We start from the raw sequence: 576,716 nt of genomic DNA on the forward strand, positions 1-576,716 counted from the left end.
GTTACAGTTTGGGAAAACAGCTGGGCCGAGACTCTCCTCCGGTCGTCACTCAAAGAGCTGAGTCAACAACATGAAATGGACACTCCAACGACTCTCGTACACCTGTGGTGGGAGGTAGTCAAATGCAAATATTGCACTTACAGACCTCGCGAAGCGATTTTAGAGATTTGATCACAAGGAAAAACTTGTTGCGGCCATTCGAACTGTTGCCGAATGTTTGTAACCAAAAACGAACCCTGACGAAAACTCCATCCACTACCCTTGCAAATTTAAGGGGTGAAGGAGAAGAGTTGAAACAGTACTAATACTTCCATCCATCCATTATTTACCACGTATCTGGGGTCGGGTCACGGGGGTAGCAGCTTCATCAGGAAAGCCCAGACTTCCCTCTCCCCAGCCACTTCAACCAGATCCTCCGGCGGGATACCAAGGCGTTCCCAAGCAACCCGAGAGACATAGTCTCCCCAGCATGTCCTGGGTCATCCCCGGGGCCTCCCGCCGGTGGGACATGCCCGGAACATCTCTCCGGGGAGCCGTCCAGGAGGCATCCTTAACTGGTTCCTCTCAATGCGGAGGAGCAGCGGCTCGACTCTGAGTCCCTCTCGGATCACCGCACTTCTCACTCTATCTCTAAAGGAGAGCCCGGACACCCTGCGGAAGTAAACTAATTTCGGCCGCTTGTATCCGGGATCTTGTTCTTTCAGTCACCCACAGTCCATAGGTGAGGGTAGGAGCTTAGATCGACCGGTAAATCTAGAGCTTCGCCTTTCGACTCCATCTTCACCACAACAGATCGATACAGAGTCCGCCTGTCGATCTCCCACTCCGTCCTCTCCTCACTCGTCAACAAGACCTCAAGATACTTGAACTCCACCACCTGGGGCAGGATCTCATCCCCGACTCAGAGAAGGCACTTCACCCTTTTCCGACTGAGGACCATGGTCTCGAATTGGAGGTGCTGATCTTCATCCCAACCGCTTCACACTCGGCTGTGAATCACAGCAGAGTACTAATACTTCTAACAGAATATATTTTTGTACTTTTACTTAAGTAAAGACTAGAGCAAGAGCGGGCAAACTCGGTCCTCGAGGGCCGGAGTCCTGCAGGTTTTAGAGGTTTCTCTCTTCCAACACAAGCTGATTTCAAGCAACAGGATGGTTAACAGGTTTATGCAGAACTTGCTGATGAGCTGATCATATATCAGCTGTGTTGGAGAAAAGAAACATCCAAAACCTGCAGGACCGAGTTTGCCCACCCCTGGACTAGAGTGTGAGTACTTTTGCCCCCTCTGCCAAGTACCATTCCAGACAACCGACTGTTATCTCGGCCCTTGCCGCATCAATGAGTTCTTTGACAGGCATCGCGTGATCGCAGGGTAGACCGCCAAAACCTTACGTGAAATATTTTTTTTCTCTCCTGACATCTGTTTGCGAGAATTCCGCTGCTTTACCTTTTTCTCTCGGCACTATTTTCTTGGCCCGCCGTTGAACCTGAGGGGTGCAGGCTCATGCCAAGTGTAGGAGTGGAGGTTAGGACAATTAGTTTTGCTAGCTCGTCAACGTGACCTCACGCTCTTATCAGCGAGCATCTTTTGATCTCTCTCTTGGAAGCCCGCCACGGGTTCCGCATCACTTGAATCGAGGGGGGTGAATCGCAACGATACAGACATGGTGTTAAGTGAGTGACGGGGCTGCGCTGCAGCTGTGTGGCTGGCGGGCAGGTTCGCCGACCCCAACACTTCAGGAAGAGTCCAAGCTGAGGCCTGCTCGTTTCTTGTAAAAAAGTGCAGGTGTAGCGGTGGATAGAATGCAGACTTGAATTCACACCTTTGGACAATTTCTCATCTCATTTACAGAGTATGCAGAGAAGGCTTCTTTGGTCCCTTCCGTTGTTACTCATTTTCTCTGGCACTCTATCTCTCTATCTCAACTTTACTACTAGCCAAGACAAATGGTTGCCCCATATAGTCTGGGGTCTGTTCAAGGTTTTTTTTTTTCTTTAGAGAGAGTTTTTCCTTGCCTCCGTTGCCATGTATGGGAGTGTGGTTCTTGAACTGCTCAATGTGTAAAGTGTCTTGAGATGAGATGTGGCAAATCCAGATCCAGAAATTAAAAACCCTGCCACAGTTTGGCTGAAGCCACAGGTGCTCCTGCCTTGACTTTGCCAGGGTTTTTAATTTCTGGATCTGGATTTGCCACCTTTGCTTGAGAACGAATACAAACTATACTAACCACATCACCATACTTCCCATTTGGGGATTTTCTTTCGTTTGCGTTCGCTTGCCATTTTCACTCCCGCGGTTGGATCCTTGCAGCGTCCGGATGCGGTGAATTACACTAGGACAGGCCCCTCAGCAACCAGGGTACAGACGCTTGGCTGGCAGTCTTATTCATCTTTCCATCCCGAGGACGCAGGCAGCTGGCCTTGGTGACGGGACAATGACTGCAAGAAGAGCTCCAGCAGAGAGAGACGCCGGCCAAAGGCCTTTTCTGCTCCGGGACGGGGTTAAAGTCTTAATCTCTATTCTCTAAGGCATTCGGATTAGCCAGGCAAAGTTAATACTTACACCTTCATGTTAAGGACCAGAGGAAGGCCAGCAATCCCTCCCCATCACTCTCCTACTCTGTTTGCAAACATCAAACTGACCTCCTCAGTGGCCGTTTGTCATAACAGACCAAATATTTTAAATCTGTTTTTGTTTGACTTTGCTCATTCTTGTAACGGTTTAAAAGTTTAGTTTGATCACAGACATATTTTAAATAGTACACTCTAAACAGAAATATATACTCACCCACATACAAAAAAGAAAAGAAAAAGAGCAATGATGATGACATTACCGAATGAACAATACTGAGGATCTTTTTGAAAGAAAGAAAAAACTAACAAAAAAAATAAAAAATAAAATAAAGAAATATTTAGCCTCAACAACAACAAAAATATACGCAACAGTTTACATTAGTCTTTCTAAGTTGTGACAACTTATTTGAATGGTGTTGAAACAACAAATAATATTATTTTGAATGAAATAGCTTTTCCTCTTTAATAAAATATGATCAATTACTTCTTACTTAATATCTGTTATCATAAGGACACATTTTTAAGTTGGCAACTCAAAAAAAATGCCTTATAACAAGTTAGACAACTGACTTTTCCACTTTGAAGAAGGCTAAGCTACTTTAGCTTTTAAGTATTGTATACGCTAGGCTACTTTAGCTTCTTGCCCTAAAGCTTTGTCACCTAACTTTCTTCAAACAAGTAGTCAAACTGAAATGGCAATTAAAAAGCTTCCATTAGTTACTCTGACATGCACTTCTACATACAGGTAAAAGCGGGGGTTCCATACACGGAAGCAAATTACAACAACATTAGCAGAGGCACTCCACTGCCTGTAGTGTGGGGTGCAGTTGAGAGTGAAAATTGACAACACTCATGTGAACAGCAGACACTTTTTAGTAATGGTGCGACCCTCACGCATGTGTTTTAATGTAAAACTTCTTCTTCTTTTCCTTTCGGCTTTTCCCTTCAGGGGTTGCCACAACAAATCAGTTGCCTCCATCTTAACCTGTAAAACTAACGAATAATAAAAGAATACAATATAAATAGAAAATCCACTGATTCCTAACATTAGTCATCATTAAGTCAATACGCAAATACAAACAGAAAGGAACATCTGGTATTTGCAGCTTGAACATGGTGAAAGGCATTGTGGGAGTATTCAAATCATCAAAAAGTGGAGAAAAATAGTTTATTAAGTTTTACCAACATGAATTTTGAGTCTACATGACATGCTAAATCAAGTTGGTGTATTACCATTATTATTATTTAATCTACACTCAAAAAATAGTGTTAGCAAATTATAAAGTTTATCTAGATCAATTAATTGCATTTTAAAAACTTGCATTTATGTATTAAATCAAGTGGTGTTAACAGATCCTCCGAGTTAGTTTCTAGAGTGTTAAGAGAAGAATATATGCAACCTTGTTAGTACTAATGCCTTCTCAGCCTTCAAGGAAGAGAAAAATAAGTGATTCGGCAAAAATCTAAGTAAATTGGCTAACTGGATTTGTTCCGCTGCGCTTTGCTCAATGCACAATTAACCCAAGCCTCGATGGAGTTATAACTGGCCTCAGTTTTCTGTGAAAATATTGTAAACAAAACGTTTTTTTGTTTAGTTGTTTTTGGCCTGAGCTCTGTAGCATCAAAATATTCAATTGCACTTGGGGCTGCTGCTAATCCTCAGAGGTCCTTTGTCAAGCGGGGACCTAACTGAGGTCAGATGGGTAATAAATAAAAAAAAAAGAGCTGGCTTTTCAAGCCTTTTAAAAGGTTGTGGCGGGACTCGACAACGGATGACGGAAACGGGATGAAAGACGACAACAGCAAAGCAAAGAATAACCCTTTAGTTATCAAATTGAGTTTATTTATGATATTTTGATATGACTATTAACTAGAAACAAATGTGGCACAGACGACGAGCGTGTCTAGCAAAATAATGAAAAAATTAGAGCGTACCCTAAGTGATTGGATTCCTCTCCACCCTTGACCGTACTAACATCAACACCATATCTCATTGTACAACAGCTTGATCCTCCCTCCAAACTGCCGCAATATTTCACCGGCAACACTTTCATGTGCGCTGCGCCCCGTCGACGGGTATCAGCGGAATGCGCGGTATGGCTGAGTGGTCTGTTATGAGCACGTGTAATCCCACCGAGGACAGATGAGTCACGCTGTCTCTTTCTCAGGTGATATAAAGAGCCATTCATTCTCACGGGGGCGACAGGAAGAGTGTCAAGGTGCGGACGCGCCGTACTGTACGTGGTCCAAGTGTGGCGTGTTGATCGATCAAGGGCCAAGTTCAAAGGTCATATCATTTACCAAACAAAGCATAATCTTTTTCACATACTCAAAGTAACGTTGAACGACAGCATACCCAGACTTGCGAAAAAATTCAGGTTGTGCCGCGAAAAGAAGAAAACTTGGACCGCCAATACGAATACTGTTCAGTTTTACTACTAAATTGTGTGACGTAACTTACTTTTCAAGGCTTTTAGCTGTCTTTAGAGTGCGATACAGAAACACCGTAAACCCAGTAGTTCCGAAGTGTCGTATGCGTACTGTTTGTGGTACATGAGCTCCCTCTAGTGGTACGTGAATAAATGTTCAAACTGTACGTACTCTGCAATGGTTTATGCATTTTTTATTTTATTTTTGCTTTGGCGTAGCCCCAGGGTTATTGTTCTAGGGAGTTTACATTTGAAATACGATGTGTTAATGTAAATGTTAATAGCTGTAAAATGACAATATTGAGAGTTACAACTATGTGGACATAACTGTATTGTGCGGATGTGTGTATGATAATTGGGACATCAACCATGAAAAGATTTCTTCAAAGGAGAATTTTATTTTATTTTATCCAGTACAGTTAAATACAGTTCAGTTGTATTGAAAATTTAATGCGGAATTATTTTCAAATATTTATTTTGGTTCCATTTTTATTTTATTAATAAGTGCTATTGTTGTTATTATTATTATTATTATTATTATTATTACAATTATGAAAGTGCAGACTATGTTAATTGAATCCTTATATAGGTATAGGTGCATTTTTTTTGTTTGTTTGTTTAATACCCGAGTGCCGTTGTAATTTTCGACTGTGCACAAGGTACAAGTGTTAATTAACTATTGTGGAATACATTTGAATACAATCATTAATTTTAATATAAGCACAGCGTTAATGTGCCAACCGTTTCATTAGCTTATAACCTCTGTCTCTTTTTTTTCTTTTCTTTTTAATAAGGCCTGCTATTGGAGAGCTAAGTCGTTTTTTTTTATGTGGTAGCCTACTACGTTTGAGAACCACATCGGTAACTGATTCAAGTTCATAAGAAAGAGGATCCATGTCATCCTTTTTCAGTGTTCCCTTGATCACCTTGTATGACTTCATTGTTGTGATTAGTTTTAAGTAACAGTTACACGCATAATGACTTTGCCAAAAAGGTCACGGGCACGTTTGAGCCTTGTTAGCGAGAAGAAAAAAATAAATAAAAGCTTTCATTCCCAAGGGTTCTCTTTGGTCGTCTCCGCTGTGACAATCTAAACTGACGCACCAAATCAACAGGCCGACCTTCGACCTCCTCTGGTCGGCCGCGGCCTCTCGACCCCGTTGCTGAAGTCAATTGGGGTTTGCTTACCCGACGTTCGCAAGGTCAGAGCGGGGCCGACGTACCTGTGAACAGGGGTCACACAAAGGATGGCTTCCCTTCAAAGCCTGATAACATTTGGCTTTTATTAGAGCGCCTCGGGTCGGGTCACTGTTACGCCGGAAACTCGGTCTCGCTCCGACGGGTCGGGACAGTGCGGTCGCTGAGGGCGGAAAGAGGGGAAAACGTCGCTATCTGATCGCATGTTTTGAGCGACGACGTTAGCTCGTTGCAAAGTGGAGCCGACTGATCTTAAAGTGCCGCCAGCTGTGTTGCGTTCCAGATGTCGCGTTCGTTTTGTATTACTGCGTGTGTGTCTTATGCAAGTCTCCGGCACTGTGTGGCACAGCAGTTTTCACTCACAGTAGAGAGTCTGATGACTGACGGGAAATGCAGTATGTAAACAAATGCTATTTTTTACCCTGCTTGACCACACTTGCCACCAATGCTGACAGGGCTAAAAAACTGAAGCCAGTAACTACACAAAAATAATCAGAGTAGCATTACCAAATTCCGGTAATTGTCATGTTTACGGAAAGGCAAACGTGTTTGCTGTGTCGCTAAACAATGTTATTATAATCAATGAAATCTTATGAAAAAAAAAATATATATATAAACATCGTTTTCTTTAACAAAATAATATAAAACTATAAAAATTATATTAACTCAGCCTTTTTCACTAAAGCAACCCCCTTCGCTCCTGGCTGTTTTACTGGATATGATTTTGCAAGGCCCACAGAACATTGTGTTCTATTGCTATAAAAACAACCAAAAGAAAGATTAGAGTCTCTTCTTTCATCAGGATAAAAAAAAAGTATATTTCTATCTTTTTCCGTTTTGCAGCAATTAGCATTAGCATATAGCTAAGTTTCATCATTATTCACAAATCTGTTTAAAACAGTGGCGAAAGAGCTTTTTTGCAACATGGCCCTGGTTGATCCCTTATACTCGGCTGCCACCTTCTGACCGTTTTTATAATAACTTCCATTGTTTCAAGCATTATCTTCAGTTCAGAGGCCTACTGTATGCTATAGCATTAAAAAAAAAAACATAAAAAATGTATAAATATGTATTTGGGAGCATGGTAATATTCAAAATATTTAAAATAAAACATATTTATACGTTTTTAGGAGCAAATGAGCTAACAGAATCTATACCTTACATTTAAATAACTCACTAAAACTAACTGAAAATAGAGTGAAAACATTCTTTGTTAATTCATTTTAGCTGTATGTACTTAAAAACAAATACTCCATACATAAGAAAACTAAAACTAATACTAATACTAAAATTAAGATTTAAAAAAATAAATAAAATAAAACATTTAAAAAACAAAAACTAACAAACCTGCCCCAAAAACGAATTACAACTTACTGAATTAAAAAAAAGAGTCAAACTGGAATAAAAAGTAACTATAATGAAAAATCCAAAACTATTGTAACCCTGGTTGCAAACTAAGTGCAACAGCATGGATATAAAGAAAACATAAATACAATTGTAATGAGAGTATAGCTATGTAACAATTTCAGCTAAAAAGTTAACTTTCAAATCTTTGGCGATTGGGTTGTAACACTAGTTTGGGGTTTTATTTTAAAAGCAAGGCATGGCAGTTGTATTTCATTTTATAGCACATTTGGCAGGTCAATCTGCATCACACAACCAAAAGCACAACACCTAAACTAAAAGCATTTACAAACAAACAGCTGGACATTCCAAGGCAAGGAAATGCCAACACAAGTACCTTACTAAGAATTACTAATAGAACATACATTAACAACATTTAAATGCATTTACTAACAAAAGATTTAAATTCATTTAAAAGCTAAGTGAAATTGATTTTAAATGCTTGAAAGACTTTAATCAAAGGTCAAAAGTAATCAAATTTGTTTTTAACCCGGATTTAAAAGCATTTACACTTGGGAATGACTTCACTTCTGTTGACATCTTATTCCATTTGCGTGCAGCATAACAGCTAAATGCACGTTCACCATGTTTGCTTTGAAACCCAGCGAAACTAAAGGAGACGAAAGGCAGCAAGACAACGGAACGCTGCACCAAAGTGGAGACTTCAGCGTCCACGGCTAAGAATCCACTGACAATGGTAAGCTAACGTTAGCATATTTTTTGTGGAGTCTAATACTGCAGCGTCCAAGACGACGTCAGGCATAGTAGAGACGCTTCCACATTTGCGAGCAGATGTTGATTCTTGCATTATCTTCCCGTGAAGCTCGCCAAAGGAAAGTGTTGACAACTTGTTGGACTCAAGTCAATTGGGAATGTATTTTTGTGGGACGACGTGTTCTCACCCTCGCATGTTGTTCCCTTCAACATCTTTCCTGCATTTGCGCTGCGATTTCATCGCTGTCTCGCTGCTGAATTCTTCTTCTTCCCTCAATATTGAATTTCACATCTCGCAAGGCCCATCACCACGGGCCACAACATCGCGTCCAAGGAACCAACGCTTCGGTATCCGTTTTGCAAACATCATTTGATTGCGTTGCGAGGACTTTTTCGCTCGCCAAAGGAAAAACAGCAATTTACTTCCAGTGGCTTTAGGCTGATTTTGGAGCCATCGGTTTCTATTTGATCAAGACTTTTGGGAATGTTAGCACAAACACGGCTCACTGAGCGTTTATAAGAAGTTTGATATCCCCAGATTACCCCTGAACTCTGCGTTACCTGCGCTTGCTAAGCTATACTTGGCCGGCCGGAGTTGACGCCGAGATCGGGTCATATAACACATTTTGCTGGCCCCAATTTTATTATTTTTCCAGATTAGACAGGGATTAGATTATTTTTTTGTAACTCTTTGTTTTTGACTATATATGGCAGATAAGGTTTCCATTCAGAATTTCATTTGGAGCCGCTGAAACTAATCCAAATTTTACAAGGGAGCTTTTGGAACGCAATCGCAATGTAGTTGCAGTTTACAAGTTCTTACTTTGGGCTGTAACTAACTAATGATTATTTTTGATAACTGATGAATCAACAAATACATTTTGATGAAGTTACTGGTTTGGTTTTGTGTAGACTTCAAGTTCAAAATCAAAACTCAGGACCTGATATTACTGATATAAATATTTGATACTACATCCATATACTTTTAACCTTATAGGCCACTCCTCCTGCCTGACATAACGGAGGTTAATTCATTCATGGTTCTGGTTCTGTTTAGCGAGTTAATTTTCTCTGCAGAGTCCAGACACTTATTAACTTACCTGCTATTTTGACGTTCAAAGTTGGACGTTCTCCACTTTAACACGGTTGCAGCCAGACATCTGTGAAAAATGGATTTACCGGTAATCATCCAAACGGCGTAACTAGCACAATTAATAAAACAAAAAGGTCAAATGCTGGATTAATTTGATCATCGATTAGTTGTCCGTTAATCATTGCACCTCTATTTCGAATGTATTGCTGCACATTGGCAAATGTACTGAATTTGTAAGAAACGCTCTTCAAGCGGAGAGTGAGAGTGAAGGCATATCATGAGAGCATCAGAGGTTGAGAGGCCTCTGTGGCACGTCCAAGTTTTACTGCTTTACAGCAACATCTCACTCTTATCGTTGACAACGCTGCATTCCTGTCAGGGGCAGACCGAGTTTCATTTTTTTCCCCCTCCAAGTCTCCGTTCATAAGATTTACAATTGCGCTGACAATCTGTTATTTGTAGGCGGGTGTCTTCCCATTTGGAGTTTGGGAGCAGGCCAAACATTGGCTGTTATACTTGATGCTGAAAAAAAGCATTGTTTTGGAGTAGGTTCATTCTCCACATTTCTGGTTTTTGAGATGAGACTGAAGGCAGCAAACGAAAAAATTCAAAAGAATCCCAGCAGCAAAGTAGAAGTTGTGGAGTAGAATACTAAAAGTGTCAATGCAAGAACTTAATTTTGCTTAATTTTAATTTGTTCAGTTTTTGTCATTTTTGGATTTTATTCTAGATGAGACTAAGGGCAGCAAAGTGAGAGACTGTGGAACATAATACTGTAATATCCAACACTACAGCACAGCAACTGGTTGGCTAACATTAGCATGTGTTTGTGTTGTTGTTGTTTTTTTGGGGTCATTTGAGGAAATGGGGCACTGCTTAAAAAATGGAGCACTGCAGCAAAGTGGAGACTGTGGACCCAAATTCTGCAATATCTTAACCTAAGGCACAGCAACAGGGAACGTTTATATTAGCACATGCACTTATTTTTTCCATTTTGGACTTTATCATAGAAGAGTCTTGGGACTGAATGAAAACAGTGCACTGCAACCAAGTGGAGACTACGGAATAGAGATCTGGACGTCACTTGACTATTTCTCTAAACAACGTAACGAAAAATGTGCTGCATTAAGCGAGACACAAATATGGGCATCATGACGACAAATCTGAGAAGAGACGAAGGGCGGCAAGACAATGGAAACTGTGGAGTCCCTGCGACAGGTAAGCTAATGTTAGCATGCACGTAATTAAACTACTCCACAGTCTCCACTAAGCTGCAGTCTCAGTTTCCTTTCAAATTAAATGAAAACTGACCAAAATATACACAAATGCAAACTTTAACCTGTCGCCATGAAGGATTATACGACACAGTCGCCGTTGTCTTGCTGCCCGGAGTCTCCTCTCGGCTAGAATTGAACATCTTAAAAGTAAACACATGATACATCCCGTTCTTGTTCCAACTGATGCGTTTAATGCAGCACGTTTTTCACAGTTTCCTGCGCTACTTTTAGGCATTCGTCCTTCCTTTGTTCAAAATATCATCCGCTTTTGCCGACTGCTGTTATTAGCAGGGTGCTCCGAAAGCGACTTTCAAATGAGTGTCACGGACGAGCCAAAAGGGATTGTTGGTCTGTGCTGACTGGATTTGTGTTCCAGCAGAGATAAGACCTTCCCTACATGAGGCCACGCGAAGGTCTCGGTGATAAAACATTTATGAGGCGCAGCTGGTTTTTTTAAGCCAAGTTTAATGAGAATATTCCACATCTGAGACGAGAGCGCGGACACATCATTAGGTACAGCTGCGCAATCTAATGAGGTCCGACGTGACGAGAGCTCGTGCAGCTCCATACAAACTGCAAACAGAGAAAGGAAAATGACTGCTTTCCTTTTTGGCTCATCGTTTTTTTTGTTGTTTTTTTCCCGGGGAATTTATTGTTGTTTATGTAGATCCAATCAGCTGACGCCGCACCCATGAGGCCGTCTCCTCTCAAACGGCGAACCGTCACGAGCTTATCGCCAGCGAACCTCAAACGTATCGCTTTCAGGCTCGGTCAGATTCAGATCAATTTTTTGGAAGTAAGCTTGTTTTTATTGTCAACATCAAACAAACAAAAAGATGCGTCAGACAACGGAGACGATTGAAAGCGCCAATTGCAGCAACCCGGGCAGGAAACAGACATTTAGCCTTCACAAGAGTATAAGCAGTGCATGAACAATAACAAGACCATTTGAACTTAAGTCTGATGTGTGTTGCCATTTACACTTTTAAGAACTCATTCAAATAGAGCAGAGGAGACGTCACAACTCCTCAGCAGTAATATTAGGTGTTGTTTTGTGCACAGGATAAAGAATATATGCATGCCAGTATTGTTATATTAACTATCTACATGTGTTGATGCATTGTTTTGTTTTGTTTTTTAAATGGTTGCTAAAGGGCTACATACTATTTGTTAGCACTCTGGTATTTCCCATTATGTGCTAGTATTAGCTTTAAGCGAGAAAAACTTAAAGAGGAAGTGACCCATTTTGGAGGGGGACAATAATCTGTTCTATGCAGCCCCATTAGTCTAAATATGGTATTCTGGTTGATATTGTGTTAGTGGAATATGAGTTATGAAGCAAAATCCAGCCGTTTTTATCCATCTCAGGTGGCGGCCATTTTGCCACTTGCTGTCGACTGAAGATGACATCATTGTTGCTGAGGGCTCAGGCAACGGCCAATCACAGCTTACCTGTTTTCTGAAGTTGAGCTGTGATTGGTTGTTACTTGAGAGCTGAGCAACAATGACGTCATCTTCAGTCGACAGCAAGTGGCAAAATGGCCGCCCTCTGAGATGGATAAAAAGGGCTGGATTTTGCTTCATAACTCATATTCCACAAATGTAATATTAAATCAGAATGTCGTGTTCAGACTAGTCAGGTCTCATATTGTCAAGAAATACTTAAGGGTGACTTTTTGAAACCGACAAATGCTTCTTCTGATTAACATAAAGGGCTACCAGTTTGATACCCACTTCTGAAATTACACATTTGCTCAAATTATCTTTAATAGTGTCATTATTGTGTACTATTGTTAATAATATGCATTAGTGTGAAGACACTGATCATGGAAAGCATAAATATCAATATGCAACACTCTATTTCTTTAAATCTGTGAGAGTGTTTACATGACCTTGTACGACATTCCAAGAAAATCACAATGTCCCCTCACCGGTGAGCTATATTTAGAACAGGCCTGTAGGCAACTCATGTGGTCTTTGGGGGCTACTTGATTGCTCACTAAACCATAAATATACTAAAGCATTTGCTGATATTTTCAGTTCAACAAAACGATCGTACAAGCATCATCAACAAAACAAAGAACCGAAGTCATCCGGACGTCGGATGGTGACTTGAAACAGACACCGAATCTGAAACAATACATCGATTAATCATCCATTTATTAATGTCAGACAGGCTATTAAAACATTGTTTAAAAAAAAATAAAAAATCTCGTTTGATGATGAGGATATTCTTGGCTGAGGCTGAAATTGATGCGGAAAATTCTGAAAATGAACAATATGTACGGGTTAGAGTAACGAGCCGATTCCCGGCATTCATAAAACGTGAAAATAAACAAGAACGCTGAGTCTCATTTGTTTCAACTTGAACTCCAGCCGACCGACGGGAGTTTTGGTTCTCAGCGGAGATGGAAATGAGTGATCGCCCGCCGTGCAGCGCCTCCCCGTACACATCAAAGACCGCCGCTCGGCCCGGCCTCTTAGATATTGTGCCTCGGTGACCAAAAGCAGCCGGTTCCGAGCATGACCGAGATGACAGAAGCCCGTTCCTCCTCGCTGACGGCAACCACGATAAGCCCTCGGCCCAACGTTGCATTTGAAGCGCCCCCCCCCCACCCCCACCCTCTTATTCCTCCTCCTCCTCCTTCCAGACAGTTTAGAGAAGCGTGTAATGCAAGAGGAAATATCAACGGTGATCTCTTGAACTCTGTCAAAAAAACAAAAACAAAGGTCTGTTTTTTCTCTCTTCGGCCATTTTGGGGGAGTAGTGGGAGAGGGGATGCATGACAAATGGTTGTTTCCGTACTCGTGTGGGAGATAGACATCTCGTCCATAATGTCATCCCATATACACGCCAGTAGTTTTGAATGTTCTCATTCACTTCCTATAACCTGCACCTCATTTCGAACCACGCTGTCACGCCCGCATGAAACCGAATTAGGCACTAATGTAATGTTAAAAGTAAAACATGGAATACTTAATATAATAAACACTGACATTCGTAGTCCTTCCCTGCCAAACCAGATGTCTATTGTAGTACCTTGACTGACCTGTGCGAGGCATCATGGCGCCACAGGGCATGCAGACTACAGGAAAATAAAAAACAAGAAGAAAAAGTTGAAACATCCAAAGGGGGAAAAAAATTAAAAGATGCAAGCACACAGAGTATTCCTTTGATGTCTGCAACAAATTAATTAAGTCAAGTGAGGTTGGCCTTAACTGACGCCTCAAATGTTAATTTTGGGGCATTTTATTATTATTTTATTTCCAAGAGTTTATTTACAAAACGATGCCAAAAATAATTACCTCATCTAAATAAATACATATTTATTTTTGCACCAAGCATAGACACAAATGAAAATACTGTAAATAACATTAATCATCAAAATCTGAAACCGATTTTTTGGGCCAAGTATGCAAAAACACACGAGGAATTTGTCTTCACGGTCACAACCCGTCCGAGAAAAAAGAAAAATGAGAACGACCAACAGAGGGAGATAAAACGCGAAGCCTGTCGGTTCGCTAATTAGCATCCGAGTTTCTTAGCTCTGGAAAAAATAAGACATGAAGAATGATGGAGATAAAGTCGATATTTGTGTGTGGACTCAGTTAAAAATAAGTCGAATTGCTAATATTAATGATGAAAATGAAATAAAATGAATACTAAATCAAAATTTATTTATTCTGTATGCATTTTATCGACTCTATCGATTCAAATAAAATAAAGATAATATCTAATGAATTAATAATAGTAATAATAATAATGAAGAAAAAATAAGAAATTGTACCAAATATAGGGAAAAAAACGTCAAAATATAAATAAAATAATAACAATAATAATATTTTAAAACTATTTCAATAATTAAAATTTTTCGATACGCAAATAAAAATAGTCCATCAAACGCCTCTTCCATTTCAATTATTTTTGCTGAAGTGGCCATTGAATTTGAGCAATGCCAATTTGTAATTTACACATTAGGAGAATAACAACAAGCTAGAATTTTCAAAAGAGTATTACAGACTCAAATAGTCTTAAAACTGTGTCAAACATATGCGAGTTACTCGCTGTGGTGACCCCTGACTGGCAGGGACTAAGCCGAACGTCAAATGAAAACAGTCTAATGACGAGCCGAATGCATTCAAAAAACACTTTTCCCCCCTCAAATAATCTCTAATTGGAAGCTAAGGGGAAACCCAAAATTTAAGCAGATCAACTCATAATTGCTAAATGGGACCAGGGAATTTCTAATGAGCTTACTGCAACTGCTAAGTAAATACATTTAAGAGTGGCCAGGATTAGTGGCTCGGGTACGACCGCTCTGCCTCTGTGCCAAATATCCAACCAACGATGTGCCCTTTTAATTGGGCAGAGGTCCAAAGAGCCCGTCTGCGGGTTCATTGGTAATCTGTCCTGGGGAGTCCGTCTGCCTGGCTGATGTGTAATTTAGGGGGCCGCAGATGGACGCGTAGCGCTGTGACAGCAGGATGCTTGAGAGACGCCTCCACCAGACGTGACTCGGAGTGTTTGGATGGTCTTTAGGGATGAAAGGGTGCTCCCCCCCCCCGTTCCCTCTTTTTTTTCTTCCTGTTCTCAGTGCGATTCGGTGAGTGCTCTAAATATTCACCTTTTATTTCTTGTTGTAGTCCATAACCGCTTTAACATTAACACTGCACTTGAATTTAGATTCAATTAAATGTACAGTACATAAGAGTTAAAAAGTGTTTAAAATGGTACAAAAATAACACAGGAAAAGTGGCTGATTGCAAAATACCGTGCCTTTCAAAAGGCCACTAATATATATATATATATATATATATATATATATATATATATATATATATATATATATATATATATTGCTTGATTGCTTGCAGAGTTGAGTAAAACCGCCTCTTTGAAGTGAATTGCCTTAATTTGTTCTTTTCTACATCTTGGCGAACAGTTCTAAAAATAGCTCACCAGTAATGGGACTCTGTGACTTACTAAGAAGAATTACACCAAAAGAAGAACGTTAACGTTTATTTTAAGTTAGCATCATACGCATTTCTTATGTACCAAATAGTCAATATTTTACTGAAAAATAAAATTTCTTGTGTTCATGTGTGTGGGGGGGGGGGGGGAGTTTTTATTGATCTAAATATTTAAATAAATGTCATTTTAGAGCTGTAGATTTAATATCATTTAATATCATTTTTGCTCACAGTTATCATATTGTCAAAATCTAATATCGCCTCAAAGTTTACACAAAGGCCAACATTTAAAAAAAAAATGCTGACTTGTGAAATCACTCTCGTTAAGGTGAAGAAACTTATGTCACATGTTAATTATATAACATAAAACAGGAGCGTGTTCTTCTCTGGCAACACGTTGTTCTTACGCTATTTGCCAGTTGGCGAAGAAATTCGACACAATGTCATTCATCTTTTACAACATTCGCAAAGAGGAATTCATTGCATTGGGCCCCCCCCCCCCCCGCAGACATAGCTGACATTTTACATGCATCGGCTCCCTGAGGGAAGTAAAACGTGTAATGGCGGTGAAGCAAATGGAAACAGGTGTTGAGAGTCACAGAGAGTTGTTGTGAATCACCGCTAATTGTGGGAAATTAGAGAAAGATGCTCGCCAGAACAAATGAACTCATTCCACTTTAGCCCGATTCGTTGCTGTCAGCATTGTGAGACGTCATCAGTTATGGAGCGATAAAGATATTCTTGCAAGTTTGCAACGCGTTTGCTTTACGGGAAACACTGCCGGAGGGTTTATTGAAAATTGCTTTGAATGTGATGACTGATTTAAGCCATCTCAGATATTTACCTCATAAAAAAATAGGTTGTAAACCAGAATTAGTTGAAATTATGGGCTTAATTTTCATAGACAAAGCATATTTGATTGCCGTTAAAACAAGGGCGTCTTGATTTTCGTGCCCGGGCAAGTCGAGTTTACCGTGTTCGGGAATTCGGAAGATGCGTCGGTTTCTTTTTTTAAGTCACTTTAATGCTTTGATTTTTTTAAATCTTAAAATGTCACTAAGACCCAAAAACACAGTAGTGTAGTGGTACATCCGCCACACTTTCATGCAGATGTCTCAGGTTCGACTGCCTGTCAGTCCCCATTACAATGACAGTTCCAAGCCCGGATACAAAATGGGTGGATTGTGCGGACAAGCCAAAAGTCACAACCAAAAGCAACAAAGACCCATTCCCTGCCCTGAGTTATTGTTGCTAAGTTCATCAAGCTATCACAGCACACACTTGCACTGTTTATTATTTATTTTAGGAAAGTGGGGTACAAAAAAAAGAAAAAAGAAAAATCCATAATTCAACACTAAACATCATTAAAAGTTTCATTTAAGACTTCAAAAGTGTCTATATTGGTCCACTCTTAATATTGCTAAAACAACACTTTTGAAAGTGTTGTTTTTTTTACACTGAAATGAAGTTAAAACAACTGTGATGGTAGATGTGATTTAACACTAGTCAACAGTAACACCTCTCAGTGTTGATTTTGATCTTACACTAGACTGTAGTGTCAAATTATTACACAATATAGTGTTGTACTTTTTAACACTCAAAATATCAATACAAACTAAATATTTAACTCTTGTAGAGAGTCAAAAATACTAGTGTCAATTTAAAAAATCAACTCCCAAATATGTAACCCTGAAATTTGAACACTTTTTTTTTTACTGTGTTGATCACTTTCAATCAACAATTGAAACAAGATTTGTAAAAAATAAAATAAAATAAAAAGACCAGATCTTAAGTAATGTATCACGTGCCTCCCAAACAAAGACATGAATTTTTAGCCTGTAAATGTCGCAACACTTGCTGCCGTCTTCTGAGAACTGAAAGTAGACTTGACCAACACGAGTTCCTTCCTCTCGAAGATTCACTTCTTTCGGGCACACAATGATCACTTCATGACAGAACGCGGAGCCTCTTGCACTGCTTCTTATTTGTTTCGATCCCGTTCTTCGTATTTGGGGCCTCTCGAGCCATGTATGCCGCCATGATCATATCCATGTTTCTGCGTGGATCCTTTGCCATCTCCTCCTTCGACAAGGACGCGTGTGACTTGTACGCCGCGGTGGGCCAGACCACCGAGCTTCCGTTTGTTTACAACTCTCTGGCCAACACGGACGCGCTGAGCTGGACTCACAACGGCACCGTCGTTTTCCACCGGGAGCAAACGCGAGTGTCCGTCGGCAAGCCGGAGGACGTCTCCAAGACCGGCTCCCTTCTGCTGAGGAGCCTGAAGCTCTCCAGCGGGGGCTGGTACCAGGCCACCGTGCGCCATCCCAACCGCACCCTGGTGACCATGTGGACCCGCCGTCTCTGCACCGTGGACAAGGCGCCGCAACCGCGGCTCGGTTACGTCTGCGACCTGAAAATCGGGTCCGTCAATCTCAGCTGCCACGTGGCCAATCCTCACGATTTGTCCTTCTCGTGGATCGTCGATGACGTGACGCTATCGGGCGCGGCCAAGCAGACTTTGAACGTATCCCTGGATCGAGAGAATAATTTCGCTTGCAGGGTCAAAAACAGATTCAGCACGGAAAAGAGTGACTCTGTTCGCCCGGCCTGTAAAAATCTGCTCGTGACTTCACCAGCGGCGCCGTCAACTCTGCTTTGTTTGACATCCAAAAGGATCATCGCCGTGCTGGCGGGTGAAGCGGCTCTCTTTCTTCTTCTGCTCGTCGTCGTCGCCGTTTTGTGCCGCCGACGCCGCAGCAAAACCGATACCCACGTTTCGGGAAAAGGAAACTTCAGAATGGCTTCCGTAAGGCAGCCGGCATCTGAGCTCAGTAGTCCAGATTACGAGACCATGAACCCCGCAGACGTTCCTACCCAGTTTCCAGAAGCTCTACTCAGAATTTGTCACCCGAGTGCTTCGACGCCCAGTGAAAAGCGTGCACAGCTGGAACAAGCTGCTGCAAAAGACCCCTCACCAGTGCCAAAGCCCAGGACCAAGAACCCCCAGACAACAAACATGTGAACGTCTTTCAAGTTTCAATGATTATTTTTCTCCCTCTGGGAAATGACTCCATCGCAACTGGACTGTTCTGGTTGTCTGCGAAGACGATTGGGTTGTCGCCCGAGCAGGTTTCACCAGTTCTACAAGTGGCCTCGTGCTGAAGCCTTCTCGGATAGTCCAGTTCCGGTTGATTGAATGCCCTGAGAATGAATAATGAAACGACCTGCATGAAGGAGATTATTCACTCGTATTATTTTTTTCTCTCCCTTCGATGTAAATCTGTACACCAAGATTTGAAATCAATTTCCAGGGACGTAAATTGTCCTCACACAACGTCCACGAAAGAATGTTGATGTTTTATGATGTCCCGCAGGAAGTAACAACTCCCAACGAGACATCGAGAAAATGTGGTTGTCATCATAATGTCATAAGAATCTCCACAGGCCATGTCTGTAAATTGATGTTTTAATTATAAACATACATATAATAAATGTTTCCGTGTGTGTTTTAATTTGATGTTTAAATGATGATGTCCTCACAAAAATCTAAACATTTTTCAACTGATTCTGACATCATCTGGTATAAGATTTTTGAAGGAAAAAACAGTTTTTTATTATTATTAAGCTGAAATTTTAATGAAATTAATTTTCATAATTTCACAACCTATTTTTGAAAGAAACCTTTTTAATAAAACATATACAGTACACCAAAATAATGCATGTCTTAAAACTCATAATTTTACAACTTTGGCTTAAAAATATGACAAATGTAACCTCATAATATTAAATCTTCTGAAAATATAGCAATATAATGAACATACCAAAGATATTGTCTTCGGAAAAAAATATATTTCGAGAATATATACTGTATATATGGCGTCTTTTTTTTTTACTTTGCTTTTTTTTTTTATCTGTTTTTTACTTTCTATATTCTAACACTTGATTTTTTTTATGGCTTTTTCTTGGAGAAAAAAATCTGAATTTTTTTTGTAATAATCCAACTAAAGAAATACTGCTTTAATTGCATTAAAAGTGCAAAAAGGTCATATTAAAGCTTTTTCTACATCATGCATGCTCCATCAATGCTCAGATGAGTACGAAGAGTCCTGACTGCTTTACTCTGACTGCACCCATCAGTTTTTATCTTCCCTTTATAGGACCCGCACAAAAAGGAGTGGTACAATTTTAGCATTTCCAGTCTTATTTGTTGATGGTTGCAGTAACATAAAGTTGATGTTGCATATATTTCATACTTGGCGTCGTAAACTGATTATCTACATCAAACACTATTCTTCGTTCTGGCTTCGTACATTTTCGACATTCTCGTGCTGAAAATGTGCTCGCTTGCAAGAAAGTTGTTAAAAGGAGCAACTGCAAAAAAAAAAATCAACAGAGGAACGGATTAGCTATTATCTGCAATGGGTGAATGTTAATCCGCACATGAACGTGTCTGCAGTCTGGCCTAATGCTGTGCGACAGTCTCATAATGGAGGCCCCCTGAGCGCGCTGGCATAAAACCAACACGCAATGTCATCTTTTGTCGCTGGCGCGCCCTCCGCACGGCGCACGCATCGCTTTGGGAGAGCAAAGCTCCACGACGCTTCTTGAAGAAGTTGGCGCGCCACATCACTTCCGGACGTGCGCTTTCTTTAAATGAAACACATCTCATACGCATTCTGCAGATTGGCGCTGAGACGTGTTTAATCGGAGGCCGTCGCCGTCTACGCGGGGCTCGACCCTTTTGATGGCGGCGTGCGGGAAAAAAAAAAAAAAAAAGGGGTCAATTACCCGTGGAAAGTATTTGTGCCCACGTCAGATGGTTCGCCGTCTCGCCGGATGCCAAGTCTGCGGAATGTACCGAGCAAATCAGAAAATCAGACGTTAGCGGACGCCGCAGGCTGTTTGAAATCAGATTTGTCGGCGGAAAGCGGTTAGCATTCTTGCTCGACATTTTGTTTATCTGAAGAAACGTTAAAAAAAATATCCAGCCAAGATGAGGGATGCAAATGAGGTCGATGGACAAACTCAAGGTTTGAAAGAGTTTTCAATCTCTTGCAACGGGTGTGTTTAGATGTGATGCCTTGAGATTCTGTGACCATTAATCCTAATTCCAGCCTAAGTGAAATATCACTCTATAATATTGTTCTTCATAAAAACAACAGCAATGGCATCATTAAAAAGAATGGAGTGCGAGCCTGGCCTTGGCCACCTGGGGGCAGTATATAACGACATATGTCTACATTCAGACAGGTCACAACTTCCCAGTATCTTGTTTTGTTTTTACTTCTCAGTAAGTTGCAGTAATAGAAATAATAAGAAATATATCCATGCACATGTGTATTGTCTGCAACAAATGGATGCCCGTGGTGTTTTACATTGTCTGTTAGCATTAAGCTAAATGGAATTATCTAAAGCTCTAAAAACAGTTGGGTCAAAAATAACCCAATATGTGTGAAAAAGCGACCGACCTAACTTTTTGGGTTATTCATTTAACCCATAAAACAACCCCAAAACTGGGTTGCTTGAATGTACAATTGAACTCAAACAAATGGGTTGTTTTGTGGGTTATTGATTTTACCCAACTGTTTAGGTTAAAAATTAAACAGTTGTTTTGTCCCTTTCTGACCCATATTGGGTTGTTATTGACCCAACTATTTTTAGAGTGCAGCCACAGCCACGTGGTTGTTTTAATAACACATGTAATTAGTTCCCTTTGTTTAGAGAAAAGATTAAGACCATTTTCATAATAATAACTCTTTAAAAGTATTTATGAAATTCTTGACTTTTTCCTTGTAAACATGTATATTTTTTAATATATATATATATATATATATATATATAAAGAAATTCTTGTCACAATCAAACTACACACACGCACATATACACGGCACGATTCTACTTAAAACTTTTTCTTTGAGAAACTGCTGTTATTTTTCTCCATCTCTTATCGGGGGGGGGGGGGGGGTTCACTTGACAAAAGTTGCAGGCTGCTTGTAAAAGTGCATTGAAAAGTCCACTGTTATGTTAGCGTACGTGCTGCTGTGATTAAAGCAGTCAGGATGTTGTGCACTCTTTTATTTGTCGCCAGGTGGAATTCACTTTGTCTTTACTTGGGATGCACTTATTAAATGCAGGTGAAGTACTCGGGAACTTTATATGACGGATCAGCTGTCGACTCCAAAGTCCAGTCAGGTGGGCCTGTGCTTTTTAAAGCTTTTAAAGCTGCTCTATCATTTCCACCAGCTCTCTAATAAAAAACGCTTAAATCGGCCAAATTACCCATCCACGCAAGGAAGAAAAATTCCAACTCATGCTTTAACTGCCATTGACGGCTATATACGTCAAAAATTCATTTGAACTATTTCTATTAGTTTATTTTTTGCCGCTTTTGTTAACAAGAGCATGAAAACCTAGATATTTTTTTATTGTACATTTAGAACAGATATACAATTTGTGATTAATCGTGAGTTAACTAGTGAAGTCATGCAGTTAATTACCATCAAAAAATTAAATCGGCTGACACGATTTAAAGAAAATAAAAAGATTATTAAAAATTAGAGGCATCAGGCGATTACAATTTGAATCGTAATTAATCGCATGACTTCACTATTTAACTCACGATTAATCACAAATTTTATATCTGTTCTAAATACAATTTTTTTTAATCTAGGTTTTCATACTCTTGTTAACAAAAGCGGCAAAAATGTTAAACAAATAGAAATAGTTCAAATGAATTTTTGACGTCTATAGCCGTCAATGGCAGTGAATGAGTTAATAAGCATCTTGTGTGTACGCATGCAAAACTTAGAACCTGGCAGGTTGTTTCAGATCGCCAGTATACTTTTGTGTGCGTGTAGTTTGAAGCTTTTGTTTTTGAGAGAAAAAGATCCTCGTCGGCCTTGTTGCGTTTGTGGATTTATGCGGGGGATAACGGCGTGTCAGTGAAGCCGTGCCACAAAAGTGCAAGATGAGAGAGGTGTAAAGGTGTGACGGGGGGAGCTGACAACACTTGGTTTTTGCTTTGGCTATGTGACGTCTATCTTGGGAAGCATCAGTGAAACACACAGGGAGGCCTCACTGTGTGGCCTGGCTTCTTCTCTTTGAAAGCCACTCTGGTTCCAAGTTGACCTCAATTAGGGAAAAAAATGCCTTTAAAAGTACTTTTATCACTCAAATAGATAAGCTCCTTGTTCAAAATAATGTTGTATTTTGTTTCTGGCTGCCATGGAGATAAGCTGGGTTTGCAAGAATTGTTGAAATGACTTTCAGCCTTAAGTGACAAAACGACAACACCATTGCAATGTTCGAGAAGACCAAACGGACGTCAAAGAGGCTAAAATGTATTATTTTTAAACACATTTATTTTGTCAATATCCTGAAAGCGAGGGAACAGACGGAAGCATCACGAAGCTTGCTAGCGGACGTACGCGTAACCAAACTAATGGAGTGACAGTCATTTAAGAACCTGCTTCTAGCCCCAATTGACCCCTTCAGTGAAGAAAGCTCCTACCCGTCTCTTGATCGCGTCCCGGTGTTGTGTCCTCGGTCCAAGTGCACGCATTCAGTCAAATAATAAGCACTTCAATAGGCGTGTGAGGGCAGTCAGTAACGACATGCTATTCATGTTTAAAATAGATTCAATAAAAAACATCAACTTTCCAATGGTTGAAATGGTCCAAATCAGCGCTTCCCCCGTTAGACTCCATTAGTTTTCAATGACAAGTTGGTAGCAGGCTACCAGCCGGCCTACCCATAATGCACCGCGCTCCCGAGATGCGCACTTCGTTTATTGAAGTCTAAAGTCGATCCAAAACCTGAAGTGAGGTAGCCACATGGGTCGTAAAAAAATTAATAAAGCAGATCAAGAAAGATTTCTCAGAAAGATTATAAGAAAGAGACTGGACACAAGGCTAACATTCAAACAGTCAATACGCTAACATTTAGCAGGATAGCTAAGCAAGATACTATAAAAAAAATTAGGCCAGAAAACAACTTCACATCAAGCTTATTTAGTAGTACTTGTCCTATTTTAAAAGGTTATTGATACTCAATAAAATGCTAAGTATATCACTAAAGATTTTGTGGTCATGAACTACTTAAAAAGTATATTGAGACTGGAAAACAATGCTAACTTGCTAATACTTGGGATGAGAACATATAGCAGGATAGCAACACTAGTAATAAAAGCAAAGAATTTTCAAATACATTTTAGTTGCATTAGTTCAACAGTATTTCAAAAGGCTAATTAGGCTGTGTGGACACAGTAGTGTTAATATTTCAACAGTTAGGATGCTTATGTAGCAAGACAACTTAGCTGCATAGGGTTCACGTACTACTCTAGCTAGCTAGCTAATAGATGGATGGATGGATGGATAGATAGAGAGATAGATAATCTATCAAAATACTACTTTAAAAGTCTAATGCTAACATGCTAACGATGTATATGCTATCATTTAGCAATATACTGGATGGATGGATGGATGGATGGATGGATGGATGGATGGATGGATGGATGGATGGATGGATGGATGGATGGATGGATGGATGGATGGATGGATGGATGGATAGATAGATAGATAGATAGATAGATAGATAGATAGATAGATAGATAGATAGATAGATAGATAGATAGATAGATAGATAGATAGATAGATAGATAGATAGATAGATAGATAGATAGATAGATAGAAAATCTATCAAAATACTACTTTAAAAGTCTAATGCTAACATGCTAACGATTTATATGCTACCATATAGCAATATACAGTAGCAACTTTTAATTTGTTGACCACTGCCGCCCATTCAACAACAAACGTACCCGTCTCTGTGTCTACAGATTTGGACACTACAGTGTCTACAGTCTCCACTTTGCCTCGATGTACAATAAAATGTATGTGTGGACCCTTGTTCCCCTCCATCATTGTTTATTAACATGTATTGTTCTCTGACTGCAATGATGTACTCAGCCTGGCATGCCCCGCCCCCCTCCCGTTTCCCGTGGTATTCTTTTGAATCCGAACACATGTAATCACATGCCCAACACATCTTCCGGGCCAATAAATCCCAGTCAAATGTGCTCCTTATGGCGGCTGATCGACATTCTGCTCAATGGCGCTTCTTGCGCCAGCAAGCGTGCGGGCGAGCAGCTGGGAGGTCGACGGCGTGACTCACAAATCCGGTTTTGGCCGTCGCGTGGCGTGCCAAGAGCCTGTGCGCGCACCCCTTCTTATATTTCACGCAAAATTCTGAGATGCTTTTGCGAAAGGCCGTTGATTTGTGAGCATCTTTTAGTTGATTTTTCTTGTGATGTGCACGCTGGTTACGTTTGATGTTTGCGAACAGCTGTTAGCGCTCATAGGGCGAGACCTCAAGTTTGGTTTCTGTGGAATTTTTAAGTCGGTCTGACACATAATTGAGTGAATGCGGGTTTTGGGTGGTAATTTATGGAGCGTTTACATACAAAAAATGTCATTAAAAAAACAACTTTTTGTCCTTTAGCTTGTCTTAGGTAGGGTTGCGGTTGAGCTGCATGGATCCTAGCCTGTACCGGCTGACTTTCGGTAAGAGAAGTTGGATACAGTAATCGCTGGTCAATCGCAGGGCATTTACAGACCAACACCCTTTCACACCCATGGATTATTTTTCGTGTACCTAACCTATAATCACTACTTGCTCCTGAATACCTTTTTTTTTTTTATGCTAATTGAATATAACCCCGATAGGGGTCTGAGGACTGCAGACATATATCAATTAGTGGTGTTCAGAATTCAAAGTAAACATGGGGAATCACCATTTAGCTGTTATGCTGCCATCAAAGAGACACTTTTTTTTTAAAGCAATCTTTAGAGGTGATGTCCAAAAATAAATAGTCAATTTTCTTTAAAAAAAAAAATGAAAAAAAGATTTTTGTGGAGTTGCAGAGGAAGATTAATGACACTTTTGGGTTCTTGCTTTGGATTAATAAAGTCTGAACGTTGATTAGTAGGTTGCTGAAAATCAATTCAATACATTATTTGACAACTTAACATGAGCAGCTACAGAAAAACAGTAACATTATCGTTGTACCGCGACTGCATGAACCACAACGTTAAAACACCTCCAGAGTGTAAAAGCTGTTAAAAATAATTAAACCCCCCCCCCCCCCCCCCCCTCCCGGTCCTGCCTGGTCCCACACTTTGATGACCTTTGGCCTCTTTCTTCCAAACTATACTGTACACAGACCAACATTTCTCAGGCGGAAAGTATTTTCCATGAGGAAAAACACTGGGCCACTGCTCGTAATTATGCGCAAATTTGGTGACTATTTCTGGGCTTGAAAACGTAAATCTCTCTGCTTCATCCATTGTTATTTTGCATGTGTGACAAGGCGTGGTTTTCTCAAATCTGAATGACAATCCTTGACGTTTTAAAGACAAGCTGACATTAGTTAGTGCACAAAAGGCTACTTGACTTCCAACATGGAGAACTGACCACCACCACCCGATCTAATATTTCCTGGGTGTCAGTAATGCCTTGGTGAGCATGTGTGGGGGGCTTACACGGATTTGCGAGTAGACATGGGGCATAAAAAGATGAATTTGATACAGCGAGAGGCCAACTGTTGTGTCGTGGGGGTGAATGCGATTTGGGGGAGGGGATTCAATAGGACGTTGAGGTAAGAGCAACAATGATTAGGAAATTGACTGCAAATGATTTACTTTATCTGTCAGGCCGGCCAGGACAATGCTTATACTGTGTTAGCGTCAAGTGCTAGTTTTATAGATCAAAGTAATGTACTTGATCATCATAATAAATACAATACTGTATATTGTAAATACATGATAGTTTAGGATACACACAATCATTTTAGGCTTAGGTGTACCACAGTGGTTTAATAATAAATTAGTCTTAAATTACGTTAGTTTATTTATGTATTTATTTGTTTATTTATTTTTGTTGTTGAAAGAGCAGCGATTTTAATCTCGACAAAAATTCACGTCATTGGGTACATGGCACTTTACTACCATCTGCTGGCAGGATTTGAATATTACAGCTAGCGTGTCCCCATTATTTAATACATGAATACGAAGTATTTCCTTTTTGTTTGTTTTAATAAAACTGCGTTCTTTTTAATAATTCTACTTATTTTTCAGATAATAATTATGAATTTTTAATAGTTTATTAACATTACAATTATGTAATCATATGTAAAATTTATTTTTTACTTTATTTTATTACTACGAATTTCATGCTGTGTATTTTTCTTATTTTTCTTTAAGTTATTTTTCATCAATTTTTTTGTAATTGTATTATTACAATTATCCATTTGCTTTACTCTGTCTGTTTTATTTATTAGAATTAGGATTACTGTATTCATTTATCTGCATGTGTATGTGATTTCGATTGTATATTACTTTATGAGTTAATTTATTTGTATTTTTTTTTAAATAAATTCATAATTCTGCTTTTTATTATTATTTTTTATTCATGGAAGCATTATTTGTATTATTACTGTTATTATCCAAGTGAAATTTTCCCAGTCAATGCAATGTGGGGAAACGGGTGCAGTAACCAATTAAAGACACTAGATGTCACTGTTTATCCTTCATTCACATTCATCAGTTGTTACATCTAACTATTCAAATTCTGATGGCATTTTAGAAGGTCATCACGTTCTTCTATGCGATTGTTACAAGGCCAAAACACTTAAGTGTTTGCTCACCATGATATTAACTAGGCACAAAATGACCCAAGTGTGTGTAAGAAGTGATTGGATAGCCCATTTTATGCCAGAGATGCCTTTTATTTGAGCTGGGTAAAATAAATGAGACTTTTTAGACGTCCGTGCAGGAGAAAAGCGCTCTGAAGGGGAGCAACTGTCATGCTTCAGGTCCCTAAATCCTCCGATTAGATTTTTGTTCGGAACAGAGGCGGCCGTCTGGCAGGATATCAAAGCGGCTCTTGAAGGACCAGGGGATCTGTTTTCAATGTACAACGTTATCTCTGTGAAAGCGTATGCTGCATAAACATGGCCTTCTGCTGGGGTACTTGCACCTTTGTCCCGAAGACCACGGTGCTTTCCATATGTCACTCACGTGTTCATTTGACACATAAAACACAAGAAATCTCACAATGTGTTCCAACTTTAAGGTAGAACACAATCCATTTGGGAACAATTCAGATTTGTAGCCATTGACAATAAGGGGGAGGGGGGGGGGGGTTGTGGATGTTTCCTGGTCAAAAGAAGTCAATGCAGTGGACAATTATTAAAAATCAGTTTTTCTTAATACATTTTTTTTACAAGTTGCTAAGTAAATAAACCATTTGAAAAAAGGCATTTAAATTGTTTTAAATCTCGACAAAAATGTCATTAACCCAAATACATAATCAAAAACACTGATAAACAATTGACATTTTCCTAAAAAAAAAAAGAAAAAGTGGAAAAAATTCAAATAAAATATCTGCAATTCTCGTGTGCCAAACTGTAAAAATGCATCAAATGTAGTTTTAAGTTGTAAAATCATCATTCACCACTAGATGGCAGACATGCAAGACAAACATAGTACCTCAATAATGTAAAATCTTTGAGTGAGTTGATTTTTGTGGGGTGCAAAATGCACAAAACGAGTTCTTGGGCTTAATGTTGATTTGCTGTTGAGCAGTTTTGTGCCATCCTTGAATGGTCATTATTACGCAAGTGAGCCCTTGGGGGGGGGGGGGGGGGGGATCACAGTCCTAATTATTTTTATTGTTTGCTTCAAACCCTTTGTTGTTGGATTAGGATAGTTGATCTTTTATACATGCATTGAGAAAAGTATCATGAAAAATCGAATATATTACAAGCACATATGCACATATTTTTTCCATATCTAAAATAAATTTTTTGTTCTACACCTGCTTAAAAGTGTGTGTGGCCCTTGAGTAGCACATTTGAAAAAAGGTGGCCCCCTCCAGCATTTAAGTTGCCCATCCCTGTTCCTTCACCAGGTGTCTTGATGTCACTGCAGTGGTAAAATGTCAATAAATCATTCTTATTCTTTATTTTCCAAATGTGTTAGTAGTGGCAAGGCATACAGTATCGGTACGATTAGTAACAAAGCACCATAATAAATCATTTATTTTTTATACAGGCTACATACTGTACTGTACATACTGTATAGGTAACATTAGCATTCGTTTAATAAAAACAAAACCTCTTTGGATAAACGGCAGGCAGACGAGCGCGCTTGCGTCTCTAATGCAATGCCCATCCGCGGTTCAAGTATGAATAATACAAACAATAACGCATATAATCATAAGTTACAACGCTTCACGGTTATTACAAAGAACAGGTTAAATCACTACAAAAATGTTTGGCACATAGTGCGTCAAGTATTCTTTACATTTTCTGATACAGACCTCATAGCACAGTTGGCCTTCACCGATATCAATGAAGGTTTTCTAGCTGCTCATTGACTTCTTTTTTTTTTAATATTCATTTCATTTTTCAATACAAGCAAACAACAATAATACGACTCCATCTAACCTCTAATTTTGGTTAAAGCTTTTTTTCTTTTTCTTTTTTAACGGGTTAGGCTGCATGATGCGGGTAGTAAAAAAAAAAAAAAAAAGTAATGGAGCACACACAGGCAGTGAACATAAAATAAAATAGATGCTTGTTAATACAATTATCAGAAATCTAATTGCCAAATTGTCTTGCTAAGGCTGGTCGATAAAGTGGTTTTATCTCGTGATCACCAACCCACTGTTGTGAGAAATATCCAACTTCACTGAATTGGTTTAAAAATTGTTACCTTGCTCATCTATCTAAACCAGCGACGTATGATGACAACCACATTAATCAAATGCTCTTTCACTAGATGGCAGCCGGTACAATGAATTTGTGTATCAAGTTCTTGCCATTCACACAACAGAATAATAGTTTTACCTTCAACTAAACAAACACCAATTTTACACAGAGAAAGTAAATTTGTGATTTTTTCCAATGTAAAATATATGTGTTGACTTAACTCATTCACTGCCATTGACGGCTATAGGCGTCAACAATTTATTTTAACTATTTCTATTAGTTTAAAATGTTTCCCACTTTTGTTAACAAGAGTATGAAAACCTAGATTTCTTTTTATTGTATTAGAAAATATAGAAAGTTTGTGATTAATCATGAGTTAACTAGTGAAGTCATGCGATTAATTACGATTAAAAATAGTAATTGCCTGACGCCCCAAATTTTTTTTTCTTAAAAAAAAAAAGATTTATTTTTTAAAGAAAATATTATTAAATAAGATTAATAAAAAGATTAAAACATTTTTTTAAAGAAAATATTATTAAAATTAGCGGTGACAGGTAATTAAAATTTGTAATCGTAATTAATCGCATGACTTCACTAGTTAACTCACGATTAATCACAAATTTTATATCTGTTCTAAATGTACAAAAAAAAATTTCTAGGTTTTCATACTCTTGTTAACAAAAGTGGAATATATTTTTTTTAACTAATAGAAATAGTTCAAATGAATTTATGACGTCTATAGCCGTCAATGGCAGTGAATAAGTTAAAAAGTCGTAAAACGTCAACAGCCCCTCCATGACTGTCCCAAAACCTTTCCCCACACTGTGTAAACGGGATAACCTTTGCGGCTACGTCCTATATTTCAACTTGCAAGCCAAATGCTGACGGCCTGTGTTTGCGAGGTAATCATTCTAGTAGTCTTGAAAAGCACCGTTCAGGATCATTCAGTGGTTATTTGCTACAAGTTGTTTGAAAACGGATGCATCAACAACAACATGATGACGGCTGCTGCTGCTTCTGATTTTGCAGTGGTTAACACATAGGTGGTTCCGGAATAAATATGGTCAAACATAAATACGTGGAGGTAGGGGATGCAGGTAACATTGAACGTGCGCAAATGAGAGACAAAACCACACGAGTGTCATCATGTGTTCGTACGTTGATAAGTGGATTTCTTAGTACCGTCGTTCTATTGTACTTCTGAGAGGAAACTACACATCTGTATCAATAATGTAAGGTAGGCCAAAGAAGTCGATGTTGTCAATGTAATTTTAGCACCACTTATGTACCCAAATGACGATGTGTTGCTTGCAATAGGAAACTGTTGTGCAAATGACCAAAAAAAAAAACAACAACAAAAAAACGAGAGTGTTAGTCACTAAGCCAGACCAGTCAGTCAGGCAACAGTTCCTCATTTGGTTGCATTTCCAATCAGTCGGGTGAAGGATTGTGTCCCTTTGTGTCTCGCACAACAGTGTCTGGTGTCTTTGATTATCATTCATCAATTCCATTATTGACAGTTTCACTGTAGAGGCACCGTAATAACACAGTCACCATGCGTTGTGGTGAAAGTGGGATTGTTTTTGCAACATGCTCACAGATGTCGATGGCGTCCGACTAACTGGTGTCCGGGCAAGTTTTTGCTGGTCGGCGGTCTTGGGGATCCTCAGCGCAGCTGAAGTAGGAGCCCGTTGTGCGCCTGAGGAATGCACTTCCCACAGAAACCACCGCAGCGGCCATAGATTCTTGTCCCGTCCTACACAGACGAGCGTGACAAATGACAACTTTGAACGGTGCATCTGATCATTCATTTGGAACCGCCAGTTAGACATTGCATAGCAGTTCCTTACCTCAGACCTGTGGACCTTGACAGAAACATAATTGCCCTGAGATGTCCATTTGGCGGCCTCGGCCACTCTGAGCCCGGTGCCAATCAGATTGATGCTGAACTGGCCCTGCAAGTAGCCGCAAGTCAGTTTTTATGAAAGATAAGCCAAGAAGGAAAACATATATGATTGTTTCACCAACTTGTGGACACTTGGCGGCGCTGTAGCAGTCACCCGCTGTGGCAAAGGTCACAGGTCGCCCGACAGGAGTGTGGGAGAAGCGCAGGTCGGTGACTGACGAACAGCAAACATGAAAATATCGTCTTAATACGTGTGTGCAAATGTGGCGACCACACAGACAGTTCTCAGAACTTTTAGCACTGTCCCATGAAAATCCATACATTTATCACATATATTTATTTATGACAATACATGTACACTTCCCACAATTGGGGGATTGGTTCAAGTCAAAGTAAAAAGTTGTGCTCCAAATAATTATTTGAGCGAATAGTAAATACAGTATGTACTCAGTGGGGGGGCGGGACCTACTCAAGTAGTGAGTAACTTACCATGCCGAGTATACATGCTCCATATGCACAAATCATTTGTTCAACTATTACTCTATTTACAAAAGAAGCGTATAAAAAATGCTCACAATATATCAAGAGTAAAAGTGAAGACAATTTTCAATTTTGATATTTTAGCAGAAAAACATAAGTTCGAACTGCACAATATGTTTTTCCTTTGCAGGCCACTAGGGGTGTCAGGCGATTCAATGTTTTAATCGTAATTAGTCGCATGACTTCAATAGTTAACTCACGATTAATCGCTAATTTTATATCTCTTGTAAATGTACAATAAATTGTTTTTTTTAAAAGTTTTCATACTCTTGTTAACATAAAAGTGGGAATAAAATGTTAAACTAATAGAAATATGGCAGCGTCTTTTATACATTGATACAGTAATTTCAGAATGATGCATAAAATTGAGTGTGATATTGATTTGTGTTGGTCATTTTTCTGCCACTAGATGGCATAATTGTAAGACGGTGACAGCTCAGTGCATTTTTCTTTTCATATTAAGAGCTATCTAATCTTTAACATGAAGTAACTTGTGAAATTCTGCACATTTTTAAACTTGTCAAATACAACTTGACCTCAGTCTCCACAAATATATGCATTATTGTAAAATTTTGTACTGCTAAATTTTGACGTGTCTGCTGACTCTGCTGCGTTGCGACTGGAATTCCCCCAGTGCAGTAAAGGAACGTTAAATTAACTAAAAATTAATGCACTCATTTTGACACCCCTACAGGCCACATAAAGTGATGTGGTGGGCCGAATCTTGCCCTCGGGCCTTGCGTTTGCTCATGGCAAGTTCGCTACTGGTTATAGCTTGCACAACACATGAGCCTCTTTTCAAACTTTGCTGTGACAATCGAAAGTAGCAGTGCAACGTAGCGCAATTCACAATAAGGAGGTTAAGACTAGCCTTCATTTTTCACAAAAAATACATGAGTAAAAAGTACCTTACATTGAAAAGGTACCCGAAACTTCCCAAAAACTTTGAATTGATTTATTAATTAAAAGTCAATCATTTCAAAAATAATGACCTGTTGCGTGGCATCTCATCATCCTTCATCTTGAAGTCATTGCCTCTCTCAGCTCTTTTTCAAGCTGCCAAATCCAAATGAGCACCATGCGCGGGGAGGATGAGAACATGTGCATTTAGGACGGAGCCAACGGGATAGCTTCTCCACACACATGATGCTAATCCACTAATCATGTACGGGAAGGTGGAGCGGACTGCAGTAACGAGCAGCGCCACGTAGCCTTAGGATGTAGCGTGTAACCGTTTCCTCTGACAGTATTATTATTACGATGATATCACATGTATCCCTTTCATTCCGACGTGTTTGGAATCAACTTGCGCTGGGAAAAAATCATTTGTTCGGGCAAAGGGGATTTTGAGAAAATCAGCCCCGATGACGCACTTTCGGGAGCCCATGTGTGGTCTCGCTGTGGCAGACATGCAATCACTAAGTAATTACTCACTCAGTATCCTCAGCGTGCTCAGGTCCAGACGGACCTTGTGGAAGAGGGTGTACCCCGCCGCAGTGTAGTCGTTCCTGCAGTTGCAGTCCTGTCTCCGGCTGCCGTTGTAGGGACACTCGAAGGGGTTCAGCAGCCTTCGTGGACGAGACACGTGTTTTCATTACTGTGGCCTCATACAACATATTATTGTAACAAAATGTTTGACTTCAGCTGTAAATTTGATAAAAAAATTTAAGGTAGGTGACATTATCTTATAAATGAACTCATTCAGTGCCATTGACGGCTATAGACGTCAAAAATCCATTTTAAGCTGGCTTGCAGTGAATGAGTTAAATTAAAAACACTACTATTTGATTTAAAGTCAACCTTAAACATTTCTTGACAATATGTGACATCACTAGTCTGAGCATGACATTCTGATTAATATTACATTTGTGGAATATGAGTAATGCAGCAAAATCCAGCCCTTTTTATCCATCTTAGGAAGCGGCCATTTTGCCACTTGCTGTCGACTGAAGATGACATCACAGTTGCTGTGGGCTTAGGCAACGACCAATCACAGCTTACCTGTTTTTTGATGCTGAGCTGTGATTGTTTGTTACCTGAGACCTGAGCAACATTGATGTCATCTTCAGTCGACAGCACTTGGCAAAATGGCCGCCCCAGAGATGGATAAAACGACTTAACTCGTATTCCACTAGCGCAATATTAACCAGAATACCATATTTAGATTAGTGAGGCTGCATAGAACATATTATTGTCCCAAAAATATTTTTGGGGGGTTGACTTCCCCTTTAACTCATTCACTCCCAGCCATTTTCACTGAAGCAACCCCCTTCGCTCCCAGCTGTTTTACTGGATTTTCACTGATTTTGCAAGGCCCACAGAATATTGTGTTCTATTGCTATAACAACATGGAACATGCCAAAAGAAAGATTAGAGTCTCTTCTTTCATCAAAAAAAAGTATATTTGTATCTGTTTCGGTTTTGCAGCAATTAGCATTAGAATATAGCTAAGTTTCATCATTATTCACAAATCTATTTAGAACTGTAGTTAAATGAGCTTGTTTGTCCATGATTGATCTCTTATACTCTGCTGCCTCCTGTTGGCCATTTTTTGTCATTACTACCATTGCTTCACCATTTCTCTGCATTCCGGAGGCCGCTTCAAAGCCTTCTGTATGCTCTAGCATAAAAATACATTGAAAAAACGTATAAATACGTCTTTGGGACACTTGAACATTTAAAATAGAACGTATCAATACGTTTTTGGGAGCAAATTTGTTAATAAAATAGTTCATTGTAACTGAACACACCCATAAAGTTGTTTTGAGTTCATCACGTACCTGTAGCCGTACACTTCCGAGTAATTGTCCGTCTGGCCGCTGCGCAGCGTCACGTATTCCTTGGGGAAATCCGTTTGCATCTCCGCACAGTAAATCTGCAGAAGAAGAAAGCACAGATGAGCACACGTGGAGAAAGTGACTCACAAAGGATGAACGCACCTGAAGGATGCGGGACTTGATTTTGAGGTAATATTCTCCGTCCATCCTGACGCCCTGTCGCATCTGGACCTCCCGGCACGAGGTGAATAACCGGCCTTGAGGGGAACGACAGTCGTTTTAGTGCATTATCGTGTGTTGGTGGAGCAAAACAACAGCATCCATGACTGGCATTGAGTAATTATTCAGACAACGTGAATGTACTTGAGATTTTCTATTTATCTATCTGGGATATTATTCAAAATCAGTATCCGGATTTCAAGCTTAGGTTATCTCTGTCAGCATAGAAGTAGTTCCGCTTTATCCCTTCCCTTCCCAGATCTACCGCTGTAAATGCGCTGTGTCACGTGTGTGTCATGAGCCCGGAAGAACAACAGAATTCCTGTGAGAATGTCACACACGTGACAGAAGAATGGCCCCAAAGTGCTGTGTAACTGTGTGCTTTTTGGTATTTTCGGAGACGGCCACAGATAGAAATTGGCGAATGTGCTTTTGTCGGAGTGAACAGAACAGACTTGATTCCGACTGAAGTGGCCTTTAAATTTACCTGTGCCACAACTTAGACCTGGCTTCACCTGGTCTAAAGTCTGGTCTAATTTCTATCACCAAATTTTTAATGAGCTGGGGTGTGTTTAACTCATTCAAACCCCAAAACATGGAAAAAAAATTTTAATACTTTGTCCTTCACGCCCAAAAACGTATTTACATGTTTTTTTTTATTTTTATGTTTTGTCTTTGATGCAGCTAATGACATGAAGAGGTGGCCTGAAACAATGGTAGTTATTTAAAAAACAAAACTGCCAGCGGGTGGCCTTGGAGTCTAAGCAATAGAACACAATATTCTGTGGGCCTTGCAAAATCAGTCAAAATCCAGTAAAACATCCGGGAGCGAAGGGGGTTGCTTCAGTGAAAATGGCTGAGTTAAATTGAAATGCGCCACAATTTAGACCTGGCTTCACCTGGTCTACTTTCTATCACCAAATTGTTAACGTGCCGGGGTGTGTTTAACTGAAAATGCCCTCAGTTCGTCGCAGCCTGACGGATTTCCAAACTTGGTCAACTAGACTTGCTCCGCCCGCCGTGCGCCTGTAAACAAAATTAGGGCCCTCGTGTTGAATTTCATACGAAACCAGTAGGGTTCTTACTTTGACATGGACGAATAATATGCTACAGGGAACACCGTACAATTATTACTTCAATGACTGTATGCCATTAAAAAGCAACCGGGGTTCTTGCTCTGGCTTGAGAACACTCATTTCACCGTCTGCAATTAAAAGTTTGGCTCATGTCAGAGGCGGTTGTGAGTCATATGAATAAAATGCTTATTGATGGAATGAAAAGATGAACGTGACTAAAATAAACACCCCTATGTTGAATTCCCATTTCCTTAAATGGAGAGCTGTTCTCTGAAATGTGTTGCCTGCTCTTGTTTGCCCGGAGTCCCTCAGTGGCCATCTCGTGCTGATTAGCATTAATACTCGAGCGCGGGACTGGCTCTCGTCCGAGCATATCGTTTTAATTCCACCGCGGACCGGCTTGGCAGAGGCCGGCCGGGCAAACGCGCAAAGTCTGGCGCGCTGCCGACTTGTGAAGAGCTCGCAAGTTCACAATGAAGGCGACGTTTTCATAGGCCCGAGAGTTTGCAGGAAAGAGCTGACTGCCCATTTTTCCTACAACGAGGTAATCACTTCAAGAGGCTTTCGGGGCGAGACGCCGTTCTGGCTAATGTGTTAAAATGAAGCGAAAAGGGGGGAAACGGTTGAGTTTCTATAAACACAATCAGATACGGTGTTGGCCAACATACACAACACAGTCAATTTGATATTATTACTGCGAGGGAGTTGAGGGGATGTTTTACTTACATTCCCCCGCTTGACACGCAGCTTGAGACTCGGGTCTTTCTGATGGACGGCACTGCTTGGACGCGGCTCCTTTGGAGGTCACGCACTCCACGCTGCGCTCCGTCACTCCTGCCCCGCATGTCTGAGAGCACTGGCAGCAAGACATTTATTGATCAGATTTCAGTTGAATCAGCCTTTATTAGCCCCACTGCGTATGTGGCAATAAACTGAATCATGTCTGACTTTTTTAATGATCTCATTTGCATATGGCCTCACACTACAACCTTGTGGAAATCCTCAATTATATTTTTATATAATCCAAAGAAATGAGGAACCTAGTAAACTAACACATTTACTAACTAAAAGAGCTAAGAAACAAAAACGAATTTACAAAATAACTAAGAAGCGAGAAAAGTAAGGAACCAATGAATGAAACTAACAAACTAACAGACGCTATTGTGGCAGTTTTAATATAGCGATATCACGATATTGCCGTTATCATTACATCCCTATAAGAAACTCGGGGCACTGAAGGGCGATCCGCCAGGCTTCATCTGTTGGTCGTCGTTCTCATGTTTGTTGGGCAGGTTGCGACTCGGGCAACTGCGCTTTTAAGGATCAATAAAGTCATCTGAATCTGAGACTGACAAACCAAGAAACAAAACAAAAAAACTAGAAGTAGAGCACATAAGTAAGACAGTAAAAAAAGGAACAAACTAAGGAACAAGCTGCCAAACAAAGTATAGTAAGCAGGTAGAAAAGGAAAGGTCATGCTAACCTTGCTCCAAGGGCCAACTTTCCAGTAGGAGCCCTGCGGGCAGTCCTTGAGGAGGCACGGCCTGGTGTTGAGAGGACGGGGCTCGGGGCAGCGGGTTCCGGCGGCAGGCGAGTGTGCGGCGTAAAGACGCGGGGCCTGAGAGGAGGGTGTTGTAGAGCAAGAGACCACACGCTGCTGGTAGCCAACGCCGCAGCTAGCGGAACACTGACACACACACAGATTGACGGTCAAGCAAAAGTTCCTTCAACAAACCAAACACATTTCGGAAGGCGGCGCGGTGTGCAGAAGCAGACTGCGCGTCTTCTGTATTCAAGTTCTAACCTGCGACCAGTCCCCCGTGGTCCACACGTGGCGACACGGAACTCCTTCGCACGGCTGACGCGCCGGCGGTCGTGCCGATGGCTCGCAGTAGTCCGCCTGCGCCGGCGTCATCCTCGGGCCCACGCAGTCCACTGCCCTGCTCCTCACGCCGCCTCCGCAGGTGGCGTTACACTGCCGGCAAACAGAAGGAGAGCGTGAGGGCGGACGGGCTGACAGAGTGGGGGCACTGTTGTACTTCCCAGCAGGCTTCGGCTCAAGCAGCTGGACCCGTTTAAGGATTCAACATCTGCGCTCCTATAAAAGCAGATCAGCTGATTTCCCTCAGCACCAGTGATGATTTAAAAGAGTGTTTATATGACCATAAACATGAATTCGTGGAACACATTAGTTTCAAAGCGGGGTTTTGAACATGTACAAGAAAGTCTTGCAAATTCATGGTGAATGTGAATTCAGTCATGTTAAATGATTTATTTGTATGAAAGTACAACCTTGGCGCCATGTTGTTGGCCTTGGACTAGCCCATGTAGTCGACTTTGCTGTTACAATTTGCCAGGATTCACAAGCATTTGAGTTGAGTCGTTTATGTAACATGGTTTCACGATTGCGTACATGCTAGATGTATGGTGTTGATGCTTTATGATCCTGTTTTAAATGTTTTGCTGCCGTTTTGTGGCATCTACAGGTAATTACAAACTGCTTTTGTGGAGGGGGGGGGTCACCTAGTACAGTTTCAGCATTTGAGTTTTTTTTCTTTTTTATACGACTGAATGTTTCTTCTGTTTCTCGAGGCAACATAGGCAGGCGTCTGAGCACGGCAAACATGGAGAAGTCCCTCATGACAGCAACAAGGAAAGATGAAAAGCTAAGCTACACACACAAGTGTGATTTGACTCTACCGTAATAAAAGGAAGTCCCACTTTGTGAGGTCATTTACAGAACCATGATTCCTCATGAGCAGTGCAGGACTGAGAGCGAGCGAGCAAGCCTTCAGGTTGTCTCTTTAATGATAGCAAGAAAGAGACAATAAAACAGCATAACGAGATTCTTTAACATTTGTACATCTGCCTAACAGTAGGGGGTTGCGAGCAAGGATGTTTGTTGGAGATAGGAAAAACTAAGGTAATGTGCACATGCACGCGTATTTCCCTTCAACTAAAGAGTAAAAAAAAGTATTCAGCTGCATGCTAAAGCAATTGGTGGCGCTGTTACCCTTTGACGCCACAGCAGTGCACAAGAGGAAAGGCGCTTAAGTCTTTGGGAGAATGCTGTCCAGGCAAGATTTGACATGGAACGACCTCGTTTAAAAGTAGCTCCACTCATAACACTGTATCCTTATTAACAGTGAAGAAAACAAACAAACAAAAAAGAAACATAAATCTGCTGAATAACTTTAGTAGGCGTCGTTGACCTGCCAGGCTGCTATTGTATCCACTTTGTCTTATGTGGTTATTGTTGTCAATTGTTATTTTGTTTTTGTTGTGTGATGTGCAATCATGTCCCGTCTGTAAACAGGGACCAATAAACGTGGTACGACACTCAAGGCACACATTTCTAAATTCAAATTTGCCTGTATAGTGTAAAAAATACTTCCAATTCATAACATAAGGGGCGCGAATGTTAAATTGTGACATAGCGGGGTCGTTGCATACCAAATTACCCAATGGTTATAATAACCAAGCAGATTTTGATTTCAATGAAACTTGGTGTACTTGTTGGTAGTGATAGCGCAACACTGAATTTCAAATGCTAGGTCTATAGGAGTAGGGCTTTGGGAGCTATAGCCCATCGAATTTGGACATTTTGGGCAAAAAGGGGCGTGGCCATATTTGAACCATTCTATCTAAGGAACTACTGGGTCAATCTTCACAAAACAGGTATTGTAGGAAACAGGATTCAACAAGGATTCTCCAAGTCTGCGATCATTTATAAGATTGGTACATATTTTCATAGCTTGACATTTTGACCTATAATCTGACCTGTAATCTGACCTTGTGGATCATGTGACCTAAACCAAATATTTCATGAAATGTAATCTCTCACATAAAAGTTTCAGAATAAGGAGTCCAAAATATCCTAAAATATTCAATGATCATTGATGGCATGGAACGACCCAGCAGAGGAAGGTTGTATCCTTCCAAAGGTTTTCATGGACCGACAATGCTCTGGAATGCAGCCAAAAATCAAAGAAAAACTCTTCTTACTTCTTTCCATGGAGCGGCGACCCAAGTGTAATGGGTGCATTCTGCAGCTTGGCACCGCTGGACGACGGCGGGTCGTGATGGAGCGTCACATAGATCTTCCCTGACCTTTCCGCTGCTTTTCAGCCGGCAGTAGACGCCTCGGTTCTGGAGTCCCACTCCGCATGTGACCGAGCACTGGCGAGACACACACACAAACACAAAAAGAGGTTTGCGTCAGATCAAGTCGGACTGTGGAATAATGACATCTATAACTGTCAGCTGCTTTGGAGCTGCTGAGCTACAATCTTGAAAAGACAGTTTGTCGCTGCTCGCTCAACCGTACAATCTCTTTCATGTGCTTAAAATGCGGACCTGCATACTGAGGAAGCTCAAAGGCCTCAGATGATTATGCTGAATTTTGTCCAAGCTCAAAGAAATAAAAACTGAACTGACTCCAGTGATGAATGTCAGTGAGCCTACAACCATAATGTGAGTTACACCTTCCAAACAAATCTTCCTCCCACCAATTCACTATTTAAACATCATACACAACATATACACAGCTAATCTATCTATCTATCTAAACTGTGAGGTGTGGGATCTGTCTGTTTGCCTAAATTGTGTGTGGTTCAATGAAAGTTCAAAAACAGCATATGGCCTTCAATCAATCAATCAATCAATCAATCAATCTATAGCCTACCGGTACATGCTTTTTAATTACACTAGGATTTTTGCTATTTGTAGGCTGCCCGGGTCCCTATCACCCGCAAATAGCAGGGGCACATTGTATAGTATATATATTGTGGTGATATTTATTTTTATTTTGTCTTCATGAGCATACTTGGTATTGGAGTAATCCAAAGTAATCAAGTTACATTACTTTACTATTATGGTACTTGGATTACGTTACTAACAAACATTTTTTTTAGCAGGTAACTTGTAACTGTAACGGAATACATTTTAAAAGTAACCCTCCCAACCCTGCCGGTAATTCGTTCCTGCGAAGTGTTCAAAGTCCGAATTATTCAACCGCCGAATTTTTTTTTCCCATAGGGAATAATGTAAATGTAATTAATCTGTTCTTAAGGTCCCAAAAACAGAAAATTCCTATTTTAATTTATATTTCTGTTTTTTACATTTGCACCCTGTACAGTATTTAAACAATAAAAAAATACCTTACTTTTTTGTTGTATTATGATGGCATCAGGTGATGATAAATGCTTTGTTAATGCTTGCCTTAGTTCAGTGCTGAGTTTGTGTATTTTACATTGGGCATATTGTTCGACTATTAAGCGGTCCTTCCGTGTGTTGTTTAACGTCAGGCTCGTTGTTGAACAGCTAAGGGGGGTCCTCGTGCCAGTGTTTACAAAAGTAGTCACGGTAGTTATAAGGGCGCGATAACCTCCTTCCTAATTCCACTGTGGTTCGTAGCACTGTATGTTTTTCTTTGCTGCCACTGGCACTGTTGTCTTTCTTTGGGCCCAGTCGTGAAAAAATCAAAATGCTCTCGCGAGTATGGAGGACCTGCGGGAGTATTCACGATCTGACTGGAAATGAGCAGCGCTTCGTCTCAACTACCGCAACGTGAGCATCCGGCTTCGCGTTTTTAAGGTACGTTCGGCTTAGCTTGCTTTGCTTGGGTGTTCGAACTCCGAAAATGAGTTCAAACTCCGAGGCATTTTTTACTCCGATTTTTGGGTTGAAGTCCGATTTGTACGACTTCCGAGACGTTCAAACTCCGAGGTTCCGCTGTACTGTTATTGTTCCCCTGCTTCATACTTAAATACTACGAGGCATCTAAAATGAAAATCAGCCTTTTTGCTAAGCGCAACAAATCCCAGTAAAGCCAGTTGAAGGATCATAATGCCAGCGCTATAAAGAGAGGTCAGCGAGAGGACCACAGTTGGTGCGCACGTTTGAAAGATGTCACATGCATGGGTATGAAGATACACAACATGTCTGCCTGCTCACGACTTCATGCTCGCTGGTGGTTTTTATAGGACGATGATTACTTCCAGAACTACAGAACTCTGCAAAAGAGGAGGAGGAGGCCCACAAAGAGATGGCGTAAATGGATCTTTGGGGATTTTAGTTATGTGAGTAGAAGGAGGGGGGGAGGGGGGACGGGTCTTTGGGGAGACTTTAAAGTGTGGGTGATGAGGTGGGAAAAAAACTGTCTGCATGCATTTTGTCTATGCGCCATCACACTGCGTACTTGTTCTTAGAAGATAAAGCTCGTGACACCACAGCATTCTTGTTCAGGCTGCTCTGTGACATTCAAATGGCTGAGAAAGAAGAAGGTCAGTGGGATTGATTCATAAACATTTTTGCTTGAGTGGAATCATTTCTCTTCAAGTTTATTGTCCAGAAGGTATGAATGGTTGTGTTTTTTTTTCTATATGTGCCCTGATTAACTCATTCACTCTCAGCCATTTTCACTGAAGCAACCCCCTTTGCTCTTTGCTTATTTTACTGGATTTTGACTGATTTTGCAAAACCCTTAGAATATCGAGTTATATTGCTACAAAAACATGGAACCTACTAAAAGAAAGATTAGGAATAAAAAGTAGATTTCTATCTGTTTCCGTTTCGCAGCAGTTAGCATTACAGTATAGCTAAGTTTCACTGGGGAAAATAGCTTTTTTTCCAACATGGCCCTGGTTGATCTCTTATACTCTGCTGCCACCCGCTTGCCGTTTTTTTGTAATAACTACCATTGCTTTCAGCGACCTGTTCAGGTCAGAGGCTGCATCAAAGCCTTCTGCATGCTCTAGCATTAAAAAAAACAAAACATAAAAAACACATACATTTTTTTTTAAATATATATTTTTTTATATGTTTTGGGTAGCAAATGAGTTAAAAAGTTACAATTATAAGCGGTGAAGAAAATGGATGACTGAAGGTAGTGAAACTGTTCAAGTGTACGTGTCTTTGTGCCACATTGACTGCAATATGTTCATTCAAACATTTGGAATAATAGTGGAATCGTTTTGCCTTCAAAGTCAGAAGGCTTTGTCATGTCAAGGTGTATATGGGAAAAGGTCTTGACAGGTGACAAAAAATTAATTGATTATAAGTGATACCTGGACGTTTGAATGCCGTAGAACTTTGCAGTTCAACTCAAATTTTTAAAAGTCAAACAACTTTTGAAACATGAGCCATAAATGTGCCTCACTAGTATTTATAATGCATATCATTTATATGTTCTGCAAAAAAAGGCATACAGACCCACTGCACTGCATGAATAAGCAGCCAAACAGGACACACAAGTCCTCGAATCTCAAGACAAGCCCAACCAAAGCTCCAGAAAGAAGTCTTGAATTGTTCTTGCCCTCTTGGCAAGTCGAAAACAGCAATTTTATATAATTTCATATAATTTATACAATGTTAATAAAAAGTTAGTTGTATACTTCATTGCATTTCATCCTGATTTTGGGACCAACACTGAGTTGATTTGTACTTCGTTTTTATGGTGTTCAATGTCTGATGCTACCAGTCTGAAAATGTCACACTGATTCTTTAAAGTTACAGTAGTGGTTGACTTAATTTTACACTACTGTTAACTCTTTGACTGCCAGACGTTTTCAGAAAAGGGATGCCGTCAGTGCCAGCCGATTTAAGCATTTTGACTGATCTTTCAAGGTCCACAGAAAATGTTCTGTTTGGACTATGGAAACACACGTACTACCAAATGAAAGATTGGACTTTCATCTTTCATCAGAAAAAAAAAAGTTTGTTTCTACCTTATTCCGTTCTTTAGTAATCAACAATAGAAAATGGTTAGTTTCACCCAATTTCGCCTGTTTTGGACCAAAATACGGAGAAATCAAGCTTTTAGTGAAACGATATTATTTCATGCATTCTAGTGAATTTTACACTTCTTTTTGTCCATGAATGATGCCACAAACACCTAAATAGTGCTTTACTTCTATAAAACACTACCACCAAGAATGAAAAAGTGTTTTTTGATAGCAAAATACGTTTAACAATTTGACAACAATTTGGCAAACTATTTACAAATGTGTGCAACTGTGGTGCTATTTACAAATATGTGGATGTTTCAACGACAGGTTTTCTTTTTGTAACACTCTCCTGCGTGCAAGGAGACGCAACAGCATTTGCACAACAGATTGCCTCTTCGCGTGCTCCACTTTCTTGCAGGCCGTTTTTTCCGGGGAATAGCAAGTATATACTGCAGTGTGTGTTGCCATCAAGTCTAATATCAGGATCATGCTACGGTTACGTTACGGTGGTGTTACGTCTGGCTTCCTCATGTCCTTCAGTTGCTATACCGGGTTGTAAGAGATGTTCTTATCCACTCCATTCATGGTGGCATCGTAGTCCAGAAACAGTGTCTTCTCCGTGATCAGACTGTACCCGCTCCTCCGATGAATATGCATTGGACTCGGGGTACTCTTCATTGTCCGATCGAATGTCCGGTCGGTTATTGTGCGCGTTTTCCGGCCTTAGCAGCGGTAGCCGCGCTAGCCGCGCTTAGCCGGTGAGGCTTACTACGTGATCATAACAGTCGCGTCAAGGCTTCCAACTTTGGCGTCAAGCTCGGAGTCATCATCATCATCATCAATCTGCATTGGTCGATGCCAACTCTCCATCGCCCGATCGAATGTCCGATTGTGTAGAAGTACCCGGTCGGTTATTGTGCGCGTTTTCCGGCCTTAGCAGCGCTAGCCGCGCTTAGCCGGTGAGGCTTACTACGTGATCATAACAGTCGCGTCAAGGCTTCCAACTTTGGCGTCAAGCTCGGAGTCATCATCATCATCGACATCAATGCGCTTTTTAGTATTGATTGATGCTTTCCGTCTTTGAAAAAAATGCTCAAGCGTGAGCTGCTTGCAACCGGTTGCTTGGTCAGCCATTGTGGCTTCATCAGCCATTGTCTCCTCAACACTCTAGCTCCGCCTCACGTCTTCTACTGACGCCCACGGTGGGCGGCCCATCCAACCTTGTGCAAAGAGAGTCATCGCTGCCCTCTAGGGGCCAAAACGAGTCTTTTACTAATCAGATCTGCCTGATACTTTCAGCACAGCTGCCCAAGGCTTTCCTGCACCCGTTTCCAAAAAAAAAACAAAAAAAACATAGGGGACGTCTTTTAACGTCCTCGGCGCCCTTCCCTAGGTTTATGCTAAACGTTTTATAACGTTTATGGCGGTCAAAGAGTTAAGTTTTTATGCCCCCCAAAAAAAAGATTATCGGATCATTTTGCATACCTTGCTCCACCTGTCGACTTTCCACGCGGGGCACCCGCGGGCCCGGCAGGACTTCTCAGTGCGGGGGCGAGCAAGGGGGCCGCAGTGTTCTTCATCAATTTTGGTTTGGTTCCGGTCAACGCAGGTGATTTCCCGCTGCTTGATGCCTCGCCCACAGGTCACCGAACACTACAAGGGAAAGGAACAAAGTCAGACAAACCAGCAGAATCCAAGAAGCGTACACGAACCCCAACAAATACAAATATGAACATTGAGATTTGTAATATGCAAGTAACGTGAATGTTTTTAATTTATTAAATTTTTTACAAGTTACAATTATATAAGCATGGGAATCAATTATATATACATGGCATGTCGCCACGGCAACACCTCATTGCTCCGCATTTGTGTTCCTTCCGCAACATGTCCGTTCAAATATTCGGTGCGCTATACACGTCGCATTGACTTGTAAAATGCTCTTTTGTTTGTATACCAAATGGCACGGTGGTCTAGCGGTTAGCACATCTGCCTTACAGTTCTGAGGTTTGGGGTATAAATTGCTTTCTCATCCCAAATCAGCTGGCATGGGCTCAAAATCACCCGCAACCCTAATAGGATTAGTGGTATAGAAAATGGATGGATGGTTAGCTGGGCCTCTGGATTGCCTGCCCACTCATCAAATGTGAAATTACACAACTAAGTCCATCTTACGAAGGGGCTTGTATGTGACATGCTGTAATTCTGTATTTTGTATGTCTTTTGACGTAACAATGACTAAATCACCTGGTAAGACTTTAAAACTGCATCATATGCCTGAGTTCCAAATCATTGAGGTCAACAAGTGCGTTGGCGTTTGACAAACGAACGGATGCTCGGCGTGGTCGGCGGGCTCCCTTGCAGCATTTCACGGCCAAGCGACCGTGCTGCAAACACATCATCTCAGCTAAACAACCCAAACGGAACACTCCCGCCGATGGAATGCGTCTGGCTATTTAACCGGTAAACAAAGCAATGACTCCGAGGAGCTCCTGTAAACTGAGTGCAGCGTCGCCGGGCCAAACATGGCGAGACGTTCATCTGGTACCAATAAGGAACCCTGAAGAACTCCAGGACAAAGCAGACACGCTGATGAAAGTGCTGAAACAGGCCAGTGATGGCGGATGAGTCTAGGGTACTCATACCTCCCCCTTCCCGAGGCCAGACAGCAATTAGGGTGTGGGCTATTTTTTGCTCGCTGACTGAGCGGGGCGCCCCTTTAACAAACTGGGTTCAGGAGACACGGCGAATCGCATTTTGTCTTGGTGTATTTTCCAGTCCAGATCATCCGCATAGTATTGCATTGTCCCCTAATGATGATCTCAGAATGTTGCGTAACATCCAACACAAGACAAGAGCAACTTGCTGCAGTGCTATCTGTCCTTGACCATCCATTTTCGACACCACTTATCTTGTTTAGGGTTGCGAGGAGTTGGAGCCTATCCCAACCGATTTAAAGGCTTGGATTGGTCGATATTCATTTTCAGTAAAAGTGAAAATATTGGCATCAGCATTACGTTTAACTCATGTCTTTAGGAATATGTTTATTGGACAACTTTTTTTCTCTCCCTTTAGACAATATAAGACATTTTTGTTTTAAAATTCTAGAAAGTGCAGAGAGTTCCCAGGGTCAGCAGTATCTCTTATTAAGTTACCCCAACATGTGAATAAATACTTCCTTGCAGTTAACACAATTTTAAATCGATCATTTATCGGTCGTCAGACTTTAACAACAGGCCGATATTCTTCAAAATGCTGAATATCGGCGCCTATAATCGGTGACTTTCTAGTACCTATTTGTACTTTGTGGACTGACTAATAATAATGATTTTTGTAAGAATCTGAAATTTCGCAAATTGTGACTTGCCAGCGTTTTACTAACCTGGCAATAGCTAGATTGATATTATGATTCACTCAAGGGAGTTGTCCACAATATCAATCTGGGACTGCGCCACTGCGAATTGCTCGGGAAAGGCGGGACCTTCTGGACAGTACTTTGAGCTGATTGGACGATACACTAAAGTTTTGACCAATCACGGCAACAAAGTGAATGTCGTGGTTGTAGGGGAAAAAAGCACAAACAACTTTGCCAGATAAAAATGCACCAAGCGCCTCTCACTGTTCTTCTTCAAAACAGAAACTGTGAGTAATTCTGTAAGCACACAATGAATTGCAGCGTCCATGCATTCGTCTGCCGGTGTCGCCGTGTTAGGTTTGTTTGCTTCCCACGGCTTCGGCATTTTGGTCACAGCTGCATATCCCGCCTCCAAACACAATGTGGTTTTGTCAGTGAAAATCAGCGGGCTCTGTCCAAGATATATTCTCCGGAGTTTGTGAACTCACAAACACCGCAAGAATTCAGCTCGCAGAGCAAGGTTAGCGTTTTACTATGTCTACATCTGAAAACTGAAATCGGTACGTTCTTCTCCTTACTTTGTCGGAATAGTCTTGTTACTCTTTTCAACTTCCACGGATGATCACAAGATTTCAACTTCAGTTGATTGATTGAGATTTTGGGATCTGCAACAGATACGGAGAACCAAGATCTTCTTATTCCATGGCCTTATTTCAGACGGTTGTGTATTTTTTTCAGTTTTAGCATGAGCTCATTGGGTATATGCCACGGAGGAGGCGGGACTCCCGACTTCCGTAAGTCACACACCTACGCTGTTTCTGGTTACTGATGCGACATAATAGGCCATGTCCCGATACTCGCACTTCCACCCTTGAAAAAAAAAAAAGTAGCCATTTTGACTAGAAAGTAATACTGTACATGATAAATATGATCTGAGAAAAAAAGAAAGTTTCTTTGCGTACTAATACTCAAGTAAAGTGTAAGTACTACCTCTGCTTTTGAGTACATTAGCAAACAAACCGTTTTGTGAGTGCGGCGCAGCGGTTGACACTGCACACACATGCATCCCACATTGTAATTACCGAGGCATTTTAAACACAGGGCAGCCTCAGCTGACGCACAGCATCAAAGCTGGCCCATTCGCATAGCTGCTGCACGCACGCACACAAAAAAGATAACTCCCACCACCACCTCAGACTGCTTTTTGTGGAGGGGGGCGGGGGGGGGGGTTGTTGAGAGAAGAGCAGGCCCCTCCTCAGTGTTGTAAAAGAAGGGAGGGAGGAAGGAAGAAAATCACAGCCATACGGGCTGCGCTCCCCTGGCTGAACTTTATCTTCATTTTAATGGTGGGAGGCGGGGGAGGAGTGTGTACAGGGGGGGGGGGGGGTTGTCTATATGTGCTCCTCCCTCGCATCATATGTCAGCCATTAGTGCATCGCAGAGAGCTGGCACAGAACAGTGCAGTTCAGTGAAGTGTAGTGGACCGCAGGAACGCTTCAACCTCTCAGACAAAAATGAGGGAAAACCGAGAAAAAAACAAAACAGCTGACCTTTGGGACCCGAGAGCAGCCACTCAGGTAGGGCGCCCTTTCACTATTTCTAATTTAGTCCCAACACTCCGCTTCCACTATTGAAATTGGAATCGACATGAAATGTTTGAGGATGCTAACCAAAAAAAAAAAATCTTGCCTGACATGGGAAACTCTCTTGACACACGTTTCTGCCCTCCCACGTCGTCACGGCCATTAATTTCACACGATTAGCCACTTTAAATCTGTTGTAATCCGGGGGTGGGGAGAAAGGATTCATGCAGGGATTAAAGTGGAATCACTCATCCGCCGTGCAGAAATGAGCCCAATAGCGGCCAAGGAAAACAGCTTTCGCTTGCACAGAATGCCGCGCGAAGCTCGCAATTATTCACTTTAAGTACATCCAGAGCGACGTTTGGCAGTTTCACGCTTCTCAAGCAAATCACTTAATTGAGTGCTAAACCAGACGCGCTTCATTTCAAACAGACGAGCGGGGAGAGTTAATCAAGAGAGTCAAACGGGAGTTGTAACTGTTTTTTTTTTTTGTGTGTAGAGACCACGTATTGCAAGACTGGCAATCTAAAGATGACCCCGCCTACTCATTTTCTGCCATCAGGTAAGCCAATAAGAACCAAGAGAACCCGTTTAACACGAGAAACTAAACAAATAGAAAACAATGGGGATGTGCAAGTACCAATATCAGGTTTCTTATCAGGCCGATACCTTGCCTTGTAACTATTTTACGATTAGGAACTAGAAATTAGAAATTGGAAGAATAGAAAATTGGCAGTAACGTCATGCAATATTAGGGGAAAATTGCTACATTGTGATATTTAGATCCTTCTTTAAAATGATCTGTCAATGTTTTTGGGAGGAACTCTTATGTATCAAAAGTACTAGTGGTATCAGTACTTGGTATTTGTGACTACTCAAGAGTTGAGTACTCGGTCTGAAAAAAAAAAGTGGTATCAAATATCCCTAGAAAAAAACAAACACTTTACACAAATCGGATCAGCTGGATCGGGATTGGGCGATATTGAGCATTTTATGCAAATTCAATGATCAGCTGTAATGTGGTAAAGCCATCAGACCTGCATTTTTTTTGCTGGGAAATTACATTTTTATTTATTTTTTGATGCTTTCCTCACATAAATACAACTTGGGAAATTTTTGGGGGATTATCTCATGTTTTTATTTGTGATAATGGACGCCGGGATTATATGGCTGTCTTTTTTTGGCATGTTATCATTAGTCAAGGCTTTTAAGGAAGACTGCAGCCTCCGAAATGGCGAGTGTCAAGGTTACGTGTCAATCACACAGTGCCTTGATGCTAATGGCGAACACATTTTCTAAAAGTGACTTAACCTTGGCCAACGTGAGTGCTTAGACGACAGGGGTGAACGTCTGGAGTCGGAACCTCAGTGATGTCTTGTCAAATCGGCTACGGGGGGAATTTTTAAAGTTCATAAGTAGTCATGCCGAATTGGAATTGGAATGTTTTTAAACAAAAATCAGCAAATGTGTACTTACTGGTCTAATAGTGTTCAAGATGACCAACACAGCACACACAATTAAAATCACATCTCCACCGTCAGACAATCACGGGTCTCCTTCCATGAAAGTCTGTTGTAGGACCGAAAATGACCAGTAAGAGGCAGCATGGTGCCAAAGTGAGTGCCTGTAAATATTGTTTGATGCCGTTTGTGTGTATTGCTCGCCCATGTGTTTTAAAGCAGCAGTTGAAATTGTTATGATTCCGAAACATTTGCGATCATTTTCGTTAGCCATCTATGGCATTTTGTATTATGTGTTAGCATTAAGCTAGCTGACTTTTTTTTTTAGCCCAGCGTAAGTCCAGTGCAGTCTAAATGTGCACCTGAGTTTTCTTTCTTTTGATATTTACCTTGCCTTTATGCCGTTGTGGGAGTGAACAAAGCCAACTTAATTTTTACCAATCGAAGTGGCTCGAGAGCCACATGGTCTACATGGCGGAAGCATAACGTACTCGCTGGAAGTCGGCGCGGGCAAAGTACGTTTTTAAGGAACGGCAAGAAGATCTCCAGATGACGTCAAGTTGACGAGGAATCTTGGAGACTGCCTTCTACTCCCCTTTGTGCATCTGTATGTGATAACCCTCCCGCTCAATGCACCAATTTCCAGCCACTGCCGATCCCAAAGCCAGAAAGAAACGGGTGGCTTGTGTCAGGAAAGGCATCCGGCGCCAAAACTGTGCCCAAGAAAACATGCGAGTGACTCGACAAAAAAAAAGGAAAGCCACGTCTTCTTAATACATTCCAACATGTTTAACTCATTCACTGCCATTGACGGCCGTAGACGTCAAAGATGGGATTTAACTGGCCTGGCAGTGATTGAGTTAAAGCGCATGGGAGGGTTAGTAATAGGGGTGTCAAAATTAGTGCGTTCATTTTGAGTTAATTTAAAGTTCCACCACTATTTTCTTTTAACATGCAATTAATGACCACCCCTTACTTGGAAAGCCTGTAGTGGGGAAATTCCAGTCGCAACGCAGCAGACACGTCCGCGTCAAAATATAGTAGTAATACATTTAATAATAATGCATATATTTGTGGAGACTGGAGTCAAGTTGTATTTTACAATTTTAAAAATGTACAGAATTTCTCAAGTTGCTTCATGTTAAAGATTAGACTATCTCGAGCTATCACCGTCTTACAAATGCAATTATGCCATCTAGTGGCAGAAAAATGACCAACACAAATCAATATCACACTGTTTTTTCCCCAATATGAATTATTATGGAATTACTGTATCAATGACTAAAAGATGAAGCCATATTTCTATTAGTTTAACATTACATTAACATAAAACAAGAGTATGAAAATGTAGGAAAAACTATTTAGAACAGATATAAAATTAACTATTGGAGTTATGCGATTAATTACGGTTAAAAAATGTCATCGACTGACATCCCTGGTTACTACTATTTTTAAAAAGGATCGGAATTGTATTTATTGTGGTTCGATCCAGAACATATACTTGCATTTGTGTACCCCAATTAGATGTTCTACCGTATCTACTGGCTTGTACTCATCAAAGCACCCGCGTATGTTTTTTTTGTTTTCTACCCGTACGAGCAGGCCCGGCCTCGCTGAAGATGAAACAGGACGGGGACGCGAGGGAGGACGATAAAAAGTCCCAGAACATCCCGATCACGTTTGCAGGGAGCTGGTGAAGGCACAAGTCCAAACAACACTCCATGTGGGAGCAGCTGGTAAGAATGTTGTCAGGAGGCATTGGTCTGTTACCCGGCCAGATGTGTTTCCAGCAAAGTAGCGTGAAATCCTGACATACTTGGACTTGGTATAGAGCAAAGCCCAGCTGAAATATTCAAGATCCAATACGGAGGGTGGAAATGATTTTCAGCTCAAAAACCGTGTCTGTCAAAGCGTCTTCTAGCGAGATTTAAAATGAAGACCAGTCCGAGGACGCATGTCCAATTTCTTTTCACGCCGTTTCCTTTTTAAGTCAACAGCACTCCGATGAGATATAGCGCGCAGCCATAAGTCAAAGTGAAATGCCAAAACAGCGCCGTTCCGGACTAAACATTCCACAGAGGGCTTCCCCTCCGCCCCCGCCCGTCTTTACGGCGTTGCAACACAGACGTACGGCAACGAAAGATCTTCGCACAAACAGCATATGTCTCGCATATCCAAAGAGTTTGGCAGTAACGTCACAACAAAGTGGTTGACCTTTGACCTCGGCAAAAAGCTCAACTTCCCCTTCCTGCTAAATGTTGGCCAGCTGTGTTTCCACTTAGTTCTTAGAAAACTTTCAAGATCTGAAAACATGGCCGCAAACAAACGTCTACGCCTTTTTATGCTTGTTTGAGCAGGACGATGTTCTTTTCCGTGCTCTAACCATTCAAACTGTCTCCCATTTTCAGCTTTTTGGGCCGGCCGCTGGATGGAAGTCTTCGATCATGTCTTAAGTATAACTCAATTATGCACAAATTCATCTTCATTTGAAACTGAAAGAAGCTTTTTTTTGTGTGTGTTGCAAATAGAGAGGAAAATGGCGCTGACTACGCAAAATCCAACGAAAAATGTCTAGCCAGTTGACCAATTGGGTTGATTCACATTAAATGCATTCGTATTCATGAATATTTGGGGGAGGCGTGGCTCAATGGTAGAGTGGTCGTCGAAGTATCCTTGAGCAAGATGCTGAACCTTCTGTTGCTGCGTCATCAGTAATAATAATAATAATAATAATAATGCATCGGATTTATATAGCGCTCTTCTAGACACTCAAAGACGCTTTACAATGGAATGGATACATTATAGGAGAATGAGTAGTCGAATGTAAAGCGCTTTGAGGGCCTTATAAATTGGAAAAGCGCTATATAAATGAAGTGCCATTTACCATATTCATTAGGGGTGGGAATCTTTAAATCGATTCCGATTTTTTGGGCCTGCGATTCGATTCAGAGACGATTTTCAATGCGGAACGATTTTCGATTCAAAATGATTCGATTAACAATGACTTCTGCTTCAATTTATAGATGTGCAAAGAATCGTCATGATCTACTCCAGTCTGACTCGCTAATGCTAATTAGTGCGCTACTCGCAGCACTTTTATCGCTCAAAATACTTCAGGAACACTTCAGGAATGTATACAGAGAAGCATTTTAACATTGCTCCCTGCCATATGCTCTTCCTACGCTGCAAAAAACAGCAACTTTTATTGGACTAACTTGATTGTGCCTTTTTCCTTCTACTCTCTAATGACAAGTTAACAGTGTATCAGAACGCGGGGAACCACATTGCCCCTAAGTGGCCAAATCAGGTACAACATGAACTGCGCTCCCAATAAAGGCAGTATAAAATAATTTACATATAATAGATTTTGGTTCATTTAAAATGGATTCTGAATCGTACTAAATGAGAATCGCGATTTTTATGAGAATCAATATTTTGGGCACACCCCTAATATTCATATTCAAAAGATGATGCTATATAATAAGCCCTAAATATAAGGTCATTGTTGCCAATTTAAATTAGTTGTGGTAAAATGACGTAAAGTGAGGGAACACTGGATATACATAGCAATATATATGTGGAAATAATCTGTAACTAAACAACTGCACAATATGAAACATGAACTTGAGTTTCGAGTATTGCCATTCAAATTTTTGGGTACAGAATTACCACATGTCATTTTAGGCCTCATGCTGTAGCTTCACGTCTCTTTTTGAAACAAAATACAAAGCATCTCATCTACTGGCTAGCAATAAGCTATATCAAAATAACTCATTAATCATCATTAACTCATTCAAAGCAGCCTCACTCAAAAGGTGAATTTCAGTGTAGTAAGAAAAAAAAATGCTTGATGCAACTTCAAGTATCATGTGAGCAAGTGGTATTTATCTGATGGGGATAATGCAATAACAAATGCCGTCATTGGTGTATACTATAAGATTGTTTCATTTTTCATTTACTGGCAAATTCACGACTAGCAGCTTGCTTTTTTTTTTTCATGTTTACTTTTAAATGTAACTAAACCTGTTCCTGTTTACAGAAAACATGTTCACCTCTGAACGGAGCCCTTAAAACCAAGGTACGTACCACACAATGATTTTTAGTTAGTTTCCATGAGGGAGTTCCCCACTAGTACTACTCCAAAACCACGTCCATCTACTTGAGAGCATGGACAGGCCTGAACAAGAACAGACCCAGGTTCCACCGAGCCTGACACGCTAGCTTGCACGTTTAAGAAGCAAAACCCGAGGGTTTAAAAGGCGCTCGGATGACGGACGTTGACCTGACGTGACCTCTCGCTCCATCAGGACCATCCTAAACATTTACAGAACTTTACACCTTGCCTTCTTTCATTTGTCTCCTCTTGCCTGAGATTGTCACGTATTTAGTTTTTATTTCGCTGTGAGTTTTGTTTTTTAAATTGGGTTAGTTTTCAGTGTGGGTTTGTTAGTTTTTCTTAATATTTTTTCTTCCAGAAATGCTTTGTTTAATTTTAGAATACGGTATTGAGTATTTGTCGTGCGCAAAAAATAAAAGTTTACTGAGTATTGTGTAAAAGAAGTAAAGTAAACTAGAATTTGAAAAAAAAAACAGTTTGACCTGATTTCTTCTGTACAGACATCATGGTGGCCAAAATTTACCAAAATTGTTGCGCAACATGGTCAGTAGTCCTTTTAAAATGTGCTTTTGTACACATGGTGTGGCCAATAAAATAAACTTACTAAACTCATTACTCCTCTCTACTTTAGCTTTGAGCTAATTAAAAGATCTGATATAATTAAAGAACAAATGATTTACAGGAATTTTATATATATATATATATATATATATATATATATATATATATATATATATATATATATAAAATTCCTGTAAATCATTTGTTATTTTTATATATATATACGTAGAATGCCAGGTATTTTTTTTTTTGAAAAAGATGTAATTTTTTTTACGGTGTACTTTTTTTTAACGGTAATATGGTCATATAATTATTATTATTATTATAATTGTTTTTGTTGAAAAAAAGGCGTGACATTAAAGGAATGAAGTTGCATTTTTAAAATTCACATGTTAAAATATGACTTTCTTCCATTGCTAAACTTTGACTTTAATAAAAATAATATTGAGACTTTATCTTTGAAAAATACTACTTTATTCTCACAAGATTATGATTTTTCATCCCAAGAAATATTTTGCCCCTAGTTGGTCTTGAAAATATTTCTTGAAAAAAAAAATGCTATCATCATGATTTTTTCCGTTTCTTGAAATTAGGGAAATTGGTCATGTTTAACTGGTGTAAGAATTATTAGATGTCCTTGCAAAAAAAACATAGTGAACCTGCAGCTCTAAACTGTCCATAGGTGCGAACATAAGCGTGAATGGTTGTTAGTCTATATGTGTGATTTGCTGGCGAATATTCCAGGGCACACTTCCACTTCTCTGGAGTAGCCTTCAGCTCACCTTTGAACCCAATTTTGTTGTATCTGCACCATACAGTCACAATAAAGGCTTTCTGTTCCATTCTAATGAACGGATGGATGGATGGATGGATTAAAAGAAAAGCCTCTACTTTAAACAAGCAAAAGGAGTCTGAGACAAGAAAGAAACATGAGCGCAGTGATGTCACTGGCGGTGGACCCCGATGCTGTATGTGTGTGTGTGAGACAGGTTCGAGGTACGCTCTACCCTCAGGCTAAAGTCAAATATGTCAATGTGCATGTGGATTTCATTTGTGATGAGTTCACAGTCTTCCCGCGTGCGTCCATGGGAACGTGGCTCACCAGGAAACGCTATGTTTTTATTACAAGCCAGCAAGCCTTAGATGACTGAAATTGATCTTTTCCTGGCCAATTGATCCCACGTGGAAACCCGACACACACACACACTGCTGATTGCTTCCAAGTTGGTTCACACTCGTGGCGTTCTGCTTTTTGACCGTCTGTGCAATAAATACGCCAATTGTTTTGTGTCTTTTCTTTGGACAAATGTGATTCAATATGCGATGAATGAGAGAACAACAAGAGTCGGCGAAGCAGTCACGCCCAATTAGGGTGATGGAAAAATCACTTGAAATAAAGCCAAGGTTCTTTTTGTGGGCACTGTCAAAATGGATCGAGAAAATGTGATTACAAACGACAATAACATATTGAAAGTTCTTCATTTATAATAATAATAATTGCAGCTGACCATTACTGCATTTGAGTTAAAACAGGTAGCACCACGGTTAGGTAAGAAAAGCAAACAAAGAGTCTCTCACGCAAGGGAAGGCTATTGAAAATTATATTATATTATATATATTAGGGATGTAATGATATCCAAGCATCACGATACGATATTGTCACGATATGAAGGTCACAATACGATAATTATCACGATATTGTGGGGAGGTCGGCGATACAAAAAAAAGGTCACAATATTGTAAAAAAATGTTAGCTCATGCTAAAAAAAAAAACACCCACACACACACCATTGTGCTTTTGTACATTACAGAAATAAAAAATATTATTAAAATATTATATGATATATATATATATATATATATATATATATATATATATATATATATATATATATATATATATATATATATATATATATATATATATATATATATATATATATATATATATATATATATATATATTGAGGCACTTACTTGCTAATGCAAGCACACATTGAGTTCCTCCACATATTGACTCTGTTCACAAGCATATTACGTTCCCCCTTCATCTGACCTTTAGCGTGGATTTTAAACATAGAAGGGCCAAAACATGCCTTGTGAAAATTAAACTGCACAAAAAAACTAGCCACCAGAGGGTGCTAGAACTGCACAAATGGAAATCTACCTGACTTTATTAACAGATGCTATGTGTGATATATACATACATATATATATATATATATATATATATATATGTATATGTATATATATATAATTCATTCCAATCGCATATTTACTCCTGATGTATAAAACAGCTGACACTGCACAAATTGTACTGTTATAAGTATGAATGCTATAATATTTAATTTCTTAGCATTATACTTGAGTCACCTTCTGTGTATATAAATATGTATATTTGTACCTGCATAATAAAAAGTGTGTTTCAAATACGTTAGTTGTTCTTTTCATTGTATGTTCTCTTTTGACTTTAAATATGAAAGCTTTCTTAGGCATGTGCAATATTTTGTGTGCATGGAGAAACAACACCAGTGTCACAGTTTGGGTTCTTTAATCAACTTTACAAAGGGGTAGGAGCTGACTCAAACATTTTTTCTTTTCTTTTTTTTTGCGTTTTTGCACTCCTCTGATATAAATATCATCTTGGAACAATCAAGCAAAACATGCACAAGTAGAATTAAAATACGCTGAGGTTATAAGATGTTGCAAAGGGGCCGCTTGTCTTGGGGGGACGCGACGCGCATCTGCGACGCGTCAAACTGAATTAGGCGTCGCCAATGTGTCGCCGTCGCCATGGTTCGCGTTTTTACGACCGCTCGCGATTTGTTTCCTGTAAGGCTGCATGTGACAGCGCTGGCGTCCCGCTGTGCTTTTATGGGGACCTAAATAAGAGCATGCACACACACAAAAATGACACGCGCTATGAAAGCTTTTCTGTGTTTTATCACTAGTCGCGCCTTCCGTTACATTTTTATTGTCGAGCTGCTGCCTAAAATGATGCGGCGATGCTTAATTGGGAGATTGCTTCAAATCTCTTATGTTTGTTATGCCTCTGACACACCTGACAATTTGGTGACAGAAAGTGGACTCGACCATAGACCAGTTCAGGTCTAAGTTGTGGTGCTGAATTTAAAGGAGCCGCTTCCATTGGCCAGGAAGCAACTTAGCTGTGTTCACTCCCACAACGGCACGAATTGAAAATGGCAGTGGAAATATAAAAAGAAAGTAAACTTCATTCACGTGCACAGTTACACTGACCTTTGCCCTGGGCATGAAAATAGGGTGTTGGACATCCTTCAAAAGGAGTCCGGTTCTTACTTTTGTCTTGTTTTAGTGGCATTTTTAAATGATTGCACAGCGTGTATCAGATGTGGACAAATAATTCAAGTGATTTTTTTAAAATGGGATTGAAAACATTAAAGCTGCAACATTATCAGCTACAAATAAATATTATTTTATGCGTGGAAAAAAATCCTTCAGAAAAAAAAAAAAAAACTGGCCAAAATAAGTGACACACAAAACAAAAAAACAGGGCGGAGGTATCTGCGTGTTTTTAGATTCTGTATAACAAATTTGCGACAATAATGCACCGATTTTGACCGCTGCTAAAGATAATAAAAAAAAGCTCAATTTCAAGATAGGATCGCCACAAAATTACGTACCTAAAATAAATGTACTGAATGACGTTTGCACAGACAATATTAGGATCTCGTTCCCTTTAAATGAAACCCAAATGTTTAGATGTTAGTCATTGTTTTGATGACATGTCACTTTATCAGCAAGGCCATTGACACCCGAAATCATAAAATATATGAAGATTTAAAAAGTCTACACACCCCTGTTCAAATGCCATCTTTTGTGCTATAAAAAAATGAGATTAAAATAAATACGTTCAACTGCTTATTGAAAGGAAATCTTTTCAACAAGGCAAGTAAAACTAAACTAAGATAATATGGTTGCAAAAGTATGCATACCCTCTTATAAACGGTGTTCAAAATAAACAAATCACATTCAAACTCCTGTCGAATGGGAGTCATCACATACCTGAAACTGTATTCACTGCCTCAGATTCCCCCCAAGTAAAGTTCAGATGTTCTAGTAGGCTTTTCCAGTCATTTTGTGTAACAAGTTACAGCACAAAGAATAATTGCATAGAGCTTCTACAGCCGTCAGAGTGGAGGGCAATATGAACCGCTCAAATTAGCAGTCAGTGTTAGCACAACATCTTTAGGCTTCTTCTAGAAAAAGCCTACTAGAACATTTACACTTTATTTGGGGTTAATCAAAGGCACTTTAAATTGTGGCAGGTGTGTGTTGACTCCCATTTAAAAGTTTTGAAATGATTTATCTTGGTCTCATTTTTCTATATAAAGAAGAAGGGGTGTGTTGACTTTTTATATCAACTGTACTGAGTTTACTGCATTCATGTGAAATGTTTTTTATGCATTTGTTTACACTACATTTTTTACGTATGTTTTTTCATTCTATGGTGTGAAGATTACGAAATGTATCGACTGTCTCGGATGAAGGAAAGGGAAAAATAAATCCATCCACCCATTCTCTAACCAAACAAAAACCAATGAAAATATTTTCCTCTGTACAATACTGTATTTTCTTTAAAGAGCTACAAGAGGTCTGAGCAAGAGCACCAGCAAACGTTTTTAAATAATCGGTAACGAAAAATAAGCCACTTGGGAGAAACAAACCAAAATAAAATCCTGTACAAAGACAATACATAATACAATAATTCGATAAAAGCCATAGTTTTAACTCTTATACACAAATATACACTTGTGTACTCAGGATACATGGTGAAGGCAGCGAGAACAGCATACAGAGAACAACACCGTCTTGAGTGTAAAAAAAATGAGATCCATGTGTTTGTAATGAACGCCTAAGAGAAGCACCATTTCGTGTCGTCGTGTGTTTTTTGCTCTTTTGTTTCTCCCTTCTAATCAGCACCATGTCACTGCGGGGCCCCGGCTGGGTGGGCTGGCGCCAACGCATGCCAACGAGCGCGCACGTGATAAGCGGCGCTCAGTTGAGTCTCCCCGCAGCATTAGACTAAATACACACCAACGGGCCCGTTGGCGCTGACGCACCAGCGGGTGAAAAAAAAGGGTAGTAAGTGTCAGGGAAGGGAACACTATCGTACCGGCTTCCATGGTCTGCGCTGCCAGGAGGCGGAGCCTACGCAGGGCTGCAGGTTGCACTGCTCCATGTCCAGCGGCTTGTCCAGGATGTCGCAGTTGTAGTCGTTGAGCCGCTCACCGCTGGGCCTCTGGCACACCACCAGGCGAGTTTGCCGTCCTCCTCCGCAGCTCTGAGTGCACTGAGGGAGCCAGAGAGACCCGCGTTAGGGATCTGCTGCTAACATGACTTACAGTAAATCTAAAAATAGGGATGTACAATACCACTTTTTTTCACCGATAACAGTGAACAGAGAACGGTGGTTCTTAACCTGGGTTCGATCCAACCCAAGGGGTTTGGTCAGTCAATCTCGGGGGTTTGGTGGCAGTCCAATCACACGCCCGACTCAAATAAATTGTGATGATACGTCCCGCAGGTGAACACGCTACATTGCTTGGCCTATCTGTGCTCAGGGAATTTTGCCCGCTCAATAGTGATGGTAAGTCGTGTGATTTCTTTATTATCGTAATCCGTTCATCCTAACTATGTCGAGCGAAAAAAGCGGTCAGATGAATTTGTGCAATACGAATTCACATATATAACGGAACGTATGGTGTTCCACAGGGTTCAATTCTAGGGCCTCTGTTGTTTTCATTGTATCTGCTGCCTCTGGATTCCATCTTCATCAATTAAGAAAACAGCATAGTGGTATACGATAAATGGAGTTGAGTTATGTGATGTGTATTCAGCATCCTAACTGCATGATTTGCAATGCCAAGGGGAACAATTCTAGTCCAGCACAAATAGCTATTTAGCAAATTGAATAAAAAATTGTGAACACTGATGCAGATGATGGTTCGCTGATGTGTCAAACTGGCACAACATAGCACCAACTACTGCAGAGGAGGAATGTCAGATTTTTTGTTGTTGCCATAAGTATCTTCTTTTTTTTTTACCAATTAGTTTTAAATAGGGCCCGACCATCTGGATTCCTCGCGAATACCGGTTGTCAACTAAATATACTGCTAATTTCTTTTTTTTTTAATCATTAAATTATAAATGCGTGTTTGTGTTACCAGTAGTAACATATTTAACCCATTCATGTTTGATTTATTTTGCATTACATTTTTATTTCATAATTTTTTATTTTTAAACAAACCGTGACTTTTGTGTGTACAGTAGTGACATCCAGGTCAATTCCTTGCACAACTGGCATTGCTCACCTAACAAAGAATTGCTTGTCAAAATTAAGATTTTGATTGACAGGTTTATAGAATGACCTGATCAACACATTTCATTATACATATAGTTAAGAGTGCCTTTTGGCAAATTTTTGGGGCGGCGTGGCTCAGTTGGTAGAGTGGTCGTCTCTCATCCGAGAGGTTGTGGGTTCGATCCTCAACCCTGGTGACCATGTCGAAGAGTCCTTGAGCAAGACACTGAATCCCAATTTGCTCCCAGTGCACCTGGCAGCGCCCGGCGTGGCAGCAGCCGACCACTGGTGTGTGAATAGGTGAATGAGAGGCTTTGTAAAGCGCTTTGGGCACTATAACTAAAAAGGCCGTATATAAATAGCAGTCCATTCTGAAAAAATAGTAGTCCAATGTTTGAAATTGACGGGGCCCTGGTTTTCAACACATCCAATTCTAATCAAGCGACTGATCTTAAGTTTTGTACAATCAATCCATGATGCGCACATAAATCAAGATTTGACGTACCCTGCATGTGACCATGCCGGTGTGCCAAAACAGACACAACAGATGATAAGGACGCAACTGCAGCGCAGGGAGTGTAGCAAGGTTCACCATGATTACAAAGAGAAATTTAAAAGCAAGCAAGAGGATAAGCTTACCTCTCCCCAGACGCCGTAATTCCACAGCGGGCACGGCCCCGAGTTGCAGCTCTTGGACTCGGCCGGCTTGACCCTCTCGTCGCAGTAACTGTTGCCGCGGCCGTTGGCATCCTGGCAGACCACCACTCGCCTCTGGAAGCCTCCCGCACAGGTGCTGGAACACTGAGAAGCAGAAACAACACATCACACATGCGCACATGCCAAAATGCGCGGCCAGGGAATGATTCATCGAAATGTATTCTGTGATGCCATGGATGATTAATATTCAGCTTTACTGCCAGTGAAGTGTTTATGAGTTACGCATAGAGCAAGATTCCAAGAATTCTGTGGGTCTAATGAATAAACATGTACATTGCTTTGGCCTGCGTTATATTGGGAAACAATTCCAAATGTTTGACCACCCATGTTAAAGACAGTTTATCAAGCCAAACGTCTTGCAACAGCCTTGACCTCGCCCCTGCATCCAATTACCATGACCCCACTCCCCCCCCACTGCCAGAGGGTAGGGGAGCACGTTCGGTGCTCTTCACAAGGGAGGACAGCAGCGAATGAGCATGAGCAGAAGTGTTTTCACTCAACGCCATGATAGGGAGTTCTCGTGGGAAAAAGTGAAAACAAAAACAGCCTTCAGATGCATTAAAAAGAGCAACAACAAAAAGGAATAAGGGGATTTTTGTTAACAGGGCGGGGCACACCCTGACTTGGCGGCCAGCCAATCGCAGGGCACACACAGACAAACAACCATTCACTCTCACAATCACACCTCGGGACAATTTAGAGTGTTCAATTAACCTGCCATGCTTCTTAGGAATGTGGGAGGAAACCGGAGTACCCGGAGAAAACCCACGCAGGCACGGGGAGAACATGCAAACTCCAATTAAACTCTGAGTAATTTTTTTTCCACTGACATTTTTTTCTCATTATTTTTAAACACAATATAGACTATTTGGTACGTTTTTTCTATGGGTGGCGTGGCACGAGATTTTGTCAATGAAAAAAGTGTGCCGTGGCTCAAAAAAGGTTGAGACACTGCATTAAAAAATGTGTACCGTGTTAAGTTTAAATAAAATAAATAAATAAATGTTAATAATCTTCAGTTTTAATTCTTTTTTGGCAAGTCACAGAGTCAATGCTGAGCTATTTTTAGAAGAGACCCCGTGGGCTACTCATGTTGTCCTTGGAGCTAACTAGTACACACTGGCAAGATTTTTTGGGGGTAATTAATTCAAATGAAGTGCTTCAAAGTCCCCTCAAAAAAGAAAATTTGAGATCTAACCTTGACTTTTTAAAACATAATTTTTTTTGCCCAATGCCTCGTTCTGATATGTAATTTTTCATATGTACTTAGTACAGTAAAAGCTTGAAATAAATGTCTGATCAATTTGTGATACCTTTCCAATTGTGTTTTGGGCCACTTCAAAATAGAAACTGCCAAAACCACGGCGCACCAAACGCATCACGCTAACGGACTACAATAGCACGAGAGAATAAGCTGACGGTAAAACGAGTTTAAGATGAAGGGTAGCAAGAAAATGGAACTCTGCAGGAATGCTACGGCCTCTAAAGCTAAGACTCAGCGAGAGGGCAAGCTTCGTGGTATCATTTAACAAACTCCCACAATCGACAGGCTGTACATACCGCGCCCCAGGGTCCGGTCCTCCACTGGTTATCCGTTGACGGCACGTTCCAGCTGTTGTGGCCGGGGTGGCGACCCGGGTCTTTGGGATATCCGTACGGTTGGTCGTTGATGCGCTGGCGGTGGTAGACCGAGGAGCAGGGCGTGGCCGTGCACTCTTGCTCCGTTGCGGGTCTCTCGTCCGGGTCGCAAAAGGACTGGTCCACGGGCTGGTGGTAATTGGAGCACAGGACCTGTCGGGTGGACCTTCCGGCGCCGCATGTCACTGAGCACTGCAGATGGAACAGACCCAATCTGTCAAAAGTCAATTTGGACCATCTATCCAATGTTGACTTGGAGCCTGTTGACTTTGGGTGAGAGGCGGGTACATTTTATACTGATGAGCCTTTGATGATGATGTCAAATGAGCATCGGTCAGCTTCAGGGAAGGCAGTTATGTGAACCACTACATTACCAATGACAGTGATGTGATGGCTAAAGGGGAAACTCATCACTGTTTGTGATTTCCATCATTCGTTCCCATGACTCAGGAATCAACAGACTGAACCTTTTATATCTGAAGTTGACTTCATCCCATATGATTTCAGACTGATTAAAAGACGATCCCCCAAAAGTCATCCCGACTATTCAAACAAACACATCATTGCCCCTTTGACATCATCGAGCCCTGATGCGAACAATAGGAGTGATTACTGCAAATCTCCGTGGCAGGAAAACCCCCCAAAAACATCTGTACTGATTGGACACAGCAAGCGGACGGATCACTCACAGGCGACCACTCCCCGGTGCGCCATTGGCCGCAAGGGCTGAAGCAGGGGGAGGTCTCCGGTGGTCGGGGCAGGTGGACGCAGTAGGACTCGTCGGCCACGCCGCCCTGGGCGTCTCTGCAGCTGACATAGCGTGCCCGCTTCCCTTTGCCGCACGTTGCAGAGCACTGGGAGGAGGACACAGTCATTATTATTACTTGGTCGGCTTGGGGGATGTTCATTCAGTGGTTTAATTTTGTAGAGAAAAAAAGCAGATTATAGATTCACATTTCAAATGGCAACTTTTTGGCTTTAAAGGGATAGTCAACCAGATTTTTTTTTGTTTAAATAAAATGTTTTATGCAGCCTCCCTGGTCTAAATATGATTACTGGAATATAAGTTAAGCAGCAAAATCATTTCAGGGGGCGGCCATTTTGCCACTTGCTATCGATGGAAGATGACATCAATGATGCTCAAGTCTCGGGTAACAACCAATCACAACTCAGCTTCAGAAAACAGGTGAGCTGTGATTGGTCGTTGTCTGAGCCCCTGAGCAACATTGATGTCATCTTCAGTCGACAGCAAGTGGCAAAATGGTCGCAACTGAGATGGATAAAAATGGCTGGATTTTGCTTCACAACTTTTATTCCATAAATGTAATATTAATCAGAATGTCATGTTTAGACTAGTGAGGTCACATATAACATATTATTGTCAAGAAATGTTTAAGGTTGATTTCCCTTTTAAGAAACAGTTACTTGTTTTAGACAAAGCAACTTTATATTTATGGTTAATAATTGTGTATTAACATCTGTATGTCAACATATGCGTCTGTCTATTTCGAATGCTAAAGGATAAAAATGCTGTTAGCGCATTTGGGAACGGAAATATCAAGAGACAATGAACTCTGTGGACTTCTGGATGCTAATGCTATTGCTAAAAAAAAACTAATTGTGGACTGACAGGTGCCGCAAACTTGGTAGTAGCAGATAAATAATAAAACACTAAAGCATATATTTTGTGTCAAATTTAGATCATTTTGTTTAAGGATAAATTGCGTTTGTGCGTGTTTCACAAGCCCTACAATATGCACTTCAGGGGCCGTCACTCATAAGATTCCAATAAGAAAACAACAAAACATCAACACATTCCACACTGACTTTTAACTTTGCGTGATTTCCCACCCTTCCATTTGGTGTAAGGAAAAATAGTACATTTTGCTCTGTCCGAGACGAATTATGCGGTATCACGCACCGCTGCGTTTGATTATTAGAAGCGCTTCAATAAAAGACATCTTACAAAACATGCTCAGCATTTTGGCTTCGCCGTTTGTTTATTGGTCGGGTTCCCCGTGCTCTTAAAAACAGCCCAACCCAGCATTTATTAGCCAAGACTTGCATTGAACTTATTGCTGAATTAACTCCAAAGTATTAGAAACAGCTTTGAGCGCGTTGCAGGGGAAGCGCTACGTGACACCGCGGCCGCCCGTCAGTTGAACCCTCCGGCGTACGTTGACAGCACATCACAATCAACATTTGCGAGGGCACGCATACCTAATGCGATCAAACGGCTCGGGCTCAAATGTGCACATGAAAATCGGGTGTGGTGTGGTGCAAGAGTCGAGACCACACGGTCGAGTTCGATTGACAGATGGCGTTCAAGCTCAGGCATAGAAGACAGGCATTGAGATGACGTGCTTTGCATTTGCGCCTAGTAACGTTGAGATGCATCAAACTGTGTGAGACTTGAGTTAAAACAACAATCCGTCTCTATTGATCTGCGCAAAGTCAAGAAAAATCTATTTCGATAGGCCTTACTCACATAAGAGTCTCAAACGGCTTCACAGACCCACAAACTTGACACATATTAACGTCATCTCCTGATATAACACCCCGAAAAAGAAAACAAGTCAATCCAATGATAAAATATAAAATTACAGTGAATTTGACCCGAGGCCACGATTACCGCTTCACCATGTTTGCATCCTTACCGCTGTCCACGAGCCATATCGCCACTGTGTCCGGTGCTGAGCAGAGTCAGGTGGAGGTGTGCTTTGGACCGGAGAGGCCCACGGACACGCCACCATCTCGCAGTCCTTCCAACACAAACATACCAGATCAATATTATACATCATTAACACAGTAGGCTTTTTTTATTTTATTTTTATTTTTTTTACTGGAGCATCAAATGAGAGTATGGTTACCTTCACAGACTAGACGATAACGAGTACTGCAGAATAAACAAACACATAAATAAATAAAATAAAATAAATAGGTCTAAATAATAATAGGAAAGCTAAATATAGTATATCTTTGCTGAAAATAATGCATTTTGTTTACAGCATGTCTGCTGCCCCCAAGTGGCAAAACTAATTTGCCATTTTTGTGAATTATGTAACACCTAGCATTTAACATTATTACTCATCATGGTTTAACAGTAAGCAAAAATACTGTATTAAATAGTTATTATGATACTTAAATCACTGGAATAACTTTAAAAGATCTGTCTAATAATGCAAATTTCATGTAAATTATTGAATTTTTGAAATTTGACGTACATACCTACTAGTTAGCAAGCGGCTAGCATGGAAAGCTAGCTTAGCAGTAGTACTCCGTCTTGTTAAAGTGGAAGTCAACCTTAAACATTTCTTGACAATAATATGTCATATGTGACCTCACTAGTCTAAACACGAGATTCTGATTAATATTACATTTGTGGAATTATAAAGCAAAATCCATCCGTTTTTATCACTAATCTGAATATATGACTGGCTAGCCAATAGGCCAAGGCTTTTGAAGTCGCGAGGCCGCCATATTGCCGTCTCTCGGCATACAATCCTATACATTTACAGTATCGAAATTGGAGAACATTTGAAACAGTACTTAAAAAAGACTTTTGTTCACACTGACAAGAGTCCTCTCACGTCAACGGCAATCGTACAAATACAGTGAAAACCTACCAAAATGAAACCTATACCAGCGCTAAACGCTCGTCTGGCATATCGCGTGTATGCGTGTCGACGTTATGTCTTTACCTGACTATCTCTGGGCCTGGCCGCAGCATTGCACTCTCTATCATCCACGGTGTTGCCGTAGTCGCCCGACACACACCTCACTGCTCTCATCTGGTAGCCGTGGCCGCAGGTGACTGAACACTGGGGGACACGCACACACACACACAAGACAGTAGGGAAGCCCAGTCAATTACATTTGATCTCAAACATTATCTTACTATGTCAAGGTACAAGTTGATACCTCAGACAGGGCATCAGATAAGAATTACAAACATACACATCCAGAACCCTGACCCTTTACCTACTTCTTTAGTTCTATTCATTAACACACCCATAAAGTGCATCTCTGACCTCGTGCATATACATGCATGGGCGTGTTGTTTACATACGGATATATAAGAAGGATGAATATGAATGACTAAAAAAGTGACTCATTCAGGTTGCAGTCGGTTTGCGCTTTACCTCAACGGTGTCAATGCAGTGTTTTGAATATATCGTAATATATTTGTGTATGCGTGCGCGCGCGTGAGTGCGGATCAGGTTTAGTCGGACAGGATATGAGGGCAAAGTGAGAGTGGCGCAGAGGAAATGGCAGCTGGAGTTTGAGTACGCCGCGCAACTCTTTGGTGGATCACGTTACAACAAACACACATGAATTTGAAGTATAGACTGTCCCTCTGTGACCTCACACGCACATGTTGGGTTTACATGTTTAGTGGGGACATCTCATTGACATAATGCATTTCCTAGACACTCCATCCAAAATGATTGCCTACCCCCATTCCTTACCCTAACCTCAACCATAACCCAATTCAAACCTAAACTCTAAAACCAAGTTTTGACCCTGAAAAAGAGGTTTGGACTCATGGGGACCACCAAAATGTCTCCACAAGGACACGTGGTCCCCACAATGATAGTAAAACCCCAGAAAATTGCCCCCATGATGTCATTTAAACCTGTGCACGCACGCACACACACACATGTTTATTTTACTATCTTTGTGGGTCCATCTCATTGACATAATGCATTTTCTATCCCCTTACCTTAACCTCAACCATAACCCAATTCAAACCTAACTTTTAAAACCAAGTCTTGACCCTAAAAAAGAGGTCTAAACTTCTGGGGTCTAGCGAAATGGCCCCACATGGACGGGTGGGCCCCACAACTCTGAAAAATACCCAAATGTTGGCCCCACTATGTAACAAAAACAAGACCACACGCACACACACACACACACAGAAGATTTGACTGTTCTCTCCATCCATCCATCCATGCATCCATAAATGGCACTCTTGTTTTTTAAACACTATATAAAAACGATCAAACCAAAATCTACACTACACTTTGACAAAAAGTGAGATTTTATAAAGTGGGACCAGTGTGTCTGTGTGTGCACAGTTGTGGTCCACGCGCAGGCACATTTGGAAAGCATCTGGCCGCAAAACTGCAATCCACACATGAAATCCATTTCCTCAGACAAGCCTTGCACGCGTCGACCCACTGAGTGTGTTTAGCCTAGTGCGTGTGTGTACTCACCGCTCCCCACACGCCGGCCTGCCAGGATGCGCATTCGGGCAGCTCGCAGCTTCCGACGGAGGCGGGCTTGCCGGACGGGTCGCACAAGTGCTCACTCAGCTTTTCTTCTCCGGTGGCGCCGGTGCACGAAACCTGCCGGTGCCTCATCCCTTTGCCGCACGTCACCAGGCACTGGACGCGCACCAGGATGGTGCAAGAGGAAGAAGAATCAACAATAGTGTGCGTTAGTGACAGACATTGACAACATATATTCTAATTTCTTACATTAAGTTGAATGAATTGATTTCCAAATATTTCTCTTGGCTGTACGTGGCTGTTTTATATTCGGCCAATCAGATTACAGCTTCTGCGTGTTGCTATGTCAATCTAATCTGCCTTGGGCCGTCAGAATTCTACCTTCAGGGGTCAAGTGTTTCCTCACGCTGGCCCTGGATGACATCAGCATTTCTCTGTCCTCTGATTGGTTGATCAGAGCAAGCCAAGTTTTACTAGTAAATAACGTTTGTAGAAATCTGTAACACTGAATAAAGTTATTAATCAGCATCTCTGGTGACCATGATGTATTTTATCTATATGTATTGTGTTTTTGTCATGTTATTAGCTAAAAATGGATTCTGAACTACTACCTTTGTTTTGTATTGCCTTTTGACGTGATGGTGGTGGTGTATTACTGTAAAACCCTGTCATAACAGGTTTTTTTTGGGTTGCAAAAAATGATCCCAAATTGAGGAGGGGCTTATTGAAAAAACATACCATAGGCAGTAAAAGCAGCAAAAATTGGAGGGTTAAAATTTCAGAGTCTGTGGGAATTAATTTTAACACTTATAGTGTCATTTTTACTTTTTCTGAGTGAATGGCATTTCACAGAGTTAGATTAACTCAACAGAGTGTTAGACTAACTCCGCCAGTGTACCTGCACTTTTCCAGGTTGAGAGCGATAAATCAGCACCATTTTCCTCCTCCTATTTTAATTTTGCTTATGAGCTGGGAGTAAAGTTTTAAACTTGGATTTAAAAGCATGTACACTTAAATTCGTATGTTTTTTAACCTTTATTTACTCTGATAAAGTATAACAGTAAATCGGGGTTCCATATTACACACAAGTATAGAGGAAGGATTTTACGTTAAGTAAACACCCACTGAAAGCCCAAAAAACCCAAACGTGCGGCTCGCCACTAAACTCTTAACGGTAATTTCCCCACCTCGGTCCACTCGCTGACGGTCCACTTGGGACACGGCTGCTCGTTGCAGGCTTCCGTGACCACTTTCTGGTATTTGCCGCATTCCCCGTCCACCAGCCGCCGGCCCAGATTGTTCATGCAGTACGACTCTCGGCTGCGACTCCCTCGTCCGCACGTCGTGGAGCACTGTTAGGACATGACATAATAAAAAAATCAATAAAACATCTTTCTTGAAACATATGCGTCATGCTTGAATGTGAATTTCCATCCCCATTCTCGTCTACCTGTGACCAAGCGCCGTACTGCCAGCTCTTGAGAAGACAATCGCCGTGGCAACTCTCTCGAGTGGGAGGTTTGACGACATCGACGCAGGAAGTGGCCTCCACTCGCTCGCTCTGCCGCTTCATCAGGTTGTACTTCATACACTGCACGTCGAGGCTGCGGTAGCCGGCGCCGCACTTGGCCGAGCATTCACTCTTGCCGGCAACATGCCACCTGGAGGAAAATATGTGTAAGACGCTGCAATTATTTGTATTACAGCTGGTACTCTACAGTGTCTACAGTGGCGACATACGCTGGAACGCCAACATCAGACATTATTATGTAGATAGGGGCTCCTTGGCACCAAGATGCCACAAGAACACTACTTTTGTCAAAATAAAGATCCATATTTCCTTAGGAACAAGATGGCGGCAAAGCACTGCGTTTTAGATATTTTTTTTCCCGGTAAAGATAAGTTCTCCTATCTGATGTGTCACAAAAAAACGTATCATCAAAGAAGACATGATGAACGAAATAGATTAGTGGCAAAGTACTACGTTTGTCTAATTGGGGCTCCTCAACTCACATCAACAAAGTTTCTTGAAACAAAAAGCACAGCAAAGCACCAATTTTGTCGAAATGAAGTTCCTCAACTCGCTTCTTCAACAAAGTTTCTTGGCGCAAAAATGCCACATGGCAGCAAAGCACTACTTTTGTCTAAACAAAACTCCCCAACTCACTTCAACAAAGTTCATTGGCAGAAAGATTCCTCAATATGGCAGCAAATGACTAATTTTGTCCAAATGAAGCTCCTAAACTCACTTTGACCACAGTTCCTTGATACGAAGATGCCACAACATGGTAGCAAAGCATTAATTTTGTCTAAATGAAGGTCCTTAACTAATTTCAACATAGGTCCTTGGTACCAGGATGCCACAAAATAGCGGCATAACAATAATTGCATCGCTTTGGCATAAAAAACAACATGTGAGTGAGTTTGTCTGTGAATAGCAAAGCAGAGGCACAAAAAAAAAAAAGTCAGCTAACGTGAATTTGTGAATGCCGAAGCGTGAATATGCAGGCGTCAGTGTATTTTTGCAGTATGTGGGTGTGCGCTTGCATCTCACCTGACTTCACAGTCATCGTTGCAGGGCTCAGGGACAGCGACAGGACGAGGTAGGTGCTCACATCGCTGGTCCGATACCTCGAGGTGATCGCTCTTCCGCACACAGGCCGCCTTCCGCCGCCGCTCACCTGCACAATAACATGCGCAAATCAATAACAGAATCAGCGGAATATCACATTTCTTCACCTAAAATTCATCGAGTAGCTTTGCGGGTCCCTGTCATGCTCACAGCTCATAATTACATCTCCTTACTAGAACTTTGCCCCACGGTAAGCCTGACTAAGCAGCCTTTAAAAGAAACGTTTGACGAGCTCAGTGCTTGAAAGCTCGGCTGTGGCAAAGGCGTCGAGCGATGTGAGTGGCTTGGGTCAGAGTAAGGTCAACAGGAAGGGACAATTTTATTTTAAATGATTCCAGAGGTATTTTTAAGTGATGTTAATTTGTGCTGACGCGTCAGTCTGTGTACTCTCTGCAATAAGAAACTTTATATTGATTTCTAGCCATTTGTGTTCCAATTTTAGTGGAAATTTGGGTCAAATTGTAAACTTTTCACAAATACATCGGAGGATTTCTATTACATTCAAGCATTACTCAAGGAGAAATGTATTATTATGTTGAGATATAATGGAAAAAAGCCACATCTTGTAAGAAATTGTGAAAAACAACAACAAATGTTCTTCTTTTAGAAGGGACCACATTGTGGCGAGTTTCTGCAAACAGCGGGGTGCCCTCACACAAGAATGAGGCAGTAGGAGGCGATGAATGTCCCACAATGTGAATTCACACGCATCCACAAAGCACAGAAATCTTAATAAGCTCAATTCAAACATGGTCGTAAATGGAGAATGATGTGACATGACAAAACCACTTTTTAATTCATAGGACTTCTGTTTGTTTGTCTGGTCATTAATTTGGTTAATTCTTCGTCTGTAGAAAAAAAAAAACAGGATTACACATTTACCATTTAAAAAATCAGTTTCTCATGTTTCTTTCTCAGCACGCATACAACCCCTCCATGAAATGTTATGGAAATCGCTAATGTTCTTTTGGCTGAAAAATGATGAAACCATTTTTGTGTTTGGCACATGTAATGAACACTTAACCTCCTTGGAAACGGTTATTGGAGTAGATCTTCCCCCCCCCCCCCACTTTCAACAACATCACATTTCATTGTTGGCCCTCTTGCGCATATTTTGCTCAACCGCAAAACCTGTTCAAGATTGAAAAAGGTGAAGACCTCCATTTGAAGCCGTACCCTGACAGATGCGGTTGCACTCAAGCCAAGGGCCCGAGGGATCCCACACAAACTGCTCCCTGTGCTCCTCGATGGGTATGTTGAAGGAGTAGCGGACATCTGGGTTGTAGAGGTTTCCCACACACAAGACCTGCAATAATGGCAGGAAGAGTCAAGGTCACAAAAAGCTCTCCTATTTTATTTTTATTTTGACTGCGCAGAAATTCAACCTTTAAAACAGATATCAGTTACAAAGTGCTGATAAACGAGGGGCAAACACAAAATCAAGCCATCTTCCACCAAGTGGTGCAGCTCAGTTCAATTCTGATGCGACAATTGGCGGACAAGTAAACCATATGGCAAAATAGCTACAATATTGTTGAGGAGTGCCAAAAGATAGTAAAACCTGCCATTTTTCTGTCATAAAAAGGGTTAATTTGTATTTATTAAAGTGAAAGTGTATTTATTAACACTCCTGTTATATCACGGGTCAAAATGTTCTTCTTCAAAATCTTATCACGTTAATTTCTGGGATTGTACAATATTCACAAATTACTTTGACTTTGAAGGGCAGAAAACCAGAGAGCGAGTATAATACTGTCATTGCACTATATAGTAACTGACATTTTACTATAGTACATACTGCAGTAAAACATACAGCGGGTCACATCAACCCATTAACATTTTTGGGTGTAAAGTAACAAGAGGTAAAGAGAAATTATATGAAGGAGCATAATGAAATCAGCAATCACACCCAAAGCTGCTATGGTACCAGAAAAGGAAAACGTTACGTTCCAGACCCCGGCAATAAGTGAAATCCATGATATAGAAATACCCTATTCAAATACACCGTAATATAGCATCTAGGGCACTTTTTTAAGGTCTTTAAACATGCTTTTAATTTTTTTTTAATAAACCAAACACATGTAAACACATATATTGAGAGAGAGAGAGCAAGAGCAAAAGATAAGAAAATATTGTATAGTGTACAGATCTCTCTATGTGTTTACAGTAAACAAATCCCATTATTTCCAAACTAACAAATATAACTTTTCATTTCACAATAAACATAAATGATCAAAGATGTACATTATAAAACCTAAAACCATCAATTCCTGTAGGTGTAAAAAGCAGGATTAAAGGGGAATAACATTCAGTAATCTTCAGCAAAAAAAAAAGGCTGACTTGAAGTCCTGCACTTCCTGTTTTCAATCTTCTTCTTTACTCACAATTACACGGTGTCAAACTAAATCAACATATGAAGTTCAAAACAAAATTCAGTTGAGTTATGAACTGTCCCCCAAAAATCTTCTTAACAGGATTGCATACTCGGAAACTGCAATGGAAGTCAGGGTTTAGGTTTACTGTAGTGTGAAACTAAGCCCGTCATTGCGCCTAGCCCATTTGCTTCTGGCTCAGCATGAGACTCAGTATTGTTTTGTGGTATTTACTGTTTTTATGTTATTAATGTCTTGTTGTATGTTGTATTTTTGCTCCTAGTACCAGCACGGTTTGTTTTAAAGTGCTCTATAAATATAGTTGAGTTGAGTTGAGTACTTATGTGAGAATCAAAAGTGAACGAAAATCATCTTTGATGGACGGACATTGGACAGTAATAGCAATGATACCTGATGTTCGCACATAGATACTATAAACAACGATTCTAATATTTTAGGACCTATTACTTGCCACAGCTGAATTTAGAACACTTTAGACTGGTCATGACATGCTCACTGTAAACCGAAAATAAAACAAAAATTCTTTACGGAACCACATCTTAACTCTTTGACTGCCAGACGTTTTCAGAAAAGGGATGCCGTCAGTGCCAGCCGATTTAAGCATTTTGACTGATCTTTCAAGGTCCACAGAAAATGTTCTGTTTGGACTATGGAAACACACGTACTACCAAATGAAAGATTGGACTTTCATCTTTCATCAGAAAAAAAATTGTTTCTACCTTATTCCGTTCTTTAGTAATCAACAATAGAAAATGGCTAGTTTGACCCAATTTCGCCTGTTTTGGACCAAAATACGGAGAAATCAAGCTTTTAGTGAAACGATATTATTTCATGCATTCTAGTGAATTTTACACTTCTTTTTGTCCATGAATGATGCCACAAACACCTAAATAGTGCTTTACTTCTATAAAACACTACCACCAAGAATGAAAAAGTGTTTTTTGATAGCAAAATACGTTTATTTACATTCAACAGTGTAACAATTTGGCAAACTATTTACAAATGTGTGCAACTGTGGTGCTATTTACAAATATGTGGATGTTTCAACGACGGTTTTTCTTTTTGTAACTCTCCTGCGTGCAAGGAGACGCAACAGCATTTGCACAACAGATTGCCTCTTCGCGTGCTCCACTTTCTTGCAGGCCGTTTTTTCCGGGGAATAGCAAGTATATACTGCAGTGTGTGTTGCCAACAAGTCTAATATCAGGATCATGCTACGGTTTCGTTACGTCTCGCTTCCTCGTGTCCTTCAGTTGCTACACCGGGTTGTAAGAGATGTTTTGATCCATTTTATCCACTCCATTCATGGTGGCATCGTAGTCCAGAAACAGTGTCTTCTCCGTGATCAGACTGTACCGCTCCTCCGATGAATATGCATTGGACTCGGGGTACTCTTCATTGTCCGACAAAATGTCCGCATGTGAAAGCTCCGGCGTTAGCAGCGGTAGCCGCGCTAGCCGGTGAGGCTTACTACGTGATCATAACAGTCGCGTCAAGGCTTCCAACTTTGGCGTCAAGCTCGGAGTCATCATCATCATCATCATCAATCTGCATTGATCGATGCCAACTCTCCATCGCCCGATCGAATGTCCGATTGTGTAGAAGTACCCGGTCGGCTATTGTGCGCATTTTCCGGCCTTAGCAGCGCTAGCCGCGCTTAGCCGGTGAGGCTTACTACGTGATCATAACAGTCGCGTCAAGGCTTCCAACTTTGGCGTCAAGCTCGGAGTCATCATCGTCGACATCAATGCGCTTTTTAGTATTGATTGATGCTTTCCGTCTTTGAAAAAAATGCTCAAGCGTGAGCTGCTTGCAACCGGTTGCTTGGTCATTGTGGCTTATTCAGCCATGTCTCCTCAACACTCTAGCTCCGCCTCACGTCTTCTACTGACGCCCACGGTGGGCGGCCCATCCAACCTTGTGCAAAGAGAGTCATCGCTGCCCTCTAGGGGCCAAAACGAGTCTTTTACTAATCAGATCTGCCTGATACTTTCAGCACAGCTGCCCAAGGCTTTCCTGCACCCGTTTTCAAAAAAAAACAAAAAAAACATAGGGGACGTCTTTTAACGTCCTCGGCGCCCTTCCCTAGGTTTATGCTAAACGTTTTATAACGTTTATGGCGGTCAAAGAGTTAAAGTGAGGGTGACCTGCAGAACGAGCTCCTCTTCGATGCGATCCGTGCAGTTGATACGCTCCACTTTGGTGTCAGAGCCGCTGTACTCGATGACCGTTCCCTTGAAGGGGATCTCCCTTTTGAACATGGCCACCACGAAGTTCCCGTTCAGCAGGAAGTTGGACTGGCTGTCGGATAACGCTGCAAAAAAAAAAAGAGACAACAATCCATTTGAGCGGAAAAACATTGGAAGAGTGCACTGTTGTAAACAGTCGTCCTGTTGCCAGCTCATTGTTGTGGAAAACCACACGAGAAGCACGTAAGCGACACTGGCGGTTATAGATCGCGTCTATTTGGAGTCAAAACTGCGCGACACTGAACGCTGATTGACGCTGCAGTGAAACAACAACACATGAGAGCATACGGTTCACCATTGCAGCAAGTAAACACAACTTTTTTCGAGGCTGGTTCCAAGAAGCATGCAGCTAATTGCGACGTCTGCGTGCCAAAAGTATGCGCGCCATGAACTCCCTCCACTTTGTTTACATTCGAGTTCGCACGTTGTTGGAGCCCGGAGCGAGTCATTTTTTACCCAAAAATGATTGCGGGTTTGGGACCATATGGCGCAAACAGACAAATGTGCACAACATGAGCATAGAAGTACAGAGGTTACCTTTGGCTTATGGGTTTCATTTGTTGCGTGACCAAGCTCGCAACTAAATTTATACATATCAAATAAACATTGAAATGAAATAAAATGCCATTAATCTGTTCCAGCACCCAAACATGGCACTGCAATGTCAAAACTATCAAGTTTGGCGTCTGTGCACGCAGATTGTTGCATGGGTTCCATCAGCCCAAAAATTGTATACAAGCATTAAATTGGAATTGGGCAAGCCTACCTGAACCCGCAAAGGCCTTTTCACTAGAGATAGGCCAATAGCAATGCCGATAATAAGCAAACTCAGCCGATAACTGATATTTGAAGCCAATATTTTCAGTAAAGAAAAAAGATGGGGGGTGGGCGGGGGTCAATTGGCGTCAAAATATTTTAAAATACAAATGCCAATATTGACTTTGTTGTAATGTCTTAAAGCATTAAAGTTTTTTTTATCTTAATATATACTTCATTTTAAATTAAAAAAAAAAAATCAGGGAACTCCCAAGGTTATTCAGTACATTTTAAGAAGTTAAATAGTAGTAAATACCATAGCTCCAAAATATATAAAAAAAATAATTAAAATAATTATTTGTTTCAATGTCGTACAAAAACAAAAGGTTCAGAAGGTTCTCAGGGTCAACAGCATCTTTTATAAAGTTAACTGAAATTATAAACAATTAGCTCCCTGAGATTAAAATGGTTTTAGCTTTACCTTTTATCGGCCGTCAGATTTTGAAAAAAGGCCGATACCGATATTCGTCAAAATGCCCAACTTCGGCGCCGATAATCGGCCTATCCCTACTTTTCACACTGCACTTAACATATATTAATGTTTTATTCTTTAAAAAAAAAATTATATTCGATTTTTTCCCAATTCCAAAGCTTGCGGTGGTTCCATACCTCCAACAAGGTCACTGAGCTAGAGAGACAAACGTGACACGGCGTTGCAAACAGCCGCCATGTGTTTTTTTCAGCCACATGTGTTTCTTGACAGTGACTGGAGAAAGTCTTGAACCTGGCTTGAACTAAAACGTCTTCATTTTCTTGCCCGCCTCCGTGCCGAGCTATCCGCTTTCACCCACATGCGTCTAATTAGCACCTAGCGCCGCCTCATTTATCTTTCTTGAGGGCGTCTGACACTCCATTTACTTTCCCGAGCCCGCGTTGCCTTGACCAGCCGACCCCCCCGATCACGTTGCCTTCGCGTACACTAAGCGCGAGAGACAGTTATCGAGTGGCTTTTTGCCAACGGTTTACGTCTCCCTCACTGACAGCTTTCCTCGTCGGCTGCGTGGGTCACCGCAACAGGGCGTTTGTGATGGGGGCCCGGGGCATAATGGCATTGACCTAACTTACTGAGAGACTTCTAATGTAAGCGTACTTATTCAAGAGGTAGACTCGGCTATAATTAAAACCGGACAAATAAAACCATTTAAACATCACCATATTTTTTTCCATAAAGTCAATCAATTTGTTCATACAAAACCTTAAAGTTATCCAGGTAATGTTTTCAGTTACACGTCAACAATCCTAACTGATTTTTACTCAAAGTTCAATTACTCAACATCTGGGTAATTGAAGGTGTTTGCAGAGTCATAGTGGTGCTTTTGTACTTACAATTTGGTAAATGATAACTATTTCAATAAACTCATACTCAGCAAATGCTGAACCACAAATATGAAGTGGTGGTATGGCGTACTTGCACAATTCCGGTGAATTTTTTTCAGAACCTTATCATCTGTACGCCACTTATTTTCAAAGTTTGAAATGATATTAAATTGTTTGGAGACAGTAATTTGTGGTATTCAGTAAATGGTTTAAAATACTAATAAAGACAATTGTTTAAAATTTGTATCATTATTTTTGGATCCACTGTACAAAACAACACTGATTTATTATATAACATTCTATCTTAATATTTTGGAATTTAAGTAAACATGTGTCTTGATAATATATTAGAAGTGGTTAACTTAATTAGGCACTTTTGCGACAGTAAATTATCATTAAAAACCGTGGTGGCTTGCGATACGAGTGCCGTCTAACGAATTTTTCAAGGAATGAGCATCACTTGGCCGATTTTCAGTTTGGAGCATATTTGAGACAAAAGCGCACTTCAGAACCCCACCACTAGACGGCGGCAGCAAACTTTGCAACAATTGTCAACCATCTATTCACATTGATTTCCTTGCAGTGGAAGGACAATATTAGCTGGTGGCGCTAATGTGCCATTAAGATCATTTGCCAACCTGTCAATTGACCCAACAGACGGAAAAGGACGAATAATGAATTAGGTATAGTTGGGTTTTGTGCACATATTTTAGTGTTTGCAGGTTATGAGGAGAGCAATTTTTATTACTGCGTGTTGTTCTACCCTACAATACTGTTGAGTACATTTGAAAAACATGTTAAAAAACACATTTTAGTGTTTTGGTGGGCTGGGACGGATTAATTTCATTTACATTCATTTCAATGGGGAAAGCTGATTTGAGGTACAAGCGTGGTCATGGAATGACTTAAACTCGTATCTCTAGGCCCCGCTGCAGAAAATAATTAAAGAAAATGTTTCATGATAGGCAGTTTAAACCTGAAACAATAATTTATTCAATTCTCTTCAAATTGATTTGCAATTTCTGTTGAAAAATACAAACATACAACATTTCTTGTTGAATTTTATCCTGCAACGGCCACAAACTTTTTTCTAAAACTATGACTTATAATATTAAAAATCTTATTCTTCAAGCTCAACTTTTGTAACATAGGATTTTTCCCTGTGGGCCTAATTTCTCTTCTTTCCAGACAACTGGACTTCATCATCTTCCTAAAAGAAGATTTATTGCAAGTGTGACGTTCCTCAATGTTTTTATACTTATCCAGCTCTGCTCCTAATAAATTGTCAAGCGGGCCGCCAGCTTCAATTTTGGATCTGTGCTTTCAAAAAACGCATTCTCGCTCCGACTCACCGAGGTAGTTGTCATCTTCTGGCTTTCCGGAGTAGCTGACCTGTTTAATATCAATGTTGGTAGCACCAGCTGGGATGCGGACCACTGTGTTGTAGCCTGAAGAGGAAAAACAGACAGAGATCAGACGCATTTTGAAGTTTTCTAATAGTTTCACCATGCTCCAAAAGGGATGTCCGCTTCCAACCACTGGGGACTTACACACTTGGAAAAACACCCAAAATCAGGTCTCGTCTCAAATAACCTGCAGGGAGGCTTGTTGAGGTCTCAGAGGCCCGGTCGTGAAATGACAAGTAATTATTCCCTGAACCTTCCATTTGGCCTGTAATTACCACACTCAACATGTTGTCCCGCGATAAACTAACACAAAGAACAAGTGGGCATGACAGAAAGAATAACCCAGAAAGGACACTTTTGACAAAGTGCACACTCTAAAAACAGTTGGGTCAAAAATAACCCAATTTGAGTCAAAATTGGGCCCATCCACCACTTGGGTCCATTTGTCTTTATACATTTTTGGGGTTGCTTTGTACAAATGAAAAATTTTTGACCTAAATTTGGTTACTTTTTTAGAGTGTAGTGTAAATAAACTGTAAAATAAATAATAACATGTAAATATTTTTAAAGGGAAATTTTACTAGTTTGACTAGTCTAAACATTCTGATATGAATAAATGGGCAAAATCCAGCCGTTATATTCATCTAAGAGCGCGGTCGACAGGCGAGACGTGATTGGTCGTTACTAAGCCCTTAAGCCCTGTGATGTCATTGTTTGATGGGGTGGAAGTAGGATATGAAATTACAATAATTCATTAAGATAATCACAATCAAATATTCAGCTGTGAAACATGATTAAGCATATTCAAGAAATTAATGATTGTGGTATAAAAACTACACGGGCAACATACGTAGGTCTGCAACATATTTGAAAGGTCCTGTGTGCAAATTTCGGCGTTTGTATGTATACTCCATGCTCACTTGGGTTTTCTGGAAGGACTCTGGCTTCCTCCCACACTCCAAAAATATGAATGTTAGGTTTGATGAAGGCCATAGGTGTAAATGTGAATTGTTGTTTGTCTATTGTATGGTTGATAACCGGTCCAGGGTGCACATCACAACTCGAATAGGCTCCAGCTCACCCTTGACCCTAAATGCTGATTATCTATAAAAATACATATTTCTCACTTATGCCAATAATCCAATAGTATGATAAAACAGTGGTGTGTTTATTATGCTAATTTGGAGGAAGAAAAAAATTATTGAGCTCATAAGAATGAGTTGGCATCCATTTTTCTGCACAAACACACACACAGGAGGGCTGAAGATGAGATTCGAACCCAGAACCTCTCAACTGTGAACCAGACTCTATGCCACTGTTGTAGCCTGCTGTTTAATCTTCTATTCTAAATTGAGAGCAGAAGAGAAAAGATGTTGAGGAAGCGTGGCTTCCCTAACACCTCCAGCCACAGGGGGGCAGCACTTGGTTTGCATATTAGCCATCTATCAAATCATGCCAGTCTTACCTTTACAAAGGCTTTTTATGTATTTGTCCCTCAAATTTCCATTGTGGGATTTGTAGGAGATGCACTGCAACAATAATTTACTGACAATGGCAGACAATGGTCCAGCAGCCATTAAAAATGTTTTTTATTGTCCTCTTGTGAGAAAGGGGTGCAGGGGTACAAAACCGTCCACCCTCCCACTAAGCAACCAAAAGAACAAAGAAAAAGCACAAACCTGATGAGGCTTAGATTGAAAGCAATCAGAATTTGGCACTAGATGAAGCCCTGCAGCATCGCGTCGGTTTGTTTAAAAATGGTGAGGTCAGAGCCGTTATCCGAACATTTGACAGTTTCAGACAAAGATCGGTCCCCAAATTTGGCCCAGGTCTGACTATTCTTTTGAAACAATCAGAGCGCATTTAAATGACAACAGACATGACATCAGTACGCCATTATTTCAGCCAAGAAGTCTTTCATTGCCATGTGTGTGTTTGTCAAAGGAGATATGAAAAAAAGACTCAATCAAGAGCATAAGCAATGGACTGTAAGATTGAATGTACATGACAAAGTTCAGGTTCTTTCCTCCCAAGTGGCCGCCATTTGCTTATAACTGAACGTCATGCCAGCATAAAGAGAATAATTTTCAAAATGTAGATTGGCTATTTTCATCTTAATAAGTTTTGGAGAATAATAAATGGAAAGGCTTAAAGACCCTGTAAAGTGGATTCAGATATTTGTTTGTAAATACAATTCCCATATTTGAAGATAATTGCTGAAAATATGTGCAAAGGCTGATAATTGTACAGTCTGCTCAATTGTGCGTTTTAGTTTTTTCCCGCCAATTTAGCTTTCCTGATTTTTTGGGCCAAAATAGTGCCTTGTGACACACTCTGGCTCCAGCATGAGTCACTGCTCTCCCACAAAGAAATTGAACGCTTTCTAGTGTTGCAGTCAAGACATTATCAAGACTAGAAAGTATTGAGACCGAGACAAAACCAACACTTTGGTCTTGGTTAAGCTAGCTGTGGCTACACCCAAAAATTAATCTTCCCTTTAGATAGTCCGCTTCTGTTGCTGCTTCTTTAGAGTGCCCCATTGTCAGCCATGAGTGCATGCACGTCACCCAGAGAAATTAGAAAGAGTAAGGAGAGCGGAGATTTTTTATTTGATTTTTTTTAAAGTATGATTTGACAGTGAGCGTGTGGACAGGGGCTTTGTGTTGGCATGGCTGCTTTAGAGCGCCTCGTTGTCACAATGTGGAAAAGCCCCGTGATGATCTGGTGGGATATACTGTAGAATATTATTCGAGTCACCAGAGGCTTTAAGCGGACAATTTTCATGGCTCAAACATTTTTAGGTACAAGAATGATGCTAACATCCATTTGATTAACATTTGAGGTATTTGATTGAAAGTTGGCAGCCGAGTGGGCGTGGTTTCAGCGCATTCAGAAGAGAAACCCCCCGTGTATGAGAGCAGACAAAACATCATGGATTTGTCATGATTTCAAAGACAATTTCGATATACTTGGCAACACTCTTTTTACGTACATGACATTTACATTTTCAGAAAAAACGCTTATCTCCACAACATATGTGAGGAACTCACCATACTGAGCATCGTTGAACGTCCCTGCCTGTGTTTTGCACGAGGAGTTGTCTCCACCACACACGCCGCACTTGTCGTTCCTGGCCTTGGAGTTGAGGACGTGATCGCAGCCCGCTTGCTGGAGACGAAAAGTTGGTATTGTGTACGTACTGTAGAGTCATACAGCATATTGAGATTGCAAACGGGAAGCAAACCGACGGACCCTGCAGAGGCCTTGAACGCAGATGTCGTAGGTATCCGTGCCACAAGGCGTTCCGTCTATGACGCGGTCCTTCAGCTGGTAATACGCCGTCGTCCCGGCAACCCGGCAGAAAAGCTTGCAGCGATCGTTCAGTTGTACTGAACAGAAAAGGAATCCTTACGTTACGAAAAGGAAGACACGCGATTATCAGCTAGCCCTGTAGAAGCCTGATACAGATGCTGATCATCATCAGGTGTGTTGGAGGAGGGAAACGTCTAAAACAGACCGGACAGCGGCTCTCGAGAGCCGGAGTTTGCTCGTGCTGCCCATGGGAAATACGCTACGTCAAAATTTTAGGCCCCACAATTCTGTATTTTCTTTTGGGCTCAATTTGAAAGACAACCGCAATCAGGAAATTCTTCAAAAGCGCATTTTGACTTACTGCCACTGTATTTGGGGACCCAGCGGACTGTTGGAGGTAGACCGTTGATGTTGAAGTGCTTGCCGTCGAATTGAGAGCACTGGTCCTCGCGGAAGTCTTTGTGTCCTCGCGGACACGGCTCGGTGTTGCAGGAGCGGAATTTCATCCGTCGTCCCACGCAGAACTTGCCGCCATTTCTAGGCCTGAAATAAGATCCAGAAAGAGGGGCTATTCGATCTGAGAGAAAAATAAGTCGACTTTAAAAATCGGTTGACTGTAAATGTCTGCCTTGAAGCTGTGTCGGGTCCATGTTTGCGCCAGCGTCCATGTTTCTACATGGACCTTTTATGCAGACACACACAATTTTGATTGTCTCTTTAGGAACGCTACGGAGGCTTACCTTGCTTTCTTTATAGACGTTTCACATTGCTCGGCAGAGAGCCAACCGCCATTCTACGTCACTAAGCACTGAATGCGTTGCGACGTAAATAACAATGGCGGTGTACGTCCAAATAAAGTTTCTACAAAATGTATTAAACAGGAAATGATTTTTGAAAAATGGATCTCATTGTTATGTCGGTAACAACCAAATAAATAATATAGAGCAAACCTGTCATGAGAGTCGGGGTTCCTTTTAAGTGGTAATCGCTAGCGCGCTAATGCTAATCATGATTGCTAACCAGTTAGCATAGGCTAATTTTGTTAGTGTTTAATAATGGTCATACACAAAGGATACGTGGTTATTAGTTTTACTTACTCAAATAAACTCATGTTGATATGATTTATATGTGAACTAAATGGTGGTTAGTCTGTTTACCTTAAGTGGTAATAGCTAGCGTGCTAATGCTAATCGCGATTGCTAACCGTTTAGCATATGCTAACTGTGTTGGTTTTTAAAAATCCATATGTACAGAAGATAATGAATAATGACTAGTTATATCCACTCAATTCACCTCACGTTCAACCTTGATAGATTAACAAAAAAACAAAAAAAACTTCAATAGAATAATCAATAGGATAATCAACTTTAAAAAGATTTGATAGGTCTTGCCCGAAGCTCAACCAAAGTTTCAATTTGACTTCCAACTAGGGTTCCAACTTTCAACCAAGGTCTAACAATCGTACATTCTTTACATGTTCTTACTCTGGCTTGTTGCAGTCTCTGGTGTTGCTCCGTGTCCCTCCGCCGCAAGACCTGGAGCAAGCGCTGTAGGGCCCCCAGGCCCCCCATTCCCCGTGGACCGGCTGCAGGTGCAGCTCCTTGTTGACACACATCCCATGTCTGCAATACTGCAAGGATATAATCGCACGTGCACAGATCCCGTTTAGAGACATTGAGATTTAGTGTACGCGCACCTGGGAGACTTTAAAACCCTTTGTTTACATCAAGCTGTATTTGAAAAGAAACGCTAATTCCATGTTTATCTTTGGGGGAACGTATCCAATTCCAAAAGCTGTTCAAAGGCAAAATGAGCATACACAGTGTGATGTGAACGTACATTGAAATATACAGTATGCTTCCATATTGGAAATTGACATTATTACAATTATTAGATGTTAAAGTATGGAATCTTGCATTGTATCCTAAATGATTTCTCAGACACACTTAAGTATTTATGACATTTTGCAATCCTATTCCCAACACAGGAATGAGAAAGACTAAAGAGGTGTTTAGTATCAAAACCGCAAGAAGTGATAACAGCTCTCCTTTGTGCATTACGGGACCCCATTCTCTTACTAAGTAGCATATCAGACGGGTTCTGTTCGCGGGAGGAATGAGGGACAAGACGGCGACTGTCTGCACAGAGCCTGCCGTCCAGCAGCACCTTGATATGGAAACCCAAGCACCATGATAAGACGGGAAACTCAAATTTCAAGATGTTAGACCTTCCAGATGATAAATCTACTGTAGCTAATATCAATCCTACTGGCCGGCTTCCCATCACACTGTAATGCAATAAATCATTGGCTTTGGATGAGAGTTGCTTCTGTGGTTAAACTGGAGGAAGAAAAGAACCCACGGGAGGATACGATGTAATGTAATCTCCAGAGCAATGGCTAATCTGTAATATAAATCCACAGATATCACGGGAGGCAAACACCTGCACACAAATACAAACGGGCCCCTCTGTGCTTGGCTTATATGTGTGTTTTCCACACCTAATGATGGAGTGTAAAAGATGGTGCACAATGACACACATTTACAGTATATATATATATATATATATATATATATATATATATATATATATATATAAAATTAGATATTTTTTTAAATATATTTTTTACTTAAATAATTGTGAATACAAAGAAAAGATTCTGAATTGTTTTAAAACACAAAAAGTCAGGTATTTTGTAAATGTAAGAAAATACATTTAAATTCCTCTAAACAGTAAATTTCAGGAAAACAGCAAGACACAAAAAAAAAGAGATTTTATTTAAGTTTAATTTAAGTAAAATTCTATTTTCACATGTATTTATGGGGAAACGATGTATTAAAATGATTGCTTTATGGTTGTATGAGTCGGGCTATGAAATGGAAAATCGATTTGATTTGATTAATCTATTTTTTTAAACTCAGCCCTAGGTAATCATTTGGCCGTTTTACTATCCAAAACTCGAAATGATCGAAGAATAGAAAAATGCCATTAATTTCATGAAGTTTTAGGGAAAATTAAGCGGTTAAGAAAATGGTTGGATGGATTTTTATACAGTATTAGCCAGGATACATAGGTTTTTCTTTAAAATGATCTGTCATTGTTTTTTGGGGGAAATATTATGTATCAAAAGTACTTGGCGACTACTCAAAAGGTACGTTTTCATACTGGTATCGGTCTGGAACAAGTGGTATTGAACATCCCTATTTACATGAAAAAATGTAGAAAACTTCAAGCACTTGCTTGATTTATAATCCAATAATCCAAAAATCCTAGCACACCATAGGAAGCCCCATAGTAACCACGGACAGCCAAGAAAGGCCACATTTGGAATACATTAAATTAATCCCCTTTTTCCCCCCACTACAAAGACTTTCCTCCTTACTATTAAGGTCACATTCCCATCACCACCTTCCCTTCCATACCTCCCTTTTCTCCCTATGGGAAGTTGTAAGGGCCACCGCAGCGCAGCGAGCCCCAAAGAGGTGTCACACATGAGAGGGGGTGTCTGTCAGAGATCTCGCAAAGCCTGTGTAAGCCTCTGAGGCATTCCACTCCTTCCTCCCTCCCTGTTTACAAGCACTGCGTTTGGCTTCAAAAGGTGATGCGCCTGAGAAGGAGAAGATGGACGGGACGTTGGGGGGGGGGAAAGGGAAAAACATCTGCGAGAGATGATGCGTATGTGGTAAACGTATTTGGTGTCAGAAGTAGGATCTAGAGGAGACCATAACCGAAACGCAGTGCCTTCGATTGTTCTTCCAGCCTGACGTGTGATGTATGTGTCCCACAAGAGGGCACTTAAAAAATGTTTTTGTAGAATACAATGGTGTTGTAGATACACTTTGAATTTATGTGTCTGTGCTCATAACTCAAAACATATTTCTGTATTGAAATGAATGGAAACGCCATGCATGCATCCATTCCAGATCAAATGTGCTGCAACTGAGTCAATGTTCTGTAGTAAATGTGGTACCTTGAGATAAGAGTAGTGCTGTCAAAGTTAAAGCATTAAGTAATTAATGAATCACAAAAAAACCATCCCATTAATCATGTAATAACGCAGATTAATCACATTATTAATTTTGACCGCAGATGATCCTTCAGTTGACATGCATTAATGTAAAGCATTTAATAGATGTTTGTGTATGATATTCAGAATATTTGTTCATGTCAAACTATCGGGGTCATTTTTGTTCCCATTTTAAATTATGCAAGTAATTAACTGATTAGAAAAAGAGGAGGATGAGCTTGTGCAGTGGATCAAAAAATGTTGAAGAATTGTCGAAAAGATTAACACATAACAGGTAGGCTTTAAATTTGGCGGGCAAAAAAATGTTGATAAAAAGCCTTTTAAATTAAGTGATTAATTGTGACTAAGAAGATTTCTAAGAAATAAAAAATGTAATCGTTGGACAGCTCTAGATAAGAGTGAACCAAATTACGACTTTTTCGACATATGAGCCACCGGTTCTGAAAATGTTGGGCTTTGACTAGCAAGCGAGTAAACAAACTCAGTTTACAACAAGCAGCAGTTTAGCAGAATGTAAACAACTCTTGGGGATAAAAAGAGGCTTCAAACCCAAGTCAAAATTTATTGTCAAACTAAACTAATACAATATATAATAACATAATTGCACTTTTTGTTTTTAAAATAACCACACAACTTTGCCTTCCGCTAGCTAAATGCTAATGCTAACAAAAAATGCTCCAGACGGGTTAACAAAATACCTAGATGGCTAATAATTTATTCAAATGGAAAAATCTGATAATTCTATGTGTGATATATACAACTGCAGGCAGGAAAGGAAACAGTAATACAACAAAAAAGTACATTAGAGAGAGTGTAGTAGAATCTATAAAGATTAAAAAAAACTATTTATTGAAAAAAACTTTCTTGTCATAGAAAAATAATCAAACTAGCTATCCTTTGATATTTGCTGAACTGAGGTCTTGTGTGACCTCATGGTGGCAGGACTCAGATTTAAGAGGTGTACTTTCCTGAAATTTGCGTTTGAATGTTACTACTTTCCTTTCCTAGTATTTAGCCTAGCTAAGTGGGTGATGCCGCAGCAATCTTTCATATAGCGACTGCACTGTGTGTTCAGCCAAAGTGATTGATTGGACCCCCTGGTGGCTTCTCCTGGGGGAGGACGTGGGCACAATCAATTCCAATTAGCTATCAGTCGAGCGGGAATGCTGAGGCAAAAGGCCTGCGTTGAGTTGACTTTTCCTAGAAAGGTTGTCAAAACTTGGGAATGCGGTGAGACATTTGAAGGTCTTGCGAGAGGAGCCTGTCCAGCTGTGACGAGTGTATGTTTCAAATTAGGAATCTGACAAAGACGCACGTTGACTGGCCGGCAACACGTGCACACATACGCCACATGGCTTTAAGCACGACGCGTACACAAATATCAATTCTGAACATTTATGATTGATTATCAGGGAGGAAAAGTCTTTGATTTAAGGGTGTCAGATGATTAAATTTTTTTACCGTAATTAATCGCATGACTTCAATTAATTCATGATTAATCGCAAATTGTATATCTGTACAATAAAATGTACATTAAAATATAGTTTAACATTTTTTCATACTCTTGCCAATATAATAGTGGAAAAAATGTTAAACTAATAGAAATATGGCTGCATCTTTTAGTCATTGATACAGTCATTCTATAATAATTCATAAAATTGAGTTAAAATCAAAAAGATGTACTGTACTGTAAAACGTGTTGATATTGATTTGTGTTGAGGTCATTTTTCTAGATGGAATAATTGCGTTTGTAAGACGTTGGTGACAGCTCAATGCACTTTTCTTTTCATATTAAGAGCTATCTTATCTTTAACATGAAGTAACTTTTGAAGACATTTTGCACATTTTTAAAATTGTAAAATACAACTTGACCCCAGCTTTATATGCATTATTATTAAATTTATTACGGATACATTTTGACGTGGACGTGTCTAATGCGTTATGACTGGAATTCCCCCAGTAAAGGCTTTTCAAGTAAGGGGCGATAATTAATCGTGCGTTAAAAAAAAAAAACGGCATTAAAGGAACTTTAAATTAACTCAAAATTAACACTAATTTTGACACCCCTACTTTGATCGTATCAATTTTGACCCGATTATCGGTATTATTTGTACCCGCCTTATGTAAATATGCAGAATTAAGTCAAAGCAAGGAATCCGTGTGGCCCCAAAGAGATGATGCTAACCCGCCGACGTTTGAGGACACCAGCATCTGCTCGGAGCACCTTGGCTGGCTGCTTGCGCCCTGTAATTGACAGGAAATTGTTGCACCGAGGAGCTCGTTTGTGCACCCAAGCCATACATCACCGCAGGAATGAGAAGGCAAACAGCTGATTTTGAAAAGCCCCCCACTCTTTCATTTGGCCCTTTTGCGACATGGCATCACCTTTCATGTCGCGGCCGTCTTTCCTTATGACTCTTTGGTGTTCTGAGTTCAGAACTGGAGCACGGCAGGATTTGCCACTCGGACGTCCCGCCACCAAAAACGTCTATTGTCCACAATGGTACGTTTACAACACATCCAAAGAAACCATCTGGAATCACTTCTCAAGACGCGGACCACATCTGTCGATTTTCAATAAGGCTTTCTGCTTCATTGCACAGCTAAATTGACCCGAAGGTGTGACACAATAAACTTATTTTGCATTAGACACTTCCTCCTCGCGTTGTGATGAAAGGATGTGGACACAAAAGCTGAGAAAGGGCAGGAGATAGGAGAGAGTGACCCCAGAGATGTTTTAGGTACAGTATCAGCACACTCCTTTTGCATCAATCCATCTAGAGACTTGTTTTTAACTGACAAGCGATGTCGTTTAACCCATTAAGGCCGAGAGCGCATTACCGCGTTTCTACCACTAGAGCCAGCAGCGGCTCTAGCACTCTTCTACCTTTAAGGCCGAGAGAGCGTATACGTCATTTTGTTTTGTTTTGACCAATTCTTGTTCTCTTAGCACCAGAATCTACACATGAGGGTGACGTGGGCCTTGTAGCATGCCTTGGAATTTTATTCAGAGCATTCATGGCTGACGTAGATACGCCGGAGTTCTCAAATAAATGACGGCGATTGACAACGGCGCGGGGGGACTTCAAATCAGTGTGACCACTCAACAGTGCCATACTGTTAAGAAATATGTTTTTAGACAATGAGGATGTTGAAAATTCCGACGGCTTTGTAACGGAATGGACGACGAATAATTACCACTGGATTATCCGAGGTTTTTACAACTGCGCTCCAGTGTTGAAGGTAAATATAACCGCAGATGTGACACACTTGTTTGTTGATTTAAAAAATATATATTGAAGGTTTATAATAATAGCCTTAGGTTTGTGTAAATGCCACAGGTGTAAGCCCTGAAATGTTTTGGGAATTATGTTTCTATCTGCTTCAGGAGCTGAGATATCAATTATTTAGTAGGCATTGACAATATTGTTGAATTTCCAGAAAAACTTCAATTTTTCTAAACACAGCCAAAGGTTTTTACAGGCATGTTTTGGCAGGCGCTTTAGGCCTTAATGGGTTAAATGAGAATGGTGTTTTGGAGCCTGAAAACATTCACATTGCATTACATTCACACCTGGACAATTAAGAGTCGCCAAGGAAACTAACATAAAGGGACTGGCCTCACCCTCTAAATCCTGATTAGTTTTTTGCATTGACAGAACAAATTACTTTCAAATGAAAATCTAACAGTGGCCACTTAGGGGCAGTGTGGTTCCACGCGGTCTGATACCCTGTTAAGTTGTAGCCACATTAGAGAGTAGAAGGAAAAAGTCACAATCAAGTTATTCCAATAAAAGTTGTTTTTTTGCAGTGTGTGTGCCGCGAGTAGCGCGCTAATTAGCATTAGCAAGTCAGACTGGAGTAGATCATTACAATTCCTTGCACATCTATAGATTGAAGCAAAAATCATTGTCAATCAAATAATTTTGAATACAAAATCGGTCTTAATCAAAAATCGATTCGGAATTGAATCGCAGACCCAAAAATCAAAATCGAATCGAATCGTGAGACATTCAAAGATTCCCACCCCTACTACGTACATGCACAAAAACTATGCGCAGTAAGTTAATGCCTCGGCCATAAACATGGCAGCAGGAGTAGCTCTTGTCAGAATTAGCTAAGTAGTTTAGCAGCTATTCTAATATATTTTAAGATTGGATTCACATTAACAGTATAGCAGACGCGCTAATCACTACATCATTGTTGCCCACAACAACAATCCCGTATTATTATTTCAAATCCACTAACACTCACAAGAATGATGTCAGGGAGGAAAAGAAACATTCTTTCGAGATTTTAGGGGCGAGAGAAAGTGATACCAGTGCTCCAATTCCAAGTTACAGTACACACACGTCGTTCCTCCACAAGTGTGTCATGCTGCCAGGAGGCTCGGGCCAAACGCTCGCCACTTCTTCCGCCAACAGACTCCATTGTGGCCCAGCTTTGCTTGTCAAGACCCCGGCTGTCTCACTCTAATTGGCTCAAACAAAAGCAGGTTGTCATTCTTCCCCTCGACGGAATGCTCTGGAAATATATAACGACTCCCCGATTTATTCACCACTCAATTGAGCACCCATCAAGAGGATCCGGGAGCGCTAAACGACACAAATGGAAACATTCAAACGTTTAGGTTTGAGCTACTCAAAGGCCTTTTGGACGACACAAAACGACTCGTTCAGCAAGTGCCACCGTCTTCCTCTGCCACCCACTGCGTGGCTACGTGGTGAGAAGCGGGACCTTCAAAAGGGCCGGCATGTGGATGCAGGGGCTGAGCGGACCCCGGCTTTGGCTTGACAGGCCACTATTGAGCATGCTTGCTGGCCCTTAAACTCCACACACACACACACACACACACTCTTACGTAAAGAGGGCCACCACAGGCACGTACGCGCAAAAAAATAATAATAATAAAAATAAGGCTGGATCCTTTTAAAGGTGATGGGGGAGTGGGGGGAGGGGGGGGGATTCAGAAGAAGAAAAGATACAGGGAGGGTTGGGGATGTGGGGGTTAATAAGGGGAGGGTGGTGGCGGTATTTATAGGCAACAAGTGATGGGATGCCCTCATTAATTCACGGCTCACTGAGCCAGATGACAGACATGCCGCCATGAGGTCATTACTCACTCCAGCACCCAGTGAGGGGGCTTGATGAGGGAGCGAGAGGGGTGGGGGTAGCAGAGTGCCCCACTTCAAAAAAACTGTAGAACAGACAATCTATTTCTTTGCGCTGGCCATCGATGGAGGACGTGCCGCAGTTTGGCACCCTAATTCCCCGGCGCGGTTTGTTTCATAAGCCGACGTTACAAACATCAGAGGAGGGGGGAAGGTGACCACGTAACAGTTGACCTGAGAAAGCTTTGGCCAAATAATCTAAAAGTCCTCAAGGGTGATACCACTGCTTCCTGAACGTCTAACAGCTGACGTCACTACTTGACAATGTGTTAGGGATGACTGGGTGAACGTGTAAACCGTTCTGGAGCTTCTGAATGATCTGGACCTGACTTGGAGCCAATCACAAGGAGGAGTCATGCCATATCAACTCACAAAACTCCTTTCAACTCTGAGTCACTTCAGCGCCCCCGTGGCAATTGGTGCTGGCCTCTCTCTGGTCAATTTTTCAGGTGAGCTGTCCCAAGTTTCAAACGCAAATTTACAAAAGAATTACCACGCGCTTGGGGCTCGTTGAATCAAACAAAACATGGCTTTTATGCAGTTCTAGCCCAGAGAGGCCATGTCTGTAATCCTCCTGGCCCTCTAGCTGCCTTCAAGTCCACACACGCACACACGCACACACACACCTTTGAGCCAAAGGCATGACCCGTGTCCCCGCACGGCCTTAGACCTGAACCTCATGACTTTTTGTAGCAAGAAGGAGATGTGTTCGAACATACGGCAGTTTAAAGAGGACATATGCAAAAATAACTCAGTTTCCAGGCATGCGGAGGCCCTCAAAAGACTCCCTCTCTTTTAATAGCATCATCTACATTTGACCTTTCAAAATGTCATCTCCCTCTATTGTCCCCCTCTCCCTCTTTTTTATTCACACGTGATAAGCTGTCACAATAAGCGTATGAATAGTTGAATCTCAGCCAGAAACATGAGGTCACAGTGACCTTTGACGGCCAAATGATAATGAACTCATCCATGCCACGTGTGGAAAGTCTCTGAAGATGAATGAACAAGGGGGAGAAGCGCACAGCTGCCACTTGCAGGCGTAGAAATATCGCAGAATATCTTTGTTTTATCTTCAAATGATGAGTTAACAACGATACTCATCAGTTTTGTTGTTTTTTGTAAAATCCTGAAACACTTAAATATCTTTTCAAATTCATCTTATAGCTTTATAAGGCGGCGGCATGGCTTGGTGGTAGAGTGGTGGTTTCACAACCCAGAAATTGTGGGTTTGATCCCATGCCATTGTGACCATGTCGAAGTATCCTTGAGCAAGATACTGAATTCCCCAGTTGTTCCTGATGCTGCGTCTTCAGTAGGTGAATGAGTAGTTAAATGTAAAGCGCTTTGAGGGCCTAGTAAGGTGGAAAAGCGCTATATAAATGATGTATCATCCTAAAAAAGTCCCGGTTTTGAGCCTTGTGACCCGAGTCTTGGCAGATTTCACCAACCCTATTGTTTTGTCCCGCTCTTACGCAGGTCCGGTCCCAGCATCCTGGTTTTTGGCCATGTGTATGTCACACAGTTGTCATAGTGATTCAATTAATGGAACATTTAGCCTTAATATTTTTATTTTATTGCTGTTCAAATATGAAACAGACTGCAACCTGAATTTTCAGACAAATAAATAAATGTTCATACAAATCTTACAGTGTATATGTACAAGTTTACTGATTAGTATTTTCTAAATTTGAGTTAAAATCACAATAGTCAATTTATAGATTCGTATCGGGATTAATCGGTATTGAATCGAATCGTGACCTATGAATCGTGATATGAATCGAATCGCCAGGTACTAGGCAATTCACACCCCTAATATATATATATATATATATATAAAGTGTATACGAGCTGTACATGTCTAATCTGTACGTATCGTTTACACAGTAGTAGTCTGCTTGCAAGATGGGAGGAGTAAGATGGCCGCCCCATCGCTTAAACGGCTTGCAGCGTGTATGGGCTATCGGCTATCCAGTAGTACATACAGTTCAGTGAGACGAACACAGGAGGTAGCTGCTGGGACACAGCAAAAAAGGTTGTGTAATGGTGAGTGCATTGCTTTGTTTAGCGCTGTTGAACCGTCAACCAAAATAGCGCTAAGCATCACACGGCTTCAACCTAATCAATGTTTAGACAGTCCCAATGAAGTTTAATCATCCATTCGAATGAGTTGGGTGCAAGTTAGGTCAAGGAGGTTTGATTACAGTCTTTTCAGAGCGTGTCTGCGCCATGCCACTGGTCATTACACTTTAGTGCAGTTGTTGTAGTTGGATTACGATGTTAGTCATCAACGGTTAACAGGAGATGCATGAAGACAAAGAAGAAGAAGAGGAAGGCGGACATGATACGTCGCCGAGATGGAAAAAGACTGCGAGAGGGCAGGAGGTCAAGGAGGGAAGAGAAGTCTCCCCTCCCTCGTTGAAGCACATCCTGAATACTAAACTCCCTAACGCGCCTCCTCCTGGCTCTCCTCCCGCAGGAGTGAGCTCCTTTGTGAGGGCTGCTGGCCTGGCTCTGTTACGGCCCTGACCGCTGACCCGCTCAGCCGCCGCTTAAAGAGGGTTTGGGGGTCACGGGTTCACCACAAGGTGACTCAACTGTGAACGGCCGAGCCGCGTCCTCTTTCAAAGGCGGCGGGTCTTCACCTTTCCCTCGCTTCTTTCTTCCGATCTTTCTCTCATTTTCTGCAACCTTCCCTCCTCCTCTTCGTTTCTTTTTTTCCACCTCACCTCAGCAACTGACCCGCCGTCTCAGCCCTAATTAGCATAGCACCCCAGGGCGAGGAGAACATGAAGGCTAATGGGGGTTGGGGCCTCCCGACAAATCGGAGGGGAAAAGAAAAGGGGTGGTCACCTGACTGGTTTACATAGAATCCTTCATGCAGAAACATGATCAAATGGGCCTTTTTCCTTTTTCCGGGGCTGGGCACATATTCTGGAAAATCAACTTTTTATTGGCTTGTATACAAATAGTTGGCTTTGTGGAATGTATGACCACCAATCAAGTGTGAAATGAAACAAGCTAGTAAATGTTTCGTATTCTGCCAAGTTCTCTTTTGCCTTGGTTCAGACCCTCAAAAACAGCATCATTTTTCTTTGCAAACAATGCATCGCCACGGCAATAGCGTGCAACAAGATAAAATGACTTGGGCTCGGACTTGGATGCGATCACATTTGATCAGGGCATCTCTTGGCCAAATGAAATTCCCATTGGAAAACAAAATCTTGATTTATTTATTTTGCACTCACCATTCCATGCCCACATTCAGTCCCGTCAGCCAGAGGCATGTGTTGTGTGCGACATCCTTTATGGTCTCCCTCTGCACTTGTACACCACAGCCTTTTACATTGTTTCTGGGTGAAAGAAATGCAATAAAAACAAATTAAAAACAACATACAAGTCATCTACAATTTGCCAGGTTTCCAACACAACCCAAAAGGCATTCCAGCCATGATTGAGGTTTTTAAAATTAAAAATCACAGGCAGCAGAGTCAAACTGTGCCTGTAAATGGTTTTCCTCTCATATCTTGGGATTAGGAGTAGCCCCTCGTTGCCCTTTGATGCAAAAATCGTGTCCAAAAATCTGACTTATAATTAGCCGCAGTGACACAAATGCTAGGGAGTGTACTACTAATATTTCATAAAATGTAATTAAAAACTAAAAAGAAATGAAAGTACAATGACAGTCATTATTTGTGATTTAAAAAAACAAATATAAGTAAATAAAATTAAAGTGTGAGGAATGTACATGATTATTACAACATAAAATAAATATACAAGAAGAAAATACATATTGAAAACAATTAAATTAGAACAGTTTTTTTTGCTAAAAAGAAAATAATTGCATTGTATATCTGATAATTCAAATAATTAAATTAAAAAAAATTATTTTATCAATAAAATAAATGAAGAATTAAATAAACCAAAAAGACATGTCAACTATAAAATTAAACATCATATTATACATACACTAAAATATTTTCTTAAAAAAAAAATCTCAAATAAAATATTTGTCTATTCAAATAAAATGTAATATACCGTTCAATTAAAAACAATTAAAAATGTTTTTTAAATATTGCATTAAAGTATTTTCATACCCTTTCTGATGAAACATCAACTTTAAAACTAGTTGAATGGTACCTTTGCCATGACCTGAGGGGGTCTGTATCATTTTTACTGGTACAAAGCAACTTTGAGGAGGATGGTAAGAAAACTACCACACAGAAATAGGATTTCACCAGCTGGAGTGAGCTAAGAAAACGACGCAATGCGCTTATCCTCATAGGAAATGTGGTCTGCCTTCAGACATAACAATACCGCTTTTGTCCATATGGCGTCGCCATAATCAACGTAAACTGAAAGTTCCTTAGTGTTGCTTTAACTTAAAATGATTGAAAATATAACTTACAATAAAATGAAATATATATATATATAACAACCCTGAGGATTTTTCACCCTTCTACTTGATTTACAGTACAATCACACTTACCATGTATGGGCAAATTTGGGAGCCAGGTCCAAACATGAGCTCACACTGTCTGTTGGCATTGTAGATTTGACCCGGAAGGAGGGTGGGCAGCTCATACGTCCTGCCTACAGGCTCATCCAAAAGGCACTCCCCATATCCAGTGCTGTGTTACATACAAAACAAAAGTCAAGTGAATGTATATCAAATTAGGCAAGTATACATGAGCATGGTTGGAGTTGTTGGAGTCAAGTGCAACAAAGCGTGTAGAACATCAGATTGGACTGAAAAGGCTCCGCTGTACATTTTATTGGGCGTATTTTGTGCGCTGAAGGCAAACAAGAGTATTTGGACTCGTAAAGCACCCGGATTAAATTGCCTCAATCCTTAACAGTGCCTGGATTATAGCGTAATGACAGACTGCTCTCTGTATGAACCCCTCCCTGAAACCACCAATGCACAAACACAGCTGGTATGAATGTATGCCGCCGCGTATAAAATCATCACTTGCCACTTGTGAAAAGGCCAAAGTCAAACACGCTAGGCTGCGGGGATCTACACTTTTTGTGGAGACGTCTCAAAAGGGGAAGCGAGGTGGATGAGGCATGTTATTACTCAACATGTCTGACACGACTAAAACCTCATCCTGGACGGAGAAGCTCAAACACCTGTGAGCACAAAGCAAAGACTGCCGTGACAGGACGGTGATTACGCAGGATTATCCTCGGCTAACATCACTTTGTGTTGGTCCTCTTTGATTTCCGTGCAGAATTATCCCTGCCAAAAAGGTTGGAGTTTTGAGAATTGTAGTAAAAATGATATCTAAAGTTATTTGTCCACAAATTAAGGATAATGTATGTTTAATTTGATCTTTTTCATTTATTATTTATTTATGAGCAAGTCGTTCTCGTTGGTTAAAATAGCATGTGGCTGGCATTTGCAGTCTGGACTCGAAAGGGTGAATCTCTGCTCAAGAAATCTGCCGTTTTAAATTGTAAAAAAAAAAGTATTCTTTAAAGCAGTTCCCAGACATTTAGATAATGAGAGATCAATTTACACTGGCACTTGTGTGCCACTTTTCCATTATTTATTAGCGATAAACAGCAGCACAAAAAAAGAAAGTCTTTTGAATGAGATCTTATTTATGCTAAAAAATAAATAAAATCCTGACTCCAGCAAAACTGAAGAAAATGTCAGGGAATGATACAGACAGACGCTCCCTTATAACCACATCTCTCAGCAGCTGTCAAACGGAACTAATATTATTACTGTGAATGCTGAGAGAGATAGAGAATGCAATTTTAACCTACTTTCTTTTTTTCGAAAAAAAAAATACTATCAGTAAGTCCACCACACCTGGCAGCCGTCGGGAGACATGAAAGCGGTTCCATCGTCATCGCATGACATTTGGAGATGGCGAATGTGTGCATGTCATAAAGAGATGGCGAAGAAAGTTCTACAGAAGACAGTGTTTGGATGTAGCACTTTAAGCAGTGCATGGCTGTTGGTAGTGTAGTGGTTCATATAGCTGGCGTGGGATTTTTTTCCTGCACAATCTGAGATGAAAACTAAACCTGGTTTAAAAAAACAAAAAACAAAAACAACTTATTGCATTTTTTTTTTAAATTCTGAATTCCAAATATTTCCTTGGTAATGTAGCTGTTCACATAGCTGACAGGGGAACCATTCCCTTTCATTGGGAATGATCGTATCCCTGAAGTTTGAGCTGAAAATATTCCTTCATGTCTGGTTGGACTCTAAACTAAATAGACAAAAATAAAGTGCATTTTTTTTTAAAAGTATAACATGGTCACACACATTGCTGACGATTGTGTAGTTTGTCACTGATCGCCTTTTTAAGACTTTTACATCCATAATTGGATTCAATCAATCGGCACCCAGCCAAGAATGGAATGAATGGTTTCTTTATGTCCAGTTGGACTCCAAATGACATTGCGGTGCTTTTTTGTTTTTTTGTTTCCCTCCAGCAACAGCGATGTCAAAAAGAGGATGTTTGAGAGATCTTTTGGGGGTTGCGGATTGAATTCGGGGCGAGAACGTGCGGTCAAAACATGGGCGTACTCGAACCAGGTGGACCCACAGGAGAAGTCTGAATCAATACCTGTCATTGTTAGCTTGAGAGCGACTTCAAAAAGAGCTCTCAAGGGTATTTCTCACCAGTGCACACTCAAGCTGTCGCCACACAAGCACATATGCTATTCAACAGGCTCGTGGGTGCTGCACAGAAATGAGAGAAACGCAAGAGATTCATGAAGACTCGTCTATGCGGGAATGTTCCTTGTTCTCAAAACCGCAACCAAATGGGATGCTCAACCTTATAAATGCAAATTGAGCATTTGCCTAAAAACGCCTTCCAAGATTCCACTGGTCAACAAGGCAGTTATTGGTGAATATTGACCACCATTGTTTAATGATGTCCATGGAGAAATATGTATTTTTTCAATTTACAATTACAATAATGTAGCTATCCCTGTTAGCAAAGCCTGCTATTATAAGATAATTAAATAGCATTAAAGTATGGATATTACAAGGCCAGCCATTAGCGTTAGCAGCTAATATTTTTTTTTGTCATAACTGGTAATCAAATGAATATTTTGTAGGTTGTTTCAAGTCCAAGGAGTGAGGTCAACTGCTTACGGATAGGCGCTAGTATTAGTCACAAGCAGAAGCCGCTAACTCACTAGCGGTCGGGTCGACTAGCTGTCTGCCTTTTGTGTTCTCGTTTATTAAAATGAGTAGTTTGAGAGTCCAGGTAGTGGGATCAGCTAAGTTATCAACTAGCAGTAGTCATTAATTTGCTAGCAATTGACTAGCTTGTTGCATCACTTCAGGAATTCAGTGGGATTGCCTGTCTTAGCTGGTAGTGTTAGCTGCTATCTGGCTAAGGATTTGACTAGCTAGCTGCCTTTTGCATCATTGCTCATTAAGAAATTTGTCATTTGTGAGTTTAAAAAACAGGCAATGGGGTCGACTGATAGCCTTAGCCGTTACTGAGCTAGTGGTTGAGTAACTATAGCTATCTTTAGCATCTTCACTTGTTGTCAAATGAGCAGTTTGTGAGGTTAAAGTCCAGACAGCTAGGTTGGCAAATAACGTTAGCAGCTAGCCAATGGGCTACTAGTCTGTTGCCTTTTGCATTGACACGTCAATGAACAATTCGCGAGTTTGAAATGCAAGGTGCGAGCTCAACAGCTAATGTTGCTAATGAGCTAGTAGTAGCCACTAATTATCTAACAGTTGATTATCTAGTTTTTGTTTTGCCTCAACTCTTGTTATTAAATGAGCAGTGTGTGAGTCTGAAGCCAGTCACTGGGGTCGGCCGCTAGCGTGAGCTGTTAATGGGCTAGTGGTAGCCGCTAATGAGCGAGATGTTTCTTAACTTGTTATCAAATGTGCAGTTTGTGAGTGTAAAGTCCAGGCAATAGGGTCGACTGCTATCGTGTACATACTCAAGGAACTCTGTGATGTACTTGCGGCTGCACTTGGACCACGACCACGGGTGGGTGTCATGATTGAGGGTGGGCGCCATGACATGATACTGGTGCTTCATGCCAGCCTCTCGACATTTGGGGTTGTCGTCATGAGGCATGTTGAACCTGGTAGAAAGAGAGATAGAGAGACAGTAAGGGACTGAGAAAATTGATGTAGACTTGTTGTTCTCAACTGGTGGGTCGGGACTGAAGTTGGTCACGGAGCCATTTTGGGTATTTGACGGACAGATAGTAAAAAAAATATATAGGGGGCCTCAGTTTGTAATGCTACCAGCATTTTGAGGTTACAGATGGTGTGCTAAAAAAGAATTTACGCTCCGCTTGTGCTGTATTTCAGCCTACTATGGGGTAGATGCCACGGACTTCCGATTTCCGGGTTTCACGCATCATCGTCGTTTCCGGCAACTGCTGGCCGCGTTCCAACACTCGCACCCCCACCCTTGCGCCCCCAACCGTTGGCGCAGGGCGTCTCAGCTCTCTGAAATGCTTCGGACAACTGAGACAGACACACTACACACTCGTATCTGTCGACGCAACCGAGGGCGGGAGCGCAAGTACTGGGACGCAACCAGGAACCGGAAAAAAAGATGATGCGTACAAATTCTATTTATAGTGCCACTGTAGCAGTGGCTACTGATCAATACTTATAACCATATCGAATTGAACATATGCAGATTAAATGGATTTAGATTTATATCACCTTGCATAATTGGCCAAATTATCTGGTATTTTTTTGTCTGTTGATCCACTAATCTCCGCTAATCCATTGGGATTTATGCTTTATTGGTCCCGCCGGAGCAAAATGAGCAACATTTTTGGCACGCAGACCTTTGACACATAAAATAAAACATATGCCAATGACAGAGTCGAAAAGAAAGATAGTGTACGTTCCCTGGCGGCTAATAAACACAAAACCAGAGACAATGTATATAAAACAAACGGCGCCGCCGTGCATCTGCAAATTAATGAGTTCATCCTGCTCGTCTGCTATTGGCAAGCTCACAAAGTCTATTTTCTTGATGATGTGCAGAATCCCGACCGGCCGCACTGCTCCTTGCATGCACGTGTGCGTGCGTGTATTTACACACAGCAGCCCCGCGCAGCTGTACGATGTCTGAGATGTTTACAACAGGATGTGGGTCAGCGCTGGCTGCAATGTCACACACACACACACACACACATACCCATACACCAGCACACAAACCTGAAGCATGGTTGGCAGGACGCCTCTGGCCCCCGAAAAGTTGGCCTAAAACCCGGGAAACAATTGAGCCTTTGCCACCGAATTAAGTTGAGCACACATAAATTATTCTTTTGGCTGATTCTGACAACATTCACACCGTCGCTGAAGTTCATGTGCAGCCGAGCGGTGCAGGCCGGGCACACACACACACACACACACACACACCCACACACAAATACTTGATGCGGTCTCCTGATGTGTGTATGTGTGTCGACGTGGATTTGCTTCACATGGATTTACAGCTCGAATAAGCATGCAGTCTTGAAGGCCTTGAAGAGATAAGAGGCTGTTAGTGTAATGAGGCCGTAAATCAGTCAGTGTTGTGCCCCCTCGGGGGACGAGTCAGATAGAAGAATCAATTGCAGCGGCGCAGCAGGCATTGAGTTGGAGGCATCGCCATGTCATTAGCACAAGTATGCGTTTAAAAATGCCCGCGGAGGCTACCTGGAATGTCTGCAAGTTTTTGAACGCGCTTCCAATGGGTGCGCCGCTCAGAAAGTTTGAATCAAATGACACATTATGATATTTTTACAGAAATTGAGAAGGTCCAGATCGAGTTCTATCATGCAGAAACAATCACACACGCACCTGCTCTCACGTCAAAGCCAAAATGGAAATGAATTGAGTTTTGTCGGATAAAAACGACAAGATTAGCGTTAGCTTCTGTTAGAGTAACTTGATTGAAATCGGAGAGATCAACCTCTTCCCAGGTTAGCTTAGCACTAACTAGCTACTACGACAGACATGACATGGATGGATTTAAAACTTTACCAAAAGCAAAAAAGAAAACGCCTTGGGTTCTACCGTTAGCGGGGAGAGATCCTGGAGGTTAAAGTAAGTTATTGTTAACTAAAAAAGGAGAACCTTCCATACCTTTGATGCAGCTGCATTCGTCAATCGGACACATTTGTACACTCAAAAAAGTGAATATAAAACTTGGTAAAGTGTTTTGGACCATTTATGGTGTTGATAAAGCGCTATATAAGTGCACTCGTTGGGGTGCCTGGCGATTAATTGCAATTAATTGCATGACTTCAATGGTTAACTCACGATTAATCACAAATTTTATATCTGTTCTAAATGTACAAAAACATTTTTTCTAAGTTTTCATACTCTTGTTAACATAAAAGTGGAAAGAAATGTTAAACTAGTAGAAATACATGATTATTTATTGCATTTGTAAGACAATGGTGCATTTTTCTTTTCATATTAACTCATTCATTGCCATTGACGGCAATAGACGTCAAAAATTCATTTTAACTATTTGTAGTTTAACATTTTTTCCCACTTTTGTTAACAAAAGTATGAAAACCTAGAATTTTTGGGGTGTCATGCGATTAATTACGTTTAAAAATTGTAATCGCCCGACGCCCCTAATTAAAAAAAATAATCTTAAAAAAAAAGAAGACATTATGAAATTTCATTTTCTATTTTTATTTTTAAAGAAAAGATTATTAAAAATTAGGGGCATCAGGCGATTACAATTTGTAATCGTTATTAATCGCATGACTTCACTAGTTAACTTACGATCAATCACAAATGTTATATCTGTTCTAAATGTACCCAAAAAAATCTTGTTACCAAAAATTGGGAAAAAAATGTTAAACTGATTAAAATAGTTAAAATGAATTCCTATAGCTGTTAATGGCAGTGAATGAGTTAAGAGCTATCTAATCTTCTGCACATTTTCAAAATTGTAAAATACAACTTAACCCCAGTTATATATGCATTATTATAAAATGTATTACGGCTAAATTTTGACGTGGACGTGTCTGCTGCGTTATGACTGGAATTTTCAAGTAAGGGGCAATAATTAATTGTGCGTTCAAAAAATAGTGGCGTTAAAAGGAACTGTACACTCAAAATTAACGCACTAATTTTGACACCCCTAATTTAAAAAAATTTGGACTATGACATGTTTTTCGACAAAAGTACAATTTATAACCCATTCGAATGGCTTGGTGGTTCAAATTTGTTTTAGCACAGTACAGTAGTCACTAAGCTTTTATGTGCCACGGATTGATTGCAACTCACCATTACGCTAATTGTCATTTCTCCTGTTCTTCCTATATTTGTTATATAACCATAAATCCAACGTAACCCAAAATTCCATCTACTTCAATTGATTGCCTTGTGTCCATTTTGTGTATTTACGATGCAAGACGTTTAACCCTGAATCTGATTAAGACCGACTATCAGCGCTGGGGGTCCTTACTGCCATCTGAGGAAAGCCTCCAATCCATTAGTGCAAATTGGGTCCCTAATCCTATGCAATGCTGTTGAGTGGCTCCCACTACCTGACACTGGCTTTCCCAGGCCCGCATTCACAGTCTTCGCGATTAAACACGCTGAGAAGACCGCGCCAACTGGCTCGCGCCAACTGACACGACAGCTGCTGAAACTTTAGCATAAAAAGATATGCAGACAGATATGGCTGCAGATTCTTTTGAGCCACTTTCATAACAACCAGGACTCTTCGATCTACGTCAACTAAAACCTGACAAGGATTATAGCCTAACATAATAAATGTATCCATGTTTTCCACCTGAGCTTTTGGATGATCCATGGAATTACTTTCCTTCAGAATTTAAATAATTTTCCAGATAATTAATAATGTAAAATAGAATATAATTAGTTTGTTGCAGGGGTTGAGTCTTCATCACAATTTTGAAATCCTACTGCGTAAGGCGGAAAAATGTGACAAAATAATCTACAGTTAGGGCTGCTCGATTATGAAGAAAATATTACTCACGGTCATTTTAGTAATAATTGAAATCACGATTAGGACGATCCTTTTTTTTGTACAAACCAAGAACATTTAAAAAAAAATATTAAGACAAATACAATTCTTTCAAACACTATTATCAAGCAAGTTCCTTTTGAATGAAACCAAATGAATTAAATTTGTTATTTTAAAATAAAAAAAGGTGCTAATGTATAACATTACACAACTCAAAATTAGTATTAATAATCTTTCTTTTCATTCTTTTTTACAATTATGATGCCTTTGTAATTGTGGAGTGCAATAATTGAAGTTGTAATTGAATTTTGATGAATTGCACAGTCATATCTATCGACAGCAACGATTTTGCTGTTTTTTCCCTCAACAACACATAATGCATGATTAAAATATGTCAACAAAATATTAGATTATTTAGTATAAAATTATATAAATATTGTTTACTATTGAGGTGGACATTTAGCCGACATTATTCCAATACGATTGAACATTAATTTAGTAAATAATGTTAATTAATCATTTTAATGATTTTTATTATGCCTGTGGCATTATGGGGAAAATGGATTGTATTGCAGACATAATAATAAATCCTAAAAATTACAAACATAAAGTGTAGCCACGTAAACATAAACGTAGTAAGTGACAGTGTGACGTGTTTAGCAATCACATATTGTTGAGCGCTAAGTAACTATTTTTATTGGATTTCCCGAGAGCTTTGTGTCACTCAAAGGGTTAACTCCTCAAGCTTTGGGCATGCAATTAAAAGTCAAGCTCTTTCTTTTCACTGTGTTTTGCACCTGTTTGTCTGCTCACTTTTGATAAGAAGACTTATGTGCATGCATTTGCAACTTACACATGGCCCAGCTCGTGAGCGATGGTGAAGGAGGCGCTAATTCCGTTTTCTTCGCTGATAGAACAGCTGCGGTACTGGTCGCACATGGTCCCCAGTTCTGCAAGGCCTGTAAACATGCAGACCCCATATATGACGTGCAACTATTTGGGGATAAACATGTGCTCCTTATGGTTGGTTCAACAATTAAAACGTTTGTTCCGTTAAGAGAGATTAACCCCGCTTGGGGTTAAATGTTATTAGCCATCTTGCCATAAACGCATTACTGCACAGTTTTATGAGCTTGGAGCGGAAAGTTAATTTTGGGGAAGGAAAAAAAAAAAAGGGAAAACCTTACCAAGAGTGTCACACTTGTCTTTTGCGCGGCATATATCTTCCCTAAGAGAGAAGAAAAAGATATTTCAATACGTTTTAGAGGAAAATGAGCGCTTCTCAGCAGCAAGTGTACCTGGTGATGAGGAGGGCGGTGTCGTGGTGAGAGGGGTGGCTGTCATCTTTGACGTTTTGCTTCTGCTGCCACGTGCAGAAGTTGTGCAAAGTGGTGGCGGCGTTGAAACTCACTGTGGGGCCATCCTGTTCGGAGGGAGACACCGTGAAATAGCCTTTATGGTTGCTATACAAACATTCATGCTAAACGCTAGGACATAGGTGTCCAAACTATGGCCTGGGGGCCGTTTATGGCCCACCTTCCATTTTAACTCAACATTTGCTCCTAAAAACGTATCAATTTGTTCTATTTTAAATAGTAACAGGCTCCCAAAGACGTATTTATACGTTGTTTTTTTTTTTTTTTTTTTTTTTTTGCTAGAGCATAGAGAAGAAGGCTTTGATGCAGCCTCTGAACTGAAAAGAATGCTTGAAGCAATTGTAGTTATTACAAAAATGGCCAGCAGGTGGCAGCAGAGTACAAGAGATCAACCGGGGCCATGTTGCAAAAAGCTCCTTTCCCCACTGTGTTAAACAGATTTGTGAATAATGATGAAACTTAGCTATATTCTAATTCTAATTTCTGCAAAACGGAAACTAATAGAAATCTACTTTTTTTCCTGATGAAAGAGGAGACACTAATCTTTCTTTTGGTAGGATCCATATTTTTATAGCAATAGAACACAATATTCTGTGGGCCTTGCAAAATCAGTCAAAATCCAGTAAATCAGCTGAGAGCGAAGGGGGTTGCTTCAATGAAAATGGTTGTGAGTGAATGAGGTAACTGATAAATTAATGTCAAAAAACGTAAAGGGGTCATTTCCTGTCTTGTTCTTTATTCAAGAGGCGTGACACGACAAAGCGGGCAGTGAAGTTCAAGGCCTACCTGTTCATTGTGGACGACGATCAACTTGACAATCAGGATGTTGATGAGGTTTCCCACGCTGGGGTCCTTGTACACTGCTGCTACCTGTAACAAAGACAAGGCACAGACAAAAAAAAATGCAAACCTCCAAAAACCTGAGCCGCTGTGCGCCTGGAATGTGAATAATACAAATAACAGTTCATTGGCGGCAACTTAACGAGCCTGATTTATAATAACCAGCGTCTTAAAAGCAAATTTCATTACCCCCAACAAACACCTTGAACACTGCGGCCGACTTAAAGCTCAGCATAGCTCGCCGGCCAAACATTCCCTCGCTCGTTTTCCCCTCCACTTGCCTCGCTCTACCGGTGCACCCCGTTACGGTCGGCAAGTGGTCTCCTGAGGCCGTGTGCAGCCTCCTGACAGGAACTCATTAGTACACTATAAACATTTAGCTGGTCTCAGCCCTGAGGGGGGGACGTAAACACGGCCCGGGTCTGTCTTTGCTCGCTCTTCATCCAGCCTTGCTCTGTGTGCCCTTAACATGAACGTAGAATGGATCCTTGAAGCTTGATTCAGATTTGGGCACCTATTTTCATTTTTTTTTTATAAAAAAAAAAGAGGTACATTTTCTGGTGCCAGGGTATGATTTTTTTGTAATTTTTTTTCTAAACTGTACCCACAGTTTAATAATCTGTTATCACCAGTTTACTAATATGTACAGATTACTAAACCTTGGTTACAGATTAGCCTGCGATTGACTGGCAACCAGTTCAGGGTGTACCCCGCCTACTGTCCGAAGCCCGCTGGGATAGGCTCCAGCACCTCCGCGACCTTTGTGAGGAATAAGAGGTTAGGAAAATGGATGGTTACAGATTTGCAAAAAATAAAAAAATAAAAATCATACCCTGGCACCAGTGGGGCTCCGTAGTATTGGTATCATAAAGGCCAAACACACACAAAAAAACAACAACCTTTCTTTGGTTTGGTTTTGTTTGTTTGTTTTTGCTTTATGGGGAAGTTTTTAGCATTTAGCCGTACCTTTGAATGTATTTGCAAGTATGCTCAAAAATATTTACAAGTACGTTCGCTTATACTTGCAAATACATATAAGCATATATGCATACATATACATTATAACGCATTTGCCAGTCCAAAATATTTACTCCACATAATAATAGTAATAATAAAAAAGGTATTGGCAGTTCCATACTACAAAAGAGGCTTAAAAAAAAAAACTTCCCCTGTGTTCTTCTTCTCTTAACACCGTACACTTGAGACTGCTCCATCTTTCTTTTGCAATAAATATCATTAAAAGCCAAAGAAAAAGCTAAACTTGTGCGCCCTAGTCATTATAAACCATCCCATACAAAAACCTTGATGTTAAGCAAACTCAAGAATGACACGGTTAAATATGATCCAAATACCTTCGTCAGCAGCTAAAAGTCTTCCTGGATCAGCACCAATGAGCTATTTCTACGAAGGTGCCTTGTTTTATGACTCCACTGGGAGTATGCGTCTACGTTGTTGGCCCGTTCATGTAAAGACTGGCAGAAGTCATGTTGGGACGTCGAACTTCATCACATTTGCTGATACCTGATTGGTGCCTCTTTAGAGACAACAATCATTACTCGTTTACTCAAGTTAATGAGGGGGACGTTCTGCTTTGACCCGGGACCAGCTACCTCTTCATTACTCAATTTTAACGTCTCTCACATTGATCAGCTTACAAGCCACTTGTTTCATGTCAAGTACTGACGTTAAGTGCTGAGTCAATAGGAATGGCCATTTGACTAAATTAACTTGATTAACCATGGGGAACAGGCAGCACAGCGGACTTAGAGTTAGAACATCTGCCTCGTCGTTTTTAGGGTCAGGTTTGGAATGGCTTGCTGTGTGGTTTGCGTGCTCTCCCTGTGCTTGAGTGGGCTTCCTACAATATTCCCAAAACGTGCATGTTTAGTTGTTGCTCAGGTCTTAGGCACCAACCAATCCCAGCTCAGCTTCAGAAAAATGGTGAGCTGTGATTGGTCGTTGCATGAGCCCTGAGCAACAGGGATGTCATCTTAAGTCGACAGCAAATGGCAAAATGGCCGCTCCCTGAGATGGATAAAAACGGCTGGATTTTGCTGCATAACTCATACTCCACAAATGTAACATTAATCAGAATGTCATGTTTCGACTAGGGAAGTCAAACTCACTATTATTGTCAAGAAATGTTTAAGGCTGACTTCCACTTGAACTAATTTGCTCCCAAAACGTATAAATACATTCTATTTTAAATGTTTTATGTGTCCCAAAGACGTATATAATATAACAAATGTTATGTTTTTTTTTTAATATGCTACAGCATACAAAAGACTTTGATGCAGCCTCTCAACTGCAAAGATTGGTTGAAGAAATGGTAGTTAATACACAAATGGCCAGTAGGTGGCAAACCAAGCAAAGGACATAAACCAGGGCCATGTTGAAAAAAATAAGTTAATTACTCACATTTCTGAATAGATTTGTGAATAGTGATGCAACTTAGCTATATTCGAATGCTAATTGCAGCAAAACAGAAACAGATAGAAATATACTTTTTTTTCCTGATGAAAGCAGAGACTCTAATCTTTTAGTAGGTTCCATGTTTTTGTAGCAATAGAACAGAATATTCTGTGGGCCTTGCAAAATCACTCAAAATCCAGTAAACCAGACGGGAGTGAAGGGGATTGCTTCTGTGAAAATGGCTGGGAGTGAATGAGGTAAACGCCACAACAGAGTTGGCACACAGCTAACCCAGCACTAAAATTCAGCCTTCCTAACCCACTCCCAAAAAAATCTAAATAACAAATTTAGTGCTGCCATTGATAAAGAAGACCACGCTATTCTTTTAATTAAGTAGAACAAAATATTTGGCTGGCCTCTTTCCATCGTTACGCTGATGATATGCAGCTCTGTGCCTCCTGATGTCACAAGTCCATCGGGTGCTCTTTTAAACTGCATTTAGGACATCAAATGGTGGAGAACTTTTAACAGCTTAACCAGGACAAAACTCAGTCAAAACTCATCAGTCCTGAGGCCCAGAGAGAGAAACTCTTAACCAAAGTTCAAGAAATATCCCTCAAGTGAGAAACCTGGGTGTTATTCTAGATTCTGAGCTCACTTTTGTACCGCACATGCATTAAAAATTCAACAAACATAGCCAGACTCAGAGAAAGTCTTTGCTTTTTTTTTTTTTTTTTTTAAATAATGTGAATCACTTTGAGTTGCATTGTCATATTTGAAAAGTGCTCTACAAATAAAGTTTGATTGATTGATCGATCTTACTAAAAATATCTAAACCTGTGATTCTCAAAGATCCAACTTGTCTACAAAAAAATCAAAAAAATCCAAGAAAGCCCATTTAGTGCATAATTCTGTTGATTTTACTCGGTGCAACAGCATTTCCTAACCATTTTAGAATAAAATTCCATACCTCTTGACACACCCTGAGAGTTGCCACACCCTTATCGCCCGGCACAACAACACTCCCACAAACAAACCCCGCTTATCAGACCCCTAAGATGATTTTTACGTAATAATTTTTAGAAACATTATTTTACTTACTACTGACATGATTGTTAGGATGTAATGCTCCAGGTTGCGTCCGTGGTGACGTGCCATCTTGGCATCGGCCGTCACCATCAGCTCCACGTAGCGCGGGTAGGAAAGGAAGCGCTTGCGTCTGCGCGGGTGCCTGGGCTGCGTTCCGTTAGAGGCGTTGGCGTGCCGCTCGTCCACGGCGGCTCGGAGAGAGTCCAGCTCGTCGCCCATGTTCCCTCGACCCTCCAAAGACACCGTCGTCTGGCTGATTTCTGAGTAGACACAGAAATGCAGTGAAGAAGGGCATACAGGACCTCCGCCAAGGCAAGATGCAAAGCGGCACAGTGGAAATGATAAAAAACAGAACAGGAAGATTAGTAGATTGAATGCAAACAAGCCATTTGTAAACATGTTGCGATGTTAATGATAAAAAATAAGTCATTTTTAAGGTTGTCAGCTCCAATGTCAAAGCGCAATGCGAACTAACTATCAAACATAGCCTCTTATCATGAAGGATAAAAGAGCATGATGATACCTTTACATTAGTGTATTAGCCAGAAGGACTTAGCGAATTGGAATTCCAGTGACATAACAGAGACAAAATGTGGACCGCTGCTACAAAAAAGCCCCGAAAATGTTTGTGTCATTCTTGAAAAAAAGGATAGCGCTTGCATCATGAGACATGAGTTTTCAGGCTGAGGTCCGTTGGTTGGTTATATTTATCAATGGAAGATGTCAAATGGCCCGAATGGCTCACACCCATCTTGAAATAATGTAAACAAGGCATTGAAAGACAGTCCGTCGTGTACATTTAACTGCAGATTTCCACGCTAGTAGCAGGGTGAGGGGGACGATGGATGCCTGTGACAACAGCATTCAGCATCCTGGCATACTTTCAACGGAAGTGCACGCGTTGACCCCACTATGAGTGAAGCATTCCTTCAACATGACACAGCACAGCTCAAAAGAAGAGGAAGGGGGCATCTACAAAGCTTATTTGATTAAACGTACACATAATGTCATTTCCTACTCAGTTTCCAGGTAGAGTTTGCGGAGGAGCCAACGAGGTAACACAAAGGCCAACCTCTCAAAAATGCATCTTGTTTAGGGGATCCAGATGAAAATGATCTCAAATACAAAAGCCCAGAGGGGTAAAAGTGTCCACATAGTGCGCATAATTTTGTTAGCAGAGAGGGGAAAAAATATTTGAATGTAATAAAATAGACAAGCTAGAACAAACTAGAATTTAGATTTTAAAACTCTTTATAAAAATAACAAATGTACAGAAGTGTATTCCATTTATTTACAAAACTCCTGTTTGTCCGACAAATTTTTTGGGGGAGCTTGTTTTTTATTTTTATTTTTATTTTTCAGTTTTTCTGAATATTTTATTTTGTCCCCCACCAAAAAAATCCGAAAAACTGGGAAAATTATTCAGAAAAACAGGAGAAAAATTACTCCGAAAAACAGTGGAAAAAGTTATTTAAAAAATCAGGGAAAAAAACTCTTCCGAAAAACCAGCTTCTGTTTTTTGGAGTATTTTTTTTTTCCCTGTGAACTCCAAGTGACTTGTTGCAGATTCGCTAATGATGCATGCAATACGCTTCCGTTGAAACTGTTAGTTTACTAAAATCATGCCGATCGATTGACATGTTCGTATACTTACCTTAACTGAGCCAGTAAGTGATAGACTTGAAGGTACATTGGAGGTATGCGGGAAAGTGTCCGCCATTAGCGAGTCTGCAACAAGTCACTTGGATTTCACAGGTAAAAAAAATATATATTTTTTAAAATAATATTTTTTCCTCCTGTTTTTCAGAATAATTTTTTTTAATGACAGACATTGAACATTAAAAAAACAAAATAGTTAGAATAACAGGATTTTTTTTCAAATGAATGCAATACATTATGATATTGGTTGACAAAAATCCAAACGAAGAACATTGGGAGTTGGTTTAGTTTTATAAAAGTTTTATTTTGCTAATGAATACATTTTATTTTAGTTGTAATTATTTAGTTTTTGTCACCTCATGTTTTGCTAGCACTACTAATGCAACTTGGGCTGAGGGTGTCTGCTGTCTAGAATAACGGCGAGAAACTTTTTACTGTGGTCTTTTACAAGGCTTAAAAGAGAGAGGAGGCCTCGAGAATCCAAATGAAACATAAACAGACATTCATGGAGCGTTTTATGAGTCTCGGCGCACATGAGCCGCGCATACTTTGGAGTCCATCGACCTCACCAACCGCCTCAACTTTGAGTGAAGTGTCCCTTTGTCTTGTCCGCGGTCAATTTTTCCAGACAGTCAGACAGAGAGAGATTGTGTGAAACTGTTAGCTCAGTGAAAAGCCAAAAAGAAAGAAAGAAAGAAGTTGTTGAGATTATTCAAGCGATGCCCCCAGCGGGCACGCGAGGCAGAGCGTGACTCCCTGGCACAATGGCCGCACAGCCCCTCGCTGCCGTGAGGCCGAGCCCCATGCCAGCGCCTGTTTCAGAGGTGGCGCCAAGCCCGCCTGTGCCCGTGCGCACAGCCAGAACACAGCTTTGTATTTCGCAGGAAGAAAAAAAAAAGCCTTCGCTAAAGCCCTTAAACAGACTCATCTCCGCAGATAGTCTGACTTCAAAGGGATTAGCATGTAAGGAGAAGCTCGAAGAAATTGGCTTTAAGTCGAGATAAAAAAATCCAAAGAGCGGGAGGTGAAAATATGGTCAGTGTTATAATAGCTTCGGATTCAGTGCAGATTAGCCGTACATAACCTCTCTGAAAGCGCATTAGGTTCAAATCCGCACTCTCGCCGGGTTCTGAGCTGCTACTTACACCATGGCAGGACAGAGGTGACTGCCCTGACTCGCACCGAGACCAGGCGTCAGTCACCATTCACGCCGACTCCACATCCCTTAAAGGCTAAGTCAACCTTACACATTTCTTGACAATAATATGTTATATGTGACCTCACAAGTCTAAGCATGGCATTCTGATTAATATTACATTCGTGGAATAAGAGTTATGAAGCAAAATCCAGCCGTTTTGATCCATCTCAGGAAGCGGCCATTTTGCCGCTTGCTGTCGACTGAAAATTACATCACAGTTGCTCAGAGCTCAGGCAACGACCAATCACAGCTCACCTTTATTTGTTTTGTTTGCTGAGCTGTGATTGGTTGTTACCTGAGACCTGAGCAACTATGATGTAATTTTCAGTCGACAGCAAGCGGCAAAATGGCCGCTTCCTGAGATGGATAAAAACGGCTGGATTGATAGAAACTGCTGCTTAACTCATATTCCAGTAACGCAATATTAACTAGAATACCGTATTTAGACTTAAGAATTTTATAGTATTATTCTTATTATTCTTATTATTATTTATTATAATTATATTTTATTTTTTAATTTTAGAATTTAGACATATTGTGAAGAATTTTTTGGGGGGTTGACTTTGATAACTTTATTATCACAATTAATACATTTAAAAACACATTTTGATACTTGCTGTTGACTGAAAATGACATCACGCATGCTCAAAGCTCAGGGAACGACCAATCATGGCTCAGTCTGAAAACAGGTGAGCTGATTGGCCGTTTCATTTTCAGTGGACAGCAAGCGGCAAAATATGTTTTTAAAGGTATTAATTGTACATACAAAATAATCAAGTTAATAATAATAATAAATTCTACACAAAATATTAACTTTTTATTGCTGAAAATGACTAAATGAGTCAATTAACCCTTTGAAGCAACAGCTCCGAGCCAGCGGACTGCAGAACAGGCTTGCAAATTGAATACCTTGCTTCCATTTTCATAGCAATTTAAATGGTCTGACTGATTATACTGTAAAACTAGCAATGGGAGTCACTGATGGCGTAATCGTCCATATATATATATATATATATATAAAGTCCGCTGGGATAGGCTCCAGCAAACCGCAACCATAAACAGGATAAGCGGCATAGACAATGGATGGATGGTTGAGCAATGGCATTTGTTCTTCAGGCGATTTCAAGATGCTTTCAGTCTCTTTTGTTTGATCTGTTTAGATTTGGAAAATCATCAAATGTAAACACTTAAGATGAGCAAAAATGTCACGTTAGCACATAATTTCTTTCCGACACAAAGCCGACTCATCATCAGCATGATTTCAATCCAACAGAATGCCTTTGTCCCTACTTGATGTGTGACGCTTTTGATCCGCCGAAGCCATGCAGATTTGATTTGGTGGTAACTGACAGGCCAGACAGATCCGAGCATGTCTTGGCGGCTATATTGTCGGCTAAAGTCTATAACTTTAATAGCTGCCATGTGTCCGTGCTTATTGAAGACGACGTGTCGTCTCAGGAGTTGCCGTGACGGATTCCAGCTGGGGCTATTTTTTGCCACTGTCTACTGTCCGGGGCATTCTTAAACAGACGGAGACTCGTGGAGGAATGGCTGGCGCCGTCTTGATTGGCAGTCACTGACTGCGCGACGGTCAAAGGTGAGGAGGGGCGACAGGTGAGCGACTGTTCCTCATCGACTTGGACGGGAGCCAATGAAACAATCATTGTCATCGCCTATCGATCGGTTGTCATCGGAGACGGCACACGTCAACCTGAACTGCTGACCTGCTATTTTGTTCACTTCAGTTAGTTTACGCCAGCTCGAAATAATGTTAGGTTTGTCGAGGTGAATGGTTGTCTGTCACTACTGTATATTATGTGTGCTGTGGTTGACCGGCAACCAATCAAGAGTGGAGTATACCTCCTGTTATTTTTATTTTTTTTTCAGTGATCGTTTTGGGATTTTGCAGTATACTTAACTTATTGTAATGTCCTCAAGTGGGAAAGGAGAGCCATGCACACTGGAAAAACACATTTTGACGAATATCTCGGCATCTGCTTTTATATATATATATATATATATATATATATATATAACGGACGATCAGAGATCTATTTAAAACTGTGTTAACTTCAGGGAACTATCCATGTAAATGTTCTGTTTACTTTATAAGAGATGCTGCTGACCCTGGGAACTCCCTGCAGCTTCTTCATATGTTTGAAATAAAACTAAAATACATGAAAATGCAACATTTCCGATATTTTGAAATTATGGAAAACTTTATTTACTGTAGAAAAAAACGTTTTGACTTTTTGAATTAACCAATTAACCTTTTAAGACATGATGATGAGTGACCCTGAGAATTTGAGGGTTTTTTTCCTACACTAATATTTTCCTTTTAAATGAACGTGGATATTGTCTCTAATATATATATATATATATATATATATATATATATAATTGTATTTTTTCCCCCACCTATTGCAAATGCGTCTAAAATGTATCCCCGTAATTAATGGGGCCTCACCAAATATTAAAAGAAAAAGAAAAAAAGGTAGTATAGTTTCGAGAATAGTGGAGTACAGGACAGTCCAGGAGTACAGGATTAGTTTTTTGTAGTCATCTACTACATTCAATGGAATGTCAGAAGAAAAATTAGACTAATAATATGAAAAAAATACACTAATACATTATTTTCAAACATATGTTTACTCAAAATAATACATTGTCTATCAAATATAAGCCTTCACCTTCTTCAAAATATGCATCTTTTTTTCTCATAAATATACATTTTTCCTCTCAAATGCATGACTTTGTCTAGATAAATATAGCAATTTTTACCTTATATCAATTCAAATAGCAATGTGTCCTTTATGTCTGTGTAGATTCTTATCCATCCATTATCTGAACCGCTAATCCTTACAACGGTCGCTCAGTTTAAAAAAAAGTGTGGAATCAAGATAACGGGACTCTTCCTTCTCGTTGAATTTGTTGTTGTTTTTTCTTGTTTCTTAAAATGTATAATTAGAATAATTGCCTAATTAATTTTTTTTTTATTCTTGTCAAAATGTTGACTTTAAGTGTAATCATTTATTTATGTTTCGTCTTGGAAATCATTTATTTATGTTTCCATGTGGCCCTAATACTGATTTGTGCGTCTCCCACAATTCCCCATTGTTGCCCATACGTGCCCTGACTGTTATGATAGTCGGTGTCAGCTGGAGCGAGTTTCTTAAATCTCAGTCTCACGATTCCCAAGCTGCAAATGACACGAAAGCAAGAGACGGCCCCCTTGCCAACTTTTGTCGTCCACATTCATCAAAAGTATTTGGTCTGCTCCTCCAAACACATTCTTCAACAGACCACCGCCGTGCTGTTTCCAGCATGGCGCCAAATCACTACTGTAAGTGAACAAAGGAGCTTCCAAAACGGGACAAAGGTTGAGTCATTTACCTTCTTTTTTTTTTTAAAAAGCCTTCTTAAGCACCGGACAATTGTCTGCTGCCCTTTCTTTCGTCTAGCCACCACAATTGCACTTAATCGTGTTCGGTCGGCAACGTTTTCCTCTTAATGGATGGTAACCAGAGCATCTGGCCTTGTGTGGACGCAAAGCACTACCTTGGCTCAGTGTAAGGTAAACTGTCCACTTAATTGGCACCCCGGGACGGGAGCGCTTCGACTCTCAGCGGGCCATTGTAAAAGAATGTTAATTAGTTCAACAATGAGATGTGTGTTTGCCATTGTCGGCCTCTCGGCATTGATACTCTTGACTCGGAACTGAGAGAGAGTCAAAGAGCAAGGCTTTGATGTGGAGGGGAAACGGCGGCGAGATCATTTGCGATGAACGACTGACCCGCGCCGGCGGAAAGCCAATAATCCATTTCATGCTTTTGAATATTGGCTTCTTGAGCTTGTTTCGGGATGAGGTTTGGTGAAGAAGACAAGCGGGCACTGGAGTGGAAGACTGAAGGTCAGCTGGAGCCAAGCAAATGACAACATTTATGAAAGGAGACACGCTGCGCAGAACTCTTGTTGTTGTTCTCGGTTTTGTGGAGAACCGCCAGGCCCAATGGGTCGACTGGCTCATTAAGAAGACAAACTGCCGTGCGTCACAGATTCTGTCATCTTCCTATAGCTGACATCTTTGGCTTTTTTTTTTTTAGACAACAAGCAAGACGCCAGCAACCTGAAAAAGTACCAGTAATAATAATAGAAATATTAGAATCATTAGGGCTGGGTATCGATTCTAATTTCCTCAATTGATTTAATTTCGATTCAATTCGATTCATTTCAATCCGATATTAATTATGGAATCTCCATTCGTCTTAAATATCAAGGACACAATAAAAAACTCCACAAACATTAAATTCCGAATAAAATTTTGCGGCGGCAGTAACTGATTAAATGATTTAGTTTCTAAATGAAAGTAACGTACTTAAAGGGCAACTCAACAGGAAGTCAGACTCCTGCTCCACCCATCACTAAGATTTGAAATCGGCGCTCAAAGGGGGTGTTGCCTGGAGGACCGTTGGGTTGCGAACGGGGAGAGGCTTGGGCGTGGTCTGGCTGTGTTTGAAGCCGTTTAATGAGCCGGTGGGTGGCGGGGGCGACTACGTCATGATCCACAAGTGACGTACGTAGTCTGCAACTTCTCGAATAATGAGAGAACAAACAGCCAAATTGTGTTGATCTCAGTGTTGAACCTTAAGATGACACCAAACACACGGTTCTGCCCCAAATTCAAGGTTTCAACAAATATGCACTAAAATATCAAAATAATGACCAGGACATGTAGACACCAGTTTATACAGTATATCAGCAAAAAAAAAGTTGATTTAGTGTTGAGTTACTCTTTAACTCATTAACTCTCAGCCATTTTCACTGAAGCAACCCCCTTCACTCCCGGCTGTTGACTGATTTTGCAAGGCCCACAGAATATTGTGTTCTATTGCTATAAAAAACATGGAACCTACCAAAAGAAAGATTAGAGCCTTTTCTTTCATTAGGAAAAAAAAGGATATCTCTATGTGTTTCCGTTTTGCAGTAATTAGCATTAGAAAAGGTTAAGTTTCATCATTATTCACAAATCTGTTTACAGCCGTGCTTTTTTTCAACATGGCCCTGGTTGATCTCCTTTGCTCTGCTGCCACCTACTAGCCGTTTTTGTAATAACTACCATTTCTTCAACTGTTCTCTACAGTTGAGAGGTCGCATCAAAGCCTAAAACAAACGTATAAATATGTCTTTGGGACACTTAAAACATTTAAAATAGAAGGCATTTATACGTTTTTGGGAGAAAATTAGTTAAGTGTTACACAAACATTGGGGGTGGGGGGGTGGGGGTGGGGTGGGGGGGGTGGGAGCGGGGCAGCGATTCAAGTCGGTTCGTTCAAACCGACCCCGGGCGAGGGAGGGCCCTTTTTCCATGTAAATGAACCCATTGAGCAAAAAAAAAGAAAAAAAAATCTGATGCTGGCATTTGAACCAGCATGTATGTATACACAGTGGGCACCAAGGGGGCAATCCCATACAGTCATTATGTTGAAGGTCAGGGGTCACAGCCCCATCAAAGGCGGTCACTTCGCTCTTCCCCGGCCGCCAAACAACACAACAAAACGGGGATGAAAGACCCCCGCCACCAACACTGGGACGCTAGTGTTTGACTATTCAGCTGCTAATGTTTGCTGTCAAACTGTTCATATTAAATTTACTGTTCCTAATGCATTCAATGTATGGAACTGAGTGGGGGGGGGGTGTTTGGACTAGCAGACAAAAACAGCAAGGAAGAGGCTCTCTAGCCGTCTTCAAATGGGTTTGAAGGAGAAAAGAATCTACCCTCATTGTAGAGACCCTCATCCTTGTGGCGATCTCTATCCACTCATGCTGGGATTCACATGCAAGCTCACGGGCGGGACACACGGGATCATCATCTAAACAACGTCCTCGCTTTACGGCGGTTACGAACAGCGCCGTGTGATATGGCCTAAAATTTGCGCTAATAACATTTATAGCGATATAAACGTAACGAGTAAAAATTATAATGTAGGTATTTCTGAATGGGTTGAGGCGTACTGTATAAATTGTAAAAAAAAAAAAAAAGACATTACACCAACAACAATAATAATAATAATAAAAAACATTTTGAGAGCATTTATTGTCGAGATCTCAAAGTTCAAAATTACACAAATATACTTCTAACCCGACATCTAGGCTCCCCCTCCTGACTGGCGTATGCAGTAACATCGGAATTCATTTCTGGTTTTTGGATCCGTCGTGTGCTAACTGTTTGATAGGGCTGGGTATCAATTTAGATTTCCAAAACTCAAACCCGATTCGATTCGATTCACATTGATTTTCGATTCAGTTAAGGATTCCATGCAGTACCAATTTTACTTTTATATGGAATACATTCTCAGAATGTTGCAAATATTAGAAACTGAATTATGAATATTTACATTTAAAATTGAATCCAATGCATTAATCATGTATGTTTATTGAACATGACCTGATCAAAACAATAAATAATAAAAATTTAAATTGGTTACAACCACAGGACTATGAAAATAGAGTGGCAAAAACACTGGGCCCCACTTGGGGTACATTTGAACAACGCTCGAACGAGTTTTTGAATAAAGTACGTGCTGCCTCAGGCTTATTTCCGTGGTTTTATTTTTCGTAAAATAAATGTGGCCGGGACGCTAGAAGGCACATTAATTAGTATTATTTATTATTTTATTTTATTATTTATTTATTTATTTGGGGGGGGTATTAAAAGTATCAATTCATGGTTTTATGAATCAATATTGGGCTATGAAAAGCAATATCGATTCAATGTCGATATGTCGATTTTTTTAAACCCAGCCCTACTGTTTCACTATGTATTATTTTCACTCTACAATAATTGATCTGCTTATTTTCTGTTCCATAGTTGATAACTCTCCGCTATAACACAGTTCGAGTCAGAATTTAAATAAAAGCACTTAAACTACATTTTATGATTAGCTTAGTGGTTAGCATGGCTTCTCTATTCTGTAATGAATGTGTAGCTCCTCGTCCTCCTTTAGTGATAAATGTTTTTTGCCAGAACTTAGTGTTGCCCATTTGCTGCCATGGACGAGCGGCTTTACACCATGGACAGACAGTTAGCCACGCTAGCTACCCAGCCGCAGCTCATAGCTAGCTGGTTCCCTGATTGTTATTTATATATCAAGGACTAACAAATTAACCACACCACCTGTCATAATGACAGGGCAATTGTCCCTATTTCCATTATATACTGTATCAAAAGAATAACTAACTGCATTACTTCAAAGTGAAGCAGTAAAGTTCTTCCTCCTGAATCCAAAACGAGGCATATACATACCGACATACCTTTCGTTTAGGTCCGTGGCATGTTTGTACAGAGGAAGCATTCAAAGTACCCAAGCACTCAACGGTGCAGAAAAGCATGTTAAGATAAGTAAACAGCCGTCCCAATTGCCAAAATAACAATCCAGGTAACACTTTAGAAGCCTTATCATTGAAACCTCATAGGTGGTTAGCGCATTTTTTTTTTTTTTGGCAGGTGTCGGAAACATTTACTTCCTCCGTTTTTGACTTTTTTCTTCTTCTTTTTTTTTTTCTTTGCCAAAGATGCACAGCGACTGTACAAACTCTGGAAACTTGAAGACACGCAAGTGCCTTTGTTGTCTTGCTACAAGCCGTCATATCTGAGTAAAAAGTTTGCCCCCCCCCTACCCCAGCTCCCCACATGTATCTGTGCTGATAAACATGTTGTTCGACTTGATAAAAGGCAGCCCATTTCATCTTTGTCTGATTAAAAAAAATGTTTCACTCCAGAGGACATTAAAAAGAAATGTTGTGAGTACACGGGCGATGACAGTGGGAAAAGGCAACCTTCTGCTAACCACCACCGCCCCCCCCCCCCCTCCTCGTGCTGCAGGCAGACCATTGTTATCCATATTCCAAATAGTAAACTCCTCTATAAAACCACTTCAAAGTCCAAAGCCCACTGGACCATTCACGTTTCACACAGTAGCTACCAATTATAATTTAAGACGAGGGTCCTCTTCACAGAAACCTAAAGTGGGTAGAGAAGACAAAGAGAGGCGGGCTGACCCCCCACAATGAGAGCTTCTATTGCTTCGCCAAAAAGAGGACATACTGGGAGAATGGAGTGGAATAACCACCACCACCACCGCCGCCGCCGCTGCTGCTGCTTCTTTAGTGCATCATTTATGAGATGAGATAAATCTGACTTGGAATAAAAGAGGTCTCTGTGGGAAGGGGGATGTGTAAAACTGTGGTTGGGATGCAAATATTTGGGAACCGTTTTGGTAAAAGAGTCACGTAATGCAATGACAATCATTTGGATGGTAATCTTGGCTTCAGATAAAGGGACGAGCAACTTGTTTTCATGGTCATCAACATTTTTTTGTGGAGGATGCACGAATGACTAAAGGTAAAGCTTCAATGCACCAATCAGATGAATGTGTTAAGCAACGTCGGAACCGTTGGTCGAGCGTATTAGAGGCGTTTTCGCATTTTTCTAAACTCAACTTTATTTACAAAGCACTTTAAAAACACAATTGCTGCATACAAAGTGCTACACATGGAATAGATGCAGTAAAGACAAGTGCAACTAAATAAAATAAAGTAAATATCATAAGTAGGTAAGTATACAATACAAGTAAATTGGACAGTAATATGTTCTATGCAGCCCCACTGGTCCAAATATGGTATTCTGGTTAATATTGTGTTCATGGAATATGAGTTAAGCAGCAAAATCCAGCCGTTTTAAATCCATCTCAGGGGGGCGGCCATTTTGTCACTTGCTGTCGTCCGAAGATGACATCACAGTTGCTCAGTGCTCAGGCAACGACCAATCAGAGCTCACCTGTTTTCAGAATCTGAGCTCTGATTGGTTGTTACCTGAGATCTGAGCAACATTGATGTCATATTATTATTATTGTCAAGAAGTGTTTAAGGTTGACTTCCGCTTTAATTCATTCACTGCCATTGAGGGCTATAAACGTAAAAAAATAATTTTAACTATTTCTATTAGTTTAACATTTTTTTATGTTAGTTTAACCTAGAAAAAAATGATTGTACATTTAGAACAGATAAAATTTGTGATTAATCGTGAGTTAACTAGTAAAGTCATGCGATTAATTACGATTAAAAATTGTAATCGCCTGACGCCCCAAATTTTTTATCTTTTTTTTTAATACAAATAAAAATTTAATTTTAATTATTTTCAAAAATGTCTTGCTAATCTTTTCTTTAAAAAAATATTTTAATATTTTTTTCCCATTTTTTATAATTTCTTCTTCTTTTTTTATCATTTTAATTATGTGTTGTTATTTTTAATAATCTTTTCTTCTTCTTTTTTTTACCCAAAAGATTATTAAAAATTAGGGGCGTCAGGTGATTAAAATTTTTAATCGCAATTAATCGCGTGACTTCTCAAATTAACTCACGATTAATCACAAAAATCTGTTCTAAATGTACAATGACATTTTTTTTCCTAGGTTTTCATACTCTTGTTAACAAAAGTGGAAAAAAATGTTAAACTAATAGAAATAGTTCAAATGAAGTAGTTAAGTGAAAAGTTGCTTTTCTCGAATACATTGTCACCAGTAAAAATAGCCGTTTTGTGCCATGTCTTGTGACCAGTTTGTTCAACAATGTGAGTCTACTAGTTTGAAGGGAAAAACGCTCATCAGATAAGGTTCTTGGACCAGTTAGTACTTCACCTTTACAAACGGCTAAGAACTTCTGAACGAAGCAGAGCAAGATGTTGTATAAGGCAAGCGACACACGCCATCGAGCCGGTGTTTACATGTCGCCTGCTCGTGGTGGCGTGTCGCGCACTCCGACGCTTACAAAGACGGGAGGGGCCTGCTCGCTTTGGCTCCGTGTGGCCTTCAAAGAGCTTATTTTAATCGCCACATCTGGAGAGGGGCCCTATCTGATAAGGCAGATGAGGCGCATCTCGGGACACTTCACAGTACAGTATACTGTAGGTCCAGTTGCACTGGCTCTTTAATCCCTTCGTTTATTGTCTGCCTGCTGCCTTTACATGAAGACCTACAGCTGTCTCGTATGTATCGTCTCCACGGCTAAGCGCCGACTGAAAACACGACAAACAATACAATGAAATGTCTTGTTCACGTCAATTTGAATGTTGACATCAGTGTTTCTTCTACATTCATTTAGAAACTGATTTGATATACAAGTGAAAACGAGTTACAAGATTATCCACGGTGCAAATTAAGCTTTTGAATGGAATCACACTGAATCAAACTAAATCAAATCGTTCCACTTGACGATGTACCTTTGTTGAATCATACTGTACTGAGATGCATCGAGATAACATATGAAATCGTCTTTTATGGGAGACATATACACCCCTAATAAATACGTGTATATATGGTATTCCCAAGAGAAAACCCGAGCAGGCAACATTTTAAACCTGGACCCCTTCACAGTGAGGCAGACGTGCTAACCGCTACACACCATGCTGCCTGGCGTATTCAACTTCAAGCACAATCAGGATCTAACAGAGACCCTCCACATTTCTTGTCTCTGTTTACCACACACAGACTGAGTGGCTGAAAAGCCAAAGCATATGAAGGAGGTTAGCCCAAGTTCTTTAAATTGTCAAGGCGCACAATAGCCACCGCCGTGCGACAATGCCCCAGCTCGAGACAACAAGCCAACGAAGCGGCTTGCGCACACACGATTTATTTGCATCCCTCCCACAAAGGCCGCCCACTGAGCTCCTCGCCGGGATGACAACGGCAACCGGACTCCACTCGGTCAGACTCTCTTCAAGGGTTTTCACCACCCAAAAAGGGGTCCCCAAAGGCCACAATGGCCTTCTTTTTATGAATTGGACTCATTGGTTTGTAATAATTAGGAAAAAGTTGGGGGGGTAAGACTAATGACTGGCCGCCAGTCTGTTCCCAAAAGCCTCCATCCACAGATATCTTTACAAAAAATAAACTCAGGTTATTCATCTCATCATAACTCGATAGCTCCAAACTTCTGCGACTGAACTGAGATAAAGACCTTTGGCAGAAGCGCCGACTACACTCAAGCACCTTTTACTGAATCAAGTGATTAAGTTTCAGAGGGAAAACCCCCTTAATCGGTGAAATCGCGATTGGGTATAATTTACATTTCAGGGTTAGGTCATGAGGCGGTAAAAGTCAGCCAGACGGCGGTTACGGGCAAGACGGTTATACTGTCTGTCGTCTGTTACCTGAGGCCGAACAAGGCTTGCCGTCGCTGGAGATGTTGCGTCCTCTCTCGTGCCGATAGACCAGATGGGGTTTGTGGTGCTCGTCTTCGTACTCCTCCTCGCCCTCGGCGTTCAAGAGAGGCTCCAGGAAGTATTCGCCGTCCGCTGTTGTGAAAGTGCCAATCTGGAGCGCGGCAAGAAAAGACAGGCATGGTTGGTGAGAGGTGTGTGCTGCAGAGGAACCAATCTGACATACGGAAGCTGGTTTGTTCCTTGCACCTGGTCAAGCTGGCAGAAATGTTCTGCTGTTTTTGTTTCCCCTTGCTACAAACTAAAACGATAACCAGTGGTGAAAACCTCTGCTCATCAATATCATGCCGAAGCCAAAATGCTAACAGAGCTGCAGTGTTAGCAAAGATTAGCATTAGCGTCCTTGCTACTAACACAAGAGCTAGTGGTGAAGACTTCTGCAAATCAATATCATGTCAAAGTCAGAACGTTAGCAAAGCTGCTGTGTTAGCATATTTGCATAGTGATCTTTAGATGAATAAAAATAGAGGAGACAGTCATGGTTATGCCCACACCTCCGAAAACCCCTCAAGTAATATTTGAACAACAGGTAGTGAAAGTGTTGTGGAAGAAATGTCATCAGACCCCATATGGGCAGCAGAAGATAACATAAGATGTTACTAAAAACAACAACCAGGTTTTTGAAATTGCCACAGTTTGATACAGTAAATAATTATTTCAATTTTGATCATTTCCTATGAGCAAAAATGATAGAAATGGAAAATACAGCATATTGAGCATTCCAGGTTCCACTGTGCGGCGTGTGCGCTCTCATTTCCAATAACTGTGGTCTACGAGCTCGCAGACACCCTCGGGGCATCGCTTTTGTCTGTGATTGACACGCTGATTCAGAGAAGTCTTGTCAAAAAGCTGGTGGTTGTTGTCAAATGTAACATACACCAGGACAAGACGTTCCTTATCTGGTAGTTCCGACAATGTCAACGTACAGTTCCCTATCGGCAAAAGTTACATCATCATCATCATCACACACGGACAGAGGAATGCTAATATTGATTTGGCAGCTCAGGCCCTCGAAAAGCTCCTTAGCTCACTCAGCCATGAGGCACAACGCCGTTTGCATGGTCATATCATGCGCACGCTTAAACAGGATATCGCACGCTGGAATGTTTCCTTAGCCCCATTATTTCACGGCCGTCCTTGCAAAGTGACACTTTGCGGAGAGAGAGAGAGAGGGAGGTGCGATTCGGATATGGAAAACGTGACCGCGTATCTTTCCCTCTTTCAAAGGCCAGAGGATTAGCAGCGGTGGTGATGTCAGGAATCGCAACAGGGATCCTCGAAAGCGCCGCGTGCCTCGAGTGCTACACATGTTGAGTGCTGAGCTTGTGAACACACGATGATGAATGGAAACAAACTGGAAGTCAACACTCAGGGCTGCAATATTATCCAGTAGGGATGATTGAATGCTGGCTCGTATGCTGGAAGCTATCTTTTCAATGTATCTACAAAATGTTTACCTCTTAAGGAGGAATGTGAGTGTGAATTTTTGTTTGTATGCACCAGTCCAGCGTGTTGTAGTGTAATGTAGTGTAGACGACAAGCACTATAGAAAAGGCATTTGAACATCATGAATTGTCATACATGTATAAGTCATATATTAACCTGTTTAAAAAAAAAATTTCAATGTGAAATGACAAATCATAACACACATAAAAAAGCAAGTGACAAGAAAACTGTAGCTAGCCAGATGGCAGCTAGCACGAGAAGCTAACGTGTACTTCTCAACTCAGTGCTATTTCTTCTAGACCGACAACAGATGGATTCAAATTTCATGACACTCGTGACAAAGAAATCAGACAATCCATACTCACTTGGCATGTTGAATGCAAGTGACAAACAAACTGTAGCTAGCCAGACACTAGCATGAGAAGCTAACAACTACTTCTCAACTCAGTGCTACTTCTTCTCAAACAGATGAACTCAAACATTAGTCGCAGAAAATCCTAATCAGTCGTTTGTCTACAAAAAGCTGTTTGATACCAAAAGAGTCTTTTCTGCTTAGAATGCGTGTCCGCCTTCTTCACGCCTAACTTCCTGCCGATGATTGTTCTTCTCTTACCACCGTCATCCACTAAAGTCAAAATGGTGGCAAAAAGAGTTCATACTTTGATGCTGGCTGAAATGAGGTCTAGTGAGTACAAAAGCAAATCCAAAAATGTAACTTTGGGTTATATTTTTAAATGTTGAATGAATTCCAAGTTGTAAACTTTTAGGATCTTCCATCTTTCAAGATACCACGACCGTTTTCCAATCAAAGTACCAATTGGATTCATATGAAGGGCACATAAGACTCGTTTCTTTTGTGTTTGTGTTGCAGGCAGGAGCCACATTACACTCTCCAAGTGAAATTGTCCAGTTGAAGGATGCCGACCTTCTCAACTCGTTGATGAATCTCCCTGAAGTCAGCATGGAGCGAGTGGAAAAGCATCTACTTGTTTGTCCGTATGGATTTATCATTTTCAAGGCAGCGATGTCAAGAATATTTGGCTGCGCTCATTCTTGACCTTGTAAACAGTTGTCAGGATCAGCATTAACGGAAGGTTACTGAGTCTATTTGCTTCTTTTTTTTTTTACTGTGTTTTTGGAACATGAACGAAGTTCTTCTCCACCTCCTTTTCCTAACACTGAGCATGTATGTGCACAAATGAAAACTGATTTGAATAGGGAAATCGGTTTAGATTTAAAAGAGTGCATTGACTCAAACCAAATCCAACTGTTTCGCTTTATATATACCATCGTTGACTCTTATGACACCCATGCATCGAGATATATGGGCACATACAAAGTCACAACAACAATAACAAAAAATGGCAATGGTGTGACCGGGACACACATTTATTCATTCTCCATAATTTCCTATGGGATCAATTGATTGCAAATTCCGCCCCCAAAATGTGATCGTGTCGGTTCCGCAGCTTTAAGATTGATGGTTGCTACTGCAATTTAAAGAGTATCAATGATTTATGCGTAGTAAGTGGTAGTAGATGTTTACCTATCTTGTAAATCACTATCTATGGCCAGTTAACTTTGATCGGAGGATTCCGCCGGCAGAAACAGGAAGCCGCTTTGTTAAGTGGATTTAGGGCGGGAGGTGGGTGTGGGATCGGGGTGGCAGAGTTTCCACGTTTCCCAGCAAGAAGGACACAAAGGTTGCTGTTCAGTAGTGGGTGCTGAACTGGACTTTACCATCGGGAGAAGGGGGTCGAGGGGGTCGAGGGGGTTTGGGTGTGGGGGGTTTAGACAAGAATCATAAGTGGTGCTTTGACTTACAAGTTTAATTCATTCCATGACCATTTTTGTAACTCAAAGCATTCGTGTCTAAAATTATATGACTGTGTGTCTTGTCCACCAGAGGGCAATATAGTTCAAACATAAACACACAAAGAAGAGTTTCGCAACTGACTCGGTAATCTGCAATAATACTAGTCATTATTTTCAGAGGATAAATAATATACGGCAGACAGTATTGTTACATTGTCTGTCTACGTGTTATTGCACCGTTTGTGTTCAAATCTGTTGCTTAATTAAAGGGACTATCCCACGACCCATCTATGGCATTTTGAATTGTCTGTTAGCATTACGCTAGCAGATATTCAATGGCATCATTTTGTTTCGCTTTCATTTGACTGTGATAAAAGCAATAAACGGCGGACATTTTTGCTTGCATGTCAAAAAAAGAAACCCTACATAGTGTAGGGTTGCAGATGTTACATTTACACACGGGTGCATCGCTCGGCGTCGGAATGACGGCGACCTCGTTTGTCACCGAGCCTGACTGGCCACACACTTCTTTTATGTTGGGCAGCCAGCACCTCCCGACAGCTAGCGTTTCCCACGGTGCGAACAAGCCAGGGGTTTTACTGGCTGGTCATCTGCTCGTCCTTCACGCCGTTTCTTCTCTTTTCAGCTCATTGTGAAAAGGCCAAATGCTCCGACGGCGCACCATTTCTCAGCTTTGAGTAACTCCGGGCGAGAAAGGGGAACCTGCTTCTTTTCTCCCTCCAGAATGACTCCTTTGTTTTAGGGCTTCATTATTCCTTAATGACCTCATCCTGACAAAAATGTGGCCAAGCCATTAAGCTCCAGTGATCAGATAGGGGCACATTTATGACCCAATAGCCTCTGGTGCCGTCTCCATTGTGCTGTCATTCTCAATGAGTGATGATGCGGATAACCAACAAAGATTGCTTGAAAAAGGATGCAAACATGTTTGGATAAGCGAGTCATTCATCAAAGTCGGGCAGAGGGGCAATTATAGGCTGATTAGCCTGATCAATTGAGCATACCTCAGGTCTTAAATTGCTTTGCAAACATGGCAAGCGCTTAATGGAGTGTCTCTTTTCTCACAGCTTAGGTCGTCTTATTTGTTTCTTGTGTGTATTCTCCATTTTCTGTGCATTGGATGTTTATCAGCGTTTTTGAGAGAATTTTTAGGGTTTAATTGTTATTATTTTTATCAATGTATTTCAATAGACCTGTTTCGTATATTCGTGATATAATACATACAATTTCAATGATTAATTCAAATGTAGCATCTTTTGTGGGGCCTGTGAACGGATTTACAAACACAACAGCTGTTTTAACACACAATCTTCAGGTTTCTGATAGAAATCAAAGCAATGTCAGGAAAAGCCTACAAGAACATCTGAACTTTTCTGGGGGGGTTAAACAGAGGCCCTTTAAATGGTGACATGTATGAAATAACTCATTTTAAATTAGTTTGAATGTGATTGGTTAATCTTGAGCACAGCAACAACCCCGGTTATAAGGCGTGACACTTGTGCAACCACATGATCTCAGCTGTATATTTTTACTTCCCGCCTCTAAAAAAAAACTGGTTATATACACATTAATGGTATAAAAAGTTTCACATCCTAATCTCGTTTTTTTAATAACACAAAAACCTGGTGTTGGAATGGGGGTGTGTACACTTTTTATATCCACTGTAAACGCTATCCTGGTACAGTACAAGGTGTGGCCATCTAAAATAAGGATTATGTCACCGATAGGGATTCTGCCTGGGTTATTAGCGTCTGCATGGCGGGGGTCCCGCCAGAATCCGGTGGGAGTGGCGGAGGTCAAAATTGCCAATGCCTCCGGGCCTTATGCGACCCATGAAGTCATCCCCCTTCACCGCTTATCAGATTCTCGAGAGCAGTCTCCAGGCACTCGTATCCTCAGCAATTATATTGGCCCAATAAAGCCATTATGAGGCAATAAACTTATAATAACCTGAAATAATGGTGTGATGGGGGTTCAAACAAAAGACAGGATTTACACTGCTGGTTCCCAATCCCGATTTAATCCAAATCAGATTTTTTTTTTCATTCCTATTCCATGTACATGGAATGGCGCATAGTATCCGATATGGCTGTGTGTACATTCACAGAATACCTGAAACAACTCACAAGAGCGGCGCCCAAATTAGCACGTTAAGAACTCCACAAGTGTCAAGTCCAAGCAGTGACGACCCAGACGTAAGCAATAATATATAAACAATATAAGAAACATCAAATGTTAAATAGCATTTGGTTGGCCTGGGCTGACCCTTCCCTGTTTGCAATTATTAATGAACAATTTAGTATTGTTTGGTTTTGCTTTCAAATGATTATTGCAATCAACTTCCATTGTACCTGCACCAGACAATGAAAAAAAAACCTCTCACTTTTATTTAATGGAGATCCACTTGAGGTGTTGCTGTTTATATTTTCAAAAATATGCAGGATTGCGGATTATTTATTTCATATATCAAAATAAAATCTGACACAATGCTTCTGTCATTTTATATTGCGATAATACGAATAATTGTGTCTTGATGATCACAATAAAGAAATGTTCATATCGTTTCATCCCTCACATACAATCCAATGGCGCCCGGTGCGAGAGCTTTCCCCGAAACATAACGAGGCTCCGAGCTGATGAGCTATTACTTGAATAATATGTTTATTCTTGCGGTCGTAGCTGTACATGTTGTCCCTCTCGTGTCACCAAAGTAAGCAAAATGAAAGCCGCATCAGCACCAGCTTTCAGTGTCATGCATGCATTCCAAGCGTCAATTATAACCACAGCAATGTCTGAATCATTCGGTGACTGAATCTTACTGAAAGCAGAATGTCTGCCTGGTTGATTCCTGTTTACTTACCCTGTTCAGGCTTGCAGTATTATTGGGAAAAAGGTGGACAAAGTTCACTTTTTTTTTTTTTCAAAATGGATGGGACGAGATCCCACTTGAACTACACGAATGCGAACCACTACGCGACCAGTGCCTTCAGTCACTGTCATGTGATTTTTCTATTAGCATTGTACGCCTGCGGGGAGGAGGGATGGGGGTAAACATGAGATTTTAGTATGATTTAGCTAATTACCCTTAAATGGCATTTAAAACTGAAGTGCGCATTTAGTTGTTTACGTGTAAGGTAAATAAATGATGAGTCAAGTCACAAACAAGTGTAAAAAAAAAAATCAAATACACATGACAACAACATATAAATGCCACACAGTAGCTGGCACTTTAGCTTCAATTCAAACCCGGGACCTTTTGCCTGTGAGGCAGGCGCGCAAACAGTTACTCCATCAAGCTGCCAACCGCATCAAATTGACAATACAATCAACCTGCTCGGTCGAGTGTTTGTTATTAGGTGCGCTAAAGCCTACTCCAGCTGATCTTAGTCAGCAGTCGTCAATCATAGGGCGCATATTGACAAAAAAACATTCACACTTACTGTACTTTCACATCCTTATGAACAAGATAGTTTTTCATTTAACTAACAGTATATAACTAACAATAACGACTTTGTTGGTCTCTATGTTGCCAGAATGCAAGTTTGCATTATTTTTAAATGTAAAATAAATAACATTGAAACTTCACACACGGACATTCAAACTCAGGACCATCCCACAGTCAAAACACATTCATGGCACTTCATTTATATAGCGCTATTCCAATTTACCAAGCCCTCAAAGCACTTTGCATTCAACTACTCAGCACCAGCAGCAACTGGGGGTTCAGTAACTTGCTCAAAAATATTTCACAGTGGTCACAATAGCATGGGATCTAACCCACAACCTCTGATTTTTGAGACGACCACTCTACCACTGAGCCATGACGCTATCCAATCATAAACAGTGATTCTTCACAGGTCCGAAAATTATTTACTTACTAATTTTCCATCTATATGCAACAAGTGTATGGTGACAGGCACAAGTAAATTGCCTTTCGTTAGAATTTTCTAATGTAGTTGGGAAGCACTGGCGTGTTGCACTGTAACTACTTAGCAGGTTTATGGCCGACATGCATGGGTGCAAATGGGGTTGCAGCGAGAGGGCGGAGAGGCGGTGGGGGGGGGGGGGGGGGGGGGGTGAAAGCGGGTACTCACCAGGCCGGTGCACAGACTGAACACCGCTGGCTGCTCCTCCCGGGAGTTGACGTGTCCTCGGAAGAAGCAGTGGCGCATGTCGGCGGCCTCCTCCGACCGACTCGCCTCGGTCGCTCCCAAGTGCGTGACCGCGTAGGTGGGCGCGATGAAGTCCGACTGCGCGCTCAGGTTCAGGTGGAAGCGTTGTCCGAACGCGTCGATCCGGTAGTGCAACCGCGACACGGACAGCTCGTCGTTTAAACTCCTGCGCCGGCGCCTGTAGTGCAACGTGTGCGGGAAGGACTCTCCGAAGTCATTGACCCGCACCGGGCTGGTGATTTCGTACGATGACAGCTGCTTGATGAAGACTTCTGCAAGGGAGAGTGGAGAGCGTGCTGGAGTGCGCAACTAAAGTTGTCATAGCTCCCGATGCATTCTCGTGCACTTAAAAGTCGTACCTTGTTTTGGATGCAACCGGTACTGCGCGGCGAGCCGCACAAGCGCTGACAGATGACACGCGAGTCCCACCAGCCAGATTGCACACTGCATGGTTTCCACGGCGGTGCTGTCCGCGGCGGCCCCTTCGTCGAGCTCTCCCCCCGCTCCCTCTCTCCTCGTCCCCCAGGCCGGCTTGTCAGCGGCGGCAGGTCGCCGGATCGACGGAGGCTCTTCGCTGCAGCGCAAGACCCGCGTCGTGCGCGCGCCTCATCGCATTGCCCCCCACCCTCCCGAAAAAAAAAAGTAGCGGCCCAGACTATTTATTTATGACACATGCATCCCACCCCCCAAATACACACACGCACATACACACACTTGTGTCCCCCCCTCTTGCAGGGAGTTAGCCGTCCGGTACAAACTAGAGAGTGTGCACTGAAAGGAGGGAGCGGTGCCAAGTATGCTTTCCCTCAGCCATCCCCTCCTCGACCACCCTGCGCAAGCCCAAGGCGCACACACTCAAACACCAAAGTCTATGAAGCAACGCCCCCTCTGGCCCCACAGAGCCAATGGTGAGAGCGAGGGAGAGAGAGAGAGAAAGAGAGAGACAGAGACAGAAGGGTGCCTCCGTGAAACAGCTCCATGCGTGGGGGCCATCCTTCTGAACTGCATGTATGCAAATCCAATGACAACAATATTGTGATGCACGATGTAATAAATGGTGGTAATGTGCACCGTAAACAAGCCGACGTCACGTTGGTAACATGACTCCTTCGCAATACAGGTCCTCGAGTTACGGACGAGTTATGTTCCTTCGCTGGCGATATAACCCGAATTTTGATGTGAGTTGGATTTCACCGTTAAGGTCGATATTTAAATCAAAATACTTTGTAGCCTACAGTAATTAAAAAAAAACATATTTGTGCCACCCAGAACATGCCGAAACCAATATTTCATTGTTGACGGACAGCATAGCGGACACGCCTGACGGCGAGCCAACCTGCTCGATGGACGCCCGTTGCTGGAGGTAACAACACAACTTTAAATAACTTTAAAACGACGTGATTATTGTGGGAAATTAACAAAAAAGAAGGCGTCGTAAAATCGAAACGTCGTATGTCGTAAGTCGAGGACTCCCTGTGAAGTGTTACCATAAAATTAAGGGTTGCTCTTTGTGACCAGCGCAAATCTGGCGTTATGCACGGCGTAAATCCATGTCGACATGTGTCAGATTGGTTGTTGGTTGGAATGGAATGGACTGCTAATTCTTTAGCACTTTTTTAGCTATAGTGCCCAAAGCGCTTTACATAGCATCACATTCACACACCAGTAAATTGGCTTCAGTGTCTTTGCTCAAAGACACTTCAACATGGTCACCAGGGGTGAGGATCAAACCCACAACCTCACAGATGGGAGATGACCACTCTACCACTGAGTCACGCCACCGCAATGATGCATCGAAGCAAATGTCTCGATTACTGTACCCCAATCCAACCCAAATCACATTAAACTACCTGTGCCAATATTTAGACCTGGTCCAAGTAGACTTTCTGCCACTAAATTTTACATTATGTAGGGCATATCTTCAAAAACACATGCAAAATTCCCAAGGGACACAACTAGTCACTTTTTGCTATTATGTCATCACTTGTGGGAAAACGGAGCCAATCAAGGCCAAAATAAAGAGAGCGGAAGGCATCGTGGAGCCATCGTTCATTGTCGCCTGCCAGAGGAAGTCGACTCATTCGGCCACCACGAGGCGCTCAGCTTGTCGTTAATCATTTAGGCCGCGTTGAAGTCTTATGTAAAGTTGATGGACGTATGAAAGGCACTTTTGTTTTTCGTATCCTTTTGAAGAGCCACGTCGCAGCATTGTGACTCATTAGATCCGCTGGGCTCACCGGAAAACATTTGTCTTTTTCATGCAAAGCTTCCTGTCACAAAAAAGCAGACCATGGATAATATTCTTTTTTTCCCCAAAAGCCGACAAGGAATGTGACACTTTACAGATAAAATCCTAAACTGGTCAAGCTATAATCAGCCGTATTAAGTGTGACACAGTATTCAAATTGGTTTGACTTTTTAAGATTTCATTGGAGAAACTGCATCAAGTTCATGTTTGAAATAAAACCTAGTACTTTTCCTAATTCTGAACAGTTTAGCTTCCACAGTGACAGTAACGCATGAAAAGAATGCAGTTTTTGGCTGCTGGCATCGTTTTAGCGCTTAATAGCATCTTTCTCAGGCGAGCGGTCTGAACTCACTCACCAGCTGAAGCTGCGTCTCAGCCAGGACAAATTACTTCTCTCAGCTCAAACACACTCCGTTCTGAAACACTGCAGTTTTTCGGCAGCTACAGTATTTGCGAGATCATCGGCAGACAAGGACGTCGCAGCGTAGCCTCGTGGGAGGTACCAATCGTCCATTTGAATGGCTCTGATATATCACCTATACTGCTCACTCGGGAAAAAGGGGTTTCCTATTGAAAAGATTGACCCTGTTAACAGGCGGTGAGAATCTGGTTTTGTTTTATGAAAATGCCAGCATCTGCTTTATAAAACCTTTATAAATGTAACCCCATAGGAAACACGTCTGGTAACGGTTCAAACGCGCCAATGGCGTTGCAAGCATTGTAACTCCTGATGCCTCCCTGCAGCTAAACAATTGACAACATGGTTTAGAACGTCACACGTTTAATAAATGTCACCCTTTGTTGTTGGAACTGTCCGCAACGTTACAACATAAATCCCAATTTGACTTTGTATTGGACGCTCGCTGAGAACCAATAGTTAACCATTTTTGGGCGAGATCAGTGGCTCAATAAGCCAATAACTATGATGACTGATGATTTCAATGCTTTTGTGATCTTTGTGGAAACTCTACTAAGCAGAACATAAAACACATGCCCTCTCTTGGGCAGACATTGAAAATAAGTAGTCCAATGAAACATTTTCAAGACAGGAATGATAAAGGGGTTAAACAACATACCATGATGACTGCGAAAAAGATAGATTTATGTTTCTTGTGCTAAAGCGGTCCTAACCAGTGGGTTGTGGTCTGTTTTGTTTACTGTAATTCATTGCCATCAATTATTGTTACTGAAATATGATGAACACATGGTTGTCAGTGGATAATGAAAAAAGTACACATGGACCACCCTCAGATCCGCCGCACACCGAATGTTGCTGCTGAATGCGACCGAATGGAACAAATGACAGTTGCTGACTTCGACCTGTACACCCGCCTATTGACCCGAGCACACATACTCGCTGCACTGAAAAAATGTCTAACTCCCTGGCATTCTTATCATGTAACTACCGCAGGTGTCAAATCCAGGTCCAGAAAGAAACCCTGGACAGTTTGGCTTTAGCTGCAGGTGCTTCTACTCAAGCGGTAGTTAAACGAGACGGTTTTGTCGCGTTAGGCCGGATCGCTTGTTGTGCGAGGCGGCCTAAGATTGCAGGAGAATACATTTCTTCGCGTTGAGTTACCAGAAGTGTCATAGTGTTGCTTTCTTTGTTTCATTGCTTGCAGCGTGATTACACACACTTCTAGGAAGATGTTTATAAAACCAGTGAGTTGGACCCTGTGCCAAGGAAGAACCTATTACATTTCTGGGCAAGATTCAGCTGTTTTCATATACTTGGGCTCTTTATAATAATGAAAGGTTTTGGTGCAAGGGCTGTTCCAGATGTGCAGCATGTCAAGCATAGTAAGCACTGCAGGGATGTTGACTCTTTGGATCCTGTGCAGCAAACAGGTGCCAAAGACTCGAACCATCATTTGGGCTTGATACCTGTTTCTACTAACGAGTTGACATCCCCCATGGCATACTTTAAAGTAAACCCATGTGAGCCCAGTCAAGCTTGTTTGGATTGTTGTGACTATCAGTACGCTCATCTATGACTGTATTCTTCTTTCTTCCCCCCCCCCCCCCCCCCCCCTTCTCGAGGGTCTCGACACAAGGTTTCTGTCTTGTGTGTTTATAATAGACTTTCTTGGAATCCAAATTCGGAGCGAGCCTTCGGTACAAAAGGTCCGAGCTGTTTTGTTCATGCGGATTAGAGACTAATGGCTGCGAGTTGTGCAAATACCACTCAGTCCCTGTTGAGTTGGGAAACGCATCCATTTCTCTCACAGATGTGGCAAACGCGGACTTCGTCATCCTCGGGCTGAGGTCATAGGCTTGAAAGAAAGATCGAATTACTACAAACTGCAAAATAGCCGGACCGTGTTTTTTTTTGGGGGGGGGGGGGGGGGGTTCTCACGTGTTAAGCATGCAGTATTGTGCAATCCTCTACAAAGTTTGACCCCTGGGGTGAGATAGGGAGGGTAAAATGTTGTGATGGGAGAGTTAAAGCTACTGGATCCTCTTTTGGACTGTTGGACAACTATAAGCCAAAAATCATACTGGGCTAAAAGGTGTATAAGATGGTGTATAAGGCTGAGTGGTAGAGTGGTCGTCTCCCATCCGTGAGGTTGTGGGTTCAATCCTCACCCCTGGTGATCATGTCAAAGTGCCCTTGAGTAAGGCACTGAACCGCGATTTGCTCTCAATGGACCCGGCAGCACCTTGCATGGCAGCAGCCGACCACTGGTGTGTGAGTGTGTGTGTGTGTGAATGGGTGAATGCGAGGCTTCAATTGTAAAGCGCTTTGAGCACCATGCGCTGTCGTCAAAGCGCTATATAAAAAGCAGTCCATCCAATTTGCCGTGCATGATGAACATTCAACAGGCAGAAAGTAGTGTCTATTTTTGAAACTTGGTGATTTCTTTTTTTTAAATCTTGTTCTGTGGGAATCATGTGGTTAGCACGTCTGCCTGAGGTTTTAGGTTATTTAGGGTATTCGTCCTGAAACTGCCAAAGTGTTCTCTTTTCGAGGGGAATACTCATCTGTGCAACCTGCTGGAGCCCCAAACTTTAAGTAAGGCACTCAGTGGCGAAGTGAAACAACTCCGGAGCCACTCTCCCTCTCGCGGTTCAATGGATTTGAACTCTCGAGTCATAATAGCGATCTACATCCCCTGATATGCGTCACAGTCTTGCCTTTAACAGCCTCGTTAAGCAATCTTGTAACCTCTTTGCATGTTTTACAGATGCCTCAACAGAAAGATGCAGGGGGTGATCCAAAAACAGCGATTGGTCAAAGCGCTTTGTTTGCCAATCAGATAATCTTAACAAGTCATAGTTTGGGAAACTATTCCGGTTTATCACAGCTGCAGTATTAGACTGCAACTTTGTGTGCATGGTGTCACAGGTTTGGATCAACTGAGGATCAGCATGAATGGAAGTCACTGGGGTGCAGACAGCGCCGTCACTCTAGAAGTTACCATAACAAACCGCAAACCTCCCATCCCACAATCCCATCCAAGAGAGGGGGGCCTCTTCCTTGGTCCGTTCAGGTGGCTCTCATGGTGCACTGATCAAGGAGTTCGGCCACCTGAGACTTGTGTTGGCTTGCATTGCAAATTAAGCCCCCCCCCGCGCCCCAACACCAGCTAAAGACGCTTCCGCTTCCCCCCTCTCCCAATGCCACAACGAGACTTCATAAGCCACAGAATTCCTCTGCGGTCTTTAAACACAGTAGTCCACCAACCTCTTTTCCTGCTCCCATTGAGCGAGGCAGTGTCTGTCAGAGCCCCGCAGACAGCAATTAAACAAGGTCAAAGTGGCGGTCCTGCCATCTTGGTGACGAATCATCACATTATGGCAAAATAATGAAGAAGATTACTGTTTATTAAGCACCAACTGAACAATAAAGGCAGCCGCATGCAAGTGATTCAACCCCTCTGCCTTGCATAGCTTCATGTGTTTTGACAGCACGACTACTGTAAGACCGTGACATCATAGCCAGCCTTGTGGCCTGACAATTGTGCATTTCTCTAAAACGTAGCAATGTCGATGAGGGAAATACTGACAGAACTTTGAGACCTTTTTAAAGGGACATTCAGTGAGCCCTAGCGCCATCTTGTGGTGAACTAATCATTTATTTATTTTAAAATCTGACCATTTATGTCAATAGAATGCAAAAAAATAGGTTGTATCGTATAAACATGTGTTTTTTATGTAATAGTAGTTTTAGTAATCACTAATTATATGGCAGGGCTGTAGTCGCACCTTACTAGAGCTGCCATGTTTCGCCGCCATCGTCCTGCAACAGATGCCCAAATGACAACTTTGCGAATGTAGTTAGCCCGGGTGCTATTGCATTGAGTGTTGGACCCAACGGGTCGACCGCAGCTTACCTTTCACAGCTCGTCGGGCCCGTCGGGCCCGTCGCTTGTCACTTTCTGCTTTGTCTCGCAAGCTTTTACTAGCTTTTTTTTTTTCTTCTTTACTAGCTCCTCCTGCTAGCCGCTCGTTAGCCACTCCAGCCTAAGGCTCTGAATAACTCCCGTTAGCCGCTCTTGCTAGCTGCTCCGGCTAATTCTGGCTCGCTCGGTGTTTCGGCGTCGCTCACCGGGCGTCATAACGGCTGCGAAGTCGCCGTCGCTCGTCGAGATGCTCACGCAACATAGGAATTGGTGGTAGGCTTGCGAAATGTGGTCTCTCTGAGCCACCGTAGTGTGCGTGCTCCTGTGTGCTTCTAATGCTATTCTTTGACCACTAGATGGTGCTAGGGATCACTGGATGTCCCTTTAAAAATGGACACTGATGAAGGTGACCCTAATTACGGCTATAAAGTTAAACAGAGTGTACAACAAAATAAATTTCCCAGAATTTACTTTGACCACAGCGACCTCAAGATTAATTAGTAAAGAACTGTGATTCCGACACCTCAAACTTAAAAATAAAAATATGATATCAAATGTGTACAAAGGGTCAAATCAATGTGGCGCATACTTTCAGAGCAATCATCCCTGAGAAACTCAGCAGACTGTGACCCAATCCAATGTAGCCCGGTCGCTTCACTCTGACTTTTAATAATGTGTCTACAAGGAAGCATCAATTTCAGAACAACATGGTACAGAGAGCGGAACCCTGCGGGATGCCATATCATGAAGGCTCCGAGTCTGACATGAACTAACCCGTGGAGACCAAACGTCCCTGGTAACACGTATGAAGTGCAGAACGGAACAGTCAATAAATTGATATAAGAAATCATATACTAACAGTTTAGTGAAATTAGAAAATTGGTCAAATTTTTCAGGAAAAATAAAACCATCTTACGTCACAATACTTTGTACAGTGAGACTTGCATAGCACAATTCAGCTGGTGTCAAACGAGTCTACATGATTATAACAATAATAACAATGCATTACTGTTTAGAGCGTTTCTTGGCACTCAACAATATGTTGCAAAAAAAAAGCTATGGCTTTTGCAGCCTCTATTTCAAAATGAGTAAATGCTAACAGAACAGAGGAGAACAACATTTCTTAATAGAATGAAAATAATGTTTTGCCACATATGTACGTGATGCAAAGCAGCGTCACATTTCATCTGTTGATTAAAGTTTAGAATGTTTTATTGAGTTTACGTTTTTACCATTGTAAACTTCCATTTATGCATAAAATGAAAAATATATCAAACATTTTGTTCGTGAAAGTATTGCAAATAAATATTGAATTATTTTTAAATATTTGTAAAAAAAAAAAATGTAACCCCAAATTTTTACTATTTTCTTTATGTTGCTTCGCGTTTGACCTTGGAGGAGCCACACTCCATTGTTTGCTCAGGATTCATTAGCTAATGCCTGCTGATAGCTACTTACAAGCCACTTTCAAGCCTTTAACACCACGTGTGTACCGTCTGTCATGAAAAACTTTTAACAGCATGATCCTGCATGTACTGTACACGATTACTAACTCCCTCGTGTAATTTGTGGGCTCTGTGCTAATGTTTTGTTTTTTTTCCCCCATACCATATGTTCTCTATTTATATTTGCTTGGCTAATAGGGACTCGGCATGAGGGCATGTGTTTGGGTTAAGCGACAGGTTTAAAAGAGAGATGATGCGATGCTGTTTAAAAAAAAAAAAAACAATCACACTGGTTGTATCGATGACACCGAAAACAGATCAGTTAACTGTGCAAGCGGAAAGTCATAAACCCTAAAAAAGACATCACTGTCATGAGTGGATTTGAGCAGAAGTTATGCACGAGCTTCACGCTGGGAATATTCCTTACTACGCTCACAAGTCATGTGATCGCCTGCCAGGATTAGATTTCACGGGCGAATTGTTTCGCTCCTCTGCAGTTGTCTATGTGGAATCTTGCGTATGTTACACGGATGATTGACATTACAGTACAAGTTTACCCACAATGGTCAAATAAAGGTTGATAACCTTCTTATTGAGCTAATCATGATGAAACTGCATCCCAAGTGCGTCACTGGGCCCGGTTTTAGTCGCCCTGCCTAAAAAAACAACAACAGAAAAACAGAAAATTAAAAAAACATTGTAATGCTATATTGTCACAATTCAGCACTATGTAGTTCTCTGTCTCTGGCTTAATTTTTTTTTTTTTTTTTTTTTAGCAATCATCTTTAAACATGTATTTGGAAACAAATCTCAGAATTCAATCTATACCCCTGGTCCTCGGGGACCCCTGTCCAGCCTGTTTTCCATGTCTCCCTCAGCCAACACAGGTGATTCAAACGATCACCTAATCAGCAAGCTCTGCATGAAGCTTGGTAATGACCCCCACCTGTGTTGGCTGAGGGAGACATGGAAAACAGGCTGGACAGGGGTCCCCGAGGACCAGGGTTGAGAACCACTGCCCTATACGGTCTTCAAAAGAAAAAATACCTCAAAGCTTTGATGCTGCTTCTTAGGCGATATGATGACATGATTCAAAATGTTTGCGTATTGTTCACCATTGTAGAACTAGTGACTGGTATTCCACGCTCTAAAAAGAGAACTTAAGCAACTTAAGTTTTAAAAAGAGAATTGTTGACCTACTTAAAAAAAGATGCTTTAATTGGTAACAAACAATTGAATTAAATTAATCCAAAGTGAATATATTAAGTTTAATGTCAAATGTCAAAACTTAATATATTCACTTTGGATTAACTTAATTCTATCTGTGTTAGCAATTGAAGCATTTTTATTTTTTTTAAGTTGGCCAACAATTCTCTTTTTAAACTTAGGTTGGTTCAACAATTCTCTTTTTTAGAGTGCATTTGTATGACTCCCAAGTGCTAATGTATAGTTTACGTCTGCCCATTTTAGTTCCCATTTTCTTGTGCGGACTCCTTCAGTCGTGTTAAGTGGCCTAATAAGCCCTGCGGTGGACAGCTGCCTTGTGTTCGAGATATTAACAGCTGTGAACTTTTAAACTGGCAGCTCTTCATGAGATTCATTGGCAGGGTCCCACTGATTTATTTTCATCACTTCCTCTTAGCTCAGAGACTTTATTACCATTTCCAATTTTCATGATATCACACAAATGACATTCATTATTGTAAAAGAAAGCAACCAAATTATTTGCAGGCATATTGTGACAGTAATAATTAATACATCCCAAATGACCCCAAGCAGGACAACTGGTGTACTATTTATGACCAGCAACCAAAATAATGAGGTCATCATGTACAAGATGGGCAGACAACAGTTTAAAAATGTGTAGAAATTTGGGTTGTCAGTCGATTAATTTTTTTTAAATCAAAACTAATCGAATGACTTCAATAATTAACTTGTGATTAATCGCAAATTAATCACACATTTTATAGCTGTTCCAAATGTATAATAAAATAAAATGCACAATAAAATAGGCCCCCCTCCCACCCCTGGTTTTTCATACTCTTGTGAAGTGGAAAAATATGTTAACCTAATACAAATATGGTGGTATCTTTTAGTTCATTGATACAGTAGTTTCATAGTGATTCATAAAGTTATTTGAAGGTAAAATTAAAAATATGTACTGTAAATAAACAAAAACAAGAAAAAGTGTGAGACATTGATTTGTGTTGGTCACTTTTCTGCCAGTAGATGGCATAAGCGTTTAATGTTGGACATTGATGACACACAGTGCAAAATAGTGGCATTGAAGGAACATTAAATTAACTCGATATTAACACACTCATTTTGACACCCCTACTAGAAATATAATATTTCTGATTTTTTTTTTACACCTCATATGAACACTATTGGAGGTCTTCAGCAAACCCGTTCAACTCATTGCCATGTTATACTTTTCACCTCATTTACGTTCCTCAGAACGGGACAAGAGCCTCATGGCATGCATTGAGAACCTTTTTTTTTTTGATTTTTTGATTCTGTCTCAGTCAAGACTAAACATTTATTTTACAGTCCGATCAGTCGCCGTTGTTTACTTTTACCCTTCATCATGGCAGCAGCACACTTCCCGGCTCTAAAAATAATTCCTAACCCAGATAAAAGTTTCTAGTTCTTCATACAAAGTGAAATCTTGGAGTGGATTTGGCACTCAGGGAGGACACAAAAGGACACTCTGTTCAGTCTCCAGTGAAGAGGGCACTGTCAAAGCGGACCTTCAGCATGTTCAATGTGTCCCCTGATGAAGAGCGCAGTGAAAGATGGCCGCTCCCGGAGGTCTGAAAGGAGACGCTGATAACCTGGCCTAGGTGATAGTGAGATGTCTAATATTAGTGTTATCAGAATGCTTTGTGATAAGATGTCACACACTCTGTCACTTTGTTCACGTCCCATCGAACGCTGTGGTTGACTTTAAGGGACGATGGGCCGGATTTACTAAGACCCCACATAGCGAGCGCTGAATTAACAGATAGCACATACTGCTGGCCACAGGTGTAAAAGTAGTAGAGACAACACATTTTTTCTCGTTTCTGGCATTTCAAAATGCGGAATTCTTTCTAACTTTGTACTTAAGTTTGGCAAACGCCATCCTAGGTGCCCGGTTAGTAGATAAACTTCCTATTTAGGCCAGTGATTGTACACATGAATCTGTATTAAATGAGGCCCCAATAGTGAATTAATGAGACATTTTGAACAAAATCCTTCTCACCACTCAAATGTACAGAATCCCCACTGTCGGCTTTTTTTTTGCATTGGCTGAATTCTGCACACAATGCACCATCCCAAAAGTGCCACGGTGTGATGATAACATAATGTGCATGACTATGTTCACTCTGCAGATAGCAACTTGAACTCGCCTCAACCAAAATGTGCAGAGAAAAATGTTCAGTACATGTACACATGTACAAAGGGGAGCTCCAACAATCAAGCTGTTGTCAGCTCAAACTCAGCAAATATCACAAGCTACAAAAAAGCCTTACACTAAACCTAACCAGAAGTCCACCATTTTGAATTTACTTTGGAATTTGTCACCCATTTTGGTGCACATTTTTAACAAACTCCTCCTAGAGAATTGATGAGATCGTCTTCAAACTTTTGCATCGAAAGATGTTTAAGATGAAAAGCTATTGAAAGTTTGTTTGTTTTTTTCGTTGCATGCTGTTGCCGTGGCGATGCATCTCAACCTGGGAGAAAACTCCAGATTATTTTATTTTTTATTTATTTTTTAACAGGATTATTGGGGTATGTGCCCAACGGAACCCGACGTGGGCAGGGTTATGAGGGCCCTCTATAGTTCTGTTTATTTTTTTTCATGTTAATAAATACTGTGTTGTGTTCTATTATAATGCATTTTTGTATCATATTACTGTGTTCGAAAACGATGATATGATTGTGGCGCTATTAGGAGATGCCACAAGTCCAATATGTCCTTCGGTACCAAATGTCACCATTGGGTTGCACCCTATGTCGAAGCCTCCATGACGGGAAGGCTTCTGTTTAGAATTGAATGGCTGTAGCCATTGTTCGCCATTGCAGCTTCAGTCTGGAGTTGTGTAAACAGCTTTACATGGCAGGGAAGCCGCGGATCAACTGAGAATGGCTCTGATCAAAGGCGCCTTCACATGAAACCTGCGTGACACTGCGATGCATGCGTGTGTGTACGTGTGAATGTATGCATGTCTGTGAGTGTCGTACAAGGAGATGACAGACATAGATCTGTCTGGTGTGGTTGCTTCAGTGCTCCCCAACCCTCGCCTTCCCCTCCCTTTTTTTTCTTTTTCTTGCATTTTACCGCCTGTGTTTGCACAACAGTAGTCAATGAGAGCCCACCTGCCCCCTGGCCTCACACGGCATCATGTGACCACCTCCCGCTCTCCTCGAATGGATGCTCACACACAGAAAACTTCATTACAAGTAACAACACGTGCTTCTTTCGCAAATGAGTCCAAGAGGATGTGGATTTGAGAGGATGTAGTTTTATGAAAAATCATTCATTAAAAAAAAATAAAAGAAAAGAATATTAATTGTGGAAAATAGGTTAGGCCACTTTTCAATTATTCAAAATGCTAATTATCGGAAAATTAATAATAAAAACAAATCACAAAACTAATTTAGTAAATTTATAACAAATATTCAATTCAATTCAATTTTATTCCAGACTTAGGGTCCACTAAAAACAAACAAAACAAGAAAAAAACTGTAGTTTTAAAAAAACTACAGTTACACATTAAGAAGACAGGCATACCAGTGTTTCCATATGTATAACTGGTAGTAAATTGCACTACATCCAATAATCGTGAGTGACACCAAAAGTCACTCCAATAAAAGTATACATTAAAGTTCTTAATACAGCTTGCAAAGTGTTCACTTGCGCAAAGACAAACATCTCAGTTGCCCGAGTCCATCGTGGCCTTCTTAAAATCCCTCGCAGAGCATCATTATAGGCCACTTGAAGCCTAGACATACCTGCTTTTTTATAACTATGCCAAAGGTGAGCTGTACACAAAGGTGTACAATATGATTAGTATGAAGTAATTAATTATTTTTATTTAATTTCAGTATTTTGTTAGTCATTTTATTTGTGTTTATAATTAGGACTTTTAATTTAAAATAATTTCTACTTTAACTTAAACATATTATATGATTATTTTTTTCATTTTATTATATAAGTATATATTATTTTAGATATGAGTATATATTATTTTATATATATAAATAATTTCTAATAATTTATTTATTTGTAATAATTTATATAATAAATGTTTTTTACTTTAAATTAAACAAATGTGACACACACACACACTCATATAATAAAATAAGAACAATAATCATATATGTGTAATTTAAAGTAGAAATTATTTTAAATTAAAAGTCCTAATTATAAAGACAAATACAATTTTAAAAAATATACGGAAATTAAAAAAATTTATTACTTTAAACTAAAAATAAAAATGATAGAATATACAAATGAACACAAATGTAAAAAATAATAATGGTAAAAAAGGATACTATATATTTATTATATATTAAAAATACAGCCCACCCATTGTAAATTAATTGGAAATTAATCTTAAAAACAAAAAAATTATTATAATTATTTTTTTTTTATCAAATAAATACAAATAAATGGACTTTAGATTGATTTAATTTGGTGGCAAAAAGAAAACAAAACTGTAGACCCAGATTAGCATCCGGAATTACCACCACTCCAGATCACCTTCACACCTGCGTGGAAAGTTGAACCACCCTGGACATCTCTTTTCCAAGCTAAACTTAGCGCTATGTGCAGTGCTTTGCTTTAAACTAAAATATATTTCATGAACATGTTTGCGTTAGAGAAGCCAGGATGCCACTGAAACTCAATTATAACATTTGTCCTGGACACTTTTTTTGGACCTTCAAAAAGCTTTACAATTTTAAAGATTTCTTGAACAGTCGTATTATCCCACTCGGCTATGCCATGTGTTTCTGTTTAAATCTCGCTTTTACACAGCATCACTCATTGTTTAATATGTTACTTCGCATGCACACAATTACACATTCCAACTGTAGGGGGACCCTGAGAGCAACAAAGTGACAGTGAATGTGCACATTCAACCAAAAAAAGAGCTTTGACAACGCTATTTTGTTTTTGTATCTAGTGAGAGAAATCCTTTTTGACAAAAAAAAAAAAACCGGGTGACCGGGAGCAAAGTAAATGTCCTTCCAGGAAGTCTGAACTCTTTTCGCGCATTATTGCTGGAGGTGACACCGCATGAGAGCTCTTTTAGCTTCCATCAAGTCCAATCCCGAGGTGGAGGGACCACCCATTCACTTGCCCATTCATTCTCTTGTGCTTATTCACAAGACTGCCTGGCTCACTGCTCCCGGTCAGGTTGAGGGGAGGGGATGGACGAGGACAACAGGGGTCCCGCACCCCTTATAGGCCACGAACCGGACGAGGGCGCTTCAAGGAGGTCCCCCGCTGTGGGAAGCTTTGATTTGCCACTCGGCTTCACGGAACAATCGCGCACTGACACCCCCCCGAGGGGCCGGGCTTAGTGCGAGGTTAGCGGTAGGGTGGGCTCATGTCGCGCGTGTTGGCGATGTTGACATTGACAGTGATGGGAGGGCAGAGGGACAACGTGTTGACCCAAGCAGTTGTGTGGAAGGCGAGTGGACTGCATGTCAATTGGCAGAGGCGGCAAACAGGCTCACATGACAAATGAATGGAAATGCCATTATTCCATTGCACCTTAGGCACTAGGGGGGCAGTATCGTACAGTCATACAGACACAAACGAAGAAGAGTTTCACAACTAAGTGGCTCCAGTGAGGTGCAGTACTACTAGTCGTTTTCCATAGCCAATAATTACATTTTCCTTTTATCGATACGTTGAAAAATCCACTCCATCCTCGCATAAACATTTGGGGGAGAATTTTACGTCGTTTCCATTCAGATTTATTTTCACAATTCTTTAAAATTCAAATGAAAATAGTACTGTCTGTCTACATGTGTTGTTTTTAAAGGATTGTAACAACCCCCACAAAAATGCTATTTGTTGTCCTCTCTATGACATTTTGTGTTAGCATTAAGCTATTACACTAGCAGACATTCAAAGTCAGTTGGTTGTTTCAAATAATCTAACTAACTTTGTTTTATGTTTGAAAGTCAACTTCTACTGCTGCTAACTACTAACTACTGCTGTAGTCGAAGCAGATTAAAAGCTTGTTTCTTGAAAAAGTCAAATGCTGGTCACTCCTAAATCAAGACAGAACTGACTGAATATGAGCAGTTTTCATCAATCCGCTGCATTATTGCATAGTTGTGTACGTACGTCTTTCAGTTGGCTATTAATCAAAGAGAGGACTTCCACTGACTGTCATATTATTGCTAAGGACTGCCTTGACAGAGCCCACATGGCCCCCCCACAGATGGGCCGGGGCCCACCTGAGCTCGCTCACCCTTCAGCGTCTGTTTCATATTAAGTTCTGACAACACGGCTCGCGTTCTGGGAATCTGCTTCTTTTTTTTTTTTCTCCTGTGGCCAGACTACTCATTCATTGCGTCGAACGGGATGACCTAATCACTTGGCAGCTCATCAGTTAAAGCAAAGCTCATAAATGTACACCCCCCTGCCTTTTCATCATCTTCTTGACTGCTTTATTGTATTTTATTGAGTGTCCCGACAACTGCGTTTGCTTATGACAGATTAGAGCTTTGTGTGGTTCAATACCTGGCGGGGTGCCGATCGTCCCTCGAGCTTTGTGAGTGCAGTTCACTTTACCATCTTTGTGCACCTGGATGAATTTGGAGCAGCAGAATGCCACCGGTCTCAGGTCACAACAGGAGAATTGCCCAATAGGCATCCTTTAAAGGGAGAAAATTGCAAAAGAATGATTCAAATTGTAAAATTCATTTACACATTTTATTTATTTAATTTTTATGCTAGAGCATACAGAAGGCTTTGATACAGCTTCTGACATGAAGAGGTCGCTTAAAGCAATGGTAGTTATTACAGAAACCGGCCAGCAGGTGGCAGCAGAGTGTAAGAGATGTGAAGCCATGTTGCAACAAGCTCTTTTTGCAAGTGTTTTTAACAGGTTTGTGAATAATGATGAAACTTAGCTATATTCTAATGCTAATTGCTGCAAAATGGAAACAGATTAAAAAATAATACTTTTTTCCTGATGAAAGAAGAGACTCATCTTTATTTTGGTAGGTTCCATGTTTTTATAGCAATAGAACACAATATTCTGTGGACCTTGCAAAATCTGTCAAAATCCAGTGAAACAGCCGGGAGCGAAGGGGGTTGCTTCAGTGAAAATGGCTGGGAGTGAATGAGTTAATATTTTAATATATTAAATTTATTAAAATCCTGCAAAAACATAATTTACAAAAAACTAAAATAACTAAATCTATGTCATCATTATGTTCTCTCCATTTCCATTTGACTTGTTAGTTCTATAGTGGAAAAAACTGGTCGTCTTTGAGGACATCAGTGTTTGCACATACTGTATTGTCAGATTCTGTACAGTACCCGCACATGCACTCACGTGTAGATTACAAAATGCTGACCTGAGCAAATTTCATCAGGAATTTTGTGTGCTTAGTCTTCAAGACATAGAACCTTAATGGCCAACGAAGGAGCACCCCCCCCCCCCCCCAGAATGCTGATAACTCCCCCCTCCCCCTTCCGCTATTCACGAGTACTCCGGTTCATATTTTTTGTGGGGGTCCATTGACTTTCTCCTTTTCAGGCTCCTTTTAATCCCCGGGTCTGTGTCCTCAGTGGCTGGCTACAGAGGGGCTATTATTCGGGGCCTTATTACTGCGCCCCTCGCGGCTTATCTCCTTCCTGGTGACAGTCTTTTCAAGCCTCCCCCTAATGACCTGGGGAAACTCACATGCTCAACTTCCCAGGGCTGCGGGGGCCTGGCTGATGTCAGAGAGGGTGGGGAGCATGGCAAGGGGTCCTGCGTCCCACTGCAGGTGACAGAGTAAAGGAAGACTGTTGGGAAAGTCTTTTTAAAGAAGTTGTTGATTGCTTTGGACAGGGTACCTTTAAGACATTGAAATATTGTCCAGTAAAAAGCACCAAAGTTGATTAACTAAAGTAGTCTGCTGGCACTGTAATGATGTCCAATACCCCGGAGGCTTAATTAAAAGTCCACTATTCTTCTTCTTTTTCTTCTTGGCCAAGTGCATTTATTAGAGAAGAAAGTCCATTTTGATTTAAATCACATTCCGAGGCCCGGCCGGGAATTCAAAACAGTGCATTCACAGCTGGATTATGTCCATGTAGTGGTAATAGATCGCTTTTACAGTGGAACCTCCAATGTGGAACACCACCAGTTGATCTTGGTTGAGTTCCAAATTGTTCTCCTTTCAAAACCTGGGAGGAAAAAGTGAATTGTCATCACCATAAAAAAAAAATTTTAACCGTACGGGCAATATGATAAGTAGCATTTTAACATTCTGAACGGTCATAAAAGTAAAAAGAGAAGTTTAGCTCAGGTGTAATAAAACTAAAAGAAAGTAAAACTATTTGCCCTTAGACAGAAACGTAATGGAGAGGGAATAAGAAGGTAAAGCGAAATTTCATGTGACCTCATTTCTTAAAACAAAAACAAACAAAAACTTTTTTTTTTATGGTTGTTTGCTAAATATGGAATAGAAAACATCTGTCAAAAAATGTAAACAATAAACACAATATGGCACTAACTATCTTGACGATACGTAATCTGAATTTGACTTTTCTCCACAAATTTTTTTGTAAAAAAAACCTTAATTCTCATAATATTAAGGCTTTATATTCACATTATGACATTTTATGAAAAAAAAAAGTTGGACTAATTTCATAATGCAGTGGACCCCCGCATATTCGCGGTTCGACACCTGTGGAATTGCATATACATAGATTTTTTTCCAATTTATTATTTTTGAAAACATAAAAAAAAAAATGTTGCATGCAAAGTTTGAATAACACCTGTGTAAGGTGTAATGTTTTTGATCCACTGTAATATTCCTCTTTTTTTTTTTATTTGGAGCCCCTAAGGTGACATGGTAATAAAAATGATTTGCGTTCCCTCGACAAAAAACAAAAGATTGCGTTCTCTTGCAAAGATTGCACTGCCTCACAAATACGTTTGCGTTCCTTTGCAGAGATTGTGAGATAACGCAAACGTTTGTTTGCAAGAGGACGCAATTTCTTTTTTTTTAAGCAAGTTGATGTACTTCCGAGTCAAGAGACGAGGATGGAGCGTGTACTGTACACGCTCCATCCTCATCGCTTTTGGTCACACGGAAGAAGACCCGGAAGTACATCAACTAATTAAAAATAATAATAATTGCGTTCTCTCGCAAAAAATACTTTTGCGTTATCTTGCAATCTTTGCAAAAGTTTTTTTTTACGAGAGAACGCAATCTTTCCAAGAGAACGCAATTTTTTTTGCGAGAAAACGCAAAGTATTTTTTCCCCCCCTACCGTGTCACCTTAGGGGCTCCGTACTTTCCCCCATTTCTCCTGGAAACACACAGTGAATGTTTATCAGCGTTTGTTTTGTTTTTTTAAGATTTTTCCCAATGTATTTCAATGGGAATCAATTATATGCAGACTTTTGCTATTTGCCTCGGTCCCTATCACCCCATGAATAGTGGGGGTCCACAGTATTAGCACTTTTTTTCCTCAGCACCTGAAGAACATTTTTATAGGAAGTACACCTTTCTAGGAAATAGGAATCAATGCCTTACCTTCCAATCGCCACACGACAACGGCCAAGGTTAAAGAGCTGTCAAAAGAGGTCAGGAAAAACACTGCAAGACCCCCTGCAACATTTGTCAAAGTCGGGACGAGGGGTGGGCCAACAGATCTTTAAATTATTGATCGAATGGGGTGACTATTGGCATCATTATTCCAAAATGTAAGACACAAAGGACCATCAATTGCCCTCAGTCTGGGACGCCATGTAAGATCTTGCCCCGTGAAATGAGGATGATCATGACAAAAGGTACGTTTTGTTGAAGTACAATTACAAAAAGTGACTCGGCAAGAAATCTAGCATTATATTCGACCAAACTCTCTGGCATCAATTGCACATAATGAACATTACCAAAACTGTTTTTTCCCCATCCTTACAATATCGCTAAGATAGGGCCCATTCTATCCATGAGTGACCACAGTTCATGCATTTGTTGCAGCTCACCTTGATGTAGTTTTTTGGTCTTCCCATGTCTAGTATTAAAAGCTTGCCGTACAAAATGCTGCAGCAAAACTCTAGACTACAACGTTTGATAATATTACTGTACTGTGATAGTAAAACTAAAAACAAGATGAATAAAATCGGGAGATAAGTCAGAAGTGCTCACCCTTAGGACATCGTACTGCCCGACTATCATCATCATTGGCAAAGTTCCCACCCCACCCCAACAACCTCCCCCAGGGCTTAACTATACTTGTCCGTGCAAATTGCCTCACTAAAGTCATTACCTTCTTAATAGGACCCATCCTACGTGTTTTATGATTCCGAGACGCAGACACCAAAGGCCTCGGGAACCGACGGGCCTGCATGCCATGTGGGGAAGCAGGAGGACGGACACCTGTGTCACGTTTCCCGGGGGCGTCTGCGATGGACAACGGGGCTGTGTCTGCAATAATAATCCAAATTCTTGTCCACGCCTGAGGCTCAATGTTGTAATGCATAAACTGTAAAAAATTAATAAAAAATAAAAAGTCACTAGGGTTAAGAAGGGTGACGCACGCACGCACATACAAAATAATTATAAAAAAAAAAAAAGGGAGAGCAATGATGATGTCATGTCAAATCGGTACAATTATTGAATGAACAATACTGAGCTCTTATAAAAAAAATAAAAATTAAATAAAAATAAAAAAAAGAAGGGTGACGGTGATAATTAGAAGTACACTACTGTTGAACAGTCAGTTCATTTTTACAATTTTTACTTTAATGTGCAATACATTTTAATTGAATTAGTATTCAAGCGTTGGTCGGAGTAGGAGATATGAAACTATTAGCCTAGCGTCAATCAGAGTTAGCGGGTCGATACTCTTTATCCTTCGGCTAACTTGTCTAGTGCTAGCTTCCACTGCGCATGTGTGAGCACAAATTTACTGGAGCGGACTGGCGGAACTACACCATATCTGTAATTAGTGTGTTGTCAAACAAATACAGCAAATATTTAAGTATTTTTACCCTTTCAACCTGTTTGAGCAATATGACCTATGATTTTTTTTTACTGTTAAAAATAAGGGTCTCAGGCGATTAACTTTTTTAATCGTAATTAATCACATGACTTCAGTAGTTAACTCACAATTAATCGCAAATTTTATATCTGTTCTAAATGTACATTAAACTATTTTTTATTATTATATTAAGTTTTCATACTCTTATTAACATGGAAGTGGAAAACATGTTACACTAATAGAAATATGGTTGCATCTTTTAGTCATTGATACAGTAATTTCATAATAATTCATAAAATTGAGTTCAAATTAAAACAAAAAACAAAAAAAGAGTGTGATATTGATTTGTGTTGAGGTCATTTTTCTGCCACTAGATGGCATAACTGCATTTGTAAGACATTGGTGACAGCTCAGTGGATTTTTATTTTCATATTAAGAGCTATCTAATCTTTAACATGAAGTAACTTGTGAAATTCTGCACTTTTTTTAATTGTAAAATACAACTTGACCCCAGTCTCCACAAACATATGCATTTTTATCAAATTCATTGCTGCTAAATTTTGATGTGGACGTGACTGCTGTGTTGCAACTGGAATTCCCCCAGTACATGCTGTCCAAGTAAGGGGCGGTCATTAATATAACACATTCATTTTGACATCCCTAATAAAAATAATCAGTATTAAAGGCGTAACGAGCTAGCGTTCAGTGATTTTTGTAACAAAATCTAGACAATCTGTAACAGTTGGCAGCTTAACCCTTTTGAGTTATCTTTGCTGCTTTTAGCCAACCATTCTTTGAATTACTCCAAAACACCCATCCCCTGTGACCCCCTTCTCCTCCATCCCTGCCTACTGTGTTTGCATCAACAAGGTTACTGAGGGGATGGAAGAATGCGGAGTGAAGTGGACGTGACACCCTAAACGTAACAAAAAAGATGTGTTTGCTGAGAGAGCAGCCGGCAAACTGAAAGCTAATCAAGAGCGGCTCGGAGCGGCCAAAACCCCCCGCAAGTTCAACAAAGCATCTGGGCGCTGCCAAACACAACCGCACCCACACATGTAAACACACACGCATTTAAAATCAGTGTGTTTCTGGAAACCATCACTTTAGTGGTCATCCATTTTAACAGTGAGTTATTGTAGTCAGTGTCACTTCATAAATCACATTTGAAAACCAAAAAATGTGGGAACTGCCAAACGCAATCACTTTGAATGGACAGTCTATTGAGTTTGACATCTGGTGATCAGAGAAGAGAATAATGAGGACACAGAATTATTCCGCATTGACAAATGAATATGAACATAGAACTAAGCAATTACTGAAATAATAGTGGACCTAAAAAGGATACCTGTGGGACTCCAAAGTCAATAGGACAACTTCAATACCTTTATTCTTTTTTGTCTTCTCCTTATTACACATTATTACAGGTAACATCGATCACATCATATCATTTGCAACATTGACATCCGAAAGAAGGGCTGGCGGGTAGAAGCCATGGCCTTCATACGCCCTTGTGTTCCTTCCAGGTAGTATTCAAACTACCAGCAACAGGTAACATTTTAAAATTCTGCCTTTTCTCAATAAAAATACAGCGGGACATGTGGGAAGTTGTAATAAATGGTGTCATTTATCAAAAAGGTCTCACAAGTGCTGAAATACATTGACTGCAGTACAACATAGAATTGATGACTACAATAAGCCGCAGCAGCTGCTAGCTAGTGGCTAACGCTAGAAATAGACTAATTTCCTCGGTGTTAATATCGCGATGTAAAAAATATTAAACTAATTTGTCTAATCTTTAACAACTTTACAGTATTTTTTTTTTTTTACATTCTTGTACAACAACACTGTTGACAAACATGTCATGGAGACGCTGCTTTCAAAGTTAGGTCCACTTGCTTCGCGTAACATCTTGTGTACAGTATATTCGACATATGTACTCTAATTATAAAAGGAAATTACACACACACACACACACAGTCTCACCATGTCTTAATCATGACCAAGTCAGCAGTGATCCCAGACACCACACACGCACAATTTGCAGGTCCAGCTCTTGCGGTTAAGCATCCTGACAAGTCGGCAGATTCAAAAAGGCTGCGCGCTGTGCTTTTCCTGCACTGCAACCTCCTGGCATCAAAGGCGAGGGAGGAGAGGGATGCCAGATAATAACGGAAAGTGTTTTGACATCCAGCTTTAAGTCATTATTGGATTTAGATAAGCGGGGAATTCCATCCGATGCGAAGTAAAACAAACAAAGAAAGGAGATTGCAAATGATTCCGGCAACAGCGCGAGTGCCGTAGCCTCGGGCCGCTCAGATTACATCACGGACGCAATCACACGTGGAACAATGGAAACATGCGTGTTGGTGCAGTGCTGGTGGAGCCTTGCAGCTTCCCTGCAGGGTCAAGATTAGGGCACCAAAGCCAGATAAGTTTACTGTATGTACATAACTGCATGTAGCATTATTTCTTATTTCTTCTTATTTTTGCGTTGGGTGGACCAAATGTGTGGCGATTCGAGTTGTTGTTTTCCACACTAAACAGACTGTGACTGAACTTGTTCAACATCCTGCGTCGGCTGTTGTGTTCTCTAATTTGAAAAGGTAACGTGTAATCAGAGTTGCTTGTTTTCCCAGAAAAGAGGTCAATTGGAATTCTAGAGTGGAAAGAAAAATCTGGTTCCAGCATGTACACATGCGTCGAAATATGTAAAAAACAAAACAAAAAAAACTAAGTGGCTAAGACTCAAAATGTTAATGGTAGCTTTTTTCATATATGCATATATTCCAAGTCAAAACACAAAAAATAAATTTACATTTCTATACCCTAAGAAAAAAAGGGAAGATGAATTAATATCTTCTGGCAGCTCTGAGAACTACTGTATCACTGTATTTTTTACACTGTAGATGATAAATTGTCACTTAAAATTTGATCTCTACAGGACAGTATAAATAAAGTTCTATTAATGGTGACAGTTTGACACAGAAGTGAACGCCTATTTTCCAATACTTGTAATGGGGGGACCAGCATCCAGGAGCCAATTATTTTCACTACTAGATGTTATACTGTACTTGAACTATTTTTTTTTTGTTCGTTTGTTTTACGAGTTAAACAGGCTGTAAAATAACGGCAGCTCTTCCCATGCATTTGAACAAGAAATATGCAAATTCAATAATATGAAAAGAACAAACAAGAGAACAAAAGTGGAACATCGTTTAATGTAATCAGTTTTTGTTTTGTTTTTTTCTTCACATGCAGTGGCCATGACATGGAGGCTCTGCCTCTCCTGCCTACCCTGATGTACACAGAGCATGGAGAAAACCATATGCAGCATCTTACCTTTGACCCAGCGTTGACCATCCCAGCAGGCACTCAACATAATAATGCCCCTAAAGAGGCAACAACAATCACTGCTAGCTACCATTACATGTTAATGCTTGCATTCTAAATAGCCCCAAAATACACAGGGGCTGTTTCCTTCCATCACACTTAAAATATATGAGCCATAAAAAGCCTGGCAAAAATATCTCCTCCATTTCATCAGTTAACTCTGGCATCCGTCCAAAATGCCCCAATTCGTCAACTTTAGCTACCCCCCCCCCCCCCAGTTGTGTGTGTTTACGAAGGAGAGTTTTTAAGCTTTCCAAGCGCCAGTGAGCATTCCCCAGGATTAGTGTTGGACAATGGACATCCATCACTTTTTACCAAAATGTAGTGTATGGGGCTGGCTCCAAGTAACTCCACTGTGATTCCCACTGCAATAAGAAGTTTGGATGCATGACAGTACTTTCTTTGCTGGCTTTAACTTGACTCCCACCCCTGATGTCCAATCATCTAATAGTGGTGCAGATCTAGATTAAGGTGTAACTGTATGACTTTTCAACATTGCAGTCCACTTGTATTGCAGAAACATGGATTAAAGACTCACCAAATCCAGAAGATGAAGCTGAAGTGGGGGGAAAAAAAGCTTGATGTCTGTGGTAGTTGGCACCAACTTTATAATGCAAATTCCCGCCACCTAGTAGATTGAAGGGAAACACACTTACTAGAGTTATAGCACACACCTTCTCCAATGCAAAACAACCCTAAAATCCTGAAAAATGCTCAATTAAAGTAGAAGACAACCTTCAACAATTCTTGACAATATGTTACATGTGACCTCACTACTCTAAACATGACATTTTGATGAATTTTACATTAGTGAAATATGAGCTATGAAGCAAAATCTAGTCATTTTTTTTTATCCATCTCAGGGGGGCGGCCATTTTGCCACTTGCTATCGACTGAAGATGACATCACAGTTGCTCAGGGCTCAGGCAACGGCCAATCACAGCTCGCCTGTTTCTGAAGCCGAGCTGTGATTTGTTGTTACCTGAGACCTGAGCAACTGTGACGTCATCTTCAGTCGACGGCAAGTAGCAAAATGGCCGCCTTCCCAAAAACGGTGATTGAAATTGAAAGGACATACACACTTGCTAGCAATGTGTGGCAGCTACCATTTTAAAGACGCCGGGGTTTTTTTCAGTGTGCAACTACCTCGAGAGAGTGCCATTGTTTTGATCAGCGTTTGTCAATGTGTGACTGACTGAGCAGGGTGACGCAAGAACTACACAACCGCCAAGAATCGTTGAGGAGAAGAGGCAAGCACACATGATATTTTGGGGCAAATCCAGATACAAATGCAGATCAAATAATTTATTTTTGAGTGCTCCAGAAGTTCAAATTGACAGATGCATGTACCCTAATGCCATTTATTTTACTGTATTACCTTTTTTCACTTGACTTATTATTCTCATTATTATTTGCCTGATCTCACTGCAGTGAGCTCCCAATATTGCAACACGACATGTTGTGGTTTAGGATGACACCTTCAGAATTTACACAATAGGAAAAGTAGTCGGAAACAGGGAGCCTACTCGGAACATTCACAATACTACTTTATGTGACAGCCCCCCCCCCCCCCCCCCCCACACACACACACACACACACACACACAAAAGTGAAGTATGAGTGACTGGGGGGGAAGAAATACAAAGGTTTAACATACTGTATGAATAACATGATGTCAGTATTAGCACATTTGCGAGGCTTCCGATAATAAGGATGATGATGTATTGCATGTCATCTCTACACGGCCCCGTGCTGAAAGGCAAGGGGGAGGAATAGATCGCTATCTGTTTACAGCCTATTTGTGGTGCCTGCTTTAAAAAGTCTGCAAGGTCTTTTTTTTCCCTTACACTTTAAATCATAAGCTAATGAAAGGCCATTCATTTTGTCTAGTGCAAAGTGCAGTATAAATGTGCATGAATGGAAGGAGATTTATTTTATTTTTTATTTTTTGTAGACAGATACAGTTGTAAATGGATATTTGCACCGTTGTGGGAGTGAACGCAGTCAACTTTATTTCCGGCCAGTCGATGAGGATCCGCTTAGTCACTTTAAATTCAGCACAGGAAAGGCGCACGGTCTACATGGCAAAGCATAACTGACCAGCTAGAGTCCGAGCAGGAGATCGGCGCACCAAGTATGTTTATAAGGAACCGCAAGAAAATCTCCACATGCGGATGATGTAAAGGTGGCCACAGTTAAGTGGGCGCCTGGATGTAGATCGACTTCAACCGATCGTGCATCAATTAATTTATTTCTACGGTGATTCAGAGGGCTCAACGCACACTGATGTCATATTTATGAATGAATATTTATGAATATTTATGATTTGATCCAGACTAGTTTCTGGATCAAATCTACCAAAATCACATACACCACCTACGCCGCAACCTGGTTTACCTTCGTCTAAAGTCTCGTCTACTTTCTGTCACCAAATTGTCACTTGAGTGTGTCGCAGAAGTCCGCCCAAACACCCAAATATGGTCAACTAGACTTGCCCAGGCAAGAAAATGAAGGTCCTAAAAGACATAATCATGATATTAAAATGTATAATGTGCTAACTGAAGACTTTAAACTCTCAGTAGGTGTGAATGTTTTTTCTTTGTTTATACAGTACGTGCCCTGCAATTGGCGTGCAACCAGCCTGCGCCCCGCTTCTTACAAAGTTAACTGGGTTCGCTCACCTGCCACCCCAAACAGTCAACAAAAGCGGACGAATGGATGGCCGTGTGCGTTTGCACCATCCGTATCTCATTATGGTGACCGTCTTACCCATTCCCAGCAAATCTATCAAGTCAATTAATGATTTAGGAGCAGTTTCATTAGCAAACCCATCTGCATCCTTTCACCCAACAAAAAGCAGGCAGCAGAACTTAATCTGCTGCTCTATTTTGCAGTGTAACGAAGCGTGTAATGCTTCTGGCGCGTGGAACACAAACTGACAAGCGTCCAGGTAACGTGGAATCATTTAAAAGCCTAATGCGCTGCTGACAACAAAGCGAGCATTTGTTTTCTTGGGCCTCGACTGTCTCATTTAGGAAGCGGGCTGCCTTCCAGTCACAATGAAACATTGAGCTCCGAGTGTTTTGAACCCGTTTGCCGATACAGCTGGGACACAGTTAGAAGATTTTGCACGGGTAACTTTTGGCTCTATTTAGCTGTGTGTTGTGCTGTATTGTTCTTGCACTTTGAGGCTCATTCACACACAGAGACAAGACTTGAGCTCGTATACCCCACTTAATGCAAGGCTTTTGAAAGTAATCCGTAAAACGTGCGGTGTTTGGTAAAACATGCATCTTGCCAATACGTCTTTAAAACGCTGTTTGATTCCCTTTGAAATGAGGCCCCGTTTCTGAGGAACAATTCATTTGTTCAGTAAAGTCGTGAGTGGGTGAGCTGGAGTCTATCCCAGCGAGGTGACATAATACCGACTGACCAAAAGAGGACCTAGGACTGACCCTTGAGGAACCCCACATGTCCTGACCAGTCAAATAATAATTATATTATAATATTTATCTTGTGTCTTTCAGGACACCCAATGATCCTTTAAAGATCCTTGAAGATCAGATAGGGTGGAGGAGTGATTTTGAATGTATGAGGATAAGTACCCGGAGAGAACAATATCACAAAAATAACATACAAACTTAGCGTGAGCCGAGATTTGAACCCAGCACCTCAGAGTGGCTAAGGATTTACGAAACATCTTTAAGGTTTCTCTCAATTGTGAGCGGGAACTTGAAGGCCAAAATCTGAGTCAGACGTTGAGCTTTCAGCCAATCAGTTTGCTGCCATCATGGAGATAGCAGGTCTATATCCTCAGCTGACGCTCCAAATAGAACACACGTGTCTCTGGTGGGCTTGTGGCTTTTAAGGTGCAGTACATGTTGTCAGAAAACACAGACTTCTGCTCCGTGAACTATGTATGTTTAGCCTTTAAACCGCGGAGATGCAATGAGGATGTTCAGTTTTTTTGTTTTTTTGTGTACAACGCTTTGTTTGCAGCTGTGGTTGTTTTTAAAGTTGAGCTATTCACTAATGTGCTACGACCAAAGGGGAGAAAGATTCCCGCTCAATTTCTAGTTGCAGTGCCTCATATTATACTAACCACAGATATTTGTGAATCCTCACACATCATTACTTACTACTTAGTACTTTGAACAATACATCAAGGAAATCCCATCGCGATTGAAATCATATTTACCCCCGTGTAGATTTTGCTTCTCCCAATGAGAGAGGGGAAGGGAGTTGCTGCCCTCTATGGGTAACAAGGGGAGTTACAGCAAGCTTTTAATATTGCGCTTTATAGACGCTTTTCAAATGCTTAAAAATCATCCATAAGCTTTCTGAAAGTATCAATTGTCTATACTGGTTGCTCACATTAGATTTGCGGGTGACTGAAAACAATGAGAGGAGGGGGTACACCCTTGAATTGTCACCAGCCAATGGCAGGGTGCGTATAGACTACAATTTACACTCACATTCACACCTATGGACACTTTATTTGTTACATTTATAGTCTAAAATGTACCTAACATGTAGGAAGGCCTGACTCTTGAGTTTCAAAGGCGGTAAACTCAACTGTGAAGCAGATGTGCTAACAATAGCAATTTACATTCAAGAAACCAAACGCAAAACCAGTCTTGCAATTCCTGGAGGACGACCAGCTTTGTTACTCTTCTTCTGTCAAACCAACAAGCTTCTCCCATCCGTTTGGCTCATTTGCATTGCAACATGCGAGACCACTAATGAGCTGGGCGAGGAACCAGACCGCTAATTAATCACAGCAAGTGTAAAATGTGCTTCTGCTGCTGAATACTGTGAAGCATTTAAAGTGGGTTACACACATAATGTTAATCGGGTCGAATTTATGTTGTGTTATGGGTGTTTTGTTTTTCAACCAAATCTGCTCACACAAAAAATAAAATAAAAATGAGTAGGGGACTTTCAAATTGTAGAAATCGATCAATATGTTAAAAATCCACGTGTGTACGTATGTCGTTTTAAAAAGAGTGCCATACATGATAAACGGACCGGTCCTCACTAGCTCATCCATAATAGGCTCCAAGAGTGTCACATGACTTCCTCTGATCACTTCCTCCTCCTGCCAAGCTCCTCTGAACTGATTTAAGCGAGTTTGGCACTTCTTCTCCCTCTGCCCTTGTTTTCAAGCCGCAGGATATTTTCTTTCTTTCTTTGTCCTGTCCTTCAATCTCTCCTGTGTCCTCTGCCATGACACAGGAAACTCAAAACATCTTTATCACCTATGAAATCAATTAGTGTCATTCAATGTTCAAAGTAGCTAATGCACTAATAATACATGTACTGTACATACAGGGGCTAATTGTCCTAAGATTTCGCTCAAGGTCGCAAAGTTCGCGAGACGTTCGCCGAATGTTTTAATGTTCTTGGCTGTTACATGGTGTCAACACGTTAAACATTAAAACATTGGGCGTTGAACCTCTGGCAAATGTTTAGAGAACAGAACGTTTAGCGAATGTGGCGATCTTGAACAAACCCTGATGAGAAATACACGCAAAAAAGTGAATAACGTAAAGAAAGTACAATAAATCTCATCTATAAGTCTTTTTTTCTCCTATATTTTAGCAGTGTTATATACGGCAATGTTAAAATTGCCCATATTGTTACAAAACATAATATTCAATGGTTTGTTTTTTTTGGTCTAAACCTTTGATGAACACTTGAGGCTAGTATGCTGCTGCATTTTATGTTCGTTCCTTAATAGCTATGTTGTTTGTTTGTTTGTTTTAGGTGGGACTTGGTATAAAACATTTGAGAACCACTGGAACGCATGGACTATTTTTTTTTTTTTGCTTTCTCAGGCCCAAATATTACAGTAACTGCACCGAATCACTTTGATCAAGTCCAACATCCACGCACATGCACACACCTTTCATGACACCCAGCTGAGTACAGAATGAGCTCATAAAGCCAGGTTGATGCATATGAAAGAACAATAAGGACACAAGCACCTAAAACGCACTAATGACTATAATTATGCTCTTTCATACAAAATAGCTTAATTGCAGTTTATGTAGTGATGTCTTCTTTTCATGTAGGTTAATTCTCACCATGTGCACTGTGATAATGTTTTTAAAAAAAAGGCTATTAAAAGTGGGAGAATGTAGTCATTTCTACTTTAAAGACTTACTAATGCCTTTCAAATGAGCTTTTTTTTTAAGCACTGTGTCATCTACTACAAATGTTACGACTTAATAGGGGGACACTTTCAAATTGGGGGATTAAATGAATGTTTCACACGTCATTATTTGTTTCATGTTTTTATTTTTTTATTTAAAATGTTTCCATCTTTTATGCTTTTTAACAATCAGTTCCTTTGTGTTTGCTTAATTTACAACCTTCCATATGGACTTGGGTGACTTCATTGATTTCTATTGGCGACCCCTGTCACCCCCATTTGGCATTTTCCAAAAATAATCAACGTTATTTTATCTGCGTGGTTGGGTGGATGGATAAAACTATCAAGTGTAGTCCCAATGACATCCACTAGGTGTCACTGTAACGCAGTGACTGTCAACATACAGAAGTCTCGCGCCAGAATCTGTCAAACCAAAAGCTCCAAACTCCACTAAATTGCCACAACACAATAGTTTGTGTTCATAATGTTGACCTGCTCTAATGTTGGAAACACTATAAAGAGCAGAATTACCTTTTTGCCTAGTACTACCGGCTTATTTCCGCGTTGGAGCAACAAGAAGCAGGAGGCGGCACCTGACCTCACTTGTTTGAGGAAGTTGCTCAACATTGGAAAAACACACACTCACGCACGCTAGTCCGCCACGCTTGTAAAACATGTCGTCGTTGTAAAACACGTCGTCGTAGAGAGGGGGAAATACTCACGGAGATCGTGTTTTATGGCACAATGAACGACTCGGTGACTCGTTCGACTTACATTCGTAAACTCTCCTACAGGGTACTTCGTCTGGTGGCCGACTTTTTAGACCCTGTGGACATGTGGAAGGAAGTCATCATTTCCATCCGGAAGTCCAACGGCGAATTTAGGTACACTCAGCTTCATGTCAGGTATGTCCTCTATTAATTTATTTTTATTTCTATCTATCTATCTATCCATCTATCCATCCATCCATCCATCCATCCATCCATCCATCCATCCATCCATCCATCCATCCATCCATCCATCCATCCATCCATCCATCCATCCATCCATCCATCCATCCATCCATCCAGCATTATAGTGAACTGTGGCAGGACAACAGTATCAATACATTTGCAGGCCATCATTTACTGTATATCTCTTACTCTTTTAAAAAAAAAAAAAAAGTGGTCTTGTGTTTAAGTGTTTATTAAATATGTCCATATAAGTACACTAGTACAGTATTGCAAAAATGTATGTGTTGTGTTTAATGTGTGTTTGCAGGCGTTTTGAGGGCGCTGTTGCTCAGGGGAAGAGCCCCACAGTGGAGCTGCTGCGTGACTGGGGCATGTTCAATGCCACAGTGGGAGAATTGGTGGACATTCTCAAAAGTCGCAAGTTGCTGGCACCTGCCAACGTGCTGTTACCTGGTATGACTTCCTGTGTTCCAAGTGAAATTAAATGAGGTATATGCCACGGAGGAGGCGGGAAAGTAGGCCAAAAAGATGGCCCAAAAATAAAATCTAATTTATTTATTTTCTCAGTCATTCAGGACGATTACAATTTTAATCTAACAAACATTTATTTAAAGGTTTTCATTTATTCCAAAATAATTCCTGTGCAAATGTTCAGACAACTATAATGTATGCTGATTCTAAATCAGTTTGAACAAACTTACCATTCATGGTTTGTGCTGGAATGCCACAATTAATTAAGTACATTTTATTTGCTTTGCGTGTCACCTATTACAACTTTCTTTTTTTGTTTTTGGAAATTTGTAGTTAGGATTAATCATACTCATGTTTTGTTTTCAGTTCTCTGACTTTTCCCAAATCGAAATTTGTGATTTATTGTTTTATCCCCCTCCACCCCTCACGCTAGAGGAGGTGATCTCCATGGAGACACCACATGTCAATCCTGCAGCAGCAGCCAGCAGTCCATATCCAACTTTGCCTACCTTGAGGATGCCTGAGACAAATGGGACAACGTTAGCGCCTGAACAGCAGACTCCCATCCAGCTGAAGAATGAAGAACCAGACCATACTCAAGGTTGATCATTTCCTTCATTTTGTGTGTTTAATGCACATTTTAAGTTATTTCAAAAGTCAGTCAGCCATCTTATTAGTTTTTTTTTTTTAGTAGTACATTATATACTATAGTCTTTTTAATATACAGTATATTGTGGAGAGAAACCCCGTGTACAAGAAAGAGGCAGCAGAGGGCAGTAAAACAGCATAGAGAATAGTGCGAAGTGTCTCTCACGGTTCTGAATTCAGGATGTACACAGTTGAGCTGGAATTGGCTCCTGCTCTCCTTTGACCCTAATGAGGACAAACACAAGAGAAAGTCAATGGGGCAGTAGTAATGCTGTCATGTTTGTGCTCTCAGACTGTGTGCTTTTTGGTGCATGCAGCCTGTAAGAGGCAACCCCGGGGTCAGCTGAAGACGCATTCTGTTTGTCGGACGATTCACCTGCATGCCTTCATAGCCCGACGATAGTTCGTTTCTTTGCTCCACGTCTTTTGATCCGCCATCCACTTCTCGCGGTTTCTGGTATAGTTTCCGTTGCCTCGTCTTGATGGTTGCAGCGCCTTCGGTGTAAACTTTGTTATATGAATAAATAATTGCCAACACTATTATTTGTGTCTCTGTCTTTTGGAATCCAACCTCCTGAACATAATACTGAGTGCATGTTTTTAATGTTAGGTTTCACCAGTTTCTCATACAACGAGCTGATGGAAATGACCAGAAACTTTGACGAGCGACCTACATCCGACGGCGGCTGCCGGCTCGGGGAAGGAGGCTTTGGGACCGTCTTCAAAGGTTTCATGCGGGACAAACCTGTGGCCGTGAAAAAACTCAATCCTGTGAGTAAAAAAAAACAAAAAAAAAAAAACACTTTGCTTCCATATCACAGCTGGTGCACAACCTGTCAAATGATAGTGATACATCATCGGATTTGCGCAGATAGACGACGTCTCGCCCGATGAGCTGCAAATTCAGTTCAACCAAGAGATTCAAACGCTGACAGTGTAAGTTCGTAAGCGAGTGTCTGGCGCTAGAAAACAATCCATCCTCACGATATTTTTTTGACAGCTTGAAACATGAAAATCTGGTGGACATGGTGGGCTACTCCAGTGACGGGCAATACCCGTGTTTGGTGTATGCCTTCATGGCTAATGGATCCTTGATGGACAGACTGGCTTGCTTTGTGAGTGCCATCTACCGCACTAAAGTTGTTTTTCTTGTTGTTGAACTTTGACTTTAAAAAAATATATATATTGCTTTTTTTCTTTTTTTTTTTTCTTTTAGGAAGGAAGTCCTCCATTGTCCTGGCGAAATAGGTGCTTGATAGCTGACGGCACGGCAAGAGGTTTGGAGTATTTGCATAGCAACCATCATGTGCACAGAGATGTGAAAAGGTAGATATAATGTTTACATCTGTTCTTATCAGCATTCAGTTTTTCATTTTTATTGTATTATAAACATGGCTTGGAATTGCTTTTCAGACATGTCGATTTTGTAAAAAAATATATATATTTACTGTGATTATGACTACTGTTGTCGTGTTAGCGTAGGTTAGTGATGGCCTACGCTGAAAGTACAAATTAGATTTTTGTCGCCGTAATAAAAAAAGTAAATCAAGGAGAACTCCTTATGTGTCTTATAGAGATAGACCGATATGGGGTTTTTTTTAGGACCGATGCCAATTATTAGTAGTCAAGGAGGCCAATAACCAATATTTGAAGCCGATAATCATTTTCAGAAAAAAAAAAGTCAATAAAAAAATACAAATACCAACCATGACTTTGTTGTAATGTCTTAAAGCATTAATGCTTATTCAACATATTTTTTCTGACTTTTCAAAATATAGAAGTTTTTTTTACTACTTTAAATTTCTAAAAAAAAAATAAAAAAATAATGTTTGGGGAGCTCCCTAGGTTATCAGTACGTCGTTATTACTCCCTAGGCGGTATTATGACCCGTTTTGGGCTTTTTGATGGGTCTGACCAAGCCATTTCAAAATAAAATACTGCCCACGGGATTTATCATGATATTATAATTAGTAAATAGAAACTTAAAAAAGTAATGTCGAACAAAAACAAAAGGTTCCGAAGGTTTCCAGGGTCAGCAGCATCTCTTATAAAGTTAACTTGAAATGTAAACAAATAGTTTGCCGAGATTAAAATGGTTTTAGCGTTACCTTTTGTGCGATACTGGTATTCGTCAAATTGCCCAATATCAGCGGCAATAATCGACCAGGCTGATTATCGTCTATCCCTAGTGTCTAATGGTTGCAATCATATAGCGCTGGTTTGTGGGTTCATCTTTAAGATGTTGACTAGTGAGTCCACTCGCTGGTTTCCGTCATTTCGCTTCCAGCTGTATCATATTTAAAAGACTGGTGAAATGACTTCTCTCACTCTAGTGAGCATATCAAAGCGAAAATGTCAAACGGTCTTTAAATATGAGCTCAAAATGTACGAGTCACCAATGCCACCATGCATGGGCAAACCCCCGTTTTTCTTGTTTTCTGCAGTGCGAATATCCTGTTAGATGAAAATTTGGTGGCCAAAATCTCAGACTTTGGCCTGACGAGAGCCTCAGCCAAGCGTACCGCGACCACCATGATAACAGAGAGGATCGTCGGGACCTGCGCTTACATGGCACCTGAGGCGCTGAGGGGGGAGATCACGCCCAAATCGGATGTCTTCAGCTTTGGGGTGGTAAGCGGGTAGACTCACTCACACAGACCGGACACATTCAGTTGTCTCTGTCAATACCCAGGAGTCCCCCAGGGTTCCGATCTAGTGCGCCTTATGTTCTCATTATGCATGATTCAGCACTTATAAACAACATAAATAATTGATCCCCTATGATGATTATATAACTAAAACAAACTTTGATCTATTTACATCAATTAATTGATCATTAAGAACATGTTTTTTTCTTTTATAAGGCTCCCCCCTTGAACTCTTGACTTGATTGTGTCTTTGGCGTCTACAGGTGTTGTTAGAAATACTATCCGGACTCTCTCCAGCAGACGAAAACCGTGAGCCGCATCTTTTGGTAATGCAAACTCTAGCTCAGTATTGACTGATTGGCTCAAATAATGACACGGTTTGACACTGTGGCAGATGGATATGAGGCACGACATTGACGACGAAGATGAGGAGCTCACTCTGGAGGCCTTTGTGGACAAGCGTATGAGCGACTGGGACATGAGCCAGGTCCACAGCGTCTACTCTTTGGCCGGCAGATGTCTCCACGAGAGGAAGAACAGGCGGCCGCTCATCACACAGGTAAAGTGTTTCTCAAACTGAGGTGCAGCTTGGGGGAAAAATTATTTGCAATATATGTTGTAGCATTGTAAAAAAAAAAAAAGTACTTACGACAGTACATATGGGGACTGGCGTGGCAATTAAGAGGCCAACCCTATCATTACCTTTCAGAAACATTCTGAATATTTTTGATAGGAACACTTGTATCTCAACAAACAACACTAATATTTTTACTATGAAGTTAATTTAAATTAAAGACATATATACATATATGATGCCCTAAACTCCAACATGATTTTAACAATGGGCCAAAAACTGCTATGTGATACTATGGACAACATTTTACATACCTAATAGATAGGGCTGCTCGATTCTGAAGAAAATATTAAGCACGATTAATTTGGTAATAATTGAAATCACAATTAGGACGATCTTTTTTTTGGTACAAAACAAAAAAATATTAAGACAAATACATCTCTTTGAAACACTTTTAAGTTCCTTCTGGACCAAACGAGATTTATTAAATTAGTCATTTTAAAATACATTTTGAAGGGTCGTGCTACTTGCGAACGAACGTTACATGCGGTATATCTGGTTGCGACATGTTTTTTATTTTTATATATTTTCATTAAATTTTCTTGGGTGGCAGCCAGTTTACTTGGGTAACATGGTGTGAGAAACACAGCATATACAGTAGGTAAATTGAATTGACACATTGTGAGGGGATCTCCCATAATAGAAATAGAGAGAAAAAAGTTGGAAAATCCCAGTGTTTAGGCTATGCGTGTTGGCCTGCAGGATGCCCAAGTCACATCATTTCTCTACTAATAGTGTCATTTGTGTCAACAGGTGCTGTCTGAGCTCAATGGAGTGGTCAATAACATTTCACTGGAGTCTTACGCATAAGAATAAAGGTGAATATTAGGAATGTGTATATGAAATATATAATACAAGGAGAATGAACTCTGACTGAAAAGCTAATTATTTTTAAAATGTTAACCATGTAACTTTATATCACGCAAACCGTATAAACTTAAAAGGATATATGCGGCAGTATGTACGGGATACCAAAGACCAATGCAATCCAAGCCCTGCAAAGAACAGGAGTCCCTCAGGGTTGCATTCTAGTAAACCTCATGTTCTCATTATATTATCCTTGATTGGTTAAACAAAAACAAACAATGATAAAAACTCATGACTTGACGCGGAACAATCAAAGAACCTGGGCTGTGCAATGCAACAGGTGGTTGACCATTTTCTTTTGAAGGTCTTCTTTGACTGAAACTGCTCCTTTGGGTCATTTCCTGTGGTCAACCTAAAATACCTCCCCCTAGAGCAGTGGAGGCAAAGTCCGGTCCTCGAGGGCCCGAGTCCTGCATGTTTTAGAGATTTCCCATGTTCAACACAGCTGATTCATATTTAAGCTCATCAGCAAGCTCTGCAGGAGCCTGATAATTATCCTGATCATTGAATCAGGTGCGTTGGAGTAGAGAACCTCGAAAACATGCATGACTCAGGCCCTCGAGGACCGGATCTTGATACATGTGTCCTAGAGAATTCACTCAATTGCCACCACTCAGACCAGTGGTGTCCAAACTCGGTCCTGGAGGGCCGGAAGTCCTGCAGGTTTTGTATGTTTCTCTACTCCAACACAGTTGAAGCTCATCAGCAACCTCTGCATAAGCCTGATAACTAGGGGTGTTAGAAAAAAAATCGATTCGGCAATATATCGCGATATTACAGCGCGCAATTCTCGAATCGATTCAATATGTGGCCGAATCGATTTTTAAACATACATTTTTTATGGGAATATTCAACAAAACGTCTTACCTAGGGTTATGATTTACACATTAAGCATGGAAGAATGTTATATTAATGGAACATTAAGCCTGAATATTTGATTAGTATTTTCTAAATGTGAGTTAAAAATCGCAATAATCAATTTAATTTCAGGATTAATCGGTATCGAATCGTGACCTATGAATCGAATCATCAGGTACTAGGCAATTCACACCCCTACTGATAAGGATCCTGTTGATTGGAACAGGTGCGTTGGAGCAGGGAAACCTCCAAACCTGCAGGACACCGGCCCCCCATGACTTAAGACATTGAATTCATAGAGTGTTCCAATAAATACATACAGCGGCTGTGCAATTTAAATACTTTTATTCTTTTTAAAAAGAAAAAGATCCGTAGGAAAACAAATAAGACCAAACATGATTTTTCTTCTCTATTTCTAATGACATGATGAATACTAAGGGATTTTCATCCCCAGCTTTGAACACGAGGTGAGCTTGGTAGTTAGCCTAATGTTAAATCATCAGTAGACGAGTGACTGTGGCAACATTTTGATCAACGCAAATATTCCCTTTCCTATTCTGTAGCAAGCTCCCTTCCGCCCCCACTTTCTCTTTCTCTTTCTCTCTGGGATTCCGATCGCGTGAAACGTGACTTTCGATGGATGACATTTTAGTGGAAGCCCCTCGGCGACATCATCACCAGAACACACGCATACACACGGCTACAATATGTACAATTACAGCACTTGCATAGAAAAATAAGTTTCTCAGCAGATGATTTTTTTTCTCTCCATGTAAACCAGTTATATCAAAACAAAATAAAATTCAATATAAAATGCACTGTTAAAATAAAATCAGGAGACACGAGTTGGATCATTACATCATCTCTGCTTTCGGAGCACCTATAAGGTTGTGCACAGTTAGACACACTAAGTGATGGACTTTAAGGAATGCAAGTTGCAAGGTATTTGGGAATGGAGCAAAGGGGGTGGGGTTGTCATATTGGCGCAAGTTCACATTAGTCACACGAAGATGTGGCAAAGGAGCTCAACTTTGAATCATTGGGAATGTAATCAAGAGATTAATAGTAGTGTTGTTCCGATACCACTTTTTGGCTTCCGATATCCGAATCATTACTATCTTGGTCAGGCACTGCTTAAGAACCTTTGTGAAACAAGAAATGCATGCACCGAACACTTGTGATCACATCAGAGATTTCTATACCAGTATGGCATCGGCCCGTTATTTGTTAGTACTCGCTGATACCGATGCCAGCATTTTAATGCCGTATCGGCACAACACTAATTAATAGGTTTCCATTTGGCAGGCTACAAATGGAAACTGCTGAAATGTGCCATTGCTTAGTTGTCCTCTGCGTGCATAGCTGGCTCTGTGATGGGAATGTGAGGACGTCATCCTTTTTTTTTTCTTTCTTTTTTTCTATGTAAGCAGATATGATCGCCCCAATCTCAGGAATGTTCCACTATGGAACGTGCGCAGGGTGTAAGTACCGAGGGTCTGGTTTAATCGTCCTCCTGGCCGTCGCCGGGGGGCCGGGTGATGCGACGGCCGCCCCTCTTCCCTTGAGGGCCTTTGGGCTTGGCGAAGGCCTGCTTGTGCGCGTGCTGCTTGGGATGCACCTCGTCATACATGAATTCACTGGTCAGGTCGTCTCCGTTGTCGATTTCCAACTAATGCACCAATAGACAAATCGGTTGGTGATCGGACAAATGCAAGAAAAGAGGTCTCGACGGGATGTTGTTCATGTGACAAACTTGACACAATCTTAACATGGGTACATCATTTTTCAGATCATAGTACTTAAATGGTATTCTTGTAAAATTGACATTTTCATTTGTCTATTTTAGTGAAATTAAAAATAAGTATATTTGCAAAATTACATTCCTTTATTTTTTTTTGAATGTATTGGTTTCTTCTAATATTACAATTTTATTTAGTAAAAATGGCCACATACTACAATTCTCTTTTCATATCATATTTTTTTCTCTCCAACTGGCTGCCAATATTACAACTATTTTTTTGTTTTACATTTGTGTTGTAAAATGTCACCTTTATTCTCACAAAATGATGTTCTATTTAAATTGTAAGACTTTTTTCTCCTCTTAAAATGGAAAAAAATCCTTGTAAAATCAGGACTATAAAACATGTATTTATAATTATTAACTTGACCCCATATTAGAAGTTTGTTTTCATATTACAAATCACCTAATTTGATTGCTGTACTTATTCTGACTGTTTTTGTGAAATTATAACTTTTCCCTTGATATGTCGATTTGCGCAAAATTGTTTTTCCTGGCAATTTTAATCTAATGCTTTTGAAAAAAAGTGTCAGCTTTTCTTTTCTCCCATAATAAACCTACATTGTTTTCATTACTGTTGTTAATATTACAAATGTATCTTCTTTTTTGTGTGTGTAAAATTACAACTTTATTTTCCTAGTACAGTTTTCTTTTCTATTTATATTTGGACCTTTTTTTCATAACATTAAAAAAAGATACTTAAAATGTCAAATTCTCCAATATTTCAACATTTTCATGTTAGTCATTTTTTTCATCCTCGTGAGAAAACACCTTGTATTAAAAATATATTCTTGTAGAATTACTAGTTTTCCTAGTAATGACTTCCAATTTGATACATTTTTTAAAAAAAATTCCTTCCGCATGGTCCTAGTAGTCCTTCCTACCATTCCGACAGTTGTTTTAATTATTTAGTTGACCTTATTTAGCTTCATGACTTGGGCAAAAATATCAACACCCAGTAAAAAAAAAAAAAAAAAATAGAAAATCCCTTCACCTTTTTCTCAATCTCTATCTTCAGTTGGTTTTCCACCATGTCAACCAGAGGGTTTTTGCAGCTGGAATAGAGCATCCTCTCTTTGATGCTACACTTGTACCCTGGCATTGAATAAATAAAGACTGCGAAAGAAAGAAAGAAGGAAGGATGAAGAGCTCAGCACAGGTGGAGAAAGCGCACGCACAAACAAACACGCATATATCAACTCACCCGTGGACTCCAAGCGGTCTCCCTCGTGGGAATGCTTGTAGAGGAAGAAGTGGTAGCGCGCGGCGTCTTTGGGGATCCTCAAGGGCAGGGTCTTCAAGTCTGTTGGCTCAGTGCTGCACAGGAAAATCAGCTCCTGCTCAGCGTCTACTTGCTGGTGGCCAACAAGGGAAACAAGAAACAGGTGTAGTGCAGTAAACTTGCTAGAAAACGGTGCAAATCAACTGCGGTTAGAACATCTAAAGTTGAGGTTTCATTCGTCAGAAATCAACCAAAATTCTAAATGTGCTTGAGAAGGGGCCTCCCATGCATTCATTCACTAAAAGTCGTTAGATTTGTTACTCATTGCAAGTAAAAAAAATAAAAAATAAAATAAAAAGTAATTAGCTGGGTTGGCAAAGTCACTAAATATAGCCACAAAATCAAAACACGTTTTTTACTTGGTGCAGTTTGTCACTTTTACTCGCGACTGCCACCTCTGACCCAAAGCGTAACTGCAGCATCAGTTAGGCTCGTTCATGGTGCGCGTGCACGGTCTTAAAGCGACAGCCACACTTGACAAAGACATGACTTCAAATGAGGTTAGAAAACCTCCGCCCCTCCTCCACAAAGAAACTGGAGCGTGCACACTCTACTATAAAGGAAAGATAAAAGCTGTTCAGAACAGTCAGGGCTCTTCGTACTCATCTGGGCATTGGCAGAGCATGCATGATGTAGAAAAAGCTTTAATATGACCTTTTTATACGGCACAATGCACCGGGTCACTTTTAACTCATTCAAACCCAAAAACGTATAAATACATTCAGGTTTTTCCTGGCCAAATTAAAGGCACAGGTGGTATCATCCTGAGTATGATGGGTGACTACCGATACCATTAATACTTTGTCCTGCACTCCTAAAATGTTTTATGCTAGAGCATACAGAAGGCTTTGATACAGCTTCTGACCTGAAGAGGTCGTTTAAATCAATGGTAGTTATTACAAAAACGGCCAGCAGGTGGCAGCAGAGTATAAGAGATCAACCAGGGCCATTTTGCAACAAGCTCTTTTCCCCACTGTTTTCAACAGGTTTGTGAATAATGAGGAAACTTAGCTATATTCTAATGCTAACTGCTGTAAAACGGAAACAGATACGAATATACTTCTTAAATCTTTTGGTAGGTTCCATATTTTTATAGCAATAGAACATATTCTGTGGCCATGATGTAACAAGCTCTTTCTTTGTCAGTGTTTTCACCACCAGGAATGTGAATATTGATGAAACGTAGCTATATTCTAATGCTAATTGCTGCAAAATGGACACAGATACAAATATACTTTTTTTGCTGATGAAAGAGACTTATCTTTCTTTTGGTAGGTTCCATGTTTTTATAGCAATGGAACACAATATTCTGCGGGCCTTGCAAAATCAGTCCAAATCCAGTAAAAGAGCCGTTAGCAAAGGGGGTTGCTTCAGTGCAAATGGCTGCGAGTGAGTTATTACGCTAGTATTATGACTGTTACGAATGTGCCTGCGTTGTTTTGATTGAGTTTGACCATCGCACAGATTATTTTCATTTCCAATATTTACCATGAAACAAATGCTAAATCTGTAAGCTCAAACACAATTATGGTTTTGTACTGAACACTCACCAGATCATGTGGCACTATGACAACAACCCGCACAAAGGCCTTTCAAGCCAAATAAAAAAAGCCATTGTGTCCGTCCCTACACAACGTCTCCAAAGAGGACGTGACAAAAGGCAGCCATGCGCATTGTCCAACGTGTGGTCACCTGCCCCCGCTCATGCGTTCGGCCTCTTTTAACACTCACCAGTTGCACGTAGTTGATTTCCTTGTCCCTGAAGCGCTCCAGTGCTGCCACGGCAGCGTGGTGGATGGGGAAGGCTACACCTTGGAGGGTCTGGTGCTTACTGTCCACACTAATGTCCGTCTGAACCTGAACGCACCAAACACACAAAAAAAGAAGCTGAAGATGCAGATCATACATTAATTGTATCAGAGTTACTTCGTCATAAAAGTAACACTCGTATTACTTTTTCCCCCCTCATGTTACTGTATTCTTACTACTTTGGCATGCAATTATAACTTTCTGTAATATTGCAACTTTGTTCTTTTAAAATGATGATTTTGAATGTGAAATTACGCATTTTTTCATTATATAATTTTTTTTTTCTTGTAAAATCCTGACAAAATGTAATATTGCAACTTTTACTACTATTGATTTCTCATAATACATAAAGATGACTCTGTATTACGGTCTTTATCCTTGTAAAATTAGGGCTGGCTATCGATTCAAATTTCCTCCATCGAATCACAAGAGCTCAGTTCGATGTCATTTTTTTCCTGATTTTGATTCACTTAAGTGCAATCCGATAGATCAATTATTCTTCAATGCCAAGGACATGATAAAAACTCCACAAATATTACATTTAATAATAAAGAAAATTTTGTGGAGGCAGTAACTGGTCACATGATTGAGTTTGTTCATGGAAGGAACGCGTGTTGTAATCACTTGCGTGCTACACAAACAATGACATCAGCAAGGATGAGATGAAAATATTTTCAGAATCGTATTAAATAATTGTAAATATAAACTAAAAAGATAGGTCAGGTCGGTCTTCCATAAATGTAAGAAAATACTTTTAAATTCATTTGAACAGTACATTTCAAGAAAACCGTAAGATATACACACAAAAATCCTTTAAAATTATATTTTCTTAAGAATTTATGGGGGGAAAAAATAATATTTAAATAATCAATTCATGGTTTTATGAATCGATATTGGGCTCGAAAAGAAATCAATTCGGCATTGATTATACATTTTTTTAAACCCAGTCCTATGTAAAATGACTACTTGTAATACATGTTTATTCTTGTAAAAACACTTTTACAAAATGTTTCCCTGTAAATACATGCTCGCCAAATTACTACTTCATTCTAAAAAAATTAATAAATACTAGCCTCCTTGTAAAATGACAAAAAAGGACTACCAGTAGTTTTTTTTTGTCTAAAACTTTAAACTTGCTAAATACTTCTGGTTGTTACCAGACTTGCATTTTTTTAAGTAATGATTTTTTTTTATACTGTTCGATAAGAGTAATTTTTAAAGAACATTTTTACTAAATTCAATTCAAACAATGATTTTTTCATTTTGTTATTACACCTTTGGTTTCACGCGAGGCAAACCATATTCCCTAAAATAGATTTGCCCTTTAATAATAATAAAAATCTAATAAAAAAGTATCCTGAGTCATAAGTATCCGTTCAAGTCGTCAAAAGTGTTTTGATATTTCAGAAATTGTGAATAAATAACAGCCACTCTCACAAAAATCAAAATGAGGACGATGAGCTATGATATTCTTATTCTCTTGTTCACTCAAGGCCGTAAAAACATTAGGGGAAGTGTGTGAATATTTTAGACGCGGCAGTGCGGCCAATTAAATCAAAATGCCACGTAAACACTATTTGAGCCCCTGCTGGGAGAACCTCGCATACCAAACACGGCTGCAGGTTGTACATACATCTGCTTACATCGCCAAGAATCTAAATCCTTGATGTTAACTCACACCCCCCACTTCCTGTGTGCCTTCACTTGGATGTCTGCAAACATTTCCATATATGGTCAAAAACAAAATCCTATTGTATTGGATGTCATTTGATTGGGACGAGTCCAATCCTGTGCAATTGTTTGTTGCTCTCACCGGGGAAGAATGAGGTTTCGATATGGGTGTGACCTGCATTAGCCGAGAAGACTCCTTTCTCTCGCTCTGCCTTTCTAATGACTCAGCGTCTTTGCGCTGCGCTGTTAATGCCAGGCAAGCACGCTGCAGCTGACCTTGTGCCGTTCTGGAAGGCCACGGCGCTTGTCGACTTTCGACAACATGACACCACAGATGTGATTAGAGGGAATAGTGTTAGGAATCCGAGGTTGGATTTTGTACAAGTGCGCCACGCCCGCTCATTTGGACTATGGAGCTGACTTTTGGGACTGTGGGGGAACATGCTCCCGCCTTAGTGCGTACCTCGTTGAGTTTAATCTGCCTCAGCTCCTCCTCGGCAGCGGTGAGAGGCAGCGGAGCCGCCTCCGAGATCAGATACTTCCTGTATCCGCTGAGGTTTAGCTCGTCCTGCGGGACACAAGTATTAGTTACCGTGAGAGCTAAGCCACAAAGAAGCTTTAGACTTGGTTGGCCAATATCTGATTGATCAGTGCGGACCAAACCTTTGTAGTGGCAAAAATCTCATCCTTGATGTGGCCGCCCCCAAATTCTTTCTTCAGTGTGGCTCTGGTAGCGGCAAATAACATTTTGTTTCTCACCTGTTAAAAAATACAAACGAGTGGTCACTTTTAAAGGTAGAGTGGCACCTTGAGATACACTTAACTTGTTCCATTACCATGCGCATCTCAAATCATATTTTCCTATTGAAATAAATGGAAATAACATTGATGTGTTCCTTCCAGCCGGCCCCTCCAAAATTGTAAGTTTTTTTTTTTTTTTTTGCTATGATCAATCAAACTTTGGTCTAGGATGCTTGATGACTTATTTCTTTCATTGGAAATGTAATTAATCTGTACCAGGATCAGCATCATCACCAACGTGGTGCCCGTGGGCACCAGCTAGCCCCCAAGGACCGTAGCCCGTGGGTCTGTTCTACAAATTGCTTACCAGTGAAGGGGCAGAGTGATTTTCTAGGAATGTTTTAGAAGTGATCATTTGAAAATATGAACACTGGCAGGTATTTTCAAACGTGTTGCATATTGATATTGATACATTTTAAGTGTCAAGTCAACCCAACATTTTTTTTACAATAAAATGTGAACTCATTAGTCTAAACATGATATTCTGATTAATATTACATTTGTAGAATATGAGCTATGAAGCAAATCCAGCCATTTTCATCCATCTCAGGGGGCGGCCATTTTGCCACTTGCTGTCGACTGAAGATGACATCACAGTTGCTTAGGGCTCGGGTAACAACCAATCACAGCGCACCTGTTTTCTGAAGCTGAGCTGTGATTGGCTATTACCCGAGACCTGAGCAACTGTGATGTCATCTTCAGTCGACAGCAAGTGGCAAAATGGCCGCCCTCCGAGATGGATAAAAATGGCTGGATTTTGCTTGTAATATTCATTAGAATGTCATGATTAGACTAGCGAGGTCACATTTAACATATTATTGTCAAGAAATGTTTACGGTTGACTTCACTTTTAAAAATGTTGGTGATCCCTGATTTAGAGGAGAGACAAGATTCTAATCAGGATCTCGAGGGTGAGGCAGACATGCTAACCACTAGCACACCGGGCTGTTGAGGTCAGATTTGATTTGTAAAAGTAAAAGCGACCTTGGCTTCAAATATAAGAATTGTGTTTTATTTTCGTTTTTCTAAAATTTGATTCATTTGTCATATGCTTTGAAATGGTTTCACATGTTCCAGACAAGTTTGATCCTGCGCTTTTGGAGCCAACAGGACAAGAATGTTAAGCTCTGCCTCGTCCTGCAGCCGCCAAGCTGAGTTTACAGCGATTTGTCCTCGCAACATTCCTCAGTCCGCAGAAACAACATCTGTTTATTTGAAATGAGATGACAGTACTGGAACCGGTTATTTGAGTTTCACAAGTACCAAATAACCACATGGGGAAAAACACAGTTGAATAATACAGAACCAAAACACTTTCCCGGCAGGCATGGAAAGAGAACCTCCCCCGTCAGATGTTTAAAAAACAAACAAAAAGTAATAGCAGCCTTACAGTAGAGTGGTCAGGAGTCCAGGCGAGGAAGATCCACTCGTAACCCTGGTTGTTGCTGGAGTCCAGCCGGTAAAGAATGTAGCAGGGACTGCGCTCCTCCAGCAGGGGTAGCACTAGGGCATCGTACTCCTGGTCCCACTGCTTCGACGCCTTCTTGGTGTCGGCCACAGTCAGCTGCTCTGGAGAAGCACAAGTGTGTAAAACGCCATGGTTTTGCTCACACGTGTGATCTTGTTCTTAGTCACAAAAAGGGGACGTTGTATTGTAATTATTACTAAATCTCTGAGGGCGCTTACCATCCACAATGACGATCTTCAAGACCCGGTACTCGTCTCCGCTCTTGGCACTGGCAAAAGCGTCCTTCACATCATTGCCCGCTAGGAAAGACATTTAAAAGTCAATGTTGACTTTTTAATTGTGTGTACTAAATAATTGGCTCCCTGTAGTCTCTTTTATTCTAAGCATCCAGACTCTTTTCTGTCTTGCAGTAAATTCCATTTCCTGTTTAACATTCATCAGATTCAACAAAATGTTCCCCTGTCATCTATGGTACCGTTCGGTGGTTGCATCACATTTGAAAGCGATTGAAATTCAAATCGTACCATTTTTGGGTCATGTGACTTTGAGGGTTCCGCTTGCTAAGGTTTCTTACTGATAAGGTCTCAGTGTAAAATCTGGGCCCGCTTAGTTGAAAACAAAGCTATTTTGTTTGTGAATGGAATGAAGTTAATTGTAATTTAAATATTCTGGAATGACAATTGTTCCGCCGGTCACTTCATAATAACAGATCAACAAAGATATTATATGATTGTGAATCGCTGCCCTTATAAACGATTGGTACTCAACCTGCAGTTGAGTACATTCTTAACCTTATCTTGTATAATCAGAAAATAGTTTGTTGTTGTAATTGTTTTAGGTTTTACGCAATTTACGCGTTTCGTGATACACAAATAAGTGGCTAGACCTTGACCCCAATCAAAAGGTCGAGTATGAACACCAAAACAAACTTTTACGGCTTGTCGTGACTTCAACCGTATCATTTGTAGGATGTATTTAACGGCGTTTCCAATAACAATTGATCCCATTCATGCGGACGCACTTGCTGGTGGAACAGGCCAGTTAGTCAGTCAGTCAGTCAGGTTTGAATAAAGGCGTCGCCCGTTCATTCGGATGAATAACCTGTCATCATTATACGATTTCACACTGGGATTAAAATCACTACGAGACATTTCGTCGTAGGAAAACACATAAAACAATCACGGTTTAGGGGTATGCTGACCTGACTTGATTTGATTAAACCTCTCATCACACATGCAGGCAGGCTAAACTTAAGCTAGCTGGCGGGAGCGATTAGCGAATTTGACGCTTGCTTCTTTACTTGCATTACTTTTAAATACATGATATGAGTGGCACATTGGCGCAACAAAGCGGCTACAGTCAAACGCGGCGTAATGTACCTTGAATGCCCGTCTGGTGTGACATTGTGTCCGTGTCTCGTACGCGGAAAGGCTCGAGCAGCTGATCAGACGAAACCAGGGAAGCGAAGAAGCAGGAAGCGAATGGCAGACATAAGGTCCGCCCCGGTAGAGACGTCACCATTTTATTCATATGCACCAAAAATGCATTAAAATATCTGTACGTTGTAATAAATATATTGAAACTTAATATACTAGACTATCCAAATTATACGGCGAAATTGATTTTTTTTGAGAACACACGTCACAGCTGTTTTTTTTAACTAAATAATAAAAACTACAACTACTAACATAACAGAAACAAACCAAAAAAAAAAAAGAAGTCCTCCCACCAGGTCTATACTCATTCTAATAAATACATTAACATGACGGAATGCTTATGTGACGACAACACACGGAGAATTATCCGGTTACTTACCCCCCAAATAAAAGAGTCCATGTGAATAAATAAGAGAGAATATGAAAACGACGCAATAAATCCAAACACGAACATACGTCACAAGCCAACGTTGCCGCTTTCAAATTCAAGTTGAAGCCAAAATGATTACCTCATTGAACGCAGTTGCGTTGGTCGACAGCAAGTGCGGTCATTCTTCAACCACAACGTCATGGATTGCCATATTATAACCATTAGACAGGAAATTAAGACAGAAGGTTGGTGACCAAGAAGGTGGCCGGTGATGGAAAAACTAGTAAGTGCGTGTGTGCTGTAGGTCAATTCTGCCATTATAACAGCTACAAACTGCAAACTTAACAAGTTCCATCAAATTCAGGCTAAAAGACGTGACATGAACAGTTGAAGTAAATACTTTTCTGACAAACAACACAGAAGTTAACTTGCTTTAGGTTAACTCGGAATTTAAGATGGCTGTCAATATGTCACAAATGTGGATTTAGTGAATACAAAGTGAATTGTACACTTGATCATCCCATACATATCCATAAAATCATAATGCCCAAAATTGATATTTGTTTGTTTATATGATTATGATAATGATTATTATGATTAATAGATGTTAGATTAGATTGTAAAGTGATGTACCGAATGAAGTGACCAGTGAGTGAGATTTTATTTTGAAAGCGCTTGACGGAAGTGGTGATGCCGTACTCCAAAAATTGACGTCAGCTGTTCTCAACGTGTATGCAGGTTAGATTGCGTTTCAGTGATGCTATGCGCGATTACGGCCCTCCGCCTCTCCGCTGCATCAGCGTGCCATCCGCAGCCCAACTGCGCTTCACCTTCCGCCGGCTTCTCCGCGAAACGAAGCACCACCGGTCCTCTTCGGCCGCCGGTCATGGACGCTTGGGTGCGATGGCGGACCAGGATTTGCCGGGCAGTGCGGCTGCCGTAACGTAATTTGGAACAGGTCGAGCCGTGAGCCAGTGAATAAGCCCGACACATTCCTACCGCATCACCTCGTGTCGAGGGCACCGCTGGAGGCGTGATGTGGCCGCCGGGGCGAGGGGGAAGCGGCGTCGGTAAGGTGCGTTAATTGGACGGCATCGTTTCACGTCACGTGTGCGCCTCTTATCAGGCTGTGGAAATTGGGTCTGATCACTCTTGTATCCGCTGTCACCTGACCAGATCGCTTCATTAGGTAATTTATGAACAACCTGATGAAATTCAAGAACAGTGCCAAAAAGTCACAAAAGTAACAATGATCACTTGGGATGACAGTAATAAAATACTGCACATGGTTTCAAATTGTGTGCTGCATCGCACTGTCAATATGTACAACTCACAGAAGCCGTGCTTTTGCACTTCAATAACAAAGTAGAATATTGTAGAAAAATTCATTCATAGGCTATATAATAAAAAGCCTTTAAAAAGTGCAAATGTGCCATGAGAGTTCATTAGGTGAAGGGCGGCGTGGCTCAGCAGTGGTAGAGTGGGCGTCTCCCGACCCAGAGGTTGTAGGTTTGATCCCATGCCATTGTGAACATGTCAAAGTATCCTTGAGCAAGATACTGAACCCCCAGTTGGTCCTGATGCTGCGTCATCAGTAGGTGAATGAATAGTTGAATGTAAAGTGGAAAAGCGCTTTATAAATGAAGTACCATTTGTACCATTAGGTGTGCTTTGGCACATTATCAAATTCCCCATAGTTGTTCTGAAAAGTATTATTTATTCACTATCTGTGTTCATCTGTCTATACCAGTGATGGTTAGTGGCATGCAGATCAATTGAATGTGCTTCCACCATACATCATCCTGATTTCAGTATACTGTTTGTGACATTTTTGTTTGATAAGCTTTGTATAATGTAAACTATGTGTCACGCCTCTATAAAGCTTGGGAAATGTGGGCATAGCTACATTAAACCAAGAAGAAAATTGCTTTCAGAAGGCCGAATTTCCTTATTAAAATGTATTTTAACATTTTTATGTAATCCAATTTCTTGAGATTTATTTATTTTTTATTAATAAAAAAACATTTCACTTTGTGAAGCGAATACATGTGTTTTACTTTGGATTCAACAACTCCGTTTTCCTTGATATTCAAATGTATTGAGCTGCGCGATAAATACTTGAAGTGAACAAATATGAAATAACCCTTGAAGATACGTATATAATTTGGCTACGATCCAATGAGCAACTGCTTATGTGTTGTTCACAAGTTTAGGCAATGGGATGTCATTTTCAGTCGACAGCAAGTGGCACTACAAAGCAAAATGGCCGCCCCCTGAGATGGATAAAAACAAGTGGATTTTTCTTTTTAAGTCATATTCCACAAATGTAATATTAATCAGAATACCGTGTTTAGACTATTGGGTATAAAAATAAAACATCATTGTAAGTATATTTATTTGACGTTTACTTTTTACAACATCCAAATATCACCTGGACTCTTGTGGCATCATTAAATGGGTCAATTCAGCAATAGCATTATGCTGCCATGTCCTCCAGTGTGGCAGCTCTCAAGTTTCCATCCCAAAGTTATTTTTAGAAATCAGGGTACTGGCGTGAGAGGTCCAATCCAGAAGCTGTCTGTTTTGGGGGTAAGAGGAGGGGTCATGTTTAAATGCAAACAGAGTGCTGCTGCTAAGGGCAGCCTCACAAGCCACTGCTAAGATTGCATGCATGTGATCCGTGTCCTAAGTGATGTCGCTCATCTGTCTGAATTTCGGATAATCCCGATTCCAAACCTCAACATCTAATCTGGTGCTGACGGAACGCGACGTTACCCCTGCTTGTAATCCGCCGCTCTGATGTCACTAATCTGACCGCGAGATGCTCTCTCTGCCTCCCAGGTGTGGCGCGGGTGGCGGCGGGAGGCGTGGCTCACTAGGATGGAGAGAGGAAGTCCGAGTCGCTTCCGGTATTACTTCAAGCACCCGTGGTTGCGCATCATCGTGGCCTACCTGGTCATCTTCTTCAACTTCCTCATCTTCGCCGAGGACCCCGTGTCGCACAGTCAGAAGGAGGCGCGCATAGCCGTGGTGGGCAACTGCTTCTCCTTCCTTTTCAGCAAGTACCCCGCCGCTGGTTGGGGCGTCCTCAAAGTGGTGTGCTGGATGCTGGGCATTTTCACCGGCCTCCTCGCTGGGAAGTTGGTGTTCCACCAACAGCTCTTTGGTAAGTCATGCGCACTGGAATGCGAGTCAGACGTGAAACACTTTACAGAAGCATTAGCTTTGTTGATTCAGTGACCTTTTTCACAGCAGTCATGTTGACATATAGTAAGAGGGGGGGGGGGGGGGGGGGCTTCCACAGAATTTAGCACATGTGCCATGGAGGAAGAAGTTATTAAAGAGGACATACACTACTCACAAAAAGTTGCTTTTGGGTGAAAATATCCTTAAAGCAGAAATCAACCTTAAACATTTATTGACAATAATATGTTATATGTGACTTCACTAGTCTAAACATGACATTCTGATTAATATAAAATTTGTGGAATATGAGTAATGCAGCAAAATCCAGCCATTCTTATCCATCTCAGGGGGCGGCCATTTTGCCACTTGCTGTCGACTGAAGATGACATCACAGTTGCTCAGGGCTCAGGCAACGACCAATCACAGCTCGCCTGTTTTCTCAAGATGAGCTGTGATTGGTTGTTACCTGAAACCTGAGCAACTGTGATGTCATTTTCACACTACAGCAAGTGGCAAAATGGCCGCCTTCTGATATTGATAAAAACTGCTGGATTTTGCTACTTAACTCATATTCCACTAACGCAATATTAACCAAAATACCGTATTTAGACTATTGGGCCTGCATAGAACATATTATTGTCAAGAATTGTTTGGGGGGTTGACTTCTCCTTTAACTCATTCACTCCCAGTCATTTTCACTGAAGCAACCCCCTTCGCTCCCGGCTGTTTTACTGGATTTTGACTGATTTTGCAAGGCCCACAGAATATCGTGTTCTATTGCTATAAAAACACGAAACCAACCAAAAGAAAGATTAGTGTCTCTTGTTTCATCAAGAAAAAAAAGTAAATTTCAATCTGTTTCCATTTTGCAGCAATTAGCATTAGAATATAGCTAAGTTTCATCATTATTCACATTCCTGGTGAAAACACTGACAAAAAGAGCTTTTTTGCAACATGGCCCTGGTTGATCTCTTACACTCTACACACCTTTTGGGAGCATGGTAATATTTAAAATAGAAGAGTCACAGAAAGGCACAGACTTGGACCTCCTTGGAGTTTTTTTTTTGTCTGTTCATGTCTCAAGGGCCCACAACTTGTGCGCTCAATGTACAGATTTCCAAAAGCTGGATGTTTGCATTCAAATGTACAGAAGGTCAAATTAAGTTTTGGCTTTATCGTAACATTTCACCTTAAAGCCATATGTAATTTTTGTGATTTTTTTTTTTCCCTACCAGAATTTGAAAAATAGCTTCTTGGTGTCTTAATCACATGTCTAACATATCGTCGCTGTCCTGTGAAAAACACTTATGTCAATTTTTGTCAATTTTTTTTTTTTTTCCCCTAAAACGTAAAAAAAAAGAAAGAAAAAAATGGACATAAGTGTTTTTTCACAGGACAGTGACGATATGATAAATAATTAACATTTTCACTTTTGGAGACAACACTTCATGCACTACACAACACCAAACCAAAGCCTGTGTAACAAATGACATTTCCATGGTGAACGTCTCCTTGCTGCATAAATAGAAAGCCCCCGCACCCGTGTTTTGTGACATGATACTTCCTGCGCACACAGCTCTGAGAGCTGCATGATGACGATGAAAGCAGCCACCTCATCTGCTCACGTTGCAATTAAATAAATAGATGCTGTATAGATGATCTAAATGTACGCTTATAGATGACAATCTATAAGCATTCACCTGGAGCAATCTGTGCCAAAAAAATAAGTCAGATCTGAAAAACAAATAAAAAAAGTGTTCCTGAATATCAATAGAGCAACAAAGAGATGCACCAACTACTAAATATAATTTCCGAATTTTGATTTGGGTTTTATTGGAGGCACTTTTGTTTTAGTAATAACAATCAATTTCATGTACATTTTCCTTCACCTGTACCTCATAAATAGAGAAGAAGTCAATTTGTAATGCTTTATTTGAAATAGTTTGTTGTGTGTGAATTCAACTCAGTTTAATTTCTAGAGCACTTAAAAAAAAAAAAAACGACAGCTGCAACAAAGTGCTTTACATGAATTAAATATTCTTGTAAAAAGAGAACTCCGGTTAATAGTCTTGGCCTTATTTCATTTGGTTGTTTATTTATGCATGTAGCACTTCTAGTATTATTCATAAAATGGCTGACACGCTATACTTCAAACAAATTGTGTGTTTATATTTTATTACTTCTTCATATTTTATTTTTATTTTCAAAAATTATGTAATTCAAAAATGGTGTCTTTTCTGGTAACCAAAATGTTGTTTTTTAACCAACGCAGGCATTACTTTGGGCTCAAAGCTTTCGTTCCCTTGTGTCGTGAGTGTTGCCAGACGTTTGTTTGTTCCTTGCTTGTATAAAACCATCAACCTTGTGTAATCCCTTTTCGAAGCAGCGCTTTCATCGTGCTGTTGTAATCCAACATGGGTGAACTTTTGTCGGCTCGCTTGTTGTACAACACTTTAGCAAGGCCATTATGTCATCAGAACTCCAAGAGTCGTGTTGTCCAATGTATTGAAGCTCCGCATTCTCGTGCGCCCGCATAGGACCTCCGAGCAGAACATCCCTGCGCTCGCCCCTTCTTTCATTCACTCGTTTACGCAACTTGCCAGCTCGTATTGTCCGCGTAGAACGGCGAGTACCTGAAAAAGTACGAAGGGATCACAAGTGTTTGCTTTGCTTAACCGTCCGTCAGTATGCAATCTTTGTAGAAAAGCGGGCGGTCTGCCTGTTGAGAGCCTCTGATTGGCCGTAGCAGGATGCCATCTGGCTTCTGTCAAATGTTGTTGTATGGCCATGCAAAGGCAACGTCTGTACAGTTGCACCCTCTATCATTTTTTTTAACCTTTGCTCCATCTCACCTGCTCCCAATTTTAATGCACCACACACACTTGTATATACAGTGGGTGGGGTCACATTCACGGTGTATAGTAGCACCCTGCTTCGGGTCAAAGTGCAGTTTATGTGTGTACTGTGTGTATAAACCAGTGTGTTTAACATAGGGACCCCTGATCTTAACTACAAAGATGTTTGCAGAGAGTGATTAGCATTGCTTATTTACACCATCAATAACACGTCTCAGTGGAGGGGACTCAAGGCTGCGCTGTGAGGTCCTGGGCTTATTTAGCATCAGTTTCAGGAACACTGGTTATTCCCCGTCCCCCCTCAGAGTATCCCAAAGATAAATGAGATCGGGGATAGGGTTGCTACTTGCAGTCAAAACACAATCAAGGCTAGTTGCTCATTAACATTCCAAAGGAGGCCACAATTGTTGGGATGAGATGAAATAAAGATACAGGAGAGAAACAGAAATAATCGAAAATCAAGAAATTTTTTGTCATAATTAATCAAATTTTTTGTGCTTCTCCTACTTTCTTTCGCAAAGCTTGTAACACCATATTTACTTGAGTAAAATTGTGGAAAATATATTCAGGATAAAAGTTCTAAATAGCTTTTTTTTTATCCTTAAATCGAATTCTTCTCCTGTAAAATACAGCGGTTGAACAAAGCGATCAAAATGGTCTCAGCTTTTCAGACCATGTTTTTTTTTCTTCATAGAAACAATTCTGAAAACTTGGCTGTGCCCACAAGTAGCACACTCCAGCAGCATTGGTTTTTGCGAGGCCCCGTGGAGGGAACTGGAGCAAGGGATTTTACTCTGAAATGTGAGCAATGAGCGGTTAGCTTAAGCTATTTGAATTTGGCTTTGTAAAGTACGCAGATTACTTAAGATCAATGAGTTAACGCTTTAATTTTGACAGCACTAGTATGTAATCGTATCGTGGTTTATAGCGAAAAACAGTAGAGAAGGGGGTCTCCAAACGTGTTCCTCCAAAGACTGCACACAGAAAAATCTAAGGATGGGTCACACTGACATTCTCTGACTTAACTTATAGCTAAACACACTATGAACAAGCTATCACGCAATTATGTACGGTAGTAATAGTAAAAAAAAAAAAAATAATGCCCATAACCTCAAACTCCAAGTACCACCTGAAAAAAAGTACTCCCCAATTCCATCAAAAGCAGCTTAGTGGAAAAACGAGACAGGACGTGTTCCTAAAAACTATATTTTATATTATTGTTATCCACAGTAACATTATGCATAGTTTGAACATGAACACTGCACTTAAATTTAGAACAATAAAACTGTAATTAAAAATGAAATGAAATGTATCGCACATAGAAATTGCACTTAAATAAATGTTATGTTTAAAAGAAACAGGTCTAAAAGCTTAAATGCAAATATATCACAATAGCGTATGCAAAACGATCAATTACAGATAAACATAAAAACTGAAAAAATTAAGTAAGGGAGTATGACTTAGGTCACCTTCAGTCTTTCGCTCCCAGCTGTGGGCGGCTCATCTGCCTGTGTGTGTGTGTGTGTGTGTGTGTGTGTGTGTGTGTGTGTGTGTGTGTGTGTGTGTGTGTGTGTGTGTGTGTGTGTGTGTGTGTGTGTGTGTGTGTGTGTGTGTGTGTGTGTGTGTGTGTGTGTGTGTGGGTGTGTTCGTGCGTGTGTCAACACAGAAGCTTAATCAAAACTACTGTGTAACATCTGACACACTTAACTGCTCCCCACGGGTTCCAGTTCTCCTGTTATTTTATTTATTTATTTTGTGCTGCTGGTTTGGGCTCTTGTGTCGGCCTTGTGCCAGCTGCCGTGTGATACACCCCCCCCCCCCCACCCTTTCCTCCCCCAGTGGGTCGGTGCTGTGAATGTCATCTCGATCACTGCACGCCATGGTGATATCATACGGGGAGGCAGATGTAAATGTGAGCAGGAAACAATTTGGACTCAACGGGGTGTCTTTTTGACATTTTAGCGTATTAAATCTGGGGTGCAAGCAATTTTAGTTTTAATTGGAAATTGATCCAAATGAACAGTGCCTTGTTTGTTGCATGACACTTGATGAGACTTGAGACTAATGGGATGCTCCTTCTTCTTCTTCACCACCAGATGGAGACACTGCTCTGTCTTTGTATCAAGTGACCGCAATTTAAAAAAGAGGTGTGCCTTGATATGAAGAAATGAAGATTTTCACACGAATGCCTTCCTACAGGGACTGAAATAAAGACATTTCAAGGAACATAGAACCTAATAGCGTTCCCTTTTTCCCGTATGTGTTTTTGCGTGGCCGCTTCATCCATATGTTGTAGCTATTAGGTGGGGCTTGGACAGCACACATAAATCATTTCTTATCGGGGGCACAGTGACTCAAAGTGCATGGATGGACTTACTGCCTTAACCCCCCACCCCCACCATTTTTTAAAGTCGCATCTGCAGATGTATACCGTCCACGTAGCTCTAAGAGCAGGGCTCATTGGCACTGGAGGCAATTAAGTTCAGCCATGCAAGGGAATTCAATTATGCAACAGCGATGAGCCCTGAAATACCACAGAGCAAGCCGTATGGTCTGGAATCAATGCTGGTCAATCCTGGTTATGGAAAATTGATGTTGAACATGGATGTTGTAAGGCCTACAGACCCCGGTCTGTGTGCCTTTACAGTATATGGTCTTGCCATGAACACAAAGACTGCAGTTTAACTATAAAAAGTATTTTATCCACAACAAAGATGGCCGCCTGTGATGTCAATACAAAGGGAAAGCTTCAAAGTGAATGCATGCACAATATGTAAAGTAGTGCAACTAAGAGGGGAACAGCAGAGCATATCCCAGGCTCCCTTGCTAAACAACCGAGTAACCTTGAAGCACTCGACTGCTGATTATTAAGTTATGAAAAGATGAATGGCATTACAGTATTGTCACCAAGGGTAGTATGAGAGCTTATAAAACATTTACAGATGGACCTTGTTTATAGGGGCTCATTTTGTGTGGAACATTTGTGCTAGTCCTGGCTTCACAAATGAATGCCTGTATTGCTAATAATGCCATCGGGTGTGCCTAACGCTAGCACTATTAATGTACAACTAGTGTAGACACAGCTAGTTCCACAAATGTGCTGGTGTAGCAAAAAGCAGTGTGGATTTTATGTACAAGTATTCCTAATGCAAGCACCTAATTTAGCAACAATGGTGTGGTGTTGCAAAAATCAGTATCACACATGTATTAGTGTGGTCAATGCCAGTTCTGCTCAAGTACTACTGTGGGCTACTAATAAACTAATGTTAGTATTGCTAATAGACTAGTGTAGCTAAGGCTACACGTACGCAGCTAATGTATTTTCCATTAATGTATTACGAGTTTAGGTATAGTGCCGCTAGTGGAGCTAATGCTAAAGCAGCTAACGTTCAAAATTAGCTAGGGCTACTAACGCTGATGTACTTCAAAGCGTAGCTAGTTATACTAATGTACTGCTAGTATAGCTAATACTCGTGTACCAATGGTGGCGCTAATGCTAATACTAGTAGTAGAGATAGTGTAGCTAAGGCAAGTTAATGGTACATGAATGTAGCTAATGTTACGGCAGACTCGAGTGAAGTTACTATATTAGTTCCACTAATGCACTACTGTACTAGCATATCTAATGCTAATTTCACGAGAGAAGCTATTGCGGATGTTGCTAATGATTTTGAACTAATGCTAGTGCACCAGATTTATTTGTTCAGCTACTGCTAATATTTTGCTGGTCCAGAGTACTTGAAGAGTACATTATATCCATGTTTAAAAAAAAATAAAAAAAATTTTTTAATCAGTTTGTTTTTAACTATTTGGGTTTTTAATTATCAAAATGAAATTATACTGTACACTCATATGTGACCCATATTTGTTCAGATGTTCAGGTAATTTCATTATTCATGTCTAATACGCAAATAATTACAGATTCCATCAGGCGCACAGAGCTCAAAATGGCTGTGTTATGTTTGCACTGAGGGTAATCTTTCAACACGCTAAGAATCGTCCCTTGTCGCCACCAGACAACGCAGCCGTGCCATTACGCATTCAGCTCAGCAGACCCGGCATCAGAAACAATCTCATGCTCTGCCAGAGAGATGCTGTATTCCTCAAGTAATTTGATTCCGAGCCAAGGCTGCATAAGGCAAAAACGCCACAGGTCACAAGCGTTTGAATGATCATCGAGCACAACTCAAACACAACTGGTATCATGAAAAGGCAAGCGGGCGTTGTTGTCAGACGTGCGCCCGTCCCGTCGGGATTGATGATGATACCTCGGATGTTGAAAGACAATCACTTCATGGTTGTGGAAGTGACACCTCAAAGTGGTCCTTCATCTTCATTTAAATCCCAAAGGGCACATGTCCAATAGAGCGGGACGGTATCGATCCGAGCAGATCATTCATTTAGTTTAATCTCTGCGGCACGTGTTTGGTGGTTGACAAGCTGCCCCACCGCCACTGACGGTCCCGTGTGTCCTTGTCACCTCTAGGTCGATACCTGCGCCTGCAAGTGTTCCGTGAGGATCACGGCTCCTGGATGACCATGTTCTTCTCCACCATCCTCTTCCTCTTCATCTTCTCACACATCTACAACCTCATCCTGCTCATGGCTGGAAGCATGGAGTAAGCCACTCAATATCCCTCGCTTCCCCTCATTCTTACATCCATTTGTTAGCGCCACACTGTGCTGATTGATCTAAACGCCTCGCCTGACCATAGATTCTAGAGTGGTCTGATTAAGCAGCCACAGCTTTTAAACAAAAGGCAGGTGGAAGCTACACAAATTCATCTATGAGCCTGCCCATGGTAGGCCTCAACATCCTTGTGTCAAGCTCCTGACAGAAATCCATTTCTGCATTTTGCGAGGTGTCCGTCAACCGCTGGGGTGGAAAACATGCCCTTCAAGCCGGCCGTGCGCATGGAATCACAGCGAGGAGATCTGTCGTTTTGTTTGTTTAAGTGATAAAAAAAAACAGTCACAGTCCTGGTTCTGGCACTACAGAGATGGAGGCTAAATCTTTTTAAAAATGAGGGTTATAAGGTCGAAGCATACGAGACTCGGTAACGGGTATCAGGATTTATTTGTTTTTTACAGCCTGAGGGATGAGTTTGTATAATCAGTCCATCTATCACCCCGGCCTGCTTCCTCCGGGTGACATCAGCATCCACCTTGTTTGTCGAGATGACATCAGCCCAGGGGCAGGTGTGCCGAGATGGTAAACGTTAGGGGCTCGAGGAAAATTTGTGGAACTCTCTCCTAAAGAGCATTCATTTATTGGCCTCTTTTACGCAGTAAGCCACCTTTGCCAAGACCATGACTAGGTTTACATGCAGTCAGTAACCATGTATACACAAAAATGTTCATATTTGGATTTTTAAAACCCGGAATAAGAACGGGTTACCCTATTTATAACCCAAAGTTTTGGTCATATAAACTAGGGGTGTGCCCAAAAGTCGATTCTCATAAGAATCGTCATTCTCATTTAGTATGATTCAGAATCTATTGTATTTCAATTATTTTATACTGTCTTGCCCCTGTTTGTGCGTGCCTTTATTGGGAGCACTGTTCATGTTGTACATGATTTGGGCACTTAGAGGCAGTGTGGTTCCGCTCGTTCTGATACACTAAGTTGTAGCCACATAGAAGCAAAAAGTCATGATCAAGTTATTCCAATAAAAGTTTTTTTTTTTGCAGTGTAGGATGTTAAGATGCTTCTCTGTATACATTCCTGAAGTGTTTTGTATGAATAGTCTTTTTTTTCACTTTTGAGTGATAAAAGTGCCACGAGTAGCGTGCTAATTAGCATTAGCAAGTCAGACTGGAGTATATCATGACAATTCTTTGCATATGTATAAATTGAAACAGAAATCATTGTCAATCAAATATTTTTTAATCTAAAATCGTTCTGAATCGATAATCGATTCTGAATCGAATCGCAGGCCCCAAAAATCGGAATCGAATCGGATCATGAGACTGCCAAAGATTTCCAGCCCTAATATAAACACGGTCAGGTTACCTCCTTTGAATGGAAGGTTTGTGTTCTGCGCATGCTCTGTCTGCGAGGTACAGGAAGTACTTATATGCGTAGTGTCTGGCGCGCAACCTACCGGAAAATAAACAGGCAGAGATAAACAAATATGGTGACACATACAGTACAGACCAAAAGTTTGGACACACCTACTCATGCAATGCATTTTCTTTATTCTTATTACTGTTTACATTGTAGATTCTCACTGAAGGCATAAAAACTAAGAATGAACACATGGAGTTATGTAACAAAAAAAAGGTGAAATAACTGAAAACATGTTTCAGATTCTAGTTTCTTAAAAATAGCCACCCTTTGCTCTGATGACTGGTTTGCACACTCTTGGCGTTCTCACTTCTGGGAACTACTTCAATACTGTTGGAAAACAATTTCTGCAAAAAATAAAAAATAAATCAGAGTTAAGAGTGGCTGTTTTGATAACTAGAATATAAAACATGTTTTCATGTCATATTTTTTAAGTACAAAACTCCACATGTGTTCATTCATAGTTTTGATGCCTTCAGTGAAAATCTACAACGTAAATAGTCATTTGCATGAAAAGGCGTGTCCAAAGTTTGGCCTGTTCTGTACATAAAAAGCAGCAACCAAAATAGCTCATCAATCTGGCCAATACAATTCCAACACCCCCATCCATCCCTTGCTGCTCATGGAATGCTGTGAAACTATATATATACCAACAGGGGGTGCTCTGGTCGCAGCGGTGGAAACACCGCTCCTGCTTGTTTTCTCTCCGCACCAGGCCAGCAGTTTGTTGAGCCCCGGATCTTGCCAAAAACCATTAGCGTTCTCATCTCTGTTCTACTGCAACATGTAAGAGCGGAGTTCACGCCTTGCCGTGATGCCCTCAGAAGACGAGCGCCGAAGAAGACGACTACGGTGGCACGAATGCGTGCAGATTGACAAAAAAAAAAAGGTGATGGAGGCAGAGCGAGAAAAAGTGGGATGAGTAGGAGTGCATGCATTCAGTAAAAGTCAAGTCTTTTGATCTCCATCCAAACCTTATTTGCATCACCAACACCCCCACCTCACCACCCCCAACCACTCCCTGAGCCTGCAGCACGGTTGCCACAGCACAAAGAAAAAGTTCAACATGCCTTTGTGGCTGTTGGCGGCCCCCACTGCGAGAGCGGGTGTTCCTCCGCATTTAAACGCCACGAACAAGCTGCAGAGAAGTCTTTGAAAGGATGTAGTGTTTTTTTTTGGCAGGAGATCACTGCCAGAGCTGTGATGTGCGCTGTAGGGGACGGGGGGGGTGTTACACATACACACACAAACACATACGCCATAATGGCCGCGTCTCACACCTCGCTCAAGGTAACTGGGACATGGATGTGTGACCTCAAGCTGCAAGCCACCTGTGCCCTTTTTGTCATTGAATTTTGGCCCAGAGAGTAGGCGCAAAAATCAGTTCTGTTTATTCTCTCTCTCTCTAATACTATTGCAGAAAGGGATGCTGGATTTGACTACATTTCCAATCATTATTCAAATGTTTCAATCAATCAAGTACAGTATCTTATTATTATGCCCATTTCCAGTATAAAGTAGTTACCAACTATAGACAGTTTTCACATATGGCTGGCGTCGGGTCGAAACCTTCGATGTCACAATGAGATGAATTTCACACACACAAAAATGTCATGTCTGGGTTAGTGTTAATTTCGTCAACGCACATTTTTCTCATTAAGAAACAATAACTGGGACTAAATCAGTATGCATTTTCTACGACTAATGAAGACGAGACGATAATATACTTCACGTAATAAAAACGAGATTAAAATCTATGGACATTTTAGTTCATGAACAAAAACGAGACGAAAATTATATGATTTTGTAAAATCCTGTCTCTGCTAATCTGTCACTGTGACACGCCCCCTTTCAAATATGCAGCTAGCAGAGCGCAACATGCACAAACACATGGGACAGACATGAGATGGGTTCACGGTGAAAGGATAAAAAAAAAAAAAAGAGTAAATCATAGTTATAACATAACTTTAATCCCACGGCTATAACGTTCCAACAATAATGTTAATCCGACCGCTAACTAATGCTGGCTAACTTACTAGCTCGTAGCATGAAGCCATAGTAGCCACTTGTTGATGTACTGTAATTGTGTGTGAAGTTGTTTTTCATCAAAAAGATGAGAGAAATTTGTAGGTGAAATAGTTTTAAAACCGAAATGTTCAACATAATTTGATGACAAATAATATACAGGGGTAAATTGACTGTCATGACTAAAACTAGACTAAAACGTTGACAGTTTTTCTTGACTAGAACTAGATGAATAATTCTTGGACTAAAATAAAGACTAAAATGCTAGATTTATTGGCGGCTACAAATGGACTAAATAAAAACAGGATAAGGTTGACTGTATTAATAACTAACAAGTGTGATTGAAACTGGACTAAAATTTTAAAATGGCGGATACAATTAACACTAGTCTGGGTCTTTGTGGGCAAAGATGTAAAGGTTACAATACATCTGCTTGGAAACAGAATAAATGGAAGCCACAACACAGCGACTGATCAACAACAGCAGAGCATTTTGTGTACTTACTCATACGATATGTCACGAGAAGAATTAAATGTAGCCGCAGCACTCCGAGCTGTGTGCTGCACGTTGGCGGTCTGTTAACCAACATTATTAACAGCCACCTCTGGGTCAACAGCTATCAACCTGTTACCTGCCGTGTGTCATTTCAGGAGGCAAACTCAGCCTGTGGTGGCTCCCTGGGAACTGTAATCCACGTGAAGGCTATTTGCATTTTAATGTAACTGTCAGATTGAGAGGCGGGAGGGAGGGAGGGAGGGTTGTTGAGGGGTATTTGTGTGAAATCAGACCAGTGTGACCACCCCGGGAGTTTGATGGGCCTCGCCAAGGTTCGGTTAAATCGCGCAATCCCATTCCTCCCATTTTACAGTGCCATTAGCAGCCAAAATCAGCCCGTAATTAGTCTTGTGTTATTTAATTAAGTCCGCCAATATGAGGCACACCCATTAATCATGACTCATTTAGAGGGAGGTGGGGCTGAGCTCTGTGATTGCGGTTGCGAAAGAAGGTAGCAGCTGCTGTGCGGAATCACTTCCGCATGGTATTGTAGTCATTCACATAGCCGACTCGTGCAGCTGCACAAGGTCACATTCGGTGTCGTCTTCCAATTGTGATTGACTGGCGGCCAGTCAAAGGTGCAGTTGTAGGATAAGCGGTATAAAAAATGATTGGATGCATGTTTGAAGCGGGACACATGTGTGCAGTGTGGCGGGTGTTTTGACAAGAGCGATACCCCGAACGGGATTAGAAGCCATCATGGTATTTGCCGTTGTTAACCATGATCCTGTGTGTGTGTGTGTGTGTGTGTGATGTTCTGTCTGTAAGCCGGGCTAATGCGCAGACAAATGGATCCAAATGGCTGAATAAATAGCATGTTGTCAAATGTTGGATGCCGCGGCATTGCCGCCTGTTGCGCGTATTCACATCAAAGTTGGCTGAGCCGCCATTCCCGTAATGCCCTAAACCAAATCATGCGAACGCAGGAATTATGGCTTTAATAAGGCACAAAGAGGAGACTTAAGTTGTAATCGTAAAGCTACAATGTCAGCAGGAAGACATCGGGACTTTGCCAGAGGGCATTGCAGTCGGATTCTTTTAATCATAACTTTTATCGTTGTCATCTTTCATCCGCGAGTCACCTTCATTTTCACTTATTGGTGCCTTTTGCTTGGGCCAAATCAGGTAATAAGGGGGGGGGGGGGAATGCCACTGCTGGTCGCTGATTGGTTGACCGGGTTCATCATCAGCATGTCACTGAGTACGTTTACATGTTAGCCACGCTTAGTGAGTGGCAGCGTAAGATGGCCGCCACGCATACAAGCAGTTCCTGTATTCAAAAGATCAAGGTTCCTTGCGAATAAAGCAAACCAAAATTCCGTTCGGAAGAGGTACCCCGATCGCGTTTATATGACCAAATATTCGGGTTAGAAAAGGGGTCATCCAGGTTAGAGTTGTTGTTTTTTTTACATCATTTGAAGTCATGTCTTCGTTTGTCAGCTGTGGCTGTCGCTTTAAGATCGTGCACGTACTCTTACGTGCACCATGAACGAGCCTGACACAGAGGCTGTAGTTACGCTTTGGGCCAGAGGTGGCAGTCGCGAGTAAAAAAGTGCTTTAAAAGATCCTTTAACTCATTCACTGCCATTAACAGCTATTTCAATTAGTTAAAAAAAAATAATAATTTTTTGTTAACAAGAGTATGAAAACAGATTTTTTGTTGTTGTACATTTAGAACAGTTATGAAATTTGTGATTAATCGTGATTTAACTAGTGAAGTCATGCGATTAATTACGATTACAAATTTTAATCGCCTGATGCCCCTAATTTTTCATCTTTTCTTTCAAACAAAAAAACAAAACATTTTTATTTTTATTTTTAATAATCTTTTTTCTTTTAAGACAAGATTATTAAAAATTAGAAATTAGAAAAATTAAATTTTTTAATCGTAACTAATCGCATGTCTTCACTAGTTAACTCACGATTAATCACACATTTTATATCTGTTATAATACAATAAAAAAAAATAGTTTTCATACTCTTGTTAATAAAAGTGGGAAACATTTTTAAACTAATAGAAAAAGTTCAAATTATTTTTTTACGTCTATAGCCGTCAATGGCAGTGAATGAGTTTTAATATGAAGACATTTGCGAAATTCTTCACATTTATAAAATTGTAAAATACAACTTGACCCCATTCTCTACAAATATATGCATTAGTAAATTTATTACAGCAAAAGTTTGACGTGGACGTGATTGCTGTGTTGCGACTGGAATGCGCAAGGACGGGCTTTCCAAGTAAAAAAAAATATTGTGGCATGAAAGGGACTTTAAATGAACTCTAAATGAACGCACACATTTTGACACCCTTAATATAAGCATAGTCACTGTAACGTTTGAAGAATCGCGTCTGTGTCTCACACAAACAAATCTTGCCGCTATCTCACAAAATGACTCATTATATATTAACATGCGCTCCCATAGCACAAGGCGTTGCCTCCGCTGTGATTTACTATCATCTGGGAATACCCGGCGTTATTAGAAGCGGCGAGGTGACACGCTTCTTACCTCGTTATATCTTCCTGCTGCTTTCTGGGACAGAGGGGTGTGTGTGCCAGTGGTCCGCTCCATATGTCACTGCCACTCTCATGGCAAATAGCAGCAGGAGCAAACAATAACCATCATAACCTTGACACATTCTTGCGTCAACTGGGAATAGATTTGCATTTTTCTGCGCATCCTGTCATTCCCTCAAGTTCCTTACCTTGTGAACAACCTTGCTGATGGTGCTTCGCTTGCAATTTGTGACATTCACAGAATGTTTCCGCGTTTGTATGAAAACACAAAAATACTGGTCTATTTCCTCAAAACTGTGGAAGAGGAAGGTTTGGCTAAAGAAAGTGAAGCCAGGATTCGATAGATAGATAGATAGATAGATAGATAGATAGATAGATAGATAGATAGATAGATAGATAGATAGATAGATAGATAGATAGATAGATAGATAGATAGATAGATAGATAGATAGATAGATAGATAGATAGATAGATAGATAGATAGATAGATAGATAGATGGAATACAGTGGCTCACAGTTATAAGCCTGACGTTTCAGATCTACAAATGTTTCCGGATGCTACATGTGTTGTGTTTTCTTCCTTTTGTCTGTCATTCTGATCTCAAATGACCGGAAGGTGAGAGCACTGAAGTGTGAAATGACAACTTGTCACTGTCATATGTTGATGTCAGCATGTAGAATGCAGGGGGGGGAGCGCTGCTTGAGCCTGAAATGTAATCAATTGTCTTCACAACTTGTTTTTCAAGCATTTAAAGTGGAAGTCAACCTTTATGTGACCTCACTCATCTAAACATGACATTCTGATTAATATTACATTAGTGGAATATGAGTTAAGCAGCAAAATCCAGCTGTTTTTATCCTTCTCAGGGGGCGGCCATTTTGCCACTTGCTGTCGACTGAAGATGACATCATTGTTGCTCAGCTCTCAATTAACAACCAATCACAGCTCACCTGTTTTCTAAAGCTACGCTTTGATTGGTTGCTACCTGAGACCTGAACAACTGTGATGTCTTCTTCAGTCGACAGCAAGTGGCAAAATGGCCGCCCCCTGAGATGGATAAAAATGGCTGGAGTTTGCTGCTTAACTCATATTCCACTAATGTAATATTAAACAGAATGCCATATTTAGACTAGAGGGGCAGCATAGAGCACATTATTGTCAAAAACAAATTTTGGGCTTGACTTTCCCTTTAAAGGTTGATCCTCCCAAAGGGGTCTAGCAAAAGGAGGCCATTTTCTGTCAAGGCACATGTTATGTTCCCAAGACCAAACCCATCTAGTTCCGTCCGGTCTTTGTGTCCAGATGGTGGCGTCTAAGGGAGAGCTAAAAATGGAAGACCGTCAGAAAATGACCTAATGATGTTCACATTCATGATAAAGAACTAAAGGACTTGATCTCCAGATGCAACAATATCGTTTCTGTGCGGCGAGATAAATTGAGATGGTAGCTTTCCGTTTCCTTGAGAGAACGGCTTTGCAAGCGCGAGGACAGACTTTACTGACAGTTTTATGTTCCACAATAACTAGCGCTCCTCTGTGTTGTATACTGTAAATATGATATTAGGCAGTGTAGCTGAGCACGACTGCCAGACGGGCAACGCATTTCAATGCGGAGCTATCCAAGGTCGCTAACGTTTAGAACGAGTTAAGCCATTTAGAGAAGCAGCGGCAACACGAGGTCACTCGCGTGGTCATGGTCATTGGCTGTCCGACTGAAAACGCGTCCATAAAACTCCGTATGAAGGCATTTTTATGAAACGGATAATAAAATATGAATAGAAATCAAGAGTGGAGCGATAACTCTTAGTTTGCAGTCTTACAACCTTTATTGACAGCACTTTGATTCGTCCCTCAGTACGTGCGTTTTATCTTTAGCTAAAGCTAAAATTCAACGAGAACATTTTGTCTTTTGAAGATGAAGGTTAATATATTGCTTGTTTTATTGCAGAGCTCTGTGGTACAAAGAAATTCAGTCATTACGTCATCCCTAGTACTTCTGGACTTCAGATCAGCACTTGGACCTAATTATTTGCTCGACTGATTTATCAACATATCACTTTTTTAAAGACCTGATTCAGCCCAGTAAAAACGTTTCTTTATCCTGTCTGAATTGAAAATTGCAGCGCTGTCATTCAGACTTGAGAAAATAATTCAATCCATCCCAAAAAGTTTAGACTAGAACAGTACACAGCAAAAATTAGAGTGTTCAAATTTCAGAGTAAAATTTTTGGGAGTTGAATTTAACTCCTGATGTGTCATTTTGTAACACTTTCAGAGTTAATTGGTGTTATTTTACAGAGTTGATCACCCATTGTTAGATTAACTCTGAAGAGATGTAACTAATCTTTGCCTTTGTACCCATCGACGAACGACGAAGAGTAATTGCCACACACTAATGTAAAATCAACACTGACCAGTGTTGACTTGTATTAAATGTCAACTACTATCAGCGTTGTTTTAACCCCATCTCAGTGTAAAAAAAAACACTTTCAAAAGGGTTGTTTTAACTCTATTTAGTGTGGCCCAATATAAAGACTTTAGAGGTGTCAAATTTAACTCTGTAGGTGTTGAATTAACACTGCCAATTTTTGCAGTATGTTTGGTCACTGAATGACACAAGAAAACTTTGCTCGTGACAACAAAGCTGTTCATACTTCAACTTTATTCTGACGCTTGCACCATTCAAGGCTTGCTTCTGAACCACTCCCCATCCATTTCCCACATGGGAACAGAAGTGATTGACAGTGACGGAACAGAAAGGAAAAGATGAACACTTTGGATGTTACATATAAATTTGCTTATCAAATAGCGGTTCCTTCCATCCGAGCTTATAACTGCAGATGTCAGTAGCCTCCATAGAGCATGCTAATTGCTTCAATGCAAGCCTTTAAAAGCCGCTGAAACGTCCTTGAATATAATGACGGAACAAGCGTGGCAAACCCGATAACATCCCACCGAGGATCTGAGCTGGCAGGGCCGACAGCGTTGGCACCGGCGCGAACAGTGGCGCTGCGATTAGGCCGCGGGAGCCATTTTGCGGCTGATTATTCATGACGCTACTGTATTGTAATGTTCCACTACACTGAATTCTCTCATTAGGCCAAAACTGACTCTAAAGGCCATTAAAGTTTCAGTCAGCATGAATAAGTCAGAGTTCTGCCTCTGATCATGCAGCGCAAAGAGTCCCCAAACTCATCTTGGGAGCCTGGAAAAAAAAAATCATCAAATAGAGCCTCTTTGAGCACTGGGGTTGCTCAATTAAATATATGTGAAGGGCAGGAGGTTGTTGTCGGGGTAGCCTTTTTTAGATTTAAAGCCCCAGCATGCGGTTCGAGGCAGCATTTTCAGGAGTATCGATTCGAATTTTGCTGCGGGTAAATGACTCCCAGTGGGATCTCGGCAGTTATGGGATCACTGCTGAGCCGCGGAATGTCTTACAGGCTTAATGTGCGCCCCAATCAAGGCTGGTTTATTGGCCAGGCCGACAGAGGCGAGACGTGACGTTTAATTATTTTTGAATAAATGAACCCTTTAAATAAAAATGTTTGTTGGGTTTATTAGATTCAAATCGCTTAACATCATAATCGTCCTGAATGGCTGGAAGAAAAAACAACAACACTTTTTGGGGGGGACTGAAACATCTTCTAATTAGTAGATTAAGACCTTAGCTGTTCACAATGGGTACACCTGCAAGCCTCTGGCCAATAGTTTCCAGACTGGATTCAGATTTGAATTTCGTTGAGACGTCATGTGCAGGTTGTGTATGTGAAGAAGTTCTCTTTTTTTCATAGAGACTGGACAATTTTATTGAGAAACATAAGCTTTTAAATGAACATCAATATGGGTTTAGAGAAAAACGAACCACCTCAATGGCAGTCATGGAACTCGTAGAAGCAATATCTACTAACATAGATGATAAAAAAAATACAGTTTTATAGATCTAAAAAAAAAAGCATTTGATACCATAGATCATTCTATATTAATGAATAAATTAGAGGGATATGGCATAAGAGATGAAAAGTTATTTGGACAATAGATATCAGTACTTACAGTTTAACCATATACAATCAAAACACTTGAAGATTACCCCATGGAGTCCCCCAAGGGTCTATGCTAGGCCCCAAATTATTTATATTGTACTATAAATGATATCTGTTGTGTCTCAAAAATATTCAAAAGTGTCTTGTTCGCCGATGACACAATTCTCTACTGTTCAGAAGAAAACCTAAAGCAGCTTCTGACTACTGTGGAGAATTAATTGAACACATTAAAAAAACTGGTTTGACTTAAATAAATTATCATTCAACTTATACAAAACCAAATTCATAGTTTTTGGCAATAGACAAATCACTTATCAAGTCAAAATCATGGTAAAATAATTTTCTTGGAGTAGTTATTGATGAAAAATGATGTTGTCACACATAGAATATGTCAAAAGGAAAATGTCAAAAATCATAGGGATACTCGCTAAAACAAAGGATGTCCTGAATAAGAAATCATTATACACATTATACGGTCTATTATTATTACCATATCTGGAATATCTGGAAATCTGGTCAAACGCATATAAAACAAATACCGACCCGGTTTTCAAACTGCAAAAAAGAGCCATATTATTAATCGATCAAAATGTGCAGAACCAACATATTCAGTTCACTATTTATTAAATTAAATACTATGAAATTGTATGACTTAGTTGAGTTTAAAATAGCACAAGTAATGTATCGAGCATACAACAATCTACTATGCCACAATACTCAGAAGCTATTTGAAATGAGAGAAAGTCCTTATGACATAAAGAGTACAAGTGTCTACAAAAAAAATTAGAACAAGAACAAATATCAAGCAAAGGTGTGTTTCTGTAAGAGGTGTCAATTAGTGGAATAATTTTGGTACTGACCTGAAATGAGATGCAAGTCACTTGCTGAGTTTAAAAATGTTTTTAAAGGCAAAATTCAAGACAATTATTTAAATGAGACTTGAGCTGGCAAAACAGCAGAAAGTGTGTCATTTATTTCGATGCATCAGTATGAGTGTAATGAAAATTGTATATGTGAATATAAGGATGTATTATTATGGTGTATGCCTATGAATTACATGTACATATGCTACTGGCAAATGTACGTACATGTCAAAGTGCAGTTAGATACACAAGCAGGTTTATAATTTTTTTGTCATTGAAATATATTAACCTATTATTGTATCTATTGAAATAAGTCAGAAGATAAGGTGTAGGACTCGATACGTTTTTAACTTCTTCCTACTCCCTTTTGAACATGTAAACTCTTTATCTTTCTTCCTATTTGTGTTTTCAACTTATATTTTATACTTGTAATGAGTTTTATGTTTTTCTATGTTTATATGTTCAATAAATCAACCAACCAAAAAGGGATTGTGCAAATTCATTTATCGTCAACAGGTGGCAGTAGCGATTCAAAATTGAATATTCTACGTTCACTAGCTTTGATAACACAAAAATGCTATGAATCATCACCAAAATTCTTGGGATATAAAGATTATCGGCACCGATATTCAGCATTTTGACAAATATCGGCATCGTGACGGAACTTACACCATATGGACAAAAGCGGTATTTTTATGTCTGAAGGAAGACCACATTTCCTATGAGGACAAGCGTATTACGTCGTCTTAGCTCATGCCAGCAAGTGAAATCCGGGCCAATGTTGATCCTTGACTGTCCTTTTTTATCTGGGGTAGCTTTCGACATATGCCATAAAGCAGTTAGCACATTTCTAGTTTTTTGTGTTCCTACCATCCTCCTCAAAGTTGCTTAGTGCCAGTAAAAAAGATACAGACCCCCTCAGGCCATGGCAAAGGTACCGTTCAACTAGTTTTAAGTCGATGTTTCATCAGAAGAGTTATGAAAATATTTTATTAAGGTTGAAAAGTTCCCTTTGTGCTACTTTATATTTTCATAGATGCTTCTGACCCTGCGAACTTACTGCACCTTCTGTTTAAAAAATGAAATTAAAATTAAATTAAGATAAGTACAATTTTAATACTTCAGGTATTTTGAAATTTAAAAAACTTTCTTTATTGTAGCAATTAGCAAACAATAGGGAGCTATTTATTTAAGTTTTTATTTAACTTTTGAAGACATGCCCCTGGAAGATCCCTGAACTTTTGATTTTTAAAACAACGTTGTCTATTAACTAAGATTGTTTTTTTTAAACTCCCAATATTTTACAAACCCGAAACGTTATTCAATAAACATATTTTTTTAAAGACAATAAAAAAATGGATACCAATATTTTCCCATTTAGTGAAAATGAATATCGGCTCCAAATATCGGTTATTTGCATCCATACTAATAAACAGTAATTGGTATCGGCCCAGAAAAAAACAACATATCAATCTATCTCTTCAAAATAAACTTCAACCACTAAAAATATCAAAATATTTGCAGAAGTATTTTGGATTCAACATTAGCTTACTTTCAAGCACAACTGTATACACAGTACAAAATAATAGCAATGAAGAACATTGCATCATCACAATTTATACACACCATGCAAATATTGCAGACACTTTACCAAAATACATGGTTGTACTTGTGGTTTTTCGAGATACAAGCCTATTGTCTGTCTTTTTTTCTTTTTTTTCTTTTTGCTTTGAGATACATGGTGGCAGGGAACTCGATTCACTTCATCAGGCTTGCTGACAATTTCCATGCCTCATCAGCTTGTGCTGGTGAACTTGGTGTGAGTCCGAATCATGTATGCGCCACAGGCAAGTCACGTGTGCAGAAGAAACCATTGCCATTGGCACTGGTTGGGGGCAAACCAAGATGAATGAAGCTATTGAATTCAAATACAGCCCCTTGAAAGCTTTGCCAGGGCCGCATCCATTATATTCACGACTTGTAGGATTTGAGGGGAGGGGACGCGCCCACCTGCTCTACTCCAGTCCGAAGCGGGTTGAGGGGGGTCAAGGAGCCCTCCTCCTCCTCCTCCTCCTTCGCTGGCGTCACACTGACCCACTTCACCTCCCCCGGCCCCTCGCTGCGCTATTACCTGCAGAAAATGGAGCCAGCCGTGTGCTTGGGTTTGCCAAGCTGGAGAGTGAAAGCTTTTTTCCAAGAAAGCGTCTCATTTCATATTGTCGCCACATCACATTGTGCTTGCGATGGGCCGCCGCGTCTTTGAACGCGCGCAAGCGCTGAGGTTGGTTGGCCGTGTTGATTTGAAATCATTTAGACATGAGGCAAATTGGCCCACTAAATGGATTATTTGCCAAACTCTGCATAGCCAAAATGGAAAAAGCGGCACTGCAGGATAAATTGCGTTGGCGCGGGCACTGATTGTTTACAATCCTCGAAGCCTCGCGGAAGGTCGAGACGCAGCTCGTTGTTATCACTGGTTGACATTGATGGCGATTGGCTCAGACAGCTAGCATGAGCGTAACTTGGCGCCAACGACTGTTTTCTATGCTCTCGTTAAATGCCTACTTACACATATGGTCATATTTGCTCTTCTGTCACGTGCTGCAGGTCTCACATGGTGACGGATCACATGGGCATCAAGAATGAGAGCTTTATGAAGATTGCTGCAGTGGGTACCTGGATGGGGGACTTCGTGACTGCCTGGATGGTGAGATTCCATTTTTCATTTTATTATTAGATTTGCGTTTTTTTTAATTTGTGATTTGTTTTCGTTTCTGTGAACTCATTCACTCGCAGCCATTTTCACTGAAGCAACCCCCTTCTCGCTCCCGGCTGTTTTACTCGATTTTGACTACAGAGTATTGTATTCTATTGCTTTAAAAACATGAAACCTACCAAAAGAAAGATTAGAGTCTCTTCTTTCATCAGGAAAAAAAGTGTTTTAGCATTCGAATATAGCTAAGTTTCATCATTATTCAGAAATATGTTTAGAAATGTGAGTAATGAGCTTTTTTTCCAACATGGCCCATGGTTGATCTCTTTTGCTCTGCTTGTGTAATAACTACCATTTCTTCAACGGTTTCTTTACAATTTAGAGGCTGCATCAAAGCACAAAACACAAAAAAACGTATACATACGTCTTTGGGACACTTGCACAACGTATGTGTAAATTTTGGGGAGCAAATTAGTTAAATGGAAGTCGACTTTAAACATTTCTTGACAATATGTTATACGTGACCTCACTAGTCTAAACATGATATTCTGATGAATATTACATACAATTTGGAAGCAAAATCCAGCCGTTTTTTTATCCATCTCAGGGAGCGGCCATTTTGCCGCTTGCTGTCGACTGAAGATGACATCACAGTTGCTCAGGCCTTAGGCAATGACCAATAACAGCTCACCTGTTTCCTGAAGCTGAGCTGTGATTGGTTGTTACCTGAGACCTGAGCAACATGGACGTCATCTTCAGTTGACAGCAAGTGGCAATATGGCCGCCCCCTGAGATGGATACAAATGACTAGATTTTGCTGCTTAACTCATATCCCACTAACGCAATATTAACCAAAATGCCATATTTAGACTAGTGGGGCTGCATAAAACATATTATTGTCATATAGTATATACTGTATATATATTTATATAGTATAGTGTTACTGTTGCTTTCCTCAGACAGCTTCTGTGGAAGGCGGCAGTAAACGCCAAAACTTGTAAAAGGTAAATACAAACCTTATTCTTCTAACAAAAAAAAGAAATAAAATAACAAATTATTCCTTGTATGCTGCTACATCAGCGCTTCCAAATATGGACACGTTGGCATCTAGTCATTCCAAAGAACTCTTTCACATTGAGTGAGTGCAGTGTGAAAAGGGGTTAGCATTTAGAGGGGCCATTTAACTTAATATGCATGTATTATTTTATTTTTTTGCATCAGCTACAAGCTGTTTATTATGGTCAATGCCCACACTTGTCCCCATTGCAAGTGGACTGTAATGATGAAAACATTTATTTCTAAGTATTTCTCCATTCACACAGCAAATAAAGCATGGCCACAAGTATTAGGTATGAATAATACGTAGTCGTTTCTATTTGTGGTAGTAAATTACTGGTGAATTTGAACCCTCAAATTCACCAACTCTGCTGCCACATACTGTAATCATATTGTCTCTCGAGAGGCCGTGAACGCAACATTAACTTGATTAAAGTTAAGCCGAGTCTGACCGTGCAGGTCTAATTGGGAAGATGAATTGGATGTGTTATGTGAGGCTCATTGAATCCATTTTTGAATTACTTCGCATTTTTTGCCTCGCTGGGTTCTGACGATTTAAAACAATTGTCCTTCATTAAGTCTTTGAAAGGGAAGTAAATTATTTGCAGCAGGAAAAAAAAAATCACATAAGTGTATAAAATTTTTATTGCATGTTTTAGCACGCACCTCATTCATAGGTCAGGTGTATTTTTTTACATCCCACTTTACTGTGCTAGCAAAGCCTCAGGCCAACGAGACGTTTCATCCAGAGGAAACGCGGGAACACCCCTCTGTTCATTTGTCAACAAAAAAGCGAAGAGCACCCACATTTTCATGCACACGGCTGAGACAAGTTGACAAGCTCTGCGCCTGGTCGCATTAGTATTCTGTGCATACTGCAGAGGAAAAGACAGGCCATGGGAAGAGAGACTAGATTAGGAGGACGAGGAGGGTGAGAAGCAGACGTCTGGACGGAGAGGAAGGAGCATGTCAGGCTGATTCTCGAAATTCTTCTTTTTTTTTTTTTCAACAAGGCACATTAAAGATGACCTCATCGACATGAGCGGACAGACATCTGACAAAAATGTTGGAAAACCATGATTTTCATCAACAACAAAAATAAGAAACAAATATATAATATAATATAATATAATATAATATACTGTACCCCGCCTACTGCCCGAAGCCAACTGGGATTGGCTAAAGCGCCCCCCGCCACCCTTGTGAGGGCATGCGCTTAAGAAAATGGATGGATAGTTCGTTTGATAGTTAGTGGAGTTTGACCGGAGCCAAAGAAGAAGCTATACAATTCTGCAACGCATCCAGATTAAGGTGCATCTAGTTGCATTATCGCCATCTACTGGACAGGAGTGGAACAGTATCATTGTTTAGGTTTGTTGGACCTTGGCAAAGTGTCTTCACTCCAGGGAGCCATCAATTAAAGCTGCATTGCACTTGTGTACATTTCCACACTGTCAATTATTTCTTCAGGTGACGGATATGATGCTTCAGGATGATAACTATCCACACTGGGGGAAAAGTGCAAGAAGGTTCTGGAAACAAGGCAACAATAGGATTGTCCTCTTCTGGTAAGATGTCTTGATGCACGCATTTACGATATACAGCATCTCCTAAAAATAGATCGAGATCAGAGGTTTTACATAAAGGTATAGTTTGAGCAAATTTCATGTTGTTTTTATGTAAAAGTATGGATCAGACTGGTAGCCTTTCACATGAATTCGTACCCAAGAAGTAGCTGTGTTTCAAAAAGGTCGGTGACCCCCAAATCTGGAGTACGTAGTGCCAAATGTTGGTTCATGTGTCCACATCTGTGGCCTATCAAAGGGTTACAAGCAGCCAATAGATGTGTTAATCATCCATCATTCGTGTCAGCACCTTTCAATTAGAAGAACGGTGGAAATCGATGAACATGACAAGGTCACGTGGCAAATCCTCACCCTGTCTTTATTTCTTTTTTTCTTCATCGTGACCTTTCAATGACTGCTAAACAAAACGCTTCCAACCCCCCAAAGTCTTTTATGGCCTTAATGTTCAATACAAAAAGGTAAATGATTCCCAGTTGGTGCTTGTTTTCATCCAAGGGAGAAGTGCAGGACAAATAGGTCAGACGTTTGTGTGAGTTTGACCTTTTTGAGGTCACAGTGTGTCTCCATCGCAAGACTTTGTGTGAGAGCATCTGTATTTCTTTTAGTTTGTTTAGTTGTTAGTTTTACATTGCAATGAAAGTCTTGTTTCTATCTAGCCTGGAAATCCAGACTCACTCGCGGCTGTTGCATTTCTGAGGCGGGGCAAACCTGAGCTAACAGACAGTGGAATGAACCAATGAGCGGAGAGTGACTTGTTGAAGTTTTTTTTTTGTTTGTTTTTTGCGGAGACGTAGTAAAAATCCAACATCCAGCCGAAGAGAGACAGTAGTGAATGACTTATGTCGTTGTTGCGGGAAAAACTTGAAGAGCGAAGAGGGACGTTGCTCCCGAAAACGACGTCACGCAAATAGACAAATTTGATTGGCCGGCCTGTTTTCGACCGGAACCGAATCGTTATCTGTGGACTAAAGTGGGTGTGGCTTGCCAAGCTAGTTTTTATCAACCCATTTTTTTATGTGAAAAAAAGAACTTTGTGGTGGTTAGGGGTTTTGACCAATAAATTGAGGAATTATAATCAGCATGCTAAATGTAATTTAAGTTCAATAAAAATTGTGGGAGGTTTTCCCCATTCAGTGCTACTTCCGGACATGTAAATACAGTTATACAGAATGTGCACGTACACAAAATACAGTTGGAGTAGCTTGATAGACATGTTCCAACAACTTATATATAAATTTTTTATTTATTTTTTTAACTTTTTTTTTTTTTACTATCTATGCTATTTTGTACAATGCATCCCTAAGATGGCTGCTCACTTCCATTTTGTTGTGCTACAGCCAAATTACATATCGTTTTTAATTATTTTCCAATTTAGTCATTTTAAATCAGGCATATGCATGAGAATTCATACCTACAAATGAATATGCCTGATGTTGGTACAGATTAGGTTTGTGCCTTGGAGGAGGTCCGCACTCTATGAAGCCGTCTTTGTAGTTTAAAATGCAGCCGTTTAAATACTGCCAATAACATTATTGTTGGGCAGTCTACACAAAGGGGACGACGAGCATCCCGTCTCATGGCTGCACATTATTACAACATTTGCTTGCCTGTTAATGTGACATTTATAGTCAGCGCGGTGTTTAGAAATGCACGCGCAATTACACTTCATTTGTCTTGTCAGGAACACTATCTAGTGTATGTTGCTTTTCCCGACATTGATCCCCTCTCTAGCGCCTCATTCTTCTCCTCCTCTTTCCGGATTTAATAAATATGCGCCTCATCTCGTTTGGATTTGGGGGGGAAATGTTTGTTTCAAGGTTGGCTTCCTCTCTAATTCATTCATAAATCTCCCCTCTCGCTCTCTTGTCGTTTTTTTTTTCTTTTCTTCCCAGGGCCGTTCTGGTCTTGCTGACGTCAGTGGTGATTCTCGCCATCAGTACCGACTGGATCTGCTGGGACTGCCTGAATCGGGGCTTCCTGCCCAGCGATGAGGTCTCCAGAGCCTTCCTGGCCTCCTTCATCTTGGTCTTCGACCTGCTCATTGTCATGCAGGTAGGAGTGCTCCCCGGTGGCCAATTAAAAACAACACGCACACACACAAAAAGGAGTCGCTGGGACGTCTCGTGGCTTTTTTTCCCTTTACGCTACCCGTCTTGTTGCTATTTGCCGTCCTCCCATCCCCCCTTCTCCCAATTTATCAATGACGGGATGCGGCACATAGCAGCAGCAAGCGGAGCGTTTGATCATTCTCAGCTGGCGTGGACGCAAATACATGCAGGACACGAGAGTATATTTTGATATATTCTCCCTATATGTGCGCGCGAGCCTTCTTTGCACCCGCGCGTCTCCTATGCCTCACTTCTCACCCAACGTGAACCCTCAGCTAGCTGAGCTCTACAATGTGAGCCGCCTTCATTTCCTTTTATGATGACTCGCAAGATTGGACACACAAACTGTTGTCTCCCATAGGAACATCACCAGGGCCTGTCTCACTGTGGCTCATGAATATGCAGATGTTTTTGTCCGGGCAAAAACAACAACTGTGAGGAGTGGCTACTAAGCGTGAATAAAAAGTATGATTTGGTCGATTTCGTGGTTATGTGCTAATTATGCTCCTTTTCTTCAAAAAGGTCAAACCAGGCGCTCATAGGTCACTAGAAATGACAGACACATGCTAACGTTAGCTTACTCTGTTGCAGTACTTGATGCTAGCATTTACTTATCAGTCCGTTGTTAGTAAAACAGGATGGGAGGGACATTTCCTTGGATGCCTGGCCAGATGAGATTTGAGAAAGTTGTGGCTACAGAGCTGCCCGACGTCCACGTTTCTTCTGTAGTAAGCCTTGACTGAATTTGATCAGAACATGAGCAATGTAAGGGAGGGACTAGCCTCAGAACGTGACATGGGAACAAACAAGCATCCATGGTCGACCACTGACCAAAACGTCACGTGCTTCTCTCCATGTCACGTCACAGATAGTGTGACACACAGAAAACGTTTTCGACTAAGAACAAAAGCATAATATCGTATAGCGTAATTGTAGCATTAGCTCCAGACGCTACCGTATTATACCCCACAATCTCCACTTACGATCACCTATGAGTCTCGTTCAAACTGATGCGTTCAAGTCTGCATGGTTTTCACAGCTTCCCGCGGCACTATTTTGAAGAGGAAAACAAAAAGCAATTGCCCAAATAATAAGTAGAGCAGATTCTTATTGTGAGACTTATTGGTACATCCGCACGGCAACCAATATGGCATATCCTCCGTGGGAAGAGAAAATAACTTACAATGGAAAACATCAAGCTCAAACATGTGGAGAGAGTTCTGTATTATGACACGTTCACGGAAAAGACACTGGACTAACTGCGACGTGTTGGAGACAATGTGGCAATCAGGAAGCGAACCATTTCCATATATTTTGGTCATGCCGAACGTTGAGGCCTTTTTTGGAAAAAGTATTTCAAATGAGCATTTCTTTCGAAATGGGGTCTTTATGTTTTGGTGCCGTAGTATTAAAGAATGTGTCTCTAAGAAAAGAAAGTATTTGTAGGCCATAAAGATAAAATACAATGTTACCTTGTGCTAATGACAATGTGTGCACAACATGACTTTCGGGGTAGTGCTGTTGCTAACTTCCTGTTTGGCTAACTTGAGCTGGCAAGCTTAGGTCAAATGAGACACGCTCTGTATTAATAACGGTCTGCGCACGCCAGAGGGACCAAAACAAATTTCTTATTAAACTCCCTGCTAATTTTCATAGCCGCTAGCATGACAAATTTCACGCAATTATTCACATTTTAATATCATTAATTGCTCATTCCACTTGAGCGAATGGCGACATTTCTTAACCCCTCGCTCGTCTTCCCCTGGAGTGATTTGATTATTTTGGTCTGCCACTAACGCCTCCTAGTGTTCACCAATAGGACAACCCCACGTTGCCGCCGAGGATGCTGCGGTTCATACACAGTTAATCCTCCATGAGAAAACATGTGCGCTGTTGTTCTCAAGCTAATTAATGATCTGTTTGAGATCCATGCCTCCAAGACATGGTTTACGTTTCTACTTGTGTGTGCGTGTGTGTGCAATTACGCTGCAAAATGTAAAAAGTTCATTGTGTGTGTGTCTGTGTAGCAATATAAACCCAGCGAGTTTACTTTCCTCATCTTTTGTTATTGTGACTCGTTATTTTTTTGCGGGAAGAGCATTTAAATGCCACGCTCGTTAGCACTGCTCACGGCCGCAGCCGCCGCCGCCGCGTACGCAAGACGACTGCTGGGCTTAATTACTTTCTTCGGGGGGCATCGGCGGGCTGCTGCGCGGGCTCGCTGTGGGGTTCGACTGGTTGGCGAGGGTCTCCTGAGTTTGGCCTGATTTGCACAGATTTCCCTTTGTTCTGCACATCTTTATATTGGCTAATCCTCACGCCTGAAACCTCCGCAGTACGGACCGCGGCGTGGACTTCATTAGTGGCTTGCCAGTTGATATTAGCACATTGTGAATTTGACCATGCGGTGGTAATTTCATCGAGGTATTCTGATAAATCAAGTGATTCCTGGTCTATAAAATTCAAAGTCCAGCTAAAGCACGTTTTGATGAATTTAACCCGTTGTGACAACCGCCATCAATTTTTCATTCCTCACCTTTGAACCTGCAAAAGAAAATCAACTTTCCAATTTCTAAACGCACAAGCTCCATTTTCGTAGATAGGCGCCCATGCGCTTGGCGTAAAAAAACAAAAAAACAGGGGCAAGTCAAGTCTACCGCGCTTGGGACCGTGTCGCACCTCACGGGCTGTATCTGGAAATTTTAGACTCGCAAAAAGCAAGTCTAACTTGTGGTGTGGGTGGCAAAACGAGAATTTTGTGAATTTAGATACACGGCGCAGGCAGGCAGTTGGCACTGTTTAGAAATTAAATACGACAATTGTATGGGACAATCCCTCTAAATCAGGGGTGTCCAAACTTTTGCATTTGAGGGCCACGTACAGAAAATCAGAAGGACGCAAGGGCAACATAATGTTATGAAGATAAATTGTGTTTAGTCCTAAGAAATGTACAAATAATTTATTTGTGCTTTTATCGAGAAAAATGCTACAGTATATTAACCAATTTATTGTTGTTGTTTTTTTCAACACCCTCTCTTCTTACTAACTTTTTTAAAATTATTTTTTTAAGGGATACTCGACTCATCGAGCCTTTTTCAGCAGTAATAAGTTAATTTCCCTCTATAAATGCTTTTTGCACACAACAATCTTATCTCTCGTAGCCCAGCAGATTTTAACGGGAATCAAGGGGAGCCGCTTCGATTTGGCCTGGGAGTCTGCTGCGTTCCATCCCACAATGTTGCAAACCCCCAGATCCCCCGCCCCACACCCCCCCCCCCCTCTTACGCCCAATTCTACCTGAAAGAAAACTCCACCCATGCTGCTTGCCAGACTTGTGATGGTCATGAAAACGGATTCCCTTTGACTTTATCTGTGCGTGCGTGCGTGCGTGCGTGCGTGTTTACAGGACTGGGAGTTCCCTCACTTCATGGGTAACCTGGATATAAATTTGCCAGGTCTGCCAACCTCACAGGTGAATTTCAAGATACCTGTCTGCAGACATGTCGTGAAAGAGGAGTACCGTGTTCATATCACAGGTACGTCGAATGACACTGTTGCTGAAGCGGAAATGTTTTGGTCAATTGATGGATCAAACACCCGTTGCGAATTTTGCCATCAGGCTCCTGGAAAGAGATTAGCAAATTGTGCGAGAAAATACTGACAAATGGAATGGCTGGATATTCAGAAGTTTAGAGGTCAAACCAATTTCACCTGTAGAAGTAACTTATAACTATAACTATATTTTCGGTCCATCCTGAAATTTCACCCAAAAGCCGATTATCCTTAACTTTTACTGAGTAATAAAACTGTTAAAATATCTTCTAAATGTTGGTGTAATTTGTTGTGGTTATGCAGCACATCATCTCAATTATATTATTTTATTCTCTAGTGGTTTCCTGTTCACTTTGTCGTTTGACACTTCCTGCAAGCTGCATCTCTCCATCGCTCCCATTTCTTGAGAACTCATTCTTATTTTCAATCATCTCATCGGTCTCTCCATTCATGACCCCGAGACGCTAAAACCGCCACCGCTTCCACTAAATAAACCGTTCAAACACTCAGGATTCGCCTGTCCGCCCCTGACGAAATGCGTATCTATTAAACCTGGCGGAGACGTGATCGGTTTTCCTCATTAGGAACAAACCTCGGCAAAGTGACGAGAGCCCCCGTCTACCTGGCGGAGACGTCTGCCCGCTATCAGTCGGCGTGGCTAATCTGATGATCTCGTTAGGAGACGTTATAGAGATCCAACAAATTGGTAGCAGCCTCCTCCCTGCCTTAGTAAAGGAGTTTATCCATCTTGTCTCAGCGTATTATTGGAAAATGGTCGATTCTAGGGCTTGGGGGGGACTCGAATAACTCGATTTTAAAAATCGGTCGACCGAAAATGTTTACCTCATAGCATAAAGGTCATCGCTAGCGTGGTAATGCTAATCCTGATTGCTCACCATTTAGCCTAGGCTAATTTTGTTGTTGTTTGATAATGCACAGAACTGCACAGAAGATAATACTTAGTAGCAGTTATATGCACAATCCACTCAATTCAATTCCTGTAGATATATTAATGATGAATGTGTGAACTAAATGGTGGTTAGTGTTGTTTACCTTAAATGGTAAACGCCAGCACGATAATGCTAATCGCGATTGCTAACCGTTTAGCATTTGCTAATAATGCTTGTGCACAGAAGATAATAAATAATTTGTAGTTATATCCACTTAATTCAACTCTTGTAGATATGATGTATGTGTGAACTAAATGGGGGTTACTGGTTTTTAACATAGTAATCGCTAGCACGCTAATGCTTCGCGATTGCTGACAGTGTAGCATTGGCTAATAATGCTCATGCACAGAAGATAATAAATAATTTCATAATTATATCCACTCAATTCAGCTCATGTCGATATGATGTATGTGCGAAATAAATGGTGGTTACTGTTTGTTTGTACCTGAAATGGTCATCGCTAACGTGCTAATGCGAATCGCGATTGCTAACTGTTTAGCATGGGCTATTTTTGTTGGTGTTTAATAATGCATGTGTAAATAAGATAATAATTAGTAGTTTTATCCACTCAATTCAACTCAAGTTCAACCTTAGCGTATTAACAAAAACAACTACAACAATTAATAATTTCTTATTTTTTTTAAAGTAATTTATGAAAAAAAAAAGTTGATTATTTGATGGACTCTTTGATAGGATCATCCGTTTTAAAAAGTTTCAATAGTGACAGCCCTAGTAGATTCCTGCATTGGCACTGAGTAGCTATAAAGGCATATTTGAAGGTTTTTGTCAAAATAATTAGTTGGCTTTGCAATTGACGCATTGTAACGGTTCGTAACGTATCGGTCGTAAATACACATTTAGCCTACTCATGAGGGCATTAGCAAAAGGGCAATTGCTTTCAAAACAAAAGGCTAGTGAGTCTCAGTTGTTAAACTTAACATTCTGGTCATGACTTGTAGTCTTCCACCTGTGATACTACGTCGAAAGCCAACAAATTAGTATGTCGACTGCAACTTCCTATCCAGTATCAATGCTGCACACCAGTGATTCACAACCACTGGGCTGTGGTACATGAGTGTCATGTGAGAAATCCAGGTTAAGAAAGTAAAAACCTTGCCACGGGTTGACTTAAGTCCCAGGTGATTATTCTCCACCAGCAAGTAAGTGAGCTCGTTTACCTGCCAGTTGAGTCGAAGCGCGTGGCCAAAGCCAACGTGTGGCAGGGTTTTTACTTTCTGGACCTGCGTTTATATCATATATCTCCTCGCAGGTAAGTGGTTCAATTACGGCATCATCTTCCTGGTGATGATGTTGGACCTGAACATGTGGAAGAACCAGATCTTCTACAAGCCGTACGAGTACGGTCAGTACGTGGGTCCTGGCGAGAAGATCTTTAGCGTGGAGGCCGACGCACTCAGGAAGTTCAACCGCAGCACGCTGACTTACGAGTGGCGCGCCGCCAACGTGGACCCGAAGACCAACCTGTCCTACGTGGCGCAGGACTTGCTCCTGCACAGTCGCTACATCGGGGCCAGCATGCAGGTCAAGTGCCTGGCCTTCATCCCCAGCCTGATGGCCTTCGCGTGCTTTGGCATCTTCATCTGGCTGCTGGGCCGATTCCCCAGCACGGAGACCTTTGCCGAAAACCGAGACAAGAGCTACGAGAGGATGAATAAGAAGTCACCGTCCGGGTACAGCAAAGAGATGGCCGTCACCCCCGAGGAACCGCAGGACATCGCGACGTCGGACGGCCTCAAGCGCTCGGGAACGTCCACGCTGCTATTGGTGGAGGGGGCGCACTCGGCGGTGACGCCTTCCGACAGCGTCGCCGACTCCGTGGAAGCTCAAGGGGAACATTTCAGCATCGCCATTGACCCCCAGCCACCCGAGGAACCGGACGACTCCGACGACGTCTCGTTCCTCATGTGGCTCGGCATCAACCCTTATCCTGAGCCATGCCAGGAAACGGACGTCCCTCAAGATGTCCCCCAACAGACGCCGTGACCGGCGAACTACACTTTGGTCCAGGCAGCGAGCCATGTAGCATTTCTACTCATATTTTGAAACCAAAATTGTTTGACGGATCTTTTCAAATGCAACATTGGCACAGTGCATGCTGGAAATGTTTGCATTTTCATAAATCAGTGCCTTTTAACGGAGGCCTATTCCCAGAGGTGGCAAATCCAGGTCCAGAAAAACCCTGCTACAGTTTGACTTTAGCCCCCGATGCTAGCTAGCTCCCTACCAGGTAAACAAGCACCATGGAAGATAGCTAGGGGGATAGCTAGCTAGCACCTGAAAGTTAAAAACTCTGCCACAGTTTGGCTTTAGCCCCCGATGCTAGCTAGCTCCCTAGCACGTAAACAAGCACCATGGGAGATAGGTAGGGGGATAGCTAGCTAGCACCTGAAAGTTAAAAACTCTGCCACAGTTTGCCTTTAGCCCCTGATGCTAGCTAGCTCTATATCAGGTAAATGAGCATCATGGGAGCTAACTAGAGAGCAAGCTAGCTAGCACCTGGTGCTAAAGACAAACTGTGGCAGGGTTTTTACTTTCTGGGCTTGGATTTGCCACCTCTGCCTATTCCTCGAGCCCTGCTGGTCCCAGGTCCCATTCATCGTACCACAGCAACAGTAGTGCCTTGACATTTCATACACGTCACAAATTTAAAACCCTTAGTGAGTATGTCGTACTTGAAGATGTCCTATTTACAATCAGCTGCAGTCATCTTAGCTCATAGGCGTCAAACTCCGATCCTCGAGGGCCGAAGTCCTGCAGGTTTTGGAGGTTTCCCTCTTCCAACACAAGCTGATTCCAATCAGCAGAATTGTTATCAGGCTTATGCAAAGCTTGCTGATGAGCTGATCATATCAGCTGTGTTGGAGAACGGAAACTTCCAAAACCTACAGGAGTGCAGCCCTCCAGGACCGGAGTTTGACACCTATGTCTTAGCTGTAATCAGAGTACAGGTCTCGGACGGTCCAAACATATGACGTCCTGATGGGAAGATGAAGCTTCATGAACCACTTGCAATACTTTTTTATTCCTCAAGACGGTGCTTTTGGTTTAGATGCAGTGAAACTGGAAATTGAATCCATTTCCATTGCCTTTGTCTTTAAACCAAGACCACCATCTAGTGGAGTAAAAAAGTATTGCAAGTGGTTCATGAAGCTTCATTTTCCCAAGGACTGACTGTGACTTCTGCTAACAAACAAGTCTTCCTTGCTAACTTTGTCCGTCAAAGCGGAGACGTTTTTTTGTTGCCTTGTTCCAAAGTGCCTACTTTTGGCCTTTTGGACCCCATCTTACAACGTGGATGCACATTTTATTTCTTTTAAATTGTTGTTCTTCAAACCCTGCAATGTTTATAGTCACTCTACTGCTTTTCCGAGTAAGAGAGGAATTTGCATACATTTGTGACGAGCTCATACGGAAAAGGGCCTAATTGAATAAAAGAAACATTACTCACCGATAGAAGTGCAATAATAGGATTTGCCTTTGCATTCATCCAAATTATAATACACATAATGCACGACACTGTAATATTCTGGAATGTGGTTCACTCTTTGAAGGAGGCAAACAAAAGAATAAATTAATAAATATTGAAGCAGTTACAAGAATATTGACTTTTGTGGTGTATAAGCGCTTACATTATGTAAGTATATATCCTATATATATATATATATATATATATATATATATGTATATATATATATATATATATATATATATATATATATATATATATATATATATATATATAAAGAAGTTTCATCAGACAGCTCTGCATTTTTCATTCTGTGTATGCGTCCACGGGGTGAAGACGTGGATGTTTTTTCCATATAATATTCTGGAAGCGCTCGGTTGTGTAATTTAAACATGAAACTGCCCTATGAAGAAGATATTAGTGTTCTACAAGTGCAGGCGGCTTTAATGTGTTGCTAATGTCAAAAAAATCTCTTCCTGTTTGTGTGACTTTTTTTCAAAGCGGACGAAAAGTTGTCATTGTTTGCTGGATGTATTCCAAATGTCTGCTGAAGCAATACATTTGTATATTTTTGTACCGTTTTTATGATGTGATCTTTGGTCAGTCTCAGGAAAACCCTAGGGAGAAAAACATACGAGCAAATGCAATCATTGCACGAAATATATTATATTTAAAGATTCTCACATTTGAATATTTATCACTGAAAATTTGTGCTGTAAATGTAGTAAAATAACACATTTATTAGCAATATTTGATGGAGCCATACAAAGGTGTTGTTGGCTAGTTAGCCGCCGTGGCTCAAGTAAAAAAAATAGAGAGCGAGAGGGCCTGGCGGAGTGCTAGCAGCAGAACAGCGAGAAAAGCATCCACTTTAAGTGCAGTGTGAAAAGGTATTTAAGCTAAGCTGGAGTGACACAAACATTAACAAGAGTTGTTTTGTGTGCTGCTGCTGCTATTAAGATAAGTTAAATAAGGTAAGCACTGAGAAAGTGAAGTTATTTAATTTCCCCATAACATTCAATTCAAATAAGAAATATAATCCAAAATGATGTATTTGCGTGTACCACTGCATACTTGCAAACCCTAACCACAAAGTAACAATTATATGAGAATATACTAAAATTAATATTTTACAGTTAACATTTTGGCATGATGTAATTTGGTATTACTTGTAATAAATGGAAATGTTTCAAACACATCATTATGGCTATTTGTTAATGTGATTTGTTAATTCGAATATATATATATATATATATATATATATATATATATATATATATATATATATATATATATATAAATAAATAAAAGACAATGTAAATGGAAATACTTTATTTCACTATTACACAATAACAAGCAGGGAAATAAATAATTGAAATATATATATAAAATAAAATAAAAAATAACAAACATGACCAAAAGAGAATTGCAATAAAAAGCTACAAAACCGCACGTAATACAGACGACTGGTAAGTGGCAAAAAGAAGCTAACAGGCCTCTAAAGAGCTATCATCATCATCATCATCATCATGTCAATTAAGAAATTTGCATAAAGTAAAGTTTGGACATCAATCACAATCATGCCAGTTAATATTCATATTTTACAAGGTTGATGTGGATCCATAAACAAAGAGTGAAGGCTATCATCATCATCATCAACATCTTCATCATCATGTTAGCAATATCATAAACATTTGGTCAAAAGATGATTGTTAGTTTTCCTCTTTCCTGAACGCACCAAACCTGCTGGCATTTACAATGAAACAAGAACAAGAAAATCCGTGAGGAGACATTAAAGTGGTGGTGGTAATATTTTTTTTTCTTCTTTTTTTTTCTTTTCACTTTGTTGTATTTTACATGGAGAACGCTGTACAGGTGCCTTCGCAGCCATTAAAGGCACATGGGGTCCACTGAGCAACAGATGTGTCCGTTCTGTTGACGCAAACACAACAAACGTGCGGGTCAAACGCACGTACCACACAAACAAGTGCACAAAAAACTGTTTTTTAAATTTTTGCTCATTTTTTAGATTTGTCAAAAGTCAAAAAGAACTGTTTACATTTGCAGAATATTTTGGTTAGAATGTCAATTTATTTGGTCTGTGGTGTGGGGGGAAATACAAAAAAAATTGGATAAGTTTTTGGTTTTTGGCTTTTGGGGTTAAAATGTAGTAATTTATCATTTTTTTGCTAATAAAATTGTGAAAACTTTCTTTGGGTGATTCAACGTCAACGTAAATAAATAAATTGCCTTTTTCTTGTTTGATTCATCTTTCTTTTTTTTCTTTTTTTTGAATTAGTTTATCATCATTGCTTTTTTTTTATGGTAATATGTTGGGGTTTTTTTTGTGGTAAAAAATGTAAAAAAATTATTCTGTTTAAATTGATTTTTTCAATTTTAAAAACTTTTTAGGATTAAAATTGTCATTGGAAAAAAAAATATATATATATATATATATATTAGTGCTGTCAAAGTTAAAGCATTAACTAATTAATTACTCACAAAAAATGATCGCATTAATCGTGTGTGCAGTAGATAAAAACTGTTGAAGATGTCCTCATAACATTAAATGTTGAAAAAAAATTAACACATAACAGGTGCTGTATAAATGCTGTATAAGCCTTTTTAATTAAGTGATTAATTGTGATTAATAACAATTCTAAATTGAGATTAATCTCATTAAAAAATAAAGTAATCGTTTGATAGATAGATAGATTTCTGTTAAAATTGTAAGATTTGTGGTAAAAAATTTGGGGGGAGGGTTAAAAATGTTTGGGTGTTTTTTTTTGTGGAGAAAAAACATTGAAAATATACTTAATTGCATGGTTTATTTCATTTACATTGAATGACCTATTAAACATTAAAAAAAAAACTTTTTGGGGGAAACATTTGATTAGGTTTTCTTTTAAAACGTAATTGTTTTGATTAGAAATTCAGGTTTTTGGTTAATATTGTCAGGGTTTTTTTCCATCCAAAATATTTTCAACTTTTTTTTTTTTTTACTTCAAACATAACCTATAAGTTAAACGAGGTTTAATGACTACGATTCCTCGAGTTACCTTGCACTGGCACAGGGTGCACTCGGTGCCGTGCTTGACCCAGGAGGAGCCGCTGAAGCGCGAGACGCCGCGCTCGTCGCCGCAGGTCTTGGTGATGTCGTTGCGGATGGTGTCGGCCTGGCAGGGCTCGCTCACACAGCGCGGGCAGCACTCGCCCTCGGGCACCGCCGTGAACTCGCAGTCCGCGGGCGGGCACGGCAGAGGCCAGCAGTCCACCTGCCCCTGCTACGCCACACCAAAACACACACACAGGAGAGCGATTTCTTTTCATCACTCAAGTCAGTTCTCACATGAAACGCGATGTGTACATTTGTGACCGAGTGTGCTGGACTGTGGGTGATTTGGAGTCGTATCGTTATTGCGCAAGATGGCGTCTTTTGCGATGCTGGCCCAGCTGCAGGTGGCAGATAGACACAGCAGGGCGCTTTTGATGATTCGGCCGTTTCTTTCGATTGCAAATGGCTTCCTGGGAAAAGGCCAGCGTGCTCTTGTACTTCACACGATGGCACGTCGTGGCGAAGACCGCTTGCGCGGAGGCTGGCGAGTGGGCGCCGAGGCATCGCTGATCCATTTCACGCCTCCGCCGCCGGAGCTGGTCGGGCTTGCCGGCTTCAAGTCAGCTTTAGTGCGCTTTAGTTGCGAGCAGCCTGCGCGTTATCTCCCGATCGTGTCAACACGCACAGTGAGCTGCACACATGGCCTTGACCTTTTCGGAATGTTTGCAAACAGGAGGTGCCGGAGCGCTTCCTGCGGCAGGAAAGGCATTCATGACTGCTTGGTTTGCAAAGGAGTGGAAAAATTCCGCAAGGTAAATCGTTTTTAGGTAACTCTTAACTTTATAATAACTCTCTGTTATAACTAGTTAATAGATCATTAGTAGACTCTTAACTCATTCACTGCCATTGACGGCTATAGACGTCATAAATTCATTTGAACTATTTCTATTAGTTAAAAAAATATATATATATTAAACAAATTAAATTAAAAAAATATTGTACATTTAGAAAATATATAAAATGTATAATTAATCGTTAAAAATGTTAATCGTCTGACGCCCCTAATATTTTTAATTATAATTATAATTAATTGCATGACTGCAATAGTTGGCTCATGATTAATCATAAATTTTATACCTGTTATAAATGTACAATATTTTTTCCTAGGTTTTCCTTAAAAAAAATTATGAAATGAAAAAAATGTTCACATAAATTTTTGTCTTCTATAGCCATCAATTATTATAATTAATGATATATTAACTATTTATAGGCATCATTATAAATCAAACTGTTGGAACACTTAACAAGTCATTAATAACACATCAATTAACAGTTAACTAATCTATTACTTACTTATAGTGGCTAGCGATTATAAAGTGTGACCTCATTTTATCACCTAAAATATGTCCAACATAAGTTGGGAAAGATTGTATTTGGAGCACACAGGTGTCCCTAATAAAGTGTCGGCGTGAGACACAAACCGCGGGAAAAGACGCTGCGGCACGAAAAGCGTGACTTTGCCACTCACGCGTTCATCAGGAATCCCTCATGGAGGGCGAGAGGCAACCGTGCCGGCAAAAGGTCAACACCAGACGAGAAAAGGACGCGGCGGACGCTTTTGACCTGCGAAAGGAATCACGCGGCTCTCGGGAATGTCGCGGCGATGGCGGACTGGCGCGTGTGGTCACGTGACGCACTCACCAGGCACTGGCACTGCTGGCAGCTGTCCACCCAGGTGTCGCCGCTGCCGTAGGTCAGCGCCCCGTTCTGGTGCAGACACTGGCTGCTCAGGCGCGGGTCGCACTCGGGGCAGCAGAAGAGGTCGGCGTTGGGGTTGTCGCAGTCGCACACCATCCGACGGCACATCACGCGACCCGCCTGCACAAACGCAGCGTGGAAGGAATCGATGACTTTGCCATTGCAGGACGGACGTCAAAGTCAAAAGACGTTGATGAGATTATCGTTGTTATTCATGTTTTATTGCCAAAACATCATAAGCAAGCATTTCGATGTACTTTTAGAGTTACATGAAAATTAAAGACTTGAACGACAAAATTGCTTTCTTGGAGTTTTCACAAATGTCATTTTTGACGACTTCATTGGAAGAACTTAAAGTCACTTAAAGTCGTTTATCCTCCAAATTAGCCTCTTTATCTCAAAATACACTGTAAAAAAAAAGAAGATTTAAAAAAATAATTTTACTCAATTCACAAATGAATGGAGATGTATGCATTTGTATTTGAACTCTTCAAGTACTCCGTGGAAAACTACTCAAGTAATGAGTACTTAGTGAGTAACTGATGAATTACTTTGTTTTCAGCACATGAACATCACACTACAAAATAGGAATTGTTAAACTTAATTGATTAGGAATGGGCCACAATAAGATTGTAAAAATATTGCTATTAAAATTAAAGCTTTAAAATGATTGTTTCGTCCATTTTTAACGTCTAAGCTGAACAAAGAACTCACAAAATCGTAAAAAGGGTACATCCTTCATTTTAATGACTGATTCAGCGAGCTTATCATCTGTTATCCTGGTAAAACGATCAAAAACAGATGTGGTTGCTCCGAAGTTCAGTTTTGAGTTCAATTAATGAATCAATTGATTATTAATTTAATAATTAATTGGACCAATTTCTCTTACAAGTTGCGGAAAACTTGGTGAAAATGTTGTCAATAAAAGTGCCTTGGCAGCTGAAATGTGTAGTGACTTTTATTTTGGAGGTGCCGTGGGAAGCGCGTCACGACGTGACGGACGTGACGGACGTGTCTTCCTCCTGGAACCGGTTTGACAACTTTGACAAGAGTGACATTAATCAAAAATAACAACCGAGATTTGCCGAAAAACGGCCGCCATGAGGAGCGATTTGTTGACAATCATCTTCCACCCAAGAACCGTATCACGACTCCACAAACACGGCGATAAAGATACCGCTAAGTCATAGCGACACGCTCGCCTATGATTTTGGCCATGATAGCATTAAGCACAGTATATTTTAATAGCATTGGCAATTTCTTTGATCTATTATTGATTATTTTAGCCCGCAACAATCATAAAAAATGCCCGCGAAATCCTGGACGGCCTGTTATAGGCCTGTCTACAAACGACCTATAGATGACATATGTGCCACAAATCACCATATAGCCAGTATTTATTTCATTTTTATTATTATTCTGATCGCTGTAACTGGCAGTGGTGGAACATACATCACCACTCCAAATTGAATGAATTATTATTGTTATTATTATTATTATTATATGATGTCATATTATGGAGTGAGGCATTTGCGTGACATAAATACTCACAAAAATAAATGGAAACACCCTATGTAGCCTGGATGTAATTTGAATTCCTTGAATAAAATGAAAATAATAATAATAATATACAAAAATAAAAAAATTTGATATAAACAATTTTTTTTAATAAGTAGTGAAAATAGTTACTTTGCCTGAGTTACTTTTATTATGAAGTAATTTAATTACAAACGCAGTTACTTATTAAAGAAAGTAATGAGTAACTAATTACTTTTTTTTAAAGTAACGTTCCCAACACTGGTAATGGATGCCATCAGAAATGTGCCACCTGATTGCAACGATCAGCCATTTGCATCTCCGCTCGTTTTGGACTCCTCGGCGATGTCCGGCCTTCTCGCCGCATCTCATCCGGCTTTTTCCAGCTGCGTCTGCCCACTTGCCCGCCGCCTCGCAAACAATAACTTGTTTACGCCGAGCGGTCGGCGCGACTAATTTTGACGGGCAGCCCTTCCATCTCTGGAATCAATTAATACGACTCATTCCATTAGGGAGCCGCTCCTGCCCCGACCCTTTGTCATCAAATGAATAATTTGCTGCTTGATCATTCGCCACCGACACTAATCCGCCATAATCGCCTTCCATTCCCGCCAGACATGGCATTCAAGTCACTCACTAAACTGCAGAAAGTAAACATTCTTAAGAAAAAAAAAACACATTTTTGAACTTTTTCACAACAGGTGGCGCTAGAATTTAGGCACACTAGTTTTGCCCCTCCTCACTTGAAACACATTTCAGCTTTTTGAAGTAAAATGCATTTTTTGAGACCGATCATTTTTGGCATAAAAAAATATATATAATGTGATTGAATTCTATTAAGATAACTTGTTTTTCACAGGTTGGGAAGAATTTATGCCTTGACGTCGTGTGATCCCACAGCATTTGTGCGTGAATATTCGTTATTTAAAGAAAAAAAAACACTCCCAAAGTCGATGCTAACTCTCCTTTAGCATTTCAATGGGATCCTCCATTCACTTTAGCATTAGCGTGAGGCTACTTAACTCTTTGACTGCCAGACGTTTTCAGAAAAGGGATGCCGCCAGTGCCAGCCGATTTAAGCATTTTGACTGATCTTTCAAGGTCCACAGAAAATGTTCTGTTTGGACTATGGAAACACACGTACTACCAAATGAAAGATTGGACTTTCATCTTTCATCAGAAAAAAAAAGTTTGTTTCTACCTTATTCCGTTCTTTAGTAATCAACAATAGAAAATGGTTAGTTTGACCCAATTTCGCCTGTTTTGGACCAAAATATGGAGAAATCAAGCTTTTAGTGAAACGATATTATTTCATGCATTCTAGTGAATTTTACACTTCTTTTTGTCCATGAATGATGCCACAAACACCTAAATAGTGCTTTACTTCTATAAAACACTACCACCAAGAATGAAAAAGTGTTTTTTGATAGCAAAATACGTTTATTTACATTCAACAGTGTAACAATTTGACAACAATTTGGCAAACTATTTACAAATGTGTGCAACTGTGGTGCTATTTACAAATATGTGGATGTTTCAACGACAGTTTTTCTTTTTGTAACACTCTCCTGCGTGCAAAGAGACGCAACAGCATTTGCACAACAGATTGCCTCTTCGCGTGCGCCACTTTCTTGCAGGCCGTTTTTTTCCGGGGAATAGCAAGCATATACTGCAGTGTGTCATCAAGTCTAATATCAGGATCATGCTACGGTTTCGTTACGTCTCGCTTCCCCGTGTCCTTCAGTTGCTATACCGGGTGGTAGGAGATGTTCTGATCCATTTTATCCACTCCATTCATGGTGGCATCGTAGTCCAGAAACAGTGTCTTCTCCGTGATCAGACTGTACCCGCTCCTCCGATGAATATGCATTGGACTCGGGGTACTCTTCATTGTCCGATCGAATGTCCGCTTGTGCAGCTCCGCGTTTTCCGGCGTTAGCAGCGCTAGCCGGTGAGGCTTTATGACGAGAGAATAACGGCCGCGTCAATGCTTCCAACTCCGGCGTCAACCTCGGGAGTGACCATCATCATCATCATCAATGTGCATTGGTCGATGCTTTTCGACTACTCTCCATCGTCCGATCGAATGTCCGCTTGTGCAGAAGTACCCGGCCGGCTATTGTGCGCGTTTTCCGGCCTTAGCAGCGCTAGCCGCGCTAGCCGCGCTTAGCCGGTGAGGCTTACTACGTGATCGTAAACACGTCCAGGCTTCCAACTTTGGCGTCAAACTCGGAGTCATCATCATCATCATCATCAATCTGCATTGGTCGATGCCAACTCTCCATCGCCCGATCGAATGTCCGCTTGTGCAGAAGTACCCGGCCGGCTATTGTGCGCGTTTTCCGGCCTTAGCAGCGCTAGCCGCGCTTAGCCGGTGAGGCTTACTACGTGATAGTAACAGTCGCGCCAAAGCTTCCAACTTTGGCGTAGAGCTCGGAGTCATCATCATCGTTGACATCAATGCGCTTTTTAGTATTGATTGATGCTTTCCGTCTTTGAAAAAAATGCTCAAGCGTGAGCTGCTTGTAACCGGTTGCTTGGTCAAGCCATTGTGGCTTGGATCAGCCATTGTCTCCTCAACACTCTAGCTCCGCCTCACGTCTTCTACTGACGCCCACGGTGGGCGGCCCATCCAACCTTGTGCAAAGAGAGTCATCGCTGCCCTCTAGGGGCCAAAACGAGTCTTTGACTAATCATATCTGCCTGATACTTTCAGCACAGCTGCCCAAGGCTTTCCTGCACCCATTTTTGAAAAAAAACAAAAAAAACATAGGGGACGTCTTTTAACGTCCTCGGCGCCCTTCCCTAGGTTTATGCTAAACGTTTTATAACGTTTATGGCAGTCAAAGAGTTAATCTAGATATTAAGTGGATGTCATTCTTATTGTCGGGTGTTTAGTTTTAGAGTTAACTTTAACTGGGGTGTCATTAAACAGCTCAAAGGACGCTTAGGGTCAACAAAATCACATACGCTACACACTTGCTCGTTGCTAATGCTACGCAAGCAAAATGGTGCATTCAGGGTACTTTCACAGCGTCGGAAACTTTGGTTTTCTTCGATTACAGTATAACATTTTAAAGGGAAAACAATTGGTCATTTGGCCCAATTGGCCGATTGTTTGAAGGGTAATAATCGTCCGATTATAATCGGCGGCCGATTAATCGGTCAGGCCCTACTTTTTAAACATGATATAAGATAAGAAGATATTTCAAGCATACACACAAATTGTAAGCATAAAATAGCGTCTGTTAGAGATGTGCCTTTTAGAGGCGGGACTTGGTGGGGTGGCCTGTGATGTCAGCAAGTCTTGGCTCTCCTTTCCCACTTGAGAGGGCATTACAGTACAGTACTTTACTTGACAACTTCAAGTTGATGATTTACTGTTCCTGTTAATTTCCTAGCTTATGGTTGCTAAACACGATTTAATTTGAGACATTTTATACAGAAGCATTAGCTTAAGGTGTTTGAGTCATATTTCTAATAACGCCATCACATCTAAGCTAGCAGCATGTGTCTCTATTGTGTAACCTCTTATTAGCTCTGTGGCGCAATCAGTTAGTGAGCTTTTAACTGACTGGTTGGTGGTTCGAGCCCACCCAGGGATGAAGTCCTTTAAAAAAAAAAAAAAACTGATTTCACCTGAATATCAAACAGAGGCCTTCCCACATACAAGTACAAAAGTGCCATTAATGGTACGCGGCTCCCTCTAGTGGTACACAAAAATATCACTGCCAAAGTACAGTTCAGTTGTATTTAACTTTTAGATTAGGGTTATGAATACATTAAGGATACACAGGTGAATATGAACCCAGTGGGCCTCTGAGGTCAATTAGCGGAGACCAGGTTTCAAAGCAAACATGGTGAAGCAGCATTTAGCTGTTATTCTGCAAGGAAATGGAATCAGTTGTCAACTTAAGTGAAGTCAGCCCTACATATAAATGCTTTACAATTTCAAAAACTATGCTTATTTTCCCAAACTTTCACAATATGTTTTTTTTTTTTTTTTTTTTAGTTTATATCTTTCCTTTGCTCTTGCCAAAAGTTAGGATAGGTTTCATGTCACTCACAACAGGACATGTGCCTTAAAAGATGTTTTGTCTCAAACACATTGAATTAAATCAAACAAAAGTGCCCTAAGTGAGTTGCTGTGTGCCATTTTGTGAAAAAAAGACGACTGTTCTCAATCCCAATCAGTTGCATTGTAAAGACGCGTCTCCTCTCTTGCCCACACAAAGCGATGACGAGCTGCAACCTTGCAGGTTCCAACGCGACACAATTCGCAAACGTTGTTCTTTTTCCACCGCGTATTGTTTTAAATGTCACTGATTGTTTCAGCGGGAAGGACAAAAAAAAAAAAAGGGACGTTACAAGTTGGCATTTGCTGCTGATTGGCCCGCAGGGGACACATCAGTCATGCTTCTTTGTTCAGACTGAGAGAAGAACGTTTGGCACGCCTACAATGACAGACTTAATGTCATTGCTCAAATATCTGCAGGATTAGACATCGTCCGCAATCGTCAGCATCGTCGCTTTTCGCCTTCTGGCGTGTTGCTTGTCTCAGTCAGAGCTAGCAAAAGTCTTCACACCCTTGTCAAAAAAACAAAAAAAAAACGAAGTCCTGATTGGACTCCTGTCCTCAAAGTGTATCTTTACCTGGCAGGAGCACACAGAGCAGCGGTCGCTGTCCAGCACCCAGATCTGCCCGCTGTGCTTGACCTTGTCGTCATGGACGCAGTCGCCGGTGCAGTTGTGGCCGTGCGGGCAGCGGCAGTCGTAGCCGCCGTCCAGGTTGAAGCAAACCGTGTCGTTGGCGCACGTGTTCCTGCCCGTCTTGCACTCGTTGATATCTGCTCAGGGGAAGGAAGGAAGAATTACATTAGTGAGGGATAGTGTACATGCTGCTAAAAAATTGCAGACCCTTAATAAAAGTGAGCAAATATATATATATATATATATATATATATATATATATATATATTAGGGGTGTTAGAAAAAAAATCGATTCGGCAATATATCGCGATATTACAGCGCGCAATTCTCGAATCGATTCGATATGCGGCCAAATAGATTTTTAAACATAATTTTTTTTAATGGGAATATTCAACAAAACGTCTTACTTAGGGTTAGGATTTAAACATGAAGCATGGAAGAATGTTACATTCAGGGAACATTTAGCCTTAATATTTTTATTTCAGTGCTGTTCAAATATGAAACAGAACAAACAGCAGTGGCTCAGTTATAAGCCTAAATTTTCAGATAAATAAATACATTTTCATACAAAACTTACAGTGTACATGTACAAGTTTACTGATTAGTATTTTCTAAATTTTAGTTAAAATCGCAATAATCAATTTATAGATTTGTATCGGTATCGAATCGAATCGTGACCTATGAATCGTGATACGAATCGAATCGCCAGGTACTAGGCAATTCACACCCCTAATATATATATATATACATATATATATATATATATATATATATATATATATATATATATATATATATATATATATATATATATATATATATATATATGCACACACACATATGTGCATCAGCGGTTGCAGTCGAAAGGCAACTCCACATTTTCCTCCAAGTGTCCCAATACTTTTGCCCATGAAGTAACCCACTTTTTTTGTTAAAAAGCTTGTTTTCCCTTTGATGTGCCCCCCCCCCCCCCCCCTCTGAACTCAAAGTGACAGAGGCAGGATGGGGTCAAGTAGCGGCTCGGCGCCAGCACTGTTGTTACAGGAGAGGCTTGCATGTTCGTCAAGAACGGTGGGCTGCCTCTTGACAGCTGGCACATCTTAAGACAGACTGGAAAAGAAGCAATTTTGGGCGTTCCGGGTGAGTTATTTCAAGAAAAGGTTTTAAAGGGGCCAAATGATAGGGAATTGTATGAAAGTTTGGCTTAGTTGTTGACGAGAAGGTGGGGGGGGGGGCACAAAGGCAGTGATTCAAATGAAATGTGAATCTGCTGTTACAGTCAAATGATCCAGTGCAATGAAAATGCATTGGATTTTGTTGGACATACAGATTAGCATTAGCTAACGGTGCTAGCGTCTGATAAGCGGGAAGAATTGCTGAAGAGAATGATTCAAGTTCACGTGATTGGTGCAAAAATTATTATTTTTTTTTTACAACAAAATGTAAAACGAAAAACGAGGGGTGTGCCCCAAAAATCGATTCTCATAAGAATCGTGATTCTCATTTAGTACGATTCAGAATCGATTTTAAATGTCTCAAAATCTATTTTATTAAAATTATTTTATACTGTCTTCCCTTTGTTTGTGTGTGCCTTTATTGGGAGCGCTGTTCATGTTGTACCCGATTTGGCCACTTAGGGGCAGTGTGGTTCCACATGGTCTAATACACTGTTAAGTTGTAGCCACATTAGAGAGTAGAGGGAAAAAGTCACGATCAAGTTATTCCAATAAAAGTTGTTTTTTTGCAGTGTGGAGCCGTTCTTTTGAGTGATAAAAGTGCCGCGAGTCGCGCGCTAGTTAGTATTAGCGAGCCAGACTGGAGTAGATCATTACAATTCCTTGCACATCTATAGATTGAAGCAAAAATCATTGGCAATCAAAACATTTTGAAGCAAAAATCTTTCCCCATCGAAAATCAATTCTGAATCGAATCGCGCACCCAAAAATCGGAATCGAATCGTGAGACATTCAAAGATTCCCAGCCCTATTAATTACCCTGTAATTCGTCTGTTGCTGATAAAAGTGCTTGTAATAGCTTTGAATTCAATGAAACAGAACCAGAGTTTATGGTTAGCAACGACATTTTGCTAAATATCTTTCCATGGGACACCACAGACGGAAAAAATACTTTGCTACAATATAACAATGTCTGTGTAATGTTGAAAGGTTGGGCAAAACTACCAAAATGGTGTCACAGGTGCGTTATTAAATGAGAACTATTTGAAAAATTTTCAACCTGAGGTGAATCAAAATTGGGAAAAAGAGTCACCGATATTCACCTCACCTCGTGTCTCAGATCTTGAATGGGGGAGCCATTGGTTACACGCTCACACATTTCTTTGCACGCGTGATATCGTCGCCTACTCACCGACGCACGACTCCCCGTTGGCAGAAAACAAGCCGTTGTCATGGTAGCCGTCGCGGCACTCGCAGTGGTACCAGCCGGGCAAGTTGACACAAGTGGATTTACTATCGCACTCCACAAAGCCGTCCGCGCACTCGTCGATATCTGAGGAGGAAAGACAAGAGTTGAAGACACAAAACAAAATGTATTCCTTACACCGAGCGGCTTCTCCCATCCCGGTGGGCATCTTCGGCATTGAGCCGTTCATAATTTGACGACGTGGCTCGCGTTTGATTGAATTTCACCTGATTGATTCAAGCGCAGCTGCATTGTTGCGAAAGAAGGACGCGCGCGTCAATACAAGATGGCAGCAAATGAATCGAACGGTGCGGGAGGCCAGCGACGACAGCAGTCACAATTTTCAACATGAGTACAGTGGAATGCGTCCAAACCGAAAGAAAATACAACTCAAAGCTTCTTTATGTGTGAGGTCACGCAGGTTGATTTTTTTTCCCCCGGCCTTTTCACACTGCACTTAGCAATGTGCAACACGCTGTTGACGAACCCGTTCATTGTGTGATGCACAAAGTGGGCATTTGAAAAATCCACCAGGAATCCATACAACGTAGGCCGCTAAGCAACTACTTCCATATATGGGCAAGCACCCCCCACGCCCTGCCCCATGATGAACACCAAGAAAAACAGAGTGAAAAGGCCTTAACAATACTGGCATTTCTGCACGGAAAAATTAGGTTCTTATGCAGAAGTTCTAAATGAAAGGTTGCCGCTACTCAATCAAAAACGATGTGACGAGAAAGAGAAATAGAAAAATACAAATGAGCTCAAGATGAATGGAAAGGAAAAAAAAATTTGGAAGCATGACTTTTCTCCATGTGGAAAATGTAAATAAACTATTACAGGAATGGAGGTTTATTTATTTATTTACTTACTTTAGAAAATCTGATTTTTTGGGGTTCCGTTCTAATATCCTTAAAGGTCATTCACTAATATAACATTTAGCATTTCTAGCTAACATTGACCAAGTTTACGAAAAAGAAGCCAGTTTCCCTCCAAAATATAAGAATCTAACGAGAAAAAACAAAACAAAAAATATCATTATAAAAAAAAAATAGCCTATATTTTTTTATGGATATGGGCAGGACAGGATATATTAATTTTTCACCATATAAAGAAAGACATATTTTTTGCACACAAAATAAAAAGTACGATATCTTTGGGGAGTTTGTTCTTTATTGAAAAAAAGTCACTCTTATACATTTGAACATTCTTAACTGGTCATACCATTTTTTAAATATGTTACCCACTAAACTCTTTATATATATATATATATAAAGCTAAAGCCAACGAGCTCAGACATGTGTGCCGATTCAATGTGTCTGCACAGCTGGGTTTTCTTTTTTTCTAAATAATCGTTCACCATGCATGATGCCCTCCTCTCATTTTAACAATGGCACCGTGTGGCATGTGACCTTCTCCGCGATGGGCTGCGTCCCCCCCCCGCCGAGGTCCCCCGCCGCCCAGCCACTAATGGGATTAAGATGAATTGGCTAATGAGCTCTCAGGCTTTTAATAGAATTTCAGCAGATTAAGTGTTGATCAAATGTGCCGCAGATTAAGACTTTATCTAGTTAAAAGTTACACACATTTGTCTGGGACTGTGAAGGGGGGGCTTCAATGTAATTTTGCACACACCTCCAGAAAAATGTGCATTACCTCATCCTCATCTCACTACTTCATCTATTTATAACGGTGCAGTGTTTAAAAATATGCAAATGAGATTATTTTCAGCCCGTCGCGGGGTTACACCTGCGACAAAAGCCTCGTCATTTTCTCTTTCATCCGCACAAGGCTCGTCAGTTACAATTAAGCGCGAGACCACGTCGGCTTGTTCAAGGGCGTGTCGTGTTTTCGGGGCAGCGCGCACGTCGCGACGACGCTCGGAGGTCCGCGTGGGAGTGTCTGGGCGTGAGCTGTGGCCGACAGCAGCTCCCCGCTTGAGCGTCTTTATTGCGTTTAATCCTGGTTTTCAATAACCAGCTGAAAGTGGATCGTGACCGTGGCTCTCCTTTCCCACATGGGAGGGCATTATAGAAAGTTAGAACACCGACGTAACCTATGAAAAATCAAGTGCTTTGTCATTGGGTCGCATCAAAAAATATTTAATTAGAAATGAGGGGAAATTTGAAAAAAGTGAGGGTCCCAGAGATCAATCACTTTAATATAAAGTGATGCCTTAACATAAGAGTTTAATTTGTTCTTAGACTACGCTTATATTCCCCAATTGAAATGAATGGAAATGCCATTAATCTGTCCCAACCCCACCTCATGCGCCTTGGCCACCAGGGGACAGTATTGCACACACAGGGACACACGCACGTGCAAAAAAATTATATGACTAATATGACTTTATATTACTTGTTCTTCACAAAGGATAAATGTATGTATTGTTCTATTGTCTGTTGAAATATCAGTTGCTTAAAGGATTCTAAAACAGAGATGCTAATTACTAGCATGTCAATGGCGTTTTCCATTGCATGTTAGCATTAAGCTTGCAGGGCCTTTTCTTTTAGACAGTTGCCTGTTTACGCACAAATTTAACAGTAATTTATTACGCCGATTTTAAAAACATCTAATTGTTGTGTAGCACATTGGGTTTTTGAGATATTTTATTTAGTTAGTTATTTTAAATCTGATCTATAAAAGCTTGCGCAATACTTATTTTACCATGCTTTGTCTTATGTACAGTTGCTATGACGTTTCAGAAAGTAATTCATTCCTAAATATTATTATTATTATTATTGTCAATTTTTTATTTTATTTTATTATTATTAAGGATGTTCGATACCACTTTTTTTCAGACCGATACAAATACGTGTACTCAACTCTTCAGTACTCACCGATACAATACCTAGCTTCGATATTTGCCCATCCCTTATTATTATTATTATTATTATTATTATTATTAATGTTGTTGTTGTTGCTGTGCTAAAGAAAAAAACATTCGGAATCAGCAAACAAAAATCATACAGAATAGTTTACTTGCATCTCAATAAAAAAAAAAAAGTTAACATTTGTTGTGTAATTAAAACGTTCCTGTTAGCCCGAGCTTTGGCGCCATGTTGTGGCATCGTAGGGCATTACAGAAAGAACATAACTAAGAATAGATTCGTTTTCCTGGTGATGGATTAGATTAAATTCCACAGAAAATTGAACAAAAACCACAATGGATTCTTCCTAAGTTCACATCGGAATTGTTTATATAACCCTTCCAAGCAAACAAGGTTCTGAAAGTGTTGTATTAAGAGTGAAAAGAGGTCACAGCTGGCGGAAGAACGGAATGACAGCGAGCGAGATGGATGACGTCTTGCCAAAGTCGTCCGTCTTGCTCTTATGGCCAATGTCAGCGCGCAAATGGCCGCTCCATTACGACATCTTCTCCCAGGATAAAGCCAAAGCACCGAGCGGACGCTCGTTTGTCTTTGCTTCCACTTTCCCGCGTGCTTCCCTTTTACCTCAGCTGTCTGTTATTGTCACCCCGACGGCAAAAACAGCCATCACCTTTGCTGAACCCTGCAGTTTGCCTCGAGGTTAAAAAAGAAAAGAAAGAAAAGGCCGCTCGGAGTTTTATCTCGCCCTTTCATGGTTCTGGCCAACCCGCTTCTCTTTGACGTCCTTTTCCTTTCCCGGTGAAGATTTCCAGTCTTGCTTTCTGTGCTTTGACTGGCAGATCACGTCGCAGGTCAACACGCGGCTGCGCGGCAACATTCATTACGGCTGCCACACGCCAAACCACCCGCCTCCCGGTCACTCGCCTGATTTTCATTACCACAGTGGAACACCTGATAATCCTGATAAGACTCCAGCAGGAATGACAAGAATTGTGGATTGCATTGGAAGGCTTTCCTGCGGCGTCGACTCGGGTTTGACTATGACCTCGTTTCAACTGATGGCTGAGGAACGTCAGTGATAATGGGCACGCACATTTCCTTGCCAAAAAAACATGATTGGTGGATAAAAAAAATTTTTTTTTGTATGATTGCCAATTTGAACAGTTTTACCTTTACAAATAAATGTCTTGGAGGGGGAAAAACAACAAAAAGTAAATAGCATAATTTGTGAATGGCAAAACTCCAATTGGGATTTAATGTAAATGGCAGAAACCAACAATCGGGTCACCTTAAACATTTCTTGACAATAATATGTTATATATGACCTCACTAATCTAAACATGACATTCTGTTATTGCAGCAAAATCCAGCCCTTTTTATCCATCTCGAGGCGGCCATTTTGCCACATGCTGTCCACTGAAGATGACATCACAGTTGCTCAGGGCTCAGGCAACGACCAATCACAGCTCAGCTGTTTTCTGCAGCTGCGCTGTGATTGGTTGTTACCTGAGCCCTGAGCAACACTGACGTCATCTTCAGTTGACAGCAAGTGGCAAAATGGCCGCCCCCTGAGATGGATAAAAAGGGCTGGATTTTGCTGCTTTAACTCATAATCAACTAATGCAATATTAACCAGAATGCCATATTTAGACCAGTGGGGCTGCATAGAACATATTATTGCCCCCTAAAAATGTGGGGGGTTGACTTCCCCTTTAAGATTTTTTTTTCTTCAAAACTATCGCCTCAAAAAAACAGACCCTTGTCGACGTCAATGTAATTGTGAAATGCAGTTCGCTAATGAGCTATGCTTTTGGATAGTCATGGCTGCTTCAGAGTGCCTCGTTGCCAGCCTTGAGTGTGCGCACATGACGGAGAAGCAAGGTATTCAGCAACAACACTCTTCTTTGTGGTGTGTCAAATTCAGAAGGCATTTATTTCCCCCCTACGAGGACTTTAAGCTCCCTCTTGAACAGTCACCTAAAAAATAAACACATTTATGGCTTTTACTGTTTCCCAGTTTCAAGGTTTCTTTTTTTCTTCTGTCTTATTTTTCGATTTAGCACACACTCCTCCATCTTGGAAAAGGTCTTAAAGTCTTAAATGTTGCTTCCTGAGTGTAACTGTACTACAATGTTGATCTGTCAGTACTGTAGTATTCAGTACTTATTGAATGCGTGCGTACTCTTTAGCTGTGATTCCGTTGGATTTAACATGTCGTGCAGTGTGGTACTGATAATGGAGTCCACGAGTTAAGGATTCCCTTTCAGGCTCCGTTTTCTCTTCAGGAAAGACGTGCGTAACTCAATTTGTTCTGCGACTGATTAAATATTTGAGGCGTTTCTTCATGGAGAGCGAAGACCACCGACACTGGCTCAAATGCAAAGACTTCATGTGTCTCAAGAGACTTCATGTGTCTCAAGTGGCTACATGTGTGCACTTACTGATTTGTTTTTTTATTTTTATCTTGAAGTTTTAAATTGTAGAAGACCCCATGAGGAGGAAAAGATGGCCACGTGTGTTTTTGCTGCTCTTATCTGTGTGGTGCACTCAAGATTACCAACACAGCACAGCACAAACCATATCTCTCACTGTCAATTGCGAGTCTCTGGTCAAAACCTAGTGTAGTTCCACGACTGACCTGTGAGAGGCAGCATTGTGCCACTGGACTGATGAAGAAGAAGAAGACAGCACAACCAGTTGCTGCTTTATTTGTGTGCCTCTTCCATTGTAAATACTGGAAAGGTCAACAGCAGATTGCGTGGGGCGGGTGCAAAAGTCTTTATACACCACATGATAATCACTCAGGATAATCCTTAAAAAATTAAAAAATAAAAATCTGATATTTGGGCCTTTGCTGATTTTGATGGAAAGTGAAGAAAAATGCTCATACAGTATTTGGGGGAGGGGGGGGGGGGGGGGGTTGGGCTATCCAAACTAATTTTCACTTATTTGTGGATTTTTGTGCTCTTTCAGTATCTGACTTGTAGGAAAACAATAAGATAAGTACCTGCTAAAATGAGTACCTACAATTTTCCTTTCCTCTGAAACACTGTTTAAGGCAGCGGTTATTAACCACGTTGGCGGTATTGAACCCCAACAGATTCCTATGCGCATTCGCCGAACCCTTCTTTATTGATTTTCAAAATTGAAGCTCATAGGTATAGGGTTTACTGTTGTTTTCTATATTTATAGAGCACTTCAAAACAAATCGCCACTGTTTTCTTAAGATGGAACACAGGGGCAACAAATACAAAGAAAACTAGAGAGGCTCCAGAATTGAACCCTGTGGAACACCAAACGAATTCTTATCGTACATATTTGTCCGTTCATAATTTGATAGAGCCAATTATTATGTGGCTATTCTTTGGGCCCGGAACATACAATGTGCGCATGGAAAATGAAAAGTATGTGTTAAGCAGCAACGAGTTGAAGCTTGGAGCCATGCTGGTGCACAGCGCAGAGAGCGAACGTGTCACGGAGCTAGAGCAGCAGGTTGCTGTGGGCTAAACGACGGCTCCCGCCATCAGCGACATCTAATTAAGGCGCACTCATTAAGAGTGATAGATGGATCCTTTTGTAAGGCCGTTACTAAATAAATAATGAATACATAATTATTGCGCTTCAATAAGCCACTTGAGCTTTAAACAGTCCCCGCAAGGCCTTGGAGGGGAGGCAGAGGGCTGCGGCGTTGAAATATTCACGCGCTGGGCGTCAGGTGGGAGGCGGCAGCTGGGATGTTTTCATCTGGTGCCACACGTGATGTGGAAAGGAGATGCGCCGCGTTCCCTTTTGACAAACACACACTTGTGATCTCTCTATCGCTCTGGGGCTCGTGAATGGAATGCAAATGGCGTTCAACGCAACGTTCGTCAGCACACGCTGCCCTCAAAGACTCATTAACACGCTGCCCGCCTTCTTTTGCTTACTTTTTATATCTTATCACCTTCTGTGCCCTTCCTCTCGCCTTTCATCTCGACCTCATATTACCCGTTTATTAGACATCCCCCAATACTGGCGGACATTTTGGACCCCCAAAAAACTTGAGTGCAACTTCACCACCCAGAACCAAAACGTGATCAAATATCCAAAGGTACATTGACTTTAATTAATTTTGAGACCAACACTGTGTTGCGAGTAATAGAATTACGAGCTATGGTGGCAACCGTGGCAGCGGATTTTACAACGAGCAGCAGCGAAGAAATCTTGAAAAAAATATTGTTTATTGCCATTCCCGGTCCAAGTATTCTGTCAACTGGTAGAGTGGTCGTCTCACAAATCTGAGGTTGTGGGTTCGATCCCGAGTCAGTGTGACCATGTCCAAGTATCCTTGCGCAAGATGCTGAACTTAACAGCTGATCCTGATGCTGCGTCAGGTAAATGAGTAGTCAGAATGAGGGCCTTGTAAGGTGGAAAAGCGCAAAATAACGGAAGTACTCGTTACCATAAAACCAATGTCAAACGTCTTATGAAATTCTATTAGCTTAATGCCAAAAAAAAACAAAACATTATGCTATCGAAACTAGCAATGTTGCGGTGGTTATCAACCTTTAAACAACTTATACTTGAACACAAGGAGTAGCAACACAACCAAAATAGTAAAAAAAAAAAAAAGCTTTTTAACAAACATGAAAACTAAGGGAAACTACATGTTACGTTTATAAAAGCAATATAAAAAAATGTCAGTCTTGACAAACACACTGTATATCGAAAAATTAAAACTAATACTAAAACTAATAAAAGTAAACTAAAACAAAGCATTTTCGGAAAAAAACTAAAAAAATATACATCTACGAAACTTGCTCTTAAAACTAATTAAAAATAAGTGAATAAAACACAACCAAAACAAAGTAACACTAACTACTGTATAATGAGGAATCCAAATCCAACACAACTAGGATTGGAAAATGGATGGATATTATAATCGGGATGCAAATATAGCATAGAATACAACACTCAAGTCATATATTCTTTATCCTCTGCGAAAACACAACAAATATCATTGCAGCTTAGTGATGGTCTTCTTCTGTGTTTAATTATCAAAAGTCCACGTAACATGTCTTTATGTATAACAATCCCCCCGGTGGTCACAAAAACATTTAGACAAAAATAGTGCTTATCCGCCACCTTGTCAAATCCACGATCCTAATGATGACAAATGCTCCATGCAACTGACGTGAGGTGTTCACAGTGGTCATCTGCGTCGTTCGCATCTTTTGCCAAATCAACGGTTACAGCTGACGACGAGTGCTGCTCAAGCCTGACAAACCTCCAAGAGTGAGTAGGAGACGCACGTCTGCGCCAAATCACGGCGCGTACTTGTCTGCCTCCCTTTTCAAATCCAAACAAACTCAAACCCGCTCGGAGCTGCTGGTCAAAAGTGAAAGACGCTCGGCCGCTGCCTGTGATCTAACGCTATGGTTGCGACCTCCTGCAAGGCTCGAGAGAGAGAGGCCCGTTCGGGACACCACTTGTTATTTGTTCCAAGTGCGACACTTGATCATCGAGAAAGCACCTTGAACGCACATCGCTCATAAAACGCGGAGAACACTTCAAGTTTTTACGAGCTCCTCCAGCCCACTTATCTTAATGAGGCCCACCAAAATGCTGCAATTGCAGACCGGCCCACTGGCGCAAAAAAAAAATGCTCATGTTGAAGAAAAGTGCTGAGTTTGGATGTAGGCTCTCATTGTGTCGTTTGTGTGTGTGTGATAAATCCCCAAGTATGTCATTTTGGGGACATGATGGTCAAAATGAAATCAGTACATTTCAAAATTTTTGCACACAAAACTGAAATATGAAATCATGATTACATTCAAAACTGGAATATGCTACAGACACAAATACAGCACAACATGGTGAGTTTCAAACACTAGAATTTGAATACGATTTTGAATAATAATTGCAATTTTTTTTTATCCTCTTCCCATGTATTATTAATTATTATTATTATTATTAACACAAGCAATCTATATTAGTACAATAAAGAAAAGCAAATGTATTTAAATATTTTGGTGTCTATAGGTCAAGCTTACTCGATGACATTTTTTAATCAGATTAATCACATTTTAGAATTTTGATTAATCACGATTAATCGCTTAATAAAAAAAGCTTTTTATCAACATTTTTTCCCTGCCAAATTTGAAGAGCACCGGTTAGGTGTTAATTATTTTGACATTTAATGTTATAAGGGCGTGTTAATTACTTGCATAATTTAAAATGGAAAAAAAATGACCCCAATATTTTGAGATGAACAAATATTCTAAATGTGCGTGACGCAAACATTTATTAAATGCTTTACTTTAATGCATGTAATTATCATCCGCTGTCACGCTAAAGGATAATCTATGGTAAAAAAATAATAGTGCGATAAATCTGCGTTAATTCATGATTAATGCGATCATGTTTTGTGATTAAATAATCAGTTAACGCTTTAACTTTGACAGCACTAATACAAACACAAATGAACCATAAATAAATATGAAACAACTTATTGATCTACTTCAATTAAAGTTGGTAACTTACGAAACACTTTGACTTGCAGTCTTTCAAGCGTTGACTACGACAACGTCAAAACATTCGACCAAACCAGTGTATAAATATTTAATATATAAATAAATATATAAATAAAGCCTGCTGACAGAAATTACGCTTTTTTTTCCCCCTCCAAATTGCAGCCTTAGCGATTTGAAAATTGCATTCTCATACATTGTGATGTCAATTTTAATTTGATTAATTGTTCAGCACTAATTTACACTCCCATTCACATCCATTGGCAATTCATGTTCAAAACCACTCATTTAATAAAAACAGTAATAAAACGTTTTGGGGTCACATATCAATGAAATCAAGAAATATACGCTCAAAGCAGACGAAAAATTGTGGTTGGAGACGTAAAATTCCCATAATTTATATATGAAAAAAAATGGTCAATTAGGGTTGTCCCAAACTATTATTTTTCTCCCAATTAATCTATCGACTATCTTTACGATGAGTTGATTCGTCTAACGATTAATCTTTCAACTAATGATTATTAAACACTTCTGAACACTTATTTAAATGATCTGTCCATTAAGGGAAACAAAACTTGAAATTCTATGAACACTGTTAACAACTGACAGTATGCACGTGTCTACGGATTTACATCATGGACACTCGACGGTATGTTGTGCGTACCGATGTTTTTACGTTATTGGCGACGTCGACTATGTCGACGTGTCGTGACAGCCCTCCAATTCGAATATTTCACTCAAAAAATATAGTGATAAAAAGCAAAAGTGTCCATTTTGCAGTGGTCTCTTCATTCCTTCCAGCGCTGTACATGAACATATAGGACACGGCACCGCGTTGCAATACCGACCGGGCGCCGTGTTCGGGGGCACGCGGTACATGGCGGCTCCCTGCGTACATTTATATCCATAACTCAAGTGTGTGTGCGTGTGTGCCCTGCCTCTGCTGCGCCATACATAATTCATGAGGCGTCACACTTCTCCACTCGCTGGCGTCTTGTCTGTCAGCAACACACACACGCACACGCACGCACACATGCAAAATGGTAATGACAAGTCACACAACCACCACAATTCAAACACATGAGCACCCTTGCGCGTGATTACACAAACAAAACACACAGTAGAACAATCCGAAATGGCAACCGCTACAAGCTGAGTGTCGTCATTTTTTTTTCTTTTTTTCAGCCGTTAAGATGGTCCGCGTTTTATGACGGGCCGTCACTCTGCAGCGGGACGAGTCTCGGGGGAGGTTTCTAAAAGCATCAGGCTTCTGAGAAGAAGAACGATGGAATGGCTGCGCTTTCGACTCGCAGTGAAAGCATTTCCATGTTCATCCACCCGGCGCTGCCCTTCCTGCAAGCGGCACCCGGACGTGGGAGGAAACCGGCATAACCCCCGACCCGTCACTCTGCGGAATTCTCATTCTGTCACATGCGGAACATCTCTGTCAGCTCCGTTCCATTTCGGCTCCTTACTCTTAGCGTACATCGCCAGTCTAAAAAAGCACATCAACTACCATTAACCTCCGTGATGCAGTCAAGTCGGCTTGTTTCAAAATTTTCACTTTGTCCGTCTGTGTTTACTGTTTAGGGAATAAAGCAGAAAGAAACATCTCTACCTGCTAAAAGGTATATTTACGTTTCCAGAATTATTATTCATACATTCGTTGTTAGAATAAATGAATATAGGTTATCCCATATTTACTCTTATAGTATTGCAAAACATGACGTATTCTCTAGCAGCTGCAGGGCATGAACTGTGCCTTATCGCAAGATAGCGGGTGAAACACTTTGCGGATAAACTGTTGAACTTTGACTGTTGAAACCCTCAGTGCCGAAGACAAATCTGCATTATCATCTGCATAAGGACTCATATCCTTGAAGGTTGCTGCTGTGTATTCCCCTCCCCTTTAGAGCAGCAACATCTGTTTAAACGAGTGAAAATCCTAATAAAAAGAGAGGACTCGGCGGAGTGTGCACAGAACGGGTAGGAGATTGTAATCTGTGCACATCTCTGTCCGCTCTCCTCGCGAGCAAAAATAATCTAAATCTCTTGTCTTCCTTCCTTGTCCATTGTTTATTAAATGTTCTAGGTTGACTGAACCTGACATTCATACATTTTGGTATTTTTCTGTACAAGTAGCTAAATTGATGTGACAAATCTGCTGCTCTCCGTCATTCACTTGCATTTACCTAAAGCATGCTAGCTTCTGATTGGTTAGTGTTAGTCAGATGAAAGTGTTTCGTTTTAGCTGTTGCGTTTGACAAGTAAAGTTTAGATCAAGAAGAAATCCGTCTCCATCCTGCTTTTTTGTTTTATAACGAGTATTCCATTCACCACCAACGAATCCTCATGTTAGCTCCTGGTGGACAAAAGCCAGCACCTCATCCAGACTATAGCTACGTTGTGTGTATTTCTCGCAAGAATGTTTTTCTTGCAAATTTGCCACTTTACAATGTTGCAAACTTACCACTTTTATAAAGTGGTAAATTTGCTTTTTTTTTTTTCTTGGAATGATACCCCCTTCTAAAAAATATATTTATTTATGAGTGACCCTAAAACGCCGTCGTAGTAGCAGAAGATATTGGGTTGCTTTAAAAAGGGGAATTCATTCATAGCGACTCGGGACTAATACCTCGAGTAACCCTAAGTGCCCCTAGGGGCACCATGTCTATTTTTTGGATTATTTATAAGAAAAATGAGGAAAAACCTCAGCACTTACATCATAGTTGACTACACTACGAAAGCACTTCAAATAATAATAATAATACAGAATGTCTTAAAAGGCCAACAGAAGGACTCGCCTCTTACGAAGAAATTGCAGGACTAATGGGTCCAGTGTGCAGTTTGAGCCGAGGCCGCATTGAATATAGTCCAGATCGCAATAAATACAGTGCAGGATGATGCATCTCTCCTCCATCACTGGGAGCTGCTGTCAAGCAGAGACAGTTAAAAAAAAAAAAAAAAAGAAGAAGAAGAAAAAAAAAGACCCTTGACCCCTCAATCGAACTAAATTGTGCCAGAGGCTCATGTTGTCCCCGGTGGTTCTACTGGTGGTGGTCCAGGACATTAAAAAGCAGCAAAATAATAGCGCACATGGGGATGCTAGCTGTCATGCAGCTGACCAGGATGAACGCGAGGACAAATAAGACGTACAAGCAGCGTGTTGCGCAGGCAGACATGTTGTCGCCTCGGGCACGAGAAGCTTCAGCCTGTTCAAATGCAGAATTGTTGCTTTTGTTTTTAGATTTTATTAATTTTTTTAAAATATGTATTTTTTCAGTATTTATGGACAAAATTTGGAAGTTTGTTGCTATAGACATTGTATTATTCATAACCGAACATGCCAAAAAGATGGTTTAATTTTATTATTGCATGATCAATAAAGTCATCAAATACTTTCACCTGAATGTAAAAAGCACATTTAAAAACAAAACAAAAAAACAAGCAAGATGGGATTAAAGTGCAGACTTTCGCTTTAAGTGATTTCAAATATGTCATTTAATTTCATCCATTTATTTGGAGTACTAGTATTTTCAGGGGCTCAAACATATTTGGGCAAACTGGCATGAATGCAAATTTGGTCCTAACCTTTTCCTACTCAGACAGAAAACCTTTGCGCGTGATACTTGCTCGAGACCCGTGAAAACAAATCAACAAATTGTGTTTCTTTCTTGACCGCTCCACTACTTTCACCTTCAGCCGGCGGCATCGCTCAGGTCATTGTCTCCCGACTCAAAGGTTGCAGGTTTGATCCGATGCCCCTGCGACACTGTCCAGGTGCCCTTGAGCAAGATACTAAAACCCAAGTTGCTTGAAAATGTCCCATTTTAATGCTGTTGCATGTTTTTCAGCCAAACAATAAACTCCCTCATGAGCATTAAGATCTCTTGAGTCTTCACATTGGTAAGTTGCCAGGAGCTACTCATTACCTATCAACTCTCACCTATAGTCGATATCAAAAGTCTACACACCCCTGTTCAAATGGCAGATTTTTGTGTGAAAAAAAAAAGATAATTATTTCAAAACATTTTTTACCATTAACGTGACTTATACTCAAATGTTTTCAAAAAATACACAAGTGTGCACACCCACTTAATCTCACAAGACCTCATAACTGGGATCCAAACTCATGCAAAATGGGAGTTAGCATATATTTGTCCCCAATTATAGTTCTTCTTATTGACCTCAAATGAAGTTCGGAAGGTCTAGGAGGCCTCTACTGATATTTTTGGGCTTTCCAACAGAAGGTTTTGTGCGAACACTGGGTTGACGAATGTTAACAATTTCACTCTTTTTTTCCCCCCTCGATTGAGCTATACAAGTTTGAACCAATTTGTCTTGGTCTTATTTACATATCACAAAAAGCTGGCATATGGTTGTGTCGACTTTCCACCGTATCTATCTATCGTTCCGATACTTTTGAGTTGGTAATAAATGGCTTTAGTCCTAACTGGTAACTGCCATATTTTTGAGAAACCTCTTGAATGAAATTTGCAAGTCCACACATTAACCACATTTTGAGTTGTTTTCTTTCCATTAAATGGTGTTGATTTTTCAAGTCAAAATCCATACAAAAACAACTCTATCGCCTGTCCAACTGTCGACATTGTTTTACATGACGTCCAAATTGCCAATTGCGTGACGTGTTGCTAAAAGCGCCACTGAGTAACTCGCGCGAAGACGTTAATAAAGCTGTCAAATCGAGAGCCTAATATTTCCCCCTGAGAGTGCGTAAGTGTCGAGCGGCTGCTGGAAAGCCACTGAAAATTACACCCTTATAAAGCTTTGTTTTTCCCTGAGTGTGAGGGGTAGCTTAAAACTGTTCAGCTCTGACTGAGTGATGTAAAAACTAATTAGCCATCGCGTGAACAGAATTATCGTCAACAAAACTGCCCTACAAAGAATAGAAGTGCCCATTTGAAGGACAGCACATCAAATGTAAACAGAGCTAAAAGAAAGGACAAAGACAGCCTTGTCGGACTTCCTCCGAGCAGCAGAGAGAGAAAATTCATTTACTTTAAGACGGGCAGTAAAAAAAAGAAAAAGAAACGCCTCATAAAAAAAGGGCCTTTATGTGCAATCAATACCCCGACCAAAGAGTAGGGCCGAGAAGCTGGCTTCCCTTCACTCAAGTGCGGAGGGAACCGTCATGACTTGACTTTCTATTAACGCCGCCGTTTGTCTCTTGAAGGACATTCGGCCAGCGGTTGAAATGGGATATGGGGAAAGCAACTGATTAGACACAGCCGCCAAGATGAGATTGTCGCTTGCACGCGGGTGAAGACGCATCCCCTCAGCAAATTAACCACGTGCTTCTTCACAGAGGAGCCGCCTTACTGTGTTGATTACATTGTGACAGGTGGGTGTTTTCTGTTTTTGTTGTACTCCGCTAACATAATGCTTGCTCATTTTCCTCCAATACCGACCTGCCACTTAACCGCTCAGTGTTTCCCACACCATGTTGATACTTGGGTGGGCCACCACCCAAGAAGTTTTCAAGAAAATTTAATAAAAATATATCACAAAAAAAACAACTAAATCGTGTCGCGACCAGACATGTAACATTAGTTTGCCGTCACTCGTCGATCATGAGGTTAGAGGGGACGCAGGTAACAGGACTGAGAACTCCCGTCTCACATTTCCAAATATATTATCAAAGTAATCAAAAACTATTTTAACAATCGAGTAATCATTTGAAGCCATTTTAACTCATTTACTCCCAGCCATTTTCACAGAAGCAACCCCCTTTGCTCTCGGCTTTTTTACTGGATTTTGAGTGATTTTGCAAGGCCCACAGAATGTTGCTATAAAAAACATGGAACCTACCACCAGGTTTCCGTTTTGCAGCAATTAGCATTACAATATAGCTAAGTTTAATCATTATTCACAAACCTGTTGAAAACAAGAGCTTGATGCAACATGGACCTGGCTGATCTCTTATACTCTGCTGTCACCTGCTGGACGTTTTTTGTCATAACTACCATTGCTTTAAGTGACCGCTTCATGTCAGAAGCTGTATCCTGAAGCTGTATGTAGCATAAAAAACATAAATAAATAAATACAAAGAAAACGTGTAAATACGTTTTGGGGAGTGCAGGAAAAAGTATTAAAAAACATATTTATGTTATTTATGTTTTTGGGTTTGAATGAGTTAATTTACAATTGTCCAAATCCTCAGATTTCAGCATATCAACAGCAAGTGCTCACTGATTTCTGTAGTCCTTCATGAAAGAAGACTGATTATCCTCTGTGTTTAATCAAATTAAGACATTTGCAAACATCTGTCTTTACTTTGGAAAACAATGACCAAACCGGTAACATAGTAAGGCATCAATCCCCTTTTCTTTTTTTTTTAATCACTAAACTATACTGGTAAATAAACAGTAATCAGGAGGAAAAATGCTTTTTCAAATAAATCCGATTAATCGATTGAATAATCAATAGATTATTCGATTCTAAAAATATTCGATAGTGACAGCACTACTGTCAATAACCAATCATCATTTGTTAGTACAATCAAAATTTGTATAAAAAACAATTTTGTCCCATCAAAATAACGCAACATACAACCATTAATTAATGTCTAAACCATTGGCAACAAAAGTGAGTACACCCCTAGGTGAAAACCTCTCAATTGTGCCGGGAGTGTCCTATATATAATAATTAACAATCAAAAAAGTATGCTAGTAGCTGAGTGTGCCTTCTCATGCTGTAAGTTTCCCCCAAACAGCAATTTTCTTATGTTTAAAAATCAAAAGCCTTACTTCAAATAAACGCCCTGGTATTTGAGTAAATGAAGTAAATGAAGTCACATGTCCCCGATTTGAGGAAAACAAAACAACAAACAAAATGAAAACAAACCAATTTGCACTGTGTACCAGATGGCTTCAAATAAATCACTGTACAATAGTCAGAAAATATTGATCTTTTTGTTTTTCTTTTCAAAGTTCGTTTGATAGCATATTCACGGTATTTCGCTATTAGTCGAAGCCGTAATAGTCACAATAGTGCAGTTTGGGAAATGAATGCCTTCCATCCCAGATTTGATCAAATCGTTACACCAACAGTTCCAATTTTGCACTTTACTGAGTGCAATTCGAGTTTCTGCTGTGCTGCGCTAATGCTGCATGTCATTTTTTTTGGGTGCAATTTCCTACTAAACTCCAGGATCGATGTGTATAAATATGTTGCATCAGAGCCGTGGCTGGCGCTGTGATCGGGCCTTAGCGCAAAGCCGATGAGGATGGAGTCCACGCTGATTAATGCCTGATATAGAGTAATTCCCATACTGCTGCATGTGCACTGCAAATCCTCCATCGTGGCAATAAAAGAGCTACAAGGCCATTACTCACTCAGGAGTGTAGCCGCACACGCACGCACACGCGTATATACAGATGAATGGCCCATAAGCACAGCAGTGTGTGCATTTATTCATCAAGCGTTTAGTGCAGGGGTGGGAACTTTAACCTATCAGGGGACATTTCAAGTCTGCACTAAATGCATGAAAACAGGATGGAATGATTGAACAACATTTGTTCAATCATTGCATTGTATGCTTTCATGCCTCATAAAAATGCTCAAAAATGTATAGAATAATACACAATCATGTCTATAGTTCTGAACGTTGTATTTTTTTTAATTTTTACATGTACAGTATTTTTTTTTAAGCCGTAAGTAAGGTCTTAAAAGAGGCTGAACAGCAAGGAAATCACCTTCATCTCTGATTACCAAATTGCTTTTATCCATTTTCGTGACCGCTTATTCCTCACAAGGGTCGCGGGGGTGCTGGAGCCCATCCCAGCTGCCTTCGGGCAGTAGGCGGGGTACACCCTGAACTGGTTGCCAGCCAATCGCAGTATTATCATCATCATCATTATTATTATTATTATTATTATTATTATTATTATTATTATTATTATTATTATTATTATTATTATTATTATTATTATTACATTTGATGATAACTCTGAGCAAAAATATTGTGGTATCACGGTATTAAAATTACAGCTGTTAAATAACTTATTTTTTTTTTAATACTGGGGTAAATAATAAAAATATTTTTAAAAAAAATCCCCATTGAACACAAGCTTTTTTGCTTTTTTATTTTTAAAAAAGCAGAATATTTGGTACAGAAGAAATGTGTACCATGTTAAGTTTACATAAATAAATAAATAGTAACATTCTTCTTCTGTCTGCAGTCTTCTTAGTAATCCTACTCATGTTGTCCTGGTGGCTAATTAGTACCTGCTGACCCCTTCTTCTTTTTTTTTGATAATGCATAAAATCATAGCAAAAAAGGCATCTGTGTGTGCAAGGTGTCTCTTTTATCTTGCGGCCTCCCTCTTCCTCTTCTGTGTGTAACTGCCCCCCCCCCCCCCTCTCTGCTTGCAGAGGAGGGAAAAAAAGTTAACTGGAGTTAACCTCAGAGAGGCAGCTCGTTTACTCCACTGTGCTAGCAGCTAATCCTATTGTGCCCTGCCTAGAAATCTTATCAAAATAGAAAATTGTTCATTACTGGTGACAGCCACAAGTGAAAATTGGTGGGATTTTCTATCATGACAGGACGCGAGTCTCGACACCCAGAACAGGTTCGAAGGCCCCAATTGGAAGTAAGTAAGAACTGTTTATTTGTAAAGCACTTTTCACAGACGCAGGTCACAAAGTGCTTTGCAGGGTCAAAACATGGCATGAAACATCTTAACAAAAATAAATAAATAATATAAAAGGAGAGAAAAGGTATTGTAGAGCAATGATTCCCAACCAAGAAACAAGATTTTGTGAATGTAAAATACAGTACGTGACTTGGCTCAAGAAAGGTTGGAGAAACCCGCAGTGTTGCGCCACTTTTCTGCTTGAGCTGTAAAAACGCCGGCCGAGCATTGCGTCAAAATTTGCCGATCATTTGGAGGATTCCCCCTCGGGTCGTATCGTCCACACCTCCGGTTTAGTAAATGTCAGCGCAGACGGCCATTTTAACGCCTCTCACCTGTCTCGCATCTCTTGCCAGTGAATCCTTGCGGGCAGGCGCAATTGTTGGGTGAGAGGCAGGTCCCCCCATTCTGGCACAAGCCGTCACACATAGCTGAAGCAAGAGCAAGAGAACGGGTGGGGGGAAAAAAAGAAGAAGAAGCCATTACTCACCCAGATGAATGACCATTAACTATGCAATTAGAGCAGCAACAGCAAATGTATTTGCATACGGAGTAGGAACTAATTCACCGGCGTGATTCATGATATAATTTCCCGTGATGAATGCATCTCGCCAAGGTTAACGCAAAAATGTTCATTATCCACGCTTAGGCTGTTTGCTAATGTGCGTCCACAAGCAGTGGCCATATATAAAGCGAATAACGCTAACGTCACGTGCCGCTAGCTCACATGAACAAATATCAAAACTTCATTTGGGGCGAGCATCAAAGTGCTGCGTTTTTTTTTTCTCTCCCCTTCAGAAGTCTGGAGCAGCTCCTCTATAAACACATTTCCAATCAAATCATTTTTTTCCCCCAAGAGTGAGCACGCATTTCATTACGAGACAGTGGGAAGTCACAACGTGGCGTACCTTTGCAGACGGTTCCGTTGCCGGCGTAGCCCGGCTTGCACGAGCAGCTGTGTCCTCCGACCATGTTGAAGCACAAGGCGTTCTCGTCGCAGTCGTGGAGGCCGCTCAGGCACTCGTCGTGCTCTGGGAAGGACACAAAAGACACTTTGGAAATTGGAAATGGGAAAAAGATATGTACGCGTCCGCACACGTGTCGCGATGGATTAAATGACTCTTGACTAAGTAAATAGACATTAGTAAGACTGGCGGATGAGTCATTTGCATCTCTTCCATCATGATCCATTTGAGCTGTTGCGCTTTAATTTGTTGTTATTGCTTGCGAGCTGACGGAATGATAAATCAGGCATAAATGGACTTCTTAATGTACGCTAATGCATCAATGAAGACATCTGTTCGGCTTTGTCGTTTCCTCAGTAAGTCAATGGCTTCGAAGTGTGGATGTGTTTATAGAGTACATTTGCACATGTAGCTGTCAAGATGACTGTTTTCTGCATTATTATTTTTTTTTACCGTACATCCTAATTAGAATAGATCCAACACATTGTGGGGACGCGTGCATATACTACATACACATTTATTTACAAGTAGTTCAGTTCCTCTTCAGTACGTAGACAAGCTTTTCAGAAAGTGGCTGCGTGTTTAAAGCCGTGTACTAGATATAGACGATAGTACACGGTAGATGTAGTTAAGGAGGACGATAACCGATATTTGAAGCCGTTATTCTGAATAATGGCGTCCAAATGCCAATCTTTACTTTGTTGTAATGTCTTAAGTCATGTTTATTGAACAATTTTTCTGACTTTTCAAAATGTAGAAGTTTTTTTTTCTTTTTTATCTTAGTCAATACCAAAAATTAAAAATACTGTACCTAAAAATAAACACAAGGTTCCCAGGATCAGCAGCATCTCTTATAAAGTCAACTGAAATTTTTGATAAATAGTTCCCTGAGTTTAAAATGGTTTTAGATTGACCTTTTATCGGACGTCAGATTTTTAAAAAGGCCGACGCCGATTTTCGTCAAAATGCCCAATACCGACGCCGATAATCGGCTATCCCTACCGTGTACACACATCGATAATCGGGACAAATTCGATCCCGATTCCTCGCTCAAGATCGAAGTCTAACTACTGGATCTCACAACAAGTTTATCCTGAGCAATTACCCCGCGGTGCGGGCGATGTTATGACTGATTTATTGTTACTGATTTGCTCAGGAAACTACTGAGATTGATAATCGTAAGTGTTAAACCTGTTCATAAATCCTTCCGGTGTACGGCCAATACTGCTCTTGAGCGAGCGACATACTTTGTGATTGTGACGTGAAATGGAAGGATAGCCAAGCAGGAAGTTACCTGATGCTCGCACTGTATATATCAAGAATCTTGGTGACGATCTAATAATTTCAGATTGACACAATTTGGCTTTCAGGGTGCTGTTTCAAAACAAAATAAATATTCCAGTTGTGCGGGTTACGTTCCAGAACACCGCAGTAATCGGTCAAATCTACAGTAATACATTCATTTTTATAGCTAAGAAATTTATCATCTCACAACTACAATAATAATCATGCCCAAAAATTTGATATTCACTAATCTTCAGCAAAAACTAGAATCGGTTGAAATACTTCCGGTTTTCATTCTTTCATTCCACCCAAAATTAGGGAGGCAGAACAAACCTGGAACCAGCCATGATTTATTTGTCGTTTTCTTATGATGAAAAAAATAAATAAGATAAATTAGGGTGCAGTGTCTATTACAGATATTTAATAATCTTACAGGTACAGGACTTTAAAATGAAGTACTAAAATAGTCTTAGTGAAACTCAGCGTAGCATTTAAATTTAAAGGGTACAGATGGCCTCATGCAAAGTAATCTTGTTTAGTCATCGCCCGCAGCAACTTCTTATAAATATTTTAACGATTAAGGAGTCCCGCACTTGATTTCTCTACATAAATGGAACATCACTTAAAAGGTGGCCTCCAGTGGGCTGAAAATGAAACATTGAGAACATGCAGTTGAAGTTGCTCAGATAGATGACATTGATTTAAATGTCTGCGGGTATGCGAAATAACGATGTTTGGCCATAAAGGCAAAGATTTGCGTCATTTTTACGTTCTATTGCGCTGACACGGCAATAAAATTGGAATAAAAAAAAAACAACTAAATTTTCCGTCTGTTTGTGGCAGCTGGAAGAATACTGCAGCTCTTTACACGAGAGCGAAACAATCTGCGCCCACTTAATGAACCGGCATCCTCCGAGGCCGTGTTTGCTTACAAGGAGAAATGTTTCTCTTGTCTCTCTAATCCCTTCTGCAGCGCCGTAATCTGAAAACCTAATCTTTGGACCCCCCAAAAAAAAAAGCGTTAAAGAAAAGTAAAAGCATTTCAAGCCTCTCCTTGAGTGATAAAGAAGCCCTTTAATGTATATTCCTTCATGTGCCCCTGAACGGACCTCATCGTACCTTGGAGAGACACAAAAGCAGAAGTCGGCTTGCCCCGGAGATTTGAGCAAATATTGCTTTGGGAGATAAGAGCATGCTTAGCGAGCTGGAATTCAACGTCGTGGACTTGCTTTGACCTTCATGAAGACAAACTCATCAAAGGTGCACCTGCACTGAAATATTTGACTCCCGTTAAGCACTACAGTCCTTTTATGGCGATTATAATAGCATGTACAAATCAACCGGGGGGACCAGTTTTTTCTAAAATTAAATAAACACAAAAAATTAAAATCATTTAAAATAAACACAAAAATAATATGGTTGCACAAGTGTACACACCCTCAGGATCAACCTAATTGCTCAAACTCAGGTTAATTAACCGCCGGTCACAATTGTGACGGATCTAGGAAAAATGTGGGATTAAATTAGCACAGGGATGCCACCATTTAAAGTGTCTTTGATTAACCCCAAATAAATTTGAGATATTCTGCAAGGCTTAAGCAGAAGCCTGAGAGCTGTTTTGAACTGTTCAAAATTATTTAATTTTTTTAAATTATTTTGTATGTGGGTGAGTAAGTGTATGTGCGTGTGTGCGTGCATGTGTGCGTGCGTGTGTGCGTGCGTGCGTATTCATTAGTTCACCAAAAACCTATTAAAAAATCCCATACCGTTCACCTAAACCGAACACCGCCGTCAGGAGACCAGACGAAGGATCAAAGAAAAGAAAGGAAAGTGAAATCCAGCACCGACCAGACACCACCCACCACCCACCGCGCCAAACATACCTTTTGGAATTACGGACCAAAAAATCTAAGGTGGAAGGACTACGTACAACTGGAGAATTTTGTATACTGCAGATCGATAGCCCAATTCCTGCTTGTCATGTTTGTGCTCTCAGATTGTGTGCTTTGTGTGGCAACTAACTGATGTAATCAGCAGCCTATGAGAATTAGACACATTGTGTTTGTGGGACGATTCATCTGCTTGCCTCCCACAGCTCAATGAATGCTAGTTAGCTACCTAGCTCCACGCCTATTGATCAATCGGTATCTGTGCATTTAATTTCATAAAACCCTGACTATGGATGGCAAGATAAACTAACTTGTTGACCATGTTGATTCTGTTCAAAGGCGTGAACGTTGACATGTTGATTTTTGAGAGCAGCAAATAGCTCCGCCCCTAAAAACAAGCTTCACATTGCTGACATATGCAAACCACACACCACCGTGTCGCTGTTGTCGAAAAAAATACAAACTCTTTGGAAAATTATCTAGTTTTCCCAGTATATCATTATGGTTTTATTGTGGTGAAGCTTCATCACTATTCTTGTAATATACTTTATATATATATTCCCGCCCCAAGTAAAATGACATTGTCCGTATAATAGCACAAGCTTTTTCTCTTCTTCAAGGTTGAACTGTCATAACGACTTTATGGTTGCATAAAACTACATCTTAATATAACCCTTCTTTTCTCATAATCATGACAAAAAAAACAAAAAACTTATTCTTCCAATATCCAAACTTTCCTCTCGTATTTACGGCTTAATTGCAATGAATTTGTCCTCCGTGAAATTGCATTTGTCTTCATATCATTTTCGGTCTTGCAATATTCACTTCTTGCCTTGAATCCATTTTCAATCTGTCCCCCGATTGGCCATAAGAGCGAACAGTCAACTTCTTTAAGTGCAAATTGAAGAGCACAGGGGAGAGGAGCGCTTTACCTCCCCCAAGGTCGCATCCGCCCTCCCTCGGTTTGAACCGACTGCAGCAGGTGCATGCCAAATGTTACTTCTCCCTTGAATTGATTGTTTTTAGATTATTTAGGTATTTGGGGATATTACATGTCTGCGCTGGGAGCACTGTAGGTGAGCCGAGAGGTAATTGCTCCCTGGCTACTGCTCCTGCTGCTCAAGGCGTAGACAGACAAATAATCAATTATGTACCGTCAGTCAGCGGGGATGCGCCTGCTCCTGCTTGACTCGCTCCATCCGCTGACAAAACAGCAACCTTGGGCCGCCCCAGTGCAAACACTCCGTTGTCATCTTGAACTGGCGTGACGGAAGTCTTTTGGAAGTACTGCGATCTACTGACATGTACTCGGTATTTACAGCGCAGGTACAAGTGCCCGATTCTGATTAAATGCCAATAACCGATTTATTTGATTTCCTATAACACAAATATTGCTGTAAAATCACGTAAATAATCCATCCATCCATTTTCTTAACCGCATATTCCTCACAGAGGTCGTGGAGGGCGCTGGATCTTATCCCAGCTGGCTTCGGGCAGCAGGCGGGGTACACCCTGAACTGGGTGCCAGCCAATCGCAGAGCACATAGAGACGAACAACCATCCACACTCACATTCACACTTATGGACAATTTGGAGCGTTCAATTGACCTGCCATGCATGTCTATGGAATGTGGGAGGAAACCGGAGTACCCGGAAAAAACCCACGCAAGTATGGGAAGAACACGTAAAAAAAAATAATAATAATAATTTTAATAAAAAAATATCCCAAATCCTGGGTGGGTATTATAAAGGGGGCTTAATAAGAAACGAAAAATGTTCACGTTGTTTAGACTAGGGCTGGGTTTAAAAAAAATTGTTTTAATGATATCAAATCATCAATCAATTGTATTAAGGATCTTTGCTTGTTTGCAGCCCCTGTTACAACCCTCAAGTCCCAAATTTTCCCAAAGGACCCACCTACTCACTGCCTTCTCACGATGTTCCATTTGGAAACACATTTTGTAGTTCTGATATTTTTTTGGTCGCCTTTTAATAACCTTTGAATTAAGGAACATGACAAAAAAATATCATCTTTACCTGAGACGATCATTAGAAAATAACATGATGGGATTCGATTGGGACAATTCTATCCAATGCAAACTGGACCAAAAGGCTACGTTCACACAGCAGGGCCCAATTGCCCAATTCGGATGATTTATTTTTTGATGTACCGTTCACATTACAAAAACAAATGCGACATCCAATGTGAACTCGCAAGCGCAAAGAGTGACGTACCCCCATAACCACGACGTCACGCTGCGGTGCTCATGGAAGCAAATATTGTCCCGACTCCCAACATTTTACCGCCAGCCAAGCCGCTGAGGCCAGCGACTTTTATCAGCGTCATATGCAAATGAAGCTGTGCCGCACACTTGTTGCGCGGACGTGTAGTTCTATACAATAATAATTGCAGCACGGCAGTTTGTGAAGCCCCGCCGCATTCGAACATCCTTCCTGCAGTCACCCGGCCGTCAGTCTGTCAGATGCTGCGCCTCAGGAAAGCATGTGCGGTTATCTCGGGATTAAACAAGGACACACAAACGGAGCACGACAGCATACACACCTCCGGGCAGCCTGCTTTCATATCAATCAAAGCGAGTGCACAACCAAGCCTCCACCTTTGCTGGATTAACTACTAAACTAAGCTTTGGCTAAAAGATGAAGAAAATAACTGATGACCTTCAGTGTATGAGTAAATCTAAGTAAGTCTGACCGCTGTGTCTGGGCCGAGTACACAAAGCGCATTCGGTCCAGTCAGCCACCAGCTGGGATGTGAACCAATGACCTGCCACGGCGCAGGTGGCCTCGCTGGAAAATACACAGCGCGGTCGGACCCCCTGACAAGACGAGAAGGAACACAACTCGGGCTCCGTGCTGTTTCGTCTGGGATTAAATTTGCGAATGGGCCCGCTAATCCGGCACATAAACACTGAGCCATGAAATGAACTGCCGTCAACTTAATCCTCTTTGCTCGGCGGCCTCGTGCGAAACGCGGCCCATCAATATCGCGACATTGTTTTCGGCTGACTTTGCAATCTGTTAATTGGCCAAAGCAATTGAGGGAGATAAAAACGCTCGTACATCATGCGAATGCGCAATGTCAATAGGTACCGGAGGGGCTGCTTTCAATGTCTCTCTTCCCCAGCTGTAATATTTCTCCCGCGGTCAATTTGGAGCCATCAGCACTCCCTTTGGGCTCTTTTTCACACACAAGCAGATGTCCAATCGCTTGGAATGCGCCGCCGACTCCTGCAGCCGGTAGCTTAGCATCATCCCGCGCTTATTGTCAATTACTGCCACCGGTGCTAAAGAGGCGCATCGGCATGCGTAAAGAGTAGCACCCGAGCGTGTGCTCTGTTATTAATTTGAATTGTTAACGATCGCCGCGTGTGACGTTTGCGTGCAGTGTTTCTGACAAATGCGTTAAGTTGATCTCCTTCGCAACGACGATAATGAAACGGATGTGTTCAGGCACGGTTGTCCAAACTTGGGAACTGGAATCAAAATAGGCCGCGGGGCACTGATTGCTGTTCAGAAGGTAAAAAAAAGAAATGCTGGAGGCTATTTGATGCGCTTGGTATGGAGCTTTTTGAGGGGGCTGAACAATTAGGGGGGAAAAAAATAGTAACCTATTTGTGTTTTTATTTTTTGCTATTCAATATTGCAATTACATTTTGAAGTGTATTTTCTGTTTTCTCAAGACGTGATAAATGATTTCAATTTACAGCGGAACCCCAGTATTAGCGGGTGATCGGGTCCGGGCCATAATTGGGAATATCTGCGTCTAATTAATGCCCATTGAAAAGTATTTTGAAAAAAAAAAGCATTTTTTAAAAAATCCAAACTAAATTCTTAAAAAAACACTGATAAACCTCCATTATACATTTTCAATGACCCCCCCAAATAAGAAGAAAAAAAACCATTGAAAAAATATGACAAATTACCCTGTGATTCGAGTGCTGGGTTATCATTTTTGCATTTTTCATTAGGGATAGTTTTTCAGTTTTTAGTTATAATTTTTTTTAGAGCAGGGTTTTTTTTTTTTATTGAAAATGCTTCATTTTAGTTTTTATTAGTTTTAGTTCAGAAGGTTAAAAAAAATGCTGGAGGCTATTTGATACGCTTGGTATGGAGCTTTTTGAGAGGGCTGAACAATTATAATTAAAAACTATAATTCTTTTTAGAGCACTTTTTTTTTGGGGGGGGAAATGCTTCATTTGAGTTTTTATGAGTTTTAGTATTAGTTTTTACAAATATAATTTTGGAATTGTGTCAAGTGCAAGATAAAAAAAAAAGCACTAAGTATTGTGTAACAATAGTAAAAGTAAACTAGAATTCTCAAACAATTTTATGACCTTTCTACTTCTAGACAAGTACAATAATACTGAAATAATAATTTTGGCCAGTTTTATAAATGTAAGATGTAGTTTCAGATAGGGTTCCGTTTTTTTTTTCAAAGCACTTTCATTTTTATTACATTCATACATATTTAATTTGCCTTCGCTTGATCTGTGGTGTTTCCGACCACGTTCGCGACAAGCCCTACAGAAAATGGATGGGCAGTTGAGTCAGGAGCCTGCCAACCACAGTCCTGTTCCTTTATTACGAGTAATTCTGCGATTCGCCATTAAAAGTATGGCCCAATTGCTCGGCCGGTGTCCATAAGCAACGCGTCATCGTTGCTGATACCCAACTCATTTGTTGACTATTCCTGGTGATTGTGCGCTTGTTGTCAAACACTGCGAGGCCAGCTGCTGGATGTATAGAATCTGATAGTCCAATAACTCAGCGCAGAGATTACAACAGTAATTCGACTGATGCAAGGAATGAGTCATGACATCAACCCCACCCCGAAGTATTAGCCGGGTTTAATCACGCATATTGACTTTCATAAGGAAGACGTGTGGCCCGTGCACTGCGGCGCCATGATTTGAAGCCCTTTTAATAGAGCCTGCATACAATACAGTGCTGCAATTTAATCCACTGGGTTGGGGAGGGGGTATTAATCTCCATAGAGAATCTGGGGAATGAGCACACCGTGGCAGAAAACAAGGAGAGTGCGGAAATCAAATTTGCTAGCGGCACAGATTAAAAAGTAGTAGAATTGCTGGTTCAGTGGTGCTCTATTGTTCTGATTAGTACAGCTGGGAGATGTTCTGTCGCATACGTAAAAAGGGTTCACTCTGAATACTGATGTCTTTCAGAGGTGCCCGCGACCAATCCAGGGTGTATCCCAAAGTTAGCAGGAATCAAAATTATTACAATTTTGGAATTTTCATTTTAGTTAGTAGGGGTGTGAATTGCCTAGTGCCAGGCGATTCGATTCGTATCACGATTCATGGGTCACGATTCGATACCGATTAATCCCAATCCGCACCAAAAAAAAATTGATTGCGATTTATTTATTTATTTTACTCAAATTTAGAAAATACTAATCAGTAAACTTGTACATGTACACTATAAGATTTGTATGAAAATGTATTTATTTATCTGCAAATTCAGGCTTATAACTGAGCCACTGCATTTAACAAACAGGTTGCAGTCTGTTTCATGTTTGAACAGCACTGAAATACAATATTAAGGCTTAATGTTCCATTGATATAACATTCTTTCATGCTTAATGTGTGAATCCTAACCCTAAGTAAGACGTTTTGTTGAATATTCCCATAAAAAAATTTATGATTAAAAATCGATCCGGCTGCATATCGAATCGATTCGAGAATTGTGCGCTGTAATATCACGATATATTGCCGAATAGATTTTTTCGAACACCCCTATTAGTTAGTTTTCTGGGCAGTTCTGTTAGTTTTTATTCGTTTTAAAAATGCTTGGTTTTAGTTAGTTTCAGTATTAGTTTTCGTTTAAAAAATCTGTATTACTTGTGTGCCATATTTAATAAACACCATGGTAAAATGAATAAAGTAACGCATTTCTTACCTAGCGTTGTATTTTGGCTGAGTTAAATGAAAAAGCAGTCGAGCCGAGCCATTGGAGGCAAGCACGCAAAATTGTCGCCTGGGAGCGACGTCATCTGAAGGTGCTTTTCTATTGGCTGCTGTGGATGATGTCACTTGTGTTCGACACACTTTCAAAAGCCTTTATTCCAGTTATTATCAAAATAAATAGACTTGAATCACATTTAAGATCAACCCCAAAGGCTCATGTATTAAATTAATTACCAAAGACATTTTCTATATAATTATAGTTAGTATTAGTTGGTTTTGTAAGCATAAAATTTTGTTTAGTTTTCGTAAAAAAAAAAAAATCATTTTCACTTTTATTTCGTTAACAAAAATGTTTTTCGCATTGAAGTTTTAGTTATTTCGTTAGTTTTCGTTAACTAAAATAACCTTGGCAGGGAAAGGCTCCAGCTCAACATGACTTTAATGAGGGCAAGTGCTATAGAAAATGGACGTATGGTTTTTGAGAGGCTCAAATTCCTGACTTTTCTTCGATTGTTACACTTTAAAAACTCCACAGGAAACCCGGCTGGAGCTCCAAATACCATTTCTAGGCTTCCTTGGACGATGGCGCGCACGGTTGTGAATCTACTTAGCAACGCGTTCTAACCAGTGGCGAGGAATGAGTCGAATCCGTCCGCTCATCATGCAGCAGTGGCATTGTGTTGTTTTCAGATGAAGGACAGAGAGGGCGGACTGGCTCAGATGTTTCTTGGATTTTACGCAGTGTGTGTGTGATCCTGGATTTTGCACTAAATCAAAGCTAACAATTGTAAATGGGCAAAAAGCCTCTCCAAAGTCTGTCAGCGTTCCTGCTGCCTGCACTTCAAGTGATGTTAAACGACCACTGAAATGTAAATTTACTTGTCACATTGGAGGTAAACAAAAAATGATCATTGAAGGAGAACGAGCATCTCTTGTACAGTAGATATTTGTCAGCGGTTTAGCTAAAGAGAAAATGGAGCAGGGCAGCAAAATGGAGACTGGGGAGTAGTGCTGTCATCATCGAATAGTTTTGTTTAATAACCGGTGATTGGTGTTTATTTCGTACTTCGTATTTGTATAGTGATTTAAAAAAAAAAGGATGGGTGGGGGGGATTGATGTTGTACTATTTTACCGGTTTGGTCATTGTTTTCCAAAGTAAAAACAGATGTTTGCAAATGTCTTATTTATGATTAAACACAGAGGATAATCAGTCTTCTTTCATGAAGGACTACAGAAATCCGTCAACAATTACTGTTGATATGCTGAAATCAGAGAATTTGGACAATTTTAAATAAGAAAATGCATCCAAACATTTACTTGATTATTAAAATAGTTTAAATTGATAATCGACTGGGGAATATTGTACCGCAACATCCAAAACAGGTTCAAAAAACGGCACGTCAGTGGTTTACACCAGTGGCTCCTAGACCGTTTGTGTTCATGGACTCTTTACAGTGGAAACATTTTTCCAAGTAGTAGTGTTACCCCCAAAAAAATAAAAAAACATAATTCAGGCCTTTGCTAGAAAGCAAAAAAAAAAAAGGCAGAAAAAGCCTACTAAAACACCTGCAATTTGCATGGGATTAATCAGAGGCACTTTAAATAATGACAGGTGAGTTCTGACTCCTAGTTAACAGGAAAGAACGTGATTGGTTAATTCTTACAGATCCAATTATAAAAGGGTGTGAACACTTCTGCAGTCACATTATCACAGTTGTTTATTTTTACGTCAAAAGATCTTTTAATCTATTGAGCTGTACAGGTTGTAGGTCATAAAAAAGATTTGGATTAATCTTAATGTCATGTTTTTTTATATTTCAAAAACTTGGCATTTGAATAGGGGTGTGTAGACTTTTTCTGTCATATAAAGTCGTTTTCACGCATACTGCCATACCAATTAATCTGATTACACTTCAGTTCAAAAGTTGAACTGAAACGAGAAGAAAAAAATACTTTTTTTTTCTGTCTAACCCAAAAAGAGCAAAACAGCAAATGTTTTGTTTAATTTTTTGGCGGGTCAGCGTGGCTCAGATTTGATGTGCTCTAAACGTAAATTGATATAACGCCACCAAAACCCTCTGGAATGGTGGCAAATGCTGTGTGGACGGCATTTTAGCACTACATGTCCGCCTGCATTACATTTTTGTATTACTACCGCATTTTTGCTGTGCACTTTCGCACAGATGTTGGAGCTTGTTTATGGAGCTCACACCGGCAAAGCGACTCTCGCTAACATGGACGAAAGCTCTGTTATTGACACAATAAAGCACTTTTTGGACCCTCTCATGCTGTATAATAATACATAACCAGCCGCAATTTCCAGGATTTTTACTGTGAGAGCCAACAATAAGCCTTCCAAAAAAAAAAAAAAACCTTTGCTTAGTTTGATGAACTGCGTCCAATAATCAAATGTGTCCACACGTGGGAAAAGGTTGATATGGTCATAAATGTGTTTCTTGGCAAGGATATATATTCTTGATGATGGGAATCATGTGGCTGGTTGCCAAGCAACCTCACGTCCTGACGGCAAGACTGCAAAGTAACTGTGGCGAGCTGAGCCAACAAGCAGCATTACTTCCTGGAAAAGTACAAGGTGACTTTTGTTGTACTTTTGTCTTTGCGTGGATTAATGCTGAATCGTAAGAGGAGTGACGACTTTAAAATTGCATCCAGCTCCACACAAGCAGCAGAATTATGCTGAGATTCAATACAATATATTTTTGTAGCGTTTGTTCAGCGTCGGCGAAATATAAAATGTTGCTGGAAGGTTCATGCCCGAACTTGTTTGTTGTTGATCTTTGATGAGATTGACCCTTGTTGCAATTTTGATCAGGAAAAAAATGGGTCTGCCACTTCCATCGTAGTTCTACTCTTTCTCATGTTGTCTTGTCATTTTCTCTCTTCTCCTCATACGCAGACACAAACACAGTACAGCGTATTTTCACGCAGCAGATGAAGACTGCCCCCCCCCTTCAGTTTTTATAGAGTTTTCATAATCACAATCTATACGCAAAACACTTCAGCTTTCTCACAGGTGCTTAAATCGCTTTCGTCTTAACAATTTTCTTCCTCCCGTTTGTTTGTCTGTGTACGCACAGCCTTGCAGTAAAATGTTTATCGGCATTGAGGGGGCAATTAGTTGTCCTTATATGGGAAACGAGAGGGCCATTATAACAAGCAGCTCGAGAGCACTTGCATCTTATGAGGGAACAGATTTACACGGTGGCAGCAATTCTTCACTTCAGCGGTGCTTCATGAATCTGACGTAAACTTTTCTTAGGAGGGAGATTTATGGCAAAGTACTGGCCGCGCTCGCCTCGACATAGCAGGGAAACGGTTTTCGTCGACGCAAGCAGCAAATGCGGAAAAGGGGGAATGAGGGTCTTTTGTATTGGCTTCTCAGCGAATGGCAAAAAAACATGCTACATGAAAGGGTTTTCTACTTTCACGTTGACGTGTAAATCACGATCATTCGTATGAAGAATTTGTATCCTCACACGGGGCACCAATCAAGTTGGCCAAATCTTTTGACGACAATTTACTTTGTATGCAAAATCTTAGACCACTTTTTGCCCCGCGACTTGTGTTCAAAACTATTCACCATTGGCAATTATGTACTATAAGGGAGCAGATTCCACACAGAAGACTAACTTACCTAAAAGAAAAAGATTCACACTCAAGATGGATCCTTTTAAATCTCATTACAACAGAAAAAGACTTCATGTTTGACATTTCCTTTTCCTTACTGTATCAAATGTGTATATGGTTTTGGCATACAGTTACACATTTATGTGGTGGATTATAAAATCGCACCCAGGGCTCCAAGGAGCATCAGGCAGTGGTTTACGCCACTGTACGGTTCTGGTTTAGCATACTCAAACCTGTGGCTGATCAGCCGATAGCAGTTCTACCAATGGAAACGGGGTACAGCCACATCAAGACAAGAAAAAAACAGTAGATGAGTATAGATTTTGTACGATTTGAAAAAAAAAGAAGAAAGAAATTCACTACTAGGTAGTCATATGGAGTTCGGAAGGAGCTAGAAGCTCATTTAAAATTTCATTGGACAGACCTATTGTGCCCACTGTTGCTATTCTGCTGCCAAGTCTGTAAAGCAAAGTCCTTTTTACGTTTTATACACAGTTGTTAATGCTTTTTTTTTCATTGGTCAGCCACTCATTCAAACACTCTACACTGCAGTCCAAAGGTGGCGCAGAACGCTTGTAATTACATTCCAGGCTGCCATTAAGGCAGGCGAAGGAACTCACCTGTGCAGGAATAGTCATCGATCCTGATGTAGCCCGTATGGCAGATGCACATGAAGGAGCCGGGGGTGTTAACGCACATGGTGTTCTCCCTGCAATAGTGTTTTCCTTCAGCGCACTCATCAATGTCTGGAAAGGAAAGCGGGGGAGAAGGCAACACTGGGTTAGACTGCATTTCTTGAAATGATCAACAATTTTCACCTAGCATCTACAGTTTTTCGCTAATCATATCATAAAGGGGCTCGTCAGTTGACGTTCATGTAAGAAATGATTCAAATATTGAAAAGCGGATTACAGTTTCGCTCCTTTTCCAGGTCACATAATAACTTGTTTTTAATCAATATTCTGCAAGCTCAGGGTCACGACTCCTCATTGATTTAACTTCCACTTTATTTTGTCACCTTTAACTAAGCAGAAAGAACTTTTAAACAAGCTAGCCTTCTTATGGAAATGGGTTGTATTTAATGTGTTCCACTTAGTTACTGGGAAAAAAATATATTTTTGTTTTCCTTGGACAGTATATCTTTCAAAAGTGGCTTGGAATTTATTAGCTGATTTAGCTCTTTTGAGTTGAAATCGGTTGGTTTAGGTTTTGATCTCAAGTTGGTCTGACAGGAATATTTGTGGCCGAATAAGATATGAATAATGACAATTCCAAATTGTCCCAATTTCTGGTGCACATAACGTTGTGAGTTTAACGCCAAATATATCATATTAAATACACAACATTTTGAGCCCGCTATTTCATTTGTATAATATTTTTTTCCAATTAAAACCCTGACGAATATGATCTGACACATAGATTGCACTGATAATCCATTAGAGGGCAGTATTACCCAGCTTTTCCAGCAGCCTTGCAAGATCACCCTCAAATGAGAAAGGAGAGACACCTATACTTATTAATAGTGGGAAATATTTTTTCTGATTTTTGGAAATACTAATGTTTGATATTTCTGTTTATTATTATATTTTTGACAGTTATAAATGTACGAATTTAAAGCATTGTGACCGGATGTATCAAATACGATACAAATCAAAAGTCATATGTGGAAGTTTTTTTTTTTAATGTGTTTTGTTTGTTCAAAAGGACCAATAAATACTCTATTTAGAAAGAATCAGAATTTTGTCTCATATATTTCATGGTTCAGGTTTTATAGGGTTAAATCTTGGCTCGGGCTTTCCTGTGTGGCATGTTTTGTCTAGGTACTCCGGCTTCCATTCACATTCCAAAAGACTCTGAATTGTCCACCGGTGTGAATGTGACTGCGATGGGTTGTTTGTCCACACGTGGCCAGTGATTGCTTAGAGACCATGCCAGGGTGTACCCCTCTGCCAAAGCCAATGGGATAGTCTCCAGCTCACCCGCGACAATAATGAGGACAAGCTCTATAGAAAATGAATCGATGGAAAGACAATCACGTTTTTCACCAGCTGAAATTGCTCTATCCATAAGCCTTTCTAAGGTGTCTTTTTGGGAAATAGACTTCTTGAAGAGTGGACAATCCTATCACGAAAAAACACCTTGTTTCTTCACAAGATGCCCTACTTGGCACTCAAACAGCTTAGGGCCCTGTGCAGCCATTTTGGGTGGCTATTAGTCTTCATAGATGCCAGGCAAGGGACGGAATGCAGATGGTTCACAAGAGGTTGACGCCTCATCACATAACAAAGGTGCATCACTCGACTGGCAATCTATTCAAAGTAAGACACTCAGTTACTTGGTTGTTTTAGAGATGTGGAAGTTAAGTTAAGACTGTCAATGTTCTTTTGTGTCAACAGTCATATAAAGTGGCTCATGTGGCTTTAAGAATGTCATTTATTAATTTGGCCTTCTCACGCTCACAAATCCATTTTTGGATGTAATAGCTGTTGCTAAGGCAACAGCTATTCCTGGGCGTTAAAACGGCATGCCTTTGCATCAGACAAGAGAATCTACAATCTCGCTTATACTATAAAAATTCATCTTGTTAGTGTGATGCAACTGAATGCAATTGGAACAAAATTAAAATTGAACAAATAAACACAGCTCTGTATTAAAGGTCTTGTCCATGCTGATTTGCAGGTCAATAGTGGGGAGCCAATCTCCACAGTTCTCGGTATTACTAATCGTTACCAATCTATTATTCATTTCCTAGATGCCTGCATGAATGCACAATGACATTCAACCTTGAATACGTTCCATGCCAGATGCTTTTGCTGGGCGCGCACTTCAAGTTGAATTTCAATAGATTTGCATTGGCAGCATCTCAGCTTGTGTGTCCTTGCACAAACCGAGAGCTCAAGCACTTGCCCGCAACGGTACCACTCGCATTTCCTCATTTCCCAGTTCCATCGATACAAGCTGCTTCACACTATTGAAAAGCCTCCAGGATAAATACAGCCCACAGACAATCTCTCCCCTTCTAAAGAGACACGTGCCCTTCAGTAAATGAATAGAGGCTGACGGAACCCTGTCATTGGCCTTGTGTCAACCTGGTGGCTGAGAGAGTGAGCGGGAGAAAAGACGAACTAAAGAGAAGGTAAAAAATCGCAAGACCAGAGAGACATGTTGAGGGCGAAAAAGGTGGCAAGTGGGAGATGAAGAGGTAACAGGAATTTTCCCAAATAAAAAGGGGGGGGGGGTCCTGGATTTATCACAGAAGTTAAGAAAAAGGATGGCCAATTGCAAATGTTGTCGCTGGTCTCTAGTGATGCGGAGAGTTTAGAGAGTTTTGGAGATGACAAGAAGTAAGCGACCAGACCAGAGGGACGAGATCAAGGGAAAAAGTTGTCAAGTTAGAAATAAAGAGTTCAAAGAGCAAAACAAGAGCCAACGGTCTAACACGGAAGGTAAGTAAACAAATGGCCAATTGAGAAGTCTGTCACTGATCTGGTGTAAAGTTGTTGATGGAAAATGAAGCACAGGGAAGGGTAATATTGTAAGTTCAGAGAGAAAATGGATGATGGCAAATGAGAGATAAAGAAGTACGAGGAAATTGTCCAAAAATAATGGACTAACAGAGGTTTTAACATCATAAGAAAATAAATTGATAGCCAATTGAGAACCCTGTTGCTTGGCTTTAGAGGAGTTAGAGCTTTGGGGGTGAAAACAAGTTAAGGGGTAGGACAAAATTACAAAACCAAAGAGTTAAGGGTGAAAATGTCTGCAAGTTGAGAGATAAAGAAGTTTAGTAAAAAAAAAGTTTTGAAAAAATGTACAAGGAAAAATGGATGACCAATTGAGAACTGTCATTTGCACAGAGACATGTTGAGGGTGAAAAAGTTAGCAGTTAAGCAATCAAGAGTCAAGAGAGAATTGTCCTTTCCAAAAAGGGCAAAACTATGACTTTAACGTGGAAGATAAAAACGAATGGCCCATTGAAAGTTCTGTCACTGGCTTCTAGGAAAGTTAAGGTCCTAGAGTGTTTTGGGAGGAAGGATGAACCGGGAAGGGTAAAACCACAAGACTGATCGTCCAAAAGAAAAGGGCAAAACTGTCGATTCAGCACGGCAGGTAAGAAAACAAATGGCCAATTGAGAATCTTGGCACAGGCATCAAGGAAAATTAAGGCTTTAGTTTCGGGGTGAGACGAGGTAAAGAGAAGTGCAAAACCACAAGACCAGAAAGACAAGTTGAGAGTAAAACAGTTGGCACATGAGCTATGAAAACATAAGAGAGATTGTCCTGAAGAAAACTGAAAACTACAAAACAAGGGAGACAACCTTTTTGCTGGCCTTGAGAGAAGTTATATTTTAGAGAGTTTTCTGGTGGAGGGGCAAAATTAATAGACCAGAGGGGTTATAGGTTTATGGTGGAAAGGTTGGCGAATTTGAGAAAGATAAGGCGAGAAAAAGATTACCCCGCCAAAAAAAAAAGGCCAAATGCACAGATTAAAGGTTGAAAAAAAAAAAGAATGACCAGAAAAATCTGTCCGTCACTGGCTTTGAGAAAAGTTACAGTTATAGCACGGGGTCAAACTCAATCACACAGGGGTCAAAAACTCAAAGCACAATTTGGGTCGGGAGCCAATACTTTAGAGCAGACAAAAACTAAATGTTGTGGACACTGGGCAATACGTTTGCTTATGTTGGGGTAATGGGTCATGCGTTGTAAAGATTCTCAGCGTGGACTGTAAGTGTCCACCGGAGGCAATTCATGTGTGACACAGTGTTAATACTGTGCTGATTTGAAGTCACAGATTATGTTCGAATGCTATTATGGCAACCCCAGAGACAAACGTTCAATGTCAGATAAAGAAGTACAATAGATTGTCCTGAAGAAAAGGGCAAATGGGCAGCTTAAAGATAAGAAAAGGGCAAAATCCCAAGACAAAGGAGCGGCAAAAGTGAAAGAAAACTGGAAGGTAGCAAAACAAATAACCAATTGAAGCAGCGGGAGACTGAGGTCCACTGGCACTTGGAGGCACGATTTGTCACTGAACGACAGAAAGTCAGAGAGAAATTCACTCTCAGCTGTCCTCAATTGTGACAGTAACCTTCAGCTGAGGTCTCGAGGTGACAGCTTCCTCCTCTTTGGGATTGGCTGAGCCCGACGGCAGCTTGATTTAGAGCCTTATAACCGTAAGTCGCCATCCATCCCTCATATGGTGGCAGCGGTTAGTTTTGCTAAAACAATATATTAGCGGGCGAGATGAGTGGGGAGGGAGATTGGCGCACGGACAAATTGCTGTCTCTCCATTAGGCCACTCCATTTTCTTGATTGGCTTGTCACGTGGACAGCAGAGAAGGCTGTCCAGGAAGCTTTTACCGCTCATCGGGGAGATCAGGGTCAATCGGCTGCCTCGGCTCGGGAGCAGTCAGCAGTTCAATATATAGTGGTAGCTTGACTTAGGAGTAGCGGTACATACATTTGGTTTATTTCAGTAGGATTCTGATTCGGTTTGATACGGTACGAGTGACTTTGAGAGGGTATGATGCAATGAGTTAGGAATGAATTTGTCAGTAAGCTACTTTAAATGTGGCATTTCCTTCAAAGATATATCTCTCCAGCATAAAAGACAATTCGATGTGTATCTGGATATATTTTAATGTGGAACATTTTGATTCGGGTTCGATTTGAAGCACTCGCATCTTTAAGTCAAAACCAATTTTCTGATTCGAGTCGTTTTTTTGTTACAACCTTAATTAAGAGTGTCCCAACGCTTGGCTTATTATGAAAATGCAAGCTAGACAGTTGAATGGACACCAGGATAAGAAAAATGGATTCTCTAGTATTCAACATCACCCCCCATTCCAGCTCTCCATTAACACCTTCCACACGGTCCCCCTTCAAGGCTCTGTTTTGCCGCCAATACTACCGTAAAATTCTAATTGTAAAATTCACGGGTCAACTTTGACATTTGATTCTGTGACCACGCTGTTCACAAAGAACAGCAACCAGGGGAAAAGCCGGGAAATTCCTGGCTTTTAAGGGGACTTCAATGAAGATTATAATTGTTCTGACATTTTCACTTTCCCCTCTCCGGCTCATTAAAGTTATCCCAACAGGATATAAATAGTGGCTTTATCCGTCTTCATTTGCATGCCACGTAGCTTGCAAGAGCGCCCTCGCTATCTTGTGTCCCATACTGCACTCAAGCAAGGTCTGGCACAAGCGAGATAACGCTACCATTGCCTTTGAATATCCCACAAAAGAAGCGCGATTATTTGACATTCCGCCAGCCGGTCTCCTCTCACTTTTGCTCACCTAGCAACTCACTCAAAGTTTTCAATAAATGGCGGGATCCTTCTGCCAGGCCTGCTGGAACATTGTCTGGCGTTTCTCAGTAAACACTTACGGGAGTCGCAGAGAGGTGCACAGAGACAAACAAACTCCACCAGCATAATAAGAACAAGTAATCCTTCAACTTGGCGATCTATGGATGCAGAACAGTTTGGCAGAGTTTCAATTGAGTGGAACCTCTAAAGTCAAACATCAATGAACTAGCATCATGAAAGATCGCAGTTCAGCAACAATCAAAGGATTGATTTGGAATGTTTCGGCATATCAGGGGTAAGCCCCCACCCTCAAAGCCCCCGTCGACAAATAATTCTCGGCTTTATTTTGTTCCTGCTACATCCCTGGAAGTTACCATGAGTAGTTTTACAGTACGTACTCGACTGCATTTTTTCATACTAATGGCAGCAGGTTGATTACAAGCCACGCACGTCTTGTTATCTTGATTACCGCTTCAGTTTCAAATGAAAAATCATACATATTAAAATTGTGGGGGTTGTTCTCGTTTTGTTCTTGCATGCTACATTTAGCAGCAATTACTGATTGAGTAAAAATACTGATGTGTTAAAATTTGACAAAATGAGCTGCTTAGAAGTGAATCACAACAAGTGATGAAGTCGTACCCTTATCGTGAACGCAATTTGGAAAATCACTCCCCAATGAACACGTTCAGAAAGCCCCCAGAAGTATATATATATATATATATATAAAAAAAAAGCAAATAGTTTCACTGCCAATTTGCTAGAGACGGCGCAGGAGCCAATTAAGATGACTGAGTGGGAGTAACAAGTTGGGAATCTGCATTCCGAGCGTCGGTCTCTAAATTGTCTCAATAATGTGCGCTCGCCGTGATCAAACGCTCCAAATGTGCTCTCTGACTTGGAGGGATGCGTCGGAAAAAGGCAAAGGATCCGTGTGTGTGTTTCCAGGTGCGAGAAAGATGTGTTGCCTCTTTAAAACATACCAGAGCAGCATTTATAGATACTTATGTGCATACATTTAGCACATCATGAGGGTGACTGTGACTATACACGTAGAGGGTTTCACTAAAGTGCCTTGTTTATACATGCCACACACACACACACACACACACGCGCGCGCACATCTCAGCCCCCCCCATGGGGTTTTGCTCTCCATTACTGTTTTCATTCATCGTGCATAGATTTTCTCCCGCGTCTTAATCGACAGTGTCAACATAAATCACTCATCAGCCGAAAGGATGCAGGTCATGCATCACTTTTTTTTTTTGTTGTACGTCAATACAAGGAAATCTCTATGGTTACAAATCAAAAACATTTGAGGATTAAATTGCGGCCATGATAAAACTGTTGTCAGATTTTAGCACACTTACATTAGACATTTATATTTTGGAATCAAAGCGTTTACTGCCATTGACGAATATCCTCGTATTTATCAAGTATGTTTTATATGTGTTAAGCATAAGTTATCTTTGCTGGGGCCAAAATCTTCACCTCCAAAAACAACATGTTTCTTCAACCATTAACATTGCGCCATCAAACAGAACAAGCCATTTTCAACACTTTTTTTTGTAAAAATTTTGGGAAAAATATTACATTTGCCAAATTGTGAGTTATGAGGTTTCGGCCCAACGCCAGCGAGTATATTTATTAGGGTGTGCATTTTTCCAATAAATAACGATACGATTTGTATCTCGATACGCGGGGTATGATACAATTCAACAACGGTGACGTTTTCAATAGGGTACCGCACGAATGCTATTTTTAGCAAGGTCACATGACTTCAGCAGCTTCACCAGCTTGAACCGGAAGGGAAACAAACAGAAGCTAGCTCGTTGACGACCTATGCTAGTAGTGCTTGTTTTGTTCTTGTTTATCTCCGGGGGGGGGGGGGGGGGGGCATGCCGAGTAAACACAGCTGTTATGGTACTTGCAGAAACGACTCCAGACACTACGACCGTCCACATATGAAGGATGGATTTTTTTTTTTTATTCGTTTCCCGAAGCCAGATTTTCAGAGGGATAAATATGAACGCCAGTGAAGTGAGCCTTCCACCTTCATATGTAGTAAACATTTTGTTGGGGGCCATGCATGCACGTTCGCACGATGACAATCACGCTCTTGCCGGCCGTTGCCGTCCCAAAGAGGTAAGCGATTGTCTTTACATTATTTAATTTTTATTTGTGGGCGTTTGGCACTACCCCGACTGCTGGACGACAATAATGAATGACGAGGAAAAACGCTAACATTGCGTTACCACTGTTGTTCAGACCTGTCTTGTTTACCGCCTGATTTTTTTTTTTTTTTGCCTTTCGTGCAACTGTGACGTGTGAAAATGTATCGGTAGCCCATTTGAATGATTCGATTTGGTTTGATACGGCTGTAGCTTTTGTCATGTTTATTTAAATGGAACATGTCAAAAGCCCTAACCATTCAAGTTCATTAGATTCAAATAAACAACAAATAATGAGCAACATCAAACCAATTTATACCTGGTGGGCATTTCTAATAAAATACGATTCAATACATACCAACATGGGTTGTGAGACGATTCAAGGATAATTCAATTTGGCAAAATCAAAACCGATTTTCCGATTCAAATCGTTTTTTCGTGACACACCTAATAGGTATGGTAAGAGACAAATGAACATGTTACCAAGTTACAGAAAGTAAATGGATTGCTCCATTAATTTTGGGGAAGCCATCAAGTGCATAAAAGACATGCTTTGTTTGGTTTAACTCGCCCTGGATGTGTGTCAAATGGGCGCAGAGGCTGATTTGCAGTATTTAAAGCACCTAAAATCCGCCAGCACAATTCAACGGAGCTTTTATGAGTCACATTGTGTGGTTTAAATGTATTTATTTGATGCTAAATTAACTGTGGGGGAACATATTGTATTAAGGTGAAATAATAGACTTGAAATGTTGGTGGAAAAAAAGCCTTTGATACTTTGATGTTTACACTCTTTATTGTTTATTTTCCACAGTCATTTTGGTCGCCTTCCAAATGGACTGCAGAGGCTCCATTGTCATGTCTTTCATTGTCGTCATCACAATACACAATTTATTCCTGTCAAGGCGACGTGTATTGATTTTGCACTTCTTGTGGAGTCCTACATAGAGATAATATTATCCTCATTTTATGTGGGACATAATGTTAATTCAGATGAAAATGAGATTAATTAGCTAATTATCTATAAAGTACACCTTCCTTTTTCCCCCTAACCCAATTATCACTGTGTGAAATTAATATAAATCAGCATGTTAAGCTCCTTGAATGTATTTGAAGGCACGTCTATCTTCTTCCACGCCATCTTTGTGAATTAAGGTGACATTTGCAGTGGACATATACTGTTATTTACACACTGGAGAGTGTGTGTGTGTGTGTGTGTGGGGGGGGGGGGGGGTGTTACAGTCTGATAAATGGCTGGAACGTCTCTTTTGGGTGACATTTCAGCAGGGTCACACAGGTGAAGAGTGGGCAAACATAGACACTCGCAATATGTATGTGTGTGTGTGTGTGTGTGTGTGCGTGCGTGCATATGTGTTTGTGTGTCATTCCAGGGCAGTGATTGAGTTTTGGAATTGGCTGTGCTCTTCAATATGCACCAATTAGCCTGCCACCACCTTGTGACATTCAAAAGATGGCACAGGCAATCATACTGGTTCATGTATACACACACACACACACACACACACACACACACACACACACACACACACACACACACACACACACACACACACACCCACACTCACACACGTGCATTTTAGATTCCACCAAAACAGAAAATTGCAACAGGGAAGTAACAGATATGGCTATAATAATAGCTTTTTGCTTTTATTTTTGCTTTATATTGACTGTGAAATTGTGATTGCTGAAGAGCTAACATAAATCTGGAATTGATGAGAATTTGACATTGCACTGATGTCCTTAATGAGCTGAGCAGTTCTAAGATGGGATGTTTTTCATCGGTCAAAAAAGGTGGAAGGAAAAAAATGGAAAGGAATGGGGACATTTTCCAAGTGCATGACTTAACATTCTGAAAATTTGCCACATTTTTTTGTGTTACACATTTTGCATGACATTTCCCAACTAGAATAGAGACATTTTTCAAAAGTAGCCAATAGTCAGGTTTCCATCCAAATGTTGCGAATTTTGTGAAAATACGCAAAACGGACATGTGACTTATGCCCGTTTCCATCCGCTCTTCTTTTGTGAATATGCGCCGCGAGATGACGTTGTAGTGACGGAACTTTGGGACAATGGGGAGTTCCAGATGGGAATGTTAGCTGATGTTAATAAAGCTATCTAAAACTGCATAAATGTTATTTTTTTTCTTTAATTAATTATAAAAAGAATCGTGTTTCTTCGTCTCCCCAAACATATTTTACCTTATCATCCTCCATTTATTATGACTACAAACGTGCGTGTGACGTGGTCAAAACGTGCGACATAGATCCGGTCTTGTAGTTGCTTATTCGCAAAACCTGTTTCCATGACCAAAATGTGCATTTTCCTTTTTTCAATACGCTTAAAAAAATCACCCACTCCAAGCGTAAAAACTTTTTCCCGAATTTTGGGCCCTTTTTTCGAATTTCTGGCGTTTCTATTCAGTTTCTTTTTCACAATTCTTGAAAATTATTTTGCAGATGCCGATACCGTTCTTATACCTGGGTTGTTGTTTTTTTTTTTTCAACATGAAAAAGCTGCCCTGCCATTGGTTCAGAGCATTCAAGGGCCAATAGGATATCCTAGCTTGGCTTGCAGTGAACACGTCACACATCAGTGAATGTTGTGCACAAGTAAAACACAAGATGTCGCATCCAAAGTCCTACATTAGCGTCGGAAATAATAATATCGGCATGTTACTTGTTAGTACTTGCCGATGCCGATACCACTGTTTTTCTGCAGTATCGGGGCCTTTGCCGATACCGGTATCGGAACAACACTAATGGAAACCCACTACTTTACTTTTTCTTAAATGTCTCTATTCTAATTGGGAAATGTCATGCAAAATGTGTAAAACTGACAAATGTGGTAATGTGTGATCTGGAAGGGAGATTCAACTTAGAAAATGTCCCATTCATTAAAAAAAAAAAATAATCATTGAAAATAAGGAATTATGGGAAAAGTGTAAAGCTGAATATTTTTGACATCGGAATTGCTCGAACCACTGAAGAAACGCGTACATTCTGGCATGCAAAAGACGTGTCTCTTCAGCATTCACACCGACAATTACATGCGTGACGACGTCCAGCCTGTGAATAATCCCAGCTTTAGCACGCAATGAAAACCCGGCTAACGAATACGACTGAGGACGCAGACATGCCACACAGTGCTTAACATAACTCACATAAATTCCCTCGCTCTCTTTTAGTGAAGATAAACTTCTTAAGTGGGACATTTGGAAACAACAATTGAGTATGCGTTTCTTGGCCGGGAGTCAGCGACACCACGTGAGGATGAACAATGGCATTATCTCAACATGTTGAACTCTACTGATTGTTCAATTTAGACACAATCACACAAGATGTCACTTCTCCTCTGCTCGCCCCTCCGTCTAATTCCATGTCCAAGATGCACGTGTCGAAAACAGGAGGGCTGGGCCTGCGGAGGCAAGACCAAGTGGGGACAAATTGCGATTGAATTCTAAGGACTACTTTTTTACTATTTGGTGTTTTAAGGCCATGGCAGAAACTAAATATTTTTAAAAACACAACTGTTTAATTTTGTAATCATTCATTTGAATGAATTGCTGCCATTTGGATGGCGATGTTCTTTTATTTATGCACAAATGCGTGCGCCGCAAAGAAACATAACATGTCAATAAAAACAAGAACAGCACGGCTATCCATTTGTGCCTACTTCAAACTAGGGATGGGCGAGTACCGATACCAGGTAGGAATTTCCCCATGACATTTTTTTGCACCCGAGTTTGAGTCCAAGGTCACTTGATTGTGAGTACCTGCCGATACAGAGTACTGATACAATACCTCCAAAATGTCTTTATTATCTTTCATCACAAGATGATATACTTTTCATATGGCTGTAAATCACAAGTGGTTAAAATAAAATACATTATTCTTGACTTTAGAAATTAAGAAAATGTTGATGACATTTCCGAATGAACAATACTGAGCTCTTAGACAAAAAAAAAAAAAAAAAATTAAGAAAATGTAAAAATATGATTTTTTTCCAGCCAATACTGATTACCTGAAAATCACATGATCTGCCAATCATGTCGATCTGATTGGGACAATCCTAATACCAGATTTTGGTATCAGGCCGATACCTGGCCTTATTTCAGAGTATCGGGACTTCCGACTTCTTGTGATTGTTTTACGATCAGGAACTAAAAATTAGATGAATGGAAAATTGCCATTCATTTCATACATTTTTAAGGGGAAAAAATGCTTTACTGGGATACGTCTTTTTGGGGAGAAATGTTATGTATCAAAAGTACTAGTGATATCTGTACTTGGCATTGGTATCAAGAGTGGAGTACTCGTACTGTTATTGGTCTGAAAAAAAGTGATATTAAACATCCTTACTTAAAACCAATTTGACAAAAAAGATTGTAGAGATATTGCGTTGTTTACATGCCTCGTTTGTTATTTTGAACTTTCTGTGCCAGTTGACAAATCCAACGATGTTGTCATTTCACCACGAAGAGCAAATCCAGCCGTGCTGAGAGCAGGATGTAGGAAAGCACATGCCCCATTTATGTTGAATGCATGCAAACGGACACGCACGCACACTTCCATTCTCCAAGGCTGCGCTCGCATCCCCTTGAGTTTTGCCTCCTGCTGCTTCGATGAAAAATTTACACAAAAGTGATGTCAGCGGCTATTTCGAGCTCATCTCTGACCCGGGAATGTTTTAAAGAGCTAGCGTCTGTCTCTGCGTTTTATGAAATATTGCAAGTGCGGGCCTCCGTTTCATCATCTCCTTGTTGTTTTCAATAAACACAATTCCGCATCGCATCTCCCCGCAGAATGTCATCCAGAAAGGAGAGCGGGAGGGATTTCAATCAGAACTTTAACAACTCCATGAGAGCGGACATTAGCCCCACAGACGACAGGATATTTGGGCAAAGTTATTCTAGATTAGACGCGGAACAGACCGCAGTCATATAGCAAATGACTCGCTGAGAAATAAATTGTTTGTGAAAGAAGTGCAAGAGCAAAGGGGAGTCATTTTCCAGGTTTTTCTTTTTCTTTTTTTTTTCCCCTGTCGGGGTACCGCGTCTGACGCAAACAATCACCGCCGACGCCGGCAGCCTATTTCAGAGCGAGACTCAGCCGCCTCTCGAGATGAATTGTGCGGCTCTGAAGTGTTGATGTTGGAGGCGCCGGTCTTACACTGGTAATGGGATGGGTCGGACAACAAAGGCCTGCCGAAAAGCTCGAACGGCGCCGGTTTAACGGGAGATAAAAACAAGGAGCAACCGAGCTGCAAGCGGCCTTGTTTTTGAGGCTGTCAGCAGGACCAATTAAAGGCCACAAAGGGATTGGGGAAAATGGCCATTACTACAGGAAGTTCAAAGGGAGGAAAAAGCAGTGACACCTTATATTTGCGAATTTTTCCAGCAGGAAATAAGGGGAAGTTAATGACTCTATTTTAGAGTCAAAATGAAAATACGCATTAACTGGACAAGCAATGACTACATTTACATGCAGTCAATATTCAGGATAAGGTCAAAATTCCGGTTTCTGAAACATATACGGGATAATAATATACGCATAATAATATATCAACATGCGGGATAACCAGTTTATATGTGTGAGTGCAAAGTTACTCCCCGCATACATATTCCGATCTAAACCGTGACGCACGGAAAACATCAATACGCAAATAGATGTAACTTTCTACGGTCAATGAAAGACTTTATATTCATGTCACTCACTACACTAATAAAGTAGTCACTTTCCTACTCGCTTTAATTTGCCATTCGTTTACCTGCACTTGTGTATTTCCGGTTGTTATATACACGCTGTGGCATATTCGCCGTAGAGACACGAAACAATGTAAAGAAAACTCCACGGAGAAATCAATGTATTCAAGTTAGGCTCAATTAATGAGTGGCAGCGTAAGATGGCTGCCGCACATAAAAGTAGTTCAGACCAAGATTCTTTGCAAATAGATGATGCGAAGAACACAAAACAAAGTTACGCTCAGAGGACATACCCGAATACGCATTTATATGACCTAATTTTCGTGTTAGAAAAGGGGTAACCCAAAACGCGAGTGAGAGCACATTCAGGTTTTTGTGTGTGTTTACATGACCTTTCAAAACCTGAATAGTGCCAATATTCAGGTTTTGAGAGGCTTATAGACTGCATGTTTTTCAATAAATACTTGTGTTTGAGATTATTTGTGTTCCCCTGTCTTGCTTCCCTTCTTCCCTGCACTTGGCAATGGCAATCTCACATTGTTTTCTGTATGTTAAACTATGGTTATTCACTCTAAATTGTTTGTGTGTTAGCATTTTTGCGTGTCTGGAACTGATGAACTCATTCACTCCCAGCCATTTTCACTGAACCCCCCGTCGCTCCAGGCTGTTTTACTGGATTTTGACTGATTTGGCAAGGGCCACAAAATATTGTGTTCTATTGCTATAAAAACTTTGAACCTACCAAAAGAAAGATTAGAGTCTCTTCTTTCATCAAGAAAAAAAAGTATATTTGTATCTGTTTCCGTTTTGTAGCGATTAGCATTAGAATATAGCCATCATTATTCACAAATCTGTTGAAAAGAGTGGGGGAAAGAGCTTGTTGCAAAATGGCCCTGGTTGATCTCTTATACTCTGCTGCCACCTGCTGGCCGTTTTTATAATAACTACCATTGCTTCATGCTTTCTCTTCAGTTCAGAGGTTGCAACAAAGCCTTCTGTATGCTCTAGCATAATTTTATTTATTTTTTTAGACGTATAAATACATCTTTGGGAGCATGGTAATATTTAAAATAGAAAATGTGTATACGTCTTTGGGAGCAAATGAGTTAATTGAATTTACACTATTTCCAAGACCTCAGATATCCTAAAAGGTCATTGCGGTATTTCTCTTATATTCAAAAGCATCAACAACTGCTCTACAGTTAGCGGAACACATAATTATGACCTTGAGATTGTTTACTTAAGCTCCACATCAAACCTCATTTCTTATTATTTTTAAAAACATTTAATAACATTTGACAACATGCCGTCATCAGTTAAGCTTTAGCCATTTTTGTAAGAATAGCATTTCTCTTGTCAATAACTCACCAGTTGACATTGCAGCAGCATTGCAAAATTGCCAACTGGCCAGTGAATGAATGTTTGTCCCTGACTGCAGTTCAGTGCCATTTTGAGAAGCTTTCTAGCGTTCATACTGCTGCACAATATGTGTACAATATACGCTAGACATGGCAGGTTTCTGAAAACAGGATCTTTTCTTGACAAACCACGCAGGGGAATGCCTGCTTCTACCACCGCTGATGAAAACACCAAACTCCTTTGCGCGAATGCCTACTTTAGGAGTTTGATGTTTTGAACGGAACATCCGTGTTGGAAATTTCAGCTTGTCACATGAAGGGTTGCCACCGCGACTGAGTCATTCACATGACTAGTTTGGAACAGTTTTCACACCAGATGCCCTTCATGATGCAACCCACACATTTTTAACCCATTTTCACTGAAGCACCCCCCTTCACTCCAGGCTGTTTTACTGGATTTTGACTGATTTTGCAAGGCTCACAGAATATTGTGTTATATTGCAATGAAAACATAAAACCAACCAAAAGAAAGATTAGAGTCTCTTGTTTCATCAAGAAAAAAAAAGCACATTTCAATCTGTTTCCGTTTTGCAACAATTAGCATTAGAATATAGATAAGTTTCATCATTATTCACAAATCTGCTTAAAACAGTGCGGGAAACAGCTTTTTGCAACATGGCCCTGGTTGATCTCTTCTACTCTGCTGCCACCTGCAGGCTATTTTTTTAATAACTACCATTTGCTTCAACTGTTCTCTTCAGTTCAGAGATTGCATCAAAGCCTTCCGTATACTCTAACATTAAAAAACCCCACAAAAAACGTATAAATACGTTTTTGTGACACTGATAATATTTAACTCATTCACTGCCAATGACGGCTTTAGACGTCAAAAAATTACTATTTCTATTAGTTTAACATTTTTTCCACTTTTGTTAACAAGAGTATGAAAACCTAGAAAAAAATTGTTATTGTACATTTAGACCAGATATAAAATTTGTGATTAATCATGAGTTAACTATTGAAGTCATGTGATTGACTACAATTATAAAAGGTAATCGCCTGACGACCTAATTTTTAATAATCTTTTCTTCTTTTTTTTATAATCTTTTTTCAAAAAAGAAAAGATTATTGAAAATTAGGGCGTCAGGCCATTAAAACTTTTTTATTGTAATTAATCCCATGGCTTCAATAGTTAACTCATGATTAATCACAAATTTTATATCTGGTCTAAATGTACAATATTTTTTTTCCCTAGGTTTTCATAGTCTTGTTAACAAAAGTGGGGGGAAATAGCAGTAAATGAGTTAAAATAGAATGTATTTATACATTTTTGGGAGCAAATGAGTTAATGAGTAAGTGTAAGGAATTACTGTTCTGTACAAATCCAAAACTGTGATGAGCTAACCGAATTTTGAATCTCGATTCAGTGCAACATCATCTACCTGATTGACTGCTAAATATTCATCACATAAATGAGCCTTAATTATGTATTATATAGTACAGTACAGTAGTAACAGTCACACAAATTAGCTATAAAATACTGAACCAAGCTTACTGACAGCCTTGCCCAGAATTGGACATATTACACTAAGGCAATATTGCATCATATATAAAAGCTTTTCCTGGCTCTTGCTGGATCAGAGGGGCGAGAAACAAAAAAAAAAAGTACCTTGAAGTGAAAAGTTTTCAGAGAAGTTTTTTTCCCCATCATAACCTTTCATATGATGTAAGAAAAGACAGGACAACACATGCGTTTATGATGACAGCTGACGAATATACCGTCAAAAATAATAAGAGTCAAGGTGAATCGATACTTGTTCAACTGAAGTTCGACAGCTCTGCAACAGTAAACACGGCAATTGTTCGGTGTTCAATGACAACCTTCAACCTCACAACGTCACTCCTCATTCATTTGAAGCCAGATAATATCGCCAATTATGCCGATTTTCCCCCAGACTGCGTCATGATCTCGACAACTGGGAGATTTTCACACCCATTGTGTTTTGCACCTAAATGTGTCCCCCGTGTACACGACGTAGGAGGAAGATCAACACGAGAGCAGCCGTCAAGTTCAACTTTGATGCCACATTTTCTCATAATCCGAGAAAAGCAGCGGCGTTTGCCAGTATGACATGATGTCTACGACGCATCCAGATGAAACGGCATCGCAGATACTGTAACAGTCATGGTTGTTTAATGGCCTATGTGGAAAAGACACACCAAAATGGAGGCGGATGAGAAACGCGGTTTCATGCAATTGCAACAATGTCTTTTTTAAAGTTTTATTTTTTTTTTACATAACAAAACACAAAGATTTTTAGAATTGATTATTGTATCGATTATCCTATTGATTAATGAAATAATCGGATTTGATGCTGTTATTACAATTTTTTGATTAGTGATATAAAAAAAACAAGAACAACTTTTAACAACAATTGAGCAGTATCAAATGAGAAGGATTGTTGTTTTACTCATCAACCTTTTTGAAACCGATTCAGGTTTCACACACACACACACACACACACACACACACACCCACACACACACACACACACACACACACAAATTAGCTTTCATCACGGACCACAGAAATCAGAAATTGTCATTACTGTTGAGAAGGTGAAATCAGACATTTTGGAAAATGTTAAACCAGCTGGCTCGAAACAATGATTCAATTATTTAAATAGTATTAATTTGATAGCCAATTAGTTGGTGAATAATCAATTAACTTTAACATTTCTTTTTATTCATTCATTTTACCAAATGTAATTTATCAATTTAATTTATAAATGAATTTATTTTGCATTCATGTTTCGCTCTCAAATAATTGATTGATTGTAAAAAGTAACAATTAAAATAATTTAAATAAATACAGTGTACCCCGCATACTCAGAGTTCAAAACTGCAGATTCACCTATTTGCGGGTCTATTTATTTAGTGTGGGGGGATGACACCCATTTTTCATGGCAAATGCTTATTGGAGGTTTACAAAAAGACAAACATTAAAAGAGGAGAAGACCCGGAAATGACATACTAATTTGGTGCCGAGCATTATGCAAGCCAGTTGTGGTGGTTTTATGTTGCTCTTTTGGTTTGCCCTTAGAAGAAGACACTTTTCCCAAGAAAAGTTTGCTTATCTTATTAAAGCTGCCCTTATTTTGGAATTCACGTTGGAAAAAAAAATCCATGAAGGGCGATGCTAGCGTCGAATGTCAGCGTGGCTTGGCGACATCTGGTGCTGTCTGACGCTGGATGCTTGCCACAGCAGAGAGTGGCCGAATGCATGCAAACGTAAAACTGCAGCATGCGGCCTCTAAATCACAAATTAATCAACGGAAAGAGAGGACAAACGGCGACCTCTCTAATTCTGTCTGCGAAGCACTTAGCGCGTGTTGTGGGCACAGATAATGAGAGGATTACCGCTTCCCATCTCAAAAGGATTAAGCGATACATACACAAATTCAGGGGCCTTCAGCAGTCTAGTTTATTTTTTTATGCATTTTAATTGATACCGCCAGGATTAGCACAATCAAACCTTTATTACAAATGATAGAAAACAACAACTTTGCTGCAGCAACCGTCGTTAGCTTTAGTTCTTTCACGCACCCACAGACCTCTGGGATTTTTGTATTTATTTCTGATGTGTTCTTTCTCGAGGGATTCAGATTACGTTATTGATCCCTAAAAGGGCAATTCCCCCAGTCATAACCCGTCCAAACAGATGGGAAGCCCGGCGGGTCACCTTTCAGTGTCCCCAAGTGGCCTTCAGACCCAGCAGCTGCCACTGTGATTACAAAACAACAACAACAACAACAACAACAACAACAACGTTTTCTGACAGAGAGGTGATTCTGTTGAGGTTTTGCTCATCAAGTTTTTGGAATGTTTCCACTGTTGAGACTCCCCAGAGAAATATGTACTTTTAGGAAAAATGACATTTGCGACAGAAGCGGGCAGAGCAAAGTGCAGTACGCTTTTGAAGGTTGCATCCACCATAACAAAGTGACACGAGGAAATAATGCACAATCACACAGCAAAATTGAACCACCGCCCACGACAACAATAAGAAGAAGCAACATTGTTCCTGTTAAGTTGGATCTAAATCAATAGTCAGATACAAACATAACAAAGAGGAGCACCTAGCTGTGGAAGTCAACCTTAATCATTTCTTGACAATAATATGTTATATGTGACTAGTGAGTCTAAAAATGACATTCTGATTAATATTACATTTGTGGAATATGAGCATAAGCAGCAAAATACAGCCGTTTTTATCCATTTCAGGTGGCGGCCATTTTGCCACTTGATGTCGCCTGAGGATGACATCAATGTTGCTTAGGTCTCAGGTAACAACCAATCACAGCTAAGCTTCATAAAACACGTGAGCTGTGATTGGTCGTTGCCTGAGCAACATTGATGTCATCTTCAGTCAACAGAAAGTGACTTTCCCTATAAGCTAACACCACACATGAGTAGTATAGCATTAGCATTTTACTGAATGAGCACATGACGGCAAAGCATTATTCTATGGGTAGACGGTAGGCTGCTTCATTAAAGTAAAGTGCTTGCAAATGAAGTATGTTTTTTGAGGATTTTCAAATGACGATGCGGACACCTGTATAACTCGCAAAAGATAGTATGTGGTATCTTGCCCCCACCCCCAGCCCCATCCCCCAAAAAAAGAAAGTGTATCACACGTCAGGTGCTCCAACAATGATTACCTTTTAAAAGAACACAAATATATCCAAAATGTATCCTAGAATTCAAATTAGTGCCGCTAGGAAAGCGTAAAATCCATTGTGGAAATAATCTGTACAAAATGAGCAGTTTAGTCTTCTGCTTAAAATTACTCGAGGAAAAGCGAAATGAGCGTGACAAATCCATCTAAAAATGTAGCTATGTGGTTTGGTTAATTGTGTTTATGGCATCTTTTCTATCATCAGATCAAATTCAACAGAGGCTAAAATACCATATCAAAATTGGTCGACTGTCATCAATGTTAAACCTGTTCAATATTTCAGATAGAAAAATCCTTGCGTATGGTTAACAACGAGGCACGAATTTGGTGATTGTGAACTGAAAAAAAATCACATTATCTTGTTTTGCTAGATAGCTAGCCTAGCGTTTTCTGTTTCTTCTTCTACTACTTTTATTATTTGTTTCTCAGAGACAGTCAAGATGCCATGTGGCACTATACTACCTCTCACAGGTCAGTCTTGGAACTACAACAGATGTCGAGTTTGGGAGTGGAGACTCACTATTGTCAGCGAACACATCGTTACATGTGTCGCGTGCTGTGTTAGCGATCTCGAATATAGGACACACCATAAGAGCAGAAAGAGCACACAAGATATTTATTTCTAAGGTTAAGACTGACTATTTCATCATCAAAAATGCTGCCTAGATGCTTAAGTGACATTAGCATCAGCGCTAACATGCTTGTTGTTGATACATTCGTTTACCGCCTTAACCCCCGGAGGGCAAAAGCACTCCAACTCAAGGCCCTACCTTCACAGTAGGCGTTATCATCTCGCAGGGGTCGGAAGCCATCCCTGCAAACGCAGCAGTCTCCGGCCTCCAGGTTGACGCAGTCGGAGTGCTCTATGCAGCCGTGGCCCTCCGAGCAGAAGTCGTGACCTGCAGGAGGCACAGGCAGGAAGAAAACACAATCGATAACAGGCAGAGTACTTTATCCCCGCTCGGGAACCAGATCACCGGCTGCATTGTATGACTGCAGATATTAGAATGATTTCCTATTTTGCCAGCTGTCATTGATTCGTTTCATGGTAGTGAGAGAAAAAATGCTGCTCTGGGGAGAGACTGGCTAACCTTGATGCTTGATGCCTTGGAAGATTTACGTTGTCAGGAAATCAAACAGAGGGCAAACAATGAGGATCAGATGAAAAGGTCAAAGATTTCCAGCTCTAATCTTGTCATGCGTTTTCATCAACAAACCAGGGATGGGATTTTTCTTAAAATAAGTTGTGTTGCCTTTTTCTCTGTCGTCTGTTCATTAAAGGCAGCAAAGCAGGAAATCGATCTACGTCGGGGGTCCTCAATTAAGAGGGCGATGAAGGCCTCATTCAATGGCCGCATCTCTGAATTTCACAACACAGACTTAGCTTTCTAGCCATTGAACATATGCAAATTATAAATTGTAAAACACACAAGTGTATATACTGTATTGTTCCGGCTATGCGGCCCTGTGCAGCAGGGGCAGGTGTCAAAAGTATTCACGTTCACTACTCAAGTATAGATATTAGCATTTAAGAAGACTTTTGTAGACGTTGAAGTATCAACTCAAGCTTTATACTTAAGTATACTTAAGTAAGTAAGTAATGCAAGCGGGGGGCGGGGGGATGATTTGCATTAAAGTCAAAGTCAAGTTAAAAATTGTCTTTCCAATATGTTCTATGTGCCCTGATAGTCAGAAGGACCACTGGGCAATGTTAAAAAGACCCTATAATGGCTACTTCAAGCCAACATGGCTGACTTATCATTTCTTTCTGGCGATGGTTGCTTAAGACTTTTTTGTGGGTTTACTCATGATGGACATGCCTACCAAATGTTATGTTCCTAAGTGAAACTGCCTTCAGGGGACTTTTTTTGAACAGGAGTATGAAAAAGCCTTCAAAAAATATTTTTTTTAACCAACTATACAGGTGTAAGTCCTTTTTTCTTTAATATCTTCGCACTGAGAAACATTATCAACATCACCCTGAACTTTCTTTCTCACCTTCAAAGGCTTGCCACCCACTCACCAAGCCGCTCCAAATAAACCATTTGATTGGCTTAATTGCCATGCTGGCGAATGTGTTTACTGCAGTAATAAACAGAAACGACGAGTATAAATCCCGCAAAAGATGCACTGATTGAATTCATATGTATGTAAATCGATGTAAATATGAGCCTTGACGCCAATGAATAGAGCTGGTGTCAACATCTCTGTTGTGATGCAAGATAGGGGACGAGGATTCCTCCTCACTTACCTCTACAGACTTTGCAGCATCTGTCACTCAAGGTGATCTGTTCAGACTCGGGACACCGGAGTTCGGGACACGGCTCGCCGGGGACCACTCGATGCATCGTTCTGTCCTGTGACGGGCGTAGAATCGCACATGAGATACTTCCTCTCATTTGCCCGGTGTGGCCCTGGATGTAATTACGCTGCTAATTATTCATCCTATGCGTTTCCTCTTTCTATTCCCCTCTCGCCCTCCTTCCAAAAGCAATTACTCACTGGTCAATAGTGGTTTTAAGTGAACTTGTGCTGAGGACATGAAATAGTTCTTCTTTGGTGTTTCACATCATGCTTGATTATGCAGCAGCGATTCAGTCACATGAATTATTCCTGAGATGAAGGGTTTGGCGAGAACTATAGTTCGCTTTTTTCCCCAGCATGCATCTGGTTTGTCAACTAGCTTCATCTGTGACAGCTCCAGATTAACTCCATGTAATCATGTTAGCATTGATGCTAGCACTAACCCAACAAGAAAAATGTCAAAGCTAGCTCACCAAAATTAGCTTCTTTGTATCATGTGGGGCCGTATTATTTCAGTACTGCTACATTACTGATAACGTCAGCTGCTAGCCCAAGTCAGGGTTTGGCTAGCTATCATGAGTTACTAAGATAGTCACTCACACTGATTAAGCTATTAGCGTTAGCCACAGATTGACTAGCTCAGAGCCACGTGGGTTGCATGTGACATTGAGCCTGTGTATGAATGTTTGGGAATAAATTATGGTAATAGAAAACTTTCAAAAAACTTTGTGTGTCGACAAATAGCTGAAAAAGTCAGGGCATTACATAAGTACACTTTAAAAACCCATAAAAAACATCTCTATAAAGCACAGATTTACACAAGAGGTTTTTTTGAGAGGGATACAGTACACACAATGACCTATGATACACATAGCGGGGGCGCAAACGAACCACAATATAGCAGGGGTCACAGTACTCAAAATATTGAGATCTAGCACTTGCTTTAAGGATATTCTAGAGCACCTCTGATAAACAACTGGCTTTGGAGGAGTAACGCATGGCAGAAAGAAAGCGACTACCGCTGACCTGAACTGAAACAATGACAAAAACGTTTTGGGGCTGCCCTACAAGATCAATCCCAAAATGCTTTATTTTTAGTTTGTTTCCCTTAAATACAAATAAGAAAACAGAACGTGTGTATGAGGAGTAAACGCAAGACTTCTGAAGGGACCAATATGGAACCGAACCACCACCAAAATAACTGTTTCATGCAGGAATGTCCAAACAGAAGAAATGCAAGGTCCACTTAGGCATTCTTAACCTTGAATTTATCTAGAGGTTTAAAAAAAGCTATCAGTGTTGTGCAGTTATATATTATGTTTACACAAATTGCTAGGTGATGAAACACAAAGTGAAGTATTTTATTTTCTATATCCCATTCAAGCATATCTGCTCCCACACTGAGCAGCAGCAGAATCCCTCCAGCTTCACATTCACAAAAGCATTTTGTACAAAGCTGACCTTGACACAGAGCAGAAAGTGGAGCAAACTGCGGTTCTAGCTCTTTACTCCTGTAACTGAATTCTCTTTTTTCCATCGAGGCACTATGAAAAGCAATGGTGTTAATATTTTAGAGATGTGTTATTGGCAGAAAATAAGCTAGTGAGAGATGAGAAGGAATTTCGTAGAAAGTAAGAAGTACAATGCAGGGCAATGGGATGTGCCAAGGACCGCCCAAAAAATGGACGGTGGTCCACAAATTGCCCCCAGGCTGTATTTTGCACACCTTTGAGTTAGTGGGTGGTCTTTGAATGTTTCAGCACGTCTGTGCCATTAATCCGAGCAACAGAAAAGTCAATAGCCGGTCTTGTGATGACGATGTCTTAATTTCCACCACGTCTACTTTGGTATCAACTTTTCGATTGTGGCAATCTCACTTTAAAGTAAGTTGCCTCTTTTTTCGCCATTAACATTTCACACATTCAAACTGTGTTAGAGAAGAAGGCTAAAATCATCCTTCAAACTAGCCATTTTTCAATTGATTTGCGTTAGTCAAATGACAGAAGAGTTTGTTGCTACTTTGCTGAAGTATTTTAAGTTGCAGCAAATAATTTTTTGCCGCCCACCGGCCCCAAACTTGCACCCCTGCCACTCCGTCAGCAGGCAGGGAGGAGATGAGAGGCATCTGTCAGGGGACGACTGCAGCAGCGGGCTGACTGACTGACAGTGCTCCTCATCCTTGTTTCTTTGATCTGCCAGGGGACCGCCAGTCTGTTTAGCGTGGGCCACAGATGGGCAAGGTGTGGTGGGCAGGGGGGCCGGGCATCTGTCGGAAAGCGCCGCTTCTAACGAAGCTTTGTAGCCTCCGTGGGGGTCGCTCGTTGATACGATCGAGTTAAGCGAACAAAAAGCTACTAATCACGTTTTTTTTGTGATTGATTACACACCGCCTGGCAAATATTGAGAAGTAAAGTTAATTAACGGCAAAGGCAAACAACCGCTCCATCTGCCGCACATGACAAGCATTGTGAAGAAGTGCATAATGAATATAATTTTAAAAAGGTTGGGAACAATGACTGCCGCGTTTTGACATTTTCTTCTGAATGTAAAGTCAATTAGCAGAATTATACCAATTACATGAAAACACAAAAGAGGAAAATGACAGGCGAGATCAATACAATTCAGATGAAGTGTCTCGAAAGCTGCCTTGCTCATATTTGATGTACAGTAAACCGCCACTATTCGCAGGAATTAGTGACCTAGATCTGCCTTGAAGAGCAGAAAATAAAACAAATTGAAGCTACCTCATAAAAAGTTATTTTACTTCCTTGACACCAATTACTACTTTTTTTTCTTTCTTTTTTCGAGAGCTCAGTATTGTTCATTCGGTAATTTTACCGATTCGACATGTCATCATCATTGCTCTCTCTCTCTATTTATTTATTTTTTATTTTGTATGTGCGTGAGTATGTGCATGTATGTGCGTATGTGTGTGTGCATGTGTGCGTGCATGCGAGTTTGTAGTCATTAATTCACCTAAAACCTTTACTACTTTTCTATTAGCCAGGGAATATTATGGCAACCTGAGGCCTTACAGAAAGAGCACAAAAATATTAGAGCTGTCAAACGATAATTTTTTTTATCAGATTAAACACATCTTAGAATTTTGATTAATCACGATTAATCGCTTAACAAGAAAGGCTTTTTTATGAACATTTTTTTCCGCCAAATTTGAAGAGCACCAGGTTATGTGTTAATTATTTTGACATTTAAAGTTATGAGGACGTCTTCAACATTTTTTGATCCACTGCACACGCTCATCCTCCTCTTTTTCTAATCAGCTAATTACTTGCATAATTTTAAATGGAAAAAAATGACGTGAAGAAATATTCTAAATGTGATACGCAAACATTTATTAATGCTTTACTTGAATGCATGTAATTATGTTTATTGCTCAAACAACCTGTGCTACCTTAAACGTAGCCATCCGCTGTCACGCTAAAGGATAATCTATGGTCAAAATTAATAGTGTGATTAATCTGGGTTAATTCATGATTTATGCGATAATTTTTTGTGATTAATTAATCAGTTAAAGCTTTAACTTTGACAGCACTAAAAAAAAAATATGCAAACTGAGATTTGCAGCGAATCTCTCTCTAAACAAAAAACAAAAAAAGAAGCCCGGATTTCATGAATAGTGAACTGTGACTAGTTGAAGGTTCCCGTAATTCTCTCAATAAGCAGCTTCATTGAAGGAATATTTAGCAAATTGGAGCAGATACAAATGAAATGGCATACCTTGCACTCAAAAAGCAGACACCTGCCCGAGGAGTCACGCACAGACTTCTGATCGCCCTCCACAAGCTCCCTTCCGCCAAACAGACAGACAGCTGGAATCAAAACAAAGAATTACGTAAATAGCATATACTCCTATATAGTCCTATTGCAGTTCATTATTTTCAAAGCTTGAAATTCAAATCATTTCAAGCACAGTATTAATGTATTAATTTCATAACATGTAAGCTATACAAGAAAAGGTCATAAAATTAGTACAGCTGAAATATTGCAAATGTATTCTTTTGATGCAAGGAGAATATTGCAGCAAAAAAAATTGTTATTCATTACAAATCTTATGAGAATGAAGACATAATATTAAAAGGAAAAAGTTGTAAACCTCTAAGAATAAAGCTGATGTGAATAAAGTTTTTTCTTGAGCAAAAAGTTTTGCAGGAATAAACAAGTTGTAATATTGTGAGAAAATAGCTGTATTTTATTCAAGAAACCATACATGATTTGTTATGTAATTATTAGTAAATAAATAAGAAAGTAAAAAAATATTAAATTGTAATGTTCAGAAATAAATACTTTTAATACCAAGAAAATTGTAAAGCTACGCAAAAAAAATTAAAAATGTCCCCCCCCCACCATGTCACTTTAGGGGCTGGGTAAAAAAAAAAAAAGTTGTAAAATTACATGAAAAGTATTTTCTTGAGAAGTCAGTCTAACAAGAATAAAGCTACAATGTTAAAAAGGAAGATGTTAAGTAACACGAAAGGTACACAGTAAATTCTGTAAAGTAAATGAGACTCTATTTAGAGTGGGACCAAATAGACTCAGTTTTAGAGTAATATTTACACTTGGAAGAGAGTAAAATAAAGAATTGGGAAGAAAAAAAAATATCTCACAACCTTCAGTTTGGGAGACAGCCGATCGACTTCCTGAGCAACGCAGCTCCTGCTTCCTGTTAGTATATTGCTCGTGTCAGCTGCAATCTTCCTAACTCCAAGACGAAGTTACGAAAACGATGTTTTTGGTCTCCTCTTGGACATAAGCAAACAGTAGGAGGAGCATAGCTCAGGTGGTAATGTGGCAGTCTCCCAAACTGAAGGTCGCAAGTTCATTCCTCAACCTTTGAGTGACTTTTATTTATTTATTTCAATTCTTTATTTTACTCTCTTCCAAGTGTAAATATTACTCTAAAACTGAGTCTATTTGGTCCCACTCTAAATAGAGTCAAATTTACTCTACAGAATTTACTGTGCAGTAATATGAGAATAAAATTTAAAGAATAAAATCATAATTTTAACCGTTAACTTGGCAATTCTTTGTCTGTCCTGAACTTTGGGATGCAATTTACAAATTAATTTCCATAAATTAGAATGTGGACCTAATGTTCCCTGATACTCCTTCGTAACAAGTTTACGAAATATACACTTATACACACGATGTACTTAATTAGTTACTTAATTATGTTCCCGTTGACTGACTTCACATGAATAGCTAATTCAGCTTGTGTTTAACAGCACGAAACATTACGCGGACCATGAAATTGCAATAAAGCTTGAAGCATTGAAATCATACTTTACACAAAAAGTTCAAGCTGCTCCACGCAAGCCTTTCATTTAGCGAGCGAACCGTGCCTTTGTAGAAAACATTCGTAACGAGCAGTGTGTTTGTCTACCTTGTAGACAAAAGAGAGCACGGTGGGCGTTGCGGTTATTACAGTTGCCTGGTATGCTTTTAAAGAGGCGTAACACCTCCGCAGATTTGGACTTGGGCGGCGCACGCAAACAATTCAATCCGGCGCTAATACATTCTCCCCGATAAGGAATTACATCCCGGCTATTGTTTGTTGCTCGTGCGTCAGCTGGGTGGCCAACGGAGCTGTGTGTGGGAGTGTGTGATTGGAAAGCTCTCAAGTGACGTCGCTTTGCAGATGACACGTGAATTCAAACCAAAAGCACCCACCACAAGGCACGATTGTCGGATTATCCTGGTGTGTGTGATGGGGGAATTAATGCTCGGGAAAAGGGTCATAGATGTTGAACCTGTTCACTATTTAAGCTCTCAAAGCCTTTTGTCTGTGGTCATCGCCGTGTTTGCTTGAGCTATGTAGTGATTTTGAAATGTAACCATTGCTAATTAGGAAGCAACCTGAAGCTCACGTTGTTGCCGGACAAAAATAAAACGGCAACTGGTTCATTCGTCAACCCCAAAAATGTTTGTAACCACAATGAAGCTACCAGAAAAGCTAACAGTTAGCCTAGCTTTGTCGATTTCAGGGATGGGCCACTCGATGAATGTTCTAAGAAACAAAAATAATATTTATTTATTTATTTTACCCCCTTAACGCATTTCAATGGGCTTCTATTATAAACGGATTTTCGTGATTCGCACATTTTGTGTGAATATTTAAAATGTCACTTTTGTCATAAATTTCATTGGGAAGTGTGTGGTCCTATGTGCGCCCCCCCCTCCCCCCGCCCCCTCAGAAGCACTGAAGAAAAACTGTGACCCCTCCATCATTTAAATTGGTCTATTTTTACTTTTACATTTCCTTCTTTCCTCCTTCCTGTGGCATCATCCTGTGATATTTTCCTCATAGTGTGTGAGGTCTCTCACATTTCAAAAATCAGTTATGACGTTAAATATTCGCTTTTAATATGGTGGAAGCTTGGAAACCAAACCCAATCTGCTCAGTCAAACTTTTGAATTAGTTTAAAGTTCAAATTGCGAAACAATCAGCGGTGGCAAATCCAGATCCAGAAAGTTAAAACCCAGCCACGGTTTGGCTTTAGCCCCTGATGCTAGCTAGCTAGCTCCCTAGCAGGTAAACGAGCACCATGGGAGCTAGCTTGGGAGCTAGCTAGCTAGCATCAGGGGCTAAAGCCAAACCGTGGCTGGGTTTTTACTTTCTGGACCTGGATTTGCCACTTCTGGAAACAAATTCCTCCATTGGAATTAATTGAAAAGGACTTAATGCCATCATAAAATCTTTATCAATAGTATGGCCGCTAGCTTGAACCAACCATTACTTCCAGCATATTTTTTTTTAGACTGTAACTCCACAAGGAAGGAAAATTCCGCATACAAACGCAAATGTCACTGGTTTCACGGTCATACACAACACCGTGAAAATAAATTAGGCACTGTAATTTAAACCGGAACTAATGGCAAGTACAAAATATGGAACCCAACGTGACATCTATCTATCTTTCCGTTTTTTTTTTCTACTTTTGTTCCTTTTCTAATCATATCCTGGTCATATCAATAAAGCTAACAAAAGTTGCCATTTGGTGCCTGAACAAGATGATAGTCTATAGACGGACAGGTTGCCTCGACTACTTTTACATCTCTTTAATTCGGGTTAATGGGAGAAGAACGTAAGGGTGAGAAAAGTTAATATCCTTCAGAATTTGAGCGGGGAATTGGGAGCTCGTGTGACGGTGAGGAGGCTAATAAGAGTTCATAGCTCCCCACCCCATAAACAGAAAAAAGGAAAATGGAGCGTTTGTGATGAAATGTGCTGAAAAAGAATTACTTACCCAGCGGCGAGCAAGAGCATGCATCATGGAAGTGTGCGTCATTTCCTCCGACATAAATGAATGAGTGTGACTGATGGCCATCTGCGTTTTGCAGCCCGCTCGTCAACGACGTCACGTGTATATATGCGCGACGACAGAACTGCGACGTTACGAGGTAGCTTAGCAACACGGCGAGATACAAATTGGAGCTAGCGCTGTTGTTTCTTCGCAGTCAAGTGTGTGCAATCGTGTATGCGTGTGGGAGGGAGGGTGGCTGGGGTTACGAGTGCTCCACTCACGCTGACACTCTTTGCAGCAGGCGCCCTTCACATAGGCCGGCAGCGTGCCCGCCGGGCACTGAGGAGGTGGGCAGGAGATGGCCTCGCATTGCACCGTGCCGTTCTGCCGGAGAAAAATAACAACACCACGCATTGGCGGAGGAGAACATTTTTCACCGCCGCGGATTTCTTTTTTAGTGTGAAGCAGATCTCGAGTTGGTCGCGTAGCTAGCTCACAGTTCCACACACTTTCGCTCTTGATAGTTAACTCGTTCACTTCCAGCCATTTCCACTGAAGCAACCCCCTTCGCTCCCGGCTGTGGTACTGGATTTTGACTGATTTTGCAAGGCCCACAGAATATTGTGTTCTATTGCTATAAAAAAAAACTACCAAAAAGAAAGATTAGAGTCTCTTCTTTCATCAGGAAAAAGGTCTGTTCCCGTTTTGCAGCAATTAGCATTAGACTATAGCTGTTTAAAACACTGGGGAAAAGAGCCTTTTTGCAACATAGCCCTGGTTGATCTCTTGTACTCGCTGCCACCTGCTGGCCATTTTGTGATAACTACTATTGCTTTAAACGACCTCTTCAGGTAAGAGGCTGGTTCAAAGCCTTCTTTCTGTATGCTCTAGTATGAAGAAAAAAAAATGTAACCGGCAAATTTGGTAATATTTTAAATTGAACGTATTTTTACGTTTTTGGGAGCAACTGAGTTAAGTAGCTTTTTTTCCATCCATCATTTTTCTGTTATATCTGCTATATCCGCCATTTACATTCATACCAGTCGACAATTTAGCATCTTCAGATATTAACTAATTTTTTCCATGTATCGTATGAACGAGATGAACATTTTTGACAGGGGCAAAGGTAGACACACCTGATTTTCAAAACAAACAAACTTAATTCACACTGTGATGATCAGTGATGCCAGAAACGTATTACAATGGACCGCCGCATACTCGTGGTTCAGTACCTGCGGGTACGCATATTCAATATTTTTTTTTCAATATATATATTTTTAATATTCAAGATTTATACTTATATTTGTCATGTAAGTCCTGAATTTTTATCTGTTTTTTTTAAAGAATAAAAAAAAAAGGTTTTGTTTTTTTCTTCTAATGCATTTCAATGGGCATCAATTCTCGCTATTCGCTGGCCTATCCCCCATTCTACTATATTGCGATGTCGATTGGAATGTGATTAATTGTTCAGCCCTTATATCCAAGGCTTGAAATGTGAAACATGAAAATTTTATATGAGAAGCAATTTTGATAATCAAAGAATTCAATTGAGGAGCAATTTACTAAAAAAAAAAAAAAATTTTTACAGGTTAATCCCAGGGACCTGAAGCAAAGGTTTCATTATGCAATAAAACCAATAAAAACATGACAAAATTATATTGAGATTTTACCAAGTTTTGCTTGTATGAAAATAATGAAAAATCAATTGGTCTCCTTGTTATACATTCAACACTAGAGCTGTCAAAATTAATCGACAAGTTTATGATTATGAAATTAATCTGCAACTATTTTAATAATTGAGTAATTGTTTGGAGTTTAAAATTGTCCAAATCCTCTGATTTCAGCATATCAACAGTAATTGTTCACTGATTTTCGGATTCCTTCATGAAAGTGTGTTTAATCAAAATAAGACATTTGCAAACGTCTGTTTTTACTTTGCAAAACAATGACCGAACCGGTAACAGTAAAACATCAATCCCTCCTTCTTTTTTAATCAGTATACGAATACGAAGTACGAGATAAACCAACTACTAGTTAATAAACAGTAAGCGCGGGTGGGTGCTTTTGTAATACACTTAAATGCAAAATTAAAATGAACCCGATTAGTCGATTAATCGATTGAATAATCGATTGATTAATCGATTCAAAAAAAATCAGAGGTTTTGGACATTTAAAGTAAAATGGCTCCAAATGATTACTCGATTCTAAAAATAGTTGTTGTGAGTATTAAACATATTCGGACCAATCAAGTCGTGTTACGGGCATTACGAGGTCGCATTCAGGTATTTTTGTAATATTTGTCAGCTCTGCGTTATGCCACATAAATGCCAAGTCTCAATTACATGTGTTTGTCTGAGGCACAAAATGAGAAATTTGACTCACAAACGACGATGCGAAACCGCATAATAAATGATCTATATGGTGATTCTTTAACTCTCGTATCTCTGCTAACAACCTACAGTAGATTCCGAGCGCCGCCCGCGTATCTAATTTAATCAAACACTACCTCCACTTCTGACTGCGCCTGCAATTACCGTCGCCTCTACGGCTGAAAGCCCCACGACAGCAACATCTATGAACCCGCTTCACATAATTGATAACATCTTCTTGCACGACCTTTGCATTTGAAAAGGTCACAGCTAATTGCCGCGCGGCAGGTAAAGAACATATCCCGGCTAATTCCTTAATTGCGGACCAGCGCGATCGTTCACGGCAAACGAAGCCATTCCATTGGCTGAACGGACGAAATAAATCCCCGATGATGATTACGTCTGTCAGGAGCAATTAGGTGAGCGGCATGCAGAGATGCGATTTCCTCCTTTAGAGCGCTCAAAGGCGACTCTGGAGCTCGGTGATTCAGTTTCATCATCTAAAGCTGAGAAGACTGACAGAGGGTGAAATGTTTGCTGATGTGCTACAAGCGCCACATCGACAACTGCTTAAAATTCTCTTTTTGGGGCAATTATTCACACTTGCCGCAGCGCAAAGTAGACCCCGGAGAAGGCCGGAGCGGCACTAAGTGCCGTTGTTGATGCGTCTAATCTGGCAACACTGGAGGTTTGTAACGCGGCGTCTTCGTCGGGGTAGCTAAGGCAACCGTGCGCGAATGAAATGTGCTCGAGATAAGGAAATACAATAAAAGACAATACAACACTGCACGCCTCCAACCTGCCTAAGACAGAGCGGGGGAGCAAAATAAACCAGCGAGAGTTGCCCTCAATTAATTACAAAATTATTATTTATTTATTTGATTTTTTTCTGGAATTAATTACAAAATTAATTGACCCGATTTACGCTACACAGAGAAAATGATGCATCATCATCACCATGAGCCTCACAGTCTTCAAATTAGTCAAGCCTTATTTTAATTAATAATAACTAATTGCCATTCACTTTGTAATGTTGCCGATGAACAAGTACATATTACTAACCAAATACTAGTATCTTATTTTATATTTTGTTTACTGATTGCTTTTAACAGAATTTTTTTATTGTTGTTTTTTTTACATGATTTTCTTCATTAAAAAAAAAATATATATAGATGGAAAATCTCTGATCTTCTGACAATGTTCTTCTTCAGTCCATATATAAGTTGAGGCTGAACCAACAGCGCCTCTACTGGTTACAGTCAAGTAGCGCACTCCATTTTTCAGCTTCATCTATCTCAAGAGATGATTAAAGCGAAGCATCCGACACTGCTTAAGCAACTCACAAACATCCATTCAGTATACGACACACTTGCTTGGTCGTAAACACAAGCACGACAAGCACATTGTTCCGGACTCCAATGAACACTCTCGTACTTAATTCAAACTGGAATGCCTTGCCGGGTTTTTTATTTAGTTTTGAACCCTCCAACGCATGTGCCAGCGATGAACGCAAACGTTCAACATGTGAGGGGCTCACCATGCAGGTGCAGTTCCTGCAGCCATCTGTCCAACCTTCGTCTTCCCGGTAGACCACCCCCTTGACGCTGCACGTCCTCTCACAGTAGCAACCGTCCAGCCCATTCATCTTCTCCTCCGCCCTGGACAGCTGCTCAGGCAAGACAAAGACAAAGAGAAGATGGAGACAACATGGCTCTTGACGGCTAGATTTCCAATTTGTAAAATATTATTATACACGTATGTATATATGATATATGTTGATTGTGCACAAATTCCCCGAGGGCGTTCCCGGGGTATTGCAGAGAATGAACAAAAGCCGCCGTGACATTGAACTTTAACCTCTAATCAAATTGGAAACCTTGGTGTACAAGGAGCTTTTCTGGAGACATTTGGAAAGATTCTCTCCGGGCACGTACGGACAAAGAGAACGCTGCGAGCACTGGACATCGTAATTACCGTAGCTGATTTGAGTTGACATTACCTTACTGGATGTTTTAGCAAGGATATCCTGCAGCTCCATAATCTTCTGTACAAGTCCGTGAAAATCATTGCAGGTCGGACATGCTATGGAATGAAAAAAATATGCAGTTAGAGTTCACATTTATTTGGGTTGGAAAACTCCAATAACTGCAGATGGACATTGTTCTAAAAAAATACTGACTTATACAGAAGTGTGGAACTGATATTTAGTAAACATTTTTGACAGGCAAATACGTGAAATACATTTAACCGTACTTGTAAATATGTTCAAATATGCAGTATTTAAATACATTCGAACATACTTGCAAATACTTTTACCCGTATTGGCAAATACATTCAAGCGTATTTGCAAATATGTTCAAACGTATTTAAATACGTTCAAATGCACTTGAAAATATGCTTGAATGTACTTAAAATACGTTAAACCATATTTGCAAATAAATTCGAACATACTAGCAAATACTGTACGTTCAAACGTACTTTCAAATACTTTTACCCGTATTTGCAAATACATTCAAGCGTACTTAAATATGTTTAAACATACTTATAAATATGTTGAACTTACTTGCAAATACATTTAACCGCATTTACGAATATGCTTAAATGTATTTAAATACATTCAGACGTACAGTACATGCAAACACGCTGAAACGTACATGAAAATACGTTTCACCGTATTTGCAAATATATTTGAACGTACCCGCAAATGTGTTCAAACATACTTACAAATACTTTCAACCGTATCTGTTCAAAATAAATTGAATATATAAATATATTCAAGCATAATTAAATACGTTTGAACGTACTTGAGAATACATTTAACCGTATTCGCTTATATGTTCAAACTTATTTAAATACGTTCAAATACACTTCAAAATCTGCTCAAACGTACTTAAAATATGTTTAACTGTATTTGCAAATAAATGTGAACATACTAGCAAATACTCTACGTTCTAACGTACTTTCAAATACATTCAAGCGTATTTAAATATGTTTAAACATACTTGTAAATATGTTGAACAAATACGTTTAACCGTGTTTGCAAATATATTCAAACGTACTAACAAATATGTTCGAACATATATACGAATACTTTCAACCGTATTTGCAAACATGTTCAAACTTAATTAAATCCTGAACTTAAAATATGTTTAACCGTATTTGCAAATACATTCAAGCGTATTTAAAAACAGATTTAAAGTGAACCTGAAACGCGTCGTTTCCCTCAAATAAACTCATTGAGTGAAATTTTGTCGGTTCTGGTTGTCATACTTATAAATACGTTGAAATTACTTGCAAATATGTTTAACCGTATGTGCAAATACATTTGAACGTACCAGCAAATATGTTAGAACATACTTACCTGTATTTGCGAATATAGCTCAAACGTATTTAAATACATTCAAACGTACTTGAAAATACGTTTCACCGTATCTGCAAATATATTCGAACATACCAGCAAATATGTTTGAACGTACCAGCAAATACGTTTCACCGTATTTGCAAATGCAGTGAAACGTATTTTCCGATCAAACATTTTTCCTCCACTTTGGCAGTTCCACGCTATATAGTTATTGTGTTTGTTTGTAGGAACTATTGTGGCCACATTTCATTGTGTTCATACAATGAATTAGCCTATATATATTTTCATGCTGTATGTGCCATAAACTGTCCATATCTATCATATTGTATATTATTCCTGTCCAAATTCGATTTATAATGTGCAGCAGTGTGTGAGATACAATGCATACTACGTATCTGTGAATTCATTGAAAGTGATTGATACAGGCAAAGAGGCCCTATGGAGCACTCACTTCTATTCAGGTCTGGACACTGGGAGATATATCCTTGTGGCATTACCACAATTTCAACATCCTGCATCACCCCCTGAAAACACACACACACACACACACACACACACACACACACACACACACACACGCGCGCCACACAGAATATAAAAAGTGAGCCCAGTGAAGTAAAAGTGATAGCAATAAGACAAATGTGTTTTCCCCACTCTGCAGCGTGAGATGGTAATAATACAGCCTCCTAGGAATAATCATATCCCCGGCAGGAGGTTAAGTGGCGGCCACTATGGTTGCAAATTCTATTTCTCCACTTTGATTCTATTGATTGCTGTCCATCCGCCGTCCAAACCCTGAAAATATATGTTTGCACACACAGGAGCAATGATAGTCTGTCTCCATGGTAACCATCCATCTATCCATTTCCTATGGTGCTGGTCCTCATTATGGTGCCACTCATTTGAATTATTTTGCCCAATTAATTCATACTGGAATCGAGGCAACGTTTAATGGCACCCACAGTTTGCATATGTCATCATGTACAAATCATTTTGAAACTTAAAATTTCAAATGAAAGTAAATCGACCAATTGAGAAAAAGCGCATTTATGGGAGGGTTCGGAGCACCCAAAAGCCGATTATCTTGTGAGAATAATAATAAGCAGCATTTCCAAAAGGGCCTTCACAGCAGCATGATGTTAATAATTAACTGGTATTTTCAGCGAAGAAGTCAAGTTGTGTTTGTATGCACGTACTGTTTATTAATTAAGTAGTGTGCTTTAAAAAGTAGCTAATTGCTTTCCCGGCGAGCCCATCAAGGCTAAAGAGACACATGTAGATGTTTTATGGGTGACCTCCAAGTTTTCTTTTGTCCAACAATTCAGTAAACAGCACATTAATGCACACTCACAATTAGCCAGGCTTCTGTTACATCACGTCGCTACTTGCCTTACCTAACTTGAAACGCTGCACCCTAAAATTGGTGACTTAACTTGACATTTCAGCCTACAAGAACTGCATTTGGTTTAATTTATTTTTATAAAGATGTCATTTGTTTTAAATTTAAGTGACATTTTTGGGCAAAATTTGAAGTTGCGCGTTCATATTTTGCTATGATTTAAAAAGAAAATGACTAACGACATTTAAAAGCAAAGTACAGAAATAAAAGAGACAAAATACCTAAAAAATATTCAATGCTAGAAAAAGATTATAATTTGTTTTGGGGGGTTTTTAAGTTTGAAAAAAGCATGACAAAAAAATGTTTTTAACCAGAATTTAAAAACGTTCACACTTGACTTCTGGTGGCAGATTATTCCATTTGTGTGCAGCATAACAGATAAATGCTGCTTCACCATGTTTGCTTTTATTACTTGGTTAAGCTCCATTTTGAAATCATTCTTTTTAGTTATCTTAGAACCCTAACACTTATGTCTTTGCTTTACTTTTAAATACTTTTAAAGTTTTCTGATGTACGTTCTTTATGTTTGTAAGATACAGTGGGGTTTTTTTCAGTTTCGCTTCTGAATGTCATTAACTGTTGTGTTAGTTGATGCTTGTAGGTGTTGTACCGTTGCTTGTGTGAAGCACATTGAGTTACCTTGCGTATGAAATGTGCTATATACGTATCGTAAATAAAACTGCCTAAATCATTATGTGGAGGACTACTGATTTATATTATCCTAAAGTAGTAGTATTCTTACTTGAGTACACATTTTGGGTACTTTACCTACTTCTGATTACTTCCACACAATTAATTGAATTAATTATAGGCCACCCCTAATATTTATGGTGCTTATAGACATTATAAGTGAGGTGGTGTCGTACAATAAAATAAAATAAAACAAAGAATCAGCAAATCTCCAAAACATGAGGAAAACTTGTCAAATGTACAGACAGTCACTGTCAGAGAGATTCAAATAGGTATATAGTACATTGATGATAAGCTGCGACATTATTCCCGTCAGATCTGTCAGAGCGTTCCACTCTGTTTCCATCTTAAATCTGACTGTTCCTTGATTCTCCGGATTCATTTTTCTCTCATCAATCACGGAAGAAGTAAAGCGTCGCCGTGTGTGTGTTTTTTTTAAACTGCAAAAGTGCACCGGCGAGGCTTAAAACAAACTACAATGTTGACAAGACTCACAGCTCCATAAGCTTTCGACATTGCTAGTTTGTTGTGCCTGCGGTGCTGATTGGCTAATCGTTAGTCTCCTGCAGAGTTCATTGAATTGAGTTTCGCTCGAGCGAGAAACTGCTGCTTAAGGTCATGAAAGCAGACAGAGGTCTGCGCCCGGGAAATGTGAGCAAACGTTCAGCCTTGTCTTCAGCGCGCGCTCCAATCCGGGAGGTCGGCTGATTGATAAAAAAATACTATAGAACAAGCCTAATGAGCGCAGTCCAGAGGCTATTCAACGATTTCTCCCGAATCAGCATTGTGGAGGTTTGCTGAGGTAATTGCATTGGGTTGAGCTCAATTCTAAAGGAAAAGGAAACAAACAACGCTGATGGCAGGCAGGGCGGCAGTCAAATTAAAAATGGCTAAGCCTTGAGAAACGCTCACAATTCAATCCAGCCGCTCCACCATCAATAAAAAAACAAAACAAGGCGGAGATGATTTATGAAATAAGATGGAGACGAGCACTTGGGCTTCACAACATTATAAGTCTTTTATGGCGGCGTGAGACAACACATCCAAAAAAAAAAGACTTCAAAATTCATTATCCCGAGTTTGCACGTCTGCGCTAACCTTAAAGAATCCATGAGCGGCGTTTCTCTGTCCCAGCCAGAAGGAGGCGTCCTCGGGTACGTCCATGTCGGGGGCCTCCACCACCCGCTCGTAGATCCTATAAAACACATCGTGGAATTCATGCTATGGGATTTCCGTTTTTTTTTCCTACCAAGTTATTTCCCATGAGCTTTGATCTGATATATCTCCGCATTCGATTGTTCCCTGACCTACAGACCGTTAGTAAAATACTTGCCGGCAAGTGTGAGCTATTCAGATAGCGACACTTCAACACCAAGCGTTGTGATGTGATGAGCTAACGTGCGGTCGGGGAGTGCCGCCTCGGCATTAAATGCTAACCTGGAGGGACGCCGTGACCGACTCGCAACAAACTATTCGTGCTTGGCCGTCACGCAACAACAGCGCCACTGAGCCACATTCACCAACTCTTTTTATGAACAAAAAATGCTCTTGAATCAGCAATCCATCGATTTTCTATCCTAACCCGCACACAGCAAATAAAATAAGAGACAAGAAGTGCCTCCAGCTCTGAACACGAGCCAAGTCTGTATACAAACACAGTGCAGCTCATCTTATGGCGAGTACACATCTTGGCTGGTCAAATGATTTCTTTGTTTTGAAGAGGAAGTCAAGCCCCCCAAAAAATTCTTGACAATAATATAAGAGGAGGCTCAAGACAACCATTTTTAACCCATTTTATTTATTCCCAGTTTCTATTATCATGTTGTCTTTTAGCTTTGTTTTTGCCTTTTATTCTGTTTCCTTTTAGCTTTTGACTGTTTTTATTTTGTTGTCTTTTAGATTTTAGCTCGAGTTTATCCTGGGGGCCTTTCCTCACATGGTTTCTCTGTGTCCCGTCATGTGTTGTTTTGGGGTTTTGGTTGTTGTTTTTTTTTTGGGGGGGGGGGGTATTTTTATTATATTATGGATATTTTAATTGTTTAGCACCTTGAGTTGCATTTTAATGTATGGAGGGTGCTATATAAAAATGTTTTATTGAATATTTTCTATGTAGCCTTTCTAGCCTCTTGTTAATATTGCCTTAGCGGAATATGAGTTAAGCAGAAAAATGCAGCCGTTTTTATCAATATCAGAAGGCGGCCATTTTGCCACTTGCTGTCCAGTGAAAATTACATCACAGTTGCTGAGATCTCAGGTAACAGCCAATCACAACTCAGCTTCAGAAAACTGGTGAGCTGTGATTGGTCATTGCCTGAGCCGTGAGCAACTGTGATGTCATTGTAAGTCGACAGCAAGTGACAAAATGGCCGCCCCTTGAGACTGGATTTTGCTGCATAACTCATATTCCCTAAATGTAATATTAATCAGAATGTCACATTTAGACTATTGAAGTCACCTATACTATACTGTACTGTATTATTGTCAAGAAATTTTCAAGTTGACTTCCCCTTTAACTAGCGCGATACAAATGCTCTTCAGATGTAGCTCAAGCAATAACAAATACAGCGGAAGCTCGGTTTTCATAAGAATTTTGCCATTTTAATTTGCCAAAATTCTGTTGCAGTTTTCACACAGAAAGGCGAAATCCAAGATTCAAACCCTGAACTGTGGGACAGATCATGCTGCCTTGACAGGAATAAAGCCCCTTTTCACCCTGCATTTAGCGGTCAATTAAACAAACTACGGAACAGATTTGAACCCCTGCCCTCAGAAAAATAAGGCAAATGTGCTAAACACAAATCCACCGTGCCGCTGCCCTTTAAGTCATTCTTACGCAAAATGTCGTTACCTATTGCAGTCGACGTGCAGGATGACATGAGAGGCGCTGACGGCAACGGAGACTTTGTGCCACTGGTCGTCAGCCAGGCTGTATGGGAAAACCTCGGTATGGGGCTGCAGGCCCTTGGTGCGGTAGTGGAGGCGCACTTCGCTGCGCTGTCCGCTGCTCTCCAGTTCAAGGAACCTGTCAGGAGAGAAAAGAATTGCGCCGAAGAACAAAGCGTCTGAATTCCACGTTCTGGCTCAGCGCCAGGCTGATTGACAAGCGTTTACATTTTAATCAACAACAATAGTCAAGCAGAGCGGGCGACGGCGGCAGCTAAGTGCAGCCTCGTCAAAAATAATAGCGCTATTCTCATGCGACGTTTTGAGCATTTATGTCAGGAGGGGCAATAAAGACAGCTTATCACCTCCGCCTTTGACGTGTTTCAAAATCAGCAAAGTCCCAATTAGAAGATGTCTCTAAAAATAACTATCCTGAGCGATTATCTTGTTTTGTGGGAAGTTGTTGAACACGTCAACTTTACCACTGTGCCATGGCAGTTAATAGCAAGTCAGACGTTTTGGCATACACAGCACGTATGTCTTTCCCGAGCTAACAGGTGGCCAACGAGCAGCGGCCGTCGCCTCAAGCATGTGGAAATATTTCAAAATGACACCTGTAGCAAAAGTCACTAGCACAACATGCAAGTCTGTCCTTAGATATAACAAAATCGCAAGTGCTATGGATGTCCATCTAAGAAGGACGAGTAGCGCTAGTAACTAGGGCTGGTAACGCTAGCAGGCTAAATCCTCATGTTAGCTTTTAGTGAATTCCGCAAACTCTCTAATATGTATCAGTGAAATGACTGACAATATACTGCAGCGTTACAAAAATTTATGGTGGTCGATCACAAACCTCTTTGGAGGGAAAATAACAACTAGTCTTTCGCAGACTCCTCCTTCCAGTTGCCCCATCCTCCCAACAACAAATCACAAAGTCAAATATTTTAAAACTCTTGCAACAATCAATGTAACACAACTGCATGTTGGCTACATTTTTGAAGGCGTTCCTTCTTCTTATATATATATATATTTGTTTGTTATGATATACTCCTATCATAAAGCAGTTGCACGACATCAATTGGTGTTAGTTTTACAAGTTCCGACTGTCTGTGAGGCCATGAAGGCATAGATATAAACATTAGATGTCTCATGACGTAATCGGCAACGTGACCGTTGGTCAGCAATCTTAGGACAGGGGACTGTTCTGATTCGCTGTGCAGTAGTCGGTGAGTTGGATGATGTACTCACTTAAATACTCGTAACTTGCTGAATTCTTGAGGGATTTAAAAACGGATTGGTTTATTGCAAACGTGGTTAATGTAGCTATGATGAATTAAAAAAATATTTAAACACATTTTTTTGGGGGGGGGGGGCGTAGAATAGTTGTTCATGTCATCTCTTGTGTCATATCTAACAACAAAAATGAAAATCGGAGAGTTGAGTAATGTTATTTTATTATTATAAAGTCGATCCATTGACTCATGAGTGAGCGAGCAGCCCAGTCCCAAGATGGCCGTCCTGTGCTCAGGTGTCTTCCCACTGGTTTACAGCGCGGACGAGACATCTAGTGATTTATATCTATGCATGAAGGTATCTGAATGTGATTGGATGAACAAAATTTGGGTGGGGAAAAAAAATATCAGCAAGAATATTGGTTACTTGCCGTCAACTCGGCTATCCTCACCTTCAGGGAAACTGTGAAAGATCTGAAGTTGTTCAACCTCTAGTTAAGAGTGATTTATTTACGCACAATCTGTCAATTGTAATCGTTAAAACTTGCTCAATATTTCTGATCGCAAATCTTGATGTGTAGGATCAACACCGATTCCGGACGAGCAACCACCACTAACACTACTACTACTACTACTACTACGTTTTCTTCTTCTTCTACCATTAGTACGACAAGTGTTTCTTCTTCTTTGTATTTTCAGGCAGCCTTAATATTTTCTGGCAGCATGCTGCCTCTCAAAGGGCAGCCTTGGTACTGCGCCAGACATCTTATTTGGGGGAGGAGCTTTGGGACTGCGGTTGGAAATGTTGCGTGCTCTGTTAGTCATCTGGAGCACATCTATGCGAATATTAAGCACACACATGTTGATTTTTTTCCCTCATCACCTTTTAAAAATCAGTTAAGATGTTAAAGATGGATATGTGTGTACCCGCCTTTAGTATTCAAGGGAATAAGAGACATGCTTGCGAGTGTAAAAATGGGGTCGATTCATCTACAGACCTCATCTAATAGATTTACTCTTCTGAGGTCATGCATGCGCGAATGAAACCAAATTAGTCACCGCCACGCATTCAAGAGAAACCGTGCTGCCTCGTTGCATGCAAATTTTCCCGGGAAGGCTAATCAGTGGCGAAGAAGGTCATTAACATCCAGGCGAGCTCTTGCTTCTCAGGACTGACTTTAATGTACGAACTGTTCATTCAGGGCATCATGCCGGATGGCTGTTGTGATCATCCAACGGCTCAGCTCGTTCAAACTAATGGGAAACATCGGGCCACTAACTGCGGTTAAGGTCTCATCAGTTTTCCGTGCACGATTGCGGGCTCCTTGTTTGGCTCGTTGATGGACTGTGAATAATACATTAGCGTACGGGATGATTTGTTCTGTTTACCCGCCTGCCTTGTAAAACATCGAAAAAAGGACTGGCAAATGAAGATATTAAAGCTTCAATCAATATAGAAGTGATTGTGCTGACTCATCATTGTGTCAGCGGTGTTTTTGTCGCTATTCCATTTGACAAGTTACTACCATAAACAGCACAACATTTTTACACAGATTGAGAATGGCGACCTGTTTTCCGACTGGTGAATGGACAGGATGACCCCCGAGTTGAGGCGCTCTTGTTTGAGGGTCGCCAGCACGCTGAACTCGTTCTTGCCTCTCAGCTTGCGGACGATTTGGTCCGAGACCTCAGTGGCAGCTTTCACTTCCCTGGAAGAACCTAAGTTACAAAACAAAAACAACATGACATCTTGTTTAAAGTTCCCTGCAAAGTTAAAATACACAAGGCTTTAAAATCATAACGCAAGCGTTCATGGATCCATTTTCTATTTTCTAACAACAGCCAGGCTTGGGGAGTAACGGAATACATGTACCGCCGCTACGTAATCAGATTGCAAAAAGAATGTAACAGTATTCCATTACAGTTACAGGAAAAATCATGTTATTAGATTACAGGTACATTTATTAAAAATGGGATTACTTCGAGGGATTACAATTTCTGCGATGAGAGAGAGTGCGAAAGGGGGCGCAAGAGAGAGAGAGACAGAGCGAGAGAGAGAGCACGTTCACGCCCGCGCGAGTGGAACCGTTGCTACATGTCGGGGAGGCGGGAACGAACGGACCAACCAGTCGTGTCCTCCACACGCGGGCAGTTTGAAAAAGCTTCACGGACGGGAGGAGGAAATGGCGACCGGTATTCACTGGAACTTACTCAGAGCGAAAGTTTGAGCTGAGAGTCCGGCGGCATGCTACGTGCTGTAGCTTCTTGCTAGCTAGCCCGCTAGCCTACAAGCATAATGTGAGTTACACCTTCCAAATCTTCCTCCCACCAATTCAATATTTAAACATCATACACAACATATACACGGCTAATCTATCTATCTATCTATCTATCTATCTATCTATCTATCTATCTATCTATCTATCTATCTATCTATCTATCTATCTATCTATCTATCTATCTATCTATCTATCTATCTATCTATCTATCTATCTATCTATCTATCTATCTATCTATCTATCTATCTAACTGTGAGGTGTGGTTGCTTTCAGTGACAGTTCGAAAACAGCAAATGGCCTTTAATCAATAAATCAATCAATCAATCAATCAATCAATCAATCAATCAATAGCCTACATGCTTTTTAATTACACTAGGATTTTATTTTCATTTTGTCTTCATGAGCATACTCAATATTGGAGTAATCCAAAAGTAATCCAGTTACATTACTTTAATATTATGGTACTTGGATTACGTTATTAACTACATTTTTTAGCTGGTAACTTGTAACTGTAATGGATTCCATTTTAAAAGTAACCTTCCCAACCCTGACAACAGCAGACTGCAGCCAGCTCGCCGGGCGCGCATCAAGCACACGGGGAGAGGCGGGGTTTTACTGAACCGGGCGTTTGACTTCCGTATTAGAAAACTAACCAGCAAAACACCTAAAATTTCATTAAAAATCACATGGCCATAGTGTCAAAGGTTATATTTAATCATTATATGCCTATAGCAAACTGTGGAAGGGCTTAAAATACTGTGGTGTAATTCCTTTAACAGAAGCAACATTCTAAAAACAGTTGGCTCAAAAATAACCCAACTATGGATTAAAAATAGACCGATCCCTTACTTGGGTCAATTTGACCCAACTTTGAGTCAGAAAGTGGGTCATTTTATCTTTAAAAAAAAAAGTTAATTGGATCAGATCACCTACTTGGGTCAATTTGAGTCAACTCTCTGGGTTGTTGTGAACCCCCCCCCCCCCCCCACACACACACACACACACACAATTTTTTTGTTTTTTAAAGGGTCTTTTAAAACAATTCATAAAGTTGGATCAGATTAATTTAACCCAACTTTGGGCCATTTGTTATAAAACAACCTAGAAAATTGGGTCAAATTGACCCATCAAGTGGATCGGTCTAATTTTGATTCATAATTGGGTTACTTTTGACCCAACTGTTTTTAGAGTCTCACCTCCAACATTTTTGTGTGTTTGTGGGTATGATCATGGGAATGTTGGACGGAGGGGTGTTTTTTGTTTTTGTTTTTGTACTATGGATGTTTTAATTGTTCAGCACATTGAGTTGCATTTTTATGTATGAAATGTACTATATAAATAAAGTTTGATTTGATTTGATTTGAACTTTGGGTCAAAAAATGGGTCATTTTGTATAAAACAAGTTAACAACCCAGAAAATTGGGTCAAATTGATCCATTAAGTGGATCGGTCCATTTTTGATTCATAATTGGGTTACTTTTGACCCAACAGTTTTTAGAGTGTTGTCAACTCCATTCATTTTGTATGGCTGAGGGTGCAGGGACCATGGTGCGGCTTAGCGCGGCAAGAGGACCAGGTTTGGGGAATCCAGGTCCAGAAAAGAAAAACCCTGCAACACTTTGGCTTTAGCCACAGGTGCTTCCACTCAACTGGCAAGTAAATGAGCTCGTCTCTGCCCCTGCCAATCGGTTGCAGGTTTTCTGGACCTGGATTCCCCAACCCCGAAGAGGACTTTGTTCTCGAACTGCGGCACTGTGATGTTACAAAACGTTTCAAAATTTCAGCAGCACTTCAGTGTACTGTGTAAACATCAACCAGGAAGCGAGACTGAACTTTTGACAGGTCAGGCAGAAAAGTAGATACGATTGTATCCTAAAATGTATGAAACACTCGTTTCTGCCTTTGCTTGGCTGGCCACCCTTGATCTCGTAGGAGCTATTAAACAATATACACCAAAAAAAAAAACAGAAAACATTGCAACAGATTAGTTCCCTTTGCCAATTAGTTGACTTGTCATTTCCTTTGCCAAACACTCATGACACTGCTCCAGTCCGTCACTCAAACTTCCCATCTCTTACCAGAAAAGATTTCATTCAAAAATAAAATAAAAAATAATTTGATGCAGCACACATTATTTGTGAGATTTTCACCTCATGACAAGCAATTTTCTTTTACTCAGCAGAGTACAAAATACCGCGCCTGATTGTTCATTTGCGCCTCGTAACGAACTATTTTCCTTCAATGATGCAAGCGGTCACATGATCTCGCGCGACCCCGCACGGAAAGCGTCAAATGACAATAGAAACTTTCTGCAGCTGCGACTGTATTCAAACTTAATGCCCTTCATTCATTATTTAACCAAAAGAAGAACGTAATTATGGAAATTATCTCATCGCTTATGACACGTAACAAAGCGTTGATCAAATATATGTGAAATGGCTTGACGTCTTTCGGGGAAATATGCCATCGAAGGCATTTGTGTGAGGATTTCACTAGCTATGAATATTTGACACGCTCTTGATTGTGACTGAGGAAGAATATGAATTCATAAATGGAAAATCAATGTGAATAATCCCCAACTGGTTTCAAAAAAAATATTAGTAATTTTTTTTTAAAACCAGTTGGGGATTATTCACATTAATTTTCCATTTATGAATTCATATTAGTATTTTTTTTTTTTAAGTGTCACAGCTTGAGTAAATACTTGATGCGCGTGAATAAACAAATTGTTCTTGGCAAAGTGGTTGAGGAGAAGAAGAAGTCAACGGGGTCGTGGGTCATGTGCGGACAGGTCGTCCTTTTCAGTACAGTGAAGATCGCAGGCTGCAAATTCCCACCAGCGCGTCCTGTTCTGCTTCTCCAAATCTATTCCGACTTCTATGCTACTTTAATGGAGACATCAATAAATGATGACGTTTCTCAGAAGCCATCACGTCAGCGGCTTCGCTTCCAGCCACGTGATGCATGCAAAGATGCCACGGCACTCTTGGCCGCTCCAGGAAGCTCGCGTGGAAGCTTTATTTGCAGATGGTGAAAGACGGCAGTTGGATAAGAAGCAGAAACACACCAAATACCGGAAGCCGTTTGTCATGTCCCATACAACGACAACACGCTCATTTCATCTCCGCATGGCTTGTGTTTTCATCACTGGTTGTTAGTTAGAGTTGGGCCCGCAACACACCATAGTTCTTCACAATAATGCTTTATATTTTATTATACATGCATGCAGAGTCTCTGTCAACAAAAAGCAGTGTCGTCAATGAATGGGCCGATCATTGCTATGAGGTATTGATACTCGTTTCCTGAATACGATTTGATTTTGATTCACAACAGTTCAATTTTATAAAATTTCCATTCACTACCCTACCCCCCCCCCCCGATATAATCCAATATCAACTAATTTACATATATTCATGGCACATCAATTCTTCTTACATATCAAGGACAAGATTAAAAACTCCACAAATTAGAATTGTGCGGAGGCAGAAACTGCTCAAATGTTTTGTTTATTTTTGTTCATGAAAGAAACTATAATCATGGCAGTGTTACACACAAAAATTGGCATCAGCAAGAATAAAATGAAAATACTATTTTCATAGTCGTAGTTCAATAATTGTAAATATAAATTCTAAATATGGTACATTGTCTTAAAATGCAATAAATCAGTTCTTTTGTAAAGGTAGAAAATTACTTTTGAATTTCTGTGAACAGTAAATTTCAAGAAAACAGCAAGATACAAATATATATATATATATACATACATACAAAAAACATTTAGGCCTTTAAAATGATATTTTTCTCATGAATTATTGGGAAAATATATGTTAAAATAATTTTGACGATGATTAATTATTTATGGTTCTGAAAAGGAAAACCGATTCTATCTCAATCAATTAAACATTTATTAATTCCAATTAGTTAGCATTACAGTGAAATGGTTTTAGATTTAGGTTAATACCCCATTTCGTTTTAGTGAGTAGCTCGATCAAATCCAGGAGCCAGGAAAACTATACTGCCGAAATTGGTTGCAGAACAAATCACTTCATCCCAAAAGATCATCTCGCACAATTTTGCTGCCGTGAGAAAGCGATCCAACCTCAATCCGATCCATTAAGAATATGAGCAAATCAGGTAGTGTTTAAGTACACAGTAAATTCTGGGACCAAATAGACTAAATTTTAGAGTAGGCTAATATTTACACTTGGAAGAAAGTAAAATAAACACTTGAAGAATGTTTGTTCCTCAACCCTTGAGTGCCTTTTATTTATTCTATTTTTTTTTTCTTTATCTCTTAAAAGTATAAATATTACTTTAAAACTGAGTCTATTTGGTCCCACTCTAAAAAAAAAAGTCAAATTTACTCTATAGAATTGACTGTGTACATGTTCTGATGTAACAAGAAAGCTTACAAGGAGGAACAAGTTCACAGCCCATCAACTGATTAGCCCAGAAAAAACAAACTTTACTTCTGGGCCACGGTTTTATGTATTCATATTTCCAGCGCAGTGTCATTCCAGTGTCATTGGCTAAGATAGGACAGATGGTCCGGTTACTGTAACAGGAGTTTGGCCTGGCAATAATCTGCTGCGTCAACAGATCCCGCTTAAAAGCTAAATGCAAATGACCGCTATTCGCGCTAATCTGGAAAATTGATGAGAAATACTTTCTGTCGATATCTTTGGGCCCAGCCCGCGCTTCAGCGGTTTAAAGCGCTTTCCGAGCCGCGCGGGACGGTCAGATCGAGTGAGACAATATGGTCGGTTTAGCGTGTCACCAAACCGAGTGGTTAGCAAACCTCGACGACGCTGACATTAGAGGAACGAGCGCAGCGGGAGCAGGTGTCAGGGCGGGTCCGCGCGGTGTGAAGGTTGATGAGGCAAGTGGGGAGGAGACAGGGGGGCAACCGCACATATTGGGCGGCGCCCCAGCTTGGCAGCCACGAGCCTTTGATCTATGAGCGGAAGACTCTCATCAGCAGGTTGAGAATGAAGCGGGGGGGGGGGGCGAACGGGGTCAACGGGTGGAGACATTTTTCATTGGGTTGGAGTGATGAGAGTGAAACGAAGGAATGGATGACGCTTACAACACACTCATAAAGAAATACATGAAAGGGGAAGTCATTGAACCCGCGCAGCCGTATCCGGGCAACACGCCCAGAATCATAAGCTAATGGATGATCGTCAGAGGACGTAATTGGTAATTTAATGCGGTGGTTCACAAAGCTCATCCCAATCAATGAGCTCATCTCTGTTGTCCTGTGATGGACTGGCGACCGGTCCAGGATGCGGTTTGCCTTTCTCCGAGTCAGCCAGGCCTTCGACCCTGAACGAGACAAGCGCTACAGAAAACGGATGGGAGGATGTGCTGTTCTACATAAATGACCTTTTGTGATTGGGTTTTGGCTCCTCTTCAGTGATCCAATCTCAAAATCATTTTGCAGGCCTGACAAGGAATGATGAAGAGGAGCCTCATCCGTCTTTATGTATACTACTGAGGACAGGATTGTTTATCTATTGGCAGGAGCTTAAGCGGAGCAGCCACCTGCTCTTTACAACCCTCCTGTGGAGCAATATCACCGCTTGGAAATTACCATTTCCAGTACGATTTAAATGTGTTTTGTTTACAGTACAGGCTATTGCGGCAAGCGTCTTGATTTGACTGGGACAGTCCCGTTTTTGGGTCTTGGGTTCCACATCACGGCGGATTTCGCCAACCCTATTATTTGGTCCCAATATTACGGAATTATTAGGGCAGTGCAATTCATCGAAATTTCAATCATTAAACTCCCCAATTACAGAATCGGCATAATCGTAAACAAAAACAAAAGATTATGAACTCATTTGCTCCCCAAAACGTATAAATACATTCTATTTGAAATATTACCTTGGTCTCAAAAAACGTATTTATACGTTTTTATGTTTTTTATGCTAGAAGGCTTTGATGCAGTCTCTGAACTGATGAGAAACCTTAAAGCAATGGAAGTTATTACAAAAACAGCCAGCAGGTGGCAGCAGAGTATAAGAGATCAGCCAGGGATGTTGCAACAAGCTCATTTCCCCAGTGATTTAAACAGATTTGTGAATAATGATTAAACTTAGCTATATTCTAATGCTAAATGCTGCAAAAAGGAAACAGATACAAATATACTTTTTTCCTAATGAAAGAAGAGACTCTAATCTTTCTTTTGGTAGGTTCAATGTTTTTATAGCAATAGAACATTATATTCTGTGGGCTTTGCAAAATCTGTCAAAATCCAGTAAAACAGCCTGGAGTGAATGGGGTTGCTTCAGTGAAAATTGGTGGGAGTGAATGAGTTAATACTATGTTTGAGTTGTTTAAATTTATATAACTTACATAATTATAGTGTTTCAAATAAATTCATTTGTCTTAAAATTTCTTTTATGTTTAAACATTTTCATGTTTTGTACCAGAAAATAAATGGTCCTAATCGTGATTTCAATGATTGAAATCATGAAGATGATTTGTGATTAATATTTTCTTCTTAATCGAGTAGCCCTACATCCGGCGTCCCATTTTTATTGCCATGTGTCTGTCAATCACACAGTTGTCATATTAATTCATATGATAAATAAGATCAAAGGGAATTTAAATGGTAAATTCCTTCAAAATTTGTGTTTGCGTTTCCACATCTAATCAGTAGCAGGCGAGTTTCGTCACAACAGAACGATAACTACTTCCTGCTTTCGTGTTTAAGAATCATGGGAAATGTAGTCTTACTGCCGCGAGGGAGTTCTGATATCCACCTTGGCAAAATTATTTGATTGATGACGTCACTTCCGGTCCCGTCCCTTCACGTCAGGTCTAAGTCCTGCCCCCTCTCGCCTCTTTTGGCATCTTGCCAGAGCATGATGGCACTTCCGGTCCCACCCCTTGCACCCAAATATGGGCACGTTTCATATGACGGCATACTTCCGGTCCCGCCCCTTGCACCCAAATATGGACTTCCTATGACGTCATACTCCGGTGGTTGCGAACAAGTCCTGTTTAGATCTTACCTCTTATGCCCAAATATGGACTTCCTGCTGTATTTGCCAACACAAGCTGAGCTTTTCTGGCGGCATGTTTCCAATGCGGGACCGGCGCCAAGTTGAACGGCACAGCCAGCTTCCAATAGCTGCCAGGACCGTGCAAAAAAAGTTTGGATATTGGTGAGTGCATTTGGTTGTTTAGCGCTGTTGAACTGACAACCAACCAAGACAGCATTAAGCTTTAGCTAAACTAATAACCTCCCACTCGCAACAAAAGTGCATATTTGATTTTCAGCTCAAATTGTCGCGTCCCAGTTTTTCATTTTGAAAATCTGGTCAGCATAGACAAGCTTCTACCAGCTAACCCATAGTCTCGGGCTCACGCTAAGCGGGAGAGACTTTGATATCCGACCTAATCGTACGTCTTCATAGTGCTCTAATGGTTACACTCAGGAAGCAATTTCCATCCCTCTGCTACTCTTCTCATCTCACACTATCCGACGTGGTCTTATTTTCGTCCTAGCATCGCCGCATCCTCACAGAAGCGCATTGGCAACACTGCGCCAGACGCAAGCGCGCACATTTTGCATTTCGAACAGGTGCCTGCCCCGCAGCACAGCTTGAGAGTCCAGATACACTGGGCTTTGCAACAATCCCGTTCTCACACATGCTTTCCGCCTCTATCGCTATTTACAGCGCAGGAGCTTTGTACTAAAGAGAGGAGAAGAGAATCCCGCGTAGCTTTTTTTCCCCCCAAGAAGAAGCTTTTTTTGTTACAAACGGGGCAACACAAAGTTTCATTTCTGGTCAACGACATCTGGTAACCAGATGAAGATAATTGTCATTCCATACAAAAGTTAGTTTGGGATAAAGAGGATAACGGACCAGGACGTAGCCTGCTAACAAGCATGTTAATGTTTCAGACCTGGCGCTGGCCATGAGAGACATTTGCTTTCTATCACACATCGTAAAAAGCCTGTCAAATTGCCAATAATGATAGAGCCAGCAATGATCCAACTTTTATACGGAATTCACAGCAGCAGGTGGGCATACCAAAATCAGATAGTTAGACATTCGATTAGGGATGTAACCATGACGACAATATCGCGATATTCAATTGCTGCAATATCGTTGTCATCGTGTCACAATATTAAAAGCAGCACATCTGTTAAGACGATAAGGTTGTATATTCCATTTGTGCAGTTCTAGCACCCTCTGGTGGTTAGTTTATTAGTGCACTTTAATTTTTGGCCTGCCCACTGCAGCGGTTTTAGTCATACTAGCAAATATTTTTCAAGATTTCCGTCAAGAAAAACTTTACTTTTGGCACAACAGTGTGAACTACCGAGACCACGAAATTTTGTGCCACTGAGCCAATATGAGCACAAGAGTACAAAAACGCTTTTTCCCCCCAATATAAACTTTTTCAAATTAAATGTAAGTTTATGAATTAATTTATTTATTATGCAATATCGTTAGTTTTTACACAGTATCATACCACACACACACACAAATATTGTGATAATTATCATATCGTGATGTTTGGATATCGTTACATCCCTATGTACGATGATGTATGATATGTATAAAATAATATTAATAAATAGGGCTGCGTGTCGATTCAGACCAGATTTGATTCGATTCAAATCACGATTTGATTGATTTACGATTCGGTTCAGGATGTAATGCAGTACCAATTTTTCTGTTATACATATTTATATTTTAGATTTATATTCTATATATTTATATGTTGTACATAACATTTTGATTTTATTTAAATCATTGCAAACACAGTATAAATGAAATTGGTGAATCCCAAACTGGTGGGGGTTGATTGCACTTTACTGAAAGTCAAGTTTTAATGGTGTCTGAGGACTTCTGCGCAGTCCTGTTGATCACCGTCCATTTTAAAGACCGACTTTACAGTTCCCACTATTTCAAAGCTTTCACTTGGGCAGTGCGCACTGCATCCATTTCACGTCAGCAAGCCGCAAGATGCACTTAAAGAGGCCAAGAGGGGTCAGGGAAAACACAACGATCCAAACGGCAGCGGAGAACGCATTACTATGATGAGTCTTTATTGTGTAATGCCATCCAGTCTAAAAATAACAGCGTTTATTTCCGACAACGTGTTTTATGTGTCGGCCCGAGCGAAAGACGAGGATGTGAGTAGGAGGGTTTGGCGAGAGAACATCTCTCCAGAGGGATTATAGAGTAATGATCAACTACTTCACCCGCAGTCAGCTCCGAACCCTTCATTTGCGTCAACGCGCATGCAGGTGTGGGCAGAGATGGGGGCTAGCCCAGAGCTCCTATACTGGAAGATATAAGCACGCACACACTCCGAACCAATCTGCATTTGACGGGCCGACTTGCCCCGCCGTGCCTCCACTCTCCTGGAACAAACACGATAAACACAGCCAAGGGCACCTCCAGGATTGCTTTGGCCAGCGATTCCTCCTCAATCCTCGCCGTCGCCTTCCTCATCAATGACCGCCTTGCTTGACATTCACACACGCATCGCACGCAAAGCTCAACGCGGCGCCGGGCCGGCCCAGCTGCACGACTGCCCCGGGAGGACGGAAATAATGCCGCCGCACAGCGGTCACCGGAATGCATGATTAGGCTCGCCTCGCAGGGCGGCCGGCTAAACAGACTTTGACCTCAGAGGGGCGGGCATAAGGTCACCTAGCAGTTTAGAAAGCTTGGGTAACTTGTGTGGAGCAGCCAAGCAAAGAGCCAAGGGGGCAGCGGTGACTAGAGAATAGGATTTGAACCAGCAACACTCAAGTAAGAATGAATTGCTGCCGTACAGAGCAGAGCCACTGCAAACTGTGTATAATTTAGGCTGTAAACAATCAGGATTTTGGAGCCGATCCCCGATCAGCAAATAATAATAATAATAATAATAATAAAAACTAAGATCACTGATCCGATCAGAAGTTGGACCTATCTTTTTAAACAACTTGTTTAGTTACTGTATAGTTGAACCCCACTAAGGGATTTGGATTGGCATGGCCCATGAATGGCAAAAAAAAAAAAATAATAATAATAATGGAAAATATTGGAAAAAATTTGAGAAAAAAATACCCTTGAGTGAACAAGATTGTGTTTGCTCGGATCAATGACATTAATCGCTCGGGCAATTATGACAATTCAAACAATCACCGATTTTGCATAAAGTGCAAAGTAGCCAATCAGATCTGCCCAAATTCTAGTACAGTATACATCAACGGAGATGCGTTCCAGACCCGCACGCTATAGATAGTCTGTCATGTGAACAGACTATAAGGCTTCAACTCACAATTATTTTAATAATTGATTAATATGATTATAAATAGATCAATTGGATTCAAAAGTCATTAATTCATTCATTTCCATCCCTTTGTTAAAAAAAACAGCACTTCAAATTGAAAGTGCAAAAAAATGCACCAACACATATTGGGTATGATTCAGTAGTAAAAAAAATTTTTTTTTAATATTTTTTTTAAAAAAGTAAAAGCAGGTGTTTCTTAATTTGATTATTTACAAAGACAGTCAGTCTGATTTCATGGAGGATTTAAGTAATCAGAGAATATTTACTGCTTAGAGGCTGAACTTTTGAAAATTCAAAGTTTAAAAAAAAGAGTCTTACAACGACTATCAAAATAGTTGTTGATTCATTTGATAATTGATTAGTCGTCGATTAATGGATTTTTGCACCTCTAAAAACCCCTCCCACACACTATAAATACCGATAAACATTTCAAAACTAAAATATTTGAACACAGAAACAATTACTTTAAGAGGCTGGGCCTGGTGGGGTATCATTAGTGAGTCTGCGCGTGAGTGTGAGCTGTGGCCGACAGCAGCTCCTAGTAAGAAAAAAAAATGGAGCAAATTGAAGGGAATTCATTTCCTTCCTACAATTGTTCTTTTTCTCTTTTTTTTTTGGATTAGCTGTGTTGAAGTTTGCATTTGGGAATTTAGCAAGGCAGGCAACAAAATATATTGAAACAAGGCAAAAGAAAATGACTACACAGTGCTCTATTATGGCTGTGGCTCCGTTCCAAAACAATTAAAAAGCATTAGGGGAGTGTCAATGTGGACTTGCTGCAAGATAGAGGACATCACGCACTGTTTTAAAAGCATTCACTATACCTTACTATAAAATTTAGCTAAAAGAAAAAAAGAAAAGAAAAACTAGCCACAACATTCCTATCAAATGATCTTTTCCAATCACATTTTTTGTCTTCCTCGTAGGAGTGGAAGAATGGAGGGTTTGCAAAACACACACACTGGGCTCTCTTTATTAGAAATGTGTCTCTTCCCTTCTGCAGCACTTCAGAGTGAATGCCGTCGGAGACACACGCGCGCTCACACACGCACACACCTGGAGATGCAACTACAGAGGAGGCTTGAAAAACAGCAGAAAGGATGCTCTTGTGATGTTTGCACCTTGGACGGGTTTGAAGCACAGTTGCACAGTTAATACAAATGTGGACCGCGGGGGGGGAGGGGAGGCTGTGCTGGGCGTGGCTCCTGTGTTTGTTTTTTTCCCTCGATATGAGATGGCACGTGGGGGAGGAGTGCTAATGTTGGGATAATTTTGTATCACCTAGCGCTGGGGTGAGGGCGGGGGGCGGGGGGGGGGCGGTTTGTGTAGCCTGAGGGCTTTCTCCATGACGCCCATCCCCGAGGTCCAGCTCTGCACTGTTGCCCTGACAGCTACTTGAAAACGCATCAGCAGGGGTGTGCTCAACAACTGCGCCCCCCCCCCCCCTCATCCCTTACACCCCACCCCCTAACTCTTGCTCAATGCATCACCCTTACAGATGCAAAATGCTAAGCTCTAGCCCATAATTATATAATTATGTATTTTCTCGGGACAACACTGAAGAAATGACAGTGTACAGTTTATATAATGCTGTAATGTAACATTGCCTCAAAATAACTATAAATACAGACGCCAATAGCGAAACCCATGGCAACAAAAGTGCGTATACCCCTAAGTGAAAATGCCCAAGGTGTCAGTATTTTGCATGGCCACCATTATTTTTATGCAGCTTTCAATTTTATTTTTAGTTTATTTTGTTAATGAAAATGATTTTCAATTTTAATGACTTACAGTAGTTCATTTTGATTAACGATAACAAAATTGATCCCCTCCCACCTTAGTAAAGACCTTACTCCAAATAAGAACCTGATACTCTCAAACTCATTGAATAAAGGCATTGGATTATGTTAGTTAAATAGGTGCTAAACCCCAGTCAATTTCTGGGTACTTTCAGTGGAATGAAACTCAAATTGAAAGCCAACCGTACCTTCATAATTAACGCCTTACCTCAGACAAACACCACATAGCCTTTCAAATTGAGCAAGGTTTTTAAATCTTGTTCGTCAGCTCTAATAAACCCCAAACAATTTCTGGGTACGTCTTCCATACGAATGGAAAGGAACCCAAATTGAAAGCCAACCATATGCCACCTTCTTAATAAACGCCTTACCTCAGATAAAGACCACAGGCCCTCTCAGATTACATAATGGTATTAAATATTGTTAGTCAGCTCTAATAAACCCAAAACAATTTCCGGGTACATCATCCAAATGAACGGAATGAAACAAAAAATGAAAATCTACTGTATGCCATCTTCTAAATAAATGCCTTACCTCAGATAAACACCACATAGCCTATTGATTTGAATTGAGTACGTTAAATACATCTTGTTAATCAACTCTAAAAAAAAAAATTAAACAAAATAAATAAAAAAAATTAAACACCTTACCTCAAATAAACCCCAGATAGCCTCTTGAATTGCGTAATGGTATTAAAACGTGTTAGCTCTATTAAACCCCAAAATATTACTGGGTACATCATCCATATGAACGCCTTACCTCAGATAAACAACGCATAGCCTCTCGAATTGTGTAAGTAAATCTTATTTGTCAGTCCTAATAAACCCCAAACAATATCAGGGTACTTCATCCATATAAACGAAATTTACTCAAATTGAAAGCCAACTGTATGCCACCTTTATAATTAACACCTTACCTCAAATAAACACCAGATAGCCTCTTGAATTGTATTAAATCTTGTTAGTCAGCTCTACTAAATGCTGTGACTTAATTAAATGTCAGGTGCTTCATCCACATGAATGGAATTAAACTCAATTTGAATACCCGAGCACCCCCCCCCCCCCCCCCGCGCCCCCACACACACCTGCAACAACACTAGTAGACCCTAGCAGACTCCAGGTACTCTAATACTGCATTTGAGTAAAGAGACACCCCTATATTGTACTTGATATCCTCTGTTTTCCTCCAGTCAGGACATCAGCCTTCCCACCGGGCAGGCAGCAGGCAGGCGTCACAGCACACAGCCATGGAAATGTTCTAGCCGCAATCTAATGAGCGCGGGAATGTCACCGCGGGCCTGTCTGCCGGTTGCCGGCCACCAGCAGGCTCGCCCGCCCGCCCGCCCGGCCGTCTCCAACATCCATACATGTTGAATCAGCACAGCTGCCAGACGCCGTTTCCTCCCAATCCCTTTCTCTCCTGCTTTCTTCCACCTTCACGTCCCGTCCCGCTCGCTCGCTCGCTCGGCGTGTCTATTTCCATCACAAGCACAAACGCAGGCCTCCCCCTCACCCCGCTCCATTAAACTAAATGCAGACATCCCGAATGTCTGCTATAAATAAAACGCCACCTTCTCATGTCTGGGCGTGAGCTGAGTTAGGACGAGGACATGCATAGAAAATGAGAATTATTTCAAAAAGAAGTGTCATAAGAGATTTCTTTTTGCCCGAGTACCCCCCCCCCCCCCCCACAACACCCCCCATCCCCGCCCCCTCGCTACCTGCAGGGATAGAACACTCGTGATGACTGTTTTCGGTCTCCAAAGAGGACATCAAACAGGCCGTCTTCACACAGACGGCTCGCTTGCTCGGCGGCTGCAGATTAGAAGATAGCAGCCGGGACGGAGGGAGACGGCAGATAAAAAAAAATGAAATGACTGTCCCGAAACAACATTCGCACTTGAAGACGTCTTTCTAGTGAACGCCGGCTGTGGAAACTGGAAAAAAATGCACTTTCTTCTTTGTGTTGCTACTTTTTTTGTCTTTCTCATGATGTATCTCCAAATGCTCTCATAGAGGAGATTTTCATCTGAGCTGCTTCTGTGCATTCTGTCAACATTTTTTTTTTTTTATCAACCTGGATTTTTAGTGATGGATGATGCTGGCCTTCTCGTGATATTGCAATTCAATGCACACAGTGATAACGTCATAATGAAGAAGAGCATAAACATCCACCAACGTCGGCCATTTGCATTTGAATCCTCAGCAAACTCATCCATGTATCCTGGGCTCATACCGGAGCGACACAACAAAATTTGTCCAACTGCAGAACAACTGACCAAAAAAATACAAAATAAAACAAAAAGTTGTTTTCTTACTACAGTCTTACTACAGCTAATTAGTGAAATTTTGCTTATCTGCAGGGTAACCTGTGGAGCAAAAACTTGACCTGCAAGGAAAAAATAAACTGACTGCAATTTTGAAACCAGCATGCCAATTTCACATTCGAACGAACTGTATAGATTTTTTTTCAGTGTTGTTCATCTATAAACCAAACCTTCTTTCTCTTTACATTCTCGCCAACAATGAGATAAGAGAAAGATGATCACATGGTGTTTGTTGTGAAGCATTTTGCAGCTCATCTGCGATCCTAATGAGGACTGATGGAGCCAAAGGTGAGGTGGAAAGCTGACCAAATTTACAATTAATCAGCACTAGAATGTCAAGTACAAATGTGCCTTGACTTACAAGATTCATTCGTTCCGAGACTATGCTTGTATCTATTCTCAAATCATCTGTACCCATTGAAATGAATGGAAATGCAAGTCATTTGTTCCAATCCCACATTGTGCTAGTTCTGGTGTGCACGCCCTGGCCACATGGGGGCAGTGCACTGCAGACATACAACCATACGCAAAGAAGAGTTTCGCGACTGACTCAGTACTGCTTTATTATGCTTACAGTTACAACTACTGCCACATTGATGCTAGTAGCGTTAGCCCATCTATGACGTTTAGCATTGTGTGTTAGCATTAAGCTAGCAAAGACAAAGTTATAATGTTATTTGAAAGACACTACATGTAATTCTCTCAGCTGTATGTTTTTTAACTACATTTGGAGTGGCTCAGAACATTTTGAAGCAAACACGTGTATTGTTTTTTTTTTAAATGCCAAACAAATTGTGAGCACAGCCTCCATTAAATCGAATCTGGTAAACTAGGTATAATGGTGGAAGTCCACCTTCTCAGAATATTTGGAATGTATACTCCTTTCATTGACTTGTAAAACGAAAACAAGTGTTAGACAACCAACACACATTTTTCATCAACTGTTCAGACCACACACACTGCACAGCATTTCCCACCAGTGGGTGACTTCTACTTGGGGGTGAATGCACGTTCCTCAGGACAAAGTGAATAAAGACTAAATGATTGAAAAAGCAGTTTGTGGAATTGCCATACCTTGAAAGTGGAACGCTCTTGATTCTCTGTGGAAGCCTTGGACCTGAGTAACTCCATCAAATCCATCTCCGGGCATGAGTTCGTCCAACACGCTGATGCGCAGAGCTGGGTCGACCCCAAAACCTTGCACTAATTTGCAGAAATATAAACGTTGATTGTTAATGCCGGTTGTGGATGTCGCGATTCTTGAGAGGTTTTTCTTGTCAAGCGCATAAAAACAACATATGAATTAATTATGGAAGGCAACATGGATGGATCAGCGATGGCAAATGTCCTTACCTGAGCAAGCACAGAATATGCAGACAACCAGAAATAGCTGTAACAATCCCATGGCGAACGTGTGTTTGAAAACTAAAATTAGTCCATATTTTGTCCACTTCTGACAGATAGTTCGATGCTGAGAATATTAGCAATCCAGGATGCTGAGCGAGGGCATTATCCAAACTTTACATCCCCGGCGATGAGGAGGCGTTAACACACCAACAAAAAAAACACACCAAAAAAAAATAGCAAAGATGGAAGTCCGGCGTTGTTCTTATGACTCCATGGAGGGCGTGTGGATGTGCTCCATGAGCGCCGTGCGCGGGCACAGGTGGATGCGCGGAGGAAGCACAAAGGGAACCGTGACGCCGCCTTCACCAGCTCAACAGACGGTCCTGCCGCGGCTCAGGGAGGAAGGAAGGGAGCTGCTGCCGCCCAGGGTGGAGGGGAGAGCGGGGAGGGAGGGAGGGAGGGAGGGAGGGTTGGGAGCACTCCCCCTGTCCTGGTAGGAAGACGAGGAGGAGAGTGGGGGAACTGCGTCTCCTTGTGGTGGGACAATATAAAACTCAAGCAAGCTTGACACGGTACCGCAAGGTTGGAATACCATGGACCCATAGAGGGAGACCGGGACTAGTTGTTTCACTTTTGATACTTTTATATTTTTCTTAGAATCAATATATCATATATGAACAAAATGTATACCAGATGAAAGACCAACGTCTTAGGTAGTCATGTCATTTTCATACTTTGTGTTAGTGCAGAGTTATAAGCCACCAAATAGAGAGAGTGAACATGTGACATGTTGCCCCACCAATGGGTTAGTTGTCACACTATATGGGGTAAGGTGTCACACTGGATTTTGCAACTCCTCAAACAAAGACAAACTTATCCTTTTTCTCCTGGTTTTTTTTTTGTGTTTTTTACAGCCAGAGAAATTGCTCATCATTGATCTTGACAATTTACCATATCCATTGAGCAAACTTTAACATAAAATATTCTGAAATAGATTAAAGTCCTTAGGAGCTGCTGGCATGTAGGTCATAGCTCTAAGCCTCAAATGCTTGTTTTGCTTCCCTTAAACTGGAAATTTGAGATTAAATTGAATTAAATTGAATTTAAAAAATAAAAAATAAAAAAGCATTTTGGTTAGTGGATGAATGGTTCATCATGAAACTTAAACCAGCCCTCACATGTAGGCATACTGTAGTTCCAACAACTGGAAAATACATTTTTAAACAATGAAACAAAACCTGGCAAACTAATTTCCTCACTCCTCAGACTCGTCATCTGAAGAAAAATTCTGGCATACGCAAACATAGTTGCCACCGGTACATTTTTCATTGGCCCGTTCTTTGCATATGTGACAAAAGAAAACAAAATGATTGAGACAAGTTGCCCCAAACTACCATGTTGGTTAACACTTGCTCTAGTTTAAAGTTAGCTTAAAACAGAGCCGTGACTGAGGCATGACAAGATGCCTGAATCTCTCTTCTAACAAGTCCACATGATTTGCTGCTAGAATTTGTGTATGTACGACGCCTGTTTCAAAATATATGAAGTTGAAAAATGGTACTTGCCGTTGTGCAAAACAGATCTTATCTCAGCTTCTCAGACAGTGCACAACCCCTGAACATTTGTTCGAAGAAAACTAGTATTCCACTTTTTTGTTGTTGCGCCCTCTGGTGGACAAGAACGTTGCAATGTGACAACTTACCCGCGATACAACTAGCCCCGGTCTCCCTACATACTCGTGGTTCAGCACCCGCGGATACAAATCTTCTTTAAAATCCACTTTTTAATTCATTATTTTTAATTACTTAACTTATTTTTTCATTTTTTTACATTTACAATGCATGTTTTAATCATTTTAATTAAGCAAAAGAACGCTGGTTCCAAAGCAGTACGTCTCAAAGGAAGGCAGAAAAGTAAGGATGTAAAATTAGTATAAGATACATGAGCAAAAAGCAGGTGTGACAAAATAATTTAATGAAAAATAGAAGGAAGGAAGGAAGGAAGGAAGGAAGGAAAGTAGTGTATTGAATGCTGTTGTACGAATCGTCTCATCTTCTTTTGTGTCAAATTGAATCCTTACCATATCATTTCATGCTATTGTATCATATCTCATCTAATCTACTTTGTGTGGTATAGTATGATATCATTTCGTTATCTGTTCCTATTATGTCTTGTCTCCTTTGCGTCACATGGTATTGTTATTGCATGATATTTTCCAGGGCACGTTGCATCGTACATTGTTTCGTCTTATCTCTGTTATCCTGTTTTACTATGCATGGAATTCCACTGGCAATGAACTACGAAGCTCGTCAAAGCTGCACATGACACACTCATCGGATCAGCTGCATCGGACATGACAACGGTGATGCCTCATTTGTTCCGTGACCACGCTCTAAACTCCAAATACTCGCATCTCAAATCATCTTTCCAAATCAAATGAATGGAAATGCCAGGAATCCATTCCAGATTCTGCCCCTCTCCCCACGCTCCAAAAAAAAAAAAGTTTTTTGTTTTGTTTTTAAAGAGCGCAAACCATATTATTTACTTAAAAACATTTATAGGCTAGTATTAGCAATGGTACCATGATTAAATAGAATGTAAAGAATTAAAGTGTCTTGGCATATGGGTAGCATTATAATACATTCTTTAAGACAAAAAAAGAAGACTTTTACAACTACTACATTTTTCGGCAAAGGATAAACATTACATGCTTGTGAGTATTTTTATTCTGCGTGCATGAGGCACCATTAACCCTGGAGAACCCAAGAACCCTTTTCTTCTTTGGAAAATTATGAATTACACATTAAATGACTGCTATAAGTTCACTGAACATCAAAATAGATGTTTTTTCAATTTTAACCCTTTTTTTTTAAACTAGCTCAGAGTTGCTAATTTATCAAAATATATATATATAAAACATACTCCTAGGCATTCTGCAACATGATATGAAATAGATGAACAAAAAAAACACAATTTTACCATCTGATGGTTTGCTGAAAAGATGGTTTTGTTTGGATTGATTTCCAGCTCAACAAAATTGGCATGTTGCCAGCCATCTTGTCACCACCACTCTGGCTCATGTAAGTGCAATATTCATCCACTAGATGACCCCATGCAGGGGTCAGAAGTGGCACTCTGGAGTTTTGAAGTGAAATTTGTAAAAACAAAAAAACAAAAAGGTCTTTGTTATTTGAGTAGCAGAATTTATAGGGGCCAAATTTGACCCCGTGGGTTCTCCAGGGTAAAATATTCAAATATTTTTTTCCATTGATGCTATTTGTACGCCATCTATGGCGTTTTGCATTGTGTGTCAGCATTTAGCTAGCGGACGACAATGTTGTGTTTAAAACACACAATGCGTAATTCTCTATTGTAATTATGTGATGCGTGGTGGTTTATCGGCCATGGACGGCGCAGCGGGACAGCAAAAATGGGAGAGCAACTGGAAGTCCACAGGTTCACTTTTATTAAAAAAGAAACAAAAGAAAACAGTGGGCTAGGCGAGTTTTGGGCGAATTACCTTTACTCCTCTTTCAAACCGGTCTTTTCAAATGACTGTTTAAGCAGACTGTCAAATGTTGCATGCTTAAGGTCACGCCATCATCACTTTTTGTTCTCTGACAAGTCATCACCCTCCGCTGTCAGCTGAGCTTTTGTCTTTTTGACACATGGCAATAAACTCGATGAAAACGGGCCGCTCGGCTGCCTTTGTGACTCATCCTCATCAATGTCTTTTTATAGAGCCCGGATGCTTTGAATATTACTTCAGTGATTGTTGAAATTGCATCCGCCTGGTCCATGGGAACACTTACCTTTTGGAGAGAGCCCTTGTGAAGTTTCTTGCAAGGAAACAGTGTTTCTCTATGCCCGGCATGCTGATAAATTCTCTGCCAGATGGACAGCGACAGAAGTGTTTCTCTCTAACGCCATCCGAAATTGACAACACACTTCAGCCAATCCCTGAATGACTTGGAAAGACTTTTGTTGGCTGCGCCGGCCGCGTTGAAGTAGCCCGTCAAGTGATTCTGGGGAGAGTTCCAGATCTCTTCCCGAGCTCAGCTTTTTTACTTAGAACCCCCAAAGTATCAGCATTTGGATCTCCATGCCGCTCTACGTTGCTTCCACTCATGCCAGCAACATGCTCTGTGATCACTGTTTTAAAACTAGATGATAAAAAAAAGAGGAAGCATCGGTGGTGTCTTGCACTTATGCCCCCCCCCCCCCCCCCGCACTCTATACATTATTAATACAATAACATTTCCTCTAGGTCCACCCAGGAAATGTAATTACTTTGTATAGCCCACAAGTTGTCATTTCCTGTAGCGCCATGGGGAAAATAGAAAGGCTATGAAGCAAGTCCCCAGCCAAGAATGAAAAATAATAAGAGCGCAAACCTTTAGTGGTGACGATCGCACACGCTAAAAGCAGGAGTCGCCACCAATTCTGAAAAGCCGAAATGCTTCTTGGGCACAATTGTCACGAACGATTTGGTATAATACTCAACATAAATCAATAAACGACACTTTATTTGTATAAATCTCTGTAGCCTGCACATTTACCTTTTCAAATGATCACTTACGCGTCAACAGTCGTAGGAAATGATCAAATCCCGTCACTACTTGCACCTGTGCGTACCATGTTGGTGACTCCTGCTTTAAGTAGATAAAGTCAAACTTTGGCGGTAACAAGATGATTCACAGATAACAAAAATAGTGTGCAAAAATACGTCAGTATGCCTTTATAATGTATTTATTTACATTAAAATGGCACACAATTCTTATCTTGCATAAATTAACGTGGTTATGTGAAACAATGATTTGTGCAAATCTATTGGCAGGTATCTGGACTGGACTGACTGCTTTATTTTTTTAAAGCTAGCAGAGTAGCATGAATGTAAATAAGTTACAACTAAGCAAGCTAAGAAGCTAACGCTATTTTCATGTTTATTTTTTATAGACAATGATGATACATGCCTCGACCCTGGGCCTTTTTTTTCCCCTCCTCTTCCTTCCGCCGCTTTCTTAATGCAGCACCTGAGGGCTTGGACCTTTTCATTGAAAAGGTTTTTGATGTATAGACAACAACACAAGCGTGCCATGCAACGCTCTGAGATGATGCGCGACCCCTCCCCCTACCTTTCACTTTAAACGGCAGGTTCAGGGGGACAGGTCATAATCTCATAGTCATTTATTTGAACTAGAAGTTATGCTGCATGTGCTCATGTATGTACAACAATTAATTTTGGGAAATGTGTTATAATGTGATTAGATTAATTGTATATGTAGGGCTTTATTTGATCTTTTATTTGTTGTAGTGTAAGCAATGGATAAGGGTTTATAACTTACACTAATATCTATGCATTTAATAAAAGTGCATGTTCTGTTTATTTTCCATGATTCGTGTTTTTCTTCTTCATTTGCTTTATTTTCTATTTTAATGATTTATTATGAAATAATAACTTATTTTACATGATATAATTTAGTGGGGGTAGGATTAGATAAATTCTTGTACTTCTTCCTACTCCCTTTGAACATGTAAATTCTGACTTTACTAATAATTATTTTCCTTTTTATCTTTTATTTTCTTTCTTTCTCTTCAATTTTGTATTGCATTTATATGTTCAATAAACCACACCAAAACAAACCAAATAAACTAATTATTATATGAAATATATATGCTGTATAACATATTTTAACCTGAGGGGGAAAAATATTTTATTATCTTCTTTTTTTTTGCCCTGCGATTTGTTCTGCAACTTGGCGTCCCATCCACTAGATGACGCCCTAGGCGACCGCCTAGTTCGCCTATGCCAAGTTTGTTAATGCAAGTACAGTTCACTTCACTTAACTCAGAAGAATGAGTTATATTTACAACCATGTCCTTTTTGTCCTAACACTCTTGAACACCCTGAAAATAGAGGTACATTAAATGGCTATCATTCCAAAAATTGTTAATTTTATATATATATGAATAAAGAAATAAAGAAATAAATATATTTAGTTAAACACCTTAAATTAAAGATGGAAACGCTGTATTTTAATCATATGGTGACTATTTTAGTTAATAAGTTAAAAATTGTTAATTAAAGTCGTTTTAATTTATGTCTATGAAATGGTGTCTGAAGGATAAATCATGCATTTAGACCTGGCTGTTTGTTTCTTGGCAAGAATATTGCTCAAACTCATCAATAAAATGTTTTCATGAAAAGTGTTGCATAATTTTATTGGGCCTAATTATTATTATTGTTGTTCTTGTTAACATTAATAATTTTATCATTGTACAGTATTTGTATTTTTTTTAATTCATGTTCCATCGCCTACCCGTCAGAGCCATCTTGTGTGGAAGATGGCAAACTACAGTCACAGAGCTGGCTCTTTGGTCATTATTTTTATTTATTTCATTAATCCCAGGAATTGAGGGGAAATGATTCATATTAAGCAACTGTACCCTTTTTTAAATTCATATATAATTTCAAAGTAACCTCATAGGCTATATTATTTAGCCGCATTATTTTGTCTTCAATTAATACATTTTAGGTTGGTTACCCTATCTGCATTTTCTATTATTATTATTATTATTTAACTAGTGTTTTCTCAAAATTGTAGAGTATTTTTTCCTAATTCATTAGTTGTATTTGTACTTAATAAATTCCAGGAATTAAATTAAATAGGTTAAATTATTTAGACTCATTATTTTGTCTTCAATTAATACATTACAGGTTCTCGTTTATTATTATTTAATTAGTGTTTTAATAATATTGTGGAGTATTTTTTTTTTCAAATTTATCATTTTTATTTTTACTTAATAAATTCCAGGAATTAAATGAAAATTTGAAAAAAAAAAAGTATTCTTAAATTGTACATAGTGTGTTGTGGTCATGAGTTTACATACCCTGGAAGAATTTTTAAGACATGTACCATTTGTTAAGAAAAACACGATTCATTATTATATTAATTTTTGAAGGAATTCTAATTAAACTATAAAGCATTTCAGAACAGCCCAATCATTAATTAAACATGACAAAGCATTAAATGGTCCTTGTTCAGTCCTATTTGCCCAAAATTGCTAATACTGTAACTGCCAGTGAAGGTAAAATTATGAGCACAACTGTATATGAATCCTAACTGACCATTCTATGTTCTCTCATGCGTGCTACCACAGAAATATTTCATTTGAAAATGTCTCGCTTTTAATTTTTAATTTTTCCATTCCACAGGGTCGGGTGCTTCTCGGTGAGTTTGTGGAATGGTACAAAGCTCACGAGGCCTAGTGGCAGACGACAACACAACTCTAAAGAAGTGGAAGGAGCACAACAAATGCAGGAAGAAGAAAAGGGAAAATGGCGTCAATTGCACACCGACGGACTGTGACTTCTCACACAATCGCACGCGCACTTTTGGTTGTCCCTCTTGATTGTTTATTGATGTTGACAAAAATATAAATATTTCTTTGTGGTTTATGTTGATGGTCATGTGATTTGACTATGACAGAAGTGAAATGAATATGTTAAGCTTGTACAACAATATTTTTTATTGTTTTCATTAATTGTGTGCCTCTGATTTCCGCACCCGTCCCTCTATATTGGATTAAAGGACGGTCGGTCAACTTTTGGCCAAGCACTTATTCACCATGAGCAATTTTCATGGTCATTCCACTGATGTCTTTTCGTTATAGACACGATGAGATAAATGAGCGGCTTCATTTATTTACTCCAGCGGAAAAATCCGCCTACTTTAGCTCTCACGTTGTAATTCTCTTTGTAGCTCTGTGGGTTAAGGTTTGAAAAATTCACCACTTTGAGGGCTTTAGCATCCTCCAAAATTTGAACTGGAACCCGGCACCATGAATTTTGGTTGGCAATTCTATCGTGAGTGGAACCACAAAAAGAAAATATCTCAACAACCAAGCCATAAAGATGCCAAAGTCTGCCATTTTGGTTTGAACTTTGAAGCTGCCATTTTAGACTCATTTTGTCCTTCAAAGACAAACTTGCCAATTTACCCCATCGCAACCAAATTCGAACCGCGTTTATAAAACAGACACTCAATTGCATGAAGTTTGAGTTCTAATGAATTTTATGATGATGATTTCTATTTCATTTTTTTCTAACCTTTTTTAGTACATTGCTGGGAAAAAAACAACCATTGTTACAACTATGCTATACTAAACGAGACTCGGAGCGGGATAACCTGACCTAACAGTCCAGTCCTGGCAGCGTGGAGCACTGCAGGATGCGCAGGTAATTCTTGACCTTGTCCGAGTCTCGACGGAGGCAGTAGAGCAGGTCGTTGCGGTCCAGCGAGCTCAGACCTCCTCTCTTGTAGAAGGCAAAGGTGGACGAATGGAGCGCTCGCTCAGGCCGGACGGGAACGACCGCGTTGCTGAGCACGCCCTGAAGCTTCATCTAAAGAAGAAGAAGGGAGGGGGGGGGGGGGGGGGGTATTTATATTAATCAGGATACTCTTGGTCATAATTCTTAAAGGGGAAGTCAAGTCAAAAATGTTCTTTACAATATGTTCTATGCGCCCCCACTAGTCAAAACACGGCATTTATGGAATATGAATTAAGCAGTACAATCCATTTTGTCACTTGCTGTCGACTGAAAATGACATCACAGTGCCTAAGGGCTTGTGAACGTCACATGTCCAAACCCAGAAAACAAGTCGTGAATTACTAAGTTTTTTTTAGTATTTATTATGGACATGTTGTACACCTGCTATACAATCTAATGACATCCAATACCACAGCTTTATGAAATTCTGCCTCGACAAAGATAACACTATCAAATTATAGAATTATGTGACATTTAAAATAAATATATTTATTAAAACAGCATCATATTGAGCTTTATGCAAGTTTTATATTAAATTGTTTTGTTTTGGTGATCTTTTTAAGCTATCTTAGTATTTTTTTTCTACCATTTTTTTTCTAAAAACATTTGTTTTCCAAGTTGGCTCTTTTTCTTTCTTTTATTTTTTTTTTACTTTTGAAAGCTTTTTTTTTATATACTTTCATTTGGGTTGCCAATTATTATTTTTTTTGACATTTAGATTTTTTTTGGTTTACCTTTTTCAATATATATATATATATATATTCTAGCGTTTTAAATACATACATATTTATTTATTTTTTGGGTAATTTGCAAATTATGTTTTATTTATATGGCCTGATATAGCCAGTGAAAATCTGTAAAAAAAAATAAAAATATAATTCATAACTGTTATGAAAACAAAAAATTTAATTTAAAAAAATAAATAAATAAAAGGTCTGGGGAAAATGACCATCAACAAGTGGAGGTTTCCACAGGTTAGGTTCCCTCTATGAATAAGGGAATCTATACAAATGCCAAACCATGACTACTGCGAGGGGTGGTGGCTTTGGGGTAGTAGGGTTCACTATATTCTAAATAAGACGTCATGCAAACAAATGTGTGATTTCTTAATTAAAGAGATCAACAACAACAGGTACACCTCAAACGTAACGCCATACAATACAAAAGCAAAGCAAACCGTCGTCATGCTGACCTTCTCTGCCATTTTTAAGACTCCTTCTCTCAGTTCTTGCATCACATCGCTCATCTCCAGCACCTTGTTGGAGCTGAAGTGACTGAACCGCTCACGGTTCTTGTTCCGGTTTTGGTCCTGGCGCATGCTCTGGTGCAGCTGTGACAAGGGGTCCCCCCAGGCCCCCAGCAGCCTCAGGATCACCTCGGTCAGCTGCTCTCTCTGCACACACGGGAGCGAAGCTTCTTCAAAAAATATAAACAGTTTGTTTCGGCATGTTCGTCCAAGAAGGTTTGAGCTGCATGTGTACCACTTTTTCTAAATTTTTAAAAATGAAAGGCAGCTTAGAAATGGTCGTCAAATTGCAGAAACCTTGTTTTACAAATAAATAGTCTCATACTGTATTCAAATTCCTTAATAAAAGGTAAACATCTGTTTTGTAGATTCCAGGTTTATTTACTTTCATTTCCATATATGAAAAAATTTCAATTTTTATAATCCTACTAATAATGCACATTTGTGTGTGTATAAGTTGTATACTCACATCTAGACGTTTTGCATTCTGCTTATCGCCCGGTGTCAGGATGTCATGTGTGTGACATTTCCACTTTCTGAGCATGTTGCGGCTGGGGAACAAGTAGTGGTCCTGTTTAAGAATAAGAGAGTCAGATAGTCAGAGAGAGAGAGAGAGAGAGAGAGAGAGAGAAAGTCAAAGACAGAACTAGAAAGAGAGAAAGAAAGAGAGAGTGTCAAAGACAGAATAAAAGAGAGTCAGAGAGAGAGAGAGAGAGAGAGAGTCAAACACAGAGAGTCAGAGAGTGAAGGACAGAGTCAGACAGTCAGACAGCCAGAGAGAGAGAGAGAGAAAGAGTGAGAAAGAGAGAGAGAGAGAGAGAGAGTCAAAGACAGAATAAGAGAGTGAAAGAGAGAGTCAGACAATCAAAGAGACTGAGAGAGAGGGAGAGAGAGAATGAGAGAGAGAGATGGAGAGAGAATCAAAGACAGAATTAGAAAGAGAGAGTGCGAGAAAATCAAAGAAAATAAAAGAGTCAGACAGTGAGAGAGAGAGAGAGAGAGAGATGCAGAGAGAGTCAGAGATAGAGAGAGAGTCAAACAGAGAGTCAGAGAGTGAAGGAGAGAGTCAGACAGTCAGAGTGTGAGAGAGAGAGAGAGAGAGAGAGAGAGAGAGAGAGAGAGAGAGAGAGATAGAGAGAGAGAGAGAGAGAGTCAAAGACTGAATAAGAGAGTGAAAGAGAGAGTCAGACAATCAAAGAGACAGAGAGAGATGGAGAGAGTCAAAGACAGAATTAGAAAGAGAGAGAGAGTCAAACACAGAAATAAGAGAGAGTCAAACACAGAGTCAGAGAGTGAAGGAGAGAGTCATACAGTCGGAGAGAGAGAGAGAGAGAGATACAAAGACAGAATAAGCGAGTGAAAGATCCCATCCAATCCAATCCCCTTTATTTCTATAGCACATTTTATGAACAAATGTTTCCAAAGTGCTGCACATTAAGATCCGCACACTATCATACACGTGAAATCACGTAAAAGCAACTATAAAAATAAAAACAATCAACAAAATAATAAAATACAATAGGTAAAATAAAAAGATGGAGAGAGTCAAAGAGAGAATGAGAGTGTTAAAGACAGATGACAACAACATTTACAGAGAGGGAGAGAGAGATTCACACAAAATCTGAAGACAGAGTGAGAGAGGGGAAAAGGGAGAGGAGGAGTCAAAAACAGAGTAAATGAAAGAAAGAGCGAGAGCGATAGATAGGGGTCAGGGGTCAGAGAGAGAACTTTATATTGGGAATTTTGTTGTTGGACATTCAAAAGTTGAGAGAATCTCAAATTAAGTTCACTTGTGCATTTTATTTCCACCCCAAAATGTCATCTAAAATCTGAACATCCCTCCTTTTTTTGGGTGAGTAGTCTATGTCATGCGGAAAAGCCCTTTTTGGTTAGCTAACTCACAGATTGCGATTGCAGGTCGCTGGAGATGCCGTGCATCCTGGACGACTGCTGCATGACGCGCTCGAAGAGGTCAGCCAAGGTGGGGAGGGGGCACCCGGCTTGTCCGTAGGCACACATGGGGGCGCCGGCCACGCTCAGGAAAAACTGCGCCAGCGTCACCGCGGCAAAGGAAACTACAGGCGGGAAAGAAAGGAAGCTTTCAACTCCATATTCCGTCATTCGTTATAAATCCTACCTTTTGTCATGGTTCCTGTTTTGACAGCAGCAGTCTTGTCAAGGGGTTGGTTCGAGTGCAATGACGATGCCGACTAGACAAACTCATTTATATACACTCGTTAAGCGTACGTCACGTGACTTATTTGTGCGTGTTGTTAAGACAACTCGGGCGGAAAACCGACGACAAACCTTGGCAATTTGCGCACTGGACTGCATGGGACATTAAGGATGCATAAAGGGGTTATAAAAAGTCGACACACCCCTGTTCTAAGGTCTCTCTTTTAATTATTATTATTATTATTTTTTAATCATTTCAAAACTTTTTCCACCATTAATGTGACTTACGGCCTATAAAACCTAATTGAAATAAAATATTTTAGAAAGGAAATAAAAATAAGATGTGGTTGAACAAGTGTTCACCCCCTTGTACGAACAAATCACATTAATAATGCAAGTCAGCACACACCTGTCACCATTTAACTGCAAATTAAGCAGTTTTTCCAGCCTTTTGCACTTTCTAGTAGAAACGATAATGTTGCATGTAATTGCCAAGTCTGTACACAGTCATATTCAAGCTCTAAGAGTGTGCACACACATTTTTACTTCCCTTTTGAAAATATTACATTTTATGTTCCATTTGTGTCATAAAGCTTATAGGTAACAATGGTAGAAAAATGTTGGGAAATAATTTATCTTGGTCAACCTAAAAACATTTCTTGACATGAATGTTATATGCGACCTCACTAGTCTAAACATGACATTCTGATTAAAATTTGTGGAATATGAGTTATGAAGCAAAATTCTGCCATTTTTATCCATTTCAGGGGGCGGCCATTTTGCCAGTGGCTGTCGACTGAAGATGACGTCACAGTTGCTCAGGCAACAAGCAATCATAGCTCACCTGTTTTCTGAAGCTGTGCTGTGATTGGTTATTACCTAAGCAACTGTGATGTCATTTTCAGTCAACAGCAAGTGGCAAAATGGCCGTGAAATGGATAAAAATGGCTGGATTTTGCTGCTTAACTCATATTCTACTAACGCAATATTAACCAAAATACCATATTTAGACCAGTGGGGCTGCATAGAACATATTGTCAAAACATTTTGGGGAGGTTGACCTGGCATTCGTCTACAGGGGTGTGCATACGTTATCTCCACCAACAAGCAAACAGGAAGTCCGGAACCGAGATTCAAACCCAGATCTCAGAACTGTGAGGCATGTTCCAGGTACTAAATTTAGTAGTACTAAACACCGTACTGCTGTAAAATAATATCAAGCATTTTTGGCTGTTAAAAATATGAGTCAAATTGATGTAAACAGTTTTTTACTATTTTATTGTCATTCTTCTTAAATATAAAATAGAATCTAGAGTCAATATACATCATGTACAGGTTGGAGTGCATTCTAATACAGTGTGCTATCGGAGCAGAGATGAGTGAGCCCAATCAGCCGCCCCCTCAAAATGCCAAGAAATGCTCCATGTCAAGATTAGCGCTCAACATCTGTGATGCTTCCACTTGCGCGTGGCCCCGGCGATGTTGGCGTCTTTCTTGTGCCAGGGGAAGAGGCGGGCGATGGCGAGGGTACCGTCGGGCCGCACAGAGCCGGTCAGCACGTAGAGCTGCGAGCGTCCGGGCCGCACCAGCGCGTTGGCGCAGCGCAGGTTGATGAGCAGCCACTGGTGCAGCAGGTGGTGGGTGTCGTAGGGCAACAGCGGGCCCTGGCGGATGAACTCCACGCGGCCCTCCACTTCGAACTCGGGCTCGCCCGTCAGGAGGCGGCGGCGGCGCACTTTAGCGGTAACAGCTGTCAAAATTGGGGGAAACATTTTGTTAATCTGACAGAAGCCAAAAAACTCAAAAGTTAAAAAATCTGTGTTCTTTTATTGGATTGGAATCATCTACTCAGTACCTCTGTAACAAACATTTCCGTTGTAAGTGCTTGCCGCCATTTTGCGGCATTTATGGAAAATTACAAACCCCTTTTTAAGGGGCATCAATTACTCATAGATTTTTGCTATTAACGGAAAGGTTCAGTACTCACTACATTTGAACAGCACTACCAAAGGGCAACTTCCCTATACAGTGGCGCTGTATAGCGCGTTGGAGGTGATTCCCAACACAGCCAGTGATATGATCAAACTAAATCAAAATGGATTCCAATGCTTACCAAAGTCATGTTGGCAGAAATAATCCAGGACTGTTTTCATAGCCGGAGCTTCTCCCACCATTGGACAGTTTTGACAGGCTGCTTTGGGCAAATCTGCAAAAAAATTTAATAAATACAAATCATTGAACCTTCCCAAACTGTCCCTCACTAACATAATTTCAAGTGCACATCCAAGTGGTCACTTATTTTCACATGTCAACTGCAAAGTATTTGGATTTTGTTTCATATTTTTGTTGACAAATGACTTTTTTGCATCCCCTTTTTACAGACAAATAACTTATTGTAAGGCTGCCTTTTCTATGCAATTATATTTTGTTAAACAAATATATGAATGTTCATTCACTGTCTAATAAAATCCAGAAGTATTTTTTTTATTTTTTATAAATATAACAAACTGAATGAAAACTGGAAATGTGTGCTTGTGCACGTTATGATTTTTATGTTTGTTTGTTTTTAGCCCATGCAGTCACATCACATTTGCGGCCATAATCATTTTTTGTTGAAGTTTTAACTTGAATTAAATTTGAGATATAATGAAAATTTTTACTTCTACGCAACTATATAATACTAACCATATATATATATATATATATAAATAAAATATATCAAATGATAAGTCACTGGTGTGGAAAATAAGCATTTCATTATTATTTTTGACTGTGATGTGTGTGTTTTTTAAATGGAAATGATTTTCTGAAATATTTTTCCTATACTGCACCTTTTTTCATTTTGGTTTTGTGTGTGGCGTTTACCTTTTGCAAAATGGCTGAACTTGGCGTGCGGAGACAGGCACCTGTCTTCCTCGGTGGGGAAGCGGTCGCAGTCAAGTGCTTGGGGCCAAGGATGCCCCTGGCAGGCGAGCACGGGGGCACAGCTGTCCCTCACGGCCACGCACAGACTCCGACAGGGCTGGATGAACCTGAAGGCGGGAAGAGAAGCGCCGGAATGTTAAACTCGCACGAGCGAGGACCCCCGACGAGGAGTCAAACTAGGAAAGTGAACTCACGTGTCGAGACAGACGGGAGCGATGATGGAGCAGAGGAAGGCCTGGGCTTGGGGATGGCAGCCCGTCTGCAGCAGGGGCCTCCAGTCCTCAGAGCGCGGCACCACTTCACCCTCCAAGTTGCTGTGGCCCAAGAAGTTGGGGAGGCGCATCTCTGAGTAGCCCACGTCTTTGCACACCTTCATCTGGTTGGGGATGGCCACGCATCGGGTGGACTGGCCCAGGTCGAAGGCCTCCAGTGGGGTCAGGAGAGTCGCGGCGAAGAAGAAGAGCGCGGCCATGCTGAGAGCGGATGACAGGAGTGTGGCCGAGGGCGGCTTTATATACCGGCGCGAGAGCCAGCCCCGTCAGTCTGTCAGTCTCTTATCAACTACCTATCAAAGACGCCGAGACGATGTGTTTGGAGACAACGGCTTTTTTGTCATGGCTGCAGACAGAGAGGGGGGCACGCAAAAAAGGCGGAGGAGAGGGGGGCCGTGTGTGAAGCCGGGGGAGACAATGGGCAGTCACAGCCCAGCTCCAAAGAGTTAAAAGCCGACAGAAGGAGGAGAGTGTGGGGACATGTCTTGGGAGAAAACACAATTGCTTTTGCTTTTTTGATCGTTTTATCTCATAAATGTGGGGGGCACCTCCAAATTTACCAATGAAAATCATCAAAGTTCAAATGTATTCTGTACCCCTCATCTGAAAATATGTACCAATAGAAAACGCTCATCATTAAAATGAACTGTGAACCAACACAAAAACATATCTCCTAACATATCTGAGAAATGAAAAACAAAAAAACATGTCTGAAATGCACCTCGCCTCAGCCAATAAAAAACATCAATCTGAAAACGTAACCAGGACAAGTGAAAAAACGAAAATGTAAAAAACTAGTACAGTTGTCCCTTGCTATTTGATGGGTCACCTATTCCAATTGCTTATGAGAAAAAATAAATACAAATTCAATGATTGCGGGAATGGTCTGGAATAGGTGTCAAAATTATTCCAAGGTAATTGATTATTAAATTAATTAGACAAGCATTTTAATAATTGAGCAATTTTTTTATTTAAAATTGTCCAATTGCTCTGTTTTCAGCACATCAACAGTTAATTGTTTACTGATTTCTGTAGTCCTTCATGAAACAAGACTATCTTCTGCGTCTAATCAAAATAAGACCTTCCCAAACATGTTTTTACTTTAGAAAACAACGACTGAACCGGTAACATAGTACAATATCCATCCCCCATTTTTTAAAATCATTATATGAATACAAAGTACAAAATAAACACCAATCATCGGTTAATAAACAGTAATCAGCGGGGAAAAATGCTTTTTAAAATACACTTTAATGCAAAATTTAAAGGAATCCAATTAGTCGATAAATGGATTGAATATTCGATAAATTGATCAATTCTAAAAATAGTTGATAGTGACAGCACTAGTCTGGAACCTAACACCCACGATAAACAAGGTATTTCTCTATGTCCAAATCTACCACTGATGAAAAATATGCATCTGCAAAAACTGCACATTTGAGTTATTGTGGCCAGCCTAAGGCACACCTGTGCTTTAATCTTGCTGTCTAATCAGCATCTGGATATCCCACACCAGTGAGGTGGGTAGGATTATCCCAAGGAGAAATGCTCACCATCACAGATTTGTGAACAATATTCGAGGGAAACAACCTTTTCTGTATGTAGAAAAAGTTTCATATCTTTGAGTCCAGCTCACGAAAAATTGGAACAAAAACAAAAGTAGTGTTTATATTTTTGTTCCGACCTACAAGGACATTTCAGCTGGCCTGCACTGCAACTCCATAAAATCTTAAGTAAAAATTAACGGCTGCTTTATGTGTGTGGCTATGTTGTAATCTCTGAGAAATGTATTTTGGGAGTGAACGTAAGCCTCAGGCAGACATAGAGGCTCCCTTATATTGACAATGGCTTCCTTAATTGGAGGTTTATTAGCAAAGCAGCGTCTCCTTCAGGCTTTGATCTGCCCAATGTGGATACTTGCCGCTTTCTTTTGGTGGCGTCTGAGCTCCTCGCCAGGTTTAATGGTCCGACGCTAGTTTTAAGGCAAGCCGTGTTTTCATAAATGAAGTGGGCGGACATCCTATTGTAATGGATGAGCAGTGTTGATTTAGTCCTTGTAATCCATCAATTGAATGACAATAGAGCATCTAAGCTTTGGTTTGATGTTGTCTGCCTCCCGATGTAAATGTGCATCTCGAGCCTCCATGCCTGTGGGCCATTTTCAACACTTTCTCTCAACTCAAAGGACTCGATCCCCACTCGACTTTGAGACCTGCTGGTGTTCTCGTTAAATGTAGACCAGCGCTGCCTGCAGCCGCCATTTTACAGCCCATTCCGATGACTTGGTGGCTGGTTCCAGTTCGGGTAGACGAACGCGGCCCGTCAGAGGGGACTAACTAGGCAATTTAGAGTCACAGACCAATTTGGGAGTACAATGGCTCCACATGTTTAACACGCTCCCCCTGCCAGCAGCCCAGCAGGGGTGTGTTGTTGTGACTAATGGCTGCCTTGTAGACACCCTGTCTGTCTTGGTAATGCACCGTTTGGCTGCCTACTACACTTGCAGACACGCAGGCCTCAAACAGAACGAAAGACACTTTGTAATATTACACAAAAATGTTCTTTCCCTATTTTATAAGAATAAAGTAATATTTTGAGCTAAAGTTAGAATCCATTAAAAAAGGTTAAAGACTAAAAAAAATGTGGTATTTAAACAAAACAAAAAAAAGTGTTCAAGAGAAAATATTTCACAATTGGAGGAAAAGTTTTCTAAAATTGGAATATTATAAGAATTTATTATAATTTAACAAGAACAAAAGTTGGAATTTCTCACGAAATAAAAAGTGTGATAATACAAGTCATGATTAAACAAGACAAAGTTGTAGTACAACATTGTAATGTTAAAGTCACAATTGAATGAGAATTAGGGATGGGTGAGTATTTCAAGCCAGGTATCAGTAGTCGTGACGGCGGCCGATTGCCGTGTTGCAATCGCGAAGGCAAACTGCAGGCATACATGTCTGACACATGCCCATTAAAACACATTCACTGCCATCCATTTTAGAAAATTTCAAAATTTTCAATACCCACACGACATTATGTTCAATAATTATATGTAAACCAAATCTGAAAAATCATAGCATAGACTCTCTCCTTTCTGCCTTGTCACAGATTTATTATTATTATTATTATATTTTATTTTATAATCGACAGTAGAAAAATGTAGGTTGCACAAAATGGAGCCACATGGACTCTCAAACTGTTTATTTCTTATAAAATGGTGCAATTATGTCATCTACTGTTTCCAAGTTTGACATTTAAAGTGGAGCATAATCAGGTTCTCCCTCATCTATCCCCGTTGCAAAAAGTGTAATTGACAAGTATACTAGTCAAAGGCAGTGAAAGATGTCATTTTTTTATAAATACATGTATAGAAATGGAAAAAGATTTCATGCAATTTAAACAAAAATTATGATATTTTGGGATATATAGGTCTTTCTTTAGAATCACGTTTAGTTGTTTTTTTTGTGTGGAAAATGTATGTACCAAAAGTATTAGTGGTATCAGTGACTACTCAAAAGTACAGGTATTAGTCTGAAAAACAAGTGTAATCGAATATGCCTACAGTTATATAGTTTTAATTTCACAAGAACAAAGTGGTAATTTTAGGAGAATAAAGCCATTATGACAACAATCTTATATTACGTGACTGAAGCGTCCTTTTATGTGAATTAGAATGAATATTAGGAAAGCAAATGTATATTGTACATATAATCATGCATGCTAACTGGCCAGCTTCAACAACACTTTCCAGTCTTGACATCAGTTCCTTCACATGTTTTATGTGCAGTCCAGTCAATATTAACTCTATTTTTCTCTCCCCCATTTTGGCCAACAAAGCCACATCAAAGACGGCGGGAAGCTGTGGAAGAAAAGAATAAGGCGGCGGTGGTGGAAGGGGTGTCTAAAATGGGGAGCTCACATAAAAGCTGTCTCCTCCCAACATATAAGAGACTCATTAACTTAACAGATTGCTGCCCCCCCCCCCCCTTCCATCCTGCTGGGCTCCAACAGGACTGACAGTGTTGGTGGAGACTGTCACTCGCACTCAATTGTCACATCCAGTCTCCGGGGCCTCGTGGGCAGACGCTGCCACGCCGAGACGCACAGACGACAAAAACGCACCTCTACTCGGCAGACTTTACTGGGGTAAGGAGACGGATTATTATTTCTAGTGGTTACACTGTATAGTCTGACGTCTCAGTTGCGCTCACAAAAAGATGACGTCCTTTTAACGTGTGCAGGATCGGCTCCGTGACGCAGATTTACGCAAATGTATGCATAATGGTCAATTATTCCGCACGGTCTAGTGTGTCGGCTAAGTAAACGCGCGTACACAGACGTCATCTCTTTATTTTTAGCCGCTGAGCGTCCGTTGCGTTACGGAAAAGTAAAAACAGTAGTAGAGTTGAAAACACTCACTTGACCAACAAGGCAACATACAGTAGACCAAAAAAATAATTAAGATGCACTGGATTAAAACCAAGATAAGGGAAAATTTTGCCTGTCAGATATTTTGAAATTTTAGAAAACGATTTACTTTAGAAAACCATAGGGAGCCGTTTTAAGTTTTCATTTAGCATTTTAAGACATGTCAATGACTCTGGGAACGCTGAGCTTTTTGTTAGAAATTTCAAACAAAAATGACTAAGATTTAAAACAGTTAAAAAAAATCAACATTTTGCAAATGTGAAAAGTTGTTCAATAAACATATGCCTAAAATACATTTCAACAATAATAATTGTTACTTGGAGTTCGCAATTTTTGTTTTACATTTTGACGCCAATATTCTCTTTGAATATTGGCTCCAAATATCGGTCATCAGCCTCCTTGACTACTAATAATCGGTATTGCCTCTAATAAAAAAAAAAGGGGGGAAAAAAAGGAAAAAGGTCTCTCATTTTCAACATAAAAACTTAGGAAATCTAACTTTTAAATTCTCAAATAAAAAAAAATATTATTCTAGCTTTATTTTCTTAGAAATCAAATTCTTAATTTCAGTGCGGCCTTACTACTCCTTGTATGCTAAAGCTGTGTGTGTGTGGGTTTGTTTAAGGTTGAATTGTTTACTATAAATAATGACATGTATCCCCGTGTTATTATAATAGTAATTGTAGAATTTAATTGGATGGAACACGCTTACATTTGTGAGTCTCTAATGGAGGGAGGGGGGTCACAGCCCAGATAGGCCCCATTGGTGAAACAATACTGAAGAAGTGCCCTGAAGCATGTATCCTGCGGAGGCAAGAAAAAAAAAACATACATTTAAATGATCAGGAATAGATCTAATTGCAAATTTAATGATTTTTTTTTCTCGTGTGGGCACTCACTCTAATGAGAATGTGGGGGTTTCCAATGATGAGCAACAAGGCTTTGGCGCGTGTGATGGCCACGTTGAAGCGCTTGGGGTTGGTCAGAAAGCCCAGCGCGCTCTGCAAATCTTCGCTTAATGCAGATTCATTAGACCGCACCTATTGCACACACGAGCGGAAACTGAAAGTTGACCACATAGGATGTAACGTACTGGCTCTCGCGTTTTGGCCTACCGTTGACAGGATGATGACAAGGAATTCTTGTCCTTGGAACTCCTCCACGGAGCCTACTTTGATGTCGGACAGGCCCACTTTGCCCAGAAGGACGCGGATCTTCTCATTCTGGAGAACAGGTTTTTTTTTTTAATTAAATGAAAAAAAAGTTTTCCCCTCAAGTGGTACAGTCAAAATATGGATCATACCATTGTTCAGAGAAAAACCTAAGTAATAAAATGTGGATATAAAATCAGATGCCAATGCAAGTGCAGCATAAACGAACAGATCACTGCGAGCTTGAAATAATAAATATGCACTGATTGGTGACATATACAAACACTTTAAAGAACTACCATAAATCTAAACGACAGCCAAGGCATAGACCAGTGATTCTCAGCGTGTTAATCACACACACAATAGATTTGTCATTGAATCTGTTTTTTGTTTGTTTTTTTAAACATTTAGGTGCAATTTTTATTTAACTTTTGTGAGTAATTCATTTCAGCATAATCAATCAGTGTTAATGTCCAAAAGCTACAGTAGCTTGCAATATTAAAGGTAAAAGTTTTGTGCTTGATAAACACTTAGGCCGACCATACTATGGTATTTTAACGTTGATCATAATGGTGACAGTTAAAGAGCCCAGCATCCTTTTTTAGGTGTTACCTACCCGCCAAAAACAGTTGGATAAAAAATAACCCAACTATGGGTCAAAAATGGGCCGATCCTCTACTTGGGTCAATTTGACCTAACTTTTAGTTAAGAAATGGGTCTTTTAGTGTAAAACAACTCAAATATTGGTTAGATCCTTTACTTATAGGGGTGTTAAAAAAAAAGATGGATTCGGCAATACAGTGTTCCCTTGTTTATCGAGGGTGTTACGTTCCAAAAACTACCCGCGATAATGAAAATCCACGTTAATCCTTTTTTTCAGTTAATTGCCCCCCCCCCCCCCCCCCTTTAATATATATTTTTTTCCTTTTGGTATGATTTTTAGTTTATTATAAATGCTTTTTCATTCATCATGTTCATTCATTTTTTTCTATTAAATAAATGCTTTTTCATTCATCATGTTCATTCATTTTTTTCTATTAAGTATGGCACAGTATACATTTTTTCGTTTTGGTATGATTTTTTAGTTTATTATACATGCTTTTTTCATTCATCATTATGTTCTTTTTTCTTGTACATTGTTTTTTATTTATTTACTTTTTCGTATTAAAAGTATGTTTTTTTAAATGTACTTATACAGCACAGTATATATATTTTTCGTTTATTCTTAATGTTATTTTCATTCATACTATACATTTTTATTTATTTATTATGTATGCTTAAAGGCTGTAAAACACCTCACTACATGCACTTTTCTCCCATAGGCATTAACATTTCCCGCGAAAGATGAACCCGCGAGAAACGACAGAACACTGTATATCGCGATATTACAGCACGCAATTCTCGAATCGATTCGTGACCTATTAATCGTGATGCAAATCGAACCGCCAGGCACGAGGCAATTCACACCCCTATTTACTTGGGTCATTTTGTATTAAACAACCCAGAAAGTTGAATCAAATTGATCCATAAAGTGGATCGGTCCCTTTTTGATCCATAATTGGGTTACTTTTGACCCAACTGTTTTTAGAATGTAGTGTCAAAAGACATATTGCAGTGTTACTTGACATATTGCAGTGTTACTTGACATATTGCAGTGTTACTTGACATATTGCAGTGTTACTTGTTTCTTGTAGGGGGCAATGATTCCTATCTGGGAGGCGTCAACTGGTTTGTAGAATTTTTTGGTCATCTGGCAGCAGTACAACATGACCTGAACCGCCTCTGCTGGGTTGAACCACGACGGGTTGTTGCCTTCCCTCATTTCTTTGCCCTGGAGGAGAGCATCCTTGTTACCTCGGTAGAAAAACAAAAAGATGTGATGCACATTCAAGACTTTTTAACTTCCTCACCCTGATGCCATGAAAGAGGAGAGGAAAGCCTTTTTTGGGGAGTGTTTTCCACTGGCAGAGGGATTCCACGACAGCTTTGGGCGCTCTGGCGCACAGCTCTCCGTGGTAGAAGAGTTTAGAGGGCAACGTGAGCAAGGACTCGTGTGATCGGTAGTTGTAGATCAACTTTGTCACCTGCAGATTTTACATCATTCAAGTATACTTTGACAACAGTATACTGCATGTATAGACATATTGTATTTTTCCTCACTAAAAATGCAAGTTAGCGGTGAGTACACCCACCAGCTTTGGGTTGTATCCCCAGTCATGCTTGGCATAAAGTGGATTGGCCATGAGCCTCTCCAGCAGAGACAAGCCCAGGCCGAAGGCGGAAGCTATCTTGGACTTCACAATCGGCCCCAGCTGACACGGGTCTCCGGCCAACACTATCTGAGCCCATACACACAAAAAAGTCAATTGCTAGGAAATGAACGTGAAATTCCTCCAGGAGAGGGACGCAAATGTACTTTTCCTGTTTTGTAGCAGTAACAACTTCCACTCTTCTGTATAGACTGTTTACAACGATTTTGTAGTGTTAGAGATTTGCAAAAGGTGTTTGATGTCAAGTTCTTCCACGCCAAACTTATACAAGGTTGCCTTAACAGCTTTCTTTCTACACAGGGGCACAGAAAAGGAACAGTAAAAGGGCATAAAAAGAGCTTTCTCCTTCCCACTTTTTTCCTGTTTGTAGTCGCTATTTTTTTTTTATATGATGTTTTGGCATACAGATGCCCTTCATGAATCCAACACTCCCAATTTAACTGTGATAGGAATAGGCACCGTTTTGGGCTGGTTATTCCCCACCCTTGCGAAGTCTTGATAAGATGACAAGATCAGGACCAAGCAAGATGTTTTGGTTAATAATTGTGTCCAAATAATAAAAAAAAATTCTACAGTTGTATGCCCCATGAGCTTAGGCTACGTTCACACTGCAGGGCTTACTGCTCAATTCTGAGATTTTTTGTTTTAGTAAGCGTTCACGTTACCTAATAATTGCGACATCAGTCTGTCAGCTGTGTGGACGTATGGATCCCCAAAGTGACCCGCATACGCAGAAGAAGATACAACGTCACTCAATGTTCCTCAGGCTACTGGTACTGACCTGTCCATCTCTTTCTGAGATAAGGCTGATGGGGATCAGGGATTCCGGTTCTGTTGCCTGGCCTGCCTCGTCCAGGAACACATGAGTAAAATGTCCTACTCTGAGGGTGACAAAAAACAAAAGTTATTCAGACAAAACTGTGGGTTGAAGAAGATGCTTAGTTGGACTTACTGAAGTCCTAGATTGTAGAACAAGCCAGCGCTGGAGCAGGTGCTGACCACTATGCGGTGGTAAGAGGCATGATTGAGGTCCTCGCCGGCCTTCGAGTACAGCTTCAGCACATCGGGGATGCACTGTAGGAATAAAAATACAGTACGTGTGTAAACCCAATTCCCGAAAAGTTGGGACACTATACAAATTGTGAATAAAAACTGAATGCAATTATGTGGAAGTGACAAATTGTAATATTTTATTCAGAATATAACAGAACTGGTCAAAAGTTTAAACTGAGAAAATGTATCATTTTAAGGGAAAACTGTTGATTTCAAATTCCATGGTGTTAACAAATCTCAAAAAAGTTGGGACAAGGCCATTTACACCACTGTGAGGCATCCCCTCTTCTTACAACAGTCTGCAAACATCTGGGGATTGAGGAGACAAGTTTCTCAAGTTAAAAAATAGGAATGCTGTCCCATTCTTGTCTCTCTAACCGTTTTGGGCTTTCTTTGTTGCACCTTCCCCTTTATGATGCGCCAAATGTTTCTCTACAAGTGAAAGAAGTGGACTGTAGGCTGGCCATTTCAATACTTTTTCTACGCAGCCATGATGTTGTAATTGGTGCTGCATGTGGTCTGGCATTATCGTGTTGAGAAATGCAAGATCTTCTCTGAAAGTGATGGTGCCTGAAAGGGAGCATATGTTTTTCTCCAATCTGAATATACATTTCTGCCTTGACGATGCCTTTCCAGATGTGGAAGCTGCCCATGCCACTCATGCAAACCTATACGATCACAGATGCAGGTTTATAAACTGAGTGCTGATAACAACTTGGGTTGTCCTTGTCCTTTTTAGTCAGTATGATATTCCATTTTGCCACACTCCATTTTAAATAACCCCTGGCCCTGAGAAACACCTGTGCTTCTTGGTCTGCTTTAGAAATGGCTTCTACTTTGTACTGTAGAGTTTCATCTGGCAACGGCAGCTGGCATGGTGGATTGTGTTCACCCACAATGTTTTCTGGAAGTATTGCTGAGCCCTTTCTGTGAATTCCCTTACAGTAAGCATTCCTGTTTGCGGTGCAGTGCCGTTTAAGGGCCCGAAGATCATGGGCATCCAGTATGATTTTTCGGCCTTGACCCTTACACACAGAGATTGTTCCAGATTCTCTGAATCTTTGGATGATGTTATGCATTGTAGATGATGATTACTTCAACCTTTTTGCAATTTTTCGCTGGTAAAAACCTTTCTGATATTTGTCCACTATTTTTCTGTGCAACATTGGAGGAATTGGTGATTCTCTACCCATCTTCGCTTCTGAGAGACACTGCCACTCCGAAAGCTCTTTTTATACTCCAATCAAGTTGCCAATGGACCTCATTAGTGGTAACTGGTCTTCCAGTTTTTTTTTTTACAAGCGCAATTGACTTTTTCAGCCTCTTATTGCTACCTGTCCCAACTTTTTTGAGATTTGTTGGCACCATGAAATTTACGATCAACATATTTTCCCCCTAAAATGATAAATTTTCTCAGTTTAAACTTTTGACCTGTCATCTATGTTCTATTCTGAACAAAATATTGAAATTTGGAACTATCACATAATTGCATTCAGTTTTTATTCACAATTTGTAGTGTCCCAACTTTTTGGGAATTGGGTTTGTATTTACATGGGCTTCTGTCATACCTTTTCCTGCCTGTAAGAAGCATTGACACGGGCCATGCTCGTTTTGTGTATGAACCCGCTGTCGTGCAGGCGGATACAAATGAGGTCGGCTGCGCTGTTGGAGGGTGTGCACACGAGAACACGGCTGCTGGGGAGGAAGTGGTACACCTGCAGGTAGAAGAATTTGAGTCATTTTGGAGGTTTTAATTTCAGGGAAAACATGTGCTATTGGGCACCTTGCAACAATGGCAGAAAAAAAGTTTTTCTTTCTTGTTTGTATTTTTTTTTTTATGTTTTCTGTTCAAGAAACAGCATTCACCATTTGTAGATTATATTTGTTTGAAGGTTTATTTTAAAAGTTTTAAAGTTTGAACGGCCATCAGAAGCAAAGAGCTGTGACTGAATTTCTTGGAAAATATGGAATTCCATTTATGTTTGTTCCCACCTGTAGTATGACCTCTATAAGGGTGATGGTCTTCCCGGTGCCAGGAGGTCCAAATAGCACATAAGGGGTAGGGCGACACTCTCCGGCCAGGATTCTCTTCACTGCCTCCCTCTGAGCAGGGTTGAGGTCAAGATTGAAAAAACGGCCCGGACTGGGGGTGGGCCCGAGTGTCATGCTGCCATCTATAAATTAATAAACACACTTTGGGGGATGTGCAAACAGTGCCTGTGTAAGTGTCATGTGCATGTACCTTTAGTTGCTGTGGCTTTCGACTTCACATCCAATGAAGTGTTTGGCAACTGTCCATTTTCCTTTACTGACACCTGCTGATAAAAATAATCCCACTTACACAAACGGGGTTCTCAGTTTTTGACGATCTGGCATGCGTGGTTTCAAGGTGAAAAATGCCGCACAATAAACTAGTTCATGAAACGCGTAAGTACGCTGTCACGCAGCACAACATGATGTGCTCAATTACCACTATGTTACTGGTTTTCATTTCATTGCTCCGTATTAATAACATTGATTTTTTCCCATACAGATATTTACTGTACGCCTTGACAACTGTGTTAGTGTTGGTGAATAATGCATTCTGACTTACGAATATATTTTTTCTTTATTTATTTTACCTCATTTCCATCCAGTGTTTTGTTTTGGTCGTCTTCATCTAACCACTTCACTGTCCACAGGGGTGTCTGAGCACAAACTCTGGTGGGGAACAAAACTACACAATGGTGGGGGAGAGACAAGGTTCTTCATCATACAAATTACATAACAATGGAATTCATTTAAAACATGTCACCAACATGGTGCCAACAGGAACCAAGTCGCCCCAAAGGACCACATGGCTTGTTAGAGAGAGAGAAGGAAAAGAACTATGATGGAACATTGTGATTTCTTAGGACTTTTGTAGAAGTGATCATTTGAAAGCGTTAACACCTGCAAAGAATGACATTGCGTAATAACGAGAATGTACTTACTCTCCCCGAAGGATTTGATCTGTTCAACTGCATGATGACAGCGCCTCATGGTCGATCTGGTTAATGGGAGAACGGTAAGGCCAGAAAATATAAGACGCTACACTTTCTCACCTGTTGTAAGAGAACTCCACATCAAGAGGCTCGCCATGGTAGCCACTATGGAACTCCGAGTTGACTTTCAGACTCACGTCCTCGTCGTTGATCTACCATTATACATAGACTTTGTTAAAGAACATAGCATGTAAATGAGCTTGGATATCAATTTTCCCCATTGAAATGACACTCGTCTATTGAAGCCCACAAACAAAATTATATTTCTGATAAAAGAAAAATAGCACTGCATTGTGTAAAAACCATTAAGCAGAAAGTCTCTCACACCGTAGTATTCATGTGTTGTGTTTAACTCATTAACTCCTAGCCATTTTCACTGAAGCAATACCCTTCGCTCATGGCTGGATTTTGACTGATATTGCAAGGCCCACAAAATATTCTGTTCTATTACTATAAAACATGGAACCTACCAAAAGAAAGATTAGAGTCTCTTCTTTCATCAGAAAAAAAGAGGATATTTCTATGTGTTTCCGTTTTGCAGCAATTAGTTTCATCCTTATTCACAAATCTGCTTAGAACTGTGAGTAAATCAGCTTGTTTTTTTTTTTTTTTTTTTTTTTTATTATTTTTTTTTTTTTTTTTTTTTTTTATATAAGAGCTCAGTATTGTTCATTCGGAAATGTCATCATCATTGCTCTTTTTTTTTTTTTTATTTTTTTTTTTAAATATATATATATATATATATACACATATATACATACATATATACATATATACATACATACATACATACTTTTTTTTTTTTTTTTTTGTGTGTGTGGGTGAGTATGTGTGTGTGCGTGCGTGCGTGCGTGTGTTTGTTAGCTCACCAGAAAACCTATTAGAAAAAAAAATCTTATACCGTTCACCTAAATCGAACACCAGGAGACCCGAGGGGACCGAAGAAAACCAAGGAAGGTGAAATCCAGCACCGACCAGACACCCCCCACCAGAACTCCTCCCCAGCCCAAGAAACATCCAGACCCCAACAAATCCAAAAAACATAAAGTCAGGGAGGCCTCAAGAGACCAACGGAGAGACCGAGAAAAGGAAGGAAGGACAGACGAAGCCGCGTGAGATCCGAGACACCAGCCTCCACCGATTCAATAACCTGAGGAGGAAACAGATTGTGTCTGAGTTTCGGTAGATGCTGGTGTGGTGGATCTGGCATGCATGAAAATCTCCACCAAAGAGGGGAGCCGTCGACCCCCGCCGGAACAGAGCAAGCGCAACACCTCAGGGCCCCCCAGGCCGCGGCAGCGCCAAAGGACGACCCCCGGGCCCCACCAGGGCCACCGGCCGGAGAGCAAAGCCAGGAGCAGGAGCGCCCCCCGCCCCAACACGGCCCGCGCCCCCGGCCCAACGCAGCAGGACGGGGCACTGCAGGCCCACCAGGCACCCCACCGGCCCCCAACCCCCGCCCCCCCACCACCCCCCGCCCCCCATCCACCCCCCGCCACCCACCCCAACCCAGCCCCAGCCGCCCCCATGCCCCCAATCCCCCAGACACCCCCCACCCCCAGCACCCCCCCACCCCGCAACCCCCACCACCGCCCCCCCCCCCCCCCAACAAAGCCGCCCCCCCCCCGACCCCACCCCGACCAACCGGCAGCCCCCCAACCCCCGACCCCCAGCCCCCGGGGACCACCCGCACCCAGGCACCGGCGCCGAAGAGGGGCCGGACAGCGGAGCGGAGAGGGCAGCCGCGCCCACCCCACCCCCCGCCGTGTGGAAGGACGGAACACCGGGGGCAGAAGGGGGAGATGGGGGCACCGGAGGGCGGCCGACACCCCCGAACCCCAGGCCCAGCGGGGGAAGGCCCCGGTCGTCACTCCAGCGTTCTTTGTGAAAATTAACCCCTGTTACTGAGTCCGCCAGCTTGTTTTTAACATGGCCCAGGTTGATCGCTTTTGCTCTGCTGCCACCTGCTGGCCGTTTTTGTAATAACTACCATTGCTTCAACTGTTTTGTGCAGTCTGCGTCAAAGCCTTCTGTATGCTTTAGCATAAAAAAAACATTTAAAAAAAACGTCTTTGGGACACTTAAAACATTTAAAATAGGACGTATTTATAAGTTTGGGGAGCTAATCAGTTAAGGGTGTGGCCTAGTGAATAACATAATTAGGTGCATAGAACTTATTTGACAGTTTTTGAAAACCCTCTGCCTCTATGTACATTATGTCTATCAAATAAAACATACTTTTTTACATATGGTTTTGGATTGCCAACCTGTTGAATTTGGCAACTGGTTGCTTCTGATACATTTCCATTCTATCAGCTTGTTCAAATTACACCGGCTGCAGATGCGTAGACAGGGGACCAGCTCCCTCCTTCCGGAGCCCGAAGACTTTTCAGAATAAAACACTCGGCAAATTCTATTTTGCAATCATGTCAGCAAAACGTCATAATAGGCGGACCCATGCCTGGAGTCAACAGGCCAGGTGCTTATTCACAGTTTAAACACCAGCGAACATGGATGAGAAGAGATTTATAATGGAGGTGAAAAGCCACAAAATTATGACACGGTACAACCTAAAAAAGGATGCTGCATGGAACGTCATAGCAGAAGCTATGGGAGTGGACGGTGAGTTATTACTAACTTCAGTAAAAACGTTTACAATGCAAGTTGTTTAATTTTAAAAAGTGTGTTTGTCGTCGTTTTTAATGCCATATTATCGCGCGCGATCACAAGAGACACAGCGGGAAGTTGTTGGCAACGGAGCTGCCGGACCGCAGTTGTGCGCAGCCGGTGAGTTTTGTCCATGGTTTTGTCTGGAGCACGCAGTCAAGATGGAACAGAGCAGATCCGCAACGCACACACATAAGGTGTAATGGTAATAGTGTGAGCATCTGCTCCATGCTGCTTGCAAGCGTTATTTCTTATTTGTCCCGTTTAAGAAACATGTGAAAGTGCATGAGCAGATGTGGCTGTATTTGAAGCGTGTTTCTAAGTCAAATTGTGGCTCACAATGCACAGTAAAAAACATTGACCAATGTAGATATTTTACCTCAACAACACAGCTCACATACTCCATCACAATGCCATCACTCTGTGGACTCTTCAATACAATTCTGTCACCTGTAAAGCAGTGAAATGGTTCTAGAAGCGGCTTTAAACGCTAACCACATGATCTTTTGCAGTATTTCTACAGTGATGACTGGCCTATAGTGAGTTTGGGCTTCCCCTCTGCCAAACCGAGGACCTCCAGGTGAAGGTAGACAGCTCCTTTCCTGAGCAGTGCTCCTTGGATGGTGAACTCTCCAAGCTCTTTCTCAGCATGAAGCTCCTCCAACCACAGAAGAGCAGAGAAACGAGCCTGCGCATTGGAGGCTGACGGCACCTCATGAAAACACACGGAAGATGGAGTAAAAAACGGGTTCATGTTAATGACAATGTAACTGGAATTCTAACCTCTCCTAAGCAGGACTTGACGACCAAGACGTCTTTCTGCCCAGCTGCGCACGCTCTCAAAGACTGCGGCACCGCGTACGAAGGCAGGAAGGATGGCAGACGACGGTTAGGAAGCCTGTAAGAGGGAAAGTTTATGTTGGGGCCTTCAGTCATTCTGTGGGTTCATAAATTACAGTATAACCTCAATGTTCAAATCTTTAATTGGCTTTTGCAATTAGTTTTAGTTATTAGAGTAACAAAATAATAATAAAAAGTACAAATTATTTTTTTGCAAGGGATACATTACTGGCATAAATATTTTGCAACTCTACAAGTAATTTATAATGTAATAAACATTTTAGCATTGTTCCTCTTCATTGCGGGTTTAATGAAGATTTTGCCATTTTAAGAGACCATTTCAATATGATGTCAATTTTAAGTAGGGATGGGTACCTTTCACATTTTAAACGGTACTGTTCCAATTCTCTGTACAGGTAACTCAAAAGGTACCAGTTTTCAGTACTTTTGTACTCTTTTTTTCTTCTTCCTTGTTTTTATATTATTTATTTGGGTAGTAATAAATGTTCATCATTGTTTATTTAACAGTAATATATTTTAAAAAATCTATTACACAATTACCTTTTAATGTATAAAACTTGACAAATAAAATGTCAAATTTAAAACAAACGAGCCACAGAGGAATAGTTAAAATAATAATAATACATAATACATTTTACAATTACTGAACAAGACGTGGGAATGCTGAAAGCTAATAGCTGAATGCTAATGAAGTAAATTAAAAGATAAATGATGTGAAAATTTCAAGAACGTTTTGAATTTGGAAGTACAGCACAAAAAAAAAAAGAAAGACTGTTGGAAGAGGGCAAGATGTGAACAAAGAGGATAATTGGGTTCAAATTAATTATTTGAATGTACCCGGCGTGGTCTGTAATGCTCGCTACATTTTGGACACAAGCTTTATTATTCCAAATTACAGAAAAGGTAAATGTACCTTCCAGCATGATTCGATTCGGTAGGGGAAGACAGACTTCTTTGTTTCAGTGTCGGTGTACTGCACCTGTAAAAGGCGGGTGACGGCACAACACTCCCCGTACAGCGAGTGAAGACGGCACCAGCACCTCCCTCGAGCCGTGCACTGAGTGCGGTGAACCGGGGACATTTCCATCCTCCACCCGGTGCGGTCATACTTCATAGACTATTTTGTTTGGCTTGGCGTCCAAAAAATCTCGCTAGGATTACAAACCAGGAAATTTATTTTTAGCGGGCGAAAACCAGCGCAAGTGGGTGACGCAATGTTGTGTTCAAGTGCGCCATGAAAAATCGTCAACTCTTCATGACGTGCTTCAGAACCAAAACATGACACCGTTTGATTTTCCGTGAATCGGTTACTCTGAATTACCGACCCAAATCGGTCCATACTACAAAAAGTACCGTCTTTGGTATCCTTCCATAAATGTAAGAGTTTTTTTATATTCTGCAAGTATAAAAATCCTTATAGTGATTGTACAGTAAGACTAAAAATATCACACCAGAGACCCAACGATCTGGATGCAAGCATTTAAAAAGTCAATAATAATTATTTATTTTATATTTAAAATGTTGCCAACTTATTTTAGCTGTATACATGGTATGCACCCCCCCAACAAAAAAAAAACCCTCCCTAACCTGAGGGTCTACGGCAGATATTTTATATTAGAAAAACATAATCCAAAAAAAATAAATAATAAATCATAAAATGATCTCATACATTACATCACAGACATTGTCAGACTTGATACCTGGATGCATCCTTAGGAGCAGTGAGGGTGATCACATGAGAAGGCGCCACGGGGACCGGCTTGGCTTCGGCGGGACTGTAGGGCGTGCGGGGCAAGAGCAGACTCTCATCCTTGCTGCACACCGTCACTTCCAGGCGCCTCCCGATGACGAACGAGGAGAAGTGCAGCAACAGCAGCTCAGCGGAGCTTCCCAGGCTCCTAAGCAGATCCCCACATGTGAGAAATACTAGTGGAACCGTTTTTATGGACTCGGCAGCATGTCCGGACTCAGGACTGAAGTGAAGCCAAAGTCACTCATCTACTTTAATCTTTCCAAGTTCCAACGCAACACCATAAGCATAACTTACTTTGCTTGGCACCCGACGACAACAGGTAGTCGCTCTCCTGGAGGAAGGTCTGCCTCTCTTTCTTCTCTCCTAACACCGAGAGAGGTGTTTGTCTTCTCGCCATCTGCCTCTTCAGCTTGACTTCCTTGTTCTTCCACAGGAACAGAGTTGGACACAGGTTGTTCTTTCTGTCCGATCTTGCGCGTATTCAGAAAGAATTGTTCTTCCGAGTCCCAGCCAGCAAAGTCGCAGCACTTGAGCCGGTGTGTTTCTGAGCCCTTGTTCCTAAAGTACATAAACAGAAGTGTGCATGAGCGTAACCTGCACTTTACTCATCAGTTTGCTGTCAGCCATTATTTTGCTTCAGATGATGAACACATTTACAGTTGGGTTGCAGCTCAATTTTGCAATATTTAACAACAAACTGTGGATGTGAGCTGCAGGTACTTCTGTTGCCCGTTTGGGGTCGCCATCTTCCCATTCCACACTGTATCTTTATATCCTTTATTCTTTTGAGCGTATAGCTTTGAAAAGTGGACTGTATTTAATTACCCAACATTGACACCTTGTGTTGGGAATCAGACATGCTGTTGTGGAATGTCTGCTCTATTTTGCAATGGGCACATCTTTTTTTTTTTTTAAGTGTGAAATCAAACTGGACATTTTCTCTCTTTTCTGACAATGTCAGTTTCCTCATTTGCTTACTTACAGTATCCATAGCACCAGTTTCCTGTTTTCCCCCACCATCAAGTCTCCAAACTGGCCATAACAAGTGACATCCAGTCCGCCTTTGTTTTCCAATAAGCTCTCCAGTGTAACTGTAGGCACGTGTGTCAGGGTTGGATTCAAACTGCAACAAAATCATCATATGCATTAAATCAATCAAATCAAAAGTACAAAAAAAAAAAATCAGAATTGCAATTATCGAAGAGTACACCTCAGCCAAGACACAACAGGCGCGAGTAAACACCAAAGTCTAAAAACCTTAGCACAAATTATTCCAGGATGCCGAAAATAATAGAAAATATTCTAGTGTCTAAATGTCAAACAAAAATTAGGTGGATGTTTTATTCCTGAACAGAACATTTAATCATTGTAACACCCTAAGATTATGAACAGTTTCAACACTGCACATCAGAAAACTGCACATAAAAAAATTATCCACTTAAAATGCACTGCACATAGAAATAAAAATTGTACCTAAATAAATGCTAGGAAAAAAATTGTGTAAACTCGTGCACAGCTAGGAGCCCACACTGAGAATTACTGCTCTATTTTAACCGATTAGTCATCAGGCTGTGCTTGGGTGAGGCAATTTGACTTATTGACAGACATTAGCAGAATCTGGCGGTTCATACCCCTGAGTGCACGGCGCCATGCACAGCGCCCTCCAGCGGTAGATGGACTGGTTGCTCTCCATCATCACCAAGTTGACCACATGGCCCGGCGAGGGCTTGTAGTGGGCAGGAAGCAGCAGAGAGTCCAGGCAGAAGAACACGCAGTCATCAACCACACCCTTGTTAGCATACATGCTGGTCACACACACCTGCACACAGCGGAAGGAACAATGAAACAAATGCTGGCATGGAACAATGAATGTAATACTATCAAGGATGCAGCTACCTGATTAAGACGGGAATAGCGCAAAGGGCCAACAGATTGAGCCTGGGTGGTCCACTGGTTGGGACTAATAAAATATGCTGCTTCGACCCAATCACCTGTCATGGGCTTGTAACCTGAAGATACGCATGTCTTTAATTTAAGCAAGACTTAAAACAACCTTTAAAGAAAGACTAATACAAATGTCACAAAGCAAAGTTTTATGCAACACAATATATATTCAGCTTGTGACCCTATTCAAGTACCTTCGCATAGACTGGAGAGTGGGAAGTAAGTTGTCTGGTTGATGTAGCCACTCTCGCCATCAAATGACGTGACGGTGCCAATGAGAGGTTGCAGTCGAGCACATTCGTCCTCCAAAGATGTGTTTCCTCCAGCCTCCCACGCATCAGAACTCTTCATAATCTATAGACTCAGACAATTTAAAAAGATAAATCCAGGTTCCTCGGGATGACGCCATTCTGTTCCAACAGCAGCAACTTAACCCCAATATCTAACTAACTAACTTGGTAATTGCCAGATTGATAATTGTTATTCACTCAAGGGAGTTCTTCACAATATCAATCTGGGACTGCTCCACGGTGATTTGTTCGGGAAAGGCAGGACAATCTGTACAATACTTTGAGCTGATTGGACGATGTGGTATCGTGTACATGTTTGTTTTGACCAATTACGGCAACAGATGAAAATGTTGTCTTCGGAAAAAAAAGCATGTATATCTTTACCAGATAAAAATGCACGAAGCGCCTCTTGCTGTTCAACATTCAACAAGGAAACAGTGAGCAATTCTGCGAGAACAGAATTAATTGCAAGCGTCCATTCATCCATGTTAGGTTTGTTTGTTTTCCCCGGTGTCATCACAGCTTCATGCCCCGCCCTAAACAACACCTGATTGGTCCGACCTAAAAAAGGTTGATTGCAAACCGATCTGCGGGAGCAGTACAAGATGGATTCTCGTAGTGTTTGTGAACTAATTCCGCGAGAATTCAACTTGCTGACAAGGTTAACAAGGTGGAGTGTGCCCTTAAACTACTTTGTGATGATAGCATTGTCATAATTATACTGAATATTTGTATGAATGTAAAACATTCAGAAGCAAAAATTGTTTCTTCCACTGTATGCTTTGTGTCAAAGTCCTTATTGATCCTCAAGTAACCGTTTAAAAAAATCGTCAGCTTACTAGTTTGCTCTTGTTATGGTTCTGGATGTGGAGATAGGACTCGGCTGCTGTTCAGTGCAGGTATGGATCTAGCATAATGGGATAGTGCTGTTGGCCACCCCAAAATCTTGAAAAATCCTTAACTTACTTGCCATTTAACAGAAAGGTGTTATGTAGTAGTTTTTCATATTAATTTTAAAATAATATATAACTGTTTATTGCTTACTTGATTTTAGCATGTTTAATACAGTAAATTATGGCAAAAATATTAAAGTGGCACTTGCATCCTTCCTTTTTTCTGTATGTGGCCCTCAAATGAAAAAGTTTGGACACCCCTTAACTAAATATTTGAATGCTATGTTAGAACTGTGTACTCGGATACTTAATTTTCACATTAGTATGTAAATATATTTTAGAGTCTGAACTTTTTTGTTATTTTTACAAGTAAAGGAGCAAGTAAACAAGCATATGTAATTCACCTTAAGTACAGAGTGTGTTTTTAAGACCTGTTCGTGTACTAGACAGCAACTCAAATACACAGTGTACATGTTAGCAGTGCCAGTCACCATGAGGGCTTTCCATCCGCCTTGGCTGCCATCTTTCACGGCAGTACAGCTCACCACGTCGCCCACTATAAGCGGCACCCCACCCAGCACCACGCCAGTCGTGAAGTAGATGGCATCGTCGACGAGGCCGTGGTCCAGGCCCAGCTGGGTCACCACGCCGTCAGTGAGGTGGCGAATCGTTTCAGAGTCTGCACAGTATGTGTGTGTGTGTATTGGATAATGGTTGGATGCAGCATAGGACGCTAGTGTCAAAGCATACTTAGGGACGTTAAGTCAAGTTACCCGGTGCGTCGCCGTCAGCCTCCACTTGTGCTGTCCTCCACAACGGGGAGACCATTTTGGACAGCATACACATCGCGGCTGAAAGCATATTGGCTAAACTGGCTCAAGTTGACGCAAACCTACTGTGGGGAGAAGGTAATATTATAGTTAACCGTGCTAAACACCCCAAGTTAGCTTCCAAGTAACGTTAGCTAAAGGTTTACATTTGGCAATTACTTCGATTGAAACGATAGCGCCCGCCGCCCAGTTAAGGCACGTCTGAGTAATTACCTATTGGGCGTGTTGGGATTTAAATGGCGTTCTGTGCGTACGGTATGAATTAAATGTTGATAGTTTGGAGTCGACAGCAAACCTGATACCAGACTCGGACAATTCTTGTCAAGTGTGAAGGTGCGTCATCGAGGTTGAATTTGAGGTGGGGGTGGAGCCGTGGGCCCAAAGCTGAAAACCCGCCTATTCAACCTGCACTAGCTTTATTGTTCCATTGCCGTCAAATTTGTCAAGTTACTGTAGTGTATTTTAAATATATTTTAGCAAGAACACGTGACACTGAGTCGAAACCGTTATATGGGGCTAATGCTAATGAGCATGCTAAATCTCTAGCTGTTAATGGGTAATTCCGAACATCCGGGCATTTATGATATTTCCGCAATGCAACGCTTTCTTTATCACTATGAAAACAAACGACCGACGACGTATTGTATTGCTTTTTCATTTGACTAGCATACAAACCAGGCAGATTGTTATAGTAGTCAAAAGATATTTCATAACATTTTAAAATCAAAATAATCCTTATACAAATCAGTAATCACATTACAAAAATCCAATCCAATGCTTTTCAATGAGGGGAGAGCTGATCCGTTCACCGTGTTGACCGTCATTTTGACTAGTGACGTAAGCTCGGAAATTGACAAAAAATGGTAAATGGACTGCTTTTTATATAGCGCTTTATCTACAGTCTACACCATATGGTGCCCAAAGCGCTTTATCTACAGTCTACACCATATGGTGCCCAAAGCGCTTTACAATGCCTCACATTCACACACACACACAATCACACACCAGTGGTCGGCAATAGGCAAATCTATCTTGATAACTTTATTGACAATTCCTTACATCCGGGCATTTCTGATATTTCTGCAATGCAAATGTTTCCTTTGCGGTGTAAACAAAACCAAACCAGGTAGATTGTTATAGTAGTCAGACAAAATTTCATCAAATTTTTAAATGAAATGCATGAATCCTCACAAATCAAATTACAACGATCCAAAGTACAATGTTTTTCAATAGCTGAAGAGGGTCATTTCACCGAGTAAATCGGCCATTTTGGCTTGTGACGTAAGCGTGGAATTGTCCATAGTGCCAAAAGTATTGGGACAAACAGATAAATCATTATGACTTTATTAGGGCATCATTTTCTCTGCCATAGCAAGCAATTCTGTTATTCCATTATACTATAATAGTAGTTAGCACATCTGCCTCACAGTTTTAAAGTTCTAGGTTCAAATCTTAGAAGTTTGCATGTGCTTCCCATGCTTGCAGTGTAGGTACTCTGGCTTTAGCCCACATACCAAACACATGCAGGTTCGGTTAAAAAAAATAAAAAAAAACCTTGTGGAATTAATTCTTAAATTGGCTGAACTGATGTCTTGAAGTTTATTTGATTTAAACCCTCCAACCTCAGAACTGTGAGGCAGCTGTGCTAACCATGCTGCCAAATTGTATTTCATATACCAAAACATATATAACCATTGTGTCTTCTTTGTTCATAAGACTGTACTTTCTCAGTTCTCTTGAAAACATTAACATGACCACAAGAGGTCAGTGTTGACTCTCAAAACAGCGCTCCTGTCAAAGGAGAGAAGTCGGCTCTATCCATCCATGGGAATATAGAACTTAAACAGCTCGAAGATGTTCTGATGTCCAAGACAACAAAGCAGGATGACTTTCATGTCCTCCGATTTTTTTTTCAACCATTAGTCCTTCTTTGACTAAGTTTATCTGTAAACAGGATTACACAAACAGTAACGGGATGACTTTCACGACCAAAAAAACCTCTTCACTGATGAGTGTGGCGTGGGCTCTGGAGGAACCCATTAAATATGACCGCCCCCCGCCCCTTTTAACATTGAAAGCCACTAATGTCCTTAGTTCATTTACTCCGGAAGTCTACCATTACCTAATGTGCAGTCAAACCCATCATATTCCAAACTTGTCTTGTTTAGCTTCTTGTCGTTTTCAGTGTATTGAGTACAATTTGGAGCTGATCAACATTGCTTGTCCTTTTATAAATTCACACTGAAATAAAATCTCATACATATGCCTACTCATTGTCACTGAGTAGCTTTTGTTTGTTCAGTTCCAGTACAAAAAAAATGTACTAATCTGGTCAGTTTTGTGGAATTGTTTCACATTTAGGGCAGCACGGTGTCTGTGAGGTTTGGTTGGTATCTAGACCTGGTTTTCCGCAGCTTGTGCCAAAACTGTCCAGAAACTTCTCCACTGTGATGCAGGTGTGCTCAACAATTTTAATGAAACAAATATAACAACTCTACACTGGGGCTAGGCGGTGCTATAGCCCTGATAGAAATCTGTGCAGTTAAGTCCTCCAGTATTTTATTTGCTCTTCTAAATGATATTCATAAACTAGATTTGCGAGCAGCTAAGGGCACTTGCAGCCCTTGGCCACTTTGGAGTACTTGCACATTGGGAATAAATAAATAAATACATATATATATATATATATATATATATATGTATATGTATATGTGTGTGTGTGTGTGTGTGTTTTTAAGGAACTTTCAGTTTATGTTGATTATGGCGGCGCTATATGGCCAAAAGTGGTAATGTTATGCCTGACATTTCGCATGAGGTCAAGCTCATTGCGTTGTTTTTGAACTCTGTTGATCCTTGACTGTCTTTTTATCAGAGGAGCTTCCATTTTTCTTTTTTGTCTCCTCAGACAAAATTTTTCAGTTGTTTTGCAGCTTCTGCCAGGAAAGCAGTAATCGTGCATCGACATTCAAATTGACTTCTGTCTTTGTTAACGAATGGGGAAAGTGACATATGCCATAAGCAGTCAGCACATTTGTAGTTTTTTTGTGTGTGGCAGTGTTCCTATCATCCTCTTCGAAGTTGCTTTGTGCCAGTAGACACGATACAGACCCCCTCAGGCCCTGGCAACTAGTTTTAAGTCGATGTTTCATCAGAAGAGTTATGAAAATATTTTATTAAGGTTGAAAAGTTCCTTAGTGCTACTTTAAAACACACTATAACTTTTCCTTGTGAACTTAATGTGGCCTTCCCTGAACTTTTGAATAGACATTTCCAACTGTTGAATCGTTGCTGTGTTGTAAATGTTATTAATGCATGAAGTCTTCAGAGCAGATGGATGAATGTTGAGGAGAAGAGCGGGGCGGGGGGGTGGGGTGCTGCAGGGGGGACGCCAGTTACACCCCCCCTGCATCAGCTGCAGGCTGCAGCGGTTTCGGAGAAAGAGAGAGGGGGAGTGCTCACAAAGGAGGAGGAAGACTCCAAAGGAAGAGGCTGACTGCGCAATCCCCGCCCACCGGCTTCGGATCCTTCCTTCCTTTACGTTGAGTAAAGAGGAAAAAAGCGAGAGAAAAAAGATCAGAAACAAGCGAGACACGCGAGAGAGAAAAAGACGAGGAAGGAAAGGGAGGGAGCCAGCCAGCCAGCAGCAAAACGACCATGGCAGCAGTAACCACAGCGTCTCCGCTCCCGATCGCGTCCGAGCACCTCACACCTCAACCCGGGTCGACCGCGGCACGGAGCCCGCAGGCGCACGGCGACACGCAGCTGAGTCCGGATGAATGAGCAGCGGGCAAACATGAGGGTCATCTTCATCCAAAACGCCGGTTTCGTCGCAGCTTTCTCGCCTTGTCGATGTGAGTCAGTGATGTTAGCAGCGTTCAGGAACACAGATGATGCGAGCGAACCCCAAATGACACACGGACAGACCTTACTAGTCGATTGAGGAGTAGCCCATGTGATATATTTATTATTAGAGGCGCAATATAGACTATATATCATCTTTATGTCGAATGATCGACTGAATTAATATTATACGATACGTTATTATTACACAATTAATATCATTTTTAGTGAAATAAACGTCATTTTGTAGACTTTTGTAGACTAAGTAGATGGTTAGGACGTTGACATGACGGTAAACTCTTTGATCGTTTTTAAGACAATCAGGAAATGTTTGCTTCCACGTGGACAAATATGACAAGTAGCTTGTTCGTTATTCCTTGTAATTTATTTATTTATTACTATTATTAGGCCTATAAGTATTACTGTATATTAATTTCTTATTGCTAGCTAGCGGGTGATTTATAATAACACGCGCGTTAGATTAAAGTGAGATGGAGACAGCGTACTTGACGCCCCGCCGGGGGGCGAGCCGCTCCGAGCCCCCCAGAGGCCAAAACTGCGGAGGCGAACCCGGTCCCCCACCGCCGCTCGCCGGACGACGCTCACCCGAGGAGACCCCGGCGGGCGGCGATGGCGGCAGGAGGAACCCCGGCGTGAAGAAACACCACCACAAGCATAACCTGAAGCACCGCTACGAGCTGCTGGAGACGCTGGGGAGAGGCACGTACGGCAAAGTGAAGAAGGCCATTGAACGTCACTCCGGCAGAGAGGTAACGCGTTACTGTACGCATACACGTTGCGTTGCTCATGCAGTACGGTCATGCATGCTCCCTTGTAATGATGTCCAGTGAGGTTGAGATCTTGATTGATTGAGATATTGGTCTTAGCAGAGAAACAGGGACAGAAGTAACATGGTTGGAGCGTTAACCAGAGGAATTGGGAAAAGCAAGATATTCCAAGAGAATTGTTTGATGATGTTGGCTACAAGAATGATTTGCTCCAAATGCTTTTGTGTCTCGTGCCAGTTCAAAAACCACACGCTCCTGGCGTTAAAATCATTTCCAGCTAACCAGACTTTTTGTTGTTGTTACTCAGTCACAACATTAGGGAATACCTGTAATCAACAGTGTGTGTGTTTTTTGTACATGCTTATTGTGGCGGCCCCCTTTTGCGACAAGCTGAAAGCCACAACTTTTGCACTTAAAATTTCATTTAAGCACACAAGTTGAATCAGTACTCGCAACTTTTTATTTTTTATGTTTAGCTGTACTTCGGTTTAAATACAGTGTGAGTACTTTGGTAACATCTGTCAGCTGCATTTGCGTACCTCCTCTCTGCTGGGGATCCCCCCGGCTCCTACACCAAAGAGCCCGTGGGGCCGACTGCACACGCCTCAGCCCATGCAGGGGCCCCACCACAGACTGCAAGCCAAGCTACTGCCTCTCTGGCAGCGGTGAAAACAAGATCACTATCTCAGTGTTGTGCGCTCCCTGGCCACTAAATTAGGTACCATATAAGAAAGAGGCACTTGTGCTTCTGTCATAACATAGGAAAGGTGAAAGTGAACCCCCCACCCCAGCCCTCCCCATTTGTTTGTTTATGCAAAACACATTGCCCGCCCTTGACGACAGCGTCATCACGTTTGAGATGTATGATATCCCGACAGACCCGTATGTCCGATTATTTCCATGTGTGGTTACATTTGACCCCGCACTCCCAACCTGGCAGGACATGAGGAACTTTCCATGAGCTGAGAATACTGAGGGGGAACTAAATATAGGTCACCAGTGGACCCCCCCCCCCCCAACACCGCTTCTGTCACCCCACCAATATTACATAGCCCCTGGCCTTCTCTCCATGGTTGAGTTTGTTTTGTTATTGACGTTGCCGCAGCTTCACTGTGACATGTTTTGCTCATTAAATTGCGCAACATATACTTGTGGTATCTCATGCAGATAGTGAATGAGCTCATTCTTGGCTTAGAGGGAGTCTGGGTATGATTACTTACTAGAAAGTAATGACTTTTTTTTTTTCAAGTCATGCAAAAGCATGTCAGCACTGCAGGGAAATGAGCATACCCAAAAAGCAAATTATTCGCATTCAAATGGTTTTACACTCAACACCTCCCTTTTGTCAGACTTATATGACAAATGTGTTTTCTGTGTGTTGTGTTTTGGCTTTTTCGCCTCGAGAATGAAACTACAAATTCGAAAATCTGGTGGCGGGGAATTATAAACGGTTCCAAATACCAATCAGCATAAGCAGAAAACATTTAGGCTCCTTCTAGAAAGAAAAAAATAATAATGAAAAGCCTACTAGAACATCTGAACTTTATTTGGAATTAATCAGATTTGCTTTAAATGGTGGCCCTGTGTATGCTGACGCATTTAACATAAGATTGAATGTAATTGGTAATCCTAAAATGCAATGCTCACTCTCAAAAGAGATTCATTGAGTTTTACAGGTTATAAATACGATTAAGGGCAGAAAAAGCTTTAAATTTATTTATCTTGGTTTCATTCTTTTTATATCGCAAAAACATGATATTTGTGCAGGGGTGTGTAGACTTTTTATATCCACTGTACAATGCACTTTGTAATTGTAATTTCATAAATTTGCCAGTTAATGAGATTTTATTATTAGTCCTGGTGTAAAATTGACCCAGAAACATGTTTGTTGAACATAATAAGACTTATTAGTCCTTAAAATGCTTAAAAAGTCTCAAATTTGGAGTTTTCAGATCTCCTGAATAAAATATCTGTTTATATTTTCCTATAACAATTACCCTGCTTGCTTTCTTGGCAACTGACAACCCTCCATGTGCCACGTGCGTCTCGTTAAAATGCACCTGACCTCTGAACCCAATGGCGGGGCTCTTGCGGCCGCATGTTAGACACAGCAGCAGCAGCAGTAAGACCGTTACGCAACAGACTTCCCGCACATGTCCACGTCCTCGCCTCAAAACCCGAGAAGGCAAGTAGATAGATGGAAAGCGTGCGGAAAGGCCTGCCGACACTTGAGGAAGAATGATGACACAGTCGGCGCTTTGGCGAAAGTGCAACTGAGCGATTGTTTGCTTTAAGAATCTGAAGCCGAATGAAAGCGCAATTAATCGGGGGGGGGGGGATCGTATTGACACGCCCATGCGTTTACGCACACTTCTGGATTTTGTTTCATGTTTTTATGGAGTGGCGAGACGGGTGCGTGTTTGTTACCATGGCGTTTGCCATCAAGATGACTTAGTTGAAAAGGTCGCGATGATAGTGAGTGACAAATGAAAGGAACAGGCACAGCAGGGACCTGAAGTGCCAGAGCGCCGTCCTCTGCCAAGGCTACGATCAAATCCTTAGCATCCTGATAGCGTTCCATTTACAGGAACCAGCTGACGTGGTATTAGCACTGTATTCTAACTTAAAGGTTTGAAGTTCAACATATCTGGTGTTCGATTGTTCACATGGCTGATTTGCTGGCATGGGATCAATTCCCACTGAATGCCGTCTTCCCAATCATTGACTGACGACTAGTATAGGCTGTAATGTGACTTTTGCAATACGTTAGCTAACTCGTCCAATTATCTTGAGCATAAGTGGTATAGAAAATGTAATATTTAGAAAATAAAGGTTGGCGAGAACAGTCTTGTGATATTACAGACTGGGGCGAACGGTAGTGACGTATCCGGCAACGCATTTCAAAGGGTCTTTGATGTGGAACGCCCCTGGTGCAACTTTATGACATAATCGGCCTTCAAGCGCAACCTCAGAATGATGCATTTAACGCGTGCGCGCTGTGAGCCAATGAGAAGTAATGTCGGCATCGGGCGGCCTTCTTGAGACAGGGGTGCTCGAGTACTCATAACATTACAGCGAATGGGGCACAAGCTTTGAAATAGCTGTTGATTTTTGTTGTTACATATGACACAAGAGATGACACAATCAACTATGCTGCGTTTTTTTTTTTTCAATTTAAAAATTCCGCCTGAATCACAGCCACATTTATTCGATTGTAAATCTGTTAAGGATTCAGCAAGTTACGAGTACTTAAGCGGAAAAATAATCCACTTTACCACCGACTACAGCACAGTGCACCAGAGCAGTCCCCTGTCCCAAGATGGCCGACCAGTGACGGCGCTGCCATTCTGCCGAGAGCCATCTAGTGTTCTTCTCGTTATCGATGGATGCTGCCCCTGAATTGGAACACAGCCATCAAGTTATGGCGGAGACTGTTCTACTCCATTCCTTTAGATGGCGGTAGTGAACGTCACAAAGGGGTGCGAACTACCACTCATCGCTCCTACTGGTTTGGTACGTCACTGCCCCGCTTGTTCCCAATGTAAGCGGACTGTAACTGAGTGAACAGATCCACAATCTACTGTGTTGTGCAGATCTGTGCCAAAACTGTCTTGAGCTCTGGACTGGTATAAACAACGACACTAGCAATCCATAGCTTGTGGCCTGGAAATCAGTCGCAATACGTAGCCAACCAAGCTTAAAAGAGGATCAGCACGTAACCCAAAAATGGGGGCTAAGGAACCCCTCGAGGAGATTCTCTGTTTTAAGCATAACAGCATTATATTAATGCAATCTTAAAGCATCACATTACATCATGGCTCAACAATGGAGAGGTACGGGAAAGGGAAAACGCCGACATTCCTGCGCTCTATGCAGCACCGTTGATGAGGTATTACGATCTTTGGCTCGTTTGGGAATACATTTCTCCGTAAGAATGACGGGCTTCTTCCTCCCCCTCGCCTCAAACCGTGACTCAAGCCCAATACAATACATAAGAGACGCCGGGGACTTTTAGAAAACACGGGGAAGGGCGAGCTCGCGATGAATCTTTCATCTGTTTTAATGGTCTGAGAACGAGCAAGAAGATGTCAGGCTCCAGTGGAGCGAAGCACCGACTTTCACTTCAAACGGATTGTTGGAAACCTGGCGGGGGGTCGACCCCATACCTGGCAGGGGCCACGGTGGGCCGCGGGGCAGTGGCTGTTGACTGTGAGTGACAGTAATAGGGTTCCACTTAAGGACAAGCGTAGCTGTGTCAGCCAAGTGGACGGTCTGCGGTGCTGTTTAATGATCCACGTCGGGGTTCAGGGCGAGAGAATACGAGGAGATACACAACAGATACCTGGCTTGCTCTCAAGGCCCTTTTGTGGGCCTGCGTGCTCTTTCGACGGGTTAGCATTGCGGCGCCGAATTAGCATCGTTACGGCTCAAGATGGATTGCGCCCCACTTTAAAAAAAAGGCGAAAAAAGGCTAACTTTGCTTTGCATGCAAACTTTATAGGTCGTTACTCAGGTATTTCCTAAATTAGTGAATTCCTGATTTAATAAAAGCAGGAGGATGACTCAACCTTCTGCAACGGCGCGGTTCGGAAATGCAGCACTCGTAAATCTAACGAGGTAAAAAGAAGAAACACAAACAGTTTTACTAATTGTGAACATAGCGCCCGGGACTCCTGGGGCTCCATCTTGTTTATTATAGTATAATTTCTTTCAATTCTATGTAATCAAGGCATGCCCTGGAAGAGAACCATTCCGGTTTAGGGTTATTTTTATTGATGTACACGGTAATTAGCTTGGCACTGGCTACTGCCTGCGGTTTTGGCCGCATGGAATATAAAGCACTCGTCGGAAGACTCGTGCTAAGATAGCAGAGGACAAAAGTTTAAACTAACAAATGAACGGACTCTGTAGCCGCTTCTTCAAAGGAACGGCAGGATTTCACGCAAGAATGTTTAGGCTGCAATTACAGTGACATGTGCGCGACTATATTTTATCCGTTTATTTGGAGTGGCCTCTCATTTAAGGCGCGTATGTAGGTCTGAGGACTGGAACGCGCCCCACGGTAGCATTGCCACGACAGCTTGACCTCCTCGTTGGCAAGCTGAGGAGGCGTTGCTCACTCAATCCTCCTTTTCCACATTTGGAAGGAAAAGAAAAGTCCCAGCAGGCTAAGCGCTATCAAAAAGGAGGCCAAAGCTTTTTTTAGGGAATGACTAAAAATAAGTGTGTTGACTTACTGTCCTTTCAAGGACTCTTGACAGGTGAGGAGGAAACATGGCCGGTGCTTTTGCATCACCCTCGGTTATGGAAACTCCCCTTGTGAATCTCCCTCTCTTCTCATCTCATAGCGGTGACACTGACTAATACCTGGTTAAATATAGGCTGGGGGAGGGGGCACCTGAAGAGCACAAAGCAAGCCTCCATTATTGGCCCACGCACATCAGCCTGCGCCTTTATTTCGCTCCAAGAGGCTGAGTAAATTACACTGTGTTGAATGACGCCTCTTCTTCTGACTCATCTTGCGTCTGTGTCAGCAGACACAGCTGATAGGGTCAAAGAACGCCATGCCGTGACAAAAGGACCACTCGGAGGGGCCGCGAAATCAGTTTAAAGAATTGCATCGAGTGTCTTGTTAATCAGCCAAAGCCGTTACAAAACAGGACAGGATAGTAGCTACCTCACACAAGCCGGTGTAAAGGTCACTGATAAGATTATGCACTGATTATTTTGTTGTCATACAGCAATAAAGGGTTTTTCCATCTGTTGGAATGACATGATTAGATTTGTGCAGCAAACGTGAGAGAGAACTGCCTCAGTTGCTGTTTATTAGGCACACAGTAGCAAGAAATTTTATATTTGAATACTGAACCTGTAGTGAGTTTGTATGTAGGCATAGATGCCATTCATTTTCTATTAGGGTTGTGGGTGAGCTGGAGCCTATCCCATGCAGCTGACTTTTTAGTCCATGCAGGGAATATCCTGATTACAAGGCTCGAAATATGGTTTTGCTTCGTAGTGTGCGAGGCAAAATTTGCATTTTGCACCTACATAAAAATACTCAAAAACAAAACTCCTCAGTAATGCTGTTACACTCCTCTCCTCTAGGTGGCGGTAATTCAGCGCTTCTCAATTATTATCTGTTAATTTTGCAAATCTCAGTGGGGACCACTTTTTTTTTCAGAGTGATACCAGTACAAGTACTCAACTCTTGAGTATTCACTAATACCAAATAGTACTTTTGACAATTTCCCCAAAAACCCACACAAAAAACAATGGCAGATAATTTTAAAGAAAGAGCTATATATATATCCCATCCATAATATCATTTGTCTAAATTGTTTTAAATACACCTCTGCATAACATTGTGTCCTTATTAACATTGTTTAGTTTATACTCCCTGTGCACACTCTGACAATGAGAGTAACATTGCCACCTACTGCAGTGGATGTGCAATTACACTTAAATCTTAATATGGCAGAAAACATTTTCCCTTGTGTCACACGCACCCCACCTGGCATCACAATGTGCCCTCCCAGGCCCGCCCCAACACACGCTAAAAACGATTTTTTTTCCCGTCACTGTATAGTTCTGCAATATCTGGCCACCAGGCAATCAGATAGTAAATGAAAATGCCTGTTATCCAAATCTGCATGTGAAAATCACCAATCTGTACTATAATCATCAAATATTTTCTCATCATGATTCTATTTTTAGCTGTTTGGCTGATAAAAAGTGCCTTCATTCCTCACAGGTGGCCATCAAGTCTATTCGGAAGGAGAAGATCAAGGATGAGCAGGACATGGTTCACATCCGCCGTGAGATTGAGATCATGTCATCACTCCGCCACCCGCACATCATCTCTATATACGAAGGTAAGCACGACAAATTGGCACACACGCTTGAACGCCCATAAATACACAACGCACAAGTCCCCCCTTTGTAGGATTGTCATGTTATGACATGCAAATGCCATTTAAAAGCAAAAAAAAAAAAAAGACTCTGAAAATTCGGATGGCTTTAGATAGCCTTTGTGTGCACGCGTGCTGCGGAATGTATAAGAGGCTCGGCGTTCCGAGGGATTGCCTCTCCCACATCTGAGAGGTCTCATCCTCAGTCTTGATCTCTGGGCCAGACATCTGCTGACACTTAAAAGACAACTGCAGCTGGGAACCAGACTGCACTTGTGAAAGTTGCACGTGTGCCCCGTATGCGTGTGTGTCTGCCTATATGTGAGTTGTGTGCGTGTGTAGGATTGACCTCAGTCACCCAAGGCCTGCGTACTGTCTGACTGCTGTCCACTGGTAATGCAGAGAGAGGGCAAGGAAAGACCTTAAGTCTTCCCTGGAGCAATGTCAGCATCTATCTACTCGAGGAAGCAATTCTCTAAATATCAAAACCTTCAAGACAGGTCATGTGAAGTCCACAGGTATTTGTAAAAACACATTTCTTCCTCACTATATATAAAAAAAAAAAATTAAACGAATTTCCCGGCTGTCCATCCAGCCAATTGGAAACACATTACGACCGTTCCTATATATAGTGGGGGAGAAAAATAAGTATTTGCACGCAAATGCTGACATTTGAAATTGAAGGTGCTTTTACAGTGTCTGCTAAGTAGGGCTGGGGGAAAAAAGTCGATCAAGTCGGATAAGTCAACTTTAAAATAGGTTGACTGAAAATGTCTGCCTCGAAGCTCCGCCGGAACCATGTTTGCTGCCTTTTTTGCAGACGCATGCGGCGGAGAGGAATTTATTGAGCTCATTAAACACTATTACATGTGTAATGTGTATATAATATAATGATGTGTGAACTAAATGGTAGTGTTTACCTTAAATGTAATCGCTAGTGCGCTAATGCTAATCGTGATTGATAACCGTTTAGCATGAGCTAATTTTGTTTGTGTTTAAAAATGCTTGTGCACAGAAGATAAATCATTTAGTACAGCAGTTACATCCATTCAATTCAACTCATGTAGATATGATGTATGTGTGAACTAAATGGTGGTTCCAGTTTGTTTACCTTAAATGGTGATAGCTAGCCGCTAATGCTAATCGCGATTTGCTAACCGTTTAACCATCCATCCATTTTAGGCTCATTTTGTTGGTGTTTAATAATGTATATGCACATAAAATAATGATCGAGGAGTTACATCCGCTCAATTCAACTCACGTTTAACCTTAGTAGATTAACAGAAGTAATGATATATAAAAAACAACAACTAAAAATTCAAAAACATTTATGTAATGGGCGGGACGATTAGTCAATAGTGACAGCCCTAACTGCTAAGAGAGTGCAACAGTGCCAAAGAGGCGACTGAAAGTCTCCACCCTGAATGACATTTACCATAAGGTCCAGTTTGTATGGGATCAAGAAGCCAAAATGCATAGAATAATATGCATTTGTAAAAATACCAGACATGGCCTGAATCATGTGTTTTTGAATGCCCTTACCCTAGAGAATGCAATTAATGGCGAGTGTAAAAGGCGGAACAATTCCCATTGAATTCTTTCAACATCTTGCTCACAGTCCATCATCCCTCATACTGCACTGCTGGCGTGGGCGCCGGCCGTTAAAAGTCACAAGGCACAGCAACGCCAGGCACTTTCGCTTGATTTGTGGCCGGCGGCTATTTTTATGCCCGTGTCAACCCGGCGGTTCTTGACAGCTGCCCTGGTACAATGGCTGGAGCCGCTTGTGTGCCAGGCGCCAAACTGGTTGAACCACTGTCCTTTTGTTGCGTTTCAAACTCCCCAGGTTGTTATCTGTAGAGCGCATATAACAAACAGCGGCGTTCTCATGGGAGCGTGCCAGCAGGCAGTCAGTTGAAGGGCTGAAGTGCAGCTGCTTTATAAACTCTCTGAGCGCTTTTAAGTGTGCGGACTCCATCAGGAAGCTGCTCCAGCACAGCAGGCACCGTTGTGCATGCCGCATACACGTATACGAGGCCCCCAAATTGTGTGTATCCGCCAACACCCTTTTGAATAGCTCCCGCACGCTGTCTTGCGTAAATCAAAGCCCAACCAGCCTTGTGTGCAAAAGACAGACTTTTACCACACCCTTTCCACACTCACATTCTGCATCCATCAGCGTGCTGTGCGGCATTTTTAACAGAGGATTTGTTATACTTAAGTGCCACCTCCCCCCTTTTAAAACAACCACTCAAAGCCCATAGTGTTGTAAATGTGCAAATGGCTACATGCAACTAAAATGTTAGTGGCGTAATTGTGGTTGTGGAGACACTGAGAACAAGCTGACTCCTCCAACCTCGGATGGATGGATGGATATATATATATATATATATATATATATATATATATATATATATATATATATATATATATATATATATATATATATATATATATATATATATATATATAAACAATAACATCTAATTAATCACTTAACCATTGAAGAATGAAAGCATCACTTTACAAAGTTAGTTTACTCTGCTAATAGTTCAATGCTTTATGCCGCCATTGTTTCAAGATGTAGCAACTACACAACATAAAGAATCAATATGAAGGTTAAGTTCCTAAAATTCGATCGTCAAAATAAAGTTTTTCTGTCCTATGCCTACTCCAGACCAACAGGGGGCAGAATATTGTGGTCAGTGATTCAAAGACGTGCGCAGAGACACGATCAGGGGTAGAAGCACGGACGTATATATGAATGTACTAACAATACTGCTTGCTCACCTTCGGGAGAAGCGAAGCCACTGGCGGCCATCTTAAGTTGCCAATTGCTAAGCAGTCTAGCTTGAATACATTGATTTCTCCGTGGCGTTCTCATGTTATTTTTTTGTCCCTTCACCGAAATGCCACCGTGTATGGCGTAACAGTAGTAGCAATACGTCTAGGAGAAGCACTGGTAAGAATGTGATATATATATATATATTTTTTATCTTTCAAGGTATATATCTGAGTGCTATTCAACAATTAAATGAAAGCAAAGCCCATCGTCCCGATGAATAAGCTGTGAAATCTAAACCTACACTTTTGTCAGTCACAGTTCACGATTCCAAGACAATTTACTCTGAATGGTCGAGTTGAGAGTCCCTCATTGCTCCATACAGGGTTCCTATTGTAAAACACACACAGATAACAGTGTTTTTAGTGGAAAGGTAACAGAAGTTGTCAGTAACAGTGGCAACCTAAAATGGCAGCCCTCTGGCCTCTTGATAGTCCATTCATATATATGTCCATGGGTAGAAGGCAGTCTCCAAGTGCCCATCCACAGTAGCCAACTTACATCAGCCACACGTGGAGATCTTGCAGTTCCTTCCTTCGCGCATGCCTCTCTTTTTAAATGTAATGAGCTGTGAGCCGCTTCGATTGGCCAGGAGTCAGCTGTGTTCCCTTCCACAATGGCGCAAATCTAGCAAAATACCAAAAGAAAGAAAAATCTACCCATGGGCACAAAAATAAGGCCCTGAGTTGATCATCATTAGTGAGATGGAAGGAGTGAACAAAGCCCAGTTGAGCGATAGTTTTGTGTTTTATGGCAATCCCAAGTTATATAAAACGGGTAATTAGTCCAGCAACAGAGGTCAAAGGTAAACGGGAGTGCAAGCTGAGAATGTGCACATCAAGAGCAACTCCACCAGGTCAGGTCACGGTGCATGTCAGACTGGGTCATGGCTCCGTCCGCCAATCAGAAGGCCCAATCTGCTACCCCCCCCCCCCCCCCCCACACACACACACACACACTGTGACTTGCTCAGCGTCCAGACAGTCAATCAGGGAGCATTACCCTCACTCAGCAACTGTGTGTTTTTGTAGAGGATTATATCTTTAAAAGGACCCCGGCGAGGAGAATGGGGGGGGGGGGGGGTGACAGGCTATGAAGGTGCTCACTCAAGGGTGCGGGAAAGCCGAGCCCCGAGCCCCTTGTGACCCCGCTGTGTGGGAAGAAATCAAGCCCCGGAATACGGGGCAGTCTATGTTGTTGCCATCTTGTCCGTCTTCCACTTTCATCTTCTTCATGAGCGATGTCACCAAGTTGAAATGATACGCCCACAATACAGCAACAACTGTATAGAAAATGGATGAAAAGTACAACTGAGATTATTAAGTCGAAGCTGTTTTTATTTTTGGGCTTTTGAGGCATATTTTTTTCAGAAAACTTTGGTTGAACTCCAAATTGTACAATGTACATATTTTTGTTTTAGACTGTTGACCTTTATTGTATGTATTAATCAATGCCAACCATTTGCATTGATCATAGAGTGCAAGGGATTTTGAGTGATTTTTCAACACCCACAGCTGGATGGATGGATGGATTATTTTTACATCTACCAAATTAAACAATAGATACTCTCATCTTTCACCAGTTCTCTCGTAATCAGCACTAGAACTTAAGTCAACTTCCATGACACCTCTAGCTATCTTAACAGTGGTTTCATTCTATAAAATCAGATAAGCTCCGTCAGCCGTCAGTGTTTTTCCATGGGACAACCTCGTTATATTCGTCATATTTCCAAGATTGTTGTCATGCTAACTATCATAACATACTCTGTGGTTACAGATACATAAATGTTCCCTTGTCAAATGTATGCTAGAGATTGACCGACTAAAATGTTTTTTTGACTAGGCTGTAGCACCATCACAGTAAAGTCGCACTCGCCTCCCTGTACACAGTTGGCAAACAGAGATTTTATTTTTCATTTTTCTAAAATGGTACGCCGCTACTCTATGCTAGCAGTTTGGCTAAAAATAAATAAATAAATGACAACATAACACGCCTTTGGTACTGAATGTTTTGATTATAATGGACGAGATAAGCCGTTTGGAAAATGGATGGATCATGGACTTAAGTCGTCCTTGGCAATTAATGTTTTAAACACAGCTGTGCGACACACGAATAGCTGGAAAATATTTTTTTTATATCATCTAGTAAAAAAGTGTGTGAACCTTGTCTTGAGAAAGACACAAAAAATTGAAAGTGCAAAAGGAGAGAAGTAATGTCGGGACTGTTAACAATATCACTGTTAACTGAAACGGACGAGGAGAGGACGCCCGTTCTCCGGGACTTACTTTAGTGACACCTACGCTATGTTGTTGCACTGTATTATTGTCCAATCCTTCACACGAGGCTATCAGATGAACGGCTCGGCGTGCTTCGTTGGGGAATGTGGGAGTGTGCTGAGAAATGTGGTGACATGATGTTGATGTGTGATGTGTCAAGGGCATCGTTTGACACAGCAGCAGAGCGTCTGTTTGAGAACTCCTTTGGCGGGTGTGTTTTCGCCGACCCGCCGTCCCCGAGGAGCGCTCTTGATTGAGTTAACAGTCCCTCCCTGCTCTGTTGGGCCAGGCGCGTGAGCTGGGGTTTAGGTGGTGCACGGGGAGAAGAAGTGTGGTATTCCCATCGAAGAAGGCGTATTAGTCTTTCGTACACGTATCTCATCTGTTCCTAATATGTACACAGTAAAGTCTGTAGAGCAAATTTGACTCTTGTGTTTACGCCGAATGTTCTTTTGTTATTGATGAATGTCACCCCCAGCTTCCTCTAACATGGACATTCTTGCGTCTTCTGTACTTTCGGCTCTTATTGGTTGCTATGTGCATTTATCAATTGTGAATTTGAGATGAAGAATCTCGGCAAGTTCGCGCTAGCTATGCTAGCTGTACTAGCATGTTACAGCAAAAACAATAACATTGTTGATTCATCACTTATTTTCATTCACTTTAACAACAATTTCAAAATAAGAGTCCTTGAGGAGGGTATTTAGATCACTAGATCTATTTTTAGCCAGAGCTATCCAAGGCTAGCAGCTCACATATATCACGATCGCATTATGGTAAAAGCATTTTTACCATCTTACGATGACACTTACCTTAATCAAAATGGTCAGAACACACTTTGGTAGACTTTGTCGGTTGGAAATTCCTTCGATGTATCTTTGCATTTCCGGGCACCTCTTTGTCCGTTCCCATTCGACATTCCATGGACCCGTGAACGGCGTACAGTACAATGTGGGGCAAATGACGTTGAGTGAATACTATTTTTGCACCATAAGCGGTTCGTGAAAATCCGGAATGAATGAACAAATAAATGAATCAAAGTAACTTGTAGTAAGCAACACGAGCGCTCCTCGTATTTACTGTGTATGGGGGATACGCTGTAACCAAATCTTATTGTGTTCATCCCTCAGTGTTTGAGAACAAAGACAAGATCGTGATCGTCATGGAGTACGCCAGCAAGGGCGAGCTGTACGACTACATCAGCGAACGGCGGCGCCTGAGTGAGCGGGAGACGCGACACTTCTTTCGGCAGATAGTCTCCGCTGTGCACCATTGCCATAAGGTAAGACGCCACACACGGAGTCCACCTCTCTTTCCTCTTTGCTTGCACGCATCCGGATGTGGTTTTCAGGCTTCGGTGTGTGTAACATTCACCATGCACCTCCACATTGTGCTGTGCTATAGACAGTTAATCTGCAAGCCTTTACACTGTATGCTTTTCTTGGCGCGCTGCTACAAGAGAGTCATCTGTTTCTGAGTCAAGACGGAACGCAGGCCAGTTTAATTCAGGCTTATACGCTCTGATTCCAGCACACTAGAGAGGCCCTCGTGCTAGTTCTGTCCTCATCTGACACACTGCGGGTGGGTGTTCCAGGATACCCCGCTAAAGCCGGCCGAGATCTCCCCACGGATTTGGCTCCGGCCGCGCCCATGTCAAACCCTTTTTCTGCACCTCAATAATTTCCATCAGATTCGCCGGGCTTGATTAGATGGGCTTCCCTCTTGCCCTGCCTCTCCTCAGCCGGAGATAAGGATGATGTCATGGCCCCCAGATAGGAGAGTCCCTCACAAAGACCGATTACTCATCCTTACCAGATCATCTCAAAGTGGGCGGGGCAGCATGACTCACTGCCATAACAAGCAAGTAAACATTTTATCTTGGAATCAGCCAATCGGGCAGTGTCATGCAGACGTGGCCCACTGGGAGTGTGACTTAAGCCCCTCCCCCCTAGTATCTCAATATATGAAAATATAATTCGCACAGGCTGGAAATTACAGACCGGTGCAGTTGTGACAAAGCCACAGCAGATGTCAACATGAAGACACCAGACAATGATAGAGTAGGTTTCACCATCCCTTTATAGAACTAGAATCAAAATAACTTTGTCAGAAATTGCACGTTGAGCTGGAATGCCAAAGACAATAAAATGAGCGTGACAGTGATACTGTACCTTGTTAGTGACTGCATGTAAACGTACTCATTGGCCTCGCTAAATACAAGAGACCCTCCTCCACAGTTTTTTTTTGTCAGCATCTTCTTCCATCTGAGGCTTTCAATGATGCGTGTTTTTGCAGTACCATTTTCAAGTGGAAAACTGTTTATGCGGTGGAATTAGGTAAAGTTATGGCGTCATTGCCTCGTCATTGCTTTTCTTTCCGTAAGCTTGGCTTTGACCATTTTTGTAGTGGGACCTCAGAAAAATAAGTGCAAAGTCTTGTCACTGTTAATGTTTTATTTCGTGTGTCTTCTTTCAGAATGGAGTGGTGCACAGGGATCTGAAACTGGAAAATGTGCTACTGGATGAAAACTGTAATATTAAGGTAACCTTATTCAAAAATTAATTTTCAACGGATTCATGAGCGATGGATAAACGCCAGCATTCTCTCATTCGCTCTCACTTGCGTTCCCAGATTGCTGACTTCGGCCTGTCCAACCTCTACCACAAAGACAAGCTGCTGCAAACGTTTTGCGGCAGCCCGCTCTACGCTTCGCCAGAGATCGTCAACGGGAGGCCATACCGCGGGCCGGAGGTGAGCGCCAATGATGCAAAGGCTGTAAAGTGTGTTTGCAATTTTCCATTTGATAAAACTACCATCATCGTTGCCACTCAGTGGCAGATCTCGCAACATTGTTAACACCTTTGGAATCATCGCCGTCAACATATTGCCTGTGCACAAAGTGGAGCGTAGGTGTTATTTGATGTTCTTTGATGGGATTAGCACCAGACTCCAGTCGAAAGGAGGTCTCTCTTGCAACTCCACAGTGGTCCAGCCCAAATACAGTCTTCTTCCCTCCCCCGCCATTTCACCATCCCTCCTTAAGATATCCTTTGATGTGAGAAAGTGGAGGATAGATGTTGCTCACCTTCCTTCCTTTCAGTCTTAATTGGATTGGAACAAGCGGCGTAGCATCAAAGAGCACTCGTGGTCACATGGTGAAAATGTTTCTTGGGAGTGCTGAAAAACAGTACAGTACAATATGACATCGCTAAGAATAGCATTTTAGTATCAGACATTTTGTCTTTGTTCACATTTTTGGGCCATTAAGCATAGGCATTTTTAGCCAGGTTTTTTTTAGGTTCATCTTGTTCCCCACTTTAAAAGGGCAGAGCTTGAGCCTTGCCCACCCCCCCCCCCCCCCCACTACTTACTTGAGATGCTTAAAATCTTCATATGCATAAATTGCTGACACTGTACAGACTAAACTACTTTCACTTCCCTAAAACAAAAGATGGGAGAAAGCTATTCCTTTTAAGTTTCTGTACTGAAACCCAACCTTTCCACTTGAGCGTAATTCACTATAATTTCCTTGAGAGTCCTAAAAAAACCACCGCTGTCCAATCTCAATTGAAAATTACACGTCCACGGTTGGGATAAGGCCGCAAATTATAGTGGGCATTGTCAAAAATAGCACACAACAATAGAGTGCGCCCTCACCGATGGGCCAATAGTTAAGAGAGCGCGATGCATTCCTGGTCTGAGTCCAGAGCCATGGAGGAAGTCTCTTAACTGGTCTTATCTAATTTCCTCTTTGTAGACCTTGTGTCGGGACTTCGGAGAAGAACATTCCTCCATTTCTATCATCTTGCCGCTCCCCCACCCACTCAGTGCTGACCAGACGCAACACTGTCACACAAGCAGACGCATTGCTAATCAGTGAATGGCAGCACCGTCACCAAGCAGCATCTCTGCTGGTCTCCTCTAACCTCCTGCCTTTCGCTCCCACGTCGTTCCCCTGCACCTCGTCATGCACCAGACACCAAGTCTTATGTAACCATGGTACTCAGAAAGCCGCATCGCATTAGGTTGGCGGTCACAAAGTACTTGCTTCTGCCTGACAGAGCAAGAAGGAGCGGAAAGGATTTATCTAGATGGAAACGAGCCATTTCCCACCGGAGCGCCGGCGTTCGTCATTAAAACTGCGAAAGACGTGCCGGTGAAGCATCGCAGCGTCGCCGGCCAGGAGCGAGTGCGGAAAAGCTATTCAAGCGCTTATTAACGTCAACATAATCTCCCAGGCATAACTCAAGGGTCTGTTCTGATGCTAGGCAGAGCTGAGTTCTTTCCACAACATTTATTTTAATGCCATGAGTCATTAATCACGTAAAGACCACTAAGTCACAGTTGCATAACGTAACATTCCTTAACCACTTGCATAGGTATAGTGAAAGTCAACCTCCTGCCATTTGCCATTCACAATTTCACTAAGTTGCCTTTTTTTCTTCCTGTCGCAGTTCACATTTAGGTGGTGCAGATTGGTGGGGATTTGTTTCAGGATGGATTTGTTTGTTTCTCCAGGTGGACAGCTGGGCACTGGGGGTGCTGTTGTACACGCTGGTGTACGGAACCATGCCCTTTGACGGGGGCGACCACAAGAACCTCATTCGCCAGATCAGCAACGGCGAATACAAAGAGCCCGCGCAATCCTCAGGTACTATATGATCGCCATTATTTACACACTAAACATGATTTGGTAAATCATGGACCTACTGCCTATACTCGTTATGTTGTGCTCAATTTTCTTGCTGCCCCCAGTTTTTTGTAGGGGTGTAACAAAAAATGGTGTGTGCTCTACATATATTGACCATTTGCACCGACGTCATGTGATCACGTGACTGCGCTATGACGGACGGCGGAAGGAAATGATTGTTGAATGGAAGTGGACGTGACCCGGAGCGACTTAGTGACTTAGCGACTGTTATTTTACAAATTAAAAGTGATTATTGCCCATAGAGCCATGAAATCTACTACTTCAACCGAAGGTCACCTGTCAGTCGAAGTTGCACATTTAGTCGCGACTCAGAGTGCGATATTTACTTTAGTTGGAGATCGCTACTTTGAAAACAGCCCTTACTTTCTGTTGCATGCTGTTTTTACCAAGTTAATCAAATCGCCGACTTTGCCGGAATTCACAGCGCACGACCTATATCATTATGTAGTCAATGCCGTCTCTTCTTACACCGGAGCCGATTCAAAAGCTTGTCGCTGGCTGAGTCTCTGGGACGAGATGTTACGCTCACACAATATACCTCGTAATGCAAAGGTAAAACTTGTTTATCATGCTAACTGACTTATTTTTACACAGTCCGTTCTATATTGAAACGCTGTGATGATGTTATGTTACTATGTTTACTAGCATGGAACAAATGACTATCGTAGTGGCAAGCTATGCGCTTAATTTCATGAATATGACTTGAGCTCCAGAGTGAAAAACTCCAAGCACAAAGACGAAATCCCCCATTATTAAACTGTCAAATGCACTTAATAGTTTTGAAGAAGGTGCATTTTAAAACTAAGCTGTGTGTTCTTGCAGTTGGAGTGGACGCTAATTATCTGGCTCGGTAATGTGATTTGAAACACGCAATTCGACACCTCTGTTACAATTTTTGTTAGAGTGTACGTTTATTAGTAAAATGTATGAACATTTATCTACTAATTACAACATTTATCTACTAACCTCGCAAAAAATGATCGCTGCAAATCCGTGAATACTTTATGGGATGCCAGTCCTTTCTGTTGATTGCTGCTATCAATCGACGCCTTTTTTGTATTCATTAGTAGGTATGCATTTGGTTTACGCCTTTGTCTGTCTGTACAACCGACCGCAAAGCAAGATAAGACCATTTTATAAGATAATCGATTAAATATAGGACTTAACGCTGTATGAGATTCAATGGTTACAATACAGGCAAGTGGCTCTTTTGTCGTCTCGTGTCCCGTAGGGGGCGTTCCCATGAGAACTGTGACGTCACGTGCAAAAGGTTAATACAGTATAGAATGTTCTTTTACTGGAGAGATGCACACCCCTAATAAACACACACACACACACGTACATGTTGGGTTTACATGTCTAGTGGGGACATCTCATTAACATAATGCATTTCCTAGACCCTTACCCTATACCCCAACCATCAGAAATTATTGCCTACCCCCCATTTCTTACCCTAACCTCAACCATAACCCAATTCAACCTAAACTCTAAAACCAAGTTTGACCCTCAAAAAGAGGTTTGGACTTGTGGGGACCATAGTTAAACCTGGAAAAACACATGTGTATGGGCCCCACAATGTAGCAAAGACAAAACCACCCCCACACACACACGCACCCCCCCCCACACACACATATATATATATATATATATATATATATATATATATATATATATATATATATATATATGTAATACTATATTTACAGTACTGACAAGTTCAATCATATTGTAAAATGACAACAAGAAAAGTCACTGCCTCTCAAAGTGAGCCATACTGTTTTGAATCAGAGTCCCACTGAATCGAACCAAAATGAATCAGTCCACTTTAAATTGAACCGTCCTTGAAACGTATCGCACCCCATGTCTCGAGATACATATCGAATCATTTGACGGAGACTTACACACTGCTTGTTCCTTGGCTAAATTTAGAAATCGAAAAAAAAAAAACTTGCATGCTAATGTTAGCTTACCCTGTTTACTTTTCGTAATTGTAGCTTTTGACATTGTGGAATTCTATTCCACAGTCTCCATGAACCTGCTGTGCTCAGTTTTGTGCTGCCCTCAGCCTCCTATTGAAAAAAAAAAATTGTGTTGTACAGATCCGATTGACATGTTTGGAAATAGTAGATCATGTGATTTGCAGCTGATTGGCTGAAAAAGATTTTTAAATGTTCTTGATTTCTTAAGTCAAGTACTTCTTTACTTGATTTTGAACCACTGCTGATTTACAGCCAAACAAAAAGGTATCATCTTGGGAGACCTATGTTCAAATATTAGAAAGAAAGAAAAACATAATATTGACAATTTGGATGTGGTCTTGTTTATCTTTTTCATTACGTTGCATTGCACAGGTATTGGGACTCGTATTGGCAGATATTCAAAATCAAGTGACTTGGATTCAGACTCAAGTGCAAAAAAAAAAAAGTGAGGGATTCGGAACATCCCTTAAAAAAGTCCCCATACCCGACCGAATAGATACTTAGTGATGTGTTTTAAACAGACTTCATAAATATTTGTGTTTACCATTTGCTTAGATGCTCGTGGATTGATCCGCTGGATGCTAATGGTGAACCCCGAGCGCCGAGCCACCGTGGAGGACATCGCCAATCACTGGTGGGTGAACTGGGGCTGGAAGAACAGCGTGTGTGACTGCGACGCCCAGCGGGACCGCGGCGGCTCGCCCATGCTGGCTCGCTTCATCGACTGGCAGAACCGCACTGAGCCACGCGGTCCTGCCGCCAAGCCGGCCGCCTTGCCCCAGCTACTGCGCCAGAGGCCCAAAAAGTCCAAGAAGGAAAACGTGGAGGAAGGCGGACAGGCGGACGGCGGTGGCGAAGACAAACCGGGACTGAAGAGACCCAAAGGCATCCTGAAGACCAGAGTGGCAGGCGAGCAGCAGTCGGCCGGCGTGGAGGAGGGCCAGACGGTCGGGCCTGAGCAGGCGGAAGGCGGCGATGAGGCCTCGAGTCCGGATCGCGAAGAAGAGGAGACGCCTTTCGGGGGAGGTTCGCCGGCAAAGATGGTGCCCACCCTGCCCAAAAAAGGCATCTTGAAGAACAACCAACAACGGGAATCAGGGTACTACTCCTCCCCCGAGCGCAGCGAGTCTTCAGAGCTCCTGGGCGGAGCAAGCATGACTCTCCTCGCCACGTCGCCACCCAAAAGAGCCATGGGACGAAAAGGCATCCTGAAACGCAACGGCAAGTACTCCACCTACAGCGGCCCGCCCTCAGCGGCGGCCCTGAAGGCGGCGGGAGCCCTCGTGGAGCCCCCTTCCACCGCCGACTCGGGCCTGTCGCGCAGCCAGAGTCGGCCGTCCAGCATCGTCGGGGGGGACGGCTCCAGCAAGTCGGCCGAGTGGCACCCGTCCACGCCGCACATGCGCCCCAACATCAGAGCGTGCGTGTCGGCCGAGAACCTGCTGCACCTGGCCAACTTCGCCAGCTTCCAGCCGCCGCCCACCGCGCTCCAGGGCCCCAAATTCGGCCGCAGCCCCAGAAGCAAAGGCTCCCCGCAGGACAATGGCAGCTTCTCGTTGCTGGGGGACCTGGAGGACATGACTCAGGTGTACCAGCAAGCCCTGGACATCAGCAGCAACCTCACCTAACACATGGGGCAGGAAGCACAACTCTCAGAATGTGTGTGTGTGTGTGTGTGTGTTTGAGGCATTAACGACCGGTGTGTTACTGGGATACATATTTTGTGAGGTTTTCCAAACACGTCATGATGGAATTGTTAGGCGAGCACACATACACACACACTCATAGGTGTACTTTGGAAGTGTATTGATGCCATTAAAAAAAAAAGGCTTAGTATCATTTAATTAAGTGAAAAATCATGAAAGTTTACTTGAAAAGTTGATTAGAACAATATCTTTTTCACATTCTTCAACATTTGATATGAGCGGCTGAGAACTAAAATGGTTTAACTCCATTTCAGTCTTTCAAAATGGCTCCACCCATTTCAACATAATCTCATCCACTGTGCACAATAACTGTAGAATAGTAAAAAAAAAAAAAAAACAGAGCCTCTACTATCGCCCTTAATTTTATTTCAACATGAAATTATTTCTCAAAATAATATAATTTATCGTTATAATGTGAAAAATATTTTTGTTCCTAAGGCAGCAATATGCTCCCATTGAGTACACACTCATGTGCACTTCTCAGGCCAGTGGAATATCCGTCAGGGCTTTTGTGAACACAATCACACACACTTACACACAAAACGCCACCCAAGTGTGTTTCTCAGCCCCGTTGCCACTTCACTGCGTTTCCACGTTTACACACTCGACAAGAAGCGCAGAATAATTCCCTCCCCCCAAAAATAAACAAATCTGGTCATCTGTTTACAAAGGCACCTTAAAAAACTCACACAGAGCACACAGGCTTTTGTGATCTTGACTTCCTTTTTTTAATTATCTATTTTTGGAAGACAAGATAAAAAAAAAACAACAGGATCTTATTCCAAAAACTTGCTGATTTATTTATTAATATTTGCCTCGTTTTTTTGTTTTTGTTGTGCAAAACTTGACGGGCGTTTGCTGTTACTGGAGACATCTATAATTGTTGTTATTAATGATAAACCGACACAATAACTGTGCATTGTATGTTCATAAGAGTCTGTGTGTTCTAGGGGTGCGAAGCAGGTGCAAAACATCCCTTCAAACGGAAGGGGAAGTTGAATATCATTGGATCCAGCTGCATTGATACAGTACTGTATCAATATTGTATCCCACCCATATTGCATTGATGGGCAATATGTAGGAAGTGCCTTTTTTTTTTTATGTATAATAGAAAAATCAGTTTGTCATTTCCTACAAAGCCAAACCAAATTGCGTGTCGGTAGGTCGAAACTCGACGATGTTCCTTTACGTGGTGTGTAGCCTGAAGCAGTTTGGCGAGTTTTGCGTGGCTGCCCCCTACAGGCCAGGAGGCGCACACCACCACGGTTCATTTGTGTTGTTTCGCCATTTCTTTGCCTATTCAAGGTCATGATTTATATATGGGCCAGTTTTTATTGTCCAAAGACTTTGTGATGAACATTTAGTCGATAATCACATCATAAGCGAGCCACTGAGAACTAAAGTGGGGCTCATTCCATTTTTGTCATTTTGCAAGGGAAAGTTTAATGGTAATTTTCTTTACAATATGTTCTATGCGCTCCAACTAGTCTAAACATGGCATTCTGATTAACATTACATTTGAATATTAAGATGCAAAATCCACCCATTTTTATCCATCAGGGGGCAGCCATTTTGCCACTTGCTGTCGACCGAAAATGACATCACAGTGCCCCGCCCCTTAAGCTAAACTAGCAGTTGGTTTGTTTAAACCTGCTGCTGACTAAGCCAAATGTTGGGCCTCATCAGGCACAGGTGGGGGTGCGGCCCGCCAGCTGCGTACGCTATGTCGAGCGAGCTCAATTAGACGGCTATTGTTAGACGGAAAGTTGAATTGAGGGAAGAGAGGAAAGTGGAAAAAAAAGTTTGTGGGATTTGTTGTTTGTAGAAGGACTTGTAGGTTGAAGTAGATTAGAGAAAGTCAGTTAGAAGGTAGACGGAATGTTCTCCAACCAAAGATGTGAGCAAGCTTTGACATAATTACGGGGTCGAGGGAGTCCCCTGCCGCCGCCGCCGCCGGTACATGAAATCATCTCTGCATTGGCGTTAGCTAACATTTGATTGCGTTCCCCCCACCCCACATTCACCTGGAGGCTTTTGATACACGTTTAAAACTGCAAATGGCAAGCATTTGATTGGCGCCGTCCCTAAAAAGTTTGGGAATGATGTGGCTAGAAAAGCATGCGATGATGGCCCGGAGATTGCCTTGAATGAATGTTGCTGGTGTGAAGGAAGGCGCTCGGGGTACTAAAAAACGAAACAAAAAAAACATCAAAGACAGATTGCGTATTGTATTACATTCTATTGCTATTTTTTGTATTTTTATTATTGTTAACTGGATTTACAGTGATCAGATTATACTATGTTAGTATTTTTCCTTTTATTATGCTTCTGTTTTTGATTTTACAAAATATAAGAACTTTGTTTCTCTTTTTTTGTAATAACAAGGCTGGAAATGAGTTTTTCAATTTCGATAAAATTGGTCACAGGTTTCCTCTCTTTTTTGCTGGCTCACCACCACCTTGAATAAACCAAAAAGTAAAAGAAAACATTTATTTGACCAAAGCGCACGTGTCCAAAATGCTGAAAGAACACAAGACAACGACAACGTGTGATGATGAAACTGGAATACTATCTTGTTAGCGAGCAGGAAGTGGAATCATAGGAAAACTTGACTGGATATTGTTATGACAATAATAAGAATAAATTAGTATTATGTTATTTAAGTATTCTTTCTTTTCTTGTGGCTCAGTACTCTTGTTGCCACGATTTTTATTTTATGTTTTTTGGTGATCCTAGACTGCCAAGGTGGATTTAAGTTGTGTCCCTTTGGTATCTTCTATGTACTTTTTTTTTTTTTATAATACAAATGTGGTTTTATACTTGTATTTATTGGTGATCAAGCCATTTACAGTCATGCTTTTGGGAAACTGTTTATTTTGAGTCAGCGTCATCTCATTGTGAAGGCAACAAATTGAGTTCAATTGAGCAACTCCTGTAAAATGTTAAGCACAATATCCGCAGTGCTGTAATAACAAATCACAAATCAATAAACAGATCTGGAAAAACATTACAGCGTCATGTTGTCTTTCTTTAATGTTGTCTTTGACTATTAAGAAGGGGAAAAAAATCCCTAAAGGCAATAAGTAATTGAAATACTGTTGATGGATGGATTCATACTGTGGATAGATGTAATTGACTTTTCTCTCCTCCGGACTTCTTTTAGTAATTCTGTATCATGGATCATTACATGCATTAAGCAGACCATCTCTGTTTATTTTTCCTTTACATTCCTCTGCTGAAATTAGCCAAAGTTTCCCCACAGTCTCATCTGCTGATGTAGAATAAAACTAGTAATGTTAACCCCCTTCCTCTCCACCCTCAAAATCTGTTTTCCTAGCATAGGTGGCAAATTGAGGTCTGGTTCTGGCACTTTTGTGAGGAATTACATCATAACGGAAGACCTTTCATAGGGGAGAAAAAGTGTCAAATTATCCCTTTTATTACCTTATATGGTGTATTCCTGCCAAAATAATAAAATAAAATAAGGAGTTCCACGCACACAATTTGCAAACTATATATAGTATCTTCCTGCCCACTGAAAAGCATGTTCTGTATCTCCAAATGTTATGTTTCTATCCATTACAAACGGCGAAAAAATATGTGTATCACAAAATCACATAATTTGGAGACACATGCTTTTCATTGCAATGATGTCATGTTAGGGAACACTTTACACAATGGAAATAAGGAAACATTTTCCAAAATCCCCTGTATTCCTGCCAAAATAGGGCAGTAATATATATGTATATATATATATATACATATATGTATATATATATATATATATATATATATATATATACACACACACAGACAATAATACATAGTAATATAACTATTTAAAAAATTGGAAATATATCTTTTTCATTGTAATAATGACATGTAATGGAACACTTTTCATTGTGTAAATGGAAAAAAAATCCCCTTAAAAGTTCTGCTAAAATAATTTTATTATTATTATTATTATTATTAATCAAAGCACACGAAAATGTATTTCAACTCACCAACTGAAATTAAATAAAACGTGTTGCAGTTGCTTGAGGGATATTTTGACCAGCACACCTTAACAGAACAACAAGCAATACAAATTTTAAAAAAAGTAAGTCAGTGCATTTAAAAATCCTTTTTTTTTTTTAAACACATGACAGGAGAGTCCCAGCACAATAAAAAGGTCCTGACAGGGGGGTAAAGTCGAATCACGTCTTCTTCTTTGCATGCTTGTTTAAGGAATGACATTCACAGTTAGTGTTGGGTAACCTTTTAACAGCTGAAGCACATTAATCACTGCTGTAATTACCCAGTGAAAGGCCCACATCAACACTGTTTGCTTGCTTAAATGCAGCTGCTGACTTTTTCTTATATAGGTTCAATCATCAAGTTGTCATAGTGGACTTAAAGCAATCAAACGTTTAAGCTGTAATGTAATGCAGTGGCGTTCTGTGCATTTGGTGCTCGAGCCATCAGTGCAATTATAGAAAAGACAACATAAGTTCGCAACTGTGCCATGTACGTCATCTTCTAGAGCAGTTCAAAATCAATATTTATCTAATAACATGACAAAAACGTAGACAAATGTAAAGAAAATATATCTTACTCACCGGCACAGGCGATTCTAGGGTCAGAGGTTGCTTCAAAGAGCAAGAACCAAATCTAATAAATGTTATGCGAAGGAGAAAAGGACTATAATAGTAAATAGGGGTGTGAATTGCGTAGTACCTGGCGATTCAATTCGTATCACAATTCATAGGTCACAATTCGATTAGATTAATCCCGATACGAATCTATAAATTAAATATTGCAATTTTTTTTTAACTAAAATTTTGAAAATACTAATCAGTAAACTTGTACATGTACACTGTAAGATTTGTATGAAAATGTATTTATTTATCTGAAAATTCAGGCTTATAACTGAGCCACTGCATTTAACAAACAGGTTGCAGTCTGTTTCATGTTCGAACAGCACTGAAATAAAATATTAAGGCTTAATGTTCCATTAATAGAACATTCTTCCATGCTTAATGGAAGCATGGAATCCTAACCCCAAGTAAGACGTTTTGTTGAATATTCCCATAAAAAATTGGTGTTTAAAAATCGATTCGGCCGCATATCAAATCGATTCGAGAATTGCGCGCTGTAATATTGCGATATATTGCCGAATCGATTTTTTCTAACACCCCTATAGTAAAATATAACTATATCCTAACTTTAATTTATGGGGAAGCGGACTCTTTTAGATACAACAGCTCCTCTCGATACGCATTGACTGAATGCATGTTTCTGGAGTAAACCACCTCCCCACAGTTTAGAGTGAGAACCCAAATGGACCTTGGACTTGTTTGTTTTCTGACTATATATTGCTTCTCTGTAGTTTGTTATAAAAAGAATATGTACATTAACATACACATTAAAAAACAAACAAGAAATGCGCTTGAATCTGCAAAATAATATTGCATGTACAAGTCTGTGTATGGGTGAAGTGCAGACACAATATAAAACATTTTAATAAAACTAATTGACTGTTTGTCACTGTTTGTCTCTGCCTTTATCTTATCTTTAATACAAATATATAAATAAAAATACACTTTTATCTTACGTCTTATATTATCTCCATGAGGCGACTTTCTTTCTGTGCAGATACACACATGCACGCACGCCACACACATTAGTTAAACTAGCCATCAGCAGCATAATTGAGACATTAATATTAACGCTTGTTTCCCTCATTCCACTCAAAAATGACAGATGGGCATTAATTAGCCTTTAGTCTGACCACCTGCGACGTTTCCTAGCTAACTAGCTAACTACCAAGTAGCATGACTGCAACAGCAAAATAAAAAAAATAAAAAAGTAGACTAGTAATGAGAATAATGTGTTGGTAGAGTAATAAACCTTTCACATATCCTGGTGGAAGTAAGGAACTTACAATTTCACTCAACTCTAGGGAGGAACCACTGGAGGACGGTCCGCGTGCTCTGCTTGTTTGTACACAACGTCAACAGCGAGGGTGGGAGGGAGCGGAGGGTTTAGGTCTAATCAAATGGGGATGTACTGTGTTTTTGTTGTTTAAATATTAATTTTAAACGCTATGGTTTATATACATGCTATATAATTTTCTAGCTTGTTAAAAAGAACACGCAGTAAAAATATACCTATATACTTATTGTAACTATAAAAAAAAAAGGAGCTAAATACGCGTCTGCTCCCCGGGGCTGCTGACGATTAAATGTATTAATGTGTGCAGATAATTTTTCTTGTCAAACTTGGCTAGAGGACGGGAAAATGTTGACGTTATTGTGTGAGGGTGAATCTGAAATTATGATTGGTTAAAGAAACAATGCCATTTCATGGCCCGATCCAGTGGCGGCATCAAGTAGATTTTTGTGGCGCTTGACAAGAAGGAACACATAATTCTCGATGGAATACGGTCTCATGAACTCGGCAAGTACGGTCTTGCCAAATGTTTCCTACTGAGGAGCAAACGTTTACGACGCTAGCGCATGTTGATTTCACGTCAGGGTTCGCTCAAGGTCGCAATGTTCACTACACATCTCGGTAAACGTTTAGCGACCGTTTGCAAACCTTGAGTGAACATTCACTACCTTTGCCAACACTCACAAACAGTCACCCCTCAGTGGGATCCGGCTTTAAAGAATGATAGTCTCTTTGTGAACTTTCAACCTGCTCTGAAGTCGTTCCGTAAGGTGATAAAAGGGAAAAACTTGAGTCCTCTCCTCAGCCATTTTGATGGCAGCATGAAATAAATCTTTGAAATATTTTCTCAGTCAAATCTTCAGTTGGAACAGGACTTGGGCCACAATTGATGACGTTTCACGAGATCACAGCAACAAGGACGACAGAACGGACAAGAACACAACTATAGGAAGTGAAGCTGTAGACTACCACGTTAGCTCCGCAAGCTAGCTGCTAGCTTGACAACCAAAGGTAATGCTTATCATTATATATCATCATATATCATTTTTAACAAACTGTGTCTCACAGTTGATGGCATTATATTTAGTGAGCTAAAAACAAATAAACTTTGATTTAGATCATCTGTGACATTTGGAGTCCATCTAGTTGTTGACGTTTTACAAGAAGGAACAACTGAGTTAAGATGTAGACTGCTACGTTAGCTTCTCAAGCTAGCCACTTGCCAGTCAGTCACCAAGGCCAGCAGGTAGACTGTTTCATGTGTCTTGTTTTAAAGTTTTACATTAAATTAGTGCTAGATTTAATTTTCTACTTATATGAAGTAACAAGTGACTTAACCCATTGCCTGTAAAGATTTGTGTCGGAGCTTGAAGGTACCACGAAGGTATTATATATTTTTTGGGAGAGGGCGTAGCACACATGACTGCAATTACTCAAATCCACAATACCAGAGCAATTTCTGTATCATTAGAAAAGTGAGAGTGAAACAAACGGCGACGGACGACATGGAGCAGAGAACACGGTTCACGTATGGTCCCCAGGAAGAAACAACACAGTTTTTAGTGTTTTTTTTTTTTTTTTGTCTTGAGAGCGCTGCTGCTGCTGTTGCTCCTGTCGGGTTAATTTGCTCCACATTTTTTGCAAGAGGGGGAGTAAGTAGGTGGCTGGAAGCGCTGTGGTCTCTTTGAGGAGCTGATGATTTGGACAGCTCTGCCTACTTTGTAAAAGCAGCACGCCTCTTGGAAAAAGATTTTGTGGCACAGTCTATGAGAGAGCAAGAAGTGAAGTGAGGAACAGTTGTCTTTCTGTTGTGACGTGTAGTTGTGTTTTTTTTAAAGGCCACGCAGTGACAATATACAGTGGACTCTCGAAGGGTTATGTACTGAGTTTAAAAAAAATATTTGACTAGTAAGTCATTGTAGTTTTAGCAACAACACTAGCGCTAGCACATGTCAAAATCCTGTACTACATATGTTAGTTTTAATGCCCCCAACTCAAACGTTAAAGCTGTTGTTCAAGATATTTAATTAAACCCTTGTAAGGATAAGCAGTTCGGATAATGGATGGATATCTTGTAATGGTAACACATCACAAGTGATGGAACTCGGAGTAAATCAAAAAAATATATAGTACAATGAAATAAAAATGAATCCCATGTATTTTACATTTCTATGCGTCATCTGGAATCCAACAGTTTACTACCACCAACATGTTTGTCGAGTACGTTTTTCAAAGGTGTGGAAGAGGGTCTTATCTACCTTTGTGGTGGGGTGGTCACTATTTTTTTTAACAAGTAAAAAATAAAACAAAAACAAGTGGACGATAGCCTATGTGCTGCTTGGAGGACCCCCCCCCCCAACCCCCCCCCACCTCCCCTTTTTTAGCGCTTAGTTCCTAAGACCCCAATATTAGATTTGGCAGAGGCATTTTTTGTTGAATTACAGTTATAATTCTTTAATAAAAATATACAAGTTTCCTCCTGTAAACATCATTAAGCATATACTTTATACATGTATTCAAGGCAAGTTGTTTATGTTAAACAAATTTAATCATCATAAATCAAGCTGTTTCTACTAAGTACTGTCTCAAATGTTCTCCAATTTAGATAATGTAAATGTATAGGATCGTATGCTGAGAAATGTTTTTTGGGAGGAGCAATATGGCGACCTCACGGCTTCAAAAGTCTTGGCCTATTGGCTATCCAGTCATATATTCAGATCAGTGGTCTAGACCACTTTCAAGAAAGTGGGTGTGGCTTGCCAGGCTAGGTCTTACCCAGTTTGTCTGTGAAATTCAGGTTTGTCACTGTAATGAAAGGTGACATGACATTTCAGTGCTTCGGTTTTGGAATCAGCTCAGCTTTTGAGTTGTAGATTTGAGCTTAGGCTTGTCACGTTGATTATGATGAAGAGAAATGCCAACACGTGGGAAGTCGGGCGAGTTTAGGAACCTCACAGAGTGTATGTTGGAGTTGTTTGTAGGTAGTGTGTGTTGCGATTAGGAGAAAAGATGAATTCATGGTGGAATGAATATTTTATGGCTCTTGAAAAAACAGTCAAAAATGCTCAAAATCAGCTGTCAATATTGGAAACTGTTTTGAAAACAGCTAGCTATGATTAATTTAAAATGCATTATGATTTATGTATGCAGTTTCTTATATGCATCTTGTCACAGTGAGTGTCTTATATTTGTATATACGCAGTACGCAGTACAGTTTGGACACACCTTCTAATTCAATAGTACTTTAGACCGTGACTGTTTCTTTTATTCTTAATGCGCTTTTTGTGATGCAACGCAGCAATCCACCGTGAGGAACGTGCATAACATTTGGTTACTGTAAGAGTCTGTCAGTCAAGTGCACAAAAAGTCGGTATAAACACGTCTGTTAGGCAAAAAAACAAGAGAGGAAAAAGAAAAAAAATCCTTTGAGCAGCTGCACTCGTGACACTGATATGATCTGAGTTTCAAAGGAGAGCCTTTTTTTCCCTTCGTCTTTTTCATGTCTTCAGAAAAATATGTCTGCTTCACTTTTTGACCTTTAAATAAAGTCCATCTGCGAGGAGCGTCTGAACTCCTCCCTTCTCCCACCGCCATCTGTAAAAGACTGAATTTGGAGGAGACGGCGCACTCCCCTAAAAAAAAAAAAAGAAGCCCAAATCAATCCCTCCTTATTTCCGAATAGCCTCCCGAGTCCCTGCTCCTTTAATGGGACCTTTCCACTGCGTGGTACCTAACCTGTGCGCTACTCGCTATGGAAGCTTATTTATTATTTACCCTGTTGTTGTGCCTGGACATTGCATTATCTCCTCTTTGCTACAAAGCTCTGTTTTCTCATTGCCTTAAGTCTCCTCGAAAAATAAAATCTAGAATACCAAAAATAAACACAAAAGCTAATAATATTAGCTTATATTGTATTTGCGCCAAAACTTTGGGCTGACAATATCATCCTGCTTGCCTGCTTGTGAGTGGTGTTTTGTTGATGTTCGTGCACGGTAGTACATCATAGAATGTACAGTATAATACCAACTGGAACGATACGGTATTTGGTAACTCGAGCAAGATAGCTTTTTTTTTTTTATTCCCTGAAAAGTGTCAAGGGGGTAAAGTTTGGTGGAGGACCCAAACGCAGGGAAGCAGGGCAAGGAGGCAGAGGTGATGTAAAAAATAAAGAAAAAAGGAATTTAATTATTCAAAACAAAAGCAAACTTCAAATGGCAATGAAACAAAACGTGGGGAGGACAACAAGGCAAAAAAAACCCGGCAGCATGACAGGAGAAAAACGACAATGAATCAACGCAGACAGAGGGGAGACAGGAGACTAAATACACGCACACACTAATGACACAACAAGACACACCTGGGGCAAGACACAAGTGGCTGAGGGCACGGATTGGTTGACACGAAGAAGGGCAGGATTACACTTAACAAGACCAAGGGAGACACACAAGGAAAAACAGAACCCAAACATGACAAAAAGTAGCGGTTTTGGAGATGCGAGGGTTCTTCTGATAGCCACAATATGTACAATTTTCCTGTTCTAGGCAGATAATTATACTTAAATTAACTTACTTCTTGTTTTCCTGATGGCTAAAAAGTCCCATCAAAGGCATTTAGGATCATTAACATGTGCCCGCCCTCCTTTGTGCGCAAGAAAGTTGGGGTATATTTGTGCAAATGGAGCAAAAAGCAGCTGAGGATTTGGCCTGCGCTTGCAGGCAGGATGTTCCAGCGCTCTGGTTTAGTTGTAAATGGAGCTGGCCATTCACTGCAGGAAAAATAAACAAAAGATTTGAGCCTAGAAGAAGGTTGTGAACTGACACATTGTTTCATAGTAGCAGAGCTGGCAAAAGTACTCACACGCTCAACTTAAGTAGAAGTTCAGATTCTTGTATAAAAAAAAATACTCTGTTAAAAGTAGTTGTACTGATTAAGAGTACTGGGAAAAGTAATGACATTCAGAGTAAAAGTAAAATTACTTGTGTAAAAAACAACTTTGGTAAAAGTAGTCACTCAAATTATTACTCAAGTAAAAAAGTAATGTACTTGAGGAGTAGAAGTAAAAAGTATTTTTACCGGATTATTTTCTCGTACGCCAATTTGAGCGATATTAGCTAAAGGAGCAAAACTGGGTATACATTGGTCAAATGACTCTCTGACTTGGTATCATCAAATTATCCTCTGCAGTGGCGGCGCGCATTGCCCTCATATTTATGGATTGTTCTAATCTAGCCAATTTCACTTCATGTGATCACGTGTCGTAGAGCCAATCACAAGCTGAGATGGGACCATGTGAAACGCTTCATATTATTGGCGGAGCCAGGATACATTGATGGCTGCTTTTTCTTCTAGGTCAAGTGTTTCAATCGTTTACATGCATTTAAAAACAAAAGTAACCACCTTGTTTTGAAAATGTATTAAGTAAAAAGTAAATATTCTCATGTTAAAATGTAACAGATATAAGTTAAAAGTAGTCTAAAAAATAAATACTCAGGAAAGTACAAACTACTGAAAAAAACTACTCAGTATAGTAAAGAAGTATTTGTACTTCATTACTTCCCATCTCTTCTCTCAGGTGAATTTTACTGAAAGACCAAACAAAAAAATGAATGACACGTCATGTATTTAACCACATACCACATAATTTTGACAAAGGTCCGCTAACTTAATGCTAACACACAATGCAAAACAAAGCATAGGCAGGTTAATGAAATGAATGATAAAACAGACTAAATTGAGACAAGCTGGGTTTCCATCCACCCATTTTTATTTAAATTGTCAAAAAATGCGGAAATAAAACTGAATGGAAACGCTAGAAAAGTGAAAAAAAGTCGCTTGGAGGAGGTGGATTTTGAAGCGTATCGAAAAAAGGAAAATGTGTATTTTGGCTATGGAAACAGATTTTGCGAATAACGACGTGACACGTATACGTATGTAGTCACAAAATAATGGCGGATGATAATGTAAGGCATGTGTGGGGGGATGACGAAACAGAAATCTTTTTTGAATTGATTAAATAACCCAATATTAATGTAATTTTAGATGGAGCAAAGCTTGATCTGCAATCCATGATCACGTTTGTGTCTTGTGGCTTATTCTTGTGTGCTTTTTTGTGCATTCAATTTATTTATGATTTTACAGTATACAGTATTTATAAGTATAAAAGTATTAGAAAACACATTACAAAAAGGTTTGATAGTGTGTTATGGAGGCTGTAATGGATTAATATACCTGAGAAATCTGCTTCAGTACTTGCCACCGCTGCACAGCGGTGCATTTTTTTTCCTCGCTCGACTTCGCTCTCTCTTCCTCACTCAATCCCGCAGGTTCCCAGTTCACATCCCTGCTGGACGCCGTTTCCCCTGTGATAACATTGTGAGTGGATACGAGGTATGGAATCAAACGCCTTCCTTTTCCTGCTCGGCTCCCAGACCGTTATCGTCCATCCTCCATGCAGCCTTCCCTCTCTCGGCCTCCACGCCCAGCTCCCTTCCATCCCTCGCTCCTTGTCTGCATTGACTATTTTTAGCGGCACTGCTATTCTGGAATTCGCCGCTGCGTGCCGGGTGTCTGGGCGGCGATCTCTTCAGGAATGTCTGGCCCCGTCTCAAACCGCTGCAGTGTGGCTGTGCAGCCAGGGCAGCCAGCTCGCTGCTCTCTTTCCAGCTTGAAGTCTGAGGGGGGGGAAAGAAGAAGCAATTTTCTCTGTTCTGTCACGTCCAAGTGGATTTGTGTATGACTGAGCTTTTGTCCCGGCTCATCTTCGCATGTGCTTTTCCATTTTGTCTTGTTGTAAAACGTGATATCGATGCTCCTGTGGGGACAAAGCTCTTGTTTCTACAAGATAAATCATTAGGTTCCATTGTAAACTTAAGTGTCCCTGAATTCCCAGACTGTACTTTAACACAGTTTGGTTCAGTTAGGTACGGTCAGCATTTTATAGTACCGTAACGTCCAGCCCACTGTTTTTTTTTTAGTTTAAGAGAAACTCTAGTAATGGACAGAAAATGATTGGTTGACAAGGAATGAACACAAAATGAACAACAAAAAGCATCAAATATGTACAGGATGAATTGGTATACTAGTTTTTGCATGCCTCCCCCCAAAAAAAAACAAAAAACAATAAAAAAAAACAAGCAATTTTTCTATTACACATTAGCTTAACGCAGAGTTGAGCAAGACCATAATGATCATTTTTGTGCTACAAAATAAACAAAAACCAACAAATGTTATAATGTTAAAGAAAGGGAGCAAGAACACTTTTGTTGGCATATCCTCAGAAAATTATATATGTGTTTCAAAACAAATAAAAATCGGCACTTAAAAATGTTGATGGTTTGTTATGAATTCTATTTTCAGAGGATGCCAAAATATCGAACCAATGCCAGCCAACTTTAGCCCCGTTAGCATCCCAACATTGGCACAGACAGTACAGTACCCAGTCTGTCATTTTTGTCTCATTTAACAACTTAGGCGCGTCTGCACGGGTTTACCGCTCGTTGTTGAAAACCAGGCCCGCCTGTTAAAAAGTGTTAAATAAGTAACAAAAGCATTTGGTACTGCTGTGCACTAAAACTAGCTTGTAAACACAACATGACCGGCGGATCTTGGTAATAAATGCAAGTATCAACACTTGTCGTTGAATAGATTTTTTTTCATTTCATTTCTTACTGTTGAGAAGCCACAAAGAAAACCTGTTAATGGTTGTAGGATCAAGTCAATCATAGGGATCACATAAACGTCTTCAGGCTGCATTCTGTGCTTGTGGTTAACATTAGGTGAAGTCACCAGGAAATGAATGAAAGTCAATGCAGTGCTTACATATTTTGTGTGTGGTCCACAAAGAGAAAATAAGCATCACTAATGGGAAGTTTTTCCTGTCTGGGATCAGGCTGGATGGCTATTCAAAGCAAAATTGTTTGCCGTGAAGGGAACACCGTCCAAGGCCACCTGTTGCTCATGATTGTGCAGATCCGCTGGAGCTGAACCTTGTCAGGAATCGCCGTACACTGTGCAACTCTCATCACTGGTGTCATAGCTGGTAGAGTCATAGCAAAGCAACGCCGTAATAAAATACAGCAGAACCGCTGAAATGTTTTTAGAAGCTGGCCAATCTTTGATCTGATCTTGCTGTATGGGTAAATATGGAAATACATTCACTTTTGGTAGTTAGCCAGTTAGGAGCTAGTGCGAGAAGCTAGCAGTGTACATCTTCTTGGCCAACATCACAAACAGATGGACCTAAAAGTGCAATAGCAGTCACAGAAAATCATAAGCCATGATTTCTATGATGTATTATTATCTCGGTTATAATATAGTTCTGATTGAGCTTGAAAGTGAGCGTAAAATAGAACTTTCCACTGCATTGGCTACAGTTAATCACATGAATAAAAATCGAGACGATGTAATTAAACTGGTGTTAGTGATCACAGGTCAGGATCTTGGGGATAACGCCAACAAAGTAGATAACGGACTCTGAGCTATCAATGTGACTTGTTTCTCCCTTCGAAGGGTTAGAATTAACGGTAAATATATAAGTTTTAGTTCAAGAGACTGTAGTTCAGGTACACTTGCCTGTTATTTTCCCTAAGCATAAAACCATTCAGTTAAATTTTGTAGGCATGTTGAAATGTTGGTCTGCATTTGAAGACAATCATTTCATTGGCGTTGTCTGGTTTTGTGAGGAAATTACATCAAAGGCCTCTGAAAGACTTTTTATGTTAGACTTTTTCCAAATTAGCCATTGCTTAATATATTAACTTAGAACTTGAAAGTGTTCCTTTGTCAAACATTACGAACAGATGGACACCACTCACAGAAGATCCCAATCTTTGTTTTTTTTAAATAGCCACACCATGCTGCTGGTTGAGAAATACTATCAAGCCAATGGAACATAAAAAGGAAGTATAACCCATACTAAAGCTATGTGTCACAAATAGTCAAGGGAAAAAACTTGATGCTGGCTCAAAGGATGTCTTAGTGATATGATGACATCAAGTATGAATTTGGAGCAATTTTTTCAGACCAGAATGCTCGAACATCACGTAAAAGCCGTCAGCGTATACCCGCGCACTCCCGTTTCCGATAAGAGATCCAATCACAAAACATCTTGTTCTTATTAGCATTCGGACGTACGTGAGCCGGGTTTGAAAAGTGAGCAGTCAGCAGTGCTAGTGTGGACGCGAGTTAATTGGCTTTGGCTCCCATAAAGGGGATGTGGGTTTCGCTCCGGGATTGGCGCACACCAGAACAGAGTCTAGCAGGGCCTCGGAGGGGGAATGAGAGGACCGGGAGGAAAGTCGTAAGACGGACCAATCAGGTAACAAAAGAGTGCCTTTAGCCTTTAGCGTCGTGAACAGGAGCGCCGTCTCTCTAGGGTGTGAAAGGAAGAGGCGAAGGAACGGGATATGGAGTCGTTTTTAGGCCAAAAGCTCTCAAAGTATGCGGCCCGGCTGCTCTGGGACGGATTCCCATTGCCACAAGGTTTTTAGCACCGCTGGTTTTATGTTATCCTTCAATTTGTGTTTCTCAGACGTCCTCTCTTCAGCTCTGCATGCATTAAGTGGAAATACAGCAGAAAGAGTTGGATGTGAGGATGTATCCTCCAGCTGGCTTACATTCCTCTGCTTTCCACTTGTGTGTCTGCTTCTGCTTCTTTATGGGTCACTGTTTCGCTGATCAGTTCATTTCCTTCCCCCAACTTTTGGTGTTCTTCTTTCTTTCCATTCATAGCCTTGAGTGCCTTGTTTCTTCTTCATTTGGATGATAATGCACGGAGAAAACACCCAAACAGTTTTGTCGGGCGGCCATTTTGATCACAGTTTAGTATAGTTTGACCTAACAGTCTTCTAAGCATTCACTACGACAAGTTGTTCAAAGGACAGGAACGGCTCTTGAGCCGCGTCCCCCATTATGTAGCCAACATGGTGAAAGCAGTGATCTAACTGTTCCCACAGTCTGTCACATCACCTGGAGCTTATCGTCCCTGCCAACTGACTAGCCGTCCATCCTTTAACTGACGTTTGAGCGGTTGATAAGAGCACAGGCGTGCACTCCTCTGGCCCAGCTTCCTCTTCTGCTTTCCAGGAGCGGCTGGTTCACACGGAGAGGGGGAGGGCGGCTGCCACATAAAAGGCAGATATCGCAGATTCAGGTGTGAGTTGCATGCTGGGAAATCTGTTTCCAGGCTGGTGGCCCATATCCTTAAATCAGCATGTAATAACTAACATTATCTGTAATTTGGCTTCATCCACCTGTGTAGTATTATGTAATTCAAATTTGATAGCAATTGGATAAAATCTGTAGTGTTGTCTTTAAGGCATCACTGGAAATGGCAAAATGAGCCTAAAATGGTTGCTTTGAAGCAACGTGGATTGGCAAAGTTCCTACCAGTGACGTGCAGTGAGCTCTAGGTTTGGGTAGGCAGGCAGTCGCAAATTGAGATGCACACACCAATTACAAATTTGTGTGTTGGCAGGCGAGTGTACAACGTATCCTAGGTTGACCATATTTTAATTTCCAAAAAAGAGGACACTCAGCCTGACCTCGAGATACTTGATACTTAAGATACAAAATGCCGTACATTCAAACTATTTTAACATATGCTTTCTCTGTATGGGAAGAAAATAAAACAAAAAAACATTACTCTCTTTTGAAGTATTACATTTTTTGCTCCACAATCTTTTTTTCTTCTTTTTTTTCTTTTTTACTTTGAGCGGGGTTCGCTTCGTACCCATCGCCTCAGGTGCGGCAGCTCAACACTTGCCACTCAGCTAAAGTTCTGGGCCACCGTCAGCCAGTGCGCAGTCTGCCAGCCACAGTAAACGTTGCAGTGCACTCTGCCTCCCATTTGCCGCACAACGAAAAACTGACAATTTCAAACCCGCCCGGACGCTCGGAAAGAATGTAATAAAGTCATTTGTTGTTGCTTGAAATCACATCGCAATATGTCACATGAGCAACCCCAACGAACAGGTGAGCCATGACGGTTGTCTCTAAATTGCCTGTAGGTATGAATGTGAAATCTATCTATCTATCTATCTATCTATCTATCTATCTATCTATCTATCTATCTATCTATCTATCTATCTATCTATCTATCTATCTATCTATCTATCTATCTATCTATCTATCTATCTATCTATCTATCTATCTATCTATCTAGCCTAGCCTAGCCTAGCCTAGCCTAGCTATGTAGTCTAATGTGTCTATATGTGCCCTGTGATTGGCTGGCAACAAGTCCAGCATATACTCCACCTCCTGAGGAAATCAGTTGGATAGGCTCCAGCTCAACCCTGACCCTAGTGAAGACAAGAACTATAGAAAACGGGTGACCTTCTTGCAGATATGGTCCAAACCCTGAATCCTCCTCCCTGCCAGCCAGGGTGGTCCGTTCTCTGTTGTCTCTCCTTTAAGAAGAGGAGGAGGAAAACAAACTTCCCATGAGCATGTGGGGTCTGACATTCACTATCCCATTACCTTGGACACACACACACACACACATTACACAACAACATGAGACACGAGCTAATGAAGCGCTAACCACTGAGGTAATGGCTCTCTGGGCTGCGACCGGTTCCCGTACACATAGCATCTCCAACCCAGCCGAGTTTCCGTCTACGCTTATTTACAAAGGAATGTCACCAGCACACAATTTCTGCAGAATTAAAAACAAAAATGCTCTTGTCCCAAACATGCTGGTCCTTTGTAGTGATGAAATTAAAAACAGCCTGCAAGAAATCAAGATGACATGATGGATGAACATCCTCCCTGCCAAATGTTTTGCCTGTAAAAAGGGCCAACGCAATTTTTTGGTACCACTTTATAGAAACTGTATACATAGTATAAATCATGTAGAGACATTAGAATTTGACTTATTGTTGACTCATTTTTTTGGGCAAGTTGCTACCATACGTAATAATAGTCTGTTTCAAAGAAATGTCATTTATGAGCTTCAAATTTGCAAAGCAGATCAAACGAAAGCAAAATTTAGACACTCATAAATGAAGTCTCTTTTAGATAGCTATAACGTGTGCAGGCAATTTGAACTTGCCAAATAATGAGATAACAGTCATTAGTCTGAAAGTGTAAAGTAGTACGCAAAAAAAACAAAAAACTTCAGTCACTAAAATTAAACAAAGAAGAATTGTATATATTCAGTTATCAGGGTTGAACAGAGTATCTTTCTCAAAAATTGTTGCAACTTTACAGGTTTCACTTTAAGTTCACAGGAGGTGTGTTTGATTCTTACTTGGAGTGACATTTTGCCAAAGATGCATGTCAAACTTTGGCAGCTGTTTCTTTTATTTTGAAGTGTTGTCTCTTTGGAGTTGTCCGGTGTGCCGCTTCCCCCCCCACTTTCTGCAACATTCCCTTTATGACTAATGACCATCTGGGCTACTTCTTTCTGTGTCTACACTTTCCTTATTGCCTCGCTTTGTTCTTGCTCCCAAATAGTGGTGACTTGTTGAAAGACAAGAAATGAATATGTACTACTTTGAAAGTTGAGTCCATAGAATGAAAACAGAAAGTCGAAACAAAACCTACCAAAAATAAAACTGGTAACAGCACTATAAAGCCTCAAGCATGAAATCCTTGACCGAAAAATACAGATTCTTTGAAAATTGAGCCTTTATTGGTCCTTTTAAATAAATCAACTCCACGTATTACTTTTGATGTGTCATATTTGATACATCTGTTTACAATGCTTAATTTTTTTCAGGATAAACTAAAACATTATACACAGACATATAAAACGCACATAGTATAATTGCTTACATTAGTTAGCCCCGTTGTACTCTTTGTAGTATCTGTACTAGTTGAAGATTTGTTTTAAGGCTCTCAGTATTGTCAAATCTTTATGTCTTCTCAATGAAACACATACACATTAGGTCATGATTCGATTAACTAAACTGTGAAGTTAGCATAGCATGCTTGTCTGGGTTGTTTGGCAGCAGTTGGAGTAAGATTATAGTTGTTGCGTCTCTTTTAGGTGGCAACCCTTGCATGTTGTCATTCTCTTTTACGTGAGTTATCAAAAAACATCGAACATTGAATCTAATCCTTTGTGATACTGGCTTCATGAGTTAACCTCTGTGCGCCAATCATAACGTACTGGTGGGTTGCCAGGTTTGTGCGAATGGTACCAAAAATAACTTTCACAATTTCACAAACAAAACATCTCGAAAATGCAGATTAGCAAACATGAAAGTCTCTAGACAAGTCTAGACAGTTCGACGATGCCAGCTGAAATGATGTCCAGTGAAGTGCGCTGACGGGTCGCATGAGACGATCGGCGAACTTCTGGGGTGTCTCAACTTCAAAGGGAACCACTGTATTCTGTGATTAGCAGCGACTGGCCCCAACTTATTAAATCCACAGACACTTGGCAGTCAGTTGCACACTTGTCCAAACACACGTATGACACGTAGCATGGACCTGGGTGGGAAGAGTTGAGTGGCGGACATTCCTGGCGGCTGATGTCAACGGTGAATCCAAAAATGTGTTCAATATGATGTTACAAAGTCAAACAGGAACTCCTCGGACCACGTGAGAGCTGATATGTTTGGAGCGGGGTGGTCCCCGGCGCCGGCTATCCCCAAGGTCAGCGTTGTATTAACCCTTACATACTGTTCTGGTCAAATTTAATCTGTTTTGAGATTTGACAATATCATTCTTTCAACCTGTAATGTGATGACTTTTCCTAAAGTGGCCCAAAATACACAGAAGGGAAAATATTTTAAAAATGTCGTTCCAACGGTGGGAACTTGAAACAGTTCTTTGAACTGTTTGGAGGGATTCTCACAGAAACATACACCTTTTGGTATCTGAACGGTCCCGGGAGATCCTCGAAATAGTAAAAGAGTCCAAGTCAGGAAAATGAACAGTATGTAAGGGTGAGGTGAAAGGAATTCCCAGCTAGGTGAGAAAGTTTGGGGCGTGTTGACCACAACGAAGGCTTTCTAACCTCAGACAGTGACCACCCAGCTGAGGTGTCCTCCCCGCTGCCTGTGTGGCATGAGCGGAACCGTAGGCGGATGGTGCTTTTGATAGCATTCTTCTTTCCCCGCTTTGGGACAAACTGTGGTTTAAATCACGCCCTGAAGCTCCTCAGGCTGAATGCTGACCGTTTATTTAGACGTCAGCGCGGGGAAAATAACGTTCAAGGCCGGGTCACGTGAACCCTGGAAAAGAGCTCAACCGGCAGGGAGGGATTGTTCATCCTGCTGTTGTGTCCTTGAGGAGGAATCACGGTCCTTTCTTTTATTACAGCCAGACCCCAACGATGGTGATGGTCACGTGCTTCTTTTCACGCAGCTGTGTCAAGATGGGAAAGTTGCGCTTGCTTGTTGAACCTTGTTTAAACTTAAAAAACAGCAAATTATTGCTGTTCAGGAAAACAATTCTAAAATATTAAAGGAAATATATTACGCATTTTCAGGATTTATTTCGGATATCTGCGCTTGTTGTGTAGCTTACTTGTTACTTTCTCTCAAATCAGTTACACTGCTAAATTGCTCTTCATTGCTGATTACTCTCCACTGTAATGTGTTCCCAGCTGGATTTATGTTAAAAGGAACTCCGACTGCAATGACAAGTTTGCTCTATATTATTTATTTGGTTGTTACTAACAACAATTCATTTTTCAAAAATTATTCCAGTTCAATATGTTTTGTCGAAACTTATTTGGACGTATGCCGCCATTGTTATTTTACGTCACAACGCATTCCGTGCGTAGTGATGTAGAATGGCGGCTGGCTCTCTGCCTCAATTGTGAAACCCTATAAATAGAGCAAAGCAAGGTAAGCCTCGTAGCGTTCCTAAACAAACAACATGCAATCGGGAGAGTCACCCTCCCCCACACGCTCTCGTCATTCACCAGACACATTCAAGAGTTTTAATCGACTCTTTATGAACGCTACGGAGTCTACATTACTACTAGGTTGTGTTCAAATTCACGAGGCTGGTTCCTCTGACAACCGAATTTGTCGGCTGCATGACGTCACTACCGGCGCGACTCGACACCACGCACGGACTTGCATATGAATGAATTGTCAATGCTGCTTGTTGGTAGCACGTTGACGACACACCATATAATGTGTAAGTCCGTGCGTGTTGTCGAGTCGCGCTGGGCGTAACGTCATGCAGCCGACAAATTCGGCCTTCGTAAGACCCAGCCTTGTGAATTTGGACACAAGCATAGTCTTGTGTTTCAATACTACACCTGTTTCACGTTAGCTTAGCTGTTAGCATGGCTTCTCTGGCATCTCCTGTTGTCTGTTCTTGCTTGGTGTGTCACATTAAGCTACTCCTCGTCCTCCTTTAGTGAAAATAAAACTTTGTTAGAAGTGTAGTTTAGTCACCTTCTTGGAACCGAGGATAACTGATTAGACGAGGGGCTCCGCAATGTGTTTAGCCATGCTAGCTAGTTCAACGTAGATGCAAGTACGGCTCCTAACTCCGCTAGCTCCTTGGTCAGAGGTGCTTTAAAAACTTTTTTTACACTGAGACAAAAATCATAACATCATCACTTAGTGTTATCACAATTAGTTGATAGAGTCTAAATTGATACAGGATGCCAAATTTATACTGTTAGACAAGAAACACTCAGATTCATACACTCACAATTTAAAGTCTTCAATGAACCTAATTATGCATGGTTTAGGAATGCGGGAGGAACACAGATTAAAAACCCTTGCCAGCACAGTGACAACATGCAAACTCCTCATAGGAAGACCAGAGCTGAGATCTAAATCAAGATATTTAGAACTTTGAGGCAGAAATGCTGACCACTCACCAACTGTAACTTTTCAAAAAACCCACCGTTTCCGTCATGTCTAAACACTCCACGATGGAGGGAGTGCGTGGGAGGGCAGAAAAGACGAGTTCAGGGTTTCGGTCGGGGGGTGAGGTCGGTCCGCTTCACTGCTGTTTGATCGTTTGTGAGTCAGGCTGGAGCAATGAGGGAGTCGAGTTTAAGACAGGCCGTGAATGGGCCTGCTTGTTTATGTGGGTCACTGGGTCGCCCTTTTTTTTTTTAACGCCGCAGGCCGCTGCACAGAAAGTGGTCGACGCACCATCCAAAACAGTTACGCCTAACTAAAAATGTAAGAGAGTGCAAATACTTTGTTACTGTACTTTCTATAACCGTCCGTCTTTGTTACTCATTATAATCATTACTACAAAAATATGAAGAAATTGTTGACTTAATGTCCAAATGTGAGAGCACGAAGCGGAAGAAATGTCCTGCCTTTCCAGAGGACGCTATATGAAATGATAGCATTTAAGGTAAATGAGAAACCTTAATTCTTTAAAGTAGCACTAAGGAACTTTTCAACCTTCATATATTACGGAATATATTTTCCTATCTCTTTTGACGAAACATAGATTTAAAACTTTTGCCATGGCCTGAGGGGGTCTGTATCATTTTTACAGGCACGAAGCAACTTTGAGGAGGATGGTAGGAACACTGCCACACAAAAAACTACAAATGTGCTGACAGCTTTATGGCATACGTCAAAAGCTTCCCCTGATGGAAGGACAGATAAAGATTAACATAGGCCCGGATTTCACTCGCTGGAAAAAACAAACAAACCAAAAAACGACGCAATGTGCTTGTCCTCATAGGAAATGCGGTCTTCCTTCAATACTAATTTCAATACTGCTTTTGTCTATATGGCGTCGCCATAATCAACGTAAAATGGAATTTCCTTAGTGTTGCTTTAATGATTTTTAAGACTTTTATCATAGAATGAATTGCCTTTTAAAGTGACAATAAGGCAAAATTAGTTTATTATTAATCCAGTGAATTCAAAAAGCCACTGTTGTTTTAGTTAGCATGAGCATGTCAAGCATAATGGTTAACATAATGGCCAAGCTAATGTATGCTAGCTAGCTTTGCTCTTTAGCCAACTTGAAACAGTGCAATGAAGTAAAGTCTAATATTTCACTTTTTATTTTATTTTATTTTATTTTAAATAATTTAACCTCCAATACTTTAGTACATTTAATATCGGAAAGTACTTTTAATACTTAAAACAGAAAACTTCGGATGCTTTTATACCCAAGTAATATTTGACAAGGTGACATTAACTTCTACCAAATTTATCTCCTGTTAATATACTTGCTTAGATACTTTATACATGAATCCCCAAAAGGAAGTCAGAGTGATTGATTGCCTTCCTATATCAAGCCTTTATCGCAACTGATCTCCCCACCGGAGGTAAACAGGATCAACACAGTAGTTCCAAACAGACATTCAGCCTAGAGCCCAATGTATCCAATTTTTTTTTTCAAGTTTTGCATCTCATGCGGACACGTGACCTTTCCTGTTTACCCAGCTGCTTTATACAGAGAGAATTCCAGAGAAAACAGACATTTCATAGCTGCAAATCGCGCCTCTAAGTATTAGACGTGCACCTGGTGGAGGTCAATCAGTGAGCGAGTGAGTGCTTCTGACCCCCTTCGGGACAAATTAAAAGAAAGAAAAAAGGAGCTCCGGTAATTGGCTTGGAAGCTTTGCAAAGACTTGAGCTGATTGCTCTGTGATGGCGAGATAACGAGCTAAGCTACTATTTTTCTAGCTACTAATTCAATCATTTGTGGAAGTGAAAACCAGAGACACTAATAGCTACATGTGCACAATCTAATCTCGTCTTAAATATGATTGAACATACATTACCGGTCAAAAGTTTGGACGGACTTTCTCATGCTATTCTCATGCTAATACACATTCATGTTGGTTTCTGGGGACGGGTGATGGGAGGGTTTCGATAAGGAGGCCAATTTGTACATAGACATTCACATCTCTGCTGGTTCCTAGGGTCCAAAGTTGAGCAAGGGCCAATGAGGACACTAAATTCTTTCACACACAAATTCACATTTATGTTGTTTGCTGGGAACGCCGTTTGCACAAACACACATACACATTTATACTCATTCCAGGGGACAAGTGTTGGAAGGGTTCCAGTTGGGACCCCATTTGATCTTACACACATTTACACATTTTTGTTGGTTTCTGGTGACACCCCGATTTCTCACATACAAATACATGTTTATGCTAGTTCCTGTGTGAAGAATGTCCAATGAGTGTTTGTTGTCTTTGTAAAAGCAGCAAGTACGTCTCGCGTAAGCTCCAATGAACAATAATCTTTTAAGGAGGAATAAAACGTGGGCGAGTAGTTGGGGGTCTTTTTTACTGGGAAGGAGCCTCCCACTGATGATTCTCGGCAGCATTTGCTTTAAACAAGCCAATGTCAGCCGGTAGGAATGCGTTCATTTTTTACACAGACTATTTTTATCTAATACATGGCGCCAAATAGTAACATTTTGGTTTGTGACCAGAAGAGATGAGTCAGTCTACTAGGTAGCAGTGATTTTTTTAAAACTTCATGTAAACAAAGATGTGGTGACACCATTAGTGTTGATTGGCATCATAAACACAGTGTAATTAAGACTTCATAGCCCATAACTAATAGAAACATCAGAACATGTGAAGTAACGGTGGTGCGCGAATTTATTGCCATGGTTTTGAGGTTGTGTTTAGCCAACAACAACTGTGTAACCAACTGCCACATCAACATTTTAAGGAGTTAAAATAAACTTGATGGTGTTTTCTTCCAAATATAGGTCCTTACAACTATTTTGAAGCAATGAGAAGTGCAAAGTTTATACAAGAACTGTACACAAATACATGGTGGCCATGTAAATGTAATCTTATGAGGAAAATGACTATTTTGGGACCTTTGGGCAAGAAAAGTGTTTTGTTTTTGCTTTTTTTGGGGAGCGGGAGAAGGTGTAATCAAGAATAAAGTTGTTGTTGTTTTTTTTAAATATAGCTACCTATAATTTTTTGCAAATTAGTTTGATTATTTATTGATTTTTTTACAAAATGTTGGATTTTTTTTTAATAGAAAAAAGATAACATCTATTTTATTTATATGGCAAATAATGTAATATTAAACGAATTTTGTCATTTTTACTCCCCAAATGCCCTAATCTTATGTGAGCTCTGATTTTTGCACACAATTTTTTTTAATCCAAATAAGATTTTAGTTTATTTTTCTGGTTGGTGAAAAGTGGGATAAGAAGCAATCTTGAAAGGATAAATAACGATTTTATGAAAAATAAAGACAAAAATGTTGTTGGTTTTTTTTAGGAGGAAGTAATATTTATTTTCAGCTTTATCAGAATTATGTTATAGTTTGCAAGAAAAGTTGCAATCTTGTGAGGAAAAAATATATATTAGAAATGTATATTTCTTAAAGGCACTTTTTCTAAGTGGGAAAAGCATGTTTTGCTAAAAAAAAAAGAAAAAAAAGAAGCAGACTGTAATGTAATGTACTCGCATGTGGGCAAGGAGAGCCACAGTCGCCGATGCACTTTCAGTCATTTAATGAACGGGACAAACAGCCAATACAAAATGACCCACCAACTTCCGCCCACTTGACTCCAGCACCCTGATGTCACTCGCTAGGCCACGCCCCTTGAAGGCACTTATCCAAAACACGAATGCTAAAGTACGTACAGCGATGACCCTTTATAAAACCAGTTTGCTTCTTTACATGTGCTTTTATTGTGCCATATTGCTTTATTAAAAACAGGCAAGAAAAACAATGTGGTCACTACGGCAATGACATAGTTGCTCCTTATTACAAGGTCAGTGTACCATCAACATGATTTTTGAAAAGCGTTATTTCAAGGTCAAATTACTGCACATTATTCACAAATGGGACACAATCAGACTCGGACCGCAAAAGACAACAAAATCCTGAGCGCTGCGGCTTTTTTCCCTGCTCAATGTCGTCTTTGTTTGTCTTCTGCAGGAATGCCAAAAATGAATTAAATTGTTTTCTGGCTTCTTTGCTTCCCTCTGAAACTAAATGAGAAGCATTTGAGAGTATTTGCGTCCTTGGGGGGAAAAAACAGCAAGGAATGTACGTTAAGGCTTCTTTAGGTTGCCAGACATTTGCATTGCTTGTTGTTGAGAGAATGTTTTTTTTTTTTACCTTCCATGTGTAGAGGCTAATTGACTGGAGGACACAGCACAGTTTAAAACATTTTTTTTCCATGGATCTCAATTGTATTCAGAAAATGTGATAAAATCCATTCGCTTAGGTCATTTAAAGTCATAAGAAGTCACATTTTTACAATCACAACAATTATTAGGGAAACACACTCAGTCTTATGAGGAATAAAAATCTGAAAAAAATGTACGGTAGTTTTAATTTTTATGTATACTGTATATTTGTATTTTTGTGCATTTCAAGATTTTAGCTGTCAGAATGTGTGACCTTGGGTTTTAAAGAGACAGCAACGTAAAAAGTTAACTTTTTGGAGCTTTTAGCCATGTTAAAATGTTAATTCTTCAACAAAAACATCACCGAAGTGGTGTTTTCCTTTATTCGCCCCTCTATAAGAAATTCTAGGTGATTCTGCTCTCCAAGCACCAGCCCCTCACAACCTGAGAAAACGAGCTGTTTTTGACGTTATGATGTGCGGCCCCACCCCCGCACTGCCTCTGCGGACTAAACGCACGCCCACTTTCTCTGAGACCTCCATGGGATAGTGCCAAAAGTAGCCTTAATCAGTAAACTTTCCATCCAAATGAATTCAAAGCAATCAATTATCCTTCACATTTGCAATGCCAAAGTGCAACGGCAATCGGCCATCTTAAAATCTCAGAATAGGTTCTGGCTGACACTTGTGTAAACTACAAGTAAAACTTTTTGCGCTGTTGAACGTATCTCAATAAATCGTGTAGTGTAGAGGCGGGTTTTTACTGAACCTGAGCGTTTTACTTCCTCATTAGAAAAATAGCCAGCAAAATACCTAATATTTCATAAAAAAATGACATCGCCATGGTGTCAAATGTAAGATTCAATCATTGAATGCCTATAGTTCACTGTGGAAGGGCTTAAAATTCCTTGATAATCTCCAAAACAGTCAGGGTTTCAAAGGAGGGGTTGGCTTCCATGCAGGGTCACGATTTTTAACAGTTATTACAAAATTGGGTTGGAAGAATTCAGATGTTAGAATGTGACTGGGTTTTAAAGGAGCTGGGTTTCATATAGGATTTCAAAAAAGGGTTTGGCTTCCTTGTACGATTTTTAACAATTGAGTTGAAAATTCAGCTGTCAAAATGTGTGACCTCGGGTTTGAAGGTAAGGTTTTAAAGAAAAAAGTGTTTTATTTTCCTAGAAAGTTGCCAAAACAATTAGACAAGTATTTACAGAAATACAAAATGTACACGACCTCAGTGAGGAAGCCACGTGCGAGGCTGGGGTTTGTTTTAGCGGAGTTAAAAAGCGATGGCAGCAGACACAGATCGCATGCGATCAAAGGCCGCATACTTGTTGATGACTCCAGCGCATGTGAGGTGATGCCAGACGGCTTCAAAAGATGAAAAGGGGAAAAAAAAAACATCAGCATGTGCCGCTTGGCGAATCACAGAGGAGAGGTGAAGCCGGGGCGTCGCGATGACTGAGACAAGTGGAAAAGAATGATTATGATGGGAATGTCATTCATGTTCTTGTGAATGTCGACATGGTGTAGTGAAACAAACGCGTTATGGTTTGAATTGTCGCTTGGTCATTGACAGCATTACACAAAAACTATCGATTTCCATGAAGAAAACCTGACTTATTTCTCCTACCCTAACACACATCCTCCCATGATTCTGTTTATGTATGACTACAGGCCATCTTTCACTTTCAATGGGCTCTTGATGTCTAACTATTTTAAACATGATCGGGGAATATCAGGAAATGTTAATATGCATAAAAAAAAATATATATTTTTTTATAAACATCTACATACCAGTGCAGGTTCTTCCACCCAAAACAATCAGTATACACTTCCTTTTTTTCTATTTTGGTATCATTCAGACAGGCGCAAAAGCCGTTATCAAGCCTATCAATACACACACACACACACTCACACACACACCCCCGCACGCCCGCACACACACACACACACGCACATACACATACAATATAAAAAATTTAAAAAAGAGAGCAATGATGATGACATTACCGAATGAACAATACTGAGCTCTTTATAAAGAAGGAAAAATAATAATAATAAAAATAAAAATAAATTAATCAAGCCTATCAATCATTCCTTTGCCCATGGCTTGCCAAATGACATTGGAGCAGGTGTGCAAAAAAAGGAAAATTTTCTTTACCAACTGCAGTTCAGCACCAGTTTGAGAAGCTTTATCGACGTCATACTGACGCAACATGATCTGGTTTTGACAAACACCGCAATGGAAAGCCTGCGACTCCCACCAGAAATGAAAACACCGAACTCTTAGAGCAGGCGTTCGCGCAAAAGTGATAAATCTCTACCCATAATGACTTAAGGTTGTTCAAAGGCTTTGTGCTCATGTGTATATGTGTGAATAATCACTTGTACCATTACCAGAATGGCCCTCAGTTCTTGGAAAGCTCGTGGTTCAGTGACAAATCTATCTCTAATCTCTCCGGTCGGATAAACCGACACAACCGTCGAATTTGGGGAACATTAAACCAGCGTGCACGAGTCTCTTTTAAGCTCTGGTGGTTTTGTGTGCCATGTCACTGGCTCGACTGGACCTTTTTTTTTTTGCGACATATCCGGTAACACGACCACGAGCGCTTTGACACAGTTCTGATGACACTTCTCAAACTGGCACTGGAAAAACATCTTGCTAAGCTACCATTTTTGCAACACGGCTCCAACGCCGATGGGTGATCCAAGTTCCAATGATATGCTTACAAAAACGGAAAAGCTTAAGCTAGTAATTGCCGATGGCGTCGCAATCTGTATGATATGTGAAAGGAAGTGGAAAAACTATTAACCGTGATGGTAAAAAGTTTGACGGGAACCTTTGCCTTGTTCTTTTATCTTTAATGCCTGCTATGCTAATAGTAACTACCGAAAGTCTGTATACTCTCAGTTGGAATGGCTCTGCCGAGCCCGTGTGACAATGTGTGTGACCTCACGGTCTGACCTGAAATCAACTCATATGTGTGCCAAGTAGAGCTGACAAAATGAAGAGAGTAATCGATTATCAAATTAATCGACAACTATTTTAATAATCAAGTAATGGTTTGGAGCCATTTTTTTATTAAAAATTATCTGATTTCAGCATATCATAGTCCTTCATAAAAAAGAAGACTGATTATCTTTTGTTTTTAATCAAAATAGACATTTGCAAACATCTGTCTTTACTTTGGAAAACTATGACCGAACTGGTAACACAGTACAACATCAATCCCCCTTTTCTTAAATCACTATACGAATCCGAAGTACAAAATAAACACCAATCACTGGATAATAAACATTAATCAGGGTGAAAATGCTTTTTCAATAGGCAAACTTAAAATTAATCAGATTAGTCGATTAATCGATTGAATAATCGATATATTAATCGATACAAAAAAATATTCGATAGTGACAGCACTAGTGCCAAGGATGTCATAGAGAAGAGAAGTCAAGTAAAAGCAAGAGGAAGATCACAGCTCAGGTCACCTAATGAGGCAATTTGCTACTGAGATCCAGGAAGTACGGTGGCCCTTACGGGACAAAATGTGTTTGGCAAAGTGTTACGTCAACATGTGCAGCTTGTAATGCCTTTCATTAACTAAAGGCTCAGCCCTAAAACAGGTTGCGATTATTGCCATGTCAAAGTAGACTTAACATTCCAGGCACGGCGGCACCCCTTGCAAGTCCGATTCTAGATCCGCCCCTGTGGCTTGAGAACGCTCATCCCTAAATCTTCAAGTAAAATTGCGTTAGCATCTGTTTGTCCTTTGTGTAGGCTTTGTCGGCTCAACGAATGAGACAAAATGCATTAAAAAGAGAAAAAGGAATGAGCTCATCCTCTCCCTTGGGTGTCACATCATTGCATGATCCCAGTTATGGACGTCTGATTGATGGCAAGGGCTTGACGAGCGGGTGAATCTGCCAGTGAAAGACAGAGAGACGAGTCACACACACACACATACACGTATGGATGTGTAAGTGTGGAAAAAATTGCTTCCTGGGAGATCACATGCAGAGAAATAATTAATCACTGCCGCCTCTCGATCATTTCTTCTGGCACAGACAGACGACCTGGAGTCAAACTGGATCACTTCAGACTTTCTTTGGGATTTTGAACATTGCATTACACACACACACACTTTTTGGAAGATTGGTAATTAGACGCGTCAGTACACATCTGCCTTAAATAATGAACTGACTTCATCCGAAACGCGATAATCTGACTCGACATAGTCACACAATGCTGGTGAACGAGTTCATAAAGAAAATGTGTTTAAATTCACTGAATCCTTTTTCAACAGAAGAGTTGCTATGACCGCGATTTGTTTACATTGGCTGCTCCATCTTTAATTTAGTTTGGATTTGAAAAAAAAAAAAGCCTGACATTACAAGAAGCAATGGAAAAGTTATAATTATTCATTTCCGGATTTAAAGTAAGGCTTTATTAATTGTGATGTGTGGCCGTTGGACTAACGAATGTATACTCACTTGCTGGACAATAGTTGAAATAGACATTCGACAATGAGAAAGAAAAACAAAGTCAATGCATTTCCAAAAATTTCAATTGTCTGAAAGTCAATTCATTAATCAATCAGTCCCTCATTGATCATCGTAACCAGATCTGATAGTCCACCACGTCCATTTTTGGGACAACTAACTTGTTGAGGTGAAAATTACGGATGGCATTCCGTCGCCCTTGGAAGCAATTGACCTCACCTAACATCTTTTCAACCCGATATGTCACACATTTAAATTATGGCGGTAAAAAAGACAGCTAAAACCGTCATTCAAGCCATTTACGCTATTTTCCCTTCTTCAGATGACATGTATAAATGGCTTGTTTACTCGGAAAATTCTTGAGCTTCTGCCACGCGGGAGTATTGAAAATGGATTTAAATGTTCCATTCAGTCAACTTTCTGTATCATTTCCTTTAGAGATGGCGAATCACAAAAATCTATTCTTGCCCTATCAAATAATCACATCAAACAAAAATATGTAAAAATGTTAGCACTGCGTGCATGCTACTACGTGCATCGTCAAGGTCACTTTTGGTCACGTTAGCATCATGGCTAAGGGGCAGTTGTGCAGCAGCAGGACAACAAGAAGAAGCTTGTGGCGTTATGTAAGTTCAATGAGAGTGGCCGCTGCTGCCAAAGCACGCCGAGCAGTGAGCACTAAATTGCTGATTTGTGGTGCAAACAAATGTCCAAAACTTCCAAGACGTCAAGTCTTTCATCTTAATGAAATAGCAGCGCCTGGACAAGAACACGGTGGCCTTGTTACCTCCTCCAAGGAGGTAACTGTTTGTTGTTATGCTTTTTTTTTGTGTGAACTTAATTGATTTCCAAGACACTTTGAGAAACTTTGGATGGATCCTAATCATTGCGCTGTTCTTGTAGCGTAAACGACCTCTTACGTAAATGTCCTGTTGTTTAAATGAAGGATGAAGTTATTCTCATAATTTGATGATGTCATTGTCATAATATTGCACAGTGATTTTCAAAAATAAAAACTTTTGCCATAATATTGCAGAGTAGCTAGGTCTTTTTTGCTTGAGAACCAACTTTTTGGCTTATTCAATTTACCCAAAATGTTGGATCAAATGAATAACCCAAAAAAACTTTGCTTTGTGGGTTATTCATTTAATTTGACCCAACTTTTTGGGTTAAATAACTCAAAAAGTTGGGTTGGTTCATTATTGACCCAATTCAATTAACCCAAAAAGTTGGGTAAAATGAACAACCCACTAAACAACCCATATGATAACAAATCAAAGAAATTATTTATATTATTATTATTAGAAAATAATAAGAGAAGTTTTAAAAAGAAGTTGAAACTTCTTTTGTTTACACAATAATTAATATGACATGAGACTATACACATATTATGTGAACATTGGAACAATGAGCTAAAGTGTTTATATTTTGGATAATTGTAAAATAATTAAAGCATACTTATTTATTTATTTGGATTGTGTTACACGTATGCATTTAATGTTATTTGACTGCATTAACCTTTCATTTAGTTTCATTTATTTTTGTTGTTGTTTAGTGTATGTGTGTGAGAGTAGGTGTGTGTATGTTTATATGTTTATTTGAAATGATTGTAATAAATTTGAAAAGACACCAGGAAGATTAACTTCTGAGATGTGTCAGGAGCTAATGGGGCTCTTAATAAACGAAACGAAACCATAAAGTTGGGTCAACTGAATAACCCACAAAAAATGGCTTGCATTTAATTTGACCCAACTTTTTGGGTTAAATAACTCAAAAAGTTGGGTTGCTCCATTCTTGACCCAATTGGGTTATATTTGACCCAGCTCTTTTTAGAGTGTACTAAAATATATCATAGTTGCCTTTCCCTCTGTGGCATTGTTGAAAGCGAATATAGTAAAAACAAGGGTGCGTGGAGGGGAGGGGGGGGGGGGGGGCAGCGCGGTGGCTAATCCTCACACATGTACAGTATGTAAAAGGCACTTGTGTTCATGTGGTGACAGAGTCCATTATGTTGAGTTAACCCTGGTTTTGCTTCACCTCAAGTGGGGGTAATTAATGCCTCACTAAGTGCATTGGCCCTTTTTATTGAGCCATGGCTAAGTGGAACCCCCCTCACTCCCCTTTTTTTCTTTTCTTTTTTTTTTTACAGGAGTGTATACGTGCTTTTTAAGGGTGGCTGGTGGAGCGGTTGGCCCAACAACACAAAGCGAGTGACAGTGATGAATGAAGCCTTTGCACGCACGGATCCCCTCGCATCGCATCATCGCGGGCCAAGGTGTTGTTTTTGCTTTCTTTTTTCAGGGAGGCGATGAAGCGGAAAGGGGTGCGCACACCGTGATGCGTTCGGGTGACCTCTCGTGTTCCTGCACACTAACATGTTTGCTGCTGTGTTCATGTTAACACTAACTCTACACTGCATGACAGAGCCTCTTGTCGTTGCACTTGTATGTTTTTTCCCCACTCGCCCCTGTGTAAACACGACTTTGCTGCCAGATTGGAAATAGTTACGTGTACACATAACCAGGAGCAAGCGCTTCCATCTAACGACTTTCCCCCTCCAGCTGCATCAGTTCGCAGCAAACTCACAGGAAACTAAAAAAAATGATTCGGTTTTATTGGTTCGCTGTCTTAAATTAACCCCCCCCCCCCCCCAAAAAATTTACAATAATATGTTCTATGCAGGCCCACTAGTCTAAATATGGCATTCTGGTTACTATTGCGTTTTTATCCATCTCAGGGGGCGGCCATTTTGCCACTTGCTGTCGACTGAAGATGACATCACAATTGCTCAGGTCTCAGGTAACAACCAATCACAGTGCAGCTTCAGAAAACAGGTGAGCTGTAATTGGTCGTTGCCTGAGCAACATTGATGGCATCTTCAGTCGACAGCAAGTGGCAAAATGGCCGCCCCCTGAGATGGATACAAGCGGCTGGATTTTGCTTCATAACTTATATTGCACAAATGTAATATGAATCAGAATTAGGGTTGGGTTTAAAAAATCGAATAATTGATATCAAATCCATTTTCCTTTTCTAGCCCAATATCGATTTATAAAACCATGAATCGATTATTTAAATATCTCTTTCCCCCCCAAAATTCTTAAGAAAATAGAATTTTAAAGTCAATTTTTTGTAGCTTACTGTTTTCTTGAAATTTACTGTTCACATGAATTTTTAAGTATTTTCTTAAATGTATGCAATACCTGACTTATTGACTTTCAGTTTATATTTACAATTATTAAATTACAATTATGAAAATATTTTCATCTCATCCTTGTTGATGTCAACGTTTGTGTAACACTTAAGTGATTAGAACATGTGTTACTTTCCTTAATAAACTAAATCATTTGACCAGTTACTACCTCCGCAAAATTGACTTTGGAATCTAATATTTGTGGGGTTATTAAGTCTTTGACATTTAAGAAGAATTGATGTTCTATAATAAATCGATATTGGATTGAACTGGAGTGAATCAAAACAGGACAAATCCAAATCGAACTGAACTCTTGTGAATCGATTGAGGAAATTTTAATCGATACCCAGCCCTAATCAGAATGTCATGTTTAGACTAGTGAGGTCACATACAACATATTATTGTTAAGAAATGTTTAAAGAGACAAGACAAACCCGTTACTCGTGGACTCAAATGATCCCATTTTATTGACTCACTGACCCAAGGTGGCGGACTCACAGCAGAGTCAAGTAAGATAACCTTTATGAGTATGGCAATAGGGAAATGCAAAAGAGGACCCCGTCCCTGGGTGGGCTCGAACCACCAACCTTTTGGTTAACAGCCGAACGCGCTAACCGATTGCGCCACAGAGACATGTAAGGTGCAAGGTAATAAAACCTCCATCTGGTTGGCTCCACCCACAACTAATGAGTGCAAATGCTATAGAAAATAAATGGATGGTTGGATGAGTTTTCCTACTACTTTTTTCAGTCAATTTAAGTTTAATCTTAAATGTTTCCATTAGCTAAACCCCACAATTCCCTTTGGGGTGGAGGGACCCTTCTGGCATTCAAGGTGCAGGCTGATGAATGCACACTCATGCCCGCAGTAATTGACCTCAAGTGCTGCTTTCATCTGCCCCAGGAGGAGACGAGGAATGCAAATGTGTTATTATTACTGGTGTGGCGTGTATTTGCCAGCCAAGATTGGAGTGTGAAGCGTGAGGCACAAGAATTACAGCGGTGCCAGATCACTGTCATTATAAAGTTCAGGTAGTCGACGTCATCATCATCGTCATCATCATCATCATGAAGGGGTGGCTCATCTCGTACATTCTGTACCAGTTGAGTTTGAGATATTTTTTCTTTCATTTTTTTCTTCTTTTTTTTTACAAAAATGAAACTGTAGTAGGCTATTCCCACAATAAAGTCTGGATTTTACTTAAGTAAAGGGAAGAATAAAGTCGCAATTAAGAAAAATTTTGCGTAAATCTTATTATTCAGAATTTTAATAATATAACTCAAGAAAAGTCAAAAGTTTACAAGAATAAAGTCTCAGTATTTCCAGAAAAAAATAATCTTAAAGTGGAATATGAGACCTCACTAGTCTAAACATAACATTCTGATTAATATTACATTTGTGAAATATGATTTATATAGTAAAATCTAGCCGTTTTTATCTATCTCCGAGGGCGGCCATTTTGCCACTTGCTGTTGACTGAAGATGACATCACAGTTGCTCAGCGCTCAGGCTACGACCAATCACAGCTCACCTGTTTTCTGAAGCGGAGCTGTGATTGGTTGTTACCTGAGACCTGAGCAACTGTGATGTCATCTTAAGTCGACAACAAGTGGCAAAATGGCCGCCCCCTGAGGTGGATAAAAAAACACTGGTCTGTATACTCTATGGAATAAGTCTACAAGAAGTCTTAAAATTACATGAACAAAGTTGGATTTTTACAAGAGTTATTAAAATTATATTATATATATATTTTTTTCCTTTTCTTTTTTTTTCTTCCCATTTATTTATTTTTTGTATTTAATTTTTGAATTATATTTTTTCATATCCGTTTTTATTTTCACTTTTAGTCATTTATTTATTTATTTAGTCATTTATTTATTTATTTATTCATTTATTTATTTTGGCAGTTTTGGTCCTCCATACCATAAAACATTGAAACATCGACTCTCATGTTGAGTCACATCACAAGTTAGTTCACTCATTTTTCATTTGTTACTCAAACCATTGCCTGTTTTGATGAACACGGCCGTACCCATCTTTTGCTTTTTTTTTGCAGGTCAGACAAACTCGTGAGCGAACGAATGGGAACGCGAGTCTGATAATAACTGGCCTAGTTGGGAATTGGGTGCACCTCTCAAGGTCAGCTAGCCTTCATGTTTGTTTTTGGTCGAGTGTCTGCATTCGAGTGTGTTTGCACCTTTTTCCACATCACACTTTAATAGTGACCTGGTTAGCAAGCAAGCTGTTGACTTGTTTAAAAATAAAGTGCAGCAGACAGTGAAAGGCAGTGCTGCAAAGAAGAAAAAAAAAAAAGAAGAAGTCGCGATTCAATTATGGTAAGTGGCCCAGACTCAAAAGGAGAGCGGGTCTGTTTCAAATTGGGCCTGTTTCAACTCACAAAACACCCGTTTTATCCCGCCAAATGTAACATGAGCTCACAGCGCAGTCTCGACGAGATTAAGACTTTTTACAGACAAAAGGCAGCCGTCAACATTTACTGTTGTTTACATCTATCTCAACATGCCAAAGAGAGATGGCAAATGAACACCAACTGTCAGCGGTGAGTCACATGTCGCCTTGAGCTTGCGTCGCTGTCCCAGCTTGTTGAATTACTTTGCTCGTATGGACAGTGCAGTACGATTTGGATGCAGCTTTTTTTTTCTTTTTTTCTCCATCTTTGTTTTGTAGCCTTTTTTTGTGTTGAAGCATGCCAAGTTTTATTACTCAGCGTGTGGTGACCTAACTATGTCCTGTCTGAAGCTCAAAAAACAAACAAAAATAACACTTTTATATCTTTATTTTTGACTTAATCTCACTCCAGATGTGCCCACGACAAAGGATGCCTTTACTGCGCAGCTGATGACCAATTTCTGTGAGCCAGCTGAAGTGAAGGTTATTTAAGGGCTTCTCGTTGGAGGCTGGCGTAGGAAGATGTTGATTGACGACATGACACACCACTGTACTGTTTGTTGCGTGCTTTTTTGTTTCCCGCTCAATATCTGCAATCACTTATGACTTGCAGTCTATCTATTTAATTGATTTGGAATATTCATCGGAAATAGCATGGTTGTTGTAAAAGCTTGATTAACTCCACAGGCGATGTTTCAAGTAACATTATGTATAATGTAAACAAATAAAAGTCAAAATTAATCGCCTATGTCAGAAGCAGACCAACAATCTTTAAAAAAAGAATGTTTAAAAAAAAAATGTTTTCCCCAAAACTATAAAAAATACATATTTTTCTCAACTCTTTCACATCAGCTGCAGCTGTAACAAAGCGCTTTACAGAACACTGGACATAAAACATTAACAACAATACGATCATAACAAACAAAAAACTAAATCTGTTTTCCATTCCTACATACACTTTGTTGTTTGAAGTGGTTATAGATGAAAGAGAAAATATTCAGTCTATTTCATAAAAGGAAATGAATTGTTAAAAAGAAATTTGGTTCCATAAAAAAACATATGTAAAAAAAAAAAAAAGTGGAAGTTTTACATTTTAAAGAATCATTAAAAAATTGTACACTGTTAAAAAAAAGATTAAAATTATTATTTATTGTTATTATTATTGTTAACTTTATTATCATTACGTCCCCCCCTTAAAGACTTTTGTTATGGCTTGAACTTACAAATATTAGACTGGTTAAATGGAATTGTGTTTTTATTTGAAATAGCATGCTTGTCCAATAAAAAAAAATTCTCAAATTTGTTGTTTTTATCCAACAAAAAGCAAAAATAATTCTTCACAGTTACGGATTGCATCGAAAAAAGGGGCAAATGTGGAGCTATCTACCTTTCATTGGAAATACATTCACTGGTAGAAAAATAATACTGTGCCCTAGTCAGATATTTACAATTTTGCATGATCAATCATGTAGTAGTAGATAGGTATTTTAAATTATAAAGCGGAAACCCTCAAAGTAACTTTTTGTGTATTGAGATCCCATTTGATTACGTATAAACGAGATGATTTCTGTGGGCTCAAGTTAAAAGGCTTACACATTTGAACGATATTTAACAGCGAGTGACCGCAGGTACAGTAAATTAGTGTACATAATGAGATCAAGACGCCGAGCGTTTGTGTAACCCACATTGACAACCATTATGCACTTTGACAGGTCCAAATGAACGCACCACTCCTCTAATGTGGAACAGGGACAGAGGGGACGGGCAATGGGGGTTGTCGCGGATACTTCAAATGTTTCAAATGACCTATGCGCACACACACACACACTTGTACCACCAGCACCACGCAGCAGCCTCGAGAGAACTGTGACGATAAATCCAAAAAGGAAAAGAGCCCTCCAGACAAAGAGTTTTTCGCGGCCTGATGTTGTGCCTTGAAGAGTTTTACATTTTGGAGTTGCATCGAAATTTGGGCGACCTTTCACGACTCACTTGACCTCATTTCAATCACCATTGAAAGATTAGCTCATGTGTACTTACTAAGCTATTTGGCTTTTTGTGATACTTTATCCCAACGGACGGTGGTAAAAGAAGAAGTGAAATATTTAGTGCTCTTACCCGTTTTATTTTGGTGGGTTGCCAGTATATCTAGCAATTTTCTATCAACAAATGTTCTGATGCACTGAATGAAGATGTGGACTAACCATGTTAGCTTCTCCCGCTAGATGCTAGCTAGCTTGCCATAGGCTATCCCTTTTGTTTGTGATCAATCAAGTTAAAAGGTACTTTAGGTGCACGGCAGTCTCAACTTTTGGGGGCGGGGGCTAGACTCTCGCACACAACAGTGCTGTTGTCAACATTGACAAACTCCGTTTTTTATTGATACTTTTTCTTAGAGTGAGAAATTAAAGTTAAGTGTGAGTGTGAGAGAGGGCGGAAATTTGTAATTGTAACGCCCAATGCGTGAGTGTTGACAGCTCTGCTACACACTACTATACTACTATTGTGTGTTTGGTGTACTGCGTTGTACACCACACAAGAGCTGCAAGCACACAAAATCCTTATTACAGTTTTTAAACCCAGCCCTTATTCTGATCAATATTACATTTGTGGAATAGGAGTTATGAAGCAAAATCCAGCTAAGATTTTTGTCTGAGAACTCGAGGAAATGAAGGTCAAAAGTTTACAAGAATAAAGTCTCAGTATTTACCTGTGTTTTTTAAGCTGAGCTGTGATTGGTTGTTACCTGAGACCTGAGCAACATGGATGTCATCTTCAGTCGACAGCAAGTGGCAAAATGGCCGCCCCCTGAAATGGATAAAAACTGCTGGATTTTGCTGCTTAACTCATATTCCACTAATGCCATATTAACCAGAATACGACATTCGGAATACCATTTTTAGTCTAGTGGGGCTGCATATAAGATATTATTGTCCAAAATATTTTTGGGGGTTGACTTCCCTTTTAAGATGTTCAAAATCAGTAGGCTACGTATGTACCTCACGTCATGTAAAAATGGGATGTAATGTTCATTACCCATCCTTTTGCCATTAATAATGACACTTGAGACATTTCCTGTATACTTACACTGAGTTTACGATGGGGGGGGTAAGATTCGAAGGATCGCGTTGAACATGTGTTATACATGTGCATCCTCCTGCATGAGCGTTTGCCTTATGTGTGTTTGTGTGTGTGTGTGTTTTGTGAGACAAGGATCCATAGAAAAGTACAATGTACGTGTGTGTGTAAACTGATAGAACCCCATGTCTGTTTTCATCATTTCCCCCTCTCATCTCCCTTCTCCCCTCCCCATGCTGTCAGTCTGCCCACTAGGCCAGCTCTTCTGGATAGCCGCCACGAGGAGGCCGCTCACTGACAAACTAAGAAAAGAAAAGACCTGAACTCCAGCCTGAAGACGGCAGCTTGTGAGCAGACGCTCGCAGGAGGTCAGTGGAGGCGTCAAATGCTTCATGCAGCCAGCACGGCAGATCTCAGTAGGTTTATTGTCTTATAAAGAGTCGTGTAATCAGTCGGAATGAAGATGCAAACATAAGATAGGTGGAGAATGCAAGCCGGTTGCCAAGTTTGGACGTTTGGAGGACATTCAAGTTATTTCTTCTGTCGAAACATGTTTGTTTTTAATATACCCGCGCAGGCAAAATTCTTGGCACCCTTCCGTTTAAAAGAAATACTGTCAGATAAGTGGTTAGGACATCTACCTCGCGATTCCGACATTTGGGATTTGAATCTGGGCTTTGACCTTCTTCCATGTGGAGTTTGCACGTCCTTGTGCTTACGTCTCCTTCAAATCTCGACTATTCGAACTGTCAGGCTGACATGCTGACCTCAATGTGCTGCTTCTATATTCTATTTCATGATTATGGCCTTCAAGGGTTCACAGGTCATGTGTCACTCATGTCTGAGGAAACCATAAGAAGTGTTTCCGTGCGTCCATCACGTTCCTGTCTTGTCAGACGTTGACGGAAAGAACCTACCTACATAAATCCAGTACTGAAGATTTATGAGGTTTTGCACACAGGCCCCCCTTGTTACGGCTTCTGGCTGTCTAACTTACTTTCAGTCGCCACCGTCAACTTCCTTTTGCTGTATCTATCTCCATTTATCTCCTTGACTTGTCTCCTCTCATATCTCTTTCACTCTCGCTCCCCAGAAACATTTCTGCCAGACTTCCTGGCCAGCTGTTCCTGTAGACAAGGCGTCTCCTCTCGAGTGTAGCGTAGGTCGAGCAGCATGCCTGCGGCGAAGGGATGCTTCTCAACACCTCGGTCTCCTGTCTTCACAGCAGCCCTCACCCTGCAGTGACCCGCCGCGTAACGCTGCCTTGGACCTAGAACCACCCACGTGCAGTCAGCGCCGGATGGATGCTAGCACACACCAGCGAGATACTTTACACCTCCGAGTTAAAGGTGCTCCACCCAAACAGAAAAATCATATAGACACCAGAAACCCAAATGAGTGGGTTGGATTTTTAGCGCATAGTCAAGAACACATGGACAGTGACCTCTGAAACCTGTTGCCTCTTATAACTAATTTGAAACCCTACTTTGAAACTCTAGTCCAGGCTTGAAAGCCTAATTTGCAAACCTAACGCTAGCTTGAAGCCCTAATTTGAAACCTTAACTCCATGCTTGAAAGCCTAGGCCTAGCATGGACACCTAATTCAAAACCCTAAGGCTGGCTTGAACCCCTAATTTGAAACCCAAATCTCTGGCTTGAATTCCTAAATCTTGTTTGCAACACCTTGCCCTGGGTGAGAAACTTCTTTTGAGCACCACACACTGAAACCCTAATTTGGAATTCTAACTTTATTTTTTAAACCCTAAACCTGACTTGAAGCCCTAATTCAAAATTCTAAACATGGCTTAAAACATAATTTGAAACCCTAACCTTTCTTCAACGCATAATTCCATACCCTAACCTCACTAACACTAATTGGCAATCCTTACCCTATCTTGAAACCATAACCTACAATATATAACCTGATTTAAACCAGAATTTGAAACCCTATCCTTCTCATAAAACCCTAAATTTAGCTTGAAATCCTAATTTGAAACCTTAACCTAAAATTGGTTTCAAACCCTAACTTAGACTGGGATAACTTGTTTGAAACCCTTGTCTTGGTATGATGTGTTATCAATCAAATTATTTCTCTGCCACCGATAACATAAGTCAAATCACATTCTTCAAAATCAGAAGAGGTCCATTTTTTATATAGAGAAAAAAAAAATCTGGTGAGAAAATTGTGCTGAGAAAACGTACTCATCTGACCTTGAACCTCGACTACCGCTTCCATTTTGGCGTTGAACATCATTCATTAGGGCTGTTGGTCTGACGTAGAGAACATAAAACGAACAAGACACATTTCCCAACACTTGGACAACATTCTACATCAATCTTGTCTGCAGTTGTACTCATTTGGCTAAGTTAAACTCATACGGTGTGGGCCATTTTTCAAATATGATACACTCTAATAATTCACTATTTCCTTGGTCGCCATTGCTGGGAAATAATCACCTTCCCTGTTTACTTAGCTGCGTTCCAGTTTTTTCCCCTCTCCAAAATTCCTGGATAATTGTCGAGGCAGGTCAAACACGACATTCCTGTCAGCTTCAACAAAGGAAGCAAAAACAAAATGGCAAAGAGTTATAACTTAGTTATAAGCAGCGTTGGGAGCAACATATTATAAAAGTATCATAACAGCAGTAACACTTTTGCCGGTACCCTTCAGCCTTCAAACAATACTTAAAAATCTAAAACTGGCTTGAAAAAAAAGGTGGTAAAATGAGAAAGGGGGTTAGCGAAGTTAGTAGTTTGGTTGCGTGGGATTTATGTAGGTACTGTGGCTTTCTCCCACACTGCAGCAACGTGCATGTTTGGTTCAATAAAGATTCTAAATTGTCCGTAGGTGGGAATAGAAGTTGTTTATTTGTCTATATGTGCCATACAACTGGCTGACGACCAGTTCAGGGTATACCTTTAAGGGCAGCAGCTTAAGAGCACAAGGTTGTCCAGGATAGTAGACACTAGATTGAAACCCTACTATCTAATACTAACATTAGCTTCAAACCCTAATTTGAAACTCTACCCTGTGCCTTCTCTGCTGCTCAATGCCATCACCGCGATCTAATAAGGTGGTTTTAGCTGCAGCAGCGAGCATTCTGCCCTACTCTATAATTCTGCATCCGCGGCTCCCCTGGCCAGCCTGCGTCACGAGTGCGTTCGTCCGTATTCGCCATGTCGCCCACAATGCCGCCAAACATGTCGAGCGGCCGCTGCTTCGAGGTACTGTGTTCCAAGCGAGCATCAATCAACGGGGAGAGTGCGGTTTGCAAATGGGGGACTAAAGGAAGCGCTTTCGCACAGATGAGTCAGGCGTTCCGTATCAATAACGTCAAAACATTTTACCGCGCACGCAACAAGGGACATGGATGGGACTTCTCATTTGTTTTGTCCATAGGTTGATGTTCTTGGCAACCTACAAATAAAAAACACTCCAATGCCCGTGCCATGCTTGCTAATGATAGGCTCGCCTTCCAGAGAGCTTCGCGAGCAGCTCTAGGGTGCAGCGAGGGCAAATGTGCAGGAATATGTTTGGATGGCAGCGTTCCGTGATGTAGAATCGATGCATCGTGTGTAAAGAGATGCTCCAATGTATCTCCTCATAGCCTGGAATCAACTCCAAATCGGACCCAGTAGGAACAGAGCCTGGCTGGAATAAATAAACAGTATTTATTTATTTTTTAAACTAAATTAACAAAACAGTTAAATACTAAGTGCAAAAGACTAAGGTACAAAGTCAAAGCAAACAAAAGCACCACAATAAAAGAAGAAAAAAGAAACACGTGGCTCGTAGTAATTGGAAGATGGAGCAGGGAGGATTGCCAGAAGGACGCCAAAACCGAAAGAGTAGGGACAAAAAGAAAAGAATACCCAACAGGAAGTAGTCCAAAAAATATCACTGGAGCAAGACAGGATTGGATGCAAGACGTCAATCAGTTTTAAACAAAGGAACAAAGGCAACAATCTGGTGTCTTCCTTGTGTGGCCGTAGAGTTTATGACTGAGAGCTGATCACCAGTAGCTCTTGGGTGCCACATTGATAAGGGGAACAAGAAACACAGAGCCGACTACCAGAAAAAAAGACAAACCTCAGACAGACATGACAAGTTCCTTAAAGTCCAAAGTTTTTGAGAGTATCAGATCAATTTAGATGTGCAGCCAATCATCCATTCATGTTACTGTTTACCAGTTGGGTTCATAGGGTATTCACACTGACAGCCATTAACATGATGGACAAAATGGACAATGGACCTAACGCCTGTTTTTGGAATGTAAGAATTTGTAAACTCTACACAAAACAACCTGAGATTCGAACCTGGAATCATTTGTGTGTGATGCAGAACTGCTATCCACATGCAGCACCATGAACTATGGAACTTTTTAATTTAACAAATCTCATCTGTGTCCTGGAATGACACTCGTAAATTCCCCTCCATCCCACTGAAACGTTTATCTTCATGTGGGAATCACTTAAAAGTAAATCCATAGTAGATCCCCAAGATTGACATTTTGGCCGAGGATTCCTAATCACAGATTTTCCCGTCTCATCACCAAACTGTCGACAGGTAAGAAGAAGAGAAACAGCTAACAGCATAAAGTCTTCCCTTGACTCTGCATTTGTTTTGTATGGACAGTAAACTGCACAGCACATGTTGGACCCCCCTGCTTCTTTTTTATGCTTCCTCGGAGACAACTAAAAAATAAGCGAATCTCCACCTCGAGATGCAATGCAGGGGAGGGGAAAGAGTGTAGGATAATTTCATGCACATCGACCATCATTTCCGCAGGAATATGTGCACGTGTGTTTGTCAAGGTTTTTGAAGGTAAGGTATGCATTGACTGCAGTTTTTTGTTCTCTGGGATTTACGACCCCCCCTTACACACTTTCCCAGCATCCAGCAGGCCGGATCTGTTTCTGCCCCGCAGGCGCCCACTTCCATGCTTCCTCAGCAGAAAAAGGTGAAGAGAGGAATGTGCTTTTTCATCAAGACTGGCACTGGATGAATATTTCAAAGCGGGAACATGATTCCTTGAACACAAAGGAGCGAGGGGAGCATGGCTTCCAGTGACCACCTGCTTTGCCAAAAAAGAAGACTCTGAGAGATGACAGGTGACAGATGTTGATTAAATCCTATCTGGCCATGCTTACAAGATCTCACTTTACCGTGGAAAACCATCAGTGCGAGCCCAGGCACGCCTTTTTGCATTGTGGACGGAGAGAATAGGTGTGGTTGTGGACATACCAGACATTCCAAGCCAGGCAATAAAGCCCAATGCAAGGGGGTGAAAGACGGGATGTGTTGACTGATATCTGGGCAGCTGGGGGGCAAGAAAATGGGACATCAGCCTGGTTTGAGAGGTATCGGCGGCCAAAAAGTTTGCAAAAGATTAAGTGGACTTTGCCCCATTTTGCAGTCAAGCCAACACAAAGTAGGTTAAGCTCCAATTCGGACTCGAAAATAGACAACTTTGCCCTAAAAAGTGGAGGGTATTACTCTTGTGGGCAGCACAACTGATCCAATAAGATGAACGTTTCCAAGTGCATAGAATATTTCGGTCAAATGGTACTGATTTTTGCGCCAGCGCACCGCTGCGGGTATATCTTCACGTTTGTTTAGGTTTGGAAAGCTTTCCAGCGGGCCGGGCTCAGCCGCTGGCCAAACAAATCCGCGACAGATCCAAAGCAGATAGCGAGAAAGTAGGCTTCAAGAAATTATAACAAAATGTTCTTGCAAACATTCCAAACTGAGTGCTGACTGTATGTTGTTGCGTGGACACAGTGACCCACTTCTTTGCACGGAATCACAATGAAGCCGAAATATCCTAAATGTGCGGTACAGTACAATATTAAAAGGTATTAAGAGTGACTCCGGAGCGACTAGTGTACCACACATTCAAGGCATGATATGTGTGTGTGTGTGTGTGTGTTTTTTTCTCACAATTTAAAAGTTATCGGGTGTCTTAATAACATGTCTGTGACGTGCTTTTGTCCAATACCTCAAGTCCGGCTTTCACTACAATAACAACCCGTGTCTGTATTTCGCCGGGTGAGTGGAGGTAATCTAGCCAGCTCTAGACCGTCTCTTCTTCCGCGTTACGTGACAGGTTGCTTGTGGAAGCAGAAATGAAATGTGACAAAAACGAGCACCTTTAAGAATAAGGAAAGCATTTTCACACATGGAGGCCTCTCTGGTAACTTATTTGGTAAAATTGCGGTATTAGGTCATTTGAGTCCCCACGGAAGGACCAGGTCCAAAATGCTTCACCCTACGCCCGCCCCTTCAAAGTAAAGTCTACGATGTGTTAATAAATGACAGGTGACGGACCCATCCTAGAACAATGGCCAACATGTTCAAAACAAAGGGTCTCATTTCCTTCCCAGGTAGCTATGATACATGCACACACAGTCCGTAGGTCTTACTTTAGTTAGCATTTTCAGCTAACAACAGACACTTTATTTTATACTTTATACAAATTCATTAATATACCATAAATACTCAACCGACTACTGTCTACTGACCGGCAATAAACTAAAGAAAGTATCAACAAAAATGTGTATGGACTTGTATGCCAAGTCAGTGCCAGCAAATCCAACACAAAGCTGTAGTTTGTGCTAATGTCTGGCAAAGCCTCCGTGAACTTGACTGCACCAGGTGCACACATAAGCTTCACAAAAACCACGTGTTCATACTTTTTTTTATGCGAACAAAAAAGCTTTACAGGTGCTGGAAGTTGTTTTTTTTTTTGCATTTCACACAACGAGGCCAGCTGTTTCCCGTTGCTTCCAGCATTTGGCAATCCCCCTCTCAACAGACATATTTCACGCCCTTGCATTTTTGGGGGATATATTTGAATATATAAGTCAGTGATTGGTCGTGGCAACAAAATAAAATAACATTCATAATTACAATTTTGATCTAATATATGTACGGTATTGATAATGCAACTGGTATTTCAATTTGTTGAAGAAATAGTTTTAGTGTTACTGTAATGAGCACTGGGAAACCCTTCAAGACAATTCATCCAAATGTGACACTAGTTTGCCTTGGTTTGATTTTTTGAAGTGCGTGCAGGGCGAAGGGAAATCCGCCAACTCAGTCTAGGTCTTAAAGGGGGTGTATAGCCCCAACATTTTGAGAAAGCCTGCTTTCAATACTTTTATTCATCATGCAACTATGAAATCATTTAACAAAGTTTGGTTGTGCACGGAGGGCTTTGTCCTTGTTCTCCTTCCAGCTGTCACGCTGAATGTGATCCTCCACGTTTAATAACAGATCAGAAGCAAGTGTAATTCAGCAGTGTCCGTAGCGACACTTGAGACGTTTTATGACATCTGGATTGCCTTTAAGCCCAAAAAGAAAAGAAAAGAAAAAAGGTATTTTCAAAATATTTCAGCCGTGGCTTCTGTCTGAAAACTATACCCTGGTATAATCAGTGTACTACTAACCCAAACGCCAAATGGGAGGGACCAACACTTAATGTGGCCTTAACAGTGGCAGCCCACCATCAACGGAATCCCAGGGGGTACGTTAGATTTATAATCCTTATAGTCGTTTGCCGCCACCGCAAAGACATTTTGTTCGTAGAACACAGCTTTACTTGGATCATGTTCACATTTAGTGTGTTTGTAAAATTACTTGAGTTCGCACCACGGGCCAGATATTTTGATGAAGTTATGACAGTTCATTACCATTGATACATAATAGCTAACCGGCCAATCAATCAAATCAAGAGAACTATGGACTATCAACACACTATTGCTGAGGTCAATATTATAATAACAGTGGTATTGGTTTTTTTTTGTTGAGAAATATACTTTACATTCAACAATATACAGTATAAACAATTGAGGAAGCCCGGTGGGATACATTGTTGGCCATCTACAACTGTACATTTCTAGTCCAGGGAAAGTTTTCTTAGTTGGGGTTTCTCTCAAATAAAAACAAAATCGGAATTACACATGTTCTTCTTTTCACTATATTTTCAATTATCTGTGCGCATATCTTGACTCAACTCCATTGTTTTAAGTTTAAAAGGCTTTGGCGAGTGGAGAAATTGCCTCTGACGGAGTGATAATCAGTTACTGTTTGTCTGACTTTTGTGGCCCCTTGATAAAATTTACTTGTTGGGTAGTATATATATATATATATATATATATATATATATATATATATATATATATCCATCCATCCATCCATCCATTTTCTTAACCGCTTGTCCTCACAAGGGTCGCGGGGAGTATATATATATTACCGTGACAACATTAAGCAACAAATAGTAGTCCTCATTTCTGACATCAAAAGCCATCTTCCAAGATCAATTATTCTAAATATAATGGAAGCATTAGAACCTGTGTTACATAAGCTAAATGTTTGGAGTGTTATTTTTAGGAACACTTGATCTGAAATGAGACTTGCACTCTAATGGAACGCTTCCTGTTGTTGGAACATTAGCTGGCTGGAAGCCTGTGTGCAGTGTTCATACCATTAGATCTATTGTAGTTTTGACACTTTGCCATTAGTAGAAACAGGTACAATTTCTTGTATCTGATAGTCAGCCGGTTGTTCCACACGGTTGTGATGACATAAACCACTGCTGGTTGCTCATTGGTCAAGCAGATTTGTCTGTGTAATGCCATTGTAATATTTGAGAATACAAAAGTCTAGAAATGTAAAGACACATGCTAACGGCAGCTAACATTTAGCTAGAGAAAAACATGAGTAAAGAACGCACTAAGAATTGATGAGTTATTAACATTGTTTTTTCGTTTTAATTTATATTTTAGCCGTTTTGGATTTAGTTGACTCAGTGTAGGCTCAATGAATTGTATTCTTGTCTGTGTTACTTTCATGAGGAAGGGCAACGAGTTCAAACATTCATTCGCTATCTCTAAATGGGAGGGCCGGTCTCTGCTGTGTCGGAAGGGAGTCAGGCTTATTATTATTGTATTTTTTTTAATCTGATTTATACCCATGGGAACAGATTCTCTTGTATTTGCTGAGTTGTGGCCGGGTGTGTTGTGGGCTGATGGGAGGAGACTTCTAGTCTCCCACTTTTCTGAATAAGTATTGATGCCCCACGGAGGAGAGACAGACAACCTGATAGAACACGGCTTCAGTGTCATCAGCTTTTTGTCCTCAAAAGCTTCTGGTAATTATTCACCTTTGCAAAGGGACTTCTTCACCAGAATCTCACCATTCAGTTAATTGAACACGCAAAGAGTACAATACTTAATATTGTCTACTCTAACAGGATGTCTCATGAATTTCACATCATATCTGTTGCTGTATGGCCTCACTGTTTTGAAGTCAAAAATTGACTGCCGCAAATGAAGCAGAAGTGGTAGAGTGACATTTTGCTAATATAATAGCTATGTTGCTATGGAGTTACATACCTAGTGGTCTTTTACAAAAGCTAATAAGATTTGATCAAGTTTGTATGCTAACTTAGCATACTAACTGTTAGCATTTGATCAAATCTTATATTCTAATCTACAGGAAGGTATACATTAAGTTACATTTAAAGTTTTGAAAAGGTACATATTAATGGTCATTCACATGTAAATATGACAGATTATAGCTGTCGGATAATTTCTATCTGTTGCATCGTACCTAGCAGCCATGTACGGTTTAGGTCAAATGCTAAGATGCTAACAGTTGGCATGCTAACATATAGCTAATAAGTGTGTTGACTCGAGCTGCTCAATCTCCACTTTACTCAAGAGGTTTGAAACTGAAAACAATTTGTCTCCATCCGTTGTTTTGATTTGTTAGCATGTGATGTAACGTGTTTTTCGTGCGGCCATTTCCTCCGTATTTATGCTTTTGCTTTCCGTGTAGTCATAAGCGGCGCCCACATTTCTGTAGTAGTTTGACAGACTTTGAGGTATGTCCTTCTAAAAAAATTGGGGCTCTTTCCCCAGGACGGCCATAATGTAAGCCAGATTGTGAGCGTGTGGTGGTGGGGAGAGGAGGGAGGTGGTGGAGGGGAATATAGATCTCATGATTACCAACAATTGACCAATTCATTTGAGGCCTCCTCTGACATGCCATGTGTGCAGCTGCATTCGAGACTGCGGTTATTGTGCGCGTCTGTGTTTGCATGTGTGTGTTTAGGCTCAATCACTCCCACAATAATAAATCAAACCCGGGCCGGTAGCCTTTAGATCACGTCGGGCCCTGGGATTTTTTGGAGAATGGATTTGCCCTCAACATGAGCGCTGATTGAGCCACCGAGAGTGCTGTTTGGATTAGAATGAGCCGATACATTGCACAGGCGGGGCGCCGGCACATAAGTGCGTGTTTATGAGCGACAGCCGTGCTTAAAAAGACAATTTTGACGGAACCGTGGAGTACAGCACCTTTAAGCCCGGCTGAGTTACGGCGAACTCGTGCAAGCGGCGAATTCTGAAAAGCAACAAAGGTAACATGATGAGCACTTTAAGCCGAGGGCCTTTGTAGCTTTAGCCCCGGATAACTTTGGACAGGCCGCCGTAAAATGTGAAATAGGGAGACATAAGGGGGACTTTAATGTCTTGAAACGAAGCACCGACGTACAAAGAGATTCCACAAATGCCAGCAGACACGGAGAGTGCGCCCTCGGCCAGGTAGCTCTCCAAAACATCCTCCTTGCTTATCACACACATGTGCGCAGCTGGCATGCAGCTGCTGCTCGCACCTATGCATTCTCCAAAGAACAAAAGGCTTTAAACTGGCTCTTCTTTAGACACTGTGGGTTTGATTTCCCAAGATCCCAAATAGCGGGCACTAACTGCGTCTCTCTGCGTCACTAAGTCATTATGTGCATAGTTGGTTAAAGGTGTAAAAGTGGTGGAGACTATTTCAAAGAGGCGGTAATTCTGATGGAATTGAAAGTGTTCGTGGAAGACAAGAAAACATATTAGGGTGGTTCTCAGAAAACATGGATTGCAGAGCGCTGTGAATGACTACCCAGTTCGAGAGTCCGTATGTTTTTCCTTTAAAATCAATCACCAGATTAGACTGTTTAAAATATTGCATATACATGATAATACAGAGATACAATAAACAACCTTACTGATAATAGTGCTACGTTTTTTTTTTTTTGAGCAGAGGAAAAAATAGCTATCCCAGGTACTTCCTGTTTGTGACATGCAGACTACCGTGTAAACAAGAACACGTTATACTCGCAAAATGAATCTGTTTCAAAAGCAGTTGTTACCCATAAACTTGCAGAATACAGTTTAATCAAGTTCCACACTGTCCATAATGTGACAATGCGTCAGCAGAAACAAATTCTGTTACGGTCGTTACATTTCGAGTCCACGTGGTACCTCAGACGAATTACAACTTAACCTAATGCTTCCACCGCAATTACTTTGGAAAGTGCAAGTGTTATTTACAGTGTTAACATGTTAAAAAACAACAACAACAAAAAAACTATTTTGTTTATTCAGCGACAACCGAGTAGTTTCCGTATCGAGCGTGGTGTCCCTACTAGATAAAAAAAAAATACTAAATCAATCGATGGATTAAAAAAATTCACGCTAGTTGCACTGACAATTTTTTAAAATCTTTTTGGGGGTATATTCTTGAGCAGGATTTGAAATCTTCAGCTGCAGACATTTTTTGTTGTAGTTGTGGTATCCACACCACCCTCGAATGTAACGACCGTACATGCCAGCGATTGTCTCTGTTTGCCCACCATTCAGAAGTGATTTTCCACATATAATCGGTCATTTGTATCAGTTTTTCTACTGAATATATGCATGAAGATAGTGAAGCTGTTCAAATGTAGAAATCATTTAAAATAATTTGGTACTTGAGTGCTCAATGTTTGGTGTTAATGGTGTCGATACATTGTGATCATTTTTGTTTCTGGCATTTCAAAAATCTTCACACAAGCAGAAAATATCGTTTTCCCGTCACCTCTGGACCCTTTTGTTTCTGTGTTAGCCTCTAGCTGTGCCGTTAACATTACATTTAAGACTTTTGTGCTTGTACAATCTGCACAGTTTTTATTAAAACGTATTGGCATTTTCACGAGAGAAAAATGTCCTTCCTTCTGCTTGAAATGAAGCAACCACAGATACTTACTTGTGTTGTTTGACATTCAATCGATCTTTTTTTCTGCTTGAAAGTGAATCTTTTATTAGGCCAAAAGTGCTGATATCTGTGCCTGTAAACACACCGGCCTTATGTAAGCATACCTCAGTTCCCTGCATACTAAAAATTAGGCACACATCCCCATTGCATCATCGCAGTCGGCGCGGTAATAAGGCAAAACCCCCTCTACCCTTCATCCCGCCACCTGTGGAAAGTAAAGTTTGGTATTCGTCCGACCAAGGTGTGCCTGCTTGGGTGCTTTGGTTTTTAGTGTCGTTTCCATTTATACGATGGCAACTTGATGTGGGTGACACATTAGTATGCACATTCAAAAAAAATAGCTCTGTATTTTAGGAAACACATGCTCTGGCTGTACTGAAGTTTATTAGTCATGTGTATTGCAAGGCAAAGGAGAGGTGGGTTAGTAAGAATATTTTATCTCGCAAACAGAGCAATGTAGATACACTGAATCGCTCTGGTTCCATTTTCTGGTTATATCACGTTTGTATAGTAAGGAAATATGGCGCTGGGGGGCCCTGAGGTGTTGTGCTTGCTCTGTCCTGGCCGGGGGTCGACGGCTCCCCTCTTTGGTGGAGGTTTTCATGCATGCCAGATCCACCACACCAGCATCTATCGAAATTCAAATACAATCTGCTTCTTCCTCTGGTCGTTGAATCGGTGGAGGCTGATGTCTGTGGATCTCACTCTGCTTCAGCTGTCCTTCCTTCCTTTCTTTAGTCTTTCCTTTGGTCTCTTGAGGTCTCTCTAATTTGTTAGAATTTATATGCTTCTGGGGTTCGTGAAAGATTCTGGTTGGTAACCTGGTGGTGATGTCTGGTTGGTGCTGGATTTCACTTTCCTTTCTTTTCTTTGATCCTTCCTCGGGTCTCCTGACAACCTCACGACTCTAGCTGGGATTCTGAAGTATTCGGTTTAGGTGAACGGTATGAGATTTTTAATAGGTTTTAGGTGAATTAATGAGTACACACTCACACTCACACACACCCGCACATGCACATACCAAAAAAAAGAGAGAGAGAGCAATGATGATGACATGTCAAATCAGTAAGATTACCGAATGAACAATACTGAGCTCTCTCTAAGAAAAAAAGAAAAAGAAAAGGGAAATATGAATATCTACTGGGCAGCACAGTTGGTAGTGGTTAGCTCGTCTGCCTCCTGGTCTGGTTCTTTTGAATCTGCTTGTTTTTTCTCCCACATTCCAAAAACATGCATGTTAGCTTCATTGAAGATTCGTAAATTCCCCATAGGCAAGAATGTGAGTCAAGGGCTGTTTGTCTGGCAACTCATCGAGGGCGTACCCTCCCTTCTGTGATATTCAAAACGGATCAATGGATGGACCACAACTCTGTATTTAATAAAATACACATGAAGCATCCATTAATGTAGTCAGTCATGGTTGAGTGAATGGATGAGGAAGATTACTCAAGTCAACTCGTCCAAGGAAGCCACGTGACTGTTGTCCCACGGTTAGCCGGTTAGCGTGCGATGGGTTGATCCCGCCGTAACACAACGCCGCCTGCCGAGAAGGGGGACCACATGGGGAGCGCCGTGTTGTGATTTTTTTTTCACTCATAAGTGGGAGACGGACGTGTAATACATTCCAGACACACGGCCCTGCTACCTATAGGCATCAATCCTCTCCCCTTTCACTGGAACAATAAACCTGCTGCCGCCGAGAAAGAACTCATATCAGAACACCTCCTCTGTGGAACATTGCCTGCTCGGTCCATAAAGCTCAACCTTACAGTCACCTCCATATCAGCCTGCAAGGGCGAGGGGCCTTCAGCTCACCCCCCTCCACAAAATCGCAACGCTAAAGCTTGACCTTGCAGTGATTATGTGATACGTGACCCCCTGAATGAGCACCTCATATGTAGAGATGTTTTGAATGGTGTTGCGTAACTCAGATCAGACTCGGGATGCTGTCTTCAATGAGGCCCAGATGTAAGACGATATGAGTTTTGAAAACAAACAAAAACTTCATGACACCTTTGTGCACCCCCACACTCAAAATTCCTCTTGTTACTCCATTCACAGTGATTCTCAAAGTGAGGTGCTTGTACCACTTTTTTTCCCTTTTTTTTTTACCTCAGGCTCCTGATCTCGATTCATAATCTTCCAGTGGCTTCCATTTATATTAAATATAATTTTTTAGGAATACAACTTTTACCTCGTTTTTAATTACCTATTATGGGACTACTACTCTACTGCTTTTTAATGTTGGTACTTGAAAAGTATTTTTGAGGTTTTGGTACAAGATGTCTATATAAATATGGCTCTGTGGGTAGGTTGTAGTAATTTTGGAATATATGTTAAGTAAAAGCAAAAAAAAAGGAAAAAAAGAATGTATAGTATTATGTGCGACTTTTCTATAAAATCCTATTAAATTGTTTGTAGATATGCCATAACTTGAGAAGGGTGATTCAAGGGTTATACTGCTGCAAAATGGATGCTAGTTGTATTAGCTCATTTATGATGTTTTGCATAGTGTGTTAGCATTAAGCTAGCGGAATTTTGCAAGTTATGTGGTTTGGTTAAATACATTTACTTGGACAATAAACTTCAACTGGAAATGGCAATACACAAGTATTTGACTTTTAAAAAATGATGTTGAAGAATCTGCTACTTGTTGAGAAATTTGTTGCCACAATTTATTTCATAATGCAAGTTTTTGCTCAAGACAAAAAAAATTAGCTGATTATCATTTCGTATCTCAAAAAACTTGTCAGCCATGTCATTTGTAAGTCATCGTAATTCAGCTCTTCACTTCTCTGGTGAGTCCAGCCCCTCATTCTAGCTCTGGCATTCATTGTTGGGATCACCCTGGAGTTCCCGGAATGTTTTCTGACATATCCACAAAGTCCACAAGTTGAGCCCGAGTTCTGATTGAGTGCTTTCAGCTCTTTGGTCACCATTAATGAGATGATGGATGAGTGTTCCGTTTATAGTGGTCTTTTTATGCAACTGAGAATTCTTTTTAAAAACCTCATAAAAAAATAAAAAAAAGGTTTATACCAATGTATTCCCCTCAGATAGCCACTATGTTACCCCCAGAGTCTCAAGAGTGAAAAGTTTTGAGGAGTTCAAATCTTAATGAGTCAAGTTAGAAGCTCTGGTTTCACTTGGTTTGACCCGCATGGCCGCATTGGGCATTCACCGGCCTGCCTTCATTTTGACCCTGGGTAACCTTATATTCGTTCACACTGACTTTATTGTGAAGGAAAAGAACGCGACACTGCAGAAATGAACCTTTGTGTGGTTATAGTTGCGATGGCCCCCTGCATACCTTAGAAAAACACCTCCTTAAATCAAACTAAGAATAAACACAGCAGTCATGCGGAAATCCCTGCATCGTAACACGTCCACGTCCTTAAGTCGGTGATGGATGGCCTGCTTGGCGGGATGTCATTCGGCATACTGGAGGTGCCAGTTTGCAATTTATGCTGGTGTGAACATTTCATTCAAGGCAATGGACATTTGGGAGGAAATTCGTTTGAGTTTTCAGTTACATTCATTTCTGGATGCATGAATGAATCGCATTGCACTGTTGCACATGGACGACATGCTGCGCTGTTATATGATACCACAAATACTGTTAAAATGTATTGCAAACTAAAAAAAATAAAATAATTTATTTCACTGTCATTCGTAATTAAGACCTGTAAATAACTCCTTAAAGATGTTAATTTACTGTATTATCATCAGATAATATTGCAAGCTGTATTAAATTCTAAAACGGACAGGCAAAGAACTAAATTATAACTTCAGGCTCTCATATGTGAGTTAAATTTCCCTTGAGGGATTATAATACATTCAATAAATTAAAAATTATCTTATTTCAAATACCAAAACTGTGGCTTTCTTTTTGTACCAAATCCTACTAAATTCCCATAAGAATAGGCTGTTGAATTAATGTTAAGGTCTGTGTTCTATCCATGGGTGTCAAGCAGCATGATCAAGCAATATTCTTGCACAAAGTTTGACCAAAAATGACCGATGCATTATTTTTGTACAAAATTCTTGTTAATTTTTGTATTTTTCTCACAAGCTCAAACCATAGTTGACTAAGACTGAAGTTGATTACCTGGTTTCAAAGTAAAGGCATTTTGTTTTATTTTTTGTACAAAATCCTACTAAATTCTCCATCCATCCATCCATCCATCCATCCATCCATTTTCTGTACCGCTTGTCCTCACAAGGGTCGCATAAATTCTCATGCGGCTAAACTATCCCGCATAACAGTTGCCAGTGAATATTCAAAAGAGATTTGAAAAAAGAGAACGCAAGTATAAGTTGAAAGGAACACAGATATTTAAAAAAAAAAACTAAACAGATTTACAGATTTAGGACCAAGCTGATGGAGCGTTGTGTTTCAGTAAAAGGAATTAGCTTATGGAACAATCTTAATTAAAAAAACAACAACAACAAATCCAATTAAAAAATTACATTTAAAAGAATGACTAAATCCATTTTATTAAAGAAATATTAAGTTACGAGATTAAGTTTGAACATTATGCCATTGTCATTTTGTCAGAAATCATTAATTTCATTCAATATTGTTTTATATTATCTTTTTTTTCCTTTTACAAATGAATGAAATAAATGATTGAAATGAAAAGGAATACCTGATTTAAGATCTAATTTGTTCAGCATAACAAAAGCCTTGCGCAATGTTGCATTATAATATGAATGGCTGTTTGCATTGTTTTTTGTACAAATAACTATTAAATTCTCATGAGCATCTTGAAGACCATTTCATATGTGAATGACATTGTTTCTGCCATTGGTTTAGCAATATAAAGGTCCAATATTAACGCCCAATAAATGCTATAAAATATCCATAAGTTCTAAGTGATAAAACTGCCTTAAAAAATGATGGAGAATAACTCACACCCAAAATCCGCACTCACTATTCGCTAACCGTTTAAGCAGAAAATCCCAAATCAACGTGAATGGGTTGCTAGTTGTACTTTTGTCAAAAAACACATCATAGTCCAAAGAATTAATAATCCAATTTGATCAGAATGGTAAATAGAATTCACTTATAGTGCTTTATTTATTTACACCATATGTGCTTTACCAAGCTTCATATTTACTTTCATCACTGTATGCAGCCAACGCGCTAAAGCAGCCACGTCAATTTACAGAAATGTTTTCCTTTTTAGTTTCATCTAACTTACTTTAACCCTCTACCATCCCTGGCCAATGGCAAAACCCAGGGCTTTTTTTTTTTTTAAATCCATCTGTGGTCTTCTGTAACACCAGCTAGCTAGCGCTAAGCTAACCTGGGAGATTTTGCCTCTTTGGTCTAACGTCGAAGTTTGCAAACTCCCTTCGTGCTCGAACGGCAACAGAGGAAAGAAGGTCTAAAAATATGAAGCCGCTTCGGAGACTTGTCCTCTTTCCGGGCTCAGAGAATTTATGTTCAAACTTTTTATTGACCTACTTAGGAGGTAGCGCACGGATGATATATGAAGCAGGGTTTTGCTAATGTGGCGAGCGGGTTGTGGGGCGGGGGTGACTGCGGCGTTGAATACCTCTGCGTGTGTGTATGCACAAGTAGTAGCCTTTCACCTCTCGGGCTGTGTGCTGCCCATGTGCAGAGGACGGAATAAATCACAGCAAGTTGTGCACCGGAATGAAGAGTCAGGCGAGGAGAGAAAGAACGGGAGGACGGGATGTGTGTCGTAAAGCTACTTTATATACAGACTTGTTTCGTCTGCAGATATTTGGCATGTCTGCTCAAAGTGATGTGAGCATAAAAAAAACACGTGTGTTTTTTAATGAGATTTTGTCCACAAGTGTTTTCAGTTCCTGGAATCTGACTTTTGGGAAAAGCACAGTGAGTCACTTGTGAAGAGTGGGGTGTATTTTCTATTTTTGCAGTTACCCTTTGTCTTGTATCATGAACTAGGAAGTAAACTGCTGATGTTACAATGACACTGTGTTCCCGGCAATCACAGCAATCCCGTCTCAGGACCCTGTGGACTACACTCTGTACTAGTACTATTGCTGACATTTTAGAATGATATGATGTTGAAACAGTTTAATATTGTGTCATTTCAAACTCATCTCACATCCTTAAGGTGGAAGTCAACCTTCAATATTTCTTGACAATAATGTTATATGTGACCTCACTAGTCTAAACATGACATTCTGATTAATATTACATTTGTGAAATAAAGAGTTATGAAGCAACATCCAGCCGTTTTTATCCATCTCAGACGGGGGCGGCCATTTTGCCACTTGCTGTCGACTGAAGGTCAGGCTCAGGGTTCAGGCAGCAACCAATCAGAGCTCACCTGTTTTCTGAGGCTGCTTTGCGGTTGGTTGTTACCTGAGACCAGAGCTACATTAATGGGACTGCATAGAACATATTATTGTGAAAGAAAATTGGGGGGTTGACTTCCCCTTTAAAAATTAAATAGCTGACAATTTTTTTCTTTATTGCAAAAAATTTACCTAAAGTGTGCACTCAGCAGAGCAAAAAGATTTCCAACACCCCTAGTTAAATTCAGCTGCTGCCCGACTTTCAAATATTTTACTCTCTGTCGAGCTATTTACTACTTTCCTATTAGCCAAGGCTTTGACGGCATCTTGTGGCATATTATGGCATTACAAAAAAAGCACAAGAAATGTGAAAAGTCAAATTTTTCTAGTGAATAGCTGGTGATAAAATCCATTCATTGTATTTTCCTATCCTAGCTTTAAAAAATGAACCAGGAAATAATCAAAAGCAGGAATTGGCTCTGTGATTTATTTCACTTTTGTTTAAAAAAAAGAAAGAAGAAAAAATAGTATCCGTATTATTTTATTATGCGTGTTATTTTAATAAAAACATTTTAACTTCTGTTTTGGCACATGGAGACAGCAAACAAAAGTGTGTCTGAAGTACAAAACATCTCCCTCACTGACACATTTTCACAAATAGGCTAATAACATATTTACTTGTTTGTTTAATTCCACACTTAACGAGTGGGTAGGCACTGCAGAAACCCAAAAATGTGTAAACAAGCCATTAAAAAGCCATTTTTACGTAATATATCCCCTTTCATGGTATCAGTGGAAAACATGTTTGCATGTTTCTTTCTTGTAACCATTAACTTGAAACATGAACTGTCACGGTGACCTAACAGGAAGTACAACCGCACTCAAAACCACCTGAAAGTGACTCGAGAAGCAAATATAAAGGCAGCGGCTTACATCACGTGTCAAGCTGTCAACATTAGCGTGTGTAATCGTTCGCCTTTAGCCTCAGCTGTCACTCTCCTGGTGGCGGATTATAAAACCGCCGATGCGTATCATACGTTACACAACGCAGGTTAGCCGAATGCGCGCTTACTGACGTGTCTCCACAGGTGAGGTTTTTGTAAAGGATGAGGTATGAGGTGTAATAGAAGAGTTTTCACTTCAGATGACGGAGCCATTTATTTTTGGGGTTATGTGTCCGAACTACGGCCATTTGTGCCCTGTGCCAATTTTCTTTGCCTGCATTGTACTTGTGCTTTCAGGTCATGGCAGCAGCAGCTCAATATATGGTATGAGCTCTTATTTTGAAACGACAGGAAGTGTATCCTATCCTATATGTGTGCATATGTAAAGCTCTTTGAATAGCATTTTTTAAAGAACTTTATAAATACAGTAGTTTGTTCTATGGGTTGATGTAAGGAAAAGGCTAAAATGTGTAAAAAGTGTGCGTTGCTCAATGCTAATATGCTATAACATGTGTAGTGTAATGATATTTTCAGGTGTTAGCTAGCATGTTACGCTAGCTATTAATTTATCAAGATAGCTTGTTAATACTCAGGTGCCATGTGGCCTGTAAATGACTTGAAGCCAAACCTGAATCCTTAGCTTGTTTTAGCTTAGCTTAGCTTATTTTAGCATGTGCTTCAGGCAAGTGGTTATTTTGTTTTGCACTATGAATGTCATTAGCTATTTGCATTTAGGAGTTTACTGTAATGATTATCTGAGTTTGTTTCATGTATTAATGGCAAAAATATTTATCTTTAAGGGATCCTTGACTCATTGAGCCATTTATAGCTGTGAAAAGCAAATCTTTTGTTCAGAATGAATTTGATAACTTTATTATTTTTCATGTACAATACCTTTAAAAACACATTTTTCCACTAGCTGTCCACTGAAGATGACATCACCTGTGCTGAGGAAGTGGGTAACGACCAATGGAAGTGGGTAACGACCAATCATGACCAATGAGTCAAGTATCCCTTTAAACATCAATTCAAACAAACTATAAAGGAGAGGAGAAGGTGCCAATCTTCAAATAAGTACCTTATCGAAGCCCACTATCTACATTTGGTGCCAAGGCAAGAGAAGAGAACTTCCTGGTTTGCTACCAATCACACATCATTTGGTAAGACACGCCTCAAAAATTACAATTGTCAATACACTATCAAACACGCTTTAAAAAATAATTAAAACCAACTGAATTAAAAAATCTTAAGTTCAAAACGAAATACAAATTGTAACTCCGGCAAGAGTGACAAAGCAAACCCTTGCCGTCTTCATCATAATCCTACCTTGGAAAAAAATGTCTGGACACACCACCTATAAAACATTTAGAAAGTAGTAGTCTGCAGTAGCGCGGGTTGAAATAGATCAAAATCGAGATCAAGGCAGGCGGCGGGCGGGTGTGTGCGGGGATGACAGCAGGTGTTAGCTGCTACCCAGGTGCACCTCCACAGGCCATGCATGCAGCACCCGTAATCATCACGCCAGGGTGCTAATGACAGGGTGCTGTTGTCAGACACGCAAACAACTCCCACGGCTTGCACGCACGTCTTATCGCCCGGCGTTCGCTCCTACCTCACACAGGTCAACGCATCCATGATAAACTCGAGTGGAACAGCTGTGCGCTTATGTAAGCCGTTCCCATTTGCACCGGCGGCTTGCCCCAAAGGTCAAACAACACTTGAGGACAAAACAGTGGAGGCCAAGATTGTTGTTTTTCAAACCAGTGTTTTATGTGTCACTTCATTTGGAGCACAAACTATGCCACGGGCAAGACACAAGAGCCTGGTCATACCTAGACAAGATAAAAATAATGACAGTAATGATTAAATATGTGAAAAAAATGTGAAAGCTTATTTTAATAATAAAAAAACTAATTCATTCTCATTTGTATGTATGTTAATTTGTTTAATTGCAATTAGTGACCTAATTAGGTAATAAAATAAGACACATTGTTAAATGTATAAGACAATTTATTTAGACGAATGATTGATTCAAACTGATTTGATCATTTTCAAGAATACAATTATAATTCCTCCAAATTTTCTTTTTAACATTATGTGGATTCATTTTAGCAATAATCAGGTAACTAATTATTTAAATTAAATAAATATTTAACGATATGTATTTTTTTCAATGTATACATCAGGTTGTTATATATATATATATATATATATATATATATATATATATATATATATATATATATATATATATATATATTTACAATAAGAAATTATTCATTTTAATAATCCAATTAAAATCTATATAAAAACTAATTTTAACATAATATATATATATATACATTGTTTTTTTTAATTTATAATATATATATATATATATATTTAAGCTATGTTTATTTTAAGAGTTTATTTCTAAGTAATCAAAGTAATCAATTAAATAATTATTTAAATGATAGATGGATAGATAGATAGAGTTTGCTGAAGATGTTTTTTATTATAATTGATCTTACAGTGCTTAGTTTGTACTTTTACACTTTTATAACAGTTAATGTTATAAAATGAGTTTTATTTTTATTTTATTTTATTTTTTTGGGGGGGGGAATACATTGCTTGTATTCAACTGTGAAGAGACTGGTCCATCACTAGCAGCATAAAGTCAACTCATCTCCCAACTCTTAAGATGAATATGTGCTCTTGCAGGACATTCTGAGGTTGGTAGTCAATAATGCAGTCTTCCCTAACTTTTTGCTTTTTCATCCGTAAAATGGCTCACTCTGATATACTTTATAGATCTGTATACGCAAAAAAAAAAAAAAACAAGCCGCAAGTATCTCACTTTTTGTCCCTTGTGGCGATGTCAAGACGTGTAATGAAGCAAATCGGGCCTGCGGTCTAGCCAGGATGCCATTATGAGATATCCGCGTCACCCGCATGCTATTTTTAACCGCGTCTCTTCCCGCTCGAACCAAGCTCTCATTCAGCGTGTGTGTTTTTCTTTGCATTCATTCCTTTGACCCTGCGTATGAATCTCAGACACATATTTCATGTTTATTTTATTTTATTATTACACACCCTGTCAGAGCAGATTCAAAGATCCCCGAATTTTCACTTTGGAAAGCGATCGGCCTCTGTGACCCTGCAAACTGCAAAAGCTCACCGGGGGCCAAATCCATAAGCTGCACAGCAAACAAGACTCCTGACCCAGGGGTCTCGCTCAGGAAATAATGACTTCACCTCAGTAAACATGCCGGCTAGGTGTAAAACCAGGAAATATGCTACCAGGGGTGTCAAACTCATAGTAGTTTGGATTTCCATCAGAGGGCCGTTGTGATTGTGAACATCACATAAATGCGAAGCACATATGAACCAGGAACGCACGGAAATAACACAATGTTGTTCTTGTCTGCTATCTTAAACCAAGGAAGGCTAATACGACAGCAGAGGAGTATATACATTATAAAAAAGTGGTCTCCCGAAAAACAAACAATTCATAAAATCCGTAAACGGTACAGTCTTCGTCAAAGTCCGTTGATAATTTCTAAGCTAAGCTTTTATAACCTTTGTGGCGATAAAGCTAACCTCTCACAGGTGACACAAGTTTATTGAATTCTAGTCATGTCATGTAATTGAATGAATTAGGGAAACATGTCAGAGCCAGGTGGAAGTTCGCAAGTACACAGCCAATGCAATTAGAGATTAGCATTCTTAGCAAGTACGTTCTTTGAGACCGTACTCTGCGGTTTGTTTGTTTTTTTTAAACAAGAAACGGCGAGTAACTCAGTAAGATACTGTTAGTCATTTTTCGTCAAGGAATGTATGCCAAGTGAGTCTTGTTATATTTTGTCTACAGGTGTTGCTCCTGTGTTTAAAAAAAAAAAGAAGCTGTTGTTCCACGATTAGCAATGCTAATATTAGCATGTTTGTTAGAATTAATCCACCTGGTAAACGGATGTTCTTAAAACATTTAGTCGGTTTAAATACATGTGCAAGTCTCTGATTTGTGTTTAATTTGACAGCAAATTTCAATTTTGAGCAACAAAGCTTGAAGAACGGCTGCTTATAGTTAAGTGACTTGAATTGAGCTCACTGCCACTATACAGCACTCGTGCTTGTAAGTCATAGCAACAAATTAGCTGAACAACGGCTGGTATCAAAGGGGAAAAAAAACTCCTAAATGGGGTCACTTGTATCTCTTTGTAGTGGAGATCTCTATAGGTATGCCTTCTTTACAAATTGGACTTAGTTGCCCTCCATCCAGTAGGTGGCAGTGAAACCAGATTTCAAACAGTCTGCCAGCGAAAGGCATCTTTCATAAGAATAATTCCTGACTTTGCACCTTTTACCAAATTTGTAGCAGAATGTATTGTTTTGTGGAAATTGGTCAGCATTGCGTAATTACGCAAACCTAGAAGCAAGCACGGCCAAAACGTAATCTCCTTGTAAGGTAATTATCGGAATTAAAGCACATTACCGCACATTCGGGCATGTTGACCAGAGTTCCGCCGTGTCTCATGTAACCTCACATTTAGCCGTCGCCACCTCCGCTACCAGAGCAGGCATCAAGAAAGACCCAAAAGAAAACATCTGTCCGCAACACATTTGTTTTGAATTCTTCTCGTCGATATCAAGCCCAAACAAGGGCAATGGCAGATGACGAAGGATGGGGGTGGGGTTTGATTTGCCAGACGAGTGTGTGTGTGTGTCCACTTCTCCTTGGCAACAGGACGTTTTGGGTGGGAAGATGAGAGGATGTGGAGAGGACAGTTGTGGCTTGGCACGGCAGATTTGCATTGGAGGCTTTTTATTTAGTGAGAGTGAAAGAAGCAGAGAGGGATCATTATGGCTACTGGAATAGCATAATTAGAGAGAAAAGCCTCACTGTCTCGAAGTCTTTTTTTTTCTTTCTCGTCTTTCTACTCTGAGTCTCAGGTATTTGTTCAACATTGGTTCTTGTTTCTGTCTTAAGTCATCTAAAATGAGATTAAGCAGGTATTTCTTCAACATTTGTACAAAGAACAGTGAAACCTCGGAACAGTTCATTCCAGGAGGCTGTTCAAGCAAAATGTTCTCCCCATTAGAAATAATGGCAATATCATAAGTCCCTTCCTGGGGTTAAATTTTCCCCATCGTAAAAAAATTCTAATGAAACACAATTTCCCATTGAGATCAATTTGTTATCATTCGGGCCAGGATGAAATTCTTACCACCATAAACCTTTTATTAAATCAATCGACAATTTGATCATTTATAACACGTGTAAGAAACAAATTCTCACAGTTTTCTCGCTGGATCCTGGATGGACACCTTGCAGGAAGCCCCCGCCCAACGAATGATCCGTAATTATCACACAAGAGCATGTGGACTCCTTGTCCATTCACCTGTCACGGGTTATGTGACCAGGTTGAAGTTCAACCTGTTTGACCCTCCGTTTGAGGGTCCAGTGAAACCTGCAAGGAAAAGTACAGTCCCATTGAATTAAATGGAAATGCCATTAATCTATTCCAGCCGCCCAAAAGAGACCGATGCAATTTTGTGTAATGTGTTTTTAATGAGAAAAATAACAGTAAATATATATGTATGTATCGATAAATAGATTATATTACATTACATTAGATTCAGTGATCAACGTGCTGCCACCCCTCGCAATGCCCCTAATTCCATATTCGCCATTGGCTTAGCAGTATATTATGTGCGGTGACCTCTGGCTAACCTCTGCAAACAAAACTGTCCCATTAAGAGAGGCAAATTTGAGCAGGACATAAAAGTAAAGTATGTCAAATGTAATATAACTCTTGATCCTTATTTTGATGAAAATATGTCACAGATATACAAATGACAAAAAAAAAGTGTAATACTATTATTATTTATTTTGGGGGGATGAATGAGAAATAAAATAAAAATTAACCCTAACACTGATACATTAAAAAGCATTAGATCATGAAGTTTATTATGCAAGAGTCTGAATGGTCTTTGCTGTAATGAAGAGTGATTATTGTATCCAAACAAAATACTTAACGGCTCCTTTTGCCTTTTGCCGTATGATTTGTGTCTGATTAACAGCCGGAAACGTTTGATCAGGAAGTCAAACAACACAACTTGGACGGGTCTGGATCGGAACTGCTCCATTAGGCCAAGATCAGACGGGGTAGCCTCATCACGAGGGAATCTCGGAAAGGGATTGTTGATGTGACGGCTTCTCCCCCCCCCACACACACACACACATGCACGTCTGCTTTACTATCTTTGTGGGGCCATCTCATTGACCTAATGCATTTCCTAGCCCCTTGCCCTAACCCCAACCATCAAAAATGATTGCCTACCCCTATTCCTTACCCTAACCTCAACCATAACCCAATTCAAACCTAAACTCTAAAACCAAGTCTTGACCCTCAAAAAGAGGTCTAAACTTGTGGGGCCAAGCAAACACGCACACACACGCAGGCTATATTTGAAAATGGATGTCAGTGCTTCCTATTTACCTTCTACTCCTTACTTTCTCAAAATAGTCTTGCTTCTTGCCGAAAAGGCATAAAAAAAAGAAACAAACAGTGAGAGGTAACCAATGGTTGCGATTGTGATTGGCTTACTTCCTATATTAGCCAACACGCACATCTTGAGCTACACCACGAAAGTAAAGTAAATTAAAAAAACACTTTAAAAATACTTTTACTTCAAATATTTATCAGAAAATTACTTTTCTTTATCCAAGCGACGTTCGCTAGCTCATAGCTATAGCTGCCAGCTTGGCTCCGTTAGCAGTTGTGCTTGCACTGATGAAAGACAAGGAGCTGGATGTGTCACCGGGACAAAGGTCACAGTTTACACAACAATTGAACGCCAAATTTGGTCTTCGTTAGACGGATTAGAAGCCTAATCTAAAACACTCGGAGAGCCTCTCATCCCAAACTCTAAACACCCTCTCCAGGGGGTCCCCCTGCCTTTCTTCCTCAACCATAACATCTCTGACTTCAAACGTTCCATCTGTAACCCCAACCTCTGGTTGCTACTTCAATTCTTCGTGACCCCCCCCCCCCCCTTCCCCCCCAAATCTGAGGCTGATGGACACCATGTGAAGGTGCAGCTGTCGGATGATTTATTGCCGGGTTAATTGTTGGGTAAGAGGCAATTGTTGCCACAGGCCGCCGGCGCTCGTCTAATTACGGGTTCACCTGCTTTTAGATTGGAGCATACAGTTCATTAGCTCATTAATGGGTTACATGAACTGTGAAAGGTTCAGGCACGAGGAGAACACATGGTTTGTTGCGCTGGTTTCATAATTAGGGGTCAATTTTGGGGGGACTTTCTGCTGAAAGGCCAGCTTCAAATTGTCTGTCCAAGCATTTAGAGGACAATGGATTTTGGTACCGTGCTTGCTTGGGTTTTCTCTGAAGCATGTTAGGCTAATCAAAGACTTTAGATCGAGAGAGTACTTTTAAGATCTCTTGCCTTCTCTCTATACAAATGTCGCTTCTTGAGGGAAAGTCGCGGGAGAAGTTGCCATAACTTCAGATCAGACACACACACTTATCAGTTACGTTTGTGTAACTTTGATTGACTGGGAATTTAGATGGACTTTACCAAGTGATGAATCAAATGTGTGCTATTTACGCTGTAATTTCTGTAGAGTAAATTTGACTCTATTTAGAGTAGGACCAAATAGACTCAATTTTAAAAGAATATTTACACTTGGAAGAGTGTAAAATAAAGAATTTAGGGGGAAAAAAGTCTCTCAGGGGTTGAGGAACAAACTCACAACATTCAGCTTGGGAGACAGCCGATCTACTCCCTGAGCCATGCAGCTCCTGCTGTGTGTTAATATATCGCTCGTGTCAGCTGGACTCTTCCTAACGCCAACAATGTTTTTGGTCTCCTTTTGGAGATAAGCAAAAAGTAGGAGGGGCATAGCTCAGGTGGTAGTGTGGCAGACCCCTAAGCTGAAGGTCGTGACGTTGTTCCTCAACCCTTGAGTGACTTTTATTTATTTATTTATTTAATTTATAATTTTTTATATTACTCTCTTCCAAGTGTAAATATTACCCTATTCTAAAACTGAGTCCATTAGGCCCCACTCTAAATATAGTCAATTTTACTCTACAGAATTTACCGAGTATTTGTTGGCTCCTTGGGGAAGTATTGCAAATGGCTCAGTGAGCGAGACCAAATGGGAATTATTAAAATGTTATCATTTTTTAAAATCTATCCAGCAGTGGTGGTTAAACACCGGCCATGAATAAAGACAAAAGAGTCCCCCACTTGATTATTGCCCTCTTAAAACGGCTTTGTAGTCATTATTCTTGCTCCAAAAAAAGATAATAAAAAAAACACATTTTCCAGGCATGTTCATCCTTGTGAAATTTCCCGTAAATATGAGGGTTCTGTGTGCCGAATCCAGTCCCCTTATAGGGTTAGGGCCAAGGCCTCTCACCCAAAATAATTTCAAATAGACTCCAGATCACCCATAATCCTGAACATAATAATAGTTATATTACATAATTAGGGGTGATTGTTGAATAGTTTGTTGGTTGGGCATCTTAGAGTCTTATCTGCAAACTCAAAACTTAATCAGCAGTCCATAACCCAAGTCAGTTCAGCACCCACCTGGTTACTACCATTTTTAAACCACTTTTCTTCATCATCATTATTCATAGGCCCCCCCAAAAAAAATGTTTCATAGACATGTTCCTCCCTGTGTAATTGCCCCAAAAGAATCAGTGAGGAAAGTCCAACGAAGAAGAAAATATTATGGATCAGAAAAATGACTCATCAGAGGTAAGGGTTAGTAGAGACTACTTATATAACTTATTTTTGAACTTGAAGAGGATTATGCTAAAATAGTATTGAAAACATTGCTTGTCCATGACGCAGTAGTTGCTGGACAGCGAAAATTCGACCCCTGGTACATTTTATTCCCTTTGGGACTCCTGGAATAAATTGTCCTTGAGCTCTGAGGCTCTGTATTGTGTAAGAAAACTACGCTTTTAAAGACAAACCATGATAAATTCATCATTGTGGTTTATTGGGAAAAGAATCATGCCAAAAAGCGTAACCGCGCTGCTTTGTGTCTCTAAAGTTTCAGTTATTATCATGATTTCCCAGTGGATTGTGTGTCCTCGGGGTCGGCCAAAACGACAGGGGACACTGTCTTTGTTGCTTCTGAAACATTTGGTATTTTTAGGACTGTTGGCACCACAGACGCAGCAGAAGTTCTTGCAATGGTTTCCCTTCCCATTGGTAGATTTCTCTCCTTCGTCTCGTTCCAGCTTTGAATGCGATCGTTCAATTCTGTCAATACGTCTGTGACAGATCATCTCCCTTGTCAAATGTTGCTCCAACCGAGCCTAACACGCTCTTTGGCGAGGGAAAAGCTTGTTTAAAACTGGAAAAAGGGGTTAGCCACTGGCTGACTGCACAAAGGTTTGACAGTCAGATCAAATAGAAGAGTCAAGTATACTAAAACGGCAAGCAGCCAGTGTATCTTGTTGAAATCAGTCAAGAGAGTAGAGTGAAAACATCCTTTGTATCAAGAAAGGCCTTGAGAGCTGTTTTTTTCCCCCCACGGCATCTATTTATGATAAAACTTCTGCTATGTCAACTTATTAATCATTGCTCACAAGCCACATTGGCGCGGGAGTGCAATGGAATTTGGGTCAAATTCAATCCCTGAGGTGTCAGATGTCAACATGAAATTTGACGGGCATGTCTATCATGAGTACACCCAGGAAGAAGTCTCAAAAATCCAGACAGGAAGTAGTATCGGTACTATATAGTAAAGTTAGTATATAGTAGGGTTCACCAATTCTGGTCCTCGAGGTTCGGAGTCCTGCAGGTTTTAGATGTTTCCGCCCACTAGCACACCTGATTCATATAATCAGCTCATCAGCATGTCTCATAGTGATCCTGATCTTTAGTATCAGGTGTGTTGGTAGGTGGAAACATCTAAAACCTGCAGGACTCTGGACCTCGAGGACCAGAATTGGTGAACCCTGTATATAGTATAGTTTTCAGTAATGATAGTAGACAAAAGAAATAAACTACCGATTTCCATAATATAGCAATGCTTTCCATGACGGGCAAGTAAGCGTTCCACTGCAAAATCTGTGAGATAATCTGATCATGCTAAGAAAACCGTCGTATAGTCTTGGAGCCAACTTGCTGCTCATTTTCATTTGATTGAACTTGACCTACAAAGGCAGGAATGCTCGGAGAAAACTTGTTTTGTGTCGTTTGGAAAAGCACTCGCTCAATCTGAGGTGGCAGTAGGGGCACGGGGGGGGGGGGGGGGGGGGCAGTCAGTCAGTGACATGCTGGGTTGGATTGAGTCGGTGCAATCAGTCGCGGAGCTCAAATCAAATTGACTGTAATCTTCTGTTTCCTGATATTAACTGCCACCAGTGATCAAACTGCCTTTGAGGGAACTTAACCAAACACATTAGAGACTTCAAACATCATACAGGCTTTTCTCCAAACGTCTGCCCGTTCCCAAATGTAGTTAGATGAACATGTCAGATTTGTGGGTACAGTGAAAAAACAAATCAACAAATCGACCCCTCTCATCTTGCCAATTAGCCCTAAAAAGGACTGAAAAGAAATCAATGTCAGCTCTTATTTCTGTGTTTAATACATAAAGCTTGGATCCGACCATGGAATTTATAAGTGGGAGACGGAGACGGGGGGAAAATTATCTGCCACAGTCGAATTGGTTCTGGCATAAATTCACCCTGGAATCTTTACTGTTCTATTTCCCATAACATGGCTGGTGGAGGAAGCGGCGTAAAAAAAAAAGGTATTCCTGTGAACGATGAAGTCATCGCTCATATACATCCTCCGTCCAGACGACACTGGCTGGGCTTCGACCCAACCTAAAAATACTGCAGCGTGTCGTCTTTTCTTTCATCCTTACCTCCCTTTTCAAGGCGCACGTGAGTGCTTTTCTTGGCCGGGCCGATGCCTAAAAGCCTTCCCCTACGAGGTAGCGCCATGCCAGGCATCCACTGATTTACTGCTCAGAGCACACGCTATGCCTTTGCTCTTTTCAGCTATAAACGGCAAAGTGTTATGTCCAGATCCCCCGCTTGCTATATTAACCTGCATTCTTTCCAAAAGAGGCTGCATGTAGTGACTATAACCACATGGCGGGAGGAGGCAAACCTCCCAGGCCCCGACGGCGGACTCTCGTGAAGGGCAGCTGGAAATGGAACGACGGGATTGCGGGCTGATGTGATCTCTAGTTGACCTGCTCTTGTATACTATATTAAGAGAAAGTCAATAACATTCCTTTTGAGCGACACATCCTTGTCTTTGTGAACTTGTGTAACCCCCCCCCCCCCCACGTCCTATTAAATGTTTCCGTGGGTTGGACACAAAGTCCCAAAAAGGCCCTCTGACATCGAAAGTGACAGGCACAAGCAAACCCGTAGGCATACTCGGAACTTTTTGACATGAGAACATTTTGTAGAGGTTCTTTTAATGTGGCCCCGAGTTCACGCCTTCTTTTGTTTTTTTCACTCACGTGAACGTCTAACGGGTCGGAGCCTTTGGATGCACTTCAGCAATAAAAGCAACAATAAAGTAGAAAAAGCAATATTTGCAGACCAAAATTGTTCTGAAGCTGGCTCGGCTACACATTGGGTCATGCCTCGATTGTGCTAATATCCAAAGCTGTGAATGTTTTGTACTGATTTTACATACCTACGGACGCTACCCTGGTCCGCTGACCTACCCTACCTACTTCTTACATATCGGCTTAACCAACCTAACTACCGGCCGACCAACCTTCCCTCCCTGCCCTATCTGCCTATCTAACTAACCACCTATTTACTTGCTTAACACATCAAGCTACCTACTGGCCTACCAACCCTCTTTCTGACTAACCTACCTTACTACCCAGCTGTTTAACCTACCTACCACACCATACCTACGGACCTACTGACAAGTGACCTATCCTATGGACCTTTCAACCTATTTACCAACCAACCAACCAACAAACACTTCCTAATGTCAGACCAACCTGCCTACCCACTTAACCTACCGGCGTACCCTACCTACCTACATACTAGTGGCAAGCGGTGACTTTTTAGAGTGGGCATGCTGGTACATATGCGAGTGGCCGCCAGGGCGCGAGCGGACACATTTTTGGATATTTTTATTATTAATTTTAATATTGAATATTATTTAATTATTATTTTATACCAATGTGTAGGTATAAAATTAAAGCGGAAATATTCAGGACTGACACAGGTTGATGCGCACACTGTAATGTAACCAGCTCCGTGGTGAGTGAAATGACACAATGCCCACAAATTGACAGTATTCGGAACTGGCTTGTGCCCATGAAGTGGGCTCAACCCCGGAGAGGAAAAAAAAATGACATCGCAGCGGAGCCACAGACGATTTCAACCAACAATCAACAGTTTGCTAACATGTTGACATTTATGTTTCTCGTACGTCCTGGCTCGGAAGTGACGGACGACATTTTTTTCCCGTTTTCGTGATGACTACTTCAGGAATAAAACGGCCACTCCCAATTATAATCTTATTTTCCTCAAAAGTTCTCTGGGAAAACGGCACTCATTGTGACTCGGCGATGAACTGAACTGCTGACTGTTTACCGCAGAACAAGTCACGCATGCAAATTAGGCGCATCCGCGTTGTCAGATAAGCTGCTTTACTGCCAGCTTTATTGCCATTCACGTACAAAAACAACCTCTCGGAATTACCACAACTCGATTTCTCATTGCGCATTGCGCGAAGCAAGCTGTCGGCTTTTCAGCTCTCCGCGAGGAAAACAGGCCAAATTACACATGAATTTAAGACCAAAACAGTCGAACTAAGGTCTTGTACAATAGAATTGAAGGGCTTGGGCACGCACTGCATTAATAGCTTATTATGACCGCTCGCCACTGCTACCTACTGACCTACAGATCGATAGTTTTCCCAAATCTATTGAATCAATCAAATTGATGAGTATGTAGATTAGGTAAATTACCCTCTAGTTTCATTTATTTTTGTAAATTTGAAACAATCCAACATCATTGACATAAATATTGTTCTTTCTTTGTTTTTGGTCGCAAGAATTGAAATAGGAAGCTGAGCTCTGTGGACTGTTGAGTAAAACCATGCTAATAAGCACAAATGGCCTTTTATTAAATTAATTTTAGGGAGATTTCATGAAGTTGTTTGTCCCCATTACCATTTTGCCATTTAGGCGCTAATGTTCTTTATCCAGTTGGATGGAATCAAAGTAGATTTGCTTTGTCGAGTTCACTCGGAACCGGTCCAAAACTAGGAGCGCTCAATCTCAAATCTCAAAGACCATTTTCATGAATGCAACAAAGATTAGAAAGAAAGGGGGAGACATTGCATTGGGAATGTTGTAACACTCGCAAGAGGATCCTTCAACTTCCTTCACCTCAAGATTAGCCCTTCTGTGATCGAGCGCCGTTCTTCGCCGGCCTCTGGAATGCGGTGGATGACGGATCTATTTTCCTACATTGTTTCACCTGCTCTAAACCAAACCACATGCTGCACAAGACCGGAGCGCCTCTCCTTTGTCTCTAATTAAAAGCACAAGTAAGGCTCCAGAGTAGTACAGCGAAGCCCGCCACAGCCATCAAGAACTTTCATAGCTGCCCAGTCCTGAGTGGCAGGGCCCAAACTCTAAGCTGGACCTCAATTGAGAACTGCGAGAGTTGGACCTGAACCAAGCGACCCCGGCGCTGTACGTCAAGTGCAACACAACGAAAGCGGTGGTATCAAATGTCGAGCGACTCCTGCAAGGTTGCAGCTTGACTTGGAGTGACGGTTGCGCATCTGTTAAGGAATAGAGGTCTTGACTTTTTTGGGTTTTGACATGCTTTGAAAAACACGAGCGGTTCTGTACTATTCATCAGCATCGGCATGCAGTGAATGCACGGACTCAATCTTACATCAGCAATTTGTCAGATTACATAAGTGAGGAACGTACGTGTGCTATTTATCAGCCCCATCACTTGTGTTAAGCAAAGTTGTCAGTCACACAAATGAGGAATCAGTCAGTTATACCCGGTGGGAGATTTAAAAAATAAAATAAAAAATGGACACCTCTCTACGGTTCACACAAGGGTCGTCACTTTTTTTTCCCCTCTCCTATCAGTGATATCATTGATGAGGGTGAAACAAAGCATTTCATTAAAGAAGAGATCTCTGCTCTTTTTCTCAGCGGCTCTTTGAGCCAGCGGACAACTGTTTCCAGCATTGTACGTAATCCTTTTGGAAGACAATAAAAAGCCATCTTAAAAAAACATTCTAGTTCCAAGTGAAGGTTTTAGTCCGGAGAGGAGATACTTGACCCTAGAGTATGCTGTAGTTCTGAAATAAGTTGTTTGTTCGGAGAGAAGGATAGTCTCCAGAGAAGGTTGTAGTCCAGACTGGTTCTTCTCCCATGAAAAGTTTCTAGTCTCAAGTAAAGGTGATACTAGTCCCTAGAGTAGGTACTCATCCTGAAAGATGGTTGTAGTCCCCCCGGGAAGGTTGTCGTCCAGAGAGAAGGCTCTCGTACCAGATTTGGCCTTTTGCTACGTTGGTATTCACATTTGTATGATGACATTAAACAACCAAAATACTGTCAACATACACACCTACCACGTAACTACTGTACTTACCTACCTACCCAAGTACACTAACTACCTACCAACCAACTAGCTGACTGACACATTTTGCCTACTTACTTTCTTACCTACCTACCGACTTACTGGCCTACTTCACTTACTTAGCTACCTGCCTAACCTGAGTTTTCACGTGTCACATAAAATGGCATCCATGTTGTTGCATATCACAGAGTGATTTAAAATTTGGGAAAACCTCTGGAAGACACTTTCAGGTCTATCACATCGTATCCTTATTAAGTGGTTGAAGAGGTTACAGGGGCAGGAGAAGGACAAACTTCTCACTTTTCATGGATCAGAGGGAAGGTAGCTGTGTGTCTGTGTCCCGCTCCAGGAGATTATCAACTGAGTTAAAAGCTTGTGCTGCAGTGTCACCTGCTGGTGAGGAGGCGGCTTTTGCAACATTACTGATTGGCACAGTGGCAACATCCAGTGGACAAAAGTGTAACTGCAGCATTTGAAGACAAAGAAAGGACCTTCACTGGATGACCACATTTTTAGACTCGGCCTGAATTTCTGATCAATTCCATTATTATTATTATTATTATTATTATTATTATTATTATTATTATTATTATTATTATTATTATTATTATTATTATATGACCACCCCCAAGGAACCTCAAAAGGCTGTGATATGGCACTATCAGGGTCAAATGGAAAAAAACCTGCAATTAAATTAATCTTTGGGCTGTTTCAGTGGAAATTATCCATCCATCCATCCATGGGACTGATTTGTTCCCCCCAAACCCGTGTGTTCAAACTCAGATAGAGTAAGACAAGAAAATGGATGGACGGATCATCTGGAATTAAAATAACCCAGCAATTTCCTCCTAGGTACAAAAAGATAATTGGTTTCCAATCAAGGAAACCCCATGAAGCCAAGAGATTAGAGGTGGACAAAGAGCAGCTGCACACATGATGTGATTAAGGATGTGTGCTCCAGCACGTAGCCCCTCGCATCAGACATACTGTAAAGCATCATTCGCGTTCATGGTTCACCTGATTCTTGATTGCGCACAAACACTGAAGAACTCAAGCATGACACGAATGGACAGGTAGAAAATAAGGAACAGCAATGTGTCCATTTGGGACCAAGAAAAAAGGAAATGGCTAGACTGGAATGAGAGCATTCTGGGAAACACAGTAAATTACCTGGTGTGCTGCGCTGTGGTGTTTTTGCGATGGAAAAAAAATAAACTGACAATTCTCTACCTTGATGTACAAAAACGAACTGACAATGTTTACCATCGAACAGATGGAGCAGTGCAGATAAAAAATATTACTTAATCTACATGTGGCATAATTTTGTCTGGCCCCTTGTTGCTCGGGACTAATTGCAAAAAGGGCACATGCCAGCGTTCCCCGCTTCGGATGCTCGAGCCTCGACTAGAACCCAGAGTCAGACAGGCATACACAGAACATGCAAAAAAACCACTTTAAATTCTCTTTGTGGATTGCAAAGACATGATATAAATGTGAAACTGAATGATCAGCGATTTGTTTTGTGCCCCGTATGCTCCCTGGTCCTTCTTCTCCCACAGTGGCTTGTTAAGGAGGCTCGCACAGTCTTCATGTATGGCATAATGCCGCGCAGGCTCCTCAGAGACTCAAGCTTTCCGCTGTGCATTGAGCGAGCGGACCGAGTTAACGCCTCGCCACTTCTACCAGCAGCTCATTCCGTGGCCAGCGCACGCTCCCACAGCACAGTCAATTACCCCCACTGTGGGGGCTGTGATTGATGGAAGACTCTGGCTTCAGTCAGGACGAATGTCCTCCCGCGACAATTCTCGCTTAATTTTGTCCCTTAGCGAGCGCCCCTCAAGACTCGAGGATATTGATCGTGCGGGGCCAATACTTTTGGGAAAGGCCTTGGTCAATAACCACCACTGAGCAGAGACAATATAAAAGTCTTTACTCATAAATCCTTGATTCCAGATCATTGCGAAAAGGTTTACACCACTAAGAGTTGGTTGTTCTGACGCCATCAACAATGATTTATGTGTGATGAGTGGGTTTACATTTAGTAGGAAATGATGCAAAAAGCACTGTGTTGTGGGATGTCAAGTCAAAAATGTTCTTTTCTGTGCACCCTCACTAGTTTAAACACAGCGCCTAAAGGCTCAGGTAGCAACCGTCACGGCTCACCTGTTTGGTCATGTGACGTTTGCAAGCTGAGCCTATTTAGGCACTGTGATGTCATTTCCAGTCAACAGCAGAGGGCAGTATAATGTCAAAATGGCAGCCGCCATTAGATGATTAAAAAAAAGGGGGTGGATTTTTCTGCTTAACAAGTTTTGTGTTCAATCCTGTTCAAACTGTTTTTCTAAATGTTCTATAAAAAAAATTCTCATTTGCATCTGCAAACATTATTACAAAATCCAACTCATTTCTCTTGTGAGAACAGGCTGTTACACAAAAGACCACACAAATTGATGACCAAATAATGTGATACAAGAACAATGTTCCAAGGCTGTTGTTGCACAATGAAACAAACATCAGACTGTGACTCGCATCCATATTGTGCTCCCCTGTGTGCAGGCCAATGGCGGTGACATTCATCATAGACAGCAGGAGCCATCTTAAAGGGCAAAGCGATGTGGTTGACAGAACCGGGAGAGACAGCAGCCAAATGTAGGTAACAAAACGAGCGCAGACCGCCAAGGTTGAAGCGGTCACGGGGTGAAAGAAAGGAAAGCATAGAGGGCCAAATGTGCGTTTTTTTGTCTACTTCTTGGTTCATAAAGGCTGACGAAAGATGGAGGGACCGTAACATTAGTCACGAAAAAGACAGTAACGTTCTCAAACAGAGGTGTGCACTGCTCTATTGTTATTTGTTTGTCAATTTGTTTAGCAGTTAGCAGGCTACTTCCTGGTTTTAGTAAGATGATGTAATGCTGAATTTGAGGAAGGTGGGAAGTCGGATTTTTCCCACTTCACACCAACAAATGCGCGCGGGAGCACTTCTTTGAACTCTGAAATGCGAGATGTAAAGTCAGGAGAGTAAAAAAAAACGGTTGAAATCTGACAAAGATTGTGAATGGTAAAACATAATTTACATAATTATAAACATATTTTAGTTATTTTTTACAAAGTATCTTCATGTAACTTAATGCCATCTTTGATGTTTACATTTTCTTTGAACGCTTTGAGGTTGGAACTGAAAGAATCCAAGTGTCCGACTTCCCACCTTCCTCGAATGCAGCGTACGATTACAGGACCATACCAATTTTTATTCCGGGGTGAGCGGCGACTGTTCCATTGTGACTCAATTTATATATATATATATATATATATATATATATAATTTTGTTTGTTTTTGTTTGTTTGTGTGTTTGTTTGTTTGTTACTTAGCACGGTTCATGGAAAACAATGGGACCGTACCATTGTTATTTCAGGGGTGGGTGTAACCATCCATAGTGAGATTCTATTTTCTTTTTTCATGAAGTAAGTAAGCTATAACACAGCACTGGATTCTACCATTTGTATTTTGGGTGAGGGGGTTTGTCAATCAAACTAAAAGGAAAACAAAATTTTCAAACCAAGGTGATGAAAATGTGGTCGTTTGCATTTTCCTGCTAAGATGAATGCATCAGCAAGAAAATGGTGCAACAAATGATTTCAGGTGTCCTCTGCGTCAGAGTGTTTGCCACAACATTGTGAGCCCCACGATTGCTTACTTTACAGTGAATCACTCACGACTGATGGCAAAGAGGACAAAGCCAGGCCAGTGGTTGATTTTCCGGCGATTGGTTGAGCTTTGTGTAGCGTGGAGGGGGCAAGAGAATCACTTGAGTCTCGTGTTTAAAGTTGGCCTAATTCCACCGTCCTCCAATTAGAGGCGAGCTGTCAAGAGTCTGGCTGGCGAATCCTCTTGACCTTGCACACCTTAGAATGTTTTTGTGCATATTTTGGGGGATAAAGAAGGTGATTCTATACCATATATAATTGCATGTATGTCATTTTTAAAAATATATTTATCATTATTGGACTGCAGTTGTGAACATTCTCGGACAACAAAGTCTTGTCTGCTGGCCTATACACCATCAGAAGCACTGACCTACATTTACAATCTAAATTCTTTAATTGGTTGAAAATTAATTAATCCAAAAATTTATATTTGTTCATTTACTTCTGCCAGCAATCTATAGTCTATATAGTAATGTTGGTATCTCATTCAGCGGTGAAGATTTACGATTGTGTAAAGTGAATGTTTTTTTTTGGTTCAAGTTTGTAAATGGTTGTAAAGTCTTTTGCCAGACGTTCCTAAACGGTTTTAATGGTTGCAAACAGTTTTGGTTGAATGGTTGTTTTGACCTGCAATTGGCTGGCAACCAGTCTAGGGTGTTCTGTTTCATTGGGATGGGCTCCAGCTCGCCCATGAACCGTATGAGGACAAGCAATATAAAACTTTGATTTTGGGGTATTTATATTACACTGTACATCTCAGTATAATGATAATAGTCACCCCCAAAAAATAAAAATACATGTAAAAAAAACTATATATTATCGCAAAGATAAAAACAATTACAAATGGGCTTGGACCATAATCCCAAACATTAGAAATAGTTTGGTAAATGTATCCTATTTTTTAAGTAGAGACAACGAAATGGCAGAAGTCTGTTGTTGTTGAAAATTCTTGATCCTGCGGGCATGACAGCTATTATTAAGTGGAGATGACAAAGTGTTGCAAATGTGCCTCTGGTGTTTCTTTCTCCTCTCAGCCTGCAGATTAGAGTTTTGTCACGTCCATGTGACGTTCAGGGGACATATTATAAGGTCAGTGCTTTTTTTTTTATGGGACAATTTTCACCAAGATAATAAGAGGTAGAGTGGAACATCACAGGGACATTCAGAAATGTCATGTAGAACATCTTCAATTTAGCTCTTCAGTGTTCACTCACTGGCCACAACATTAGGTACATCTGCACGATCTCATGACATCTTGCTAAGGTTTGATTAACACCGTCAGAAAAGTATTACTTTGACTAATATGTTTATCAGCGATGATGATGTGCCTAATATTGCGGGCAGTGAGCGTAGCTTAAAGGACCTCCCGACGTTTCTCTGACATTCTCGTTCAGTCCAAGGCGCGCAGTGAGTCACTAATGTGGCCATTGCTATTTGTGGCGTGCTAATTGGGGAAAAAAAATAATTGTCCAGCGACATTTCATCACTGTGACTGACACACCAAGATGGCTGCCATGATGCCCCCGTGCCCGCTGCTGCCCTGTAGTCCCTTAGAGGGCGCTTGTCCACTTCCATGCCCGTCTTTTTACTTTGGAAGGATGATAGTTGGCGTCTGCAGAGCTCCGCTCTGTGTGGCTGCGCCTCCCGCGACGAGTCCACGAAGCAGAGCCGTCTTCGGAGAGCCGACCAAACGTTTGCATCTTGACTCAAGCGGCGCCTTAAAAGGGCCGACACGTCAGTCAGCGATGGAGTCCATAGGGGGCGCCTCAAGGTGAATATGCAAGGTGCCTGTCAGGACGAGCAACACAAGATTGCCGTTCATCCGTTTGTATGGCAAGCATGTTTTTTAGAATTATGTTTTACACCACTAATTTTTTGGGCTGAAAAACATGTTTGATCATTCTTTGCTGTCTTTCACTGTTTCAAGATTCTCCTATGACTCCTAAAAATCAACAGGTGCATGTTTCTCATGGTACCCTGACAGTTCTCTGAACTGTTTCAAGCTCCCCTTGCACTCATAAAAAACTATATATGTCATATAGCTTGACAGTTGCAAGCTTAATTTAACTCACATTAGACAATTTTGAGCAGAAACAGCCTCAGTGTACGCACATTTTGTAACTCTAAAAGCAGTTGGGTCCAAAATAACCGAAATTGGGCCAAGAATGGACCAACCCAACTTTGAATTATTTGACCCAAAAAGATGGGTCAAATTAAATTAACTCATTCACTGCCATTGACGGCTATAGATGTCAAAAATTAATTCAAACTATTTCTATTAGTTTCACATTTTTTTCCCACTTTTGTTAACAAGAATATGAAAACCTAGAATTTTTTTATTGTACATTTATAACAGATATAAAATTTGTGTTTAATCGTGAGTTAACTAGTGAAGTCAAAAAAATAATAATACTTGCCTGATGCCCCTAATTAAAAATATATATATTATTAAAAAATTAGGGGCGTCAGACGATTACATTTTTTAATTGTAATTAATCGCATGACTTCAATAGTTAACTCACAATTAATCGCAAATTTTATATCTGTTATAAATGTACAATACATTTTTTTCCTAGATTTTCATACTCTTGTTAACAAAAGTGGGGGGGGGGGGGGGAGATGTCTATAGCCGTCAATGAATGAGTTAATAACCCACTAAGCAACCCATTTTGGGGGGTTTGTTTTGTGGGTTATTCACTTGACCCAACTTTTTGGATTAATTGACTAATCCAATTGAATTGGGTAAAAAAAAAAGGAAGAAAAAAAAGAACTGACCGACTGAGTAACAAAAAGATTTATTCAAACCCCAAAGTTGAGTCAAATTAAATTAATAACCCACAAAGCAACCCTTAGAGGTTGTTTTGTGGGCGTATCCAATTGACCCAACTTTTTTGTTAATTGAATAACTCAATTGAACTCGGTCAAAAATGAACTGACCAAACATATTTAAGTCAAAAGTTGTGTCAAATTAAATTAATAACCCACATAGCAACCCATTTTTGGATTGTTTTGTGTTATGTGATTGTTTTCACTTGACCCAACTTTTTGGGTAAATTGAATAACCCAAAGTTGGATTAGTGCCTTTTTGACCCAATTTGGGTTATTTTTGACCCGACTGTTTTTAGAGTGCATTTTTTAAAATATTGTCATTTTTGTTTATTTTGGGTAACTTTGGGAAAAGTCTTCCAATTTCAGGGTGTCATTTGACAACACATAATGGTTCAGGTCCATGTACTTCAAGTACTATGACCTTTGCACTTTGTCCACAAAAGTGCACAGTTACACCACTTGCAAAGTCAGTTAGTCTATTTAGCAATAAAAACAAATGCTAAAGGTGTCGGGGGGAAAAATCTAGATTTTTTTTAACCTACATATAATGTTTGACTTTTTTGATATTTAAAGAGTTATTATTAACTGTTAAAATGGAAATTCTAATATAGAGTCAAAGGTAAAGCAAATATGCCCAATTAATGTTCCTACAAATACCAAATTGAAGACAATAAATTTCAATTTCTTTTGTAAGTGTATGTAACTAGCTGATGGTTCCATATAAAAATCCGTATAAAAATCAAGCCTTTGGGTAAGGCCAGCTGTATGAGCCATTTGAGCATTTATTCAACATCCATCTTAAGTTCCATGTGCTAGTATGCTCTTTGCCGTCACTCGTAGTAAGTACTAGTAACGTACTTTCAGTTACTTTTTTTTCTTTTGTGGTCACAGTGCTTTTACAAGAACCTTTTGGAGTGATTTTGACTTGATTGAATACGTATGTACCTTGTAGGATCCCCTTCACTGGCTGCTAGTCTGCAAGAAGACAGATAATCAGTGGCTAGACAAATAATGGCACAACATTTTGTTCACTGTATTAAAAAAAAAGAGGTCATTGCTGCTGCGCAGCCGCGGGACACAAAAAAAATCAGCAGATGATTATGTGTAAGAACAAAATATGATGTTTTCAATTGTATTGGCCAACAATTAGTGTTGGCACACTAAAGCAGAGTGATGTTGTGATTGCAGTCATAAAAAAAGCAACACATGATTGTCAAGATTATGTTAAGACGCTGCAGGCCTCTTGGCTTCGCACACGAACAGACGTTCAGTCCTTTGTTGCTTGTCCTCATTTGTTCTGTGAGAGTGTCAGCAGCTTTTACACGAGCGGGCATCGTACCTTTTCGGCTCGACTTGGACTGACTTGCAGCCACCGTGGTCAAGTCTGCCGGGAGACCCACGTAAACTCCGCCATAGTTCCTGAGTGGACAGCAGATGAGTATTGTCTTCATTATGTATTTACACGGTCAAGACACTTGTTGCATTAGTTTAACATTTTATCCACTAAAATGGGTTAGTTAAAATGTATTTATTTTTGTTTTATTCATTTATCTCATTCATAATTGGTCAATAGACGTGATCATAAGTCGTTTTGTAAATAATGAAATATAATTGTTAAAATTAAATAAAAATGTTACGTAGACATTTAACGATTATGTATTTATTTTACTTTTTTTTACTCTTTTTTTTGTATGTATTTCAACGACCTGGCCCACAGTGGAACCTTAACCAACTAACACACTTTGGGACACTGCTCCGACACAAATACCCCCCCCCCCCAACCCCCCCCCCCCCCCATTACTAAATGTGTCAAAAGTATAAATGATGCACAGTTTAGTTACGCTAGAATTCAAAAGTACCTTCTTTTCTCATCGTCTGCCAAGGGATCTTCTGTCCTGATTGAGAGAAGATGCACATGTCAGTCAGCTCAAACAACCCCCACCCCAACCCGCCCCCACCTTCACATGTGTGCACTTGTGCGTTTTACGCCAGCGTTAGCAACAAAGACGCTTGATGATCGGATTAAGCGGCCTGTTATGATCGCGGGTGACTCATTTATGGCTTTATTTACAAATTTATAATCGGCTCCTTCTTTGTCTCTCGGGGGCTGAGAAACCTGGACGGCCCCTGCCTCATGTCACTTTTACTGCAGAGTACATCAAATAAATCACAGTAGGGATGTACGATTCTCTTCAATCGCATGTTTCATATCGTGTGTGTGCGTGTGCACGCGCGTGTGTGTGTGTGTTCGGTGATATTTTGCTGTGCAGTGCGGTCTTAACATGCTGCTGTCAGCTCTCATGAGTCCAGTGCTGCTCTGATGTTTATCGAGGAACACGCGCACACATATATACAAACAAATAGACACACACACACACACACACACACACACACACACACACACACACACACACACACACACACACACACACACACACACACACACACGCACACACAAAGTGATTCCAGGAAGCCCCTCCCCAGGCTTTGATAAGCGCTTCCTATGAAAGGCAAAAGGACTTGCTTCCCTCCGTAAGATAGGCGAAATAATCTGTTTTCATGCTCACATATCCTTATTGTTTTCATTTCATTGGTCATTTGGGCGCTTGTATTAAGCGAGCATGTGACTCAATGCGTTTACGGGTCAAGGCGGACACTTTCCCCTGGCGTTAAAATGACCTCAAGTGACGGAGATGAAAGACAAATCTTATTATTTTCCAATGAGCTGCGCCAATGAGAAAGTCGTGATGATCGGTGTACTCACACATCCCTGGCGGCTTCGGATGGCCCTGAAAGTGAAAGAGAAGAAGAAAACGCTTAATCTTTGTTCATCCAAAGTATTGAAGGCCTCCTCGCAAACAATTCGTCGCGCAGTGTAAGATATTTAATAGTGCAGTGAGAGAAACTGGGGTTTTAAAAGCACCGTTAGAGCCACTTCTGCTAGCTTAATGCTAACACAATGCAAAATAGAAATGCTAACAAAAATAGCATCGATAGCCATATTCTTACAATCCTTTAAGTAACAGATAATTGAACACAAGCATTAAAAGGAAAGTTTGCTCTATATTATTTATTTGGTTGTTACTAACATAGCTATAAGATTCAATTTCCAGTTGAATACATTTTGTAGAAACTATATTTGTACGTACGCCGCCATTGTTATTTACGTCTCAACACACTTTTTTAAACACTTTGAGGTGTCTTGAGCGGCGTACAAGTATACCAATTTCTCTAAAAGATTATACTGACCGATTATTTGGTGTTGTGGTGTGAATTTCCGCAATCTGCTCAGAAAGTGGCTGGGCTGAAGATAATAAATATTCAATATTTACGACCGCAAATCCTTGAGGTCAACGATGAGTTGGGCTGAGCCACAGATTGTGGCTTGAAACGATCGATAGCCAATTTGGAAGCGACCTGTGAGTGCTGCGCTGTGACGGACATCTTGAGTACGCCACAATAAGCGGTAAGCAAGTATGTGTTAAAATGTCAGTGTTAAGTTCATTTGAACTCCTTAAGTGTAATTCTTTACATTTGCAGATTTAAATGGTGTCCAGATGTTATTTCACAGACTTGATCAAAGATTGAATTAAGTTCAGCCACACTTGCACTTTTCCTCCTCATGCTAATTGAAATTGAGTTTGAATAATTATGAATTGATGTTGTGAACTGCAGTATGTACGAGAAGAATTTATAAGGTACAAAGTCTTGTTTGCTCCCAGAACAGCAACGTTTTCCATATGTCTAGCTAGGCAGCTACTAAGCTAGCAAGCTAAGGCAAAATTTGCCTTGTTAGCTATACTTTCATAGTTACCGAGCTATTAGTAGTAGTGGCAGTAGTAAAATAAAAAGTATTTTCTTAATTGGGTGTTTATTTAAATTGAGGCCTTTTGCCTTTAAACAGGCTAACAGCTTAAATTGGCAGAATTGCAAATGTAAGAAAAATATAGTGAAACGCTTTGGTATGTTGATAATTATTTCCAGCGTTAAATAAATGCAATTATGTCCTATCAAGTTGCGTAAATGCCATCAAGGAATTCTTTGCTCTTGCAAAATGAAAGTGTGCATATGTAGATAAAAGTGGTATGTTTGGATTCATGTAAAATATCGCAGAGAGCACTTTCCAACTCCAAGCAGCTGGTAAAACCCTACATCTTCCATCCACTTTTTTTTTTTGTTTTTGTTTCTGTAAACCCTTAAAGTAGCTGCTGAAGATGTTGTTTACTCAAAAAGGATATGTGAGTTTCCCTACTACGTATACTGCAAATACTGATGATTATTGAAAATTCTTCTGTTGAATAATATAATAAAAAAATCTTCAAAGTACTATAACCAAAAGTTACTCTTTTCTTATCAAGATATCAACTTTTTTTTTTCAGACCTTCACGTTCAAGCAATGCCCTGGGTTATCCCAGTGATATCTCGCAACTCCGTCTTCGTTGAACCACCCAGTCTATTTAAGTTCAAGACATCAGTCGACAGACGTCCTTAGCGTGTAATCTGAACAACACGATGTACACAATCCACAAGGCAAAACAACTCTCACAAGAAATGTACTAAAAAACCGAAGCGTTTGTGCGAATGGGGAAAGAGTGCATTTCCCTTAGAGCTGTCAAAAAAGAAGTCTGCTGACATGACACAGGGGCCCATTCAGAGGCCAAACAAAAGCTCATTCATATCTCAGGAATTGCATCTGTGTAAATAAGGGCAAGGATGAGCAGTACAGTGTGTGCATGGGCGGTCACTTGAGTCCGCAAAGACTGAAGCTTGAAATTGAAAATTTGACGTGCGTGACTCAGCCGCTGCGCTTCCTGAATGATTCATGATTTGATTCGTTAGGTTGAAAAGCTCAAACGTGTGTCGTGATGGAGTGGTGAGCATGTTGCCGCGGCGACAAAGAAATGGTCGGATGTTGACTGTGGCCAAGACTTGTCTACTTTTTGTCACCTTTGCGTTGGTGAACTTAATCTCTGTATAATGTAATACTTAAATTGTGGTACTAAACATGCCTAAAGTCCACTCAACAGCTGTGTCTGCAAACGCGACGTAAATACAAGTCACTCGCAACCTTCTATTGCCAAGTGGATGTCATCTGCATCCAACCGTAGTGGAGTTATTGCAGCTCTACATTTCTGCCAGTAGGGGACACTTATGGGATCATCATCACCAACAATGTTTGGTCTGGCTCTGACCTTGTGACGCTGAGTTTATAGCATTTCCGTGTTTTATGGCGAGTCGTAAAAAACTTGGCTGTCAGACTTCGTGCACACGTTATGATGATAACTCAAAAATTTCCGCAAATTCTGTACTTCAAATTTGGTAGCAATAAAAATAAATAAATAAATAAAAACACAGACAAGTTTGTTTTTTAAAAAAAACAACTGAAAATGACGAAAAATACGGTAATAGAGATGAATATAAAAAACTTATACTGTACTTAAGTACAGTACAGGAAAGCCCTCCAAATTGTGACTTGTCAGCTCTTTCTCAGATGTGATTTATTAAACATAGTTAGCCTTTTTGTGACTAACAGTATTTGTTGTTATATACTTAGGCGTCTCTCACTCTGTCACAATGCTATGATGTCAGAGAACAGTGAAAACGTGGCAAACGTGCCTTTTGGGTTGTTTTTGTTTCAAAACAACGAAAGTTTTCAGGTTATTTTCTACCCCCCCAAAAAATTTTTTTTTTAAGAGTGTGTAACACGCTCATGCTGAAAAGTAAGAAGTGCCTCAAACATCATTGTTCATCCTAGTAATCAGCACACACTCACCCAAAGCACTTGTGGAAATATGGACAAAAGTATTGGGACACCATTGCTATTATTGGTTATTATAAAAAAATAAAATAAAAATGAGCCCATTCTCTGATGTAGTTCATCCCAAAGGTGTTTGGTGGACATTCTTGTCTGGTCTGGTCTCACAAAGTTGAACGTATACAATTATCCAAAATGTCTATGAGATTCGAGGCCCAGCTGCTCGAAGATTGATGTATAGATTAACAGGCTGAATCAAATAAATACAAACCGAATGTTTGGATGAATGAATGCGTGTAAAAAAAAAAACCGAGTATTTTTAAGAATGAAAGCTGGCCTTGAATCTGATATTCTTCAAGCGCACAGGCAGAAGCAATCAATGTGCAATTTAACCACAGAATTGCAATCACTAAAAGTCAAAGTAGGCACATTTCCTCATGCAAATGCTTTCTATTCATTCATCAGTGACTCCGAGCCCAACGCGTTTCATTTACATTCTAATCGCCTTCCAGCTTTGGTGCAGACACACAGATAACTCTCCCCTCATGTTTGTGTCTCGCATTCCTCTAAAATACAAAAACAAAAACACTCACCCCCTCCTGAGGTGCTGCCGGCCGACGAATTGCCACAACCCATTTTTCTCATGAACGCCGCCGTCGTCCGAACGTGAGCGTCAGACGCCCGGCGACGAGGAGGAGGAGGCGGTGAAGAACGAGCAACGCATTAGGAGAGGAGGGAAGGTCAAGGAAGCATGGAGCGAGGGGCTTTTATACACATGCTGGAGTGGGGAGTGTGTGTGGGGGGGGTTACAGTGTGCGAGAGGGAAGAGAGAAAGATGCTTTGCCGTAATGTGATTTGCTCGTCTGTTACACCCTGACACGGTTGCCCTGGAAACCAGGAGAGGAGGGAGTGTGTGTAGAAGTAACCAATGGAGAGCTTCCATTTTATGTTAAAACTTCACACTATCATACATCTATTTCTGTCCTTAACTTATTCACTGCCATTGACGGTTATAGACGTCAAAAATTCATTTGAACTATTTCTATTAGTTTGGCATTTTTTCCCACTTTTGTTAACAAAAAAAATATAGATTTTTTTGGGGGTCTTAGAACAGATATAACATTTGTGATTAATTGTATTTATTTATTATGTAATTAATTTTTGATTAATTAAAATACTTGTTTCTTTAAAAAAACATTAAATAATTTTTTTTTTCAATTTAAGTCATGAGTCATTTTTGACCGAGTTCAATTGAGTTATTCAATTAACAAAAAAGTTGGGTCAATTGGATACGCCCACAAAACAACCTCTAAGGGTTGCTTTGTGGGTGATTAATTTAATTTGACCAACTTTGGGGTTTGAATAAATCTTTTTGTTACTCAGTCGGTCAGTTCTTTTTTTTTTTACCCAATTCAATTGGATTAGTCAATTCATCAAAACAGTTGGGTCAAGTGAATAACCCACAAGACAAACCCCCCAAAATGGGTTGCTTAGTGGGTTACCTCATTCACTGCCATTGACGGCTATAGACATTTTTTTCCCCACTTTTGTCAATAAGAGTATGAAAATCTAGAAAAAAAATGTATTGTACATTTATAACAGATATAAAATTTGCGATTAATTGTAAGTTAACTAGTGAAGTCATGCGATTAATTATGTTTAAAAACTGCAATCGCCCGACGGCCCTAATTTTTTTTCATTTTTTCTTTCAAAAAAACGTAATGTTTTTTTTAAAAGAAAAAATTAGGGGCATCAGGCAATTAAAATTTGTAATCGTAATTAATCGCATGACTTCACTAGTTAACTCACAAATGTTATATCTGTTCTGAATGTACAAAAATAATCTAGGTTTTCATACTCTTGTTAACAAAAATGGAAAAAAAATGTTAAAATAATAAAAATAGTTCAAATGAATTTTTGACGTCTATAGCTGTCAATGGCAGTGAATGAGTTAAAGACGACTTGGACACGTGTACGCATAACCACTTTGACCTGACTGACGTCAAGTTTCTACAACAATGATTGTCATTGTTATGAGTGTGTTTTGGGTTTGTGCTATGCATATGCAGTTACTATGTCCCTTATGATGATAGTGTGTTCATGTAATCAGTTGCTAGGCACATAGCAGCTACATATCTTAGTTTGTCCAGTGTCAGTCACTCTCATTCTATCCTATAGGTCTGTCGTTACTTTGTATTTTTTTTATATAAAGACTCTTTCTCCCAACTTCTATGTCTTGTCTGCATTTGATATATGAATTCCACACCCCTCGTGACACTAATTGCGGGGGCGATGCAGATTAGCATTTGTCGTTCACCGCCCGGGGAAGATCTACCCAATGGCCAGTCCACCCCACAGACGTGCAATGTGCTTTCTCCTTTAAAATAGTGTTCTTGCTTTTACAGGAAACAATTTGTGGAGAAGACTGGCCTGGTTTGACTTCTTGCCTCAGATATCATCCGAAATTCTTGTTTTCAAAATTTATCAAAAACTAGACCTTCGTATTACGTACAATTGGTGTCCTGTGCTTGAATGAATCAGTGCTTTGTTTGAAATTCGATTATTTCAGCGGCGGTCAGCAAATATTTTCTATGGCCGCTTTGAGCCACGCTAGCAAATACCTAATCGTCATCACAGTCATCTGATTCGGAACCACAGCGTAACCAATTAAAGCGCCAAGCCGTTCGCTGGGGAGAGAGGAAGGAACGGCGCTCCGGCCCAGGCTGTGTTTGTGCTGCTTGTCGAGACTTGTCTTTGTTCTTTGTCAATGCATGGCTACCCTGCTGCATTTGCATTGTAATTATGTTGTGCTCACCAGTAGGGTCCAAAACATCTCTGATTATGCAAATAATGCTGCTCTTCGACATGGTTTCCAAGATTATTATTTTTTGAAACAACGTTCTTCTGTTAACAGTTAAAGGCACCAATAACTCATTTTGTGCCTCCTAGCTAACATCTTACGCTGTAACAAATTGACTATAGAATTTTCAAGAAATAATTCGGAAAAACAAAGTTGTCAGCTCATTCTTGTAAAATCTCATTTCATTACTGTGAAAATCAATTACAGTATATTACTTATTTTACCGGTATTTACTGTATATAATTTTTTTTTTTTTTAGAAAAGAAAACAGCAGTTCACTGTAATCTAGTTTACAACTGTTTCTTGTATTCTAATTTACAGGAATTTACTGGCAACTCATTCCAGTAAATCGCTGGGGTGCTGGAGCCTATCCCAGCTGTCTTCTGGCAGTAGGCGGGGCACACCCTGAACTGGTTGCCAGCCAATCGCAGAGCACACAGAGACAAACAACCATCTACACTCACAATCACACCTAGGGACAATTCACAGTGCTTAATTAATTTGGAGTAAGATCATTTTAAAAAAGGCGTATCCATAAAAACGAAGGCGTAGCCGTGATTAACGATTCATATTACGTATAATGTGTAATGTTTCGTATGTTTGCGTGTCAAAAATGTGTGTGTGTGAATTTTTTTCTCGTGAGTACGAATCAAAATTGTGCTTTTTCTTGCGGATGACGTCACAGACAGGTCACAGGGGAAAATAGTCGAGCCACGATTCCTCCACCTGCGCCTGTGCCAACAAGTTTTTTGTTAGTTTTTTTGTATTGCATGCGCCAAGAAAATAGAAGATCGCAAAAATGGACGGGGCTTCTCACAGCTCAAGTCAAGCGTCATCGCAGCAGGTAATGTTAACGTCAGTATCCAATTTATTTTATATAATTTTATTTTATTTTATTGTATTAAAATTTTTTTTTAATTAAATATAATAAATTAAAATAAAAAGTGTCATTACAGCAAGTAATGTTAACGTCAGTATCCAATTTATTTTATAGAAATGTTTTTTTATTTTATTGTATTTTTTTAATGTTAAAATTAAATACAATAAATTAAAATAAAAAGTGTTATCGCAGCAAGTAATGTTAACGTCAGTATCCAATTTATTTTATAGAAATTTTGTTATTTATTTTTATTATAAAATAAAATAACATTAAATACAAAAGTGTCAGTATCCAATTATTATTATTTTTATCTTCTTCTTCTTTTTATTATCATTATTATTATTTTCAAATACGCATTTTTGCGCTATTTGCCTCTTCTCCTCTAGGGAGTTCTACCTCCCAAATCCGACAATATTTACAGTATTCACATGTCATCCACATATATCCATGCAAATAAAATTTGCTGTAAATTTTACAGTATTTGATTGCTAATTATACCGCAAAATACTACTTTGTTTTTACCCATAATACATTGCGGTATAGAGTAAATTTAAATAACAAGATACTGCTGTGTTTTTTTTTACGGTAGATTTTACAAAAATTTGTTACAGTATATGTAGTGAATCTCAAACTTTTTAAATCAAGTACCACCAAAAAAATACTTAGCTACCATAATGTGCTTGTACTGTATTTATTGCATTTCTCACACCATTAATTACTGTCTTTAGCGTGATGTCTTTTGTGATATTTAGTGTATTCACAATGATGGACTATTTCTGTCTTAAATTGTGTGTTCTATCGTTGTCATTGGTCTACCTGCCCAGGGACCAACGATGCAAATGAGCTGTTAGCTCAATCTTTCACCCCAAAAATACTTAGCTACCATAATATGCTTTTACTGTATTTATTGCAATTCTCACATCATTAATTACTGTGTGTGTGCGTGCGCGTGCGCGTATTATGCTATTTAATTAATCATATACTTCCTGTATATTCAGAAATGTAAATTTGCTAAGTCAATGCCCACTTTTTGGGTTTGGGGATTTTTTTTTCTTCTTAATTTGTATTTAGAGCATTTAAAAAAAAATATTATTATTATTATTATTATTATTATTATTATTATTATCATCATCATTATTATTTTTCTCACGTGTGTTGTTTATGTATGTTGGTGGCAGATTGTTAAATAAAGAAACGTTGACAAAGTTGACAGGCTCTCTTGATATCGCCGACAAGCACGTCTACTTCCGGCTCACCCGCGCAGAGAACTCTGGGAAATCGAGTCCAACGTGCTTAATAATTCAAGCCCTTCGTTATTCGTCACTTCGCCGCCGTTCTCAAGATGCCGGCCGTACACCACAAACTGCTCCTGGAGGACGCTTTGCTGGACAGTCCTCAGGTAAGCCTGTGTTGTTTTTTAATCAGCTTTTTGTCTTACATACGCCACAACATGACCAACAATAATGAACGATGCTAGTTAGCTAACTAGCAAGGGCTGCTCCTGTTTTGTAGTCTGTCTCCACTAGCTAATGACAGCACCCTGTTGTCACTCGGTTACAATAGCGATATAAAACATCCCATAATCACCCTTTTCGCTCTAAATTACATTCCTCCGTGCATTTGCCGTAGCAAATATGTAGTGTGTCATACAGCCCGTTGTTGGTTGATTGAAGGCTAACGTGCGAATCCCACGTAATGATGGCTAATAACTCAACCACAAAAACAGTATTATTGCTGCATTTTATTGGTCTCATTGGTGCCAAACTAGGTTTAATTTGCTTCTGAGAGTCAAATTGTTTCCTTTATTGTTTCAGCAAAATACGTCATAAGGTGCTGTCACTGGTTATCAATAATGTGTGTGTGTGTGTGTGTGTGTGTTTTAATTTTTTGGGAGAGAGCTCAGTATTGTTCATTCGGTAATCTAAAGGTTTTTTTTGAGTGAATGTGTGTGCGTGTGAGTTTGTGCTCATTAATTCACCTAAAACCTAATAAAAATCTCATACCCCTCACCTAAATCGAATACTTCAGAATCCCGCTAGAGTCATGAAGTTGCCAAGAGACCCAGAGGAAGGATTCAAGAAAATAAAGAAAAGTGAAATCCAGCACCGACCAGACACCACCTACTACCCACAGGGCTACAAACCAGAATTTTTCACCAACCCCAAAAACATCTCAATTCCAACAAAATAGGGATACCTCAAGAGACCAAAGGAAAGACTAAAGAAAGGAAGGAATGTTAGATGAAGCAGAGTGAGATCCACAGACCTCAGCCCCCCACGACCCCCCACGCACACCCGCCACCCACCACAACTCCGACCCCCAAATTCCGGGGACTCCCGTACCCAGGAATCAGTGCCGGAGAAGGTCCGGACAGTGGAGTAGCAAGGGCGCCCACCCCACCTCCAGCCGCGTGGTGGGGTGGAACACTGGGGACGGAAGGGGAGAAGGGAGCTGATCATAACATCCCTGTGGTAATTGTACCTTAGGCCTCACGCTGTTATCAGGGCTGTTATGCACATGTAATGCTTTAGTCATGCAGGGGGTTTCTCGGGACTCTTAATGGTTTTCTTAAGTGCAACTCATGCTGCAGGCTCATTTCTCCTCTTACACTTTTCATGTTGTTGTCAAAGAATGGAAGTGAAAAGAGCAGGTCAGGTCATTCTTGGAGTTGAACTGAAAATGTGTACGTAATGCCAAGTAGTTACATATTAGGTAAGTAAGCGTTATAATAATTCAATCAGCTATGTATTTAATGCTATAAATAAATACAAAGTAAATGATAAATGAATGAATACATTTGTGAGTTTACCAGTCTTGAAACTTCTGACATACCTCATATATAGTTACTTGTAGGTTTCCTTGATCTTCTTGATCTCCTTGGTCACTAACGTAAAGAGACTTTGACCCATGGGTGTGTTCCTCTTTGTTTTGCCTCGTCATACCCGTTTAACACCCTGTCGCTTTTGCATTGCACACCTGCAGGAAAGTCACCAACACCATTCTATGCAATGAGTGCCACCTATCTCATTGCTTTTGCCCTCTCACCTTTCCAGAGCCGTCCATCTATTTTCTGTACCTCTTGTCCTCATTAGGCTCCAGGCCAGCTCACCCTTGAGCCCGGCAAGGGACAAGTTATGCCATAACTACGATCCAACATGTTGTGAAATGAATAAATCAAGTCGTACCTAATAAGGCGCCCACTTGTAAAATATTTTTTTCGAACCCCCACAGACTCGTTCCTTGCTCAGTGTGTTTGAGGAGGATGCGGCGAACCTCACTGATTACACCAACCAGCTGCTGCAGTCCATGCAGCGCATCTTCGGAGCTCAGGTACCGACGTTCAACGGCCTGGTCACAACATTGTGTACATCCAATCTAATAAGATGGAATGCAAGAACTGTCGCAACAATTATGTGTGTTATCTTTGAAAGGGAAAGGAAGAATGACATTCATCAAAATTGGACATGATTGTTTGTAAAAAAGAGCTTTTCTATCGGATAGCGTATCAATGTGTGTGTGTGTGTGTGCCTAATATAGTGGCAAATGGGTGTCCTTGAGCTCATAATCGGTGATACTTTGTGTCTTTGTTTACTCCCCTTAAAAAGAGTGAGATGGGTTTGGCCACAGAACAGCTCTCGCGGCAGCTTCTTGCCTATGAAAAGAAAGTAAGTACTGTAGACCATAATGGGCACAAAATCCAATTGGATGTAATAAATGTGATTGTGTCGAACTCTTTATTTCTGGGTTTTAGAATTTTGCCCTCGGCAAAGGTGATGAAGAAGTCGTCTCCACGCTGCAGAACTTTGCCAAAACAGTGGAGGAGGTGAGACCAGTTAACAAAATACACAAGATTAAGTTTGCATTAACAATCCATCCCTGTTTCTTCTTAGTCTCATTACTTATTAATTTTTTTAGTTATTAAAAAATATATATTTTGATAGGAGTTTTGGATGGTAAAATATATTAATTATAATTTTTTTTAAAAAGCATTTTAACTCATTCACTGCCATAAATTCATTTAAAAAAAGATAAAAAAATTAGGGGCGACAGGCATAACATTTTTTAAATTGTAATTAATCGCATTACTTCACTAGTTAACTAACGATTAATCACAAATTTTATATCTGTTTTAAATGTACAATAAAACAATTCTAGGTTTTCATACTCTTGTTAACAAAAGTAGAAAAAAAACGTTAAACTAATATAAATAGTTCAAATGAATTTTTGACAATTACAGCTATCAATGGCAGTGAATGAATTAAAAATAAATAAATAAAAGATCATTTAAAATTTGGGGCGTAAGGCGATTAAAATTTGTAATTGTAATTAATCGCATGACTTCACTAGTTAACTCACGATTAATCACAAATTTCTGTTCTATATTTACAATAATTTTTTCCTAGGTTTTCATACTCCTTGTTAACAAAATTAGACATTTTTTTAAACTAATAGAAATATTTAAAAATAATTTTTGACGTTTATAGCCGTCAATGGCAGTGAATGAGTTAAATGACTAGAAGATAACAAAAAATTAGTCTTAAAAAAATATATATATATTATTTACCATTATTATTAGCAGGCAAACAAACAAAAACACCATATGGCTAATCAAAGGCCATAGCCAAAGCTTAACTTGTTAACATTTAAATCAAAGATTGTCCCTCAGCCATATAGAAAGGTAGCACTAACTCTTAAATAGCCACTCAACTTGCTAGCTTTGGAAACCTCACTCCACCCTTGTATCTTTGTCAAAGCAATCAAACAAAATTGACATAAGTCCTTATTGATATGGACATCAAAATTTTCGCTCATCTAGTTGACTTTCTGTTTGGGGAACAGGGTTTGTGTTTCTTTTGTGTGTTAGTGCACACGCATATAACATGCTAACACAGCGTGCGCAGGGTGTTTCTTTTGTGTGTTAGTGCACACGCATATAACATGCTAACACAGCGTGCGCAGGGTCATTTGTAAGCTTCAATTAGTGCCACCACTGCAGCTAATCAGGTGAACTTTAGCCTTTGCTACATTGATAGAGTGCCTGCTTTTAGATAAGCGCAGAGGATTAATGGCGGCATGAAAGTTATTGTTGTATATGCAGCGCAGGAAGAAGCTTTTGCAAAGTTGTTATTGTAACAAACTTTTTTTTTGTGTCGAGTTGACTCCTTCGAGATGTTTGGCCTCGATGTGTCTTGCCATGTTTGCCTGCCTTCATGCGTGCGCGTGTTCTTATCCTTCACATCATTTTCTGCACGATGTCTTCAACGTCATCCAGCTGAACTCGCTGCACTTGGAGCTCGCCAATCAGATGGCGGACACCATGGTCTTCCCCTTGATCCAGTTCAGAGAAAAAGAACTTACGGGTACGCACGCGCGCGCTCATAACGCTAATTTGCATGAAACACCACATGGACAATTCTTGGAATACAGCTGTCAATCAATGAGTCTTATCTTTCTTTTTTTGGTCATCTTAGCAAGACATTTAGGACAATTGTGGGCCGAGTTTTGGTCCACAATGCACACTCAGATATCCAATAGAAATGTATCCCCCGAAATTAAAAGCTGGTGTGGATTCCTCCTGATTTTCTTCCATTTTCACTCCCTGTATGAAAATGAATAAAATATATGTAACATTTCCAATACTTTTGGAAAGGTCATAGTTAAAAATTTACAACTGTTCCTCTTGAGATGGAGCCACCTCAAAATTGAATTTCATCTTGAACTACTTTCAGTATTTATGGCAGCCCATTGAGACATCTGACTAGTTGGCCTTAAAATGTATTTATTTATTTTTTATTAACATATTACCACTCTATTGGCAAACGTCTCAGTACTAGATGTCAATCATTTTATCTTAGCAGCACTTTTTGGACAATTAGGAACAAAAATTCTCATATTCACTCCAAAATCCGAAAGCTTTTAATTTTCTTTTTAATTTCTTGAGTAAATTACAAACTGTCCGAATACTTTTGTCCATGTCATGTGTTTCCCATTTTGTATCTCCAATCAGGATCTTTGCATAAACCACTGTCCAGCTGGTTGTACCATTATCAAATCACATTAAAGTAGCATTCTATTTTTCCTCCTATTCCTCTCCAACGTGGACATTGTGAAGTAACTTTGGCTATTTTGCAGAGATCAGCACGCTGAAGGAAATATATGGCTTCGCCACCGATGGCAAGTCCACAAATCCCGTCCAAAAATGTGCACTTTATCATTCATCTCTCGTTCACGCGTCATTGAAATCATCTTCTTATGCAGAGCATGAGGCCTCCATGGTCAAGTACAGCCGCTTACCCAAAAAGAGGGAGAATGAAAAGGTACCGTTTCACCCTTCCTCTATTAATCTCGAATGGGCCCGCAGTTCTCTCATTTGCAAGCCAAATAAAGGCAATAAATCCCCCTTGGTGAACAGCTGAAGGCCGACCTGGTGAAAGAGGTGGCGTACACTCGCAGGAAGCAGCACCAGGCATCGCTGCAGTATTACTGTGCCCTCAATGCCCTGCGGTACCGCAAGAGGGTGGCCATGTTGGAACCCATGCTTGGCTATACACAGGCACAGGTAGTCAAGCATGGATGAATTGTCAATAGTTTGTCTGGGAATATTCTGAGCTGCTGTTTGGAAGAATTAAAAACATAACAAGAGTCAGTTGTGCTCACTCTTTCCTTTCTTAGGTCATCTTCTTCAAGAAAGGCCTCGAGTTGGTGTCAAAGAAGTTGGACAACTTTCTCTCCTCTGTGTCTAACATGACACAAAAGTAAAGACTCGTCATTAGGGCTGGCATCAAGCAATTATACGATTTTTTTTTAGAAACCCAGCCCTACTCGTCATCGTGGCTCAAGTTGCTTATTGGGCTTGGCTCTGAAATGTGTGTTCTGTTTAGCATTCAGGCTCAACTGGATGTGGAGGCGGAGGCCATGCGCGTGTCGCAGAAGGAGCTCCTGTCCGTCAACGACTCCATCTACGTACTCGACAAGGACAGTGAGCCCGTCAATCGCACGCTTATCCAGAAGGCGGGCTTCCTTAACATCAGGAAGTAAGGATCATTCAGTGCATGTCCACGGGAGTGTTTATAAAACCAAAAAGTATGCTTTTGTGCACTTCCTTGCCCAAAGGCACTTCAGCAGTTCTCACTCTCGGTTAAAGCCGCGGAGGCATGCTGCATTGTATTGAGCCTGCTCAAAAGAATGACAAAGGTGCCTGTAAATTAGATCCAAAGGCCTTGCCGTTAAAACACAAACACGTCCCTGGGTGGGCTCGAACCACCAACCTTTCGGTTAACAGCCGAACGCGCTAACCAATTGCGCCACAGAGACTTGTTGACTTTGGTATGGTTGCGTTCTTAAATCTGAATGAGCTGACAGTGTCCAAAAGCCATAATTGCATGTTAACGAATACTTTTAAGCGACAGTACTTTTGAGGTCGGACAAAAAAGGGAGCATGTGGTTAAATTCTTCGCATACACTCAGATGACACACGGATTCTTGTAAAGAAGACTGACACTTGTCTATGGGTCTCTGTTAAAGTTAAATCTGGCCCTAGCCAAATTTAATTTAAATCTTAATTTAGACTTGGATTAGCGCTAGTCTTTCTTCAAAACAGAAGATTATTTAACTCATGAGCTAAACTCATAAATGTGGAGTTTCAAATTAAATTCTAAAGTCCTGCTGTCAAGTCAAGTAAACGTCCCTGGGTGGGCTCGAACCACCAACCTTTCGGTCAACAGCCGAATGCGCGAACCGATTGCGCCACAGAAACGTGTTCTGCTCATTTAGACTCCACTTGACTGATCCATAACTCAAACCTGATCTGTCTCCAGTAAAACCGGCCTGGTGACCACAGCATGGGACCGCCTGTACTTCTTCACGCAGGGGGGCAACCTCATGTGCCAGCCAAGGGGGGCTGTGGCGGGGGGCATGGTGCTGGACCTGGACAACAGCTCCGTCATGGCCGTCGAGTGCGAGGACAGACATTACTGTTTCCAAATCACCCCCCCCTCTGGAAAAGCGTACGCATGTTCATCATCGCACGATAGTGGCGATGCTATGGATTCACAACCCAACACACACACACACACACACACACACACACGTTTATTGTTCTGTTTTTGTTGCCGTCAGGTCAATGATTCTACAAGCGGAGAGCAAGAAGGAATATGAAGAAGTAAGAACCAAGGATCTCATTTTCATTGCTGTTTCTGTGTTGGTAATGTTAATAATACACGATTACCGATAATCGATATGGAGGTGTTCCATGAAGTAGTGCAATGAAGAGATGATCTCGTGGAAGTGCAATTGTAATTTGTTGTATTTCCTCCTCAGTGGATTTGCACTGTGAACAACATCTCCAGACAGATCTACTTGACCGACAACCCCGAGGTAGACGACTGCAACATCCACTCCAGCATGTTGTCTATGGCATTTATGTGTTTTGATTTCCTTCCACATTTTGGCCTCTGTTGTCGCCAGGCTGTGGCCATCCGATTGAACCAAACCGCCATCCAGGCTGTCACCCCCGTCACCAGCTTTGAAAAGAGGCAGGAAGGCTCACCTGACCCTGACAGGTCTGTTGTTATCTGGACCCTTTTCCGCTGCATACTACCAACATAATGGCTATAACTTTTTTTTCCTTTTTTTTTTAATCATTCATATCATCAAAAAAAAAAGATAGCCAAAATCAATCAGGACCATTACCATGACCACGAAAATGAAATTTTAAAAATAAGGTCTGACAAAAAAAAGCGTGAAGAAAAAAAGAAGCATAAATATAAACATTCAAAATGAGAGTATTTGCAAAAAAGCAGTTTTATTAGTGTGAACATTATCTTGGCTTTGTAGTGTAATCAACTGAATATAAGTATTTTCAAATCAGTATATTCTATATTTTTATTTACGTTTTACACAACTTCATTGGAGTTGAACTTTATGATGAAATTTGATTTTCAGTCCTGCTCTGTTTAAAATCCAGCTAGTGCACGCCCATTTTGGAAAACGGGACTTCCCTCTCCTTCTGTGGAACATTCCACATTTACTCTCACAGCGTTGGTGGTATAGTGGTTAGCATAGCTGCCTTCCAAGCAGTTGACCCGTGTTCGATTCCCGGCCAACGCAGATACTTTTTTTCCCCTCTTTTTCTGGATTAAACATCACAAATCTCTTTTCTTTTTCCAGGTTTAAAACTGGTTTAAAGACACTTTTGATCACGACTCATGAACTTCAAATAGTGTCTTCACGTTTTATTTATTTTCTTGTGGTTCTTTGGGGATATTACTACAGAAGGCAAAGAGAATAAGAGGGATAAAAAAAAATTGGTAAAGAGAATTGAATTGCAAATAAGAAAGCATCTGACTGCTCAGTACTGGATGAGCAAAAGAGGAAATTAAATCATAACTTTTTTTCTAATTAATGCACACAGTTCGCTAAGCACAAAAATAAAGTAAATAAATTAGTTTTGGGGGTCGCAGGAGCGGGGCGGGTGCGCGAGTATGTTGGAACGTGGCCGGAAAAAACGCTGATGTGTGAAACTCGGCAGTCGGAAGTCCGTGGCATCTACCCCACAGAGTGGAAATGAGCTGATGTTAGCTATGCTAGTTAGCTAGCTAGTTAGCTTAGTTAACTTGTTCTCTGCTCGGGTCGAGACTTTATAGTAACGTCACCGATTTTAGGCATGCTAACTCTTATAAACAATCATTACCACTGATGCAATGTTGTCAGTGTTTGGAAACAGTGAATTTTTTGAACCGTGGTGTCCCAGCCCATTCTCAATCTCAATTCTTAATGATAGACCAAATACATGCCTATAAGACAAGGTAGGGATGAGAGGTTTACTTATTTTCACACATATTTTTAAGACCTCTTAATGAAGTCTTGGCTGCATGATTTGACACCAAAATGATGCGTTCAATTGCAGGGCCAAGCCAGGGGGCGTGTACTCCACCAGCACCGCATCCCAGAAGTCCGGAGCCGGTCTAGAGCCGGAAGACCTGATCGCCCCCGGGACGCCCATCCAGTTCGATATCGTGCTGCCGGCCTCTGAATTCCAGGACCAGAACAGGTTGGACGGGAAGTGAGTGCTCGCTCGTTTGACAAACAAGGAGGAGGTTGACTAATTTCCTGCATGTTGGACTCTTGTTGGCTTATTATGTCATTTCCAGGAGGCCAAGATGCCTCCTAATGGGTCAGTGAAGGGCCGCAATCATGATGTTTTTCCTTCCTGGCAGGCGCACAAATCCATTTGGCGAAACGGATGACGAGTGTTCCCACGGAAGCGATGGTAAACATTTTCAGGTTTCACTGTCACGTAATTGTTGATCTTTTTTCTGGTTCACTTCCTGTACACAAGCCTGCCTGAGTTTTCCTTTCTGGGGGGTGCACGCAGACTCCCTGTTGCAGCAGGTGTTCGCCGTGCGCTTCCTGGGCTCCATGGCGGTGCGCCGCGGCGACAACCAGGAGGTGATCTACGAGGCCATGAGGCAGGTGCTTGCCGCCCGGGCCATCCACAACATCTTCAGGACCACAGAGTCGCACCTGATGGTGACCAGCAGCAATCTAAGGTAAAGAGCCCAATCAAATTGCATGCAGAGAAACATTCATGCGGCAGATGCTAAAGACATGAATGTGATGTAACTCTTTTTCAGCAGTACCGAAAACGTAATCCTCCAATATTTGAATGCACTCTTAAAAAATTGGCAAAAACTACTCACGGAGCATTGGTGGTTAGTTGGTTGGTTGGTTATATATCTGCTTCCATCTTTAAAGATGACCTTCACCATGACCTTAAAGAGAGTGCGGTATTAACATTAATGCTCTGCAATGAGAAAATATGCTCTGAATTATGATGCTTGGATCAATTTAGATAATTAAAAAAACTAACATTTTCTTATCATAACAACTTGGAAGTGTAATTTTCCAATTTACGCACTAGGTGGAGCTATGACGCCAAACAACTCACAATGGATGAGAAAACAGTTGTGCAGTCATTTCAAGTTTTGTCACATAAAATAATAGAAAATGGTGTTTGATTGTAGCAGAAATTTTCTAAATTAAAAAATAAAGGAAGCAAATTCCTCCACAAAATCTTAAAATAATAAAAATTAATATAAGCCAAATAAAAACCAAATTACCATAATTTTTTTAACAACTTAAAGCATGCAAAAACACTTTGTAAAAGTTCCTTAAAATAAAAATAAGTTGTGCAATTTAAATCACACCAAAAACATTTAAAAAGTTTAATTACCTTACATTAAAAAAAAAGCTATTAAAAAGTTTCATAAGAATAAAGAATTAAGAAGAAGGGACACAAAAGTGTTACATACATTCAATTAACATAATAAAAATAAGTGTGCTCACAATTAAAAATATTTTTTTAAGATTTGAAAGCAATAAAAAAAACTCAAATAAAATAAAAATACCTTAAAAAGTAAAAATAAGCGCTTTCAAGAATTCTAATGTTTATAATATACTGAAATTAAATTACTTATTTTTCATTATCCAGTACTTGACTGACCTTTTATAATAAAAAAAAAGAAGAAAATTTTTAAGAATTGAATTGATCAAAAAATAATTTACATATTTGACATTCAAGGCCACTTTTAATGAAAATGAATATTTTCTAGAATTGAAAAATCATTCAAATGGTTTAATCTTCATTGGTACCTTGTTGTATCACATGTTGAGTAAACGTAGTCAAAGGATCACATTTCTGCTTTTTCTTTGTACCACTTAATAGGCTGATCGACCCGCAGACTCAAGTCACAAGAATAAGTGTAAGTAAAGCGCCGAGTTGGCGTTTTCTTTCAAGCGTGTTGTGGACGGCGCCATGACATCATTGTTGGGCCTTCTTTCCAGTTCCAGCTGGGGGAGGTGTGTCAGTTTGCCGCCCACCAGGAGAACAGCAGACTGATGGGCTTGGTGGTGGAGGGCCGCGCCTGGAGCGGCGGCGGAGACAACGACGAAGGGGGCGAGCCCTCCTTTACTGCATTTGTCTTTGAGAGCAACACAGAGGGAGAGAAGGTGACACTTAAGTTACGCCATTTCAATGCTAAACATAATATCTTGCTCAAATGTCACGTTGTGATATGACTGCAGATATGCTACACCATGAGTTTGGCTAAGGACATCACAGAGGCAAAGAAGGTGAGTTTGTGATGACCGTTCATCGTCCAATGAAGCTGAGACGACACGGACGGTAATGCATTGGGCACAATCTAGCGCACCCACCTCTGGTCCATGTCACTTTTAATCAATGCCAATTGATACCAATTTCTGCGGCCCAGACCAGAAATTCATCATTTCAGACAACATCGTTAACTAGCTATTATTTGGACTGCTCACCTAAAACTAGGTATTCTTAAACTTTGAAATATCTTTATTTGTGGAATTTTCAGTTTTTGGAGCCTGGGAACAGATTAATTGCATTAACATTATTTCCTATGGGAAAAAATGTTTCGGACTTTGAACACTTCACAGAAACGAATTGTGTTCAAACTCTGAGGTGTACCACTGTATTTCTTTTTCAATCCAATCCACTTTATTTCTATAGCACATTTTATAAACAAGCGTTTCCAATGTTCTGCACATTGAGATCCAATATCATACACATAAAATTTAGGAATACCAACTAAAAAAATAAAAAAATCTGTCAATTGAATACTATAATACAATTAAAGTTAAAAAAGATTACAAATATTTAAAAAATAAAAATAAACAAAAAATATATATAAATATAATACAAACAAACAAAAAAGACACGAGAGGACCCCAAGGACCACACAATTCAAACTAAACTAAAAGCCAAGAAATAAAAAAGGGGTTTAAAGTATCTACAAGGAAATGATTATGCTGAAAACCATGGCTCCACTAGTTTTTTTAAATGATGTGCTACTATTTCCCTTATTAAAAACTAAGGCTGAGCAATTTTAGAAAATACTGTAACTGTAATTTTTTTCCCCCTCCCTCAAAATTGTAATTGAATTGCCTATCCCCACCCCACCACCCCCCCATGTCATTTTCTAATGTATTTTTCAACAAATGTCATAACTTTTATACCTTATAAGAAGTGCATTAATTCACAGGGAACACAGTTAATCTACTACAATTATAGATTACTGAATACTTGCAGTTTAGTACTTGCTTGCGTAAGTCTGCCATTTAAAATAAGACAAAAGAACGTGAAAAAACAAAACTTGACTGAGGGAAATAATAAAACAAAAAAGCAATGTTTGCGTTGGCCGGGAATCGAACCCGGGTCAACTGCTTGGAAGGCAGCTATGCTCACCACTATACCACCAACGCACTGTGGAAACACAGCAGGAATGCAATAAAAGTGTTGAACTGCCTGGCGTCGTCGTCACGAGCCCTCCCCCTCTCCAAGTCATAGCATGCATTTGGGAGTTGCCACGTCATGCGGATTTTCTCCCGCTCATGCAGCCGCGTAAAGAAAGCAGCTCCAGACTTCCCCTCTTCCAAACTTTCTGCATATCCATTCAGAGCGTTGGTGGTATAGTGGTGAGCATAGCTGCCTTCCAAGCAGTTGACCCGGGTTCGATTCCCGGCCAACGCAGATACTTTTTTCCCCTCTTTTTCTGGATTAAACATCACAAATCTCTTTTCTTTTTCCAGGTTTAAAACTGGTTTAAAGACTCTTTTGATCACGACTCATGAACTTCAAATAGTGTCTTCACGTTTTATTTATTTTCTTGTGGTTCTTTGGGGATATTACTACAGAAGACAAAGAGAATAAGAGTAAAGACAATTGAATTGCAAATAAGAAAGCATCTGACTGCTCAGTACTGGATGAACGCAAAACTTTATTGACCCCTGCCTTTTTAAACATTTTTTATATCAAATACTCCATGAATATATATATATATATATATATATATATATAAAAAAAATAATAAAAATATTAGAGCTAAAAAAAACATTTAAAAAAAGAAAATAATCCCAACTACGGAAGAGGATTAGAGCCAGTGAAGAGAGAAAAATAAAGTTTGGCAGGACTCTGACTTTTTATCTCAGAATTCTAAGATTAAAGTGAGAATTCTCACTTTTATCTCAGAATTCTGACTTTAAAGTGAGAATTGTGACAATTCCTGAGATTAAAGTGAGAATTCTCACTTTTAAATCAAAATTCTGACTTTATTCTCAGAATTCTCACTTCTGAGATTTCTGAAAAATAAAGTCAGAATTCTGACTTTCTGAGAATGAAGTCAGAATTCTGAGATTAAAGTCAAAATTCTGACTTTATTCTCGGAATTCTGAAAATAAAGTGAGAATCCTGCCAAACTTTTTTCCTCTCTCTTCACTGGCCCTAATCCTCTTCCGTATCCAACAAATCTGCTCTAAACTAACTGAATTCTAGTAAAAACGAAATAAAAAATAAATTATAATTCAAAACAAAAAGGTAAAAGGATGACCCGTCCATCAGTGCCATGTGTCACGTTTGATGTTGTTGCCAGGATCCGACGGCTCTGGCCCAGCTGATGAAGAACATGCCGCTCACCAATGACGGAAAATTTCTGCTGCTGGACGCCGAGGGCAGCGACACGCCCGACGGTGACGGACCCGAGGACCTGGAGTCGGAGGCCTAGTCAAAAAAACATTGCTGGAACCTCAACATCATACTTTCCAGGTGTTACCTTATTGATCTCTTTTATTTGTTTGGCATGACTGTACATGTCACCCCAATCGTCTTGGAGTCCTGTTCGCTAAAAGCTGCAATGTTCTGGTTCGATCCAGTTTGGACTCATTTTGACATGAAAATGTATTGTACTCAAAAGTGATATCAACTAAAAATTGGATTCAAAAAGAGACACTAATGTTATGCGCAGTTTGAATATTTAATCAGTGATTATTTGCATACCACTAGAGGGTGCTGACGTACAACGACAACGTACCAAATGTATATACAAAATTGACATTTCGGGATGGTCTTGATTGAAGCACCTCCGCAGCAGACTACAGTAGAAACACTGCCATCCAATGTACAGGAGACACATTACACTCCTTCAGGATCCGAGATGCTGTGCACCCCCTAGTGGTACCATTTGGCATAGCATCCATCAAAACTCATTGCGTCTTGATAAACTCAACTTGTTAACAAATGATGATGAGTCCTTTGTGTAGGTTTACATTTATTTTTTACTTAATACTCATGTTGTTTAATTCATTCCATTTACTCAAAAATCAAGTCATTTTTCCCATTGAAATGAATTGAAATGCCATTAATCCGTTCCATAAATACAAAAAACAATGAACTGTTTTTTAAATGAAATTTAACTCATTCACTGCCATTGACAGCTATAGACGTCAACATTCATTGTAACTATTTCTTATTAGTTTAACATATTTTTCTATTTTTGTTAACATGAGTATGAAATCCTAGATTTTTTTTTTGTACATTTCGAACAGATATAAAATGTGATTAATCGTGAGTTAACTGGTGAAGTAATGCAATTAATTACAATTACAAATTTTAATTGCCTGATGACACACATTTTTAATAATCTTTTCTTTTTAATTTTAATAATCTTTTTTTTAATAAGGAAAATATTATTAAAAATTAGGGACGTCAGGCGATTCAAAATTTTAATCGTAATTAATCGCATGACTTTACTAGTTAACTCACGATTAATCACAGATTTTATATCTGTTCTAATACAATAAGAAAAAATGTAGATTTTCATACTCTTGTTAACAAAAGTGGGGAAAAATGTTAAACTAATAGAAATAGTTCAAATGAAATTTTTGACGTCTATAGCAGTCAATGGCAGTGAATGAGTTAATTAACGTATGTCATGTTGTATTTGTGTGTCGTGGCCCGCAGCAGCTCCATGCGAGTCTTCTCATTTTGTATTTTGCTCAATTAACTGATGAAAGTGCATCGGCGACTGCCCGCTTCATTTGGCTGCTTGACTTGCAACACGATGAAAAAAAACAAAAAAAAAGACCGCGAAAAATGTGTAAGACTTCAGGTCAAGGTACCGCTGTACTTGAAATTCTTCACTCATGTATATTTTGCACACGAAAAAAAAGGGTTAACGGCTTCAGATTGCACTAATGAATGAATTCAACATTCCATCCTTGCGTCGTTGGACATGACGACAGTTGGCTTGCATGAGACCTCTAGGAAATGAAAACATTTGGATTGTGATGTAATATCCTGTTTGTTGTTTGTTTTCTTTTGTAGAACATGATCTGTATGTCAGCTCATGCTGTTGACAGATTAAAAACAAGATCATCAGTTGCTTTTGGGATGACTGGATTTGAAATGCTCTCACGTGACACATCATTCAAAAGTCATTAAAGGCGTTGGATCCATAAATGCATAACATAAATAAGGCCTTAATTGACATTCAAACAATCTTTCTTTTGAAACGCTTTAAAAAAAATCTCCCAATAATTGAATATTCTTAAACACTCTCTTGGTTGACATCGCACAATCATGATAGCGGACAGAACCAAGCAATTTATTTCAAACGTAATTAAAAAGACAAAAAGTTTTGACTTGAACATGCATTAAGCCTGTAAGAACCCGGTATGATATTAATTCTAAGTTTTATTTAAATTTTGTTAAACACGTTTTAAAAAAGTTTTTTTTTAAACATGTAAAAAAAAGTTAAAAAAACATGTTTTTAAAAAAATGCATTTGAGGTTTTTTTTTTAAACCATGAATAGCAAGGCGTTTTTGTGTTTTTATAGTGAGGCGTTTTGTTAAAAAAAAAGAAGTTTTTTAAGTTTTAAAAAACTACCATGCATATATTAAGGCGTGTTTTTTTTTTTTAAACGACCATGTATTGTAAGGTGTTTTTTTTAAAGTATTTATAACTGACATTAATGTAAACATATCTATTACAGTAATACACACCTGTTGGGGAAATTAAATTAATTCTTTAAAAAAAGAATTAAATATTTAATAAATTAAAATATGAAAAAATATTAAATTTAGTAATGAAAAATTAAATTAACATGAAATAAAGCTTTTCATCATGTAAAAATATTTAATACCTTTATTTACAAATAAAGCACAGAATCATTAATATCTTAATACTTTGCTAATTAACATTTACATTTTTAAAGACATTTGTTGTACTTATCAAATTAAATAAAATGACCTCTTATTACCTTGACCTTTTTGTCAATACAATAATGAAGCTGAAATGAAAGCATGGAGTCTTACACACAACTGTGTATCATTTATTTTTTCATTTCATTTATTTTTTACAAATATATTTTTTTATGCAGGCAGATGCTTAAAACCAAAATCCTGACACCTTCAAACCATGATAACATTGTCAGAGACATCTCACATCAGTTCAAGTCAATCCATACACGTACTGTATAAACATAAAGACAGACGTGAGGATTTCCCCCCCGTTGAGGTGGTCAAGAGTCTTTGTAGTAGTTGTTGAAGTTGATGCGCAGGAGGAAGTCTTCCAAATGCGGTTGGTAGCCTCTGTTCACCAGCTTGGTCACCACTGAACAACGACACAAACGTCAGCCACTGATTCTCTAACGTAAAGCTCGGAAAACGTGGACGGCTCACCTTTGAAGAGGAAGTGCGAGTAGTACTTGAATGTATTGTACGACTGCTGCATGGCGATGAAGCTGGGGTGCACCGCCTCCCCCTGCTGGCTGGCCCAGGGCAGCGCAATCAGCTGCGCACGGAACTTCAGGATGAGGCTGAAGATGCTGTGGATGATGTTCATCACCGGCGCGGCCTTCTCTGTCAGCAAAGCCCTGACAAACAACAAATTCAAATAGTACTTTATAAAAAGGTTCATCTTGATAGGCTCCGCCCACCCAACGCTTTATCATAAGAAATCGGACCTGAAAATGGCCCTGTTGAGGTAGTCGGCGTGCGTGCGGTGGATGGCGTCCAGGTCGCAGGCGGCGGCCATCTTGGCGGTGAACTCGCTCCACGACACCTGCAGGATCTGGTTGGCGATGTAACTTTGGATGACCTTGACAAAGTGCTGCATCTCGTGGCGATAGAGCTGCAGCTGGTGGAACTGCACCGAGCGACCCGCGCCTTTCACCAACGCTGGCACGCACACAAAGTGGACAGACTTACATAATTATAATTAAATTAAAAATTACTTACATTTTTAAAATGATTATTATTCCACATTTTATGAATTTCTTTTCATGAAATCAATTTTTAAATGTATTTGTAAAAACAATTTTTTTCCTAATTTGTACGGAACATTTATCTTTCTCCTATTAAACTTTTTTTTTAATATATTTTCTCTCGATTTTTTCTTCAATTTTAGTCACATAAAATAAATAAATGTCCTTGTTAATAAGATGTTTTTGTAGTCAAACTAATCATAACATAAATATATCCTCATAATATTATTTTTTTATAGAGCTTTTTTCTCAGGTCAACTTTTATTAGCCCTTTTCACATAGATTTTTTAAAATTATAATTCAACATTTATTTTCTGCTGAGATGACCTCGTTTGAATTATTATAAGAAATGTCCTTGTTCTGTTTTAGTTCAATGAAAATTTTGATTTGCAGCTTTTTTCCCCACCCCTAATAATATGATTAAAGGTCTGTTATGACTTTATTCTTTCAAAATTGTGATCATAAATGTTGAAGTCACTTTCAGCTTACCGTCCCAATGTGAATAAAAAAACTTGCTTGCTAAATAAAAAGCGTTTACTTTGTTTTCCAAATTGTTCAAATGTGACCTGGCCAACTCCACTTTCAGGCTAACAATGACATCATCTTGCACTCTGACATTTACGATCTTATAAATGAAAACTATGTGAAAGTAAATCTTTTCCTGTCTTATTTACTTGCAAGTCCTTAAAAGAAAAAAAGCGTGGTGACATTTCGTTCATGCTTCTGATGGCGTGTGACATTTTGAGACTATTTTTGTGGAGCGCTGTCTGTAAGGCCGAAATCAATGTTAATGACGTTTTTTTTTTACACATTTGCGCTGCGTTTGAGCCTTCAAACACGTCGCCATCCACGTCCCGTGCGGGAGTCGAGTGATAACAATCAATAGCGGCGTAACGCTATTTTCGATACACGTTAAAGGACAAGTGTCGCGTGCTCTGCGCGCCGTGTCGCTAATCAATAGCGGCCGATCGATAAGGCGACGCGAGGGAAAAAAAAAAAAAAGCAAGTTAACAGTGTTTGTGAATATAAAGAGGATTGTGAGGTTTGGGCTTCCCAGAATGCAACTCACCGGTCCTCTTGAGGTGGAACCAGACGTCGCGCAGGCTCCACACCATGTGCTTGAGTTGCAGCTGGAAGGAGAAGAGCCGGTTGTACTTGTTCATGCAGCTGTCGGTGATGATGATGTTGAGCGGCCAGTCCACCTGGGGGCGCCAAACGCACACAAACGCTTCATTTCTCCTGCTAAAAAGCCGACTTAGGAATTCGTTCCATGACCACAGCGGAAACTCGAAACGCGGCCATTTCAAAATTTTGGGTCCTAATGTCACAATTTGTGTGCGTTACCTTGTAGCGCAGCTCCAGGCAGTTGAGGGAGTCGGGCGCGTGCGGGTGGAAGGTGTCGGGGAGGAAGCGCAGCGCGAAGGTGAAGTTGGCGGCGAGCGGCGTGTCGCCGTGCAGGCTGTACTGCAGCGCCTTGCTGAGGATGGAGTTGAGCACCAGAGGCGTCAGCAGCTCGCCGGGGGTCTGCCCGCTCACCAGCTGGGAGGACACGGCAGAAACTTTATTGCACAGCGCTTGAAACACGCTTAACAAACGTCAATTGCATTCTGTTGAAGTTTTCTCCCATTTGTTTTGTTTTCTTCATAATATTGTGGCTATTTTCTTGTAATATTGTACACATTTCACTGAACTTTTTTATTTTTATTTTACTTTTTCATGAAGTTATATTTTGCTCATAATATTTTTTTTCATTTTTCTTATAGTATGGATTTTTTCTTGTAAAATGTTTTAAAATTGTGACATAGTTCTTTTTTTTATAAAAATAAAATGATTTTTTTTTCTTCTCATGGTACCTCAACTTACTGGTAACACTCAAAATATTTCAATTTATTTTTCATAATATAATTTTCCCCTTCTCATTTCTGCTTGCAACATCATGGTTTGATTCTCGTTTTACAGCATTTTTTTTTAAATTATTATTTTTACTGGTATTATGAATTTACTCTTGTAAAATTAGGACTTTTCCTTGCAATGGTTTTTTTGCTCTTCATTCTCATAAAATTCTTCCTTTTCATGTTATGATTTAAATCCTATAACAATGAGATTTTTCTTGTTTAACTAATTTGCTTTCAAAACTACCATGCTCCCAAAGACGTATTTATACGTTTTTATGCTAGAACATACAGAATGCTTTGATGCAGCCTCTGAACGGCAGAGAACGGTTGAATCAATGGTAGTCATTACAAAAACGGCCAGCAGGTGGCAGCAGAGTATAAGAGACCAGCCAGGGCTATGTTGCTATGTGTTTTCAACAGGAATGTGAATAATGATGGAACTTAGCTACATTCTAACGCTAATTGCTGCAAAACGCAAACAGATACAAATATACTTTTTATTCCTGATGAAAGAAGAGACTCTAATCTTTCTCTTGGTAGGTTCCACGTTTTTATAGCAATATTCTGTGGGCCTTGCAAAATCAGTCAAAATCCAGTAAAACAGCCAGGAGCGAAGGGGGTTGCTTCAGTGAAAATGGCTGGGAGTGAATGAATTCATTGCAAGTTCTGGCCTCATTTAAAAAAAATTCATTCTATGACATCGATAAAAATTACATTAAAATAGGAATAATATTTATATAACAGGATTTTTTTTTACTCGACTTTGATTCATTTATTTATTAAATCAAATACAAATAAATAGAAGGAAAAACAATGTTTACGTGCATATTTCTGCATATATGTCACGCATGCTCGCCATTAAATGTCCACGTGTGCCAGTGAAGTGTGCGATGCAAGACTTCACCTTTTCAAAGAGCCGATCGCTGAGCGACTGCGCGAACTCGCCGTCCTCCATCAGCAGGAAGTGTCGCAGCGCCTCGAAGTGTCGCTCCGCCCCCAAGTCCACAAAAAAGTAGTCCACCACCGCCTTGTTTACCAGCGACACGCTGGGACAAAAGCACAACACCAAATCAAGTTAGCGGCTCTAACATCAGCAGGAGAGGGAGAGGAAGGGGGGACAAAAAGAAAAAGCTTGCGTTGGCCGGGAATCGAACCCGGGTCAACTGCTTGGAAGGCAGCTATGCTCACCACTATACCACCAACGCCCTGTGGAAAGAAAGACGTGGAGTGCCATAAAGTGTTGCACGGCTGGTGTCGTCATCACAAGCCCTCCCCTCCCCCCCTCCCACCTCCAAGTCGTCGAGTGAGACACGATACAAAAAATGGGACCATGGCTTTGATTTTGGATTTTCCACGTCATGCTGACGATTTCCTCCCTCTCATGCCGCCACATAAGGAAAACATTCAGCTGTGGAATGTTGCAGACTTTCCCTCTTCATAACATTCCACATCTGCATTTCACACAGCGTTGGTGGTATAGTGGTGAGCATAGCTGCCTTCCAAGCAGTTGACCCGGGTTCGATTCCCGGCCAACGCAGACAATTCTTTTCTCTCTCTCAATCAAGTTTTTCTTTTTGTTTTATTTTAAATGAAAGCATTTTGTTGTGGTCGTGTGGAGAGGGGGGCGTGGCCTGTTTGCTTTTCTTACTTGGGGCAGCACAAAGCCCAATTTTAAAGGTGACATAAGCTGAGTTCAAACCCACTTTTTCTTTGGATTTTAATGATTTTTGTTTGTGTGTGTGGCTAGAACAGGAAATGGAGCTTATTGCAATATTGAAAATATTAACTAAACACAAATTAATTTGACCAAGTCGATGGTACTTACTACTTACAATTATTACCGAACTACTGTACCACAAATGCAAGCCAAACAAAACAAAACAAAAACAAAAACCTGACTTTGCAGCATTTGGTTGTCAATAAGTTGATGAGTTTAGATTAAAAAAAAGTAGTGCTTTGCTGCCCTATTGGGTCGTCTTGCTTCCAAGGTAATATGTTAAGCAGCTTTATTTAGACAAAAGTAGGGCTTTGCCCACCTTCTTGTGGCATCTTTATGCCGAAGAATTAAGAGTTGAAGAGCTTCATTTACATAAAGGCACCGATTTGCTGCCAAAGAACGAGTTAAGGAATTTCATTTGGACAAAAAAATCAATAAATAAATAGTGCTTTACCGCCATCATGGTGTCAAGAAGCTAGGTTTAAATTAATCGAGGAGCTCCATTGGACAAAGTCGGACTTTGCCACCATCTTATCGCATTTATAGGCAATTGTAAACTTATTAAACGAATATTTAATTAGCTGTTACAAAAAGTGCCAAGTCAGGTGCAAAAACATTTTGGAATTTGAACGTGGCCTGTGAGACGTCGCATCTTCTTAACTGCATTGCAGGCAGAAATCTGACAAGATGGCAGCCAAGTGACACCATCCGGCGTCGACGCTTTTTGCTACTCACTGCGTAATGAGCGGCGCGGTGACCGAATGTTTGATGAGAACCGGCAGGGAGACCATCTCGCTGAGTGGCACGGGGGCGTGGCAGGGGAGGCCCCAGGGGCCCCGCGTCACGTGCTTGAGCAGCTGACACTCGGGGGACGACGCTGCGTCCCAAAAGATGAAAAGTCACAATGGGCGTCAATGACGTCAGACGAAAAAAGCGACCGGAAGGTTTTCCGATTTGACATTTTGAACTCGAGCTGTCAAAATGCATCCGACTGACCCATGAGACTGGAGCAGTCCTCGTATTGCTCCACTTGGTAGTGAGCAGACAGAGCCAGCAGATATTCTTGTTCCGACTTGTGTCTGGGGGACGAGTCCGACCCGATGCTGCCCACCTGCCGCTCGAGCGTCTCGGAATCCTCCTCAGCTGTTGACAGACCAAAGTCAGAGGAGCAGTTTGCATGAGAGCACAACATTTTTGCCTCTCATGAAAAAAATGCACCTATTAGTGTTTGAAATGTCAAAAGATGTCACCAAAGTCATGTAACAATAATAATAATCACAATAATCTATAAGATATATAATACATATATGTACAATATATAAAATAATAATCTCCACACTCTGTCTATAATAAGTGTTTCCCAAACTTTATTTAAACTAAGGCGGCCGCCGGCCATTTTTTCATTAAATGTTACCAGCACCGATCGGAATATATGACTGGATAGCCGACAGCCCATACACGCCCGTGCAAGCCGTTGAAGCCGCAGGGCGGCCATCTTGCTCCTCCCATCTCGCGAGCAGACTACTGTATAAACTATACGGTATACATACAGATGAGACGTATACAGCTCGTAGGCAGTTAATATAGGGCCGGGGGGTTTGTGGCGGGGTGGTCACTACTTTTTAACAAGTAAGAAAATGTTTTTTTTTTAAATTAACAAGTGGACACGATGTGCTGCTTTAAAGACCCCCTTTTTCTTTTACCGCTAAGTTCCTTAGACCCCAATATTATATTTGGCAGAGGCATCTTTTGTTGAATTACAGTTCTTTACAGTTAATTCTTTAATAAAAAATATAAACGTTTCCTCATGTAAACATCATTAAGCATATAATTTATTTCAGGCAAGTTGTAAAATGTCTGAAGTCCTCTTGTTTATGTTTAACACATTTAAAACATCATAAATCATGCTGTTTCTATTAAGTAATGTCTTAAATGTTCTCTAATTTCAATACTGTAAATGTATAGGATCATATGCTGAGAAGCGTTTCTTGGGAGGAGCAAAATGGCTGCCTATCGGCTTTCCAGTCATATATTCAGATCAGTGGATACCGCACCACACCAAACAAAGATGTCCCTAAAAAAACAAAAATTGAAATAATAATGATCTTGTTTCCTTTTACTCGCTAATTTACTTACTCAGTGTGAAATCTAAAAGCTTGTTTAAATAAAACACCAAATTAATATATTCTCGGGAATTGTGACTTATTCTGTTGTATAATGGCAAATGGTGGACATTATGCAGGTTTATTGTACCTACTGCCCTCTAGTGGAAGAGCATTGAAATGGTCTGCCTGTCAACACATCTTTGGCAGAGATAGAGGAACAAAGACAAGTACTTTTATAGCTAATTAGCCGAAATTGGATAATAATTTTGGGCATATTTGACAGCAGCATTGCAATACCTTTAGCATCCACGTCACCTCCGTTTTCCGGCCAAATACATGACGTGTTAGCATGGTGACATCCTGTGGCGGAGGCTTGTGGCGCCGCACCCAACACCACGCAGCCCAACCCCAGAGTGGAGTCTGACGAGTGTCCGTACTGACTGCCCGGCAGCGGGGCTGGAGGCGGGTCGCTCTGCGTGACGACGCAACCAGCGGCCAAACTGGAGTCCGAGACGCGGTTCTGGCCGCTTCCGGGCAACGACGCCGGGGCGGGCCCCGCGCCGGACACCACGCAGCCGATCTGAAGGGTGGAATCGGAAGCGTGGCCGTGCCTACTCCATCGGGGTTTGGCTTCCGACACGTTGGAGACAAACTCGCCCACTTTGATGTTGGCGTCCGACGAGTGGCCGTGGACGCCGGGCGCGGGCGGCAGGGAGACGACTTCCGAGATGTTTTCTCCGATTTTGATGTGGGCGTCGGAGGCGTGGCCGTGGACGTTTCGCACGGGGAGCGAATCGACAAAGTCGGACACGTTCTCGCCTACTTTGATGTGAGCGTCCGACGAGTGGCCGTGGACGCCGGGCGTGGGCGGCGGGGAGACGACTTCCGAGACGTTTTCTCCGATTTTGATGTGGGCGTCGGAGGCGTGGCCGTGGACGTTCCGCACGGGGAGCGGATCGACAAAGTCGGACACGTTCTCGCCCACTTTGATGTGAGCGTCCGACGAGTGGCCGTGGACGTTCGGGGGCGGTTGAGGCGCTTTGACATCGGAGACGTGCTCGCCGATCTTGATGTGAGAATCTGACGGATGCGTCATCGGAGAGCGTGAGGGACGAGGGGCGTTCAGGTTTGAAGGCGTAGAGAGACTGCCAGGTTTTTGTGGCCGTAAAGCCTGATCCTTATTTCCATCTTTTACCGCCGCACCTTCTTGCGCCACAAGTAGAGAAGCGTCGCCTTTCGCCAGCTGCGTAGCATCCTGAGAAGGCAGCCAATTCGCTTCCTTCCATTCCCGCCGGGTGTGCTGTCCGAAGGCGAAGCTGGACTTGGAAACATGGCCAAAGGGGTTGGCCACAGCGGGGAGGCTGTCGGGAATCAGAGGCAGGTTCTCCCCCAGGGGGAAATGTGAAAAGGAGGGATGGTTTCGGATCACGTCAGATCCGCAAGCAGGCCTGAGCCGGGCCGGCGGTTGCTGGCCGGCGATTCCTTCCAGCGGACTGAAGGGGGCGCTGAAGTCGTAGTCTATAAGTCGTGCTGTGGGACACGCCTCGGGGAGGTTTGTTGACTCCTCCGGCGTGCCGTCGTCAGATTTTGCCGACTCGGGGAGAAAGTCGCCGGACATGAAGGCGGTACTGTCCACTGTGTGAACGTCTTCGGATTCTTCGGGCTTCTCTGGTTTTGATTCCGCTAACTGCTCGGAGGGAATTTCCTGCGAAGACAAAATGCAAATGATTTATTTATTTCCCGTTAATAGTCATGTTGAGTTTGTTTACTGCACTCCGTTACTTTCAAGTTATCAAACTCAGCAGACTTTATTGATATCACATTAATACATACAAGTGCATCTCCATAAATGTATACATTGTGAGAATTGCGCATTTGCATCTCTCCGTGAGAGACAATTCGATGCAGTTTTCAATACTCACGGTGCAAAACGATTCGAGGATGGTTCGATTTTAAAATGGAATGATTTGGTTTGACTCAGTGGGATTACAATTTGTTTCGATATGGCACGGCTCATTTCGAGAAGGTATTATTGCGATGGCTTTTTTTGTTGAAATGTAAAAAAAATCTGGTTCAAACCAGTTTGTGTTACACCTCTAGTGTTTTCATATTAATATTAAAACAAATACTTCAATATTTATATCACATTCATATTAATAGGGACAGGCCGATTATCGGCGCCGATATTCCGCATTTTGACGAATATCCGCATCGGCCATTTTGAAGAATCATCGATAATAGATCCATTAAAAAAAAAGTGTTAACTTCAGAGAAGTAATTAAATTTATTTTTTTAATTTTCAAAGATGCTGCGTACCCTGGGAGGTCTCGGCACCTTCTGTTTTTGTTTTTAATACTTCAGATAATTTGGAATACTTTATTTACTGTAGAAAACAATTGTTGAAGTTTTAATTTAACTTTTGAAAACGTGCTACTGCCCATGGGAGATCCTGGAACTTTTTGTTAGATTTTTGAAACAAAGATGCCTATTGGCTAAGATTATAATTTTTTTTAAACGCCAATACTTTACGAACCCTAAATGTTGCTCAATAAACATGCATTAAAATAAAAAATAAAAAAATTAAGAAGCTGGAGTTTGTATTTTTTCCAAATTTTGATGCCAATATTTTCCCTTTAAGTGAAAATGAATATCGGCTCCAAATATCGCCAGCGTCCTTGACTACTAATAATCGGTATCGGCCCTGAAAAAAACATATCGGTCTATCTCTAAATATTGACATATAAGTGGAATTTTGGGGGGATGAATTTGCATATTGTGGGAAACTTATTTAATTTCTGTATTTAAATAAAACAAAACAAAAATCAATATAGATTCCCAATCAAAGGCAAGTCATGAAGGCGCTTAATGAAGATAAAGACAACAAATGTTGCCATACCAACGCTAGCGGCAGCTGAAGTGGTGAAGCTGGAGGTCTCTCCTGGCCCAAAGGATACTTCTCCAATATGGCCTGGTGAAGAAGTCACATGACTTTCAGTTACTAAACGCATCCTTGCGCTTGGACAGTTAACGCCGTCCTGCAGCACACCTGCAACTGCTGCCGCTCATGCGCGAAGAAGCGGGACCGAGCCTCGTCGTGTCTCGTTCTCTGCGCCCTCCACAAGGCTCGACGCTGCTTACGAGCCGCCTCTCCCGACAGGTGGCTGTACTGGGCGAGCAGCTCCTTCCTAAAGTTGGGAGGAGCAAAGGGTTCTATTTTAAATATTGCCAGGGTCCCAAAAACAAATGTATACGTTTTTTATGTGTGTTTTTTTTATGCTAGAGCATACAGAAGGCTTTGATGCAGCCTCTGACCTGAAGAGGTCGCTTAAAGCAATGATAGTTGTTGCAAAAAAAACGGCCAGCAGGTGGCAGCAGAGTATAACAGATCAACCATGGCTAGGTTGCAAACAAGCCTTTTTCCTCCACCGTTTTCAACAGGTTTGTGAATAAAGATGAAACTTAGCTATATTCTAATGCTATTTGCTGCAAAACGGAAACAAAAATACACTTTTTCCCTGATGAAAGAAGAGAGTCTAATATTTATTTTAGTAAGTTCTAGAGGTGTGAATTGCCTAATAGCTTGCGATTCGATCTGTATCACAATTCATAGGTCATGATTCGATTCGATACCGATTAATCCCGATACGAATCTATAAGTCAATTATTGTGATTTTTTTTTTTTTACTCAAATTTAGAAAATACTAATCAATAAACTTGTACATGTACACTGTAAGTTTTGTATGGAAATGTACTTCAGGCTTATAAACTGTGGTCCACCATATTTAACAAATAAACAAATCAAATTTTAAGGCTTAATGTTCCATTAATATAACATTCTTCCATGCTTAAAGTGTGAACCCTAACTCTAATAAAGACATTTTGTTGAATATTTCCATCAAAAATTGATCTTTAAAAACCGATACGAGAATTGTGCGCTGTAATATCGCGATATATTGTCGAATCCAAATTTTTTAAACACCCCTAGTAGGTTCCATGTTTCTAAGACAGCCAGCAGGCGGCAGCAGAGTATAAGATATCAGCCAAGGTTATGTTGCTCTTTTTGCCATTGTTTTCACCAGGAATGTGAATATTGATGAAACTTAGCTATAATCTAATGGTAATTGCTCAAAACGGAAATAGATAGAAATATACTTTTTCCCGATGAAAGAAGAAACTATAATCCTTCTTTTGGTAAATTCCATGTTTTTATAGTGCAATATTCTGTAGGCCTTGCAAAATCAGTCAAAATCCAGTGAATGAGTTAAGCAGGGAATTTTGAGAGTCAAAATCAACAGGAATTTATGGGGATCACGTAACACAAGGGTGTGAGAATGTTTCAACCTTGGCTAAGACTTTTTAAAAAAAGTCACAAAGTGGATCAAGTCATCAATCGGTTACCAATCAGTCATCAATAAGCAGTCCAACCTGGCTCTCTGCTCCAGTTGCTCCTCTAGCGCTTGAAGTCTCTTCTCTCGGTCCCTCAACTCTCTGGCATAGCTGAAGTCATCTTCCTCTTGCTTCTTCTTGGCCACGCTGCGCAACTGCGACAACGCGCAGAAAGACATGCAAGCCATAATCAATAGGACAGAAGGGTTTTTTGGAGGGTAACCCAAGTCTGACTTATTCACTTCCAAATCACTTTTGCATGTTTTTTGTGTCACAAGATGGCACAAAAAAAAACGGCCTAAACACTCATTTGCTCTCAAGAAAGAATACTGAAGTGTTACATCTTGAGTGGGAAACAGGCCATGTGTGTTTCGGAGAAGCCAAGTTGAGCCACTGTTGTCAGGGGAAGTTTTCCATGTATGAGCATTAACACGTCAAGGTCATGAAAATGTGTATGTCAATTTGCTTCAAGACATTGCACATGTTTTTATTTTACGATTTGTTTTAAACCACTGTAATACTAATAACTTTCCACAAAATTTGTTTACCTCCAGTTAGTGTTGGTAAAATGAAGCTTTATGAACCACTTGCAATATATTTTTACTCCACTAGATGGTGCTCTCGTTTTAAAGATAAAGCCCCAGCGCAATGACGTGTGTGTGTGTGTGTGTGCGTGTGTTATTCCTTTGCTTTTGGTGTGGACGTTTTTCAGCACGCAGACAGTAGGAACAACAACAAATGGTGGAATTTAGATGTTTCTGGGGTTGGTGAAGGACTCTGGTTGGGGGCCCGGTGGGTGGTGTCTGGTCGGTGATGGCTTTCACTTTCCATTCTTTCCTTTGGTCCTTCCTCGGGTCTCCTGATGGCCTCACGACTGACTGGATTCTGAAGTGTTCGGTTTAGGTGAACGGTATGGGATTTTTTTAAATAGGTTTTAGGTGAACTAATACATACACACTCACACGCACGCACATGCACACCCACATACAAAATAAAAAAGTATAAAAAATATATATAAATAATAAAAATAAAAATATATAATTTTGCAATGATGATGACATGTGAAATCGGTAAAATTACCGAATGAACTGAGCTCTCCGGAAAAAAGAAACAACAACAACAACAGGCACTTTTTTTTCTTCTACAGACAGTTCTCGGAATGAACGGAGCGGATATAAGATTTTTTTCCCCTTGAGAGCTCAGCATTATTCATTCGGTAATTTTTGCCGATTTCACATGTCATCATCATTGCTGTTTTTTTAATTTAATTTTTTTATTTTGTATGTGCGTGAGAATGTGCGTGCGTGTGAGTGTGTACTCATTAGTTCACCTGAAACCTATTAAAAATCCCATACCGTTCACCTAAACCGAATACTTCAGAATCCAGCAAGAGTCGTGAGGTTGTCAGGAGACCCGAGGAAGGATCAAAGAAAAGAAAGGAAAGTGAAATCCAGCACACACCAGACATTACCTACTACCCACCGGGTAGTAGGTAATATAAGGGATATAAGAATTTAAGACTTGGGTAAATTAAATTTTAGACCTGGGATGAAAACATGGGTGTATTTTGTGGTTTCAAACACTTTAAAACATTTACATGGAATTTTACACTTTTTAAGACCCCGCGGGATTCGTGTTGAATATTCCAAGTGGCCCTCATTTTCTTTTCATTTTTACGTTTGCGACCCTCAGTGAAAAAAGTCTTGACAACCCTTGTTGAAACTATTCTGACATGCGATTATAAAGCTTTTTAGAAGAGCGGGTCTACCTCCTGCTCCTGTTCCAGGTGCTGCCTCAGCTCCTGGAAGCGCTCCCTTTTCCTGGCCTCCTCAGCCAGACGCTGCGACACCTGGCGCCCTGCAGGAGATGAAGGAGAAGCGCCGTGAGCTGCTTGGGCCTCCACTGGCAAAACGTGCGCCAAGGCTCCCGCGCGCGCACATCAAAAGACGTTGCCATCTGCCTCAAACAAACACGGATAGATGGCAGCGCCAAGGCACGTAAAAAGGGAACGGGGCCAGCCAACTTTGCCTGGCATCTTCTCAGGTGCTTAAATGACGTTTGTTAAAAAGCGCGCGAGTGGTGATTAGGTTTCAGTGCTGGAAAGCTGTTCAAAAAGATTCCTCACTGCAATTAGCCTCACACTCTTACAGCCACCAGTCAACATGGCCAACGCCGGTTCCAACACGGAGACGAGCTATTTGGAAAACGCTACTTTCAACGGGGCAAAGGCTGTATATCAAACACCGCATTACATTAGACATGCTGTGTGTGTGTGTGTGTGTGTGTGTGTGTGTGTGTGTGTGTGTGTGTGTGTGTGTGTGGGTGTGTGTGTGTGTGTGTGTGTGTGTGTGTGCGCAACACTAACCACGAATGCTCTCCAGGGTTTTGGCTGCCGACGCTCTGACCTGATTGATCAGCTCCTGGCGCGCCTCCTCAGCTCGCTGAGCCTACAACGATAAACAGCAATCATGCTTAAACAAGATGTGTTTGCTCGCACCCTTTTGCTACAAAACACGCGAGGGGAGCTTTAGAGATAAAAGAGTACAACCTGAAAATGAAAGTTGGAAAATGACCCAGATTTATATATATATATTGGGAATCTGAATGTCTCACAATTCGATTGTGATTTTTGGGTCTGCGATTCGATTCAGAATCGATTTTCGATTAAGAACGATTTTTGATTCAAAATGATTTGATTGACAATGATTTTTGCAAGGAATTGTAATGATCTACTCCGGTCTGACTCGCTAATGCTAATTAGCGCGCTACTCGCGGCCCTTTTATCACTCAAAACAACGGCTCCACGCTGGAAAACACAAACAACTTTTATTGGAATAACTTGATCGTGACTTTTTTCTTCTACTCTCTAATGTGGCTACAACTTAACAGTGTATTAGACCGCGTGGAACCACACTGCCCCTCAGTGGCCAAACCGGGTACAACATGAACAGCGCTCCAAATAAAGGCACACACAGACCAAGGCAAGACCGTATAAAATAATTTAAATAAAATCGATTTTGGGACATTTGAAATCTCTTCTGAACCATACTAAATGAGAATCGCGATTCTTATGAGAATTGATTTTTTGGCACACCCCTAATATATATATATATATATACATACATATATATATATATATATATATACATACATATATATATATATATATATATATATATATATATATATATATATATATATATATATATATATATATATATATATATATATGTATTAAAAAACAACAACAGAAAAAAACCCTCAAAAAGAAAACAAAACCTACAATATAAACATTTGAGTCAACCCCTAGCTTCACAGCTATACTGGTATATACATATCACACACAAACTTTGTACATACATATTATCAGGAGGAATATACCTTAAAAAATCCTACAAAAAGATGAATTTCCCAAGAGATCAATAAAGTATTCACTAGTCTCGAGTGTTTGTCATTAAAAGTACAAAAATAAATAAATACAATGAATATATTTTATTGTATTTCTTTTGAAGTTTACCTGCACCTCCCGGCTGACGGCGCTATGCTTGGCGATCCTCTCCATGCGGCCGCGGTACACCGCGCAGTCCCTCTCGATGCCCTCCACCTCCTGCAGGGAGAAGGTGACGGCGATGCGCGGCACGGGGAGCTCTGACAAGCAGATGTAGTGCTGCGGGGACAACGGGAACAGACACCTTATTATACGCTGCATATTGCTACAGTTCCTCTTTAGCGCCACGTATTGTTTAATTCTAAAATCCCTCAGTGGGATTTCATTTTAATAACATCGGCTGTCATGATGCACGGAATATGAGAGCAAGTGGGTAGAAGCAATTTCATTCAACTGCTCCACGGTTGGAGTTTGCAATGGTACACAACTACACTGCGTCATACTGAAAGTAGATTCTAATACAGTGCAATGCATTGCAAGAGCCATTCATTAAGCTCCTGCTGATGTTTGATTTGGCCACCAGGGGGCAGTCTGACACAGAGGTACAGAAAAATAGTTTGTCAACGGACTCAGTAAACTGCGGTAATATTAGTCGTTTTGTTTTTAAACATAGGTTGTTTAGTCTGTCCAGTGCCTACATAGGTACCATTTGAGTTGAAATATCCGTTGCTTAGGTTGGTTGCAACACCATCACATCAATGCTATTAGTAAGCCTTTCTATGGTGTTTTGCGCTGTGTGTTAGCATTAAGCTAATATACTTTCTTAAGTCACGTTATGTGGTTGTTTTTGATACACAGTGTCATTCGATTCATTGTATTATTAGTTTGACAATAAACGTCAACCGTGTGCTGCAAAAAAACAACGTGAAGTTCATATTTTGAAGTATTGTTGACTATCGTCGCTAAACTGGGGCTTGGCTCGATGGACAATTCCGAACATCCGGGCATATATGACATTTCCGCAATGCAACGCACCTTCGTGAAAACAAATGGCGTATTGTGTTGCTTTTGCATGTGATTAGCATACATACCAGACAGATTGGTGTAGTTATCTAACGATAATAATCCTCACAAATCAAATGACAACGATCCAGAGTCTAATCCAATGCTTGTCAATGAGTGGAGAGCTTCCTTTCACTGACTAAGAGACCACCATTTTGATTCATGACATAATCTTGTATCTTACATTTTTGCTCACAAGTAAGAACCAAATTTAAAAAATGGCTTGATTGCTGGCTGTTATCTCAACAAACTCGTAAGGCACTCATAATTAGACAGCTGGCTTGAGCTATTGACTGTGATCTTCTCTCTTGCTACTTACTGTAAAATGAAAATATTGCAGTACACATATTCACTTCAATCTACAACCACAATAACAAAGAATCTCGTTAAGACTGCAGGTGCACCTAACGTGGTCACTGACTTTAAAGCCACATGACTACGTTCCGACGGAAGTAACATGATTGTGTACATATGGAGTCAACATGGGTAAAGTGGTCTGAGACAAAGAGCAGAGCAGAGCAGGGCGCTGCAATCCGTCACACTCAAATCTCAGCACGTCCAGACGCTGCATCATCACGGGGATGTCGGTGTATTGATAAGGATTTGAAAGAGACAACGAGTGTCCCTGTTCTGTCTCAACATTGATTTGTCGTCCCTTGCAGGCGGCGGCCTTTTTCCCTAAATGGATGACAGCGACGTGTACAGCGGAAATAATAATGCAACAGGCTTCGAAACACAACAAAGACATGAAATATGGTCGGGTTATGTCAAGGCGGGTGACGTTTTTATGCTTAACGTCGTAAAAATACAGCACAAGCTCTGAAGAGGTCATACATTTTGAAATTTGATGAGACATGTTCAAGAAAAATATGCCTACAAAGTTCAGCTCAATGAGCAGCTTAAACATTAATTCCACATTGCTTTAGTTTGTCTTGCTTTTTTTTTTTTTTTTTACTGATAACCATGCAACAAGAAATGACGCCACTACCATGTAGCAAAGTGGTCTCACACTTGTCTCGCTTTGCATATGTTATGAGATGTAAACTACATAAGCCATTTTAGAATAGCACAATCATTAAGGAAACAAAACCTAACAAAAAAAAGATCAGTCATAAAAAAAAAAAGACTATTTATATCAATATTTCACAAATTCTGGAAAATTATGAGCACAACTGTATAGCAGAGTTTGCATTGCATTTCCCCTTTCATAAGTATTACAAATAAATACCTACAAACAAAATGATGGTTCTACTTTATACCATGGTGCTTTATCCCATTTTATTCCTATGAAACTACTTGAAATATGTGTTTTGTGTTGGTTCTTTTGTACTGAAAAGATGGTGTGAGCTCATTTTTAATTTACTATTATACAACAGTTTGAGTTTAATGAATCAATAGTATAGAAACACAAAGACACAAGATTTTACATAACGTTTTGTATGCTGTTCGCTCCGTAAAAAAGAAAAAAGTTCCAAGGATTGCGGCTGCAGCAAACTCATTCAATACCAGAGAAAAATTTTTTCTCATGTCTTTTAAGAATCCAAATACTTACATTTTATTCTTATGGTACGGTAAAGAAGGGTCTCAAAATGTCTGGCCCTGAAATTAATAAGCGCGCGTGAGACGGCATCATGGCAACACTTCCCATGAGTGTTGTAAATCGGAAGACAAGTAGGAGGAAAAGAACGAGAGGCCAACCTGAGGGCAGCATATTTTCAGGAGGTTGATGGTCTTCCCGCAGACGTAGACGTCGTTGGCGATGTGCCTCAGGAAAACGGGCACGCACTCCTCCACGTCTTTAGAGATCAAAGTGTAACCTTGGACCCAGAAGTGTTTGTCTGCAAGGAGGGAAAAAAAAACCACACACAATGTGAATCCAGCTGGCCAAATGGTTAGCCGGTTATAGAATTATCCCTTACATAACCATCAAAGACTAAACCTGCAAACCCGTATTATTACTTGCACCGGTGTTTGCGACCCGCTTAGCCCGATCAATCGTGAGCTCAATGCGCAAGAGCATGTTAAGGCGCCGGCCTTGTGGAGCATTTTACAGCCAAGAGAGCTTAGCCCATCGCTGAATGAAAACAAGTTGCGAGGGCGCCCTCCAGACAAGCGGGAGCGCCGGGTGCACGGGGGTTCAAGCGCGGAGAGTTGATGAGGTGGAGCCGGCGAGCAAATGAACCTCTTAGCCAGACAAAGCAAGCGCCGTGGCGTGACCTTGAGTGGAGCGCTTGCGTGACAAACTACATTTGGTCAGGCGACGGTGAGTAGCAGCGTTTATGGATTCATGTTCAAAGACAATAATTGCAGTGAGCTGGAAATGTCACCTTCGAACACAGATGAACACAATTCTTATACAATTAAGAAAAGTGTTAATGCAATGAGAGTCACATTTAAATAGTTTAAAGGGAACATATTATGGAAAATTGTACTGTATACGCTACAAATAGTTGCTAAACCTATCAGGTGTAAAATCAAGCAAATTATTACCTGCCTACTGCTGAAAATTAGACATTCTGCCCTTCTGCACCAACATTAACAAGGGAATATGGATCATTTAGCTAGTGGTGGCTTTGTGCAAGGTAAGCAGAGCTGCATAGTTCCAATACGTCACTTTCAGGAGACTCCATAAACTTTTTTCCCCCTCCCTTTTTATTTGACCATTCATGACGGAAATATCTTCTAATTAGTAGATTAACACCTTAGCAGTTCACAATGGGTACTCGGACCGATACATAGTATTCACATGACGTCACCGACCCCCACCTATCGACCCACCATTTTGTGGGGCAAACGACCAGCGAGACAACCCAAGCAAATGCTGAGGAGCGCTCGCGTTGCTTACAACAAGTTACTTTGATTCATTCATTCCGGATTTTCACGAACCGCTTCACAATGGTGCACACGTGTGCCGTTCACGGGTGCAAAATTGGGCAAAACAAGATGTAAAGTCAGTGAATACTATGTATAGTTTTCAAACTGGATTCGGGTTCGAATTTCCCACGCCCTTTCTGCGGATGTGACGTCATGTGCGCGGTGTACGTGAAGAAGGGTATGTGCGGTTTAATTTTTCATCAGCAGGTGGCAAGTGTCACTTTTGAGTTTTTGGCCGGACGCCAGTGAAATATATAAAGTGGTAATAATTCAGACCAGGAGATGATCGATTTGATTTGCGGCTTCATGTTAATGGCGTGATGTCATCGAAGAACGATTGTCTTATTTTTGTAAACATTTCTCCTTCCTCCCGTTTCGTTCTTCTGTTATTCTCCTCGTCGTCTCGAAGGGATTTTGACCTATTACTAAAACTGCTTTAAATTAATTTTTTGGGGAAAAAAGGCTATTTCAGCACACAATTAATTTTACTTAATGACATTAAAAGACTTAGTATTACCATACTTTGTGATTGCATTTGACCAGGAGAGCGAGCAAATCACGTGGAAAAAGATATATTGTACAAAATTGTTGTGAGCAGAAATATACCACCAAAACACGGCTGGCTGTTCTTTGACTCATGCTTCTGCTTACTGCTGATTACCGTCCAATAACTTGACGCAATCCTTCACGGGCACAAGGGCAAATCCAGCAGAGCAATAAAAGAAACATAATGAAATCATTCATCTTCCATAGGAGAATACATCTCATCGGATTTCTCAGTTTGAGACGCTTCTTTTAAATAAAATGAAAGCGGGATGATAATTGAGAGTGTGTGTCACCAGAGCTTTATGCTATCCATTATTTGGCTAATCGGTTAGTCCATGGACAAAGCCTTCAAATAATTGATTAGTCGGATAATATGAAAGAGCAATGTGAAGGAGAGGAAATTTTCAACAATTTCGGTAACAAGAGAAACTGTTTGTGACCGATTTAAAAGTGTTGGCGAACATCTTTGCGACCTTGAACGCAATTACTCGATTGCTTGGTGACGTTGTCGATAAGGCTGTGTATCGATTCTAATTTCCTCAAACTATTTGATTTCAATTCACAAGAGTTCAGTTGAATTCGTTTTTTTCCCAATTTGTTTCCCTTCACTTCAATCAGATATGGTTTAATTATCAATTCTTCTTAAATATCAAAGACATTATAAAAACTCCAAAAACATTAAATTTCAAATTAAATTTCTAGTGATACACCGATATGTTTTTTTCAGGGCCATTATCGATATTGATTATTAGTAGTTAAGGACTCCGATAACTGACATTTGGAGGCGATATTCCTTTTCACTAAAAGGAAAAATATTGGCATAAAAAAAAATACAACAAAAAAAAGTCCAGCTCTTAATTTTTGGGGAATTTTAAAACATATATTTCTTGAACAACTTTTAGAGTTCATAAAATATTGGAGTTAAAAAAATAAAATAAAAATCTTAGTCAATAGAAATCTTTGTCTTAAAAATCTAACGAAAAGTTCCGGGATCTCCCATGGGCAATCGCATGTTTTCAAAACTTAAATAAAAACTTAAACAATTGTTTTCTACAGTAAATAAATTGTTCAAAAATTTCAAAATATCCGAAGTATTAATTTTTTTTACGTATCTTAGTTTTTATTTCAAACAAAAACAGAAGGTGCAGAGTTCCCAGGGTCAGCAGCATCTCTGAAAATTAAAAAAATTATATATATATATATATATATTATTTTTTTTAATGGATCTATTATCGGCCACATGATTTTTCAAATTGACCGATGCCGAGATTTGTCAAAATGCTGAAAATTGGCCGATAATTGGTCTATCCCTAAAAATTTTGCGGAGGCAGTCTCTGGTTAAATGATTTAATTTATTAATGAGAGTAACATGCCTTAAATGTTACACAGCCATCGACATCAGCAAGGATGAGATGAACATATTTTTATAATCTAATTCTCTCATTTTAAACATAAATTAAAAAAAATCGGAACTGTCTTAAAAATCTTCAACAACTATTCAAATCAAATACCTCTGCAGCCGAGGTAGTCTTCATTGACTTGGATCATGAACTCGCCGTAAACGTCTCGAAACAAGCCGCTGTACACCCAATCGGACACAAACCTGATAAAAGAGATGACGCACGATTCCAGACAATCAACGGGGAAAATTTTTCAGAGACACCACGACGATGGCAAGCGCTGACCTGGTGTACGGCTCACAGCTGCTCTTGAGGAGGGACAGCAGCACCGGGTAGTTCTCGTTGCTGCAGTTGTTCTGGGCTTCGTTGTACAGGTGGGAGAGCAGCTTCACGCCCTGAAAGCAACGCCGAGCGCCTTTGAGCCTTGGGAAAAATCCGCACGAGAGCCAACATGTCGCTCGCTCGCAGATGAAACGCCATTTACCGCAGGGAAGGCGGCCCGGTCGCCGCCCGGAGGCCCGTCCACGCCGCACACTTCTGACAGGTACCTGAGATGAAAGCAAGAGCGGCTCGTTAACATCCGCTCGCACGGGCAACGAAAAGACGAGGTCAGAATTTCACCTGAGCTGCTGTCCGACTTTGCGGAAGAGGAAGCCGATGGTCAGCAGGCTGAGTGTGGGAGGCGTGCTGAGAACACAAGCTCTGTAGTAATGCAAGTACTTCCTCAGACCGCCTGTGAACGCCTTCGAAACACACGCGAACATTGTTGTATGGCACGTTCTTAAACGTTACATGGAGTCATCAGGCTGATAAAGGCAACAGCCATTGGCTGATATTAGTGACGGTTATGATGACACAGCAAAAATAGCACCTCTCTTGAAATATTTGAGTAAATACAATAAGCTTTTTTTTTTTTTCATTGAACACAATCTATTTTGTTTTTAAACAAAATTCAGTACAGAAGAAACAAGTATCATGTTCAGTTTAAATAAACAAATGTTGACATTCTTCTCTCCTCTTAGTTAGTCACAGTACCACATTCACCGAAAAGCAATTTTTTCAAAGACGGACTTTTATTTTTTAAGTGGAAGTCAACCTTAAACATTTCTTGACAATAATGTTAGATGTGACGTCACTAGACTAAATATGACATTCTGATTAATATTACATTTGTGGAATATGACTTAAATGTAATAAAATGCAGCCATTTTTGTCTATTTTAGGGGGCGGCCATTTTGCCACTTGTTGTGGACTGAAGATGACATCACAGTTGCTCAGGGCTCAGGCAACAACCAATCACAGCTCACCTGTTTTCTGAAGCTGAGCTGTGATTTGTTTGCGATGAACAGAAACAAATAGGTTTCGACTTTACAAATTTACATTTATGAATATAAAACTTAGCAAGATATGTTAAAAGATTAATCAAATAATACTCTTTTTTAAATGAATTGTCATAGTTAAAAAATAAACATTCTGTAAGGAAAACTCAAAATTACAAAAGATATTGTCAGGTAACAACTAATCACAGCTCATCTGTTTTCTGAAGCTGAGCTGTGATTGGTTGTCACCTGAGCCTTGAGCAACTGTGATGTTATCTTCAGTTGACAGCAGGTGGCAAAATGGCCGCCCCAACAATATATTTTGTAATTTTGAGCTTTCCTTACAGAATGTTTTTGGGGGGGAATTTTTGAACTATGACAATCCATTTGAAAAATAATATTATTTGATTAATCTTTTTATATATCTTGCTGAGTTTTATATTCATAAGTGTAAATTTGTAAAGTCAAAACCTATTTTTTTCCCTCTGTTTAAGAAGTATAGTCCATCTCTACTTCTAAAAATAAGACGGATGTCAAGACTTTAACATTGTGTTCTCATTTTGGTGTTTTTAATATTTCTTAGTTTAAGATGCCTGGCATTTTTTTTCCATCTTCTTTTACTGTTATTGTGAGATTGTTGTGTATGTTTGCCATGTTTTGGCTTTTGATTTCAATTTGTTAAATAAGGCAATAAAAAAAAAGAAGATGTATAAACATGCCTGGATTTTGCTGCTTAACTCATATTCCACTAAAGACATTATCAACCAGAATACCATAATTAGACTAATGGGGCTGCTTAGAACATATTTCAGTCAAAAACATTTTTGGGGGTTGACTTCCCCTTTAAGAACAATTCGCATTAATCTGAGCAAAATGGCATCTGTTTTTGCAGTACCTTGCCTTGCTCCCTCCCTCCTCCTCCCCATCCATTACTCACCAAGGAGGAGGGAGGAAAAAAAAAAGTGAATTGGAGGTAATTAATTCAGAGGCAGCTCATTTAGCAACTCTGCAAGCGGCGCACCACAATGAACGAGTTTGTGGAGCGGCACAAGATGGCGCGCTCAACTAAGTGGCACTGTACTTACTGTTGGACAGACAAATTTGGGTTACGTTGTGGCCGTAAAGCGAAGATGCCTTGTATTCATATTAGTTGTTATTGTGTGTGTATTCACTACTAGAGCCATTTTCAGTGCTCCCTTTAGTGGTACGTCAGACATTATAATTCACTTTTACATGATTTATTTTTTATTTTTTGCATTTCAAGCCCTGTTTATAGTTACGCCGACTGTACGTACAGTGTTGGGAAAACGAAGCTTCATGAAGCCCTTGCAATATATTTTTTACTCCTCTAGATGGTGGTGTTGGTTTAAATATAAAAGCTAGTTTAATGGAAATTGATTACATTTCCACTGAATCTTTAAATCAAGTAAAAAATTAATAAATGATGTGCTTCATGAAGCTTAATTTGTCCATCACTACATGACGGTGGTACTTGAAGAGCTAATTTGGCCTAGAAGAAGAAGACATTTTACAACTGCTTGAAAGATGTCAAAACAACACCACCCAAAAAATAAATAATAATTTTGCAATGAAGTGTTCTATTTGCATATTTCAATGCAGATGACGGAGAATGCGCATTTAAAAACAAATCTGTAATTCTTGATTACTAATCACAAACAGCACTGCATTGACATGTTTCGGTAAGCTTAAATGATTCTATTTGTATCAATTTATTATGGCAGAACAGAGTTAATTAAAAAGCTTGTTTTCCCACAACTTAATGTTCAATTAAATCTTACTCCAACAATCTTGTTGACAATTACATGAAGTGCCCTGTCTTGGCCAGTGGAGTCTTATGCAAATTGGGTTAATTTAAACATGAGAAATGACTCAACGCGCTCATGTGTGCGACTGCACTCAACTTTTCGGTTTGCTGTCTTAATGTTAAATGTTTTTATTTCTGCTGCTGGATGGGACTGACAAAATATTTTGGATTGACATCTGGTCGGTCTGGCCACCTGGCAAACAGGGCGGATGCCCGGCGGGCCGGCCTCTTTTGGGGCCGATGCAGTGCGTTTCAATGATTGTTTTCCTACATTCCCATTTCGAATATAGGTAGCAAACTGAATCATCATCAATAAACATTAGTGGTAGAACTACATGATGTTAGGCCCCGGTGGGCCCAAGTCAAAATGCCAGGGCCGATTTTATTGTGTCAGTCCAGCCCTTAACACAATATAGTTTTGGAATTTTCATTTTATTTCGTTTTTATTTATTTTTATTTTGTTTTTTTTAATTTGGTTAGTTTTAATTAGTTTTCAGGGTGATTCTGTCAGTTTTTATTAGTTTTAGTTATTTAACTCATTCACTGCCATTGACGGCTAAAGACGTCAACAAGAGTATGAAAACCTAGAAAAAAAATTTTTGGGGTACATTTAGAACAGATATAAAATTTGTGATTAATCGTGAGTTAACTAGTGAAGTCATGGGATTAATTATGAAAAAATCCAAATTTTTAATATTTTTTTAGTAAAACAAACGTTTTTTTAAATTCTTTCTTTCTTTTTTAATCTTTTTTTTTAAAGATAAGATTATTAAAAACTAAGGGTGTCTGGCGATGATTTTTTTAAAATCATAATTAATAGCATGACTTCACTAGTTAACTCACGATTAATCACAAATTTTATATCTGTTCTAAATGTACAATAATAATAAAAATTATAGGTTTTCATACTCTTGTTAACAAAAGTGGGAAAAATGTTAAACTAATAGAAATAGTTCAAATGAATTTTTTACCTCTATAGCCGTCAATGGCAGTGAATGAGTTTAAAAAAAAGAAGCTTAGTTTTAGTTAGTTTCACTATTAATTTTCTTTTTTTCTTTTTTTTACCATGGTAAAATGAGAAAAATAACTAGTTATTTGAAAAAGCAGGCGAGGTGAGCCATTGGGGCCAAAAGTCAAGCAAGCAAAATTGTCGCCTAGGAGCGACGTCATCTGAAGGTGCTTTTCTATTGGCTGCTGCTAGATGACATCACTTCTGTGTGACACACTTTCAAACATCCATATTCCGGTTAAATAAATATACTTAAAAACACATTTAAATTCATCCCCAAAGGCTCATGCATTAAATTACCAAAGACTATTTTGCTAAAATTATAGTTAGTTTTGTAAACATAAAATCTAGTTTGTTAGTTTAAGTTTTCTTTTATTGAGTTAACAAAACCGTTTTAGTGTTTTCGTCAACTAAAAGAACCTTGCACATAACCCAGTCAGCAAACCATGTGACAACATACCTGGAAGACCAGGCCCTTCTTTTCAGGGCTCTGCAGCGAGAAGCGGCTGAGCCTCAGGTAGTCGGTGCCGTACTGGGCCAGCTCCCCCAAAAGACGAGACACGCTTTCCGGCGAGGCTCCCGACACGCACACGCCGGGGCGGACGTCGAACTGAACGCTCTTGAGAAGACGATCCACAAACAATACAGAAGCCTGTTCAGACTAATAATGTTTCATAAGCCGTCTGTATAGAAGAGATCACATTTCCCGCAGCGTCACGTCCATTGCGATTTGTGCGTTATTAAAATACGAGAGTGGCTCTTTGGTGTTTGTTGTCCTTCTTATGGATTTTTTTTTTATGAGATGTTGCTGGCCAGCACTCTTCTGGGAGACACAATATGGTGCAATGCAATTTTGCTCAACACAGCAACTGCGCGAGTTTACGTGACAGCGTTGAGCGCAGCTGCCTACATGTTATCGTGCTATGAGACAAAAGGCGACGTAAAAATAAATAACTCTCATCTTCTGGACGGAGGTATATAAAATCTTTATGGGGGAAGCAAAAAAAAAAAAAAAAAGAAGCTCCCTGGTGATTACATTTTTTCTGTAATGAGTTGAATTTTTAATGGCATATTTTATACGCTTGTGCTTTCTGCTGTTCATGGAATAACTTAGCAGTGCAAATATCAATTCAAGACCCCAAAGATGAGAAAAAAGGGGACAAACAAAATGGGATCTTCCAAAATAAGCGGCTGTCTGGATAAATGTTTGTATGACATCATTTGCATATTTTGTTCAAAGCAGATATGATCTCAAAGATTTGTTTTTCACCATTTGCTAAGATCTAAGGAAGCGACAATTATTATCTAAATATTACGGAAACACAAACATCCTTAGGAGTACCAACCAACCCAATCACAAAAAGAGAAATCCAAGTTTGTTTGCTCAAAAACAGCAAGAAAAAATACAAACGCTTTGTTCTAAACTACTGCAAACATCCAATTGTTTATTACACTCGCAGTGTCAGTGATGATCAATTGCCGGTCCAAACCACACTCTAAGTGGCCCATAGATGAATTGAAAAATACAATTTAAATTAAAAAAATCTTGACAAATTCATCAAAAAACACTGATAAATGTTTGCTATATATTTTCCCCGGATACTTGCAAATTGTAATATCACCATTAACCACTAGATGGCAGACATGGCTTCGTTTTGGGTCTTATACTGCCCTATACTATGTGGATTCGTAATGTTCAATAATATAAAAATTTTGAGGGAGTTGATTTTTGTAAAAAAATAAAAGCACACAGTTATTGCACTTAATCTTGGTGTTTTTTGTCATCCTTGGATCTTCATTTTAATGCAAGAGAGTTTTTTTGCACTGGGGGAAAAAAATATCATATTTTGTCATTAGCTTCAAACCCTTTGTTGGTGAATAGTGAATCTTTTATGCATGTATTAATGAGAAATATTATGAAAAATGAACTACATTAAGAGCACGTATTTTTTCTATATCCAAAATTGCATTACACCTGGTTATTAAGTATTTGGCCTTATGTGGCCGGGAGTGAAATAGTACTGATGAAAAATTATGCTCCCCTCCAGCATTTAAATTGCCCATCCCTGATCTATGTGTTTATCAGATACAATAACAAAACAATCAGGTTCCAAATAAAGGCCAGCTGAAATGAATTGAACAGGCCTTCGCCCTTTTCATGAAAAATCCTCAAAATGATTGTCGAACTTTGATACATGCTCCACCCATATTACACGACGTAGGCTAAAAAGCTTTACAATTTAGCATCAGCCACCTGTTAAGGATAATTGCACTTAATTGGGGCCTATTCCCACAAATTCCTGACGACAGAATTGTTCAAGTACGAGCCTGGAATTCACGCAAAATGGCTGTTGGAAATCAAAATGGATGACTTCCTGATCCATTTTGGGCATGGGTACTTGAGATATTGTTTGGGATTCTGTTATGATAGACATGACCAATGAAAGTCATGTCAATCAGTCAAACTGGTGTCTGTTTTTTTCTTTTTCTTTTCTAACTCACAGCATGCACTGATTCTGGGTTCTGGACCTTCAAAATGAAAAGTTGATTAATTTGTCGTAAAAGAGCCAATAGGTCTTATACGGTGCCTGCTTCAAATTCAAAACATCCCCCCACCCCCCATTGCATCACTTAGATACTAACAGATGAGCGTGAGAGGGTTGTACCTGGTTGAGAGGAAAGGTGGTGGACGCCACGCCTACCAGCACGTTCAGGAGGTCGCCCACCAGCTCACCCTGAGAGTCGACGGGCAGCGGGAGGAGCGGGGAGGGCACGCTGCCGTTGACCACCCTCATCTCGCCCTCCCACAGGCGGTAGAGCTGGTCGAAGGACTCTCTGCCACTCTCGCTCAAGTACAGAGATTCTCTCCTGCCGGGCGGCCTAGTCACACACGCGTTTGGTAAATGATTGCATCTTACGTCAGATGCTTTAAGACGTAAACCTCACCAGCCGACAGACTCCCAGCAGCAGCGCACGCCGGGTTCGAACGTCCGCAGAGCCTCCCACACATCCAACTCTGGACCGGGGCTGGGCTCCGACTGAGAGTCCGGCGTCAGGTTGGAGGCAGACTGGAAGCCTTCATCGTCAGACTGATCCAAACAAGGCGGTACCTGCAGCAGACATCACAAGGCGTTTGACTCCCTTTTCGGGGTCTTAGGACCATTTGGTCTATTCCACTGAAGAAAATAAATAACTCCACAACTACTACTGCTGGAAACAAACCAAAAACAAAACAATTGTACATAAGTATTTATATAATTCTATATTATATTTTATTTAAATAATTTATTGATATATATATATATATATATATATATATATATATATATATATATATATATATATATATATATATATTACAGATTTTTTTTAATCACTAGGGATATATATATATATATATATATATATACATATTACGGGTGTCAGGCGATAATTTTTTTAAAATGACTTCAATAACTCACGGTTAATCGCAACTTTTATACCTGTTTTAAATGTACATTAAAAACAAAAAAAATCCCTATTTTTCATATGGTTGCATCTTTTAGTCATTGATATAGTAATTTCATAATAATTCATAAAATTTAGTTAAAAGTAAAAATATGTAATTACTGTAAGAAACTAGTGTGATACTGATTTATGTTGGTTATTTTTCTGCCACTAGATGGCATAATTGCGTTTGTAAGACGTTTCTTTTCATATTAAGAACTAACTAATCTTTCACATGAAACAATTTGTGAAATTTTGCACATTTTCAAAATTGTAAAATACAATTTCAACAGTCTCCATAAATATATGCATCATTATTAAATGCATTACTACTAAATTTCGACGTGGATGTGTCTGCTGCATTGCGACTGGAAAAAACCCCAGTGCAGGCTTTCAAAGTCATTAATTGTGCGTTAAAAAAATTAATGGCGTTAAAGGAACTTGAAATTAACTCAAAACTAACGCACACATTTTGACAACAAAAGCACAAAAACAGATTTACCCTGATGGAGAGTCCAGTTACATCCACATTGCAGGGCACAGGAGGAAGGTCCAGTCTGATATCCAGGTCTGAGGTTCGAGTGTGCTGCAAGGCTCCGAACAAGCTCAGCCTGGTCTCCTTCTCAAATTTCTCCTCCGCGTCCATTTTAGTCCTGAGAGTCATCAAGCCTTCACCAGGTTGAGCGTCCATCAACCTCTGAGTTCCACACAAGCGCTCCACGGACGCCCACTCCTCCCCGCACACCAGCCCCCAGGCGCGAGCCTCCAGCCTCTGCAGCTCCTCGCTCTGGTAAGGCCAAGGTGCGGGCCTCCGCAGCACGGGTCTCTCCCGCCTCATGTAGTCCCGACTGAAGGAGGGCGGCGGCGGGAGCGAGGAGCCGGCCAGGTGCACAAGGAGCTCCAGGACGGATTCCACCTCATTCAGGCCCGAGGCGGCCCCTTCCGGAAGCTTCTCCAGCAGCTCCTCCAGCCTCTCAGCCTCCTCCCGGCAGCCCGCCACCCTCAGGTCAAAACATATCATCAGGACTCTGTTCCTCGGTGGCGAGATTGCCGTGGGAGAGGCGGCGGGTGCTTTGGCGCCATCTTGGAAAAGCTTGGACAGCAGGGCGCCGTAGGCTCGCCTCTTCAGAGCTTTGCGGAAGCCTTCTCTGGAGACGCCTCCCAGGGCCCGACGCTTCCACGACACCCCAGCCAGGCTGCTGTCACACAGGGCGGCCAGCAGATCTGTGATGCTGGAGCTGCTATTGGGGCCGGACTTGATGGGATGTTGAGTGCTCGGGTACATGATGGCCCTTCTTCCTCCAGCCTGGATGACAGGAAAGAAAATGACATACTAAATAACTAGTGTAATAATAATATATCAAAACAATAGCAATAAAGAACAATAAATAATAAATACCTGGTTCTCCTGCAGTGCATGCCTTGGCCTGTGGAACATGAATGAAGTCTCCACTGGCCAGTACGAGGGAGAGAGGATGCTGAAATTGTAATGACCACATTCATCAAAATTCTACATCCAACACCCCATGACAAGATGAAAAATGATTTGGGGATTTTGTTTTTTGCCAATAAAACAATGCGAAATCCCACATTTAAAGTATTTAGGGCATCTGTTCAATACTTTATGATGCATCTTTGGCAGCTAGCTGTAGGTACCGTTAGCTAAACTAGCCGAAATCAAAACATGAGGTTAGCAACACATAAGCATAAATTCCGAGTGAATTAGGCGATGTAATATAATTTGTTTACCCTCACAATGTAGATTGTTGTCGGTTCATTCTGCAGGGAGTATCATTTGCTTCGATATTCCCTGCAGCATGCTAGCACATGCTAACAATTATTATTAGCATCACACGTCAATCTTTTAGCTATCCTTAGGTTCAAGAGCGTCCCATTACCAACCCGGTAACAGTCCCCGTTCTCAGTGTCGAAACTATCATTTATTATTTGGGCTTCTTGCTCTTGAGTATGAAAGGAAAATTACGTATTTATTGTATATATCTAATGGCTAGCCTATCCTGTCATTCAGATCGTCCATTCTGCAAGTCTCAACACGGAGGTTGGGAAGGGAAGCCAAGGGGCGCGCCTCATTGAAAGTGATTGGACAACAAAAAGTCACGCTGGCTTCGATTGGCTGAATTCTTGCATAGTCCACACTGATTGGTCAATTGCGTCAGTCGTATACCCCGCTTTGGCAACGATGCATTCAGGTGTAGTCAAAAAAATTGTAGACTTGCAAACTCCGTTGAAATACTTTGCGTGGATTAATATAAATATATAAATATATAAATATAAATTAATATATATATATATAAATATAAATTTATATATAAAAATATATATTTATATATATATATATATATTAATATATATATATGAATATATATATATGAATATATAATTATATATATATATATATGAATATACATATATTTATATATATATATATATATTAATATATATATATTTATATATATATGAAATATGCAATCATAAGAGACTACTGCAAGCTGACTCATGAAAGAAACTAAGTCTAATCGGATTAAAATGCAAGCATCTGAACATGCATTTATATATTATTCATCTAACGAGACTGAGTTGCCTCACTCTTCCCCAAAGGTAGCCCTCAAAATCAGAGAAATGTCTAATTAGAGCGTTTGGAAGCAGGTGGAGGTGAAAGGCTGCCAGCTGGTAAACAAGCGTCCTGTGCAGAAGGAGAGGCTGCATGTTGAGAGGGAAGCGTTGAAGGAAGGAGGCTGTCTGTAATTGTCCTCATTTGCACTGAAAAACTTTGAAAGTAACTGGAATTATGTGCGACTTGAGTGTTCAGGTCACTGGGATTTCAGTGGGGAACTTACTTGATTGAATCCACCTCATAATACCTTCGCAATCATGCAAATTATTGAGAGCGTCAATATTATATAAAAGCGCAACATAACAACATACAGCTGTGACATGTACATCAACTGGAGAAGTCCAGAATCAATATTTATCTATTAACAAAACAGGGCACATATTTCAGCCCATAGTCATTGTCTTATGTTGTAATGTATAAAAAAAGAAATACAAATCAGCCGATATTTGCCGATTTTAAAAGAGCTAACACCGTCCGATTGATCGGTCGAGCCCAAGTAACAAGTTTTGCGTTGACCAACCAACGAGAAGAATCCCTGACCTCTTCAAAAGTGTGCGCCGATGCGTCAGCGATCCTCTTGCAGGCGCTCGTGCTTGTTAGGAAGTCAATACGAGGCAATTTCGGCCCCTCATCTTTCTTTATTCCCATTTCATGCTTAGCTGTCAGCGCCTAATTAATGTTTTCGCAGTCATTCGTCAACCTTCACCGGGGACGACAGGGATGCCGGGCGGCTATTTATATTCTCAACTCATTTCTCCAAGCTTTGTTTTATTAGACCGCCTCATGTGCTTTATGAAGACTGACAATATTATTGGAGGCAGCTGTGCTCAAAATATGAGAAGAATACAAGTGGGAGGTAAATAAACATGTCAAGTTTCAACACCTGGCCTTGTAAAATGGACAAGCAGGGATTCTAAAATGGTGGTGTGCATCCCCACAGAGAACTCCCTGGAGTGTGTGCGAGCTATTTTGCTATTTTTCCCAAACAAATGGGAGTTGTCTGCATGCCGAAAATCAAACAAGATTTAAAAAATTTGGATAGAAAAAAAAAAAATCAGCAAACAGGTGAATCCGCATATGCTGAACCATGAGTATGCGGGGTGTTCCACTGCAGTAGAGGAAACATGATTACAAATAAATGTTAATGAAAAATTTAAAAAAGAAAATAAATCAAGGGGCCACTCAGAGAGGAGGCCCATGCGGCCCGTGAGCTGCGAGTTGCCAGCTGCCCATCCCTTGTATATATTACCAAGGTTCTGCTGCATCATAAAGTGACTCTCTTTTTATCTGAATCAAATTATTCTCCACTTATTATTTCTGCAAGTCCAGCTTGCGCGCGTTGGCTCCTGCGTGAAGCCGAGGCGCTGGAATGAGCTGTATAAATACCAGTTAACTTGAAAAAGAAATTGGCCGTGTGGCAAATACGAGTGGGAAGCCCAAGGTGATTGTGAATCATGCAATATGCATGGGAGGAGAAACTTCCAATTGAAGCCAATCACTATTGTAAAAGTGAAGAGAAACACAGGGCCATATGAAGGACATATTGGCCTCCAAGTTTATTCACACAGGAGCGCATGATGAAATCTGGCTGTAAGAGCTCCATCCACACACACACGCACGCACGCACGCGCACACACGCACACACGCACACAATGCCGCATTGATTAAATTGAATGAACACAAGCAGATCAGGTACAAGATCCCAAGCCGCTTAGACCGCAGCACTTCTTTCACAATAAGACAACATTCAATTAGACTAGAAAAAATGACTCAACACAACAGCTTTTTTCTTTTCTTTTCTTTTCTTTTTCTTCCAGGACTCAATGCATAGGAGTATACAGTCAGAATACAGTATTTCAACATGTTTTACAAAGATTGATACAGTATAGGAAACAAGAAATCATAAAAAATAATAACTGCACAGCAGTAAGAAAGGTCATTTGTGGAGTAATAGCTAGAAGTCATTTATCGCACACACTGTGGAATAGCCAAGAAAACACAGGGTGGAAAATAAACACGACTGGTACAATTTTGCGCTCTACTCATTAGTCTACAGAAGAAAACCCGCCCCCTGCACCACCCCACTTGTTTGGATTTACTCAGGAATGTTAAACATTTGAACGGGAAAATCCAAATTTGGCTTCTTCTTTTTTTTTTTTTTGGCCTACAAAGCTCACACTACAGACACTCAAAAGAAACATATCACCACTGCCACCGTCAAAGAAATCACCATGAAATATAGTCAGCCTATTGGCAGTCGGGGTGGGATACGCTATTGATACCAGCATTAAATATCCGATATCAATTCGGTATATACTGTCAGCAACACGTAACTTACACACTGGTAGATACGATTATGTACCGAAAATGTTTTTCTTCCAATATTGCAGTGATTCTCAAAGTATGCTACACACGCTCCTGGCATACGCAAAATAATCAGATTTAGTTTTAAATTCAATATATTGGAAATTAGCCATGTTTGGTACCAACATATTTATTTGGATATGTTTTGGTCCACGAGCTTCCATAGCCGTTTATTTTATTTGTTTTTGTAAAAAAGAAAAATTGAAAAAAAATGCCGGACGAGCCCCCCAAAACGAAAACAAACAAATAAAAGGCCACGAAAGATCGTCATCACCATTCCAAGGTAAACATTTTTAAAAACGTTTTTCAGGTTTTGACACGGTACTCACCGAGTACCAATAGAGATGGGTGTGTACCAATACTGGTATCAGAGGCATCTGGTTATCATGTAGATTTTCAATACCAGCTACCAATACTTAAGGCAAAAAAATAAAATAATAAATTGACATTCAGTAAGTCCTCCTTGACAGTAGTTGGCGCTACACTGCAGCTGTTTGACACATCAGCGAACCAACATCTGCGTCAGAAAGAAAGGTCTTTGTTCACGATTTTTTGGGTCATTGTGATCAATGAAATCTTATATATCAAAGTACAAGAGGTATCAGTATTGGTAAAGTACTCAAATGTGAATACTCATGCAGGTATCAGTCTGAAAAAAGGTGGTATCAAACATCCCTACCTCAAGTACTTTTGATATATAAAATTTAATTTAACATAAGAAAAAAAAACTTTTTGTACCGCTTAAGTCTGAGATGCTACTTGATCATGTTGAAGTTTCTATTTAGGTGTAAAACTTTTGCGAACCACTGCAATAAATGAAATATTGCTGTATCGTGATACTATCAGTAAAATATCGCAATTCCCACCCCTAATTGGCACACACACGCACGCGCACACACTGCGGCAGCAGGGCATCCATATAGCATTTTAGACAGCACACACAACATCACAAGTCCAAATACATTGCTGTGTCTATAGCACTATCGTCATCATAGGTTACCGAGAGAATAATTTAGAAACATTATATGTATCATCCTGTTCAATAAGGCACATTTTTGGTCAAAGAAAGGCTCTGAAAGAAGCTTCTTGCATCGACTCTGCCAGTGAGAAGAGTCAACAGAGTCCCCCCCCTGATGCCATCAGATAGAGTGTGTGTGTGTGTGTGGGGGGGGGGGGGTAGGTTAGGTGGGCAGGGCCAAGTGCTGCTGTTCTGAATGTTAGGGCGTGCTGAGACAGCAAGGCGGGACAGGTAGGCTTGAGGTCCGTGCACACCAGCCCCCCCAACCCTCGCAAAGGCAAGGTTTAACATTCTCAGAGGTCTGTGGAGCTTGTTAGTCTCCACAGCTACACACAACCATCATCTCGTTCCAACATGATCATAGACAGGCCAATACACACGAGGTGCACACACAACCGTGGTCAGATGCACATACAACCATGGTAAGGTACATACACAACCATGGTAAGGTACACACACAGCCATGGCAAGGTATATACACATACAACCATGATCAGGTACACACACAACCACGCACTGAGGTACACGCACATTCGTTGTCTGACACACAGACTACCACGGTAAAGTATACACACAACCGTGGTCAGGTGCACATACAACCATGGTAAGGTACATACACAACCATGGTCAGGTACATACACAACCATGGTCAGGTACATACACAACCATGGTCAGACACATACACAACCATGGTAGGGTATAGACACAAATATGATCAGGCACACACACAACCATGGCAAAGTACACACACAGCCATGACAAGGTACACACACACACACACACACACACACACACACACACACACACACACACACACACACACACAAAACCATGATCAGGTACACACACAACCATGTTATGGTACATACACAACCATGGCGAGGTACACAGACCACCACGGTAAGTTATACACCCAACCATGATCAGGTACACACAAAACCGCGGTGAGGTACACACACAACCATGGTCAGGTGGACAGGCAACAACGGTAAGGCATACACACAATCATGATCAGGTACATACACAACCATGGGTAGGTATAGACACAAACATGATCAGGCATACACACAACCATGGTAAGGTACACACACAACCATGGTCAGGTACACAGACCACCACGGTAAGGTATACACACCACCATGGTCAGGTACATACAAACCTATGGAGAAGTACACACACGCAGCATGGTAAGGTGCAGACAAAACCACGGAAAGGTGGACGCTTAACCACATATGAGGTACACACACATTCATTGTCAGATACACATAGAACTATTGTAAGGTATACAGCAAGCAGAGTTGGGATACATACACAACCATGGGAAGGTCTACACAATTATGATCCGGTGCATATGCACAACCACGGTGAGGTACACACACAACCAAGGTCAGGTGCATACCCTAACTTTTTTAAGGTATATACACAACCGTGATCAGATACACTCACGCATGAGCAAAACCTAGTCAGGTATAACCATGGTATGATGCCCACACACACGAGCACAATTGTAAAAAGGTGCACACACAACCATGGCACACACTCAACCGTTATCATGTACTCGTACAAGAATGGTCAGGTCCTCAAAGACATCATCATCATCGGCCTCCATTTTCCAGATGAAGAAAAGTCACAACGACTGGCCCCACCCTGCTTTCACACAATAATCTAAAAAACGTTGATTTAACGAATATTTACAAGCCATTTTGTTCATTATGTACCGCGTTAAGTAGCAACTGCATACCTGGCAGATTATTGACAGCAATCAGCAAAGGGCTATTACATAGCTTCAAGAGGCAAGATGCTTGATGAATATTTGGACAACAGATATACATACAAAAGAATGGCACAGGATCATCTTAATACTAATCAAATACAAACATACTGACTATTATTCTATTGCTGAACTGCTACCATAGGCGGATATGATTTATGAGCCTTTTCTCGCCAGAGTTTAGCAGGATTTGCCTGGAATGGTAGAAAAATGGATATTGGTGACCTTTTCAAGAAAATAAAAAGGTTCTTTTGTCATTACATGAGAGTGTATTGACAAAATAATTACACATTTGGAAAGCCTCTAACAGGACCTTTAATTTGATATGCGACATGATGTGGTTTGTTGCAATTAAATTTTTGACCTTACGACGAGTGAAACCCTACTAAATTCTGGTGGTATTTGGACGCTGATTGGATTTGATGGTAGCTCATTTCAGGGTTGATGTGAATGAAAATGTTAAGATAGCAGCAAAAAATAAAAAAATATATTAAGGAGAGAGAGATTGAAATGTTCTTCTGTGCTTTGTTTTTGAAGTGGAATGTACCATGGCACTGAACACTAAAGGGAGACAGTCTGTGCTGTTAGTGGCTTCCACAAAGCACGCACGGCTTCAAAAATAAACGACATAAAAAATATAGATACTGTCGAGCCGTCATTCATAAGAGCCTGTACATTGTCCTTGTGTGAGGACCCTTTGGCGAGGGCGCGAGCTCCTGTCAACGTGGGACGTAGGGTGGGGGTGGAGGGGGGGGGCATCGACAGGAAGCGGGCGCCTCTCGGCCCTCACGCCCGACTTTAGGCATCCCGTGTGCACGCATCCGCAAACGCTCCCACACGCGCACACATTAAAATCTCCTAACAAGTGGAATCATAAAAACACTATCCGCACCACTGCGTGATCCATTTAAAAAGTTTTTTGTTTCCTTATAAAGCTCTCTTTTTCAGCGATAAAGACAGATAAAAAAAAAATAGATCATACAATTCTCCGAAGGAAAAGAAATTGAACATCTGATTATCCCCTGCCACAGGGGCTTACTTCTTTCTCTCGCGTTGCGTGCTTGAGGTTTGGCAAGTAAGCTTTAAGGCGTACTTTTTTTTTTTTTTTTGACAGTCTAGCACATCAACTCGCTTTGCTCTCCGTATGCATTTCAATGATATGCCACACAGGAGAACATTATTATTATTATTATTAGAATATTGTCCCAGGGCAATAATGCACGCCACTGCCGTCTCTCTCTGATTTATCAAGCGGAAAACAAGAAGAAATAAGCCCCTGTAGTCACTGGCAGGATCCCACCGATGATCCCGCCCGTCTCCGTTTGCACGTTAGAGATCAGTCACTTTGTCTTCCAGGGCGGCTGCTATCTGCTGGAGCCGCCGGGTCAGCTGCTTACTCTGCGCCGCCGGGTCTTCGTCCAGGGATGAGATGATCTGGGAGGAGGTGGAGAGACGCCAAGTAAGAAAGTGAGCAGCCTTAACCACTTCGGACCCGCGGATGATTGCAGTGGACATGACATATCTAAACCAATGAAAACGCATCATTTGGATGATGTCAACACTTCTGGTTCACGATTGGACCTTAGCTAACCAATCACAATCCCAAGTTGATTTGCATGATGTTCATGTTAGAAATGTTACATAAGATAACCCCCCCCCCCCCCATGTTGTTCTTATGTGGGAAAAGGGGCAAAATCAAAAAAAAAATAAAATAAAGACCAGCGGAAAGAAGGGGCTAATAACAGTATACAGCTAAGGGCATTGGTTAAAAATAAAATAAAAATAATACATTATTACAATTAATTAGCTAAAAATACATTGAGCCTACATATTTTGCAGCATGAAAAAAAAAAAAGATTATTTCACAAGAGAAAATTAAAAATGTCATTTCTTTATATACATTTAATATTCCATATCACAATATTAAATACCCATATCACATATTTCTTTGATATCGTGTAGCCCTTGAAGATACATACCTGCATTTGAATTTTGATCACGATGTTGCCACAATCCAATTAACCTGTCCATTGGTGATTTTTACATTTAAAATTCAAGCTCGATCCTCGAGAGCCCCCTATCCAGCCCGTTTGCCATGTCTCTCTCCACTAACACACCTGATTCATGATCAGGCACGCTATCAGGCTTCTGCGAAGCTTGCTGATTAGCTGATCATTAGATTCAGCTGTGCTGCAGGAGGGAAACATGGAAAACTGTCTGGGTAGGGGGTCTCGAGGATCGAACTTGAGCACCCCTGCTCTGTTGCATATCTCGTTAAGCGCTTTCTCAACCAGTAGTCAGCCGACCACCAGGGGGCGACGCAGTGTTAAGTCTTCATTAAGCTAGGCAGGTGACATTAAACAAGTGAATAGCGTATGTGCTAAGTTAGCCCTGAGTAAATATTAAATTCGAGCTAAATTAGAATTTTTTCATTCCTCTCATTTCCAACGCATCCCTCCACCTTTCGAAATGTTAGTCTAGTCAACTTCAGTATTGTTTGTTAAAAAGTAGTACAATAATTAGTATAGTAATAATACAATTGCTAACTTGATGAATATCTGTGATTAACAATTGTGATTGATTACAATGTTGATAAAAAATTATTGTGACTAACATTTTGACCATAATCAGACATTTTAGAGCATTTTGACATTTTCAAGAGCCACAGGATATTGTGTTCAATGATTATGATTGACAAGTATACTTATCAATTATCTTTTTCAACAACTTTTTGATGCATAACTGTCATTAGATGGCATCGATACACCATTTTAAATGAGATCGGCACATATATTAAGGGTGTCAGGCGAATATATTTTTTTATGGTAATTAATCCCATGACTTCAAAGTTTAACTCACGATTAATTGCATATTTCATATCTGTTCTAAATGCACAATAAAATGTACAATGAAATATATTTTTCTAAGTTTTCATACTCTTATTAACATAAAAGTGGGGAAAAAAATTAAGAAATATGGCTGCACCTTTTAGTCATTGATGCAGAAACGTCATAATTCATCAAATTTAGTTAAAATTAAAAAGATTTAGTGTACTGTAAAAACTAGTGTGATATTGATTTGTGTTGAGGCCACTAGATGGCATAATTGCATTTGTAAGACAGTGACAGCTCAGTGCATTTTTCTTTTTTCATATTAAGAGCTATCTAAGCTTTAACATGAAGTAACTTTTAAAAAATTGTAAAATACAACCCCAGTCTCCAAAAGTTTATGCATTATTATTACTGCAAAATTTTGACGCGGACGTGTCTGGAATTCCCCCAGTTAAAGGAACTTTAAATTAACTCAAAATGAACGCACTAATTTCGCACCACTAATGTATATAGATAAACCGAATCTACCAAATGAAAGAAAAGACTCTCCTTTCACCCGAAAGGGAAAAAAGTTTGATTCTACCTTTTTCTGATCTTTTACAACCAGTAGTAGAAAAAAGTTTGGTTGCACAAATGGAGCCGCCGTTTCTGTCAGTGGACTCAAAATGTGCTGATCACATTTAAAATGGTGTATCGATGCCATCTACTGGCGGTTATGCATCAGTAAAGTTGTTGAAAAACATAATTGATAAGTATACTTGTCGGCGTTTTTGAAAGGCTGGAACCGATTAATGAATGACATTTCCATTCATCTAAATGGGGGAATACAAGAGTTTTGTGTTTTGAATGTGGTGACAGAACACATTCAACTACTATTAATGTGATGCTTTTTTCACCAGCTATTCATGATAACTGCTTGCTCGCACAACAAAACAACAAAAAATAAGCCAGAAATGAACTTTGCCCCCGACGCTCGGACTTCCTTCCAACTTTGTGTGCTCTGTCCAACACAACAGTCGGGAGCTCTAATTTAAATTTTAATCCTACTTCTTCATTAGCTTTTGTTGATTCCTCCTTTTTTGTGACCTCAAGTGGCAACACACAACGGACACTTTAAAACATAAGAAGAAGAAAAAAAATCAATTCCCCGGGAGCAATTTTCCAATTCACATCCTAGAGAAATGATTCCAATTAAAATTGCACGCAATCACTCGTCAGGCATGTCAAGCAAGGGGAGGTGGGCGGGGGGGAAAGTAATAACAAAAGCGGGCAGTGGTGCGTTGAGTGGAATAGACCGCCTTTGGGGCTCTTACCCCGTCGTAGTACTTGCTGGCGTACCGGTACAGCTGATGGAGAGCCACTTGTGTGTTCAGCTTGTCCGTGTGAGACTGCCGCAAAACAAAAAGACCACAGGAACAATCATAAGGCTTAACGAGGAGGGAACGTAAACTCGACTTCAGCTTTGGTACATAAATATGTGTACTTTTTCTTTTCTTTTTTTAAACCCACAACCGTCACACAATAAAAAACTGACAACATAACTTCAATCATTTAAAACAAAACGGTCTCGGAGCTAAACCTTGCGTGTTTTTCCCCGCCAGTATTAGCAGCGTAATCAAAAAGGAAAAATGAAGGCTGTGTGCGGGTGTCTTACCCGTGAGACCTCTGCCAGATGAGTGTTCATGTCCTGGTCACTGACGGGGACCATCTGTCTGATGCCCTTGTAATAACTGACGCACGCACACACACACACACACACACACAAGGCTCAGACTGTGAAAGACACGGACGGCAACATCTGCGACAGGAAATTGCTGACGGCGCTTACTCATCCACCATCTTCTTGTAGGTCGAGATCTCTTTTGCATAGAGAAGTTTGTTACTCGGGGAGTCCTGCGCATAAGAACAACGGCGGCGCCTTGACTTATGAATTCAGTTTGTTCCTTTGACATGTACATAACTCAAAATACTCGGATGTCAAATCAGTGAGGTTAACTGAAAATGTTATTCATTACAAAATAAATGACTCGACAGTATTGTACTTCATAAAAACATATAGTAATAACATAATAAAATAGAAAGGAAAGAATTGTTTTTATATTTCAATGCTTATTGACGTTGTGCTGCCTTTTTTCGGTGTGCTTTGGCCACCAGGGGGCAGTATAATACTTCACAACAGTCGTTTTTTTGTGCAGAAGATAAAGAATATATATGCCTATGGGTATTATTTTACTTGTCTGCATGTGGTGCTAAATGGTTATAACTACTTGTGCGTTAGCATTAAGCTAGCAGACTTTGGTAAGTTGGTGTGTTTAAATATACAATGTATAAATCTGCTACTTGTTGTGGAGTGACTTTTTTGTTCATAATTCAAGAAAACAACAAAAAATCGGCTGAGTGATGGCTTGTATCTCAAAAATCTTGCCACCTTTAAGTTGAGTTACCATTAACTTATTACAGTTAACTTATTACAGTGGATTGATTGCCTTTGTTTCACCTTTACCATCCATCTTGCTTTTGCATGCACATTATTCCTCTACATATTTACAGTTCACTCTTCACAAATTCACTTTGCATAATTTTTCCTGTGGAAACAATCCCCAGGTGAAAGAAAAAAAAAACCCACTTATTGGTGGTTTATGTGCCGTTTCTGAAATGCCCTAAGGTGCCACAAGATGACGCCAAAGTACTGTCTAAGCAGGAATTGGTGTCAAGGAAGTATGTTGAAGTGATTGTCAAAAAAATGTTTGCCGAAATACAATAATTTGTAAGGGTGATGTTCTGAGTATTGAAATATATAAAAGTGCTTTGGAATCATATTTAGCTGTTTAAATTATTTTAATATCTGCAATATTAAAAGTAAAAAAATAAATAAGTGGGGGTGGGGGAGTGCCAATTGCTGTGATTTTGCTCTCCACCTATGCAAACAGTAGGCTGTTCACTTAATAGCGTTTGTGCTCACCCGACTGAGCTTGTGCTCGGTCTTGGTGCAGGCGTCCATGAAGGTCTGCGCGATGACGGAGAGCGAGGCGTCCACCACCTCCGACACGTGGACGTCGAAGATGAAGTGAGGGTTCTTCAGGATGTTCACCCAGAAGCGCAGAGGCAGGCTGCAGGAAATACATGAGAAAGAAACGTGAAAAGGTGACATATTGTGTGTAAACTGACTTTGTCGTGGCTTGTATACAAACAGCCGCGTGAAAGTGTGAAATTAAACAACCAAGCAAATCTTGATCGTCCCAAAAAGTGTTTGTAAGAGAGTTGTTCTGCACCATTATGTAATAGAAGCAACAATTTACACAATGACCCATCTTAAATCTCCGAAAGCAGCAAACAGAAGATTGATGAATGATGATTAGAGGTTTTGCGTTGTCTGACACGTTTGCATATTAATTAACTCAGTTGCTCCCAAAAACGTATAAATATGTTCTATTTTTAATGTCTTAAGTGTCCCAAAGACGTATTTATACGTTTTTTATGCTAGAGCATAAAGAAGGCTTTGATGCGGCTTCTCAAATAAATGTACATAATGGTTGAAGCAGTGGTAGTAATTACAAAAACGGCCATCAGGTGGCAGCAGAGTATACGAGATCAACCAGGGCCATGTTGCAAAAAGGCTTCCCCCCCACTGTTTTAAACAGATTTGTGAATAATGATGGCTATGTTATAATGTTAATTGCTGCAAAACGGAAACAGATAGAAATATACTTTTTTCTGATGAAAGAAGAGACTCTAACCTTTCTTTTGGTAGGTTACATGTTTTTATAGCAATAGAACCCAATATTCTGTGTGCCTTGCAAAATCAGTCAAAATCCAGTAAAACAGCCGGGAGCGAAGGGGATTGCTTCAGCGAAAAATGGCTAGGAGTGAATGAGTTAAGAAGTAACATTAGCTATTCATTCTTTAAGTTGCATGGTTGGATACATTTTAAAAAAAATTGCCGTGAAAGTTGAGCAACTGGGAAAGCCAGGGCATTATGGCACGTTGAAACAGAATCAATAGCATTTACTTTAAGTCAATTCTTGATCATGAATAATTCAGTGGAAGGTTTTAGCGCTCTCACATCCACTACAATCAAAAAAGACAAACACAAGAGCTCCAAAAGGCAAACAAAAGGGATCTGAGCTGAGCAACAGCCAGCGAGGCTTGTCGAGGCCTCGCCTAAGCCTGACCTTTAAAAGTCCTACAAAAACTTTAACTCTACAGACGGCATGTGCGCAACGCTCGACTACGCGAACTGATTTCCCCTCTGAGCAGAAAACAGCAGCTTCATTCTTTTCCAAAATAAGGATGTATACATAAAAAAAAAAGCCATAACATTCTCCCTGATCTGATCCAAGTGAGACATGAAAAGCGCAGAGTGTAAAATAAAATACATACCGGGTGGGCAAAAAACCTCAGGAGGGTTTACAACACAAGCATAAAAATAACACTGTTGCAACAATCCCACAATTAAATTAGCTTGGGACACAATTACCATGTTTGTTTGTTGTTCTGCCTCGTACACACATTCATATTTAATACGTGGCCCTGCATTGATTTGATAAACATGACGGCTGGATGCCGAGTGCGCGGCGCCGAGTAATTAAATCGCTCATCGCCTGTCCTTGTGCCAGTGCGCTCGCTCTTTTTCGCTGGCGTCAATCACAGACATCGACATGCAACACGTTGTCTGAGGCGCCCCCAGACTTTGCCGGCGTGACACTAATTTATGCGCTCAAATGTCACACGGGAGCGGCGGGATTGCAAATGAAAAAACGCAACGAGGCGCATTTGCGCATCTGTATGCATCTCCATCTTGGATAATCAACTTTTGTTTCTTGGGAGAGTTACTCGATTGAACTCCAGACGCAGATGTGGATTAGACACCTCAAGCGTGCGTGTTTCAGCGTTTCCGAATTTGACGCTAATGTTCAAAGTTTGGAGACTTTGCACAGGAATGGATGGAGAATATTACTGCGGGTTATTCCAGAACCAGGGATTTCGATGGGCTTGAATAAAACATTTTCCTTGTGGACTTGGAAAGACATAACAGAGGTGGGAAGATGGCTTTGTGAAAGAGAATAGGGGAAAGGTGCAATTCTCCTGCGCCGTTGTGTCAACAACTGAAATGCTGTTCAAGAAAGCAGTCAAAACGTTACAAGAATAAAGTTGTCACATTTTGAGAATCAAGTTGTGACAATCAATTTGTAGTTTAACAAGATAAAAAGTTCAAATACCAGGAAAATAAAGCTGCAATTTGACAAGAAATAACTTATAATCGTAATATTACTGTACAAGAACAAAAACGAGGGGAAAAAAAAGATTTCATACAAAAACAATTTAATAAAGTCCTGGATTGAAAAAAGTCTAAATCACAGGAATACATTTTTTTAAGCATGAAATTGCAATACTATGAGAACAGCGCTTTGAAGTTGAGAGTAAAATCATGTAGTGCTACAAGAAAAATGTTATGAAGTTATGAGACTATAGAAGCAACGTTATGTGAAAAAAATTGTAAATTATGAGGATAAAATAATCAATTAAAATAAAAAAAACTTTGAATGCTAAAAAACATAAAGTCATATTATGAAAAAAAAGTAATATTACAGGAAAAGTTATTCCCCCCCCCAAAAAAAGTCGTAGTACAACAATTATCGTAGCATAAAAATATTTAAAATGCAAGATTATGTGAGGAAAAAAAATTCATAGTAAAAAAATAAAATAAAATATTACGTTTTTTTAAGAAAACAGTTGCAATATTGTTTAATAATTAAAATGAGAACAGAATTCTGCCTGACGAAATGAAATGCCTCGCCTCACTTCAACAGGTGCTTTCCAGCTAGATGCCACTAGATGGCGCCAAAGCAATATTTTTACATTAGACAGGCATTGGCCTGATCTGACAAAAACAAGTTTTTCAGATCTCCTCAAAAGAATAAATACATAAATAAATAATCCTCTCATATAGGTGAATTTGCAAAAGCCTACACACAAATATGTGGGAGCTCACTGTGCATACTTTTGAACTCATTCACTGCCAGCCCAGTTAAAATGGATCTTTGACATCTGTAACAGTCAATAAATAAATAAATAAAAAATTAATTCCCAACAAAAGCATACAACTTTCCCTTCCAAATTTCCCACCCATTGAAACCAGTACCTGTTGGTCTTCCAGATGTGGATGGTCTCATCATCTACGTTGTTGTGCTTCAGCGCCTGCTCGTCCAAAAAGTCAAAGAAATATTTGACCGCCGGCGGCACCACTGCCCCGGAGCACAGCACGCTGCGGAAGAAATCGTCCACAAACTGCTGCAACGTTCCCTACAGGAAACAGCGGAGCCGAATGAGTCAGAGAAGCACTGGGGACATTCAAATGCAGAAAAGACGTGAAACTATTTTAGTATTTGCTTGGGGTTAATGGCAACAAGAAATATATTCCACCCCCCATGACAACGTATTTGCAAGCTGCCGAAGCAACAGGTGGCGGTACAACCTCAATTGGGAAAGCAAATAAGAAGTATGATGAAAGTAGTTCACAGAAAAAATGCATAACTAACAATGGCAGATGGAGGATAATAGGAATCGGATGTGTGGATAGAAAATAAAAGGGAAGTAAATCCTGAAAATCAAGATGAAGAAAACGTAAGCATAAAAGTTGACTTGAGTTGAATTGATTCTGTGAAATGAACGGACAATTAATGGTCAAGCGTAGAAGAAATGTGCACCTTGACAGACAGCAGTCGAGTGAGATAAATCTCAGTGATGGCTTTGGTCATGGACTTGTCCTTAATGCTGCCCCGCTTGGACTTGATCTCATCCAGTTCGTCGGCGGGCCTCACCAGGTGAAACACCTTGTCGTCTTCCAACAGAGCGTTCCCTGAAACAACACTTGAACAGTTACGCCACTCACATACGAACGCACACGCTCCTCACGAACGCGTGCGGATCACAACAAGCACCCGGGACTTCAAAGACAAACGTTGGGGTGAAAATCAGCTTTTATGAAATGCACATGAGAAGAAAATGCATCTCATTTGAAAGTAATCTAAAAAGTGCGGCTGGAAATAAAAGATGAATTAGCATGCTAAATGAGAGCGGGGATGTGGGTGGAGGCCTGGGGAAATGTCATCCTTTCAAAACACGTACGTTCCTCGTGGTTTTCCTGGTTCTGATCGTAGTTCTGCTGCGTGTGGAGCACTCGTGACAAGACTAAGGTGGCGTTGTCGCGGACCTGCAACGCAATGGAGACGGGAAACACAACATAACTACTCAGAAGAGACCAGACTTCCACCAAGGACAATATAATATCACTGGCGTTTTTTTTTTTTTTAATCTATAGTTTTGGTCAGTCTACATGTGTGGGTGTCATTATTTACAAATAATTGCCCAATATAAAGTGTTGAAAATGGCTTTTTCTCTTTGATACGTAAAAGGATTAGGGCCAGTGAAGAGAGAAAAAAAAAAGTTTGGCAGGATTTTGACTTTATTTTTCAGAATTTTAACTTTAAAATGAGAATTATCACTTTAATCTCTCACTTTAAAGTTATTCTCACTTAAAAGTCAGAACTCTGAGAATAAAGTCAGAAATGTGACTTTAAAGTCAGAATTGTGACAATTTAAAGTCAGAATTCTGTGATTAAAGTGAGAATTTTGAGAATAAAGTAAGAATTCTCACTTTAAAGTGAGAAAGCTGAGAATAAAGTGAGAATCCTGCCAAACTTTTTTTTTCCTCTCTTCACTGGCCCTAATCCTCTTCCATACTTTGATGATGCAATGTTAATGGCCGGTAAAAAATAAAATACATATATTAAAAAATATATGTTTTTGGCGTCTCTTGAAAAGTGGCGATGTTGGAAGTACAAGGTTTTGGCTAGACACCAGTGATATGTAATATAAATTAATCCTCTGATGTTACCCAGAGGGGAAAATCTGCAGCACGCAGCAGATTGGTTAAAAGAGAGAATAAAATACATAGTAAGAAACTATTATATAGAATGATATTTTTGAACAATAAAATAAAAAATTTATTTTCTAAATATTGTTTGCAATTAATAGCGTAATTGATAGAAGAAGAGTTATTAGGCTCATGCTGAACAACAATGAAAAAGCCATTAAAGGTGCATTGTGCAGTTTAAAAAGGTAATATTTAAGCTTTTTTTTTTTTTTACGTCATGCATGCTCCAACAATGCCCAGATGAGTACAAAGAGCCCTGACTGTTTTACTCTGACTACACCTAAAAGATTTTATCTTACCTTTATATTAGAGTGCGCAGACCCTCACACTCCACAGTTTCTTTGGGGAGGGGCACAGTTTTTCTAACTTTATTTGAAGTCATGTCTTTGTCAATGGTGGCTGTTGCTTTAAGATCGTGCACATACACACACGCGCACCATGAACGAGTTGTACAAAATTTGAGAGCGTAAAAAAGTTACAAACTGCAAAAAGATCCTTTAATATTGCTAATTTTTTTTATTTTCCGATTTTTGTATTACTTTTATTAAGAACTATACATCTAAGAAAAAACTTGTAATTTTCAAGTACAAAAGCGTAAAGTTACGAGAATTTTTTTTATTAATATTGTCCGATATTGTGAAAATAAAATAAAAATTAAAAAAACAGCCCAATTACTAAAAAAAAAAAATATATATATATATTATTGGAAACATGAGATATATTGAGTTAAAATATAATACAGAAGAATTGTGTTTCAAAATTTGAGAAAAAAGTTAAAATACTACAAAATAATCAGAACACCGTGAGAGTAAGTTTGGGGCAAAAATATTTTTTGAGAATAACGCTGCAACGTTACAAGAATTTAGTTGTAATATAAGAAAAAAAAATCTGTAATGCAGAAATCAAGTATTTAATAAAAATCGTTATGGCACAAGAATTTGTAATATTTGCATAAAAAGTTCTAAATCAACAGAAAAAAAAAAAAAAAAAACCTAGCGTAATGAAAATAAAGTTATAATATTGTGAGCATGACTTTATTCTCATAATCATCATCGATCATGACTCACAAAAAATGAACGATTTCTTTTTCGGCCCCTCCTTCTAAAGTTTATTTCAAAGAGGCTCCTCAACACAAACTTCTTGGTTGAGGTAACAACACACCTAGTCCTCACATCATCTTCTTTCACAACCCGAAACTAATTCATAATCAATACAATCGAGTGGACAAGACAACAACCATGGCGGGACTCAACATGGGCATGTTTGCAGGCCATTTTCTTCCCAAACAGCAGCATTAGTGGCACGCACGTATGGCCCATGGATTCAGCTTTTAGCGGACAATACAAGAGTTAACGAGAGCAGGGCACCGAAGAAGAATGAAGATTTAAGCGCATGAAAGGCAGCACTGAAGGGGGATATTTGTGGCTGACCTTTGTTTTCACAGGGTCGATGCGGTGAAAGGAAGATTTAGAGGGCTTCTCTCAATGGTGGTGAGGAGGGATTGGATTTTTTTTTTCTTTCTGGTGTGTACTTCTAAAGTGAGCAAAGATCCTTATTCGAGTAGGCTAGCTAATACCTCATGTGAGGGTGGTTTGTTTGTGTTGAATTGAAATACTGAATACAGTGTAACATGGGCTAATGACAGCGTACATGCTAGATGCATGGTGTTGATGCTTTGCTGAATGTTATATGTTGTTGAAGACCACAATAAATAAACCAGTTCAAATGGAATACAATGAAACCCTTGCCTTCACCCAATTGAACATTTGAACTATTGGAGTCATCAATGCAACTTCTTTTTTATGATACCCTCCATTTTATATACTTAGCCGCCATTTTGTGGCATCTACAAGCAATTACGAACCCCTTTCTCTATTCGCGGCAGGGCTCAGTTAACATCCCCCGATGAATACTGAGAAGTTTAGTGTATTACGAGAAAAGTCGTCGAGGAAATTGTTGTAATGCTATAAGCGTAAAGTTCACAATAAAAAAACAAAATAAAAATGTTACAGGAATGAAAATGATTATTGAGGAAAAACAAGTCATAAAATTACAAGAGCGTTACGTACGTTGTAGTGAGCCAGTGTGTTGATGCGTTTCCATCTGCCCTCTTTCTGGGATGTCAAGTCCAGATCGGACAAAATCTGGCCTGTGGAGCCTGGGCGCCATTCTGTGGAAGAGAGAAAAAAATAAATAAATAAAAGAAGTTCACCACCAGAGGTGGGTAACTAGAAACAAACTACTTTTATGCCGTTATTTGTACTTAAGTAACTCTTTGGATTTGACTTGTCAGGGTAGTTTTAATGCGGCATAGTTTTTACTTTTCCTTGAGTATTTTGGGCAAAAGTACCACAACTTGCACCTGGTTATACATTCTGCTCGCTACTTGTATTTTTATTTACAGGTCTAGGTTATCACGTGTACAGTATGGCTATTTACATCTTGCATATACTATATAAATACAGTATATAATATTCAGCAGCAGCCGCAGCAGCACTGCGCTGCAGCCACAAATGAAAAGAAACGCACATTTATAAATTTTGATCAAATCTGCTGCTGTGTGCAGACTAGATAGCTGACTTTGTCAGAAATGTTCTAAATGTAATTCCAAAGCTGATTGGCAGCTCAACACTTCTGAATGGAGATGAGATTTAACGGCGGCGCAGACCTGGGTTGGGGCTCATTTACAATTAGCGCCACATGAGAGGGTTATCGTCCCGATGCGCTACGAAAGACGACAGATCTGCACTTATCTGAAACGCAGAACGGAACGAGATCGGCTGCGCGCGTGGGAATTGGGGGGGGGGGGGGGGAGTCTTTGATGTGGTAAAAATGTCTGTGGAGATTTGAGCTTTTGAAGTCGGCTCCCCCTAGGTTTGCAACTTTGCAACTTTGTTTAGCGAATAAAAGCTTTTCTTTTTGCTGCTACGACTGAATAAGTCGATTCAGAGCTGAAAGAAATGAACAATTCCCCCAACATTTTCAGTAGGAAGGAAGTGTAATTTTGAACTGCCGTGCAAGTTTAAGAGTATGTTTAAAACTAAGATAAAAGTAAAATTACTGGCCCTTTAGTTTTTAGTGCAGCGAACCTGCCAGTTGTTGACAAGCTTCTCTGGTCATTAGCCATTAACTTCCAGCTAGGATGCTGTTGACATCATCTGCTGCTAGCATCTGCTTGCTAAAACCAACTTATTTAATGTAAATGATATTTAAAGAATTGTATTGTTCATATTGTACCGAGCTGCCAGACGTTTCCCTATGTGGCAGTAAATAACTTTTCCGATTGCTATGATGAAATATCCTCTCTCTGCCATAATGTGGTAGCCATCTGTGGAGGAATCATTACAAAAAAAAGAAGCCCAAACTGTGATGCTTTTATATGGAAGCACATTCCAGGGAAGGCAGTAAAATGTATTTATTTTTTTAACTGTAAGAAGCACATTTCTGCTTGTGGAATTTTTCGTCTTGTAAATTAAATTAATTAATTAATTTTTTTTAGACCTTTCTGCCAGTTAAAAAACCCTCAACAACCTAGAAATCTAAATCTCTCTCTTGGCCAGGATTCCCTTGAAAAATGGCATTTTATATGGTTAAATAAATGTTTTAAAAATGATAAAAAAATCAAAAAATGGACATTTCCTAAACGCCCGAATCGTGCCAGGATGAAACAGGCTTGTGACAGTATAAAATGAAACCCTGGCAGCAACAAGCTTCAGATGGTAAAAAAACAAAACAAAAAACTGTCAGAAACCTGTTTCTGACAAAATAAAATCAAATAAAATGAATACATACATAAATAAATAACACTTTTTCTTTTCTTTAACTGACGACCCTAGATTTACTAGTTTGGATGTAGAAAAAAAATGCTTCCTTGTAACTTTTAAGGATACATGAAAACGTTTTGTATACAATTTCAAACTGTTCCCAAGTATCTTAATAACATTTCTCTGACATTTTCCCATCATAAGATAAAGATTTGCTGCACAATTCTTATCCAAATGTCACGCCTGCAATGAAGCAGCGGCTACTTGTCATTGGCAACTAGCTATTTTAGCTTCCGTTCTCAACCCTCTAATAACTTTATTTTTTAAGTGACATATAACTGTTGACAGTAAGGTTCTTCCTTTAACTGCTGAACGAGGTATGCTGACATCGTTTCATGTCAGGCTCCCCCCCCCCCCCCCACACCCCCCCGCGTACATTTTGAAAGCCTTAATGCCGACTGTAAACTCTTCACTCACCCAGCGTGACGCTGTCCACCTTGGGCCGCGTGGTGTAGGGCAGGTTCCTGTACACCTGCTCGATGATCTTCTCCTTCACCTGCGAGATGGTGTCACAGCTCAGGACCTTGACGGGCGTCACATCGGGACCCTCGCCGTGCACCAGCACTTGCAGCGTCTGGCAACAAGACACAACAAAGTGTGAAACACACAGGGATATTCGAACACACACAGCACAGCATATATACGGTTCAGTAATCTTGATTATTTCATAGAGATATGATAATCAAATAATAATGGGGCGAATCCATGACCTACACACAAAAGAAACGTTGAATGGAAAATAGACCTCTTTACAAATGTTAAAAATGTAGTTCATCATTTGTAATTTCTTGTTTTGCCATTATTGCCTTTTTAAAGGTCATTCATATATCAAAGTTTGAATTATATATTAAATTATTATTATTTTTTTAATGGGCACGTTCGATACTACTTTTTTTTCAGACTAATACCAATATGAGTGTTCAATTATTGACCACTCACCAATATCTAAACCAAGTAACCAATATCACCAGTACTTTCTATGAAACCAACGACAGACCATTTTACAGAAAAAGGCAGAACTTTCACTTTGCAATTACCAATTGAAAACCAAAATAAAACAACAACTCTAAAATTTAGGTTTCAAATAAGACTGCGACAACAAAGTAGAGATTGAGGGCAGCATATCATCATCGAAATGGTAACCCCATATTGGCTGTTTTGGCATTTTTGTCATTCAAATATTAAAGTTAGAATTATGTGTCCTACTCAAGATCATTTCAATATTAAAACATCCTTTTTTTGTGGGATTAAGTAAAAAAGTGAAGCAAAAACATTTTGTTTTAACGTAAATTCAATTCATGAATGTGTGTTTATGAGAAAACATTTGTATCATGACTAAAACTACCACAAATCTTCTGTTATGAATTCCAATTACTTTGCAGGGAAAGTATCCAACTTGCACAACTGGATATCGTTTGACCTCCCACTCGAAACACACACGCACACACAACTCTGCTGGCAATATGTGGTTGTCATGGTAACCAAGCTTGTCGCACACAAACACACGCACGCACGCACACACAGGCGGTGGTACTTGATAGGAATTCTGTCACCTCGGCCCCGGGCTAATGACCGCGGCTCGGCGGGAGCAACTTGAGTCACTCGGCCAGGAACTAATTGACCACTTGATGAAATCAAAAGAATGGCAAGGGGGAAGTTGACGTTAAAGGGGGGTGGAGGGATGACGGCAGGGGGAGGAAGGGGAGGGTTGCAGCCAATCCAATCCTACTCGCTCTGCATTTGAGTGTCAGTGTGAAGAGCGGCCCGTGAAATCCAAAGTAATCGTGGAGACCTGTGAAATCAAGTCCACCAGAGGGGGTGGGGGAAGGAGGGGGGGCGTGTGGGGGGCTAGCCTTGCTTTGCACACTGTAATTCAATCACAGGAAGAGATCCATCACTGTGGGGGGAGACAGCATGATTGGGGGCTAATTCGATAATTGTCCACAACATCGCCATTACCCACAAGCCATTTTATTTATATATTTATTTATTTAGTGTGTGTGCATGCGCGCGCGCGCGTGCAAGCGTGCTGACTTTGACAGTGTTCACATTAGCTTCTCCGTATCTGGAATGCAGTGGGCTAAGTCCAAACAGCTTTGCAGTGGCTTATAATGATTCCATGTAGGAACTTGTCGCATTTCCAAGCTGAGCCGTGAATACGTCGGCTGGTCTCCTAGTCTTTTTCCGCGCGAGTACATGACACTAAAAATGGATGTCATACAAAAGCAGCTGGTGGCCTCAGGGTGTTCCCGCCCCCAACAGATCCTGTTCCCATGACAACTGAGACTCACGTCTGTGCAATCTTTAACCAGCTGTTATATTTGTACGTGTTAGCGACTTAGCGTGTCCATCTCACCAGCACAGAGTACTCCACGTCATCGCCCAGCAGACCCGTGTCATTGAGGGTGTACTTGGCTTTTTTTACTCGGGCGTCGACGGGTCCTTTCTCAATCTGGTGCTTGATGGCCCGGAACAGTTTGTACAAGGGCTCACCAGCCGAGTCCTGGCACACAAACGATAGATACAATTAAGCGCATTGTGATTATTTTTGGAAAACCCAGAGGAACTTTGAAAACCACGCCGCATTGAACGCATCACTCAGAACAAGACATGCTAACACACAACAACAATAACATTTTACAAGAGTCTACTGTATTTACTTCTTGACAAAAGAGAATGATTTTAGCCTAGAGGAGATTGAGGGCAGCAAAATAATAGACCAGTGCAGTAAAGTCGAGAATGAGGGCAGTAGGAACATTGTGCTATAAAATGAACGTGTCATCAAAATGAAGACTGAAGGCAGCAAAAAAATGGACCACAGTGGAGAATATGGGCATAAAAAAAATGAACTGCTGAATCAGAGTGGAGAATGAGGGCAGTAAGAAAATGGTAGGCAACAAAATAAACTGCTTCAGCAAAGTGCAGACTGAAGGCAGCAAGAAACTGGAGCAGAGCAACAAACTGGAGAATGAGGGCAGCAAGAAAATGGAGTGCTGCAATGACAGGGAGACTGAGAGCAGCATAAAAATAGAGGGCTGCAGCAAAGTGGAAAGTGCAAAGCGATAAAATGTACTGCTGCGGCAAATGGAGGCTGTGGACGTAATTAATATAGAGCACTACGGCAAATCAGAGACTGAGGGCAGCAAGAAAAAACAGATTGTTGCAGCAAAACAGAGAACATGGGAGGCTATAACATGGACCACTACAGCAAAGTGGAGACTAAGGGCAGACAAAAATGGATCACTGCAGTAATATGTACAATGCGGGCATCAAGAAAACACAGATCAATATATAAAGGTTTGTGTTTCAGCAAAGAGGAGACTGAGGGCAGCGAGAAAATGGTTCGCTGCAGCAAAATGGAGAATGTGGGCACCTCAATGATCATTCCATCATGTACTACCGTATGCATCTTACTGAAGCGTGTTACCTTTAGGAACTGGTAAAGGCAGATGGACATCCAGTTGCACAGCATCCTTTCCACCACCGTTTCGGATCTGAAACACAAATTATATGACAACATCTTCAGACTAAATTAGCAAGCATTGAATTTTAAATCTAGATTTTGGGCACAAATGGTTGTACCCCAATTATTTTGAAAGCCTTTTTAGATGAGGAATCGTTGACATTATCATTTCCTCCCGATCATCACAGGAGAAAAAATTCAACATTTTTTATATATATATATATATATATTTTTTTTTTTTTACCAAACATTACATAAAAAAACATAATAAAACACCAACAACATAATAATCTATTAAAATCTGCAAATAATGTCAAGGCTGCTTAAAGAGGGTCCATTTTTTGGAGTGCTGCTGGGTCAATTATGGCAGTGACAGCTTGGAATGTGGTGATGCGCATTTAAGTTTCTGCACAATGTTGACAAGGCGTTTCTGCAAAGCCTGTCAGTGTCAGTGTCCATCAAACGACTCCATACTCAGCTGACACTTTGACAGATCCTCATGACAGATGTCCACCGGCGGCAGCCTCCCTCGTCCCCATGCATTGATAGCGGTTAGCATGCCTAATTAGATGTATTTAAGAAGAAGGGGGGGCTCGTGTTGGCGCAATGACCTAATCAGCATAATGAGCCTCTCCACTGGGGGATAATTAAGACGCGCATTTGTTTAACAGCCAGTGGCTAAGTGGCAAAACATGGGAGAGAGTTCAAGTGATATCAGCGCATCCCGATAACAATGAAAGATGACAAAACAAGATTCTGCTTTGGACGCTTTGACCTTCACATGATCTTTCACGTTAGTGAGATGAAAAACGATATATCGTTAAAGCTATTTTATTGAAATAACCTTCCAAAATAGCTAGGTCAAGCATTCAGACGCACATCTAAGGGTCCCAGACTCCCTTCAAAGAAGGCCTACTTAAAACAAATAAATATATATTGTTATATTTTGAATAAAGACAATGCACATGAAAACAGCAAACTATGAGAACCTGCTGACAGGGTGGACATTGACAGGGTAGACATTTTTGGCTAACGTTAGCTTTAATGAGCTTGGAGCAACACAATTCAGTTAGCAAGCTGAATAACGTAATGTTTAAAAATATTTCATATTTCTGAGAGGTCAATGGATACTTTACTATGACAGGGTGGACATGTTAAGCTTGACAACAGTCATCTACAAACATAACATGGAAATTACCAAACATAAGTCAAACTATTGAGCAACAATCTACTGTAGATGCTTCAACAGATGATCTCTAACCACATGACAGGGTGGATAGAAATTTCGGGGAAGTCAAAGCAAAGGAAAAAAAACTAAATTGATTTGGTATAGTTTAACCACTTATTATACACATTGTATTGCAAAACAGTGGATGGGGCATGCCAAAATCGCATATATTAATTGATTAAAAAAAAAGAAGATCAATTATTGTACTGCGCAAAAGTTTGGCCACTTGTATAACTTCTGTGTTTCATTATTCGACTATATTTTCATGATTATTGAGTGATTCTGATGAGGACAGCAAAACCATTTTATATTGATAAATCCCATTAGTGTATTGTTTAGGCCATGAGGAATGACCCTCGAACTACCTTCAGACAGGAGTTTCAGGCTATTTTATCAAGGGAAATTAGACATATGAATTAGTCTATGTCTCCCTATGACAAAAAAATATTATGGCAAAAATTTGCACAAATTTCCAATTAGTTTTCACAATTTAATATGGAATGTTTCCAACTTACCCAAATTAATATTTACAAAATTTCTAATGATTGCCACTCGGCTTAAGAAATAGAACATGAGAAGAATTTGTATGTAAACTATTTCCACAACAGATTTGAATGTAACTTTTTTTGTGTGTGTTTTTTTTGTTTGTTTTTTAAACCTCCTCTATGAATGGCCTGATTGTTTAAAAAACAGAAAAGGTCACAAAAGTGTTCCCAGCATTGCTTTCCAAGGTTCCTTCCTCACTCACCGGCGCAGCATGAGTTTGGGGTTTTTGCTGTGCACGTATTCTTCCATGAGCTCCAGCAAAAGCGTCCGCATGATGTCCGTGTAGTACTCCAGCTTTCCGTGTAGCGCCACCGTCAGCAGGGAGGCGAAATACACCTTGGCCCTGGCGTTGAAGTCGTGACTGCGCTCCAGGGTGCGGATGAACTGCAAATGGCGACGCGCAAAATGGGATAGATGAAGGAAAAGACAGCGGTAGTGTGCAACGAGTGTTTAGGGAAAGTTGAAAGAAAATATATTGAGGAAACTATGTAAATGTTAAAAAAAAGCACAACAACAACAAGAATCAACGGCAAGCCAATAATAACGATGGGGTAAACATAGTTGTGCTCCGTAGTGTGGCTTAGCTCAAACACAAATGAGAGACAGGGGGAAACTCTGGCAGATTTGCAGTTAACACTTCCAAGGTTGCTTTTGTGCCAGCACTGTTGGATTATTAGAAGCCTTCCAATCTGCTGCTCCGTCGTGTCTTCAGCCGTCTAATATTGGACCCGTCAGCATCTGACAGTGGGCGCCAGGGTAAGACAGGCCGAATTGAAAATAGGAGCCAATAAAAGGATTCCACGCAGAGATGTAGGAGTGCGAACAGGCACAGATGTGTAGGTTTGACAAAAGGAGATAAAAGATTGAACTCAATAATAAGACGGAAGTCTTACATGAGCTGTTTTCGTACCATTAATTAAAATATTCACAGATGAAAAACAAATCCAGCTTTAATGGCTGGTTGAATTATTCTATAGAAAACATCACCGTTAACACTCCCCACAGGGCAAGTTAGCACATTAGCATCTTGATGTTAGCTGGCTTTGCATAAAATTACAGCAAAATCATCTACTGTATATCATTATTAGTGAGTGCCAGACTAATCCGATGACATAATCAGCCGATGTGGTATGTTACAATGATAACATTTAGCAACGTAGCATAGGGAGTGAATGTCGTTTTTTCGAGACTGAAATGCGATTTCTTTTCAGTTTTTGTACGTAACATTTCTACTACTTTACTACTGTCTACTATTTTTCCATACATAAAGCCAGATTTGTTTGTATTATTCAATTTCTCCACTGAATTTAGGTAATACAAACACACACACACACGCACGCAATTCGTCATGCTAAATAATTTAAAAACACACATTTTTAATAAATCTCTTTCATTAAAAAAACCGAAAGATTTAAATAATAAGAAATACAATTACAAAAATAACATATTACATAAAATAAAAACAAACATACAAGATTTACACAAATAAAATACACAATACACAATAAAAACAAAACACAGATTTTTTTAGTCATTTACAAAGGCAAACATTTCAATTATAATCTCTTTCCAGAATCCTCAATCTCTCGAATATCACACCACATTTCATTTGGATCTGATCCAGACTGTGCTTTTGGCAGCACTCTCAATTTGAAATGGAAAATCCAATCTCACATGTTTGGGCCCAGATATCTCAGCTGAGGCTTGAAATTTGTTGAGCTTATATAGGATCACCTGTTATTTGCTCAGAGCAGGTTGCTGCCTTTACTGACATTATGCACCTTGCACACGGCTCTGCTGTTTAATACAGTTTTGATGTGTTTGAATTATCGCCTTCTTTGTAATGTGCCGCTAAGCTTACAGAAGCGTTTCATTATTCTGCAACAACAACAATAATTGCATATTGTACTGTAATGATTATTATGAAACAAAAAAAAAAAAGTGTGCTTACATTGATGAGGAAGGTCTTGGAGTTGAGGAGGTTGGAGAACTGGTTGAGCGCCTGCGTTACGGTGGCCCGCCGAGCCTCGGGGATGTCCACCTTGCCCGTGATCATCACGTCGTTGGCGCCGTCTTTGGAAGGCAAGAAGAAGACGCGGTCCGTGTACGTCTTGTAGTCCAGGAAGGGGATGCGACCTTCGCTCAGGTCATTGGTGTGGTCCTCCATTTCAATCATCAGGTCTGTGGCACAGAGGCAATAATGGGTCACTGATTCAGATGACTGCATTGCAGATACAGCTATTTTGTAAGTTCTGCAACATACCCGTAAACTCTTTCTTGCAACGGTCTCGCACGCTCTCCTCCAGGTTCTCCAGCTGGTGTTTTACCTTCTCGTACTCCCTCTCGGCCTGTTGACTCTTCCTCCTGCACACACGCACACAATTCAGTGCGACTCCAGAATGATTCAGACAAACACGTCAGACGGCGAGGGATTATACTTCCTGTTAAAAAGCTAATTTCCTAAATCCAGTTGTTGTACAAAGCTCTGCGGTGTCCAAATATTTGCCTTTGTTAGCCCCGCCACTCGGATTGATTTTCGAGTTTTGTCAAATGAGTCTTTTTAGCCGCACTTGGTATTATTATTATGATTTACACATTTTGCTGGTGTGTCATTCAGAGGAAAACATGATTGCGTGGCAAAGAAACAAGCAACGAGAGAGCGTCTAAAGACAGACTGAGCTGCAGAATAACACACGCAGCAGCTATTAAATGATTTAAAAAGCACTAAGAAGCAATATGTAAACAGACAGCTGACATTAGAGCTGTTGGAGGTACCCACAGAACCCTTCATTGAAAAATAAAATGTGAATTTTTTTCAGATACTATGAAAACAACAGATGTCCCAGGATTGAACCCTGTGGAACACCATACATTCCATTATACACGTATGAGAATTCATATAGCTCATAGTCCGACCACTTTCTTTTTTTTGCTCGACATAGTTCAATCGATTGAACGCAGGTTAAGAACCACTGTAGCATTAGGTAATCATTGTAAAGTAAATAAATGAAGAAGCAATCTGTTTTGATTCTGTATTAACTACCAATGTATATACTGCATTGAATTGTATCCTGTATTTTACTGCGTGTATTGTTCCATAAATGTAATGTTGATTATAACCCCTCCCCCCTTCTTCTTCTTTTCTCTCCTTCCCCCACATCTAAGAAACTTGAGGCACTAATTAGCGAACCATCAGGCTTCCCGTTCTGTCTCCCAGACGGTTTGTGTCTGTGAAGACAAATTCCTTGTGCGTTTTTACATACTTGGCCAATAAAGAGGACTTTGATTCTGTTTATGCTCCGGATCAGCTGGATCCTTTCAAGTGGTGAAAATGATTGAAACTATTATATTATGCAGGCGTACCTAATTGGTGTCTGATTTTTGTACAGTATACTACAGTGTTGGTCACTTGGATGAAACGGAGCAACTCACCTGTAGCAGTAGACAGAGATGGCAATGATGAGCAGCATGGGCACGATGACGGCGGGGATGATGATGTAGAGCGACAAATCGTTCTTCGTCTCGTACTGCACCGAGCCCACCACCCACTCCCCTTTGCCAAACTTGATCTGTGGGGGGGGGACAAAAAGCAAGAGAGAGAGTGTGGAATCTTATTATCAAGCACGTTTTAGACATTTATTCTGCTACGGATGGGGTCAACGTTAAAAGCTACAAAGGATGGGGTAATCTACATAATTGCACAGCGCGCCCCCGTCCCACCGCCCGACAACCGTGGTGCCTTTGAGTGTTTTAAAGTGCTACGAGTTGGTGGCCCCGTATTGAGTGAACAAATCCATAAGTGTATTGTGCCTGACACTTAAATCGGGCGAATTTTCAGTCGGAAGCATCCTGCGCCATCTCGAGTCCAGTTGTGCCACTTTTGCACACAGTGCCGAAAATGAAACAATAGCTCACTGAGAGCTGAGCTGACAGCGTCCAGCATCGTCATCATCATCATCACTGTAGCAAGGCTATGAAATACAGAAAATTACCATACATCACATGTATTAAATTCATATTCAGTGAAAAGTCTAAAGAGACTTCAACTCGGCGATCAAAACATGGTTTAACCACAAGTATGTTTTGCATTCTCTTCGGCTTTTTTGACGTTTTTTTGTTTTCCAAAAGCGAAAAATTCAAACAGCATTTCCAAACGTTTCATAAAAAATAATAATAATAAAAAATAAATAATAATAATAATAAAATATTTTATTTGTATAGCGCTTTTCAGAAGACTCAAAGACACTTTACAAAAATAAAACTGATACAAAAGAAAAATGTAAATACGATTTCTAAATATTTACAACTAAAAAAAAACAAAAACATCTCATGTCAAAGCAGATGGACTGAGAATGTGTTTCTGACCATGAGATCCAGCAGCTCGGGCCGAGTGTCGCGGCGGTGTCTGCGTGAGCGAGCGCGGGGCTTGGTGGAGGGCGGGTCCAGGAACAGCTTGTCGTCCTGGATGGTGTTGACCAGACAGGGAACGTCGCCCACGAAGGCCTGAGCCTCTTTGGCTGTCATGGCTTTGGAGAAGCCTCGACCCTGCACGACAATGGAAGAGAGGAAGAATGAGCAAAATTGCTCAGAGGCATGACAAGCTCCAAATCTTTCGACAAGCCACACGTATTTATTACTTGCTTATTTACAACAAAGTTTCAAAGCAGCTCTTTAACTGTATTTCCAAGTAGCTGTGTGGCAGATGGAATAAGATGCTTGAGCTTATGAAGTACAAGGATGTTTCTTGTAAATGTTTTACTTTAGACTAATGGCCTCATCGCACTGGATCCGAAAGTTCCTTTTTTAAGCTCTATGCAATTGTATACAGTACAGCAGCTGGGCCTTCACTTACACTAATGGATTCTTGAGGATGATAAACACATGACTAATTTGCATTACGTATGTTTATACAAAGAAAGGCTTATGAGGAAACATTATGGGCCCCAACACTGACTTACAGCAGTCAATAAGCTGCTTGAGTTGGGATAATTAGTCAAGGACTCATCCGTAGGCACATTTATTCAGGTCATTATAATATTGGGTTAGGCTTCTCCAATGTGATGAATTTCCATAAAAAAAAAAAAAAAAAAAAAAATATATATATATATATATATATATATATATATATATATATATATATATATATATATAAAAGGTGTGTGGGTGCGTGTGAGTGTTGGTCAGTGCAATATGGCTAAATTGACTATAAGATGAATGGTTGACAGAAGACAACTGGAACAGGGTAGGTAATATGTATGGTATCGATTATTAAAAAAACTAAAACAAACAAAATGTATAAAATGAGTTATTTCAAAAGGAAAAACATTTGCACATTTATAAATTCAAGTATGTTTTCCATAGTTTACTTGCGAAACACTTGTAAATTGCCATAGAACTGTTGTCACATTTAAAAAACAAAATTGAGGAACTTGTGTGCGCATGCCTCAAAACAACTCAGAATTAGCATTAATAATTGTTTTTATTTTTTACGACTACGCCCATTTTGTAATTGTGGAGTGTAAAAATTTAAATCATAATTACATTTTGATTCATTGCACAGACGTAGGTGGTTGATATACATTGTCATCAATATTATTGCCAACGTTGCTTTCGCAATGTGCAATTTTACATTATAAAGTATTAATAATGTCTCAAAAGAAAACACGAACGGGTCCATTGACTGGCTGAAAAGTAGGAGGAAGTGATGAAAGAAAATGAAAAATCATTTTGCCACCCAAAAAAATATTAGCATCAAAGTTAATTATCTGCTCGATACGATTTGGTTAAATCAACCCTTTGTTCTACTGATGATTATAAAAGAACGGAAAATGGTAGAAACAAACATCTCGGGTGAAAAATGTCTGGCAATATGAGGGCGTGCATGCGTGTATGTTGAGATAAGTCATCTTTTCTGGAAATTATTGAACCGGGTGCGTGGCTTCAAAACTTCGTGAAAAGGAAGGCTCATGTAAGGGAATAAATACATCCAGAAAAACACAAACAGAATAATTTACATGTAATTCTGTGTTTACCTCTAATCAGCCCTTTAATCCTTGCATTTTAATGCACAATGTGTTTTTTTTTAAAACTTGATTTAAATTGTGTTTAATGGTAATCCCTTTGCTTTCAAGACACGTGCATTTATTTAAATAAGTACCACAGACAACACAGGAAATCACCAATATAAAACAAATGACATTCCTGCTTTAGACATCATTTGTCACCCCCTTGAATGATCCCTTTAACTTTATGGAATTATGAGGTGGGAAATGATTAAATTAAATGTTTAATTGCAGCAAACGCTTGATTGGACCTCACAAACAATCACACCGCTGAGTGAGAAGAATAAACATGTGGCTATTATGCAATCGCAACCGCAACGGGGGAGGAAAAAGTGTCATTTTGCCCCTGCTTTCCATTTTTATCCTCACGTCGCGTCAAAACAGTGACTCAGCAAAAACAAAGTGCTGTCATACTGGAAGCGCAGCATCAACAATAAACCCGTCGGAATCACTTTTTCTCATCTCTTTTGCGCTAATAGGCTGCGTTCACTCACAGTGACGATGATGATGCTGGCCTCGGTGAAAACCCTCTTGGGCAGCTCGTAGAAGACGGGGTCCGGGTGGTAGACGAAGTTGCGCAGGTCCTTCTCCCAGTTGTCCAGCTTGATGTACGTCCTGGCCGTCTGACTCAGCGAGTCGTTGACCGCCGGCGAGCGGAACTGGATGACCGTGTCGTTCTTCTCGTGGGCGACCTGCCACCCGAACAGCATAAGCGGACAATAACATAAGTTAGGGGGACATAAAAGGCGTTAAAAAGATATGAGGCGGTACATTAGGTGTCATTAAACAGGCGGAGTCCCATTTATGCTGTAAAAGCTTAGAGTGTGTGTTTAATGTAGGGTACGCACATACCGACTTTTAACATCTGAACCGATATGTAACTTATATACTGCTCATTTTCAGGGTCAATTTTAACAAGAAAAATAAAAAATACATAAATAAATAATAAAAAAATTCCATAATAATAATAATAAGTAATTATTATTATTATTATTATTATAGGGAGAAAGACAGAGTACGTAGATATGTTCCATAAAATTATCAGTATCATTATACAGTACTAGGGCTGTGGATGTAGCAGGGGGAACCCCGTTTGATTCAGTGTTTCCTCTTTTAGTAAATAGAAGAAGCACATTGACTCATTCTTCCAATTTCAGACTGTCGACGAGGTGATATTTTTGTCACTGAGTGTTGGCACCCGGGAATGTGCTTCCTGCAGCAACATAGCGAGTTCAGCGAGACAGTCACAGTGGCGGCAAACTTTCACACCGTCACCGTCGGCGCCTTATTCACCATCTGCTGTGGAAAGGGTGCAATGTGCCATATTCTCCCACCCCTGAGAAACTCCCTTGGGCCAAAACATTAGGTACACAATCTAGTGAGGTCCTATAAAAACAAAATCTGCCTATAATGCTCAGTTTTGATTGACACTTTCAGAGAGGTATTGATTTAACATACAAAATATTTATGATTGTGTTTGTAGTTTGCAGTGGTGTGACCTTTATCATGCGCCCCCCCAAAAAACTGTCAAGCTCTGACCTTTTGGAGTTGAGTTATTAAGACTTTTATATCTTAAGGCCAGTCATCACATTTTGCTGCCATGCTATATCCATACGCAGTGATATATGGAACATTTTGCATCTGTCCGTAGAGGGAATTATGAACAGCTTGAAATAGAAGTCAGTGTTAGCACGAAACTTTCAGCATTTTGCGAGAAAGCACAAAAACTTAGTCTACTAGCATAGACACTTTAAATGGTTGCAGGTATGTGTTGATTTGCAATTAACAAAAGCTTGAATGGGATTGCTTGATTGAGGGTGTGCATACTTATGCAACCAATCAGTGAATTGAAATTTATTTTTTTATATCACAAAAACCTGGCATTTGAACAGGGGTATGTAGACTTTTTATATCCACTGTAGCTCGAACCACCATCATGACCGCCATTAAAAGCAAAAAAAGCAAAACAACAAAAAACAGCTTTGGGGGCTGTTTTTTTCCCCCAAGTATGAGAAAACTCTCAGAAAGGAGTTTTATTTGGCGGGAAAAAAACAAAACTGTATTTATCACTGTAAGACGCCGAGCAACAATACACCATGCATGTTTATACCAGCAAAAATATTGAGTGTAAATATATAGGTGGAGTTCAATGACTTAAAGCACAACAAGCTTAAGAAGGTGACCAGCCGAGGCCTTTGAGATAAGACGCATCGCAGCCACTTCTGTTGCCAATGCCGGCAACAGAAGAGTTGGCCGCGAGCGCCGAGCGATAAAGAGCGACACAGCCACATAATCTCCCGCAAACCTTAATACCGGCATTAAATTGAGCCCTGTAAAGGAAATGATCAACATTTTTCTGCTGCTTAGCAGTGGCCGCTAACACTGGAGGACAGCCGAGCCGCTTTTAAGTTCACCCTGCTGCCGTCAATCTCGCTTTCTTAAGCTGGAGGGGCGCATTTTATTTGGCCGCTATCTGCAATCCTACAGGTTTGGAGGATTTATGGACTGGGAAGTAAGATGAGGTAATACAGGCTTAAGTAATCTCCCGGGATCTGCGGAGGCCGGCGCGTAGTGCGGGGAGAGAGGGGAAGTGTGTCGGCGTGCCACGTCGGCGGAAGAAACGCTTGACGAGGTTTGAATGAATCACTGCTGTCTCCTCGTGGGCTGGCGAGATGGATGGACAGGCGGGAACAGATTTTTTATTTTTTTTTTTAAGGGAAAAAATGCATTGAGTGAGGGAAGAAATGAAATGATGATTGCCAGAGAACAGATAGATGGGGACAATAGGAAGGATGGTGAAGATAATTATAGGGAATTGAAAAAGGAATGGAAGACACACACACACCTCAAATGATGTTGAGTTGTCTTCTCCCTGGACCATCATGACGGCTCTTTGGATGATGTCGAAACCTGAGCCAGTCACCACGATGTTTCTCCCGCCGCTGCAACACAATCATGATAACAGACAACATGGACAAACTTAGAAATTGCATTCAAGTGATGGGGAGATGTCAACAAACAAAAGGGAAAATACAGACTTGCAATAAGAAGAAGTTGCATGGCAAGCATGATCAACAAAGGGAGCGACATTTATTTTTTATTTATAAAAAAAATATATCACACACTAAGAATCTTGTAAAAACGTACTCACTCATCAACTAATCAGGTCATTTACAAACAAACTAACTCACTCACTAATTGACCAATATAGAAACGCATTAAGTACTGGTAATTAAAACTTCACTCACTCACTCATTCATTCCCTTGCTCAGGCTTTAAAGCTATAAACAAACTTAAAACTCACTCACACATCACAAACTCAATAATCAATGTACAAACCCGACTAACAACTCACTAATCAACTCAATCACTCAACCACCCACCCACTCACTCAACCCCCACCAACCCATCCACTCATTCATTCACTCACTCACTCACTCACTCACTCACTCACTCACTCACTCACTCACTCACTCACTCACTCACTCACTCACTCACTCACTCACTCACAAAACAACCACCTCACTCTGTCAATCACTCTGTTAGACTAGTCAACTTAGTAGCTCAGTCAGTCCCTCACTCACTCATCAAGGTATCCAAATGACTAATTTACTGAGTAGTAGCAGTTTTGAGTAAGTTGTTCATGAGTTGCTCATGAGTGAGTGAGTTTTTCATGAGTTACTCACTCACTCACTCACCCTCAAATTACTCAAAACTACCTTACTCACCAACTTTTAGTCACTATTTAACTCCCTCACTCGAGTGAGTGAATGAGTTAGTGAGTGAGTTGTTCATGAGTTGCATTGTTGGTCGGTTGAGTGACTGACTGACTCGCTAACTTTGTAACTAACACAGTAACTAACAAGCTCAACCTTATTCTCCCACTCACTCACTCTCAAGCTATTTACTTGCTAACTAACAAACTCAAACTAACTTACTAACAACGTCACTATTTAACTCACTCAAGTGAGTCACAAATCTCACCTATCAAGGTGACCAAGTCACTCATTCACTGTCTAGTAGTAGTAGTAGTGAGTTAATTATTGAGTTTATGACTGTGATAGTTTGAGTTTGTTAGTGAGCTAGCCAGTCTATGAAAACTCAAACTAAGCATGGCAGGTATAGTGTTGTGTGTATCACTGACCAGACAAAGCTGTCTTTGGGCTGGAATTCCAGCACGGTGGGGTTTTCCAAGAACTGGAAGGCACTGTTGATGCGCGTGACGGCGACCCTCCCGTACTTCACTGTGACAGCCAGCGGGTCAGAGGGCACCTTATCAGCCAGATTCCCCGTCCTGCAGGTGATTTCTTCTCCAAAGTGCTCCCTGTAGACAGCGGGGAGGGAGGGGGAAACTTCAGCGGCGGCCGCAGGTGAGAGGTGACGCTGGGCCGGCGCAGGCCAAAGTGGAAACGGGCTGACAGCTTGTTAAATCTTCTCTGGCTCGTTATTTTTGGCCGTTACCTCTCCCTAAAATGTCACGGCGGATTGGTGTTGTTGGAACGCTGGAGAGTCGTATGTGACACCAACGTTAAGGTCATTTCACAGAGAGAAAAGTTAAGATGACATTCAGTGCGAAATTCTGGGTTAGCAAAGGTAACGATGCTAACTTCAGATAGATATTCATTCTGTTTGCATTTTTGATAAAGTCAACAACTTTATGGGCCTCAAACTAACCAATATGTAATATTATATTACATTTCCCTTATAAAATTCTGATTTTATACACAATTAATATTTTTGTATTATTTATTTATTTTTAATATTTTATATTGTGTTTAATAGTATTGCTATGACTATTTTTCATGTCATATTAAGTTTGGTGTACCACGAAATTTGGATTATCTTCTCTTGACATCTTAAACGTCTTTCTTGTAATATTACGACTCAGACTTGGAAAAAGTGCAACTGTATATTCTTGGAATATTTTGACATTATTGTATTCTCATAAATGTATGGCTTTTTTTTCCTAGTAAAAATGTCCGCATTCATAACATTTTGATATACATACATATTCTGTGAATAGTACATCCATCCATCCATCTATCCAGTATACAGATATATGTATATTAGGGTTGCACAATATATCAGAAAAATTATCATCATTGTGATGGCCTGTGCAGTATGCAATATTAATTATCGACGAATACATTGAGCCTGCTTATGCCACATGAACAAAAATTGCACTTCTTTCATTATGACAAAAAAAAAAGAAAAAGCCATTTCATTTAAAATTGCAATATTCAACACCCTTTACGCATATTTTCCCAATATCGTGCATATATTTTAACTTGTTTAGCTGTTTGACTATTTAGTCATGCAGGATACAGGATATCTGTTTAATGCCATGTGAATAAATGAAAGTTGACGAATGTCAAAGCGTTCCTTGGATTTTTCTTTATGTGGCCCTCAGAGAAAAACGTTTGGAAACTTCTAACTGAGAATATTGATTGTGTGTAAATCCTTACACAATGCATTCCACATCTCCGACGGTAACCTGGATGTCATCCTTACTGCCCGTGTCCAGGAAGCGTCCGCTGATTGTAATGAGGGTGCCTCCGGCTTTGGGCCCACGACTGGGCGCGACCTCTTCGGGGACGGGGTTCTGGCGACGAGAGGGAACACGACGGGTATGAGTGAGAGTCGCAAGATGAAGCACGCATACGCGCATTACAAGATAATTCACACACACGTAAGCACGCGCGACTCGCAGCCCCCGAGGCAAACATTTGTTCGCGCACATGTGAACAAGAGCGCCGCGTTCCCATCTCCCATCCACGATTTTGTGCTCATCAGAAGCATTTCTCGAGATAGATCACACATCTGCCTCAATTTGCTGAGCAAACACTTAAGGCGGAGAACTCCCGTGGGGGGAAGCTTTAGTGCCGCTGGAGATGTGAAAGGCGAGTTCAAAAGCAACGCCGCCTGTTTAAGTCTTACACAGAAATGAGGTCGAGTGTGCGGCATCTGCTAAAACACAAATTGATTCCCAAACAGCTTAGCATGGCACACAAGTGTGCCAAAACGTGTGTTGCCAGTTACAAGGCAAAAGTAACGTTTTCCAAATGGGATTTCTTATTTTTTCTTATTTAAAAAGTGGGTGAGATTTAACATTTCGTTGTTCTGACATGTCCTCACTAAAACTGACTTGACTGTTATAATAATAATAATAAATGTAAGAAAAAAATGAAATATATATATATATATATATATATATATATATATATATATATATATATATATATATATATATATATATATATATATATGTATGTAAAGTTACATCCTTTTCTTGTAATAGTACAACTGTATTATTTTACAATTACTACAGGTAGTAAAATATTACTGTGTTATTTCATTATTTTTAATGTTGTGCAATTCTGAATCTGCATTGTATTAATGTTACGACAGGGAAAAAAAAGATTTGTTTCTAATCTAATGATTTGATTTGGTTTGTACGATTAAAATCAGTTTTACGATTTGAATCAGTTATATTGTATTATAATTTTTTTCCTACTAGTGTATTCAATATTGTAATAAGTTAAAAAAAAAGTAACCTTATTACTTTTTTTTTTTTTTTTTTTACTTCAGCCTTATTGAAAAACGAACCAACTTGTAAAAGTATTACTTTGTAAGACAACAACATTTTCCCATAATATTTTCAAATGACTTGTAAAACGCTGACTTTAATCTCCTAACATTTCAACTTCCTTCTCAAAACACTTTCCTCGTTATAACTGCAACGTTGTAAAACTTGAAGTATTTTGTGTAACATTCAGACTTCACAAACTTTTTTTCGCATTAAATTATATATTTTTTTAAATTATAGATTTTTGTCAACTTTATTCCCGTAAAAAATTATGAACTTTAATGGCCTTAATAAAAATGACCTTACAGTAGCCAGACTTTCCATTAGTGGGGACCCATTTCATTTCTTTTTAGTTTATTTTGTGGACACTGAGAGAAAGAAATAACTGCAATCAACTAAAAGCTTGAAGCAGCACTCAATCTTTCCGGGCTGGAGGAGGCATGGGGGAGATTTACGGTGTTTACCCTGTAAGTGAAGAACATGGAAGAGGTTCCTTTCTTTCCACCCTTCACCTCCACATCCACTTGGCCCCAAAACTGCTTGTTAGGAGCCACGGGGCCGATCTCGCACACCACACTAGAGGAGGCAACAAAATAAACAACATCATTTAACAACATGTACGAAAATGATTCATTCTGGTTAAATGACGGCTTTATTCTCATAACAGGGCGGCAATAGTTCATCGGTAAAGACTTGGAGGCAGTGGGTAAAAAATGGCAAAGTGGTTGTTGTGAGAGATGTTAGAGGAGGTGCCCTTGAGCAAGGCACCATGTCTCCGACCACCTGTTCAAGTAATGCAACTGCCAGTTCAATTTCCACTTGAGGGATTATCATGAGCAAAAGCAATTCCAATGACTCGTTTCTGGTAAAAATAAATAAAATAAAAATAAAAACAAATCCTAAAATTCTGACTTTCTTCTTCTAAGACTTGAACTTTAATTTCACATTTAGGACTTTTTTCCTTAATAATAAAACATTGAATATTCTAAAATAAAAATAAAAATTCTCATGAAAATTTATACTTTCTCATAAGTTTTTACATTACTTTTTTTTTTTGTAAAAGGATCATTTTGCCCCCTAACACTTTCTTTATGTAAAACGAAGACTTTATTCTCATAATCGTTAAATTTTAGTCTCATAAAATTAGGATTATTTTTCTCTGAATATTGAAACATTATACTCACAAAATTACTAATTTTTGTCTTTTATTCTCTTAATACTTTAATCTTTCAAAACTCTGACTTTTTTATTTCTAATATTTAAACTATATTCCCATATATCACAACTTTTTTTTTTTAAATATGACTTTTTCCACCCCTCATACATAAAACTTCCTTCTCAAGAAATGTATGCTTTTTCTTGTAGTTAAGACTTTATTATCCGAATATTTTACTTCAATCTCATGAAATGAATACTCATTAAAACATATTTCAAATTCTCATACCATTACAACTTCTTAATCATAAAATCATCACGTCATTCTCCTATTTTAGTTTACATCTCATAAAATTCTGACTTTCCAATGATAGTTTATTATTCTGATCAAATGACAACTCTTATCTCATAAATTATGACTTTTATTTCAATTATGTCACCATCCTCCGATTATTTGGACTTTCATCTTGCAAAATAAAATAAAAAGATAAATTACGACTTTATCATCTTAAGGTTAATAAAACGTGTGCAGGTGAACGCCTAACAAAAAGTTCCTGATTTAAGAGTGGAAACATTCCCAGCACGCCCGTAAATCCGACGCTGCGTCTCTGTTTGCAGATGGCGGTGCAAAGAATTTGCCCATAAAAGCGTCTGCCGTCCATCCCGGCAGATGTCAACACTTGTGGCCGGCATCTGCGGGGCAATAATGCCACTGTTTTCTTTTCACGGCCCATTTGTGTGACGCTCCAACACCCTTGTGACTCAAATGCAACCTATGTTTCCCGAACCTCTGGGACACGACGCAACGGCACTTGAAGGAAAGAAGACGAAGAAGACGACGGCAACCATTGTGAATGTGTGTGGCCATCAATCACTGGCCGGTATTTTTGCCAGGAGCTGCGTGAATGCATATCGGCCCGTTTGCAGGCGGAACGATGGCTGGGATTCATCAGCGGCCACATTTTAATGATTGATGGGCCCCACATGTGGAGAAGCACATTCTGCTTGGCTATTTGAGTCCCTGGATTAGCAATTAGCCCACATTATTGTTGCACTTCATCGCGGCCATCGTTTTATTCCGCCACATTTACCCGACAATTTCCAGACAGGTCCTCAAACTAAAAAAAAAAAAAAAAAAAACCCAGACACACACAAAAAATCTAAACTTCCCATGCACTGCCGTGTCATATTTTCTCAGACTTTATTCTTTACCGTTTTTGTTAATACAGGGTTCCCTCGCTATAACACGGTTAACTTTTCCCGGTCTCGCTGTTTCGCGGATTTTTTGTGTGTGCAATTTTGCATGCATTTTGTTTTAACAGTTATGTACCTATTTGATAAAACTTATAAAGGTTTTGAACATTGATAATGTTTAAACAAGAGAGAAATGTGAAAAAATGTAAATGCCTCGATGAGAAAAGTGTATAAACTGTGCTGTGAGGGGTTTTAGAGCCTTAAAACATTTATAATAAATGTAAAACATAAAGCTAACTACTTTGCGGATTTCATTTATTGCGGGTATTTTTTGGAACCTAACGCCAGCGTAAAACTGTATTTCAAAAATGTAATTTAGAATTACGCTTTGGTTCAGTTTTTTTTTCTTTATCCGAGTAACATTCTGACTTTAAAGTTTTTTCTTTAACAGTTTTGACTTAATTCTTGCATAAATTTCCACCAAATGTTTCAACCTTTTTCTCGTAAGATTTCGACTTTTTTCTACCAAAATGTTACATTCTTTTTCTGGTTAACGACTAAACGTGCAACGTGATTTTATTCATTGACTTTTTTTTGATTCCGACTGTCTCATATTACAACTTTTCCTCTCTAAAAATTCCGACTTTATTTCCTAATATTTTGACTTTTTTCACCCATAAAATTTTAACTTCTCGTTCTTATACAATCTTTTTCTTTTCTTTTTGTCTTTAATCTCTTAATATACGATTTTATTCTCATAAAATTAACTTTTTTTCAATAATGATTTGTTCTTGTAAAAATTACCGGTACAACGTATCCTGCTAATGTTTTGATATCATAAAATCCCATATGCATTTTGTAGGCGTAACTCAGGAGAGTTTGGATATTGTGTGAGCTGAAGTTACCTGGTGGAGACGGAATATTTGTCCTGCTGGTGAATGCAGGGCTCGCCGACCACCGTGATGTGTTGAATGTCTTCCTTGCGGATTCCCAGGTTGGACCCACGAATGGTGATGGCGATGCCGCCTTGGAGTGGGCCGAAGCGAGGAATGATCTGCATGACGAAGACCAAAGGAACGTCATTGCATGGTAAAGAACGTACTAGATACAAATATTGCAACTAAATTCTCATAAAATCAAACAATATTGCATCTTTTTCCAGGAAAAAGTATAAATTTTTTTACCGGCAAATTTCTGACTTTATTCTCCAGATGCTCTGACTTTATTCTAATCAAATTACAGCTTGTAATGTATTCTGATTATTATAACGTTTGTCCTTACATTGATTCTCCTGCTATTAATTTTTTTTATTAGGGATGTGATACACCACTTTTTCAGACTGATACCAGTACGAGTACTCACTCTGAGTACACACCAATACAGAGTATGATACTGCGCAGTACTTTTGATATATTTCTGACAGATGATAATTCACAGATGTCTCAAACTGCCACAGTATGGCGCCAGCAGCTGAAAATGAGAACTTGTACTTTTTATTTGTTTGGCCTTAAGTATCAGTGGCTGGTATCGAGAGCCTTCACGAGTACCCTATACCTTAAAATAATACTGATACCTGGGATCAGTGCTTACCCATATCCAGCCTTAATCTGGCAATTTTTTTTTACTGTATTCTAAATCAAATTTTCCTCATAAAAAAAGCAGTTGCAAAAAATGTAGATTGTAGCATTTTTCTTGGAATATTTCAACCTTAAATTTGTAAATTTATTCTTATAACATTTTTCGGTCCAAAACTGGCATCATTGATGCAGGTACTGTAAAATCTTTAAACAACTTTGTATTTGAACACAAACTGCCGAAAAAGTCGCAAACAACACTCTGACTCAAAGGTATCTATTCTTTATCCTCTGAAAAAAATGATTAATATTATTGCAGTTTATTTCTTATCATTTCTATGTATGCGCGGCAAATGCCATTCTTTACATTGTATGTACATTGTTGTATGTTTTAGAAAGCAATTGTAAATTAATTAAAATTAATTATTTTTCCTATTAAAAAACATGTTACAAAAAATGTATTAGCGTGTTGGGGAGCTTGAACAGATGAATAGCATTGCCATTCATTTCAATGAAAATTGATTTTATTTTTATTTATTTTTTACTGCACATGTTTACAGCACTTCAATTCAATTCGAAGGACAAGGCAGCGCTGCATTTTGAGCCTCATGTGTAGCAAAATAGTTTTTGTATTGGCTCTCATGAGCTTGTGAAGAAAATATGTTCTGCAGTTGAACATAAAACTTTACAAACATCAGTGAGAGATTTTTTTCATGTATTAATAATGCATGTTAAAGTCATAAAAATAAAAATAAAGAATTGTCTGTTTGGCCTTGGTTGAGCCAGCAGACATTGGAACATGGAGATCTTTTGACTGCCGAATAAACACAATCATTTGCGCCTTAAGGTCTCGCGCAATTACCGACGGACTTCTCTCTCCCTTTTCTCTCTAAACGTCAAAAAGGCTGAGGCGAGAAAACATTGATCCAGTGCGCTTGCGAGGACTTCAAGGAGAAACAAACTTCTGCTTTCATACAAGGACAAGATTGAATAAACTGCTGCAATTGATTATCCCCTCCTCACCGCCTTCTTACAAACTAACATTTGTTTGAATAATATAACGGTTTCGGCCCGTAAAATGAATACTTGGAAAAATGGCAACCAACAACTCACGTCAGTGATCTGGGGGGCGGGACACTCGGCGTCGTGGTGGTCCTTGCCGTGGTGCTGGTCGGGCGCGCACAGCTGCTCGTACACGCACGCCCTGTGCTTGGCGCACCACGCGCAACTGTATTTGAGGTCGGCGTTCTTGCACAGGCTGCAGTCCTCTCGTCCCACTGAGCAGTTGTACAGGGTGACTGCAACAGAAAACAAATACATGTTTACGAGTATCAATAATGAACCTCTGTACAGTATCTTTCGGAAAACTGGCATCAGCATTACTATTCGTTATTTCGGCACATTCACAGTGAAAGTGAACTCAAATGCGTGAACATACCGTTTAGTGTGCTGTCCATCTTCTTGCCTAGCTTTTTGTCCTTCACGTAAAGAACAACGTTGGTCTCCGGCGACTCATCGTAGGAAAACTAAAGGGAGATCGTGGGAAGAAACATGAATTATTAATGCGGTATCCACTGATTATTGGCACTTAAGCCCTTCGGCTACAACTGCATGGTAGTCCACTGTCCCATGGAGGGAGTGAAAAAACAAAAAAACAATCATTCTGAGTCTGACATATTTTGCTGCTGAAGATATGACATTGGAAGGGAATACAGCCGGGGAGTAAAAAAAAAAGCTGTGTGAGCTTCAAGGTTCAGTAATAACTCCAGAATTACACTTTGTAACATTGTCAACATGTGTGACATGAGCTGCGTGACTATACGCAATAGAAAAAGCAGTTCATTACACAATCACAATTTTCAATCATAGCAAATGAATGCAACATATTTAGATTATGTTACATTTACATGAGGATTGTGTGATTCTGATTAGTTTATTTATTATTTTAATTTTTTAGGTTTTTATTTTTTATTTGACTTATTGTATTTGATTGACTTTTTTTTTTATAGTTGGCTTTACTAGATTTTATGTGTATGATAGTGTGCGTATCTCAATGTGCAGCACTTTGTTTCCAAAAATGTGCTATAGAAATAAAGTGGATTGAATTGGATTGGATTCTGATGGTGCACCAAATGCACTTCGTAGATTGGATGTACCCCACAATGTCGGCTTGACCTCATCCATAATCACCGTAAATCAATTACAAAAGCATAGAAACTTACAAACGGCGTGTTCTTCATTAAGTACGCAAAATAATTGCAGACGGCAACGTACTGAGGAGCTTTGCCTCATTTTTATCAACGAGGCAAAGAGTAAACCCAGGCCACATACACCCATGAGCATTTCATATTTGTATTATTTATTAATTTTGTGTATATAGTAAATAATCATATTTTTCCTACTATACAAACATATATTTTGTATAATTTATATTTTTTCTCCTCTAATAATGATACTGTACATTGCATAACACACTATTGAGCATACTTCACCTTTACTGTATTCAATCATATTTATAGCCTGTTCATACCCATAGAAACAAAAATTCATGTTGACATAATTTTACATCATCTCATGCCTTACATGCTGTACACACTCTATATGCTAATTAATGACTGTTTATGCACTTCTCGTTAGAAGCAATCTGCATTTCATTGCCTAATCTAATCTAATATTTACATGCAATTTGGGCATCAGCGCATGTGGGTTTTTCCCACAAAGCCGTGTCGGATATGTGTCACTTGAAATGAAGCACCGAGGACTCGAGTGGGCTATATCCATTCATGTTTTGTGCAGGGGCGAGATTGAAAGTTTAATGGCTGACAGTAAACGTTCAGTGCAATCAAGGTCTAAGTACAAACATCCAACAAAATATTTCATGAAAAATGATATATAACTTTAGGGATGGATAGGCGAGAACAGATACCAGGTATCGGTATTACTAGCCTTATTTCAATGAATCGGGTACTCATGAAGGATGCAGACTCTTTAAGTAAAAAACAAACAACAACAACAACAAAAAACTGAAATCAAGTAAATCTTCCTTGCTAGTAGTTGGTGCTACAGAAAGGTATTTCTTCATAATTGTCTGTCATTGTTTTAATTGACATTCTTATGTAGTATCATAACGTACTGCCCCGTACATATAAAAGGTGGAACTAAACTTTGATTTAGAGCAATATTCAACTATCCTTTAGTTGAATATTGCTCTTGCCTTAGATTTCACTTACCTTAAAAGTTTATTAACTCATTCACTCCCAACCATTTTCACTGAAGCAATCCCCTTCGCTCCGGCTGCTTTACTGGTTTTTGACTGATTTGGCAAGGCCCACAGAATATTGTGTTCTATTACTACAAAAACCTACCAAAAAGAAAGATTAGAGTCTCTTCTTTCATCATGGAAAAAAAAGTATATTTCTATCTGTTCCCATTGAGAATATAGCTAAGTTTCATCATTATTCACAAATCTGTTTAAAACTGTGGATAAATAAGCTTTTTTGCAACATGGCCCTGGTTGATGTCTTATACTCTGCTGCTACCTGCTGGACGTTTTTGCAATTAGTACCATTGCTTCACCCATTCTCTGCAGTCCAGAGGCTGCATCAAAGTCTTCTGTATGCTCTAGCATTTAAAAAAAAACACGTATAAATACGTCTTTGGGACACTTAAACATTTAAAATAGAACGTATTCATACGTTTTGGGGAGCAAATGAGTTAATAAGTTTATTAATTTTAAAGCGTGTGGGAGGGTTCAAACTAAACACAAATGTTTTGATACGGTCTCTCTTTCACCGATTATTATTTATTTATTATTAGTTATTTAAATTGAATCAGACACTTGACCCTGCAGCGTACCTTCAACCTAACTAATATTTCATAATGCTGACGACATTGCATTGAATTGTATTGGAGCCAGACAAAACTCACGTTGAATCCACTGAAGGTGTAGAAAGGTCCGTCTTCAAAGTTGACTTCTTCCTCCACGTTCTTCATGAGCTCCGTGCCGATGGTGAAAACGCGACCCTGAGTGACACACGGAGGGGATGATGACGACGCCGGCTCGTTTTGAAAGGAGCGCCGCGTGGAAAAGGGGTGAAACGCGGCGTACCTGGTAAAGGTCCAGATTGATGCCCTCGAAGCTGATTGACTTCTTGTAGCCCACCGGGATCAGCATGGGGTCGGGATTCTCAAACTGAGGACACCGCGCTCCCTGGCGAGTCAACACAATGCATACGTTAAGGTCAACGCCATTACAGTAGAACCTTTGATAACAGAAATTCATTGTTCTGCTTGTCGGATACATCTCTGGCAAAGATCGGTGGACGAAGATACATTACAGATAACCTCTTCAGTACAGGCCAAAAGTTTGGACACGCACACATCTCATTCAACGTGTTTGCTTTATTCTAATAACTATTTATATTGTAGATTCACACCGAAGGCATCAAAACTAAGAAGGATCACATGTGGAGTTATGGACTTAACAAAAAAGGTGAAATAACAGAAAACATGCTTCTTGAAAATAGCCACCCTTTGCTCTGATGACTGCTTTGCACACTCTTGGCATTCTCACCTCTGGGAACTCCTTCAATACTGTTGGAAAAGCATTTCAGTTGACTACTCTTGAAGCTCATCGAGGCGATGCCAAGAGTGTGCAAAAAAAATCATCAGAGCAAAGAGTGACTATTTTGAAGAAACTAGAATATGAAACATGTTCAATTATTTCACTTTTTTTTTTTTTAAGTACAATAACTCCCCTGTGTGTTCATTCAGAATTTTGATGCCTTCAGCGAGAATCTACAATGTAAATAGTCATGAAAATAATGAGAAGGTGTGTCCAAACTATTGACCTGTACTGTAGCTGTCACGGAAAGAAACTTCGTGACGAGCCAAAAGTATCTTGTAATGCTTGGCCTTTGCGGAGGTCCGCGCTCGACTGTGCACCATCCTAGTTTGCAATGCAAATGCGGAGAGCACTGCACTGTAACGGAGAATCTCAACTGCAGCGACAGATAGGAAGCCTATCAGGCGAACATCTGCTGACTTGTAAATTGACACAGCCTCCAATAAATGTCCCGTAAGATGACGACTGCTGATAGCGGGATTACTTTGGCTTTTTTTTAATGACTTTCTCAGTCGCCATTTAGACAAACGGAAACTTTTTGTGAGGCGAGGAGACGAACCTGTCGGTGTTTGATGATGGTAGGGGCCGGGATGCTGTCCAGGTCGCTGCAGGTGTGGTCGTGCGTGTTCCACTGGCAGCCCCACGGACTTGCCACGCATGACATGCACCTGCAAACATTGAATTGAAATAATTAATGTTTTGACCTCTGAGAATACCATTAGTATTATGGAGGACTAAAACTGCCAAAATTAAAAATATATACATGAATGAATGAATGAATGTGAAAATAAAAATGAATAAAATAAATATATTTCAAAAATTAAATATACATATAAAAATGGAAATAAAAAGACAAAACAAAACAACATATATATATATATATATATATATATATATATATATATATATATATATATATATATATATATATATATATATATATATATATATCCATAAATAAATTAAATTAAATATAAAAATAAATGTGGAAATAAAGAAAAAATAAATATAGAAATAGAATTAAATATTAATCAATAAATAAAAACGCTCTGCTCTCATTTATTTATTTCATGCTGCAGACGCTCTGTCAGGATGAAATGTATTACAAATAAGAGGGCGGTCCTAATTGTGTTGTGACTTGCGTTGCTCGACAATAATGTATTTAATTTTTGAATTATATTTTTGTATCCATTTTTATTTTCACTTTTAATCATTTATTTATTTATTCATTTATTTATTTTTAATTTTGGCAGTTTTGGCCTTCCATACAGTATATCACTGATATATTTATCTTATTAATATGACAACTGTGATCATTTTCACACAATTCACACTCACATTCACACCTAACGGACATTTCAGAGTTCAAATGTGTTTTTTAGAACGTGTAATGAAGCCAGAGAGAACATGCAAAGTTCACACACAACAAGCTCAGAACTGGGTTCTCGAACCCGGAACCTTACAATGCGAGGCAGACCGGGTGACCGCGTGGAACTTATCTTATTCGGTTAAATGTAATCTCAGATGATAAAAAGTACACGTTTAAACATGCAAACTCATCAAAGGGCATCAGGCATGAAAATCCATGTCGCTGACAGCAAAATGGATCTGGCCCATGTCACATAGGCAAAGCTCGTTCATCACGAGCGCCGCAGCATGAAAAGGGGGAAAATTGGAAGCAAAAAAGAAAACATGGTGAGATCGACTTTCCTGCTTTGATTAATGAAAAGGAAACGGGCAATTTCTATCGCTAGGTAATAATAATAAAAAAAAAAAGTGGGGGGAAATGCAGTATGCATTACCATTTCCATTCATCTGCTTGAGTGTGCACCTACGCGCGCACACACACACGTCAGCAGGATAATTGAGTGACAAGTGGCACTCACGGCGTGTTCTCCGACTTCATGACGGTGGCCGCGCAGTTGTAGAACTGGTAGTCGCGTGTTGCCAATTCCACCGTCTCGTTGACCAGGATCTTCACCGGCACGGCCACAAAATCTGTAGGAACATACAGGGATGCTTACCATTGACCTTTGAACCTTGATGAGTTGTCGAGGCAGCAGTAGTTGCAGTTGCAGTAGTAGCTGTTTTTTAGTAGAACACTAATAGTAGAAGTAGTACATGTTTAGTAGTACTAGGAAAAGTATTTTCTCTAAATAAAACAAATTATTTTAATTGTGATCCACTGATAGTGTAATTGCAACGCTTCTCTCAGTGAAAAAGCACAAGCGCATATTTTCCCCTGCTTTATATTTAATAAAGGTGGGCTCATTTATATTGCAAGACAGTCATTTATTTATAAATGCAACTCCCCCTTGGGCAATTAAATAAAAATGGTGCACGAGCCGTACCGTACCTTGGTAGCCGCTGGTGTGCGGGATGAGCGACGGGTGGGGCAGGTCGCACGAGACCTGACCCGAGTCAGACATGACGCCGTCGCTCTGGAACGACTTGAAGGAGCACTGCAGGCGGTCTGACGGACCGATTGTGGGCAGGGAAGGAATATTGATCTTCACCTAGGAAGCAATGGAATGTCAACAAGTCAGTCATTTACAGTATTTTATATAATTATCTTTGTTTGAAGAAATTATTTGGAATGTCAGTGGACAGCAATAATTAAGAATGTAGAGATTCTGATTCCATTATCGCTATCTTCAACGTCAGACAGAAGATGCAACATATGGAGGAAGCACTTATAATCTGTCATGATGCATCCTTGAGGGGAAGTAGGCGACTTTCTTCTCAAAGTATGTCAAGAGAGCCAAGATGGTCAATGCAAGATATCAGCGTGCCTGAGGAAATTACACAGTTCCGATCTTATCGACCCATAGAGAATGTATATATTTTTTAAGCCCAATTGATACAGCAACTTTCATTGAGACTGAGAACAACTTTTTTAACTTTCATCAACCCTGCAAAGATATCATGCTCTCTTTTAATCCACCTGGTATAGATTTTTTTCCACTCGATAGGTTACTCCATATGTGACACTTTGGCTACATTTGAGGATATTTACACTTCTCACTTTGCCTTCAACTTGATCTAAACTAATTTAGACGTACAGCAAATAATTGTTTTGTTAAAAATAACATTTACAATCCAGTAGGATTCTGAGGTCTGCAGACTCAGGTCAATAAGTAGAACCAAGAATTCCAAGCAAACGCGGTGAAGCAGCATTTAGCTGTTATGCTGCACGCAAAGTGAAGTCAACACAGTGTAAATGCTTTTAAATCCAGGATACTATGCTCTTTTCCCATACCTTTAAAAGTATTTTTAAAATCATGTTATCCAAAGTCTTGTCCTTGTGATTTTAGAAAGCTACTTTATATTTATTTACTTTGCCTTTAAATGTCTTTAACACTTGTTTGTAAGCGCTTTTAAATGTTGAACTTTTAACTCATTTGCTCCCAAAAATGTAGAAATCTGTTCTAATTTAAATATTACCATGGTCCCCAAAAAACGTATTTATATGTTGTCGTTTTTTTATGCTAGAGTATACAAAAGGTTTTTGTTGCAGCCTCTGAACTGAAGAGAACGCTTAAAGCAATGGGAGTTATTATAAAAAAAGGCCAGCAGGTGGCAGTAGAGTATAAGAGATCAACCAGGCCATGTTTTAAAAAGCTCTATTCCCCACTGTTTTAAACATATTTGTGAAAAAGTATTAAACTTAACTATATTCTAATGATAATTGCTACAAAACGAAAACAGATAGAAATTTACTTTTTTTTCCTGATGAAAGAAGAGGCTTTCTTTTGGTAGGTTCCATGTTTTTATAGCAATAGAACACAATATTCTGTGAGCCTTGCAAAATCAGTCAAAATCCAGTAAAACAGCCGGGAGCGAAGTGGGTTGCTTCAGTGAAAATGGCTGGGAGTGAATGAGTTAATTATGTGAGGCACAGTTAAGTTACCTTGTGTAAAATGATTTTTGGGCAATAGTAGAAATCCACTTTTTAGCCAGGATCCTCTGACACCTGAGCGAGGTGTCTCTCGGATGTCTCGTGACGACGGGTTGTCAACACTTGGAATTTCTTCCTCCACCACACTCTTCTGTTATTCTAACCACCAATCCCGGTCAAGAACGAGGCACTTACAGCATCCAGGCCCCGATCACATTGCGAGTTATTTTTTCCCCTCTATCTCCTCCTCTCACGCCCTCACACCGCATCAGCTGAATCACACCTGAGAACGAGGCGTGAAAGCGGCCGAGACCCATTCAATTAAAGCGCTAGCTCTTTTTTTCCTAAGAGGAATCGATAAGCGGAATTGTCAGGCAAGCTAACAAACGATTCCTAGGAATCAAATTACAGGCAACCCGTTTTTCAATTCCCATCCCTACTTGCTCGTATGCGGTTTGACAGTGGAACAGCAGAATGGAGAAAGAGAAAATAGCAAAAGCAAAGGACAAAAACAATAGCTAGTTATACTGTTGAGAGGGACAAAACAGAAAAAGAGTAACAACAAAGATATGGCAAAAGCAATAAAATTTGCTCGTAAGTACTTTAAGAGGGAACCAAAAGACAGCAGCAATAGCAACTGTTAGCATGAAGTTTGAGGCTGGAAAGATATACAGACGCTTGACAACAAATAGTAACAAGAAAAGGGCTAACACATTGAGGCTCTAGCAAAATTGTCTAAAAAAGTTGATTATACATTCCAAAAAATAAACATCAAACCGGTAACATTTCGTTGTCCATCATGAACATTCAGGACATGTATCAAACTATTTCGCACATTTTTAAAATTCCCACATAAAAAAGAAAAATAAAAAAAAATAATGTCAAATTAAATGTAGGGTTTACAGTCTAGAAGCTGCTAGCAAGATTTGAATGAAGCCTCACTTTACTCCTCCCTCCCATCTCTGCCCAAAGAAACATCATCAGGTCACATTGCTAGCATGACTAGTTGTTCATGATGGAGTATTGCCGGTTACCGGTTAGATGGTATTGGTATTTTTTCCTGTATTTTTTGGAACGTACATTGAATTTAACACCTTCTGCATTGCATGACATAAAGAAGACAGTTTTCCTATTCCTATTGTTTAACTTTTGTTGCTAACCGGAGTTAAATCATCGGCCAAGTAACTAATGTTATGAACCTGTTGAAAAATGTGCAATCGGGACGTCCATATTTAAAATACCTTTTAATTTTGAAATTCTATTGTAAAAATATTGTTGACTGCTACTTGGAAATGTTAACTCTTCACTAAATGCTTCCACCACCCAACATCCCTGTGGGTGTGCTGTTCTTCTGGAACCGTCTTGAAAAAGGTGCTCTGTTTTTCTAACATGCATACAAAAGGCAAACGCAAGAAGTAGAAAGAGGGGGAAAAAGGAGAGAAATAGAGTCTCTCCATCTTCAACGGGTCAGTTATAATAAGCCAGTTCGGGGGGTTTTGCGGACGGATCGATACGGAGCAGGAATAAACCTGATCCCCGGCCGGCTTTTGGATCCACAGTAGCGACCGTTCATCACGCCGACTGTGTGAAGAACAAACAGATGGAACAAAGACAGAAAAAGGAGAGAGAGCTACCTTCTGGCTCTTTTTACAGGAGAGGTTGGGAGGGTAGAAGGAGACGATCTTGACACATTGCTGCCTGGGGCTCCACAGCCAGCCATTCTTCTCCTCTGCCCGTCGGCACTCAGACCTCCTGGTGCACCTGCACACGCAGCGTGAACAATTCCACACACAGACACCAACGCGTCAGTTCCACGGCTCAAACCCCAACATACACAAAAGACAAAAAAACCCATTTCGAAGGCTTCAGAAATGCTGATAGATTTTCCACAATGTGCCGTTAGAAATAACAACCGGATACAGTACACCTGTCAGCGCAGATACAGTATTTTAATACACATCCATCTATCTATCTATCTATCTATCCATCCATCCATCCATCCATCCAGTCTTTTAAATTTAGCCAACTAGCTACCTACTACACTTACCTGTGTCTTTCTATGTGTCTGTCCATCCGTCCGTCCATCCATCCATCCATCTATCCATCCATCCATACCTACTACACTTAACTGTGTCTGCCTGTGTCCGTCGGTCCATCCGTCTGGCTTGTCATATAAATTTAACCAGCTACCTAGCTACTACACTTAACTTTGTCTATGTTTCCGTCTCTCTGTCCGTCCATCAATCCATCCAACCATCCATCAATCCATCCGTCTTGTCTTATGAATTCAGCCAGTTAGCAAGCTACTACACTTAACCGTGTCCGTCCGTCCGTCCATCCATCCATCCATCCATCCGTCCGTCCACCCGTCCGTCTGTCCATCCATCCATCCATCCAGCTAGCCATCAATCCATTCACCCATCTGTCCCTCCATCTGTCCCTCCATCCATCCATCCATCCATCCATCCATCCATCCATCCATCCATCCAACTGGTTCTGAAAATAGCTCTGATCGTAGCAATATAATATGCAGTCTTACAAAATGAAGCTTCAGGTTGATGTGACAGCTATTGATCTCCCCAATCAATCCAGGCAAATATGTGGCAAACATCAGCATTGTACGCATGAATAGAAGCCGGCGAGAGTGCATTTCGCCGCACACGGCTGACAAACTGCTTTAATTTCTGCTGGCTGCACTGAGCAAGAGACGGGATATTAACAATGTGGGTTAGTAAAAACGTCCGCCGTAAAACACTGTGGAAAACACTCCCATGTGTTGGAGAGTTGGAACTTTGCCTCTGTGTGTGTTCGTGTGCGTGTGCCTGAATGTGTGTGTGATTGTTTCTCACCTGCCCTCCAGCACACACCAGCCACAGTAAGGGTCCCTCATATTGACGCAGGAATGGCAGTCTTTCTTCTGCAGACACGTCTCCACGGGCACCTTGGTGATCTGCGGCATGAGCACACGTCACATGATCAGTCAGCAGTCACCCGAGGGAAGACGACTGGCACGGCAGGCGAGGCTTCCGAGGCACGGGATGCCACAAAGAAGCCTCCTTGAATAATCGAGCAGTTAGTTTTGTCCCGCCCTCGGGGAGTCAAAATCTATTTGTTCCATTTAAAATCCTGTGGTATCTCCACTGCTGTTCACATCGATGGAAATCACGCACTAATATGATGTAAAACGTCTCCAGCGGATAGACAGTAAAGTACAGCCTTAACTTATGAGACACTAAAATGAATGAAAACTCTATTAGTTCGCTCCAGTCCCTAAAGAACATATCTATTAATAAGAAAAACAACACTCTATAGTGCTTAAGAAAACCATACAGTATAACTGTACTTAAAGACAATGTAAAGAATTAAACAGGTAGCGCTTTATGATTTCATGCTTTAATTGAATGAGCCCAGTTCTGGTGTGCACACATTGGCAACAAGGGGTCTAAATCATAACAACGATGATATAATACATGTACATTTGATAATAAACATCATCATCATAATAATCAAGCAACTGAAGAGCTGTCTTCCTTGAACTACACACACTGGTGGAGGTGGAATGCATCAGGGATCCACTCCAAGTCCCTTTTTACAATAGTGACGCATAGGATGACAGATGAGGTTAGACTGGAATCCCTCACAGACCATGTTGATTGATGCATGATGTTTTTATTGAACAGTAAAAATGAATTTGAAACGTGAGTTGTTGTTTTTTAATTAAAAATATATTTATAAATCTTTTTCATAAACAGCAAAAACGCAACTGATTGTAGAAATGACACAGATGTCCTGTCTCTTGGTCCACTTAAGACACAAAATATGACTCTTCTGCCATATAACGGCAGTGGCAGATGTATTTTTCATGCACGCTTTAGTTTTATGGCGCAGCAAAAGCAAAGCAGTGATTTTTTTTCTGGGGAGGGGGATTTTATAACCGTGCAGAGGTAAGGTGTCAGCGGCGTTAAAACCCCACCGCTGCCATGAATATGACGGGGATTTAGAAACAATTTATGAGCAGTCGATTATCAGACAGGCACAGCAAAAAGCTCTTTCCTTCTTGGCGCACACAATTCCCACATTTCCCCCCAGGGATGCTTGGAAAATTCATTTGTGTGTGTCCATTATGCTGTTGTTTTTTTTAATCACCGCAGGTAATGCAAAGGTAGGCCTTGAGTGCAATGCAATAAACGTCAGAGGAGGTGCATTGAATATATTCTGTATGTTTTTTCTTTTTATGCAGCACGAATGATTTTGTCTTTCCATTTTATTGGCAGAACGATAGAAGAGCACCACGTGTACCTCCTTGAAGAGACATTATACGTGCTAACATTTGGGCTGCTAACTCTTTGTTTTGAAATGATTGCCTCATTGTAACCCCAATTGTCTTCAGCCGTGGTCGCGCATAGCATATGATAAATAGACTCGCCTGTTCGGCACGACTCCAAGCTGCACATCTTTATAAAGTTGCAAAAACGGACAATCATCATCTCACCTTCTGCAGACCTACAAATTACCAACGACCATTTCCATCTATTCTGGAATTTATACACTAACGATCAGCGAATGTGAATGCGGTCGTGAGGCAAACTCCAGTATATAAACGAATGAATGAATGAATGACATTATTATTATTGTGCCATGCATACAAGAGTATGGCAAGCCCGCATGGGCTTATAAGACACCAAACCATCAAATGATCCAACACCAGGACCAAAGCACTACAGAAGCGTGGCACTGCTAATGTGGAGTAAAAAGTATTTTTACAAAGTTATTCAAACGTATTGATGAAGTTGTTCGAATATATTGGTAAAACGTAAGCTAAATGCTAAAAAACATGACATTTTTAGCATAATCGTTACTATGCCACATCACAGATGAATAGAACAAAGATCACCAACGATGGCAATTAAGTAAGTAAACGTTTGGTTCAACATTTCTTGGACCTTAAACTGTATTGTCTACATACAACGTTTACTTTCTGTCCACCAGTGAAGTGGCTGTAGCGCAGAATTGCACATGCGCAAGTCAATACTTGTGGCATTATGGGGGGGAAAAAATGTGATGTTTTTTTAGCAGTTAACCTACGTTTTACCAATACGTTTGATCAATCACTTCGTAGCATGTTCGAACGACTTTATCAATACTTTCAAACGACTTTATAACGTTAACACCACTTTGCTGTACATTTGAACGACGTAGTCAAGTCAAAACTGTTACTCCACATTGGTAGGTCCGCGCTTTAGTAAAGTACAACAAAAATCTTAGTAAAATAGTCTATCTTGTCGTCTTTTGCAAAGCTTTACCAAAAGAAAAAAATTATTAATTAATATACACTAACATAAAAAAAATATATATATATATTTTTTACCTTTTCCTCTGCTGGCCAATAGAACATTTTAGGGTTATGTTGTGTAAATCATTATACAACTTTCTCAGACCACAAGTGTACAATACAAAAGAAAATGAAAGTTAGACATTTAACGCAATCTATTATCTTCAGGAATATTAATAATTAAACCACTTTTAATGGCCAGAGGGAAAATACCAACATCAAACAAGCATCTTTGATTTCTAGATAACGGAGATAAAATATATTGCTCAAGGGTTGATCTGCATTTTCAATTTAGGGTTTAACAATCTTGGGGAGAAGCTAATTTTTTTAACAGAATTAGTTTCACAACACAAAATATTCCTGTAAATATATTGCATATCAACTTCTTCAAAAATGAAGAAAAGCTTTTTTGACCAAGAGAGATTCATGTAATTTGCTCCACTTAAATACGTTCCTATTGATTCTACCCTTGGCTATTTTAACCAATTGGTTCCAAAGACATAGCATTTACCCATTTCTGTTATAGCTGACATGGTTCCCAAACTTAAAGGTCCAACGATCCCTTAATAATCTTTATGCCAATTCAACATAACTAGCATCATGTTGAACCTCTGTTTTGTGCTGCTCTGTGATTGGGTTAACGACAGCTCACTTGTATTCATTTTTAGGTCAACCCATCCAGCTTAAACTTTCGAGCTGAGTGCGTGAGAAGCAGTTGAGGCACCTTTTTGTCTGTGGTGATGAACATGTGGCTTTGGTCCATGTCAAAGAAAAGGTTCTTGTTCACCTTCTCCCCCAAGGTATTGCCGGGGGCCTTGCCGTACACGTACGACGACGATGTCAGGTGAACCTACGGGGAAGAAAAAAAACACCAAGATGTCTAATTGTCTTAATAAGGTGAAGTGATATAAAACCGTGTGACAAGTCCACCTTGAAGACTTCTCCCTGGTTGTTGCCCAAGAAGGCGACGGTGTGATCGTTCTCCACGGCGATGGCCACCGCGGTGAGAAGGCCCGGCTTGGTCAACACCGCGTTGGATTTCAAGGCGAATCGGGGCTTGCTGGCCAGAGGCGTCGGCAGGAAATCCCCGCCGCACTTGTACTGTTCTAATGTGTCCTTCTGTACAGGAAAAGAACACAAAGACTTTCATAATGGAAGGCGCAAAACAAAGCCACTTTAAAGCTTCATGTTTCAGATACAATATATTTTTCTTTATACCATGAGGGCAAATTTAGGTATTGCAGGTGCATTTTCAAAATTAATAATTGTTACCATTGTTATTATGAAAGAAAAGAGAATATTATGTTATCATGCTATAAAAACAAATAGAAAAGAAAATTTGACATAATAAAAAGTTATATTTTTTCAATGAAAAGAGCATAGTCAGCTTTTTAAAAAAAAAAAATTGGGGGGGGGGGTCACACTAAAATAAGCTAATTATTACAATAAGACATGTATTCAGATATATTTTAGTTCTTGTTTAGAATTGTTTTTATTTCAACTGTTTTGTAATTCTAAATTAAAATGTGTTTAAAATAATGACATTTCTAGATTAATTAAAACATTTATATCATGTTCATTTTTGTATTTAAAAAAATCTATGTATGTGTTATATAAATAAATATACATACACACAATATTTTATGTTTTAAATAATTTTCAAAATGTAAAATGTGAACTAGTGTAGTTTTTGACATATTAAACATATTTATTTATTAAATAAAACAAAAAATAAAATAATAAATTATTTAATATTAATTTAAATAAAATAAAATAATATTATTTAATAATATTTTTTATTTTTTTTCAACATATATAATATTTGAATTAATCAGTCATTGTTTTACATTTT

At 40.3% G+C, this 576,716-nt stretch overlaps 14 protein-coding genes, 4 long non-coding RNA genes and 7 other non-coding genes across 37 annotated transcripts in view; 11 read left to right on the forward strand and 14 right to left on the reverse strand.

The window, feature by feature from the left end:
- Positions 1–17,566: 17,566 nt before the first annotated feature.
- LOC147175555 (uncharacterized) lies at positions 17,567–19,127 on the forward strand. The gene has a single exon (XM_086074060.1). It carries the CDS (start codon positions 17,689–17,691, stop codon positions 18,685–18,687), a length of 999 nt encoding a protein of 332 aa, XP_085930186.1. The 5' UTR covers positions 17,567–17,688; the 3' UTR covers positions 18,688–19,127.
- Positions 19,128–27,441: 8,314 nt separating this feature from the next.
- On the reverse strand, positions 27,442–131,916 carry LOC147175556 (A disintegrin and metalloproteinase with thrombospondin motifs 20). Its single transcript, XM_086074098.1, has 39 exons — positions 131,629–131,916; positions 131,192–131,541; positions 123,747–123,909; positions 109,696–109,943; positions 106,129–106,212; positions 105,265–105,389; positions 105,154–105,194; positions 104,820–104,925; positions 99,942–100,088; positions 96,496–96,637; positions 95,255–95,359; positions 84,293–84,438; positions 83,170–83,351; positions 82,749–82,885; positions 82,547–82,664; positions 79,443–79,538; positions 75,856–76,022; positions 72,492–72,621; positions 71,238–71,364; positions 70,134–70,344; positions 69,871–70,035; positions 68,669–68,839; positions 67,154–67,273; positions 66,110–66,214; positions 64,142–64,306; positions 63,375–63,644; positions 61,737–61,898; positions 59,910–60,086; positions 45,164–45,331; positions 39,957–40,130; positions 37,756–37,926; positions 37,435–37,638; positions 36,678–36,807; positions 34,819–34,913; positions 34,660–34,754; positions 33,314–33,447; positions 31,462–31,553; positions 31,284–31,388; positions 27,442–31,189 (listed from the first exon to the last, which is right to left on the reverse strand). Exons 1-39 carry the CDS (start codon positions 131,717–131,719, stop codon positions 31,100–31,102), a joined length of 5,709 nt encoding a protein of 1,902 aa, XP_085930224.1. The 5' UTR covers positions 131,720–131,916; the 3' UTR covers positions 27,442–31,099.
- On the forward strand, positions 48,461–54,805 carry LOC147175557 (uncharacterized). Its single transcript, XR_015094625.1, has 5 exons — positions 48,461–48,610; positions 49,116–49,178; positions 51,679–51,812; positions 52,485–52,529; positions 54,116–54,805. It is a non-coding gene; the product is annotated as an uncharacterized LOC147175557 (long non-coding RNA).
- Positions 131,917–138,509: 6,593 nt separating the features above from the next.
- On the reverse strand, positions 138,510–161,963 carry LOC147175558 (uncharacterized). 3 transcript variants are annotated; one of them, XR_015094628.1, is made up of 7 exons: positions 161,844–161,963; positions 155,454–155,543; positions 150,809–151,024; positions 148,382–148,714; positions 148,227–148,305; positions 147,056–147,189; positions 138,510–139,961 (listed from the first exon to the last, which is right to left on the reverse strand). It is a non-coding gene; the product is annotated as an uncharacterized LOC147175558 (long non-coding RNA). The 3 variants fall into 3 exon arrangements; XR_015094626.1 differs by having other exon boundaries at positions 148,227–148,714; XR_015094627.1 differs by having other exon boundaries at positions 148,227–148,714; positions 161,792–161,904.
- irak4 (interleukin-1 receptor-associated kinase 4) lies at positions 161,686–170,518 on the forward strand. Its single transcript, XM_086074099.1, has 12 exons — positions 161,686–161,974; positions 162,330–162,475; positions 162,927–163,094; positions 163,752–163,912; positions 164,013–164,077; positions 164,142–164,256; positions 164,358–164,467; positions 165,586–165,772; positions 166,053–166,115; positions 166,184–166,348; positions 167,177–167,241; positions 169,579–170,518. The coding sequence occupies exons 1-11, from the start codon at positions 161,814–161,816 to the stop codon at positions 167,231–167,233; spliced, it is 1,398 nt and encodes a 465-aa protein (XP_085930225.1). The 5' UTR covers positions 161,686–161,813; the 3' UTR covers positions 167,234–167,241; positions 169,579–170,518.
- Positions 168,477–178,515, reverse strand: twf1a (twinfilin actin-binding protein 1a). The gene is made up of 9 exons (XM_086074100.1): positions 178,357–178,515; positions 177,196–177,276; positions 176,900–177,078; positions 175,372–175,467; positions 175,172–175,276; positions 172,960–173,085; positions 171,151–171,301; positions 170,941–171,062; positions 168,477–169,817 (listed from the first exon to the last, which is right to left on the reverse strand). The coding sequence occupies exons 1-9, from the start codon at positions 178,505–178,507 to the stop codon at positions 169,650–169,652; spliced, it is 1,179 nt and encodes a 392-aa protein (XP_085930226.1). The 5' UTR covers positions 178,508–178,515; the 3' UTR covers positions 168,477–169,649.
- Positions 178,516–178,946: 431 nt separating this feature from the next.
- Positions 178,947–215,892, forward strand: tmem117 (transmembrane protein 117). 2 transcript variants are annotated; one of them, XM_086073964.1, is made up of 9 exons: positions 178,947–179,066; positions 179,522–179,858; positions 181,625–181,949; positions 189,311–189,443; positions 203,498–203,597; positions 206,130–206,227; positions 208,138–208,297; positions 211,760–211,889; positions 214,126–215,892. In XM_086073964.1, exons 2-9 carry the CDS (start codon positions 179,820–179,822, stop codon positions 214,857–214,859), a joined length of 1,719 nt encoding a protein of 572 aa, XP_085930090.1. In that variant the 5' UTR covers positions 178,947–179,066; positions 179,522–179,819; the 3' UTR covers positions 214,860–215,892. The 2 variants fall into 2 exon arrangements, with proteins under 2 accessions (XP_085930090.1, XP_085930091.1); XM_086073965.1 differs by lacking the exon at positions 179,522–179,858.
- A 1,767-nt stretch (positions 215,893–217,659) lies between these two features.
- Positions 217,660–321,840, reverse strand: nell2a (neural EGFL like 2a). The gene is made up of 20 exons (XM_086073729.1): positions 321,417–321,840; positions 321,138–321,266; positions 304,923–305,073; positions 302,088–302,261; positions 300,338–300,434; positions 297,602–297,674; positions 295,789–295,871; positions 295,327–295,455; positions 291,702–291,804; positions 287,897–287,988; positions 284,106–284,211; positions 282,625–282,753; positions 262,169–262,294; positions 248,725–248,847; positions 248,152–248,247; positions 229,769–229,909; positions 227,345–227,538; positions 221,099–221,275; positions 219,402–219,626; positions 217,660–218,274 (listed from the first exon to the last, which is right to left on the reverse strand). Exons 1-20 carry the CDS (start codon positions 321,466–321,468, stop codon positions 218,233–218,235), a joined length of 2,442 nt encoding a protein of 813 aa, XP_085929855.1. The 5' UTR covers positions 321,469–321,840; the 3' UTR covers positions 217,660–218,232.
- A 7,764-nt stretch (positions 321,841–329,604) lies between these two features.
- Positions 329,605–333,135, reverse strand: LOC147175563 (prolactin-like). The gene is made up of 5 exons (XM_086072734.1): positions 333,126–333,135; positions 332,891–333,063; positions 331,458–331,559; positions 330,935–331,135; positions 329,605–329,814 (listed from the first exon to the last, which is right to left on the reverse strand). Exons 1-5 carry the CDS (start codon positions 333,133–333,135, stop codon positions 329,605–329,607), a joined length of 696 nt encoding a protein of 231 aa, XP_085928860.1.
- A 1,361-nt stretch (positions 333,136–334,496) lies between these two features.
- On the reverse strand, positions 334,497–341,540 carry szl (sizzled). The gene is made up of 5 exons (XM_086073069.1): positions 341,504–341,540; positions 336,283–336,653; positions 336,029–336,195; positions 335,277–335,369; positions 334,497–334,913 (listed from the first exon to the last, which is right to left on the reverse strand). The coding sequence occupies exons 2-5, from the start codon at positions 336,558–336,560 to the stop codon at positions 334,603–334,605; spliced, it is 849 nt and encodes a 282-aa protein (XP_085929195.1). The 5' UTR covers positions 336,561–336,653; positions 341,504–341,540; the 3' UTR covers positions 334,497–334,602.
- mov10l1 (Mov10 like RNA helicase 1) lies at positions 336,577–358,309 on the reverse strand. Of its 9 annotated transcripts, none has more exons than XM_086073064.1 (26): positions 358,287–358,309; positions 357,470–357,591; positions 357,188–357,375; positions 355,708–355,867; positions 355,466–355,578; positions 355,201–355,388; positions 354,552–354,692; positions 353,864–354,127; positions 353,517–353,714; positions 351,739–351,853; positions 351,490–351,667; positions 351,335–351,405; positions 348,349–348,440; positions 348,238–348,293; positions 347,887–347,981; positions 347,508–347,583; positions 347,258–347,439; positions 346,834–346,980; positions 345,165–345,286; positions 344,994–345,093; positions 344,135–344,281; positions 343,853–344,026; positions 343,624–343,773; positions 341,907–342,014; positions 341,691–341,831; positions 336,578–341,595 (listed from the first exon to the last, which is right to left on the reverse strand). In XM_086073064.1, the coding sequence occupies exons 2-26, from the start codon at positions 357,555–357,557 to the stop codon at positions 341,500–341,502; spliced, it is 3,390 nt and encodes a 1,129-aa protein (XP_085929190.1). In that variant the 5' UTR covers positions 357,558–357,591; positions 358,287–358,309; the 3' UTR covers positions 336,578–341,499. The 9 variants fall into 9 exon arrangements, 8 of the variants coding, with proteins under 8 accessions (XP_085929193.1, XP_085929190.1, XP_085929189.1 ...); XM_086073063.1 differs by lacking the exon at positions 358,287–358,309 and adding an exon at positions 357,822–358,086; XM_086073062.1 differs by lacking the exon at positions 358,287–358,309 and adding an exon at positions 357,740–358,086 and having other exon boundaries at positions 357,470–357,588.
- Positions 358,310–360,979: 2,670 nt separating this feature from the next.
- Positions 360,980–385,583, forward strand: nuak1b (NUAK family, SNF1-like kinase, 1b). Its single transcript, XM_086073068.1, has 7 exons — positions 360,980–362,136; positions 368,906–369,026; positions 375,311–375,462; positions 376,656–376,721; positions 376,812–376,931; positions 378,699–378,831; positions 381,426–385,583. The coding sequence occupies exons 1-7, from the start codon at positions 361,858–361,860 to the stop codon at positions 382,496–382,498; spliced, it is 1,944 nt and encodes a 647-aa protein (XP_085929194.1). The 5' UTR covers positions 360,980–361,857; the 3' UTR covers positions 382,499–385,583.
- Positions 385,584–388,916: 3,333 nt separating this feature from the next.
- LOC147175567 (uncharacterized) lies at positions 388,917–395,800 on the forward strand. Its single transcript, XR_015094650.1, has 3 exons — positions 388,917–389,277; positions 389,359–389,518; positions 394,831–395,800. It is a non-coding gene; the product is annotated as an uncharacterized LOC147175567 (long non-coding RNA).
- A 20,978-nt stretch (positions 395,801–416,778) lies between these two features.
- Positions 416,779–416,852, reverse strand: trnan-guu (transfer RNA asparagine (anticodon GUU)). Its single transcript has one exon. It is a non-coding gene; the product is annotated as a tRNA-Asn (tRNA).
- Positions 416,853–418,286: 1,434 nt separating this feature from the next.
- Positions 418,287–422,929, forward strand: LOC147175569 (uncharacterized). The gene is made up of 3 exons (XR_015094546.1): positions 418,287–418,358; positions 421,950–422,074; positions 422,800–422,929. It is a non-coding gene; the product is annotated as an uncharacterized LOC147175569 (long non-coding RNA).
- Positions 422,930–457,569: 34,640 nt separating this feature from the next.
- Positions 457,570–468,741, reverse strand: c25h12orf75 (chromosome 25 C12orf75 homolog). The gene is made up of 6 exons (XM_086074831.1): positions 468,539–468,741; positions 464,955–464,979; positions 464,050–464,085; positions 463,530–463,609; positions 463,136–463,165; positions 457,570–461,149 (listed from the first exon to the last, which is right to left on the reverse strand). Exons 1-5 carry the CDS (start codon positions 468,588–468,590, stop codon positions 463,161–463,163), a joined length of 198 nt encoding a protein of 65 aa, XP_085930957.1. The 5' UTR covers positions 468,591–468,741; the 3' UTR covers positions 457,570–461,149; positions 463,136–463,160.
- Positions 468,742–472,943: 4,202 nt separating this feature from the next.
- appl2 (adaptor protein, phosphotyrosine interaction, PH domain and leucine zipper containing 2) lies at positions 472,944–487,929 on the forward strand. The gene is made up of 21 exons (XM_086074359.1): positions 472,944–473,084; positions 474,917–475,015; positions 475,291–475,350; positions 475,437–475,508; positions 476,958–477,045; positions 477,818–477,859; positions 477,944–478,002; positions 478,098–478,244; positions 478,358–478,440; positions 478,567–478,719; positions 479,503–479,691; positions 479,804–479,846; positions 480,005–480,061; positions 480,152–480,246; positions 481,593–481,748; positions 481,903–481,955; positions 482,061–482,235; positions 483,411–483,447; positions 483,530–483,694; positions 483,770–483,817; positions 486,142–487,929. The coding sequence occupies exons 1-21, from the start codon at positions 473,028–473,030 to the stop codon at positions 486,271–486,273; spliced, it is 2,010 nt and encodes a 669-aa protein (XP_085930485.1). The 5' UTR covers positions 472,944–473,027; the 3' UTR covers positions 486,274–487,929.
- On the reverse strand, positions 478,926–478,999 carry trnan-guu (transfer RNA asparagine (anticodon GUU)). Its single transcript has one exon. It is a non-coding gene; the product is annotated as a tRNA-Asn (tRNA).
- Positions 480,722–480,793, forward strand: trnag-ucc (transfer RNA glycine (anticodon UCC)). Its single transcript has one exon. It is a non-coding gene; the product is annotated as a tRNA-Gly (tRNA).
- Positions 484,904–484,975, reverse strand: trnag-ucc (transfer RNA glycine (anticodon UCC)). The gene has a single exon. It is a non-coding gene; the product is annotated as a tRNA-Gly (tRNA).
- trnag-ucc (transfer RNA glycine (anticodon UCC)) lies at positions 485,172–485,243 on the forward strand. The gene has a single exon. It is a non-coding gene; the product is annotated as a tRNA-Gly (tRNA).
- Positions 487,930–488,864: 935 nt separating the features above from the next.
- Positions 488,865–518,870, reverse strand: tubgcp6 (tubulin gamma complex component 6). Of its 2 annotated transcripts, none has more exons than XM_086074443.1 (26): positions 518,726–518,870; positions 518,223–518,301; positions 517,326–518,129; positions 516,284–516,447; positions 516,004–516,217; positions 513,798–513,956; positions 509,806–509,927; positions 509,669–509,732; positions 509,470–509,579; positions 509,296–509,387; positions 506,063–506,202; positions 503,432–503,581; positions 502,280–502,361; positions 501,683–501,771; positions 499,954–500,069; positions 498,575–498,713; positions 498,425–498,496; positions 495,826–497,233; positions 494,420–494,566; positions 494,159–494,300; positions 492,611–492,752; positions 491,156–491,350; positions 490,881–491,013; positions 489,512–489,725; positions 489,228–489,421; positions 488,865–489,159 (listed from the first exon to the last, which is right to left on the reverse strand). In XM_086074443.1, exons 1-26 carry the CDS (start codon positions 518,761–518,763, stop codon positions 489,068–489,070), a joined length of 5,301 nt encoding a protein of 1,766 aa, XP_085930569.1. In that variant the 5' UTR covers positions 518,764–518,870; the 3' UTR covers positions 488,865–489,067. The 2 variants fall into 2 exon arrangements, with proteins under 2 accessions (XP_085930569.1, XP_085930570.1); XM_086074444.1 differs by having other exon boundaries at positions 518,573–518,870.
- On the reverse strand, positions 492,840–492,911 carry trnag-ucc (transfer RNA glycine (anticodon UCC)). Its single transcript has one exon. It is a non-coding gene; the product is annotated as a tRNA-Gly (tRNA).
- trnag-ucc (transfer RNA glycine (anticodon UCC)) lies at positions 493,172–493,243 on the forward strand. Its single transcript has one exon. It is a non-coding gene; the product is annotated as a tRNA-Gly (tRNA).
- A 4,111-nt stretch (positions 518,871–522,981) lies between the features above and the next one.
- plxnb2b (plexin b2b) overlaps positions 522,982–576,716 on the reverse strand; it is a 187,787-nt gene continuing 134,052 nt past the window's right edge. Inside the window, exons 6-39 of the mRNA XM_086072633.1 lie at positions 575,795–575,983; positions 575,589–575,714; positions 572,382–572,482; positions 571,167–571,293; positions 567,991–568,150; positions 567,521–567,632; positions 566,194–566,302; positions 565,119–565,220; positions 564,938–565,033; positions 562,449–562,536; positions 562,124–562,308; positions 560,342–560,490; positions 557,552–557,663; positions 555,967–556,103; positions 554,646–554,825; positions 553,347–553,443; positions 550,996–551,193; positions 548,805–548,984; positions 547,872–548,008; positions 546,703–546,803; positions 546,391–546,620; positions 544,642–544,823; positions 542,630–542,696; positions 541,559–541,705; positions 539,620–539,776; positions 537,448–537,548; positions 534,571–534,655; positions 534,150–534,301; positions 533,585–533,745; positions 530,405–530,552; positions 529,271–529,335; positions 529,097–529,172; positions 528,756–528,830; positions 522,982–526,045 (exon numbers count right to left, since the gene is read on the reverse strand). Of these exons, the coding sequence (XP_085928759.1) occupies positions 525,941–526,045; positions 528,756–528,830; positions 529,097–529,172; positions 529,271–529,335; positions 530,405–530,552; positions 533,585–533,745; positions 534,150–534,301; positions 534,571–534,655; positions 537,448–537,548; positions 539,620–539,776; positions 541,559–541,705; positions 542,630–542,696; positions 544,642–544,823; positions 546,391–546,620; positions 546,703–546,803; positions 547,872–548,008; positions 548,805–548,984; positions 550,996–551,193; positions 553,347–553,443; positions 554,646–554,825; positions 555,967–556,103; positions 557,552–557,663; positions 560,342–560,490; positions 562,124–562,308; positions 562,449–562,536; positions 564,938–565,033; positions 565,119–565,220; positions 566,194–566,302; positions 567,521–567,632; positions 567,991–568,150; positions 571,167–571,293; positions 572,382–572,482; positions 575,589–575,714; positions 575,795–575,983 (4,437 nt within the window). The 3' untranslated portion in view covers positions 522,982–525,940. The remainder of the gene's footprint in view (positions 526,046–528,755; positions 528,831–529,096; positions 529,173–529,270; positions 529,336–530,404; positions 530,553–533,584; positions 533,746–534,149; positions 534,302–534,570; positions 534,656–537,447; positions 537,549–539,619; positions 539,777–541,558; positions 541,706–542,629; positions 542,697–544,641; positions 544,824–546,390; positions 546,621–546,702; positions 546,804–547,871; positions 548,009–548,804; positions 548,985–550,995; positions 551,194–553,346; positions 553,444–554,645; positions 554,826–555,966; positions 556,104–557,551; positions 557,664–560,341; positions 560,491–562,123; positions 562,309–562,448; positions 562,537–564,937; positions 565,034–565,118; positions 565,221–566,193; positions 566,303–567,520; positions 567,633–567,990; positions 568,151–571,166; positions 571,294–572,381; positions 572,483–575,588; positions 575,715–575,794; positions 575,984–576,716) is intronic.

Source organism: Leptonotus elevatus, chromosome 4, assembly GCF_054856555.1.
Source record: "Leptonotus elevatus isolate MCC_2025b chromosome 4, RoL_Lele_1.0, whole genome shotgun sequence".
Lineage (NCBI taxonomy): Eukaryota > Metazoa > Chordata > Actinopteri > Syngnathiformes > Syngnathidae > Leptonotus > Leptonotus elevatus.

Coding starts and splice junctions, on each gene's coding strand:
- twf1a (XM_086074100.1), bottom strand. CDS start 178,507: ATGAATAAAATGGTGACGTCTCTACCGGGGCGGACCTTATGTCTGCCA. Junction 175,277..175,371: donor AGATTTTTGCCACTACAAAG/GTTTGGTCCGCA, acceptor TGTGTCCCGCAG/GACGAGCTAAACCTCAGCGG. Junction 173,086..175,171: donor GGCAGATTAAACTCAACGAG/GTACGCACTAAG, acceptor TGGTGCGTTCAG/GTTCAGACGGACATTAGTGT.
- tubgcp6 (XM_086074443.1), bottom strand. CDS start 518,763: ATGATAGTTTCGACACTGAGAACGGGGACTGTTACCGG. Junction 509,928..513,797: donor AGAAGGGCCTGGTCTTCCAG/GTATGTTGTCAC, acceptor TGTGTTTCGAAG/GCGTTCACAGGCGGTCTGAG. Junction 492,753..494,158: donor ACCGCGCCGCTCATTACGCA/GTGAGTAGCAAA, acceptor CTTTTGTCCCAG/CGTGTCGCTGGTAAACAAGG.
- c25h12orf75 (XM_086074831.1), bottom strand. CDS start 468,590: ATGAGAAAAATGGGTTGTGGCAATTCGTCGGCCGGCAGCACCTCAGGA. Junction 464,980..468,538: donor CGGCAGCACCTCAGGAGGGG/GTGAGTGTTTTT, acceptor TTTCACTTTCAG/GGCCATCCGAAGCCGCCAGG. Junction 463,610..464,049: donor GCAGACGATGAGAAAAGAAG/GTACTTTTGAAT, acceptor CTGTCCACTCAG/GAACTATGGCGGAGTTTACG.
- LOC147175556 (XM_086074098.1), bottom strand. CDS start 131,719: ATGCAGTGTGCAATCTGGCTGGTGGGACTCGCGTGTCATCTGTCAGCG. Junction 37,927..39,956: donor TCGCCGCTCCATGGAAAGAA/GTAAGAAGAGTT, acceptor GTTTGCCGGCAG/TGTAACGCCACCTGCGGAGG. Junction 34,755..34,818: donor TCAAGTCCCGCATCCTTCAG/GTGCGTTCATCC, acceptor CTTCTTCTGCAG/ATTTACTGTGCGGAGATGCA.
- LOC147175563 (XM_086072734.1), bottom strand. Junction 331,560..332,890: donor GCGACCTGCAATCGCAATCT/GTGAGTTAGCTA, acceptor ATTCTTAAACAG/GACCACTACTTGTTCCCCAG. Junction 331,136..331,457: donor AGAATGCAAAACGTCTAGAT/GTGAGTATACAA, acceptor CCGTGTGTGCAG/AGAGAGCAGCTGACCGAGGT.
- nell2a (XM_086073729.1), bottom strand. CDS start 321,468: ATGGGATTGTTACAGCTATTTCTGGTTGTCTGCATATTCTGTGCTTGC. Junction 229,910..248,151: donor TGGCAAGAGATGCGAGACAG/GTGAGAGGCGTT, acceptor TTTCCTCCTCAG/ATATCGACGAGTGCGCGGAC. Junction 227,539..229,768: donor CAACGGGGAGTCGTGCGTCG/GTGAGTAGGCGA, acceptor TCCCCTGAGCAG/ATATCAACGAGTGCAAGACG.
- nuak1b (XM_086073068.1), top strand. CDS start 361,858: ATGGAGACAGCGTACTTGACGCCCCGCCGGGGGGCGAGCCGCTCCGAG. Junction 362,137..368,905: donor AACGTCACTCCGGCAGAGAG/GTAACGCGTTAC, acceptor CATTCCTCACAG/GTGGCCATCAAGTCTATTCG. Junction 369,027..375,310: donor CATCATCTCTATATACGAAG/GTAAGCACGACA, acceptor TTCATCCCTCAG/TGTTTGAGAACAAAGACAAG.
- mov10l1 (XM_086073064.1), bottom strand. CDS start 357,557: ATGCTTTCAGCCGCGATGTGTATGCTGTCCAAAATGGTCTCCCCGTTG. Junction 357,376..357,469: donor GGCTGACGGCGACGCACCGG/GTAACTTGACTT, acceptor CATACTGTGCAG/ACTCTGAAACGATTCGCCAC. Junction 354,693..355,200: donor ATGGCGCCGTGCACTCAGGG/GTATGAACCGCC, acceptor ATTTTGTTGCAG/TTTGAATCCAACCCTGACAC.
- irak4 (XM_086074099.1), top strand. CDS start 161,814: ATGAACGACTCGGTGACTCGTTCGACTTACATTCGTAAACTCTCCTAC. Junction 163,095..163,751: donor AGAACCAGACCATACTCAAG/GTTGATCATTTC, acceptor TTTTAATGTTAG/GTTTCACCAGTTTCTCATAC. Junction 164,078..164,141: donor GAGATTCAAACGCTGACAGT/GTAAGTTCGTAA, acceptor TTTTTTTGACAG/CTTGAAACATGAAAATCTGG.
- appl2 (XM_086074359.1), top strand. CDS start 473,028: ATGCCGGCCGTACACCACAAACTGCTCCTGGAGGACGCTTTGCTGGAC. Junction 475,351..475,436: donor TTCTTGCCTATGAAAAGAAA/GTAAGTACTGTA, acceptor TCTGGGTTTTAG/AATTTTGCCCTCGGCAAAGG. Junction 483,818..486,141: donor ACATCACAGAGGCAAAGAAG/GTGAGTTTGTGA, acceptor TGTTGTTGCCAG/GATCCGACGGCTCTGGCCCA.
- LOC147175555 (XM_086074060.1), top strand. CDS start 17,689: ATGTATGCCGCCATGATCATATCCATGTTTCTGCGTGGATCCTTTGCC.
- tmem117 (XM_086073964.1), top strand. CDS start 179,820: ATGTGGCCGCCGGGGCGAGGGGGAAGCGGCGTCGGTAAG. Junction 189,444..203,497: donor CTCATGGCTGGAAGCATGGA/GTAAGCCACTCA, acceptor CACGTGCTGCAG/GTCTCACATGGTGACGGATC. Junction 211,890..214,125: donor GTACCGTGTTCATATCACAG/GTACGTCGAATG, acceptor ATCTCCTCGCAG/GTAAGTGGTTCAATTACGGC.
- szl (XM_086073069.1), bottom strand. CDS start 336,560: ATGGCCGCGCTCTTCTTCTTCGCCGCGACTCTCCTGACCCCACTGGAG. Junction 335,370..336,028: donor GTTCAGCCATTTTGCAAAAG/GTAAACGCCACA, acceptor ATTTTTTTGCAG/ATTTGCCCAAAGCAGCCTGT. Junction 334,914..335,276: donor TTTCTGCCAACATGACTTTG/GTAAGCATTGGA, acceptor CAATTTTGACAG/CTGTTACCGCTAAAGTGCGC.